Below are 563,659 nucleotides of genomic sequence, written 5' to 3'. Positions count from 1 at the left end.
TGCTTTGGTGTAAGTGTAGGACATGAGCTGTGGGTTCAGGCTCCTCGTCACCTGTATCTCTACACGGGAGAAGTGGCTCCCCAGCCAAGCTGCCCTCAGCCCCCTGAGGGGACACCGCAGCAGTGAATGGGTTACGTGTTGCCCGGCTGACACCTTAGCAGTCTCTGAATGAATTGCCCCCCTCCCAAATTTTGTGTGTGATTTTTCTGGTAAAAGATCCTTGGCCAACTTCAATCCTCAGAGGCGTTTGGCCTCTGTTTTCCAAAGGGACTAAGAACAAAAGAGTTTTAGGTGAAAAGGGGAGGAGCTTAGACTGTCCAAGTCTCTCACTTAGATGAAAAAGTGAGGTGCAGGGACTTCCCTGATGGTGCAGTGGTTAAGAATCCGCCTGCCAATGCAGGGAACTACGGGTTCGAGCCCTGGTCCAGGAAGATCCCACATGCCGCGGAGCAACTAAGCCCGTGCACCACAACTACTGAGCCTGTGCCCTAGAGCCCGTGAGCCACAACTACTGAGCCCATGTGCTGCAACTACTGAAGCCCATGCTCCTAGAGCCCATGCTCGGCAACAAGAGAAGCCACCGCAGTGAGAGAAGCCCGCGCACCGCAAGGAAGAGTAGCCCCAGCTCGCCGCAACTAGAGAGAGCCAGTGCGCAGCAATGAAGACCCAACGCAGCCAAAAATAAGTTAAAAGAAAAAAGAAAAAGTGAGGTGCAGAGACGGGGAGGGACTTGTTTCCACATATAGCTGATTAGCAGCGAAGCGAGAGTGTCTGCCCCTGCCATATGCTTTTTCTCTGACTAGCCAGATTGGCTTGGGGACCTGGGTGACCGAACTAAAACTCCAGCCCTCGTCCAGCTCTGGGCAGAAGCTGCTGACCTGACCCCAGAGCCTGCAGACCCTGCACAGGCCTCCCTTGGGAGCTCTTGACCTTGGTCCTGGGTTCCCACCTCCCTTGCTCAAAACAACAACCAGCAGCACAGCAGTGTCTTCTCAAATTACTTGTTAACTACAGAGAGAAAAAAAATTAGTAACTTACAGTGGAGAAGACACAGCTATACCACGTTGATCCACGTTAACATCAAGAGGAACAGAATGAATAGACATCACGTGCCTCCTGATACAATGTACTGAGGACACAACATCCTTTCTGTCATATCCCTGTCAAAAGAGCAGAGCTTGAATCCAATCATAACAAAACATCGGACAAACCCAAACTGAGCAACATTCTACAAAATAACTGCCCTGCACTCAATCATGAAAGATAACGACTAAGGAATTGTTCCAGATTAAAGGTGGCTGAAGAGGGACATAATAACTAAATGCAGTGTGTGACCTGGACTAGAAAAAAAATGTTTTGTTACCTAACACACATCTGAGGTAACCTTTTTGGAGAATTGGGTCACTAGGTTTTTAAGGCTGCCTCTCCACTACTGAGACCAGGGGGCCAACAGCAGTTCTTACTTTGTAATCATTTGATGCAACCAATAAAGAAGCCTTGAACATGAAAAAAAACCTTTTATTGACCATTGTATTGTGTTACGCTAAGACTGATGGCTGACTTCGAATCAGAAATGATGGAAGTCAGAAGACAGTGAAAAGACATATTTAAAGTCCTGGGGTGATAAAAAAAAAAAACCCAATGTAGAATTTTTTTTACCTAATGAAAATAACCTTTAAAATAAAGATGTTCTCAGATAAAAGCTTAGAGAATTTGTCACTATGAGACCTGCACAAAAGGAATCCTAAAGGAAAATCTTCAAGCAAAAGAAAATGATTCTAGATGGAAATATGGAAATGCATGAAGGAGGAGCACTAGAAAAGGTAAATATGTGCTTAAATATAAGCGAAAATTTAAATAATATATATTAATTTTAGTGAAATAAATTTAAAATTTAAAATAAATTTAAAATTTTTTTAATTTATAAATATTGTACAAAACAATAGAAATGTCTTTAAAATATATGTTGACTTAAAATGTCTTAAAAAGAAAAAACCACAAACGTTGGTAGGAGGCAAGTGAAGTTGAAGTGCTCTAAAGTTCTAGCCTTACTGGAGAAGTGATCAAAGTAATGTATTAGACTATTAAGTCAAATGCTTTGGTGGGGGGGTAAATTAGGAGTTTGGGGTTAAAATATACACACTATATAGAATAGATAACCAACAAGAACCTATTGTATAGCACAGGGGAGTATACTCAATATCTTGTAATAACCTATAATGGAAAAGAATCATATATATCATGGAAACCGAAATGCAGACTACAGTGAGATCAGCTGCACACACACCTGAATGGCTAAAATGAAAAGACAATGTTTCATTTTGGCAAAGATGTGAAACCACTGGAATCCTCATACATACGTATTTTATCTGTTTTTGTTCATATTCCAAAATCAGAAGGAAATATTTGAAACCATTAATAGTAGCAGAGTGTGGGTTTACGATTATGGGAGGTCTTTTAACTTTTAATATTTCTCCTGTTTAATTGTATTTTTCATGCTTTAATCAGACAAAAATGTTCAAGTTTCACATTTTGAGAAGAACAAGCCCCTTTCGCACCACACACGAACACCAAGGCCCAGAACCTAAGGACCTCTCACCTTCATCTCCCGGCCTTCCAGCCACGCTCACCCCTGATGCCGCGGGCTCAGAACCTCGGCAGTCCTCCCCACCCTCCTCTCCCTACCCCCTTCCGTCACCCCTCCAGGGCCCTCCGTCTTAGTCCTTGGCCTCTCTCTCCCTCACCCTCTCTCCCATCAGGGTCGGGGTCCGTCTTTGCTGAGGGCGGCTCAGTTTCCCCCGGTCTCCGTTCCCGAAGGAGAACGGGGAACAGACGCTGCCCCCTGCCCCTTCGCAGCCGGGCTCCACCAGCACGCAGCCTCTGTCTCTGGTCCTGCAGGTTCCTCTCCCACCCAGCCTCCCTCCGCCAAAGCCTGCGGAGCCCAGGTCTGCTTTGCCTGCCGCCTGGGTGGCGCCCAGCCTCCCGGCTGCTCCCGCTGACCCCTCTCTCCTGCTCCAGCCCATCCTCCACCAGACCTCCACAACGTTCGCCAGGCCCACCCACCCAGACCTGCAGTGGCTCCCGTGCCTGCTGACCGCCGCCCCCTCCCCGGGTCGGCTCGCCGACCTGCTAGCTGTGTGACTGTGGATAACCCCGTGTCACCTGTGCAGTGGGGGGTGTAGGACCTACATCACAGACTTGTTGGAAAGGGTAAAGGAGGGACCGTCTAGCGCGAGGTGGCTGTCTCATCAGTGCAGCCCACTCCTGCTATTTGTTAAGCTTCAGTGGACAGCACGGCAACAAGGTACCCCCTCTGCCCCCCCCAGAGTACTGCCTCTCTGTGCCTGGTGCTGTTCCTCCACCCTTCAACTGCCCTTCCAAGCCTCCCCCAGCCCGTCCGTCCAGGTCCAGCCCTAGGAACCTCTCCCCTGCCCCCTGCCCTCCCATCCCTCAGGCCTGTGTTCTTCATGAGGGGTGGCAGTGAGGGGCCCACAGGGTTCTGCACCAGGATTCTGCCCTCCAGCCCATGGCCTCTGATACCCTCCCCAACCTAGGAGGCCCCTTCTTTATGGGCTCCTAAACCAGGATTTGTCTGTTGCGCAACCCACCCACCCCCACCCCATTAAAAAGGAGAAAGAGGCTAAGGATCTGGGGGTGGGGGGCTGGGAAACAAGGACCTCGCCTGACGCAGAGAAGAGCAGCCAAAGCCCCAGGGTCCAGCCAAGCCGGGAGACTGTGGCTCCTCTCAGAAGCTTTCCTTGGGTTACCATCTCCATATCTGCCCCGGGACAGAAGGCGCAGCGCTTCTCGAACTGAACCCTCCTTGTCGGGGGCTCGGTATCTGCTTCCTCCCTAGGTATGGAGGGTGGGGGACAGACACAGGTGCCTCTCAGTTCAGCAGCCGCGCCCCAGCCTCTGCCCACAGAGCCTCCTCCTCACTGCCTCTCCATGTCGCTCTCTAAAGGGCGCCTCTGCTTCCTGATGGGTCCCAAGAAGTGGGCAACAGTCTCTCTTACAGCTCAGTGGTAAAAGCCCCAAGGTTCGGTCATCAGAGACCTGAGGCACCCTTCCTTCCCAGGGACCAAGACCTCATGGTTCTGTGATAACAATCAAGATCATCATCACCATCATCATCATCATCATCATAGAAGATAATTGGCCACCTCATCTCCGCCTTGGGTTGGGTTGTTGGGAGGACGCAAGGACACTGCCTTGCCTGTTGGAAATACTTGGAGAATGAGGTACGTTTGTGTTTTCCAAGATGGCCGCCACAGCCTATCACCTCCCACGTGCCCTTCTTTCTTTTCTTTTTAATTTTTATTGGAGTATACTTGATTTACAATGTTGTGTTAGTTTCAGTGTACAGAAAAGTGAATCAGTTATACATACCTCCACTCTTTTTTTAGATTCTTTTCCCATATAGGCCATTACAGAGTATTGAGTAGAGTTCCCTGTGCTATACAGTACAGTAGGTCCTTATTAGTTATCTATTTTATATATAGTAGTGTGTGTATGTCAATCCCAATCTCCCAATTTATCCCTCCCCCCTTAACCCCTGGTAGCCATAAGTTTGTTTTCTACATCTGTGACTCTATTTCTGTTTTGAAAATAAGTTCATTTGCACCCTTTTTTTTAGATTCCACACATAAGCAATATCATATGATATTTGTCTTTCTGTGTCTGACTTACTTCACTCAGTATGAAAATCTCTAGGTCTATCCATGTTGCAACAAATGGCATTATTTTGTTCTTTTTTGTGGCTGAGTAATATGCCATTGTATATATGTACCACATCTTCTTTATCCATTCCTCTGTCGTTGGACATTTAGGTTGTTTCCATGTCTTGGCTATTGTAAATAGTGCTGCAATGAACATTGAGGGCATTTATCTTTTCAAATTATAGTTTTCTCTGGGCATATGCCTAGGAGTGGGATTGCTGGGTCATATCGTAGCTCAATTTTTAGTTTTTTTAGGAACCTCCATACTGTTCTCCATAGTGACTGTACCAATTTACATTCCCACCAGAAGTATAGGAGGGTTCCCTTTTCTCCACACCCTCTCCAGTATTTATTGTTTGTAGATTTTTTGACGATGGCCATTCTGACCGGTGTGAGGTGATACCTCATTGTAGTTTTGATTTGCATTTCTCTAGTAATTAGTGATGCTGAGCATCTCTTCATGTGCTTTTCGGCCATCTGTATGTCTTCTTTGGAGAAATGTCTATTTAGATCTTCTGCCCATTTTTTGATTGGGTTGTTTGTTTTTTGATATTGAGCTGCATGAGCTGCACATGCCCTTCTTTCTTTTTCCAACCTAATATTTTTTATTTTTAAAATTGGCCCACGGTAAACTGCACATATCTAAAGTGTACAATTTGGTACAATTTAACATGTATACACCTGTGAAACCATCACCACTATCAAGGTACTGAGCATATCCATCAACCCTAAGTTTTCTCATGCCCCTTTGTCATCCCTCCCTCTACCCCACCCCTAGCATCTCCATGCAACCACTGCGTGCTTTCTTGTCTCTACAGGTTAATTGCATTTCTAGACTTTTATGTAAATTGAGTAATACTGTGCATACACTTTTTTTGTCTGCCTTCTTCCACTCAGCATAATAATTTTGAGAGCCATCCATGTTGTTGCATGGATCAACAGTGAATTCATTTTTTTTTAATTCAAAAAAATTTTTTTGGCTGCATTGGGTCTTTGTTGCTGCGCACGGTCTTTCTCTAGCTGCAGCGAGTGGGGGCTACTCTTCCTTGCGGTGCGCGGGCTTCTCATTGTGGTGGCTTCTCTTGTTGCGACTCTAGGCACACGGGCTTCAGTAGTGTGGCACATGGGCTCAGTAGTTGTGGCTTGCGGGCTCTAGAGCGCAGGCTCAGTAGTTGTGGCACACGGGCTTAGTTGCTCTGTGGCATGTGGGATCTTCCTGGACCAGGGATCGAACCCGTGTCCCCTGCACTGGCAGGTGGATTCTTAACCACCACGCCACCAGGGAAGTCCGATAGTGAATTCATTTTTATTGCTGAATTGTATTTCTCTGTATAGCTATACCATACTTTACTTATCCATTCGCCTATTGATGGACATTTGGGTTGTTTCTCATTTTTGTTTACTTCAAGTAAAGCTGGTATGAACATTCATGTGTAAATCTTTGTACGGACATCTGCTTTCATTGCTCTCAGGTAAATAGCTTGGAATTGCGTGGCTGGGTCATATGGGAAGTGTATGTTTAACTTCCAAAGAAACTGCCAAGGATTTTCCAAAGCGGTTGTATGAGAGCACCCTTGACAACCCTGGGTATGGCAGGTCATTTTTATTTTAGACATTCTACTAGGTGCGTAGTGGTATATCATTGTGGTTTTAATTTGCATTCCCCAATGACTAATGATGTTACCTGGGGTCACCAAGCTGGGAAGAAGCCGAGCATCGGCAGGGAGAAGCCCACATGTAGGTGTGCTGCTGAAGACCAGCCTCAGCTTGCAAGTCAGCAAACCCTCAGATGATCCCAGCTTCCAGCCTTCCAGCCACCCCTGCTGGTGCCGCATGGGGCAGAAACAAGCCGACCCCACCAAGCCCTGCCCCAGCTGCAGATTCGTGGGCAAAGTAGATGATGGGTGTCCTAAGCCTCTCTGTTTGGGGTGGCTTATGCAGCGGTGGCTAACTGAAACAGTGAGTCTGATAGCTGTGATGTGTTACTACTACTGACCTAGTTCTTTTCCTTCACATGTGGTTTATATTTGTCTTCTCAATAAACCCTCAGTTCCTAGAAGACAGACATCGTTTCTTTCATTTCTGGAATGCCAGCCCCAGAACCTTGCTCCTGACTGTCCTGCCACCTCCCCCTGGCGACTCCCTCCTCCAGTCCTACCACATTCTCTCGTCTGTTACATCAGCTCCCTCTGACCCTTTGCCTTCTCTTAGCCACCTCCCCAGGGGACAGAGTAGAGTGTTGAAGAGCTTAGGCTCCCCTGTTGGACTGCCTGGATTTGAATCCTGTCTCTGCTCCTTCTTTTCTAAGCTGTAAGAAATTGACCAAATTCTTTAACCTCTCTGAGCCTCAATTTTACCTTCTATAAAATGAAAACAGTAGCACCTACCGCAGAGGGTGGTGATGAGGCTTCAATGAGATGATGCATGTAAAGAACTTAGACTTGGCCTGGCGCCGCTACTGTTATTTTCACTATGGTGTTGTCTGATGCCTGTATGGATATAAAAACACCTTCTCTCATTCTCTCTCAGGGAGCTCGTCTGCCCAGCCCCTGATGGAAAGGTGTCAGGTGTCTGGGTGGGAAGAGCTAACATCCGTTGTCCTAGGAGATTTACAAACATGAAATCACTTGCGTTTTTTTTTTTTTCTTTTTTATAAATTTATTTATTTATTTATTTTTGTCTGTGTTGGGTCTTTGTTGCTGCGTGCAGGCTTTCTTTAGTTGCGGCGAGCGGGGGCTACTCTGTTGCAGTGTGCGGGCTTCAGTAGTTGTGGCACATGGGCTCAGTAGTTGTGGCTCACGGGCTCTAGAGCACAGGCTCAGTATTTGTGGTGCACGGGCTTAGTTGCTCCTCAGCATGTGGGATCTTCCTGGACCAGGGCTCGAACCCATGTCCCCTGCATTGGCAGGCGGATTCTTAACCACTGAACCACGAGGGAAGTCCCTCACTTGCGTTTTTAAATCCTGGCTTCTCTCCTTACAGGTCTTATATTTCCAGGCAAAATATTCCCTCCTTCTGATCCTACTTTCCTGCACCCAGAACAGGGGTAATGCCGTCTGCCAAACCGGGGTGAATGCAGTGACGTTACAATGCACTGTCCTGACACAAAGTGAGCCCCTGATAAATGGTAGCTTTTAACACTAATAACATTTACTCTGTGATGCAGCAGGTAATAGTTACTGAGGAAGGAGAACAAGGATGGGGGAAGATTTTTCAATGTATATTTTTTGGAGCTTTAAAATGTTTATATTATCTATGTTGTTATAAAATTAAATATAAATTTTAATAAATGAATAAAATTGATAAATTCAGATTATTAACAAATAAAATTTAAAATATACTATGTTCCAGATAACTATTTTTGCCCTATTTTATAGATGGAGAAACTGAGTCTCAGAGTGGAATAACTTGCCCAGGATCAAGCAGCCAGCCAGAGCCGGAGCCGGGATTAGAACCCAGGTCTGCCTGACTCCAGCGCCCGGGGCCTTTCCCTGCGCTTGCTCTCTGGTTTCTGGGTAAGCACCATAGGGTGGTCAGGCGGCCTAATGGATGGGAGTAGCTTCCTGAAATCAGCTTCCCAGTGAGAAGCTGGTCCATCCCCATGCCTCCTTAGACTCCTGAAGACGGGGTGTCTCCTCTGGAAATCTGGCTGGGTGTCGGGGCCTCCTGACCCTCCCACATTTGCTCCAGCGGGCAGGTCCCCACACCTCGGATGGCAGCTGTGTCTAGGACTGAGCAGCTTCCTTCAGAGGTGCAGACCCCTCACTCCCAGTTCCGCTAACTCATGGTCTCACGTGGGGAGCAGTCCCATTCCCACGGGGTGGGGGGCAGTTTGGGAGGGCTTTGGCACCTCCATAATTCCCATCAACTCCTTCTGCCAAAATAATGAAACAGTTTCGAGACAAGTCCTTAAATCCCCACTTCTCGATGCCCCTCATTAATTACTATGCAGACATTCCATATGTGACCAGTGGCTGCTGTCAGAGCTGTTTCCTGACTGTGGCTATGCCACAGTCTTCCTCCTTCTGGCCCAATAGAAATTCAGCCCAAATGTTACAGGGAGCAACGAAAGTCTAGAAAAGTACACAGCTGTGGGGCAGGGGAGGGCCGGTGTCACGGGGCCTGGCCCCATCATTTTGCACTTGAGGAACGTGGGTGGGGAGGGGGCACTGACACATGTCGAGTCAGCCGTGGCACGGGCTCTCCAGGCCTCCTGAGTGCCCACCGATGCCCTTCTCCCTAAAGAGCTTCCTGAGCACTGGCCCTTTGCAGGGAGTTAGAGGACAAACAACAAACAAAACAAAATCATTGCCTTTGAGCACTTATGAATGTCCCTGCTGGAGAGGAGAAGATAGATTGAGGGGCGGAGCACTGGATTCATGTCAGAAAAATCAGGGAACGAAAGGCCATCCGGTAACAAAGTCCTGCAGCTCTCACAGAGTCCCATGGTCGCAGGCTCTGCAGACGTATCCTGGGCACCTGCCCCGCAAAAGACCACACCTGATATCCACAGAACACAATTCACCGGCTCCCTTGGGGGCAGAGACTGGCATCCAATGTTCTTTTAAAACAGCTGTATTGAGATTTAACTCACATACCATTCCATTAAGCCATTTTAGGTGTAGAAGTCGATGGTATTTAGTACATTCACAGTGTTGTGTAACTATCGCCACAGTAAATTTTTTGCCTGTTCTGGCCACTGTCTATAAATGGAATCGTATAATACGTGGCCTTTATGTCTGGCTTCTGTCACTTAGCTTAATGTTTTCAAAGTTCATTCACGCTGCAGCTGTACCCACACTTCCTTCCTTTTTATTGTTGGATAATACTCCACTGTATGGATATACTCTATTTTATTTATCCACTCATCTGTTGATGGGCATCTAGGTTGTTTCCACTTTTTGGCTATTCTGAATAATGCTGCTGTGAACATTCATGTGCAAGTTTTTGGCACCGAATTTTCAAAACATATTTACAGCAGCTCAGTTATCTAATAGGAACCACTGCCTCCGTTGCTGTTCCTTTAAGGGAAAGTGGTAAATCCCATCTAGAAGCAGCCTGACATGAGGGGCCCCTCTAGGTGCTCCTCTAAGCAGTGAAGAGAGCGCTGGGAAGGGGACGACTGATGGCTAACAGTGGCGAATTTTCTATAGCTCTCACTCTGCCATGGAGAAAAAGGAAAACTGTAAAAATAGTTTGTAGGTGGATCCCAATGTTGGTTTGAACTTCAAAGAGCCTCCATCAATAACTGTCTCCTAGTTGCACAATCAAGGTGTCGAAATGGTTGGACCTCTCTTATTAGCTGCTTCCTAGAGAGTATTCAGCTATCCTTTTTTTTATTCAGTGTGTTTCACTCAACTCTAGTTGCAACTTGAGGAAAGAAAACACATGTCAAGTCTCCTAACAGAAGAACAAATCACTGAGCAGAAATCAGCCAGTGGGCAGATGTCCTGGGGTTCATAGGATGAAGAGCCAACTCGAGAATCTGCTGGGCATTGGTGAGCAGGTGGGGTGAGGGAAGGAGAGAGTTCTGGGTGTGTTTGATTCTTCCTCAAAAGGTAGGGTATAGTCATTCAGCCACTCCTGGTAAGAGACTCCGGAAACAGCTAAGGAAAGAATCCCCCTCTAATTCTGATGTAGGAGCTTCTCAGGGTGGGGCACCCAGTTATCTGGTGAAGGCAGGCGTCTTCAAAGTGGAGGCAAAACAGGTTTTGCTCAGTTAAACACCATTAACATAACTCTGCGAGTGTCCTTGCGGGTTCACAGGAGCAGCCGTGAAATGGTTCAATTACGCTTTTGAAGGGAAAAGAAGATTCTGAGAAGTGACCAACATGAGGTGTGAACAACGAGCACCATGCAGGCCTCCGAAAAAGCTGGAAAGCACAGAGGCCAAGTCAGCCAAGATCACCGGAGGCCGGGGTAGAGCTGCTCACAGGTCATCCACACACAGGCATCCCTGGGCCTGGAAACAGCTCACTCAGCTCAGACAAGCCCACTGGATTCCCAGGCTGCCTCCTGAGTGAGTGAGTCTCCACCAAGCCCAAGTAACTCGTAAACAAGTCATGATGAGCGCAAAGCATCAGCCCCAGGGGCACCTGAGGACTCCCGCCCAGCTCCCGCCACAAGCGTCAGGCTCACAGGCCTGGGCGCAGGTCTCTGCTCTTCAGCTGCGCGTCACCAGCCTCCGTGGTCATTCAGTTTGGCTCATCACCCCCACCTCCCACAGTCTGGAGCCTCAGGTGCCAGGCCGTGCAGCTCACTTTGCAAGAATAATAATAAAAGTAGCTGTTGTGCAAAAACTTTCACAAATTTTGGGCCAAGTATTTTATACGCATTATTTGAGTCTGCAAAAACAAAAACAAAAAGATATCATTGCCCGTTTTACAAGCAAGTAATCAGAGGCTGTGATGATTAATTTTATGTATCAACCTGCCTAGGACATGGAGACCAGATGTTTGGTCAAGCACCAGTCTAGATATTGTTGTAAAGGTATTTTCTGGATGTGAATAACAGTAAAATCAGAAGGCTTTCAGGAAAGCAGATTACCCTCCATAATGTGGGTGGGCCTCATCCGTTCAGTTGAAGGTCTTAAGAGAAAAGACAGAGATCCTGTGGAGGAAGAAGGAATTGGGCCTCCACACTGCCTACGAACTCGAGACCCCCAACATCAGCTGTTCCCTGGGTCTCCAGCCTGCCCGCCTGCCCTGTGCATTTCAGACGTGCCAGCCCCACAATCCCGTGGTGAGTCACTTCGACATAAGTCTCTCCCTCTCTCTATATATACATCCTATTGGTTCTTTCTCTTTATATATAGTCTCTATTGGTGATTACTACAGAGGCCCAGGAAAGGTAACCACCTCCCAGGGTCATACACTAAGGAAGAGGCAGTGCTGGCCAGCTCCAAAGTTGTGCTCTTAACCAACCACCACAACAACCCTTTCAGCTTTGACTCTGAGAGGCTCCAGTCAGATGATGCCCCAGATCCAAGTGTCTGAGGGTCCCTAACTCTACAGAGCATCTCATGGGAAGGACAGCCGAGGGATGGGCACACACCTCTCTTTGGGAGGCTGCACCAAAGGAGCTGCTCCTCAGTGGCTCCTGTGTCACAGGGACCACGCTGGGTTATCACCCCTCGGGGGAGATTTTATTAGTCTGACTTGGGTTTCTAACTAATCTCCACGTGGTGTCCTCCATATGAGGGGCTGTGTGAACCAAGGACACAGCATTTCATAGGCCGCAGCACCACCTACTGCTGGTTTATATGAACAAAGAGAGTGACTGAATCACGCTGATCTGAGGCCACTCCAGCATTAGCCCCATTTTACGGATTGGCAAACAGAGGTTCCTGATTAAGAACCAGCTCAAGTCCTGCCTCATCCACAAAGCTTTACACAACTACCACTTCTCCTCCCAGACTTTTCAAGAGTTGGCACCCAGGGGATTCCAGATACAAGAGGAGTTCCTGGAAAGCTCTTTAGAAGAATGGACATGTCTCTCAGCCTTGCTGATTCCAGTTCATATGGAGGATGTGGGTTTAGATTCCCCAAGTGATTCTAATGCACCAGCACTGTCTCTACCACATTTCTTAGCATTGACTTGAATAGTTCACTACTTCATAAAGACTTAGATGTGAGGCCTGGTTTTTATTATCTGCAACTTGAGAACGTGCTTCTCTAGGCCTCACTTTCCTCACAGGTCAAGCAGGGATACTCTGCTCTAATTCACACAGTTTTGGTGAAGTTTCAACAAGGTAAGGCAGTTAGGGCACAGGAGACACTTATAATATTACTCTGTCTTACAAGGACTCTGTGAAATAGCGCCCTGCACCCTGCACAGCACTGAGTCCATAGCAGTTGTTTTACTGCAAAACTGCACCGTGATTTGTGGGTGGAGGTTGGTGTGGTGAGTGCACTGGCTGCTTCTCTCAGACAGAGAGCTTTTTTCCCCACAGGTGTGAACAAGAATGGGCACAGCCCTGGTTTCCACACAGACATGGGCTCACAGGTACATGGGGGATACGCCCCGTGCCAGGTTCTTACCATGGAGTCAGTGTAAGGCTGGATGTCAAGTCCAGCGACAGCGATAGTAACTTCAGGGGGAGGAATGGGGTTTCTCCCCCAGCCATGCCCCTACTGCATGGAGAGTAACATTTGTAAATGTTTGTGTCTTCGTTATGTCAGTTCTCAAATTCTCTTTTACACTTCGGTAACAGGACAATGGTTTTATGTGCAATGTTTATCCCATCATCTAACACAATGCCCGGCCGCAAGAGGCCATCCATTAAACAAAACTGGCTTGTGTGGTGAGATGGGCTTGAATCCAAAGAATGGGAACTGGTGAGTGTGGCCCCAAATGGAGCATAACCTGTGCCCATTCGATTGTTATCCATTCAAAGACATATTTACTGGACAATGTGCCAAACACAGTTCCAAGTGCTGAGAACATAGTCGTGCATGAGATTTAGGTTCTGTTGTCAGAGGGCAAAGCTTGCAACTAGTGGGAAAGGCAGTCAACACTGATCTAATTTAGTGATAGGTTCTATAAAGGAAGGAAAACAGGGTGATGTGATAGTAAGCGGGGTGCTGGAGTGGATGGGGAGCTTCTGAGAGGACAGAGCGAATGATTCCTCTTCCTCTGGTTCAGACTAGCAGAGAAGGTGCAAAGAGTAAGATCCAGCCCAGAGCTCAGGTCTTCTTATCCTGCCTCCGAGGTTGGGCCAGGCTAGCAGACTGGATTTCAGATCTGCACTTTGGTAACAGGACAACCGTTTTATGTGCAATGTTTATCCTTAGAGATGGTAAATACATATGCCTGGTAGCTACAGATATAAAACATTTCTCAAGCAGACATGGCAAGAGTAGTGAAACGTCTGTTCATTCCTTTACAAACCTAGTGACATGAAAAGAAAATCTTCATTGAAATCCAGCTTGATAGAAACTGTGCACAATGTTAATACCACATTTGCGGAGGGCAGAAATGCTCGGTCACCCTGTGTGCCTGCCATCACCAGGGCTCGTGAGAAAGATCCCATTTACTAAAGTGCCTCAGGGAATTCCCTGGTGGTCCAGAGGTTAGGACTCCGGCTTCCACTGCTGAGGGCCTGGGTTCAATCCCTGGTGGGGAACTAAGATCCTGCAAAACTAGAGGCACAGCCAAAAAAAAAAAAAAAAAAAATTATAATAATAATAAAGTGCCTCAAACGCCCTCAGGACCATATGCTGATGCAACACAGGAACAGAAAAGGCTGAGCTGAGCTGGACATTTACAAATGCAAAGAATGAGTTGTAGCCTTTACAATAATTACAGTGGTGTTTATCATACATCCCAAGAGTTGACCAGAGAGTAGAGCGTTAGCTGTGCTGTTACAAAACCGTTCACTGAAACGAGCTGCACTTTTGACCCCACACCCTCTTGTTCTGGGAAAAGAGAAGCTGTGTAGAGTGAATGGTTACCTTCAGACAGAAATGAAGGTACTTTTTCTTCCTCCTTCACATCTCCACCCACCATGTGACACTGCAGTATGAGGCACTAGAATACAGCTTGGAAGAAAGAGGTCCCCCAAGCTTCAGTTCTTGGTGTGCAAAGCAAATCCTGGCGTTGATCTTTTGAAACAGGCGCTAAAAGTATCCTCCCCACCTCTTGTAATTCCTGTCCTTGAGAGAATGAAAAATGAGAAGGTAGAAGGTTTGCAAAGGATAAAATAGATGCACCTAAATATCAGGAGAGACATGGCCCATGAAGAAATGTGTACTTCTGCAAGGGCTGCATACACTCTTCTCAGAGGATTCAAGAATCACAGAAGAAATAACTCTGGTCTTTAATAGAAAAAGAGAAGTCAAGATCATAAAAACACTCAATCCTCTTGAAAAATAGTGCATCAGTTTTTATGAGAGCCTACAAAGCACAAGACAAAATTGACAATGAAAGGAGCCTTAGGACTTAGCATTTTAAAGTGGAGGCCAGAAATGGCAATGGGGGAGGGAAGCAGGGAGAAATCTAAACAGCTTGTTCAGTACTTACTGCTTGAAAACAATGTAATTAACAGGTTAAATATCACTATTCCGTCCACCATTTCCTACAGACAACTAGATTTCTCCCAAATTCACATGCCTGGGAGATGGCTCATCAAAAGTATTTGTGACGGGACTTCCCTGGTGGCACAGTGGTTAAGAACCTGCCTGCCAATACAGGGGACACGGGTTTGATCCCTGGTCTGGGAAGATCCCACATGCTGCGGAGCAACTAAGCCCATGTGCCACAACTACTGAGTCTGAGCTCTAGAGCCCGCGTGCCACAACTACTGAAACCCATGCACCTAGAGCCTGTGCTCCGCAACAAGAGAAGCCACCGCAATGAGAAGCCCGTGCACTGCAACGAAGAGTAGCCCCCACTCGTCGCAACTAGAGAAAAGCCCATGTGCAGCAACGAAGACCCAATGCAGCCTAAATAAATAAATTTTTAAAAATATTTTTAAAAAAATTTGTGACTATTTTCCCTCGAAATTGCCACATCCAGGTATCAGAAAGATTTCCCCAAGAATATACCTCAGATCTGTTAGTCTATTTCCTCTTCTTTTCTGGGGCAGCTGGTGACCCTAAGCTTTAAGCCCAGAGCTAAAATATTAACGTATGTAGCTAGCATGGAGGCCCAGAATGCCTTGAACTTTCATGTAACAGAGTAGCAAAAGGCAGTGTCTGTTCTCAAGAAACCAGACCTCATACGGGCTGTCTTGTGTGAGTTAACTGGCAAGTGAGAGCATGTAAGGCTGTGGGCTGGCATGGTGACACAGAGGTCCCTGGAACTTTACTGCCACTCCTTCATAGCAGAAGCCCTTTCTTTCTTGTGCACTGCTGAAACCCGTCACCCAGCAGGATGCCCGGCCACAAGAGGCCATCCATTAAACGAAATTGGTTTGTGTGGTGAGATGGGCTTGAATCCGAAGAATGGGAACCAGCGAGTTGGCCCAACACGCAGGGGAGGCTGTACCATTAGATCACTGTCCATTCAGAGAATATGTACTGGACTTTGTGCCAAGCACTATTCTAAGTACTGAGAACATAGCCCTGCACGAGATTTAGGTTCTGTCGTCAGAGGGCAGAGCTTGCAACTAGTGGGAAAGACAATCAACAAACACTGATCTACTTCAGGGACAAGTTCTATAAAGGAAAGAAAACAGGGCGATGTGATAGTAAGCAAGGTGATGGGGAGCTTCTCAGAGGATGTAGTGAATGATTCCTCTTTCTCTGGTCCAGACAAACAGAGAAGGCGCAAAGAGTAAGATCCGGCCCAGAGCTCAGGTCTTCTTATCCTGCCTCCGAGGTCTGGCGGGGCCAGCAGACCGGATTTCCGATCTGCTCTGCTAGCGATTCGCCCAAGAAGACCCGGGCGACTTCCAAAAAACAAAGCGGCTGTAAGTCCAAGAATCTTCTTTACGCCCTGACTAGAGTGTCTTTGGGCAGCGGACGACGTGGGACAAGACCTGGGGACTCGCATAGAAGGAAGAGAGAACCCCCGCCCTCTCCACACTGCAGCGGGGCTGCCGCCAACTCGGCCGGCAGGACTGCAACTGCAGAAAGAGCAGGGTCCGAAGGTAGAGTCCTAAAGCGGCCCTCAAACACCAGGACTGCAGCTCGCCGCCATCTTGGCGAAGGCGACCCCCCCCCTTTAGGGGCGGGGCCTCGTGAGACCCAAACAAGCCCCACGTGTCAGGGGCGGAGCCCTACCCACTAACGTCACGGTGCGCGTGCGCGAGTGAGGTCACGCGCCGGCGTACCCTTGCTAGGCACCGTAAAGTGCGGAAGGTCGCCGTATCAAGCTTCCCCGGAACTTTTTCCTCCCTCCTGTCCCGCCCCCTTCCCTATCCCTGTCCCACCTTCCGGCCCCCGGGACCCCCGGCAACGGTTGTGGCTGCTGACCCGCTTCAGCCGGAGTGTTGCTGAGCGCGGAGCCCGAGGGCGCCCGTGAGGTAAGGAGAAGCTGCGGGGCCGCTCTGGCGTCCCCGTCCGCGCGGACCGTGGCGGCCCGGGACCCCCAGCGCCCCCCCCTTTCCGCTGTGGTCTCGGTCAGGGGGCTTCCGGCGTCCCTCGTTTCCCGTCGGTTCTTCCTGGTCCTCGGAAGGCGCGTCCCGGCGCCGGGCCTCCGCCCGCCGGGGCCGACAGCGCGTCGCCCGGTCTCCCTCAGCCTCTCTGCGGCGGTGGCGTCTCGCGGACCCGTGCCCGGCTGCCCGGGGCCAGCGCACGGGCTCTGCCAGGCGCCCGCAGCCTAGCCCGGATGCCCAGGGCGGCCGGGGTAACCTCGCTCCTGATGCCCGCCTCGGGCAGGCAGCCCCCACCCCCACCCCGCAGCGTGGGTCGGGCTTGTCCAGCTGGGTCGTCTCTGCAGGTGGAATTGTTTTCCCGCGTGGCAACGTGCGGTCCGCTTGTGCTTAACTAACCAGTAAAAGTGCTGCAGAGTCAGCGGTGAGGTTAGGTGGAAACGTCCAGGCCGGGGCGGTGAGCTCTCTTCCCAGCGTTTGACCCTTTGGGCCTGATGTGTACGACACCGAGATTTGATTCAGGCATCTTCATGTCCGTTTCGCCCGTGCCTTGTAAGCATGTTGTCGGGGGCTGCGGGGCGGCGAGGTAGCCGGGCTGAAGGGGACACGTTCCTAGGGCTGGAGATTTGTATTAAGTTCTCAAACTTGGCTGATCACCTGGTGCACTTGTTGAAAAATACAGCACCCTGGACCGCAGGATCAGAATCTCCAGAGAGGGAGCCTGTGAGTGTGTGAGTGTGTCTGTGTGTGTGTGTGTGTGTGTGTTTTAAAACACGTGTCCCAGGTGGCTCTCGTTTGGAGGCAGGTGTGGGAAATGTTGTGTTAATCTGCCTCTTCTCACCCAGTCTCCCTCGTGACCAGCAGCCAGTTTGTACAAGGTGTTGTGACCATGCAGAGGAGCAGCTCAGGAGTTGGAGCTGTCCTCTTGCTCTTGTTGGCGTAAGCAGAGCTGAGCATAACCAGCGTCAGTATTGAGATTGTTTAGCAGAAACTCTTCTCCTTAGCAGAAATTAAACACATAATTTATTTTCAACCAGGTGTGTGTTTTACTTTGTTGTCTTTGACATCTTCCATTTCTTCTCTACTGGCTTTATCTCCTTTGCTCTCAAGCTTTATTTTGCTATAGCTGCCAAACCTACTGCAATAGACTGTGATGCCTTCTGTACCTTCATTGTTTGCATCCACTGTAAATCCTTCTTTTTTTGTCCTCACCACTTCACTGACTCTTGAAGGTCATGATGAGCACAAGGTCAAAAATCCTTTTCTTGGTTCTTATCATCCTGGCTTTTTAGTATTACTTCTTCCAACTTGAAACTCATCTGTTGTTATGTTTTTAATGCTACCTTTGCAATTCCTTTTTCTTTTTTTTTTTTTTTAAATATCCAGATGTGTGGTAACAAATACCAACATTTCAACTGCACATGCTATCTTCTTCCCTATATTTGACATTTTGTAGTTAGCTGGAGCAGTATAAGAAGCACTGGTGGGCATTAAGGAGGCTTGGTTTCTTTTTTTTTTTTTTTTTAATTTTATTTATGGCTGTGTTGGGTCTTCGTTTCTGTGCGAGGGCTTTCTCCAGTTGCGGCAAGTGGGGGCCACTCTTCATCGCGGTGCGCGGGCCTCTCACTATCGTGGCCTCTCTTGTTGCGGAGCACAGGCTCCAGATGCGCAGGCTCAGTAATTGTGGCTCACGGGCCCAGTTGCTCCGCGGCCTGTGGGATCCTCCCAGACCAGGGCTCGAACCCATGTCCCCTGCATTGGCAGGCAGACTCTCAACCACTGTGCCACCAGGGAAGCCCTGCAATTCCTTTTTTCTATTAGGGGAAGTGCCTTGTGGTTCTGGCCTCCCTCACAGCTACCCTTTTTTAATCATCTAATCCTAACTTACAGGTAGCATGAAGTAATGATTCAATGGCAGACTGTAGTGCTGAACTGTCAGGCTTTGAATTGAGGCTTTGCCACTCACCGGTATTGTAGGATCTTGGATCAGTCACTTCACGTCTCTGTGCTTCCTTTTCCTCAAGTGTAGAATAAAAATTGTAACATCTTCCTTCTAGATTTGTGAGGGTTAAATTAGTTGTATGCATAAAGCAGTACCTGGCACATCATAACTACCTATAAGAATATAACCTTTTTAAAAAAAATTATATCAGGTTATTTAGAGATCTCCTCACATCTGGGGGCCTAGCCTTGAGATCTGAGTCATCACTGAATTTTTTCCCCATCTCCTTTGTTCTCTGTTCTCATGTATTTGTCAGGTTGTATTTCCAAGGTGCCTACGGTGACTGCTGGGAAAACCCTGATCAAGTTATAAGTGGTCCCTGCTCTCAGAGAGCTCCATTATCCCAGGGGGCTAAAGGCTACCACTTTCCAAGTGCTTCTGAGGCGCCACTTGCCATGTTGTTCCTGTATTTCTGCTTTAGTCTTGCAGCAGCCACGTGAGGTAGGTATTCCTAGCCCATGTAACAGACGAGCAGCCCGAACCACAGAGATTGAACAACTTGCTCAAAGTCATACAGCTAATGAGTGGTGGGGGAGATTATCAGACCCAGATCTGTCTGCTTCTGAAGTCTGTTTCGTCCTCACGCGGCTTGCTGTTTTGCTTCCCTGATTGGCAGACAGACCGTTACAGAGCGTGGCTGGCTCTGAGCTGGGGCTTGTGCAGGGTGTTTGGGGGAATATAGAACAGTTACCTAACTGAGTGTTGGGGGGAGAGTGGGAACAAATAAGATGTCAAACAGGCTGAGAGCTGCGGGGACTATCTTTATTTGGGGGGAGGGGTGGCAGGAACTATGCCAGTGAGAAGGAACAGTCTGCACAAATCCCAGAGGTGGAAGAGAAACTTCATGCCTGACACGTGTGAGGAGTTAAAGTAGTTTAGGTTTGATTAGAGTGTGAGAGGAGAGAGAGAAATGAGATCAGAGATAAGAAGTGAGCAGGGTCTTGCACTTCGTATTAAGGAATTTGACTTTTTCTGAGGGCACCAGATAGTCATTGAAGGGTTTGAGCAGGCGCACGAAATAGGATCTTCATTTCAGAGATATGCTCAGGCCTCTGTGTGAAGGCTGTGGGGCGTGGGGAGAAGGGTGTGCAGATTAGAGGCGGGAAGCCCAGTTGGGAACCTTCTGCAGTAAACTGAGAGAGGATGGCGGGCTGTGCTCAGTTCAAGGCAGTGGAGGTGGAGAGTAGATCCATTGGAGGGAGATTTAGGATGTAGGGTTGTTGGTTAGGCCTTGATGATTGACTGGAGAGAGGAGATGAGAGAAAGGGAGGAATGTGGGAATACACCCAGGATTCTAGTATATGGTGTTCCTGGGGGACACAGGAAGTGGAGCAGAGTTGGAGATTGGGGAAGATGGCTTTACCTTTTGGATGTGCTCAGTTTGACCTGTGGGAGTCCAAGTGAAGGTGGCCCTTCTTCCACTAGACGTGCAGGTCTAAGGCTCAGGAGTGCTGTGGGTTAGGCCATCAGTCATGGCAGGAAAGGGAATCACCCTGAACAGTGGTGGATGGGGAAGAGAAGCTGGCCTCAGGGAGCCCTGGGGGACGTCAACACAGAGGGAAGGGCAGAGGAGAGAGGCCAGCAAGATGTGATCGGGGCAGAAGGCGTCACAGAAAACAAGGAAAGAGTGTGTGAATAGGAGGGAGTGAGATGGTGCCCAGAAAGTGCCCTTGGAAAGTAGTAACATTTGGGTTCCTGGTGAGAGGAGTGCAGTGGCCTGGTGGGGCAGGAGAGAGTAGGATGGGGGAAAAGTGAAAAACAAAATATAAACAATCTTTTCTGTACATTATTTATTGTGAAGTAGAAAAGACAGGTTGTGAAATACATGTTAAGAAATTTTTGCTTAAAAAGTCCACTGGCCGACTGTGCCATCACCAAGGTAATAAAAGAAGGACTTAAGACAAAGGTGGTGGCAAACAAGTGGACATCAGGGCAGCTCACTGCTGCAAAAGTAACATTCTGGGAAAATATAATTGACACTGGTATTGGTGACCTTTGAGTGGAGGGAAATCTTAACTTCCTCCTGTTTTTCTTTTTTTTTTTAATAAATTTTATTTATTTTTATTTTTGGCTACGTTGGGTCTTTGTTGCTGTGCGCGGGCTTTCTCTAGTTGCGGCGAGTGGGAGCTACTCTTTGTTGCAGTGCACGGACTTCTCATTGCAGCGGCTTCTCTTGTTGCGGAGCACGGGCTCTAGGTGCGCGGGCTTCGGTAGTTGTGGCACACAGCCTCAGTAGTTGTGGCACGCGGGCTCAGTAGCTGTGGCTCGTGGGCTCTAGAGCGCAGGCTCAGCAGTTGTGGCGCATGGGCTTAGTTGCTCCACAGCGTGTGGGATCTTCCCGGACCAGGGCTCGAACCCATGTCCCCTGCATTGGCAGGCGGATTCTTAACCACTGCACCACCAGGGAAGTCCTTTACTTCTGTTTTTGATTTTTTGCAGACCATCATTTTATAACTTAGAATTTTAAAAAGTAAAAATTGCTAATTGAAGAGTGTTTTGCTAATTGAAGAGCTTTGTTTTATTTCTTAAATCCCCTGGGCGGGGGGAGGGGGTACTTGAGCACATCTAAATGCCGAGGAGAAGGAGGTAAACGTGAAGGTATGTGAAAGAGCGAGGACAGTTGATGGAGCTCGGTTCAGGGAAAGGGGGCAGGAAGGGGGATCCAGGCCACTGTAAGGGATTAATTTCTGACCCTGTGAAGGAAGGCAGAGATGGTTTGCTGATGCAGGGAGGTTTACAGGTGGGGTTTTGGGGAATAAGATGAGACAGGTTATCTCCTTTGATGAAGGAAGAGAGGAAGTGGTGTTAAAGGTTGGGAGAAAAGCCATGTTATGGGTTCAGAACCCGGATGTAGAGAGAGCTGTGCCTGTGGCTTCATAGGAAGTAGCCCGGAGCTAGGCAGGGGTGCCTGCTAGCTTAAGGCACAAAGGAACAGGGTCTTTTCCAAGCGTGACTGAGTGGTAATGGTTCGGAAGCAAGGAGGATGCCGACCGTGCCTCTTGATGGTGAGGTCAGTGGAACAGGGCTGGCCGTGTGACAGTGACAGTTCCCTCAGGAGAGCTGCATTTCCATTAAGACAGAGGGTGGAGAGAACATTAGTGAAGGGGTGGGTGCGTCACTTTTGTAAGGGTGTTCTAGAGGACCCATAGAGAGGTTTTAGGGGAGGAAAACAGATGGTTTGGAACTGGGGAGAGAAATTGGTCATGTGGAGGTGAGCTTACAGCTAGACTAGCTGTGTGGAGAAGCTTCCATCTTGAGACAGAGTTTGACAGGGACATGAGGCGTGGTGGGGCCTAAAGTGGCCAGAAGAGTTAGTCCCTAGTTGGTTGGGATTTCTCTTGGGATGCAGTCTGTGCCTGCCCTCGTCACAGATCTGAGAGTCCTCTGACAGATGGGTGTTGATACGTGGCCTTAGGTGATTCAGGCTGATGGTGGAGCGTGCTGGGTCCTGAGGCTGCTGGTGGACATGTGTTGGTGACTTGCTAGCCACGTCCTACCCTCATGTCTGCTTGTCGCCCCCATTCTGGTCTTCAGGCCTCGTCTTCCTGTATGTCTGTGACCGCATAGTCTGCGAGCAGGTCTTTCTTCAGTTTCTTGAAACTTGAACAGTCCCCTGTTTTGCTGTTAGGTTAATTTTGTTAAAACCCTGCCTTTGTTATATTCAGCCTGTGGTACTGGACCAAGTATCAGAGCCTTCCATGGTCTGGCTTCACCGTACTTCAGTTTCTGCTATTACCCAGGGTTCATAGAAGCTGCGGCCTCTGGGCCAGGTCCTTCGCTGTCATCCACCAGTGGGTTCTTGGACTCTTAAGTCAGTAGAAATTGAGGCAAGGCTTTATCGGGACTCAAGGGAGCAAAAGCAAGCGGCGGGTTCCCTTGCTCACTCCCCCGGGGTGGGGGCAGATCGGTGGGTGGGGCCAGGGGGTGGCTCGGGTGGCCTGCCCACCCCCTTGGTGGTGCTGTGCGCGGGGATCATGCGCAGGACCCTGCTTTTGCTTCTGGCACCTCAGAAATGGCAGGTGGGTTTTGGCCTGTTTGTATCTTTGTTCTTTTTGCCCCCGCTGCCCTGCACGCAGTTAGTTTTAGTCCCTTATTGTTTCTCTGTGTTCGGTTGCTCCAGGAGGTGTTTGTCCTGGGGCAGGCACTGCAACAAAGGGTCCCAGGTCCCAGCCTGTCTCACAGGCAGTTAGGGTCAGACTTGTCCTGCAGCTTGATGGCGTGTGCTTCCTGTCTCTGTCCCGATTCTGCCCCTCCCAGGCTCAGCTTAGGTCTTACTCTGTACACGATCCTCGTCCCCGTGGACCTGGCCTCCACGCTTTTCCTTGTCTATCTTAGGATGTTTATTGTCTTGTAGAAGTGTGTCTTGGTTACAGCCTGTGACTGGTGTGTAAGTGATCAGCCTGACGGGACTCCTCATCCTCTGCTCTCAGGAGCGCACACCTGGTACCTTCAACTCCCCCCATCGCGTGGAAGCACGAGGCGAGCTGTCCTTCCCTGCAGCTTTGAACCCCGTCTCTCTCTCTCTCCTCCTGGGCCTCATCCTTTGTTCTTGCCTCTCCTTTCTCACCCGTCTCTTCCCTTTTTACTGGCTCATCCCCCCAGCAGTGAAACATGCTTAATAGCTCCGGGCCCTAAACGCAGACCACCTTGCTTGGCTCCGAGCTCCTCTGCTCCCCTCAGAGCACTGTGTAGCGGTTGCCTCACTCCCTCACCTCGCTTACTCTTTAGTTTGTTCTAGTCTCTGTTCTATCCCTGCCATTCCCCTGAGAATGTTCTTTTTGAGGACACCTGGGGCTCTGTGCTGTCACATCCGGTGGACACGTGGCCGTCTTGCTCCCCCCTCGGCACCCTCTGTAGTTACCGCTTCTTCACACATGTTCCTCTCTTGGCTTCTGTGCCCTCTGCCTGGTTTTCTTTCTACCTCACTGGCCACTCCTTCTCTATCTCTTTAGCCACTTTTCTTTCTCAGGACACTCTGTGCGTCCACAGCGTTCAGTCCTGTTTGTAGTCCTTTCCTTCTCTTCCTTGTGTGTAAATGCCGGGAGCCTTGGGGGTCTTGTTCCTCGAGATGCTAGGGCTTCAAATATTGTACATATGCTAATGACTCCCGGACCACAACCCCAGGTTTCAGGCTTGGGAACCCAGCTGCTGTGCCCTGTTTCCACGTGCTGCCTGCTGGGTCTCTGGCTGTTGACATCTAAGACTGGGGCCTTTCACTGTTCACACACATGCACCCCCTCACAGCCTCCCTCCCTGTGTCTGGTCCATCTCACATAATCCGTGGTCCCAGTTGCTTACCCCACAAACTTAGCCATCATCCTTATTTCTCCGTTTTTCCCGTTTTAACATCCAGTTTGTTGGCAAGTAAGTTCTGTCTTTTCTACTTCCCGAACAATCCAGTCATTTCTCTGACTCTGCTGCCACCATCCTTGTCTGAGCCACCATGGTGTCCCCCCTGGAGAATTGCCATCGCTTCCTGACTTAGCCCTGCTTTCCCTGTCCTTCTAGGAGCCAGCCTGATCTTGGAAAAACAGACCAGATTATGTCATTGCCCTGCTTTAGTATTTTCCTTTGCATGTAGAATAAATCCCACTCCTCGTGGTGGCATCCAAGAGCCGTGTACCATTGGTCTCTGCCACCTCCAGCTCGGTCTCAGGTCCCCTCCCCTCCCTCACGTGCTGTGGACACACTGGCCTCTTTTCTGTGCTTGGACTCCTCAAGCTCTGTCTCACTTCAGGGCCTTTGCACATGCTGGTTCTTCTGTCCGAACACTCACATAGCTGGTTCTTTTTCATCCATCAGGTCTTTTCAAATGTCACCTTCTTTGTGACCATGATATTTTGAGTGTGCCCCTAGTGACTCCGTCGTACTAGCTTTGTTACTTGTTTTATTTGTATATCGGCTGCTTGTCTCTCTCTGTCTCAAATGTAAGTTGTGTAAAGGCAGGGACCTCGTCATTGGTCTTCATTGCTGTATCTATACCTAGCAATGTGTCTGGAACTCAGTAAGTCCTCAGACATTTGCTGAATGTACAATTATTGTTCTGTGTTTCAACACTTTCTCGTTAATTTATGCTCTTGGTTTTCTCTGTCTAGTTTGAATTCTTGGGATCTGCTTCTTACCTGAGTGAGAGCACATCTCCCAGTTGCTGACAGACGTGATGTTTTACTGGTTGCTGTCGGTGATCCGAAGACCAAGAAGCAGCCGAGGATGGCAGAAGTGGTCCTCAGCCAGAAGCGGTGCGTCAGCTGCCAAAGCGCATTCTGTGGCCCTGCCTGCCCAGGCACAGGTGGTCATCTGTGGTGGTGGAATCATGGGCACATCTGTGGCCTATCACCTCTCCAAGATGGGGTGGAAGGATATCGTCCTTTTGGAGCAGGGCAGGTAGGGATCAGCGGGACATGGCTTGTGGCTGTGCTGCACTGATTATATGGGCTTCCCTCATCCCTCTCATTTCAGTAATACTGACCCAGCAATAGCTAATGTAAGTGTCACTAAGTAGCATAAGTAGAATAACAGAAAAGTGAGATCTTTGGTACTTTGTTTTGCGATGCCTAATACTCCTGTTTTCTGGTTTTCAGAGAGATGGCAGATTGGAACATAACAAGTAGCTAAAGGATGTGTTTATTTCCGGTTCAAAGCACATCTTATCATCTTGCTCTCTGTTGTAATAATACAGCAATAAATCCTGAGACTCAGGTGCTTCCTCTTTGAGCCAAAATGAAATTGGCTACATTCCTTCTTATTTCTGTTCCTTTTCAGTTGATTAACTTACTTTAGAACAGTTTAGATTTATAGAACAGTTGCAACAATAGTGCAGAGTTATCATATACCTTGCATCCAGGTTCACCTACTATTAACATCTTATATTAGGATTAATGTTTCAATTAATGATGCAATTGTGATACATTATTTTAAACTAACGTTGCTGCTTTATTCGAATTTATTCACTTTTCACCTACTGTCCTTTTTCTGTTCCATGCTCTTTATGTTCTGTTGCCTACCACAAATTGGACAACATTTAAAAAATTTAAAGTGTGGTTATTTCTGAACAGATGATACATTTACATAGTTCAAAATCGAAAATGTGTAAAAGAGTATACAGGGAAAAGTCTCCATCTGCTCCCTGACCTCTAGCTACAAGTTCCCCTCACTGGAAGCCAGTTAAGTTCCTTAGGTACCATTTCAGATACTCTTCTCCATGTATAATCAGATATGTATTGGTAGGTATGTATGTGGGTATATGCATATTCATTTATTTTTTTTCCCTTTTTCATACGAGAAGTAGCATACCTTAAACAGTGTTCCTCACCTGGCTTTTTTCATTAAGGTTGTTCCATTAGGATTGGTGCATAAAAGTGTTCATTTATTTTTTATGGCCGTAAAGTATTCTGTTGTGTAGGTGAACTCCAAAATTTTATATCATTCTCATGTTGATGGACGTTGCAGTTGTTTCCATCTTTGGATGTTACAACAGTGGTATAATGAGGAACCTTGAACTTCTTGTATTCACCGATATATGTGTCTACCTAATAGCATTTGCATCTATCCTGCAGGCTGGCTGCTGGCTCTACGAGGTTCTGTGCTGGCATCCTAAGCACCGCCAGGCACTTGACCGTTGAGCAAAAGATGGCAGACTATTCAAACAAACTCTACCATCAGTTAGAGCAAGAAACAGGGATCCATACAGGTAAGCAGGTAATCTAGACTCTTTTACTCAGTACTGTATTTGGTCCTGTACCAAGTCAGCTTGTGATTTGGTAATTCAGACTTGAGTTTTAATACAGGTTCTGCCACTTGTCAGGATATGACCTTGGGCAAGTCACTTAGCTTGTTGAGCTGTCTTCACTTTCCTTACCTGTAAATCGAGGGCCTTCAGTCAGTATCCTAGCTCCTTTTCAGATTCTATAATTCTTATAAAGTGAAAGTTTTCCTGGGCCATTTCCTATATATTTCACTCATTGAAGTATAGTAAGTGGCAACACTTGGCTCCTAAATGAAGAGGAGGAGAAACAACTCAACTTTAGGTGCTTGGTAGTTAAATCATAGTTTGACCCACTGCACTTCAAAAATTGATATTAAGGATATTTCTAACTAGAAAGCATAAACATGTATTTCTCCTTACCTGTGTGATTAAGAGGGTAAGGACACAGAATGGTAAGTTAAATAATACTGGAGTAAGTAGGAACTGTCCCAAGAAGAGGAAGACGAAGCCACGTTATGGTCCCATATGGTAACAAGGTAGAAAGAAAGTCCAGCACTTTGTTATAAGGTGATGGATTAGCTAGAAGCCCAGAGTCAAACCCAGTCTCGTGTCTGATGAAGCAGTTTGGTGACCACAGTATAATCATGAGAGGGTAGTGAGGCCCAGTGATGAAATTCAGAACAATGCCTGTATGAGGCAGACCTTGCATAATTCAGATCACAGATACTTCAAGATTAATACTGACAAAAATTGGTAGCTTTTCTTTTTGCCAACTGAAGTGTAACCTTATTTGTAAATTGTAACTTAAGACTGATTTTCTAATAACTTGGATATGATAGACATGGACCTAACTGTATTTCATTCCTTTTTGGTTGGATTTAATTTAATGACAACAAGGTAACTTGAATCAGATACTAACCAGTATTTGAGTCAGAAGAGGGTCCACATAATGAGCCCAGAAATGGAACTGCTGACTCCTGGTCCTTTGGTTCAGTTACTCGTGCTTTATTGAGCCTTGCATGGCTCAGCTGGTTAGATTCCAGAGGAATCAGGGCTGCAGGCTTCTTTTCTGTAAGGTAAGTTAGTCTAGCTTTTGTTCGAGGTCATTGGCTGGAATCCTTTATTGGGCCTGATCTCTCTTTGATGTCTGTGGGGCAGTGAGGAAGTCAGGCAACAGAGAGTAAGGGCATCCCCCTCAATCTGTCACCCCCATTGTGGTTCACCAGTGATGCAGTGAAAGATGATGTAGGGACTTCCCTGCTGGAGAATTCTGTTGTCCAGCAGAATGTACAGGTGTGCATTCCAATGACTGCTGTCATTCAGTGGACTGCTTTGAGATATTAAATAAGTGACATGTGTACAACATAGATTTGATGATAACATATAATAAACTAATCTGAAAATAGTTCATTCATGTGAGGTGTATGTTAACTGCTTTCTACTCTGAATTACTGGGTCATTCCAAGGGTCCTCATTATGCAGATCCTAGTTTCTGCAGTGCTTCTTTTGCACATGATGTAATTTTTGTCAAGTGATTGAACATGATAATCTAAAAGTTTTAATAATCTTTGAAAGTACTCCACATATTATTTGATCTTAAAATAAGGAAGGATCATTCTTTTTTTTTTAATTTGTTTATTTTACTTATTTATTTTTGGCTGCATTGGGTCTTCGTTGCTGCGTGCAGGCTTTCTCTAGTTGCAGCAAGCGGGGGCTACTCTTTGTCGTAGTGCGCGGGCTTCTCATTATGGTGGCTTCTCTTGTTGCAGAGCACGGGCTCTAGGTGCGCGGGCTTCAGTAGTTGTGGCATGGGGGCTCAGTAGTTGTGGCTCGCAGGCTCTAGAGCGCAGGCTCGGTAGTTGTGGCACATGGGCTTAGTTGCTCCGTGGCATGTGGGATCTTCCCGGACCAGGGCTTGAACGTATGTCCCCTGCATTGGCAGGCGGATTCTTAACCACTGCACCACCGGGGAAGCCCAGATCATTCTTTTACAGATGAAAAACCTAGATGCAGGTAGATTAAACCATTAATTTACCAAGTCGGTGACAAATCAATTTTTAAAAATTATTTAGTGGGTTAGAAGGAACTTTTAAAAAGGTTTAAACATATGCAATAAGTTATATACTCATTATAATAAATGTGAACAATACAGAAATCTAAAAATAAAAAGTGATCCTCCCCACTGAATACCCACCAGAAGGTTACTAGTCTGTGGTTAGTTTGTATGTATATACAGGTCTACTTTTTTTTTAACCCAAATGAGATTGTATTAAGCATATTATGTACTTTGTTTTTTCCACTTAAGAACATCTTGTACAAAAATATACGTGCATGAGATTGGTAAAATAAAATGGAACATCCCCACAAAGGATTATTAGGTAGATGTAAAAAGAAGGGGGAAGATGTCTGTGAACTGCTATGGAGTGATCCCTGTGATAATTGTTAAATGAGAAAAACAAGGTGTTAAGAAGTATATAAAATGTGCTACTTTTGTGTAAGAACTAAGAAAAAATAAGAAAATATGCAAATGTATACTTAATTTTGCAAAGAAAGAAACATAGGAAGGATAAACCGGAAAGTACTGAGGTTGGTTACCTCCCAGGGTAGGTGGGAAACAGGGTGCAGGGTGGGGGCCTGGGGGGTAGTGGTATTTCTGGCCTGACTTTGGGTAGTTTTGACTTTTAGAACAATGTAAACACTTTGCATATTCAAATATAGAATAAAACCATCAGGAAAAGGGGGGAACGTTCAGTGGAACACTATGGGAAATAATCTAGTTGTGTTTCGTATGAATGACAGCTTTACTGCAGGGGAAGAAGGAGGAACACACCCAGGGGCTTCTGATCTCAGTATGTAGACTCCACCTTCAGTCGAAGACACAAGGAAATGTGAACAAACATTGACCCCTAATTAGCAAGTTTGTTTTTCACAGTGGTATGGACAGTTGCTTTCTGTGTACCCCAGGATTGAGTAAAGGAGTAAATATATTGAGGATAAATTTGCCACTTATAAAACCAGGCTCTGAAATTTTAGTTTTCCGAACTTGGCAAACTTGTCATGTCAGCGAAGGGCATATTTATCTGATGATTTCAGAAGGAACAATAAAATATTTAAATTATCGTGACTGTATTTCTTTTTTAAGAAGACACTTGATTGATTCAAGTTTTTGTTCATAAGACCTAAGACTCATTGCACTCTAGGGGGGATTGTCATTGACTCAGGTGTAATAGTGGTCGTATCCAGTACATTGATTGCAAACAACAGGAATTGACCGTGGCTAACTTGGGCAAAAGGAGTTTGTTGGAAGGCCACTGGGGCCTGTAGAGTTGGCAGGAGGCTGCCAGCTGGAGGCAGGGTGGAGGCCAGGTTGTAGGGACTCAGCAGCAGCCAGTCCCTCCGCTGGGACAGGAATCATGTGGCCAGGACGCTGCTGCTCCTGAGATGAGGGACGTCCAGCCATTCCCCTCCTTGCTCAAGACTCAGTATTCCCGGAGGATCAGATTGGCTGAGCTTAGGTCACAGGCCTGCCGGCTGTACTGAGGCAGAAGATGTGCTGAGTGGCCTTCACCAAGGGTTACTCTCCCACCAACAATAGGAGGAGAAAGGGTCTAATTATAATTACATAAACGAGTGAAGAATTGATGGGTCACAGTTACTTCTCGCGCCCCCCCCCCCCAAAAAAAAACACAAAGGTTTGTTCAGCAATGGTGTCCTTCATTTCTAGTGTAAGAGTGATTTTATGTACATTAGACTCATTTGATCCTCACAAAACTGTGAGCTGAGAATGTTTGGGACGTGGCAGTCCAGGACTCATCACGGGTCTCCCACTTTACAGTCTAGTGGGCTTGCCACTCTGCTCCCCTGCATTTGGCCTGGTCTGTCTCAGTTTGGGCTGTTTTTTCTTCCAGGTTACATAAGGACAGGCTCAATCTTTCTGGCCCAAACTCAGGACCGGCTGATCTCCCTGAAGCGCATCAATTCAAGGCTGAAGTACGTATGAGGCTAGAAGCCTGTCCTGACTTTACTGTCAGCTGACCTCTGCCAGAGGGCAGTGAATGTCATTGTCCCCCTGTGTTCTGTGGCAGTGTTATAGGCATCCCCTCCGAGATCATCTCCCCCAAGAAAGTGGCCGAACTTCACCCTCTCCTCAATGTACACGACCTGGTGGGGGCCATGCATGTCCCCGAGGATGCAGTGGTGTCCTCCGCTGATGTGGCTCTTGCCCTGGCAAGTGCTGCCTCCCAAAATGGTAAGCAGGCTTTGGGGTTAGGAAGGAAGAGGTCGTCTAAGAAAGCATCTCTCAGTAGGCAGGAACACCAACCAACTTCCATATTGGGACACTGGTTCCTAGAATTTTTGTCTTAATATAGTATCTGTTAATAAATATTTTTCCTCAGGGCCACATTTTTCTTATTAAGTTCCAAGGAACTGCTTTTAGTCCTGTTTAAAGCACTTCAGATTTAAGGGCATTTTCTCCCCCACAGGACTTGAGAAGCTCTAAGGTTGAAACACACCTTGGGGATTTAATCCGCAGCTTGGATCATATCCTGATGTTGGAATGAATGGGGGGAAGACTAATCAGTGTCCATGGTGTTATATACTTTGGATGAACTGATTCATGATGTACGGAGATTAGGAATTAAGGATGCCCTATGGCACTTTTTCTCTCCTACCCCTTTTATGATCCCTGGAATTTTTTTTTTTTGGCCATGCTGCATGGCATGTGGGACCTTATGTCCCTGACCAGGGATCGAACCCGTGCCCCCTGCAGTGGAAGCGTGGAGCCCTGAACACTGGACCGCCAGGGAATTCCCATGATTCCTGGAATTTGATTACATACTAAAGTCAGTTTTTTCAGTTGGCCTGGTATTTTCAGTCTTGGGAAAGGTCCATTTACACAGTCTCAGGATGCGGTTCCAGGAGTTTTTTGGTTTTTAAAATTAAAGGCCATCATCAACCTGGCCTCTTCCGTGTTCATTGAGAGTCTGCTGCAGATGCCTAATTCTGAAACATCAGATGGTGATGCCCCAACTCTTTGTTTACCTTGGAACAGGTGTTCAGATCTATGACCGGACAAGTATTCTTCATGTTATGGTGAGGAAAGGTCAAGTCACTGGTGTGGAGACTGATAAAGGACAGATCCAGTGCCACTATTTTGTCAACTGTGCCGGTCAGGTAGGTTAGCGACAATACTGGGTCACTGCTTTTCTTATTTAACTTTTGTCTCCAGGACTTTTTTTGCGGGGTGGGGGTGGGGGGTGGTACAGACGTATAGTTAATATTGTGATGGACTAAGCAAATGTCAGGGACCACATTGTTTCTTGTTTGGACAGGAAAACTCAGAATTCTCTCACTCCAAATCGGAAGCCTGTTCTTATTCCTCAAATAGTAGCCTGGGTGACCTTTTCCTTCCTCCCCGCTGGCTAATTGGCACTGTCCTGGTCAGGAAGGCCAGGAGAGAGTTGGGCATTGACAGAAATCAGTCCTTGGCGTCAGGTCTGTCTGTGGTGTTTCCTTTCATCCTACCACCCAGCAGATGAGTATTAGGCTGTTTTATTGTGTCAGGAGCGTGGATTCAGTTTCCAGGACACTAAACTGCTGCTGCTTTGAAGGCAGGTTGGTCCCTTGCTTCCCACTCCACAGTCCTAAGGGGGCCTAGGAGTACTTGCTGCCATGTGGAGTTCTTTATGATTGGTATTTGGGGTTTGTGGTTGAGGCCAGGCGTTTTGTTAGAAGGGCCTCACTTGCCCCCCACGAGCTCCTTTCACGAGCTGGTAAGTCTGTCTTCTGCTGCTCGGAAAGCAGGCTTTGTGGTTTAAAGGCTGGAGTGTTGCTCCTCGTCCAATACCTGAACTAAAGCAGGCTGGAACTTGGCTTCCCACAGCTGACGTGGAGGCAAGAGCGCACAGAAGCCACTTGAAATTAAACTCTTTTCAAGAGGCTGCACTTGCTCATTTGTCTTTCTGTTCCTCTTCCACCCACAAATCAATCTGTCCGTTTGTAGTGGGCATACGAGCTGGGTCTGTCCAACGAGGAGCCGGTTAGTATCCCGTTACATGCCTGCGAACACTTCTACCTTCTGACTCGCCCCTGGGAGACCCCTCTGCAGAGCAACACACCAAGTGAGGACTTGCACTTTGTTTTTAATCTTGTTTCCTTGCCCCTGTTCTGTCCTCTGCAAAGGAAGACTTTCTGCTAAGGACAGACTGCGCTGGAAGAGTCTTTTCTTTTCGTTTCTTTTCTGAAGCATGGTACAGGGAGGTGGACCCCATTCTAACTTGACTTTAATAACTCTTTATGAAAGGATGGACAAAGTGGGCATTGCACTTAAGCAGTTTGGTTTGTTTGCAAGCTAACGGGTAGTCCCAAACAGAGGTCTAAACTGAGAGTGTTTGGAACGTAACCTAGAGTTCTTGACTTAATGCTACACGTTGTGGAGATGTCACAGGTGAGCTATAAACTCGGGCTGTTCAGAGACTCCCAGCGCTGTAGGGAGGGTTTGATACCACTTGGAGGCCTTCATCCCTGGAGTGGGCTCCGCAGTCCCTGCTTCTCTCTGGCTTTCACATGGCACAGTGGCAGTTAAGCAGTTTGATTCTGAGAACTAGTCAAAGCTTCTAGGTAAGTGATCTGGTTAGGGATAATCTGAGAAACAGTCTCCACTGTAAATCTGAAAGGGAGGATCCTCCCCCATGACCGGGAACAGTATTTTAAAGCTAATGAATGCCTGTGTTCACTGAATGCTGTTTGGTTAATAAGTGCAATTTTGGGTGTTTCTGTTTTGCTGCTTTTTCTGTCCATTTAGACAGCTGGCTTGCCTCTCAACCCTGTCTTCTCCTCTACCCCCCACCCCCTTGTCATTTCTCTTCCTCAGCTATTGTGGATGCCGATGGAAGAATTTATATTCGGAACTGGCAGGGTGGCATCCTGTCTGGGGGCTTTGAGAAGAACCCAAAACCAATTTTCACTGAGGGCAAGAACCAGCTGGAGATTCAGAATCTACAGGAAGACTGGGATCACTTTGGTGTGTGAACTAGATTCTAACAATATTGCCTTACATTTGTCTAAGATGTTACACTTTAAAGCCTTTTCAGGAACACAGGCATACCTCATTTTATTGTGCTTCACAGATACTGAGTTTTTTTTTTGGTTTGGTTTTTCAATTTTTTTTTTTTTTTGAAGTATAGTTGATTTAGTGTCATGCCAAACTCTGCTGTATGATACTGAGTTTTTTATAAATTGAAGTTTGTGTTGAACAAGTCTGTTGGTACTATTTTCCAACAGCATTTTCTCACTTTGTCTCTCTGGCACATTTTGGTAATTCTAACAATGTTTCAAGCTTTTTAATTGTTATGGTTGTTACGGGGATCTGTGATCAGTGCTTTTTGTTGTTACTGTTGCAAAAGATATGATTTGCTGAAGGCTCAGATGATGATTAGCATATTTTAGCAGTAAAGGTTTTTTTTGGTTTGTTTTTGTTTTTTACTTTTTTTAGAAGTTTTTAGTAATACACTGAAGTCTAAGTAGAAAATTTTTTTAAATGATCTTTTTTTTGAGGTATAATTGATGTACCATATACAAGTTTCATGCATACAAACAATATAGTGATTCACAATTTTTAAAAGTTACGTTCCACTAATAGTTATTATAAAATATTGACTACATTCTGTGTTGTACAATACATCCTTGTAGCTTATTTTTTTTATACATAGTAGTTTGTACTTCTTGATTCCCTACCCCTATCTTGTCCCTCCCCTTTTCCCTCTCCCCAACAATAACCACTAGTTTGTTCTCTGTATCTGTGAGTCTGTTTCTTTTTTGTTATATTCACTAGTTTTTCTTTTTTAGAGTCCACATATAAGTGATAACATACAGTGTTTGTCTTTCTCTGACTCATTTCACTAAGCATAATACCCTTCAAGTCCATCCATGTTATTGCAAATGGCAAAAGTTTTTTTTTTTAAGAGCTGAGTAGTATTCCATTGTGTGTGTGTGTGTATATATATATACACACACATCTTCTTTAGCCATCTGTTGATGAACACCTAGGTTGCTTGCACATCTAGCCAAGTAGTTTTTAATTTACATTGTTTTTGGTTATGTACATTGTTTTTTTAGACATAATGCTATTGTACATACAGTACACTATAGTATAGTGTGAACAAAATTTTTATATGTACTGAGAAACCAAAAAATTCACGTGACTCTATATTGCGATATTCACTTTATTGCGGTGGTCTAGAACTGAACCGAGGTATACCTGTAGTTCCTTATTTGATCTTTGTAACAGCCCCTTTTGGTGGTTACAGAGGGTAGTCTACAGAGTTTGTCTGATCTAAGGATACAGTTATTGGTGAGCAGATTCAGGGACCTAAAATTAAAATCTTGGTTTAAGGGACTTTTGGCTTATCACTTATTCGCCTAAAATCATTGCTGAAATTTTAGGCTGGGAGGAAACCTTCTTTTGATAGGACTTCATTTAAAATTGAAGAGAATTTTAAGAAGCAAAATAGTTTCATTAATATGTTCTTTTACTCAATTTTTAAATAATTTTAATTTAATTTATCGAATAGGTAATATAGTCACATGGTTTCAAATTCAAAAGATATGAAAGGGTCTATAGTGAAGAGTGTCCTTCCTTCCACTTGGACTTAAAATTTTTTGTCTTTAAATTTAGGAAATTTCAAACTTTTAAAAGTGAAGAGAATAATATAAAGAAATCCCATGTACCTACCAGCCAGCTTCAGTCTGCCTTCATCTTTACCACTGTCCCCCTGGATCATTCCCTGATGAGGGACTTACCTTAAAACAGGCTGAGGATCTGTCTTTTGCAGCTGTTCCAACTTAGGAAAACATTGCCTTTTATTGCACATCTCTTTGGGGGTCATTTAAGAGCTTTTCCGTGAGTCCTGATCCCTTTGAGATTCTATAGCCAGATGTAGTATTTACTCTTCCAGAGCTCCTTTCCCTTCTAAAGAGTATCTTTTTTCCTCCGTCTTTATGCCAAGAACTCTGTAGGAATGTCCCATACTTCCCCAAGGCTTCTGCTTCTGATAGATGGCCCAGTTGGCTCATCTTAGAAAACCTCCACAAAACATTTTCTGAAAGGAGAGGGGGAGTAGAAAAGTGTAAGGGGTAGGGAGTTTTGAATCCCCTAAAGCTGAGGACTGTGTTTGGGTCTGTTTTTGTTGCTCAGAGCCCCTGTTGAGTTCCCTGCTGCGTAGGATGCCAGAACTGGAGACTCTGGAGATCATGAAGTTGGTGAATTGCCCCGAGACCTTCACCCCGGACATGAGGTGCATCATGGGCGAGTCCCCTTCAGTGCGGGGCTACTTCGTCCTGGCGGGAATGAACTCTGCTGGCCTTTCGTTTGGTGGAGGAGCTGGAAGGTAAGTCTTTCCCACTCAGGTTCGGCTTGCAGGGCTTCTTCCTTTCTGGAATTACTTCTGGTTCATAGGGTTTGTGATATACCTAATCCAGTATGTTCATAATAAGAGGAAGACACATGTCATGAGAGAGTTGTCCCCTTGAAAGTATTTGCTATGGGAGGCTCTCCCCATGTTCCAGACATGTCATTGTACAGAATGTTTTCGGAACTCCTCTTTTTGAGTTAGCCTTGGAGCCAGTGGGATGTTCTTCTGTACTACTTCAGTCATAACAAATGTTGGTCCTTTGAATATGTATTTGAGTTTGGAAATAGCCAAGTGTGGTGAGTGAAGTAGAAGATCATGCTGATCACACAAGTTTTTATTTTCAAATTTGGTACTTAGAAAAATTAAGCAAGGGACTTCCTTGGTAACACAGTGGTTAAGGATCTGCCTGCCAATGCAGGGGACACGGGTTCGAGCCCTGGTCCGGGAAGATCCCACATGCCACGGAGCAACTAAGCCCGTGCACCACAACTACTGAGCCTGCACTCTAGAGCCCACGTGCCACAACTACTGAAGCCTGTGTGCCACAACTACTGAAGCCTGTGTGCCACAAATACTGAAGCCCGCGTGCCTACAGCCCATGCTCCGCAACAAGAGAAGCCACCGCAATGAGAAGCATGTGCACCACAACAAAGAGTAGCCCCCTCTCACTGCAACTAGAGAAAAGCCTGTGCGCAGCCACGAAGACCCAACGCAGCCAAAAATAAAAAATTAAAAAGAAAAATTAAGCCAGTGTTGAAAGGACAAATACTGTATAATTCCATCCATATGAATACTTACAGTAGTCTAATTCATAGAGCCAGACGAAGAATGGTGCTTGCCAGGGGCTAGGGTAAGGAGGGAGTAGGGAGGGGCTGCTTAGTGGATATAGATGTTTGTTTGATGAAAAGAATTCTGGAGGTGGATGGTGGTGAAAGTTACAGATAATGTGAAAGTGCTTAATACCCCTGAAGTATACACTTGTAAATGGTTAAGATGGTAAATTTTATGTTGTGTGTTTTTTACCACAATTTAAAAAAATTTTTTATTAATTGACCAGTGTTCTTGAGTGAATTGTAGAATGGCTCTGAAGACAGTTATGGAGTATAGAAGTTACCAAAAATGTTTGGAGCAAAGGCGATATGGCCAGATAACTGTATAACCTCCTGAGGTGACTTTTTACAGGAAAAAACAGAAAAACAAAAAAAACCCCACAAAAACAAACAAACAAAAAAACCCATTGGATGTATAGAGTACATTTGTATGTATATTTTAGTCTTATTTCTTCATAGTTGTGGCTTATCTCTATACTTTCTAGGGAATCTTATCATTAGAGCTCATATCCTCATAGTGGTCTTGTGGGAGCAGTAGATGGATATAATTTGTTTCTTCTAGAAGTTAAGGAAATTGCCCAGAATTGCTCAACCACTCTTGACAAGATAGTCTTGCGATTCTGTTGGAGCTAGATTCCCAGTACAGCGCTGAGAGTATCACGGTGCTGAGAGGCCCAGCAACTTCCCCCATCTACACAGGTACCTCGCTGAGTGGATGGTGCACGGCTATCCCTCAGAAAGTGTCTGGGAACTGGACCTGAAGCGTTTTGGAGCCCTCCAGAGCAGCCGGACCTTCCTGCGCCACCGTGTCATGGAAGTCATGCGTAAGTGAAGCTTTATCCCCGTTGCCCATCGTTGCAGGCATCTGACTGGTTCTGTCATCCAGAGGGGCAGATTCTTCCTTGGTTCTTTAGCAATTGCTTTGAGTTGGGCTTCTGAGTTTGGCTGTTTCAGGCCTGTGTTGGGGGCATTATGCCCACGTGACATTGATGGAACATTTTCTTTAGTGTGTTGTATCTTTCTTACCTCCGGGACCAGGAAAGTGGACTAGGACGTACAGGTGGTGATTCCTGTCAGACTCCTGGCAGCAGCTTCTTGAACATTCCCAGCATTGCCTCCTTTCCACTTTGCTGTGTCAGAATGAATGCTCTCACTCCCCACTTGGTCTTTGAGATCATGGTTTGCTTTCCAAGGCAGAGAATTTGCCAAGTTAGTCTCAAAGCTTCAGGCTCCTTTGAGTGACTCTCGTCATTAACCCATCCTATGCTAGCAAGTTAGGAAACCATTTCTCATGTAAATACCAAACATACATTCCTGCTCTTCCTCCTTGTTTTTGCTTCTCTCTGACTTTGAAGGATTGGACGCTTTTAACTTGTTACTACTTTGTCGTGGCTTTATTTTCCAGTGAGCCCTTTAGAGATAGCTTTTGAATCGGGAATTGAACCAAATCAGATTGTAATTTCATTTTTCTATACCGAGGAACTATTTCCAGACTTGCCAAAATATACCTATTTGGGGAATAGTTATCCTCAGGACTACGATTCTGCATTGGTTGTGACCAGCATTGTTGGTTAAGGATGGACTGCTGGTTTAGTAGCTGGAGGTTCCATTAGCAATGAGGCCTTTGGGTGACCTTTCACACCTGTGTGCTCACTTTTGGCTGTGGCAGAGAATTCACATCCATGGGAGTTAAAGGACCTGGAAGCTGTATGTGTAACTGCTAAGGTTGTTTAGTGAATGTTTTGGTTACAGTGTTGAACTGTTAAGAGTCTAGGTTTCTACATCCATCGTTACTTTGGAAGCTGTGCAAATCGTTAATGAGCTGGAGCTTCTTCTTGATGATACAGTACTTTTGGTGGCCTTCTCTGATTCTCATGAGATGGAAGTTGTAGGCATGGTAGAAAATGGGGAAAGGGAAAGTAGAACCTAAAGCCCAGAGGAGATTGTCACAGTATAAGGACGCCAGCTTGGTTTCCTTCTCTGTCATCTCCCAGTCTCCCCCCACGCTGATGTACCTCTTGTTTGGCCTGGTGTGAAGTCCGGTCTTCTCTCTGCAAGAGACTAGAGATCACACTCTTTCTGGATATTTTACTTATTACTGTTGCAGATTGGACATTAGGAGAAATGAATTCTGACCCTCCCTTTGTTATGTAAATAATGTCACTGGGACAATACTTTGCAACCTGTCAGATTTCAGAGCCACCAAATCAAGGTATGCTGTGTGCCCTTTTGCTTCAGAAATGGCTAAATATTAGGAAAAGTGTGTAACAGGTCTGAGAGTCCAACAACACAGTCACTGGAAAGAATCAGGTGCCATTTTTTCACACTTTGTAGCCACCTGTGTCCGTGTAGACGTAACCTTCATCTCTGCTGGGAGCTTAACAAGGTTTAGAACTCTGACCTTTCTCCCATTGTTTCTACCTACTAATTTGGAACAGTAATTATAAACAAAGATCTACAGTTGTTATGTGACTCACAGCTATATAAGTCTATGGAGGGGCGATACCAGCTCTTGCAATGTGATTCTTTCTTCTGGAACGTTCCTGTCACACTGGGTACTGTTTGGCAAATTAGGCTACAGCAGCCTGAAAGCATGCTTTTTTGAATAGGAGCAACTCCAGAGGCCCATGGATATTGGTGTTCAGCTCTGTGCCCTGGGCTTTCATAGACTGCTCTTCTCTCTCCTAGCTCTGCTGTACGATCTGAAGGTTCCCCGTTGGGACTTCCAGACAGGAAGGCAGTTACGCACATCTCCTCTGTATGACCGGCTGGATGCACAAGGAGCCAGGTGGATGGAGAAACATGGATTTGAGAGGCCAAAATACTTTGTGCCACCAGACAAGGGTAAGAAGGCACATTCTCATTTTTGTTTTTTGGGTTTTTTTAGTCTTAAGAATAATAAACCTTGTTTTTAAATGTGTATAGCTAGTTTGTCTTCTGAGGAGAATAAATAATAAAAACCTATTATACTCTACTAAGCTATCAAGGAGACTCACCAGTACAAGTCCTCTCCTTTTCTGTCTTCCTTTGGTTTTCTCTGTCCTGTAGACCTCTTGGCCTTGGAGCAGAGCAAGACTTTTTACAAGCCGGACTGGTTTGAGATTGTGGAGTCCGAAGTCAAGTGCTGTAAGGAGGCCGTGTGTGTCATTGACATGTCCTCTTTCACAAAGTTTGAAATAACAGTAAGTATTTGGGAACCAAAAGAACAGATTTGGAAACTTGCATATTTATTGAATGCCTCTTGTTTTTCATCTGTCACTTCAAAACAGACTAAGAACTCTGATATATTTTAGTGTTTCACCTGTATTATAACATTTTCTGGAATTTTTAGCTCTTTGTTTCTGGTTCTTTATCTGCTTGCCAGAGGCTCATTTGACACTAGAATCAATAGCTAGCTTTCTCTGGAGCTCATTGCAGTGGAGCAAATCTGCAAATACCGTTGCACGAGTACCGGCTAATTGAATTTTCTCCGCAAGTGACTTTGCTTGTCAAGCCGCACTACCGGCCAGAGGTTCTCACGTTTGTTCTCTCTGCTTCGTTCCCTAACCCTGCAGTCCACCGGGGATCAGGCGTTAGAAATTCTCCAATACCTCTTCTCCAATGACCTTGACGTGCCCGTGGGCCACATCGTGCATACCGGCATGCTCAACGAGGGTGGAGGGTACGAAAATGACTGCAGCATAGCACGGCTGAGCAAGCGCAGGTGAGCCGGCTGCCGCTCTGCTCCCTCCGCCTAATGGCTGTGGCGGAGCTGAGCCCTCAGCTCACCTCTCCAGGAAGCTGTAATAACACTGAGGACAAAAAACATTTCATTAAGTCAGGGCCAGTTCATTAGCAGCCCAGCACACACACACAAAAAATCACCAGGAGGAAAAAAAAAAAAACCCACCAGATTATGTAAAACTTGGTGTGGAAAAATTAGTGACTCTACTGAGGAAAAATGCCTTATCTTATGTTAGTAGGTCTGTATAATTTCTTGGCACTAGCAGAAAGCCAGAATCTTCTGTTTTGTCATTAGGTGGTATATCCTAGAAGTATGTGCTGTTGGCCTTCCCTAAAAGCTAAGAGATCATTCACCAGTATTCTGTTCGTTGCTTTGAAACTAGCTGAGAACTTACTGCTTCCTGATCATTTTCCTGCTGCCTGGTTTTGATTACTTTTGGGTCTCACTTTCAGTTTCTTCATGATTTCTCCAACCGACCAGCAGGTCCACTGTTGGGCCTGGCTTAAGAAATACATGCCAGAAGACAGCAACCTGATTCTGGAGGACGTCACCTGGAAATACACTGGTAAGGGGGCCCTCTGCAGTCAGCTGAGCGAGGAAAAGCCAGCTGATCGAAGTTGATCCAGATCTGTCTTCTCCATTTGCCTTCTCTGTATCTGATATTCAAAAATGAGCGTCAGAATTAGAATCTTGGAAGAGGCTCCTAGTCATAGAAAATTGATCTCTAATGCTTCCCCATGTTTTTATAAGTGAAGTGTGAATGAGTTAGTGCTTCAGTTTCTTTGTGTTTTGTTTACTGCTGTATCCCCTACAGCCAGCATAACAGAGTGCAAATATTTGTTGAATGAATGAGTGACTCATTATTAAAGTATTTTTATATTTATTACCTAAGTATTATTTTCTTCAAAATTTCCCCTTAGTTTCTTTTTCCTTTAATGAGTAAATACTTTTTAAGGATAGATAACTTAATTTCCGTATTCTCTCTTCCTCAACAGTCTTCTCAGGGAGCAACCCCTCCTCTTCTGCCACCCGATTCCAGCTTTAACCCCTCCCTACCCTCAATGGACCCCTGCCCCTCACCTCCACCAGGCCCTCATCCTCAGTTCATCGTGGTAGCAAATATGATTACCTTCTTGCTACCAGATTAGAAAACTATAGAAGCTTATTGAAGCAAGCCTATTTTCTAGTCCATTTAAGGGTATTTGATGTGTAATTAGCTTAGGTGCTGTCGTCAATGTGACAGAATCCAGGCTGGGTGGGCAGCTCTCCTCAGGGCTCTCCTGGTACTGATTTGGGTTTGGGGCTTTTTCCATCATGTAGCCACATTGGGAAGAGGAGGGGAATGGGAATTGTTTTTGTTTTGTCTTGTTTTTAAATATTAATTTATTTATTTGGATGTGCCAGGTCTTAGTTGAGGCATGCAGGATTTTCATTGCAGCACACGGGATCTTTAGTTGCGGCATGTGGACTTCTTGGTTGCGGCATATGGGATCTAGTTCTCTGACCAGGGATCGAACCCGGGCCCCCTGCATTGGGAGCATGGAGTCTTAAGCCACTGGACTATCAGGGAATTCCCGGGAACAGGAATTGTGCAGGGGGTTTTTGGCCAGCCCCGGGAGTGGGCTCCTATCCCCTGGCCTCATGATCCCAATCAAGTTGCAAAGGAGGCTGTGGAGTTTTGTCTTCCTTTGTACCCAGGAAGAGGCAACACACTAGCCAGGCTGTCAGATGCCAGGAGTCAGTAGCAGCATTTAGGAGCCCTGTCAGGAGAAGTGTATTTGCCAGAATCAAGGTCCACCCTAGGATTGCCTAAGCAAACGGACATTTTCATGGTCTTGCCACCCAGACCTGGCCATAGGTGAGCAAGTCCAGAACAGACCTTTCCCATTGGTTCAGCTGTTCACCTGGAGCGGCCAGACATCTCTTGTTCTTTTCCGTTTAGCCCTCAATCTGATTGGTCCTCGAGCTGTGGATGTGCTGTCTGAGTTGTCCTATGCTCCTATGACTCCAGACCATTTCCCAAGTCTGTTTTGCAAGGTGGGTACTAGTAAAGTTCTAGTTTTTAAATAAGCAGGGAATATTTCTTTTATAGAGATGGCAATTACATGTTTTCACTATGGTGTTAATACCCACAAAGCGTGTTCTGACTTTTATTAAGCAAACAGAATGAGTAAATCCATTTCTTTATTTTTCAATCTTCATGTTCTTCTTGTTTAATACACATTGATATCTTTGAAGACCTAATTTCTCTGAATATCAGTTCTATATATTTATTGATTTCTGTAGAGGTGGATTAAATTTTTAAGTTATAGTATTATGACGCGGATGCCAAAAAATGCCAGTCGAGGTCAGGTCCCTTCTCCCCATGCAGTGCTTCCTCTTTTCCATACACAAAGTAACTTCTGTGTATGTGGCACCTTCAGGTAAGAAATGGTTTAGGTGAATCCCTAAACAACTTACTTAATTTTCTTTCTTTCTTATAAATTTTCTTTCTTATACTTGGCAACTAGAGCTGAGTGAAACAAATTGTAACTGAATAAAAGGAATGATAACTGAGCACACTCTGTGGGAAGTGGCTGATTGGAGAGGTCCAGACAGACATGTTTTGGCAGCCTGTAACAGGCAGCTTCGGGACAGTGACTGACGGGATGCTCTTTGAAGTGCAAACCGAAGTGAGGATCCACCTCTTAAGTGATTTTACAGCTCTCCTTTTTCTCCATGGCACAGTTAAAGCAACAGGAAACTCTGTTAGCTGGCAGCAGACCCTGTCACAGTACATTCTTTGCTCCTTGAAGAAGTAACCCACATGCGTGCGCCTACGGTGTACTGCACTATGCCTGCTCCTCGTGGAAACAGTCTGCTTTAGGGCCGTCTGGGGCTTACCACTTCCCATTGCAGGAACGGTGATTGAGTTAGGGGCCCCTTTTGGGCAACTGAGCTGCTGGAAACATGTTTTGAACATGAGAAGCCCAGTCTCTTCCCCCAGGGTAGCAGGTGAACGGTGTTCTTTGGTCATTCGGCATCATCTTCTGTGGGGCAGGTACCCAGGACTTGTCTGCCAGGTCCGCCAGAGAACACATCTGCCTGGTCTTCATCGCTCCCGGCGTCTCTGACTAAAACAAATCTTTAGCACGACCTTGTAAAAAGAAGTATTTCATGCTTGTCAAAGACTTTGCCTCCACTTCCCTCCAGTAGCTTGGCTGGCACTCCTGAACTGGGGCTGTTCGTGAGAAGAGGCATTGGAAAGGCTGTGCTCTGTTCCTAATGACCCCAATGCCTGGAAACAGACCGTCCTGAGGAAGAAATTTTTATTCACATGTATCTCCATTAGGGTCCAACACAGGGTACAGAGCTAATGAGAGGGGTTGCCTCAGGCATTCATTCCTCTAACAAACATGGAGGGGCCCACTTCCCCTAACGAGTTTCCACGATGACCTTCTCCCTTTGTTTCCACAGGAGATGAGTGTGGGCTACGCAAATGGGATCCGGGTGATGAGCATGACTCACACAGGAGAGCCAGGATTCATGCTTTATATTCCTATAGAGGTGAGAACCACGAGAGGATGGGTGCTGGCAGGGTTAGAGCGCCATGTCCGACCGGGCCGTGGTCACTGAGGTAGGCTGCGTTAAAGAGATTTTAACGTTTTTAGCTAAGTTACGTACTTTTTTTGTGTAGGTAATATATTTACATGGTCTAAAAATAAAAACCTCTAAAAAGTATTCAGTGCCACCCGACTAGTTCCCACCAACCACCACCAGTGATATAATTGTTAGTTTATATCATGTCAGAGATTTTTGTGCATATGGAAGCAAGTTCAAAGATGTATTCATAACCCTCTTTTTTAGAAACACAAATGGAGGCTTACTGCTGTTCTTCATCTTGATTTTTTTTACTTAGCAATTTAGAGATTTTTCCCTGCCAGTACCTAAAGAGAAAGAGCTTCCTTTTTCTTTTTTTCTTTGTTTTTTAATGAAAATGATATAGTATGCCATTATATAGTTGAATCGTAATTTATTTAACCAGTCTGGTACTAATAGACATTTATAGGGTTTCTAGTCCTTTGCTGTTATAAAAAATTCTGCAGTGTACAAGAGTGTCTTTTTCTTTATTGCTTGTACCAGCACACAGAGTTGTCAGACTTCGGGCTGATGGGTGCAGTTTCATGCAGGAGATCAAGCTACTTTTCAAAACCCATCTCACTCTGAGTAAAAGCCCATCTGCAGGGCCCACACAGCTCTGCCGACCCTTCTCCACACTGCTGCTCCTGATCTCACCCTGTCTTCTTGCCTCTCACGCCTTGCTGGACATGCTTCTGCCTCAGGGCCTTTCCACTTGCCCTTCCCCTTTCCTTGGCGTATCCCTCCCCCCGTAGAGCCTCCCAAGCTCACAGCCACACCTGCTTCAGGTCTTATTCACACCTCACCTTTTTTTTTTTTTTATTTAAAAAAAAAATTTTTTTGGCCATGCCGCACGGCCTGTGGGATCCTAGTTCCCCAGCCAGGGATCGAACCCACGTCCCCTGCAGTGGAAGCACGGAGTCTTAACCACTGGACCACCAGGGAGGTCCCCACACCTCACCTTTTGTTTTTGTTTTTTTTAAAGTTTATTATTTTTGGCTGCGTTGGGTCTTCGTTGCTGCCTGCACGGGCTTTCTCTAGTTGTGGCAAGCGGGGGCTACTCTTCGTTGTGGTGTGCAGGCTTCTCATTGTGGTGGCTTCTCTTGTTGCAGAGCACGGGCTTTAGGCGTGCAGGCTTCAGTAGTTGTGGCACGGGGGCTCAGCAGTTGTGGCTCACAGGCTCTAGAGTGCAGGCTTAGTAGTTGTGGCACACGGGCTTAGTTGCTCCACGGCATGTGGGATTTCCTGGACCAGGGCTCAAACCCGTGTCCCCTGCATTGGCAGGTGGATTCTTAACCACTGCGCCACCAGGGAAGTCCCACCTCACCTTCTTGAAGAGACCTTATTTAAAGTTGCAGCCTCTGGCCCCCTCCTCCCTAGCCTCTTTCCCTGTTTTATTTTTCTCAAGAGTGCTTACCACTGTCTCATAGAATATATATTTTCTTTATCTTGTTCATCACATTACCCCTGTTTAAATGTAGGTTTGCTAAAGGCAGGGATATTTAACTTCTGTATCCCCAGCAGTTAGAGAAATACTTGGCACATAGTAAACGCTTAATAAATGTTGCATGAATGAATGTTCTGGCAGTATCTTTTGTCCATTTTTGTATTGAATTATTGGTCTTTTCCCCCAATTTCTAGGCATTCTCTGAATCAGCCAGCCAGTCCTTACTATTAAGTTGTAAATTTTTTTTCCAGTTTGTCATTTGTCTTGATTTGTTTTTTTTGCCACGTAGAAGGGTTTTTTTATACTTTTTTTTTTTTTTTTTTTTTGGCTGCATTGGGTCTTTGTTGCTGGGCGCAGGCTTTCTCTAGTTGTGGCAAGCGGGGGCTACTCTTCATTGCGGTGCGTGGGCTTCTCATTGTGGTGGCTTCTCTTGTTGCGGAGCACGGGCTCTAGGCGCGTAGGCTTCAGTAGTTGTGGCATGTGGGCTCACTAGTTGTGGCTCACGGGCTCTAGAGCATAGGCTCAGTAGTTGTGGCACACGGTCTTAGTTGCTCTGTGGCATGTGGGATCTTCCCAGACCAGGTATGGAACCCGTGTCCCCTGGCAGGTGAATTCTTAACCACTCTGCCACCAGGGAAGTCCCAGAAGGGTTTTCTAAATTTTACTTTTTATTATGGAAATGTTTCATATGTTGCAAAAAATTTTTTTTGTAGGTGAATTGATGAATCTTTTGTGGCTTCTAGAGCTTAATACATAGAAGGGGCTTCCCCACTCCAGAGTTAAAAAATTTTTCCACTTCTGGTGCTTTTATAGTTTGTGTTGTTGCTATTTATGGGTTTGTGTGGTTTGTTTTTTCATATTTAAATGCTCCAACCTTTTGCACTGTCTCTTGGTACACTTTATGAGCTATGGATCAAACTACTTTTTCTAACATGGATGACCAGTTGATGTGAGATTCTACCTTTATCACATACTAAGTTTCTATATATATATAGATTTATTTCTGGACTTTTCTATTTGTGTATCCAGTATCACATTGTTTTAATTACTGAGTCTTTATTGTATATTTTAATACTTGGTAATGCTTATCCTCCCTCATAGCTTGGAAAACTCTGGAAAAGAATAATTCCTGTTTCCTTATTTTTCCTTATAAACTTTTATAATCATCTAGTTAAAAACACCCTGAGTTTTTGGATTGTGTTATGTTTGTAAATTAGGAAGAATTGACATTCTTTTATATGTGTTGAATCTTACAATCAAAATATACCTTTCTTTAATGCGGGTTTTTATTTTTTTGGTGACCTTCAGAGGTATTTTGAAGTTTTCTTCATGTAGACGGTATACATTTCTTAAATTTATATGAATAATATTTTGGTGGTGTTGCTGTTGTGAATGGTATTCCGGTGTCTTCTGATTTATGAAAGCTTTTTTCCCTGTATATTAATGCTTTAACCTGTTTCCCTCCTAAACTATTTTACTGTTTATAGCTGTTTTTTAGTTGATTCTCTGGAATTTCCAGGGTTCAGTCTTACCATACACAAACAATAATAGTTCTTGTTTCTTAACAATTTTTATTCCTGCATTTTCCCTTGTCCAGTTGTGACAAGTAGCAGTGATCTTCAGCCTCGTCATGTTTTGACATTAGTCATACTACTCGTGGTGTTAGGTTTCCTTTTAATTATTAAATGAAGCACGGATTTACCAGCCCATGAAATTTTATCTGCTTTTCCACACTCAGAAGTATTATAATAATATCAAGGTGAAGGGATTATTCATGATTCGAGAAGAGTTGATATGCATGTAGCTGATATGTTTTGCCTGTACTGAAGTGCCATATGGTCATTCAGGTGTTACCACCTGCTCCTGGGTCATTAATCAGCCAAGCCCATCAGGAGGGAGAAGCCCTGTTTTCTACCCAATTTTCCTGGGCTGGTCCCATTTTTATGGTTTTCCGTGAGTCCAAGAGGTAATTTGTGCACTGCTTGGGTTCTTTTCAAGCTGGCTTTTGTCCTCAAGAAGCTTATACTTGTCTCTGAGGAGCTGCCTTCCAAAGCACGGTGGCAGATAGCTTGGTTTGTTCACACTCAATCCCTGGCATCTAGTGAGAAAATGAGTAAGTAGTGGGGATCCACTTTTCGCTTTGCTCTTCTCTAGCCCAAGACTACTCACCTGCTTTAAATCTTTCCTCCTTTGTCTTTTTAATTCAAGTACGGAGCATTCAGCTTGAGACACTGAACCTGCCCGAGATACAGCTTATTCTTACTCTCGTTTCCCAGCCAGTCTCCATTGGTCTCCTCCACCCACCTTTGCTATTTGCAGTGTTTCACTTACACACATACCACAGGCTGTGTTGTACCCAATAGCTCAGACTCCCTTTTCCACATCTAAAGTTGTCTTGATCACAGTGGTCTGTTTAGTCAATGCCTGTTCGGCTGCAGTAGTGCAGTTTATAGAGCAACATACATTGCCAGGATAAAGAATTGTGATACCAATGAAGCAGATTTTTGTTTTTGTCTTTTTCCCCCCCATTTTTTTTTTTTTTAATTTATTAAGCTTTGGCATTGGTTACTTTTATTTATTTATTTATTTATGGCTGTGTTGGGTCTTCGTTTCTGTGCGAGGGCTTTCTCTAGTTGCGGCAAGCGGGGGCCACTCTTCATCGCGGTGCGCGGGCCTCTCACTATTGCGGCCTCCCTTGTTGCGCAGCACAGGCTCCAGACGCGCAGGCTCAGTAATTGTGGCTCACGGGCCCAGTTGCGCTGCGGCATGTGGGATCTTCCCAGACCAGGGCTCAAACCCGTGTCCCCTGCATTGGCAGGCAGATTCTCAACCACTGCACCACTAGGGAAGCCCTCCCCCCCAGTTTTATTGAGATATTAATTTACATACATCATTGTATAAGATTAAGGTGGACAGGATAATGGATTGACTTACACAGACTGTGAAATGATCACAATAAGTTTAGTTACTAGCATCCATCATCTCATATAGACACAATAAAAAGAAAAAAAAATTTTTTTTTCCTTGTGATGAGAACTGTCAGGATTGACTCTTAATTTTCATACGTATCATACAGCAGTGTCACCTAGTCATCATGTTGTGCATTATATCCCCAGAACTTACCTTGTAACTGGAAGTTTGTACCTTTTGACCACCTTCCTCCAGTCCCCACCTGTAACCACAAATTGATCTCTTGGTCTGTGAGTTTAGTTGCTATATTGGTTTTATTGTTGTTTAGTTGTTGTTTTTTTAAGATCCCACATATAAGTGAGATTATACAGTATCTGTCTTCCTCACTCCTCTGTGTCTTGTTTTGTTTTACTTTTACAGTTTTTAAAGTAAACAGTGTAGTTTGTTGTTGGGCTTTAGACTTAACAGAGTATGTTTAGATTGAGTATTTGCTTTCAATTTGGAAAACTTTTGTTCATTTAAGTTATGTGATACTTAAACGTGTCTGGAACCAAGAACAAAACAACATGAGAGACGGGATATTGTGGGATACGGGTAGGAGAGCTCTGATTTTCAGGGTCCTCTGTGACTCACTCTAGGTCTCTTAAGATATGCCATAATCTGTGTGACAGATCAGAGCTGTGCATGCATGTCTAGAGTTATGTGTAACACCAGTTTCACAGCATAGGCCAGTGCATAAGGGAAGGACCAAGTTCAGGGAACTGGGGCAAGAGAACAAAGCCAGTGGAGGGTGCATGGCTCTTGGAGAGGCAGTTACGAGACTGGTTGTTTACTGAGAGCTTCTGTAAGTTATTATTTAATAAGTGCTATACACTGAGATCCTAGACATTTTAGAGAAGTAAAAAGATAAGGGTGCTGCTTTCGTGGAGCTTAAGCCTGGGCTGCAGCACTTTGGTTCCTGAGGATTGTAGACAACCTTCTCCCTTGTCCAGGTAACAGTGTCAGCCATCAGGCACTGCCAGACAGATTCCATGTTTTAATTGTGAAGGTCTGCTGGTTACTGACCTTTTGTCTCTCCCTCTAGTATGCCCTGCACGTATACAACGAAGTGATGAGTGTTGGACAGAAATATGGAATCCGGAATGCTGGGTATTATGCTCTTCGTAGTCTCCGAATTGAAAAGTTTTTTGCCTTCTGGGGTCAGGATTTAAACACCCTCACCACACCCCTGGAATGCGGACGAGAGTCTCGGGTGAAGTTAGACAAGGTACTGTACCTGTGCGCACTCCACTCTGCCCTCAGCTTCCTGAGCAGGGAGGCTGCATGAGAACAGGAAGAGCTGAGGTGGGAGGAAAAGTGTATAGGTGTTGAGACCTCAAAATGTATCTATGGGATAAAACGCTTAATATGGAAACATCATAAATAGACGACACTTGTTTGGGGCACTTTGCTCTCTTTTAGACTGAGTGCTTTCTGGGCAGTTTTTCTGAGTTGATTGTGGTAATTCATTAATATGCCATGAATATATATGTACAAATGAGTCACTTTACATTCAACTGCCTAATTTTTTCATCATCACCATTCAAGAGGATGAAAAGTCTCTTTCCCACCTCTGAGCCCACCCAATCCCACTGCCAGCTTGACCAGAAGCAGCAGTGTCCTGCCTCTCCTTGTAGAGAGCTTCGTGGAGTGCTAACAGACGAGTAGTTTCCCCTCACCACTTTCTTAACCTTGGTGGTTGGATACTATATACTTGGTATATCGCACCTTGCCCTTTTCACTTAAAATATCTTAGCAGTCATTCCCTATCAGTATAGTAGATCTCTGGTGTTCTTTTTGAGCAATTAGGTAACTAACTATTTTTCTCTGATATAAAAGTAAAGAATACTCGATTTGGAAAATAGGGAAAAAACATAAAGAATAAAAAATCGCTTTTTTTTCAGCGACACGCATTGTTAAGAGTTTATTTTATCCTGCTCTTTTTTGGACATATGCATATGTAAATATTTATGCATTGAATACAGATATATATGCATGGATTTCTGGTTGAGATTATATAAAAACATTGTTTTTCTAAAATAATTCTAGCAGGCATTTTCAAGTGTTGATATTTCTTCCTATTTTTGTTCTGTGTGGTCTTGTGATTGAAATGTGTTTATAAAATAGAAAAGAGAGCGATATGTACCTGTGTTGTTACAAGAATTCTCTGCAGGTGTCTTTCATACTGGGAATGCAGTTTTCCACATGGGGGAAGCACACTTTCTCCAGAGCTTGCAGGGGTGTGGTGGGGAGTGGGCGGCCCACTGCAGTGACACTGGGTCCCGAGTGGTGACGCTGTCTCTGTGCTGCCTCTTTCCTAGGGGATGGATTTCATTGGGCGAGATGCCCTGCTGCAGCAGAAGCAGAACGGGGTGTACAAACGCCTCACTATGTTCATCCTGGATGACCACGACACGGACCTGGACCTCTGGCCTTGGTGGGGGGAGCCCATTTACCGAAACGGGCAGTACGTAGGCAAGACCACCAGCAGCGCATATGGTTACACCCTGGAGCGCCACGTGTGCCTGGGCTTTGTGCACAATTTTTCCGAGGACACCGGAGAAGAGCAGGTGGTGACAGCAGATTTCATCAACCGGGGAGAATATGAGATTGACATCGCAGGACAGCGGTTCCAGGCCAAGGCCAAGCTCTACCCGGTCACCTCCCTCTTCACCCATAAGCGCCGAAAGGATGACGTGGAGCTAAGTGACTTGCACGGGAAGTAATGCCAGGCAGTCTCACCACCTTCCCACCTTCTAGTCATCTTAGGAGCTTTTCTCCTCCTCCTGATCCCATCCCTCTTCTTGATTTAACCTTCTTGATTTAACCTCTGCCTCCCACCTCTTATCTCCCTGATATAATTTTAAGCGTTTAAAACTTTTCTTTTGCACCCTCTCTTGTCCCTCCATCTTCTCCTCCCTCCTGCAGTTTCCCATCTCCTGATACTCACTCTGGGCTGGTCATCCCTCCACCCATCTCAGGTTCCTGTGGGGACAAGAAGGCAGGACAGAGGTAGACTCCACTTGTGGAAGTGGGTTACAGTGACAGCCTGACTTCAAATGCTGTGTCTTGAAGCAAGGGAGGCTTGTGGTGTGCAGGCCTCAGGGTAAGAGTCCATCTCCGTGGGGCTAAGTTTTCTCGGAGTAACCTGCAAATTCTGGCTAGCTGCTGTCTGTGTGATACAGCCGTGTGGAAGAGCTTACGCCTTTTAGCCAGGTAGGTCCTTCTCCCGTTCCTTTGTGCTGTGGGTCGGCACCCTGATACCTCTAGCAGGAGGATGACCATCTACCTCGCTGATGAGAGGCATCGTGTGGGCGCTGCCTGGGGTTTAGCACAGATAAGTAGTTAACCATCCTGGGCCTCGCTACTGACCCAGTTATCAGACTGTTGGGCTAGGGCCACCTGCCTATAATTTTCTTCATCTCTTGCTAATCTGTATAATGAGGGGGGGTTGTGGTTTATTTAGCCGACTAAACAAATAAGCCACAGTGTTCGAAAGGGAAAGACCATGTTGCCTTTAGTGTTGCTTTTCCTAGCTGAAAGGGTCTGACCTCAAACTAAGCTCCAGCGATGCTGAGTTTTCTATGAAACAGTGCTGCTTTTCTCTCAGCTATTCACAGTTCAGTCACCCCACCTTGATGTTCCTCTTCTCCGAGTGCATGTGACTTTCAGTTCAGCCGCATGTGTCCCTTCCACAGGAGGCCCACTGGCTCAGTGCACGCTCTCTCCCTTAGAAGAGGACGGGGGAGGCAGGACAAGCATCCTGGCTGAGTAACTAAACCTTGTGGCCACGCTGAGTTGAAGAGAGCTACGGGGACCCCAGGGTTGCTTCCCCCGCACAAAAGACACAGATCCACACAGAGATGACCACTTGGGTCCCTTGAGAGTTCCCAGTGTGGAGAGCGTATGTTACCTGAGTCCAAGGTCTGCTTTCCGTCTTCTCTTTCCAGACATCTCTCCACATCTTCTGGAACAGAAGGTGACTTGGGGTAAGAGCGCCCTGCACACTTTTAAGCAGTGTCTCTGTTTTCTAAGGGTGGAACTTGGATCGCACAGACTGTGGTATCCATCCCCACACTTAATTTCCCCTTGCAAACAAATGGCTGCTAGAGATTTTAACCATAGCCTTTGTTATCTTGGTATCTTGGATGCATTAGTTCTGATAGGTCTATAAGTATATTAGAGACAATCCTTTCATTTTATTAGAGCAGCTTACAATTCTCAGGTGTCTGCCTGCTCTGGCATTTCTCTGGGATTTCTGTTTACCCACTTGATCACTGACTTTAGTGTCCATCTTCTTACGAGGTCTTCATTGATTTAATGAGGGAGTATGTGATTAGAATTCTGTCGGGGGGCCTTGGTATTTTGGTGCAAATGTGAATTTAACTAGCTGAGAGATGCTGCTTCTAGGCAAAGAGGAGAGGTGCTGCCCAGCTGGAGAGCAGTGAACAGCAGCTGTGAAACTTGGGAGAGTAGGAAACTGGCACCGGACAATGCATGTGTTACCAGCAGGGAGCCGACTGACCCCAGAAGATGGAAACAGATGTAGAACTAAAGGTATCCCATGCTCACACCACTGCAAAGTCGTCTTCATAAATGGAAAGTTATTTGGGATTGAATCCAAAAGAAAATCTAGATTTACGCATAAATTACATCTTGTCCATAAGTAGGGGTCACACTTCTAAGACTCTAAGACTCTGACAAGATGTTAAGATTCTGGGGGGAATCACTTGTTTATTGAGTGCCCTGAAACTTACATATTTATCTTCCAGCACTTTACAATTCATCCTTCAAGTCTCCTTTGGTTCATTCAAATATAGGCAATATGAATGTGGTAGGTTTCTCTATTTGGTCCTAAACAGAAGGGGGTGACTCTTTCCTGCCTCAAGCATAGTTGATAATCAAAACATCTTCATTTCTGTGTTATCCCCAACTTGGGCACTGGGATCAAATGTGTTTGCTTTCTGTGACAACTCACCTCTCCCTGGAGATTGGAGGGATTGTTCAAGGAGTAGCTGGACTCTTGTTTTAGGTGGTTGGTACTTTTTTCTTCTCTCTGAAATGATCTGTTATCACCACTTCTGCTGTATTGGGAGAGGGGCTCCACAATCTTCTCAGCATATGCAATCGAAGAATCATTTTGAACCTAGAAACACAAAGTGTGTTGGCTTCAAACAGATGGAGAATCAAGGTTGCAAGTCTCCTGTGAGCCCTCTCCTCTCTTGAGATAAGCCCCTAGTTACTTGTGCCACATGTAAATCCCATGGTCATGAGACTGACATTGAAGATTTCTTGTCTGTGATAAAAGCTCTAATTCAGAAAGTTTTTAGAGCAAAAAGGGACGGACAAGACCTACCTGCTTGGATACCACAATTTGATGTCCTTTAGCTTGTGTTTTGGTCACATAGCACTGCATGGGCAGGACATGCTCCAGGAGAGAAAACTGAACAGTTCCCACTACATTCTAGTGCTTTTCTGAGGAGTCCCTGTACCCCCAAATGCAAGAGATGCCATTTAGCCCAGTGATTAACCCCAGTCTCACTTTGGCCCCAAAGTTCCCATTTCTGCAGGAGTAGCAACCAAGTCACTTGTTTGATTCTTATCAGGAGGTGTGCTGGCCCTGGATTCTACCTCCTTGTACAGACCGAGAGTTTTAGCCATATCTCTTCTTTCCTAGGCTGTTGTTTCCAAGAAAGTAACTCAACGTGAAAAATAGCTCTTCAGCTTTCTCCTTTCTCCTGCCTTTTGCATGCATTTGCGATGTTAACCCCTCCCCACTGCCACCATGTATGTGGCAGGAATGATTGATAGGAGCTTCCTAAAGTGATTTTGCTTCACTGGAGAGATGACCCCTCTGCCTTGATTTCTGCCTCTGTAAAACAACTGCACTGGCTGGCTTCCAGGCATTAACTACAAGTTCCTTTTTATATCTTTGTTGCCTCTTGGCCAGCGTAGGCAGCAAGGATCTAAGTATCTTTGGTATCTAAGATAGAGATTTGGTCAACAGTGCTCAATCCTGAAGTGTAAGTATAACCTACTGTGTTCATTTTCTTTCTGCACACCCCCCCGCCAATCCCTCACAAACTTTGATATAAGCAGCATTTTATCAACAGGAGGTAGGGAAAAGTTTCTCACGAGTAAGGAATTTTCATCTGGCACATGTCATGTGCAGGCACATGGACTCAGGAGCAGCACAGTTGAGTGAAAGAGATGGTAGATGAAATAATAGGCAGTAGCCGCGTCCTGCAGTGAGTCATGAGGGAGCTAGGGAGCCACGCGTCAGAGCCGCTCCCCACACCCACCGCCACCACCCTCCACTTTAAGGTGCTCCGTTAGTTGTAAGGCTCCTTCATTGTCATCACGCACAGGGCTGGCATCTGCAGTCCCTTAACCATGACAAATACACTATTTTTCAAGAGGACTGAGTATTTTTGTACGTCTTTGCCTTCTCTTTTATCCATTAAACACCAGAGTTGTTCCTTGTGTATGATTCGTGACTTCTCTGAGCAGAACCCTTGGGGAATTACACATTTCTTCATGGGCCATTTTTCTCATGATATTTAGATACACCTACTTTCATCCTTTGCAGACTTTCTGCCTTCTCATTTTTCTGTCTCTCAAGGACAGAAATTGTAAGAAGTGGAGAGGATAATTATAGCATCTGTTTCAATGGATCTATGCCAGGATTTCCTTTGCACACCAAGAACTGGAGCTTGGGGCACCTCTTTCCTCCAAGCCAGGTTCTAGTGCCTTACACTCCAGAGTGTCACATGGTGGGTGGAGACGAAAAAAAGTACCTTCAACAGATGGGTGTAGGGTCGAAAGCTTCTGCAGCTCGTTTCAGTGAAGGGTCTTCCAGCAGCACAGCTAACACTTTACTCTCTGGTCAACTCTTGGGATGTAAGAAAATGCCATTGTAATTACTGTAAAGGCTACAACTCGTTCTTTGCATTTGTAAACATGCAGTTCAACTCAGCCCTTTTCTATCCCATGTGTAGCATCAGCATGTGGTCCTGAAGACGTGCGAGGCACTTTACTAAATGGGATGTTTCTCACGAGCCCTGGTGATGACGGGCACACAGGGTGACAGAGCATTTCTGCCCTCTGCGAATGTGGTATTAATGGTGTGCACTGTATTTCTATCAAGTCAGATTTCAATTTTATTTTATGTTACTAAGTTTGTAAATGAATAAACGGACATTTTCACTACTCTAGCCGTGTCTGCCTGAGAAATGTCCTGCATCTGTGGTAACCAGATATATGTATTTGCCATCACTAAGAATAAACACTGTACATAAAACCATTTGTACCTGTTCCCATAGTGTACAAGAGAATCTGAGAACAGGTAAACAAGATACCTTCCCTCCTTGCGATGGGGGGCATGGCTGTGGGGGAAAAGCCCCATTCCTCCTCCTGCAGTCCCTATCACTGTCACTGGACTTGACATGCTGCCTTACACTTGACTTCGTAGTAAGAACCTGGCACTTTACTCATCACTCAAGTATTGGGTTGGCCAAAAAGTTCATTCGGGGCTTTCTGTAAGATGTTACGTAACATGAGCCCATGTCTGTGTGGAAAACGAGCTGTGTGTGTATTTTTGCTTATAGCAGTAGGAAGAGAAAAACATCATCAGAGAGAAGCAGCCAGTGGTCTTTTACTATACTTAGCTTCCATCCAGAAATTTAGTCACTGGACTTCTATCCTCTCTACCCAACTGTTCTGTGAGCCACCACATCTGGGAATCCATAGGTAGGCTAACATGTCTAACAAAAATTTCATCATCTTATCGTCCAAACCTGCTCTACTTCCAGTTTCATGAATGAGCAACATTTGTTATGACTGAAGTAGTTCCAAAAAAACATCCCACTGGCTCCAAGGCTAACTCCAAAAGAGGAGTTCCAAAAACATTCTGTACAATGACGTGTCTGGAACACGGGGAGAGCCTCCCATGGCAAGTACTTTCAAGGGGACAACTCTCTCATGACATGTGTCTTCCTCTTATTATGAACATACTGGATTAGGTATATCACAAACCCTATGAACCAGAAATAATTCCAGAAAGGAAGAAGCCCTGCAAGCCGAACCTGAGTGGGAAAGACTTACCTTCCAGCTCCTCCACCAAATGAAAGGCCAGCAGAGTTCATTCCCACCAGGACGAAGTAGCCCCGCACTGAAGGGGACTCGCCCATGATGCACCTCATGTCCGGGGTGAAGGTCTCGGGGCAATTCACCAACTTCATGATCTCCAGAGTCTCCAGTTCTGGCATCCTACACAGCAGGGAACTCAACAGGGGCTCTGAGCAACAAAAACAGACCCAAACACAGTCCTCAGCTTTAGGGGATTCAAAACTCCCTACCCCTTACACTTTTCTACTCCCCCTCTCCTTTCAGAAAATGTCTTGTGGAGGTTTTCTAAGATGAGCCAACTGGGCCATCTATCAGAAGCAGAAGCCTTGGGGAAGTATGGGACATTCCTACAGAGTTCTTGGCATAAAGACGGAGAAAAAAAGATACTCTTTAGAAAGGAAAGGCGCTCTGGAAAAGCAAATACTATATGTGGCCCCAAAATAAAATCTTAAAGGGATCAGTGGTAGTAAAAGAGCTCTTAAATGGCCCCCAAAGAGATTTGCAGCAATTCCAACTTAGGAAATCCTTGCCTTTCACTGCATAAGACAGATTCTCAGCTTGTTTTAAAATAAGGCCAACACCAGGGAATAATCCAGTGGAACAGTGGCAACAGATGAAGCCAGACTGAAGCTGGCTGGTGGGTACATGGGTTCTTTATACTATTCTCTCCACTTTTAAAAGTTCGAAATGTCCCTGAAATAAAGTCCAAGTGGAAAGAGGAAAACTCTTCGTTATAGACCCTTGCATATATTTTGAATTTGGAATGTGACTATCTTAACTATTCAATAAATAAAATTATGTTAAAATTGAATAAAAGACCGTATTAACACAATTCTGCCTTCTAAAAAATGTCTTCAGGACTTCCCTGGTGGCACAGTGATTAAGAATCCGCCTGCCAATGCAGGGGACACGGGCTCGAGCACTGGTCTGGGAAGATCCATATGCCGCAGAGCAACTAAGCCCGTGCGCCACAAATACTGAGCCCGCATGCCACAACTACTGAAGCCCGTGCGCCTAAGAGCCCGTGCTCCGCAACAAGAGAAGCCACCGCAATGAGAAGCATGCGCACCACAACAGAGTAGCTAGCCCCCGCTTGCCGCAACTTAGAGAAAGCCCGTGCGCAACAACGAAGACCCAACGCAGCCAAAAATAAATAAACAAAAAAAAAACTCCTTAAAAAATACACAAGTGAAAAAATAAAAGGACCTATGGGAGACCTTTTCTTACTACTGACATTCTACTAGATGAAGAAGTGAACCAGGCCCTGAGATATATTATTAATCTAGGACAAGTTCAGAAGACAATCCTGAACTATACCCACAAGGCACTGCCAGCTCCCACTAAAAATACAGAGGAAGGAGCAGTTCCTTCACAAATAAATCCCAGGCACCAAGTTCTTCTTAAAACCTGGAAAGGGGTCCCCCGAAGACCAACTATTGCCAAAATGGAAGGGCCCCTATAAAGTAATTTGAACCACTCCCACTGCTGTCAAAGTGCAAGGGATATCTAGTTGGGTACATTTGTCCAGACTAAAGCTTTTACCTCCAGAAACCCCGCAGGTTAACAACAGAAGAACAATACACCTGTAAGCCACTGGAAGATCTGAGATACCTATTCAAAAGACAGGCTCCTTCGACAGATAAGTAAAATGATGTAGTAGGTTGGACTCCTGTTTGCCATTCTTGCTACTGTACTCAGCGGATCATACATGAACATCTTGTTAAAAATGTTGTACAGCTTTATATGCTTAATCATCAACATAATAGTCTGCTGTCTCCTAATTGTTTAAGTACTAACAACAGTTATGTCCTTCAAGGGCTATCTGGTCTTAACAACTGTGAAACAGACATTCAGGTCTGCACCCCCTGAAGGGTTTGTTTTCCTCTGCGGACACCCAAACCATCATATGTTACGGAATTATCGACAGACCCTGTCCTTTTCCAACCAAGCTATAGCATATAAATGCACTGATAATGTTCACTTCATAGGAGAGTGTGCTGTAAGGACTACAGGGTTAAGAGGGATTTTCATCTGCAACAGAACCAGTCAGGCTCACCACCAAACCCAGAAAGCACTAGGAATGATCTTTTTTCTCTATATATGTTTGTTTATTTATTTGGCTACGCAGAGTCTTAGGTGCGGCACACAGGATCTTTAGTTGCGAAACGCAGGATCTTTTAGTTGTGGCATGTGGGATCTAGTTCCCTGACCAGGGATCGAACCCAGGCCCCCTGCACTGGGAGCACAGAGTCTTAGCCACTGGACCACCAGGGAAGTCCCCTGGGAATGATCTTAGCAAGGGCAGAGCTGGCCACAGGCCTGGCAGCTCCATGGGGAGGCTCTACCTATCATGAAGCAACACTGAGATCAGAGAGCTTGGTTATACGATGGAACAGACAAGCCTTAATGGGGCTTAAGACCTCTCATTTCTTTGGCTAATTTAGTTCTTGACAATCGTCTAGCTCTTGATAACCTTCTGGAAGAACAAGGCGGAGTCTGTGCGATAATACTTCCTGCTGCACCTGAATTAGTGTGATAGGACAGGTGGAAGTTAACATTAAGGAAATATACGCCCAGGCAGACTAGCTTCACAATTTTAGCAGTGGCGATATCGCCTCCCCTGCCTGGTCAACAGTTAAGGAAGCCCTCCCAAAGTTACCCTGGTTCCTTCCCTTTCTAGGCCCTTTAGTGGCTACTGGTGTTCTCCTTTTGGGCCCTTGTTTGTTTAGCCTTCTGGGCAAGTTTGTGTCTTCTAGGCTCTAACATTTCAAGTAAGACTCATGATGGCTCAAGGAATTCAACCCATTCCAGCAGAGGGTGGCCCAGGTCCCTACAGGTCCTTGGAACAGTCAGCGCGGGACTTCTACACCTCTAGGGTAGGCTAGGGTCTGTGGCCCCTGTCCAGCAGGAAGAAGTTCCAGAAGATGAGACCCTTGGCCCTTTACCCCTTAAGAATAAAAGGTGTAGAATCCCTCAGGGGATAATGAGACAGACTAGGACCTGGGACCCTTTGCTGCAGTGCTTACACCTGAACAAATGAAATACAAACAAAATACAAAGAAACTATAAGGGACTAAAAATAACTATATACATGCATGCACAGCTGGGGGAAATTATGGACAAGATACAAGAAGACCAAAAAAAAAGCCAACTGCCACTTCTGAAGAGCTGAGAGCAAAAGCAGGGTACTGGGCATGCCCCCTGCACTCACCACCACCAGAGGGGTGGGCAGACCACCCAAGCCACCCCTCCAGCCAACTCCTGGACCCGCCCCTGCCCTCACCTCATATAAGGAACCAGCTCACTGCCCGCCTCAGAGCGATCAAGGGAAACTGTTACTTGTTTTCACTCCCGCCTGCTGCAGCAGGAGCCCAATAAAGCCTTGCCTGAATTTTTTGTCTGGCCTCATCAATTTCTATTGATTAAGGAGGCCAAGAACCCTGGTTGGTAACACTTCACTAATGTTCTCTCCACCCTCTGTCTTAATGGAAATGCAGCTCTCCTGAGGGAACTGTCACTGTCACACGGCCAGCCCTGTTCCACTGACCTCACCATCAAGAGGCACCGTCGGCATCCTCCTTGCTTCCGAACCATTACCACTCAGTCACGCTTGGAAAAGACCCTGTTCCTTTGTGCCTTAAGCTAGCAGGCACCCCTGCCTAGCTCCGGGCTACTTCCTATGAAGCCACAGGCACAGCTCTCTCTACATCTGGGTTCTGAACCCATAACATGGCTTTTCTCCCAACCTTTAACACCACTTCCTCTCTTCCTTCATCAAAGGAGATAACCTGTCTCATCTTATTCCCCAAAACCCCACCTGTAAACCTCCCTGCATCAGCAAACCATCTCTGCCTTCCTTCACAGGGTCAGAAATTAATCCCTTACAGTGGCCTGGATCCCCCTTCCTGCCCCCTTTCCCTGAACCGAGCTCCATCAACTGTCCTCGCTCTTTCACATACCTTCACATTTACCTCCTTCTCCTCGGCATTTAGATGTGCTCAAGTACCCCCTCCCCCCGCCCAGGGGATTTAAGAAATAAAACAAAGCTCTTCAATTAGCAAAACACTCTTCAATTAGCAATTTTTACTTTTTAAAATTCTAAGTTATAAAATGATGGTCTGCAAAAAATCAAAAACAGAAGTAAAGGACTTCCCTGGTGGTGCAGTGGTTAAGAATCCGCCTGCCAATGCAGGGGACACGGGTTCGAGCCCTGGTCCGGGAAGATCCCACATGCCGTGGAGCAACTAAGCCCATGCGCCACAACTGCTGAGCCTGCGCTCTAGAGCCCACGAGCCACAGCTACTGAGCCCGCGTGCCACAACTACTGAGGCTACGTGCCACAACTACTGAAGCCTGCGCGCCTAGAGCCTGTGCTCCGCAACAAGAGAAGCCACTGCAATGAGAAGTCTGTGCACTGCAACAAAGAGTAGCTCCCACTCGCCGCAACTAGAGAAAGCCTGCGCACAGCAACAAAGACCCAACGTAGCCAAAAATAAAAATAAATAAATAAAATTTATTAAAAAAAAAAGAAAAACAGGAGGAAGTTAAGATTTCCCTCCACTCAAAGGTCACCAATACCAGTGTCAATTATATTTTCCCAGAATGTTACTTTTGCAGCAGTGAGCTGCCCTGATGTCCACTTGTTTGCCACCACCTTTGTCTTAAGTCCTTCTTTTATTACCTTGGTGATGGCACAGTCGGCCAGTGGACTTTTTAAGCAAAAATTTCTTAACATGTATTTCACAACCTGTCTTTTCTACTTCACAATAAATAATGTACAGAAAAGATTGTTTATATTTTGTTTTTCACTTTTCCCCCATCCTACTCTCTCCTGCCCCACCAGGCCACTGCACTCCTCTCACCAGGAACCCAAATGTTGCTACTTTCCAAGGGCACTTTCTGGGCACCATCTCACTCCCTCCTATTCACACACTCTTTCCTTGTTTTCTGTGATGCCTTCTGCCCCGATCACATCTTGCTGGCCTCTCTCCTCTGCCCTTCCCTCTGTGTTGATGTCCCCCAGGGCTCCCTGAGGCCAGCTTCTCTTCCCCATCCACCACTGTTCAGGGTGATTCCCTTTCCTGCCATGACTGATGGCCTAACCCACAGCACTCCTGAGCCTTAGACCTGCACGTCTAGTGGAAGAAGGGCCACCTCCACTTGGACTCCCACAGGTCAAACTGAGCACATCCAAAAGGTAAAGCCATCTTCCCCAATCTCCAACTCTGCTCCACTTCCTGTGTCCCCCAGGAACACCATATACTAGAATCCTGGGTGTATTCCCACATTCCTCCCTTTCTCTCATCTCCTCTCTCCAGTCAATCATCAAGGCCTAACCAACAACCCTACATCCTAAATCTCCCTCCAATGGATCTACTCTCCACCTCCACTGCCGTGAACTGAGCACAGCCCACCATCCTCTCTCAGTTTACTGCAGAAGGTTCCCAACTGGGCTTCCCGCCTCTAATCTGCACACTCTTCTCCCCACGCCCCACAGCCTTCACACAGAGGCCTGAGCATATCTCTGAAATGAAGATCCTATTTCGTGCGCCTGCTCAAACCCTTCAATGACTATCTGGTGCCCTCAGAAAAAGTCAAATTCCTTAATACGAAGTGCAAGACCCTGCTCACTTCTTATCTCTGATCTCATTTCTCTTCTCTCTCTCCTCTCACACTCTAATCAAACCTAAACTACTTTAACTCCTCACACGTGTCAGGCATGAACTTTCTCTTCCACCTCTGGGATTTGTGCAGACTGTTCCTTCTCACTGGCATAGTTCCTGCCACCCCTCCCCCCAAATAAAGATAATCCCCGCAGCTCTCAGCCTGTTTGACATCTTATTTGTTCCCACTCTCCCCCCAACACTCAGTTAGGTAACTGTTCTATATTCCCCCAAACACCCTGCACAAGCCCCAGCTCAGAGCCAGCCACGCTCTGTAACGGTCTGTCTGCCAATCAGGGAAGCAAAACAGCAAGCCGCGTGAGGACGAAACAGACTTCAGAAGCAGACAGATCTGGGTCTGATAATCTCCCCCACCACTCATTAGCTGTATGACTTTGAGCAAGTTGTTCAATCTCTGTGGTTCGGGCTGCTCGTCTGTTACATGGGCTAGGAATACCTACCTCACGTGGCTGCTGCAAGACTAAAGCAGAAATACAGGAACAACATGGCAAGTGGCGCCTCAGAAGCACTTGGAAACTGGTAGCCTTTAGCCCCCTGGGATAATGGAGCTCTCTGAGAGCAGGGACCACTTATAACTTGATCAGGGTTTTCCCAGCAGTCACCGTAGGCACCTTGGAAATACAACCTGACAAATACATGAGAACAGAGAACAAAGGAGATGGGGAAAAAATTCAGTGATGACTCAGATCTCAAGGCTAGGCCCCCAGATGTGAGGAGATCTCTAAATAACCTGATATAATTTTTTTTTAAAAAGGTTATATTCTTATAGGTAGTTATGATGTGCCAGGTACTGCTTTATGCATACAACTAATTTAACCCTCACAAATCTAGAAGGAAGATGTTACAATTTTTATTCTACACTTGAGGAAAAGGAGGCACAGAGACATGAAGTGACTGATCCAAGATCCTACAATACTGGTGAGTGGCAGAGCCTCAATTCAAAGCCTGCCAGTTCAGCACTACAGTCTGCCATTGAATCATTACTTCATGCTACCTGTAAGTTAGGATTAGATGATTAAAAAAGGGTAGCTGTGAGGGAGGCCAGAACCACAAGGCACTTCCCCTAATAGAAAAAAGGAATTGCAGGGCTTCCCTGGTGGCACAGTGGTTGAGAGTCTGCCTGCCAATGCAGGGGACATGGGTTCGAGCCCTGGTCTGGGAGGATCCCACATGCCGCGGAGCAACTGGGCCCATGAGCCACAACTACTGAGCCCGCGCGTCTGGAGCCTGTGCTCGGCAACAAGAGAGGCCGCGATAGTGAGAGGCCCGTGCACCGCGATGAAGAGTGGCCCCCACTTGCCGCAACTGGAGAAAGCCCTCGCACAGAAACGAAGACCCAACACAGCCATAAATTAATTAATTAATTAATTAATTAAAAAAAAAAAAGAAACCAAGCCTCCTTAATGCCCACCAGTGCTTCTTATACTGCTCCAGCTAACTACAAAATGTCAAATATAGGGAAGAAGATAGCATGTGCAGTTGAAATGTTGGTATTTGTTACCACACATCTGAATATTTAAAAAAAAAAAGGAATTGCAAAGGTAGCATTAAAAACATAACAACAGATGAGTTTCAAGATGGAAGAAATAATACTAAAAGGCCAGGATGATAAGAACCAAGAAAAGGATTTTTGTCCTTGTGCTCATCATGACCTTCAAGAGTCAGTGAAGTGGTGAGGACAAAAAAAGAAGGATTTACAGTGGATGCAAACAATGAAGGTACAGAAGGCATCACAGTCTATTGCAGTAGGTTTGGCAGCTATAGCAAAATAAAGCTTGAGAGCAAAGGAGATAAAGCCAGTAGAGAAGAAATGGAAGATGTCAAAGACAACAAAGTAAAACACACACCTGGTTGAAAATAAATTATGTGTTTAATTTCTGCTAAGGAGAAGAGTTTCTGCTAAACAATCTCAATACTGACGCTGGTTATGCTCAGCTCTGCTTACGCCAACAAGAGCAAGAGGACAGCTCCAACTCCTGAGCTGCTCCTCTGCATGGTCACAACACCTTGTACAAACTGGCTGCTGGTCACGAGGGAGACTGGGTGAGAAGAGGCAGATTAACACAACATTTCCCACACCTGCCTCCAAACGAGAGCCACCTGGGACACGTGTTTTAAAACACACACACACACACACACACACACACTCACTCACACTCACTCACACTCACTCACTCACACTCACAGGCCCCCTCTCTGGAGATTCTGATCCTGCGGTCCAGGGTGCTGTATTTTTCAACAAGTGCACCAGGTGATCAGCCAAGTTTGAGAACTTAATACAAATCTCCAGCCCTAGGAACGTGTCCCCTTCAGCCCGGCTACCTCGCCGCCCCGCAGCCCCCGACAACATGCTTACAAGGCACGGGCGAAACGGACGTGAAGATGCCTGAATCAAATCTCGGTGTCGTACACATCAGGCCCAAAGGGTCAAACGTTGGGAAGAGAGCTCACCGCCCCGGCCTGGACGTTTCCACCTAACCTCACCGCTGACTCTGCAGCACTTTTACTGGTTAGTTAAGCACAAGCGGACCGCACGTTGCCACGCGGGAAAACAATTCCACCTGCAGAGACGACCCAGCTGGACAAGCCCGACCCACGCTGCGGGGTGGGGGTGGGGGCTGCCTGCCCGAGGCGGGCATCAGGAGCGAGGTTACCCCGGCCGCCCTGGGCATCCGGGCTAGGCTGCGGGCGCCTGGCAGAGCCCGTGCGCTGGCCCCGGGCAGCCGGGCACGGGTCCGCGAGACGCCACCGCCGCAGAGAGGCTGAGGGAGACCGGGCGACGCGCTGTCGGCCCCGGCGGGCGGAGGCCCGGCGCCGGGACGCGCCTTCCGAGGACCAGGAAGAACCGACGGGAAACGAGGGACGCCGGAAGCCCCCTGACCGAGACCACAGCGGAAAGGGGGGGCGCTGGGGGTCCCGGGCCGCCACGGTCCGCGCGGACGGGGACGCCAGAGCGGCCCCGCAGCTTCTCCTTACCTCACGGGCGCCCTCGGGCTCCGCGCTCAGCAACACTCCGGCTGAAGCGGGTCAGCAGCCACAACCGTTGCCGGGGGTCCCGGGGGCCGGAAGGTGGGATAGGGACAGGGAAGGGGGCGGGACAGGAGGGAGGAAAAAGTTCCCGGGACGCGAGAATCCAGCTAGGGTTTGCCGGCGCTAGTCTCCCTTCCAGCCGCCGTGCGCCGTGACGTCAGGGTAGGGCTCCGCCCCTGACACGTGGGGCCTGTTTGGGTCTCGCGAGGCCCCGCCCCTGGGTGTGTGTGTGTGGGGAACCGCCTCTCCAAGATGGCGGCCAGCTGCAGCCCTGGTGTTTCAGGGCCGCTTTAGGACTCTAGGCTCGGGCCCTGTTAAATTGTCCAGGTGCAGCCGGGACCGCCAACATGGCGGCAGCCCCGCTGCAGTGTGGGGAGGGCGGGGGTTCTCTCTTACTTCTATGCGAGTCCCCAGGTCTTGTCCCACGTCGTCCGCTGCCCAAAGACACTCGAGTCAGGGCGTAAAGAAGATTCTTGGACTTACAGCCGCTTTGTTTTTTGGAAGTCGCCCGGGTCTTCTTGGGCGAATCGCTAGCAGAGCAGATCGGAAATCCGGTCTGCTGGCCCCGCCAGACCTCGGAGGCAGGATAAGAAGACCTGAGCTCTGGGCCGGATCTTCCTCTTTGCGCCTTCTCTGTTTGTCTGGACCAGAGAAAGAGGAATCATTCACTACATCCTCTGAGAAGCTCCCCATCACCTTGCTTACTATCACACCGCCCTGTTTTCTTTCCTTTATAGAACTTGTCCCTGAAGTAGATCAGTGTTTGTTGATTGCCTTTCCCACTAGTTGCAAGCTCTGCCCTCTGACGACAGAACCTAAATCTCGTGCAGGGCCATGTTCTCAACACTTAGAACAGCGCATGGCACAAAGTACATATTCTTTGAATGCATAGCAATCTAATGGTACAGTCTCCCCTGCGTGTTGGGCCAACTCGCTGGTTCCCATTCTTTGGATTCAAGCCCATCTCACCACACAAGCCGATTTCTTTTAATGGATGGCCTCTTGTGGCCGGGCATCCTGCTGGGTGATGGGATAAACATTGCACATAAAACTACTGTCCAGTTACCGAAGTGTAAAAGAGAATTTGAGAAGTGACATAATGAAGACACAAACGTTTACAAGTGTTACTCCCCATGCAGTGGGGGCATGGCTGGGGGAGAAACCCCATTCCTCCCCCTGAAGTTACTACTGCCGTCACTGGACTTGACATCCAGCCTTACACTGACTCCATGGTAAGAACCTGGCACGGGGCGTATCCCCCATGTACCTGTAAGCCCATGTCTGTGTGGAAACCAGGGCTGTGCCTACATTCTTGTTCACACCTGTGGGGAAAAAAGCTCTCTGTCTGAGAGAAGCAGCCAGTGCACTCACCACACCAACCTCCACCCACAAATCACGGTGCAGTTTTGCAGTAAAACAACTGCTATGGACTCAGTGCTGTGCAGGGTGCAGGGCGCTATTTCACAGAGTCCCTGTAAGACAGAGTGATATTATAAGTGTCTCCTGTGCCCTAAATGCCTTACCTTGTTGAAACTTCACCAGAACTGTGTGAATTAGAGCAGAGTATCCCTGCTTGACCTGTGAGGAAAGTGAGGCCTAGAGAAGCACGTTCTCAAGTTGCAGATAATAAAAACCAGGCCTCACATCTAAGTCTTTATGAAGTAGTGAACTATTCAAGTCAGTGCTAAGAAATGTGGTAGAGACAGTGCTGGTGCATTAGACTCACTTGGGGAATCTAAACCCATATCCTCCACATGGACTGGAATCAACAAGGCTGAGAGACACATCTGTTCTTCTAAAGAGCTTTCCAGGAACTCCCCTTGTTTCTGGAATCCACTGGGTGCCAACTCTTGAAGAGTCTGGGGAGAAATAGTAGTTGTGTAAAGCTTTGTGGATGAGGCAGGACTTGAGCTGGTTCTTAAAGAACCTCTGTTTGCCAATCTGTAAAGTGGGGCTAATGCTGGAGTGGTCTCAGATCAGCATGATTCAATCACTCTCTTTGTTCATATAAACCAGCAGTAGGTGGCGCTGTGGCCTATGAAATGGGGTTTCCTGGGTTCAAAAGCCCCTCATATGGAGGACACACTGTGGAGATTAGTTAGAAACCAAGTCAGACTAATAAAATCTCCCCCGAGAGATGATAACTGATAACCCAGCGTGGTCCCTGTGACACAGGAGCAAATGAGGCTCCTTTGGTGTAGCCTCCCAAAGAGGGGTGTGCCCATCCCTCCACTGTCTTTCCCATGAGAGGCTCTGTAGAGTTAGGGACCCTCAGCCACTTGGATATGGGGCATCATTTGACTGGAGCCTCTCAGAGTCCAAGCTGAAAGGGTTGTTGTGGTGGTTGGTTAAGAGCACAACTTTGGAGCTGGACAGCACTGCCTCTTCCTTAGTGTATGACCCAGGGAGGTGGTTACCTTTCCTGGATCTCTGTAGCAGTCACCAACAGAGACTATATCTAAAGAGAAAGAGCAATTTTTAAATTGATTTAAATCAATTTTCAAATTGATTATGATAGGGCTTCCCTGGTGGTGCAGTGGTTAGGAATCCACCTGCCAATGCAGGGGACACGGGTTCAAACCCTGGTCCAGGAAGATCCCACATGCTGCGAAGCAACTAAGCCTGTGCGCCACAACTACTGAGCCTGCGCTCTAGAGCCCGCGAGCCACAACTACTGAGCCTGTGTGCCACAACTACTGAGCCCGTGTGCCTAGGGCCCATGCTCCGCAACAAGAGAAGCCACCGCAATGAGAAGCCCGCGCACCGCAATGAAGAGTAGCCCCTGCTCGCCGCAACTAGAGAAAGCCCACGCGCAGCAGCGAAGACCTAATGCAGCCAAAAATAAATAAATAAAATTAATTAATTTTAAAAAATTGATTATGATAGCAACCAGTTAATACTTTCACTTGGGCAAAATGTCTCACAAGGATGGTTCAACATACACAAATCAATCAATGTGATATACCACATCAACAAAAGAAAGGACAAAAGCCACATGATCATCTCAATGGATGCAGAAAAAGTATTTGATAAAATTCAATATCCATTCATGATAAAAACTCTCATTACTTCTATTAAACATAGTATTGGAAGTCCTAGCCATAGCAATCAGACAAGTAAAAGAAATAAAAGGTATCCAAATTGGAAGAGAAGAGGTAAAACTCTCATGAAATGCAGATGACATGATGCTATACATAGAAAACCCTAAAGACTCCAAACAAAAACTACTAGAACTGATAAATGAGCTCAGCAAGGTAGAAGGATACAAGATTAAAATACAGAAACCTGTCGCATTTCTTTACATTAATAATGAAATATCAGAAAAGGAAAGTAAAAAAAGAAAATCCCTTTTAAAATTGCATCAAGGGAATTCCCTGGCAATCCAGTGGTTAGGACTCTGCGCTTTCACTGCTGAGGGCCCAGGTTCGATCCTTGGTAGGGGAACTAGGATCCCACAAGCCACGCAGCACAGCTAAAGATAAAATAAAATAAATTTAAAAATAAATAAAATTGCACCAGAACAATAGAAATAGTTAGGAATAAACCTGAACGAGGAAGTGAAAGACTTATGTGCTGAGAACTATAAAAATATTGATAGCTCATGCAGCTCAATAACAAAAAAACAAACAACCCAATCCAAAAATGGGCAGAAGACCTAAATAGACATTTCTCCAAAGAAGATATACAGATTGCCAACAAACACATGAAAGAATGCTCAACATCATTAATCATTAGAGAAATGCAAATCAAAACTACAATGAGATATCATCTCACACCGGTCAGAATGGCCATCATCAAAAAATCTAGAAACAATAAATGCTGGAGAGGGTGTGGAGAAAAGGGAACCCTCTTGCACTGTTGGTGGGAATGTAAATTGATACAGCCACTATGGAGAACAGTATGGAGGTTCCTTAAAAAACTAAAAATAGAACTACCAAAAGACCCAGCAATCCCACTACTGGGCATGTACCCTGAGAAAACCATAATTCAAAAAGAGTCATGTACCAAAATGTTCATTGCAGCTCTATTTACAATAGCCAGGACATGGAAGCAACCTAAGTGTCCATCATTGGATGAATGGATAAAGAAGATGTGGCACATATATACAATGAAATATTAATCAGTCATAAAAAGAAACGAAATGGAGTTATTTGTAGTGAGGTGGATGGAGTTAGAGTCTGTCATACAGAGTGAAGTAAGTCAGAAAGAGGAAAACAAATACAGTATGCTAACACATATACATGGAATCTAAGGAAAAAAAAAAAAAGTCATGAAGAACCTAGTGGTAAGACAGGAATAAAGACACAGACCTACTAGAGAATGGACTTGAGGATATGGGGAGGGGGAAGGGTAAGCTGGACAAAGTGAGAGAGTGGCATGGACATATATACACTACCAAACGTAAAATAGATAGCTAGTGGGAAGCAACCGCATAGCACAGGGAGATCAGCTCTGTGCTTTGTGACCACCTAGAGGGGTGGGATAGGGACGGTGGGAGGGAGGGAGATGCAAGAGGGAAGAGATATGGGAACATATGTATATGTATAACTGATTCACTTTGTTATAAAGCAGAAACTAACACACCATTGTAAAGCAATTATACTCCAATAAAGATGTTAAAAAAAATAAAAATTAAAAAAATTAAATTAAAAAAAAAATTGATAAGGGAAACTGAAGATGATTTAAAGAAATGGAAAGATAGCCCATGCTCTTGGATGGGAAGAATTAATATTATTAAAATGGCCATACTACCCAAAGCAATCTACAGATTTAATGCAATCCTTATTAAATTACCCATGACATTTTTCACAGAACTAGAACAAACAATCCTAAAATTTACATGGAAACATAAAAGACCCAGAATTGCCAAAGCAATTCTGAGGAAAAAGAACAAAGAAGGAGGCATAACCCTCCCAGACTTCAGACAATACTACAAAGCTATGGCAATTAAAACAGCATAGTATTGGCACAAAAACAGACATATGGATCAATGGAACAGAATAGAGAGCCCAGAAATAAATCCACACACCTACAGTCAATTAATCTTTGACAAAGGAGGCAAGAATATACAATGGAGAATAGACAGTCTCTTCAGCAAGTGGTGCTAGGAAAGCTGGACAGCCACATGTAAATCAATGAAGTTAGAACATTCCCTCACACTATACACAAAAATAAACTCAAAATGGCTTAAAGACTTAAACATAAGACATGACACTGTAAAGCTCCTAGAAGACCTCATAGGCAAGATATTCTCTGACATAATCGTAGCAATGTTTTTTTAGGTCAGTATCCCAAGGCAATAGAAATAAAAGCAAAACTAAACAAAGGGGACCTAATCAAACTTATAAACTTTTGCACAGCAAAGGAAACCATAAACAAAATGAAAAGACAACCTACAGACTGGGAGAAAACATTTGCAAACAATGCAACCCACAGAGCTTAATTTCCAAAATATACAAACAGCTCATACAACTCAATAACAAAAAAAAAAAACAAAAAATAAATGGGCAGAAGACCTAATAGACATTTCTTCAAAGAAGACATCCAGATGGCCAATAGGCACAAGAAAAGATGCTCAACATTGCTAATTATTAGAGAAATGCAAATCAAAACTACAGTGAGGTATCATCTCACACCAGTCAGAATGGCCATTATCAAAAAGTCTACAAATGATAAATGTTGAAAAGGGTGTGGAGAAAAGGGAACCTTCCTACACTGTTGGTGGAAATGTAAATTGGTGCAGCCACTATGGAAAACAGTATGGTGGTTCCTCAGCCGAAAAACAGAGTTGCCATATGATCCTACAATCCCATTCCTGGGCATATATCAAGACAAAACTCGAATTCTAAAAGATACATGCACCCCAACATTCATAGCAGCACTATTTACAATAGCCAAGACATGAAAGTAACCTAAATGTCTGTTGACAGATGAATGGATAAAGATGTGGTGTATGTATATACAATGGACTACTACTCAGCCATAAAAAAGAATGAAATAATGCCATTTGCAGCAACATGGATGGACCTAGAGATTATCATACTAAGTGAAGTAAGTCAAAAAGAGAAAGACAAATACCACAGGATATTACTTACATGTGGAATCTAAAATATGACACAAATGAACTTATTTATGAAACAGAAACAGACTCACAAACATAGAGAACAGACTTGTGTTGCCAAGGGGGAGGTGGGGTGGGGGAGGGAAGGATTGGGAGTTTGGTATTAGCAGATACAAACTATTATATGTAGAATGGATAAACAACAGGTCCTACTGTATAACATAGGGAACTATATTCAGTATCCTGTAATAAACCATAATGGAAAAGAAAAACAAAAAACTGGGACTTCCCTGGTGGCGCAGTGGTTAAGAATCCGCCTGACAATGCAGGGGACACGGGTTTGAGCCCTGGTCCGGGAAGATCCCACATGCCGCAGAGCAACTAAGCCCGTGCACCACAACTACTGAGCCTGAGCTCTAGAGCCTGTGAGCCACAACTACTGAGCCCGCGTGCCACAACTACTGAAGCCTGCGTGCCTAGAGCCCATGCTCTGTGACGAGAAGCCACTGCAATGAGAAGCCCATGCACCGCAACGAAGAGTAGCCCCCGCTCACCGAAACTAGAGAAAGCCTGCATGCAGCAACGAAGACCCAACGCAGCCAAAAATTAAAAAATAACATAAAATAAACTTATAAAAAAAAAAAAAGCTATGTATTCGAAAAAGTTTTACTGCCAAGGAATATCGCCTTGGACAAAAATTGGCAGTGACTGTTTGAGCTTTAAACCAACTTGGGCCCCCAGTCTTCTCTGGGATCAAAGCAGGATGAGAAAGCTGCTTAGCCCTCGCAGGTGTGGCCTATTCAGATGTGACCAAGGAGGAAAAGGAAGGGGGTATAATGAAGAGCCCAGAGGACAGAATAAGGAGCTACAGAAAACAACGTGCTAGGGGCCTGCTCCCCAAAGCCAGAATGAATATCTAATCATAGAATATTTTCCACCTGGAGAATAGAGGGCTCTTGTAACATTTGCATCCCAAGATTTCAGAATTACTCTGAAACAAAGAGTGCTGTGTGCGTCCCATCTTCTCCTTTTCCCAATGGGAATGTTGACTGTGGTGATCCTGTCCTGTTTGCTGGATGGCAGAGGAGGAAAGGCAGAATAGGGCAGAAGACATGTCTTGTTAATTAACAGGTCTTTCGCTTAAGTAGAATGGAGGCATAAGTTGTGGTATATTGGGCTTCCCTGGTGGCACAGTGGTTGAGAATCTGCCTGGCAATCCAGGGGACACGGGTTCGAGCCCTGGTCTGGGAAGATCCCACATGCCGTGGAGCAACTGGGCCCGTGAGCCACAGTAGCTGAGCCTGCGCATCTGGAGCCTGTGCTCCGCAACAAGAGAGGCCGCGACAGTGAGAGGCCCACGCACCGCGATGAAGAGTGGCCCCCGCTTGCCGCAACTGGAGAAAGCCCTCGCACAGAAACGAAGACCCAACACAGCCAAAAATAAATAAATAAATAAATAAATAAATAAATAAATAAATAATTTTAAAAAAAAAAGTTGTGGTGTATGCACAGCAATGGAAAAGAACTACTGCCAAACCTAACAACATGGGTAAGTCTCATGGACATAATATTGTTATGTCTAACAAAACCCCAAAGAACACATGCTAATATAAGTTTATTTACCTGAAATTTCAAAAATAGGCAAAAAGGGCTTCCCTGGTGGTGCAGTGGTTAAGAATCCGCCTACCAATGCAGGGTTCACGGGTTCGAGCCCTGGTCTGGGAAGATTCCACATGCCGTGGGGCAGCTAAGCCTGCGCGCCACAACTACTGAGCCTGCGCTCTAGAGCCCAGAAGCCACAACTACTGAGCCCACATGCCACAATTACTGAAGCCTGCGTGCCTAGAGCCCATGCTCCGCAACAAGAGAAGCCACCACAGTGAGAAGCCTGTGCACAGCAACGAAGACCAACACAGCCAAAAATAAAATAAATAAAGTAAATAATTTAAAAAAAAAAATTTTAATAGGCAAAAAGAGAGACAGAGAGAACCAGTAGGATGTGTATATATGTAGAGGGAGAGATTTATGTCGAAGTGACTCATGAGATTGTGGGGCTGGCACGTCTGAAATGCACAGGGCAGGCGGGCAGGCTGGAGACCCAGGGAACAGCTGATGTTGGGGGTCTTGAGTTCGTAGGCAGTGTGGAGGCCCAATTCCTTCTTCCTCCACAGGATCTCTGTCTTTTCTCTTAAGACCTTCAACTGAACGGATGAGGCCCACCCACATTATGGAGGGTAATCTGCTTTCCTGAAAGCCTTCTGATTTTACTGTTATTCACATCCAGAAAATACCTTTACAACAATATCTAGACTGGTGCTTGACCAAACATCTGGTCTCCATATCCTAGCCAGGTTGATACATAAAATTAATCATCACAGCCTCCGATTACTTGCTTGTAAAACGGGCAATGATATCTTTTTGTTTTTGCAGACTCAAATAATGTGTATACAATATTTGGCCCAAAATTTGTGAAAGTTTTTGCACAACAGCTACTTTTATTATTATTCTTGCAAAGTGAGCTGCACGGCCTGGCACCTGAGGCTCCAGACTGTGGGAGGTGGGGGTGATGAGCCAAACTGAATGACCACGGAGGCTGGTGACGCACAGCTGAAGAGCAGAGACCTGCGCCCAGGCCTGTGAGCCTGACGCTTGTGGCGGGAGCTGGGCGGGAGTCCTCAGGTGCCCCTGGGGCTGATGCTTTGCGCTCATCATGACTTGTTTACGAGTTACTTGGGCTTGGTGGAGACTCAATCACTCAGGAGGCAGCCTGGGAATCCAGTGGGCTTGTCTGAGCTGAGTGAGCTCTTTCCAGGCCCAGGGATGCATGTGTGTGGATGACCTGTGAGCAGTTTTACCCCGGCCTCCGGTGATCTTGGCTGACTTGGCCTCCATGCTTTCCAGCTTCTTCAGAGCCCTGAGTAGCGCTGGATGTTTGTGCTTCATTCCCACTCGGACCAGCTGGCCCCCCTCTGCTGGCTAGACCTCCTCCCCTGGGTGACCAGTTTGGACACCCAGCCTCTGTTCCTACAGGCTCTAGGTTGGAACATCACAGCAGCCTCCCAGGAAACTTGTGTCCTGTCTCTCAGCCCATTGTCACAAGCTCCTGCCAGCCTTGTTCCTTGAGGAGCAAAGGCAGCCAGGACCCTTGGCCACAGAGGAGAGTGTGGATTCAGGGGAGCCTGGCCAGAGTCTCACCCAAGCAGAGGGCCCCCACTTGTGACTCGTTCCCCTTATCCTGGCAGCTTTTTAAACCGAAGCTCAGCAGAATCACGGGAGAAAGACACACCAGTGGCAACAAGCACGGAGGACTTGGGCCTGAAAAAGCAGGATCCCACTCTCCTCTCCACTCGCGCTCAGTGCCAGAGCTCTGGGCCTACAACACGCTTGCTTGTTCTGGGCTCCACCTTTCCTCCTCCAAACGCTTTCTAAACATCTGGTCCACATACCCTTCTCATTAAAGGTTAGGCACAGACTCTCTCCATATGACCTGGTGACACACCCCATCCCACATGTAAAATTCTCTTTGCCTAGCCAGGCCATGCTTTCCTCCTCCAGGCAGCCCTCCAGGATCTCCACCTGCAGATGCCCAGCCAGTCAGGAGCTAAGAAGAACAGAGAACAAGAGAGGCAGATGGGGATGCCACCTCCAGGCTCCTGCAACCTCTAAGCCCCACTGCACCACCTGAGGTAGGGGCAGGTTCTGGAGACTCGAGAGGGCTCGGGGCCAGTCCACCACCCTCAGCAGCCAGGAACCCTCCACGGAGGAGCAGCCCTGACCTCAGGGAACCAGCCTTGGGTAACTTTGGTCTCCAGCTCAACCATGCAACCCAACCAGGCGAAGGTCTTGGGCTGCTGACTCACGTAGGACCTGCTTATTACTTTCCTTATGACTTAAGTATCAGCTTTTTATGACTGATTTTTAAGTTTAATTTTGACTTTCATCAAAGTAATACCAACACAAATTTCAAGTCAAGTAATACTACAAGTGATTCTCAATCCCCAGGGGTAATCGTCTGACTCTTACAGGTCTTTCTTCTGGTGATTAACTCTTTTTTTCTTAATTCATGCTTATCCTGCTATTTTATTGGTTTTCCAGTTTTCAGATATTCTCTGCTGACTTGGAAGATGATTTAGCTCCCACACTGTATACACACACTCGTTCCTTCCACTTGCCACCAATTTTGTAAGCTTTGTTTTTATTTTCCTTTTGGATTAAATCCATATTATTTACATTTTTTGTCTTTATAAAAATTATTCTCAGCTGAGCCATACAAATTCATTTCCTTTTTTGCATTTTATTTTTAAAGATTTCAAATGTACTGTCAAGTTAAAAGCATTTTACAATGAATATCAAAATACTTAAGGCTAGATTCTACCATTTTTCTAAACATCCTTTATCAGATCTTTATTCATCTATTCATCCCGATATCAATTCACTAATTTAACCTGGTTTTGGTACATTTCAAAGTAAATTGTGGACATTAGTCCACTTCACCCTACATACTTTTCTTGTAATATCTTTGTCTGGTTTTCATATCAGTGTAATGCTGGACTCATAAAATGATTTGGTAAGTGTTTCCTACTGTTTGTTTGCTTTTTAAACAGCTTTATTGGGATATAATTTATCTGCTGTGAAATTCACCCACTGTATATGTACATTTGAATGACTTTTTGTCAATTTATACATCTGTACAACCTTCACCACAATCCAGGTTTAGAAAATTTTTATCATCCCCAAAAGTTCTCTCATAAATATTTATAGTCAGTCTCTACTCCCATCTTCATCCCCAGACAACCACTGATCTTTCTCCTCTAGAGATGTCCCTTTCTAGAAATTTCCTATAAATGGACTCATACAATATATCATTTTTTTTTTTTAATTTTTATTTATTTATTTATTTATTTTTGGCTGTGTTGGGTCTTCGTTTCTGTGCGAGGGCTTTCTCTAGTTGCGGCAAGAGGGGGCCACTCTTCATCGCGGTGCACGGGCCTTTCACTGTCACGGCCTCTCTTGTTGCGGGGCACAGGCTCCAGACGTGCAGGCTCAGTAGTTGTGGCTCACAGGCCTAGTTGCTCCGCGGCATGTGGGATCTTCCCAGACCAGGGCTCGAACCCATGTCCCCTGCATTAGCAGGCAGATTCTCAACCACTGCGCCACCAGGGAAGCCCCAATATATCATCTTTTGTGTCTGACTTCATTCACTTAGCTAAAGGCATTTGAAGTTCCTCCATGTTGTGGCATGTGTCGAAATTTGTTCCTTTATATGATAATTATATCTCAATAAAGCTGGGGGGAAAGTTTGTTCCCTTTTATTGATGAATGATATTCTATTATATAGATATACCACAGTTTATCAGCTCACCTTTTTGATGGAAATCTGGGTTTTTCCAGCTTTGAGCTATTACGAATGATGCTATGATCATTTGTGTATAAGTCTTTGTGTGGACATGTGTGTCTATTTCTCTTGGGCAGATAACTAGAAGTGGAATTTCTGGGTTTTGTGATAAGTATATATTTAACTTTTTAAGAAACTGCCAAACTGTTTTCCAAAGTGGCTGTAAAATTTACACTGCTACTAGCATTATATGCAGGTTCCAATTTGACCACATGTCATTAAAACTTGGTATCATCAGTCTTTTGGACTATAGTCAATCTACTGGATATGTGGTGGTACCTCACTGTGGTTTTTTTAAAATTTTTTTTCCTTTAATTTTTATTTATTTATTTATTTATTTATTTATGGCTGTGTTGGGTCTTCATTTCTGTGCGAGGGCTTTCTCTAGTTGTGGCAAGTGGGGGCCACTCTTCATCGCGGTGTGCAAGCCTCTCATTATCGCGGCCTCTCTTGTTGTGGAGCACAGGCTCCAGACGTGCAGGTTCAGTAATTGTGGCTCACGGGCCTAGTTGCTCCACGGCATGTGGGATCTTCCCAGACCAGGGCTCGAACCCGTGTCCCCTGCATTGGCAGGCAGATTCTCAACCATTGCGCCACCAGGGAAGCCCCCTCACTGTGGTTTTAATTTTCCTTTCCTTAGTGACTAATGATGTTTAGCATCTTTTCATGTGCTTAGTCTCCATTCATATATCTTTTTTGTGAAATGTCTATTAAAATCTTTGCCCAATTTTTAATTGGTTGTTTGTCTTCTCACTGTTTAACTGTGAGAGTTCTTTGTGTACTGCATATAAATCCTTTATCAGACATATGATTTGTACATATTCTATGTGGCTTGTCTTTTCATTTTCATAATGGTGACTTATCAAAGCCAAAAGTTTTAAATTTTTATGAAATCCATTCCATCAATTTTTCATTTTATGAATTGTGCTTTGGGTATCATAACTAAGAATTCTTTGCCTAACCCAAAGTCACAAAGATTTTCTCCAATTTTTTCTCTAGATGTTTTATAGTTCTAGCTCTTACACTCAGGTCTATGATCCATTTGAAATTCATTTTGTGTATGATGTGAAGTAGCTGTGTAACCTCATGATTTAGCAAATCCAATTGTCCCAGCACCACTTGTTAAAAAGATCATCCTTTCCCCCACTGAACTGTCTTGGCATCTTTGTCAAAAATCAATTGACCATAGGAGAAAATATATATTTGTAAATGAAGCGACCAACAAGGAATTAATCTCCAAATATATACAAATGCATATATACAAAATATACAAACATGCAGCTCTATGTCAAAAAAACAAACAACCCAATCAAAAAATGGGCAGAAGATCTAAATAGACATTTCTCCAAAGAAGACATACAGATGGCCAAAAAGCACATGAAGAGATGCTCAGCATCGCTAATTATCAGAGAACTGCAAATCAAAACTACAATGAGGTATCACCTCACACCGGTCAGAACGGCCATCATCAAAAAAATCTACAAACAATAAATGCTGGAGAAGGTGTGGAGAAAAGGGAACCCTCCTACGCTGTTGGTGGGAATGTAAATTGATACAGCCACTATGGAGAACAGTGTGGAGGTTTCTTAAAAAACTAAAAATAGAACTACCATATGATCCAGCAATCCTACTCCTGGGCACATATCCAGAGAAAACCATAATTCAAAAAGAGTCATGTACCACAATGTTCACTGCAGCACTATTTACAGTAGCCAGGACATGGAAGCAACCTAAGTGTCCATTGACAGATGAATGGATAAAGAAGATGTATATATATTCCATTGGCATCCATTGGCATATATTTCATGGTATATATATTCCATTGTGTGTGTGTATATATATATATATATAAAAGAACAAAAGATAACAAAATAATGCCATTTGCAGCAACATGGATGGACCTAGAGATACCATACTAAGTGAAGTGATATCACTCATATTTGGGATCTAATTTTTAAAAAATGATACAAATGAACTTATTTACAAAACAGAAACAGACTTACAAATATCGAAACAAACTTATGGTTACCAAAGATGAAATGTTGGGGGGTGCATAAATCAGGAGCTTGTGGTTAACATACACACACTACTATATATAAGACAGATAACCAACAAGGACCTACGGTATAGCACAGGGAACTCTATTCAATATTCTGTGATAACCTATATGAGAAAAGAATATGAAAAAGAATGAATATATGTATATGTGTAACCAAATCACTTTGCTGTACACCTGAAACTAACACAACATTATAAATCAACTATACTCCAACAAAAATTTTAAAAAACCAATTAACCATAAATTTAACTATTTCTGGAGTGTCTATTCTCTTCCCTTGATCTATATATCTATCTTTTCTCCATGCCACATAGTTGTGTTTATTATAGTTTCATAGCAAGTTTTGAAATCAGGTAGTATAAGTCCTCCCATCTTTTCCTTTTTCAGATTTGTTTTGGTTATTCCAATTCCTTTGCCTTTCCAGATACATTTTAGGATCCAGTTCTCACTTTCTTTAAAAAAAAAAAAAAGGCGGGCTTCCCTGGTGGTGCAGTGGTTAAGAATACGCCTGCTAATGCAGGATGGGTTCGAGCCCTGGTCCGGGAAAATCCCACATGCCGCGGAGCAACTGAGCCGGCGAGCCACAACTACTGAAGCCCGCGCGCCTAGAGCCCGTGCTCCACAACAAGAGAAGCCACCGCAATGAGAAGGCCATGCACCGCAACAAAGAGTAGCCCCCGCTCACCGCAATTAGAGAAAGCCTGTGTGCAGGAACGAAGACCCAACGCAGCCAAAAATAAATAAATAAATATTAAAAAAAAAAAAAAGGTTGTGGGATTTTGATAGGAATTGCATTGAATCAGTAGATGAATCTGGGAATAACTGGCATCTTAACAATATTGAATCTTCTAATCCATAAATATGAAATGTCTCTCCATCTATTTAGATCTTTTTCCATTTCTCTCATCAATGTTTTATAGTGTTATGCATTTAGGTCTTGTGCTTTTTTATGCCATTGTGAAAGGAAATATTTCTCAGTTTCATTTTTGGATTGTTTATTGCTAGTTTATACAAATACATTTGATTTTTATATATTTATTTTGTATCCTGAGACCTTTGTTCTAGTAGGTTTATTTTTTTAAACATTGCTTAGGATTTTCTACATACAGGATCATATCATTTGGAAATAAAGACTGTTTTACTTCTTCCTTTCCAATCTAGATGACTTTAATTTGTTTTTCTTGCCTTATTGCACTAACTGCACATTCAGCATTACAGTGTTGAATGGAAGTGGTGAGAGTAGACATCCTTGCCTTGTTTCTGATCTTAGTGGGGAAAGCATTTAGTCTTTCACCACTAAGTACAATGTTAGCTGTAGGGTTTCCATAGGGGCTGTATGAGTTTGCTAGGTTGCCATAACAAGGTACCACAGACTGAGTGGCTTAAATGACAGAAATTTATTTACTCACATTCTGGAGGCTAGAAAGCCAAGATCAAGGTGTCAAGAGGGTTGGTTTATTTTGAGGGTCTCTCCTAGGCTTACAGATGGCCATCTTCTGTGTCTTTACATGGTCTTCCCTCTGTGTATCCTAACCTCCTCTTCTTATAAGAGCACGAGTCTATGTCCAGGACTTCCCTGCTGGAGCAGTGGTTAAGAATCTGCCTGCCAACGCAGGGGTCACGGGTTCAATCCTTGGTCCAGGAAGATCCCACATGCCGTGGAGCAACTAAGCCCGCATGTCACAACTACTGAAGCCCACGCACCTAGAGCCCATGCTCTGCAACAAGAGAAGCCCCAACTCGCCCCAACTAAAGAAAGCCCGTGCTCAGCAACGAAGACCCAACGCAGCCAAAAAAAAAAAAAAAAAAAAAGACTATGTCCAAATGTAGTTACATTCTGAGGTACTGGGATTAGTATTTCAATATACGAATTTGGGGGGATGCAGATTGTATCAGCCCATAACAGGGACCCTTTAACAGAATGAGGAATTTCCTTTCTATTCCTAGTTTGTTGAGCATCATCATATGGAATAGGTCTGGGATTTTATCAAATGCTCTTTCTGTGTCTTTGAGAGGATCATATGGGTTTTGTCCTTTGTTCTATTAATACAGTGCATTACATTGACTTTTACATGTTAAACCAACCTTCCATTCCCAGAATAAATCCTACCTGGTCATGGTGTTAATCATTTTTTATGGTGCTAGATTCGTTTTTATAATATCTCATTGAGGATTTTTTTAAATTTATTTTTTGCTTATTTGTTTAAATATTTATTTATTTTTGGCTGCATCGGGTCTTGGTTGCAGCACACTTGATCTTTTGTAGTGGCTCGCAGGCTTCTCTCTAGTTGTGGCATGCAGGCTCAGTAGTTGCAGCACGCAGGCTTAGTTGTCCTGAGGCACGTGGGATCTTAGTTCCCCGACCAGGGATCGAACCCGCGTCCCTTGCATTGGAAGGCGGATTCTTAACCACTGAACCACCAGGGAAGTCCCTCACTGAGGACTTTTGTGTCTGTATTCATGGGTGATACTGATCTATAGTTTTCTTTTCTTGAGATATATTTGTCTGGCTTTGGTAGCAGGATAAAACTGATCTTGTAAGATGAGTTGGAAAATCCTCCTCCTCTTCTGCTTTCTGAAAATGGTTATGTATGATTGGTATTACTTCTCCCTTAAATACTGACAGAATTCACCAGTGAAGCCATTTGCACTTAAGCTTTTCTTTGTGGGAAGACTTTTTCATTCAGTTTCTTTTGTTGTGATAGATCTACTTAGATTTTCTATTTCTTCTTCTTTTTTTTTTTAGATTTTCTATTTCTTCTTGAGTCACTTTTGGTAATTTGTCTTTCTAGGAATTTGTCCATTGTTCTTATGTTGTCTATTTTGTTGACATAAAGTTTGCTCTTAATATTTCCTTACAACCCTTCTGATTTCTGTAGGATCAGTTGTGATGATGTCCCCTCTTTCCTTCAGGATTTGGGTAATTTTGTCTTTTCTTTCTTTTTTACGTGTTTATTAAATGAAAATTTTAAATTGTACAATCATGTTTATAGCAACTTTATTCATAATAAACAAAAACAACCCAAATAACCATCTGTAGGAGAATGAAAATACAATGAAACACTACCATCAATTAGAGCAACAACAATGACAAAAGCAAAAACAACCTACTAATACTAAACAACAACATGGATGAATCTCACAGACGTTTCATGGAGCAAAGGAGACCAGGCCTCAGAGCTAGTATATTCTATGAGTCTGTTTATATGAAATTCAGAACAAATAAAATTAACCTATGATGATAGAAATCAGAATAGAAGTTGCTTATTGGGGAAATTTGTCTTGCAAGAAATTGGATGCCCATTCTCAAACCCTACTACAACCACTCAGCAGGTTCCTATAAAAAGTTTGGACCCAGGAGGAAATATTACATACACCAAAGTGCAATGCCCTAGTTAGGGAGTCCAGCGAGATTGTCACCCCTGCTTTACACCATTGGACACTGAGACCCAGGGTGGAAGTGACAATCCCAGGGTCACAGAGAGCACCTCAGATAGAAGCTAGGCCTTCAGATGTCTGGTCTGGCATTTTCTCTGCTCAGCTTCTCCTCTTCCGGCTCCTGAAAGCCGGGCTCGCCCTGGCCTCCTCTTACGGTGAGCCAGGGCCGCTCAAAAGTTGTTCCACCCCAGGCCCCAAAGTATATTTTCCTCCCACCTGTGTCACGTGCCCAGCATTGTACTACAGGAAAACTAGCCACATTTATCTTCAAAGCCCAGGAGCAGGAACTGGGTCTTTTGTTACCTGGTGCAGAGCAGGGCTGTGGGAATTGAATTCAAAAGGCCGTGATGTGAACTAAAGCAGATCTGCACCAGGGTCTGGGAATGAATGTGAAGACAGAGCCCCCGGATTAGCTGGGATGCACCATGTGCCCGCCGGGTGACCTGGGGCAAGTCCCTCAGGCACACTGAGCCCAGCTTCCGCATCTAAAAAATGGGCTCCTCATCTTCTATTGCCCCGGGTTGTTGCAACAATTAAGTGAATTCACATATTCGAAGCTGCTTTGTAAACGCTACAGAAAAATATCCCTGTTTTATTAAGCATTGCTGGGACCCAGACAGGGTGAATTTGAGGTTGTCTGGTCATCCGTTTGAGGGAGAAGAAACTCCTCAGGCCCTGGGTATTACAGGGGGATCCCCAACCCCAGACTGGCTTAGGGGTCCTTGTGCCTGGCCCTGTCTCCACTCCCCAACATCCACAAAGGTATCCACATTCCATCGGTGTTTCCCCCTCAAAAGCCAAGCCCACTTGCCTCTCAGCAGAGCTTCCAGGGAACTGACACCTGGTTCTGAGAGGGTGCTGGTCCAGGGGTCAGGGGTCACACAAACTCCAGAAGGAAGAAGTACCTGGCTTTCAGGGCTGTCCTTTGGGATGGCTGAAAAACCTCTGATCTGCCCTGAGAGGAATGTGGGCATTTGGCTGTGGCCTGTGGGACAAATTTTATTTTCTAAGAAATGTGGGCCATGGTGCAGATCTGCTTCAGCTTATTCCAGTGGGACTGTGCTGGCCGCAGCCAGGCCCCGGAGCATCATGGCAACTGGCTGCCCTCCTGCCTGTTTGTCTGGAGGCCGACTTGTTCCCAGCAGGACTTGAGTCAGCCAAGGGCATCACGTGCTCTCCTCCTGCTTTTGCCCTCTCCTGGCCTGCAGTCACGTGGGTGGGCCTGGGGGGGCACCAGGGCTGGGGCCCAGCCCCCCACACGACCCAGACAGACTGTCCTAAGGCACCCATTTCCTCCCCCCTGGGGCAGCCCCTGCCAACTCCCCTACAAACCCACCGCCCCAGTGCCCCCACCCACCGGCGGCACCTGACTGGTGTGCGGTTACCACCCGCCTATGTTTAATTCATGGCTGGGGGTTGGGAAGGGCTTCCCAAGAAAGGAAAGAACTCCCCTGGGGTCTTGCCCAGTTCTTGCCCGCCCACAGGGCACATGGCTGCAGACTCCCTGGGCCTGGGCCTGGGAGGAGAAGCTGCCCATGGGCCTGGAGGACACTGTTCCAGCATGGGCACAGCCATTATTCGTTAATCTGCAGCCCTGGAATGTCTGCGGGCCAATCAGCAGGGTCTCCGAGGGCTCCCCGAGGGCTCCGATAATCCTGCAATGATTAGCAGGGGCCACGGGGTCGCTGCGAACCACTCGGTAGGTTGGTCGGTTGGCTGTCGGCAGGCGGGCGGGCTGACCAGGTCAGCAGCCGGGGGAGGGAGGGAGGGAGCCCTGGGACTGGAGCTGTCTGTCTCCTTTCATGCCAGCGCCAAGGAAGGGAGGCTGTTTGGACTCACCGATTACTCACCAGCCTCCCCCTTTTGTCTGCCAGCCCAGCCTGACTCTTAGAGACTGTGAATAGCTCCATCCAGTCTGGGAAGCGGGCTGGACAGCTGAGCCAGGCAGAGCCCCGAGCACCCAGCAGGCCCATGTTGAGGCTGCAGCCCTCCCCGGGGCTGGGGGGCCACCGGCCTGGCCTCCTGCCCGTGCTCCTGGCTCTCCTTGGCATGACCTGGGCAGAGGTGCGCCCACTCCAGCTACAGGAGAAGCAGGTTCCAGTGCCTGGAGGTAAGGGGCCGCGGGGTGAGGAAAAAGTGGAGGAGCTATGAGCTCTGCAGAGGGTCCCAGGGGGCTTCTGGAAGCCAGTTCCCAGGCCTGAGCCCTGGGCAGGCTGGTGTGATTTACAGAGCCACCCTCGAACAGTCCAGGGGCCGGAGATGGATGGAGGAGGCTGGGACTGGGGCAGAAGGATGAAGGGAAGTGGGCCCAGGCTTGGGGGTGAAGGAAGAACACTGGGAGCCTGCAGCAGGGACCCCAGAAGAGACTCAGTGGCCGAGAGAAGCCCCAGCCAGAGGGGCCGCTGCGAGCCCAGGGCTGGACCCCTCTTCACACCTAGTCCCCAGGCCCCCATTCCCTTCTATCACCCCAGCCCCAGCTCTCAGCCTAAGGCTCCTTTACACCTACACCTGTCTCTCCGTCTCAGCCCCACTGCTCTCTCCACCTCTCCCCACCCCTCTGCTCCGGGTCCTCCCATACACACCCACCATCATCTCGTCCCATCTCAGGTCTTGTTCCATAAGTGCAGGGTTGCATTCTCATCTTGCCATGGTGACCCCCGCCCCATCACCCAGGGGCCGGGCCAGGTCCCACTGCTCAGGTGGCCTGACCTTGTCTCCCGCCCCAGCCCTGAGCGAGAAGGAGAGCTTCCTGCTCCTCTCCCTGCACAACCGCCTGCGCAGCCGGGTCCACCCCCCTGCAGCCAACATGCAGAGAATGGTGAGTACCCCCAACCCGGGCTGGCCAAGGGGGCGACTGGAGGGGCAACCCTGAAGAGGACTGAGGAGGCCATGCCAGTGCCAGGTGCCCTTTCACCTGGCAGAGTGGGACAGCGGCCAGTCAACTTGCCCACTCTGGGACCACGCCTGGTTGCTGGGGGGCGTGGAGGGGGGCCGTTGCTTCCTCCTCCCCCAGAAAGGCAGCCCTTCGGCTTTTCCTTGCAACCCTTCCCGTTGCCCCGGAGACCAGAAGACATGGAAAGAGCTGGGGTCCCCTCCTCCAAGAAAGAGGAGCATCACAAAAGAGTCCCAGCAGGATGGGAGGCTAGTCAGGGAGGGAGAAGCATCCTGCTGGGGGTGGGAGGGGTGAGGCTTGTGTGTGACCAGATCCACTGCTTCTTCAGCAGTTTGTCTAGGCGACTAGGAGGGGCCCCCTCCCAAATTCCCTGCTCATTCACTGGGGGCCGGGGAGCGGGGTATAGTGTTTCCCACCACTCCCTCGGGGCTTCAGGGTTGAAGGTGTCATCCTGGGGCCCAGAAACACTGCCCCATAGTATGGGACCCCAGCTGCCCCCTCCCATGGTAACAGTCGAGGGAGCGAGGGAGGGGCAGTGTGGGGTAGGCAGGGTTCCCCATGACTGCTTCCCATAAACTCCTCTGAGGCTGGCGCAGCGGTGGCGACCTTGAGAGCTCCAGGGTCAGGTTCCCAGGAGGTGGGGGTGGGGTGGGCAGGAGGGGGGTCGCCTCTCCCCCTTTCCCTGCTCGGCGGCGGCTCTGACTCTCCTCAGGCCCAGGTCCTGGCTCTCATGCCCACGCTCCCAGCCCTAGTGTCCGGTGTGAGGGTGTTCCAGTCAGTTTCTACACTTCCCATGGCCCTGCTGCCAAAGTCTTAGAAAACAGCATTTCATAAAAAATGCAAGTGGAGCCCCACCACTCAGCCTCTGTCACACCCACAGCTTTGGCCCTGGGCACCCCAGTGGAGGCTGAGGCTTGGGGGTGGTCCGGGCTGCTGAGGTGTCCCACGCAGTCCCCGCTGCTCCCAGCTCGTCCCCATCAGCAGTAAAATCACAACCACCATCTGCCCGGGCTGCTGCAGGTCAGGCCCTAAGTACAGCACTTTTCTCTCTGCATCCATTTAATCCTCACACAATCTTACCCTATGCGTACCTTATTATCTGGTTTTTTTGGTTTGTTTTTTTTTGTTTTTGTTTTTTGGGTTTTTTTGGCCGCACAGCACGGCTTGCAGGATCTCAGTTCCCCGGCCAGGGACTGAACCTGGGCCATGGCAATGAAAGCCCGGAATCCTAACCACTAGGTCACCAGGGAACTCCCACCTTATTTTTCATTTTACAGAAGAGTATGTTGAGTCTCATGGAGATTAGGAGACTGCTGGAGGTCACACAGCTGGAATGAGGGGGCTGGGCTGGACCAGGGCATGACGATTGGGTGACACATGTCATCCTGGTTGCTGAGCCCCCTGTTTCAGAGGATGAGGGGCTGTTGGATGGGGGTAGGGAAAAGGGCAGCTGGTACGTGGTGGGAAGAGCAGATTAGGCCCACTGCAGAGAACTCTGCTTGCTGAGACCAAAGCGCTGAGGCCCTGGAGACCTTTTACACCCTCTCTGGTCCTGACTCCCAGCTGGTGCCCCTATGAACTCCAAAACCAGATTTAGGGAATAAGACACAGCGGTATGGCTGCTGCAACTTTTTGCATCACAGAAGGGAAGCCAAGAGGGAGCCTTTCTGACAATGGCCAGGGTCAGTTTTACCTAACACGGAACCAGTTTGAAGGCTTGGGCACTGTCCAGGGCTCCCATTACTAGATGGGAAAAATTACGGCAGAGGCCCATCCTATCACGTGGGCTGGCACCTGCACCCGGGAACACCCATCCCCCTTAGTGGGCGGGGCCTGAGGGTACCCGCCACTGGAGTCAGAAGGATGGAAGCTCTCAGTCCCGGGTGGAGCCGGGCTCTGGGTGGGGGGTCCAGACAGAGCAGGTGCTCTTCCAACACCACCTTGGAGCACCCCTTGCAGGTCCTGTCTGACCTTCCCTGGCCCCAGTGAAGTCGGTGAAAGCAGCTCAGAGCACTCAAGCAGCCAAGCAGGACCCCTGTTTGGGCTGGGGTCTCTTCTCTGCAGGACCAGCAACTCTGGATATGCTTGGGGGGGGGGGCTGGATCACTAAGGCCTGGCCCAGGGGCCCCCTGCTGATGTTGCTGTTTGTGGTCCTTCTCCCCAGGACTGGAGCGAGAGCCTGGCCCAACAGGCCCAGACCCGGGCAGCCCTCTGTGGCGCCCCAGCCCCAAGGCCAGCCTCTGTGCCCCGGGCTACCCCGCAAGTGGGCTGGAATGTGCAGCTGCTGCCCGTGAGCTCGGTGTCCTTCACCCACGTGGTGGGCCTGTGGTTCTTGGAGGGGCAGCAGTACAGCCAGGCAGCGGCCGAGTGTGCCCCCAATGCCACCTGCGCCCACTACACTCAGGTGAGGCCCGGGTACCGGCTCTAAGGCCCCAGCCCTGCTGGGCTGGTTCGGAGGTCTGCAGTTTGGCCTAAAATTGGTGGTTGCTTTTCCTCCCATTTGTTTAGTTTTACTTTTTTCAGCTTTAAATATGAAATATTTCAAACCTAAATCAAATAACGGACTCCTTCTTATCCACTACCTAGCATTAGAAAATGTTAACTATATTTGTTTCTCACCTCTTAAAAAAAACAAAACTAAGCGTAAGCCCTCCTTCTGCCCTTTCCTCTGTCCCTCCCCAGAGGTAACCTTGCTGAAGTCCAGGTAAAACACCCCATGTTTCCTTTTTTTCCCCCTCAACAAAATTTGTTGAACATCTTCTCTATAACTGGCATCGTTTACGTACTATGATCCAGCGCTAGAAAACACAGGCAAAATCCCAAGCATGTTTTTCTCTTTCTTTTTTTTTTTTTTATGGTTACTTTTACGCATCAACTTGCAGGGTAGTGGGTTGGTTTTTTGGTTGCTTTTTTTTTTGCGTGACATTAACATTTTTTATATGAATTTATTTATTTATTTACTTTTGGCTGCGTTGGGTTCTCGTTGCTGCGTGCCGGCTTTCTCTAGCTGCGGCGAGCGGGGGCTGCTCTTCGTTGCGGTGCACGGGCTTCTCATTGCAGTGGCTTCTCTTGTTACGGAGCGCGGGCTCTAGGAGCGTGGGCTTCAGTAGTTGCCGTGCATGGGCTTATTTGCTCCGCGGCATGTGGGATCCTCCCGGACTAGGGATCAAACCCATGTCCCCTGCATTGGTAGGCGGATTCTTAACCACTGCACCACCAGGGAAGTCCCTGTTTGTTTTTTGTTTTGTTTTTTTGTTTTGGCCGAGGGTAGTTCCCCGACCACATATGGAACCAGGGCCCCAGCAGTGAAAGCACCAAGTCCTAACCACTGGTCCCTCAGGGAATTTCCCCAAGCATGTTTTAATACCTTTACTACACGTGGAAGGGTTTTGATACCTTTTCTACTTGTGCAAGTGGGTTGTGTGTTATTAAATCCTACCTAAGTGCTCTCTCTGTACATCTCCTTTTGCAATTTGTGTTCATCACTTCAGACCACATTTGTAAGATTTGTTTCCATTGATCCGAGCATGCATGTGTGATTCACTATGAATAAACTGCAATTTACAGGCATCTGGGTTACTTCCACTTTTTTTTACTATCCCAAGTCATACTGCAATGCATAAATCCTAGTTCCGGTCCTCTTGTACATATGTGTCCAGACTTTTTCTAGGACACACTTGGAAGGGGAACGGCTGGGTCAGAGGGAGAACGCACCTACAACCTTAGTAGCTATTGCCAAAGTGATGTCGCCAACTCTACTCCTGCCCACAAACCAGTTCTCACTCCCCATTCTTACTCTATTCATTAAGGAGTATTGTCAGCTCCTTAATTTTTGCCAACTCAAGGCTGTGAAATGCTACCTCATTCTGTTTTTAATTTGCATTTCCCTGATTACATGTGGGACTGAGCCTCTTTTCTGTTCTCTTCATTGCCTGTTAATTTCATCTTTCCCTTATTAATTTGTAAACATCTTTGCTATATTCTTTGTACTTTTTGTTGGTCATATTGGTTGCAGATACTTTTTTTCTGATACATGGCTTGTATTTTCTCTTTGTTTATGTTATCTTTTATAAGATAAATCTTTCAGAAGATTTTAATATTAATGTAATCAATTTTCTCTTGTTTTTCATTATAGTTCATCCATTTGTTGTATCATGTTTAAGAAATCCTTTTCAACTCTGACATCAGCAAGATAGTCTTCCTGTATTTTCTTCCAAAGTTTAAATGTTTTCCTTTTTTTCATATTGAAGTCATTAAGCCATCTAGTGATGTAGGATTTAATTTTATCTTTTTTTTTACTTCTTGTATTAAGTACTGAATCCCCCACAGACTCTAATGCCACTTCAGTCATATACCAAGCTCACATATCCACATGGGTCTGTTGCTGAGTTCTCTCTTCTATTTTGTTGCTTTTTTTGTTTACTCCTGCATATATGTGCTTTAATTATTATGGCTTTATAAAAAGTTTTGACAGGAAAATCCCCCATGTTATTATTATCATTCAAAAATTTCTTGGCTATTCTTGATTCTTTCTCCTGATTCTTTCATATGAATTTAATAAGTAGCCTTTATCAGGTTACAGACACTTCTTTCTAATCTAAGTTTGTTAAGGATTTTTAAAGTCATGAACAGGTTTTGTGTTTTATCAAATGCCTTTAGCGCAACTATTGAAATAATTACAAGGTTTTTCCTTAACTATCTACAGTGATGAAATACATGAATAATTTTTTTGTGTGTGTACAAAGCTGTTACATGACACTACATCTTCCTGGTCACATATTTTAAACATTTTATTATAGAAAATTTCAAATATATACAAAGCAATCAAAGTGATATAATGAACCCCCATCTACCTATCATCCAGCTTCAGCAATTATCAGCTCACAGTTTCATGATTCATATTTATTTAGTTATTTATTTATATTGAAGTACAGTTGTACAGTATTATATAAGCTACAGGTATACAATATAGTGATTCACAAATTTTAAAGGTTATACTCCATTTATAGTTATTATAAAATACTGGCCATATTCCCCATGTTGTACAATGTATCCTTGTAGTTTATTTTATACCTAATAGTTTGTAGCTGTTACTCCCCTACCCTTATACTGCCCTCCCCCCTTCCCTCTCCCCACTGGTAATCACTAGTTTGTTCTCTATATCTGTGAGCCTGCTTCTTTTTTTGTTATATTCACTGGTTTGTTGTATTTTTTAGATTTCACATATAAGTGAGATCATACAGTATTTGTCTTTCTCTGTCTGACTTATTTCACTTAGCATAATGCCCTCCAAGTCCATCCTTGTTGCTGTAAATGGCAAAATTTCATTCTCTTTTATGGCTGAGTAGTATTCCATTGTATATATGATGTGATGCGAAATAAACCGATGTAGGGTGTGTGTGTGTGTGTGTGTGTGTGTGTGTGTGTGTGTGTTATTGTTGTTTTTAATTAATTGCTATATTTGGTTTCCTAAATACTATTTGATAGTGAAATTGACCTCTGATTTTCTTTTCTCATACTGCCCTCACCTGGTTTATATTAACCTCATAAAATGAGTTGGAGGCTTTGCCTCATTTTCTGTTTCCTGGAATAGTTTCTATAACATTTGCTGTAACTGTCCTGTAAAACTATTCGGGCCTTGTCCTATTTTTTGATTGTTTTGTGTGTATGTGTATGTATCCATGGATTTTTAATTACTGATCCAACTTTTAGAAATGGTCGTAGATCATTTCAGATTTTCTATTTCTTCTTGAGACAGTTTTGCCAAGTTCTATTTTCTAGGAAACTATCCATTTTATATTTTCCAGTTTGTTGGTCCTAACTGTTAATTATTTAACAGAGATTTTAAACTAGAATTAAACAGATTTTTTAAATGTTTCCTGTGTCTGCAGCTATGTCCTTTTAAAATTCTCGATTGTATTTATTTGTGCCTTCTCTCTTTTGTTCTTTACCAGTCTTCCCAGAGGTTTGTCTATTCTAACGAATCAGCTTTTTGTTTGTTTTCCTTCTCTCTTTTTTCCAACCATCCACAACTTTATTCTTCTTTTTATTAATTTCTGCTCTTTTTTTTTATAAATTTATTTATTTTTTATTTATTTATTTTTGGCTGCGTTGGGTCCTCATTGCTGTGCACGGGCTTTCTCTAGTTGAGGAGAGTGGGGGCTACTCTTCATTGCAGTGTGCGGGCTTCTCATTGCGGTGGCTTCTCTTGTTGCAGAGCACAGGCTCTAGGCGCACGGGCTTCCGTAGTTGTGGCACGCGGGCTCAGTAGTTGTGGTTCGCAGGCTCTAGGGCACAGGCTCAGTAGTTGTGGCACATGGGCTTAGTTGCTCCGCAGCATGTGGGATCTTCCCGTAGCAGGGATTGAACCCGTGTCCCCTGCATTGGCAGGCGGATTTTTAACCGCTGTGCCATCAGGGAAGTCCTTCTGCCCTTGTTTTTATTATTTTCTTTCTTCTACTTTCTTAACTCATTAATTTTAACTCCCTTTTCTTTTCTGGTATATGCCTTTAAAGCTATCAATTTCCCTCTAAACTTTGTTAGCTACATCCCATAAGTTTTGGAATTTAGTGATTTCATTGTCACTTAGGTCTATGAGTTTCCTATTTTCCATTATGATGCTGTCTTTGATTTTGAAGTGTATATTTAAATTTCCAAACTATGTTTTCTCCTTTACTTACTTCTAAATTATTTCCTTAGGAATTCCCTGGTGGTCCAGTGGTTAGGACTTCACGCCTTCACTGCCGGGGCCTGGGTTCAGTCCCTGGTCAGGGAACTAAGATCCTGTAAGCCACGCAGCCAAAAAATTTTTTTTAAAAAATTAATTAATAATAATAGTAAATTATTTCCTTTACATTCTATTGCATTGAATTCATAGAATGTGTCCCGTAGGATGTTGGTTATTGAGTATTTATTGAATCTTGCTTTGTGGCTTAGTGAGGGGTCAGTGTCTGCAAAAGTTCCATGCACTCCTAGAAAGAATGCATATTCTCTAATTGTTGGGTACATAGGTATTGACTACATGTGCATTTCTCCCCGCCTCATGCTGGTCATTTTTAGTGGCTACCAGAGTTTGCTTGGCTATTCCTGTGTATTGACCATTTGTGCTATTTCCAAGTTGTCACTGATTCTAAAACTCTAAATCTAAGTTTTGAATACTATTAAAGACCTGTATCTGTTAGCTGTTGCTGCATGACGCACTACTCCCAAATATAGCATCTTACGATTCTGCAGTTTGGCAGTTTGGGTTGGGCTCAGTGGAAAGTTTCTTCTGGTCTTGGCTGGGCCCACTCCTGCAACTGCAGTCAGCTGCTGGGTTGGCTGGGAGCTGGCTGTCTAGAGTGGCCTCAACTGGCTCACCTCTGCCCTATAAGGTTCTTCAACCTCCAGCAGCCTTGTTCACGTGGAGGCTGAGCATGAGAGTTCTATGAGAATGAGTGGAAATTGTAGGGTCTCCTGAGGCCTAGGTTTAAAACGGTTCAATATCATTTCCCCTGCATTCTGTTGGCCAACAGAAGCCACAGGGCCAGCCAGATTCAAGGTGTGGGAAAGAGATTCCTCCTCTTGATGCAAAGAACTGCAAAGCCACATTTTATAAAGAGGGGGCTGTAGGGAGGAGTGAAGGGTTGTGGCCATTTTTCCAGTCATCACAAGGCCTTTGATGTCCAAGTCTTTCTTTTCCCACTCTCCTCCACTATCCACAATCTCCCTTCCCTTCAGGTATCTGCTGACCCTCACCTCCCGACCCAGAAGGCCTTTCTAGACTATTCCCACCCATCCTTATATCCCTGCCCAGCACAGCTACTGCTCCTGGGGTCCCCAGGGAGGTGACACAACTGTTTATCTGCTTGGTTTGGGGCAAGAGCTGTGTCCACCCTTCCCAGGGGGGCATCATCTAGGCTGCTGGTCCCCAGACTAGGAGTGGAGGTGGCCCATGAGAGGGTTTCTGAGCCACTGTGTCTCCTGCAGCTCGTGTGGGCCACCTCGAGCCAGCTGGGCTGTGGGCGGCATCCCTGCCCTGGGGCCCAGGGTGAGATGGAAGCCTTTGTCTGTGCCTACTCTCCCGGGTAAGCCTCCTCCACGGCAGCTGCCCTGCCGTCCCCTGCTGGGCTGCGGGGTAGGGGATGCTGTCACCCAGGGTGAGACACTCACCCACCCGCCCACAGGCCTTTACCCCTGGTGGGAGAGGGAAGGAGGAGGAAAGGGAGAGGGTGCAGAAGTGGGCAGCACCCAAGATTCTGGCCACGCAGAATGCGGCTTCTTCTCAGATGCCCCTTCCTGGAGGCACCACCCAGCGTTCAGGGCATCTGCCCAGTATTAGTTTGGAGGTCATCTTTTCTTTCCTAGGAAGTCTCCCTGTCTCACCCAGCTCCCAGCTTCCTGGCTGGGCCAGAAGGAGCTGAAGGGGCTGGTGGGGCAGGCAGCAAGGCCCAAGGCCAGGCCCTTCCAGCCTCTGCTGCTTGCTCTCACAGAGGCAACTGGGAGGTCAACGGGAAGACCATCGTCCCCTACAAGAAGGGCGCCTGGTGTTCGCTCTGCACAGCTAGCGTCTCGGGCTGCTTCAAAGCCTGGGACCACGCAGGGGGGCTGTGTGGTAAGTGCCCCACCCTGCCTGCCTCTGGCTGGGGCAGCTTGATCTGGTGATCCTGGAGGAGGCTGGCAGCATCCTGAGGGACTGTCCCAGAAGCCCTGGCCCTCAGCACTCAGGGAGGCACCTGCCTGGCCTGCCGGGGAGAGGCCCCCTCTCAGTGTTTCCTTCTTATCCGACCAGAGGTCCCCAGGAACCCATGTCGCATGAGCTGCCGGAACCACGGACATCTCAACCTCAGCACCTGCCACTGCCACTGTCCCCCGGGTTACACAGGCAGATACTGCCAAGGTGAGGGGCACCTGGAGTTCTGGATTGTGACCAGCCGGGGGACCCAGGGAGTGATCCTCGCACAGCATATCCTCATCCAATAAGCATTCACTGAGCACCGACGGTCTGCCAGACCCTGCGCTGCGCAGGGAATTCAAAGTGAAATCAGATCGGCCCCTCAGGCTCTGGGATGGTGGGAGGAGGACAGTATTAGGATCCAGAAGTGGATTCCTTTCCCACTGTCCCCCACCCCCCAGCTCTTTGACCATGAGCAGGTCCACTCCCAAACCCCGATTTGCTTCTCTCTACAAGATCAAACCAAAGATGCCAAATGTGGCAGCGGTTGGGAGCCCAGATGGGTTCCATCTCTGGGGGGGGTGGGGGGGTGTTCTTGCTGTGGTTGGCCATTCTGCGCACATCCGTGGCCTGTGAGGGGCAGCCTGGGGCCCAGTGGCTGCCAGCTGAGTGCCGTCCCCTCCCCTGCCCCATCCTGGCAGTGCGGTGCAGCGTGCAGTGCGTGCACGGCCGGTTCCGGGAAGAGGAGTGTTCCTGCGTCTGTGATGTTGGCTATGGGGGAGCCCAGTGTGCCAGTGAGTCCTGCTGCAAAGCCCCCCAACAAGACGAGCCCCTCCCAGGACCCCCTCAGCATGGTGCTGGGTCCGGCTCGGACCAGCTCACAGGAGCCCATCGTATGCACCTCTTCCCCATTCCCCGAACAGTGACGTCACAGTGGTAGCTTGAACTTGGCCATGGTGGGGGGTCTTTACACCACCACAGAAATAGCAATGCTAAAATCATAGACTTTTTTCTTTTTGAGAGAGAGAGCTGGTTGTTACACATTTACCAGCACACCACTGACCCCAACCCCCTCTCCTGCTTGGTGGCCAGAGGAAGGGGTACCTTGAGCTTAACATCCTGGCAGGACCGGAAGGGTAATGATTCTGAGGTGCCCACACACAAAATCAGGCTTCCCTCCCCCCAGCCAGGGTGCTCTTTCCCTTCCACACCTGTGACCTGAGGATCGATGGCGACTGTTTCATGGTGTCCTCAGAGGCAGACACCTATTATGGAGCCAAGATGAAATGCCAGGTAATGGTTGGCCCCTGCCTTCCCAGGGACCACCCCCCTGGGTTCTTAACAGAGGGACCCTGGGCTAAGAGATGAATTCCTTTGACTTCTCCTGACTCTCATCTTTAGTATAAAGCAGGGGTTACAACTCAGAGGCCCATGGAAGCCAGGAGGTCACTTAATGAGCTGAGGGACCCAGGGACAAGGCCCCACTCAACCCCCATCTAAGGGGCCATCCTGACTCAGCTCGAGCTGCTGGCTGCCAGGCAGGAATGCAAGTTCAGGGAGGCCAGGACCTGGAATTTTTCGAGAGAACCAGAAATTCAGATTTTCACTGAGCTCTCTCAATTTACTAATGTTGGCAACCAATTCAAATGTATTAAAGACACTGAGCAGGTGAAACAAAACCCTTCCAAGGGTGGGACCCTGCCAGAGGAGCTGTGGGCAGGGAAGAGAAGGCAGACTCTGCTCTAAGAGGCAGGAGGCTTTTGGGGGCTGAGGACAGCCCGGCCAGCACACAGATTTGACATCCATGGCCACGGTGGGTGGCAGGATGGAAAGGAAGGGCTGGCCTGAGCTCTGGGGCCAGCATGACCCGGAGCGGGGGTTACAGGGAAAGGGCGGGGTGCTAGCCCAGATTGAGAGCCAGAAAGTGCAGGACATCCTCGCCTTCTACCTGGGCCGCCTGGAGACCACCAACGAGGTGACCAACAATGACTTCGAGACCAGGAACTTCTGGATCGGTGAGTGCCTGGCTGATTGGGGGAGGGGGGAGGGATGCAATGAGTGTGGGGCTGGGATGCCTCACGCTGCTCCAGGAATCTGGGCCGTGGAAACCCAGAGCACCTACCAGTGGGCAGTAAGGGTGTCGTGAGGGCTTGGGGCCCAGAATGGGGCCAGTGGTCAGGCTGGTGACTCCTTTCCCTGTGGAGAGAGCCGAAGGGAGGGAGAGCCACCAGAGGGGCTGGAAGTGCTGGGAAGGGGGCTTAAGGGCTGGGGGTCGACAGGCATTGGGCAGCAGGCTCTGGGCTCAGGCCCTCATCGCAGGGAGCCCGGGCTGCCAGTGGGGCCCAGGGATCTCGGGTATGGGGCCAGCCTTGGCTGCTGTGGCTCAGGGCTCACCTACAAGACCGCTAAGGACTCCTTCCGCTGGACCACCGGGGAGCACCAGTCCTTCACCAGTTTCGCCTTTGGGCAGCCTGACAACCAGGGGTGAGTCTGGGGTGCCCTCCCTCCCCTGGGTCCACCTTCTCACCTGGGCCTGCTTGCTGAGCCTTCAGACACCGCTAAACAACCTCCACCCTGCCTGCTGCTTGGCTGAGCGCCCTGAGGGTCTGGGCCTTACCTGGTGCCCAGGTGCCAGGAAGTCTGGGCACAGCTGGCTATGGGCCCAGTGCTGAGATGAGGTACATCCCTGACCTCCAGGGGCTCACATAAAAGAGAGGGAACCCAAGAAGGCGTCATCCATCCACAGTCCCCATCATCCCCCCAGCTGTCTCTCCGTCTCTCTATTATCTATCCATCCCTCCCCCCCACCGTGCCCCCTCTGCCTGTATCAATGCACTGATTCTGCCCTCCTTAGCTGGCCACCCACCTGCGTCCACTTGTGCACACATCTGCCCACTGGCCCGCCTGCACTGAGGCCCAGCCCTGGTCTTCAAAGCCCAGGAATGCCCAGGGCAGGGGGGAGGTGGTCAGGCTGTGTGGCCACCAAGGCTCCAGATACCCCGCCCAGTTCTCCTTTGACCTCCTTGATGGCAGCCATGCCCAGACCCCTGGCCCATCCCTAGAGTAAGCCGGCTCGGTGGGCCCCCAGGCATACCTTCTCCTGCTGGGAGGAAAGATGTGGGCCTGTCTGTTCCAAGCCCCCTGCCCCCACCCGCAGTGGCCGGCATGGCTGAGGGCTGCAGCGGTGGGTGGCGCTGTCCCCACTGCACCCCGAGAAGAGAGGGCTGCAGCGCTCTGAGGAGCAGGCATGGAGCCAGGGGCTGGGGCTGGCTCCCAGAAGCCCCATACGTGGGACGGGGGCACCTAAGAGGCACCTCCCTAGACGCAGGTGGCCCACTATCGGGGAGGATTTAAGGATTCATAATTTCATTCCTCCACCCTGAGCACTCAACAATCTTGGCAGGTTTGGCAACTGTGTGGAACTGCAGGCATCGGCCGCCTTCAATTGGAACGACCAGCGCTGTAAAACCCGAAACCGTTACATCTGCCAGTTTGGTGAGGGCCTTCCCATGGCTCCCCTCCTCTGGCCCCTGGCCCCTGGGGATATCCAGATGAACAGTCTAGAGTGTCTGAGCACACAGGGCCACGAGGACATCCTGCTCAGGGCCTCGTTGGACCTGTAGGCCCCTGAAGCACAGAGAGGGAGATTGGCCTGGGCTCAGCCACGCAGGGGCAGGACCAGAACTACAGCCCGGCTGGGGATTTCGCCAAGGTCCCTTTCCTCCTGTCACTAAAGCTGCCACATGGGGACCCAGCGGGTTCTTCAGCGTTCCCTGATTCCCTAGAGCACAGTGAACTGTGGTGGGGACAGAGATGAGACCTAGCCCAGAATCAGCCCCCAGCAGCACCTGCTAGAAGGATCTGGAGCTGCAAGTGGGATCATGGTTACTTCTGGACCTAGTGCAGCAGGGTCCCCAACCCAGGACTGCCTGGGCTGTCACTGACCCTTGTTCTGTTCTCTTCCTTTCCAGCTCAGGAGCACATTTCCCGGTGGGACCCAGGGCCCTGAGGCTCACCCATGCCTCTCCCCTACCAGCACCTGGATGCACAGCCCTACTTGCCCTTCTGCCCACCTGTTTAGAACAAGGGCCGGGCTAGGACTGCAGGCCCAACAGCCAAAGAGGCCTCAGACCTTGCAGGAAGTGGGGCAGGGGGTACAAGTGAGGCCGATGGAGAGCCCGGTATAGGAGGAGGGGAGCCTGGGGTCCCCCAGCCTGCTTTTGAGTGGGAAGATGGATCTTAATTAGGCACTGAAACAGGAGTCTAGGGCAGCGGTCAGAAGAGACCACTCTCCTCCATCTGGGCTGGACCCTCTGGGGCAGACAGAGGTTCCTTGCTGCCCAGGATGCACCCCACAAAGGATTAAACTAAGTTATGGATCAGCTGGACTTGTGAATGCTCATTGTGAAGGGGAATTCAGACAACCCAGAATAATCCCAGGAAGACTGGTTTCCTCCCAGCCACCCTAGTCCCATCCCTGCTCACCCACATGACCCAGGCCACCCTCTGGAGGTTTTCAGACTCTTAGTCCTGAATAATGCACAGATTTAGAAGCCTTGTTTGTTTGCATCCCTAATTTCCAGCTCCTCTCACGACTGCCTCTGTCAGCTTTGTGTTTCTGTTCACACCTCCTCCTTTATTAATTATGCTTGCTTCTACATGTCTCTTCTTTCTTTGTGATAATCTGAACTGCGGTCTGTTATGGCCCCATCTCCTCCCTCTTCCTATAGTGGTGAGAGGGTGAGTCCAGGCAGGTGCAAGACTGGGAGGTGCTACCATTAGTGTCCAGAATGCACACTGTTATGTGCGAACATCGAGTTGCTTTGCTGGTTGGAAGTATCAGTACAAGTGTGGCCTGGGCCCATGGAACCGGGAGAAGCAGATCACTCACGGTTCTTGGTTGCAGCCAATAGAAACATAGAAACAGCTCTGGCTAGTCATGGCAGAAAAGGAATTTATCAAAAGGGCAATGACTTTTAAATGGGCAAAGACTTGAATAGACAGTTCTCCAAAGAAGATATACAAATGGCCAATAAGCACATGAAAAGATGTTCAACATCACTAGTCATTAGGAAATCCAAATAGAAACCACAGTGAGACACCACTTCACACCCATTAGGATGGCTGTTAGCAACGAAACAGACAATAACAAGTGTTGATGAGGGTGGGGACCCATTGGAACCCTCATACATTGCTGGGGAATGTAAAACGGTGCAGCCACGGTGGAAAATAGTTTGGCGATTGTTCAAAAAGTTAAACAGGACTTCCCTGGTGGCACAGTGGTTAAGAATCCACCTGCCAATGCAGGGGATGCGGGTTCGATCCCTTGTCCGGGAAGATCCCACATGCCGCGGAGCAACTAAGCCCATGCACCACAACTACTGAGCCTGCGCTCTAGAGCCCGCATGCCAGAACTACTGAAGCCCGCACACCTAGAGTCTGTGCTCCACAACAAGAGAAGCCACCGCAATGAGAAGCCCGTGCTCCGCAACAAAGAGTAGCCCCTGCTCACCACAACTAGAGAAAGCCTGCACGCAGCAACGAGGACCCAACACAGCCACAAATTAATTAATTAATTAAAAAAAAATTAAACACAACTACCATATGACCCAACAATTCCACTCCTAGGTATGTACCCAAGAGAAACGAAAACAAGTGCTCAAATCCTTAAAACACAAAGTTCATAGCAGCATTATTCACAATAGCCAATAGCCAAAATGTAGAAACAACCCAAATGTCCATCAATGGATGAGCAGCTAACAAATCGCGGTGTATACATGCAATGCAATATTATTCAACCATTAAAAGGAATGAAGTACTGATACATGCTACCAGGTGGACGAACCTTGAAAACATTTTAAGTGAAAGAAGCTAGTCACAAAAGGTCACATATTGCATGATTCCACTTATCCGAACTACTCAGAAAAGGTAAATCCATAGATGCAGAGACGGGTGGTTGCCAAGGGAAACAGGAAAATGAGGGTATGGGTTTTATTTTGAAATTATAAAAATGTTTTGGGATTTAGATAGAGGTGGTGGTTGTACAACACTGTAAATGTGTTAAATGCCACTGAATTGGTTAATATCATGTTATGTAAATTTCACTTTTTTTTTTTTTTGAAGTATAATGGTTGGTCACAGGATCCTAGGGAGAGTGAGAGAGACACGCTGGGGGCCTATGTAGCCAGGAATAGTGCTCCAAATTCTGCTGCAAAGCCCATCTGGGTAGACTCCCATGCCACTGCTGCCAGGCACAGGAAATGCAGAGCCTACTCTGACAGCAGAGACACAGGAGCCACCTTTATGGCAACTAAGGTTGGCAATCCAATGCCCTTCTGAGCCTCTAACACCCCAGACACCAGATTCCCATTCAGCTGCAGCCTCTCCCATCAGCATTCCTGGCGCTACAGCGCTTCCCTCAACAATGTATTTCTCAGTGCCTCGGCAAAGGACGCGCTTGGGGCCATCTCAGGGTTTCTAGGTTGGGGTGTCAGTGAGCAAGTCCTACCTGAAAAGTCCATTCCAACATTCTCATCTGCAGGCGAGGCAGCCGAACGCCACGGTCCTCCATGTTGGTCCACAGGCCAGCAGCATTGGCATCACCTGGGAACTTGTTAGACGAGCAGATTTTCAGCTGCCCCAAACCTAATCTGAGTTTTAACAAGATCTCCAGCCACTTCAGATGCAGGCTCAGGTGTGAGAACCACTGGCAGAGGCAGAGTTCGGGTCTAAAGTCAGGCTACCTGAATTGGAGGACAGGCTCTGCCACTTACTAACTGTGTGACTTTGGTCAAGTTATTAACACCTAGGTGGACCCACTGTCCCAGTTTGCCTGGAACTGTCCTGGTTTTAGCACGCAAAGTCCCACATGCAGGGAAACCTCTCCATCCTAGACAAACCAGGACAGCTGGTCACCCTAAAACACCTCTCTGCCTCATGATCCTCTTCTATAAAATGAAGGTAATAAAATGAGTTAATACATTAAAGTGTTTGAAACAAAGCCTGGGGAGAGTAAACACTGATGAATATCAGCTGGACTGAGCCACCGCCCTCATTTCTCAATTCCTCCATCAACATTAGGCTATCTAAACCTCATTTGTTAACTAAGTAAATTTGTTAAATAAATGAAGTGCTTAAAACTGTCCCTGGCAGAATAGTAAATGCTCAGTAAGTTTTAGCTATTCTTATTCTATTATTATCTATTAGCTTTTAGCTAATATTATTCTGCCACAATTGAGCCCAGGCTTTAAGCAACCATCAGAGCAAACAATTGGAACCATCCCAGCCACTCAAGGTACCTCCATAGAATCCTAAATATCGGTATGTTCAACCAGACTTCCCTGGTGGTCCAGTGGTTAAGACTCCACGCTCCCAGTGCAGGGGGCCTGGGTTCAATCCCTGGTCAGGGAACTAGAGCCCACATGCTGCAGCTAAAGATCCCACCTGCCACAACTAAGAACCGGCACAGCCAAATTAAAAAAAAAAAAATACATTCAACCCCATTTAACATTTTCTTCCTTCCCCACTCTCCACCCTCAGAATCCATTCCCAGATCATTTTGCAGGTTTTGTCAATATAAATTAGCAAAATCTCATGGTTCTTCTGGTGTTTCAATATCTTCCTCCCAGATTTGAAGTCATTGGCCCCCTGGGGCCTGCTGCGATATGACTTGTTATTTAAGTCTGGAGAAAATGAGGGGTGATGGGGTAGCACACACAAGGGGTCTCCTTCAGGGCAAGGTCATTACAGAGTGTATTTTTTAAGGAAATGATGCTGGCCTGGTTGCACATGTGCAATGGAGGGGGGAACCCAGGCTGAGCAAGGCCCTGCCACCAACAGCACATGGCTCCCAGCTCACCCAGGGCACTGGCATTCAGGTGGCCAACTTGGGAAGCAGGAGGGCTGATGGTCACTTGGACGATGCTATGGGTCAGGCATGAAAGTGGTGCACATCCCGCCCTCCCACTGCCACTGGCCACACCTCAGCCATGCAGCACACTAACTGCAAGGGAGGGTGGGCAACTCCACCTAGATGTGCGCCCAGGAGGAAAGGGATCTGGGTTTGGCAAAGAGCTAGTGAATTTCTGCTACCAGGACCTTCAGAATGACCAAGAAGAGTCCCTTTGGCAGGCAAGGGAACCTCTGTAGCAGTGGGGGTCCTGAGTCTTCCACACCTTCCCGCAAAGCCCTCCACTCTCTCTGCTCCCCACTCTCCACTCTTTCCCAATTAGAGACCCAGAGAGGGTGAGAAGCCACCTCATGGTGTCATTTTATAACCATTGATTAAGCCTTAAGTTTGGGTTGTAACTCTCTCAGCCTTGCAGCCACAAGATATAAAAATTCCCTGATTTTCTAACCATGTCTTGAGCCGCAAATTTGGACTTTGATCTTGTCTTTCCTTTACGCTGTTGGTGCTGTTAGCACACAGCCTGCCTAACAGCCCTTGACTTCAGGGTAATCTTTATATTCTTCTATGGCAAGAGCCACCAGGTCCCGAAAGCCTTGCCCTTGATGGGCGCTTTGTTCTGGGGACCACAGGATTAACTGTCTCGCCACGGCATGCCGTGGGCCGCTGGTGTCCTGTCCCTTAATACTAGCTGGATTTTCACTGTCCCCTGGCCGCTTGCCAGGCTTCCATCACCCCCATTTCCCACATGGCTTCTTGTTCCATCCACCTCTAGTCCTGTGTTTGTATCAATCAAGGTTCTTAACTGTAAGCAACAGAAACTGAGTCCGGTGACTCTAAGCAGAAAAGGAATTTGTCCAAGTTACTGGTTAGCTCCCAGGAGTTCTGGAAGGTCGGAGGATCAGATCTGGAAGAGACCCTACTGCCTCTGCTGGGCACAGATGCCACAACGGGCATCACCAACGAGGGATGGAGGTGCTATCACCTTTGAAAGCCGGATATAGCTGCTGGCACTGCCGCCATCAATTGCTGAGATGAGCTTCTCCCACCGGCAGCTTTACCTTGAAGTTGGGCACGTGGCTCTAATTGGAGGAGCCAAGTCATGTGCCCAGGACCTTGCTGCAAGGGAGGCTGGGAAAAGGAGGCAGAAAGGGGCATTTTCAGCTTCTTTCAGGGAGGCAGCCTGTGTCTTCAAGCTGGGGGATACCTCTAACACAGGAATGGGACTCCGATGTGGGACGGCCAAGAGAATGACTCAGGTCCACTGCAAGAAGCCACTTGGTACCCCTGGGCCCCTGGGCCCCTGGCCTGCAGCACTGGCCCTGTCATCCCACGCTCTAACCAGGGGCCTCGCCAGCCTTTGGAGTCTGTGCAGGGTAAGGTAGGTAATGGAGCATCCCCGTGCAAAGGCAGTGTGGCCTGGAGGTCCTGACAGAATCAGGCTATGCTTGTAGCCGAGCCTAAGAGTAAGTGTCTTTCAGTAAGTCCTCTAACTTCTTGGAACACGTAGTGATTGCCAGGCAGGCGACTGAGATCTCATTACTCCTCTCAAGTGGCTCTCCATTTGACCCTGGGCACATTCGGTAGCCTTTCTATAAGATGGGGAGCATCCACCCTGCAAGGCTGTTGTGAGGATTAAATGAGATGATGGATGTAAGTTTGTAGCACAATGCCTGGCAAATAGCTAGAATTCAATCACTGTTAGCTGCCGATTACAATTTTAATACTGGGGATGATACAATTACCCTTTTCTTTCTTTCTGGGAGCTCTTTGCAAAAAAGTGAACTATTTTGTATCCATCTCATGAATTCAGGGTGGATGTGTCTGGGAGTCAACTCAGGGAACTCTGGGGACCAGTTGTTCAGTGTGTCCACCCCCTTCTCCTCCTCTCCTTTTTCCTTATTCTTGTCCTTCCGTCAGCTTGGCCTCTCTGTTTCAGCCTTCTTGTCTTTCCCTTAGGAAATCTGTCTGGGAATCTTTGTGAGAGGTGAAGATGGAGCAAAGACCTCCACCCCATTTCCTGATTCTTGGTCCCTATGATGGTTAATTTTATGTGTCAACTTAATTGGGCCATGGGTTACCCAGACACTTGGCCAAATATTATACTGGGTGAGTCTGTGGGGGTGTTTTTGGATGAGATTAACATTTGAATCAGTGGACTGATAAGTTTCCTCCTTTTGTAATAGATTGGGTAATGCAGACAAGAGCATTTGGTCTTTCCAAGGAAAAGAGGGAGAGGATAAGGGAAGAAGTAAGAGCAGGAAAGAGTATACAGGCCTGTTCTGGTCATGTTGGGAAAGCTGTCTCCTTCAGCTGCTGTCTGCTTCAATTCCTGGTGAAATTTGATTCAGAGGTCTCCAGCGCTTGATTTTATCGGACTGGATGTCAGTTGGAGCCTTCTTTAATTGTGAGATGTATATCCAAGGCTTAAGTCTCAAGTTTGGCTGCCATCTGGGTAGTGAGGAGGACCTGGTATAGTCCCTTCCAAGGACATTTAAGGGCAGTCTTTGTTCTTACTGATTTCAAATCAGAAGGGTGGGAGAAAATTGGAAACAGTTTAGAGATTTATAGTCAGATATTTGAGGAAACTAGAAGAGTTTAGAATCCAGTTCAGCTTACAGCTGTATAAAAAAACCTTGAAGCTTTATCATTAACAGGACAAGAATCTAATATCTACAAGGACAAGAATCTAATATCTACAAAGTTGCAAACACAATTTCTCTCTCAATAATTATTCCCCTTATTATCAAAGATAATCATAGTAAAACTAATTTGTTTGTAGTAAATTTGGCTTGATTATTTACAAAAATACAGCAAGAATAGTGATTGACCATATAAGCCCTTTTTTTTTTTTTTTTTTTTTTTTCGGTCATGCAGCTTGAGGGATCTTAGTTCCCCAACCAGGGATTGAACCCGGGCCATTGGCAGTGAAAGCACAGAGTCCTAACCACTGGACCGCCAGGGAATTCCCTCATATAAGCCCTTTTTAAGATTACTTTGCTGGAACCTTGTAATCAAGGTACTAGGCTGATTTTTCCAAGCAGTTCCTTAAAATTGTCTGGTCATACCCGAATCTATGCATATCTCTCTTGAATTTGATAATCCAGTCAAAGCCTTGGTAATATAGCCAATATTTCCAATTGTTTTCTATTACAAGGAGAATAGATTCTTATTGAACTTATGCAAATATTGTCATGAAAAATAAGAATATTTAATAAGAGTTTCCAAATTCTGGAGGAATCAATTAGGGAGAAAAAGATAATGTTTCTTCTTTGTTTACAAAGGTGTATTTTACCAAATTGCTGTAAGTCATAGATGCTGAAGAGAAGTTTCCTTAAATCTGGAAAAGTAAAACATTGGAGAACCAGCATAAAAAGTCATAAAAGTTACAATCATCCTCATTAGTTAATTTAGTCTCCTGTAATTAATTCTTGTTGATCTTGATCTTGGGTTAGCAGCTTTATGAATCAATCAGTTTTTCATTAAAGTTTTAGAAGTTTTTACCAGTTCAGCGTTATGATCTTAAAGTTATTAGGACCTACATTTTAGGGACTTCCCTGGTGGTCCAGTGGTTAGGGCTCTGTGCGTTCACTGCCAAGGGCCCGCGTTCAATCGCTGGTTGGGGCACTAAGATCCTGCAAGCCGCGTGGCATAGGAAAAAGGGAAAAAAATTGTGAATCACTATATTGTACACCTGTAACTTATATAATATTGCACATCAACTATACTTCAATTTTTAAAAAAAATTTTAAATAAAAAATAAGAAGACAGCTTTTCTGAGTAATCAAAGATCTGATAAAGACAAAGCACAGAATCTTATTGTTCTTAGGCAGATTACATCAAAGGCAAAGAAACTTTGTTGTCTTTTTTTTTTTTTTTTTTTTTGGTTACCTTGGGTCTTCGTTGCTGAGCACGGGCTTTCTCTAGCTGCCGTGAGTGGGGGCTACTCTTCATTGCTGTAGGCAGGTTTCTCATTGCGGTGGCTTCTCTTGCTGCAGAGCACGGGCTCTAAGCTCACGGGCTCAGTAGTTGTGACTTGAAGGCTCAGTAGTTGCGGCACACGGGCTCAGTAGTTGTGGCACGTGGGTTCTAGAGCGCAGGCTCAGTAGTTGTGGCGCACGGGCTTAGCTGCTCCGCAGCATGAGGGATCTTCCTGGACCAGGGCTCGAACTTGTGTCCGCTGCATTGGCAGGTGGATTCTTAACCACTGCACCACCAGAGAAGCCCGAGAAACTTTGTCTTCTTAACGGAGAGAAAAACCAAATTCTAATTTTGCACCAGTGTACTTTTGATATTAAAATTCATTTTAATTAAATTTATTTTAATTTTAGCCAGCTTGACCATACATTAAAATTCCTTTTCAAAGATTCGTTTTCCATAAACTTTCTACAACTTGTTTCCATTCAGCTTTGTTCTATCTTTTTTGTTTTTTGCTGATAATTTCAACTTTATTAGTTCAGATGTTATTGTCTCAATTTCAAAAACTTACAAATCTTATCTAGAAAAGAAATGATAAAAGGCAGTTGTTACAGAACAATTACAGATTTACTTTTAGAGGCTCACATAATTACCTATGCATTACATTAAATTAATATAAACTCCTTCCACATAATATAGTTAAAATAAACCATACACTTCTTGAAAATTACAGTATAAGATTCACTTGTGTCAAATGTTCATCCTGACATTGCTCTGCTAGACTGGGAATAATAGAACAGGCAGGGGCAATAAGATCCCCACATTTCCAGAAGAAAGTTGCTCTAAGTTGAGTAGCAGAATAAAGATTTGAAAGATGGGACCCGCAACCTATAAATAACTGGGAAGCCACCACCAGAATTTCCAGCTTTGTAAGTAGTTATAAGAAATGGGGGATGTGGGAGTTCCCTGGTGGCCTAGTGGTTAGGATTCTGGGCTTTCACTGCCATGGCCCAGGTTCAATCTCTGGTCAGGGAAGATCCTGCAAGACATGTGGCAAAAAAAAAAGAAAAAAATATATATATGATGAAAAGACCCAGAATTGACAAAGAAATCCTGAGGGAAAAGAACAATGCTGGAGGTATAACCCTCCTAGACAGTACTACAAAGCTACAGTAATCAAAACAGCATGGTATTGGCATAAAAACAGACACATGGATCAATGGAACAGAATAGAGAGCCCAGAAATAAACCCACACACCTACAGTCAGTTAATCTTCAACAAAGGAGGCAAGAATATACAATGGAGAAAAGTCAGTCCCTTCAGCAAGTGGTGCTGGGAAAGTTGGACAGCTGTATGTAAATCAATGAAGTTAGAACACTCCCTCACACCATACACAAAAATAAACTCAAAATGGCTTAAAGAATTAAATATAAGACATGACGCCACAAAACTCCTAGAAGACAAAATAGGCAAAACATTCTCCAACATAAATCATATCATGTTTTCTTAGGTCAGTATCCCAAGGCAAAAGAAACAAAAGCAAAACTAAACAAATGGGACCTAATCAAACTTATAAGCAAAGGAAGCACAGCAAAGGAAACCATAAAAAAAACAAAAAAGATAACCTACAGACTGGGAGAAAATATTTGCATACAGTGTGACCAACAAGGGCTTAATTTCGAATATATACAAAAAGCTCATACAACTCAATATCAAAAAAAAAAAACACAACCCAATCAAAAAATGAGAGGAAGACCTAAATAGACATTTCTCCAATGAATTCATACAGGTGGCCAACAGTCACATGAAGAGATGCTCAACATTGCTAATTATTAGAGAAATGCAAATCAAAACTACAATGAGGTATTGTCTCACACCAGTCAGAATGGCCATCATCAAAAAGTCTACAAACAGGGCTTCCCTGGTGGCACAGTGGTTGAGAATCTGCCTGCCAATGCAGGGGACAGGGGTTCGAGCCCTGGTCTGGGAAGATCCCACATGCCATGGAGCAACTAGGCCCGTGAGCCACAACTACTGAGCCTGCGCATCTGGAGCTTGTGCTCTGCAACAAGAGAGGCAGCGACAGTGAGAGGCCCCTGCACTGCGATGAAGAGTGGCCCCCGCTCACCACAACTAGAGAAAGCCCTCGCACAGAAACGAAGACCCAACACAGCCAAAAATAATAAATAAATTAATTAATTAATTAAAAAAAAAAAGTCTACAAACAATAAATGCTGGAGAGGGTGTAGAGAAAAGGGAACCCTCCTACACTGTTAGTGGGGATGTAAATCAGTGCAGCTACTATGCAAAACAATATGGAGGTTCCTTAAAAACAATATGGAGTTCCTTAGCAACTTAAGTTGCTAAGACATGCAAGCAACCTAAGTGTCCATCAACAGAAGAATGGATACAGAAGATGTGGTGTATATATAGACAGAGGAATATTATTCAGCCATAAAAAAGAATGAAATAATGCCATTTGCAGCAACATGGATAGACCTAGAGATTATCATACTAAGTGAAGTCAGAAAGAGAAAGAAAAATACCATATGATATCACTTACACGTGGAATCTAAAATATGACACAAATGAACTTATTTACGAAAGAGAAACAGACTCACAGACATAGAAAACAAACTTACGTTTACCAAAGGGGAAGGGGGAAGGGATAAGTTAGGAGTATGGAATTAGCAGATACACACTACCATATATAAAATAAAGAAACAACAAGGATTTACTGTATAGCACAAGGAACTATATTTGATATCTTGTAATAACATATAATGGAAAAAAAACCAAAAAAGAATATGTATATATATATAAAAAGAATCACTTTGCTGTACACCTGAAACTAACACAATATTGTAAATCAACTATACTTGAAGTAAAAAAAAAAAGAAATGGGGGATGTGTATATCAACTATACTTCAATTAAAAATAGAATAAAAAAGATAAATGGGGTATGTTCTTTTAAATAAGGATTGCTACTTGGCTGTGAATTTGAAAAGACAAGGCAACAAAGTATGAGCCTATCAACAAGTGATTATAGCCTGGCCCTGAGAAGTTATCACTGACTGTGTCCAGGGCAGAAAGGGTGGTTGTTCTGTATTGGCCTTTTCAGCTGGCTGTAAGACCCTTTTGTTGCTCCATTTACTGTGGTATAAGAGCAGTTGTTTTCAAATGTGTTGGATCATTCCACAGTAAGAAATATTATGGTCCAACATATACTTACATATAAAAAAATATATAAGTAACTGAAATAAAAGTTAAATAAACTGTATTTCCTATTTGCAGTGTATGTCATGCATGCACTCTATTTTGCATTTTATGAAATTATTCTCTTCTATTTATATATAGATAATAAACAAATCTATAATAAACTTATCTATAAATTATAGATAAAATTGAAGATATATATTATTAATTTATCTATGTAGGTACAGACAATATGTATATGTTCTATTTAAATAAGCGTTAATCAAATTCACCAATGGTCTATGATCACAATTTGAAAAACAAGAAGTTACAATAAGTCCTGGGGCTTCCTTGGTGGCGCAGTGTTTAAGAATCCGCCTGCCAATGAAGGAGACACTGGTTCGAGCCCTGGTCCAGGAAGATCCCACATGCCGCGGAGCAACTAAGCCCATGAACCACAACTACTGAGCCCACATGTTGCAACTACTGAAGCCCACGCACCTAGAGCCCGTGCTCCGCAACAAGAGAAGCCATCGCAATGAGAAGCCCATGCACCACAATGAAGAGTAGCCCCCGCTTGCTGCAACTAGAGAAAGCCCACGTGCAGCAACGAAGACCCAACGCAGCCAATAAATAAATAAATAAATAAATAAATAAATAAAATAGATTTTTTAAAAAAGAATTATTTATTTATTTATTTATTTATTTTTGGCTGTGTTGGGTCTTCGTTTCTGTGCAAGGGCTTTCTCTAGTTGCGGTAAGCGGGGGCCACTCTTTATCGCGGTGTGTGGGCCTCTCACTATCATGGCCTCTCTTGTTGCGGAGCACAGGCTCCAGACGCACAGGCTCAGTAGTTGTGGCTCATGGGCCTAGTTGCTCCATGGCATGTGGGATCTTCCCAGATCAGGGCTCGAACCCGTGTCCCCTGCATTAGCAGGCAGATTCTCAACCACTGCACCACCAGGGAAGCCTCCTAAAATAGATATTTTAAAAAACAAACAAACAAACAAAAAATACTAGGAATCACATGTTTTCCCCGCTTTGAACAGGAAGGGTGACTTACCAGAAAGCTTCATGAAAACAGATTCCAATAAAGCTGGAGAGTTCAAAATGCAAAGAGAGCAGAGCTTGGATTCAGGAAAAAACTTACCTTCAAACTCCAGGGTTGACAAGAAAGCAGTGAGCTCAATGAACTCCATGGGTACGAACACCTGCTTGTTCACCAGCCTCCAAGTCATTAGAGGGCATCTCTGGATCCCACTTCTGACACCATGCAATGTCAACCTTTAAAATAAAACATCCAGTTATTTTACTGGCAAAATAGGTTTACTCAGAAATAACAGAGAATTGCAATTTGGGATAAGCATGTTATGATGTATCAAAGGCAAGCCTGCAGAACAAAGGAGAGGCGCTTGCTTTTATTAGGTTTTAGGGGGAAATTGGGGAGAGCTGTTTTGAACAAAACTTCATTGGAAAAGAACAAGTGTTCAAGGTTGTGGCAGTTTCTCATTGGCTGCAAGTGGTGGTAAGAGAGCTGTTGCTGGGGCAGGGAGGAAATTTTCTTTTTTTTTTTTTTTTTTGTAAAGCAGGAGAGGGAATTCACTGGCAGTCCAGTGGTTAGGACTCCGTGCTTTCACTGCTGAGGGCCTGGGTTTAATCCCTAAGATCCCACAAGCCAGACTTCCCTGGTGGTTAAGACTCCATGCTCCCAATGTAGGGGGCCAGGGTTCTATCCCTGGTCAGGGAACTAGATCCTGCATGCCACAACTAAAAGATCCTGTGTGCCGCAGCTAAAGATCCCGCATGCAGCAACAAAGATGCCACATGCGGCAATGAAGATCCTGTGTGCCACAACTAAGACTCGGTGCAGCCAAATAAATAAATAAATATATATATTTAAATTTATTTATTTTTTATTTTATTTTTGGCTGCTTTGGGTCTTTGTTGCTGCACACAGGCTTTCTCTAGTTGCGGTGAGCAGTGGCTATTCTTCGTTGGTGCGTGGGCTTCTCATCGCAGTGGCTTCTCTTGTTGCGGAGCACGGGTTCTAGGCACACGGGCTTCAGTAGTTGTGGCATGCAGGCTCAGTGGTTGTGGCTCATGGGCTCTAGAGCGCAGGCTCAGTAGTTGTGGTGCACGGGCTTAGTTGCTCTGTGGCATGTGGGATCTTCCTGGACCAGGGTTCAAGCCTGTGTACCCTGCATTGGCAGGCAGATTCTTTTTTTTTTTTTTTAATTTTTAACTCCACCACGCATCCAGTTACTTTTATTTATTTATTTATTTTTGGCTGTGTTGGGTCTTCGTTTCTGTGCGAGGGCTTTCTCTAGTTGCGGCAAGCGGGGGCCACTCTTCATTGTGGTGCGCGGGCCTCTCACTATCGTGGCCTCTCTTGTTGCGGAGCACGGGCTCCAGACGCGCAGGCTCAGTCGTTGTGGCTCATGGGCCTAGTTGCTCCACGGCATGTGGGATCTTCCCAGACCAGGGCTCGAACCTGTGTCCCCTGCATTAGCAGGCAGATTCTCAACCAGTGCGTCACCAGGGAAGCCCCAAGGCAGATTCTTTTTTTTTTTTTTAACATCTTTATTGGAGTATAATTGCTTTACAATGGTGTGTTAGTTTCTGCTTTATAACAAAGTGAATCAGTTATACATATACATACGTTCCCATATCTCTTCCCTCTTGCATCTCCCTCCGTCCCACCCTCCCTATCCCACCCCTCTAGGTGGTCACAAAGCACTGAGCTGATCTCCCTGTGCTATGCGGTTTCTTCCCACTAGCTATCTATTTTACGTTTGGTAGTGTATATATGTCCATGCCACTCTCTCACTTTGTCACAGCTTACCCTTCCCCCTCCCCATATCCTCAAGTCCATTCTCTAGTAGGTCTGTGTCTTTATTCCCGTCTTGCCACTAGGTTCTTCATGACTATTTTTTTTTCCCCTTAGATTCCATATATATGTGTTAGTACACTGTATTTGTTTTTCTCTTTCTGACTTACTTCACTCTGTATGACAGACTCTAACTCCATCCACCTCACTACAAATAACTCCATTTCGTTTCTTTTTATGGCTGAGTAATATTCCATTGTATATATGTGCCACATCTTCTTTATCCATTCATCCGATGATAGACATTTAGGTTGCTTCCATGTCCTGGCTATTGTAAATAGAGCTGCAATGAACATTTTGGTACACGACTCTTTTTGAATTATGGTTTTCTCAGGGTATATGCCCAGTAGTGGGATTGCTGGGTCTTTTGGTAGTTCTATTTTTAGTTTTTTAAGGAACCTCCATACAGTTCTCCATAGTGGCTGTATCAATTTACATTCCCACCAACAGTGCAGGAGGGTTCCCTTTTCTCCACACCCTCTCCAGCATTTATTGTTTCTAGATTTTTTGATGATGGCCATTCTGACCGGTGTGAGATGATATCTCATTGTAGTTTTGATTTGCATTTCTCTAATGATTAATGATGTTGAGCATTCTTTCATGTGTTTGTTGGCAATCTGTATATCTTCTTTGGAGAAATGTCTATTTAGGTCTTCTGCCCAAGGCAGATTCTTAACCACTGCATCACCAGGGAAGTCCTAAATAAATATTAAAAAAAAAAAAAAAGGCAGAAGATAAAATTCCCATGTGATTAATGTCCTCCTCTGTCAAAATAATTCTTATCTTCCCTCTTCCTGCTGGTTATACAGACTGCAATAAATGGTACATGTGTGCAAGTTCCCTCTTCAGAGCTTCCCAAGTCCGTTTTAAAATTTATTGATTTATTTCTATTTTTGGCTGCGTTGGGTCTTCGTTGCTGCATGTGGGCTTCTCTCTAGTTGTGGCGAGCGGGGGCCACTCTTCGTTGTGGTGCACGGGCCTCTCATCGCGGTGGCCTCTCATGTTGCAGAGCACGGGCTCCAGGCATGCAGGCCTCAGCAGTTGTGCCTCAATGGCTCTAGAGTGCAGGCTCAGTAGTTGTGGCTCATGGGCTCAGCCGCTCCGTGGCATGTGGGATCCTCCCGGACCAGGGCTCGAACCCGGTCCCCTGTATTGGCAGGTGGATTCTCAACTACTGCACCACCAGGGAAGCCCCCAAGTCCGTTTTAAATGAGATTTTCTTTATATATTTTCATAGTGCTCATGCACTGTTGCCCTACACAGTGGACATGGGTGTGTTTTTCTGTCCTCTCCGGACATTGCAAATACGAAAGTCAAAGAAACAGACATAGAAAGCCAGACAACATGGAAGTACAGCTGTTTTCTTGGTGCATGGATATCTGTTTAATGTGTTCCTGAGTGGATAATTGGATAAGGCAGGACCATGAATGGAAGAGAAGGGCTGAGGGTGCGGGTACAGAATTGCCAGCTTCCTCCCACATGAACACTCGATCTGGATTGTCAATGCCTCAGGGACATCGTTGCTGGTCTCCTTGTTCCTCACCATGAGCAAGCTGGTGCTGGATAACTGCTCTTGGTGATTGTGTTGCAGGAAGTCTTGTGAACAGGAAAAGGAGAAGGCTCGCATTTGTTGCTGTCTTGGCAGTTAAAAGTGGGCCATGGATGATGATCATAGATTCAGGAAGAAAGGGGGTGGGCTCAGGGAGGGGCCTCGAGGTCACAGGTGAAACTCTGGGGTCTGATCCAAACCCACAGGCAAAAGCTGGAATTTATTTAATGGAGTTCCATTCATTTATTCAGCAGAGAGCAACTGAGCACCTACTAAGTGGCCAGGCCCCAAGTGAGCTGCGAGAATACGGCAAGGAGCAGATTCCCCTCTGTCTCCCACGAGCATAGAGCTATGTGCTCAAGTGGTGAACACTGAAGGAGCCCAGAAAGGAGACAGTCTGCCCGTGACTGGTGCACAGACGGCTGCCTTGCCTAACTTCTCAGCCCTCCTCTAAATCGGGTTCAGCTGACTCTTGACTCCCCTGCCACCAAGAGAGAGGGCAGCGGGGTGTCCCCACCCCAGACCAGGCAGGCTGCTTGCTTTGTTTCTCAGAGCCACCCTGGCCGTTTCAGACGCAGCCAGCCCAGGAGCTTAGACCAGAGGCAGCTGTGGGGCGTGGGCCTGGCAGCAGGCAGGCCCGTGGGCGGGCAGACAGGCAGCAGGAGAACACTCGAGAATTAACCCAACCAGGGACCGGTGTCTCCTCAGAGGATCACGGACATCCCCTCTCCTGCCCTTTGACGGTACCACCCCCAACTTCCAAGGCCTGGGCGATGGGGTTGATTCCCGTGGTAATTTGGGGGAAACAGTAGAGCAGCCTCCTCATCCTCGGAGGTTTTTTGTTTTGAAGTTAGCCAAAGGGACTGTTTGTCTCAGAACCATGGTCCCCTGAGGATGGAGATGACCCCTCTGGAGCCGGAGCCCAGCTCTGAATAGGCGGGCCCAGGGTCTGGAAGCCAGGTCGGGCTGCCCACTGACTGGGGATGGGCGCTCCAATGCACTGCCTCTCAGGGGGCACTGCCCACCGCCTCAGAGCTGAGGAGCAGGGAAGGGCCAGCCAGGAGGCAAGCGGGGCCCGTGTGCACTTGGCCCCATTTTCCTGCATCCCTCCCTCTCTCTCTCCTGCTCTGTCCCACTCTTTGGCTCTCTCTTCAGATCGAGACATGGCTCGGGAGCCCAAGCCCGGCCCTGCCCGGCCAGGCCAGAAGAGGCCATGGGGCAGAGCCATCTCCTGGTGAGTCTGCCTGGGGCTGCCTACCGGGGAGGGAGTCTGATCACCAGCTTGTTTGGGGCTCTGGGCTCCCCTGGGACAGAATAAGAACCCCAGGAGGCTTGCTATGTGTGCTGCCCACCCAGCCGGCCAGGCTGCCCGTCCTACTCTCTGTGTTACCGGAGGAGGTCCGGTCTCCCTCGGCCACAGGTTTTGTCTGTAAACTGGGGGGAGGGGTCAACCCAGCTCATTCCAGTGCCCCTTCTAGCTGACAAAACCCAGCCACCCTCCTGCTGGTGGTGCCCTCTCCTCTCGCCTGGACCCCGGGGGGTGTGAGTCCTCCAAGGGGAGCCTCACCTGTGGGGTGCTCGGGGGCTTTTTCTGGGTATACATGTTTGGGAAGTAGACAATGGGAACCTTTCTGGATGAAATCTTCCCTCTAACTTGGGAAGCTTCAAGGAATTTTAAAGAAACCTTTAAACATGTTTAGAAAGGAGCTCACCAACCTCTGCCAGCCGACGTGCCATTTTCACAGGCATAACGAGGGTGTGTGTGAACCAGTGGCCCCTTAGTCCCCTCAGCTGGGAGCCTGTGATGTCTGCGATCAGCTCCTGGCCTGTCTGTGGGCATTTGAGTGGTTTCTGTCTTGCCAGTGGGGGAGGCAGGGAGGCAGTGGGGCAGGTGGTTGCTGTTAGGTACAGCACCATGTAAACAGCCTGCTGCCAAAGGTTCTGGTTTCTTTTGGGGTTTTGTTTGTTTGTTTGTTTGTGGGGTTTTTTAATAATTTTTTTTAATACTTAATTTACTTTTCTTATTTATTTTTTTATTTTTGGCTGTGTTGGGTCTTCGTTGCTGCACGTGGGCTTTCTCTAGTTGCAGCGAGCTGGGGCTGCTCTTCGTTGTGGTGCACAGGCTTCTCACTGCAGTGGCTTGTCTTGTTGCAGACCATGGGCTCTAGGTGAGCAGGCTTCAGTAGTTGTGGCACATGGGCTCAGTAGTTGTGGCGCACGGGCTTAGTTTCTTCCACGGCATGTGGGATCTTCCTGGACCAGGGCTCAAACCCGTGTCCCCTGCATTGGCAGGCGGATTCTTAACCACTGGACCACCAGGGAAGTCCGGTTCTGGTTTCTTTTGGGTCTCATCTCCTCAGAATTGCGATGGCTGGGCTGGGTAGGGGCTACTCTGAGAAGCCTCTGCACCTCCAGGTTGACCTCGAGAGACATTAGGCCAAATCTCTCTCTACCTGCGGCAGCCAGAAGGTCTACATCATCTTTGCCGGCATGGACTGCTTTTTCACTGTGTTGTTTTGGGCTGATGAGTAGATGTGTACTTGTAGTTTTTTAAGCTTGCGTTTCTTCAGTGATGTTGAACTGCATATGCGGTGTGTTGGTTTGCCTCTAGTCTCGTGCGTGAGACTCTCATCTGGGAGTTCATACGGTTTGGTAAATATCCATCTGATGGGAGGTAAGTGGTTTCTTCCCATAGTTCTCTGCTGTGTTTTTTCACACGGCTGCTTTGAGGCTGGGTTAACCCTTCCTCAGTTCTTCAGTTCCAGTTGCCTTCTCCAGATTTCATGTCCCCCCACCCCCTTGCCTAGCAGGTTCGGACCCAGTCCTGTAGGTGCAGGTGGGAGAACAGGGAAGCAATGGGGAGTGATGCCAGCTGTCCTGCAGGAGCTCAGATTCCATTCGGAGGGGTGCCTGGCATTCACGGCCTGGGGCAGGGGTGGCTTCCTTAAGACCCATGTGTCCCTAGGGGACTCCAGTGGGGAGAATGAAACCCTTCTCTGGGGACTAGGGCAGCATGTCTGGAGCAGCAGGCTGTTGCTGTGGCTCTGGCCCCTTTGGATAGTCACCCAAAGAGCGGTGGTTTGGGGATGGGGTTCTGGTGGCCCCTGAGTTGTTGGATGACTTCTCTATGAGAACTGGTCAAGTCCAGGTCTTGTGTCTTGGGTCTCAAAATGGCATTTGTCAACCTGGAGGGAAAGGTTTGTGGTGGAAGGATTGCCCCAGGTCCCTTCCCCTCACATCTCCCCCCGCTTGGCCCCTGAGGACACTGAGGGAGGTGGCTTGACCTCTGCCCACGGGGTCATACTGATGGTGCATTTTATTTCTCTTATTGTGGGAAGTCCCAGCTTGCACTGTAATCATTAGCCCAGACCAGGGGACAGATGTGACTGCAGACCCTGTGTGACCAGGCCAGGGACAGAGCAGGGATGACCCCAGACCGGGAGGGACCCTCTACCTACAGCAAACTGGAGCAGCGAATACCGCCTAACCTCTAACCTGCAAACTCATCCTGCCTCTGTCTCAACTCTGGTAGCTCCCAGGTCTGTGCTCAGCAGTCAGTGAATTACCATTCCTTTACCATTAATTTTTAGGTACTCTAAAAAGTCATTTTAGGAAAAAAAGTGAGGAAGAGGTGTTTAAAGAAAAGTGTGCTTCTTGCATTGGCTGGGAATTGAACCCTGGCCTCCCACGTGGCAGGCAAGAATTCTACCACTGAACCACCAATGCTGTTGTAGGACAGGGTTCATCGAGGTAGCTCAGGTGGTCGGCTACCGGTCCCTCCCCATCTCCCTCCCCTCCCCTCCAGCTGTCTGATCTCTGCTGAGGTTTCAACCCAGTCAGGGATAGCCAGCCCAAGGCGGCTATCGGTTTGGTAAATATACGGTTTGGTAAATATCAGTCTGATGGGAGGTAAGTGGTTTCTTACCCCATGGCCAGCCCAAGGCCAGCCCAAGGCGGGCCGGACAAGCGAGAATTTCCCCGGAGTGGTCATGCTCAGCTGAGACTCGTACTCAGCTGAGACTCGTAACCTTGAGCTCTGTCCTGGCCCCCAGCTGCCCCAGCTTGGTCGTTGCTGACCCTCAAGGGGCTGCCTGTTTCCTGCACCGTGCCCTGGACCCTGACCCCAACCCCAGAGCGCCGAAGGGATGGGTACCTGCCCTCCCGCGCTCCACTGGCTCGCTTTCCTTTTTCCAAGGATGGGCCTCCCACCGCCGGAATCAGCATCCCAGCGGCTCCTGGGCCGCCCACCAGACTTCCTGAGGCCAGAAAGCGGGGGCGGGGGTGGCCGGAACTCTCATCCACAGGCTTGGGGACCTCACGGCACGAAGGCGAAAGGGCCCCCTAATGTTCCTATTCCGCTCCAGTGGCTTCCATAGGCCTCGCCCCTCATCGGCTGGGCCTGAGCTGGTGGCGTGGGCGCACAGTCCCAGAAAGTTATTTCAGAAACTTTACTGCCCCCAGCTTGCAGCCCCTCTCCTCCCCCTCAACTCCTCACTTGCCTTAACCGAAGCCTCAGGCTGCACCCGAACTTCCTGCAGCTGTATCCCCACAGGATCTTCCTGCCCAAGCCGGACCCAGTTGTCCCTCTGCAGCCATCTCCCCTTCCCTCCTAGGCACCAGTTCCCTGGAGGTGCATGGTGCATGAGAGCAGGGGTGAGGCCAGGCAGTGACAGCCTGGGACCTTCCAGACTCAGCCTCTTTCCCAGGGCCTGGAGCGAAGGGAAGGTGGCCTGGCCACGGCCCTAACCCTGCCTGTCTGGCCCTGCCAGTGCTGAGCCCTGCATCCTGGCGAATCCCACGCAAGGATTAAAGGCTCTCTCCGTGGCTTTGAGCCCTGACTTAACTCTTCCCTTTCATCCTCTGCCAGACTAAGAACCAGAATAAGATCAGCAGTGCCTAGGTCAGGCAGAGCAGCCTTTGGACAGCCCAGACCTGGCTGGCCAGAAGCCTGTGGGCAATTGTCCCCTCCTGCCACCTGGAGGCACCCGGAACGTGCCCCTAACAGAGGCCAGCTATGGGGAAGCTGGTTTGCTGTGGTCTCCCAAAGTGACCTTGGTCAAGTCCCTAGGGGCTCTTCTGGTGAAGAATCCTGGGATTCTAAGGAAAAGCTGCATACATCAGTTTCTCTGAATTAAACTGGAGTCGAGGCAAGGATTCTGGCCCTGGACAATGACCCTTTCCTCATTTATCTCTATTTCAACAGCAACTATGACCTGGATTACAAGCTGTACAGGGAAGATTTCCCCTACAGGTAGGTGGGTCCTGCCCCCTGTCCTCTGGGCAAGCAGGTGGGGCTAGTCGGCCTGACTCCCTCTCCATCCTGTCCACAGGGTGTATGAATGCCAGAGGATCCCTCCACTAATCAACCGCGTGCCTATCAAGATCCGGAGGACCCATATGGGCATGGGGCTCAAGAGCAACTTCAGTCCCCACAAGGCTCCCAGGAACAGTCAGCTGACCCCCAAGATAAAGCGTGAGTGAGGGAGCACAGCCCTCACCTGCAGGGCTAGGGGAGAACTGGGAGGCCCTTAGCAGTGAGGGTGGGTTCAGGAGTCCTCGCAGCACTGCCCTCTGCCTCCTGAACCTGATGGATACCAACTCTGGCCCCTCTCCCAGCAGTCCAGACTGAGGAGCTGCACTCCATCAGGGGAGAGCTGAGCCAGATCAAAGCCCAGGTGGACCGCCTGTTGGACAGTGTGGAGCGCATGGACCAGCAGAGGGACCAGCTTTCAGGTCAGTTCCCCCCAAGTGTGGGCCCAGGCCACACTCCTAGCAGCCTCCAGGTTGTCCCACTCCTGAAGGTACCAGGGGGTCCTGCCTCCGGCTTTCCTTGGGTGCAGGGCTCCTCCTCGCCCTCCCTAGAGTTCACTTCCCCCCACTCCCTCTGGGTGCTTCTGTGGCTTGAGGACCCTTTTGGCTTCTGGATTGTTCTATGACCCTCACCCACTCAGCAGCTGTCTGGAGCCAGAGCAGTGTCCCAGCCCATCCCCATCCTGTCCTCTTGAGCCCTAGATACCCTAGATCAGTGCTGGGCATCAAGTGGCATCTTTGGGGTTAGCTGGGGCCTTCCAATCCAGCCACTGACCAGTGACTCTCCCTGTGCAGGGACAGAGGACGGTCAACAGAACAGGGGCTCTGGGGGTAAAGGTCCCTCATGCAGAACCACTGAACCCCAGCAGGAGCCCAGGGGCCAAAGGGCCCATCCAGTGGCGGACAGCTCCCAGAACACAGACCTGGAGGCGGCAGTGAGTGGCCTGGTGCCTCCCCCCATTCTCACCCTCCTTGTGTTTGGGTCCTTGTGGCCTCTCTGTGAGCAAGGGAGGGACTTGGGTTTGTGTGGGAGACCACAATGGTGGTTGCGGGGAGGCGTCTGACTTCCATCACAGGCAATGCCCAGGAGAAGATGGGGCCCTGCCCTGTTTTTTCTCCCCTCTTAATTCGGGCTTGGTCGGCTCAAACGGACCAGGGGCTACGGCTGGGCAGCTGAGCCAGTTCTGGGCTGAAATGCCATCTCCTCCTGGAAGGTGGGTGGGGAGGGGGCTTTGAGCATCGTACAGGGAGTATCACAGGTGTGCCCCATGGCCCCAGATCCCTTGCCCCAAAACCATCCGGTAAGCCTGCCCCTGCCCACCTGCTGCCCCAGGGTCTTTGGGCTGTCTTGCATTGTACCATACTCCCCAGGAAAGCTGGAGCACACTGACCTTCCTGGACTGAGAATACCCAACCCTGGATCTGATAACAGCCTTTTGTGCAGCTTCAAAGGGCCCAAATGTTCCCTGCCCTACCATTTCCTCCTCTCCTATTGGTGGTCCCTGAGATGGGCCAAGCCCCTACTGTTGCTAGAGCCATCTCAGCAAGGCTGGGGCTGCTGGGGGGTTAGCAGTGAGGAGCTTCCTTTCCTCCACTTGCCTAGCTCTGGCCTGTGGGCTCCAGGGGACACTTACTGCTGCCCAAGACTGAATCACATCTAGGAAAAGACTGGGGTAGGTGGAGAAAATGCCTTCTTCTGTTTGGTGGTCCTGGGTTCGCTCCCAAGTCTCAGGAAGAATCTACAGTAGCACTGAGATGTTAGAGCTGCCAAGAAAGGGAGGTGGGGGTGAGAGACTGGGAGTTGTTAGCAGATGGCCCTCCCTTTCCCAGCCATACCACACCTCTCAGCCCTCGGGGCTAGAGTCCTGCTTCTGCTTCTCCTACAGGTGAAGAATCATGCAGCAGACCAGGAAGACAGCCAGTTGTAACCCCTCCAGGCTCATCAGCTCCAGGCACCTTCCCGAGTGGTTCCTTTCCTTGCCTTGAGTGATTTTCCAAAGGCCTCTCAGTGGCACCCATGCAACCCATTCTGGAGCAAGGGCAATGGAAATGGAGGCACGGCTCAGCCAGACCAGCCAGGAAGCCTCCCCCCAGTGCTGGCTTTAGCTTTGGTCATGTTTCCAGATGACAGTCTGGGGACTGGCAGGGAAGGGAAGCGGCCTGCAACTGCCCAGCACCAGCTCACCATTCTCATAAAGCTGAGGCCCACTCGTGGAAGGGGCAGCTGGACAGGGCCCACCTGCAAGCACCATCAGCCCTCTCTGACTGCAGGTACTGTTCCAGCGGCTCTCCTCCCTCTCAAAGCCCCCAATCCTGTCTGGGTGTCAACAGGGGTATCCTTTTTGTGTCGTTTCTATCTTGTTTCTTGCTGATGTGATACCATGTATTTCAGATCTGCTTTGGAAATATGTATTATGTCACTGGGGGGAAATAAAATTTATATTTTTTTCCTCTTGATCAGGGGTTCTCGGTGTGGTCTCCAAGCCTTATTCTGGCCCTTCGGCTGTCCCAGGCCAGCCCTTCCTAGAGAAGCTGAGCAGGCCTGAGACACACAAGCTCAGAAGCTCACACCAAGCCAGGGCAGAAAGGGCACCAGGCTGCCCCGCTTTTCTCCAAACCAGACCTGAGCACAAACCTGCACGGCTCAGGAGCCACAAAGGGAAGATCCTACCTTGTGGTCAGACAGGCCAGCTCTGCCCTGTAAAATGGCCAGACTCCATCTCCAACATCCAGAAACTCTCACTCCTGGCAGTTCAAGTGCCCTCTCCCAGGAGCCAAGACGGGATGAGGGACACCAGGACACATATAAGATAATGCTGTCTCAAGCCCTTGATACCAGGAGTCCGAGAACACACTACCCAGCTCAGAAGAGCCTTGCTCTCTTAAATCCTGTACCAAGAACAACAGAATTTTTCAGATATAAAAGAGTTTATGTTTTAGCTCAGATATTAAGTGGGAAGGTACAGCCCCCTTGTCCATTCTCTCAAAAGCAGCCCAATAATATAGGAGGAGGGTCACTGGCCGGCCTGCATAGGGTCCATCCCTTACGAGACACTAGCTCCAGGTTCCATTTTCCAGGTAAGTCCAGCTGAAGTCCTTTCCAACTTGGGGGTCAGGCTGCATTCGCAGGTTTCTTCAACTGAGTCGTGGCTGGGAGCCAACTCAATTAGAAAAGTTCCTTTAACAAAACAGTTTGTAAAAAAATCATCCCAACACAGCTGTCCAGTGCATCAGTTCTGAGCACGCCTCCCCAGAGCCTCTCCCGTGGTCCGAGTTCTCAGCTTGGCGCACGCAGTCTGCAAGCCGACGGCGCGGGTCCTTTCGGGGACAGCGGCAGCTTGGTCCTCGGCGTCCGTCATTGCTCAGGGTTCTGGTTCAGGGCGGCGTGGCGGCGCCCCTCCGGCGGGCGGCCCGTACTAAGCACTGCTGCAAAACGGGGTAGAGGCGCTGGCAGCCCTCGAGACCCAGGCGCACGGCCTCCGCCCAGCTCTCGGTCGGGCCGCCCTCCCCGCTGCCCAGCAGCCCGGCCACCTGGTTGAGCACCGGCATAAGCGCCACGGTGAGGCCGGCGGCGGCGCGTTCCTCCTCTAGCAGCGTGGGATCCAGCAGCCAGGTGGGCTCGGGCCCCAGCGCGCGGCTTAAACCGCAGCCCACCACCAGGTCGTACATTTCGATGCCCGCGTCGGCCAGGGCGATCGCGGCAGCCGTGAGCGCGGCGGCCAGCGCCGAGCCGCCGTCCTCGAGCAGCAGCGCCGACACCTCGAGCTGCGCGCGCGGGTAGCGGCCCAGGCGCACGGCCGGCTCGAGCGCCTCCTGCAGCGCCAGCGCCAGCTCACGCTCCTCGCTGCCACCCGGGGGAGCGCGGCGCCGGCGGCCCGAGAAGGGCGCGCGGCGAAAGTCGCAGAGCAGGCGGCCCCGCAGCGCGGCCGGGGTCTCACCGCCCGCTCCGGCCGGGCCACCACCGCGCTCACCGCCCTCTACCTGGCGTGGGCCGGACACTGCGCACAGCACCTTGGTGCCTCCCGCCTCCAGGTAGGCCGAGCCCTTGGCCTGGCTCAACAGCCCGGCGCGCGCGTACACAGGCCGGAGCCGCGTCGGGTCGCGAGCGGCCGGCACCTCGTCCTCGTCGGTCGCGTACAACTGAGGCGGCTGCGACTCCTCGGGCCCGCGGATGCGGCGGTTGTCCCCGGGCATGGCGGCGCCTGACGTGCGAGCCGCCTTCACCCGTCGGCCCGGCCTCGCGCACCGGCTCTTCCGCCGGCTCAAAGCCGCGCGCTCGCGCGAGGACTGTCGGGATAGCGGCAGGCCGCCCCGCACCGCCCCCTGCCGGCCCGGAGGGAGAACGGCGAGCGCTGCAGAGGCCTGGGGCCGCCGCAAGGACGCCCGGAGCTCCGTGGATGGATGGACGGATGTACCGGGCAGGCCTGCAGAAGTGGGACCTAGGCCGGCTCGGCTGACCTCTAGCCTTTGTGCTCAGGGTGTAGGGCTTCTTCCTTTCACTTGTGAAGCTGTAATTATTTTAATTTTGCACTTATTTGTGTGACTATTTTATCCATGTTCCCCACTGCCTTGCCCAAGAGGGCAGTGACCTTGTCTTGGTCACTCCTGTACTGTCAGTGCCCTGGCTGGCATAAACGCTTGTCGAGTGAATGAACGCTCCTTACCTGGCATGCACATAGTGCAACCAAGGGCCTCAGCACCCTCCATCTGCTTTTCATACTTCTCACCCCCAGGCCTTGTGACTGCTGGCCTCTGCTTCTTCTCTCAGCATAGACCTGCTTTTCCTCCTGCCTCAAAGTCAGCAGGCCTGAGAATGACCCAGGGCCCCGGAGCCAGCCTGCTGTACTCAGGGGACATGAAATCAGCCAGAGCAGGCACAACCAAGTACTGTACACTACTGCTACCAAACCCAACTGTCTTCAGACTTGGGTGAATGGACACAGAACCGGGTCAGAGTCTCCACCCTTACCGTCTAAGTGAGGTCCTGGAACCAGGAATGATGTGGCAGTCAAAGGAGTGGGGGGAGGCAACTGATGTACCCTAAACACCTCCTATACCAAAGAATGCCTCTGACCTCACACCCAACCTGCACATCAAGTGAGGAAAAGGGACATGGGCCTAAAAAATGAACATAATCGCCTACAAGGGGCTCTATTCTGTGGACCACCTCCACAGATGTCTTGAGGAAAATCTAGCGGCCATTATTCCCGAACCTCAGGGGTCTGGGGCTGGACTCGTCAAGGACTGCGACCAGAAGCCAGTTGGAGCCACAGCATTTATTCTACAGACACCCAGGGAGCCACGGGCTGTCACACTGGGGGCACCCGTTGGGGGGGGGGGTTGGGGGAGAGAGGGGAGGAGGAGATAAGAAATCACATGGCATTATCGAGTATTGCACATGGTCCTTTTATTCTCTGCAGCAAAAACGATTCCTCCCTGCAGGCCCAGAGCCTTGGGTCTGCAGAGAACTCTACAGACACAATCCTGGGGTAGTGGTTCTAGACAGATGGCGCTGATGTGCTCGGGGCAGAAGCGTAACGTGGGAATTGAGTCACAGGCTGGCTCCCAGGTTAAGTTCCAGTTACTGCTGGGTTAGGAGGACAGATGGGGCTGTTTAAAGGTCCCAAGATTAGAATGCCCTTGTGGGGGATGGAGCGCTCCTGGCTGGACGGATCCATCTGGGTGCGGGGGAGATGCCTCCTCATGGAAGCCGCCCTTCCGCCTCAGTTCTTCACATCTCCCAGGTGGAGCTGGGCAAAGGAGGTGGCCAGCTGCAGCGCCTCCTGCAGGCAGCCCACGTTCTTGCCTGTGGCCTGAGCGGACACATCTTTGCCACCACCTTTGCCATCCATCAGACCTGACACCTGTTGCACCCACTCACTGGCTTTCAGGCCCCGGTTGGCTGCATTCTAGAAGACAGGAAGGAGAAGTGGGGGTCAGGACAGAGGACGGGATTGAGGGAGACAAGGAGAGGGGTGGGATGGAGAAAGGATGGGGGAGCCAGACACCCAATCCTGCCCTGGGTGATGCTGCCAGAGCTAAGAGAGATCCTACAGTGGGTACGACAGCCAGGGCGAGGCATACCGAGTAGCAAAGCCAGCACGGTTAAACATATCCTCCACCAGGGAGGGGAGAGCCTGAGGGGAAGGGGTGCTGGGGAGGTGACAAACAGGTGAGCAGGAAAACGGCCACTTCTAACAGGGGTTGCACAAACACACATGGGTCTTGGCAAACAGGTGTAAGAAGAACCGAGCTCCCTGAGAAAAGCTATGGCCACTGGCACGGAGCTGCTGTGAGCAAGACTGCAGGGCACTCTGACCTGGGGGACTTGACACAAGCATGTGATCTTGCCAGCCTCATTATCCACTGTGAAGAGCATGGCAGATGTCTCAGGGGAATGCGTCTTGAAGAGCTTCAAGGCTTCGTTCAGGGCCTGTGGGGAGAACCTGGCATCAGGCCATGGCCCTGGGGAAGGGGGCCACGCTCTCCACAAGTGCAGCGCGTCTGCAGAGCTCAGTTCTCAGAGTGCTCCCACCCCCTACCCCCTTCTAAGAGCAGGTGCTGGTCCCCGGAGCCTGGATGGAGGACTAAGCACAGGGCCTCGCCCACGCTCTGGCTCGGAGCTTCGCCTTCCACCTCGAGGAGCCACAGCTCCCCAGCCACCAGCTCTCTCCATGGCTCAGCCCAACCTCAGTCCCAGAGAATGGGCCGTCAGGCAACTACTCTGCTCAGAGCCACAAGGCTCCCACTTCAGCCACCGGAAGGCTGAGACCCCGAGAGGAGGAGACAAGCAGCAGACAGGCACAGGGCGGTGCCATGGAGCCCCAACCCCGGCTTGCCTTGGCCGAGGCGCCGCTCTCCATCTCCAGGATGACAAGGGGCTGGTTGGGGCTGCTGTCAATGAGCTGCTTTGTCTTCTCCAGCACCTGCAAGGAAGCAAGTCCAGAGGAGAGGCCTCAGGTCAAAGGCTCAGACTCCGACACCCAGAGAGCAGGCTGCACAGCCTTTGCTGGGTAAGTCCTCCCGGCTCCTGCACCGCCAGGACTCACCCGCTTCTGGACATCGGCTTTGTTAGCTCGGTCTAGGTCATCCATGATTTTCTTCAGGGATCTGAGATTCTCCCGGAATTCATCCTTCTGCCACTGAGGGATGACTGCGGTGGCCAGAGCCTGGAACCAGAACAGGAACACCACTGGGAGCTGGGCCACGAGGAGCTAGGATGTGAGCCCACCCCACCCTTCTGGCTTCTGACACCGAAGTCCCCCAACCAGTGTCCAGAAGGAGCGAGAACACAAGAACAAAAAGGAATCCACGGGCCTTGAGACCAGTCACTTAATGAGCAACTGCATCAGTTGTAAGGAGCAGGACTAGAGAGAAAGGGGCAGAATAAAGAGAGCTGGGATCCTCTGTTAGACCTGGTCCCCCCAAGGCAGTGAACACAGTCTGTGATGGGCTAATGGGAAGCCCCCGAATATTAACAAACACCAGGAGACCTGGAGACAGTGGGCTCCCACAGCACCTCTCCCAGCCCCCTCAACACCGGTGCCCACTAGTGCTCAGAAGGGGCTGCCCTGCCATCGGCAACGGGGGCAGCAGCTGGTTCCAGGGGGTCCGCAGGCCAGGATCCGGAGTGTCCCCTTTGCAAGGTTGCCGGACATCAGAAGTCAGTCCAAAGGCCCACTGCACCGAGAACCAGGACCCGAGGAGGGAGGCCGCCCCTACCTCACCGAGGTCCGCGATCTCCCTCTGCACGTCCTTATTTGGCGCAGTCTGGGCCTTCACTTTGGCCTCCGTGACAGAGAGAGATTTCTTCAAGCTCTCCGCTTTCCTGAGCGCCTGGGAGAAGGACAATCAGAGTTGTAAACTGTGGGTCAGGCAACTTCCAGCTTCACGACTCTGTCTGTAAACGGTGGCAGACACTGATGGCAGGCTATGGAACAACACCCCCCCAGAACACCAGAACTTTCTCTTCCTGCAGGAGCAAGTGTTTGCAGCCTCGTGCCCCAGAAAGGCACACCCTCCTCACACACCTGGCCAGCGGAACTCAGGTTCAGGGGCTGACGGAGAACTCATGAGCAGGAGCCCTTCCCACCTATGAGATCATCACTCCTCAAGCCTCGGCACACATCAGGCGTGAGCTGCAGTCCCCACCCCCAGGGCAACTGTCCCCGTACTCCATGTGTCTCAAACTGGGTACAAACCCCTAGGGAGGTGTGGCTAAGTGCTAGGGGCACAGAAGCCACAGCAAAACTATGGCCTACCCTCCTAGACACAGACATCTTATGGCAGAATTTACTTATATTTTAAAAGATTAAATGTAAGATAGCTAGAACGTTTCCTGCGGTGCTGGCTTTCTTCTGCCAGGTGGGGTAACGGGAGGACACTCTGGAGGGAGTGCTGTACCTCCGATTCTGACCGCAGCGGCCACGTGACCATCGACACTGTGGATCCACAGATTGGGCCCCTCTTGCCTTGTTCAAGTAAGCCACAAACCAGCCTGACCTGCTCACCTTCTGGGCTTCGGCACCTGTGACAGCAACAATCCTCCGGATGCCCTTGGCAATAGCTTCTTCACTCACAATCACAAAAGCTCCCGCGTGACTCGAATTCTGCAGATGCCTGAATGGCAGAAGGCAAAGTTCATGGTCCTCACAGCACCCAGGAGCCCTTGGCTGGCAGACAGGAGCCCTAAGTGGTAGTCACTCCCAGGGAAGCTCCCTCAAGGGGATGATGAGAAAAGGCCCTTCGTGTTTATTTCAGAACGCAGCTGTGGCCTGGAAGGGGCAGGCAGTCAGAGAAGGCCTGGCTGGGGCCGATATTGAGCAAGGCACCATGTTCCTGTGCCTCAGTTTTCTCATGCACGAAATGTGGATAGTTCTCCCTCACCGGACTGCTGCCTTCTGTCCCTGCTCAACAGCCTGAGAGTATCGGTGGATTCCCTTTCAAGTCTTACCACAGCACCTCAGACAACCCCAGGGGCTCAAAGAACCTCAAGTGCTCATTTACTCTCAGCCACTCTGCAAGGATGATGTAAAGTCTCCGAAAGCTGTTTCCAGTGCTCTAGAGAGTGTCATGTAGAGAGGTATTAAGGCAGATGTGGGACTCATTTGAAGGCCCAATTCTACTGGACAGAGGGAGGCCTGGAATGTGACCTCCCAGATCCCTACCCCATCCTCCACGCGCCCACCTGCTCTCTGCCTGCCTGAGGCTCACAGGAGGCCCTGGATGGGCTCTACCATGGCCTTAAGAATGTTTTTTTCCCCCTGATTTCTTTGCAAGCAGGAACTTCCCAGGCCACCAGACGGTCCCAGAAAGACCCCAAGGGCTATGGAGGACTCCAAGTTGGCAGAAACATGTGGCTGCCCACAGCCAAAGTGAGCCGGGTCTACCGTGGGGCCTGACTCAGGGGCTCTGAGACAATGAGGTTAATTCCACAGATGCTGCTCAAGCCTACAAAGGGAACTATGTGAGGCCCTGGGAATGGAAAGTGGCTAGGACCAGATCAGAAGCTCCAGGGCCCTGCTGAATCATGAATCCCCAGGCCTTCTGTCGTCATCCGTCCAGGGAACGAGAGCAAGCAGCTGTAAGTGTTAAGATGACATTTTTCACCTTCCCTCCTCGGAAGAACATTTCATCACACACCCAGTAAATGTCAACGTCAGACACTGTGGGGTCTGATGGGAGCACGCAGGTGCTGATTCCTGGGAACGCTGTTTGGCAACTGCATTTCTGAGGACTCTGTTTCAACCTCAGACAAACGAGAGCTGGTCTAGCCTATCACCCACATCCTCCGAGGGCGACGCAGATTAACAAAAGGCAGGCCCGCCCACTGCTCCCCCTGAAGTACTCACGTTCCCCCACAGAACTCAACAGAAGTGAGCGAGCCAGCAGGACCGGAGGGATCATCCAACAGCTCAGACACCGGGACCCCAATAGAGACGACTCGCACAGGGTCAGGATAGGTCTCATCAAACACAGCCCGCAGGCCCTGGATGGCTTTAGCTGCTGCCAGAGGACAATCCTGGGTGTAGACGGGCTGCCACGGAAAGAAGATAGGAAAAAAAGCTGGGAAAAGATCTTCTCTGGAGGTGCAGTAGGAAGCAGCAGGGAGAATGCAGTCTTGCAGGCAGGGCTCTGGGTTTCTGATCCCGGCTCTGCCCATCATGTGCCTTGAGCCTCCCAAAATAAAGCCCCATGTGTAAAGTCAAGGGGCTCAAAATAGGAATTTCCAACTGCTTTGTTAAACCGTGAACCAAATCTCAAATGGATGTGCTGTATGTAAAACAGATTTAACTAAAAGAGCTCTGGTTGTCCTAAGGAAGGGGCGGACCAAAGACCTCCCTGAGGCCCCCCACTGAACACCAGCACTGCCCCCTACCCAGCACAGTTAAGAATCACTGCTTTGAACACGTGTTCACAGGACAGGCTATGGCTCGACAGAGTGAGAGCATCTGGGCGGGGGCGGCTCCGTACATAGAAAGCGATGGTGCAGGAAGGAGTGAAGTTCATGACCCAAGAGCTCACATGTAACGCAACCTACCTTGGCAGCTTCAATCATCTCGTTTGCAATCTCCTCGGCCTTCTTGATCTGTTGGGTGGACATGGCTCCCTTGGCGGTGAAGTCAAACCGAAGGCGGTCAGGAGCAACCAGGGAGCCTCTCTGGTCAGCCTCCCCAAGCACGGAACGCAGGGCGAAGTTCAGGATGTGAGTGGCTGTGTGGTTGCTCATGACAGGCCTCCGTCGGGGCTATAAAGGGCAGAGCAGGCTGGTGGAGAGGTCCGCAGCGGACTGCTGGTCGGCCCCCAGTACCTGCTCTCCCCTTCCTCCCAAGTACTAGAGTTTTTAGTTGGACCCATGGCTGCCCAGAATAAAGCCTACAGCTTCCCTGGCCGCTAACTGTGGCCATGTAACTAAATTCTGGTCAGTGGGCTGTGAGCAGAAGTGACGTGTACCCTTAAAGGAACACACCCTCCCCTTCCTCTTTCCCACTGTCTAGAACAGGAGTTCGCAAGTTATGGCCTGTGGGCCGAACCCGTCCTGCAGTCCATTTTTATAACTAGGTTTATTGGAACATAGCCACACCCGTGTGTTTACGTATTGCCTACGGTGCTTTTGTGCCACAACGGCAGAGTCGAGTAGCTGTGACGGAGACAGTATGGTTCAGAAAACCAAAACTATTTACTATCTGGCACTTCACAGAAAAAGTGCCCCAACCCTGGCCTAGAAAATGGATCTGACAGCTACCTTCTTGGACCATGAAAGCAAAGGCAACGCCCCAGGAATGATGGTGGAACAAAAGCAAGGAAGAGCAAGGCCCTGTGACTTTGTGGGGAGGGCCTCTGCATCAGCTCAGACTTTCAGGTGAGAAACACATTTCCGTCTTGTTTTATGCTACTATTATTTTGGAGCTCTGGCACGTGCAGCAGAACCTATTTCTTCATACAGGATCCTTGGCTCCTGAAGAAGTATTTGAGGTTAAGCTGGAGAAAGGCAATCCGTGAAAATGAAGGTATAGGATCTCAACTGAAATCACTGTGGTCTAACTTGGGAACAGATTTAACTCTCATCGACATCCCTCAAAATTTACTTCTGCACCTTACACGCAATCATCTACTTATAATTTTACTTAGGAGGGACAGTAATGATGGACCAATTTAAAGCCAGAGGAGGAGATGAATTCCTTTCACAACCTGCATCAAATCACTATGACGTACACTTTAAAGAACTCTTGTAATTCTACATGCCAGGTATGCCTCAATAAAGCTGATATTTTTTTTAAAAGGGGAAGGAGAGATGATTACTAACCAGCCTAAAGCAACTCAAACTCACCTCATCAATAAACAGCCGGACCTGATCCCCCACTTTCAGGTTGCCATAGATTGTTCCTATGTGCAGGACATATCCTCCTCGGACCTGAGCGTTCTTCACCGTAAACTCAGTTTTCTAAGAGGAGTCAAGGAGGAGACCAATACATAAATAAATCCAAATACATATGTGTGTGTATATATGTATATATATAAATATATATAAATGGACATAAATATGAATTCTCCCTTTATGTACTATACACACATACCATTAATACCATTATATATACATACATACATATATATATCGACCACTATATAAATATTTATCATTACAAACACACTTTAAATATGTAATACATGTGTATATATACACAGACACAGACACACACACACTCTCCATTAAGGAGCATCTTAGAGAACTAAAGCCATTGTAAGGAAGCTCAAGCCCAAGAGACTAGGTAACTCATCCAAGACCGCAGAGACAGCAGTGGCTGAGCTACAGGCCACGTCTTCTACGAGGATGTCTGCCCTCCAGAGAACTATCTCTCCTTATTTACAAGGAAAGCCTGGAAGAACCAAGGATCAACCTAAGCAGCCTGGCTGCAAGGATCCTGCTACAAGGGGACCTAACGGCGATGAAAGCAACACAGTACAAGAAGCAGCTCCCTCGGCTTCAGAAACACTGACCACAGAACACGACCCAAAGGTCGGTGGTGTCTGCCCCTCAGGGCTGGGAGCACCGAGGAGACAGAGCAGCTGCCTGGGGCCCAGGCCCGGCCCTTTGCTGGGCCCCCGCCCCCCACTAATGAAGAAGAACTGCTGGCTTACGTCTTCGCTGCTGTCATCGACCTTCACCAGGTAGCCTTCGTCGTAGATCTGCCCTCCTTGCTCGGCATAGAAACAGGTCTTGTCCAGCACCACTCCACACTCCTGGCCCGTGGACACTTCCTCCACAAACATCTTGTCCCTGCGCAGAGCCATCACTGTAGCCACCGCACTCTCAAACACTGCATACAACGGGAAAACACGGTTGATGACTTCATTCACACATTCTTAGCTGGCTTTTATCGGATTCTATTTCTCAAACTCTCCTTAGGTCCTAATTGTCTAATTTCATGTTGGAAGAAGCCTATTAGACTCCACAAAAGGGCTTAACATGCTGGTTTTCTACTGGAGAATATAATACTCAGTAGGGGTGACCAACTGTCCTGGTTTGCTTGGGACCAAGGGATTTCCCCGGGTATGAGGAAACACTGGGACAATTTCAGCATCAACACTGGGACAATTCTGGGAAAATAGGACAGATGGTCACCCTAACTGTGAGCTACTGAACAGAAACCTGGTGAATTTGATTAGTAGGTATTTAAGAGTAGTAATAAATTCCCTACTCCAAGGTCAATTCATAAGGAATGTATTCCTTTTGTGGGCTTCCTTAGATAGATTTAGGTATCTCTGCTGGAGCAAAAAAAGCAAAAACATGTAGCGCCTGTATATTTCTTTTGAGTTGTCTTAACTTTAGAACGCTACTATCCCGATGCAAAATTCAACAGCCACTGTGAATTTTATCAATCAATGTCATTTTCCTTGTTTCCTGCAAGATGTTGCAATTAGGGAAGACTGGGTATAAGATACAAGGAATCTCCTGGTAAATTTCTTTTTCTACAACTTCCTGTGAATCTATCATTATTCCAAAATAAATAGAAAGTCAATCACCAAGGGTCTCTCTGAGTATAAAATTACACAGCATGACTACACAGCACTGCAGGCAAGGCTACCATGGATATCCTGGGTTCCTAGTCTTGAGACTCATTGCTTGAAAACCACCCCAGATGAGCACACTAACATACCGTAGCTCCCACTGGAGTCCGAATGGTAATTATACTTTGGGGAATCTTCTGTTGCCTCCAGACCCTTTTCCCGGAGCTCTTCAATAGCATAAATGTCCAGCATAATGAGATCTTCCCCACCAGCTCCCTTGCCCTGTGATTTCAGCTGCCAGTAAGAGAAATAAGCGTAAGTTACCTCAATGTCAAAGAAAAAGAACTCTGAAGGACTTGAAATTGCTAAACTATGCCCAATGTAAAGCTCTAAAACAGAGTTTTTTGATCTCAGCACTCCTGACATTTGGGGCCAGGTAACTCTTGTTCTGGGAGGCTGTCCACTGAAGGATGTTGAGCAGCATTCCTGGCCTATATCCACTACAGGCCAGTAGCATTCATCTCCAGTTGTGAAAACCAAAAAATGTCTTTATACGCTACTGCCAAATATCCCCTGGGGTAAGGGGGGCAAACTGCCCCCACTTGAGACTCACTGGTCTTGGAAAAAAACAGAATTTCAAAGACTTTAATGGAAGGAAACTCTTTCTTGCCTTGCAGCCAAGTGCTGCCTTGATTGGTGCGGAGTTTCTTGCTCATTCCCCAAATGCTTTACCTGAGCCAGCTTCCTCTCCTCTTCAAAGCCATCCATATCTACCACCAGGCCCTTCTCTTCAGCAATCAGTCCAGTAAGATCCACTGGAAACCCATAGGTGTCATAGAGGAGCCAAGCAGTGTCCCCTACACAGCACAGAGGAATCACGTAAGAATGACAGGGATGGCCCGCCTTCCTTTCCATCCCGACCCCTTCCCAGGAGGACACTGGCAGTGACAGGAGGGATTAAAGAGCCAGGCAAGTGAGTAATGGTTCTGTGTATCTGTCAGAAAATCCATCAAATCTTTTGCAGTCAAGCTGGGGGAAGCACAAGAGGTCCCTGGAAAAGTTCTGTTTCTTAATCTGAACACAAGCGTGTTCAGTTTGTGGAAATTCATCAGGCTTTCACCTTGAACATTACATTATACTTCCATAAAAAGTAAAAACTTTTGGATTTAATTTTCCTGTCTGGTAAAAAATTAAAGTTGTAAAACACTATATACTATTCGTTCCCATTTTTTGCTTGTGCACGTGCACACACCCCTATATACGTTTGTATGCAAATACAGAAAAGTCCTGAATAGTTATACAACAAACTCTAAAGACTTGTGACTTCTGAGAAATGAGTTTGGGAAAGGGGATTTTCACTTTTTACTTCTGTACTGTTTGAATACTTTGCCACAATAATATGTTACTTTTATTTTATTTATTTATTTTTGTCTGTGTTGGGTCTTCGTTTCTGTGCGAGGGCTTTCTCTAGTTGCGGCAAGCGGGGGCCACTCTTCATCGCGGTGCGCGGGCCTCTCACTATCGTGGCCTCTCTTGTTGTGGAGCACAGGCTCCAGACGCGCAGGCTCAGTAATTGTGGCTCACGGGCCCAGTTGCTCTGTGGCATGTGGGATCTTCCCAGACCAGGGCTCGAACCCGTGTCCCCTGCATTAGCAGGCAGATTCTCAACCACTGCGCCACCAGGGAAGCCCTAAAATGTTACTTTTATAATCTTACTATAAACCCCATTTTACCCCAAAAGCGGTCTAACCAAGCTATGCTCAGCCTTTGGAGACACAGGAGTCCACTGTCGGTTTGTGAGAAAGGGCTTGCCTCTTCCAGAAAGATGAACCAGCCTATTGAAGAAAGGAACAAACCGGTCCTTACCGGGAATGGTTTTGCCGTCTCCCAGGCTCTGAATTTTCCTGTCCAGGATGCGACGCCCTCTGCTGAGCGTCTTGAGAAATTGCACCTCTTCTTCATTTATGATGTCCTTCACCATATCTGGGTCCTTCTTTAGCTCAGGAAATGCATCTCCCTGGTAAATGGGAAACACAGATATGAGCCCAATGAAGGCAGGGACTATACTATGACTCCTCTAAAAATTCTCATTAACAGTGTGATATCTCCCACTCTACACCTTTTAAGGTATGTGCTTCAGTACAGAAGAGGTGAACAGGAAATACACCTACCAGGGACTGGACGACAACATCTGCTAATGTAGCAAAGAAACCCCTGCTGGCGTTGAGTTTCTCATGGGAGTATCGAACAGCCCGGCGGAGAATCCGTCTCAACACATACCTGTAAGAGGCAGAACCCAGTCTCCTGCTAGACAACATTCCCAGCCGAGCGTTTTGTAGTGGGTCCTTTGGAATTCTACCCAAGCAACATGACCAATTTTTGTCTTTCTCTTTCAGATTCTTTCTTTTATCCTAAGCCTGCCTTTTTTTTTTTTTTTTGCATTCCCCCAAGGTCATTACATTAATTCCAGCATAAAACTCAGTAATATAATCCACAAATATGCATCAAGGATAACCTGGGATAACCTTGGTTTATTTTCCAAGCTTGTTCTGTTGAACCAGAGATGGAGGCAAGAAATACAGACCAGACGGCCAACTTGATGCCCACAATCCAATCCCAGGTCCTGGCTGTCAGTAATGAAGTTGCCTGGGGTTCATCAGTATCTCCCCTGCCCCTGCCAGTATCTTATCAGACAACCTTAAATACAATCCTTATCATCTTGTACTTGGCAGCAGAAATTTAATATAGTGAACTCTTCAAAGTGAGCTGAAACTCCCTTTATCCCTAAAAAAAGTAAAAGGATCCCTCCAACTACCTAGAAGACAAACAATAACGAAGTATGGTGTTAAGTTCCACAGAGAGCCACAAAACTCAACAGCGTCAGTCCTAACCCTGCCCCACGTGTAACACGCTTACCCCCGCCCTGTGTTGTCAGGTCGGCCACCATCAGCCAGGGCCACGGTGATGGTCCGAGCGTGGTCGGCCAGCACCCGGTAGGCCATGTCGATCCCATCAGCATCATCAGCACCAACCTTCCCAGTGTATGGCCGAGCACCCGTGCCCTACAGATAAAAACCAGGAGGCAGCGCATCAGGAAGCAGCCCTCCTAGTGTTGCCTCACCCTAGGAGGTTCAGAGAGGGCTGACGGGGCATAAAGAGAAAGGATGACCCGCTTGCCAGATCCTATAACCCCAAGAAAGGTAACAGGAGCAAGAGTGAAGAGCCTCCAGCTAGGCCCCTGCACACAATAAAATACAGTGCCTTGTGCTTAGACCCCTGTGTTACTAACAATGAAGTTGGTAGATGGTCACAGGTACCCTCACCTGGCAAAGCATATGATTGTTTTATCTTTGACAGTACTAAGGGTCCAGCCTGAAACTTCCATAGAAGTCTGCAATAGGACCAGTACCTTCTGAATGGCTTCAAAGTAAGGGACAAAAAGGTCAGTGTCATAGTTGGACATTTTATTCTGCAGCACAGACACCAGTCGCTCCAGGCCCATCCCTGTGTCAATGCTTTTCTTGGGAAGAGGTTTCAGAATGCCATCGGTTTCCCTGCAAGATCCAGAGAAAGAGGAGGATGAAACATGGACTCAGGCTGCCACCTCTCCCTACTAGGTAGAACTCACTTTGCAGTTTGCAGGCTGTGACTATTTGCCATCTGCCTCTGCCTGTTTTGGTGGGAGGAGGGGAGTGAAGGGGGAAAGGGAAGAAATACTCTGAGGTTCATTAAAGAGTGAGGCAAGCTTCAAGGAAATGAGCTTTAAAACAGCAGTTCAAATTATAGCAAAAATGACATTATAGGAATAGCCCTTAAGCAGGTAGTATGTGGAATAAAACTAGTTTATAAAAGAATAGGCCCAGCCCTGTCCCAGAGATCAGAGGGAAAACCTGAGAAATAAAATTGAACAAATGTCCACAAGATCCCATGATGCCTTTAGCAGTGCCCCACTGTCCCCAAAGACGAGGATGGGAAGACAGCCGTGTGCTCTGAGTTCCTCTCGTTCTACGCAGCTTGAGGAAAGGTGCTGCTCTTAGCAGGAACAGATCAGGACCCCAAGGCCACCTGTTATACTGGATGAACACGAGGTTCCAGATCTCTAGCACATTGGGGTCATCCTGGTTGACGAGGTACGCCGCATCCCGACCACCAATCCGGTCATAGTGGATCTCACTGCAGGGACCACAAGGGCCTGTGTCACCCATCTCCCAGAAGTTATCCTTCATGTTGCCCGGGAGGATTTTGCTGTCATCCAGCCTGCAGAGAGCGGGAAGATAAGCCCAGTTATAGCTAGTAACAGGATTCTGCACAGACTTGCATCCACCAAAAAAGGAGATCCTTATGCATTTCTAGAAAGAAGGCTCACTCTTTGGCAATTACTAGTGCTGAGTCTGCATTCAAATCCTGATAAAGAAGCAGAACATGATTCTTTTCAAGAGTGACTACAACAGAATACAAAATGCACATATGCTGTGATCATAAATAAAAACATGTAAACATATAGATAAAGCCTAGAAAGGAACACATAAAAATGAAAACTTTCATGCTGAATATGACCAGAATTTACCTATCTGTCTATCTATCTATCTATCGGCCACCCGGCTTGTGGGATCTTAGTTCCCTGATCAGGGATGGAACCCATGTCCCCTGCAGTGGAATTGTGGAGTCCTAACCACTGGACCACCAGGGAATTCCTGACCAGAATTTAAACAAATTTCTTTGCACGTTTCTTTGCAAATGTTCCTTCATTTTTATAAATGAAAACAATTATATTATGACAGTATAAGTGTTGAAAAAAAGCAGCTGATCATTTAAAGTCACCTCTCTATGCCTCAATTTAGTCATCTTTTACCTTAAAATGACACCAAAAAGAATTTAATAAGGTTAAAACATTTCCAAAATATTGACTCTGCTGAGAATTGCTAAATAACAGAGCACTCAAAAAAGATTATGCTTGCTTGAAAACAAAGTACAGATATATACAAGCCAAGTAAAACAGGATTCAAAAAGTCAAGATTAGTATTTAAGTTTCACATGTGTTACTACTCAAAACATCCAAGTACATTTAGACTATAGAGTCTAACCAAAGAGGGATTTCAGACCAAGTACAAGGGGAAGCTGGATTGGAATAATATACCTGGAGTAAAAGTAATTTAAAAAAAAAAATTAAAAATAAAGGAGAAGTAGCAGTGCTTAAGTATATAAAAAGCTACGCACTAAAGGACAAGAGAGTGTAAGTAAAAAGAACAAGAAAATGAGACAAGGACATCATGGGCATTCTTGTTATCTACAGGGGAACATCATTCCACAATCAGATTCCTCTTGATACAGAGCTTCATAAATTCTATTATGTTCAAAGCCCAGTACACATATCACTCATCTATCATGTTACTTTTTATGCTATGTGATTTTTTTTTTTTAAATATATTTATTTATTTATTTATGGCTGCGTTGGGTCTTCGTTTCTGTGCGAGGGCTTTCTCTAGTTGCGGCGAGCGGGGGCCACTCTTCATCGTGGTGTGCGGGCCTCTCACTGTCGCGGCCTCTCTTGTTGCGGAGCACAGCCTCCAGATGCGCAGGCTCAGTAGTTGTGGCTCACGGGCCCAGTTGCTCCGTGGCATGTGGGTTCCTCCCAGACCAGGGCTCGAACCCGTGTCCCCTGCATTGGCAGGCAGACTCTCAACCACTGCGCCACCAGGGAAGCCCTATGCTATGTGATTTTATATTAGAATTATATTACGTTAAAAAAAAAAAACCCACAACTTCCTTTGTCCTAGACCTGTTTGACGCCATTACATTTCTATAAGAAATAAACTGTTTCATATCAATACACTCTGTTGAAAAAGACACACACATACACACAGGGCTACAGAAATATGAAAAAAGGCCTGAGAGACTCTATATGGGGTATCAAACTATTAACAAGGACTAATGTTAGGGATCTTCCATTTCCTATTTTTTACATTTCCATATAGTTTGAAATTTCACAACATATGCACTCTATGTACAATTTCTAAAAATATATAAAAAGCAAAAAAAAAATGAGACTCTTTATGTTGGCTTTCAACGACAGAATGATCAAGTAAACCTACTAAGAAGCAACAGATGCACCAAAGGATAATTACTCCCAGTCACCTCCACCTCCACATACACACCCCGAAACAGGAAATGGCGATGCACTCCAAGTCCTAAGACCCCACTCTGGCACTGAGTGTAGGAACCATTTTATTCCTCCATACTCATACTCTCCACATGCGAGCTACATTCTTACCCCAAGTTTTGCCAGATCTGTTTGCACTCCAGGTCTGGTTCTAAGCCGGCTGCTTCATCCCCCCCAAAGTAAGTAACGTAGAGTCTTTCAACTGGAATGCCAAACTCTTGGGTGAGAAGTTCTAGAGCCATCTTACATGCCAATTCCTACAAAAAGATCAAAAAGATGTGGAATATGACCAAACCAGAATCTATTTAATATGAGTAGGAGAGGTCCAATACAGTATCTTCACCATAAACAGTAAATTTACACAAGAAATCCACACGTAAACTGAAATCATAAAATTACAGGTACTGCTTCCAAGAAGTCTTAGAATTGATAAATGTCCTTCACTTCTGAATCTGCTAGATGATATTTTGTATCATGAAACAAGCAAAGTTAGAACCCATTTCCCTCCGCAGAAATGACTGTTTTGCTCAAAATCCCTTTGATCTTTGCTCAAGGATCTCCTCTTTGAACTTACCTTGAAGTAATCTCCAAAAGACCAGGAGCCCAACATCTCAAAGAAGGTGTGATGATAGACATCCTTGCCCACATCGTCCAGGTCATTGTGTTTGCCCCCAGCCCGGATGCATTTCTGGGTATTGGCAGCTCTGCTCAGCTTTGCCATAGGGTGAGATGGGTCAACAGTATTCAGAAAGATGGGTTTGAACTAAAAAAGAAAGGGAACATTTCAACTTTTAAAGAGCTGCTGTTATATCAGGTGGTTACATGCTGGCAGGAAGAGAACACACATAGCCCATTCCCTTCCGGATGTGATTAGCCTGCAATACAGAAATTTATCAGAGGCAGGTGGCCCTGTGGGCTGCAGCAGAGGCAGCCTGTCTTGGAGCAGCTCCTCCCTGGTCCTAGTTCTCCAACGGTCTCCACCACTGCCAGTAACACCAACTGCGCAAAGCAAAGCCCTGCCAGATCTGGGATAACAGTCAAGGTTGATGCAGTGAAACCTGTGCTTCCTCTCAAGTCTCTGCAGTCAGGGCTTATACCATCTTTCTGGAAGAACTTATTCTAAAACCAGTGTGCCGGCTTGGTAGTAAAGGTAATAAGGAAGAAAAAAATTTGAGACCTGTTAAGGGAGTAAAATGAGCACCACTTGGTCACACTAAGTCACACTAGCTCCATAATCACACATGGCTGGTGTGTGATTAGATATAGAGTTACCATTGTTGCAGAAAGTACATTGTACAGTCCTGCGCTAGACCGTAAACTCCTTAAAAGCAGAAACTATCTTACTTAGCTATTATCCAGCATCTAGAAAAGTACCTGAAAAGAATAGATGCTCAATAAATACTAATTCAAAATGTAAAAACAAACAAAGCAAAACAAAAAAAAACGCAAGGTATTTCTGATTAAGAGTCATAGAGCACATAAGCAAATGACTGTCTGGGTTCAAATCCACGCTCCAGCATTTACCAGCTTCGTGAGGTTGGGCAGTTTACTTGAGCCTTCAGTGCCTCAGTAGGATGGCACAGAGTGAGGATTAAATGAGTGAATATACATAAGACATAGAGCAATGCCTGGCGTATAGGAGGTGCTACACGCAGGCTACTAGTTACTGTTATTCAGAGAATGTTTATAAACCTTGGACTCCATGGTCCTTCTGCCAAGTACATTCAGTTCATGTGGGAGAAGACAAAGCCTAGGTATGCCTGAGTAGAATAAAACTGTTCCAGTGTTCCAGAAAACTCACCACCTTGGAAGAGTCCACCTAAAATTAGTGCCCTCAATTCCAGGTGTATGCATGGGACTCACACAACTGAAAACACTTTTATAACTTCATGGTTCATGTAATACAGGTGGAAAATGTTCCCAGCGCCTCTAGTTTTCCATGCTAGAGAAGAGACCTGAGTGAAGAGAAAATGTCAACTTATCCCACAGTGAGGGGCATCCTAAGGGCTGGTGGGTCCACCGGGCTAAGCAGTCACCCAGAGAACCTCCAAAGGAAAGTCCTGAGGGCCCCATCTAACCTGAATCCACTTCCAGCCAATTAAATAGTTTTCAATGTCACAGGTATATTGAAAAACTCCTTTTAAACACCTTTATAAACTTGTGATGCTCTCATTACTTCAAGAGAAAATGCTTGTCTCCAAAAATAAAACTTTTAAATATCTTTTATAGTTCAATTGCCCCAAACACAAATCCTACTAATAAAGTTTTGTCAGCAGTAGATCTGAATTGGCATTCGTGGCAGTAGCTTCAAGAAAGGAGTTTAAAAAAAAAAAAAAAATCAGTAAGCCTGTTCATGGGACTTCCCTGGTGGTGCAGTGGTTGAGAATCCTCCTGCCAATGCAGGGGACACAGGTTCGAGCCCTGGTGCGGGAAGATCCCACATGCCGCGGAGCAACTAAGCCCATGCGCCACAACTACTGAGCCTGTGCCCTAGAGCTCGTGAGCCACAACTATTGAAGCCCACGTGCCACAACTACTGCATCCCGCGCGCCTAGAGCCCGTGCTCCGCAACAAGAGAAGCCACCGCAATGAGAAGCCCGCGCACCGCAACGAAGAGTAGCCCCCGCTCGCCACAACTAGAGAAAGCCCGTACGCAGCAACGAAGACCCAACGCAGCCAAAAATAAATAAATACATACATTAATTAATTAATTAAAGAAAAAAATAAGACTGTGCATGGCCTAGAATGGGAATGAAAGCAAAGCCTTAAAAGAATCCTGAAGAACTGACATTTTATAAAGAAAAAAACAAGGACAATGAAAAGATGAAGAAGAACCACAACAGCTGAGTTAACAAGTCTCTTCAGGGCTCAGCAAGATTAACCCAGCCTCTGATTTTAATAAAGCACAGCTTTTTCCTTAGGAAAAAAAAAAAAGGCAAAACTTTACAGACTAGATGTAGGCTGTATTTTTCTTGAGAGGCATACAAGTTTAATCCATGAGTATCGAGGTCTCTCATCATAATTAAAAATAATGATAGTTAATATTCAAGTACCGGGGCTTCCCTAGTGGCGCAGTGGTTGAGAATCTGCCTGCCAATGCAGGGGACACAGGTTCGAGCCCTGGTCTGGGAAGATCCCACATGCCGCGGAGCAACTAGGCCCCTGAGCCACAACTACTGAGCCTGCGTGTCTGGAGCCTGTGCTCCGCAACAAGAAAGGCCGCGATAGTGAGAGGCCCACGCACCGTGATGAAGAGTGGCCCCCGCTTGCCGCAACTAGAGAAAAAGCCCTCGCACAGAAACAAAGACCCAACACAGCCAAAAATAAATAAATAAATAATTTAAAAAAAAAAAATTCAAGTACCTACTTCAAATACTGTGCTAAACATTTTAAATGCATTATTTTATTTACTCCTCACTGCAACCTAAAGGCAGGCACTATCATTATTCCTCATTTCACAGACAAAGAAACAGAGGTTCAACGACATAAAGTAGATTCTGCAAGATCACACAGGAAGGACAGAACTGGGATTCTGACTGACTCCAGGGCTGCTTTGCTGCCTCTGTGGACAAAAAAAGCCAAGGGGAAGGGAAAACACCCTTACCTGGTTCATGCCTGCGTTGGCAAAGAGCAAAGTGGGATCATCCAAAGGGATGGTGGCAGATGAGTGAACATAGGTGTGTTCATTTCTCTTGAAGAAATCTATAAAACGCTGCCGGATTTCACTTGCTGTTAGGGTTGAGTCCATCTCGAAAATAACCCTACGGAACTAACCAAAGGAAAAATGAAAGAAAATTAGGAGAATTGAAACTAAGAGATAAGTAAACATTACACAAGACTCCTAGCTTCTCAGGCCATGTCAAAGCAGGACACGGGTAAGCTGTTTGATCCTAAAACCTCTATGTTCTAATGTCCAAGGCTAAAATCATCATCGAAGCAAAACTTGCTGCAGTAGCAGACAGCAACCCCACATGCTCTTCCTTCCCCGGCCAACCTCAATCTGTTCAATACACCAACACATTAAGCGGAGGAGGTGGTTTCTTCATGCATTCATTCACTGCAAAAATGTATGGAGCGTCCGCTGTTCCAAGCCCTAGGTCAGGAATTAAGAAATGGGAATAAAACCTCACAGTTCAGTCTAGCAGAGGAGCCCCCTGGAGACGAGGGAGGCTCAGGAGACCCAGGTTCCAGTCCTAGCTCCAAGTCCTTAAGGGAATTACTTCACCAACAAAAGGGGGCCATAACAGATGAACTCTAAGGGCCCTTCCAGCTCTGTCTTAGTTACCACATGCCTAGAACTGTGCAAAGTTCCACTATTCCCAAAGCCAGGGCCTCTAGGTTTGGCCTGACCGTCTTGGGGAGGCAACAGTGGACCTGGGGATGGGTCCATCTGTACAAGGAACTGCCTTGCAAGTAGCAGGAACGTACCTGCCTCCACTTAGCTCCTCCAGAACCCAACTGCTAAACTGCTGCCTTCCCAGCTATTTGACTGCTAGGGAGTGAGGACGTTGTTGCCACACTGAGGAAGTAGAGCTCAAGAGCCAGTGAAAGAGAGAGGGAATCAGAAGAGAGGGAAATTAGGAATAAAACAGCTTTACAGTTTCAAAGCGCTTTCACATATATTACACGGCTTCTCTGACAGGCGGGTTAGAGAGAAGTGACAGGCCTTGGTAGAGGGTACCAATCACAGGCATGGAGTTGTAGTGCCATGTAGCACTGGGTGTCTAGAAAAATAGGAACCATGTCATTCACAACATTATCTAAAAGTCTCTAGAATTCTAGACCTAGCTCTAACCTTTAAAAAGTCACTTTGGGGGACTTCCCTGGTGGCGCAGTGGTTAAGAATCCGCTTGCCAATGCAGGAGACACGGGTTTGAGCCCTGGTCCGGGAAGATCCCACATGCCGCAGAGCAACTAAGCCTGTGTGCCAAACTACTGAGCCTGTGCTCTGGAGCCCGCGAGCCACAACTACTGAGCCTGTACACCACAACTACTGAAGCCCGCGTGCCTAGAGCCCGTGCTCTGCAACAAGAGAAGCCACCGCAATGAGAAGCCCGCGCACCACAACGAAGAGTCGCCCCCACTCACCGCAACTAGAGAAAGCCCCTGCACAGCAACAAAGACCCAACGCAGCCAAAAATAAATATAAAAAAAAAATAATAAATAAATTTAAAAAAAAAAGAAAAGTCACTTTGGGGACTTCCCTGGTGGTGCAGTGGTTAAGAATCCACCTGCCAATGCAGGGGACACGGGTTTGAGCCCTGGTCCGGGAGGATGCCACATGCTGCCAAGCAACTAAGCCCATGCACCACAACTGCTGAGCCCGCGAGCCACAACTACTGAAGCCTGTGCGCCTAGAGCCCGTGCTCCGCAGCGGGAGGGGCCACCGCGATGAGAGGTCCGCGCACCGCAACGGAGAGTAGCCCCCCCCCCCCCCCCCCCCCCCGCTCACTGCAACTAGAGAGAGCCGGCACGCAGCAATGAAGACCCAACACAGCCAAAAATAAAAACAAACAAACAAACAAATAAATAAATAAATTTATTTTAAAAAAACAGTCACTTTGGGACTTCCCTGGTGGTCCAGTGGTTAAGACTCCGCGCTTCCAATGCGGGGGTCGCGGGTTCGATCCCTGGTTGGGGAACTGAGATCCACATGCCTCACAGCATGGCCAAAAATTTTTTTAAACAATTAAATAAGTAAAAAGGCACTTGTCCTAAATTTGTTTCCTTTTTCGTAAAAAAGTAAGATCTACTCTGCCTACGCCACCTGGGGTTTGAGGCTCAAAAGCTATCCTGTATTTGGAAGCAACTTGTAACCTGGAACAAATTGGATACTATTACTTTACATCACTTAGCTCAAGGTTTTCTTCCTTCCTAGGAGGAAGATACAAAGAAAGATGTACACAGCGAACATGATGAGACTGACTCTTAGATTTATGTTTAATCACAATTTCAACTGATTTATTCACAACTCAATCAACTCATTACTCAAACAAAAAGCCCATTGGGCAAAAAGATGGTGAAACACGGGCAGACAGAGCCAAGGAGCTGACTAAAATCCCCACAGCTGAGGACTTTCTGTTCACGCTAAGGAGTCAAGGCTATGGTTTCTAGAAAGTTTGTCACACCACATTCTTCCTCGACCCTTCTCATCATGGCTCTCAATGAATATTAATCATGGTGGCAACAATGAACGTACGGTGCTAATTCTGACTGAGCAGCAACATCATAGCTGTTTCAGAATGTTCATTGCTCCTCCTCTAAATGTGTTACCTGAGGAAAATAAGCAGTTCCATTCCAAAAGACACATGAATTTTCCATCTTTGTTTATTCATTCAACATATTGAATACATACTGTATGCTGGGAACCAAGATGAAAGAGAGTTCATGCCCTTAATAGGGAGATAGTCACAGAAATAACTGCAGTATGATGTAAAAGGATCCAATATATTGCTGTTAGGCCCAATGGAGGCTGGGACTATTAAAGGCTGTGTCACCATCACCACTCATTCATTTATTCAATATAAATACACAGGAAGGCTATATTGGATACAGAAGTAGCACAAAGGAGGTCAGACTCCATTTTCCAGCAGGAACTGTAAAGGTCTTAAGTACCTTAAATCACACTGGCCTTTGGGTTTAAGGCTCCAGCCACTGGACCTTTCAACATGCTCTTCACTTGCCAGGTAAGCTGACTACCCTATTCTCCCTTTTTGCCTTTTCCTAGTTAATTTCTCATTGTTGGCATCTCAATTTCAAGGAGACTTATTTAAGGAAGTCTTCTCTTTCTTGATCAGATTCTCCCTATTTTATTCTCATAGCCCCAGGTGTCTCCCGTCATAATTTGCACATGCATTTGACAGCTGGAGGTCCATCTCCCCAACAGGCTGTAAGTTCCAGCCCAGTGGGAATCATGACTGGTGGTTTTTGCTCACCATTACGGGTATGGCCTCAGCATCCAGCACAGTGGTTGCTAAGTATTTCATGGTATAATTAATAACCCTTTAGTAGAGAACTGCGAATGAACTTAAAGCACACTGGAAACGCAGACCCTGAAAAAGTAATAGCTAAACGTGATGGAGCACGGAAAGTGCTTCTAGATGGGCCTGGACTAGTATCAGTTATTAGCTAATTTTAAGAATTTATGGAACGGCTCACAGCCTGATTCCACCCGTCTTGACCACTCTACCCGCCCGCAGCCCCGCCCGCCCCTAGGGGATTAAAACCAGGAGAGATAAAACCTCAGCTTTGGGCGGATGGTCAGCGACAACAGTGATCCTTCCAAGGTCTCGGTCCTCAGCAAGGCCACCCGAGGCCACTCCACCCCCAGCGCTCCAAGGGTCTGACAAAAGGCCACTCTCCAGCTGCCGTGTCGCCAAGCGGCTGCCTCAACCCCGGCTCCAGCCCATGCCCCCGTTCCAGAGGACTCACAGGGCCTGGCCTAGGGACCAAACGCCAAGCACAGCCGCTATCGCGGCGCCGTAGAACTCTCTCAGAGGTCAATCTGCTTCTCCCGAGGGTCGCAGTTCCTAACTCCTCCCTCAACACCCAGCGCCCGGAGCCACGGTTACCTGTTCCCGCAGACACGCAGATGTACCAGCGCCAAACCGCTGCCCTCGGCAGCACGCACCGCCCCGTCCAACCAGAGCGCGCGGATGGAAAGTGCCCCGCCGCGCCTTACCTTCCCGAGAAATTATTGGTCATCCGACATGCCAGTCAACTGGAGCACGAATCAGCGTATTAGTTGGTTTCTGGGAAGGCGGCTCTAAATCGGCTGATGCAATGGCAGGGAAAGAAGGGACTGGGGCACGTCACGTGACAAGTAAGGATGTGGACTTCTGGGGACCGACATTTTAGTATCCATACTCAAAATCCTAGTAGTTGACATGATTAATAAGGGGGAAATGGTGATGTGTGTTTGGTAGAGGTCACAGCTCTTAGTATCTAGTTATGTTCGTTTTAGTTGCAGAATGGTATGCAGACCTCAGATTCTGATCCGTTGTGCTCATGGATACACTTGTCCTTTAGACCTTCTTGGATTTGGTGTGGAAGAAATAACGTACTCTTTGAGAGACAATTAAATTGGCATTTGGTCCTCGATTTGCCTTTGAAAAGTAATAGTTAATGTTTATATGTGAGGCATTATTAAACATTTCCTACATTATTTTGTTTATTTTTTTAACCGTGTATGAGGCAGGCCAACTGGCATACCTTTTACAGATGAGGTAACTGCCTTGCCTAAGTACACACTGAAGAGTAAGTTAAAGGGCCAAGTTTCAAACCCGTTTCTGTTCAACTCCAAAGCCCATGACCTAAACCTCTCCACTATTAACCTACATCATCTTGTATATCTAAATGCAAGGGTATAAAATTGTGCTGCTGGTCATAACTGGGTTAAAGATATTGTTACGGAACACAAGTTCATATGCCCCATGCACAGGGAGGCCAAACAACCCAAAAAGTGGGAATTTGGAGCAGAGAAAGGTTTATTGCAGGGATAAGCAAGGAGAACGGGTGGCTGGTACTCAAAAACCCCAAACTCCCTGATGATTTGGGGGGGGGGGGGTTATGGTAAAATTTAGGGTGAGGGCTGCAGGGTGTGTGACGTTCTTCTGATTGGTTGGTGGTGAGGTAACAGGGTAGTGCTCCAGGAATCTTGTGCTCAGCCTGAAGTTACCATCCCCCACCTGAGTGGGGGGCCTTAGTTCCTGCAGAACTTAAACATATTATATGTATATTCCTTGAAGAGGAACCAGGACCCTACCCCAAGTCTGCACTATTGTTTCTTGACTGCTCTTCCCTTGTTTCTGCATTCCCTCCCTTCCCTGATTAGCAACTGTCTAAATCTGCCCTTTGGAACTCTGGGAAGGTCAAGGAGGCTGAATAAAACCTATTTCCTAAAAAGGCTTTTGTGCCCAGGATGGCCCCACAGGGTCCTGCTTGGTTTCAATACTTCAGAAAAATTTTACTCATTTTATGTAAAAGAGCATGCTACACAAATAGAAGGTCAAGCTCAAAAGCTAGCAAAAAGTCACTTAATTTCCCAGTTCACAGCAAAGCATTAATAATCATCATCACACCTAATGTTTGTTGAGCACTTAGTATGCAGCAGACACTGATCCTCACAACAACCTTATGAGTTACTTTTATTACCTGCTATTAACAGCTGAGGAAACTTAGGCACCCAGAGGTTAAGACAGCTAAGGTCAAAACCAAGAGAGATAACTGTTCTGATCCAAAATGGCCCAAAATAGGTCTTCCCTGGTGGCGCAGTGGTTAAGAATCCGCCTGCCAATGCAGGGGACATGGGTTCGAGTCCTGGTCTGGGAAGATCCCACATGCCGCGAAGCAACTAAGCCCGTGCGCCACAACTACTGAGCACAGACTACTGACCCAGCGTGCCACAACTACTGAAGCCCACGCGCCTAGAGCCCGTGCTCCGCAACAAGAGAAGCCACCGCAATGAGAAGCCTATGCACCGCAATGAAGAGTAGCCCTCGCTCTCTGCAACTAGAGAAAGCCGCTCAGCAATGAAGACCCAATGCAGCCAAAAGTAAATTAATTTAAAAAAAAAAGATATTTAACAAAATGGCACAAAATAGCATATTTAGTCACAACAACCTGAGAAATGGGTCAGACTTTTGTACCCGCACATTTAAAATGGAGAGCCAAAATTGTACAAACTGTACTTTCAAAATAAAGTAATATTGGTTGTAGCCTTAATAACTTAGCTATGTTGCCATAGTTGTTGCTGTTAATATAGCATTTTCACTAACAAAAGAATTGAAGATAGATTAAAAAATGTTTTTTATTCCCCAGTGATTGGTTCAGTACACATGAAGAGAAATTGTTGAAGCCCAAAAGTCACATTCTTCTAAAAATGAATTTTCTACATGAATTATTCAGATAATTACCCAGTTCTCTGTGATACTATTACCGAGTCCAAGCTCGCTCTGCTCGCCACACAACAGGCCAGTAAATCAGAGACGAGGTGTTGAGGCAAGGAATACAAGTTTATTCAGGAAGCCAGAAGACAGAGAAGATGGCAGACTAAAGTCTCAAAATAACCATCTTATTGGCGTGTGGATGCCAGTTTCTTTTATAGTACAGAGAGGGGGAGGAGATGAGGAAGTAAAGTAAAAAGACCGAAAATTTTGCAAATATCCCCTGTAATGGCCAGCCTCAGGGAGGGGATGTGTTAATTTCTTATTTCTTGCAGCCATCCACAGGTGGACAGGGTCCGGATATTTCCCTGAACAAAGGCACTTTAGTTTAACATTCAGGGGCAGGGTTCCCTGAGGCAGGCCACTATGTATAGACAGTATCCTTTTAGTGAACAAAGCAGCGGAAAGCAAAGGTTAAAGTAAAAGAAACAGATCCAACATGTAGTCAGATTTGGCTCTTCCCTATTACAATATTTTTCCCTGGCAGATAGTGTCAACTATATAATAGAAGGAAAACTATCTTAATGCAACATGCAAATTGTCTATTTGAGGAAACTACTAACTTATTCTGGGCTAATTGCTTAGGACTGTAGGTAAGACTGAGTGCTATACACATGGCTTGCTCTGCAGTAAAAGACTGGTTGAACCTTACCTGGGGGCATGAGGAAGATAGCAGGGGCTCAAGATAGTACAGCTAAAATACTTAGTTTTGGAAGGATGTAGTCTAACTCTTCCATGGCACCTAAGCTACTTCTATCATCTATAAAATGGACTTTGAATGTTCATTTATTTGCTATCAGGTCAAATGGGGGTGACTGAAGAGTTTTCAGACCATGAAGTACTATAGGAGTCACCTAGTGATTTCGGATGCATGCAGCAGTAAGCAGTAGCTTGCAGCAATTAACAGCGAGTGGTAGCTGGAAGCAAGATCTTAGTTCCCGGACAGGGAGTCCTAACCACTAGACCACAGGGGCCAGCGGCTAGGGCTTGGATCCCTAGTTCTTGCCTGCCTTGTCAAGAATGAATTCAGGCGAGGAGGCAGAAGGTAAAGAGAAAAGGAAAAAGTTTATTGGAAAAGCAAAGTACATGCAGAAAGACACATGGGCGAATTCAGAGAAAGAGTCGCGCCTTTGGGAAATTCTTAAATTATTTTTTTATTTTTTAATTTTTTTAAATTTTATGGCTGTGTTGGGTCTTCGTTTCTGTGCAAGGGCTTTCTCTAGTTGTGGCAAGCGGGGGCCACTCTTCATCGCGGTGCGCGGGCCTCTCACTATCGCGGCCTCTCTTGTTGCGGAGCACAGGCTCCAGACGCGCAGGCTCAGTAATTGTGGCTCACGGGCCTAGCTGCTCCGCGGTATGTGGGATCCTCCCGGACCAGGGCTCGAACCCGTGTCCTCTACACTGGCAGGCAGATTCTCAACCACTGCGCCACCAGGGAAGCCCACCACAGTCAATTTTAAAACATTTTCATCACCTCAGAAAGAAACCTGTACCCGTCAGCAGTCACTCCTATTTCTCCTCAACCTCCCAGCCTAGCCCCTTGTAACCACTAATCTATTTTCTGTCCCCTTAGATATGCCTATTCAGGACATTCCCTATAAATGGAATCATATAATATATGCTCTTTTGTGGCTGGCTTCTTTCACTTAGCATGTTTTCATTGTTCATCCATGTGGTGACACGTATCAGTACTTCATTCACTTTTTTTTTTTTTTTTTTTTTTGAAATTTTTTTTTTTAAGGCATTGTTTACTTTGTTTATTTATTTATTTTTGGCTGTGTTGGGTCTTCGTTTCTCTGCGAGGGCTTTCTCTAGTTGTGGCAAGCGGGGGCCACTCTTCATCGCGGTGCGCGGGCCTCTCACCATCGCGGCCCCTCCCGTTGCGGGGCACAGGCTCCAGACGCGCAGGCTCAGTAATTGTGGCTCACGGGCCCAGTTGCTCCGTGGCATGTGGGATCTTCCCAGACCAGGGCTCAAACCCGTGTCCCCTGCATTGGCAGGCAGATTCTCAACCACTGCGCCACCAGGGAAGCCCTTCATTCACTTTTATTGCCAAATGATATATCCATTGTATAGATACCACATTTTATTTATCTATTCATTGATGTCCATTGATGGGCATTTGAATTGTTTCTACTTTTTGACTATTATGAATAATGTTGCTGTGATTATTCATACGTACTTGATCATGTACAAGTTTTTTTTTTTTTTTAATTAATTAATTAATTTATTTTTGGCTGCGTTGGGTCTTCGTTGCTGCACGCGGGCTTCCTCTAGTTGTGGCCAGTGCTGGCTACTCTTCATTGCGGTGCGCAGGCTTCTCTTGTTGCGGAGCACGGACTCCAGGCATGTGGGCTTCAGTAGCTGTGGCGCATGGGCTCAGTAGTTGTGGCTCACAGGCTTTAGAGCGCAGGCTCAGTAGTTGTGGCGTGTGGGCTTAGTTGCTCCGCAGCATGTGGGATCTTCCCGGACCAGGGCTCGAACCCATATCCCCTGCATTGGCAGGTGGATTCTTTTTTTTTTTTTTTTTTAATTTTATTTATTTATATATGTTTTTATTTTTGGCTGCACTGGGTCTTCGTTGCTGCGTGCGGGCTTTCTCTAGTTGTGGCGAGCGGGGGCTACTCTTCGTTGGGGTGCGCGGGCTTCTCATTGCGGTGGCTTCTCTTGCTGCGGAGCACGGGCTCTAGGCGCGCGGGTTTCAGTAGTTGTGGCTCGCGGGCTCAGTAGTTGTGGCTCACGGGCTCTAGAGCGCAGGCTCAGTAGCTGAGGCGCACGGGCTTAGTTGCTCTGCGGCATGTGGGATCTTCCCAGACCAGGGCTCGAACCCGTGTCCCCTGCATTGGCAGGCAGATTCTCAACCACTGCACCACCAGGGAAGCCCCTTAAATTCTTTATAAAGGGGCAGTTTTCCGGGTCTTTGTCTTCCTTCTGGCCAGTCATCTTGTTTTGTTCTCCCCTGGCTAATTTGTCTCAGGACCCTCCCCTTAGGTGCGCATGCACCTCTCAGTCAAGATGGATCCCGACGTGGAGGTGTCTGGGAGAAGCAAGAGTCACCATGGCCTGGAGTTGTCCCCTGACTTTTGACCCCCAAGGAGGCTTTCTGCCCATGTGTAGTGTCTCCCTTGCCCCAAGGAGAGGGGAAGCGGAGATCCCTTGATCCTTTACTCAAACAAGGTTTTGCCCCTCTTTGTTCTTGCCATGACTGTTATCTTAAGGCATCCACAAGAGACAAAGCTTGGCTATCTCCCCTGTCCCTGTCATTGCTTCTATTTCAGAGCAAGCAGGAGACTGATTGTAAATGCCTAACCTGCAGCCCACCTATCTCCTGTCTCAGGAAATGCAAACAGGAGGCTAGTTTTAAGTATCCAGCCTGACCCACTTTTTTCTGTCTCATGAAATGTAAACGGGAGGCCAGTTGTAAATGTCTAACCTGGGGCCCATCTATCTCCTGCCTCACTAGGATCTTAAAATGCAGATCCCAATTTAGTAGGTCTGGAGTGAAGCCTGAGATTCTGAATTTCTAATAAGCTCCCATGTGTTATCTGTGCTATTACTGGGGGATCACACTTGGAGTAGCAGTGGCCTAAACTAGAGAATGAGCTTCTTCACCTATTTGTTCAGAGGCAAAGATTAAAAAGTTTGATCTACAGGGACTTCCTTGGCAGAACAGTGGTTAAGACTCTGCGCTTCCACTGCAGGGAGAACGGGTTCAGGGAACTAAGATCCCATATGCTGCAGAGCCTGGCCAAAGAAAAAAAACGATTAAAAATAAATTTAAAATAGGGACTTGCCTGGTGATCCAATGGTTAAGACTCCGCGCTTCCAATGCAGGGGGGCAGAGGTTCGATCCCTGGTCGAACTGGGATCCCACTTGCAGCGCAACGCAGCCAAAAAACAAAATAAAATAAATAAAATTAAATAAAATATTCATTAAAAAATAAATTAAAAATAAAAATGTTTGATCTGGGGGGCAGGGAGGGGGGATGTGCACTCCTTATCTATTTATTCACCAAGTGAGTGTCTCTTATACGCTAGACCCTAGAGATCAAGATTAAGGAGAACACTGCCCTGTCCTTATGGAGTTTCCAACCTAAGGCGGGAGCCTGACATTCAGCAAAAAACAACTCGGTTTAAAAAACTCAAGGCGGGGGGAGGGAGAAAAAAAAAAAGCTCAATACCCAAAGGCTACCCCTGTTGAAACATAGACCTAGCCTTTTGCACCTAGGTACTTTGGTGCGCATGCGCCAGGCTTGCCGTTCCCCTTCTCTGATTGGCTGGCGGGACTGGCTTCTAGGCCTCAGCCAATGAGGCTCGGGCTGTGAGCGGCCGTTGGCGGTGGTAACTGCAATGCTGAGGGGCGATGGCCTGGGCTGCTAGCCCGTTCCGAGGTCGCGCCGTAGGGCGCTTTCCGCTCGCCCAGCCTGTGGGCGACGTGAGTATCTGAGGGGAGAAACAAGACCTTTTTATCCACGTTTAGGCTTCTTCCCCGCCCCCACCCCGGGCTCGGACGGGAGAGGGGACAGGAATAATAATAATAGCGTATATTTAATCAAGCCTTCGCCAAGGGCCGGGCACTGGGCCGATGGCCCTTAATCTTGTGATTTCGTTGAATCCTCGAAGCGTGAGATGAGTGCTTACCAGGATTTCAGAGGAGACAGGGCTGCCTAAGGTCACGTGGGAGTAAATGCAGGCGACTGAATTCAAATCCAGGTGCTCTTATTCCCTTGATTTCTCTCTCCACGCCCCACTTTGGGAACCAGTTTCCTTCTTACCAGGAGTCTCACATTGTGCAGGTGTTGGGGGTGGACATAGAAAAGTCTAGAATCCTGGGGCTTATTTTTAAGTTTTTTTTTTCTTTCTTTCTAAATAGGAAAAGCTATACATACTAAAAGCATTTATGGGAAAGATAAGCACTAAAATTCAGGAGAGCTTCTGTCTCTTGGGATGGCATTGCAGGGGCTTCATTTGAATCTTAATTGTTTTATTTCTTAAGCCTTGAGGTGGGAATCTAGATGTCTGTTATAGTATTCCCTTTCCTGTTTGTCTGAAATACAATTTTAAAAGGAAAACACGCACGTGGAAAAATTTTCAAAGGATTAACTGTACACAATGAAAAAGAAGTCTCCTCCCACCCCAGACTTCTAGAGCCCCTCACTAGAAGCAGCCACTGATAGCAGTTTTGTGTGTATCTTATACATTTTCTGTAGTATGTACAAGCATATATGTGAGTTTGTTTTGTTTGCACAAGTGGATCCTATTGTATACAGTTCTGCACTTTGATGGCTTATTTTTAACCTCATTAAACTTAAAAGTTCCGTAACCTCTTTTAGCCCTGTGATCAGTATAATTTGGCAAGACATTCCCAGGGTTGCTTCTCACATGAGATGTAGGTCATGGCCTGCCATAATGCATATTTACCTTTTTCTTCTTGCACATCCTCACCTGTAGGGTCCAAAAAAATCTCCCCCAAATTAACCCTGTAAGGAGTGCGGGAGAAAAAGAATCATGGCAAGAAGAGGATTGCAGGAACTGCTTTACCCTTTCCCAAATATTTTTACTTATAGTCTACAAGTAAAATTCCCCATAGACCCCACTGTTACTTGAAATTAATTTGTTGTAGTGGATTACTGGCAAAGTGAAAGAAGTGGGGATTCATTTCTCACTCAGGTTGCAGGAAAGTGCCCAGCTTCTTTCTAGTGAAGTAACAAGGAGAGAGAAGCTTGTTTGATCCCAGTTAAGGGAAAGTGTCACACTTAAACCTTATTTTACCTCTTCTAAAAGCCACATACACACACACACACACACACACACACACACACACACACACACACACACACACACACACACACACATATATTTTTAATTCTCCCAGTCACAGAACCCTTACATGAGAGAGCTGGGATTCTAGCCAGGCAAGGCTAACTCTAAAAGTCACACCGGAGTGGGGCGATCCCTCGAGTGAACTCATTTGCTCATAAGCTGCTCTGCACGGCCCTTTTAATGGACCTCCTATCAACTTCATACCTGGTTCTTGTCATCATTCCAGAAACTGTGTTTGGTTCCACAAACCTGCTTGCTTTTTGTCTCTGATTTTCTACCTGGAACACATTTCCCTAGCACCCTCTCTGAGTATTTTTCAAGGTTAAATTCCTGTAAGTGGTGTTGCCACATAGTCTGTGGGACAAATTTTTAACCAAACGGTGTTTGAGAGGGCTGATTCCCAACACCCTAGCCAACACCTGGACATTTAAAATTACCAACCTGAAAAGCGAAGGAAAAAAATCTGTTTCAAATTCATCTTGCTCACTATCCGTAATGGTTTTGTGTATTGATATATTCAATCTATATGAGCATCTTCTATGCCACCGTGCTGGGAGAGAATGTGGCATCTCTCCCAGCACGGTGGCAATGGAGAGCAAAATGTGGTTTTGCCCTTTGGTTGGACAGCTGGTTGACAGGAGCTTAGGCACTTTAAGATACTACCTTAGTCTGCGGTTCTGGACGTTGGATAAAAAACCGAGAGCAATGAAGGAGTGGGGGCCTGAAGGCGACAAAAGCGCCACACCAAAGCAGGTGAGGGGCAGCCGGTCCGGCGGCAGACTCTGACGTCACTGCGGCGCGCCGCTTCCGGTCCCCAGCGCCTGAGCGAAAGAATTCCCCCCTCTTTGGGGCGGGAGTCTACCCTGATCGCTGATCGCGCCGCGCCAGCCGGCTAGTTTGCCGGCACCTGCGTCCCAGCCGTGCCCGCGACCATGGCCACCGACTCGTGGGCGCTGGCGGTGGACGAGCAGGAAGCGGCAGCCGAGTCGGTGAGTTGGCTTCAGCCGTAAAAGGGTCAGGGGGCCGTTTTGGCCGTGATCAGATACCTGGGAAAAGACACTCCCTAGGTTGGTCTGGGCCGGGATGGATGGAACCTGGACCCTGAGCTGGCTTTCTTTACCCACCCGCCAGCCCCCGACAGGTTACGTAAGCGCAGGTGCGCAGGTTACGTAAGCGCAGGCGCCCGCCTGTCTTCCTGGAGTCAGGACCTTGAATTGTAATAATCACCTATGTAGGTGTCATTTTCCACCTCCCGATTCTGAGCTGCCTGGGCTCAGGAACCATGGCTTATTCATTCATATTTCTGTGCTTCCTCAGCTTGCTCAGTGATGATGAATGATTGACTCTGTAGGCTTGGCAGTCAGTAAATCCTCTCCTGATCCGTTTAACTTTGTTCTGGGCCTGACACAAAGTAAGCAAGATATGGGTTAAACGTTACTATGTAGAATTCATTTTTCCCGCCTAAACACTCGAGTTCTGATAGTGCTTTGAACCCGCTTTGTTGGTACTTATTTCTGTTAATTTCTCGAGAACAAGGACTTAGTCTTATTTTTTATAACTGATAAAAATGTTTCATATGCACATAGATAGAGTCAAATGGTTTTAGAAAGTGGTTCCCGCCAGTTTCTTCCTCCCCAAAGAAAATTGTTATTTCTCTTGACATTGATTTACGATACTGACCTCCTTGTTCCCTGAATAACATGCTTGCTTTGCTACTTCTTGAATTTTCCGTTTTAGGTGTTTATTAATTTTGACACTTTCCTACATCCTCCTTTCCCCACCACAAAAGCACAGCTTCCCATTCCCCATCTTTCCATTATATTGTGATTTTAGTTAGATCAGTATTCTGTGCTTATATTATTAGTAACTCAGGAATACCTTTATTTCCTATACAACTTTTCCCTTGGAATTTTTAACTGCCTTTTTTTTTCTTTGTGTTTATCACCAATTCAACCCCAGGCTCTTTGCTAATTGTCTAAGTTTATCTCAGGATGTTCCCACACATCAGGTGTTCTGTCAATTCCATTTCTCCCAGGTCTTTTAGCCTGTTTCAAACTGTACTAGTTGCCCCAATTCATTTTGGGGGCTGGAGGGGAACAGGGCAAATTTCCCTTTGCCCTCATTCTGGGGACTTCCTCCTCTTCTCTTGTATTGGATCCCTTCCTTTCTGTATCCCCTCTCTTCATCTTTCTCGATTTGGTGGAGCCATTTATCAGCTTTCTGAAGGTGTACGGGAAGTAAAATTTTTAAGATACTGCCTTTCCGAAATTAGCTTATTTTGCCCTATCATTTGAACAATAGTATTGCTGGGTGTAGAATTGTTAGTTGGAAATTATTTTCCTGCCAAATTTTAAAGACATTGTTCTATTGCCTTCTAGATTTCTGTATTTGTTGTTGCGATGTCTGAGACCATTCTGATTCCCGATGTGACCTCTTTTTCCCTTTCTAAGCTTGAAGAATCTTCTATTTGTCTCCAGTATTCAGAAAATTCATGATGATGTGTCTTGATATGGGTCTATTTTCATTCATTTTACTAGGCACTGGGTGGAACTTCAATCTGGAAAACTCTTGTCCTTGTGTTATGGGAAATTTTTTTGAAAAATTTCATTGTTGATTTCTTCCCCTTGGTTTTTCTTCATTTCCTCTTTCCAGACTCTTATCAGTTGAATGTTGGATCTCTTGGACTGCCTTTTAATTTTTTTAAGTCAAGTTTATTGTGATATAGTTTATATAAAGTAAAATTCGCCCTTGTTAGTGCTACAGTTCTGTGAATTTTGACAGAGACGTACAGTTGTATAGCTACCATCACAATCAATATATAGAACGTTTCTACGACTCCAAAAAGTTCCCTCAAACTTTTTGCATTCACTTCCTTCTTTCCACCCATCTCTGGCAGCTGCTGATTTGTTTTGTGTCATTTTAGTTCCACCTTTTCCAAAATGTGGTATAAATGGAATTATATAATATGTAGCCTTTTGAAAAATCTGGCTTTCACTTAACATAATGCGTTTGGGATTCAACCATGTTGTTGCATGGATCAGTAGTTTGTTCTTTTTTATTGCTGGGTAGTATTCCATGCATGGGTGTACCACAGTTTGCTTAGTCTTCTGTTGATGAACATTTGTGTATTTTCTAGTTTTTGGCATTTATCAATAAAGCTATTATATACATTAGGATACAGATTTTTGTATGGACTTATGTTTGCGTTTTTCTTGGGTAAATACCTAATATGAGATTTGCTGGGTTATATGTTAAGTGTATGTTTAACTTTATAAGTTACAAACCAAACTGTTTTCCAAAGTGGCTGTACCATTTTGTAATACCACCAGCAATGTATAAGAGCTCTAGTTGCTCCACATCCTCACCAGCACAGCATGGCCAGTTTTTTCCCTCCATTCTAATAGGTGTATAGTGGTATGTCACTGAGGTTTTAATTTACATTTCCCTAATGCCTAATGATGTTGAGAGTCTTTTCATGTGCTTATTTGCCACCTGTATAACTTATTTGAAGTGGCTTTTCAAATCTTTTGCCCACTTAAAAAATTTGATTGTTTTCTTATTATTGAGTTGGGAGAATTCTTTATGTATTCTGGATACAAGTCCTTTATCAAATATGTCGTTTGCATAAATATTCTCCCTGACTGGAACTTGCCTTTTAATTTTCTTAACAGTACTTTTTTGAAGAGGAGACATTTTCAATTTTGGCTAATTCTAATTTGTCAATTTTTTCATGATTAGTTCTTTTTGTGTTCTAAGAAATATACCTTACCCAAGGCCTCAAAGCTTTTCACCTGTATTTTCATCTAGAAGATTTATGGCTTTAAATGTCACATTTATGTCTGTGATCCATTTTGAGTTAATTTTTTTATGTAATAGGAAGATTAGATCAACATCACCACAGTCAATTTTATTTATTTATTTATTTTTATTTATGGCTATGTTGGGTCTTTGTTTCTGTGCGAGGGCTTTCTCTAGTTGTGGCAAGCGGGGGCCACTCTTCATCGCGGTGCGCGGGCCTCTCACTATCGTGGCCTCTCTTGTTGCGGAGCACAGGCTCCAGACGCGCAGGCTCAGTAATTGTGGCTCACGGGCCTAGCTGCTCCGCGGTATGTGGGATCCTCCCGGACCAGGGCTCGAACCCGTGTCCTCTGCACTGGCAGGCAGATTCTCAACCACTGCGCCACCAGGGAAGCCCACCACGGTCAATTTTAAAACATTTTCATCACCTCAGAAAGAAACCTGTACCCGTCAGCAGTCACTCCTATTTCTCCTCAACCTCCCAGCCTAGCCCCTTGTAACCACTAATCTATTTTCTGTCCCCTTAGATATGCCTATTCGGGACATTCCCTATAAATGGAATCATATAACATATGCTCTTTTGTGGCTGGCTTCTTTCACTTAGCATGTTTTCATTGTTCATCCATGTGGTGACACGTATCAGTACTTCATTCACTTTTATTGCCAAATGATATATCCATTGTATAGATACCACATTTTATTTATCTATTCATTGATGTCCATTGATGGGCATTTGAATTGTTTCTACTTTTTGACTATTATGAATAATGTTGCTGTGATTATTCATACGTACTTGATCATGTACAAGTTTTTTTTTTTTTTAATTAATTAATTAATTAATTTTTGGCTGCGTTGGGTCTTCGTTGCTGCACGCGGGCTTCCTCTAGTTGTGGCCAGTGCTGGCTACTCTTCATTGCGGTGCGCAGGCTTCTCTTGTTGCGGAGCACGGACTCCAGGCATGTGGGCTTCAGTAGCTGTGGCGCATGGGCTCAGTAGTTGTGGCTCACGGGCTTTAGAGCGCAGGCTCAGTAGTTGTGGCGTGTGGGCTTAGTTGCTCCGCAGCATGTGGGATCTTCCCGGACCAGGGCTCGAACCCATGTCCCCTGCATTGGCAGGTGGATTCTTTTTTTTTTTTTTTTAATTTTATTTATTTATATATGTTTTTATTTTTGGCTGCACTGGGTCTTCGTTGCTGCGTGCGGGCTTTCTCTAGTTGTGGCGAGCAGGGGCTACTCTTCGTTGGGGTGCGCGGGCTTCTCATTGCGGTGGCTTCTCTTGCTGCAGAGCACGGGCTCTAGGCGCGCGGGTTTCAGTAGTTGTGGCTCGCGGGCTCAGTAGTTGTGGCTCACGGGCTCTAGAGCGCAGGCTCAGTAGCTGAGGCGCACGGGCTTAGTTGCTCTGCGGCATGTGGGATCTTCCCAGACCAGGGCTCGAACCCGTGTCCCCTGCATTGGCAGGCGGATTCGGCAGGTGGATTCTTAACCACTGTGCCACTAGGGATGTCGTACAAGTTTTTGTGTGGACATTTTCAGTTCTCTTGGGTATCTGTCTAAAAGTGGTATCGCTGGATTATATAGTAACTCTGTGTTTAACTTTTGAGGAACTGCCATACTCTTTTCCAAAGTGACTGCATCATTGTATCATCTTTAAGTTTATTATTATTTTTTTGAGATTAGTATCATCTATGAGAGGCACTATTGTGTAGAAGTTAAGACCTAAGACTTTGTAGCCAGACAGACTTGGATTTGTATTCTGGGCCCATCACTTATAACCTTGGGCAAATTGCTTAACTTCTCTGTTCCTCAATTTCCATATCTGATAAATGGGGATAATCATAGTACCTACCTCACTGATTTATGGACATGCCTGAAATAAGTGCTATATAAGTGATTGTTATTATTATAGTTATTGTTATCTATAATTCATTTTCTTTGCAGGAATCTTTTGAATTACTTATCCATATTGTACAGATTAGTTGAACCTGGATAAGTTTTGTGAATTTACTTAATCATGCACAGGTAAATTATAATAGATCCCAATATTCTAAAACTGAACAAATGAGTAAAGACAGCTCTTTCCTTCTGCCTTGTGGAACTCCCACTGAGGATCTCCACAGGAATTGTGTGATGTAGGTGACTCTGACATGTGCAGTGCAAGGTTACTGTGTTTTAAATATTCATCAAGCTCCATTTCTTATTCATTTTAGAAAAGAAAATATTAGATCCTATTTATGTTTATTTCCTCATTCCCCTGTGGTTCCTCTTTGTTCCCCTTGTTCCTTAGGAAATTTCAATTTAGAGAAGGGCAAAGGGAGTAGGAAACTCTGATGAGTAAGACTCTTAAGTCTCCTACTTCACCATTGTGCCTAAGGCATTCCTTATTCAGTATAACTGAATAACCATTAAATCTTCCTTCTTCTGTCTCAAGAATCCTTTCTCAAGTAGCTTTTGAATAAAATGCAGTGTGTAACTGTATAGATTCCAATTATTTTAACACATCTTAAAAGCTAAAGTATTAACTAAAGGCATTAAAAAAATGTAGATATTATAAGGTGGGTGTTTTGGCTTTTTTGCCTTTTGGTTAATTTTTGGATTGCAAAATAGTATTGAATGAAGTTGCAAGAGAAATTGGTTTCTCCTTTTTGGTCCAAGTAAGCGGAGCAAAGGAAGGAATCGGAACTAACTGGACTTTCAACGTAAGTTTCAGCGTTCAGTTCACTGACACTGCAGTAGGTGATGTGAACTTCACTGTCCTGGTGCTTTTGCTGTTTAGGCTTTGAGATCCTTACAGCCAAGTGAGGGCTGAGTAAGTTTTCAGAATCTTCTGGAACCTCTCCAGAATTCTGATACATTGTAATCAAAACAACATTTCTTGGTTTCATTTACATTGTTGCTATCAACTTTTTCTGTACATTGCATTTTATTTATTTTAACTGTTTATTTACTCTGTTAGCTTCATTTTTAACAATATACCAACAAAAGAATAGGTTGTCCTTTTATCACGGATTATTACAGTAAAGGATATTTCTAACTCACTTATACCTCAACGCTGTCATTTATTTTAGGTAGCAGTTATCACCCTAGGAGTGAGTACTATTAACCCTGCTCTTGTAAATATTGCCAGTAAGTCAGTCTGTCTGCCTCTGTTTTTAACAGCCTTGAATATTAGGCTTAAACCATGTTCATTGGTAGGTTGTGGAAGAGGAGTGCTTTAGTGAAGACTAGAATATATTGAACGCCTATTATATATCATACACGGTGCAGGTTGCCTCATTCATTATCTGTTAGTGTGCTCTCTGTCCTTCAGAATTAATGAAGGATTTTTACTGCTTCATAGTGATTTCCTTTTTTTTTTTTTTTCCAATTCCCTGTCTTGCCAATCTCTCCAGTGTGTTCCCCCGCCCCCCGCTTCCTCCTCCACCCACCCCAACAGCGAAGTAGACAGACACCAGAAACTCCCTTTTCAGTTTCCATCAATAGAAGTGAGGTTCCTCCATTCCCAGCTAACCACCCATTAAAACAGTTTTTTCATTCCTCCCTCCACTTTCCCCCTTCTTGGACTTAGAGGAAAAGCAGAAATGAACCTCAAGACATAGAAAACCTGTGCAAGTGGTGCTTTAAGCAATAGCCGTTTGATTGTGGCGATTTTCATTCTTTTTCCCTTCTCTACATGATGTCTTAAGCCCCACTTAATATTTTATGATTAGAGCACCTGCTTTGGCTAGATCCAAAGGTCAACTAAAAATAAAAATATCCCGTCTTTAAGTTCTGTTCTTTTCTTTCTTTTTTTTTCTTCTTTCTTTTTTTTTTTTTTTTTTGGCTTTATTGCGGTATAATTGACAGATTTTCATACTAATAGGGGAGATAAGTCCTTCCAGGATATCCCTAACTTACAGTGTTTGATCAAAGTCCTAATAAATCTTTCTTTGAAATGTCTTTCCTTTATCCCTTCCTTTCTATTCCCACTTCATCCCGCTGGGTATTTTGATTACATAGTGTGCCATGATGCTCTAGGCTGTTCCCAATTTAAGATACCAGACATCTAGCACAAGGCAACCCGAATGTGAGGATGCATACTGGCGTGCTGTGGCCCTGTCGCTCCAACATAGCCTGCAGCGTGACTGGTTCCCACCCACAGATGCTTTTCATTGCAGTCTTCCCGCCTCAGTGCTCTCTGAAGAATGACTGCATTCTCCAGTATCTCTCTAAATTTCCTCTTGTTTGAAAAATGAGAGTGGCAACTCAAATGGCATTCTGTTGAGAGATTGAGAGAATCTGTGTAATCCGGGCATTAAGCAAACTCACAAGTTATAATTCTTTCTAAGGATTGTAATTAGGAAGTGTGGATTTTGAGCTGTTGTGTAACCAATTTTTTTCAACTGGTTTTGTGGGATATTTTGTTTAGTCTCACTCTAACATTTAGTAAACAAAAGGAGCCCAGCAGAACAACCTAATGAACATGTCCTAACGAATAGGTCATGAGAGTGGTTCATTGCTTCCCAGCTTCACTGGGGGAGGCACTATTGATGCAAAATCTTGTGATTTTCCTGACACTTTCCCCGCCATGTTCTCCATTTAGTTGAGCAACTTGCATCTTAAGGAAGAGAAAATCAAACCAGATGCCAATGGTGAGTAACTAAATGCTAGTTTGAAAACAAAAATAATTTCCTTTAGTATTAATGTTTTAACATAACAACTGTCTGGAAAAAAAATTATATGTGTACCAGACAGGGGGCTGGCAGATATTGGCAGTCATTTGATTTGGGAATCAACAAACGGGATGATTTGGTATTCTGCTTCATATAAGCATGAGGATGCCTAATGGGCTTATAAATTATAAAGTGTATTACTAACCATGAAAATATACTGCCAATGATTATTTGTTTTTTAAAATATTCCTCAATTTGAGATGAGATAGACAACATATGAACAACCTGAGGGTTAACCTATTGTAATTATTCTGAAATCGTATCTACCAAAAACCTAATATGTCCATTGAATTTTTGTTGATGTATTTAATATTATAGGGGAGAAATTGTAACCCTTACCTCACTCTGAATTATTTTTCTGTATGTTTTTACAGAACTACAACATTGAATATATGTTTCTATTAATCAACAATTTATATACAAAGAGTCTTAATGGCACTATGGTGTTTGTATATTGACGAAATATGATTTGCATAGATATAGATATTCCTCTGTTGAGTATCAAGGTGGTTTTGGTCATTGCTGTAACCATCTTTCTGTAACATGAGAGAAATATTGATGCTGTGAGGGATTAATATTAGTTTTTGAGGTAAAGTGAAAGGACTTGGAAAGAACTGAAATATAAGCGACAGTTTTCATACCTGTGTTTATATAGGAACAATAAAATGTTTTTATCTGTGGCTTGGTTTCCTCATTTATTTTTTTGCTCCCCAGGCCTTTACATTTCTAGTGTCTCATAGAATTTGAATTGTCTCAGCTGTTGGGTATGGGATGTGATTTTGAATGACGGTCGCTTTGTGTCTGATAAAGGTGCTGTGGTCAAGACCAATGCTAATGCAGAGAAGGCAGATGAAGAAGAGAAAGGTAACCTAGCCTAGAGTTATGTATACATGAAGTTCTACAGTCTAAGAGAATGGAATGTTATGAGGTTTCATTTTTACACCCTACTTGGCTGGACTTTAATGGGAGTCACAGTGCTAATAAAAGTTCAACATAGTCATTGGTAAAGGGATTCTAATTCTTTACATTTTAGAGAAATTTTACTTTGAACAACTGATAAACTTCAGCAGCAGCAGGAAATATTCCCTGAATGATTATCTTGTATTGGTCTTTATAAAAGAAATTTTAACTTGCGTCACCATTTTCTAATAAAATTATATTTGTTGATATTTTGACACATTTAATGAACAGCTTATCCAACATTAAGATACAGACTTTGTTAATTTGTTTTTTTTCCATTGTTGTGATGTGGTTTTTAAGCTCATGATTTTATTATTTATTTTTGGCTGCATTGGGTCTTCGTTGCTGTGCGCAGGCTTTCTCTAGTTGCAGGAGTGGGGGCTACTCTTCATTGTGGTGCGCGGGCTTCTCATTGCGGTGGCTTCTCTTGTTGCGGAGCATGGGCTTTAGACACGCAAGCTTCAGTAGTTGTGGCACGTGGGCTCACTAGTTGTGGCGCACGGGCTTAGTTGCTCCGCGGCATGTGGGATCTTCCCTGACGAGGGATCAAACCTGTGTCCCCTGCATTGGCAGGCGGATTCTTAACCACTGTGCCACCAGGGAAGTCCCTTAAGCTCATGATTTTAAATTTATATTGAGTGTAAATTGGGGAGTAAATATTTGGGTTTGGATAGGAGGAATCAATAACCTCAAGAAAGGATAGTTGTTAGGAATAGAGTTCTGGAGAAGAATATGAGGCCCCCACAGATGATACGAGTTATCATAGTTTTTCACTTTAATAAAACTATTTTAATTGCATTTATAAATCAAAACTAAGCTATACCTTGAATCAGGAGTCCCAATACAAATGCATGTTATTGCTTAAAATACCAATGGCAGCTGAATTCAGATGAGATCACGCTGGATTTCATGGACTTTTTAAAAACTTCACGCTCTTTTTTTCCTGACAGAGGACAGAGCCGCCCAGTCCTTACTCAACAAGCTAATCAGAAGCAACCTTGTCGATAACACCAACCAAGTGGAAGTCCTGCAGCGGGATCCAAACTCCCCACTCTACTCAGTGAAGTCCTTCGAGGAGCTTCGGCTGTGAGTATTTACTTTCTGTCTCTCCCCTTTGTGTTTAGATAGAAATCCTAGGCCTGTTACAAGTATTTTTTCATCACTACAGAACATTTTTAGTTAACACAAGTTTAATAAAAGAATTTAGCTGCTTTGAGCTAGTAAGTAAAATTTCTAGGTAATTTGTAAAAGCTTTAGCTGCACTCATACATTGTGTCCAGTTCACAATTCTAGTACTGTTAGCTAGATATTTGGCTTCTTTCTTCAACCAAAGAGACTGTGACTTTCATCTTTAACTGTTTTTCTAGGAAACCACAGCTTCTCCAGGGAGTCTACGCCATGGGCTTCAACCGTCCATCGAAGATACAAGAGAACGCATTGCCTTTAATGCTTGCTGAGCCGTACGTGTCCTGATGCAACTCTATCCCATTTTTAACCTCCCATGTTTTTTTTTTAACTTTTATTATTTTAAAAAACTATACTAGTAATACATGCTCATTTTAGAAGAGTTATAAAACAGTGAAAAATAAGAAAAAAGAAATAATTTGTAATCTCCCTCTCCCCTACACTATTAATATTTGGAGTAGAGACTAATACATGTTTTTCTATGTAAACTTGCATATGTATACTTTTTTCTTAAAGGAACCATATAAAATGTTTAAATGTTTTTTTGATATGATAATTACATAATAATATTTCTATGTTGGTAAATACATTTATATCATTTATATACACCATGATTTCATTATATGGATAAGTAAAATATATGTCTCAAATGTAGAAGACAAAAACCAAACAGGGTTCTAGGAGACCAGAATAGTACAATTGCTAAGGTCATTTTCTGGTGCAGTGCTTCTTACTCTTTCGTAGGCGTTTGAATCTCATAGGAATTTATTAAAATGCAGATTCTGATTTCAGGAAGTCTGAGGTGGGGCCTGAGGTTCACCATTTCTAACAAGCTTCCCGGTGTTGCTGGTGCTGCTGGTGTCAGACCACATTTTGAGGAACAAGGTTCTAGAGCATGAGGAACTTTTTATAAAAACTGATCCCTACATCACATATGATTAAATTTGTACTGCATATAATCCTAAATCCCCCTTTCCCTATTTGTCTGAAAATAGATACTTTAGGTCTGTATTTTCTCAAAGTTTTTTTTTTTGTTCTGTGTCATAATAATGGTATTTTTCAAGATGGATAATGTCTTTTGAGCATACTTAAAAATGAATAAATTGAATGTTTATTAGATTGTTTCACATTTGCCACTTGTGTTTATGGATCTTGATGCTTTCATAGATGCTCAGTGTTAGATTGTCAATGTTAGAAGAGATCTGAGAGAATTTTCTAGTACTTTTTCTTCATTAACATATTTATTGAGGGCTTGGTTTGTAACAGATACTATTCTAGGCACTTGGATACATTAGTGAACAAAGCAGACCAAAATTCTTGCTCACAAGGAGCTTACATTCTAGTTTGGAGTATAGATGATATATTTTTATTAAATATAAATCAAATATATAGTCTGTTAAAAGGTGAAAGATTGTAAATATAATTAATGCCACTGAATTGTACACTTAAAAATGGCAAATTTTATGTTATCTATTTTACCACAATTTAAAAAAATCATTAATGTAATATACCAAAAAGCATTGACTTGTATACTTTAAATGGATGAATTGTATGGTATATGAATTATATCTCAATAAAGTTCTTTTTTAAAAAGTTGATAAGTGCTAAGGAGAAAAATAGAGCATGATAGGGGGGATTGGGAATACCAAGGACCTGACTGCAGTTTTACTCTCAACGTTTTATTATGGAAAAGTTGAAAGGATTTTATAGTGTACACCTATATACCCACCTCCTAGATTCTTTCACTGACATTTTACTGTGACTATTTACTATGCTCTATCGTGTATCCATCTATCAGTACATCTTGTTTTTTAAGGCACTTCAAAGTAGGTTGCAATTTTAAATCAAGTAGTTAGGGTAGAATCTCATTAAATAGGTGATATCTGAGCAAAGACTTGAAGGAGAGGAGAGAGTTGGCATGTTATCATCTGGGGACAGTGGTACCAGGCACTGTATAGCCGGTGCAGAAGCCCTCAGACAAGAGCATGGCTGGCATGTTTCCAGAGCAGCGCCGGGGCGTTGTGGTGGAGGGGAGTGAGGAAGGGGGAGGGCAGTGGTGAGGTGGTAGAACAGAGAGCTATTGGGGAGCCACATTAGGTGCGACCTTGTAGGGCATTAGAAGAACTTTAACTTTTGCTGTGAATGACATCAGGAGTGATTGGAAGGTTTTTGAGCAGAAAAGTGACATGAGCTGACTCGCATTTTAAAAGAATCACTCACTGCTATGTCAAGAATAGATAAAAGATAAGGAAGGAGTACTTCAAATCCCACCATAAAATCTTCTATTTGTGAAGCTATCATATGTAAGTTTATTACAGAATCCAAGGCCTCCTTCTGTAAATTAAGTTGGAATATTCATTCTTTAATTAAGCTTTATGCTTCATTTTTATTCACTGAAAGAATGCATGAGATTTAAACTCCTAAACAGTGTGTTTTCTTGTGCAGCCCACAGAACTTAATAGCCCAGTCTCAGTCTGGTACTGGTAAAACAGCTGCCTTTGTGTTGGCCATGCTCAGCCAAGTAGAACCTGCAAACAGATACCCCCAGGTAAGGGCTTGGTGAATTTGGGTTTTCTAACTCATAGCTGGAAGGGAAATGCCATTTGATGGATTAAAAGCCGAGCTATGTATTACTTTTCACATAAACTAGAACCCCTTAAGTTGAGCACAAACAACATGGTTGATCTTCCAGTAACAACAAAAATCCTGTTCCTCTTTCGATGATTTGCCAGTCCTGGGATACTGCTGATAGGCTTGGCTTCTTTAGTTGCAAGAAAAACCTCCTTAATCTACAACTGTCATCCATTAGGAACTTCTGAGAACCTTCTGAGTAAGAGAAAAGGAAGCTTATCTCCAATTGGAATTTCAGATCCCTGCTCACATGGGGCTTTTGGTACTCCAGTGGCCAACAGCTGTTCTCAAGTGTCTTTACCCAGCCAGAGTTCTGACCCCTGAGAATTACAGCTTATGACTCTGCAGCTTAGAGTCAAATGGTGTGCACTTTAATATATTCTTTGCTTCAGCCTCAGCTGGAGGAATCATTAAGTTCTAATGGCAATTCCCTGTTGCATAATAGTGAGTGTCTTGAATTCTCTCTCTGCATTCTTTCCCTACCAGTGTCTGTGCCTCTCCCCAACTTACGAGCTCGCTCTTCAAACGGGAAAAGTGATTGAGCAGATGGGCAAATTTTACCCTGAACTGAAGCTAGCTTATGCTGTTCGTGGCAATAAATGTGAGTATGCCTATGTGATCCTTGTTAATTAAGCTAATTACTTTTTATTTTGAAAAATTTCAAAACGTACGCAGTTGAAATAATACAATGAACACATGTTCCTTCCACCTAGATTCGAAAAGTTAACATTTTGCCATATTTGCTTTATCTGTATATGTGTGCATATTTTTTTTTTTTTGGTGAATCATTTGAAAGTAAATTGTAGACACTGTACTCTTTATTCCTAAGTACTTTAGTGTGCATTTCATAGTAAGAACATTCTGCAGCATATCCACAATACCCTTATCACAACCAAGAAAATTACACATTTTTAATAACTAACATCTAGTCCATTTCATTTCCCCCTAATTGTCCCAGAAGTGTTTCTTTATGTCTTTTTTGTTGAACCAAGACCGAGTCAGTGTATATGCATTGCATTTGGTTGTTATATCTCTTTCTTCCAGTCTAGAATAGTAGCCTCCCATCCCCTCCACTACGTTACATTTGACTTTTTGAGTAGACCAATTACTTATAAAATAGACTGATTTTTTTTTTTAATGTCATTAGAAGAGCAAAAGTGTTCTAGAATGTTCATGGCAATTAACCCTGGGAGATATTTTTATTATTCTTTTTTCTTTATCCATTCTTTCTACTTTTGCTTGTTTTACAACAAACTAACAATATTTAAGTAATTATAAATTCGTTGGAATCTTGGTTGAGTCCTGTGGATCTTTAACACAAACCTTTGACTTGATGACTGGCAGAATTCCACTCGGTGTATGTATCCTAATGGCAACTTAAGTCAGTTCTTTTTTTTTTTAAATTTGTTTGTTTATTTATTTATTTGTTTTTGGCTGTATTGGGTCTTCGTTGCTGCACACAGGCTTTCTCTAGTTGCGGTGAGCGGCGGCTACTCTTCGTTGCAGTGCGCGGGCTTCTCATTGCAGTGGCTTCTATTGTTGCGGAGCACAGGCTGTAGGCACAGGGGCTTCAGTAGTTGTGGCTCGTGGGCTCTAGAGTGCAGGCTCGGTAGTTGTGGCGCACGGGCTTAGTTGCTCCGTGGCATGTGGGATCTTCCCAGAGCAGGGATCAAACCCATGTCCCCTGCATCTGCAGGAGGACTCTTAACCACTGCGCCACCAGGCGAGTCCTCTTATGTCACTTCTGAAGAGAAAAGTAAATACGACAATAAAACTTAGTGGAAAATCTAAGTCTAGATTAGATGTCTTAAGACATCTAAAATATTGCAATTTGTATTTGAGTTAGAATGGCAGAGGATTCTGAGTGTTTGTGGAGGGCAGTAATTGGTTTGTTAACTGAAGTAAAAAGGAGCATTTGTTAGCTTTAAATGGACTCAACATTAATGTTAAGGCAAAATTGTCTCTGTGACTTTTTTTTTTTATTTATTTGGTTGCACTGGGTCTTAGTTACGGCTCACAGGCTCCTTAGTTGCGGCACATGGGCTCCTTAGTTGTGGCATGTGAACTCTTAGTTGCGGCATGCATGTGGGATATAGTTCCCCGACCAGGGATTGAACCTGGGTCCCCTGCATTGGGCGCGTGGAGTCTTAACCACTGCACCACCAGGGAAGTCCCTTGGCTGTGACTTCTATGGGAGCTTGTATGTATTTGGTTAAGGTTATACTGTAACTAAAGGACTAAAAATTGAATCAGTAAGTACCATCTAACCCAAAATGAGCCAAATTCTCAATTTCAGGCTGTACAGGGCCAAGAATGTGCCATGCTGTGCCAGGCCTAGTCTGGGGAAGCACTCTAAGAGAGGCAGTTTGTTTCTTGGAAAAGACAAAACCTTCCATAATGAATCTTATTTACTGACCTGGGAAAGGGACACCTAAAGGCAACTGACTTATTTGACATAGATGCTGGGAGAACTGAGAGGCAGAGTATACTGGAGTGAGAACTTTGAAAAAGTCTACTTGTGAGGAAATGCAAACCCAGGCAAGGGAGAATGATGTTGACAGAGAAGAAATAAAGATAAGAAATCCTTGAAAGAGGACTGATGATTATAGAGAATGTAAAAGAATACCATTTTCATCTCATTGTTTATACTCTTACCAAATCTTTTCAGCATTACTGTTTTTTGTGTGAATGTCTATTAAATACTGTAGTGCTATCCTAACCTTTCCTTAAAATATTAATGCAAACATCAAAACAATTGCTTTAAAATACATCATAGCTTTAGAATTGCTCAGAGAGTAGAGCTGGCTTTGCCATGGAAATACCCATGGAACACATCTTGTCTCCACAGTGGAAAGAGGTCAGAAGATCAGTGAGCACATTGTCATTGGCACCCCTGGGACCGTTCTGGACTGGTGCTCCAAGCTCAAGTTCATTGACCCCAAGAAGATCAAGGTGTTTGTTCTGGATGAGGCTGACGTGATGATAGCTACTCAGGGCCACCAAGATCAGAGCGTCCGCATCCAGAGGTAGGAACTCTTGAGCCAGGAGGAACTTCTTGGCCTCCTGATCTGCAGCATCATCTCCTTTTACTTCACCCTCTTCTTCTTGCCCCTGCCAGGTTCTTTATTCTGCAGCTTTCAAAGGCATTTGTTTGGTGGGCCATTTCCATGTCAGCACTGACCATACCCCCAGCCTGGGTTGAGGAAGGAGACTTAGGGACTCTACCGCCACCCGTCCCTGCCCCATGTCTGCTCCTCCCTCCTCGCTGCGGTGCTCCTCCCTGCTTTGCCACCTTCCTGGGGATGCAGGTCATCCAAGCCTGGGGAGGCTGTGCTTCTGTTCCTTCCAGAGAAACACTCGGTCGGGGTCATGTCGAACACCTGGGCCTTCCCTTGCAGGATGCTTCCCAGGAACTGCCAGATGCTGCTTTTCTCTGCCACCTTCGAAGACTCCGTCTGGAAATTTGCCCAGAAGGTGGTCCCAGACCCAAACATCATCAAACTGAAGCGCGAGGAGGAGACATTGGACACCATCAAGCAGTATTACGTCCTGTGCAGTAGCAGAGATGAGAAGTTCCAGGCCTTGTGTAATATCTACGGGGCCATCACCATTGCTCAAGCCATGATCTTCTGCCACGTGAGTAGCAGCAGCAGCAGGAGGAGGCGTGCAGGGGCGGAGCTCCACGGGAGGGTGTGGCCCTGCGCCCTCCCTCTCAGCCAGCTCCACCTGGTGCTGGGGGACCAGGTTCCCTCCCTGTGGCTGGAAAGGAAATGAATCACCTCCATCTGCCCCAGGACATATTCTTGCATGTTGTAATGAGTTGTAAGGGGAAGACTGAAGATCTAAACCTTCTTTGGTCCCACTTCTTAGAGATAACTTGGGAAAAAAAACTCCAAAAAATATCCAGGAAAATAATTTTAAAGTTTTAATAATATAGAGTATTTAGGAATGAAGACCTTTGGCTCAAACCAGTCTTTATAGATAAACACTAAGATCATTGATGGAATTTATCCAAAAAAATCACATGGCTAAAAAATATTCAGAAACTTTAAGCTTAACCTGCTGACTGAACTCAGTAGAGCCTTCATATATACTAATGGCAACAAGCCACTTTTCTGCAGGTGTCTTCTTTTTTTTTTTACAGGTATCTTCACTTAAAACAATTCTTTTCAATTCTCCAGACGCGCAAAACAGCTAGTTGGCTGGCAGCAGAGCTGTCGAAAGAAGGCCACCAGGTGGCTCTGCTGAGTGGTGAAATGGTGGTGGAGCAGAGGGCTGCAGTGATTGAGCGCTTCCGAGAGGGCAAAGAGAAGGTTCTGGTCACCACCAACGTGTGTGCCCGCGGTGAGCAGAGATTGTGTCCTGGTCTGCAGGCTCAGGGTAGCGAGAGAGACCCTCGTCTGCGGGACACTCCGGTGGTTTGCGGGAGATCCTCTTTTCTAGGAGAGCCTGTTTGGATTCCCTCGGCAGAGGAGAACTTTCACAGAAGCCAGGAGTCCTGACTTGGTGGCTCAGAACGGCGCCTGCTCTTCTTGGGGCCCCCAGTGAGGCTTTAGCTGCTTCTCCAGATACTGGTATCCAGCAGAGGCTCTCTGGAGCCTGATGGCTGATTTCATAATTTGGTCAGCACCTGCCACAGTTCTGTTTTCTCCCTCTGGGTTCTGCTACCTGCCCCTTTGTCTGAATCCCAGAGCTGGCCCATCCCAGACTGTTCCTTCCACCTGAGGTTGGTGTATGTAGGCCTGACTGTGGACGACAGGGATTTCTGTCTCCCATCCTTACTCCTGTCCAACTCTCCTTCATGCAGGTATCGATGTGGAACAGGTGTCTGTCGTCATCAACTTTGACCTTCCCGTGGACAAGGGTGGGAACCCGGACAACGAGACCTACCTGCACCGGATCGGGCGCACCGGCCGCTTTGGCAAGAGGGGCCTGGCCGTGAACATGGTGGACAGCAAGCACAGCATGAACATCCTGAACAGGATCCAGGAGCATTTCAGTGAGTCCCTGGGAGTGTCCCCTGCCGGGCCCTTACCTTACAGGGGCGAGGGGAGGGTGAAGGGTAGGTTTTCCTGTGGCCCTGAGAGAGGCCTGTGTCCCTGTCCCATTCCCCTCCTTCCCTACAATGTGGAAGTTCTCAAAGAGCACATCTGGAGAGGGCGGGGCTCAGGGACTTGAATGACAGTCCCCCCTGGCCAGGCTGAGGGGCCTGGGGCTCTGGCTGTTGCTGTCCGTGTCCCTTGCTCAGTCACTGGAAGCCTTTGGGGTTCAGTGAAGGATCTCTGTGGCCAGAGGCACAGCACGTTCCTAGGCGGCAGAGACCTGTGTTTCCTCCCTCCCTGCTGTGCTGTCCCTTCCCTGAGTGTGTGTCTCTGTAACCCCATGTTGGTCTCTCTTTGAATTCTCTTTTCTTTCCCCCAGATAAGAAAATAGAAAGACTGGACACAGATGACTTGGACGAGATTGAGAAAATAGCCAACTGAGAAGCTCCTGCAGTCACTGGTGCCGCCCTTGGTGCTCCCCCTGCACGGGACACTAGTGCTTTCACGGCACAGGCCTCAACAGTCAACACAAAGATGAAGGCACGAGGAGAGAGAAACTACCTACCTCATTTTAAATTACGTTTGGACTTGAACAAAATTGTACAAGTGATGGGGGAAGGTAGAAAAAAATTGTTTACACAACTTTTGAAGATTAGGCGTGAATACACAGAAATTTACCTTTTGGAAATTCCGTCTGTTTTTTGGCCAGCGCTTTCCCACATCATTACGCTAATCTATATGCTGTGGCTGATCACTTGCTCAGGAGCCTTTGTGGCAGCCCCTGAGGCAGCCTGTTCTCTGCTTAGAATTGTTCAGGCCAGCCTCCAGCCCTTGTGAAAGTGACAGAGTAGAGGTGAAGAGGGAACACAGAGAGAGAGAGACCAAGTAGGTTAGGTGTGTAAGCCAGTCATCATGTTCGGAGTGTGGCATGAAGCAGCAGAGGAGACCTGCGAGCTGCTGCTCTGGATTTGGGTTGGGACAGCTCATCTGAGTGTTGTCAGTCTCCGCTGTCCTGATGGCCAGAGCAGGAAGATTTGCTAAGCATGGACCAAAATGCCAACCTGGGATCTTTGGTGTATACAAGTCTGTGTTGCAGACCATGACTTGTTCTTCTCAGCGGGTGCAATCTGTGTAGAATGCACATCTGGTAACTGTGCTTGTGCTTGAGCAAGTCCTGTGGAGAAGTCATCGTGGAGAATTAGTGGTGGTCCTGGCTTGCCACAAAACCTGATCTTGTGGGCACTTGCAGCATCTTTTTTACATCCCTAACATCACCTTGACCGTTTAGTAGCCCTAAGCAAATAAAAGGTGCTCTGAGGTTTGGATCCTCAGTGAAAATTGTGGTTTCAAGTTGCTAATGGCCAGTCTCAGGGCTCCAGAAGCGATCAGCAGTAGTCAGATCACAGAAGGCAAGTTTTTTATCAGTGCTGGGGAATGATTTCAGAATTTAGGCATCTTGATTATAAAAGGATTCTGAATATCTGCGTTCACAGTGCTTGGAATACAAACAGGTGCAACTAAGGGACAAGGTGGACTACAGCCATTCATCTGTCCAAGGCAAGAGTCACTGCCAAGGCCTTTGCTCCATCCTTACTTGGCATCTTTGTGCAGAGCAGTCAGAGCAAATAATAGTAATGGACACTTCCTCATACCTGGCCAAAGCTGTTGGTACCCACAGAGTGACAGAGCAAAGATGAGATGAAGCTGAGTTACAAGCGCATATGAAACCCCAGCTGAGAGTCCTCTTCAGCTCTTTGACTTCGATACGGAAGGGCCACTTTATCTAGGACCAGGCCTGAAAGAGGGATTTTCTGTGATGAGAACTATTCCAATCCCAGACCTTCCTTGTAGGCATTTCTGTGTTTTAGGGCCAGATTTGTCTCCTGGGAAGGGAAGGGGCCAATGTCAGCCTCCCAGGTGGTTTCCTTAATCTGACGTTACAGATGCTACAGAGAGAACCGCAGACTGTCAGTCCTGCCACATTCCCCTGTGGGCACTTGACTGTGTTGAGTCTTGTTTGTACTTCTGGCCAACTCTGACCCACCTTGGGAGTCTTGTAAAAAGGGAAGAAATTTTATGCCCCCCCCAACCCCCGCAAAGTCCTGTGGACCAACCCTGAAATAACTTAAAACAAAGGCAATAATTAAAGGAGTGTGGACTCCTGAGGCTGCAGGCTGAGCACATCCCACCTTCTCACAACATGTGTAACCTACCTACTGAGTAGCCCTAAATCTGAGCAGGAAAATGGGAAGCGATGTGCTTCAGACTCTTCAATAGTAGGAATAAATGGGTATCTGGTAGAAATCCAGATTAACAGTTCCTTATCTGGGGCTAGACCCCTAAGAACTCACTGGATGGGTTTTATGGAGTTTATGAAGTTTATGCAGTGTTTTGAGTTTAAATGTATTTTCCTGGGGAGAAACTCCCAAAGGAGTACGTGTCTTTTTAAAAGGTAAGAAAGACTCACTGTATGGATGGCTCCGGAAAGGCCCCCAGTGTCACTGCAGTCCATGTTCATTTCTGCCAGAGCTTAGCCTCTAGGGCGTAATGGTCCATAGCTGCTTCTGTGACCTTGTGCCATTTTGAGACATCAGTGATGTAAAAATGTGTGGAGCCCTTGAGCTTCAGTCCCCAGAGTTTATTCTGCTGATTTTAGTAAGTTCCTATGTATGGAATGATAAACTGTGCCCTACAACAGAGAAACTCGCTTGAGAAAAGGAGATTTGGGCCCAGTGGAAAATTCTGGATATGTTCATTATCCATAAACAATGGATTTTATTGGTTTTTTGGAGTGTTCATTGGTTGTATGCATAAGAACTAATCAGTCGTTAATGTATTCTTTTTTTTTTTTAATTTAACGGTTTATTATGATTTATAAGTCTCATTTTAAAAACATCAGTCCATCAAACCATGTAGAAGTAAGTATGCAAAAAGTCTGCAAAACAAAAACATACTTTAAACATGTTTAAGTAGAGAGGTTATCTGAAATTCCAGATTTTCAGTCACTTCATTGTTATGCAGTGGCAGCCAAGTAATCCTTAACTTCAGTTGGAGTCAGCCTCCTAAATCCGGCTTCATTGCAGATTCCAACTTCTATGTTATCTTGTCATCTGCCCTTCAAAGCTTTCCTAAAGGAAAGGTTAATATGGCTGCATGAATGGCATCTTCAAGTTCCAGATCTTTATTATATCTTTTCTCAAGGAAAGTTTTCCCATTCACATAGTTCTTTCCCATTGCTGTGGCTTTCCAGGCAAAGTAAGCTCCAGATGGATGTGACTGAAATAAATATGGTTGTCCCTCATTCCAGCCACAAATAAGTAAAGAAACTCCAAATGGACGAACACCACCTGACTGGGTGTATTCTTGCATCACGGAAGCTACTCTCTGTACCAGCTGAGCTGTGGGAATGGGTTCTTGGTAAACGAGATAGTATTGTTGAGCTAGTTTTCGAGCTCTGTGCACAAGCACTCTGAAATCTGGGCCTATGCTGCTATACACCAAACCTATATGCTTGGTGATTGGCTCCACTTTGTGGACACTTCACTCTTCATACAAAATGGATTTCTGTTTCTTCTCAGTTGCCAAGACCACACCATTTGCAGCTTTTATTTCCACTGAAGGGGCTCCTCCAGCTACAGCAGCCAAAGCATATTCAATCTGGACAAGCTTACCAGATGGGCTGAATGTAGTCAGCGAAAAGCTGTAACCACGCTCCGCCATCTTTACCCAAAGACCCCGTTAATGTATTCTTTATTGATGTTTAACTGAATTATGACATGTTCTTGTTACTAAGACATCATTTCTGAGTATAAGAAGAAAACAGCACGTTTTGGTTGCTGGTATCGGTGAAGATTTATGTATTATTCCATAGACTAGTCATCACCTGATACTACTATTCCATTTCAGAGTTGACATTGCTCCAACATAAGCAGTTGGGATGTCACCATAGGCCAAGGGCCCTAATCAGTTGCCAGAGGACTCCTTACATTCCTGTTTTTCCTGCTGGCAAACCAGAGTATGCTGGCTAACTAATCAGAAAGAAGGTAGATACCTGCATTACAAAGGCCTTATATTCGATTTTCTAGTCCTAGGAAAGGAATACAAACAGGGCTTGGAAACAGGTCTTCTCCCTTTTTTGTTCCCATCTTGTTTATTATTTAACGTGAAGGCTGTTTCATTCACAGTATCTGATATTCAGAAGGTAAGGATTTCTGAGGTTAGAGAAGATTTCATGAAGGGGCTGAGTTTGCTTATGAGAGAGTGGGAGTGGGATTCCAAGTGACAAGAAGAGTGGCCTAGGCAGATGAGGCCCTATTACGACCAAAGCGACTTCACTAGGGTACATGCAGTACATTGGAGGGCAGTGAAGGGGGCAGCCTTGCCACATGGGCAGAGAAAAGTCTTGTGAAGTAGAAAATGAGATTTGATTATTTGAACAGTATTTGGATTTAGTAGTGAATTGTCATAGATTCTTAGATCACAGGAAGTGATGAAATGGGGTTTTGGGAAAAATGGTCTAGCAGAGACATACAGGATATATTGGAGCTGGAAAAGGCTGGCATCTGAGAAACCAGTTAGAAGATTATTACATCAGTCCCATCACACAGTAAGTGCCAGGATGTCACTGGTTGTACTGAGAACACAAAAGAAGAAATGGGGAATTCCCTGGCAGTCCAGTGGTTAAGACTTGACGCTCCCACTGCAGCGGGCGTGGGTTCAATCCCTGGTCAGGGAACTAAGGTCCCACATGCCAGGCGGCATGGCCAAAAAAAGAAAAAAATAAAAAGAAGAAGAAATGGACTGGAGGGGTGCTGCAGAGGAGGAATGGTAGACTTTTATACCTGCTTACTGTTGTTATTCCGAAAAGAATCTGTGGCTCTTAAAATTTAGACACACTATACACAAATAATTCTGGGGAGAGATCCAAAGGGAAGGTTTGGAAAGAACAAATGACATCAGGGTTGAGTCATGAATGAATGACTCATGAATGATGTCAGGCCTGTCACCTTTGCAAGAAGGGACTGGCCCTTCTTCTTCACCAACACCCCTAAGCTATTGTAAATTTCAGAGGCCCTCTTCAGGTTTCTCTTGATCCTGAACGTAGAAAACAGGTTCTTAGGAACCCCCTGCAGTTTTATCTGACGTTGCTTTTCTGCTTGAGAATAAATGTTCTTTATTCTGTTGTCTGACTCAGGTTGCAGCATCTTCCAAAAATGACACAGTGGAGGTGAGGGAACCTGAAGGGCTGATGCTAGGAGGCTCCAGTACCCTGCTTTCCTGCTTTCCTAATCCTGAGTCTGGAACAGGGCTTTCCCGGAAGAGCTTCAAACACCTAGTGGGAAGTTAGAGGGCAGGTGGGGATCTGCTTGGAGGATATTTGTCACACTCCTACATTCTGTCCTCTCTTTCTCCAGCCCCTGTTGTTGGATGCTCCTGCTTTGGCTTAGAAACTGTTCTGGCATTAGTATTCAGCAGAGCAAGGGGCTTCTCCTTAGTAGTCCTAATTGTAAAGTGGGGAATAGGAGTAGGTGGAGAAAAAACATTAGATGAAGCCTGAGAATGGTCGCTGTCCGGGATGTCAGCTGCTCAGATGAGACACTTATAGTCTCTGCTTTATCCATATCTCATAGGCAGAGGTGCTTGGGTGGCAGATCTTTCTTTTATGCAGGACTACAGCTAGCTACTCCCAGAGGAAGCGGGGTAGGGGAGGGGGGCTGTTTAAATGGAACTCTCCTGGAAGTACTAGTACACATTTTGTGAGTCTTTACAACTGTTATATTCTCATCCATAGGCTTCCACCATCCTTGGAATTCTGCAATTGGAGAAATGCCAAATAGTCTTAAGTTAGCTTAGACCCTGGTCTAGATCACCACTGTCATCTGTTCTACACTGGCTTCCTAACAGGTGCTCCTGCCTCTAATTGAGTTTTCCTCTAGTTCATCTGTCACACAGCAGCCAGTGTGATCTCTGTAACATTTGAGTCTGATTTTCCCACTCTCCTGCTTAAGCCCCCCATTACTTTCCATTTTCCTTAAGTGCAAACCATATAACATGTGTATACACACCTGACACATGTATGTAGTAGGCATTCCAGATCAGGCACCTCAAGTCTCTAGCCTCACTTGCTTTACTTCCCCCTTGTACTCTGCTCCAATTCCACCCTCACCAAAATTTGCTTTTGTGCTAGGCCACGCCGCGGAGAGGTTGGTGATCCTGTGCATTTCCCTCTCCAGTTTCTCATTTTGAGACCGTTATTTCCTCCCCCAGCCAGCCCACTTTGAAGCAGGAACAAAAATTCAAAGAAACTGCCAGGACTTATGGATGAGGTTAAGAATGTTTCACCTCCAGGATTCTAGCTAAGATGGGCAGGAGGAAAGAGAGAAGGTAACTCAAAACGGGAGTCCTCAGAGGCTGCAGGTGGTCAGGGAGCAGAGCAGGAGTTCAGAGGATACTTTCTTCACGCCACCCCAGGGCATCACCTGTGGCCAACCTCCTGTTCAACAGTCCTTGTCTCTTAAAGTCCCCCCTCTCAGCAGAGCACCAGAGATTTCAGTACTCCGTGTGGGGAGAGGAGCCTGGAGGGGGACCCTCTCCCCTCTGCCAAGTGGGCCCCAAACAACCAGTGACCAGGTGCATCAACTGCCGTGGTTACACCTCTACTTGGAACTCTTCTCCCAGTTCTTCCCTTCCTTCTGTCTCACTCCTCCTAGTCCTTCCTCTTTCAATGGTAAAAACCACTTCTTCAGGAAGGTGTGCCTCAGTCCCCTGTCATAATCTCCAGGGTGCCCTGTACAGGTGCCTGTACTTCCCTTATTATTTTTTTAAATTTATTTTTTTGGCCACACTGCACAGCACGTGGGATCTTAGTTCCCCGACCAGGGATCAAACCCGCGCCCCCTGCAGTGGAAGCACGGGAGTCTTAACCACTGGACCACAAGGGGAGTCCCCATTTCCCTTATTGACATTACTGTGTCAGGTGACCTTCAAAAGGTCTACATAGATAGCTTATTTACTCCTGACAACAAATGTGTTATGATTCCTATTCTACAGATGAGGACACAGGCACAGAGAGGTTAAGTCATGTGTCCTACTACATACAGGTCAGAAGTAGCAAGGCAGGCTACACGCCTGGGCAGTCTGGCTCCAGGACCCACCTTCTTAACCGCTAGGCTGTATTTGCCTCTTATACAAACATGTATATGTTTGGGACTGCTGGTTTAGCGTCCGTCTTCCCTTGAGGTGAAGTCCAGTAAGGGTAGGAGGTGTGTAATCAGTCATCACTGAATTCCTAGCTGTCAGCAGGCGTGTTGCTGCTTTGTTAATGTGTGTTAACAGTGGAGTATGTTTTACAAATTTTCTGTAAAAATTATACCCAATCACTTTTTCATACAATTTTTACAAATTGATCTTTATAAATTAGTCATTAGAATTTTGCGGGCCAAATACAAACTTGGTCTGGCTCCTGCCACTATTGCTAACTTATTTTCTGAATCTTACGGCATTCCTCTTCCCCTTCCCGTCACTTCCGGTACACAGAGGCATCACGAGGGAGAAGGAGCAGTCACTCCGAGAGCAGAGCCGCCATCCTACCGTGCCCACCCCCACCGCACACGTAAGCAATGCGAGTGCCCGCACGCCTCGGCTCAGAACACATGATGGCGCCACAGAATCAGGCACGATCGTGAGATGTTCTTTGCCGACCCTTAATTGACTTACTGATACGTTCACTCCCTAATTCAACAGTTGTTTATTGTGTCTCTGCTATGGGCGAAATGCTCGGGATCAAAAGAGGTAAGGTCCCTGCCAACGGGACATACAGTTCACTGAAGACGAAATCATCATGTGATCCGGCAGTTCTAAACTAGGCGCAGTGCAAGCTCACCCAGTCAGCATCTAAGCCGGGATTTGGGCCCAAAGGGCCAGTTAGAAAGTGCCCGGGGCAGGGCTATTGCCCACCTGTGATTGGCTGGAGCGCCCGGCCTCGGCCAATCGGATACCGGCACGGCTCGAAACTTGAAAGTAAAGGGGTCCCAGGAAAGCCGGCCCCTCACTCCGCTCTTGGTTTTGGGTTTTGTCACCCAGAGTTTTCTGGAATTCGGTTGCCCAGATTTGCCACTTATTAAGCCATATGGTCTTGGGAAGTCAACTTCTCTGAACGTCAATTTCCTTACTTGTAAAATGGAGAAAACAGGATTGTTGTGAGAATTCAAGTAAATCATGTAGGATGCATTTTTAAAATGTGAGCTCTTGTTGTCATCTGCCCAGTTTAATTGAATCCGACTCAGGGCAGGCTGTCTAGTTCACAGCTTCATGAGAACGTGCCCTTCTTGTTGGTCTCGGATCTGAAGAGGAATGGGATTCTCAGTGGCTACCAGCAGGATGCTGTCCTTTAGGGATATAAACCTCAGCTGACCAGGGTATTGGCAGCCTTGGCAGAGGGTTCCCTGTTGCCCAGAGCTGCTCCAAACAGGCTGGCTGGTTTCACTGTCCCAGTTGGAGCCTCAGCCTGCACCTCCCTGAGAACACTCACCTGGATTAAACAAATGCCAATCACCCTTCCAGTAGGTGCAGACAGTGAAATAAATTTAAAAATTTTTTAGTAAGCACCCTAAAATCAAATGCAAGGAAAAATCCTATCAATTCCCCCAGAGACCACGTTTATCTCTAGGAATTGTGTTTCAGTGGAAGCAACGTAGGAATCACCCTCTCAGTGCTAGGGCAGCTGCACTTCTAAATGAAACAGCAGTGGAAAGAGGGTAGTAGGCACCCAGACTTCAATTTTTGCTCTAAGCAAGATCCTCTGCCTCCAAAATAACTTTAAATTGAGTTTTGATATTGCTGCTTTTGACTGTCATGAAAAGCTTTGCTGTGTTTGAGATAAAAAAAGAGGGATAGTTGCCTCAAGATCTAGATTTTTTTTTAAAGCGATTGTTACAATAGTAAGACAGAAGGAGCATTTTTCCCTTAGATAACCAACTAGCAGTCTCCCTCAGTGTTGCTGCCTTACGTGGAGTTAGACCATGGCGCTGCCTCCTAATAAACAATGTAGTCTCTAAGCAGTAACTCCATTGGTGGTGCGCTGGGAATTAGACTAGTCACTTGGGACGACAATATGGCGTCTGGCATTCTTACTTCTGTAAGCATAATGTGTGCATGCCCTCTGTTTTGATCAGTGGTTAAGAACTGACAAAACATTCTTACCCTCCCCCCACTTTTTTAAAGTAAAAATAAATTTATTACTACCTCTATTTTTTACACTTTGATTTTCTCATTACATTACTTTGTTGTATTTTTAATTGACATATACATAGACTTGCAATGCACAAATATTAGGTGTATAATTCTAAGTTTTGACAATTGTATACACATGTGTAACCACCACTCCAATTAAGATACAGAACATTATAAAAAAAAAAACAGAACATTTTCATTGTTATCAAATGGGGGTCCCGCTTCTTGCTGCTTACAAAATCAATACTCACAAATGGTAAAAAGGAAAAGGGCCTTTAATCAGAATGCCAGCAATCTGGGGAGATGGTGGACTCAACATACCCCAAAATCCACCTCCGAAGATTCTGCTCGTGAAACTTTTAAAGGGAAGGAGAGAAGTAATCTCAGTTAATCACTGAGATGGGGGTCTGAGTCATCGCCATCCCCCACTGTGTGCGGGCTCCTCAACTTCTTGTGATCTTCCTCTAGATGTGATCATGTTCACACAGTTTGATCACAGAGTCTGTTTGGGAGATTACTGAAGGGGAAGCTAGGGAAGAGATCTAGTCATCTGTTAATCACTTATTCTTCTCTTCTACTTCTTTGATCTGTGGAAAGGACCAACAAGTTAGGCAAGGTTTTGTGTGACTAAAAGATTTGAAAGGTGTGCTTGGGCCATTGATGAGTAGAGCATGGGGGTGCTGGGCTTAAAAGTTAGTTACTATACAGCTTTACTAAAGTGACAAGAAAAGGGGCTTCCTGCTGAGGGTGGCCTCCTGCAAAGAGCTGCTTACACTGAATCTCATACAAATGGATTAAACAGTATGCATCTCTCGTGTCTGGCATCTTTCCTTCAACATAATGTCTGTAAGATTCATCTATTTCATCATGTGTATCAGTAGTTTATTCCTTTTTATTGCTGAGAAGTATTCCATTTAATAAATATACCAAAATTTATTTATCCATTCTCCTGTTATTTATTTATTTATTTTTGGCTGTGTTGGGTCTTCGTTGCTGTGCACAGGCTTTCTCTAGCTGCGGCAAGCGGGGGCTACTCTTCGTTGCGGTGCACGGGCTTCTCATTGCAGTGGCTTCTCTTGTTGTGGAGCATGGGCTCTAGGCGCACGGGCTTCAATAGTTGTGGCTCGTGGGCTCTAGAGCGCAGGCTCGGTAGTTGTGGTGCACGGGCTTAGTTGCTCCACGGCATATGGGATCTTCCCGGACCAGGGCTCGAACCCGCGTCCCCTGCGTTGGCAGGCGGATTCTTAACCACTGTGCCACCAGGGAAGCCCCTATCCATTCTCCTGTTGATGAACATTTGGGTTGTTTCCAGTTTGGGACTATTATGAGTAAATCTGCTGTGAACATTTGTGTACAAGTCTTTATGTTTCATTTCTCTTGGAAAGTAACTAGGAGTAGAACTGCTGGATCACAGAGTAAGTATAGGTTTAACTTCTTGAGAAACTGCAGAACAGTTATACAAAACCATTGTACCATTTTACCTTCTCTCCAGAGGCTTAAGAGAGTTCCAGTTGCTCCTGACAGTTTCCTTGCTTGACCAACATTTAGTCAGGCTCCTGAACCTTCTCCTAGGACCATCTGTGCACTTGTAAAATCTAGTTTTAACAAGAACCGCCCACCCTTGATATCTGATCGCCCTCAATATCTGGTCAGGTTCTTCATCCTCCACCATCTCCCAGGTGTTGTCTGATCATCCTGGCCTGTCTTCAGCAAGAATACTGTTACATCGGTTTAACAAAAACTCTCCTTACCCCTGATGTTTCCTCTTAGTAATTTTCCATCCACTCCCCTGCTCCTTGGCTATAAATTCCCACTTGCCCATGCTGTATTTGGAATTGAGCCCAATTTTTCTCCTCTGGTGCAAAATCCCATTGCAGTCATCCCTACACTTATGGCAATGGTCCTAAGTAGAGTTTCCGTTTTAGCAAGTTTCTTTAGCAAGTGTCTTTGATTTTTTTTTTTCTTTAACATTCCACAACCTTATCAACACATGGTGGGTCAATCTTTAATTTTAGCCATTCTAACCAGTGTGCAGTGGTATCTCATTGTGACTTTGATTTGCATTTCCTTAATAACTAATAATTTTTAATGAGCTCTTTTTCTTGTGCTTACTGACCATTTATCCTTTTTTTTTTTTTAATATTTACTTATTTATTTTAGCTGCGCCATGTTTTAGTTGTGGCACGTGGGATCTTTATTGCAGCATGTGGGATCTTTTTTTTTTTTTAGTTGCGGCATGCGTGTGGGATCTAGTGCCCCGACCACCCAACCATGGATCAAACCCTGGCCCCCTGCATTGGGAGCTCGGAGTCTTAGCCACTGGACCAGCAGGGAAGTCATATATTCATACATTTTGACATAAATGTTGCAATGATTAGAAATGTGTCCTAGAGTAACATATTTTGAACTAAAATCTTCATTAGTCTATTCAGCCATACATTAAAAAATATTTATTGGGTGTCTACCATGTGCCATGCACTTTTCTAGGTTCTTTAATCAACTGTGATTAAGACAGATAAGATCTTTGCTCTTGTCTGAAGAGTTAATATTTTAGTGGGGAGAGACAAAATGTAAACTGGAAGCAAACAAGTAAGATGATTTTTGATAGTGTGGAAATGCTCACTGAAGTGTTATCAATTAATAATAAAACATGGAAACAACCTATATCCCTAAGGGGGGGAGAAAGGGGACTTAGGTAATTTACATGATATGAGACTGACGGACTATAATGACATTAAACCGATAATTGATTTTAAAAAATACTTAGCCGTATAAAAAAGCAAATTTAAAATTGTATGTGTACTTTGTTTAAGACTATGTAAAACACCTGTGCTACGATGCATATGTACAGAAATTAGAAGGACCCAGAAGGTAAAGAAAACGCTGGGGTTTTTTTGTTTTTGTTTTTGTTTTTTGTGGTGGAATTATGGGGGTTTAAGGCGTTTGGTTTCGCTTTCTTTTTTGCTGTCTTACACGTTATCTCGTTCGCTAACAGTAGAAACTGTCATCATAGAGTTTTCTCCTAGGACTTTCCTTTGCGCAAGGCTTTACAGCTCAGAGACTTACACATTTATTATGAGACGTGGCAGACCTAAAAATAAAATTTAGGTTACTTCAGAGTGACGTAAGGCAAAGAAGTGAGGTCTACGAGTTTCACCCCATAGAACTTACGCATTTCCAGGCACGATGAGGTTGCTCCCGGGAAAGTCCGCGGAAAAAGCAGGTTTGCGCACGAGGAGGGGAATCGAAGCCCGATGTTAGGCCCTGCGTGGCGCCGCGCGGATGGTGACGTCTCGCGCCGGGCGGGAACTGACGTCATCTTCGCGCATCGCCGCTTCCGGTCCGCGTGAGTGTGGTTCTTGCGCCGGCAGAGAGCTCAGGGCTGGTGTTGCCGTGCGTGCGGTTGTGTTCTTCGCCAGTCGGCCTTTTTCCTCCGGGACCATGGCCACCGATTCGTGGGCCCTGGCAGTGGACGAGCAGGAAGCGGCTGTCAAGTCGGTCAGTGGCTTCAGCTCCAGGCGGGGCGAGCGTAGTAGGAGGGCCCAAGCCGACCCTGCTTGGAGTCCAGGGCGCTCTCTGGGTTGGGCAGGCCCGTGGCCCACACACCCCTAAAGGTTTGCTGGGAGGAATCTCTTAGCTTTGTTTTGCGGCTAAGGCAGAAGAGACCAGTATGGAGCCTTTTCCTTTGATCTGGGCCAGTTAAAGACTTTTATCCTGTGGCAAATCTGGCCCTGCTATGTATGCTGTCTTTTCTGCACTGCACCTCCTTCTCAGTGGGGATTGTAAGAAAAGGCGCAATGCTGATTCTCTTTTTTCATCTGGTTTCTGAGTGATTCTCTGCTACTCTTATTTTACCATTTTTTAGATGCGTGCTTAACATGGTTGGCAGTTTGTAGCACTTTGCAGAATAACAGATTCAGGTTTATATTTAGTGTTTCAGTCTACTGCAAACGGGGGGAGGCACTACAAATTGTTTCATCTGTGTTTAAAGAGACATTTAATTTCATATACTGGTTCTTTGATTAATGAAGATCCATTCAGTGGGAAGTTAAGTATAGTGTAAACTGACTCTCCGTTCTTATCTCTAAGTTACCTTTGTTTGGTGGTAATAGACCATTGATTTTAAGAATATAGGGGTTTTTTGTTTTTGTTTTTTTTTTAATTTTTTTTTTTTTACTTTGGGTTTATTTATTTATTTATTTTTATGGCTGTGTTGGGTCTTTGTTTCTGTGTGAGGGCTTTCTCTAGTTGTGGCAAAGTGGGGGCCATTCTTCATCGCGGTGCGCGGGCCTCTCACTATCGCGGCCTCTCTTGTTGCGGAGCACAGGCTCCAGACGCGCAGGCTCAGTAATTGTGGCTCACGGGCCCAGTTGCTCCGCGGCATGTGGGATCTTCCCAGACCAGGGCTCGAACCCGTATTCTCTGCATTGGCAGGCAGATTCTCAACCACTGCGCCACCAGGGAAGCCCTATAGGGGTTTTTTGTAGTCAGAAGTCTTTCCCCCCACCCCCACCTCGGTGCGGCATGAGGGATCTTAGTTCCCAGGGATCGAACCTGCGCCCTCTACAGTGGAAGCGTGGAGTCTTAACCACTGGACCTCTAGGGAAGTCCCATGTAGTCTGAAGTCTTATGTAACCTTTTAATGCCTAAATTACATTTCTTTTCCAGTCACCCTTTATTGCTTTGGGAGGATTGTCAGTTTCTCAGCAGATAGTTGAAATGGGCTAAATCCAGGAAAGTTTAGGAAGAAGCTTTACAAACTAGTTAGGAAGCCTAGAATGTGGGAGGTGCTGTGAAAAGGGTAAGAATAATGTGAGAAATGAACTTTGAATAGGGAGAGGATGTTTATGAGTAGGAAAGTCAGGGAAATTCCTCATGAAGAAGTTTATATTTGTGCTGGATATTAGAAAATAATCATTTAAGATAGAGATGAAGGTGAACGGCATTTTAGAATAGAATGCACAGAAGTGCTGGACTTGCCTAGAGAACAGGAATCAGAACTCATTTTTGCTGCAGCTTAAGCTTATCGGGTTGTAGTAGGAGCAGTACTGAAAATATCGTAGGAGTGTACTTTGGACCTTAACAAAGAACTTAAAAATGAAAGGCTTTATTTGGCTGGTTTGGGGGTTTTTAAGAAGGATATTGACAAGATTAGATCTGAGAGCTAGCAAGATTTATTGGACTGCAGAGAACAGTATATATTAGGAGTGATGTCTAAAGGAAAGGAGATCAATGTGGAAGTTACTCTTATAGCCCAGAGGTAGAGGGCCTATGTTGAATGATGAAAGTGAAGATGAGGGGATGGATTCAAGAGATAATTGTGGAGGTATGAAGATTTAAAAAAAAGAAGAGAAGGGAGATAAAGGCAAAGATTACTGTTTTCAACCTGGATCCCACAAGGTGGTATTAATATAGTGCTAATAACAGGATTAGGGGAGTGGGAGGAACAGCAGATTTGATATGTAGGATGATGAGTTCATGTTTGGCTGTTCTGAATTTGAGGTAAGGAGGACAACTTGGTAAGTACCTGTGTTGGGAATCACCAAGAGGTGTACAGGTTCAATGATTTCCCGGGAGAACTCATAGGACTCAGCATATGATTGTACTCACAGCTGTGATTTATTACAATGAAAAGCAAAATTAGCAAAAGGAAAAGGCCCGTGTTGCAAAGTCCAGAGGAAACCAGGCACAAGCTTCCAAGAATCTTCTCCCAGAGGAGTCACAAGCTCCACTTAATTCCTGCTTAATTCCTCTAGCCACAGATTGTAATAACACATATGAAGTGTTGTCAGAGAAGCTCATTGGAGACTCAGTGCTCAGTGTTTTTATTAGGGGTCTATCACATCGTCATTCTTTGCCTAGCAGTACCAAAATTCCAGACCCCTAGAAGGAAACCAGGTGTTATCATAACCACATGTTTTTAGAAAGATAGTTAGTGAACCCCTCAGCGGTTCTGGGAATGGTGGAACCCTCTCCAAATCCAAGTTTCCAGATGCCAGCCAGGGCCACTTTGCAAGCTGGCTTTCCTAGGATAGCAGTCAGTCCTGCTGTGTTAACTCTTTTCTATACAGTGCCCATCAAGCATTTGGAAATGTGGCACTGGAGTTCAGGAGGAATCAGGTCCGAAGTATAAAACTGACAGCCACAAATAAATCAAAAAGTATTATAAAGGATATGATTCTGTACTCTAGAATTTAAATCTAGTATTTAGCATCAGATATTCCCTAAGAGACAGTTACTGAGAATTGGTTTCAAATCTTTTTTAACCTACAACCTTAATCTAGCTGTATTATTATGAATAACACAAATATAGACCTAAACATACTTGGTATCTGGTTTCAACCACTCTGCTTATTGGGTGGCTGGTATAAGTAAATGTTTTAAAATGTTGCTTCCTGGGAATTCCCTGGCGGTCCAGTGGTTGGGACTCCGCACTTCAACTGCAGGGGGCACAGGTTTCATCTCTGGTCGGGGAACTAAGATCCCACATGCCATGCGGCGCAGCCAAAAAATAAAATAAAAATTAAAAATAAGTAAATAAACATAGCTTCCTAACAGTTGGGTAAGACCCTCCCCCCTTTTTTGTTTTACCATTTAGACTTGTGTACATTAGCTTAATAAATGTAGTTAACCATTGAACAACTTGGGGGTTATGAGCCCCCAACCCTCCCTGCAGTTGAAAATCGCCAAATAACTAACATTGTCCTTCCGTATATGTGGTTCCACATCTTTGGATTCAACCAACCATGGGTTGAGTAATACTGTAGCATTTATCCTTGAATAAGTGAACCCTTGAAGTTCAAACCTTGTGTTTAACGGTCAATTGTGTAATTCATGGTATTTGGTTATCAGGTGTCTCTACTCTTGTTTCCTTTTATTCCCATTCAGATGAGTAATTTGCAGATCAAGGAAGAGAAAGTCAAACCAGATACCAATGGTGAGTCACTAGTAACTAGAAGCTACATGTGCACTTCTGCTTTGCACTCATAGCTGCAATGTGGAAAGGAGCTTTCATTTAGCATGTTTGGCAAATGTCAGCACTGGATTTGAGAACCAGTAAATTCAGTTTCATTAATGATGGAGATAGATTAGTTTTCCAGATTTTATCTAGCTTCTGACTCCTTAAAATCAAGAATCACTACTGGATTGTACAGTCACTGTTCACTTGATAATGTTTCCGTAAGTTTTTTTTAATTTAATTTTTTAAAAGGTTAATCTGGGTTCAAAATTCAGAAAGTGTAAGTAAGTGCAAGGCCTCCTTCCCATCCTGAACCACCATTTACCCGGATCCCACGCCCCACCTATATTACTTTGCTAGGGCTCCCACAACAAAGTATTACAAACTAGGTGGTTTAACAACAGAAATTTATTGTCTCAGATCTGGAGGCCAGAAGTGTGAGATCAAGGTGTCATCTGGTTTAGTTCCTCCTAAAGGCTGTGAGGAAGAATCTATTCCATGTCTCTTCCTAGCTTCTGATGGTTTGGTGGCTATCTTTGGCATTCCTTGGCTTATAGGCATTTCTGCCATCATCACCCCAGTCTCTGCCTTCATGGTGTTGTGCATGTCTACATCCAGAATTTCCCTTTTTAATAAGAACATTGGTCATACTGGATTAGGGCCCATCCTAACAACCTCATCTTAACTAATTACATCTGCAGTGAACCTATCTCAAAAGGAGATCACATTCTGAGATACTGAGGGGTTAGGACTTGATCATATGAATTTTGGGGGGGACACAGTTCAACCCATATACCACCCTATGCCATAAGTAACCACTGTTATTGGATTTTTAATATTCTTCCAAAGTTTCTTTTTTTTTTAATTGAAGTATAGTTGATTTACAATGTTGTGTTCATTTCTGCTGTACAGCAAAGTGATTCAGTTATACATACATACACATTCTTTTTTCATATATTCTTTTCCATTGTGGTTTATCATAGGATATTGAATATAGTTCTCTGTGCTATACAGTAGGACCTTGTTGTTTATCCATTCTATGTATAATAGCTTACATCTGCTAACCTCAACCTCCCACTCCATCCTTCCCCCAACCCCCTCCCCATCCTTCCCCCAACCCCCTCCCCCTTGGCAACCACCAGTCTGTTCTCTATGTCTGTGACTGTTTCTGTTTCATAGATAGGTTCATTTGTGTCATATTTTAGATTCCACATATAAGTGATCTCATATGGTATTTGTCTTTCTCTTTCTGACTTACTTCACTTAGTATGATAATCTCAGTTGCACTTCCAATGTTTCTTTATGCAAATCAAATACAGATTTTTCTCCCTCTCTCCCTCTCTCTCACCAAAAGATGGCAGAGTATACACAGTGCACTTACTTTTTTTCATTCAACAACATACCTTGGCAAGCTTTCCTTACCAGTAAATGGAGTTTCCTCACTCAGTTTTGTAACTGCATAGTATTACATTGTGTTGATAGACCATAATTTATTTAACCAGTCATCTTTTGATAGATACTTGGGTTGGTCACATTCTTTCACTGTTATAAAGTGTTTCATGTAATAACCATGAACTTAATTCTTTTTACATGTATGCAAATACATTTGTAGGATAAATTCCCCCAAAATGGATATCCATGGTCAAAGGCATATGCACTTGCACTTTTTATCAGTATTTTTCAAGGTACCCTCCATAAATATTATACCAATTTATGTTTCTATCAGTAAAGCATGAAAGTGTTTTCCTATAGCCCCACCACAGAATTTTTAGTCAAAAACTTGAAATTTTGCTAATCTGACAGGTAAAACATGGTGGATCAGTGTAATACATTTTGTATTTCATTAATAAGGTTGAATATTTTCATAAGTATAAAGGAATTTGTGTTTCCTTTTCTACTGAGCTTTTTGTCTTTTTTCTAAATATGAACTTCATATTTTAAGATTGTGATAGAAGTTGCTAATTCTTCAGTCAGTTTTGTCTTTTGACTTTTTTCTTGTGTATTTTTGCTCTGCAAACTTTTTTTTTTTTTATTATTTATTTATTTATTTGGCTGCACCGGGTCTTAGTTTCGGCATGCAGGATCTTCGTTGCAGCATGTGGGATCTTTAGTTGCTGCATTCAGGATCTAGTTTTCTGACCAGGGATGGAACCTGGGCCCCCTGCATTGGGAGCATGGAGTCTTAACCGCTGGACCACCAGGGAAGTCCCTCTGCAAACATTTTTATATAGTCAAACGTATCAGTCTTTTACATGATTATTTCTGGAATTTGAGTCAGTTTTCATACTTCAGTCTTTGATCCTTTTGGAATTTTTCCTGGTGTGAATTGTGAGGTATGGATCCAAAGTGTTTTCTCTAGTGTGTTTCACCTTTTTAATTTCAAGATGGCTACAGATTTGTTTCAGTGCCACTTTTGTAATAGTCCATTCTTCCTCTCTAGTTTGAGATCCACCTGTATTATATACCAAATTCTGCATTTTCTCATCTATCCTATCAAGTTTATTTTGCATATTCATGTACCAGGTTCATATTCCTGATTGCTGGAGCATTATGACATGCTTTAATATCTGTGAGTGCTGGTCCCCATTCATTGATCTTTTTTTTTTTTTGGCTGCGCTGCACAGCATGCGGGATCTTAGGTCCCCGACCAGGGATCAAACCCACACCCCCTGCAGTGGAAGCACAGAGTCTTAACCACTGGACCGCCAGGGAAGTCCCCATTGATCTTTTTTTAGAGTGTTCCTGGCTATCCTTATTTTCCATATGTATTCTGTTACAGTCAACTTGACTAGTTCTAAGAAGACAAAGAATCTTTTAGTATTTCTCCTAGGACCATGTTACATTTATAACTTAACATCTATATGCTATTGAGTCTTTTTATAAAACCTATGATTAAGTCTTTCCTTTTTTTTCAAATCCCTTTTTGTGTCCTTTAGGAATGTTTTAATGACTGTAGCATATGTGATGTCCCCTCTTTCATTTCTATTACTGGCGGTATGTGTTTGTTCTTTTTTGATGAGTCTACCTAGAGACTTATCAGTTTTTTTTATCTTTTCAAAGAGCTAGGCTTCGGCAATGTTAATTTTCTTGAATATTTGTCTTTTATTTCATCGATTTCTACTCTGTATTTTTTTCCTTCTACTTACTTGGGGTTTACTTTCCTCTTCTTTTTTATCATATACTTAAAATAGTTTCAGTTTCCCTTTTGATGTCTTCATTGGCCCATGGATACTTTAGAACTGTGTTGTTTGATTTCCAGATATTTGGGGGGTTTCTAGATATCTTATTAATTTCTAATTTAACTCCATTTTGATCAGAAGCCATTAAATATGATTCTGCAGTTATTGGGTATAGTGTCCTCTAAATGTCAATTAGGCCACTGTTGTTGATAGTGTTACTCAGATCTTCTATGTCTTGACTGTTTTTTGTTTGTTTGCTTTTTGGTCTAGTTCTTCCAGTTGTTGAAAGAGAAGTGTTAAAATTTCCAACGACAATTGTGGAATAGTCTTATTTCTCCCTTTAATTTTGTCAGTTTTGGCCTCCTGTGTTTTGTAGATCTGTTGCCAGGTACATTCACATTTATGTCTTCCTGATGAATGGACCTCTTATTAGAAATATCCTCCTTTATCTCTGGTGGTGATTTTGGTCTTAAAATCTGCATTACCTGAGCCACTCCAGCCTTCATATGCTTACTGGTTGCGCGATGTATCTCTTTCCATCCACTGACTTTCAACTTGTTTGTGTCTTTGTATTTAAAGTGTGTCTCTTGTAGGAGTATAATCTATAAAAATTTTGAATCACTATGTTGGACACCTGAAACTAATACAATATTGTAAATTAACTATACCTCAATTTAAAAAAATTAAAAAATAAAGTGTGCCTCTTGTAGACAGCTGACAGTTGGATCTTGCTTTTTTATCCATTCTACTAATCTCTGTCTTTTAATTGGAGTATTTTATCTGTTTGCATTTAATGTAATTATTGATGTGGTTGGGTTTAGGTTAGCAATTTTACTGTTTGTTTGTCCCCTTATATTTTGTTTCTCTGCCTCTTTTCCTGCTTTCTTTTGGGTTAATTGAATATCTTAGAGTTCCATTTTAATTTATTTATGAGCTTTTTAGCTTTATCTCTTTGCGTTAGTTTATGAGTGTTTTAAAGTTTTCTTCATATAAGTTTCACATATTTTTTGTTAATTTTATTTCTAGGTGCAATATTTTATCTTTTTAGTTGCTATTATAAAGAGGATCTTTTCAATAATATCTCTATTTATAAAAGCTACTGATTTCTATTTATTTATTTTGTACCTAGCTCTTTTATCTTTTCCTGAGATATCTTATTTTGTAGTCATTTTTAAGTTGATACTCTTAGTCCTGCAAGTTTACAATCATGTAATCTAAAAAAGTGATCATTGGGCTTCCCTGGTGGTGCAGTGGTTGAGAATCTGCTTGCCAATGCAGGGGACACGGGTTCGAGCCCTGGTCTGGGAAGATCCCACATGCTGCAGAAGCAACTGGGCCCGTGAGCCACAACTACTAAGCCTGCGCTCCGCAACAAGAGAGGCCGCAATAGTGAGAGGCCCGCGCACCGCGATGAAGAGTGGCCCCCGCTTGCCGCAACTAGAGAAAGCCCTTGCACAGAAACGAAGACCCAACACAGCCAAAAATAAATTAATTAATTAATTTTAAAAAAAGTGATCATTTTACCTCTTCCTTTTAATTTTGAATACATTTATTTTCTTTCTCATGTCTCATTGTGTCTGCTAACATAATGCTATATTTTAAATATAGTTATAATAATGCTATATTTTATTTTATTTTTTTTAATTTTATTTATTTATTTATTTGTTTTTGGCTGCATTTGGGTCTTCATTGTTGCGCACGGGCTTTCTCTACTTGCCGCGAGCGGGGGCTATTCTTCGTTGCAGCACGCAGGCTTCTCATTGTGGTGGCTTCTCTTGTTGCGGAGCACAGGCTCTAGGTGCGCGGGCTTCAGTAGTTGTGGCACGTGGGCTCAGTAGTTGCGGCTCGCAGGCCCTAGAGCGCAGGCTCAGTAGTTGTGGCGCACAGGCTTAGTCGCTCCACGGCATGTGGGATCTTCCCGGACCAGGGCTCGAACCTGTGTCCTCTGCACTGGCAGGCGGATTCGTAACCACTGTGCCACCAGGGAAGCCCTAATGCTATATTTTAAATAAGTAAGTCAGAGGTGACATATCTGATCACTCTGAAGTCAGCCAGCATTTCTAGAAATTTGAAATTTTCTTATGCACTAAACTTCATAGGAATAAAAATCCATTAAATGTATAGAAACGCCAACTATTTAAATTTTGATCACTTAAATAAGGTTTGATATTTATATTGTCCCACCTTTTGAGTGGATTTTATTTTAAAATAAATGTATTTATTTATATTTATTTTTGGCTGTGTTGGGTCTTCGTTGCTGTGCACGGCCTTTCTTTAGTTGCGGCGAGCGGGGGCTACTCTTTGTTGCATTGTGCGTGCTTCTCATTGTGGTGGCTTCTCTTGTTGTGCAGCACAGGCTCTAGGCGCGTGGGCTTCAATAGTTGTGGCTCGCAGGCTCTAGAGCATAGGCTCAGTAGTTGTGGCGCACCGCTTTAATTGCTTCGCCACATGTGGGATCTTCCTGGACCAGGGCTTGAACCCGTGTCCCCTGCATTGGCAGGCAGATTCTTAACCACTGCACCACCAGGGAGGTCCCCTTTTGAGTGGATTTGATACTTGCCTTTCTGATTATGATAACTGTTTTCTTGTGCAGGTGTTATCAAAACCGATGCCACTCCAGAGAAAACAGAAGAAGAAGAGAAAGGTAACTAATCTTTGAAACCCTGTAGCAAGAGACATAGTATCACCTAGGACGTGCCTCTCTGGAGCCAGAGGCATTCTGAGTTATAAGATCAAGGAGATGAGGGGAATCAGCCAAGGAAATTGAAAACAGTGAGATAGAAGGAGAACCAAAAGAGAGTGGTATCCCAGAAACCAAAAGAAGGAAGTGTTTCAAAAGTAGGGAGTCATATATAGGTAATAAGTTGGTTAAGAGAACTAAAAATTGTTCAGTTGATTTAGAGTGTAGAGTCATTGGTGAGCTTGACAAGGGCTGTTGAGGTCAGGTGGGGAGGTTAAATTAAAAAAACCTCTTCAGTGTACATTCTGCAGAGAAGGGGAGAAGAGAAAGTGAAGACATGAGTACAGACAGCCCTGTCAGGGAATGTCCCGTGAAGGGGAGCAGAGAACTGGGACAGTAACTGGATGGGGATGTGGGATAAAGGCGGAAGCACATTTATGATGAGACGTGTTACAACGTGTATACGTGTTACGACGTGTATACGTGTTACATGTATACGTGTTACAACGTGTATACGTGTTACAACGTGTATACATGTTACAACGTGTATATGTGTTACAACGTGTGTACGTGCTGGGGGGAATGATCCATTAGAGGGAGAAACTGATCATGCAAGAGAGAAGGTCACTGCTGGGAGAAATATCCTTGTCTGCAAGACGGAATGGGACCCATTGTATGAGTAGAGGAGCTAGCCTCAGGAGCACGGCGGTCCATCCATAGTCACAGCAGGGAAGGTGAAAGGACGCACACAAACGCAAGTGGGTGTGTGGGTTGTCACGGCAGCGCGTGGGGGTGCTTCTGATTACGTTCACTTCTCAGGGAAGTGAGTAGCAGGGTCATTAGATGAGTGAGAATGTGGAGAGGTTAGAAGTTGAAGAGAGAAGAAATAAGTGGCGTATAGAAACATAAAGTCTTGCTGGGCAGCTCAGCCCACTTGAGTCTAGCAGTCAGGAGTTTAAAGTTAGACCTTTTGGTGTGATTATGTTTTTCTCCCACCTTGCTGGGCCATTCAGGTGTGGGTGCAGACATGGGGAGAGAGGTTTCACAAGGGTGGGGTTTGCCCAGTGAGTATGAGGAAGATCTACTGGTTTTTTCCTACAGAGGACAGAGCTGCCCAGTCCTTACTCAACAAGCTGATCAGAAGCAACCTTGTTGATAACACCAACCAAGTGGAAGTCCTGCAGCGGGATCCAAACTCCCCACTCTACTCGGTGAAGTCCTTCGAGGAGCTTCGGCTGTGAGTATCTGTTCCTTTGAACAACTGTTCCTTGCTAGTCCCTCCTTTATAAGACTTAGCATATCAGAGATCTTGTGGGAATTTTACTTTCTCCTTTTATTTTTAAAAAATCTTAGTATATTTACTTTCTTTGACTAGTTAATAATTCACATGTTTCAAAAGTTTAAAAGTGTGAAAAAGTGATGGTCTCCTTCCACCCTTGTCTCTTGGCTACCCAGTTCTTCTCCTTAGGGATTTTTTAATGCCACAAATTTATTCATCATAGCTGAAAGTCTTTTTTCTTTTATGCTCTTAGAACTTTCAATAAAATATTGGCTGACAGGTGATTTCTGGATGTCAGGAACATTTCTTATTAGGTAAGCCCTTTTGTTAGACTATAGGGTTTACAGTGTTAAGAACAGTTTATCTGCTTTTATAAAATCTGTCCAAGAAGCCTGTGCAGGATTCCCAGTAACTGCAGTGGAAATCAGCCTTCAGTGTTCCAGAATTTTTTGAAAAATCCAGAACCCAGAATTAAGCCCTAAGTGTGCACATTTATGCACCGTGGTGAGAATGACTTCTAACATGTCCTTGTTTTAAAGGCAGAGAATTATGTAATGTTATGCCAAGTTTTTTGTTTCCTTCAGTAAGTTAATAAAGAGGTATTTAGGGTTGTTGGTTTATGTACATGACACTGTGCTGGGTGTTATGAGTAACACAAGACATAGCTACCATTCTTGCTGCCTGCCAGGACTCAAATCATAGAAAATAGCTAGTGAATAAGAAAGTGGTGGAATGAATGGATTCTTTGCCTTTGTTCAGCAAAATCTATCATATGCCCCCTGTAGGCAAATAGGGGCCACGTTTCTGCCAACTATTGCCACCACTTTAGAGTAAGAGACACTTAAAATAAGAGAGCTAACTAGAACCAAATCAAGTTGTTAATGCAGCAATAGCTAAGAGCAAGGTTTTTAAAGTGAGGCCTCTTTTTTTGAATATTTTCAGGACATTATACTTTTCTATGTGTATTTTCTTTGTCAAAGGCTTTTTTCAGCAAACCTGTCATCTCTGCTTCCATTCATAAATTCTGTCCGAGCAGCTAGATGTGCTCTGACAGCTTGCTTTTCCAAGTATCAGTGGTCTTTTTAAGTTCCTTTCATTTAAAGGACTGGAGTTCTCAGGTCAACCAGTGATGAACTGTCCTCTTTGAAAAGGCAAGTTCTTTCTGATTTAATTGTTAGTAGCCAAAGGAAACAAAGAATAAAACCTAGGTTACCGAATATACTTTGTCTATTTTTTACTGAAAAGATCTGCAAAATAAAAGAAAAATAATGAGCCACTGAAGGTTCTTGGATCACTTGAGTCCTCTTTCAGTAGTGACTTTGTTTCCTTGGCAACCAAATGAGAATCTGCTAAGCTTCACAACCTTTTCTTCCAAATGGATGTTACTTTTCAAAGTTCTTTGTATCTGAGAACCACCATATGCCAGAAGAACTGCCTTTTAGAGAGCCTGTTAAACTTTAAGGAAGGCTTAGAGAACACTCCTGACTTGGTTTGACTTTTCTTTAAAAACAGTGTGGTGGGATTTTTGTTAAACACCCTGTCAATTTAGAGGTAGCAGAGAGCTTATTATAAATGTACTACAAAAGCAGCTTTATTTGATATTTGTTGTGTGGCTACTTATGGAAGAAGTTGGTGCTTTTCTAGTTTTGATTTTGCCTAGACATAATAAGTAAATCTCATCACTCGTAAAGTTCAGTATGATAACTGAACTCCCTTTACCTATTTACTAGAAACTGGCTGAATCAATTTTCTTACCTCTCAATTGTCCCGAGTTCTTGCACAGCTGGCTTTGGAAGGCCCATGGAACACAAAATGACTGTGGTTCAGTGGAACATCTGCACTAAGAAATGAAAACTGAAATCTCATTCCCTAAAGGGACTTCTGTATCTTAGTGGCATAGTAAGCAGTGTTTATTTTTAGATATGTCTTTTATAATTTATTTTATACTATGAATTAATAAGTACCATTCTTCCAGTATCCTGGGAATGTTTGTCATCCAAGGCCAACCAAATCTGTGGGTCTCCTGAAAGATGAATTTCTCCAAGAAAGGAAACTAGCCCGGATTGTATAAATTGCATAATAGTTTCAGACTAAGATTTAGTAGGGAAAGATTTTGGTTTTGTTTTGTTTTAGTTAGTATTTTTTAAGGCACAGGAAAATATGTCTGACAGGAAGTATCATTCTTTGCTAGATATAGGGAAAAATAAAATTCTAGGCCTTTAAAACAATTTCAACAACTAGGAATCCATCTTTCTCTCCCTGGCCTCCTAGGAAACCACAGCTTCTGCAGGGAGTCTATGCCATGGGGTTCAATCGACCATCCAAGATACAAGAGAATGCATTACCCATGATGCTTGCTGAGCCGTAAGTATATGGACCCTGGCACACCTCTTCAGAACTGGGTTCAACATCTTCCACCAAGAGCTGTAGTGTTCCTGAGCACAAGATGGGCCGTTGGGAGCAACGTGCTTCTTCAGGGGAACAGCTTAGACAGGTGCAGAGAGAGTCTGATGCAATTCAATACAGTTTCTGCCTTTTCCACTTAATAAAAACTGATAGAAAAAGTTAGTGCTGTTATTCTATGCAGCTTTAAAAACTGTTTTTTTGTTGTTGTTGTTGCTATTGTTTTTTAATAATTTTGAAAATTTTGGGACCTGCAAAAAATATCAGGAGCAATACCAGGAACATCTCCGTAACCCCATCCTGCCAAGAAATAAAGCTGCCATTAATCTAGTTGGCAGTTGTAGCCCCCATGTAACTCCCTCCATTCACAGCCCCCTCCCCCTCCCCCTCCCCCTCCCAAGTGAGCATCACTGATGTGGGTCATTATTCTCTCATGTTTCTTTATCCTTTTACTACGTAGTTTGCTTTCATTGTTTGTTTTTTTTTTGGCCACGCTGTGTGGCTTGTGGCATCTTAGTTCCCTGACCAGGGATTGAACCCAGGCCCTGGCCCTCGGCAGTGAAAGCGCTGAGTCCTAACCACTGGACTGCCAGGGAATTCCAAGTTTGCATATTTTTAAACCTTACATAAATGGTATCATACTTAGGTAGCAAGTTTTTTCATTCAACTATATTATTTATTTGTTTGTTTGTTTATATTTTGGCTGCACCACACAGCATGTGGGATTTTAGTTCCCCGACCAGGGATCGAACCTGTGCCCCTTGCAGTGGAAGCTTGGAGTCTTAACTACTGGACCACCAGAGAAGTCCCTCTTTTTTAATGATAAAAATGCCACCTAGGACTTCCCTGGTGGCTTAGTGGTTAAGAATCCGCCTGCCAATGCAGGGGACATGGGTTCGAGCCCTGGTCTGGGAAGATCCCACATGCCGTGGAGCAACTAAGTCCGTGCGCCACAACTACTGAGCCTGCGCTCTAGAGCCTGTGAGCCACAACTGCTGAGTCCGCGTGCCACAACTACTGAAGCCCACACGCCTAGAGCCCATGCTCTGCAACAAGAGAAGCCACCGCAATGAGAAGCCCGCGCACCACAACAAAGAGTAGCCCCTGCTCACCGCAACTAGAGAAAGCCCACAGGCAGCAACAAAGACCCAACACAACCAAAAATTAAAAAAAAAAAAAAAAAAAAAAAAAAGCCACCTATTCCCATGACATTGGGTTACCTGAAGTGAAATGTGAAAGTTCCCTCTAAAGCATGTGACTTGCTCTCTTAAATTTTCCATAAAGATGAGAAAAGGGAGCACATAGTAGGAGCCGAGTCCTGAAGACACATTATGGCTCAGGGATTTGTCTGGGCACAGATGTTTCTCTGCAGTCTTAATTTCCATAGGCCCCTTGGGGTATAAAACTAGGGCACTCTAGCTGTGCTAGAGTCTAGAATGAGGATTTCTTAGTGTGAGCCCATCTAAAATAATCATCATTTCACTTAATATTTAAGCAGTTTTTTTTAACAACATATAAAATTTTATCGTTGTACTCAGTGCAGAAAACCTGGATAATAGAAGCATAAAGGGGGAAAATCCCTATTCCTACCACCCAGAAAGAACGTTTGGACACTTGATTGTTTTTTGTTTTGTTTTTAATAAATTTGTTTATTTATTTTTGGCTGTATCGGGTCTTCGTTGCTGTGTACAGGCTTTCTCTAGTTGTGGCGAGTGGGGGCTACTCTTTATTGTGGTGCACAGGCTTCTCATTGCCGTGGCTTCTCTTGTTGCGGAGCACGGGCTCTAGAACGCAGGCTTCAGTAGTTGTGGCTCGCGGGCTCTAGAGCGCAGGCTCAGTAGTTGTGGCACACTGGCTTAGTTGCTCCACAGCACGTGGGATCTTCCCAGACCAGGGCTCGAACCTGTGTCCCCTGCATTGGCAGGCGGATTCTTAACTACTAGGCTACCAGGGAAGTCCCGACACTTGATTGTTATTAACCAATATTATTTTCATCTCTGTTCTTCCTTCATCCAGCCCACAGAACCTGATTGCCCAGTCTCAGTCTGGTACTGGTAAAACAGCTGCCTTCGTCCTGGCCATGCTCAGCCGAGTGGAACCAGCAGAGAGATACCCGCAGGTGAGGGGGTGGAATCCTGGGGGCCCTGGCTTGCTCATCCTGGGAATGGCTGTGCCATCTGGGGGGGTTGTCTAACGAGGGTGCCCCTGGTACAGTCTGAATGTATCTGATGCCTCAGACTGTTGCTCAGGCAAAGCCCAATGGTGCACCAGGCCCTTACCTGGGTAGAATTGATTCGGAAGCAGCAGCCTTAAACAGTGGCTTCTGAAGGCATCTGCCAAGCCAGGGCTCCCTATTGAAGGCTTCTGTCTACAGCTGAAATGTGGGCCTGGTTGACGAGGATGTGGTTTCCTACACTGTTCAAGTGGTAATGACATCAGTGTACTGGTTGCTTTAGAGCCTGTTGTCTGTTACTACAAGGCTCTCCTAAACTCATCTTCTATGATCTGCCTGTTAGTGTCTGTGCCTCTCCCCAACATATGAGCTGGCGCTTCAGACAGGAAAAGTGATTGAGCAGATGGGCAGATTTCATCCAGAACTAAAGCTTGCTTATGCTGTTCGAGGCAATAAATGTGAGTATAAAGGGGCAAGACCTAGGCCGTGAGTTGGGACGGGTGGTTGGGTATTTGAATTTTGAAGATGAGGTGATGATATTCAACTTTCTAGTTCAGTCTGACCTTGGAGCCCAGTGTTGCCTTTAGCAAATCTATTTAACTACTTGCTGATTTGTTAATAATTCTCTCCACTCCTAAAATAAGATTTTAAGTTGTTAAAAAAAAAAATCCCTGCATGAGTCATGGGGTTCTTAAAGTGTGGAGTATTTCACTGAGGAGCCAGGGTTTGAATTCAGCATCCAGAGTTCTGGAAGCTGCTTAAGAGGGAGGGATGAGCACTGAAGATGGTAGGTTGGGTCAGTTCCCTTTCTTTAAAAGTAAAGGGGCTTCCCTGGTGGCGCAGTGGTTGAGAATCTGCCTGCCAATGCAGGGGACACGGGTTCGAGCCCTGGTCTGGGAAGATCCCACATGCCGCAGAGCAACTGGGCCCACAACTACTGAGCCTGCGCGTCTGGAGCCTGTGCTCCGCAACAAGAGAGGCCGCGATACTGAGGGGCCTGCGCACCGCAATGAAGAGTGACCCCCGCTTGCCACAACTAGAGAAAGCCCTCGCACAGAAACGAAGACCCAACACAGACAAAAATAAATAAATAAATTAATTAGTTTAATAAATAAATAAATTAATTAAAAAAAAAAAAAAAAAGTAAAGCACAGGGCTTCCCTGGTGGCGCAGTGGTTGAGAATCTGCCTGCCAATGCAGGGGACACGGGTTCGAGCCCTGGTCTGGGAAGATCCCACATGCCGCGGAGCAACTGGGCCCGTGTGCCACAATTACTGAGCCTGCGCATCTGGAGCCTGTGCTCCGCAACAAGAGAGGCCGCGATAGTGAGAGGCCCGCGCACCGCGATGAAGAGTGGCCCCCGCTTGCCACAACTAGAGAAAGCCCTCGCACAGAAACGAAGACCCAACACAGCCATAAATAAACAAAAATAAATAAAATTAAAAAAAAAAAAAAAAAAAAGTAAAGCACAGCTTTAGTAAGAGTAATCTAAGAGCATGTACAGTTCACTTGCTCTTACCAAATCAGAAATCCTTCCACCAATTCCTTTTTCATGTGTTCTGCAGAATGTAGAAAATATGGGTTAAAATGGGAGGAGGGGCAGGTAGAAAATGGGTAATGGAGAAGTTATCAGAATATATGAAACTACAAATCAATTAGAAAAAAGTAAGCATTCCAACAGGAAAATGGACGAGAGAGGCCCAGTTGAACAGACGCTTCACAAAAGAAGGAATTCAGATGGCCAGTAAACATGAAAAGATGATGAGCTTCATTAGTCATCAGGGAAACGTCAGGTGAAACCACTGTATGCCTCTCAGATGGCAGAAATGAGGAAGTCTGACAAACCAAGTGTTGACCAAGATGTAGAAGAACTGGAAGCCTCAGGTGCTCCAGTGGGGAGTAAACATCGGCACACTGACTTCCAGAAGCAGTTGGCATTACCTAGAAAAATGGAAGAGAGACATCCCTTCAACCCAGCAGTTTATAATCGCCTAGAGCAAGCGGTTCTTAAACTTTTTGCTCTCTTACACTCTTAAACATTATTGAGGACCCCAAGTACTTACTTGGGAAGAATATGAAGAAAATCTAGACTTTCTTATAATTTTAGATATTGTTTTTTTGGATGCCATACCAAAACTTAACAAATGGTAATTACTTAAAAGTTAGTTGCCATGTGATATCTGAAATCATATTAATGAACTCTTCGTACTGTCACATTAAAATTCCTTGGTCTCCCTTGCACTTTGAATGCATCTTTTGCCCATCTGTGATTTTCTAACATCATACCTTGGTCATTTGGAAAATACTGTCTTACTGAGTTATGCTGATCTTCCAAATGTTGACATATTTCATAATACAAAATTTTAAATAGCATTTAAAATGCATTAGTATCACCACCAACCAACTCAGAGGAGTTTATACACGGAGAAACTCTCAAACCTACAGCAGCACATAGAAGTGTTCCAAAATTCTAATTTTCCCTTAAGCTGAAACGTTATCATGACAACAAGTAACAGTCAGTTGTTTTCATTTAAGAGATAGGCTCTCTTTGTTCATTTTCAAGAAAGTGTATATCAAATTCCCTACTTGATTTTCTTTCTTCTTCTTTTTTTTTTTTGGCCTCACTGTGCGGCTTGTGGGACTTTAGTTCCCCGACCAGGGGTCGAATTTGGGCCCTCGGCAGTGAGAGCGTGGAGTCCTAACCGCTGGACCACCAGGGAATTCCCCATTTGATTTTCTGAGGTTGTCAGTCAACAAACAAAAACGGCTAGTACAGTTACCACACAAATAATCACACAAGGGCTTTTCCTGGAGGAAACCATCATGTTTCAGCATGCAGAAAAAGTACTTTAACCAGAAATTATTAGTATTTTTGTGTGTGTTTGATGTCTTACACTGATAGGTGCAGCTAAGTGTAGTGTACCAGAATCTTGTGACAACATGGATCTTCTCTAGATTGTTTTATAACAACAGGGGACTTCACTGTGTCTGAAGGATTAGTATATTAACTATTTAAGGTATCATTTTTTTAAAAGTTCAGTTTAGACTGATGGGCAGTGGACAGTGAGAACCACAATGTATTGAAGAGTTCATTTAAAACTTTTCCAGTGGAGTTAATGAATTCCTGACCAAAGTCCCTTTCTCCTCGAACTTTAAATTTTGTTTTGAAAATAATTGACATTCACATGTTTCAAAATTGAAAAGGATATATGGTAGAAACTTTTCTTTTCCCATACCCTTCAACCACCTGGTTCTGCCTGCCTAAAGGTACCCAGTACTAACCTGTTCCTCACATGTCCTACCAGAGATAGTCTGTGTGGCTACAGGCAAGTGATAATGTGATAACATGTAGGGACTTCCCTGACAGTCCAGTGGTTAAGACTCTGTGCTTCCATTGCAGGGGGCACGGGTTTGATCCCTGGTCGGAGAACTAAGATCCTGCATCCCTCATGGCACGGCAATAGAGATAGATGTGATAGATAGATAGAACACTCACACACGCATGTACATATATTACATGTATTCTTTTTTGCCCCTATTGGTATACAAATTGCTCTGCAACCTCTTTTTCACATTTAATAATGTATTTTGGAGATTGTTCCACATCAGTTCCTAAACAGTTCTATACTTTGATTGGTGTCATCCATTTGGTGTGTCATATTTTGCTTAGTTATGTTTTAATGCATGCATATCCTTGCATATATGTTATTTCACACATATTCATGTGCATACAGGATTGATTCGTAATAGTGGAAGCACTGGTCAAAGGCTACATGCATTAGTAATTTTGATAGATGGTTATATCAGTTTCAACTCCCACCAGCTATAGTTTGAGAGTAATGTGTTTTTTTCAATCAAAGAGAATTTGTACTTAGGAAAACTGTCTACACAATTAGAATGTCTAACAACGCAAAAAATCATTGGGCCAGGATCCTAGGACTCAAAACTACCAATTTATAAGGAAATCAATGAACCATGAGTGAAGGGATGGTATAAAAAGAATAAGTGTTATGCTAAAGAAAAAGAGTTGGGTGATGGGGAATTACAGGAGAAAGTAGGAAAAGGGAAACTAACACTCATGGAGGGTTGACTGTAGGATTTAATCCTGACCACAGTGCAGTGAGATAGGTGTCATTATGCCCATTTCATAGTAGAAGAACACAAAACTTTTGGGTAACACCCTGTGTTTTGAAATCTGGAATTAACTTGTTCTAGCTCTGGAAGGATGGGCAAGGCTTTCATTTTGAAAGCGGGTTTAGCCATGGAAATACCCACAGAACACATCTTGTCTCCACAGTGGAAAGAGGTCAGAAGATCAGTGAGCACATTGTCATTGGCACCCCTGGGACCGTTCTGGACTGGTGCTCCAAGCTCAAGTTCATTGACCCCAAGAAGATCAAGGTGTTTGTTCTGGATGAGGCTGACGTGATGATAGCTACTCAGGGCCACCAAGATCAGAGCGTCCGCATCCAGAGGTAGGAACTCTTGAGCCAGGAGGAACTTCTTGGCCTCCTGATCTGCAGCATCATGTCCTTTTACTTCACCCTCCTCTTCTTGCCCCTGCCAGGTTCTTTACTCTGCAGCTTTCAGAGGCATTTGTTTCATGGGCCATTTCCATGTCAGCACTGACCATACCCCCAGCCTGGGTTGAGGAAGGAGACTTAGGGACTCTACCGCCACCTGTCCCTGCCCCACGTCTGCTCCTCCCTCCTCGCTGCGGTGCTCCTCCCTGCTTTGCCACCTTCCTGGGGACGCAGGTCATCCAAGCCTGGGGAGGCTGTGCTTCTGTTCCTTCCAGAGAAACACTCGGTCGGGGTCATGTCGAACACCTGGGCCTTCCCTTGCAGGATGCTTCCCAGGAACTGCCAGATGCTGCTTTTCTCTGCCACCTTCGAAGACTCCGTCTGGAAATTTGCCCAGAAGGTGGTCCCAGACCCAAACATCATCAAACTGAAGCGCGAGGAGGAGACACTGGACACCATCAAGCAGTATTATGTCCTGTGCAGTAGCAGAGATGAGAAGTTCCAGGCCTTGTGTAATATCTACGGGGCCATCACCATTGCTCAAGCCATGATCTTCTGCCACGTGAGTAGCAGCAGCAGCAGGAGGAGGCGTGTGGGGGCGGAGCTCCATGGGAGGGTGTGGCCCTGCGCCCTCCCTCTCAGCCAGCTCCACCTGGTGCTGGGGGACCAGGTTCCCTCCCTGTGGCTGGAAAGGAAGTGGTTTGTGAAGATGTAAGAAACAATTTCTTCTTAGTATCCTGAGGCATATACATATTCTAAGCATAGAGTCTCCTGAACTTTATATCATTTGTAGGTGATACATTAGAAAACCCAAGTAAATCAACTGATATTTGTAGGAAAAATAAGAAACTAAACAGGACGGTTGGTTAGAAAGTTACTAGAAAATAAGTAGTTTTCCAGTGTCAAACACAAACACTTAGAAAATGGAAGGACAGACCCCATTTATAATAGCCAAAATAATTTTTCAGGAATAGTTAAGATCGCTGAAGAAAACATCAAAATTCTGTTAAGCGATGTAAGAATAAGAGAGCTCTTACTCTATTATTGGAATACTTGTAGATTAAAAAAAAATTTTTTTTAGAGTGGCATTGTTTTCCCAAACTCAAATTGAAACTTTCAAACCTACAGAAAAGATGAAAAAAATACAAAATGAGCACTTTTATGCCCTTCACCTATTGTCAACATTTGCTTTTATCCATAAGTTTTTGTGTGGGGGATATCTGTACTTTTTCCTGAATCTTTTTTTTTTTTTTTTTTGGCTGCGTTGGGTCTTCGTTGCTATGCACAGGCTTTCTCTAGTTGTGGCGAGCAGGGGCTACTCTTCGTTGCAGTGCGCGGGCTTCTCATTGCAGTGGCTTCTCTTGTTGCGGAGCACAGGCTCTTGGTGCTTGGGCTCAGTAGTTGCGGCACGTGGCCTCAGTAGTTGTGGCACGTAGGCTCTAGAGTGCAGGCTCAGTAGTTGTGGCACACGGGCTTAGTTGCTCTGCAGCATGTGGGATCTTCCCGGACCAGGGCTCGAACCCATGTCCCCTGCGTTGGCAGGCGGATTCTTTTTTTTTATTTAATAAAATACTTTCAGTTATTTTGCTTTGGGATATATATCTAATGCCATGTATGGTAGAAAACTGCAGTATAGATCCTTTTGATTCACTGTTTTATTCCAGACATAATGTAACTCAGTATATTTAGAAAGTATGTGTGTATATAAATACTTATTATAAAAAAAACCTTTTGTAAGCATGTTATTCCTCTACTGAAATGTAACTTGATAGGAGCCATGCCTTACATTATTAAATTATCAGGTGATTTGCACCATATAGCACTAATGATTTTCCATCAAAGAAATTACTCATTTCTCATTTTGTGAAAGTATCAATTAATAAAGCACCTGACAGTTTTAAACAGTAAGAATTAGAAATTCAATATAAACAAATCGTGCCTAATGTAATTATTTTAAATTTGTTGTGTCCCTTTCTAGAGTAAGGGTTTTATGCACATTTTATTATTATTATTTTTTTAACATCTTTATTGGAGTATAATTGCTTTACAATGGTGTGTTCGTTTCTGGCAGGTGGATTCTTAACCACTGAGCCACCAGGGAAGTCCCTTGCTGAATCATTTTAAAGTCAGTTGTAGACATCAGGACACTTCCCACCTAAATGCTTCCTAAGAATGAGACGTGCTCCTGCATGAGCACAGTACCATTGCCACACCTTTCACAATGATGCAGCGATAGTGTCCTCTCTGTCGTCCATCATATGCCACTTTCCCCATGTGTACCAAAATGGCCTTTATTGCTTTTGGCTGCTGCTGTTAAACCTAAGAGCCAATCAGAGATTGTCTGTTGCATTTAGTCTCTCTTGAGACTCCCTTAATCTATAACAGTTTCTCCACTTTTCATGACATGGACATCTTGAAGAGTCCAGGCTAGGGACTTCCCTGGCAGTCCAGTGGTTGAGACTTTGCCTTCCAGTGTAGGGGGTGCTGGTTCGATTCCTGGTAAGGGAGCTGGGATCCGACATGCCTCGGGGCCAAGGGGCCAGGGCATGGAACAGAAGCAATGTTGTAACGGGTTCAATAGAGACTTTGGAAATGGTCCACATCAAAAAAACCTTAAAAAAAAAAAAAAAAGAGTTCAGACTAGTAAGTAGTCTTTAGAATGTCCCTGATTTTCCCCCCCTTGTGATTATATTAAGGTTAAATATTTTTCTAAGATTAGCACCCAAGTGACACGGTTACTTCTTTATACCACATCATGTTAACAATTTTAAGACATTTAATGCTTAACTGCTAAGTTTTAGTAGTCTTCCAGATCAAAAATATTCTCTTAAGGTACTTTCATTTCTGAAATGTTTTCTTCCTTCCAGACCCGCAAAACAGCTAGTTGGCTGGCAGCAGAGCTCTCAAAAGAAGGCCACCAGGTGGCTCTGCTGAGTGGTGAAATGGTGGTGGAGCAGAGGGCTGCAGTGATTGAGCGCTTCCGAGAGGGCAAAGAGAAGGTTCTGGTCACCACCAACGTGTGTGCCCGCGGTGAGCAGAGATTGTGTCCTGGTCTGCAGGCTCAGGGTAGCGAGAGAGACCCTCATCTGCGGGACACTCCGGTGGTTTGCGGGAGATCCTCTTTTCTAGGAGAGCCTGTTTGGATTCCCTCGGCAGAGGAGAACTTTCACAGAAGCCAGGAGTCCTGACTCGGTGGCTCAGAACGGCGCCTGCTCTTCTTGGGGCCCCCAGGGAGGCTTTAGCTGCTTCTCCAGATACTGGTATCCAGCAGAGGCTCTCTGGAGCCTGATGGCTGATTTCATAATTTGGTCAGCACCTGCCACAGTTCTGTTTTCTCCCTCTGGGTTCTGCTACCTGCCCCTTTGTCTGAATCCCAGAGCTGGCCCATCCCAGACTGTTCCTTCCACCTGAGGTTGGTGTGTGTAGGCCTGACTGTGGATGACAGGGATTTCTGTCTCCCATCCTTACTCCTGTCCAACTCTCCTTCATGCAGGTATCGATGTGGAACAGGTGTCTGTCGTCATCAACTTTGACCTTCCCGTGGACAAGGACGGGAACCCGGACAACGAGACCTACCTGCACCGGATCGGGCGCACCGGCCGCTTTGGCAAGAGGGGCCTGGCCGTGAACATGGTGGACAGCAAGCACAGCATGAACATCCTGAACAGGATCCAGGAGCATTTCAGTGAGTCCCTGGGAGTGTCCCCTGCCGGGCCCTTACCTTACAGGGGCGAGTCCGGGGGCGAGGGGAGGGTGAAGGGTAGGTTTTCCTGTGGCCCCGAGAGAGGCCTGTGTCCCTGTCCCATTCCCCTCCTTCCCTACAACGTGGAAGTTCTCAAAGAGCACACCTGGAGAGGGCGGGGCTCAGGGACTTGAATGACAGTCCCCCCTGGCCAGGCTGAGGGGCCTGGGGCTCTGGCTGTTGCTGTCCGTGTCCCTTGCTCAGTCGCTGGAAGCCTTTGGGGTTCAGTGAAGGATCTCTGTGGCCAGAGGCACAGCACGTTCCTAGGCGGCAGAGACCTGTGTTTCCTCCCTCCCTGCTGTGCTGTCCCTTCCCTGAGTGTGTGTCTCTGTAACGCCATGTTGGTCTCTCTTTGAATTCTCTTTTCTTTCCCCCAGATAAGAAAATAGAAAGACTGGACACAGATGACTTGGACGAGATTGAGAAAATAGCCAACTGAGAAGCTCCTGCAGTCACTGGTGCCGCCCTTGGTGCTCCCCCTGCACGGGACACTAGTGCTTTCACGGCACAGGCCTCAACAGTCAACACAAAGATGAAGGCACGAGTAGAGAGAAACTACCTACCTCATTTTAAATTACATTTGGACTTGACAAAAATTGCGCAAATGATGGGGGAAGGTAGAAGAAAAAATTTGCGTTTTGGAAAATTTAGTCCTTTTCCTCCCATCCCTTTTCAAAGCCACGGTTTCCTCCGTCTTTATAATAACGTGCTCACTATTGGTAATCGCTGGCCCCAGGATCCCCTGCTTGTTTTCTGGCTGGGGTATTGAGACCAGCCTCTAGCCCCTGAAGAAACGATAGAGGTGTAGGCAGAGGGCAGGAAAGGCCCGGGCCACTCAGCCGTGTGAGCTCCTGTGCGTGGTGGAGCATGGGGGCGGCGGCAGAGAGGCCTGTGAGCAGCAGCCCCCATCCCTGGCTGAGACTTGTCACGAACGTCTCTTGCCCTTGGCCGCCTTCCTTCTCCTCAAATCCAGAGGTGTTCCAGCTGGTCCCTTTTACCTCTGTTCTCTGTGCACAGTATATCCTTCTCTCTCCCTGTGTGAGCATCTTGGCTACTTTGTAAACCTCAGATTTGGGGAGAACCACAGAAGTCAGTGAATCTTCAGAGGGACTGCTCTGGCAAGAGTGGATGATCTAGGGCTGCCTTCTCCTCCCGCAGTTGTTCTGTCTGCTCAGGTACCTGGTGTCACAGCAGCCAGGGGACACCTGGTGGTTTTCTGACACACGCCTGGCCGAGTGAGTTGATTCTCACCCATGGATGTCACACTGTGCCTGGAGTCGAGCAGCAGAGTTTGGAAAGGAAGTTATGACCAAGTGAAAACTCTGATTATGCTGTTCATCCGTAACAGTAGATGAACTTTAATTCATACATTGTCTGTATGAATAAGGATGGATAAATTAGAGCTATACCCATCATTCATTATGTTAAGAAATTTAAAAATAATTATGAAATGCTTTACTAATCATTTGTTTTTACTTGTATTTTTCTGCTTATTAGACTAATATATGCTCATTAAAAAATGTGTGTGTGTCTATATATATGAAGTGTAAGTGCTCATCCCCACCTCTTGGGGATCACCATTGCTAGCAGCTTGGTGAACATGCAGTATACTGCCATCTGTTTGCACATATCAACCCACTTTTCTTTTACAAAAATGTGAACATTCTACTCACGCTCTTGCGCGACCTGCCTTTTCACTTACCCGTGTGTCTTGGACATGTGACATGGATGTGCCTCACTCTCAACAAGCATCATTCCAGCGTGTAGCCGCCCCAGCATTACATCATGGCTCCTAGCGATAGGCACATGGGGGCTTCCACTGTGTTGTTGCCCACGGTGAAAATACCAGTCCCGCTCCTCTCTGAGCCCAGCTGAGACTCACTCAGGATGTATACCTGGAAGTAGAGTTGTTGGGTCAGAGTGGGGACCCTTAACATTTGAACACATTGTTAATATAGCCTGCCGAAAAGTTTTTACCAATTTATGTTACTGCAGTGATAACAAAGATACTTATTACGTGCTTACCAACCCCCTCTGTTATCAATTTTTAAAACTGCCAGTCTGGGTAGCAAAAATAGATTATATAACTGTCTTTTTTTGTTTTTTTTTTAATTTAGTAATGTTTGGCAAATTTTCAGTTTATTGGTATTTGTATTTTCTGTTTTGGTGTGCTGCCCATTCGTATCTCACCATTTTGCTACTGGCTTGTTAGTCCTCATTGAATTTTAGCCACCTTTCTATTTTAGGGAAATTAGACTGTCTTGAGTGGTGGACGTTTTCCTAGTTTGTCTTTACAAAATCATTTTTTCTTAATACTGCACAAAAGTTTAATATTGGTCAGAATGGCCATCATTAAAAAGTCTACAAACAATAAATGCTCGAGAGGGTGTGGAGAAAAGGGAACCCTCTTGCACTGTTGGTGGTAATGTAAACTGATACAGCCACTATGGAGAACAGTATGGAGGTTCCTTAAAAAAACTAAAAAAAAGAACTACCATAAGACCCAGCAATCGCATTACTGGGCATATGCCCGGAGAAAACCATAATTCAAAGAGTCATGTACCACAATGTTCACTGCAGCACTATTTACAATAGGCAGGACACGGAAGCAACCTAAGTGTCCATCGACAGATGAATGAATAAAGAAGATGTGGCACATATATACAATGGAATATTACTCAGCCATAAAAAGAAACAAAATTGAGTTATTTGTAGTGAGGTGGATGAACCTAGAGTCTGTCATACTGAGTGAAGTAAGTCAGAAAGAGAAAAATACTGTATGCTAACATATATATGGAATCTAAACAAAAAAAAATTGATTCTGAAGAACCTAGGGGCAGGACAGGAATAAAGACACAGACGTAGAGAATGGACTTGAGGACACGGGGAGGGAGAAGGGTAAGCTGGGATGAAATGAGAGCGTGGCATGGACATATGTACACTACCAAATGTAAAACAGCTAGTGGGAAGCAGCAGCATAGCACAGGGAGATCAGCTTGGTGCTGTGTGACCACCTAGAGGAGTGGGATAGGGAGGGTGGGAGGGAGGCAAGAGGGAGGAGATATGGGGATATATGCGTACGTATAGCTGATTCACTTTGTTATACAGAAGAAACTAGCACACCATTGTAAAGCAATTATACTCCAATAAAGATGTTAAACAAAAAAAAAAAGAAAAAGTTTAATATTGCTCAGACTTCATTATTAAGAAATCTGGATTTCATGTCATGGCTAGAAAACCTTTCCTCATCTCAGTATTATAAATTATTTACTCATGTTTTTGTATGTTTTGAAGTGTCGTTTTGCCCGCCTGATTTGCTGTGAGCAATTACGGTTACCTCCGGGTGAGTGGGTGTGTGGGCTGGAGCCGAGACTGAGCGACAGGGTCCAGCTGGGATCGGATGTGAGAGAAAGTGAGACTGAGTGTCCTGGGGGTGCAGCAGGTACGGTGACTGCAGGTGTGTCAGGGGCGCATGCAAGCCACTGGTGCGGGAAGGGGTTCTGAGAAGAAAAGTGGGAGCGAGAAGTGGAGCAAGTTTCCAGAAAGGCCGGGGACAAGGCGAGGGCAGGTAGAGAGGAAGCAGTGCGAGGGGTGCTCAGAAGGGAGACAGGCAAAGAGGGAGAGGAGGTCGTGTGCAGTGCCAGCATTCCAGATAAGTGACACCCACTTTGACCCCAAAACACAACAGTGATATAGAAAACGTAAAACTAGAAAACAAAACATACCGCCCAACCTGAAAAATGAGATGAATACTTCTGTGGACCAGTAACGGGGAAAAATGCAAAGCTGTGAGCAGGGCTGAAGCCAAAGCTTGCTGGACTCCCGTCCGGGGACTGAGCAGCTGCAGGTTGTTAGGTCCCGCTCAGCAGAGGGGCCGGGAAGCGAAGCGCTGCACACAAGACCAGAACTCCAGGCAGCCTCGCCGCTTGGAGGGCACTGGATTGGCGCTTCGCCTGCACGCCAGCTGGACAGAGACTTTCATCAAGATGCAGGCCCAGAAAGGAGACAGGAGGATGCGGATCCCCACTGCAACCGGTAACCCACACCATCTCTGCCTGCCTGGTCTGATATCCTCTGATCTCACTAAATCAGCACACCTGGCTCTAGAATAAGGGCGAGAGGGGCGGGGAGCTGGATGGAGCCAATTCCTAAATCCACTGGTGGGGTTTCCCTGGTGGCGCAGTGGTTAAGAATCCGCCTGCCAATGCAGGGTACATGGGTTCAAGCCCTGGTCCGGGAAGATCCCACATACCGCGGAGCAGCTAAGCCCCTGAGCCACAACTACCGAGCCTGTGGTCTAGAGCCCGCGAGCTACAACTACTGAGCCTGCGCGCCTAGAGCCCATGCTCTGCAACAAGAGAAGCCACCGCAATGAGAAGCCTGCGCACCGCAACGAAGAGTAGCCTCCGCTCACTGCAACTAGAGAAAGCCCGCACGCAGCAATGAAGACCCAATGCAGCCAAAAATAAATAAATAAATAAATTTTAAAAAGCAAACCCATCTGTGGATTGTGGGGAGAGAAGAAACTGAATGCAAAGCAAGACGCAAACAATAGAAGGAAGGCGGGGAGGGGCAAGATAGGGGTATGGGATTAAGAGATACAAACTACTAGGTATAACATAAATAAGCAGCCAGGATATACTGTACAGCACAGGGAAATACAGCCCTTATTTTTTAATAACTTTAAATGGAGTACGATTTATAAAAACATTGAATCACTGTGTTGTACACCTGAAACTAATATTGTAAATCAACTATACTTCAAAAAAAAAAGGTATCAAATTCACCCCAAATAAAATTTATTTTATGGAATGGCCTCATAAAACGCTTAAAGTATGTTTGGATGCTCAAAGAGAAAGCGCAATGATTACATTTCACTGAAAAGAGCAAGAAACTATGAAGTAAATTTGGACAAGAGCAGTGGTGTGCTGAAACTCACACAAGCTGGCTGGTAAATCACTGGCAGATTGAAACTGGCTGTGCTGGGAATATTTATACCACAGAAATCAGCAACACTATAAATCAGGGGTTTTAGTTTGTTTTCAGAGACAGTTTACCAGCATACCACTGGGCAGAAATAAAACAAGATTAGAAATTTTAGAAATGAGAAAGTTAGTCATTGAAATAAACTCAATAAATGGGAATCTCAGATTTTAAATCCTAATTATACTCTCATTTTAAGGACAAGAATAAGAGCACAACCAAATTTCAGCAGATTCACACAATAAAACTATTTCTTGCTCCCATAAACTCTAAACTGGATGTTCCTGATTGGTTGGCTCTTCTGGACACTTTCCCCTCTTTCCATTGAAAAGAGTGGGTTTTTTTTTTAATAGAATTGATTTTTTTAGAACAGTTTTAAGTTTATAGAAAGAAAAGCCAAAGTTACCTCATAGCAAAAGAAGGATTGAACTCAGATCCTTCTGAATGCAGACACCATATGTTCTTTCTACTTCACCAAGCCTTCTCCCTGCAGAGAAGCCATGTTGCCAGAAAGAGCCTGTATTATTCTCAGGAGCAGAAACAGTTGTTAGATGAAAGGTGTTGTTTCTATATTCTCGGGGAGCAGGCTGGTCGTGATACCCACAGTTCAGCGAGTATAAGGGGAGGGACCATCTTGCATTTTTGTGCATTAGTTGTCACACAGACAAACTTACCGCAGAAGCTGTGATTTTTCTGGAAGGGTAGTGAGAAGGAGCTTTGGTTCCTAATTCACTCAGAAAGAAATAATTTGATTTTTTGAAGTGTTTTAGGATTTCACCCTTCCCCTCACCAAGCCAGGAATGATGTTTTCCTACTTTGCCAAATATGTCCTTGCCTGCTGAATGGCAGCCCTCAGCCGTTCATTCCTCTGATGGGTAAAATATTTAATTGCTTCCTGCCCTTCCTCTAGCATCCAGCCAGAGTGCCAGCCAAGTGTGTATCCACCACCCCTGGTCAGGCCATAAATCTAAGTGTTTCTCTCCAAAGAGCCCTCTGTGTTCAGACTGTATTACTGCTCACTCAAACATGGTGCCTCTCCCAGAGGAACACACATCCCTGCTAGACTGAGGCATGGACAGGGGACTTCTCTGACATCAAGGAAATGTGAACTTCTTGACAGAAGCATTCAGAGCCAGCCTGTGGCTCACCAGATACTCTTTTCCTGGCCCTGAAACAACAGATCCACCACAGACGGCACTCCTTTCTGTCTGGGTCCCTGAGTGACCATGAAGAACACAGCCCATGATGGGAAAGTGGCTTGAGTGAGAAACAAACTTTGTTGTTTTAAGCCACTGCGAGTTTGAAGGGTGTTTGTTACTGTAGCACAACCTAGCTTATCCTGACCACCCTCCCTGCCTTGGAACAGCTGGTTCCCTGTCCAGTCACCCTAAGGTCAACCCATATCATAGATATGCTCCATCTCGGTACACAAAATTCCCAAGCAGCTTCTGGATCCACTACTTCAGAGAACAGAACAATTTCCAATTCCCAATTATTTTAAAAGCCTCCATCATGACAGAGAGGGGTTAAATAAACAACCACAAAAAATCAGCTCTGTAGAGACAGAGGAAAACAGAGGAAGAAAAAGGTGTCTGCTAGTATGCGATTAAACACCACACTTACCTAACTTTCCTTTCCAAGAGCTCACTGAATTTATAGGGAAGGAAGGAAAAAGGTATAAACTCACATGGACAAATAAAATGGAAGCAGTTACATTGGAAGAGGGAATTTAACAAAATGTTTGGAATACACAGAAAAATGAATGAAAAAGCTCCAATTTTTAGTAATACAGGGAACTATATAGAGCATGAAAAAAATTCCAATCCAAAAACCAGCTACAAAGCTGATAATATTCTGTTTGAATATATCAAAGAACTACTACTTTTAGGGTTTTATTTTTAACATTTAGCTCTGACTCACTTGGCATTTTGGTGAATGGTTTAGGCTATGGATCTAATTTTATCTTTTTCCAGATGGTTATCTAGTTATCCCAATAAAATTTATTTAAATATCCATCTTTTCCTAAGTGATTTGAGAGGCCATCTCTATTATAAACCAAATTTCCATGCGGACTTGGGTCTAGGTAATCAGACTAATGAAAGAGAATTGAGTATCCAGAAATATTCAAGTGAATATGGAATGTCAGGGCGGTGGTCACCTTCAGGGGAAGGAAGGGGGCTGTGCTTGGCAAGGAAGATGGAATAGGGAGGCCTCTGGGGTGCTTGCACAACCTGAGTGGTGGCTACATGAGTGTTCATATTAAAATAATTCATTAAGGAACCGCCATAGTGTTTTTCATAGTGGCTGCATCAATTTCAGATTCCCCCAACAAGGCACAAGGGTTCTCTTTGTTCCACATCCTCACCAGCGCTTGTTATCTCTTGTCTTTCTGATAACAGCTGTTCTAACAGAAGTGTGGTGATATCTCATTATGGCTTTGATTTGCATTTCCCTGATGATTAAAGATGTTGCATATCTTTTCATGTACCTGGTAACCATCTGTATGTCTTCACTGGAGAAATGTCTATTCATATCTGCCCATTTTTTAATCAGATTGGTTTTTTTTGCTATTGAGTTATATGAGTTCTTTATATATTTTGGTTTCAGGTTTTACATTTAAGTCTAATCCATTTGCAGTTAATTTTTTTGAGTGGTGTGAGATAGGGGTCCAGTTTCATTCTTTTGCATGTGCATATAGAACTACCATATGATCCAACAATTCCACTTCTGGGTACACATCCAAAAGAATAAAATCACTGTCTTGAAGAGACATCTGCACCCCCATGTTCACTGCAGCATTATTTACAATAGCCAAGACGTGGAAATAACCTAAATGTCCATCAACAGATGAATGAATAAAGAAAATGTCGTGCATATATACACAATGGAATATTATTCAGCCATAAAAAAGGAAATCCTGCCTTTTGCAACAACATGGATGGACATTGAGGGCATTATGCTAACTGAAATAAGTCAGATGGAGAAAGACAAATACTGTATGATCTCACTTTTATATGGAACCTAAAAAAACTAAATTCACAGAAACAGAGAGCAGATTGGTGCTTGCCAGGGTGGGGGAATGGGTGAAGGTGGTCAAAAGGTATAAACTTCTAGTTACAAGATAAATAAGCTCTGGGGATGTAATGTACAGCGTGGTGATTATAGTTAACAATATTGTACTGTATGTTTGAAAGTTGCTAAGAGAGTAGATTTTGAAAGTTCTCATCACACACACAAATATTTTAACTATATGATGTGATGTGTTAACTAATCTTATTGTGGTAATCATTTTGCAATATACACACACATAAAATCACTATGTGTATACCTTACATACATATATAACTTTCTATGTCAATTGTATCTCAATAAAGCTGGAAAAATAAACTTCTAGCTTTTCCAATTCTTCCATATAACATGTTCAATCACCTCTTTTTTCTTCAGTCCATTTTGATATCCAAATGGCAGTGGAAATTGCTTTTCCTTTATCACAGGAATTATATAATTCTATCTATTTATAATCTATAATCTATATGTATTATATAATATGCCATCTTTGCTTTACGAAATAAATGTCCATTATGGAGCTTTTAAAAAATAATAATTCATGAAGCTATATATTTTTGTACATTTATTCTTATGCTCTTTTCTGTTTATGCATTATATCCCACAACAAAAATAGTTTTAAAAAATTAATTTAAAAATGTATTAGTCGGGGGGCTTCCCTGGTGGCGCAGTGGTTGAGAATCCACCTGCCAATGCAGGGGACACGGGTTCGATACCTGGTCCGGGAAGATCACACATGCCGCTGAGCAACTAAGCCCATGTGCCACAACTACTGAGCCTGTGCTCTAGAGCCCGTGAGCCACAACTACTGAGCCCGCATGCCGCAACTACTGAAGCCCGCATGCCTAGAGCCCATGCTCCGCAATGAGAAGCCACCACAACGAGAAGCCCACGCACTGCAACGAAGAGTTGCCCCGCTCGCAGCAACTAGAGAAAGCCCGCGCGCAGCAGTGAAGACCCAACACAGCCAAAAATAAATAAATAAAATAAATAAATTTATATTAAAAAAAATGTATTAGTCGGGACTTCCCTGGTGGCTCAGTGGTTAAGAATCCAACTGCCAATGCAGGGTACACGGGTTCGATCCCTGGTCCAGGAAGATCCCACATGCGGTGGAGCAACTAAGCCCGTGCACCACAACTACTAAGCCTGTGCTCTAGAGCCCGTGAGCCACAACTACTGAGCCTGCGCTCTAGAGCCCGCATGCTGCAACTACTGAGCCCACATGCCGCATCTACTGAAGCCCATGCGCTCTAGAGCCCATGCTCTGCAACAAGAGAAGCCACTGTAATGAGAAGGCTGTGCATTGCAACGAAGAGTAGTGCCCACTTGCTGCAACTAGAGAAAGCGTGCACGCAGCAACGAAGACCCAACGCAGCCAAAAAACAAAAATTTAAAAAAACCCATCATTTCAAAACAATGTCTTTAAAAAAAAAATGTATTAGTCATGCACCCCTATGCTTCAGAGCAGCACTATTTACAATAGCCAAGACCTGGAAACAACCTAAATGTCCATCGACAGATGAATGGATAAAGAAAATGTGGTACATATATACAGTGGAATATTACTCAGCCACGAAAAAGAATGAAATAATGTCATTTGCAGCAACATGGATGCAACCAGAGATTATCATACTAAGTAAATCAGAAAGAGCAAGACAAATACCGTATGATATCACTTATATGTGGAATCTACAATGCGACACAAATGAACATATCTACGAAACAGAAACAGACTCACAGACGTAGAGAACAGACTTGTGGTTGCCAAGGGGGAGGTGGGGTGGGAAGAAGGAAGGATTGGGAGTTTGGGATTAGCAGATACAAACTATTATATATATAGAATGGATAAACAGCAAGGTCCTACTGTATAGTACAGGGAACTATATTCAATATCCTGTGATAAATCATAATGGAAAAGAATATGAACAGGAATATATATGTAGGGCTTCCCTGGTGGTGCAGTGGTTGAGAATCCGCCTGCCAATGCAGGGGACACAGGTTCGAGCCCTGGTCTGGGAAGATCCCGCATGCTGCGGAGCAACTAAGCCCGTGTGCCACAACTACTGAGCCCACGTGCCTAGAGCCCGTGCTCCGCAACGAGAAGCCCGCGCACTGCAATGAAGAGTAGCCCCCGCTCACTGCAACTAGAGAAAGCCCACGCACAGCAACAAAGACCCAAAAGCAGCCAAAAAAAATAAATAAATAAAAATAAAAAGAATATATATGTACAACTGAATCACTTTGCTGTATAGCAGAAATTAACACAATATTGTAAATCAACTATACTTCAATAAAATTTTTTTAAAATGTAGTAGCGATTGAGGCACCATCTTTAAAGAATTCTGGTGGCTGTTATGTGAGGGTCAGAAAAGAATGGATCTCAGCCTGACAAAGACGAGAAAGCCATGCCTCCCTACCTGACCCAGGGAGGCACATTTACCACAACAATCCAGTTTGGCAATTAGAGTTCTGACCTATAAGCATTTGGGGCAAGTTAATCGACCATTAAGGTCCCCAGAAGTAAAACAGATGCTGGGCAGCCTACTAAGGTACTGCTTGATGTGTATGGGAGGGAACATTCTAGGAGTGCCGAGAAGAAACCTGAGTCACAGGGATGGGAATTTTTGGCTTCTTACCCAGTTCCCAGACCTAATCAGGTCACACACCTGGAGCCTTTTTCAAGGCAATCTCAGGGTCCTTTGAGGAACTATTCTCTGATGTAGCAGGTATGTAGTGTGGCTCTTCCCCTAAGCTTTTCCAGAGGAACCTATTTCCTGGAGTGACAGGGCACTGGGGAAAGGGAAATACCCAGACCATCAGGAGTTATCAGACACTGGCTCTGAGACCCAAATGCCAATGCAGTCCACCTTATTATGAGAGTTGGAGCTTACTATGGCTAATGATAGATGGAGCTCTGGTCCAAGTCCATTTAATGGTGGGTCCAATGAGACCACAGACCTATTTTAAGGTAATTTCCTTAGTTCCAAAAGGAAAGAGAGATATTTACTACCTGGCAAAATCACCATATTGGCAACCAGACCTGTGCAGGGAAGGTGATTATGATGGGATGGGCCTAATAGAAGTCCCTGGAACTATCTCCAACATGGTAAGTAAAACTCAATACCACATTCCAGCAGGATTTGCAGAGATTGGTGCTGCCATCCAAATTGAGTTATGGAAGGGTGGGTGACTTCTTCCTCGTTTCATTCACTCACCATCTGAATCATGGAGAATGACAGTAGTTTACTGCAAAGGTAAACAAGTGGCAATGTTAACGTAACCTGTGGTTCCAGATGTGATATCTTTGCTGCATCAAAGCAACACAGTCCTTGGCCAACATTAAAAAAAAAAGACACATGATTTGGCGAGACTCTTGATTCTGGAGGTAACAGGTACAACATCTGGAGTGCTGCTCCCACAAAGCGTGGTGACCCACAACCCATAAGACTGGGGCCCAGATAAGAAACAGTTCTCGGAAGCCCAGGCTATGTGCACGTCATCCGGACGCTGGACCTTATCACTCAGCCAACCAAATGCTATTGGAGAGTGTCTGTGGCAAAGAGAGATGTCATATGGAGCCTATGTCAACTCCAAATAAGAGAATTACAGCCCAGAGTCCTAGGGTTTTAGAAAAAGACCTATACCCTCCTCCACCAAAAAGTATTCTCCATTTGAAAAGCAACTCTGGCTCGCTCTTGAGCACTGACAGAAACTGGATTGCAGGACACCATGTGACTACACACTCTAAGAGAGATCCATCGTGAGGCCCACATTATCTAATCCACCAGACTATAAAACTGTACATTCAGTGCCATTCTGTTGCATGATGGAAGTAGGCTCGAGTGGGTCCAGACAGCCCAGTTAACAGCACAGGCAGTTACCGCAGACCACTGTGGCACCAGCTCCTACCATTCTGCCAAATCCCTGCCAACCCACACCTATGGCATCATGGGAAGTTCCACAGAACCTGGAAAAGGAAGGGGGAAAAGCCCCATCCTGGTGCCTGCTGGATCTGCATGCTGTGCTGGCGCCTTGCAGTGGACAGTGTCCGCCCTGCTGATCGACTCCGGGGCCCTGAAGGACAGTGGTGAAGGCCACCCTCCCAGAAGGCATAGCTGGCAGTTGGGGGTTGGGAAGCCTCACGTATAAGGAAAGGGTGGGAGTCGTGCCCTCCCCTCTTCACATCCACCCACAACAGTCTTAGTCATCACGTGGTCACAACTTCCCACTGACAGATACACCTTCTTTTCACCAGCAAACACATTTCAGAACAAACAAACAACTATATAGTTTCTTTGCTCTTTTTAATTCAGAAAGAGAAAGGGAAGAAAATAAAACAACATTTGTTTAAATAACTGTTGTAGAAAAGAAGATCTGGGCCAGATGCTGGGACCTACCTCTTCCAGAATGGGGATTTATTAATATTTTAAACAAAACAAAATCCAAACAAAAGGAGAAAAAGGAACAGAAAAGAAATAAATTATTCTGCTCAATACTGTTTGGCATATTGCATTGTTTTGTCATCTTTTAAACACTCAAAAGAGCCTCTTCAGGAAGCACTGAGATGAGACTGGCAAGAATAACTGGTACCTCGACTCTCTAAAATGACAGTGGGAGGTGGTGAGAGAGGCATTCCACTAAAGGCCCCCCTAACCCACCCACATTCTTTACTCCTACTTCTGGAATTGGGAAGGGACAGACTCAAGCTAAGTTCTCAATATATTAACTTTTAGGGGTGCCCACTGCCCTGCCCTAACCCTCTAATACACTCCCCTGCTGGCTACTGTTCCCCCAGCCAGCTGCAGGAACTACACCAATGGCCAGGAGGCTGCCGGGTGGTATCAACTCACCAAGAAAAAAGGGTGGTTTTTGTGTCCGTCACTGTTGGGAAGGGGGATCCTTTTAGTGATTTGGAAGCTTCACAGAAGCGCTTTCACCCCTCCTACACTTCCCCAACCTTGAAAGGTGAGAACACCTTCAGCAGCTTCCTCTAGGGACTTAAGCTGGATTCAGTCATGCAAGTAGCTTCCAGCTGTAACCTCTGGCTGTTAGCTTCGCAGCCCTTCTAGAGCTGGAAATGGAAAGTGGGTTAGAGGGAAAAGGCAGGAGGTGAGCAAGGGGGAAGGGATGTGTGGGCAGGGGAGGAGGCATGCAGGGGGCAAGTCTACTCCTCCCCAGCTATTTGCATGGCCAGCTTACTATTTGCAAAGAATCTGTTGGTCAGCCACCCCTAGTAACTTCAGGTTAGCTAAATCATGAGCCCAAAGCATCTCCAGCCTTCTTTCCTACGTGTTGCTCCCTCTCCCTAGAGCCAGACAAAGGGGGAAGGGCGGGGAGCAGCAGTGCCCCAATCAGGGCAAGTTTTGATTTTTTTTTTTTTTTCCCAGAGCAACAAGTAGGCTGGTGAGGAGGCCCAGGGCCTAGGGAGAGACACTTAAAAAAGGTTGTGGGCGAACAGGGGCCGAGGGTACACGTGGGTGTACCTTACATTTGATGTGACGGGGCTTCCTTGTCTCCTGCCCTATTCTTACACCTGTGTTCCAGAGTTAAGCCCTAGGCGAATCCCGCCCCCAGCAAGACGTGAAAACAATTCTAGTTTTCTGGTGAGACACTAAATGCCATGGTCAGAAAGGCCATTCCATAGGGTGGCCAAAGGCGGGAGGGGAGGAGGCAGGAGGAGGGGACCCACGTGCCCTCTGGATTCTCACTGCATTTCTTTGGTGGGTTTGCACTCACCCATCTGCGCCTGACCGATAAAGGAAATGTGGGGTCTAGTTCTCTCGGAGGTCCAGAGCGGTTTGGGAGGGCTCTAACTTTTCCCCTGGGGAAAAACGGGCTCCTTGGAAACCACCTGACCACCCGTCGACCACCCGCAAGCCTCCGCGAACGCCCCTCCGCCCGCCCCGAGGCCATGAGGGACCCCCGGGAAGGGGAGACCGGGCCGCTACTGTCCCGCACCTTCCCCACCGTTTCCTCCTCCGCGCCCCCTGCGGGGGTCAGGCCGGCCGGCGACTGAGACACCTCCTGCCGAGCCTGAAGAAAGTACTTCTCGAGGCCGGAACTTCTGCTCCTTTGAAAGCGTGAAATCTCGATAATTCCTACCCAAAAGCATACGGGAGTGGGGATTGATCGGCCGCCGGCCCGCCTCCGAAGGCCATTGATTGGAGGAGACGGGCCCCAGCGCCGGAAGTTCTCCTTGAGTCGCATGATTGGCTGGGAGAAACAGAGGCTCCGGCCGGCGGCAGCGCTGATTAATGCCAGGCCCAGCCAGCGCCCAGAGTCTCGTGATTGGCGGAGGATAGCCGGCGCTCGCTAGACTGCAGCATGATTGGTCCAGACTGCGGCGGCGTCGCTCCCGATTGCCTGCTGACGCCCAATAGGGCGCCGCGCCCGCGCTTAGGCCACCACCCCCGGGCTGACCCTGAGTCCCGGCTGGAGCGCTTGCCGGCGCCTCGCGGTAGGGCCGGAAGAGTCACGGCTGGGTCGGGCTCAGTTCCCTCGGTAGACCTCGATCTTGCTGGCTTTGGCCAGCATGTCGATGATGTGGGCCTCGAAGTCGGCGTCATGCACGCCCGTCTTCCGGAACTCGCCCGCGTACCGGTTATTCTCCCAGTAGTGGTGCCAGTTGCCCCGGCTGTCGGCCCCGAACCCGTACACGTTCACCTGCGGGGGAGGGCGGCGCGGGTCACCCCAAGTCGGGGACCAGGGAGCAGAGGGCGCGGGAGAGCCTCGGGTCGTGGTGCGGTGCGGGAGGAGAGGGGAGCCGCGACGAGCCGACCACAGCCAGAGGCCGGCAGCTCATCAATTTACAGCGCGCGGTTAGACCGGGGACACCCAGCCCTGACGCTAAGGACACTGTCCCAGAGGGAGACTGCTGCTCCCTTCCGGTTCTCCTTCCAACCACCCTCTGATTACATCAAGAACACCTCAGTTTGGGGCTAGTCTGTGACAGCTCTCCAACCCTTGCTAACTTTTTTTTTTTTTTTTTAATGGGGTACTTTTATTGCAAGCTGGTCAAGTACCCAGTACCATACACTGAAGAGTTTACTGGCAAAAGTGGGTGTGCTGGGCATGAACACTACCGTGTATGGCACAGTAGCTCCCCCTGCTAGAGAGATGGGCTCCTTGAATGACTAACCTCCATTTTTAACACAGAGTAGGCCTGGGGCCCACAGCTGTGGGAGACACCATCCCGCTGAAACTTAACTACGTCGTTTCCATTCCATTTACGATTATGCTTATTGTTTATGGCAAGTAGTATCAATTACAGTAGTATTCAATTTCCTTTTTAAATAAATTTAGCGTTTCAATGAAGTGATTTCAGATTTGGTAAAATCATGAAAGTAGTTAAGTTTGGGAAATGCAGATCTATACCTTACAACCTAGAAATTGGGGGAATGAAAGCCACTTTGTTTCTTCCTGCAAAATCACATTCCTCTTGAAGCACTGCTAAGCCCCGACAAGGGCTGACTCCCTCTTGTCTATGGGTCCCGCTATTTTATCAACTACCCACCTCATCACACACATGCAGAGCAAAGAAGAGTACCAGCATCCCAGTGGAAGGGTACCGCCCATGATGCTCTGTCCACCTGTCGTGGATGTACTTGAAGAAGGCTGGGTTGTAGATCTGGACCTGGGAGGAGAAGATGTAATGAGCACATGAAGGCTTCTGGGGCCTGGAGGCTCAGGCCAGGCTCTGAACAGCTTCTGCCAGTTCCTCCATGCTTGCCAGTGGACCTGTTCATCAGGGTTCTCTGGTTCCTGCAGCCTCTGTGTGGGGTCAGGCATACCAGCAGATGGGGACTCTGAAGGTTCTAGAAGGGTTTTGGGGGGGTATCTGAACCACAAGACCAGGCACAGCACAAGTCAGGTCTGCACTGTTTCCTCTGGGGTGGGGATGAAGAAGGGGGAGGAGGAAACTTACCTTTTCTTTGTCCACTCGAAGGAAGGACTTCACTGGGGCATAGGTGCTGAAAGCAGAAAGAAAAAAAACACTGAGATGGCTCTGTGGACCCAGGGATGCCTTTTCTCCCACTGAGGCCCGAGTGATGACAGCCTCACGACAGGCTCCCCTGCTTCCAGACTGCTGTCCCATAGCACATCACTGCAGTTCCTTGCTCAGAAACCTTCAGTGGCTCTCTATGTCCTTCAAGATGAAATAAGGATGTTTTAGACAAGCACTGGGGCCTTCCATAACCCAGCCCCAACTTTTCTTCCCACAACACTCTGCTGTGATCATCTCACACCCACCATGTTTGTGCTCTTACCTCTGTCCACAATAGCCCTCTTGCTACTCTCCTCCCATTTGGCACAAATCCCTCCTTCCCTATTAGTCAGCCATGGTGCCTGTAACCTACACTCCCATTTCTGAGTATCCATGGGACTTAAACTCTACAGCACTTATTTTAGCCCTTATGACTCCCAAACATAAGATAAAGTCAGAAAACTGTAACTTATACTTCCGTGTTTAAAAAATACGTGGTGGGGCTTCCCTGGTGGCACAGTGGTTGAGAATCTGCCTGCCAATGCAGGGGACACGGGTTCGAGCCCTGGTCTGGGAAGATCCCACGTGCCGCGGAGCAACTAGGTCCGTGAGCCACAACTACTGAGCCTGCGCGTCTGGAGCCTGTGCTCCGCAGCAAGAGAGGCCACGATAGTGAGAGGCCCGCGCACCGCGATGAAGAGTGGCCCCCGCTTGCCACAACTAGAGAAAGCCCTCGCACAGAAACGAAGACCCAACACAGCCAAAAATAAATTAATAAAAAAAAAAATATGTGGTGACAACAGGCAAAAGGTGGCAACAATCCAATTGTCCAATGAATGGATAAACAAATCTGGTATATCCATACACTAGAATACTATGCAGCCTTTAAAAGGGATGAAATCCTGACACAGGCTATAACATGCATGAACCCTGAAAACATTATGCTACTGAAATAAGCCAGACTCAAAAGGACAAACACTATATGATTCCACTTGTATGAAGTACCTAGAATAGTCAAATCATAGAAACAGAAAGAATAGTGGTTATCAGGGGCTGGAGGGAGGGGGGGAATGGGGAGTTACTGTTTAGTGGGTACAGAGTTTTCATTTGAGATGATGAAAAAGTTCTGGAGATGGGCTGTGGTGAGGTTTGCACAGCCATGTGAATGTACTTAATGCTAATGAACTGTGTGGTTAAAATGGTATATTTTGTTACACGCATACATTTTTACACACACACACACACACACACACACAAACCATGGTGAGACAGAGAGTAGATTAGTGGTTGCCTAGGGCTGGGGGGGAGGAGAGGGTGGAGGGAGTGGGGGAGATGGCTGAGGGGTACAGGAGTATCTTTAGATTATCTTCATCTTTAGAACATGCATGTATTCTAAAATTAATTGTGGTGATGGTTACACAACTCTGTAGACATACTAAAAGTCCCTGAACTGTACATTTTCAATGTGTGAATTGTATGGTATGTGCATTATATCTCAATAAAGCTGTTAAAAAAAAACTACTTGGTGAATTGAATTTCCTGACGTTCCCAGCTGTGACTGGGCAACTGCCTCCAAAGAAAGTTCTCAGAAGGCAGAGCTCCCACAGTAGGAGCTACCTCCTAGAAAGGAGACCTGGAAAAGTGTCCTTCTCCACCTTTCTACCGCCGGTATGCTGGCTGCCACCATGCAGGGAGTGACCCAAAACAAGCTGTGGCCTCAGCTAACCACCGTTTTGGGCCCTCCCTACCACTGCTTCTCTCCTCACCTGCCCCTCTTGGCCAAAATATTCAATTAAAGGAATTCTAAGATCCATTGCCTGGACAACTCCTCCCAAGGTGGGCCTGTCACCCATATCCCACTTCCAGCCAGCAGAGGAACTCACAATCGGATCTGCCCCGTGGACAGGGCGCTGGCGATCCACAGTAGGTCCAGGGCTTTGAAGGGCACCAGCACGAAGCTGACATTGGCGGGCAGGTTCTTGGCACTCTCGGGGTACATGAAATGGTGGGTGGTTCGGCTGCCGACATCCTGCTCAAAGCCCACGGTTGGCGCCTGATTCATCCTGCAGGGACAAGAGGGTGGCTTGAGAAGACACCACCGTGGAAACTGGTACAAGAGTTTTAGAGGACAGTTTGTTGCTGGCCATCAAACACGTAAATAGGTGTGCACTTACCCAGCAATTCCATTCTTAAAATTTATCCTATAAAAATGGTTGCATAAGTGTGCAAAGGATATTCACTGCAGTATTATTTACAATAGTGAAAAGGAAAACCAATCAAACAATAGAGAACTGGTTAATACATTTTGGTACATTCATGTAACAGAATAGCATGTAGTCATCAGAATGAACAAAGTAGATTTACATGTGCTGGTAAGAAATACGTCCAAGAGCTACTGAGTGAAAAAAACCAAGTGGCGTGAGGAATCTCACTTCTTCCCTTTTAACACATATCTTTTGAATACCTGTGCAGTCAGAGGAAATTATAACACAGAAAAGGAAAACTGAAAATTAGATAGTGTGATTCCATTTTTTGTGAAAGAAAACAAAAAAAAGAAAGGATAGAAGGAGAGGGAGAGGGAGAGAGAGAGAGAGAGAAAGGAAGGAAGAAAGGAAGGAATGAAGGAAGGAGGGAAGGGAGGAAGAATAAAAACTAACTTTTGTATATGAATAGAAAAAAAATCTGGAAGAGTATTAAAATTTTAACAATGGTTACTCTTAGGGAATGGGATAATTCACTTTTTAAAAAAATATATGTTTTAGGGCTTCCTTGGTGGCACAGTGGTTGAGAATCTGCCTGTCAATGCAGGGGACACGGGTTCGGGCCCTGGTCTGGGAAGATCCCACATGCCGTGGAGCAACTAGGCCCGTGAGCCACAACTACTGAGCCTGCATGTCTGGAGCCTGTGCTCTGCGCCCTGCAACAAGAGGGGCCGCGATAGTGAGAGGCCCGCGCACCGTGATGAAGAGTGGCTCCCGCTTGCCGCAGCTAGAGGAAGCCCTCGCACAGAAACGAAGACCCAACACAGCCAAAAATAAATAAATAATTAATTAAAAACTTTAAATATATATATATATATATATATGTTTTATTTTTAGCTGCGTTGGGTCTTTGTTGGTGCGTGCAGGCTTTCTCTAGTTGCGGTGAGCGGGGGCTACTCTTTGCTGCAGTGCGCTGGCTTCTCACTGCGGTGGCTTCTCGTTTTGGAGCACGGGCTCTAGGTGCGTGGGCTTCAGTAGTTGTGGCATGTGGGCTCAGTAGTTGTGGCTCGTGGGCTCTAGAGCACAGGCTCAGCAGTTGTGGCGCATGGGCTTAGTTGCTCCGTGGCATGAGGGATCTTCCCGGACCAGGGCTCAAACCCATGTCCCCTGCATGGGCAGGCAGATTCTTAACCACTGTGCCACCAGGGAAGTCCTGGATAATTCACTTTTTAGTGCCTACATTTCTGGGGTTTTTTTCCCCCAAAACAAGCACATATTACTTTTATAATTTTTTTTTTTTTTTTAAAAGACAAGACAGCCTTTCACAGCTTACAGCTCACCTGGCTGTTCTGTCCTCTTTCATAGAAGACATGGAAGCAAGACAAGAAGCTGAAGCACCCCCTCGGCCCCTAGGCGGATGGCTCAATTCTGCCCGTCCCAGCCGCCCTGTCCCTGCACTTTAAGTTCTTGTCTCCCTTTTCTACTCCAAGGCCAAGAGGGATGCCCGCGTTCTGACAGAGCCCACCCTCAGCTGTCCCGGGCAGATGTGCAGTGTGGGGCTGTCTCTCCTCTGCTGTCTTAGAAGAACCTGGAACCCCAGAGCAATCTCCCCCCTGCCCATCCCCCAGGCTGTGACACACCAAGAAGGCTTCTAACTCAAGTGGTGCAAAACACAGGATCAAAACTCCCTTTTTTTGGTGAGCATCTTAAAAACAAGTGATCCAGCTTTAAACACAAACCTGTTCGCCTTTTCTGTTGTGACGTATTATGAGAACATTCCTATCTTGTGTGGATCACAATTCAGAATCATACACCTAAGAGGGTGACTGTAACCTGGGCCTCCACTGGGGACACAGGGATCTGGGAGAGAGGGAGCAAAGTCTCCTCCACATGCTCTCCCAGCTTTTTACGCCCGTTCGAACGTTCCCTGTCCATAAAGGGGCCAGCACCCCCTAGCTGGGCCCTGCGTCACAGGGGTTCCCCTACTGCCTCCCTCCTGCCCGTCTCCCATTGATGGCATGATGTGGTGACACTGTGTCCAGGATGCCTGCCCCTGCCCCGTCCCCCACCACTGGTCGCTGTGCTGTACCTCATGCCTCTCTGGTTCCCTTCCCTTGAGGGACTGGAGGGTACTTTGGGCTGGGAAACCAGGAGTGGCCTGATTTGGAACTAGAGAGTGAGTCCTTGTTCTTAGCCACTTCAGTTCCAGTCTGCTTCAAGCAGAAGCCTAGAATCTTTCCTGCAGCTCCAACTGTGCTCTGGCCCCCGAACAGGGATTAAGATCCTGCCTCTCTTCTCCCAAATCCATTTCTTTAGAACTGCCAGTCTGCGTCCCGTCTGGGTACCCCTCTGATGTCTTGGTATTTAGGGTTCAGAGATACTGTCTCCTAGAGGGGATGAGAAGTATTTTTCCCATTCATTAATAACAGTTTGCTGGGACTGCTACAGCTCCACACACAGCATTGGTCCTATTGTCACCAAAGCCACAGTCTGGATCTGCCTCTGCCATGACAGCCCTGGGGTCTGTGAGGAACAGAGCAGGAACAGAGCAGTTGGAGAGGAAGCCTTACTGGGGATGGTGTTTCTCAGCTGGTGGCTGTGGATGCCTGGATTTGGCCTAGCATCCCCCTCCCGCCCCCCCCCCCCCCCCCCCGCCAACCATTCTCAACATGAGAAAGGTTCTGCAAGGAATGTTGAAAGCCTCAGAGACATAGTGCTGCCTTGGTGTTGCTATGGAGACAGCAACAGTTTCTAAGACAAAGCCCTTCATTCTGCCTCCTGGGAAACCTGGTCTTTCTGCAGTGCTCATCCTAAGAGATGCTTAGTGAAAACTGGGCATTTTCAGTATCTTTACTCTTAGGGCTCTTCCTCCACCAAGGAGTGGGATGGAAGGATCCCCACTGTGGCATTTCCTGCCCCAAGTCTAGGGAGATAAGTCAGAAAACACGGCAGTTCAGGAGCAGAATGAGCAGCCCATGTCCGGGTCACAAATCCACCTCTAGTCCCTGCTCACACTCGGGTTCCCTGCTCCTGTCTTCGTCTGGAATGAGTGCCCCCCCAGCCCTTCTCTTTTCCTCGAGTCTGGGCACAGATGTCTGTAGAATGAATGAGCCCCTGCACAATCGAAATGCTATGAGGTAAAGGTAAGGGATGGGAGCCCAAAGCAGGCACCGACAGCTCCTTTTTCTGCCCAGGACGCCACTCCTCTGCGAGTCTGCCAGAGGCATCATCTGTGGCTATTAAGCAAGACACTAGTTTGGGGCCCACACTCCTGGCCCAACTGCTAAAGGGGACCAGGCAGGTGAAAGGGCCTCTGGGGGTAGTTTTCACATGACATCAGCCAGGAGTCTAGTTTCAGCTCTTTGCAGAGGCATTCAGAGTTGGAAGCTGAGCGCGGGCCTCAATCAAAGTTCAGAATGACAGTTCTGCCTCCTCATCCACCCCGACAAACACAAGCGAGAGACTTGAGCCTCTGTCACAGCACCCCCGGCAGCTGGCCGCTCCTACGCGGCCAGACAAGGCCAAGGAGGCCAGGGCCCCCTCCTGGAGGCCGGTCCTGGGTCCAGCCTTGAGCTCCCTGGGACTAACCTCATGATGAAGTTGTGCCCGTCCACATCCGGCCCGTAGCCAGAGCCCCGCAGGTTGCCCGAGTTCCCCACCACAGCGCAGCGCCGGCACCGGCGAGGGTCCCGGAAACGGTAGGGGTTCTCGCCTGGTACTATCTGGAACAGCTTCTCCAGCACCTCGTTGGTGTTGTGTGACTTGAACTGGGGCTGCAACATCTGGGGGGGGGGGAGGGGAGAAGAAAGAAGGAGGGGGTGTGATCGGGAGGGGACTCCCGCCTGCTCCCCCTCCCTGCCCTCACCCTCCAGTGTCCAAGCGGCGCAGGCCTCCTACCCAGGCTGTCAGGGGGCGGAAATCCTCCCTGAGCAGTAAGGACCCTCCCCTTGTTCAACAACAGCGCAGTCTCCCTACCGAGACCAGACCAGGGAGGGCCCTGCTTTCGGGAGTAGCCCTGCGGTACTGGTTGGGCTTGGGGGTCAAGGCGCTATTCAACACCTTCTCCAGGGGTCTGCAGGCCTGTGCCGCGAAGCACAGAGGTCCCTGCTCTGCTGTCCTCTCGGGGCAGCTCTGAGTCTCATGGTCATTTTGAGGTGCAGTTAATGTGGAAAGCCCCGGGGAGCTTCAGGGGCTTATTCCCAAGTAGCCTGCAGGGGGCGCCCCTGGGACTCGGCCTGAAACTCCAGGCAAGATCCACAGGATATCCAGAGCCCTGAGCCCTGGGGAAAAGGCAAAGAGGCACAGATATTCTTTCAAAGTCAGAACAGCTGGAATGAAACCGGTCCCCTGCACCTCCCACCACCAGTGATGCAAGAGACCATGAAATGAGGCCAGGGCAGCACTTAAACGCCTATAATGCCAGGCAGGTAACATGCAGGAGTGAAGAGGCAGGTGGGGCCTACAGCCAACAGGAGCTCCCATCAAAAAGAGGTGACTGGGGCTTCCCTGGTGGCGCGGTGGTTGGGAGTCCGCCTGCCAGGGCAGGGGTCGCAGGTTTGAGCCCTGGTCTGGGAGGATCCCACATGCTGCGGAGCGGCTGGGCCCGTGCGACAGAATTCCTGAGCCCATGTACCACAACTACTGAAGCCCACGCACCACAAAGAAGAGTGGCCCCCGCTCACACAACTAGGGAAAGGCCTGCGCACAGCAATGAAGACCCAAGGCAGCCCAAAATAAATAAATAAATTTTAAAAAAAAAAGGGGTGACTTCAACCAATTGTTGCCTTGTGGGATTGTCAGCCCAGAAGGACCAGATTTTCTGGTTTTTCAAGAGAAGCTGAAAAAACAGATGTCATGTGAAATATCCTGATTCCTAAATGATGGTAACTCATGCAAATAGTTTTAAAACATTGAGTGAGCTGGATTCAGCCCCTGGGCCACCATCTGTAAGGGCTTTAAAATGCTCTGTGGTCCGAGCGGTAACGCTGCGGGTTTGCGGCTAAGCAGGAGCTGCTCAGGGGACAGAATGCACGGAGGGGATGGGTGGGCCTGCTTCTCTGCCTCTTTTCTGAGCACAGGAAGGGCCCCTGAGCACAAGAACATGAACTCAGTGTGGAGAAGCAACTTAGCCCTGAGACAAGAATTTCTAAGTTCATAGCAAAAGAGGGTGACTGGGGGGAGCAGCAGAGAGGTGGCTTCTGGGGCTTCAACAGCCCTGAGCTCCACCCGTGAGCAGGGGGCCTGGCCTGCCTCTCGGTCCATCCCTGCCCAGAGGCCTGTGCTGGCCCTTCGTGGCCACCACTGAGACCTATGACCAGGGCAAGCCTAGGGCACTCTCTGAACCTTGATCTTCCCCGTAAAATGAAGGGTATGACTATGAGCAACAGGCAGGACCCTGCAAGGGCTCCAGGCTGTCATGGGAAGGACGTGTGTGGCTCCTGGTGACTCCTGCTCTGTAGACGCCCCATCCTTAGGGACTCTGACAGTCCGGGCTGGGAAGCAGGATCTCTGAGATGCTCTGATAAGCCTGACTGCAAGAGCGCATCCTCACAGTTGTCCTAACTGTGAGAAAAAGGGAGAGTCATCACCCTCCCCATTTGCCAGCTGGGGAAGCCAGGGACCACGAGCTGCCTCCCAAGTCCCCCAGCAGGAAATGCCTGCAGCCTGCAGGCCCCCCTGGGTCAAGTACTGACACTGCTCCACCTCTGACATGTGTGGCAACCAGATGGCCCTGGCAAAGCCTAGGGAGTGACGCTCCAGAGATGACAGGGACAAGGTGAAGGGAGCTAAAGCAGCAGCAAGGTGACAGGATCTGGAAGAGCGGGGAGGCTTGGGCACACCTGTCCCCCCATCCCCTCCCCTTCACCTCCCTTAGCCCCCAGAGGAGTTGCTGATGCTTTCCTATCCCAACCCAGAAGAAAGGCTTTTCCAGCAATTGGAAGGAACCAAGTGAGTGGCATGGTGTTTCAAATTATTTTGAGCAAACATTTACAAATTAGGATACTGCCTGCATAGCAACAATCACTGGAGCTGAGCCGCTGCCTCCTTTATAATGGGCAGGCCTTCTTCCTGTTGCCATGCTCACTTCTCACCATCATCTCCCTGGGGAACCTGTTTCTCCTGTCTATTTCACCTCCCTGGCCCAGCAAGGCATTTCTGGTCTCTGTTTGGCCTCTACAGGCACTAGAAAATATTAGTTCTCTTTCCTTCCAGGCCAAAGCTCGCTCTCCCCTTCACAATCTGTGATCCTAGTAGCTGGCTCTGGTCCAGTGAACCTCACACTTTGTCAAGGCTCTGGGGGCCAGAAGACAGACAGCCCCAATCCAAGAGGGGGCTCTAAGGGTGACTCCCAAACGGGGGGACAGACACCCGGAGAGGAGGCAGGAAAGGCCACGGCTTTCTCACCATCCACCACCTCTGGACCTCTGGGGGCAGGTCCATGTTCTCTCGGGTCCAGACCGGGGAAATGTTGCTGTTGAAGTGGCTATCAAACCACTCAGAGGCGCCAGCGTCGCCCATGCAGCGGCGACAGGCACAGCTCTTGCCGGCGGGCCCCTCCTTGCTGAGGCGCTGAAGGCCAGTGTAGCCGGGCACCAGCTTCACCCGGTGGGTCCCGTCCAGGGCGCCCGAGTCCAGGTAGGGCAGGGTGGCCATGCTGTGGTGGGAGTAGGTGAACAGCAGTGACATGATGAACACCAGCAGGAAGGCCACGGAGAGGAACCACACCCGCAGGGAGCACTTCATGGTTCGGCGCCCCGGGGATCCGGGGCCTCAGCCCAGCAGTCAGGCGGGTGTCACCGTGGCCACTCCTTTCCCAGCCCGCTGATGGGCCAGCCACAGTGTAGCCTGCTTGTTCTGGCACCACGCGCAAAGGGCATATGGGCACGTGCCAAGGAGGGGACAGGGGCAGGAGTCCCACACCACGCCCTCCCTCAGCGTCAGGAGAAAGCACGTCGGCAGCAGTGGCTCCCCTGTCCCTGAGCCGCCTGGCCCTGCTTATGGCCTCATTGGGTCTCTCCGTCACTAGCTGGGCCACAGAGGCTCTGCTTCTCCCAGAGCCCTGGCAAGGGGGAGGTCAGTCCATCCCAGCCCTCTAGTCCCTTGGGGTTGCTGGCTGCCAGCTCTGGGGGTCCCCCTCTTTGGCGGCTTGAAACGATCCAGTCTGGAGCATTCGGGGTCCTTGTGGCTCATGAGCAGATGCCGAGGCGGCCCCTCGTCCCCTGCAGCAGGGAAGCCCTTGAACCCCAATCACAGCAGAGAGCACGTGGGCTTCAAGCAGCCTGAATCTCATGTAAGAGTCTTCCCTCTCTCAGTTGGCCCTCAGGGCCCAACCCCTTTGCCAGGGGAGGAAAGGGAACCAAGCCCCAATCTAGAGAGAAGAAACCCAGGAAGCTCTGTGGGTTCCAGAAAACTCTTCAGAGACCAAGATCCTCCTGGCGTTAGGTTCTGCCCTTCTACTTCCCATCCGAGGCGCCAGCCCCTTCCCCCGACGGTCGCAGCCCCAGCTGCAGTTGTGTAGGGGTGGTCAAACTCCGGCCGCTGCTCTGAGGTCCTCTGGGGCCTGGGAACAGCCGCTTCTCAGCAGGGTGTTGCTTCGAATGCCATCAGGGTCGGCCGAGCGAGTGTGTGCCAAGCTCCAGGCCAGGGCCCAGGCCTCCGTCTTGGTGCTGCTGGCCCAGGCTCGGAGGCTGCTCTGCCCATCGCCGCTCCCCTGAGGCCTCTGTCCTGCCTTGAGCTAGCAGTAATCCCCTGGCAGGTTCCCCTCACTCGTCAGGCGCCAGGCTGCCGCAGCAGGACTCTGAAATCGCAGAAAGGAAGAATAACGTGCAGACAGATCGCACACGCACACGTGCTCTCCCCCAGCCCTGCCCCCAAGTCCCAGAGGGGACAGAGCTGGCAGTAGGGGAGATGCCCACTTAACTGAAGGGTGGACAAGAGGAAGGGCTCTTCCCTCTAACTGCAGATAGCATCACTCTGCTCTCCTTAACTCGGGCCTCTAAAGACCAGATTAGCCCGCCACCCTCACTCATTAGCCAGAAGGTAAACAAGGACGGAAAGTGACTTCCCTAGAGCCACAGGGCAAGTCACTGGAAAAGCCAGGTTTAGGAAGTTCCTATTCCAGCTATATGACGTTAATTTCAGGAAACTTAAGAGAAAATGGCCCAGAGAAAAGATTGTAGGGGACTGCAGATATGACCCCCTGCCCGGGCCTTCTCTACCCCTGAGAAGAGGTAGAGAAGCCCCCACAAAGTGAGTGGGGGCGGTTGACCTGAGCCCTGGGATTTGCCCTCTCCCCTCTGCAGTGTGGGCTACAGATGAGGCATTCCTGGGTTAGCTGGGTGATTCATTAACAATCCTTCCAGCTCTGGTGTCAGGGAGAGAACCTGACCGTGTCAGGACGCTGAGCACCACCACCACTCAGCCCTCTGGACAGTTGCCTTCCTCTGCAGGTTACCAAATAAATGCCAGGGGCTACTGACAGCCTGAGGCCCTGTGCTGCCCTGGGCAAGAGCAGGGAGAAGAGGCAGCAGGGTGCTTTGGGGATCCACCCTAAGGAAAGGAGCCTGAATCCATGCCACGTGCTAGGGAGCCAGCGTAAGAGTCAGGGACAAGGCTGAGAGTGGAGCCTCCGGGCCCTGGCTCCATGCCATGGGGAGCACTTAATCCTAGAGGCCTGCCTGTCCCCACCAGCTCCTCTCCAAGTCCAGCCAGCCCTGGTTCTGACCCGGCCCCTGGGCCTCACAGCTGCTCTCGGAAAGCTCCAGCTCCAGCCAGCTCCTCCAGGTCCTCTGGCTGTGCCACCAGCTGCACAGAAGGCACCTCAGGCTCTATGTTCAAGAACCTCTGCCGCCCCCTCCATTCATGGCAGCTCAAATTTCTGGGGCCAAGCCAAACCACAAAGTCATCAGGGAACAGAACTAACACGTTCCAATAAGGAAACATTATTCTGGGTGGAGAAACAATGCTCACAGACGTGAAGGAACTTGCCTAGTCACAACCTCCTGAGTGTAGCTGAGATTTGAGTCCAGGTCTATCCAGTTCCAAAGCCTGCAACTGGCCAGGGCGTAGAAAGAAGCCCATGGGTTCCTTCAACTACCCAGAGGCTCCAGGGTAAGAGACAAAGAGACACAGAAGCCGGCTTCCCAGGGTCAAGAGTGAAGCTTCGCCCACAGGCCTCACCGGGGCTCCCAGCTCTAACCCACAGACCCAGTGGCACTGGTCCAGTGTGCTCCTTCCAAATGTTCTACTGCACCCTTTGGCATGCCGGACTCCATGCACAGCCTTTGGAGGCACTGTCTGTAAATAGAAGCCAGGTCACTGTCTCTTCTAGGCCTCCCTTTGCTCATATCCATGCCCAACATCTAAGGAAAAGAACTCCGTTTTGCAGGGTCTTGCTCCCAGCATCTTGTGACCTGAGGAGAGCCAGCCATGAGGCATGCAGCCCAGGAGGTGGTGACTTTCCAGGCTGAGCAAGGGATGGAGGGAGGGGCCTGGCTGGGGAGACCTGGTTTCTGGTGCGTGGCCCACTGTGGCCCCCGAAGGCGGACTTGGGCAGAAGTTTCCTTCAGGAAACATCTCTCACGTTGGGGAAGACTGTAACTCCTTGTAGTCTTAACTCAACAAAGGGGGCATCTGACGTAACCGGCTGCCTGGTCAGGGGGAGGAAAAGCCCCAGTTTCGTCACTGTGTTTGGGAAGAGCAGAGAGGGTCTTCCCAAACAAGGGTCACCGGCAAAAGCCCTTGCTCTGGGAATCCCAAGGCTGGGCTGTTTCTGGGAACGTGTGCTGAGGGCAACTGAGGGCACAGGGCAGAACGGAGCAAGAACGGTCAGAGGTCCCAGACATGCACCCCGAATCCCAGAAGTCACCTGGTTAAGAGCTTTTATGCATGTCATTTGCTCTGGGGTACTCCCCGTGCCCTCCAGTTGCCAATGCCTAATTCTCATTTCTCCCTTTCACAGCTGCTCTGATCTTTCACTTTAAGCCCATGCAAACCCCAATGTAAAAAAGTCGGGGGAAGGGCACACACTTGGGCATCAGCTCCCACCTCTGATGCCCACAGAGGGAAGCAGGCCAGTCTTCCAGGGCCACCTGGCTGGTGCTGGCTTATTTATTCATTCGACAGATACTTAATGGGCCGGCGCAGGGCTTGGGGGGCTAGTGTGGGACAGTACACATGCATCCTGTCCTAATGGAGCTTCTGGTCTAGCGGCAAATACAAAGGCAAGGCACAGGGGATTACAAAGTGCTATGACAGGGAAGTTACAGGGTGCTGTGAGAGGGAACAGAGTACACAAGGAGGAAACAGCCTGACCTGTGAAAAACATGGCAAGAGGGGCTTCCCTGGTAGCGCAGTGGTTAAGAATCTGCCTGCCAATGCAGGGGACACGGGTTCGAGCCCTGGTCCGGGAAGATCCCACATGCCACGGAGCAACTAAGTCCGTGCGCCACAACTACTGAGCCTGTGCTCTAGAGCCCGCGAGCCACAACTACTGAAGCCTGCGCACTTAGAGCCCGTGCTCCGCAACAAGAGAAGCCACTGCAGTGAGAAGCCCGCGTACCGCAACGAAGAGTAGCTCCCGCTCGCTGCAACTAGAGAAAGCCCGCATGCAGCAACGAAGACCCAACACAGCCAAAAAATAAATTAATTAAAAAAAAAAAAAAAACAAAGCATGGCAAGAAGGCCAGCAAAACTGGGGAGGGTGTCGAAGAGGTTGGCACGAGGGGCCCGGCCACAGAGGCCTTTGAAGGGATTAGGATTTATTATTAATCTGATGGGGGGGTTTTGGGGAGGGATGTGTCATGACCTGATTTATATTTTAAAATGGACCCTTGGAGCAAATTTTTTAAAACTAACAGTACTAAGAGTTTAGAGAGGATGCAGAGTATCAAGCACACTCACTCACCATTGGTGGGAAAATAAATTGGTACAATGCTTGGGAGGCTAATTTGGCATTACTTAAAAAACACGGACATAAGTATATCCCAGTAGTATTTCTTTTTAAAGAAAAATTAAAAAACATCTTTCTCACAGAAAAAGATGGAACACTGGGGACACAATGAGAGATTAGAAAGTTCCCCCATTTGTCCTGAGCTAATCTATTTTGTGATGCCCCATGTGAGAAGACATCCTCAGAAAACGTAGTCCTCCTCCAGTTTGGGTGGGAATGAATGGTTTCTCACCCAAAGGTTGAATATTTAGAATCAATGAATTATAAAGCTGGTGAGCTCAGCCTGCTTGTCCTATTAAGCAGATTTAAAGCTTAAGTTGAACCCTGACAACTAGTTGAATAGACAGTTTCATTTTCCCCCAAAATCGTGCCCCTACTTGGGACAATCTATTTTTCTCATTGAGGTTTAATTCACATATAATAGGATGCAGACGTCTTTCAATGTAGAGCTTGATGCATGTTTATCCATGTGTGCATGTGTGTAAGCACCCAGTATAAAATACAGAGCATTTCCACCACCACCCCCCAACCCCGGAAGTTCCCTTGTGCTCCTTCCTGGTCATTGTTCACTGTTACACTATTTTGCTGAGTCTGGTCACCATAGATTAGGTTTACTTGTTCTTGAACTTCATATAAACACTCCTGCCTGGCTGGCTTCTTTTGCTCAGCACAATGTTTTGGAGATTCGTCCATGTTGTGTGTATCAGTAGTTTATTCTTTTCCATGTTTGGACAGTTGAGTTGTTTTCAGTTTTTGGTCGTTATGAGTAACACTGCCCTGACCTTTCTGTACAAGTCATCTTGTGGACACATACTCTCATTTCTCTGGGGTAAATACCTGGGAGTGGAATTACAGGGTCATGGGGTACATACACCAGTATGTTTAACGTTACCAGAAATTATGAAATAGTTGTCCAAAGTGGCTGTAGCATTTTATGTTTCCACCAGTAACACAGGAGAGTGCCATTTGTTCCATGTCCTGGATATCTGCTATCTTTTTAATTTTAGGCATCCTGGTGGGTATGTAGTAAACTCTAGTATTTCTACAACCAGATACACGTGAACACATGTACCAAGAGACATACGAGAATGCTCAAGGCAGCACTGGGTAATAGCTGAAAACTGCAAACAACTCAAATGTCCATCAGAATAGGATGGATAAATTGTGGTCCATTCATGTAATACAGTAAAAATGAATGAACTCCAGTTTCAGACATAAACAGGAATGAATATGACCAAAAAACTATTATGTTGAGCAAAAAGAATAAGTCAGGGATGAATACTTACAGTATGAGTTCATGAAAAGTTCAGAAGTATGCAAAGCTAACAAGCAAGAAATTGTTTTAAGGCCTCTATACACATAGACAATAAAACAACAGATAAAATCAGGGAAACACTGTAAAATCCAGGAAATTCCCCTGGACGGGAAGAAGGTAGGTGAGACAAGAAGAAGGGTCTATAGGGGCTTCAGAAGTACTGGGGAATGTATTACTCCTTAATCCAGACAGTAGAAACAGACTATTTAAAATTTTTAATCTTTAAGGAATTTATATGATATATACTATTCTGAATGTGTGATGCATTTCATTATAAAATCTAATTTTTTTTTTCTTAGGTTAAAACATTTTTTGCTAAGGGACTACTTTGGCTGCTGTGTAACACTAGCAGGGGACCAGAGAGAAGCTACTTCAATATCCCAGGCAGTGGAGGTGGTGAGAAGCAGCTGCATGCATTCTGAAGGGTTTAACTGATGGGTGAGATGGAGGGTGGTGGGTGGGAGAGGAAGACTGAACCAGGGGCACAGGACCTTGTGGCCCAAGCAACCTGGTGGGGGAGGGGGGCGTGCCATTCTTTCATACAGAAAAGTTAGGAAAGAAATGGGTTTGGGTAAGAAAAAAAAAAAAAAGAGTTCTGTTTACAACAGGTTAAATTTGAGATGCCCTTTAAATGTCCAGGTGGAAATGGCAATAGGCAGCAGGACACAGATGTCTGAAGCTCATGGATGAGGTCACAGCTGGAGGGATACATCTGAGAGTCATGAGAGCACAGTTCATTTTTAAAACTACAGGACCAGAAGAAATTATTGACAGAAGGCCTGGCATAGATAAGAGAAGGCTGTCAGCAGTAACCTTCACAATGGCTGATCCAGAGGTTTGGAGGGGGTGAACACCTGACTGGATGAGAAGTGGCCAACAGGCAGGTGAAAAGGTGCTCAGCATCATTAGTCATCAGGGAAATACATATCAAAACCACAATCAGACACCACATCCCACTCACTAGGACGGCTATAATCAAAAAGACAGATAATAACAAGTATTAGTGAAGATATGGAAAAATTGTAACTCTCATACATTGCTGGTGAGAATGTGAAATGGTGCAGCTACTTTGGAAAACAGTCTGGCAGTTAAAAGGTTAAACAAAGAATTACCGTATGACTCAGCAAATCTAATCCTGGGTCTATACCCAAGAGAAATGAAAATATATATCCACACAAAAAGACATACACAAATGATTATAGGAGCATTATTCATATCAGCTCCAAAGTGGAAAGAACTCAAAGTTCCATCAACTGATGAATAAACAAAATGTCAAATATCCATACAATGGAATCTTACTCAGCCATAAAAAGGAAGCACTGGTACATGCCTCATGGATGAACCTTGAAAACATGGTGCTAAGTGAAAGAAGCCTGACACAAAAGACTACATATGATGTGATTCCATTTATATGAAATATCCAGAATAGGCAAATCCATAGAGTAGATTAGTGACTGCCTAGGGCTGGGGGTTGGAGGAGATGGGGAGCGACTGAGAATGGGTATGGCGTTTCCTTCTGGGATGATGAAATGTTCTAAAATTGTTTGTGGTCTAATTGCATAACCATGTGACTAGACTAAAACCAACTCACTTGTACATTGAAATGGCTGAACTGTATGGTATGTGAGTTATATCTCAATAAAAGTGTTACTAAATAAAGGGAATGAGATAAAACAGAATGGGAGATATTACAGAATGTTTGTAAACTGGTGGGGATGGTTCAGTAGAGGGAGAAGTTAAAGCTGCAGGAAAAAGAGGATAATTAAGAAGCAGAGTCCTTGGGACTTCCCTGGTGGCGCAGTGGTTAAGAATCCGCCTGCCAATGCAGGAGACACGGGTTTGAGCCATGGTCCAGGAGGATCCCACATACTGTGGAGCAGCTAAGCCCGTGTGCCACAACTGCTGAGCCTGAGCTCTAGAGCCCACAAGCCACAACTACTGAGCCCGTGTGCCACAACTACCGAAGCCCACGAGCCTAGGGCCCGTGCTCTGCAACAAGAGAAGCCACCGCAACGAGAAGCCTGCGCATCGCAAGGAAGAGTAGCCCCCGCTCGCCGCAACTAGAGAAAGCCCGTGCACAGCAACAAAGACCCAATGCAGCCAAAATAAATAAATAGATAAATAAAAAAGAAGCAGCAGCAGAGTTCTTGAGCAGCAAGAACGGGGCAGAGGGTGGTGGGAGCCAGTGCCCGCATGGAGAGGGTTGACCTGCCTAGCAGGAGGTGAAGCAGAGCATGGGCACGGGCACAGGCACAGGGAGGGATGCATCTTTATTGCTGGGGTTGGAGATTTACAGAGATCAGATGTGAAACAGTCCTCTAAAAGAGAAGGAGAGTAACGAGGGAAATTTAGTGGGAGGCAAGGCAATACTAGGGTCTTCTGAGAGGTTTGTGGTCACAAATTCAGCAAATTTGGTGAGACCACTTAACGATAAATACCCCCTGAATGGCTGGCTGAGCTCAAAATGCTGAGGCTGAACAGTGGAACTGGAGACCAGAATCCAGAAGGTCAGGGGCAGCCTTGAAGAACGGATGGTCTTCCCTAGAGCCTTCTACCAATCAGGGGATGCATGCTTGAACAACTACGCTAATACAAGGAAACAAGGGAAACCAAAGGAGGCCCTGGCCAGCTTGCAGGTGGAAGAAAGGAAAAGCAGGCATATGGGATTGAGCAGCAAAGCTTGCCCCAAAGGAGAACGGATGGAACTGGGTTTTGGAGGCTAGTGTGTTTTTAGAACCAGTCTCTGGTCAGTTCCCAGGAGACAACCCATCAAATTAACCTAATGAAGCACAGGATATAGCACAGCCTCAGACCAGCGCAGCTGAACACAATCTTCTTGGCAGGCAGAGAAAAGAAATGTCAAAATAAGGAGCAGAGGATGGGGGGAGGGAGACTGCTTGAATCTGGAGGGGGTGGAGAGAAAGAAAAAAATCCCAGCCCAAGACGCTGATAAAGCACCCTCTTTCCACCCACTGACACACAGCCTAAGGATGTGTCCCAGAGCCTCAATGTAAAGGCATCAAACCACAGATTAGTACTCACATTGCATGGTGTTTTATGAGTTTCTGAGCATGTGCAGGCATAGCCTCTCATTCGGTATTCACAAAAGTCCCAAGACAGCTGAACCAGGTCAGCCAGGCGATAAGTGACAGAGCTTTAATATCATTCCAGGTCTGATGGCTCCAAGGCCAGTGCTCCTTCCAAAAGCTCCTATTGCCTTGCAGAGAGGCTTTTCCCACTAACTGGGGTACAACCATCAAAGGGTTCCCTGTGTCCCAGAACCTTGCCAACCTAGCAACCCAGCAAACTCCCTGCTTGCTGGGTGTGGCAACAGCCGACCCCAGCAGAAGATGCCCTGGGGTGTCAGTCATTATCTGGAAGAAGAGACCTGACAGCCCCTCCCTCACACTCAACTGAAGCCCAGAGGCACATCCTTGATGTGTCTGAGAACTGGTTGCTTCACCTCTGCATGCTTGGCTGACTGAAGTCATCACATTGCAACATGCTGGCACCACCCTCTGGCACACACCCCTCAGTTATCCTAGTGACTCAGGCCTCCTCGCTCCCCAGTTACAACCCCTCTGGCAGTGTCTGCCTCAGGAGCCCCTGTCTTCCGGCAGGACACCTCACTTTGTCTTGATGTCGAGTCTGAGATCTCAGCTCCAGTACTTCTGATGCTGTCCTGAGTTGGCAGCCAGGAAACCAGAAAGCAAGAGCTAACATTTCTTCCGGCCTATGATCATCACTCTGGCTAACTTTCAAATAAGTCCCAGCGAAATAAACCATCAGTCTTCATCGCAAGCAGATCGATGTTGCACCCTAAGAAACAGGCTCTAAGGGGAGGAATGCTGGGCTCTAAGGCACGGGGAGAGGGTGGGGCAGGGGGACAGCTGGGATGTGGGGTCCCGGCTCTGCACCACACCTGCCCCTTAAAGGAGTCCCAGTGTGATTTGTTGGTGTTGGGCGTGGGGTAGGAGTCCAGGAATTTGTTATACATATCTACAGTAGGCAGGGAGAGATCTAGAAAAACAATACCATCTCAGTAGCAAGGCAAAGCCAGACAGAAACTGTTGAGGAGAGGCAGGAAGATGGGGTGAGGAATAAATAGAAAGTTATTTAAAGAACAGAACCACCTGTATGATGAAGGCCAGGGCGGTTCCTGTTAAGCCCCTGTGTCCACTGACCAGTCTCTCCAGGATCCAGACCACTTCTTATTTGCATTTTATCCAGTCTGATAGCTTTTTTCTTTTTAACACATGAGTATAACCCTTTACGCTTATGTATTTGGACTCATGTTACTATCTTTGTTTTCTCTTCACTAGTTTTCCTTTAGTTCTTTTTTCTTTTCCTGACTTGTTGGACTGACACACTATCCCTACTCCCACCACTTTTTTTCCTCCTGGCTTGGAAATTATATTCCTCTTCTTTTAGTGGTTATCTTAAATTGTTAGCATATATACATTGTCCTAATGAGGTCTACAGTTTTCAGCAGTACTATTCTGTTTAACTAGGCAGAAACTTGATGTGATTTAACAAGGAAATTCCCTTCCTTACTTTACCTTATTCTTCCTTGATAATGTGGTCAACAATTTTAGTTTTCCTTTTGTAAAATTAAAAAACAAACTAGACACTGGATTTCTGTTTGTGTGTTTTGCTATCTGTGGCAGACACTGTTGGTTGCCTACCAGCAGCCACTCCCCCTTCTTTCCTGCCAACAGAATCCTGATTTTGCTCAGGCAGCAAAGAACCCAGTCCCAGGAGATGAGGCAAGCCTGGTCAAAGCCAACCACAGTAAGCCTGCTCCCTTTTACCAGGAATTGGTGTAAGAATGAACCAGCTCGGGCCAATGACACATAAGGAGATGTCTGCTGGGGCCTTCTTGGACAGATTCTCCTTCCCAAAAAAGGGGCACATTAGAAAGCTTCCTTTCGGGGCTTCCCTGGTGGCACAGTGGTTGAGAATCTGCCTGCCAATGCAGGGGACATGGGTTCGAGCCCTGGTCTGGGAAGATCCCACATGCCGCGGAGCAACTGGGCTCGTGAGCCACGATTACTGAGCCTGCGCGTCTGGAGCCTGTGCTCCGCAACAAGAGAGGCCACGATAGTGAGAGGCCCGTGCACCGCGATGAAGAGTGGCCCCCGCTTGCCGCAACTAGAGAAAGCCCTCGCACAGAAACGAAGACCCAACACAGCCATAAATAAATAAATAAATAATATTAATTAATATTAATAAATAAATAAATTAATTAATTAAAAAATTAAAAACAAAAAACAAAAATAAATAAATTAATTAATTAAAAAAAAAAAAGATCATGGTCCTTAAAATGATGTATTTTAAAAAAAAAGAAAGAAAGCTTCCTTTCTCTTAGCATCTCCCTGCCTTCCTGCTTGGGAAGCTATAGGGTGATGATATGTCACCTAGAGCAGCACCCGCCATGTCACAACCATGAGAAGAAAGATCTCACACCCTTAAGATGGCACAGCAGAACGATGGAATGATCCAGGGTTCTTCATGTCAATATTAGACCACTGCCCCAACCCTGGAACTCCCTACCTCCACACTTCTCATTATAAGCTAATTAAATATTTTCTAGAGTTTAAGTCACTGTGAGTGACTTAAGCATCCAGATATACTGTCTATAGTTAAATGTACCAACGTACTATTTCAGTTTCTGCGCTCAATGCTGGTGCTAGCAACACCCTCCTTCCCCCGAGTTTTCTTCTTACTGAAGTATACCTTTAGTAGTTCTTTTAGCCAGGATCTATAGATAAAACTGTCTTAGCATGTCCAAAAATATCTTTATTTCACCTCATTCTTGAATGATAACTGGATATAGAATTCTAGTTTCCCTAAGATAGTCCTCTATCATCTCTGGCATCTAATGTTGATGAAATGTTGTCTGTCGGTCTCATTGCTGTTTCTTTGAATTCTTTTATTTCTCTGGTAGTTTTAAATATTTTCCCTCTAATTATTTTATTTTATTTTATTTTGGCTGTGCCACGCGGCTTGTGGGATCTTAGTTCCCTGACCAGGGATCAAACCCGTGCCCCCTGCAGTGGAAGCACGGAGTCCTAACCACTGGACCGCCAGGGAATTCCCATATTTTCCCTTTATTCTTATCTGCAGTTTCACTATATCTAGGTATTTATTTTGTTTGGTATTCGTGCTGTTTCTTCAATTCTGGAATTCTCAGCCATTATCACTTCAAATATTTTTTTGCCATTTCCTTGACTCATATCTGGAATTCCTACTAGACTTGTGCTAAAGCCTGTAACATGTCCTCCATGTCTGTGCTGCATTCTAGATTAATTCCTCAGCATTAGCTTCCAATTCTTGAGTTCTATGTGTCCAGGCTACAGCTATCCATTGTTTCAAATTCTAATTACACTATTTTTCGCTGCTAGAATTTTTAATTTAAAATTTTCATAATCACATATTCTCGTTTCTTTTACAACTTCCCTTTCTTTTCTTTAATGAATATGCTGTTTCCCTAATCTCTTTGAGGATCCTTAACCTATTTCTATTAAAGACATTTTCTGATTACTCTGTTATTTTCATTTCTTCTGGGGTAACTTTTTCTTTTTTCATATTAGTTTTCCTCACATGTTTCTGAATATATAAGCTCATCCCTCCCCAATCTGGGGGTTTTCACCTTTGCCTCCCCAGGTCCTTTGGGTCTCCTGGTCTAGAATCATATCTTATAGTACCAGCTCAGCTTAGGTCCAGGCTCTGATGGTCTGTCCCCCTGGGTAAGCATCTTCATGGTAAGCCATAGCCCCAGGGAATGGGTGACAGCAACTGTTTTCCCAGCCCCTGGGTTCCAGCGGTGTACCAGCTCTAACTCCATGCTTTGTGCTGAGCACTTCATAGCTCTGTTACCCCAGATTTCTAGCCACTTCTGCCTGCATCCAGTCTCAGAGACCAGCAGGCCTGCAGCTTCTGCCCTGCTCTCCCGTGTGCATTCTTGCTCCATTTCTCATCACAGGGATGTTTATCATTTTGTGTGGGGAGGGAGGGGGAGTACATGACTATGTTTTCAGCATTTTTTCTCTTTATGTATTACTGCTATGTGTTTAGAGTATAAATTTACAGTGCCATCTTCACTGGATGAGTTGGATTAAACTATTTATACCAAGGAACTGGGAATCCCTGCCAATACCAGTCTCCTGAGAAGGTATATCAAACCAGCTCTAACGAGATTCACAGAACTCCAGCCAGTACACTGAGGGAAGCCGACTGAGACAGCCTGGGGTAAGCTGATCAAAAGTTCCAATTAAAACTGCTCTCCCATCCCCACCCCATCTTCATTCCAGTCCACCATGGGATGGGGACAGGGGCGGGCAGACATGCAAACAGCATCTTTCAGATGTGGTCTGACCAGGTCTTCACTGAGGAAGGCCAGCCCTGCCTTCAGCCCCTCTTCCACACCACTTGAGCATTTCCCAGTGTTTCACCTGGCTGGGGAAACATGCATACTGGCTACATGGACACTCTTGATGAAAGGTCCATCTGACTCTCTTCAAGTCCCCAGCCCAGCTGCAGCAGGCCCAGCCTTTAGTTTCAATTACATCAGAACAGCAGTGAACTCAGGAGCCATATTCGAGTCCAGGCTATCACCAGGCAGCTAGCCACTTTTTCTTTCCAGGCCAAGGTTCTTGAACCATCAGAGGAAGGCTATCCCACCTCCAGCCTCTTCCTCTCTGATTATCTCCTGCTTGTTCCTGCTGACCACCACTTTGACTTCCAAGCCATCACAATCAGCTTTCTTGACTCAGACCCCTCCTTGCTTGTTTCTTTCAGCTGCTAATGGATTCTGAAGGTTCAGCCCCCAGCCCTTTTTCTCCTTTGCCTCTCTACGGTGCCCCATCCCCCTCCAAATCAAGAGCCTGCCCTTCTACCCTAGATTCTAGATTGTATTCTCAACTGCCTCTTTAGCCATGTGGCATTTCAGACTTAACAAACTCATCACCTTCCTGCGTTCAAAAGCACATAAGATGGAGATGCAGCTCTCTCAATCATGGGGCCAAGGTCAGGCTCTTTCACATAGCATCCAGAGATCCCGAAACCAGGCCACCCTCCTAAGCCTCATCTCTCACCGTGTCCTACCCTCCAGGGGTTATGAGTTAATTTGGACCACAGGCCAAATCTGGCCCATATTTATTAAGATCATACACGAAACCTAAAAAGACACAGACATGTTTATCTCCTTCACTTAAGCTCTAAGTGTACAGACACCATGTTATTTAATTCACTATCTAGCATTGGCCTTCATATAGTAGGCATCAAAAAATATTTGTCCATGGGGGGGAGGGATAATTTAGGAGGTTGGGATTAACATATACACACTACTATATATAAAATAGATAATCGGGGCTTCCCTGGTGGTGCAGTGGTTGGGAGTCCGCCTGCCAACACAGGGGACGCGTGTTCGAGCCCTGGTCCAGGAAGATCCCACATGCCGCGGAGCAACTAAGCCCGTGCGCCACAACCGCTGAGCCTGTGCTCTAGAGCCCGTGAGCCACAGCAGCTGAGCCCGTGTGTCGCAAGAAGAGAAGCCACCGCAATGAGGAGCCCATGCACCACAACAAAGGGTAGCCCCCGCTCGCTGCAACTAGAGAAAGCCCTCGTGCAACAACGAAAACCCAACACAGCCAAAAATAAAAATAAATAAATTTATTAAAAAAAAAAAAGATAATCAACAAGGACCTACTCAATACTAAATACTATGTAATAATATGGGAAAAGAATCTGAAAAAGAATAGATACATGTATATGTATAACTGAATCACTTTGCTCTATACCTGAAACTAACACAGCACTGTAAATCAACTACACTCCAATATAAAATAAAAATTTAAAAAAATTTTGTCCAACTGAATATCACCTCTCTACATAACCCCAGGGTTATAAGAAGCAGAAGAGGGGGGTTCCCTGGTAGTCCACTGGTTAGGATTCGGAGCTCTCACTGCCATGGCCCGGGCTCAATCCCTTGTTGGGGAACTGAGATCCCTCAAGCCGCACGGCATGGCCAAAATAAAAAATACATATGAATTTTAAAAAGTAAAAAATAATAAAAAATAAGAAGTAGAAGAAATAAATGGTAATGAAAAAATGTTTTGAAGCCACTTCTATAAATCACTGTATAAATATGCAGATGGAAGTGATCATTATAATCAGCCCCCACTCTTCCAGCTTTGACATTCTAGAAGTGAAAGCTTTCTCTAACTTCTCATGGACCACCAAGAAACACGAGGCCTCAGGTACAAACCAGATTTCACAAATCGGAGGCAATGAGAAGGGTGAGTGTGTAAAAGCTAGAGAAGCTGCCGGGACGGTGGGAACAGTTGAAGTGGACTGCTCTTGAGCTTCTGTCAGCAGAGACACACCAGGGCTGCTAGGGACAGTACTCTCTCTGGTGGCTCCCCTAAGCACCGCAGGCTGCTGGCTAAGTCCTCCCTAGCTAGGACTCATCAGATCTCACAACCATCCACCGCAGCTCAAAGTCCCTTTCCAGTCAAGCCTCCCAAAATGAAGAAGGCACCTAGAAAAACCTGGCTTCACTTTCTGGTTTTGCCGCTTGTCAGCTATTAACCGTTTAGCCCCTCGGATCCATGCCCTGATCTGTAAAATGGGAGTACCATCTATTTTGGAGGGTTTCTGGAAGGGCAAGAGCCAGAAAGCTCCCAGCCTCAGTGCCTGTGCTCCTGGGGTGGGCGGGTGGAGGGCCACGGTTTGGTTAGTCCCAGACCCAGCCCGGCCAGCTCTCTGGGCTGCAGGCCCGTGACCCTGGATAGGCACCACAGGTTCCTCAGCACCCTCAGCCCCACTCCAGCCCCGGCTTCCCCAGGCCAGCACCGCCAGGGTCTCCAGAGATTCCTTCCCTGCCTAACCACAGGTACTGCCCGCCCACCCCATCGACCCCCCACAGTGGCAGCTTCCAGGGAGGTGGAGTGGGCAGCGTAGACCTGAGGTCTCCGAGCCAGCTCTGCCCCAATGACCCCCACCCCCAGGCTGCACAGCGAACAATGCTGTGTCCATCCTGTGGCAGAGCTTGTGGGTCACGGAGCCTGTCACCTGTTCCCTGGCTTCATCACACTACACAGAACAGAGGCCTGCCCTGAGCTGCTTCTAAACAGCTCACTGAGGTCCATCCCATACTTGGCCACCTCTGTGGCTCTCTAGACACAAGCTGGCAGCAAGATTCTAGAAGAGACACACAGCACCTCACACGCGTTTCATTCTACAGACGACGCACCCGGGAGAACTTTTCAACCGAGATTTTTAAAAGCCTTAGTCTTTGGTGTCTTTTTTTTAAGTTTTCAAACTGTAAGTATTGGGCTTTGTATTTTGATGAAAACTCAGAATAGTGGCATTTGGGGCTGTGACTAGTAATCAGACCAAACTTGTAACCGACCATGGATCTGAATAAACCTATTCTTGGTCCTGAAAAAAAAAAAAGATTCTAAAAGAGACAAAGTTTATAAGGGGGTTCCTCTACAGGGCTGAAAGCCTCTGACATTAAGAGAAGCAGGAGATGGACCTCCCTGGCAGTCCAGGGCTTAAGATTCCACGCTCGCCCCCCAAAAAAAAAAAAGAAAAAAAGAAAGAGAGAGAGGCAGGAGAGAGGCGGAAGACCCTGAAGGTAGGAGATTGGGAAAGTAATCTAAGTTTCTTTGAGGACTTTTGGAGGAAGCAGGGAGCAGGATGAATTAAATGGTGGCCTAGGGCAAGTCAGAGAGGAGTCTGGAGAAGCTGAGGTCTAGACCTTATTGCCCAACTCTCCCTTCCAAGGGCAGTTAAACTTGACTACCCCACCCACACCCAGGGTCAGGGGACCATGGTGCTTACAGTCTGCTCTGATTTCCTCTAAAGATAAGGTTCAAAGCGTGGGAGGCTTGGCTATTCTTCACTGTTTAAGATTCAGATCTCAGTCACACCAGAGATGTAATGAAGAGCCACAGAAAAGCTGCCCGGCCCTCCTTTTCCTTCTGCACCTTGTCAGGATGCCTAGGGGATGTTCTGAATCTCAAGAGAAAAGCAAATATTTTTATTCAGCAAATATTATCACAGTGGGGAGTGGCAGACAGCATGGGAAGAGCCCCAGGCCTCTCCCTCCTTGTACAGCCGCATCACTGACCCCTTAGCAAAGCTCTTCTCTCTCCAGCCTCGCAGCTCCTGCTCTGTCGAGGAGCAGAGCAATGGGACTCCTCTGTTTTGAGGACGCCCCACCAGCCCCTCTAGTCTGCCCGCCACCCAGGGCTCCTTGGTTTTGCCAGCCAGGCTCCCCCTAGGAGAGCTGCCCTTCCAAGGGTATGCCAAGGGCAGCTGACCCCAGAGACCAGCAACCCAGGTCCCAGCTGTCAGCCTCTCTCTCTAAAGAGGAGGGAGCTGGTAACAGCATATCCCAGAGGCCTTCAGAGGGGCATAACCAGAGCAATACCCACCAGCTAGAACATGGGTGGAGGGCAGAGCCGAGGGCTTCAAGAAGGAAGAGGTGAGTCAATCCTCAACTTACAGACCCCTTGGGGAGAAGGATCATGCTTCCCGTCCAACTCACGCTTATCAATGGGAGTCCTCCTTGCTCAGAAACATGGGTTACTCCAATCCTCCTCAACGCTGGCTCCCCCAAACGCACACACCCTCTACCCTGGGATGGGAGGACTAGTGTAAGTTTGATAGATAGAAGGTTTAAAAGAGAGTCTCATTGCATTCCATTGCTCCCGCCAGAACTGGGTGAAAAGAAAGGAGTAAATGGTTTCTCCAGGTAACCTTCAACCCCCTTCTCCCCAACCCATACACCCACGTGGCAGGGGACGAGCCTGTGAAAACCTGGTCCATACACCCAGACAGCTTCCTGGAATGCTCCCAGGCAAGGGCATGCAGACTGAGAAGGAAGCTCCAGGGGCTGGGGGCAAAGGGCGAATGTTCTCCTGAAACAGCAGATTCATACACATGGCAGAGAGAGGCAGGGCGTTGCCTTTCTAACTCCCAACCAGCCCCCTCAAGAAATCCTGCATCTGATCACTCTCGCCCTCACCACTGGGGAAGGGACAGGACTGGTGCTTCTGTGTGCCACCACTGCCCTGGCTCGCCCCCTCCCCAGCCTGCACTGTGGCACGGGGCTCTGGACAGGGTCCTCCTCCCTGTACTGTAAGCACCGGAAGGTTGGCCACCTGAAGAAAGCTGATGGGGAAGGGCTGAGCTAGGGTCTGTACAAGTCCTGCCAGTACACACCTAGGGAAGGGAGAAGCTGTGCTTCTAGAATCTTCCAGGCCACAGTCTCTGTGGATCACAACTCCAGCCAGGCCTTGACCCAGGCCCAGAGTTGAAGGATTCAACTTAAACCTCCAGCATCTATCCCCACATCCTCTGTGGGATGGGGGGATGGGGGAGAGAATGCCGGGGAAGAGGTCTTAACCTAACTGGCCAGCACTGTGGCCCTGCGGGAGAGGGGCCCGGGAAGCAGGGTGACTGATGCTTCGCTGGAAAGGAGGGCTGCAGGACCGCTGTCTGTGTAGTCATTGTACGCGCACGACCCAGCAGGACTCCAGGCCCTCAGCAACCAGGGGGCAGACACCAGCCCTTCCTGGGGGGCATACTGGGATGGACCTGGCCCAAAGCTCTGATACACAGGGCAAGCTCCGGCCCCTGACAAGGCTGGCAGAGCTCCTGGGATGCAAAGGTCCAGAAACAGTGCTTCTGGGAGCATAGCAGCAGCCCCTGTTCTGGGGGTCTTCCGTCCCCCAACCCGGGGCGGAAGTCAGGGGCACACACTCACTCCACTAGGGCCAGCGTCACACTTGAAGGTGCAAGTGAGAAGAGGGCTCTGTGTCCTCAGTGCCAGGACTGTGCAAACCTCTTCCCCTGGGCTGGTATAACCTATGGCTGGAACTCTTCAATCCGCATGGCCCAGCCAAGCCACCCAGGTGGGAAGTCTGCCAGAGCCTCTGGGACCAGGCAATATCATGAAGGTGACAGTCCAGGCTGCAGGCACGGAGGCCTACTTTGTCTGGGGCGAGTTTCTCTAAAGGGCTCCAAGCTCAGCAGGGCAGCAACAGTGGGCTGTAACTGTCGGCAGACAACCTCCCTTACTCTATCCGCCCTGCCCCCACATTTCCTTATCAGGAGGCGGTTCTTTTGATTTTTTTTGCGGCTTCATCTGAACACTGGTTATGAAATGGGAGCACCTTGCGTGCTGGCAGGCAGCCGTTTGGGGCGTGGACACCGTCTGGCTCCTGGGCACCACCTACATGCCAGGCAGGATGCAGAAGTGGGGCTGCAGGCTGGAAACTCCGCTTTGTGGTCAGGCGCTTATCTCCTTCCTTCATCAAGACTAGATGACTTCAAAGTGTTCTTTTTGCTTTTTTTTTTTTAAACCAGAACACTCTTTCCCCCCAACCCCACCCGAAAACTTCCATCAACCAGGCCAACTTATCAGTTTCTATTCTTGTGGCCCAGTGGGAAGAGGGAGGCTGGTGGTGAGACTTGTATAATTCCTGCCAAGATCAGATGCTGGAGAACCACCAACCCTTTACAGCAGCTTGTGGGCTAAGCTGGGGCCTGAGTGCTGTGTCAAGAGATGGGGCCCTGTTACAAGGCTTACTTAGAATAAATAAGGTGACACTGTTATAGGTACAGTCATGTAGGTGCCAATTCCCTGGGGGACCTCGGGAAGGAGCTATATTCCCTCACAGCCAATCAGCCCTGAGTAGAGAGGAGGTGGCCCACCTGCCCTGAAGAGGACTCATGGCAGGATGGGTCCCAGGGGTCCTTAGACAGGGAGACAGGTCAGCGCTAGGAGACCAGAGACTGGCAGAAAGGCGTACAGAGGTGCGCTGGTCCTAGGGGTGGGTATCTCCAGTGGGGAGAGTACCCTGAAAACCCTGGAAACAAACCAGTAACCTGTCCTTTGTGAGCCAGACTGTTTTTACTCTTCATATACCCTATCTTTAGCTTTCCTTTGTTCTCCTTTTATACTTAGTAACGTCTTTCGGAAAGGTCAGCCTGTGGCAGCTATGCTAATGAAAACCCAAAGGAGGTGTTTGCATCCATGCCTGGACCAGGAGATTAAAGGGAGCAATGTCCCCTCTCTCCCTCGGGAGTGGAGGTGCAGAGAAGCCCAGAGGTGGGCCCTTTGCTCAGCCTGTGTCCTCTGGAGTCATCTTTCCCACAGAAACCTTGGGAATTGCAGTTAGAGGCCCTGAGCTAGTGCCCAGCCTGGCGCCACAGGGCAACTGCCAGCACCAATCCCGCAGGAAGCACCCCTGCCCTGCGCCCCCGCTAATCCCTGTGTCACTAATATTCAGCTCCAGGAGGCAGAGAGCAGGTGGCTGGGAAACTGTAGAGGCCAGTGCACACCTGCTTTCATTCCCCCCTTGCTCTGGCTAAGCCATCTTCCTCGTCACTGAGGAGCTGATAATATGCTGTAACTGACTCAGGCAGGACCCCTGGGAGGAAAGAACATCCCCAAGGTTGCTAGGCAGGTAATCCGCTTTCCCTTCAGGGAAGTGGCAATATCAGCTGCTATGAGTAGAGCAAAGGCAGCCTTCCCCTTGCCCGGCCTCTGCCCCTCGCCCCTGGGTGATGGGAGCCAGGGTGGGGGAGCAAGGAGCCCTCCCCAGTCCCATCCTCAAAGAGCGATTCATCCTCCTGGACCTGGCCTACATTATATGTTCCCTGCTAAGATAGTATCTGTCATCACATCTATTACTGTTGTCAACCTCGGGGGAACATGGAGGGGAGGAATACACCGACTGGGGTCCATCACGATGGTCCCCAGGGAGCGGTATCTTTTGGCTAACTTTATTATGTATCCTGGGGTTACAAGGGGATGGCCAATATGATGGTGCTTATTTGGGGCTTGGGCTGTACAGGGTGACCTGGGGGCCACCAAGAGGTGGGGCCCAGGGCCTCCTTTCAAGCCCCTTGGGTGGTGAGACTTGGGCAGCCCCACCTCAACATGTGTCTATGAGTTAACATTTTACAGTGAACTCTGGACTAAACCCAGATGACCTCAATTCCAGGACTGGCTTTGCTATTCGACAGTTGCATGTCTGGGCAAATCTTACCTCTCTGGGCCTCAGGTCCTCCATCTGTAAAATGGGCATCATGATGCCTGCTGCCCTGCTTACCTCACAGTCCCCGTCAAGATGAAATAAGCGATGACTATAAGCTGCAAGGCACTATGTACCCGAGGTACCAGCGAATTTCAGCCTCACCGAGAGAGGGAGTCAGGGACAAGAGTAGGCACTGTGGCTAAGCCTGAGGGAACAGGAGGCCGGACCCAGGCTGGCCAATCTCTGAGAACATGAACCCAGACAGAAACAGGTGGACCAGGGAGCCTGCGGGAGCCAAGCATGCAGGGCAGACACAGCGCTCTGGTCAGTCTGGGTTGGCAGACAGTTCAGGAGAGAAGACGGCTGTCAGCAAGTATATGAAGGCAGAGGAGGAAAGATGCATGAGGAGATGGTCAGAATGAAAAAGGAATTCAGTCCCAAACTCAGAAGAGCCCCGCCTTGCTCACTGAGCACCCTGGAGCGGGGGAGAAGCACCCCCAAGCTCCCAGGACCTCCAGCATCTTATTAACATACATGTCACACTCAGGGGACAGCCTTCCCTTTCTGACCAGGGGCCCCAGGGGAGTGACCCACTCTGGGCAAGACACCTGTGTCAGACTGAACTTGAGGTCTCCTCCTGCTAAGGTGAGGCTCGAAGCCCCAAGCACTTTTTTTTTTTTTTTTTTTGCTTGCACCGCCCAGCTTGCAGGATCTTAGTTCCCCAGCCAGGGACTGAACCCAGGCCCTCGGCAGTGAAAGCGCAGAGTCCTAACCACTGGACCGCCAGGAAATTCCCTCAGAGCTCTTTCTACAACACCCCATTCTTGGCTCTGCCAAGCTGGGTCAACATCTGTAACCTTTACAAATTGGGGGGGGTGACGGGCGAACTGAGGCCAAAATTGTGCTATTCATCTCTCTGTACCTGAAACTGGCACCACCATCCTGGGCATTCTCTTCCAAGGGAGAAGACACAGGGGCACAACCCTCCCCAGCAGGAAATACAACATAATCCAGAAAGCACAGCAGCCCTAGAGCTACATCCTTATCTAGGCCCCAGCAGGAAACAGCACAGAGGAGGGTGAGCATCTAGGAAGCTGAGGTGACAGGGGAGACGGGGAGGGGATGGAGGCAGCACCAGGGCAGAAGCGGGCAGACTTGGGCCAAGGCCTCCTCTGTTCACTGGGACCTGGTTGAACGCACACTGACTGAACGTCTCCCTCATCTCAGAACAGATGGCCCCGGGCCACCACGAGGAAGGGACCATTTGCCATAACCTGCCTGTGTCTACTCTTTGTCTTGCAGCCCAGGGGATGAATGACTTTGTGGATGGGCAACCGGGGCACGGGGGCTCCTCCCTAAAAGACACCACTTACTACTGGAGAGAGCCTCAGCCTGCAAGTCAGATGACCTGGGTTCTGGACTCAGTTCTTCTACCTACTGGTTTGAGGAGATCCGGCATATTTCTCAACCTCCACTTCCTGATCTGTAAATGGAATGACTCAATGATTCTAAGTCCCGTTCTACATGCTAGCATTCAGTTTTTAACAAGGTGAATGAATACATGGCAATAAATCCTTATAAGTTTGTCTACAGTGGTGATTCTGACATGCACACCTAGCTCTGCCTATTGTCTCAATACACGAAGCCTTTAGAATGGACGACAACCCCATTTTCCTTTGGGGAGTCATCTCTCCCCAGATTTCCATCCCTGTGCCTGGCCAATCAGAGCACCAAACGCAGCCAGCCACAGTACTTGATCCAAGGTTGGGCAAGGACCCTGATTCCAAGTGAACCCAGGACTCCTGTGGCCGTCCTGGGATGGGATGCTGAAAACGGAGGCCTGCACTGCTGACAGCACCTTCCACCACGTGGGAACTGAGAATGGTGTCACCATGGAGAAGGGCGGGGTGAGATGGCGTTGTTTGAGTCCCTCATCTTCCCTGTACGTGGCCAGCCATTCTCTCAGGTATGAGTCAACGGATTCCCTTTTATCAAAGCATTTTGAGGTTGGATTCTTGGCTGTTGTAATTGAAGAAGTCCAACTAATACAATCTTGCACACATGTACGACCATTTGCATTCATTTAAAGGAATTTTAAAAAGCCACTACAGTATCGCTTGCCATCTGGTGCAGAAGGGTTGCCCTGAACCTGGCCCTAAAACCCTGTCCTTGATAGGTCAACCCAGCTCAGAGGCCCATGGGCCCACAGGAACAGAAGTGATTCTGGGATTCCATCAGTGACTCATTTCCTGGCCAGGACCCACACCCTTCTCCAGCCGGGGACACTGCCCAGATGTACAGATGGTGAGAGAGCCACTGACGTGCATGGACTTTCTGGGTGGCCTGGGGTCAGGACTGCCCACAGCCAGAGTCCCCCCATCACAAGCAAGACTCTGGAGGGGAGGGTGCTGCCCGGCTGGGCCCTGAACTGGCTGAAGTGGTCAGGGAAAGAAAAGGTGACCCTGGACATAGAACGCAACAGGAAGTCATGACCCTAGGTTCCATTCCTTGTCTGGCAATGGATTTTGGGAGGAATCCTTTCCAAACCTGTTTCTCAACCTGTTAAGAGTCATGTCTGGCTTTTCAAATGATGCCAGACACTCCCCTGAACTCCAGGACACATCTATCCCACTCATTTCTGGAAGCCGCCCCTTTGATGACATATCTTAGAGGCACCCAAAGTACCTCAACTCACCCTGCTCCAAATCAACTCACGCATGCTCTAAGCCCCTCAAACTGGACTCCCTTCTGTATTCCCAGTGTCTGGAAAGGGACATCATCCCAGCCAACCCTGAAACCTGGGAGTCATCTATGTCCCTTCCTTCCTTCAACCTCCTGAGCCAACCTCTTATAAAGTCCACCTGTTTACCACCCAAATCTCTCAGCTTTCTACCTTCCTCCACGTCTGCCACCATCACTCTATCCAAGGAACTGTCACCCTCCACCAATAGTAGCCCCTTAACTGCTAAAGTCCCAGATCTACTCAAGGACACCCCCTCCAATTCATTCTCCAGAGAAAGGCCAAAGTTATCTTTCCAAATGCAAGTTCCATCAGATCCCCATTTCCACTCCTCCCAGCAAAACACCCAGCCCTCCCAAAGCTCTGGGCAAAGGTGGGACTCCCTTAAGACCCCATGGTCCCACGTCTGGCTGGCTGAGTGGCAGGTTAACCCTGAGACCAAAATGCACCAGGCAGGTCTGGGAGTCCACTGCTCAGCCCAGAGCCCTGGCTGCACCCTGGAGTACGTCCCACTCCAGGTCAGGCTCAGAACAGCTCAGTCTTGCCAGGACTGACCCTCCCCCAGTACAGACTTCATCTAACCACCAGATGGGAACGGGAGCTGGAGGCCAGGCAGGGAAGCCCAGCTGGGCTGAAGCCAGGGGCTGTGTATATCAGAAAGGAGAGAAGATAGAGCAGGGCCACAATAGCCTGTCAGTATCTGTGGCGCAGGCTGAGAGAAGGCAGCTGTCAGGAGGATAAAACTCAAGAAGCCTATCTCTTCCCTCTTATCAGACTGACCCTTGGCAGCCTCACAGCCTGTGGAGAACAAACAGTCATATAACAACCCTTCCCATACTTCCAGCACAATCGTGTGCAAACCAGCCCAGCCCTGGGAAAGCCCAGGCCTTCCCCCCTGCCAGGGTGGTTCTTGGGGCCCATCTCTTGGCCAGACCTCTCCATCCTGCTTCTCCTTCTTGAGCAATGAAATGTTATGCTCTGCTCAAACTGGTCTCCTCGGGGCCAGTGGTCCCTGCCCATTCAGTTCAGGCCTTTGCATCATGTTATGTGTGGCCTTTGCCTCACCATCTTCCTTCTCTCCTCTACTAAGAAACTCTACCCAGCCCCCTTCCAGGCGTGTTCTCAACTCCTTGCAGACCCGCCAGGAGTCTGTGCTGCCGATCTGGCGTCTCCCATGATCAGCCTGTCATCCAACCTCCCATGCTGGCTTTGGGGAAAAAATCTTGCTAGAGCAGAGTGAGGGCAATAAGGAGGTGAGGGGACTGGGAGCAGAAAGAAAACAGGAAGCCTATAAACAGTCACCCCAAGGCCTAATCAGTTTGGGCCAGTATAGGAAGGGAAGAATGCAATGAGAGACCAGTTGGGTTTTTCTGCCTGAACCCAGGACAGAGGCAGAGCGGAGGTTGGAGGTGGGGATGAGGACAACGGGAGGCACGGGGACAGCTCCCCTGGCTGCAGGAGCCAAGTTCTCCAGAGAGATGCCGGAGCAGGCTGGCTGCTGTTCAGTACATCCAAGCGGGTTAGCAGAAAGGTCAAACCGATCCCATGGACGTCTGGACTGCATGGTGGCATCCTGGGCCCCAGCACTACCTCCTCACTCAGGATACGGCCTTCCTCTGTCAGGTCTACCAGACGATATTTTGAGAGCAAAATTCCTGAACAGGTCTTTAAATTCCTTTATTTACAGATGAGGACTCTGGGGCCCAGAGAGGGCAGCGACTTGCCCTGGGTCACACAGCACCAAACCCCCTGCGGGTAAGTAAGACAGTGAGAATCCTGTATACACCCAGCCAGACTGGGCCCTGGACTATGAAAATCATCGGGCCCCCTGACCAAACAAACTGCTTTCTCTTTGGAAGAGCCAAATAGCCCTGCCCTGAGGCTCTCATTCAGGCCAGGCCCCCACCCTGGCCACAGTGGCAGACAACAGAGGGTCTGCTGGCTCCTCTTCCTGTTTTGCACAGGATGAATGGCAGGGTAGGCCCACAGATCCAGGATGGGCAGGAATTGCTGGGATGGCGGGTGGGCAGCATGAGTGGAAGAAGACACCTTGTGAAATATCTCAACCAGGCGTAAAGAGGGGTGAGGTATCTTCTGTGTTAATCACAGGAAATGCCACTTGAGAGATCTGAACTCACATTTATCCACTGCTGCTTTAGGGTCAAGCGTGAATTGCTTTTCAGGCACTGAGGAAACCCCTTCATCCATCAGCTGCCACTGTGGCCTTGGGCTGGACCTCCCTGACATAAACTGCTTGCCCTGCTCCCATTTCACAGCATCTTCCTCTCTAAGGAAGTGCCAACGTTGGCTCCCCGATACTGGAAGAGCCTGAACAGGGTTCCCATGCCTCTCCAAACCCCCTTCGGGCTTTCCCATCTCCCTCTACCTGTGGTACCTGGGGTTTCCTCCTGAGCTATGCTGGAAACCCCAGGAATCAGCCAGAAGCTACACAGGTGTGGGTTCAGGGAAATACAAAGCCCTCTGGGACAGGACGGAACCGAGAGAAAGGCCAACCCCCTGGAACTCCCTTGTGGCCGCCTCGGACTCAGATGGTTCCCTAGGAAAACCCAAGAGACAGGAACTGGGAGCTCAGGGGCTCTCGCCCCTCCCCTGCCTTCCCGCACAGCCTCAGTCCTCCGGCTGCTGTCTGTTCCACTTGCTCGGCCAGAGGACTCAGCGCCGGGGCCACAGAGACTTTTGTTTCCTCCTGACTCTGGTTCCAGTTTACCATCAGTATCAAAAGAGGTATTTTGTTTTCAACTGAACTTGGGTGAGAATGAGGGCTGGAGGGAAGAACTCCACTGACAGGTCAGGGGAGAGTCCCTTGCAAACCCAAAGGGACCCTCACCACCAGGAAGGGAAGGAGGGTGGTAACTATGCATGGTGACAGATGTTAACTCATTTGTAGACATTTCACAGTGTATACAAATATGGAATCATTATGTGTACACGGAAACTGACCTAGGTATATGTAAATTACATGTCAATAAAAAAAAAAAGGAAGGAAGGAGTGGGAGTGAAGGAGCAGGGTGGAGCTGTGGACGGTGACATGAGTGGGAGGGGAATCCCCACTCCGCCCTCAGTTCCCTCACTTGTGCCTCCTCCTACAATCCACCTCAACTTCCCCTCTCACTACCCACTCCAGCCTCTCTGAATTCCCTTCAGCCACACTAACAACTTGTTGATTCTCCTCACCAGAACGGTTCCCTCTAGACCAATTAGCTGTTCGCATTTGTTGCTGATTTTCTTCCTCAGAAGGCTGCAGACCTGCTCAAGCTGGGAGAGACTGTTGCCTGCCTGCTGTGCTAGGACTTTACAGCAGAAGGATTCAGAGAGAAAGGGTGAGGGCTGCCCTCTGGGGTCCCCTGGGTCATGCCCCAACACCTCAGGGTCTCCTGCCCTCCCTCAAGCCCCCTTTCAGGAGCAGGACGGGCCTCATGCCTCAACTGCCACAGAAGCAGGGCTGCTTTCTGTGTCCCTCTGGTATGTTCCCTCCCTGATCCTAGAGAGGAAGAGAAGGAGAAAAAAGGAAAAAGGATGCTAATGGGCAAAGGTGATAAACTAGCAAGAGATGAGAACAGAGGACTGCAGGACAGAGAACGACGCCCCTCCAGGCAGGAGATGCGTGTGCTGCCGGCTCCCCTCCACGTCAGCAGCCAGTGGGGTGATGTCAGTCAACCTCTTTCCCTCTCCGGAACTTCCTCATTTGCAGAGTCACATCCCTGAAGGAAGAAGCCATTTGAGGATTGTTTTTCAACAACTGAGAGCAGAACTGTTTGTTTTGTTTTAATGCTATTATTTCACAAATACAATTTAGCACTGACATCAAAATAAAGAAAAGTTACATTTTTCTCTAGATTTCTCTTGTCCCTGGTTCACCTTACTGTACATGGTGGAATGCACTGCATTCATAGGTGACGAAATATCACTTATATTTGAATGCTAACAGCTCTAACTGAGGGGAACAGTCCTCTTCACCCAGGAAGATGACCTTCTCTCTGAGAATCTGTGGAGATAAGTACTCTCAGCACTGCCCTCCTGCCCCACCCCAGGGAGGACCCTGTCCCCTCCCTCCCGTTCCTGTAGGAGGAACTTCCCCAGTTCTCAGCTAGAAAGTTGGGGGTGCCCAAAGCCCAGCCTACGCCCTGGGGCCTTAGGAGAGATCCGCAATGGCAACATGAAAGCGTGATTGACAACATGCTTGTATAATGATTTATGAATAAGCACCAAGAAGCGCTCTAGAATGGCTGCTTAGGGAAACACACAGGCGTCCCTGGTGAGCCCCACCTAACTGGAGGAAAAGCCTGCTGTCCCCAGATAGCAGGCAAAGTTCAGACCCTCTCCTTGCAAAATGTCCATTTGGAGATGTTTTGCCCTAATAGTTGAGGACCTTATTAACAACCATTCTGAGCAGAAAGGGAGGAAATCTAAAACCTAAGTCCCCAGAGAGCTGGGCCAGGTCCTTTAGTTGGTAAGGGCTCAGGTATTGGGAACACGTGGTGGGGGAATTTGGGGCATGGGAACTGAGTGGGGAAGGGGAAGGAGGAGGAAGAAGGCCACCCAGGTGGAAGTGTGGAGACAGAAGAGATGTAGCATGTTGAGCGTGGACAAGAAAGCCCCAGCTGCTTTCAGGATGTTACTGGGCCCTGAAGCTTTGGGGCCCCACCTCCTCAGGGCTGAGGCCCCAAACCTCAGGCAGCACGGAGTCAGGAGTAACGAGCTCACCAGGGTTCCGTGTGTGCTGTGAGCACCCTGCATGCCAGCCCTCCAAAGCAAAGACACGTCATCTCCTGCAAACTCTTTCTCCTCCTGACTGCCCCATTTCAGCTAAAGGAACCAACCTCATCAACCCAAGCAATGAAGTGTCAAACCCTAGCCAATCAAGTGTCTGTTCCAGAAAATATCTACTTTTCACAAATTCTCTAGAATCAGTCCTTTCTTTTCCATTTCTACTGCAAGTTCCAGCCTTCATTACGTCTCACCTGGACCCTACCTAGTTTTCCGTTTCCTCCCTCCCTTCTTTTCTTGTCCCCTTATGACCCAGCCATACCTTGCTGCCAGCCTGCCCTCTGCCTGCTCCAGAACCTTTCAGAACCAAGCCCTCCCTTGTTGTCTGCCGATTCGAGTCCTCGTTGAGCACCTTGCTGGACGGATCTCTTGCAGTGCCCACTGCCACTTCTTCTGGGGACTTCAGCTTTTGATACAGTCTGGGGGACTGCCCTACCATGCCACCAGCCCTTCCCTGGCCAGGGAAGGAGCATGGCCAGCCTGGGCCAAAGAGACATATCCTCCCTGGGATATGACTCCCAAGCTGTGGTGACAAAATTACAGAGCACAGTTGGAAACAGATTTATCCTGGCGACAGAAGTACCCTGAAGAGGCTGGCCTTTGGCTCCTGCCTTACCCACTCCAAGACCCTGGAGGGGACTTGGGTCCTGAGTCATCCCTCAGATTCTAGGAGTTCCCATAGCCCTCCAATGAAGGCCTTTCCTGCCAAAATCAGCCAAGCTGTTGCTTGTAACCAAACAGGATCTTCTCACTGCTTTTTGAAATACCTCTCTATGCTCCAACAAAAGGAAAACTCCCTAAAAAGTGCCATGATGGCCTCTCTCTGCACCTGTTGGCCTGCACCACTCTCCCAGCCTGTAGGCACTGCGGAACTCTACCTGCCCCTTCAGGGCCCAACCCAAAGGCCTCTTCTGAACCCTCTCCGCGGATGACTTCCGCCTCCTTTTAAAACCCCAAGGCGCTGGCTGCCCCTTCTGCCTTCCACTGTGGAACTAGTGTACCTGTCTTATCCCCCTCCCAGCGGACAGTGACTTGGTCATTCTCTCCTCCACAAACACCCGGCATAGTTCCAGGCTCAGTAAAAATTCACCAGGCTCTGGGGGCAGACAACCCAGAGGACAATTACAGGTTTTCTGGGCAAGACAGACAGTGAGTGACACAGAGCACAGGGTGTCTGTGGGTAAGGCCTGAGTCTGACTTCCGTATCCTCCACTTACCAGCTGTCTGAGCTTGGGCAAGTCTCATAAGTTCTGTAAGGCTCAGTGCTTCTTCTATGAAAGAGTGACAACAATGCCGACTCCACAACACTGCTGTGAGGATCTGACGAGCTGACGTGTGAAAGCATCTAGCCCGGCGACTGGTGAGGAATACGCGCTCAGGGAACAGCAGCCGTTATTGGCAGCTGTTCATAGCGACTGGTTAGTAGATGCTCCATCAGAGGGCTGGAATCAGGAGCCCTGGGCCTGCTGTGTGACCCACAGTGCATCTCTCTGTTTCTCAGTAACCCCGCCTATGTCTACATCTGCCTTATCAACCTCCCTAAAGAACAATAGGTGGAAAATGCTTGGCAACGTAAAAGCACAATGTAAGGGGTTCCTCCTGTTTTTCTAAATTTCAGAGGTTCCCAGGCATCCGGTCCGTGTGCAGCATGGCCAGCACCCAGCCTGCTCGTTCGGAGGGGACAGGGCAGATGAGTGCCCAGTTTGGCGTCTGCTTCTCCATGGCCACGCAGCCACCTCTTTTCCAAAGCCCTGGGGCCTAAATGTCCTGCTTTTGTGGGGCCTTCTTTCAAATAGCCATAGGGCAGTGTCTGCTACGTGGTTACAGGGGGACTGGGAGCTCAGGCCACCACAAGTCACCCCTACCATCAACCTAGCCAACACTGGGCCAGCATGAGAATGGAAGGAAAAGGCTAATCCAGGGCAGCTGCCAGAACAAGCCTGGGTGGGGAAGCACGGTAGGAGGAAATCTCTCTTAAGACTTTTACATCTGGGGACTTCCCTGGTTGCGCAGTGGTTAAGAACCCGCCTGTCAGTGCAGGGGACACGGGTGCGAGCCCTGGTCTGGGAAGATCCCACATGCCGCGGAGCAAAAAATCCCGTGCGCCACAACTACTGAGCCTGCTCTCTAGAGCCTGCGAGCCTCAACTACTGAAGCCCACGCGCCAGAGCCCGAGCTCTGCAACGGGAAGCCACCACAATGAGAAGCCCGCGCACCGCATGAAGAGTTGCCCCGCTCGCCGCAACTAGAGAAAGCCCACGGTGCAGCAAACGAAGACCCCCACGCCAGCCAAATAAATAATAAATAAATTATTAAAAAACAAAAAGACTTTACAATCTGCCTGGATTTAATCACCCAAGCAACTGTCATGGCCCCAAACCAGTGGTTCTCAAGTGTTATGGCCAAGAAACTGGGCAGAAAGAATCAAATCAAATCCTAGGCCCCACCCAGACTGCCTGAACCAGAAAACTCTGGGAGTGGGACCCAGCCAGCTGTGCTTTAAACAGCTTCCAGGGGGATTCTGATGTCTGATCAAGTATGAGAAATCCTGCCCTTTAACTGCAAGACTCTCCACTTTAACTCAAATTACTGAACACCTACTATGCGCCAAGGACCAAGCCGGGTGGTGATATTTCATAAATGAGGACACGTCTGAAGAACTTCCATAGTTTAATGGTGGTCAAAATCAAGTACACAAATACACAAGGCAGGATGGGTATAGAACAAAGCAACGGAATCAGCTTCCCCATCCCTCTCACCAGACTCCACCCCTCAGATCTTTCTCTTGCCATGACCGCGGAAAAAGAGAACTCCAGTTCTGGGAACCGGTCCCCCCATGCTTCTATTCTGGACTCCTCATAATTGCAAGTAGTTTTTTGGAGAAGAGTGAGCCTCACCCTGAGGCATGTTTCAGGTCCAGAGATTTGGTTCATGGGGAAATAGCCCATGAGGCCATACCTAGTGGTTCTTAGCAACTTGGAAATTGGCACTATCTAGGGTTTGGGCTCAGAAAGTTCTAGAGAGCTGTGAGCATGCCACAGCACATCACAACACCGCATTCCCGTGCAGGGTCACTCCCTCAGGTCCCTGGCAAGCTCACACGTGAGTTGCAGATGCAGACATAAACAACGCACACAGACAGTTGGCCCCCCTGGCCTCCCTTCCTCCATTCTCAAGTTACAAGGTTAAAAGGCGTCCTATTCACAGCCAAGGGGGAGGGATGAGAGAGGGGTACTGAAGCAGAGAACCATCTGGTTCAGATCAAGATTGCTCATTCAGGACCCCAGTGGAACTCCAGAGCCTGCCTCCTGATGGCTCATAGATTTCCCTCCCTCCCCCAACTTCCCACTGGGAAACTGAAGACTGGGCTAAGAAGGGGTGACCCATAGGCAATCTACCGGAGGAAGACAAAAAACTGAAAACAAAAAACTGAATTATACACGCAAGTCTGTGCCACCTCTCTGAGCCCCTGGCTCTCTCTTCTTCAAATCCTGAACACCACACACTAAACTTGAGATCACCACCTACAGTCACTGCATCTTCCTCCACAAGAGCTCAGGGCACCTAGCAGGCATCCTTCCCTGAACCGGCAAAGCCCCTCCCAAAGTAGCAGCAGAAGCAAGATGAGGCTTAGGGGTGTGGTCTCCCAGACTCCTCTTACACCGCCATCTCCACCAATGTAGGAGGTTCCCCTCCATCTCAGGGGGACGCTGGAGTCCATCAGGCATAATAAGAGGAAGGGATGACCAAACCAGCTTCCAGACAACTGTCCCAAAGACAAGATGGAGAGTGTGCGTTACTGGCTAGGATTGACTCACCCAGGGACCCCAGAGTGCCCGATCCCCCCTCAGCAGCTTTTGGTGAAAGAGGCTGCCACTCCCTTTCCACCACCAGCCCCTCTCTCTCCCCTTTCCCCCCAACACCACCTTAGACTCTGTTCTACAGTGCTTTATAAAGCACTGTAGAGTAAGATGCGGGATGGGAGATGGATGCAGTTGGCAAGAAATAAAATCAAAGGCTAACTTGACTAAACGAGCAATAGGTGGGTGACCCTACAGGCAGAGTAGGCCAGAAGTGAAATACAGGAAGGAGGAGGGGGAAAAAAAGTGGGAGAAAGCAAAGGGGAGACTAAAGTGAGCTCAGCCCAGAGCTGCAGCAGGGAGCTGGAAAGTTTGGTCCCTTCACCTAGGAATGACTGGAGGAAAGTAATGACTCTTCCATGCCAAGACATGGGCTCAGACCAGCCCCCAGGACTGGGGCATGGACTTGGCCAAGTTCCTGGTTTGTGCCAAGCCTCAGTTTCTCCAAAGTGGGAAGGAGGTCAAGCTGTTAGGTCTCATCAGAGAGAACTGGGCCATTGTGGGTGGCTAGGGGGCAGTGCCAGGTAGGGGAAAGAGGAGAGAGGTGCTGATGGTGCAGAGACATCCTTCGGCCAAAGGAGCGGGGGCAGGGGTCTCTCAGTAGTGCACAGGCCAGGAGCGCGCGCGGGGGTTGGCGGCGCGAACTAGGCAGTGGACTGAGTCGGGACTGGGGCACGGAGCGCTTCCCAGGGCTGGGGCTGGCGCTGCGGGCTGCCGCAAGGAGAGGAACAGCCACGCGTGGGAGCGGCGGGAGGTGCAGAAGCAGAAGGCGGGGGAAGAAGGGGATTGAGGCCAATGTAAGCGGACCCCCGCCCCCACGGGGGAGCCCAGCGCCCCGACCCAGGGGAAGTTGCCGGGGTGGACCGGCGGGTGTGGGCCGCTGGGCCGAGCCAGCTGCCCGCGCAGAGGGGTTCGGGGCAGAGAGGGGCCCGGGGCGCCCCACATCCCGCCCGCCCTCATCCCGCCCGCCCTCATCCCGCCCGCGCACCTCAGTCAGCGCCGAGCGCCGCGCGGGCCATACTCGCCGCTCCTGCCGCCGCCTCCGCCCGTGCAGAGGAAAGCCGCCGCCGCCGCCAGCGTCTGGACCCGTTATCTCCGCGGCTCCCCAGTCCGCCCGCAGCGGGCCAGTCCCGCCCTTGCTGGCCGTGCCCTCCCCAAGCGAGCAGCAGAGCCGCCGCCGCCGCCCTCAACCCGGGCCCCTCCCCCCACCCCAGCCCGGCTGGAAGGGAAGGGTGGGGGGCAGGGGGGCAACTGCCCCCTCCCCATTCACATCCTCCTGGTCTGTCCCCTCCAACCTCCTCCTTCACACCCCTGGGCATGCTGGGATATGGAGTCCAGCCTGCGCCGGCCGCTAGGAGTGTCCAGCATCCCGAACTACTACTTCCAGAAGATAGCGCGTGAGCCTTAGGGCTTGTGGGCTTTGTAGTTTCGCCAAGGCTCAGGGATTCTACCGCGCAAGAGAGGAGAGGGGGATGGGAGATCTCGATTCCCAGAAGGCCGGGCTCGCGATGGTGGAAATAGGATTTGGGGTCTGCGATGCCCCGGACCCGGGTTGAATACCTGGATCTCAAGGGAGGATGCAAAGTAGCCGAGGATGCCTCTCAGACACGGCTGTGGTCAGCTGCAGCCGAGCGGGACTAGAGGGAAGCCTGCGGCCCGAGACCGCGCCCCGGATACCATTCCCATTTGCGCTTGCAAAGAGCCTTGACCTGAGGCTAGCTTGGCTTCGTGCCCGGGCTCCGCAAGCTGGAGCTGCGGGTGGGGCCGCTGCGCACAGGCGGGAGAAGAGAGAACACCAGGAGCCACGTGGGCGTGTGGTTTCCCGACTTGGGAAAAAGGGGCCGAGTGTCTGGGTTTCCTGGAGCGCTCACCCCCTGGGGCACCTTCTCATTCCAGTCTCCCTCTCTGGTTGGTGCCCTTATCTCCCAACTGTTTAGGGCAAGTGCACACATTTTAAATATTTTTCCATGTCTTCTCTTAGCACATGCTTCCCCCAATTTCCAAACCTACCTCAATCTTAATGAAGCTCCAGGTTGCCCTCCAAGTTTCATCCCCTCTGGCAGAGGGGAGGCCTGTAAGCCAGTGGTTCTCTAACTGGCGTCTATCAGATTCTCCTGGAGAGTTTGTTCAAACACAGCTGACCCATACCCCCAGTTGCTGTTTCTTTAACTCCAGGGTGGACCTGAGAGTTTGCGTTTCTAACAAGTTCCCAGGTGATGCTGGTTTGGGGACTCACTTTGAGAAGTGCTGCTATTGGCGTTTGTTGGCTAGAGTTCTGGCATTGTCCTTCAAGGATGGGCCGGCTGTGGAATAATATTAGCCTCTGAAGAACCAGGCTATAGAAAGCGGGGTCTCAGGCTAGTTTACCACAGAAATGCTCTTTTTAATTTAAATAAATAAATCAGTTCATGCAGTAAAAGGAAAATACTACATGGGCCTGAAAGGTGTTCCAGACCTTAGCCCTTAGCATTCTCTCCAAAGCTGGGAAAGTTTTCTGTTTCAAAGAGGGGCAGGTGGGGTTATACCTGTGCTACTCCCCAAGCTCTGGGTGCAAGCCAGGGGTTGAAATCTCAAATCTATAGGATAGGGTCAGCTCAGTGGTATCCTCTGCTTCTGGGTGTATGATGACCTATAACAGGCCGGAGGATTGAGAGGTGGGGAGGTGGATTCCTGACTTGTCTGTTAGCAGAGAGTGACTCTCACACCTACCCAGGTAGACCCTACTTACCACATGATGTTCTGGGAGCTACAACCTCAGAAGGGGAAACTTGGTGACCTTCACCCTCAGGCACAATCTCAGACTCTTTCAGCTGTGAGATGACCAAATGTTCTCTGCTCCACCCAAACTCTAGCCAGGCTCCCCTGGGCCCTCTTCTCCAACAGGCCTCAACCTTGGCCTACTAAAACTACACTCTTGGGACTTCCCTGGTGGTCCAGTGGTTAAGACTCCGAGCTTCTACTGCAGGGGGCATGGGTTAAATCCCTGTCGGGGAATTAAGATCCTGCATGCCGCGAGGGGGGGCAAAAAAAAAAACCCACAAACAAACAAAACCTACACTCTCAACACAAATAATTTTTTTTTTTTTTTTTTAAAGAAATTCACGTTCTTTTATTTATTTATTTATTTATTTATGACTGCGTTGAGTCTTCGTTTCTGTGCGAGGGCTTTCTCTAGTTGCGGCAAGTGGGGACCGCTCTTCATCGCGGTGCGCGGGCCCCTCACCATCACGGCCTCTCTTGTTGCGGAGCACAGGCTCCAGACGCGCAGGCTCAGTAATTGTGGCTCACGGGCCCAGTTGCTCCGTGGCATGTGGGATCTTCCCAGACCAGGGCTCGAACCCGTGTCCCCCGCATTGGCAGGCAGATTCCCAACCACTGCGCCACCAGGGAAGCCCCTCAACACAATAATTTTATCCACCCTCCTCCGCCCACATTAAAAGACTTTAAACCGAAAAATCACATAGTTTCTAACACCTCAAGGCCACATCCCTAGGATGACCCTAACCCCCTTTAAACTGCCTGCCGAGAAAGCTCCAGAATTTACTGTTTGTGTTGGTCTAGACAACACCTGTAATAAGCTCTCACCACCACCCCTTTCTCAGAAGCATATACTAAAAAGGGCTTACAACTGTGACTTCTTCCTGCCCCTTTGAGGTGTATATCAGATGTATATGTATTATGTGTCTTTCTCAAGGACCTGAAAGCCATTCCCTTGAAATGTAATCATTGGAATGGATAGGGCCTCTGTCTCCCAGTCTCTGTGGGTGGTTGGAGTCCTAACTTCAATAATTGCCAGCTCACAATACAGCTGGCCTAATCAGCATTTACACTGACCAACCCTTTGTAATTTTTCACTTGACTCTACGGAGCCCCTGCTCACCTCCCTCCATACTCCCTCATTCTCCCTTAAAAAGGCCCCAGTCACCTCTGTGCAAATTGAAGTTGCCAATTATACTATTGCGATAGTATATTGGTTAAAATCTGTCCTTACTACTTTAACTAGTGCCCGGCTTTGTTTATATTTGCTATGAGTTCTCGGGCCCCAGGCTCTAGCCTTCCTCCCATCCACCAAGGGCCAAAGGGAAAGTTATTGCTAGGTCCTTGGGCAAGTAGCCAAGAGGCCACCAGAGGCACTGGGTCCTAACTAATGTTGACCCTTGAATGCTTTTGTTTTTTTTTTTTTGGTGTGTGTGTGTGTGTGTGTGTATCCCCGTCACAGACCATAGAGGGGCTAAGTAATCCACATGCAACCCCATGCTCTGCCCCTAAAACCAGCTGCCAGGCCCTTCCTGTAAGGGCTTTGCCTCTGTACCCGAGTCACATGCAATGGCAACATTCCCTCACAGGCAGAAGGTAATTAGCCTTTTGAATGTACCATCCATTCCCAAAGCTCTGTTAGCAGATTATCCAGGCAGAATTAAGATGTCCTTCATGGGCAAGACAGAAAGACCCTCTCTATCCCTCAACTCCAACAGGAAGCCCCATCATCACCCTGACTACCTCCCAATTAGATGTCAAATCGGTTTTTACCCATTTCCCCTTGCCGGTTGTGTTTTCCTATCCTCTCACCCATCAAATTCTGCCTGACTCTCCAAAGTCTACCTTGAGTTTTCCTTATTCCACAAGGTTCTCCCCAACTGCCTCAGCCGCACAGCCATTGGTGAACATCACCCCTCGGGGAGCACTTGAATTGCCTCATTCTCTTAAAAGCCTACCTTGTTGGTGAGCATCCAGAGCAAGGAAAGCAGTGGAACAGGAAGTGAACATGGTGGATGTGAGCAGGGGCTTTGGAGGCAGACAGCTACTAAGTAGCAAGGTTGCAAAAGTGGAGCTGGCTCCCTCCCTCCCTGGCTTTCTGTTTGACCCATTTGGCAGCTCCCACCCTAATGGCTTGTGTGACCCAGAGCAAGGTACACAGTTCTGTGTTGTGTTAGTTTCAAGTGTACAGCAAAGTGATTCCGTTATGGATATATATGTATTCTTTTTCAGATTCTTTTCCATTATAGGTTATTACAAGATATTGAGTATAGTTCCCTGTGTTACATAGTAGGTCCTTGTTGTTTACCTATTTTATATACAGTAGTGTGTATATGTTAATCCCAAACTCCTAATTTATAATTTATAAAACGGTTTTTAAAAGTTCAGTCAGATCTCTACCTCATACCTAGCTAAAAACCAAAACCACAACAAGGGCTTCCCTGGTGGTGCAGTGGTTAAGAATCTGCTTGCCAATTCAGGGGACATGGGTTCGAGCCCTTGTCCAGGAAGATCCCACATGCCGCAGAGCAACTAAGCCATGCGCCACAACTACAGCCCGTGAGCCACAGCTACTGAGGCCCGTGTGCCTAGAGCCCATGCTCCGCAACAAGAGAAGCCTCGCAATGAGAAGCCCACACACGGCAACGAAGAGTAGCCCCTGCTCACCACAACTAGAGGAAGCCTGCGTGCAGCAACGAAGACCCAACACAGCCAAAAATAAATAAATAAATAAGTTTATTAAAAAAAAAAAAAAACACAACAAAAACCAAGTCAATAGGAAAATGGAAGAAAATTTTGCAATTTATATCAGGGTAAAAGGCTAGTACAAAGTGCTCTGTAAATCAGTAAGAAGATGACCAAGGAACAACAGGAAATGTGAAAAGAATATAAACGGACAGGTCACAGAGAAGCAAACACAAATGGCTGTGACATGAAAAGATGCAAAGCTTCACTCTTTATGTTTTGTTGTTGTTGTTGTTGTTGCTTTTGGCCACACCTCGTGGCATGCGAGACCTTAGTTCCCTGGTACCTGTGCCCCCTACAGTGGAAGTGCATAGTCTTGACCACTGGACCACCAGGGAAGTCTGCTTCACTCTTTTTTAAAAAATTGTGCTAAAATACACATAAAACTTACCATCTTAACCATTTTTAAGTGTACAGTTCCGTGACATTAAGTACATTCACATTGTTGTACAACAAACACTACCATTTATCTTCAGAACTTTTTGGTTTTCCCAAACTGAAACTATGTACCCATTAAAGGATAACTAACCACATTTTCCTCTCCTCCCAGCCTCTGACAACCAGCAGTCTAGTTTCTGTCTCTACGAATTTGACTATCAAGGCATGTAAGTATGAAGACAATATTTGTCCTTTTGTATCTGGCTTATTTCACTTAGCATAATGTTCTCAGTGTTCATCCATGTTGTGGCATGCGTCAGGATTTCCTTCTTTTTTTTAGGCTGAATAATATTCTATTGTATGTATATACCACATTTTATCCATTCGTCCATTGACGGACACTTGGGTTGCTTCCATCTTTCGGCTATTGTGAACAATGATGCTATGAACATGGGTTTACAAATATCTCTTTGAGTTCCTGTTTTCAATTCTTTTGGATATATTCCAAAAGTGAAATTCCTGGATCATATGATAATTCGGTCTTTAATTTTTTGAGGAACCACCATAATGTTTTCCACAGCGGCTGTACCATTTTACATTCCCACCAACAGTACACAAGTGTTCCAATTTCTCCACATTCTAACCAACATTTATTTTCTCAGAGCTTCACTCTTAATAAAAGAAATGCAAATTAAAACCACACTGAGATATCATTTTTCACCTATCAGATTGGCAAAGATCAAAAAGCTTGATAGCTATCTTGGCAAGAGTGTGGAGAACAAGGATTCTCCAGCCACTGCCAACGGGGCTGGAAATCCATACAACCTCTATGAGAAGAGACTTGGTAACATCTTCAAATTGCACATGTACACACAATTTGACCTAGTAAGTTCTAGGAAGATATCCTATCTGCACATGTTCTTAGTTACATATAGAGATGGATATCTGTCATAGCATTGTAAGAGCAAAGATTTAAAATGATCTAAATGTTGATGATCCAGATTAAAGATTAAATGAATGCAACTGAGGAAGCTTCAACTGACGGTGTCTTTTGTTATCATTACTTCACTAGATAACAGACTATTGGAGAGCAGAAGACCAGAAGACCGGCTTTTGTAGGTCCACACAGACCTTCCAGAAATGTTGATTAAATTAATTATTTCTTAGCCTCTGGCAGAACTAAATTGGCAGATAGCTCAGGGAGGTAAAGTGGTTGGTCCAAGGTCTTCCATAGAATGTGTACTATCTATTCCTTATGTGGAAAGCACACCGGCCGGCACTGTGAAAATGACTGATAAGGAAGACTTAGACCCTATCTTCTTGGAGCTTGAAACCTAGTAAAGCACTCTGACAGACATTAAAAGTGTTAAACTTTTTTTACTGTCCTTTCAATTATATCAATGGAGACCATTGGTCTGGTGTATAAAGTAAGTCCCAGCTCAGAGAAACAGTTTCTCAAAAGTTATACAAAAAGGCAGAAGAAGAGTGCTGATTAAAACGGGAGTCATAGGACTTCCCTGGTGGTCCAGTGGTTAAGATTCCGCGCTTCCACTGCAGGGGGCTCGGGTTCGTTCCCTGGTTGGGGAGCTAAGATCCCGCATGCCCCGCGTGGCCAAAACCAAAAGTCATCCCCCCAAAACAAACAAAAACCCCAAACAAACAAAAACAGGAGTTTGTCCTTCCATTTGTGCCCCATCCTTAGTGTCCCCAGGGACTCATTTTAAGGGACCCACTTTCCACCAATGTTCCATGCGCTGGGTCAGCCTTCTACATTATAGGTCCTGTGAGATGCTCTCAAAAAAGGATTCCCTGGGGCTTCCCTGGTGGCGCAGTGGTTGAGAGTCTGCCTGCCAATGCAGGGGACACGGGTTCGAGCCCTGGTCTGGGAAGATCCCACATGCCGCGGAGCAACAGGGCCCGTGAGCCACAACTACTGAGCCTGCGCGTCTGGAGCCTGTGCTCCGCAACAAGAGAGGCTGCGATAGTGAGAGGCCCGCGCACCGCGATGAAGAGTGGCTCCCGCTCGCCGCAACTAGAGAAAGCCCTCGCACAGAAACGAAGACCCAACACAGCCATAAATAAATAAATTAAAAAGAAAGAAAGAAAAAAAAGGATTCCCTAACCTGTTTGTGAAATGCTTTATAGGTTAGCCTAGAGGTTCCCCATACATATAGGTATTTTTTTCCTTAGCTCTGTCCACTGAGAAGGCCTGGGAACAGTGACACCCCATTAGCAACAAGCACACTGAGCTTGTCGTGGTTGTTTTTTTAAATTGAGGTGAAATTCACATAACATAAAATTAACCATTTTAAAGCATACAAATCAGTGTATTTAGTACATTCACAATGTTTTGTAACCAGTACCTCTATCTAGTTCCAAAACATTTTCATCATCCCAAGAGAAAACTCTGTACCCATTAAGCAATCACCCCCCATTCTTCCCACCAGTCCCTGGCAACCATTAATCTGTTTTCTGTCTCTATGGATTTAACTATTCCAGACATTTCATATAAATGGAATCATACAGTATGTAGTTATTTGTGTTTGAGTTCTTTCATTTTGCATAGTGTTTTCAAAACTCATCCATGTTGCAGTATGTATTAGTATTTCATTCTTTTTATGGATGAATAATATTCCATTGTCTTTGTTTATCCAGTATATTGGTTTAAAAGTTGTGGGAAGAAAATAAACCTGTCTACCTTTGTTTAATGGATCTGTACCTCCTCTGCAGCAACACTTGTTAACATCCTATAGCAGCACTTTTTGAAAAATACTGCATAAGATATTTGGCAAAGGCAAATCAGGCATTGGGGAAGATGGGCCACTTAATGATAAAGTACACTTATTAGCTCTCCAGAAAGGGTTAACTATTTGGTTATCCTATCAGGTCTGGGTTTTGATTATTTAAAACCATACCAGGGACTTCCCTGGTGGTCCAGTTGTTAGGACTCTGCACTTCCACTGCAGGGGGCACGGGTTAGATCCCTGGTTGGGGAACTAAGATCCTGCAAGCTGTGTGGTACAGCAAAAAATAAAAGCAAACAAACAAAAACATATCAGCTGCTTCAATTTCTCCTTGGAAGACCCAGTAGGAAAAATTAATATCCTCTCCCCATTTTCTTCATCCAGTTCCCATCTCTTTGCCAGTCCCCTGGCAGTAAATACTCTTGGTTATATACCTTTACAGGGATGGTGCACCCATTCCCCTGCTGTTGTGAGTGCTGGCTGCTAATGTCTCATAGATTCACCCTTCTCTGAAGAATTGGTATCAGTCCCTGTGAGCTGCTTTGCCTGGAGATGCCCTCCTTTCCCTACCTCCCCTTGGCCCGCCCACAGCCCATGAATGACTGATGTGGGGTAAAAAGTCCAGCTCCCTTGCTTCTAAGAGGGGTAAACCTGTGATGTATTTTATGCTCCAGAGCTCCCCAGAGGATCAGACTGAGGCTAGACTTAGCTGAACTGACATCTTTGCTTGGCTTCTTCCCCTGCCCTATCCTGCCTCCCTCACTGCCCTAAGAGATCATTTGCACAAGAATCCCTTTCTCAGGCTCTGAGAACTCAACCTAAGGCATCTAGGGAACTCAACCTAAGATATCCCTGTGGGTAGTCCTGGCTCCCAGAGGGATTTCCTGCTACCAGCAGCCTCATATCTCATGCAGGGTCCTGCAGATTGTACCTCCTCCAAGAAGCCTTCCAGACTTGCACCCTTACATTTTGGCAGAATGAGCACCCTTACATTTTGGCAGAATGATTGTTTAATAAGGAAGTTGGATGCCTACTCTGTGCCAGACCCTTTATATGCATTGGCTCATTGAATCCTCCCAACCTGGTTAGGCAAATACTATTGTATTCTTACTGAGGAAGAAAGCTGAGCTCAAAGAATTTGAGTGGCTTGCTCACATTGTCTGAAAGTGATGACAACTGGGGAGGATTTGTCTGATTCCAAACCCTGTATTTAACCACTAGAATCTACCCTACGTTATAGCATCAGAATGTTTTTTCATGGCTCTGTCTACCCCAGACCGTGGGGTGGAGAGCTACATGTTTTTGTGTCTGCTGCTGAGGGCTTTATCTTATTAAAAAGCCTTCTGTGAGTATCTTTGCTAGTGGCCTTGGAGCCACTCCCTACCGGGCCAGCATGCCCGCCCTAGGAGGTGGGGTGAAGCCCTTGGCCTCTGAGCTCCTCGGAGCTGTTTTCCTTGAACCTCCGCCACGCTGCAGCTGCAGGCATCCCTGCCTTCCACTCCACTGCAGAGCTGGGATCTGCGTTGCTGAGAACAGCAGCAGTGGGAGGCAGCTCATCTCTTCCCTGGAGGCCTGCTGGGTTCACAGTAGAAGAGAGCAGGTGCTGAAGTGGGGGAAGGAGGATGAGACCTGGGCCAAGTGAAGAGGGGGGATGACTCTAGTGGGAGAAGACTGAGAGAAGGAGAGAGATTTGGGGGAGGAGGCAGGGTAGCAGGAGCTGAGCAGGGGACTGCTCTTTATTCATTCCTTCATTCAACAAATTGTTGGGAATTCCCTGGCGGGCGAGTGGTTAGGACTCCATGCTTTCACTGCCGAGGACCCGAGGACCGGGGTTGATCCCTGTCTGGGGAACTAAGATCCGGCAAGCCATGTGGTGCGGCCAAAAAAACCCAAAAAACAAAAAAAACAAACAATACAAACCCAAATTGCTTTAACCACCTACAATGTCCTAGGCACGTTCTAGTGACTGAGGATACAATAGTGAACAAACCATTGATCCAGCTTTAAGGAGTCCGCATGGGAATAACAACAATCAGCATAATAATGGTTAATATTTTTGAAGCATTTACTATGGAGTCAAGAATTTATTTATCTCATCCTCATAAGAATCTTAGGCATTTGACACTATTATTACCCCATTTTACAGATAAAGACAAAGAGGCAGAATAGCCAAGTGACTGGTCAAGGTTACACAGAGTTAGAGCAGAATCCCTCATCTTCTCTGAGACTGACCACTTGGGCCTCGCAGGCTCCCTATTAAGGACACTAGATTTGGAAAGTATATTCTCATAAGAAAAATTCAAACAATACAAATAAAGCTCACGTTCTCCCTGTCTATCCCCATCCCTGGCAGTCTCCACCTCAGAGTGTGCTCCCTCCGGTCCGGTTCCTATCCACATGTACTATATGTCCGCATACATTATTTTTGACACGAGTAGATTCCCATACATAATGTTCTTTAACAAAGTGTCTTGAACACTTTTCCCTATTGTACATGTAGATCTAGCTCATTATTTCTAACTGCTGCAGAGTATTCCATTGCATGGATGTGCCTAGTTTATTTTCCCAGTACCCTGGAGAGAGAGAGAGAGTGTTTCCAGTTTTCCGCTATTACGAACAAGGCAGCCATTCATCACTTTTCCAAAAAAGCCACAGATCTTTTTCCCACTACAGAGTTGAAAAGTTTCTACCGGAAGGACCCACGTAATGAACCCGCGAAAGCATGGCCAATTGCCAATCCAACGGTAGTCGCTTACGCTCGAACGACACCTGTGGGGTTTTTCCTCCCGGTTTGATTTCTGTCTCTTCGGGGAAACGCGGCGGCACCACGCCCCCGGCCAGGGGGTTAAACAAATGAACAAAACACAAACCTGGAACCACGAGTCTCAGAAAACGAGATTTGTCTTTACAACCCACTGGTTCCTCTGGGAGTTGTAGTTTTGCTGCCCAGCGGAGCCGCCTTCTCCCCTCGCCTCCCTTCTCGAGGGGAAGAATCACTGCCCTTTAGGAAAGCGCTGCCCTGACCATCTCCGCTGGCCCAGGCGATAGCTCCGAGCTGGGCTTTTGAGGAGGACAAGCCAGGGCGGGCGGAGGGCTGAAACTACATTTCCCAGGGCGCGCCGCGAAGGCACGCACAGCCCCGCGTTAAAGATCCCGCTGTGCCGAGAACCGGCGGAGGCACGTATGTCAGACCGCGCGGATACCGGCACCGCACACCCAGTGTCCCGCGCCGTTTTTCCGCCTCCCGCCCACACTCTTGGACCCGCAAGACTGAGCCGGGCCACTGGCTGTCTGGTTCCTGATAGGGAAGAGCGTCGGGGAACTCTGCAGCCGCCCCCGGGCGCCCACTTGCTCCAAGGGGCGTTTGCGGGTCCTTCTACCCGTTGGTCTGGGTCTTTCTACAGGAGCTCCGGGACCTGGGGACGCCCGGGACAGGGACCACAGGCAGGTGGGCCTCTGGATGCTGGCGCTGGTGATTTTTCCTTTGAGGTCGCTTTTCCTGCCTCCGTTTACCCCATCGGGGCTCGTCATTATCCACAAATCTCAATTATATGACGTTTGTGTAATTTGCAATGTAATTTTACTCCCAATCACCTTCCTTCTGCCTTTTTTCGCTTCCCAGAAGACAAATCACATTCCTCCGTGGGGCTGCTTTTTCCCTTTAAAATGCAAAATCCCTGCCCCACTTCTCTTCAAAAAGCAAATATGAAGAGGCCTTACTATTTTATTCTGTCCCTGGCTCCCCTTCCCTATCCTAATTTTAGGCAGCGTGTGGCTGAGGACATTAAGAACTATTTCAACTTGGCCTCAGTAGATAAATTTCTGTTGGAAGTGTGCAGAATATTGGATAGAGGCCTGTATTATCTAAGATTTCTGTACAAATGTCAGGTATGACAGAGGGCAAAGACTCCAGGAGAGATGTCTTGTTTCTACAGGGTGGGTAAGAACAGGAATCTTGGAGTTGGATACACCTGACCTGCCTGTAAAAGCTGTATATGTCCTTGGGCAGGCTATTTCATCTCTTTACACTACAATTTCCTTACAAATTACGTGGGTGTGGTAAAATTCAATTCATAGGGCTGTTGAGTGGGTCACATGAGCTGATACTTCAACGTGTCTTTGGCGTGGTGCCTGAAAAAGACTCTCCCTATGCTACCAGTACTGTTCCACCTTTTCTGTTCTCATAATACCCTTTAGTCTGATCGGGCAAGGCATGCCACTTAGCCTTGGTTGATTTTCCCAGGCCTTCCCTGATTTTTTTCTTCTACAGGAGCATCTTTGACCCAGAGAATATATCAGAGCCTTCACTTCAACTTGCTTCAGGGTCAAGTCGAATTCTTCTGTTGCTTTTCCTCACTGGAGAGAACTACCATTCATTGAGCTCCTGCTGTGTGCCACATATTTTTATGTTTTATTTAATGCAACCATCCTAGGAGGTTGGTATCTTTGGCCCCAGTTTTCAATTGGGGAACTGAGGCTCAGAGAGGTTAAGTAACCTGCTCAAGATCACACAGGAAGAGGGAGAGATGGGGACAGCCTCTGGGGGGTTGATTCCCAGCCCAGGACTATTCCTCTGCTCCAGTTTCTAGTAGAGTACAGTCCAGATTATGCCGTCCTCCCTCCTCTGCCTGTGACCTGTCATCTGCTCATGACTCTCAGTCACTATGCCAAGACCAAGACTGGCCTCAGACCTTTGGACTCTCCTTGGGGCATTTCTTCCTTGCTCTCTTTTAACACCTTTGCTTGGGATCAAACATCATTGTTACCATCACCTGAGAGACCCAGGTCCCAGTCATGGATGCAGCATCAACTAGCATTTGTAAAGTGGACAGAATACTTACCTGGCAGTGGTGTTGTGAAGATGAAAAATCATAGTGTCTTAACTATGGGTCTTAACTTCTAGTGGCTGTTATCATTAATGCCATCCCCATTTCATCGTCACCTTGTATTGGGCACTTCACATATATTTAGTACGTTGGTTCTTTTTTCCATCCTACAAAGTAGGTTCAGTGTAGGGGTTAAGAGAATGGACTCTGGAAAAAAGGTGTCTGGGTTCAAATTTGGCTCTACCACTTGCTAGCTGTGTGACCTTGGTCAAGTCACTTAATCTCTCTGTGCCTCAGTTTCTTCATCTTTAAGTATAAAGAAAGTACTTCCCAGACATTAATTTAGAGGTTCTTACAGTAATCTTTCCTTTGGCAGTCCCAAGAGGAAGATGATATACTCCCATGTTGGTTTAGGTCCTCAAGAGAAGTAGAGAACAAGATGGGATTAGACTTGCAAGAGATTTATTGGGGGAGGGAAGAAGGGGAGGGAGCTGGAGGAAGCAGGGAGAGCTGTCAGTTTTCAGTTCTGCTTCCTGTAACAGCACCGGAAGGAAGAAGGGAGGTATGGGTAGAAGGCTCTCAGACTGCAGTGCAGTTCTAAGACAGTTTCTGTTGGGTTGATGGGGAGTTCTGGAGCCAAGGGTGCCTGTCAGAGGATCCCCATCTTGTAGGAGTGGGTCTGTCTTCATGTCATTGGTTGGTGGGAAGCATGGCCTCCGTGTGAACAAGATGGGGGCATCTATCCGTTACACTCCCTACCACAGGAGGCCAGAGAGGGTTAGGGGTGCCGAAGATCACACAGGGAGTTGGTGGCCCATCTGGAATCCCCAGCCACCCCCTTTACTGGGAAGGCCAGATGGGTAACCTGGGGAATGCCTTTGACCTCAGATGCCTGGCCAAGATCTCTGGCTCAGGTTTCCCCTCTGGATTTCCCTCCTGAGCTGAACAGGGAACAGAGCAATTTTTGTTAGTGGTGGAAGCTTTCCCTGAAAGCTCGTGGGAGTGTGGGTGTTGCTAAGTGGCAGTGTCTGTCAGCCTTAACCATAGGCTTGGTGGCAGCAGAGTCTGGCATAAGAAGAAACCATTACTGAGGTTCAGGTTTCCTGTTGGCTCCGGCTGGGGTGAGGGTTGACTGCAGATGGACGTGTGGTCAGCGCACCTCTGGGGTGGCATGCAGCTCACTCCACCGGCCCTCCCCACACTGAGCTTTGGGGGCTGGAGGGGAGAGGTGGGGGTGGGCTGCTGTGTGGGACAGCAGCTGGGACCCTGCCAGAGGTAGACGCCAGCGCACGCCGAGGGACTCGTCCACAGAGGTCCTGGGGAGGCCAGGGCCTCTGCAGTCAGACTGGCTTCTTATCTGGTAGGAAAGGAGTGTTGGGGGGATTGGAGTGGGTGAAGCCACAGCTTTGGCTTCACCTTCCCCTCACTTGCTCAGAGTGCCCTGGAGGAAGATGGCTGACAGGTGGGGTTGCAGCCCCCTTCTGGCTTGGAGCCTCTGGGAGGGGAGTTCCCCTCTGAGGGCCCTGTAGTGGGTGCTGTTGGCATGCTGCTCTTGAACAAACTGGTGCCCCTCTCCCAGAGCTTCCCTCTTTTCCGGGGAATTGCCCTCAGCCTCAGGAGCCTAGAAGTTAGAGCCTCCCTCCCTGCAGCTCAGTGCCAATGATTGGATGATGAGGGGCCTGCGGTACCGAAAGGGCAGCCCCTTGTTTTAAGGTGGGACCCCCTGTCAACCCCACCCCACTCCCCTTACTTCCTCTCCTGAGGAAATGTCATGCACCCAGATTGATGAAGTCAAAGATAGACTCATCACATGACCCAGCAATCCCACACCTAGGTGTCCGCCTGGAGAGACGAAGTCTTATGTTCACGCTAAATCTGCATGAATGTTTATAGCAGCTCTATTCATGATTACCAAAACCTGGAAGCCGCCCAGATGTCCTTTAGTGGGTGGGTGGAGAAACAGACTGTGCGATGTCTATGCGACGGAATACTGCTTGGCAAAAAAAGAGAAAGAACTATGGATATGCATAGCCAACTTGGATGAATCTCAGAGGCATTATGTTGAGTGAAAGAAGCCAATCTCAAAAGATTACATTCCAACTATAGCTTTGGAGAACAGATGGCTGGTTGTCAGGGGTGAGGGATGGAGGAGGGTGTGACTGTAAAGGGTTAGCATGTGGGAGCTTTTTTAGATGCAGATGGTGGTAGTAACCACAAGAATCTATACATGTATTAAAATTCATAAATCTACTTACAACCAAAAAAATCAATTTTAGGGTATGATAATTTTAAAAAATTCACATATACCCGTATCTCTGCCCTGGAAGCCCCTCAACTTTGGCCAGAATGGAGCAGCCGAAGGGGGTTGATTGGACGGTCATCATCCTGACATGCCAGTACAAGGACAGCGTCGAGGTCTTCCAGAGAGGTAGTTGACCCTCTCCACTCTGCCCCTAATGTGGAACCCTCTCCCCTTTCTTTGCCACATACGCCTACAGCCCCAGGAGCCGGGCAGACCCGGGTTCAAACCCAGATTCTGCTTCTTCCTAGCCACGTGACCTCAGACATAGGTCACTTCACTGAGGCTCGGTTTTCTCATCTGTGCAATGGGAGTAATTGTACTTACCTCACTGAGTTGGGAAAAGATCTAATGAGCTACTAGATGAAAAGCTGCTAAGTCAAAGAAGGTTAAATAATGGCTGTCAGGAGGTTTGCTTGAGGTGCTTGGGACCAGGGTGGAGAGGCTGGGGCGCAGGTCCCAGTCATGTTCTGACCACAGAGCTGGAGATACGGCAGAAGCGAGAGCAGATCCCCACCAGCACGATGCTATTGGCCGTGGAAGACCCTGAGGTTCATGTGGGCAGCGGAGGAGCCACCCTCAACGCCCTGCTGGTGGCTGCTGAGCACCTGAGTGCCCGTGCAGGCTTCACCGTGAGTGCTCCTCAAGCGCCCCCTGGGCACAGCAGGGACGGGGGCTTCAAACAGAGCCTTTCCGAGGTCCCCAGCTCTTCGGGCTCCATTCTCCTGCCCAGTTCAGGTTTGGCATCAGTTTTTGCATCTGTAGATTGAGCAGACTCATCCAGCTGAGGGCAGAAGGCAGGGGCAGCCTTTGTAGTGGTTTTAGAAAGTCAGAGCCAGTATGTCGGAGTTAGGCTTTCTGGCTTCCCTTGAGAAATCTCATCTTGCTACCCTGGACTCTCCTTCCCACATAGCAATGGTTTGCTGGAACTGAGGTGCAGTGGCCCCCAGTGCGTAGAGCGTGGGCCCACGTCCCACACACACCCAGCCACTTCACAAGGTCACCTTGCCTGCATGGCACCCTGGCACAGGCAGTGAGGGTGGTCACAGGCATGGACACGCTCTGGCAGTGGGGGTGGCACCCGCAAGGGAGGGGACCACTGTGTGGTTGCCATGAAGCTGACTTACTGTGAGTCACCCGCCAGCCAGCCCCACGTTCTTGCCTGCAGCCTTCCCTAAAAACAGGGGACAGGGGAGTGGCCCAACTGGAAGGCTGCTGTGCTTCCTTATCCAGGAGTGGCCAGGGCTGCCTTGTGCCTGCCTGTGGCCATTGGTCTTGACCTTGCTGGTTGTTCCTTTGGTTCCTTTTTTTTTTTTTTTTTAATTTATTTTATTTATTTATTTTTGGCTGCGTTGGGTCTTCGTAGCTGCGCGCGGCCTTTCTCTAGTTGCAGCAGGCGGGGGCTACTCTTCGTTGGGCTGCGCGTGCTTCTCATTGCGGTGGCTTCTCTTGTTGCAGAGCACGGGCTCTAGGTGCATGGGCTTGTTGTGACGCACGGGCTCAGTAGTTGTGGCTCGCGGGCTCTAGAGCGCGGGCCCAGTAGTTGTGGCGCACGGGCTTAGTTGCTCTGCGGCATGTGGGATCTTCCCAGACCAGGGATCGAACCCGTGTCCCCCTTCATTGGCAGGCAGATTCTTTTTTTTTTTTTTTTTTTTTAATTTATTTATTTATTTTATTTATGGCTGTGCTGGGTCTTCGTTTCTGTGCGAGGGCTTTCTCCAGTTGCGGCAAGCGGGGGCCACTCTTCATCGCGGTGCGCGGGCCTCTCACTGTCGCGGCCTCTCTCGCTGCGGAGCACAGGCTCCAGACGCGCAGGCTCAGTAATTGTGGCTCACGGGCCCAGTTGCTCCGCGGCATGTGGGATCTTCCCAGACCAGGGCTCGAACCCGTGTCCCCTGCATTAGCAGGCAGATTCTCAACCACTGCGCCACCAGGGAAGCCCGGCAGGCAGATTCTTAACCACTGTGCCACCAGGGAAGTCCCTCCTTTGGTTCTTGTGTGGACTTGTGCTGGGGGTCTCTCCCTGCACAAGAGGGTGCCATCCTCGGGTGCCATCTGCCCAGACCTCTGTGAACAGTGCTCTTCCACTTTTGATAGGTGGTCACATCGGATGTTCTGCACTCGGCCTGGATCCTCATCCTGCACATGGTCAGTAGAATGCTGGGCAGAGGCCCTGCAGAAGGATGGTCAATCCTCGGGGTTGGATGGGACTTTAGGGGTCTTCTACCTTTGTGTGCAGGTGTGCATTGTGCAAATCCTGAAGAATCAGAAACAGAATTAATCCAGGTGTCCAAAATAGGGAACCGGTTAAGTATAAACAGCATATCCTCCTGGTGGAATATTAGACAATGATTAAAAGGTCCATTTAACTCTCTGCACTGACCTGTGCATTGACCAGCTCTGTGACCTGGGGCAAGTCACTTGACTGTTTCGAGGCCTCAGTTTCCTCATCAGTAACATGAGGATGGCAGCAGTTCCTACTTCATGTGGATGTGCTGAGATGACCCATCAAATGCTTAAATTGGGGCCTGGCCTGGCTCACTGTGAGCATCGGTGAATATATTTTCATTGTTCAGTGAAAAAGGCCAGCTGCACAAGTTTGTACAGAATGATCTCAGCCTTTTTAATTGGAAGTTTGATTGAGATCATTGTAGATCCACATTTAAGAAATATTCCAGAGGGAAGCCTCTGTAAACTTTGCCCAGATCTCGCCAATGGTCATATTTTCCAAAACTATAGTATAATTACAGCCAGGATATTGACATTGATATGGTTCCCAGTCTTTCTCCAGTTTGACTTGTACTCTTGTGTGTGTGTGAAGTTCTGTTGTCTCCGTCTTTTTCATTTTTGTAAAAAAAAAAAAAAAAAAAAAAGTCTGCATGTGAGGTATACAAAAGGGCGTAACCTCAAAATGAGGGCAATGGTTATTATCCCTGAGGGGTTGTTTTTCTTTCTGTGTATCTGCATTTGCTCATTTTTTACCATAATCATGTAATTTAAAAAATCACATGAGAACACACTTTGTAAAAGTCCTCTGGCTTGATGGCTTTCTGCCCAGGCTCTCTGCCTCAAGCTCTTCTGCCTGTCCCTGCTCCCGCCCCAGGGCCGAGACTTCCCCTTCGATGACTGTGGCCGGGCCTTCACCTGCCTCCCTGTGGAGAACCCCCAGGCCCCTGTGGAGGCCGTGGTCTGCAACTTGGACTGCTTGCTGGACATCATGAGCCATCGGGTGAGACAGGCAGCTGCCATGGGGCCTTGTCCTGCCGCTCTCCTGCTGAGCCACCAGCCATAGTCTGTGCTGGCTCAGACGGGGGATGCCAGGAACAATGGCTTTGGGTGCCTGGAGTTAGTTAGAGCTTCAGGATGTTAGTGTTGGCCACACTGGGGGGAGGTGCGGCCTCAGGAAGCAGGCGGGAGGGCTGGCATCGGCACCATGGATATAGGGAGGCCCCTGTTACCTCAGCAGCCCGAGTCCCCCTGGAACAGGCTGAGGCTGTGCTGGGTGGGAGCAGAGGAAGGGCTGGGCCCGGCCATCAGCTTCGTCCTCTCTCCCCACAGCTGGGCCCAGGCTCCCCGCCAGGCGTGTGGGTTTGCAGCACCGACATGCTGCTGTCTGTTCCTCCAAACCCAGGTGAGCCTGAGAAGGCTTGGGACTGCCCTCCCTAGCCACAGCCAGCGTGGCTCTGCCTCTCCTCACCCACCCCGTCTCTGGGCCTGGCCGGCTGCCCTGTTCACGAGGGAAGCTCTAAGGTTTGAAGGATGGAGCTTAGACCAGGAGGCAGGGCTTCCCCTGCTGGGCCTGTCTGCCTGTCCGTAGAGTGGAGATACCCAGCCCTGCCCGCTTTGTCCCAAAGGGCTCTGTGGCCACACTTTGGGGGTGAGGTGTTGTCATTCTCCCAGGGGAATGTCCGTTTGGCTTTGGAAACCGTATTTTCTTTAGAGGCGCCTGGAAGCCCCTGCCCTCTTCCTGGAAGGGACACCCCCATTCCTTGGGCCGGGGTCCCTGGAGAGCCTCCTGACTCCCCCACCTGCAGGGATCAGCTGGGACGGCTTCCGGGGAGCCAGAGCGATCGCCCTTCCGGGGAGCACGGCCTATGCCCGGAACCATGGTGTTTACCTCACTGACTCCCAGGTAGTGCCCCTGGGGCAGCAGCGTGGGCAGCTGAGCCATCCTGGGATGGCCTCCTGGTCCTGTGCTCTGGGCAGCCTCGTCCTGGACTTTCTGGCATGGTCTGGATCTGGAGGAGTTTCCCCCCATGGCAGCAGCTCTTGTGCTTAGTCTTTTGCCAAACATGAATTGCCCCTGATCCTGTGCCAGGCTCTGTGCCCAGGCTTGGGGCTGTGGAGAGATTTGAAGCCTGCCCTCTGCTGTCAGGGTGGGGGAGGTCTCAGGCACTTGTATCCCCAGGAGTATGCTGGGGCCTGTCAGACTTGCGTCCTAGGTTTACATCTGGAGAACACCCTTGCGTGCCCTCTTTTGTAATCCTCTCTTGCTCCCTTCCCTAACTCTGTTTTCTGCTCCCATGTAGGGCTTCGTTTTGGACATTTATTACCAAGGCACCGAGGCAGAGATACAACGATGTGCCAGGCCTGACGGGCGGGTGCCACTGGTATGGCTGCCAGGGCAGAGCCCCACTCCTTCTGGGGAAGGCTAGAACCAGAATCTGAGGAAGATCTGGAACTGGTATTCAGGGGAGCGGGTGAAGCCAAAATCTGAGGAGGGGGTAGCCTTGGAATTCAGGGTCTTGTCCCAAATGAGAAAGGCTGGAACCAGACTCAGGGGATCCTTCTAGAATGAAGGACAAAGGTACGAGTGGTGGATAAGAGCCTGGGACTAGACTATAGGGAAGGTGGAGAACTGGGATTGGGAGGAGACCTGAAAATTGAGGGGGTCCTAGAAGTTGCCTGCTGAGGGGCCCTTGGTGGAGCTGCCTCCATTAAGCCTGGCGTCTGGGTGCTGGAGTGGCCCAGAAGATGAATGATCCTGTCCGGTGTGGCAGTCAGCCTTGCTTGGCCCATCTGCACATGCCCTCCCCAGCTCAGGCACAAGGCTGGCCCCAGGGTCTCCCACCTGACCCTTGTGGGGGCCCCTCCAGGTTTCTGGGCTTGTCTTCTTCTCTGTGGAAACTGCTGAGCACCTCCTGGCCACCCATGTGAGCCAGCCTCTGGACGCCTGCACCTACATGGGCTTGGACTCCGGAGCCCGGCCTGTCCAGGTGACTGGGAGTGGGGACTGGCAGGTCCTGGCCTGGGCAAGAGGCACTGACACTGGCACCTGGCTGTGTGACCTCAGGCCAGTCCTTTCCCCTCTCTATGTCAGCGTCTCGTGAGATGGAACCGCCCCAGCTCAGCCTAGGTACCCACTAATAGCAGTGCTTCCCACCCTTGTCCCAGCTGTCTCTATTTTTTGACATCCTGCTCTGCATGGCCCGGAACGTGAGAAGGGAGGACTTCCTGGTGGGGCGGCCCCCAGAGATGGGGCAAGGTGATGTGGACATCGCGGGTTATCTGCATGGAGCCCGGGCTGAGCTGTGGAGGGAGCTTCGCGATCAGCCCCTCACAGTGGGTGGGTACTGCCTCTTGGCTCTCCGGGGTAGGGAGGCCATGGGAGTGAAGGCCCCCAGAATGGGGCTCCCACCCCACCTGCCTGGCCCCCAGGCTCCTGGACCAGGCAGGCCTAGTGAGTGCATGGACTGGACGATTACCCTCTCCCAGTTCAAAGCCCCCTGCTGAGGTAACTCTCCTCTTCTTCCTTTGTCTCTTTCCTGGGCTCCAGTCCTGGTCTTTCTACTTTCTAGCTGTGTGACTTTGGGCAGGTTGCTGAGCCTCTCTGGATCTCAGCTTCCCCATTGGCACAGCAGGCTCATTTCCATGCTTGCCCTCCCAGGCCCTGATGAAGATGTGTCTTCTGGTGGGAGGCCCAGCCTGGTGTCAGAGCTGCAACATGCAGGGTGTTGGGGTCAGTACTTGTATCTTTACAGCATATGTCCCTGACGGCAGCTACAACTACATGACCAACTCAGCCAGTGAGTTCCTGCACAGTCTCACATTCCCGGGGGCTCCTGGGGCCCAGGTCGTGCACTCCCAGGTGGAGGTAAGACCTGCCTGGAGGTAAGGCCAGCAGAGGGGCCTACGGGGTACCTGGAGACAGGTGGGAATGGGGGCTGCAGGGAGGGGAGCGAATAGCTCATGCTTGGGACAGATTATCTACGCGTGTAGGTGTTATTATCCCCATTTTGCACGTGAGTCACTGGAGGCTCAGAGAGGTTAAGTTACTTGCTTAAGACCACAGAGCCAGTAAGTGGCCAAGTCAGGATTCTACATCCAAGTCTGAGCGAGCAGCTAGAGAAGATTCCCCCCCCACCCTTTCTGAAGGGTCTGCTTGGGGATTCAGGCAAATTCATGGTGATGGGGCAGGTAGAGTTCAGAGGTGGCCCTCAGGGTGGCAGGGGTAGGGATAGCTGGACAGGTGGGAGAGGTTTTCTGGGGGAGCTGTCATCTGGTGGGACTTCCACTACTGGGTGCAGATTTGCTTTGGAGGAGAAGGCAGGGAGAGCGTGCCCCTGGGGGAGCAGCAGAAATCAAGATGGGATGGGAGTCAGCCTGAGGCTGGGGCCAGGGAGGTATCGAGAGGGATCTGGCTGGCCGACAGGCGCGGGGAGCAGCAGGAATTCTGGCCCTGGCTGTGGAGGAGAATTGGGGCAGCACCCGCCCTGGGCCCTCACAGCTTTCTCCCTGGCTTCACAGGAGCGGCAACTTCTGGGGGCCGGGAGCTCTGTGGTCAGCTGCCTGCTGGAGGGCCCCGTCCAGCTGGGTCCTGGGAGTGTCCTGCAGCACTGCCACCTGCGGGTGAGGCCTGAGAGGGCAGGCAGAGGGAGGGCAAGGGTACGGGAGCCAGGGTCCTGTGTGTTTTGTGGGCGTGCTTGGGGTTCCCCTGCCCACGCAGGACGCCTGCCCGCTCCCCTGCCAGGGCCCCATTCACATCGGCACCGGCTGCTTCGTGAGTGGCCTGGACGTGGCCCAGTCCGAGGCACTGCACGGCTTGGAGCTGCACGACCTCGTCCTGCAGGGACACCATGTGCAGCTGCACGGCGCCCGCAGCCGGGCCTTCACCCTCGTTGGCCGTCTGGACAGCTGGGAAGTAGGTGCTCACCTACCTCCCCTCGCCCCCATTCTTTAGGCTTTGGGGAGCACCAGGGGTCCTAGCCCAGCTTCATTGCAGGGCTCTCTGAGCGCTCACCTGAGAGATAGGCAGTGAGGAGAGTGTAGCCAGTAGAGTCTCAACAGGCCTTTACCTCCCTCCTCAGCTGCTCTGACGCAGGCTGGGTGGGGATTCTTATCCCCATTTTTCAGGCCGGAGACTGAGGTTCAGAGAGGGAGGTGACCCGCCTTGGGCTGCAGAGCCAGTTATGGAGGGTCAGGCCTACAGACAGGATTCTGCTCCAGGTTCCAGGCACCCGGGCTGGAATGTGGAAGCTCCAGGACTTGACGCTGTTTCAGAACTTGCTTGCCTAAGTGCCCCTGTCTCTTTTCCTGTCCCCTCTTGAGCAGATCCTGGCCTTATTGCCCTTAACCCCTTCCTGTGGCCCCTGCAGCCCTGACTGCTTCCTTCTCTTCCCCCAGAGACAGGGGACAGGAACGTATCTCAACATGTCTTGGAGTCAGTTCTTCCAGAAGACAGGCATTCGGTAGGGTTGGTGGCCCCACGGGCCTCTGTGGGCCTCGGCAGCCAGGGTGGTAGCTGCTTGGAGGCTCATCCTGCTCCTGCCCCACCCCCACCATCCCTGCGGTCTGGGGTATTTTTTTTTTTTAATTTATTTCATTTATATTTGGCTGCGTTGGGTCTTCATTGCTGCGGGCGGGCTTTCTCTAGTTGCGGCAAGCAGGTGCTACTCTCCGTTGCGTTGCATGGGCTTCTCATTGCAGTGGCTTCTCTTGTTGCAGAGCACGGGCTCTAGGTGTGCGGGCTTCAGTAGTTGCAGCACGCAGGCTCAGTAGTTGTGGCTCGCGGGCTTAGTTGCTCCACGGCATGTGGGATCTTCCTGGACCAGGGCTCAAACCTGTGTGCCCTGTACTGGCAGGCGGATTCCTAACCACTGCGCCACCAGGGAAGTCCCCTGGGGTAGTTTTGAGCAGCCTGATTTGCCCTAGCATCTTCTCCCTGGGCAACTCCAAATTCCTGGCCGTGCTCAGGCTTTGGGATTTTGTTCAATGGCCTGGGAAAGGAGGCAGGGCAGCTGGGCCTCCCTCCCTGAATTGCCTGCTTGTGCTGCCTCTGGAGTTCGTCCTGTCCTCATGAATGAGCCAACCCCCAGCTGACAGGTGGTCAGGGCTTGGTGACCAGGCAGGAGCACTTGCTTCCCTCCTGCTCATGTGTCTTCTCCCCACATCAGGGACTGGGACCTGTGGGACCCAGACATGCCCCCCGTTGAGCGCTGCCTTCTCAGTGCCCGTCTCTTTCCCGTGCTCCACCCCTCGAGGGCCCTGGGGCCCCAGGACATGCTGTGGATGCTGGACCCCCAGGAGGATGGGGGCAAGGCCCTGCGGGCTTGGCGAGCCTCCTGGCGTCTGTCCTGGGAGCAGCTGCAGCCGCGCCTGGACCGGGCTGCCACACTGGCCTCCCGCCGGCACCTGTTCTTCCGCCAGGCCCTGCATAAGGCGCGGCACGTGCTGGAGGCCCGGCAGGACCTCAGCCTGCGCCCGCTGATCCGGGCTGCTGTGCACGAGGGCTGTCCTGGGCCCCTGATGGCCACCCTGGACCAGGGTGAGTGTGCTGGGCACCTATGCTGGGAAGCCAGACCCAGCATCACCTGCCCTGTCTGCCCTCTAGGTCGTCAACCTGAGGGTACTAGGGAGTCTTGAGACTTTAAAGCAGGGGAAAGATGCAAATGGACTTAACTTTTAGGTTTCTGGGAAGTCCATCCCTGTTAGTGGGGAGTTTGGTGAGCGGCGGAGGCCTGGGGGTGAGGCTCTGGGTCCTGTGAGCATCGGCAAAGCCTGCACGTTCTGTGCGGGGGGCTGGATGTGGGTGAAGAGCTCCAGCACAGCCCCAGGGGGATGTGGCCCGCCCTGCGTGGGACCCAGGCATTCTGGCTGGGGACTCAGCCTTAGCCTCACAGGGACTGCCTCATTCTCCATTTCAGTTATTCACTCATGGCCACACAGCTGGTTGGTGGTGGGCTGAGACTGAACCCAGGTGGTTTGCCCCCCAAGCCTGAGCTCTTACTCATTAAGGGCATCCTGGGTGGGGGCTGCAGAGGCATATCTGGGCTGGGGCTGGTGGGATGAGAACTTTGCCAGGCAGAAGAGGGGAGCATTCCCAGGCAAGGATACATCTTGGGCAAAAGTGAAGAGGTGTGAGGAGTCTGGGGTGCCTGAGGGCAGGGGGCATTGAGGGCGGGCCTCCTCCCCAGCTGCCCCTGACTCCTGGTCCCTCAGTGGCAGCTGGTGGGGGAGACCCTGGCGTGGCAGCCCGGGCACTGGCCTGTGTGGCGGATGTCCTGGGTTGCATGGCAGAGGGCCAAGGAGGCTTACGGAGTGGGCCAGCTGCCAACCCTGAGTGGGTGCGGCCCTTCTCGTACCTGGAGTGTGGAGACCTGGCGCGGGGCGTGGAGGCGCTCGCCGAGGAGCGGGACAAGTGGCTGAGCAGGTGGGTGCTAATGATGTCAAAACCCTTGGAGAAGCCTCCTGCCGTCCTTGGAGGTGGAAACCCAGAGAGAGGCGGAGTGTCCTCAGGTCACCTAGGGCAGTCGGTCCCCAAACCCAAGCAGCCCGCCCCCAGCTTGGGGCTCCATGCCACCATCTCTCCCTTCCCTCCTGGCAGACCAGCCTTACTAGTACGAGCTGCCCGCCACTACGAGGGGGCTGGGCAGATCCTGATCCGCCAGGCTGTGATGTCAGCCCAGCACTTTGTCTCCTCGGTGCCGGTAGAGCTGCCAGCACCCGGGCAGTGGGTGGTGGCTGAGTGCCCGGCTCGAGTGGACTTCTCTGGTGAGCCCCTGGGGGGGGGGGGTAGGGGTGAGGGGAGCCACCCCGGAACTGAGCTGGCAGCCCCTGTGACCAGCTTGGTCTCGTTCAATTGCCACAGGGGGCTGGAGTGACACGCCACCCCTTGCCTATGAGCTTGGTGGGGCAGTGCTGGGCCTGGCTGTGCGATTGAATGGCCGCCGGCCCATTGGGGCCAGGGCTCGCCGCATCCCAGAGCCCGAGCTGTGGCTGGCGGTGGGACCTCGGCAGGACAAGATGGCCACGAAGATAGTATGCGGGAGCCTGGATGACCTGCAGGATTACTGCCAGCCCCATGCCCCAGGTCAGGGCACCTGTGATTTGTGCAGGTGGGGATGGCACAGCTAGCCAGCTGGGGGATGGGGGCAGAACCCGAGAGACCCTGCAGGCCATGGGTGCCTGGCCTGAGGGTGAGCCAGTCTGGTGGAGGAGCCTTCATGTTACCCTGCCCAGGCACAGGAGGTAGAGCTGGCACATTTGCTGGTGTTATGGAGCCCAGAGGAACTTTTGTGGCTTGGGGATGGGGTCTGCGCCGAGCCCCAGGCCAGGCTGAGATGGGTGGGGTTTCTGTTTCCACCCCTGAAGACCAAACTCCTTGCCGGATGCTGCTCACTCCACAGGGGCGCTGTTGAAGGCGGCCTTCATCTGTGCGGGGATCGTGAGCGTCCACTCCAAGCTCTCGCTGAGTGAGCAGCTGCTGTGTGCCTTTGGGGGCGGCTTTGAGCTGCATACCTGGTCTGAGCTGCCCCATGGCTCTGGCCTTGGTGAGCAGGCCCTGTCTCCCTGCTGCTCACCAACTCCATTCCCCCTTTCAGCTTTGCCTCCAATCCTCTCCCCAGCCTCTGCCCAGTGGAGAGGGAGGGGGCGGGGCAGGATTGGGCTGGGCAGAGCCGTGTCATGGCTGGTGCTCTCCTCCGTGCCCTGCAGGCGCCAGCAGCATCCTGGCGGGGGCTGCCCTGGCCGCCCTGCAGCGGGCCGCAGGCCGGGCAGTGGGCACGGAGGCCCTGATCCACGCGGTGCTGCATCTGGAGCAGCTGCTTACCACAGGTACGGACTGCCCCAGGGCAGAAGGGAGGTCCTGGGAACTTTTTCAGGGCCCCCAGGGGCTTCCCTGGACATGCAGACAGCCACGGAACTGTGCTGCTCCTTACAAGGGTTAGAGCTTCCCTCTCACCACTCTGACACTCTCTCTCTGGTGCTTTTCAAAATGAAATATTTCTACCTCAAAGGGCTTGATGTAGGAGCACCTACTAAGCGTTAGAGTCTGTGCTGCACCTTTCATGTGTGTTAGGTATTCCTCATGTCTCTGTTCCTACCCAGGGCTGTCCCTCAGGGCAGGGCTGGGTTTGGATTAGGGGACAGGACCTTCAGCCTGTTCTTCAGCACCGTGCCTCTCCCTTGGGCGAGGGCCACTTGTGCCTCGCTTCCCCCACCGCATGATGGGGTACCCAGTGCCTGGCTGTGATCATACGGAATGTCACTAGCACCACGCTTCTCCTACTCATCACTGTGGCCCCTTAGCATCCATGCACAATGGAGAGCAGCCAGAGGTTTGTCTGGCTCTAGGGTGCTCTGGTCACCTCAGGATGCCAGGCCTCATCTTCAGCATGACTGTGGGAGGGAAACTGCCACAAAGATGTATAGATGCCTGATTATGGTATCTTCTCTGGCCACTTTGTAGCCTAGCTCCCTCCTTTCATTGTAATGACTCACATCCCATAATAGGTAGTCATTAGCAAAAGGGGCAGATGGGGAAGCTTTTTTAGTTTTCTTTTGAGGTACACTGTTCATCTCTCTCATTTGGTCGAATGACAACTATTTATCGAACACCCGCTCTGTATTGGGCCCTGGGGATAAAATGAGCAAAAACAGCATCCCTGCCATCAGAAGTCTTACGGTCTATTGGAGACAAACGTGGATCAATAACCACTCCAGTAAATGTATAATTACAAGCTACGCTACGTGCTCTGAAGGAGAGGGGTGCAATTAAGGAGTTCTTGACATTCCAGGCCTGACACTAACCACATTTTGGCTGTAAAGTTCCAGATGCCTCCTGCCATTTGCATTTTATACTCGAAATCCTTGCAGGCCCTTCTCCAAATATCAAAGGCCTATCCCAGAATCATCTCAAGTTTTGACATTTTTATATAGCTGCAAGAAGAAAAGAGATCCATACCTTTCATTAGTAAAGCAAAATGTGAACAAGCTATTTTATGTTTGATAAGAGATGCTGAGGAGCTTATTTCCACCATCAACACCCTTTATCAGGCAAGCCAGGGTGCAGGGACTGTTAGGCTGTAGGGAAAGTCCTATGTCATCCCTCCTCAGGGGGAAAGGTTAGCGTAAGGTCTTAATCCTTTGATGTGGTTTACCCCAATTCCAAGTACACATTAGGTCTGCAACAAAACTCAGGCCTTGTGCATTCTAAGCTTGGCTCCAGAATGAAGCCCCTTCCATTGCTGGGCTCAACTTGCTCCCAGGGCGGGGACAGAAGCTGCACAGCTCACCTGGCCCAGCTGAAATTGCGGGGGGAAGCTGTCTTCCCACGCTGGTCCCTGCCAGGGATGCAAGGCCAGGAGCCTGTACTGGGAGAGGGAAGCTGGGCCAGATAGGCTCCAACAGTGACGGGGCCCGGGCTCTCGCAGGAGGTGGCTGGCAGGACCAAGTGGGTGGCCTAATGCCTGGCATCAAGGTGGGGCGCTCCCGGGCTCAGCTGCCACTGAAGGTGGAAGTGGAAGAGATCACTGTGCCTGTGGGCTTTGTCCAGAAGCTCAATGACCACCTGCTCCTGGTGTACACTGGCAAGACCCGCCTGGCCCGGAACCTGCTGCAGGTGAGCCCTGGCCCCAGAAGAAGGGAGGGACGCGGGACGGCTCAGCTAGGCTGAGCCTCACCGCACCCCTCCTGCGCCATCTGTAGGACGTGCTGAGGAGCTGGTATGCCCGGCTGCCTGCCGTTGTGCAGAATGCCCACAACCTGGTGCGGCACACCGAGGAGTGCGCTGACGCCCTCCGCCGAGGTGAGGCGCTTCTTCCCCGCAGCTCAGGCACCAGCAGTGAGTGCCGGTTGCCTGTGGGTCTGAGGCCGGGGGCCTTTGCAGACTTGGCACCGTCCCTAGGTACGAAGCCTCTGTCCTCTGCAGGGTCCCACACTTAGGTGGCAGTCACATCTCAGGACAACACCTGCATCCTGGGGAAGGCCTCCAGCCCCCCCTACCAGGAAGCGGATGGGGGAAGAGGCTTGGCTCCATAGCCGAGTTCCGGGGAGTCAGAGCTGATTAGGGCTACACAGTTCAGTGAACACCGTGCCGGGTACCACGCCAACTGCTCTGTGCTCGTTAGTCCTCAGACAACCCCGTGAGGTGGGCTTTGTCACTCCTGTTTCCAGCCAGTACCGAACCCAGGTTCTTAACTATGACACTGGTTAAGCAGTGCCTCTTGGCACCCCATCCAGTCTACAGATGGGCACTGAGTGAATATCCTGGCTCAGGCACACAACTCCCCTCTCTGCCCCCACCCCAGGGAGCCTGCCTCTGCTGGGCCAGTGCCTGACATCATACTGGGAGCAGAAGAAGCTCATGGCCCCAGGCTGTGAGCCCTTGGCTGTGCGGCGTATGATGGCTGTCCTGGCCCCCCACGTGCATGGCCAGAGCCTGGCAGGGGCAGGTGGCGGGGGCTTTCTCTATCTATTGACCAAGGAGCCACGGCAAAAGGAAGCTCTGGAGGCTGTGCTGGCCAAGACTGAGGTATGGTGTGGTCGGGGTATGGTATCTGGCGTGGGACAGGAGCCCTCCCTGTGGCCCCCCAGCTAACCAGCGGCTACAGCTGTAAGCCCCCTTGGCCCTGCAGCCACAGTCCAGCCTCCCAAAAGCCTAAAACCCACCCAGAACCCTCTAAGCACCTCTGTCCTTTGCTCCTAGGGCCTCGGTAACTACAGCATCCACCTGGTAGAAGTGGACACTCAGGGCCTGAGCCTGCAGCTGCTGGGGACTGAGACCTCAGCCTGAGGCCCCTTCTCATGAGGCTTGTCCCTCTGCAAGAGGAGAAAGCCTGGAGCTATAGCAGGCCCTCCCTTCCTTCCCCCTTGGGAGTACTCAGTCTTCTACTCTCCACCCACTTCGTGAATCTGCTTCCAAAGGAAGCCAACCTGAGCTCAGGCCCAGCCCTTTCTAAAAGTTGGTGAAGCACAGACGGTGCTTGGGAACAGGACTGTGACCTCCTGGTTGACAGTGGCCTAGGCTTGGTGTCTGGACATAGGAAGGTCCTAAGTTCAGTGTCCCCTGTGACCTTTACAAATCTGATGGCCCAGCTTGGGCCTTGGCCTTCTCACTCTCCATGAGGGCCTGGAAGAAGGGGATGACAACTAGACTTGGCAGATGGCTGGGGTCCCTTGGTAAGGCCGACCCTGAAGAGGCCCTTTGAGGCATTTCCTGTGGCCTTCCTTAGAGGTCAGGCTTTTGCCTGAGTAGAGACTTGCTGTTCCACACTCACTCCCAAGCTGACTTAATGGGGGAGTGGGAACAGGGATGAGGGTCCACACTCGTGTCTGTGGCGGAGAGCCAGTGCAGTCCTGCAGCAAGTCACTGCTGATCGTGGCCTTAACCAGCAACTCTGCCATGTGCCTGTGGGCCGTGAGTTCTCAGGACTGCAGTCTTCTTGGAATAAACTCACTCTGCTCTTCAAGGTTGTCCTCATAAAGATCTTTTTTGTTCCTGCTGGGGGAATTTCCACTTCCCCCGGCACTGTGGGAAACTACCCCTGGGATGATCCAACGTCTGGTGCTGAGGGCCCAAGAGATGGGATGAGGGTCTGGGATTGGATGAGGCACCTGTTATCATGTGGGTCCTGGTGGTGGCCATGTGCCTCTCTGGGTGTGGGAGGAGGCTGAGGATTTAGGCTTTTGCCTTCACATTTCAGTGCAACTGATGGACCTGTCGCTCTGTAGCATCCAGCCCTTCCTGGAAACAGCCACTGGCATCTCTTCAAGGAGTATCTTTATTTAGGGTGATCATAAACATCATAGCCTCTCCTCGGAATAAACCTAATTCCTTAGGTCCCTAGATAAACCCAAGTCCTTTAAGACTGGCAGGGAGGCAGCCCATTTGCTGCAGTGTCCAAGGACGAGAGAATGACTACCCATGCAGGAGACTGGCCTGCCCTGGCTTCCCCACCTAATTAGGAGCCAAGGGGGACCCACCTCACTTGGTGGGGAGAGACTGTCCCCCAAAGCACCCTGACAGGTCTGAGAACGGACAGTGGACTGCGTCAGGGCCTTGTTTCCCTGCTGCCAGCAGTGGAACAGTCTGGGCTGTGGCCACTTAAGGAATGGGCCCCAAAGCGTGATGGGCCAGGTGGGGTCACCCTGGCAGCTACAGGCGCAGCCTCTTGATGTCCTCGCTGCGGAAGTCTATGCGCAGAGCCAGCACCTGGCGTACTTCAGCAGGAGTGAGGCGCCACGTCAATGGGCCAGAGTTGGCGCCCCAGTAATCTAGGATCTCGGTCACCTACGGGGAAGAACAGAGACGAGTCAGCAAGGAGGGGCTATCTTGAGAGAAGGCCTTGGGATCCACCAGAGGCAGAGCAGGGGTGCCCAGGAAGACGGTGGCCTGCAGGGCTGGGTTGCTGGTGGAGACTTGGTTTTGAGGGAGTGGCAGGGATTCAAATTTTGTCTCTGCCTCTCTTCCCAGTCACCTTTACCTGGCTAGGCCAAGGGAGCCCTACATACCCGCTCCAGATTGAGGATTGTGGCCATCTGGGAGAGCCGGGCAAACTTGTCTCGGATGGTCCAGGTGGTCACTGTGGTGAGGTACGCAATGAGTGACCTCAGTTCCTTGTCAAACTGCAGACCGCCCAGCTGCAAGGGAACATGAGCCCAGTCACTGTTTAAGGCCTGGCCCTCTGGCCAAGCAGAACTGGCCCCCAATTTCGCTCAGTGCTGGGCTGCAAGGCCAGCTGGGCCTCAGATGGTGCCTCAGCTGGCCCCACTGCCTCAGGGCAGGACTGAGCCTAGATATGCAGGGCCTGGGGGTAGCAGAGAGAGGGGACGGACTTGTCTTCCTTAGAGGGAAAGCAACAGAGCGGGAGGCCTGTGCTCCCTTGACATTACCCGGTTGAAGGTGGACTTCAGCACCACTTTCTCCAACTCGACTGCAACAAGGCTGGTCATGAGGCTGGTCAGGCTGTCGTAGATGACTGGAGACAGGCTGGCCTGCAAACAGGTTAGGCATCAGCGGGAGTCCCATCTCACCCCTCTGCCTCCCAGGAGTCTTTCTCCTGTGGGAGTATCTCTATGGCCTGGGGCTCGGAAGAGCTTCTTGGGTTCCCAGCAGGAGTGTGATGAGAAGCCTCAGGCTGCCGACTGGGGCAGAGGTGGGTAATTCTATAGGCTGGTCCCGAGAGCCCCTGCTCACCTTGAACTCTGCCATTTGCTGCTCCAGATTAAGGATGAACTGTTGTACCCAAGGGTCGTTGGCCTCATAGTCATTGAATTCTTCCTATTATCAGGAAGCAAGGTGGGTCACCAGGGGCGTCTCCAAGAAGGACCATTCACCCCCACCCTTGTAGCTTATGACTCATCCAGCCTAAAATCAGCTTAAAATCAGGCTGGCAGAAACTGCTGCTGTTTCTGCATCACACTTCTGACCAGCAAACGGCCCTGGGCTGCAGCAGTGGCCCACGCAATATGGTAAAGCTCCTGGCAGTTTATTCCCTCTTGTATCTCATGTTATACAGGACTGAAAAGATTAGGCTAGAGGGGCTTTCCTGGTGGTGCTGTGGTTAAGAATCCACCTGCCAATGCAGGAGACACGGGTTGGAGCCCTGGTCTGGGAAGATCCCACATGCTGCAGAGCAACTAAGCCCGTGCGCCACAACTGCTGAGCCTGCGCTCTAGAGCCCGCGAGCCACAACTACTGAGCCCGTGTGCCACAGCTACTGAAGCCTGTGCGCCTAGAGCCCATGCACCGCAACGAAGAGTAGCCCCTGCTCACTGCAACTAGAGAAAGCGTGCGCGCAGCAATGAAGACCCAACGCAGAGAGGGAGAGAGGGAGAGAGGGAGAGAGGGAGGGAGGGAGGGAGGGAGGAAGGTCCCAAGTCTATAAGATGCGGGGCAAAAAGAGCCTCAATAAATGAGAACGCGTCAGGTCAAGGCAAACTCCCTTTAGATGTCTTTCGGAGCCCTCTGACTGCAGGAACCTGTTTCTGGGAGGAACCACCTGTTTCTGGGAGGAACCTAGCCTTTGAGCATGAGGGAAGTGGGCCTGAGAAATACGTAAGGTCTAGTCTGTTCAGACAGCTCCACTGCGCTCCAGCTGTGGGCTGGGGAATGAGGGGTAATCCTGGGCTTGGTGGCCGTCCGTGGTCAGGCTGACCTCCTCGATGTTGTGGGAAACAGAGAGAAAGGTGTTGATCCAAGGCTGCACCTGTGGCTTGATGGCTGTGCTGTTTAGCTCCATCAGCCCTTCCTGTAGGACAAGGCAGAGACGCATCAGACACAGAAGGCACGTGCCTCCATCCCTTCCCTTTCTCCTGCTCCACCCATCCTTTGACTATCAGGGCATCCTTCCAGCCATGAGGCTTTTCTGCAGGCCCTGTCTGAAGTCTCACATAAATAATGCTAATCAAAGACGCCAGGAACAACCTGTTCCTTTCCAGATATATTCTGATTCAGGTCCAGGCCAGAGATGAGACCATGGGGTTGGTCTGTTAAACTCTAGAAAGAAGAGATTTCTGAGTGCCTGGTACTAAGCAGCACCTTCGGCTAAGGCCAAGCAGATCTCAGTACCCACATGGTTCAATTTCCTCTGAGGACCCTTCTGAGGGCTCCTGGCACTGTGGAGATTCTAGAGGACCAGAATGCCAGCTTGTCAACGTGACAGCTGCACTGCTGAAAAACCTTTCGTCTTCAAGGGACTCGCACAAGTTCAGTGGCTTGCACTCTGCCCCCTCATGCCTCCTCTTCCCCCCTCCCGTTTCCTTATATGCACGAAGCCCATGATAAGCCAGTGACAATATTCTCAGAGCGAGACACAGGCCCAGGATTCAGGCAGCGGTTGAACCTGGGGCTTACCTGCAAGAGGTCTCGGAATTTGTTGGACACGGCAACCAAGTCAGAAAGGCAGCTGTCAAACTTGGCCTGGGCCTGCTCCCCTCCAATGCCTTGGTTGAACAGCTTGGTGCAGTCACTCTAGGGGAGAACACCCAGCCATCAGGCTTCTGAGCATGCCTGGGCCATGGGCGTGTGAGGAGGGCGAAGAGGCCAACATGAAACCAGCCATTTCTCCTATTCCAGCCTTCTCTGGGAGCAGCTCTGGTCAATCCGAGGCAAGAACCCTGGCTGGGTCTCAGGAAAGCTGGATTTGATCCTGTGGCTAGTCATTTGGCTCCCACTTCCCTCTTTGTAATATGAGGGTATTGGGGTCAGGGGGTGTGAGTAAGAAACACAAATATCAGAAGTTTTTCACACCTTTAGAGTCAGGCATTCCTGGCTTCAAATCCTGGCTCAGCCATGTATTAGTTGAGCGACCTTGGTCAAGTGATTTAAAGCTTCTGAGCTTTAATTTCCTTGGCCATAAAGTGGGAACACATTCCTGCTCCCATGGTGGTTGTGAGAGTTGGATGAGATGATGCACAAAGTGCTTAGCCCAGTGCTTGGAATGTAGTAGGCACTAAGGAGACACTAGCTACTGTAATAGGATCTGCTTTGTAAATAATTTGGTCTGGCTGCCCAGGGGATATTGTTATGACCATAGGTAAGATTTAAGTGCCTACTGTGTGCCAGGCCCAGTTTTAAGCATTTTACTTTTATTAATTAAAGTACCTTTCTTAAGGAGTAGGCACTATTATTATCCCTACTGTATAGATGAGGAAACTAAGGCACAGAGAAATTAATAACTTGCCTAAAGCCACAGAGCAGTAAGTCGTAAAGCTGGGATTCAAGCTGGGAATTATGGCTCCAGAGCACCTGTTCCTAATCCCACACTAAGGTCTAGCTGTAGAGAATGCCACAGGGGGAGCTGCTTTGGATTGGCAGGAGCTGCCTGCATTTCCTATATCCTCCTAACAGTTGGTGCCATTTTGGCTACAGTAGGAGCAGCTGTGAGGAAGAGCTGCAAAGGGACTGATCCAGCAGGGAGAGGTCCTTGGTCCCCGTGGCAGCTCCAATACTTACTATCTTTAACTAGCCTTTTAACCTCATCTGTTAAATGGACGTCACACCACCTGACCTGCCTATCTCAAAGGACTGCTGACGGGGTTGAGAAAGAATTCATGTGAAATGCAAATCTAAGGGGGGGGGGGGCGCGATTTATGGGAATTGTTTTTTCAGCTCTTCGTTATCCTTCTTTTCATTCACTTGGCTAATTCTGCTGGCTCAGTTCTGAATTCCTAAGATTTCCCAAAAATTTACTTCAAAATCCAACAGACTAATTAACGTTAAGGAAAAAGTCTGGAATACAATCTAACGTGCCATGACTTAAAAACAATGACGACAACGACCTTGTTGAACACTTGTAACGTGACAGACACTACGCTGCTGGTAGTCTGTGAATATTGCTCTTATTTTATTCCATTTTAAGGCCTTTTTGGGGGTGAATTCCTAATGTGGTCCAGTTTACACTGTAAACTCCCACCTGACTGCTCTCTCCGGGCCTCCTTCAGGAACCCCGTCAGCAATTAGGCCCTCTTCTCATGTGCTGGCTCCCGGCCTCCTCAGTCTGCCCAACCCTAAAGCCAACACTCAGCACCAGCCTCGGCACTGAGCCCCACGCTTCTGTAGCCAAGCTCTAGGGGAGCTGTTATGAGTGCCCTGGTATGAGTGCCCGCTGGGGAGGCAGGACTCTGGCTTCCCTCTTCTCCCAGAGGCAGAGTTGGGGAGTGGTGGAGAGCTGGGCTCTTCGTTTTCTAATACTTAACAAAGTGATTGCTCCATGATGTTATGTATAACTACTAATACAATCATTAACTACCACTGCATGCTGCTCATGTACCAGGTGCTTTATATCCTCGTTCAGTTCTCACAACAAACCTGTGGGGCAGAGAGCATTACCCCTGTATACAAAAGAGGAAACTGAGGCTCAGGGAGGTTAGAGAACTTGCTTCAGGCCACACAACTGGTCAGTGGTCAAGTGGGGACTTGAACTCAGGGGTATGTGACTTCCAAGCCCAAGCAACTTCCACTGTTATATGGCCTTCCTTTAAAAAATGACAACAGCAACTGGCTCTGTACAGGGTTAAGTGAACCCTGTATCATCATTTTTTTTTGTTTTTGGTCACGCCACGCAGCTCGCGGGATCTTAGTTCCTCGACCAGGGATTGAACCTGTGCCCTCAGCAGTGACAGCATGGAGCCCTAACCACTGGACCGCCAGGGAATTCCCCTCATATCATCTTAATCTCAAAATTTATAGAGAGCTTTATCACTTTTATAAAGTGCTTTCAATCCTGTTTTTTTATCGGGCCACCCAACAAACCCAAAGCAGGGCACCATGGAGATCTGTATCTTGTTTCATAGATGAGAGAACTGAAGCTCAGGGAGTTAAGGGGTTTGTCCAAGGTCACATGCCAAGTATGTGCTGGAAGAGCTAATTTGAATTCTGATCTCCTAACTCATGGGTCAGAGCTCTTCCCATAGTTCAGAGATGTCCTGCTACCACGTCATTCACTAATGAATCCCCTCAAATGCTCTGAAGAAGAGCTGGCTCAATGCCAGGGAATGCCATAGCCCCCACTAGGAGGAGTGCACAGGGCTCACTCTCAAAAGGAGGCCTGGGGAGGCTACAGCCACTGAAAGCTGATAGGCAATTTCCCCTGTACCTCCAGTGTCTTCTTCAAAGTGGATATGTTTTCACTGCAGACTTCCACGTTGTTCAGGGTCACCTGGGAGACAAGGACAGAAGAATGTAACTTCCTGCTCACTATTATTTGTACCCACTCCAAGGCCAGACTGGCTGACAGCTGCACTCCTGAGCCTCGCGGGGGGGCGCTAAGGACCACCCACACCAGTGTCATCAGGCAGGGGGCTCAGGTCTCAGTGGGCAGAATGGTGAACCAGGCTCGCCCTTTCTCCTGGGCTTGACACAAAGGCAGCAAAGACATCTGACCTCAGAGGTAGTGACCCAAGGTTTCAAGTCTTTTTGTTCCATGTTTAGGCATGCAAGTCTCGGAGAAGTCCTTGGGCTCCAAACCTCCAAGCCCACGTCAGTGATGCAACGGCTGACATTGATTAAAGAAATGCTTCCTGAGAGCCTGCCACCTATGAGGCATTTTCTCATCATTAGTTCTTTGGCTCTGTTGAATACCTTCTGCAAAACAAGTATAGTTGACCCTTGAACAACGCAGGAGTTAGGAATGCAGTCGAAAATCAGCATATAACTTAGAGTTGGCCCTCCGTATCTGCATCTGTAGATTCAACCAACTGTGAATTGTGTAGTACTGTAGTATTTACCATTGAAAAAAATCCACGTGTAAGTGGACCTGTGCAGTTCAAACCTGTGTTGTTCAAGAGTCAACTGTATTATCAAGCCAGCTCACAGGTGGAAACATGACTCCTAAGAAGGTGAAATAATTCACCAAGGTCAGTCAACTTTTGATTCAGCAAATATTTAAGGTGCCCACTATGTGCCAGGCACTGTTCTAGGTACTGGGAAGAAAGCAGTTAACAGACAACATCCATCCCCTCGCAGAGTTTACATTCCAGAAGGGAAGTCAATAAATAAGTGTCAGGTAGTGATAAATGCCATGAGGAAAAATAAAGCAGGGTAGGAGGACAGCAATTCAAAGAGTGACAGGATTAGAGCCAGGATTAGAATTTAGGTCTCCCCACTCTAGGCCAAGGGCTCCTTCCTTCATAACTCAACAGCCTTATGAGCTTGGTGCAGAAACACCAATCATAAAAAGCATGTGACAAAAGTGACAATTAAGGTAAAAACTGCTATGGTCATTTAGAGGAAAGACACAATGTTTTGGTCTGAAGCATTCTAGGAAACTCCATGGTAGAGTAGGTAACTGAGTGGAACTTAAAAGGCTGGAACATAATTCTGAGAGGAGAGGAGGGTGAGTACATTTCTCCACCCCCATCGGCCTCCTCTAGTCCAGTGTCCTGTTTGATATTACCTTAATGGTACTTAGGATTATCTGATATTGTCTTGTTTGTTTCTTGTTTCCCTTTCCCACTAGAATGAGAGCTCCAGGAGGCAGGGATCTAGTCTGTCTTCTCTACAGCTGTATCTCTAGCATAGCACCGTCCAAGAGAACTTTCTTGATGATGGCAGTATTCTAAATCTGAACTGTCCAGTACGGTAGCAATAGCCATGTGTTGCTACCGAGCACTTGAAATGTGGCTGGTGCAACTCAGGAGCTGGATTTTTAGTTTAAAGTTAAATTTAAATAGCCACACCATACTGGGCAGTGCAGCTCAAAAACCTAGAACAGTGCCTGATATATAGAAGTTTCTCAATAAATATTTGTTGAATGAATGAATGAGTGAATGACTGTCTTCTGGAGAAAGGATAACATAAGCAAATGCAGAGTGGCATAAAATCCAAAAAGGTATTTGGGGACCAGGAGAGTCAGTGCACAGACATGTGCAGGGAAATGGCAAGAGGTGGAGCTGCAGAGATGGGTGAAGTCCGACTGGGAATTGGGTGCTATGGTGTCCTGTGGACAATGGAGTGGCACTGACGATTATTTAAAGCGGGTGAATGCCACACGAGCACAGCTCTGGTTTGGGAATACTAATTTAGAGGCCTTGTGTGGGAGAAATTAGAGTTTGAGAAGATCACATTGCCTTTGAACTGGTATGCTGGTGCCATGACCAGGAAGGCCGAGGTGAGGTAGAGAGGGGCTAGTATTTCAAGAGATGAGTCAGAAACTTCAGGATTTCAGGGTGAAAGAAGAATCCCAGAAGCCCAGGGATTGAGATTAGGATGTCCCTCCTGTCTTCCACAAAAATACTGCCCTTGTCAGTGTCCTGCAGCTAATACTGCAAGATTACGCTGCTGACAATGGTGCTAAGACCACTTGCACGGTGGATGGATGAGACTTGAGGTCTTTCATTAGCATGCCACAGCACAAGGCTGCTAACATCACAAGCTTCCAGAGAAATAACTGCACTGTCATGACAGCTCAAGGATGAAGGCCACAACATAAATGTTTCCAAGGCATTTGAGGGCATAAGTAAAATCTGTCATGAGGGAAAAATGGATTTGAGTTCAAATGGTATTGATTTCAAACACCAAAAACTTTGATGTCAAAGTTTCCTTGTACTGACAGTCCTTGTAAGCATGGATTCACTGGGCTTATCCCTAGCTCATGGTGAATGACACATCAGCACTGTTGGGGAATTCATCTTGACAGCCAAATGAATCAAGGTGACATAAGAAATAGGTCCTCCAGTGGGAGTGATGACATTTTAAGTACTTGGTATCAGGAAAACCAGAAAACTGTCACCAAGCATTTAGCATCACCTTTTCTTGTTGGCCTTATTTTCTGGGCCCTCAAACAATGAAGCTGTCTGAACGGGAGCAGCGAATGTGTGAACACACAGCAGCGAGCCTACTGGGGACTCGTGGAGCCAAGGGATGGAAAATAGGACTAGAGTGACAGGATGGATCAGATTCTGGAGGCCTTCAGCAAACTGTCAGGCAAAGATGTCTAGTTTTGATGTGGTAGGTAGCAAGGAGTCATTTCTGAGCAGAGAAATCAAAGAATGAAAATAAGTTCTATAAAAAATGAAACACAATGCAAACAAAACGAAAAATTTAAGTCAGTTCATGATCATATGAAGCTGGTTGCCAGAAATTTTGGCAAAGTTTTCCAAAGGTACCATATTTCAGAGACAATAGTTTCTTGGAGTTCACCCTCTTTTTTGGCAACAACTATGACACCCTAAAAAGACAGAACCCATGCTCAGGGAAGATGTTTTCAATGAGAAGGAGAAAGTAAGGTTTCCTAAATAGACTTCATTGGATCTGTCTGAGGACTAGTTACTGTGGGCTCCCCTGCATAGGGGCAAGGTAGATATTAGCATGTTTAGGCTTCTGTCTCTGAAAGCAACATCTTAACTCTTTTGGTGTTATAGGCCCCTTTAAGAATGATAAAAGCTGGGCTTCCTTGGTGGAGCAGTGGTTGAGAGTCTGCCTGCTAATGCAGGGGACACGGGTTCGCGCCCTGGCCTGGGAAGATCCCACATGCCGCGGAGCAACTAGGCCCGTGAGCCACAACTACTGAGCCTGCGTGTCTGGAGCCTGTGCTCCGCAACAAGAGAGGCCACAACAGTGAGAGGCCCGCGCACCGCGATGAAGAGTAGCCCCCGCTTGCCACAACTACAGGAAGCCCTAGCACAGAAACGAAGACCCAACATAGTAATCAATCAGTAAATAAATCTTTAAAAAAAAAAAAAAAAAAAAAGAATGATAAAAGCTAAGGACCTTGCTTCCAGAAAAAAAACGTGTATACATTTTTGCATCCTACCCCCAGGTGTTCAGAGACCCCATCTGTGGACTGTTGAATGAGAGCTCTGCTATTGGATGCTTCCGTCAGGTCTCTGAACCCCAGGAGCCAAGCAGACTCAGAGCCTGGCCAGTGTGGGGGTGGAGCAGAATGACCTCTGACGGCGCTGTACCCACATGTGAAAAGACACCATGTGCCAGAAACGCCTGATCACAGGCCCAGGGCTCATCTGCATTCTTTCTGGCTCATCACAAATTGGTTGTTACCCTGTATAAATCCCTTCATCCTTCCACGCTTCTCCTTCCCCAGCTGTCACACAATGGTAAGACTGCCGTTCTGTGTAGCAGGACTTTAAGAAGGTCACCTTTCTGAGGAAGCTGAGAGCCTGAGAAGTGCGCTAGAAAGCAGTTTGGTAGGCCTAAGGGGTCAGCCCCAACCCATGTTGTGGGATGTCCTCAGGGAAGTAGTCTGGGGGCCTGGCACAGATGTAATCCAAGCTTGAAACTCAGTGGAGCCCCTCAACAGCTGGGTAGTGCTCTTGGGAATAAGCGCTGGGGAGAGCTGAGGCGCCTAGCCTTCCAGGCAGGGAACAGTGCATGTCCTGGTTCGGGCTGCTCTGAAATAGGTCCCTGGGTAAGAAATGGTTTCACAACCTTCTAGGACGAGCTTTCCTTAAAGGAGGAGTTTTCCTTGTATATAGACACTGGAGGAAAAGCCTCCAGTTGAAGGCTTGTTATACTGTGGCTTAGAGGTCACAGTTCAACCCCTTGAGATAAATTGAGCAGCTCCCAACCTGTGGGGCTACCTACCAGGAAGGACAGCTTGGCCTCGTCAGTGCTCTCGATGCCTTTAGTGTCAAATTTGCCCTGCTGGAGGCTGCTGTGCATGATGTTCACGGCACTTGTCACCCCACGCTGGATGTCCTGAAAGGTGGTGGCTGGGAAGCCCATCCGCAGCTTGTTACACAGAACGTCCCTGGGGGGCAGATTGGCATATGAGGATTGACAGCACTCAACCTGGCCTCCAGTTCAGCAGCACCAAAGGGCTCACTATCCTGACCCGGAAGCATAAGTTGCTCTTTCCAGGGAATAACCAATCCTGAGATCACCATAGGAGACGCTGAGCAGCCAGGGTATGAGAGGCCAACACCCTCTCAAAGGCACTGATATGAAAGAATACAGAGGAGACTGGCCAACTCTTTACTCCCTATGAGGCTTTCACTTAACACCACTGAGCTCCAGAAAACTCAAGAGAAGGCAGTACAGCTTAGTGAAAGGCAGTACCGTGTCAGAGTTGAGAGAATAGGTTTTGAATGTCACACTCTACTCCATATTCTACCATTTATGAGATGTGTGATCTCCTTGAGCCTTTTCCTCATTTACAAAAGACAGCTAGTGGTTCCTACCTCATAGGGTCGCTATTAGGACCGAACAGGAGCAGGAAGTTAGCACAGTGCCTGGTCTGTAGCAGTGGTAACTATCATTGTTAATATTACAACTACTGCCCTCATCTGAGCTGCCTGGTCTCTTTCCTAGGTCTGAGGGCCAATAACTCCTCCAATCCAGTCCAGGGAACACAGATTTGGCCTATAACATATCTGGTTGCTGTACAACTGCCTGGAGTCAAGGATGTTGTGCTACGGATGGGAGCTTATATCCTGTATAGAACTGAACTACAATCATAAGGAAAAAAAGGAAGAAACAAAATGGGCCTCAGGAAGCAACCACGACTAGGACCTTTTTGCCTCCTAGAAAGCAGAAAGAGTGTTAACTGTACCTGAAGTCAGACTCCAGCTCTGTGGTGGCGAGGTTGATCATGGCACAGAGACAGTCGATGCTGGAGCTAGACAGAGCCCGCCCAATGCACTTCTTAACAATGTAGAAGACATCATCCACCATGCTGGATGTCAGCTGGCCCTTCTCAAAGGTGTCCAGAGCCACAGCCTACACAAAAGGCAAAGCACCCAATGAGGGCCCCAGTTCTGTATGTCACGGTTCTAGATGCTTCTGGAACAGGCCCTGGCTCTGCTCCCTTTTCTGTACCTTGTCCATGTTTTTCCCAACATAGCTTATTATGGTCACAGCTTGGTGTGGTTCTTCCTTGCCAAAATAGCTCACTTCCCTACTGATCACCACGTTAGGAAATTAAGTATTTCGGGCGTTTGCCTTGGGAACATCTGTTACGTAGGTTGTAAGACACCAGGCAAGGCCCTTCTTTCCCAAGGCTCCTCACCCACATACCTCCAGGGAGGCAGGGAACAGGTAGGTTCCCTGAGGAGCTGAGGTGTTCTTTTGTGATCCTTGGGAAAGAAGTCCCAGTTGGGTCCACAAAGAGCCTGATCACTCCAAAGATGCCCTCTAACTATTCAAAGCAGTACACTCAGTCTGCATGCAAGGGTATTCTCAAAGCAGGACCAAGAACTATGACATGCCTCGGCCATTCCCTTCAGCCTGGCTTCTTGGACAGGAAGCCCCAATTCCCAGGGATGTGTCCTCTCTCCTACCTTGTTGACAGTCTCCCTCATGAAGTATTCCTCCATGGTAATATATAGACCAATTAGCTCCTGCATGGTGCAGCTCAGCAGGCAGTTATTGAGGAGTTTGTCCAGGGACTTCTGGTGCTCTAGGAGACAGCCAAGAAAGGAATACTCACTCTTCTTCCCCAAGGGAAATAGATCATTTTTTTCAGGTTCCTTTCTAGTCTCTGTTCCAAATCTGTACATGATTTACATGGTTATAATCACAGTACCAATAAAATTTTGTATTCTGCTTAAAAATTATATCACAAATATTTCAATGTTTCTACATAGCTTAGTTTTTCTTCTTTTTAGCTTATTTTTTAATGGCTGTGTGATATCTTATCATGTAGATGGTCTGTTTTTAGACACCTGGGTTATTTCCAAACATTTTGCCATTATTAGAGATAACTGGAAATCATAGTAATTGGAGATTTTAGTTAATGTTATTGTACAAAGAAGTTTTTACTTCTTTTCCATTATTTCCTTAGAATTAACTGGTAAGACTCAAAAGATGTAAGCTTCCAAAGCCAAAGACCAAAATATATTGGGTACAGACCATTTCATTCTCTAACCAGTGCTATCCAACAGAATTTTCTGTGATGATGGAAATGTTCTGTATCTGTTGTCTAATATAGTACCACTATTAAGTACTTGAAATGTGCTTAATATGATCGAGGAACTGAATTTTTAATTTTATTTAATTTTAATTAAATGGCTTGTGGCTTCTGTAATAAACAGTGCAACTCTGAACACACATGGTTATTATTATAACAGCAATAAGCACCAAACTTTATCTAAATGAGCATGTATCCTCCTTTAAACACCAATTCAGGGAATTCCCTGGTGATCCAGTGGTTAGGACTCCGTGCCTCCACTTCAGGGGGCATGGGTTCGATCCCTGGTCGAGGAACTAAGATCCCTCAAGCCACGCAGCGTGGCAAAAAAAAAAAAGAAAAAACCACCTGGGTCATATAAATAATTCCCTTGCCGTGTATTATTGATACAAGCCATGCAGAATGCCACAGTTGTTGGGTCAGTTTCAGGTCTCCAGTTCAGGGAATCCTGCCTATACTCAACCAGCAGGAATTAAATGGTCTTCTTCAAAACGTGGAGAGTCAATTTGTCCATGAAATAGGACTATGACACACCTTTTTATTCAACATATTTATCCCTTCAAAAATTGCGACTGGAGGAACTGGGAGACTGAGGGAGGGAGTGAAAGGCTTTCTTTATACCATGTACTCTTTTTGTATACTCTTTATACTACATATTCTTTTCTCAATATTATACCTCAATACTACATTGAGGTATAATTTATATACCATAAAATTCACCCACTGTACATGTACAATTCAATGATTTTTTTTTAGTAATTCTATAGAGTTTTGTAACAATAGCCACAATCCAGTTTTAGAATATTTCTATCACTCCTTTAAATTCCCTCATGAAATTATGTATATTTTTTTGTTCCATCTATCTACCTATCTATCTTGTGCACATATCACCTACTTAAACACCAGTCCCTAAATCTGAGCTGTTGAGGAAGCATAGTGTGGGGAAAAGAGCAGAGGAAAATCATTGAACCACTCTTGCCTTTAGCTTTCCTCATCTGTAAAATGATTAGATGGCCTCAAAGAGCCAGTCCAATTCTAAAATCTGGTAAGTCTAGATTTCCTCCTGGGAGTCAATTTGTCCACAGACCTCCCACAGACTAATAAGCCCCAATTATTTCCTTATTAAAAGATCTGTGACTTAAGTATTACAAAACAGAGCCAACTATACCCCAACCCATCCCAGAGAACATGGGAAATGCCTTTACCTTGTTTTACTTCTTCTGAGGCCATGGAGTCCCCCACCTCAAAATCTGAGCTGATTCTTTTCCTGAGGAAGCGTAAGTACAGCTCACTGCGGGCATTCATCAGGGTGACCTCAGTCAGGATAGGATCCAGTTCCCTGAGACACATGGAGCAGAAAAAATAAGCAGGACAGTGGATTCCTTCAGATATAAGAGCTACAGGGCAAACATAGTCCCAAACTCCCCTTCCCCCTGGGCCCAGAAGGGTCAGCTCTGCCCGATGGACCTCCTGGCTCTGCTGGTCCAATTATAGTCAGAGACAGCTGTCAACCACATATCCCATTTACATGTTTCACCTGAACTCTTCACCCACTAAAATCCTGCCAGGGCTAAATAAGAGATTGGGAGATGTATTTTTGTTAGTGGTTTAAAATTATCTATTAGTAAAAATTATCTATGGTTCATGTGAAAGAAATCACACCTCCCTAAGCCCTCATGTAGCTGTGCTGGGATTTTTTAGGGTACACCCTTAAACTGTGTCTCACACCCATTCATCTATCCAGATGAATAGCCAAAACAATCTTGGAAAAGTAAGGACTTGGAGGACTCACACTTTCCAATTTTAAAACTTACTACAAAGCTACAGCAAACAAGACAGTGTGGTTTTACTGGCATAAGAACAGACATACAGATTAACTAACAGTCCAGAAATCTTGACGTTTTTGGTCAACAGATTTCCTACCAGAATGCTAAGACAATTCAATGAAGAAAGAGTAGTCTTTTCAACAATTGTGCTGGGATAACAAATATCCACATTACCAAGAATGAAGTTGATCCCCTACCTCACATTATAGAAAAAATTTACTCATTTTCCACACTGAAGTCCAAGAGATCTTTTCAAAACATAAATCTGGTCATACCGTAATCACATGATTTCCATAGCTCTTAGGATACAAGACACTGAATGGCCTGACTCTAACAACCTCACCAGGTTCATCTCATAGCAGGCTCTTGCCAACTCTCTGCACTTCAGCTATACTGGCCTTCTTTGGGTTTTTCAAATACACAGGGTCTCTGCACATGCTTTCCCTGCTCTACGTGTTACACATTTCACCTCTTATTTCTATTTACTCTTTCCATGCCGCGCGGCATGTGTTACACATTTCACCTCTTATTCCTATTTACTCTTTCCGTGCCGCGCGGCATGGGGGATCTTAGTTCCCCAACCACGGATGGAACCCCTGCCCTCTGCATTGGGAGCACGGAGTCTTAACCACTGCGCCACCAGGGGGTCCCCCTATTTACTCTTAAAGTCTCAGATCTAAGGTCATTTCCTCAGGATTTTTTTTCTTGAACTTCATCAGCTTAGGTTACATCCCTTTATTACATGCTTCCCTGTACTCTATGCTCAGTATGTTGTAATGGTTAACAGCACCAACTCTAGACTCAGACTGCTTGGATTCTATTCCTGGCTCTGCCACTTTCTAGTTGAACGACCTTGGGCAAGTCACTTAACCTCTCCAGGCTTCAGTTTCCTCATCTGTAAAAAGTGTTTATGGATTAAATCAGTGATCTTAACTGGGGGTGACTTTACCTCCCGGGGTACATTCGGCACTGTCTGGTGATATCACGCTACCAGCGTCTAGTGGGTTGAGGCCAGGGATGCTGCTAAACATTTTATAATGCACAGCTAGTTCTCCACAACAAAGAAATTACCCAGCCAAAATGCCAATAGTATGGAAGCTGAGAAACCCTAGATTAAATGATTTAATATTGGTTAAGTGTTTAGAACAATGTCTGGCAGATAGTGCACACTATATACATGTTAGCTATTATTGTCTACTTTATAGACCATAAATGCCACAAAGAAAGAATTATGTCTGTTTTGCTCACTTTGCTTTCTGACATATCCCCAGTACCAAGGACCAGTGCCTGGCACGCAATATGTATAGAGTAAAAATTTACTGATTGAATGAATACACTTTTATGTTTAGCATTTCTTTTAATAAGCATATGTCACTTTTATTAGAAAAAAGTAAAAGTTAAAAAAATTTTAGGATAGTAGTTACCTTTGGGGGAGGAGAGTCACTTTGGGGAGTTCAAAAGTATTGGTAATGATCTAGTATTCTTTACAAAACACAAATATGTTATACATATGCTTTTGTTTGTATGCTATATTCCATTTAAAAAAAGAGTCATAGATAAAGTATTTTTAAAACATAAACCACATTGTAAGAGAGCAGTCTCTGAACGATACTTGATTACCAATTCAAACTCCTATGGGCTGAAGAAAAGAGCATTATTACCTTGGTTCTATTTTTTCTGATGTAGAGTTTCTCATCAAGTTGTTCTGGACATGCCGGAACTGCAATATACCACAGAAATGAGAATGCTCTTCCCCTCCCTCCTTCTATCTGCCCCTCGCTGGTCACTCCTAATTTCTGGCATAAGTATGTTTAGGTTTAGTTTGTTTAACAGACAAGCCAAAAGTAGGCTCTCAGGATGAGGAGCCAAAGATTTACTTTTGATTTATAATGCTAACATTCACCTCTGTTATCGCACTTAAAAGTGATGCTAGTGGTGTTCCAATGGACTAGTGTCTAGAGTCTCCCAGAGTTCTAGAAATAAAATTGTATGGGGCTACTCCTATTTCTAAGTCCTACTCTTACTTTATCTGCTCAAAGGAATGGAGAAACAAAGTTCTAAAAAAGCAAATGCTACCTTTAGCACTTAAGGAATGAAGGAGAAATTTGAGACAAATTACTTAACACTGAATAGGACCTTAAGAAGTAAAATTCCATTAAATCACTAGAAGGCACTGTTGTACATTCTGTGATAGAGAAGTGGTCTAACGTTTCTGTTGTGTTCCTTTTAGGAAGCCCTTTCTATTTCCTTCTTAGTCGTGTACTGAGGCCATCATTAACTTGACAACACCTCAAGTCCAAAGTAAGCTGGTGAGGGGCACGATGCAGGCCAGTCTGCATTTGCCATTTTTCTCCTAGCTGCACCTTTTTTCACTCCCCTCCCTAATTGACTCTATTCAGTGTTGCATGCTAATGCTGCTACTAAACCACCTATAAGCCTCCCCTGCTCACCTGCTGGTGGTAGTCCCTCTGCTTGATGAACTTGTCTACCACCTTCTCCACCTGTCCGTCACATTCCACCTGCAGGTATTTTATCAGGGTATAAAGTCTCCCTGGGCCATAATAGGTTTCCACTATTGGTTGATGGGTCTCTACAATTCGGGCAATCCCTAGAAGGGAAAAAGTGAGAGAGTTGTATTCCAAATATTCTTCCCACAAGATAAACTCCTTTCTTCCATCCAGGACTGACCTGGGGTCTAACTCAACCCTTTCTGGCTGTTTAACTTCCCGAAATGAACACAAATTGTACTCGTCAGTGCCAGGAGTTGCTAAGCAAATCTGTCTGTTAAATATGCACAGTGCTTAGTAAACCAGCAGGCATTTGATAAATTATACTAATAGTTTCTACAGGAGCATCTTTGGAAATAAGCATCACTCTTCCCAGTCATTTATTTTGGGGTTAAATTCACTCTTAGAGTTTGGGTCTCGAGGACTAGGGAGAATCAAAACATCTGAGAGACGCTAACTAATCTTTGCTAATCAGGTACTGAATTGGGAAGTTAATTCTCCAATAAGTCAACACATAGCAAACCATAGGATTAAATTAAAGGCATCAGGCTAGCAAGAAGAAAAGCTAGTGATGCAGGTGTTGTAAGTGTCTCCAGTCTCCCGAGAGTGGAAAAAGGGGCTTGCCTTCAAACAGAAGAGTGAGTGTATCTGCAAAGATGACAGCAGCTCTTCGATCACTCATGTCTGTCCCTAGAACCAACAGTAGATTCTCCTCAGCTTTACTGGCCACCTGAAAAAGTAGAAAATCCACACATTTCTTTTTTTTTAAAAGGTTAACTGCTCATATTTCTGTTTTGAACATATATACGTACATATACGCACAAGAAGAGAATGTTAAAGTTATTTTTTCAACTTTTTTTTTTTAAATTTTATCTTTGGCTGCGTTGGGTCTTTGCTGCTATGTGCAGGCTTTTTCTAGTTGCGGCGAGTGGGGGCTACTCTTTGTTGCGTTGTGCGGGCTTCTCATTGCGGTGGCTTCTCTTGTGGAGCATGGGCTCTAGGTGCATGGGCTTCAGTAGTTGCAGCACGCAGGCTCAGTAGTTGTGGCGCACAGGTTTTAGAGCACGTGGGCTTCAGTAGTCGTGGCTCGTGGGCTCTATAGCGCAGGCTCAGTAGTTGTGGCACACGGGCTTAGTTGCTCCGCGGCATGTGGGATCTTCCCAGACCAGGGATGGAACCCGTGTTCCCTGCATTGGCAGGCGGATACTTAACCACTGCGCCACCCGGGGAAGTCCCCACATATATGTCTTAGACCAAAGGCTAGTTTCAGTTTTCCAAAAAGACCTCCCATTGGCTTTCTTTTTCCCTTGATGCTTGAAAGCCTAGACAGCACACAGGAACATCCCTTGGGGGTTGTCCAGGCCTCAGGGAAGACAAAGAACTTAACACAGTTGTTAACTCTTCTTCCATTCAGAGGTATAAATAAAGCTTTCCTTTTCTTTGATAACATCTACAGTTATTAAACTGGGGAGAGAGTCCCAAGTTTCAATAATTGTTTCAAAGTATAACTCAAAGTTATCATTATTATTAACGGTGCTTCGTTGAGCAGGGGAAGGAATCTGGGTACTTGGAAGGGATTTTTAAGGGATTAACAGTAGAAACCATTTCCAGGTTTCAGATGGCAAAGTACTGATTTAAAAAAAAAAAAAAACTGATAAAAGAGTACCATAGGGACTTCCCTGGTGGTGCAGTGGTTAAGAATCCGCCTGCCAGTGCAGGGGACACAGGTTCGATCCCTGGTCCGGGAAGATCCCACATGCCGCTGAGCAACTAGGCCCTTGCGCCACAACTACTGAGCCTGCGCTCTAGAGCCCATGAGCCACAACTACTGAGCCCATGTGTCACAACTACTGAAGCCTGCGCGCCTAGAGCCCATGCTCTGCAGCAAAAGAAGCCACCACAATGAGAAGCCCGCGCAGCGCAATGAAGAGTAGCTCCCACTCGCCACAACTAGATAAAGCCCGTGTGCAGCAATGAAGACCCAATGTAGCCAAAAATAAATAAATTTAAAAAGAAAAAGTCCCATAAAGCAGTTATATTTTATTTTTAGTTAATTAATTTTTAGAATGGGTAAAACATACTTAAACATTCAAAAGAAACAAAGGAGTGTCTGGTGAAAAGTAGTTCTTCATCTTACCTATGTCTCTTGGTCTCCTAAGTCTCCTCTTGAGAGGCGACCACTGTTAACCATTCCAAAAATATCCTATGTTTATATAAGCATACATTTTTACTGCCACTCCCTTCATTTTAAACATGAATGATAGCATACTGTTATTTAACTTAACCAACCACATGTTAGAGAGTAAAATGTGTCAGCACATATGGAACTGTCTCATTTTTCTTAATGGCAAAATAATGTTCCATTATACAGAATTGAGGGGGTGGGGACAGGATGCACTGTGACATATAGTTAAAAAATAACAACAACCCTGTGCACATATGCCTACTGATGTTTGCTTCTCTCCATCTAAGGTTGGGCTGGGCGGAGGCGAGCTGAGACTAACTGAAGCCTGTTTCTTTTTCAGTTTTAATCTTAAGTGACCTCACCTGCTTCATCTCAATTTTTGAGACGTAAGCCTGGGTTCCCCCCTCACCACCAAGTCTTATTTTGAGACTCAAGCCTGGTTATGAAGTCTTAAAACCACTAACCAACTTCTCTGAATGCTCTTAAAAGAAGCCAGTCCCTGGTTGACAGCTTGGAAAGGGTGATTCAACTTGTCAGAGAATCTGCATTTTAATTTTCCTATACTTTCACTTGGTCTGTTGGAAAATGTACAGCAGCAGATGTCCAGGCCATGCCTGGTACACAGTAGACTGGTAATAGGTAAGTGTTGAATGAATGTATGCATCCAGTCCTGCCAGGATACAGCAGAAAAGGGGAGTCAAATCCAGAGGTAAAAAAGTATCCACAGAAAATGTATCCATCCAGTGCCCCAATCTGCAGGTGGAGAACTGTACATTATCCTGCCAAGCAATCAGGAGCCATACCTGCTTGCAAAGGTATTCTGAGAACTTGCTTAGTCCCTCCTCATGCAAACCCAGCAGTGGGAAGATCTTGAAGAAGCGCTCCACCTGGGGCAGATCCCCTTCCTTAGTGGCAATGGCAAACTTCTCTGTGACAATGGCTTTGAGACGCTGCTCAGCTTCCTGCAGCAATTTCAGGTTGGCATCAATCATGCTGCCTGCACAATGGGGAGAAAATGAGAATTAAGGTAAAGAATGGTACTATGTCAGGTATACGCCACCTGGTCTGCACATTCCAAAAATGTGTATTGAGCACTTAGTGTAAGATGCTGTACTAACAATATGGATGATTAAGAGATGAATCAGCCATGATCCTATCGTCAGAGAAGTTACAATCAACTGAAAGAAATAAGATTTGTGTGCAAATAACTGTAATAAAATTCAGTGTATGATAAGTGTCATAAGAAAGGTGCCCAGTCACATTTCTGGTTGAAGTAATCAGAAAAGGCTTCCTAGAGATGATATTCCATCTCTCAAAGACGGGCAGGATTTTGATACCTGAGCAGGGGAACATACATTCCAGGCAAGGGGAATGAAATGAGCAAAGGATTAGAAACAGAAAGATGCAGAGTATTTGCTGAGTATTGTAGATAGTACATATCCTGGTATACAGAGGAGCTCAATAAGTGTGTGCACAATGGATGGATGCATGAGTGAATGGCATGAAATAAGGCTAGAAAGACAGAGTGGGTTGAGATCATGGAAGGCCCAGAATACCAAGCTAAAAATTTAATTTTAAATTAAAAAAAAAATATATTTATTTATTTGGCTGCACTGGGTCTTAGTTGCGGCATGTGGGATCTTTGTTGTGGCACGCAGGATCTTTTAGTTGTGGCATGTGGGATCTAGTTCCCTGACCAGGGATCAACCCCGGGCCCCCTGTATTGGGAGCATGCAGTCTTATCCACTGGACCACCAGGGAAGTCCCTAATTTTAATTTTATAAGCAGGCAACATGGTCAAGTGTAAAGAACCCACGGGTCAGAGGAACAGTATATCTGGATTCAGTTTTCTTTTCCGTAAAGTAGGAATAACAGCCTCTGCCTCGTGATGGTCTAGAACCTACATAGGGTCTAGTACCAGACAAGGAAATTTCCTAACAGATGTCCTTTTGCTGGTTGAGACTGCCTAGTTCAGATTACAGATGCTTGTACCTAAACTAGAAATTACAGATGTTTAAACTAGATTACAGATGCTTGTAACTAAACTACAAATCAACAGTTTGGGATGCCAACCTTCTTTGCCCTGTCGGCTGAGCTCGATGACTGACTTGTCCAAGCACAAGTAGCGATGAATGTGGGCTGCAGCCTGCTCATAATCTTCATTTCTCAAAGCAGTCTGAACTCCATCCATGCAGAACTTCAGGTCCAAGATGTCATCAGCTCTCTGAATGGCCTGATAGAGGCGATTCTGCAAAAAGACCTGGTGGTTAGAAACAATGTCCTATTCTTTCAAAAATCTCTCTCCAGAAGGTAGAGTTTCAGGAGCTGAATGTGATTAACCAGAGGTCCTTTTCAGTTTTCACTGGTAAACTAAAAAGCACCACCACTACCACTCACAAAACTTGTTGACGATGGTCAATACTACTGATGGGTATCACACAATTTTATTTATTTGATTGACCAGATCATTTATTTTAATGGAAGCAGGAACGGGGATAATCCATATTTATATTTGGCTTATACTGTTAAATTTATAACATAATCAAAATGTATTTGACATTTTGGGGACATGATATTGTAAACCAAGTAGTAAAATATGCAAAATACATGGAAAGTATTTTTGCTTTATTTATTTACTTTTTATATATTGTCTTTATCAGTATCTCATTCTTTTTTAAAAATTTTTATTGGAGTATAGTTGATTTACAATGTTGTTACAGTGTTTCTTTTTTTTTTTTTTTGGCTGCGTTGGGTCTTTGTTGCTGCATGCAGGCTTTCTCTAGTTGCACCGAGCGGGGGGTGGGGGGTGGCTCTAGGGCTCACAGGGTCTAGAGCGTGGGCTCAGTAGTTGTGGCACATGGGCTCAGTAGCTGTGGCTCACGGGCTCTAGAGCGTAGGCTCAGTAGTTGTGGCACAAGGGCTTAGTTGCTCTGCGGCATGTAGGATCTTCCCAGACCAGTGGTTGAACCCGTGTCCCCTGCATTGGCAGGTGGATTCCTTTTTTTTTAAATTTAATTTAATTTAATTTTATTTATTTTTGGCTTCGTTGGGTCTTTGTTGCTGTGTGTGGGCTTTCTCTGGTTGCGGCGAGCAGGGGCTACTCTTCGTTGCGGTGCGCAGGCTTCTCATTGTGGTGGCTTCTCTTGTTGCAGAGCACGGGCTCTAGGCGCGCAGGCTTCAGTTGTTGTGGCTCGCGGGCTCTAGAGCACAGGTTCAGTAGTTGTGGTGCACAGGCTTAAGTTGCTCTGCGACATGTGGGATCTTCCCGGACCAGGGCTCGAACCCGTGTCCCCTGCATTGCCAGGCGGATTCTTAACCACTGCACCACAAGGGAAGTCCAGTATTTTTGTTTTAAAGAAGAACATTTAAGAAAACTTTAATATGTGAGTTGGTAGCTGTGTGGCTATAATGTTTCATGGTAAATTATTTTGGCAGAATCTGAACAAATAGATAGGGAAGAGTTATGCTATTTCACAGGGGCAACCTGAGGCTGGGACTGACTTGTTCAAGAACCCAGATCCTGTGCTTGTGTTCAATACAGCAGCTACGAACCACCGGCGGCTAATGAGTGCTTGAAATGTGACTAGTCCATGGGGAATTTCCTGGTGGTCTAGTGGTTAGGATTTGGCGCTTTCACTGCCGTGGCCCAGGTTTAGTTCCTGGTTGGGAACTAAGATCCCACAAGCCGTGCGGCACGGCCAAAAAAAATAAAATAAAAATAAAAACTTAAAAAAAAAAGAGGTATAAACGTGGCAATAAACTGTATCTTAAAAAAAAAAAAAAGACAAGAAATGTGACCAGTCCAAATGAAGATGTATATGAGTAAAATACACATTGGATTTCAAAGACTTAGCACAAAATAAGGTAAACTATCTCACTGATACCTTTTCATAGTAATTTCCGATATAATGGGTTAAACAAATGTTATTTTTAAATTGTTAAAATTATATTCACCCATTTCTGCTTTGCTTTTTAAAAACGGTCACTGGGAAATTTTAAATCACATGTGGGGTTCATATTAGATTTCTTTTCCAATCTGAATGACTTTTATTTCATTTTCTTACCTAACTGCCCTGGCTAGAACCTCCAGTACAATATTGAAGAGAAGCAGCAAGAGCTAACATCCTTGCTTTGTTCCTGAACTTGGGGGAAAGCACCTAGTCTTTCACCAGTAGGTATATTAGCTGTGGGATTTTCATAGATGCCCTTTATCAGGTTGAGGAAGTCTCTTCTATTCCAAGTCTGTTGAGTATTTTTATCAAAAGGGGTGCTGGATTTTGTCAAATACTTTTTTTGAGTCTATGAGATGATCATGTGGTTTTTTTTTTTTAATTTTACCTATTTTTATTTTTGGCTGCACTGGGTGTTTGTTGCTGCGCACGGGCTTTTCTCTTCTTGAGGTGAGCAGGGGTTACTCTTCCTTGTGGTGCACGGGTTTCTTATTGCAGTGGCTTCTCTTGTTACGGGGCATGGGCTCTAGGCACGCAGGCTCAGTAGTTGTGGCGCGTGGGCTTAGTTGCTCCGCGGCATGTGGGATCTTCCTGGACTAGGGCTCGAACCTGTGTCCCCTGCATTGGCAGGCGGATTCTTAACCTCTGTGCCACCAGGGAAGCCCGACCATATGGTTTTTGTCCTTTATTCTATTGATATGGTATGTTACATTCATTCATTTTCAGAGGCTAAACCAACCTTGCACGCCTGTGATAAATCCCACTTGGTCACAGTATAGTCTTTTTTTTATATACGTTGCTGGATTTGATTTGTTAGTGTTTTTGAGAATTTGTATGCCTATATTCATAACAGCTATTGGTCTGGAGTTTTTTTGTGAGACCTTTGTCTGGTTTTGGTATCTTGCGTTAGGTTTCTATTGGATGGTGCTACTCTAATTTCTAACGTGGTAGCTTCTCTACTGCCCTCTACTAACTCAAATATCAAAAGCTCAACAGGATTACCTTGGCCAGGTCAAGCTGACGGACTTTGCTGGACACATTCTCAGCTAGGTTGCAGGTAAAGGTGATCATTCCAGCTAGCTGTTTTGCATCTCCTTCAATCAACTGCAGGTTGGGACTGAAGACACACATTGTCAGCACACATATCCATAGGGGTAGACAGTAGAAGAGATGGAAAAATTTTTTTGCAGATGGAGACTACATCTTCTACCTCTTTTGTACCTCCCTACAACTATTAGCTCTGTTCATTCTATTCACAGCTTTTTCTCAAGAGTGTTTTAGCGAAAACTCAGACCTATACTTAATAATAAATTAATTTCAGTAACTACTAAAGACACCCCTAAATAGGTACTGCCAAAGAACCTATTTAGAGTCTCCCAATTGTTAAGTGAGCATAAAATGCACTAACCAACAATCTAAGAGGATGATGAAATCAAAAAGCAATTTTTATGACTAGAAAATATACAAAATCTGTAAAAACAGGGGTTCTCAAACTTGAGCCGTATGTCAGAACCACTTGGTATGCACATTAAGCTAGAGATTCTAGGGCCCCACCCCCAGAGTTTCTGGTATAATAGGTTCGGGATGAGGTCCCAAAATTTGCATTTCTAACAAGTTTCCAAATGTTGATACTTGCTGGTCCAAGGACACTTTGAGAACAGCTTAACTATACCCTTAGGTAAACACTTTACCTGGAGGTAATGCTCCTTTTCAATTCAAACTCAACTTGCATTGTATAACAGAAAGTTAGGAAAAATAATAACTTATCCAGTGGACCCTAATGGAATTAATAATAGGTCTTGCTGAGATGAAGACTCACCCCATCCGGTGGAGAGTGACCATTTTACTTTCAATGGTGTTTTGCTGCTCTAAAAGAGCATCCAGCTCTCTCTCCACCACTTTCTGAAACACAGAGAAACAACCTGTCATTAGGATGATCAGAAGGAACCTTAAGAGTTATCTAATCCAACCACTTAGCTGAAGGGTAAATCCCATTTCAAACGTCTTCTTTCCTCTCACTAAGCTCCCCTAGGACTTTAACAAACAATACTTCATTTTTGCACTTACCATATTACATAATAATTGTTACCTTATGTGTATCTTATTCCATCTAGGAGATGAACACAACGAAGGGAGAACATAAACTTTTATTCAATTTCATTAGCATAGTGCCTAACACAGGAAGGCATTTAAAATATAAAGGCTCAAATAAACAAATGAAACTTCTAAAGTGGCAGTTATAAAAAGTCTCTTCTAGTGTATAGTCAGTAGCCAGAAGCGATAAATATAATTCTCTCTCAACCAAGTCATTTACTGCACTACCTTAACTAATGTAACCTTATGCTTGAGTTTCTTCATCTGTAAAATAGGGACAGTAATATATACCCCATACGACTGTTGTGTGAGCCAAACAAGATAACACATATAAAGTGCTTAACATAGCATGTTGCGTAGGGCTCAACAAAAGCCATTAGTATCAGCTATATGTTTCTATTAAAATAGTCCAGTAGGATCCAGAGGAAAACATGCCCTTGACAGTCATCAAATACAAATACAAAACTAATATTGTTTGTTCTGTTTGTAAGACTGACTTAATTTTTCCCCCCATTCATTGAATGCAAGCTTAGTACTGAACTTTATAAAGCACATCTTGCTGAAAAACGTATTAGAAACTGCTAGAGTTGGTATAAGTTAATATTATATTTGAAAATTCTCAAGATATCAATGACCACCTCTGCTCCAGTCTGAAATTGCTTTTTGTACTCAACCTTAATAAAAGTTTGGTTTAGGGAACAGCTACTAAACTTTTAGATTAGAGTTTAGATCTTTCTTCTGACTGGCAAGGAACCCAACTGGCATTCAAAATTGTATTGACATCATCAAGTCGCACGGAAAAGTGAAGCAGGCTGCAAGGAATGAATCTTAGACAGAATATAGCCCACACCCCTCATCTGACACCATGCAGGGGTACAAGAGATTAAGTGACTTGTCCAAGATTAGACAGTTGTGCCTGAGTCTTAAAATCTCAAGCTTCTATAAAGCCCTGTATTTAACTGAAGCACTAAAATTACACCCCCAAATTCATTCCCCACAGGAGGAAATTTTAAAACGCTTCAAGGTTATTTGCAATGATTTCTCGCTTAAATGAGATAATGGGGTAAAAGCATTTCATAATTTTTAAAATTGCTAAGCCGTTGCAAGAGAGCCTTTCCTCTTATTTTGAAAAGCAAGCGAGCCGCCGTATACCCTCAAGCCTAACTTGACTGGCGGAAAAACCTAGAGATTAAGGGCCAGGGAAATCAACGGGGGAGTGGGGGCAGGTCGCCTAGATGACAGGAAAACATGCTTGGGGGCATCAGACCGAGTAAACAGAGAAGTCAGGTCGCCCCAACTACACTCAACTACACGCTTGCTTCTCGAGTAGGTGCTTTTTTGTTTCCTTGGCAAGAAGAGACCTTCCCACAGCCTGAATTTCCCAAGACTGACGGCTCCTAAGGCCACTGCCCCTGCATCCTCCTGGAAAAAGAAGCGCAGCCCCCAACCTCCTCGCCGCAGAGCCGTTGATACACAGCTTCCAGCTCCTGCAGCTCGGTCAGGGAGCGAATGAGCTCAGTGGAGATACCCGAACAGCTGCCTCCTCCCACGCCGTCAGGCGGCGGAGGCACCCCTAACAGCTTCTGACCGGAATCGAGGTCTGCCATCTTAGTCCCCATTCCTCGCTTCCGGCCCCGCGAGGCCCCCCCTCGTTGGCGCGCCACGTCTTTGGGGCTGCCCACGGTAGTGCCCAATGAATTTGTAGTTTTTTGGTTTTTTTTAAAAGTCTACTTTAAAAGGTCAATTCATTTCCTATTCTCCTGGAAAAAGTGACGGTCATAAAGTATATTTAAATAATTTTCAATGCTGTGTGGAAGCAAGACAGAAGCAGTAAAAAAAAAAATTATATATACATTCTTCAGGCGCCGGTTGGGGACCTTTTTCCGTCGCGCGCCAACCGGAAGGTCCCTGGCTTAGGAGCTAATGGAGGACGCCGGCGGCTTGGCGTTGGCGGTTGTTTAGGGCTTGAAGGAAACTGAGGATCTGTCGGATATCTACGCCATCCTCCTGGCTGCAGGGTAAAGAGACAGCTCCCCGACCTCCCCGAGACCGGGGAGGCGGATAGCGGCCATGTAGGAGGGTGGGCCGAGCCTGTGGCAGGGGTTTCTGAGGCATCTTAGGCCCGAGAGGTACGGGAAAGGGAATGCTTGGGGCGGCTTTAGGGAATCGTCTCCCGTTTCCGTTCACAGTGTGGGAACCAGGCCTGGCTCAAAATAAGCTTTCTAGAAACTGCCTACCTTTTAGGCGCTGGGGGAGGTGTGAGAAGGAGCAGGAGGGACGTCTTCTTCTGGAGAAAGTAAACGACACACGGGAGGGTGGGAAGATCGAGGGTGTTAAAAGTGTAAATAATGGAAACAGCCTTTGAAATCAAGACTTTTGTATTTGTATTTTGGCATTTGGGCGATTTGTTTCCTTCTCTGATCCTCATGCGGTGATGTTCTTTTGGCACATGGAGAGGGGTGGAGGGGGCAATCACAGGCTCATTTCCTAGTATTCACAGGCAGGAGATAGAAGTGGGGGAAATCAAAATTTACCAAGTTTGGGCCGTTACTGGTTCCTGGTATATTGTTCTTGGCTGGTCTGCTTCCAGATTGCAACTTCCTCCATTTCCCAAGATAACAATATTTGGGGAACCTGGATCCAACTATGTTTGGGGAAAATGAATTCCAAAGATAGTAATGGATAGCATAGGCTGTAAAGCTTTTCCAGGTTTCAGAAGTGGCCTGTGGTTTCCTCTGTTGCTTTCTAAAAAATTCTTTATTTTTAACGTAATCAGTCCTGCAACACGGATCACATTAACAACATGGTAGGGCTTTCATTGTAAATTGTGTTGTTGATAACTGGAGATTTGAAATTATGTTTGCAATTTTATAGTAAGAGCAAGATGCAACAATAAATTATGTCTGAGAATCACATTCACTACTTTTCAATTAAGAGCAACTGCAACACATTCTCTGCCTATTTTTTACCCAGACTTTAAGCTGGGCACAACTTTCCCCTGGAAATTTCCCAATGTCTAAGCCCTACTGGGTGTGTGTGTATCTGTGTTTCTGTGTCTGTATGTTTTTTCTATTTTTCTTCTTGTAGGTCATTTCTCACTCCCTTCTTGTTCCATCTCAAGGCTTTTTCCTTCTTTCCCTGTGATCCTAGAAGAACATTCCTTGGTTTCCTTGCTGTTCCTTGGTTTCAAGTAGGAGAATGTATATCTCTCAGGACCTGTTTCCAGACTGAAGGATCTTTTCCTCTCTTAGGCACCCTGCTCTTGCCCAGCCCCAAAATGATTATTATTTTTTTTTTATGACTTTTTTTTTTTTTTTTTTTTTTTTTTTTATTTTTGGCTGTGTTGGGTCTTCGTTTCTGTGCGAGGGCTTTCTCTCGTTGCGGCAAGCGGGGGCCACTCTTCATCGCGGTGCGCGGGCCTCTCACTATCGCGGCCTCTCGTTGCGGAGAACAGGCTCCAGACGCGCAGGCTCAGTAATTGTGGCTCACGGGCCCAGTTGCTCCGCGGCATGTGGGATCTTCCCAGACCAGGGCTCGAACCCGTGTCCCCTGCATTAGCAGGCAGATTCTCAACCACTGCGCCACCAGGGAAGCCCTGATTATTATTTATAAGGACATTTGCTCATAATTTTCTTTTCTCATTTAACAAAACCAAACTCATACATTAATTACACAGTGATCACTTTGAATTTCTCAAGATCCCTTCCTTTTGGAATTGAGGAAAAATAGCTCAGTTTATTTTCCAGCAGTAACTGTGTATAGGTGTAGTTTTGGTAATTCTTTTATGGTAGAAGTGCATCAGTTTGCAGTCTTCAGTTCTGTCTGATGAGAAGAATCCTTTTCTGTGACCGTATACTCCTTTGGGGAGGCTTGCTCCTGAAGTGACAGTTCAGTTTAGAGATACAGTCATGCACATATGAATGGCCTATATATGAAAGATTTTCTTTGCAGCAGTGTTCATAATAGCAAGAGATTGGGAAGAAACTGAATGTTCATCAATAGGGTGTTGGCTAAATGAATTGTGATATACCCGTTCAATGGAATATTATGTAGTTGTAAAATAAAAATGAGAAAGCCTTTTGTTTGTTGCTATCTCAAAAGATAGGTAAAGTGATAAAAAATCAGTTGCACTATGATGTGAGTGTATGATATACAGTACCCAGCTTTTAGTTAAAAAGAGATAATAGACAGTATTAATATATAGTTTTCTTTGTACATACAGAAAATATCTGGAAGGACACAATATAACTTGGTGAAATTGATTCCTCCAGGGAGGAAAAGTGGGTGGCTAGGGAATGGATGGAGTCAGCTTTTTGCTGTGCTTCTGAATTCTGAACCATGTGAAAGTAGAGCCTATTCAAATACAAGTAAATGTAGACCTACTTAGTTTCTATCACAATGGAGTCAAATAGACAGTGTTGGTTTAATGGTACAGATCCCAGCTCCCAGCGATTTTACTACTTGTTATGTGACCTCAGGCAGACAATTTAATTTCTTAGCTCAATTTTCTTATCTGTAAAATTAGTGTAATATTGAGTACTTCATAGGATTCTTGTGAGATTGAAACAGGGTGTATAGTAGCATAGTGCCTGGTATGTAGAAGGCACTCTTAATTATAAGTATGTTGTTCCTCAATAGACCTTACTTTCCTGGTTCTGCTGTCTTCAGCCAGAAGTTCCCATACAGAAATGTCTGTTAAAATAACAGTTGCACAGCTGATATTCTTCTGCTTTTATGTGCCCTTAGCTTGCTTTGACTTGGTATAACCAAGGCCTGGATTGTGGAGTTCTGGGTGGCTCAGTGTTACTGCTACCATGTTCCTGTACAACTTGACCTTGCAGCGAGCCACTGGCATCAGCTTTGCCATTCATGGCAACTTCTCTGGTAAGTTTTTCTATTATTACCTTTCTGAGCTTAACATTTAAAAAAAATTTTTTTTGCCCGCATGACGCGGCTTGTGGGATCTTAGTTCCCTGACCAGGGATTGAACCTGTGCCACCAGTAGTGGAAGTGCGGAGTCCTAACCAATGGACTGCCAGGGAATTCCTAACATTTTTAATATTACTAGTTTTATGCTTCAAATTGCTTTTTCAATATCAAACCTTTTTTCTAAAACAAATTATGAAAAAAATCTTTTAATCATTAGAGAATATTGTAATTTATGTGATGCTTTACAGTTTCTAAAGCACTTTGGAGTACTTGATCTTCCAAAGGACCTTTGGAAAATAAGGTGGCCTGATAAATGATGGCATTGAGCAAATGAGAATGGATTGAGGTGGGTAGGAGTGGCATATCAGATAGGATAGGAAGCCATTTAGGCATTAGATAGTGAGGATCTGTATTAGGGCAGTGAGGATAGAAAGAAAGAGAAAATATGAGTTTGCAACCTGGGTGGCAGAGAAAATGACAGTAACATTGATAGCAGGTTACTTGAGACCAGAGAGTGTGTTTGGGGAAGGAGGAACTTGGATATTTTAAACATTTAGTTTAAAGGTGATGACAACTCATCTGGGTGGAATTACATAGCAGGGAGAGATGGGGACAAGTTGACTGTTACGTATTTGGAGGTGTTGATTGCAGTTATGAAAGCAAGTGAGCTTTTTAGGAGTCAGTTTAGAAATAAACAGCATATATTAGATGGTAGCTTTGAAAGGTCTTTGAGATATAGCTAACAGCCCCAAAAGTTAATATGATTTCTTAGAACAATAGACTTAAAGATGGGCTAGAAAGAGCCTTTGGTAATTTTTAATTTTACGAAGCAAAACATTATATTTTTTTTTGTTTTGTTTTTAAATTATTTATATTTGGCTGCGTTGGGTCTTCATTGCTGCGCGTGGGCTTTCTCTAGTTGTGGCGAGCGGGGGCTACTTTTCGTTGAGGTGCGCGGGCTTCTCATTGCGGTGGCTTCTCTTATTGTGGAGCACGGGCTCTAGGTGTGCGGGCTTCAGTAGTTGTGGCACGCAGGCAACTAATTGCTCCGCGGCATGTGGGATCTTCTGGGACCAGGGCTTGAACCTGTGTCCCCTGCATTGGCAGGCAGATGCTTGACCACTGCGCCACCAGGGAAGTCCCCAAAACATTATATGTTAATGTCGTTTGTAGACGACTCCGAATTACGCAGATTGATGGCAAATCTCAGAAAAATAAAAAGGAAGTTTAAAAATAACTTGTGTGACCATTTTTGAAAAGTTCTTCTTTGATACTACTTTTGTTAGATGCTTTAAATTCTGGGAAAAGTACCTTTTTTTTTTTGCCTTTAAATTTATTTAATTTATTTATTTTTGGCTGCATTGGGTCTTTGTTGCTGCGTGCGGGCTTTCTCTAGTTGCGGTGAGCGGGGGCTACTCTTAGTTGTGGTGCGTGGGCTTCTCATTGTGGTGGCTTTTCTTGTTGCGAAGCATGGGCTCTAGGCGTGTAGGCTTCAGTAGTTGTGGCTCACGGGCTCAGTACTTGTGGCTTGTGGTCTCTAGAGTGCAGGGTCAGTAGTTGTGGCGCACGGGCTTAGTTGCTCTGCGGCCTGTGGGATCTTCCCAGACAAGGGCTCGAACTTGTGTCCCCTGCACTGCATTGGCGGGCGGATTCTTAACCACTGTGTTACCAGGGAGGCCCAGGAAAAGTACCTTTTAAAGTAGAATAAATTAACTTAAAATACTAAGCCCCCCCCCAAAAAAAATACTAAGCCCCCAGCTCAGTTATATTTATCTTTTGTGGCTTTTTTTCTTTTTTTAAATTAATTTATTTTTTTGGCTGTGGCAGGTCTTAGTTGCGGCAGGCGGGATCTTTCGTTGCGGCCCGTGGGCTTCTCTCTGGTTGTGGTGTGTGGGCTTCAGAGCGCGTAGGCTCTGTAGTTGTGGCGTGTGGGCTCTGTAGCTTGTGGCACACAGGCTCTCTAGTTGAGGCACGCAAGCCCACTAGTTGTGGCGTGCGGGCTTAGTTGCCCCACAGCATGTGGGATCTTAGTTCCCTGACCGGGGATTGAACTCGTGTCCCCTGCATTGTAAGGGGGATTGTAAAGATTCTTTACCACTGGACCACCAGGGAAGTCCCTTTAGTGGAATTTTGATCCATTCAGGTTACTAGTTCTGATTGTTCATGATCTTTATTTTTCGTGTTTTTCAGGAACCAAACAACAGGAAATTGTTGTTTCCCGGGGAAAGATCTTGGAGCTGCTTCGCCCTGACCCCAACACCGGCAAAGTACACACTCTACTAACTGTGGAAGTATTTGGTGTCATCCGGTCACTCATGGCCTTTAGGTTGACAGGTGGCACAAAAGACTACATTGTGGTTGGCAGTGACTCAGGTCGGATTGTTATCCTGGAATACCAGCCATCTAAGAATATGTTTGAGAAAATTCACCAAGAAACCTTTGGCAAGAGTGGATGCCGCCGCATTGTTCCTGGCCAGTTCTTAGCTGTGGATCCCAAAGGGCGAGCTGTTATGATTAGTGAGTGACTTACTCTGTTGACTTTTTGACTCTTAAAGAAGCTCAGTTCAGGATAACAATGCTGTGATCTTGGTAGTGTGCCAGGAAATCACTCAGCTGGGTAAAGTTTGGATCATTTTGGATGTTTAAAGTTTAAAGTTGCTTTTCCTTTTAAAACAATGGGAGAAGTTTTAACACACCTTTTCTACTTCTTATCTAGTTGGAAATGGGTGTTTTTCCATTTCTTTAAGTGCAGCAAAAAGGCTGCACTGTAAGATTTTACATTATTAGACAATGAATATGGTTGCTTTCATCAGCCTGAAGTGATGATTCACATTCATGTCTCTTCTCTGATAAATATCTTGAAGAAAATTCTGTGTATCTGATCAGGCTTCCAGAGGGCAACCTTCTTTGACCAGTCACAAAATCATTAGATCTAATTCAGAGAATAAAGCTGGCAATTCTATGAATTATTGTTTAGTTTGTCATAAAAATTTTTGAAGAGTTAGTGGGATATTAAGATCCCTATTAGGAAGGAGGGGGTAAAATTATGCTCTTGTCTATTTTAATGATAGAGAGCAAAATCCTAAAGCATGCATACACTTGTAGAGTTAGTGCTGGCTATTAACGATCTTTCAGAAAATAATTGTGATGTGAATCTAGCTGTTCTGTAGCCTCTCGTTTCATTATCTGGAGTTTTCTATGTTTTGTCTCCTTCAACAGGTGCCATTGAGAAACAGAAATTGGTGTATATCTTGAACAGAGATGCTGCAGCCCGGCTTACCATTTCATCTCCACTGGAGGCCCACAAAGCGAACACTTTAGTATATCATGTGGTCGGAGTAGATGTGGGATTTGAAAATCCAATGTTTGCTTGTCTGGAAATGGATTATGAGGTAATGGCGGGGGGGTCTCAATCTCTCTACCCATCTTTTCCTTCCCCTCCCTTCTCCCCCTCTCCCTCCTTTGGGTTTCTTCCACTCACCTTGGTGCTTTCCTGAGATTGTTTTCTTCATTGTGCATTTCTTATATCTTACTTGCTCACAATTTTTTTTTTCTATTCCAAATACCTTTCTGAAATACTTTGGAGTGTTTCAGAATTTACCTGATTTGAATAGTCTCCCTGTGGAAACAGGGTATTTATTGGGAAAAGCTCCCTGAAAAAGGAGGTGAAAGTGTATTTGGGATATTTTTTCACTGGGAGATAGTGACAGATGGGGCATACCATTCTTTTGCTTGAGAGGAAGGCAGTATTTTCTAGTAGAGCTAACCCTGGTCTCAGAAATAGAAAACCTGGGTTCTTGCTTCCACTCTGCCATTACTTAGTGTGAACTTTGGCAAACCATTTGGCGTCTGTGGACCTTTGCTTCCTTGTTTGTGAAATGGAGGAATCCTGATGCCCTTTTCAGCTATGTTTGTTTGTTTGTTTAAATAATTTTTATTGGAGTATAGTTGATTTACAATGTTGTGTTAGTTTCAGGTGTACAGCAAAGTGAGTCAGTTATACATATACATATATCCACTCTTTTTTTTTTTTAATTAATTAATTAATTAATTTATTTTTGGCTGTGTTGGGTCTTCGTTTCTGTGCGAGGGCTTTCTCCAGTTGCGGCGAGCGGGGGCCACTCTTCATCACGGTGCGCGGGCCTCTCACTGCTGCGGCCTCTCCCGTTGCGGAGCACAGGCTCCAGACGCGCAGGCTCAGTAGTTGTGGCTCACGGGCCCAGTTGCTCCGCGGCATGTGGGATCCCCCCAGACCAGGGCCCGAACCCGCGTCCCCTGCATTGGCAGGCAGACTCCCAACCACTGCGCCACCAGGGAAGCCCTATCCACTCTTTTTTACTTTCCAGTTTTAAAAGTTTGATTTTATGGTACTGATTAGTCTCTGTGCCACTGTTATTCTATAGGAAGCAGACAATGATCCAACTGGGGAAGCAGCGGCTAATACCCAGCAGACACTTACTTTCTATGAGTTAGACCTTGGTTTAAATCATGTGGTCCGAAAATACAGTGAACCTTTGGAGGAACATGGAAACTTCCTTATTACAGGTACTTTTCTCTTAGAGCTGCTCTGTACCATTTTGCTTGGTCCATTTTATGTTCAAACTTAGCAGTGTTTGCTTAATATGATTTGGAAACTATAATCCATTTGTAGTAAACCTGAGTGCCTTGTCTATGTTTTGGCAAGGTTAGAAATTCATGTGGTGGTTAACTCTTATTCTCTAATGGGGGCAGGGAAGAAAAGAGAGCAGTCAGCTTGGAATATTGATTACTATTGGTTGCTCTGGTGTCTTGACTGTAGTCAATCTTTCACTCATTACAAAAATCAAAACATGGCTCTGTGAAAAGACAAATTTAACTGTTACCAAAATTGATCCAGGAAGAAATTAAGAACCTCAATAGACCAGCATTTGTTAAAGAAATTGGAGCAATAATCCAAAGTTTCTTTCTCTCAGAAGATTTAAGGTCGAGAATTTTCAGGGACCTTAAATTTCTCCAGAGATTAGAAAAAAGAATAAAAACTGTTGTACCACTTTATGAGCCTAATATAACATCAGTACCAAAACTAGAGAAGGATAGTAATAAGAAAAATTTGCAGGCTGGTTATACTTGTGACTATAGGTGCAAAAATCTTAAATTTTAGCAAATCAGATCAACAGTATTTTAGATGCACCAGAGCAAAGTATGATTTTTGTAGGAGCTCAGAGATGTTCACCATGAAGAATCAGTATTAGTTTAATTCATATTAAAAGACTAAAGGAGGGCAACTGTATTTGTGGTAATCTAAATTTCATCAGGCTTGAGTAAGACAATGATCCAGTCCTTTCTGTTTCAAGTCATTTGCACTTGAATTGATGTCTAAAGTGAAATATGTCAGTTGTTGGGGGAGGATTTTAGAGAAGAAAAGTACAAAACAGCACTTGTCTTTGAGCATTAAATCTTAGGAAGAGACTTCTTATATATTAAGCAGAAGAATTTTAGAAAATAGATTGTATTTAATTACTTGCTGTAATGTATTATTGTACTTCTCATTTATGAGGGTTTCATTCATTAAAACAAATTTTTACTGAGCCTCTACAATCAATATGTGCAAAATCAGTCTACTGGGCCCTGGGACTGCAGTGATGAAAAATTAGATGTGGTGTTTCCTTTTATGCAAGATTGAGCGTAGTGGTGAATATGTGATAGTAACAAAAAAATTGCCAGTGTGCCAGATGGTATGACAGCATGGAGGAAGGGTCCCTAACCTAGGGAAGGAAGGCAATGTGTCAGAGAAAGGTTTCAGAAGTGCTCTCAGCTGAGAACTGAGGACTAGTTAGGAGTTAGCTAAGTGTAACGGGGGTGGAGGAGGAGTTTCTGTTATGGCCAAATGGAACAGAATGCACAAAAGCCCAAATGCAGGAAAAAACATGGTTCATTGAAAGAACTGAAAGCTCATTGTGATTGGATCATTGGCGGTAAAGGGATGGGGTAGAGGTGGGAGGTAGCTACTGAGGGATTTTTAAGCAGGAAAATAATGACATGTTAAAGGTGAACGTTTTTAAAAGATCACATGCTTACATTTTGGTAATGGAATGGAAGGTAATAAACCAGGAGATTGGTCAGGAAGCTGTTTCACTAAACCAAGAGAGATTCGCAGCATGAGGACTGCTAAGGAGGTAGAATCAATAGGGCTGTGGGAGAGGGGAGAATTGAAGGATGACATCCTTGTTTCTGGTTTGGTCTGTTGGTCGATGGCAGTGTTCTCTAAGGTGGAGAACCCAGGAGGTGGTTTGGGAAGGAACTCTGCACTTGTTTATGAATACGTTCATTTTTAAGCTGCTATGGAATATCCATGTGAGAGTGTCCAGTAGGCAGTTGGATTATAGGTCTGAACCTAAGAACTGAGTTCTGGTCTTGGAGCTAAACATTTAGATGCATTATCAGAGATCTGGAGATTCCCCAAATGGTGCCCTATCCTTGTCTAGCATAACTATCAGGGAAAAGAAACATTGAATGTTTATCACCTTTAGGCACACTGTACCTTCAAGTTGTGCTGAAGGAGGGAAGGAATTGAAGGCTAAATTGTAATTCATGGTTATGTCAAATCATTGCTGAGTTTCATTTTCTCTTGACAGTTCCAGGGGGGTCAGATGGTCCAAGTGGAGTGCTGATTTGCTCTGAAAACTACATCACCTATAAGAACTTTGGTGACCAACCAGATATCCGCTGTCCAATTCCCAGGAGACGGGTAAGGTCTTTGTTTTCCATAAGAGAAAATATGTTTGTGTTTGTGAAATGAACTTAATTTTTGTAATTACAGTGTGGTCTCTTAATTTATATGTTAATCAAGTTTTAGTTTCTTTGTAAATGTTGTTTTTAATAAAGCCAGTAAAATACCTTAGCAAAAGCAAAACAAAATCTTTGAGAAAGGGAGTTAAAAGTCAACACAATTCTATGTTGTACACCTGAAACTAGCGTAATACTGTAAGTCAATTGTACTTCAATTAAAAAAAAAAAACCAACACAGTTTTCATTCTCGAAGAACCTATGGAGATTATCAATTTGAAATTTCTGAAAGTTTCTAGTTTGAAGAATCCAGGTGTATTCATTGGAGATAAATTGTGTTTCATTCTCTCCCACCCCACCCCATTCCAACATACAGAAAAATCTAAAAGGAGAGAATGGTGAATTCCTGTATACCTTTCACTTAGATTCAACAATTAATACTGCTTTGCTACATTTGCCTTTTCTTTCTTATGTATCTACAAATTTTTTTAGGCAAAACCATTTGAAGATAGCTTGTATGACACTGCAAGAATTTCCTAAGATGTAGCTCCTAAGAAGGAGGAAATTTTCCTACACTATCAATATTGTGCCCAAGAAATTTACCGTTTTGAGTAATACAGTTATCTTATGTACAGTTCTCTCATTGTCTCCCGAAGTTCACTTATATCTACCTTTAGTCTCCTTTAATTTACAATATTTCCTCTCACCTTTGCTTTTGTTTTTTTATGATACTGACATTTTTTTTTAAGAGTCTGGGTTAATTTTCTTGTAGTTTGTCCCATAATCTTTTTCCTCATGATAGCATCCATGTTATATTTTTGATAGAATTATTACTTAGGTGCTGATATATATTTCTCATTACATTACATTAGGGGCACATGATGCTGATTTGGTTCATTATTGGTAATGCTAAATTGATCACCTACTACTTCTCTTTGTTGTAAAGGTACCTTTTCCTTTTTGTAATTGGTGTGGAAACTAGTGAACTCTGAGACTGTGTAAATACTCTCTTCCCCCAAATCTTTTCACACAGTGGTTTTCCTCTCAGTCAGTTACTACACTGGTGGTTGAAAATGTTGCTTTATTGCTTTTAATTTTAAGTTTACTGTGGAAATCATTAAGCATACAATTGGGCCTCCATATCTGCAGGGTTCTCATGCATGGATATGGAGGGCTGACTATTCCTTGTACTACCCCATTTTATATAAGGGATTTGAGCATCTGTGGATTTTGGTATCTGTGGCGGCTCCTTGAACCAATCCCCTGCAGATATCAAGGGATGATTGTGTATATAATGAACTTCTGTGTACCCAGCTTCAGCAGTTATCAATAGCACATGGGTAATCTTATTTGATCTCTGCTTCCTCAATCTCTCCTCTCACCGCCTATTGTTTATCTTTTTAATATTAATTTATAGGTGCTGAGGTTAAATCTTTTAAGACTTAGTTTATCTAGTACATGGTATCTGAGTAAGATTCCATCAATTTTAGAATATCTGGTAAGATTAGCAAGTTAAATTCTTGGTAAGGAGTGATAAGTGATTCAGTTTAGTTGATCAGAAATTTATTAAGCACCTGACTGCCAGGTGCTGTACTTGGCTTTGGGGCTGCAAAGAAGTATAAAACATGTTTTGCCCTTGAACTTACTCTGAGAGAAATACAAAATGTTGGAAACATTAAAAAGAAAACCAAAGTCCAGCCAAGGGGGAATGCCCTTTGGAAATCAGGGCTGATGATGATGCTTTGGATGGTATTGTCGTGAACATGTAACAGTCTTTTATTCACAGCCTGAAATGATGATTCTTTAAATTTCATGTCTCTTCTCTGACATTTTTCTCTGGAGGTAGTTCTTGCCTTATTGATCTGATTAGGCTGTAGAGTGGAATTGTGGCTTTTTTTTTTTTTTTTTAAACGTAAGCTTTATTATGTATTTATAGTAGACTAGAATTTTTGGTTATTGCGTTTTAGTCTTGTGACTGGCAGGCTGCTCTGAGTCAGAGCTTGCATGGAGAGGCTCCAGATGCCTCTAGGCCTTGGATGGCCTGTATGATCCTTGTCGGTAAAGTGTTGAATTCCAGAAAAGGAGTACTCATTTCCAAGATGTTGGTTGTGTATTTGACTTTGCTAGAATGACCTGGATGACCCTGAAAGAGGAATGATTTTTGTCTGCTCTGCCACCCATAAGACCAAGTCAATGTTCTTCTTTTTGGCCCAAACTGAGCAGGGAGATATCTTTAAGATCACTTTGGAGACAGATGAAGATATGGTAAGTAGACCATGGAGGGAGGGAAAAAAATGAAAAAACCTATTTGTTGTGGTTAGTCTAGTTAATGAAACTTTCTACAGTTTCATCCTAATTTTAATATAATTAAGTAACCTTATTTTAAAAACTGATATGTGTGTGCATTTAAGGTTTACAGAGTGGTTTTATAAACCATTTGTTCATTACAACTACTCTCTGAGATAGAAAGGATAATTTACAAGTTAAAAAAATGGAAACAGAATGCCTTAAAAAGTGGTTGCCTAAGGTGTTAAAGCTTTTAAAGTTGGAACTGGTACATGAATGTAGGTTTTCTCCCTCTGGTTAACAGATTTTTGGTCTGATCCCATATAATGTGAGAATGGGTAATGCGTTTCTAGTGAATAACAAGAGAAAGCTCTCCATGTCTCCTGAAACTGGTAATATACATGATCTGTTACTTTTTCATCCCATGGAAGAAGTGATGAACACTGGGTGATTTCTTAGATACCTGTTTAGCTCAGGAGGTGGCAAGTTTTTTTTTTGTAAAGGCCAGGTAGTGAACATTTTCGGCTTTTGTGGGCCATGTGGTCCCTGTCTCAACTACTTAGCTCTGCCATTGTGGCACAAAAGCAGCCGTAAGCACCGTGTAAACTGCGTGGCTAGCCTGAGGGTTGTAGTTTGCTGACCGCTGGTTTGGATATGAAGGACAGTATTTTATTTGCTACTTTGTTTACTACACTATCTTATAATACTGGGCTATTTTCCATGGCGTGGCTTCACTTGCCTATACACTAGAATCTTTTTCTCTTTCCACTCCAGGTTACCGAGATCCGGCTCAAGTATTTTGATACTGTGCCTGTTGCTGCTGCCATGTGTGTGCTTAAAACAGGCTTCCTTTTTGTAGCATCAGAATTTGGAAACCAGTGAGTAATCCTTTTATTACCCCATTTCACCCTGGTTACTATAAAAGTTGGCAGGAGGGAGATGTAGTTTCAAGGCTGTGGAGCTTTTCCCAAGAATGTTTTAGTTTCTTCAGAACAAGTTTTGCTCTCTTTCCCCTTTTATATCTTTCTCTTGGTGACTTCCTCTACTTTAGTGGCTTCAATCAATACCTGTGGGTAGCTGCAAAAAAACAGTTTTAAAAGTGATCTCTCCTAAGCTTTTTGCTGGACATTTCATTGAATAAATATCTATTGAACTACTTAGTATTAAGTATATGTTCCACAGACACTTCACTTGTATAAATCTGAAGTTGAACCTCATCAGAACCCATAGCTTCCCAGCCATATCACCAACCCTTCCAACCTCACTTTTTTTTTACATTCTTTTTTTTAATATTCTTTTCCATTATGGTTTATCATAGGCTGTTGAATATAGTTCTGTGTGCTATGCAGTAAGACCTTGTTTATCCATTCTATATATAAAAGCCTACATCTGCTAAGCCCAACCTCCTAATCCATCCCTCCCCCAACCCCTCCCCCTTGGCAACCACCAGTCTGTTCTCTATGTCTGTGATTCTGCTTCTGTTTCATAGATAGGTCCATTTGTGTAATATTTTAGCTTCCACATATAAGTGATGTCGTATGGTATTTGTCTTTCTCCTTCTCACTGACTTCACTTAGTATGATAATCTCTAGTTGCATCCATGTTGCTGCAAATGGCATTATTTTGTTCTTTTTTTTTTTTAAGTTTTATTTGGAGTATAGTTGCTTACAATGTTGTGTTAGTTTCTGCTATACAGCAAACTGAATTAGCTATACATATACATATATCCCCTCTTTTTTGGATTTCCTTCCCATTTAGGTCACCACAGAGCACTGAGTAGAGTTCCCTGTGCTCTACAGGTTCTCATTAATTATCTATTTTATACATAGTAGTGTATATATGTCAATCCCAATCTCCCAGTTCATCCTACCTCCCTTCCCCCCCAGTATCCATATGTCCGTTCTCTACATTTGTGTCTGTTTCTGCTGTACAAATAAGTTCATCTGTTTCATTTTTCTAGATTCCACATGTAGTGATATTATGCGATATTTTTCTCTTTCTGACTTCACTCTGTATGACAGTTTCTAGGTCTATCCACATCTCTGCAAATTGCACAGTTTCGTTCCTTTTAATGGCTGAGTAATATTCCATTGTATATATGTACTGTATCTTCTTTAACCATTTTTCTGTCAATGGACATTTAGTTGGTTTCCATGTCTTGGCTATTGCCATTCTCAGTATTTCTGTTAATGTCTGATGGGGCAGTTCCAGCATCTTGAGTGTAAAGTCTCGATTTTGCTGTCCTCTACAACTTTCAGTTGAATGCCAAGTTGTTTTTACTTCTGTATCCCTTTTTTTTGGTGTTAGTCTGAACTAGTTCCCTAGTTTGCTTATTGCAGTTCATTGTCTTTCCTGTAAAACTTGGCCTTTATAGAGTCATCTCATTAAGCAGACAAGACACAACCCTGATGAAATCATTTCCCCATCCCGTGTTATAGTCTCTGATGGCTTTTCATTGACAAATGGCTTAAGTCTGAACTCTAGCCTTGAATTTAAGACCAGTATTGAAGACTCCAAATTGCCTATGAGATAAGCCGCCATGGTCTTGCTTTCTAGTTCAAGTTTTGCCAGTATCTGCTAAAGTGTGTGCAGATCACTTACCTAATGCTATTTCTTCGTAATGAAAATGAAGGTGTTGTCTAGAATTCTGCAATTCTATTCCAATTTTGCCTTGTCTCCAGTTGTTCTCCCTTTCTTTAACATGCCTTTTACTCTTCCTCATTGACTATTCCAACGTCATTACTCCTTTTCCCAGTTTATATACCTCTTTTGATGCATTTTTCACATTTAGCCTGTTATTATGACTGTTTTCATCCATTTCTAATTTTTTAGTTTTTTAACAGGAATTTTCATTGTAGAAAAGTTAGGAAAGTTCATGTAAGCAAGTATGTCTCCTGTAATCCTTCCACCCAAAGATAACATTTTTTTTTGTGTAGCCTTCCTGTGTGTGTATATATTTAAATGTTTCTACGGAATTGCAACTATGCACTATATATTGTTTTGTAACCTGCTTTTTTTATACAGTAGTAAATAATAAATATTTTTCTTTACCAATATGTACAGATCTTTAACATTCGTTTTTTGTTAGCACCTTTTCTCTCCCCCACTTTTTTGTGGTAAAATACATATAACAAAATTTCCCATTTTAACCATTTTTAAATGTTCAATTTGGTGGCATTAATTACATTTACAGTGTTGTATAACCATTACTGCCATTTTTCCAAACTTTTTTATCACTCCAGACAGAAACTCTGTACCCATTACGGAATAACTCCCCATTCCCCTTTCCTCCAGCGTCTGGTAACCTAAGTGGAATCATATAACATTTGTGCTTTTCTGTCTGGCTCATTTTACTTAGCATAATATTTTCAGAGTTCATATGTAGTAGCATGTATCAGCACTTTATTCTTTTTATCTCTGAATAATAATGCATTGTATGTATGTATGTACCACATTTTGTTTATTTACCTGTTAATGGACACTTGGGTTCTTTCCACCTTTTTGGTATTGTGAATAATGCAGCATTGGACATTGATGTGCAAATACCTGTTTTAGTCTTTGTTTTAAATTATTTCGGGTATGTACCCAAGAGTGGAATTTCTGGGTCATACCGTAATTCTCTTTAACTTCTTGTGGAACTGCTAAACTTTTTTATAGCTGCTGCACCATTTTCCATTTCTAATGTATGAGGGTTTTTGTGGGTGTTTCATACAAATGCCAAACACTAATAAGTACTTTTTGTTGTAAGCATTTAGTAAATGTTGACTACTCCCATTCTTGTTATTTTACAATGATAATGTAGAAAGTTTTGGAAAATGAATAAAAGAGCAAATAAATAATGAAAATCACCCATAATCCTAGTATTCCAGAATAGTTACTTTTTAACATTGTATCTGCTTACAGTGTTTTTACTTTCTTGTATTTATATGTAGTTTTATTTTAGAGAACTGCATCAGTCTATAAAAAACTATTAGTCTACTATTTCAAATACGCAGTATATCCTAAAAATCTTTCCATGTCAATAAGTCTGTATTTTTCACTTAAAATTATTTTGTTTTTTTATTATGGAAATTTTCTATCGGGCACGTAACAAGAGAGAATAGTATAATTAATGAACTTACATGTGCCCATCACTCAGCTTCAACAAAGGCCAACCCATGGCCAGTCTTGTTTTATTTATACCTCCCCCAAATAATAATAATTTCTTTTTTTAAAATTAATTAATTAATTAATTTTTGGCTGCATTGGGTCTTCGTTGCTGCGCACGGGCTTTCTCTAGTTGCGGCTAGCGGGGGCTACTCTTCATTGTGGTGCACAGGCTTCTCATCGCAGTGGCTTCTCTTGTTGCGGAGCACAGGCTCTAGGTGTGCAGGCTTCAGTGGTCGTGGCACGCTGTCTCAGTAGTTGTGGCTCACGGGCTCCAGAGTGCAGGCTCAGTAGTTGTGGCACACGGGCTTAGTTGGTCCGCAGCATGTGGGATCTTCCTGGACCAGGTCTCGAACCCGTGTCCCCTGCATTGGCAGGCAGATTCTTAACCACTGCGCCACCAGGGAAGCTCAGTAATTTCTTAATATAATAAAATAACCAGTCAGTATTCAAATGTCGATATTGTCTCAATATTTCATAAGTTGATTTGTTTGCATCAGGATCCCAGTAAGACTCATACATTGCATTTGGTGTAGAGAAGACATTTTTAATGGCTACATAATATTTTATGGCTCTACCCCCTCTTGATGGATATTTAGGTTATTTGTACTTCTGCTATTATAACAGTGCTATAGGTTCTCTCGCCTTCTGAGATGGCCCACACTCTGTCTGTGGAGTGCGTTTCTGTCTAAATAAATCCACTTCTTACCTATCAAAAAAAAAAAAAACCAACAGTGTTATAGTGAACGTTGTAGGTGTATCTTTGCGTGTTAGCTGAATAAAGCCATAGTTTAAATTTCTATATGCGGGATGAAATTTTGATAGGGAATGCCAAATTGTACTTCAAAAGATGACATCAGTTTACATTCCCACCAATGGTGTGTGAAATCTTTTTTCTTTTCACTACATGAAAAAGGGAGAGTTAATAAGCTCTTAAAGATCATTGAGTAAAATGGGCAGTTCAGTCATAGAAAAATGGGTGCAGGATTTGAGCATGCCTTCATAGTAAAGAAATACTAGTGGTTTTAGAAGTGTAATATGTAAAAAGATTTTCAAGCTAATTCATAATTGAAAGAATGCCAATCAAAACGAGGTGTTGGGCTTCCCTGCTGGTCCACTGGTTAAGACTCTGTCTTCCACTGCAGGGGGCTCGGGTTTGATCCCTGGTCCGGTAAGTTCCGCGTGCCTCAAGGTGTGGCCAAAAAAAAAGAAAAAAAAACCCACGAGGTGTTGTTTTTTCACCTAGCCGATTGGCAGACATTAAAACTTAGATAATAACCTGTCTTGATAAGGCTGTGGGTGGAATCAGTAGCTGCAGACATATAAGGTATTCTGTTCTTGCTTACCTTGTGCAGATAGTGTATTTGCCTGGGATTTACACATTCTAATTGTCTGTTAAGTCTTCTAAAAGTCTTTTTAGAAATAATACAGACAATGATTCCTTTTGTTCTAAAGAATCATAGTGTACATTTGTTGAGCACTTGTCTGTATGTAACAGGCACTGTTCTAAACGTTTTTCTTATATTGTTTTAGTTTGGGCTCCCCTGTAAGCAGAGCCCGAGACAAGGCTAGATTATTGGGAGGTAATTGCAGGAAGCAAGAGTGAGGGATCAGTGGGGAGAGATAGGGAAAAGAGGAAAAGCCAATATTAAGGGCACGTTACTGAGGTTCCTGCTGTGGACATTGGAAACCGGCTTCTGTCAAGACCTGCTGAGAAGCATGCAGAATGCCTCTGAAAATTGCCCACCTGAGGGTTAACAACACCAGTTCCTCTCCCTCTTGGGTTGAAGGTTACCCCTGGGGGCATGAAGTCCCCTGTACATCCTGTTGCTCAGGCAGCCCCCAACGGGATAGATGTTCTGAGGGCAGAGAATAGAAAGACTGCAGTGCACAGGTGGGATGCTTGTTAGAGTGAGACGGGTTTGAACTTGTGAGAAATTATCCATTACTGTTGCACCTGAAATCTGGAAGATTTAAGAGTGGAGATTTGGGGCATCAGAAACATGTGCTATGGGTGTTAACTCATAAAGCAAACTTATTTATCAATCAGATACTTAATATAGCATTTACTGCGTTCTAAGTACTTTACAAATATTGATGCATAACATTCCCTGTAAGACAGTGCTGTTAACCCATTTATAGTAAGGGCCCTGGGGTCACAGAGAATTTAAGAAATTGGATCACACAACTGAATTTAACTCAAAGCCAGACCACCTGGTTCCAAAGTTCCTGCTCTGAAGCACATTATAATCACAGAAACTGTTTTATCGAGATTCAGCCGTAGCAACCTTTCCTGTGATGGAGATAGTGAACCCAGCATCCTCTTGGTTATCTGTGAAAGTGTCTTTGACGGGTGATCTTTTTCATCTGTATATGGACATCTTGCCTGAATAAGAAGTTTGTATTATTTAACTTTTTATTTTCTTTCTTTTGAATGTGTTTGTAAATCATTCAAGGATAATAACCCTATTTACTTTTTCGTAATTTAGCATAGAATCTGATGAGTTTACCAGAAGGGTTATATGCTGGGGTTTATTTGGCTAACATTTATTGAGTGTCTTATGTATTTCAGACCCCGATTTAATCATTTTATCTTGCTCCTAAAAAGCTACACTGGATTGTTCAAAGTGCTTTGTATTGAAGGTTTGGTATATGACTTAAAGAATAAATATGACCAGCAGTGTGATATTATTTTAATTGAGCTGCTTCCCAAAAGTGTGCTCATTGCACACTCAGTTTATGATGGTATATTGTTACAGATTATCTACTCCCAAATTGCTTTCCCTTTTTTATTTTTTTTTGTGGTTTGCCTTTGAATCAGTTTACAGACCCCCAGAGGACAGACAGGAGAAGGGCAAGATGATTTTGTTGCTTATTATCTCTGGAAATGTTTATGTTTTGTTTCAGGAATAATACTACAGTATCTGCATACTTTTGTGAAATCACCAATTCTTGTTTTTTGTTAGATTTGGCCTGGTGACTGGTTAAAATAAGAAGTGGTTATAGATTTTCTTTGGGTTTCATTTATCCATATTTCATTTTATTTGACAAAAACTATGCTTACTAGGTGCGATGCAATGTTCTAAGTACTCAATGAATTCTTGAGGAAGGTACTATTCAATTTTATAAATGAGGCAACTGAGGCAAAGAGAGATTAAGTAATAATATGCAGCTAGTTAAGCGGCAGAGCTAGGATTCAGACCCAGGCACTCTAGTGGAAGTCCAGTACTCTTAACCACTGTGATGCTAAGGTCCTGCCACTGTACCAGTTTGAATTCAGTAGTCTTAATTTCTTTATCCCTCTTCTTAAAGAAATAGAAAACCCCAGTCAGATAAGCAGAGATCTCAAACTATAGATGCTGACTCAATATTAAAGTGATTTATGAGCATTATGTTGATGGCAAACATCTTCAGACAAAATATTTTTTAAATGCTATTTGCTTTTTTCCTTCCAGTTTTATTGAGATATAATTGACACATAGCACTGTATAAGTTTAAGGTGTTGCAGCATAATGATTTGGCTTACATACATTATGAAATGATTATCACAGTTCATCTCATTTGGTACAACATTAAAGAAATAGGAAAAAAATTTTTTCCCTTGTGTTGAGTACTCTTAGGATTTACTCTTGACAACTTTTCATGTATAACATATAGCATGTTAATTATATTTATCATGTTGTACATCAGACAAAAAATATTTTAACTAAAGTCTTTGCTTCTCCCTAGTTACCTATATCAAATTGCACATCTTGGAGATGATGATGAAGAACCTGAGTTTTCATCTGCCATGCCTCTGGAAGAAGGAGATACATTCTTTTTTCAGCCAAGACCACTCAAAAACCTTGTGCTGGTTGATGAGTTGGACAGCCTCTCTCCCATTTTGTTTTGCCAGGTGAGGGTCTTTCCAGTCACTCCATAATGAACGGTGCTAGCCAACTGTTTCTGAATCTGAATGAGTTTAAAGTTTTAACTCCAGTTAAATTAAGGTCTAGTTTAAGAGGTTCATCAGCGTATCTGTGGTATTGCCAGAGTATAAGGGTGAAGCAACTAAAGGTAGTTGGGTAATTAAAAACCATTACATAAATCCTTGGGCTTAAAAAAATTTTTTTTTAATGATAAAAATCATGTTTTATAAAAATTCAGACTGTACAAAAGATAAAAAGTAAAAGTCCAACCCCCAATCTTTTCAACCCGCTATTCCACCGAGGCTGTGCCATTAATACCTTCCTGTGATTGCTTCCAGGCATTTTCTCTGCATCTATAAGCATTTGGTGTGTTACACTTTCTTTTAATGTAAATATGCTCATATCCTTTACAGTATTCTGAAGTAGATCTTTTATCACTTAACAGTCTGTGAATATCTATATCTCATTTTAACACTCATTTCCTCCATAAAGTACTCCACAGACACTGGGATCAGTCAGTAACAGAACCTTTTTGGGAACCCAGGGTGGCCCAAGATGGGAATTGTGTCACTAACTACTGGCACTCAAGTGTAGCAGAAATTTTACCATGCTGTTGCATCCTGGATTCCTGGGGTTCCAGTGATCATTAGGCACCACCCTACCCTGTCTAGATGATTACACTTTTAGTGCAAGAGTTTTGCTCACTGTGTGCCAAGGACACACAGTCAGTATTCAGGCACTCTTCCTGGTAAAATTAGCAGTTCTGAAGTTACCTGCTTTTGTTCTTTTTGAGAAAGGGTTAGTCCTGAGGGCAATAGAAAATAAGTATGAATAATTCCTAATTGGATTTTTACTGATTTTTTTTTTTTCTGCTTTCATTGGAATTTGAGGAGATAATTGTGTAAATAGTTTGTAGGTCAAGAATAACAGGAAGTTCAGGTATCTGTAGCAGGGCTATAAGCATTTTTTGCCATGTATCTCTTTACTAGCCTAGTGAGGCTTCTGGATCCCCTCTGTGAATAATATTTTTAAACGCATATAGTAATAAACATGATAGCCAAGAGAGCAAATTATTTTTTAAATTGTGAAAAATTAGTATATGTGCTTCTGTAATGGGCTTAAAATAACAAGATAGTGCATTTAAAATAGGTGAGTTAATTTTTTAAAGAACTCAGTGTGAAGGTTGTATATGCTCACAACCCACATGCTTATCCATGTTACAGTAAGCTGCACTGCCTTACAGTCAAGAATTTTCATTTGAATTGTACAGTTTGACAAAACTACAATACAAAGAACTTGTTTCCACATGTTGATCAACAAATATTTGTACTGGAAAGCAGCTAGATGTCTGGGGTGACTAGTACAAGAACACATGGCTTCCCCATTTGGTGGCAAACAGCCAAGTGCAGAGTTACCCTGTAATTGGTCAGATACATCATAGGAACATCTGTAGTAGATAGGGCAGCTGTGATCATGTGCGTTCTAACAGCAGATCTAGTAAATGTAATTTTGAAATCGTGATGAGGGAAATGATATTTGGAGGTATCTATAAACTTTAATATTGGCGACAAAGTCACGGATAACGATAATATAATTTATTGTCTATATTTTTAGTTGGAAGGAAATGCTGAGATTTCAGTTTGAGGTTATATAACAATTTCACTAATTGTAAGAAATACTTTGTTAACTCAAGAACTGATACAGGTGGGACTTCCCTGGTGGTCCAGTGGTTAAGACTCCGTGCTTCCACTACAAGGGGCACAGGTTGGATCCCTGGTTAAGGAACTAAGATCCCACATGCCACGCAGCATGGCCAAAAAAAAAAAAAAAAGAACAAGCTTTTTTTGTTGGTAAAACTTGCTGCTTCAAACTGTTTGTTTGCTTTTTGGAACATTGGGTCTATCCACTCCATGCCCCCAGGGCCAGTAGCAATATTTAAGCCTAATAAACTAAAAAGTGGTTTGTCGCCCTGAGAACAATCAGGGTTGGGTATGGAAAAGTAGCAGAAGTAGACATTTTTTCCCCTTTCTCTGTGCAGATAGCTGACCTGGCCAATGAAGACACTCCACAGCTATATGTGGCCTGTGGTAGGGGACCGAGGTCATCTCTGAGAGTCTTAAGGCATGGACTTGAGGTAAGATTGGAATTTCTAGATCATATGCAGGGTTTGGAGGAAAGCATTGACAAAGCAGCCTAAGGCTTTATTCTGATGAGATCAAAGATGTATTTAATGTTTCTGTGAAAGAAAAATGTTTTCTGCCTCCCCATTTCCATAAAGTTTAGAGTTTAAATTTCCTATCCTTTAACATGTTAGCACAGTAGGCACATTTTAAAAATCTGGCAAATAGGGATCAAAGGGGAGAAACATGTCTGTTAGTTCCAGGTTCAGTTGCCATTACGTGGAGGTTAGGAAATCTGCATGACACATTTTACTCAGTTTCCTTTTAGTGTTGGTCTTTTTTCGTAGCTTTTAGATACTTATATTTTTAACTATGTTAATATTGTGTATATATTTTTGTATCTTATTACGTTCCTGATTACTGTGCGCTCTTATGTCATGTCTTTTTTAATGTTTTTGCAATATATCTCCACAGTGGGTGGATTAGAATTTATTTAATGAATCCTTTATTTTTTTAAATTTAATTTTTTTTTTATATGGCAGGTTCTTATTATGTATCTGTTTTATACATATTAGTGTATATAGGTCAATCCCAATCTCCCAATTCATCCCTTCACCCTCCCACCCCCCGCAATGAATCCTTTATTGTTGGACTTTTTAGGTGATATGGATACTCAAAATTACCTTCTCAAATCCCACACCCTCTTCTCATCATGGTTCTAGTGTTGATGGCTTTTAGCAAGTGCCCTGGACTTGATTTTGTTAGGAGTAAAATAAAGCTTTCTCTGACAGTTTGCTCTTAGAGGTTGGGGTTGAGCAGACTCCAGGCTCTTAGAGGCCCACTGCCTGTTTTTGGAAATTTTTATTGGAACACAGGGAAGACGACCTTGGTTTTGAATTCTGACTCTACTACTTAATAGCTATTACTAAGCTTTATAGGACCTGCCTTAAAGGATTGTTGTGTGAATTAAATGAGAATGCGTATGAAGCACTTAGCTCAAGTTCTGGCATATAGTAACTGTTCAATAAATGTTAGCTATTAATAGTATAGTTTCAGAGAATTCAAAAAATTTTGACTGCCAAAATATTCATCAGGTCACCAAATTTTCGATGACTTGAACCCAATTTAGACCAGTAGTTCTTGATTAGTTACTTACTGCTAATTGGATCCTGTCGAGCATCTGATTAAAGCAAGCACTCAACACAAAAAATACATATATGCATTAACAGAAAATTTTGTATACCGTGTAAGAGATAAAGGACCCAATTAAGAATCATTGTTTGTGAGTCCTTTGCTCCCTCCTAATTTTTTCCAATTCTATTAAAAAAAATCTGTGTTATATAAAACTATTTTAAAATTGTTGGACGTTGTTGTCTAGCTAGATTATGGTCTCAGTTGAACAAGGTCACTGTCAGATATTACATTTGGTGTATAGAGTGTGGTATACCTGACATTTACGTTTTATTGATGAAGTTTTCGAAGATTCTCCTGTACCACGATCAGGTATTCCTGCTGTTATTACGTCAGTAAACCAACAAAAGAGTAATGTCTTTCATGTATATACTTGCGTTCTTCCTATAAGATGTAGTTCCACTGTACAGTATAATAGGCTGCCTAATTTTTTATTTCTAGGTCATTTAAAAAATACTTAGGGCTTCCCTGGTGGCGCAGTGGTTGAGAATCTGCCTGCCAATGCAGGGGACACGGGTTCGAGCCCTGGTCTGGGAAGATCGCACGTGCTGCGGAGCAACTGGGCCCGTGAGCCACAGCTACTGAGCCTGCGTGTCTGGAGCTTGTGCTCCACAACAAGAGAGGCTGCGACAGTGAGAGGCCCACGCACCGCGATGAAGAGTGGCCCCCGCTCGCCGCAACTAGAGAAAGCCCTTGCACAGAAACGAAGACCCAACACAGCCAAAAATAAAATATATTAAAAAAAAAAAATTCTTAATAAAATTTTTATTTTAGAATGGTTTTAGATTTACAGAAAAATTGCAAGGATATTACAGTTAATGTATAACCCACACCTAGTTTTCTCCTCTAGGTCATTTTGAGTTCATCTTACATATTGCATTTACTCTCATTTGAGAGCCTATAGGACATTCAGAGGATTCTTGACTCTGACCTTAAGGAGCATAAAAATCTAGTAGGAAGAACAAAACAATTCCTCAGATCACTTTTTAGGTAAGTGTCCTAAGAGGTGATGATTGTGATTCCTGTGAGAACTTACAAGGAAGAGATGACTGCCAGCCAAGAGAATAAGGGAAGATTTTTCCTAAAGAATGTGGCATTTGAATTGTTCTGTGAAGGGAGATGGAATTTGGCCTTGAGGGAACAAAGAACAGAAATGAGAGGCTTCCCTGGTGGTGCAGTGGTTAAAAATCCACCTGCCAATGCAGGGGACACGGGTTCGAGCCCTGGTCCAGGAAGATCCCACATGCCGCAGAACAACTAAGCCTGTGCTCCACAACTACTGAAGCCCAGGCGCCTAGAGCCCGTGCTCCGCAACAAGAGAAACCATCGCAATGAGAAGACCAAGCATGCAATGAAGAGTAGCCCCCGCTCGCCACGACTAGAAAAAGCCCGCGCGCAGCAATGAAGACCCAACGCAGCCAAAAATAAAACGAATACAATAAAATAAATAAATAAATTGTTTAAAAAAGAAAGAAATGGGATGCTAACTTAGATGGACTGTTTCATTCCCACGTGCTCACTTTGAGGAGGATGCAGGCATGTTATACCCAAAGGAAGCGTTTGGCCTTGGCTGCAACAACTGTCCTAGATGTTCCATCACTTCTTGCTGAAGTCTGTTATGGGAATTGCCAATACCTCTAGCGTTTTGGTTCTTATGTTCTTTTTGACTAGATGGTTCCAATGTTTTAATCAAGTACACAGTGTGAGCCCTGCTATGTTGGGACTGTATTATCTAGTGTAGTTGTAAGTAAGGATCTGAGTTTCATGCTGACTGGATCTGTGGTTTGTCTCCTCTCCCTGTCAGGTATCAGAAATGGCTGTCTCAGAGCTACCCGGTAACCCCAATGCTGTCTGGACAGTGCGTCGGCACATTGAAGGTAAGCAGCCCTTTCCCAACAGTCAAAATGAGGGTCTGGGTGCCATTGACAATAGAAGGCTTAAGAAACTGCATTCATAATGCTTCTATATCACATCATCTAGCACCATATACTAGAAACTTCTTCTGACTCAACACCATGTTTTTGAGGCTGTCCCAGTCAGGGTGCCTTCACTTACTACTTTTTGTACACATGGGTAAGGGGAGCATAGGGTGGCTGTTCAGCACATATACACTTGAGTATCATAGATAGAGCTGTCGTATGTTGTGTTCTTTGACTGTATTCATCTTTAAGATACTCTTTCCATTTGTGTGAGGAATATGGTGTAAGGGAAAGTTTTTGCTGCTTTTTTCTTCAACGATGTTTTCTCTCATTGTGCTCAAATCACAGTGAAATTAAAGGTATTATTCTGGGTATTAAGAGATTGGTAAAGCTTGTTAATGTCCTGCTCAATAGGTATAGTAGTTGTGTTTAAGGAAAGCGGAGGTTGATTGAATGGAATCAGAATTTTAGAGTGAGTGGAAAAGAGAGGATGGAGGAAAGAGGAAGTCTGAGCTCCTGAATAAAAATGGTCACCTCATCCTAAAAAATTGAAAGTTATGCGAAAATTCTTTTTAGTGCAATAGCAGGAAAGTCTTGTGACAACTGAATTTCAGTCCCTTAGAGATGAAACTCAATTCTCATTTTCCCTTTGATTCTTTGGGATCGTAGGTCATTTCTATTCCTAGACCTCATTTTCCTCTTGTTCCCTCAGGAATGTGGGACTGGCCAATATACAAAGCTTTTTCAAGAAAACAGCTGGAAATCTTCCTGCTATTTAGATGTTTTGGTTGTATGGAACAAATTTAAGGGAGCTGGGAAATGTGGAGGAGGGAAATCTCATTTCTATTAATAGAGTACACATTTTAGTGGATTTTGTCTTCGTGTAAGCATTGGAATCCAATCTGAGTTGAGTAGAAAGAAAAAGTGAATAGGAAATTAGTAGGTTCATTTTAGCTGAGAAGGTAATTATTGGATGATTGGTTTTGAAAGATTTCCCCATTTTGTGTAATGTCTTCATAAAGAAGCTGGTCACTGTTGACGTTCACCTTTAGCTTGGTGGCAGATTGGCTGGTTGATATTTAGGCTCTTAAAAACATTTCCCAGACTGTTTGAATTAGAAAGAGCCTTTGAGATAAAACCTAGTTTGCTCCTCTTTTTTTGTTTTTGTTTTCACTTATTAAACTTTACTGTAAAATCAATTTAGATTTGCAGGAAAGTTAACCCCTCATTTTTATGAAGAAGACCGAAAATCACAGGCGTTGACTGTCCCAAGATAGGGCACCTAGGTAATAGAGACTGAAAGCGGTGTCTCCCGAATCTCAATCCAGTGTTCATTTGACTAACCCTATAGTGAGTCTGGGTCATGCTGGTTTTCTAGGATAAGTTCAGTATTCTCATTCTGCTACCTTGTAATTAAGATAAGACTCTACTCTCAGGGCATGTGCCATCTAAAAAAGAAGATAAGGGCTTCCCTGGTGGCGCAGTGGTTGAGAATCCGCCTGCCAATGCAGGGGACACGGGTTCGAGCCCTGGTCTGGGAAGATCCCACATGCTGCGGAGCAACTAGGCCCGTGAGCCACAATTACTGAGCCTGCGCGTCTGGAGCCTGTGCTCCGCAACAAGAGAGGCCGCGATAGTGAGAGGCCCGCGCACCGCAATGAAGAGTGGCCCCCGCTCGCCGCAACTAGAGAAAGCCCTCGCACAGAAACGAAGACCCAACACATCCATAAATAAATAAATAAATAAATAAATAAATAAATAAATAAATTTTAAAAAAAGAAGAAGATAAGTATAAAAAACTGTTGTGTGTTCAGATGTGATGAAAGGCACAAGCAAGCATGTTGCCAGGAGGGGTTAGAGGAGAGGGAACAGGCATGTGTTTGAGAATCAGGAAAGGCTTTGGGGGTAAGTTAGATAAGTTCGTGATAAGTGGTATGTTGCATGATGGAACTTGTAGCTGAAAAGTTTTGTCCTCTAGATACCAAAATCTAGGAAATGAATACATCTTGATAAATTTTACTCTTTAGAAACTATAATTTGGGTGATCACACCCACAAAACAGGTCAAGTTCTCTCTGTTCATTCTCTTTCCAGATACCCTAAGTTACTATTCCACATGTCCACACATGCTGCAGTCTTCCAGGCAACTACTAACCTTGGCTGGTACTTGGTGATGCACACTACCAATACCAAGCCTTTTTTTCTCTTCCACAGGTGGCTGGTGAAGGTGCTGATCACCACAGGTGTGTACCTTGTACCTATTGCTAGGGTCTACTATGGGGTCTTAGAGATTACCCAGGGAGAGGGACCTGCACAAAATATTGAGGCTGCCCTGGTAGCATCTTTCAGAGGGTAACTTTGCAGTTGGCTCTCCATGTGCAGTGTTAGTGGTGCACACCCATCTGCCTGTATGTTAAATAGTCTGAGGCAGGAATCACTTTCTCCCACAGAATATGGAACATGTGGTTAATTTGCCTCTCATTAAGCTGAAAGAGGCTGTAGCTAGAAAATCTTAACTTCATACTCTCCCTTGATGTTTTGGTATGTTCCACGTGTACTGACTGAAAGATTAGGTCCTGGAGAAAGCCCCCCTTTTTTCTCTTTCTTTTGAGTATAATCAAGACTGTGCTGAGGCAAGACAAGCACTGAGTAGTCTGAGTATAGAGTGAGAATGAGACATTGGAGGCCTAAATCATCTGGATGGTCACTCACTTTTCCCTTTGGAGTAGTGAGCTGTTTTTTGAGCCTGAGATACTAAGGCGGGGGAAAGAAGAAAGCATTCCCTCTTCTGTGGGCTGCTTCCCTATTGCTCAGACAGATAGAAGTCCTGTTTAACTGAGACAAAGATGCGTCCTCATATCCTAATAGATTCTTCACTGAGGTATGAACTAATGGTCTTTCATATGAAATTTGAAACCTCTGGAAGAAGGCAACATAGATTTCATAGTTCATAGTCATTTATCTTGACTGAAGCTTGATTTTGTTCTAAAGTCCACCATTTAACCTATAACCTGCCTAGGACACAAGAGCAGCTTATCTGTTTCTGGTCCTCCTGGCCGTAGAATGGAAAGGGTAGAAGTTACAGTGTGCTTAGTATTTACAGGGTAGTGGATATTTTGAGGAAATCCGTGATGTAAAGCAGCTTTCAGACATCAGTCATTGCTTTACTCCTTGTTGAACTGCCCAGCAAACGTAAGACCCTATTTAAGTCCACCGAGCATCTCTTTATGTTTATACCTGAGCAGTCTGGGGCCTTGGGTCAGAGGAAGGATAAGGGCCCAGGCAGCCCTTTTTCCTCACTCCCCTCATTCTCTGCATGTAAGTTATAAATGTGTGGTTTCTTTTCTGGAAGCCCACCTTTTCCCTTGACTGAAGGAAGAGGCCGAAATCCTGACCAGTTTGAGCCCATTTTTGTTTGGCTTTAATTTGCTCTGGCACAGCATTTAAGATACAAGGTTTCAGTGTTGAGAACATGGGAAAGGACACAATATTTATGTAATGTTAAAATTAAGCAATTCCTATTACTTTTACACACCAGAGATTTCCAGTTCAAAAACTGAGAGCTGGAGCAAAGCTTCCAAGCTTGGTGTTGTGTGGAGAGCGATGATGGTTTTGTTGTGCGCTATTAAGGCGTCCATTTCAGAGACAGCCACATCCGCACTCCATGTTTTATGATGTGAACAGTGCGGTCTTACAAAGCCATTTTATAAGGTGTCCCCAGGCATGCGATACATGTTGACAGTTATAATAAAGTAATCTAAAACCAATTATCTGCTTGTTCAGTGTTATTCCTTATGATGGAACCCTTACTCTGGATTCCTGGTGTAGCCATTAGATTATACCCATTGGGAAAGATCTTTGATCCTTGCCTTTCAGCCACTCATTCAGTGCACACGTATTGTTAACTGAAGCAACAGTTTTGCAGAATAGTACTTACCCTTACTATGAGGCATCCTCATAAATTATATTTATTTCTATATATTTGTATTTTAAAATGCTGATAGCAATCCACCAAATTGATTTTATATCCTGCTAATAGGTCAGAACGCTACTATAGGTTATGCCAATAATACATTTTCATCTGGCCCCTTTTTCTGTAAAGAGCACTGATTCTGCTGAACTCATTGAGTAATCTTAGTTCAGCTGAATGACCCTTGGAGCAATCAAAATCCAGACTGTGTCCTTGATGTGAGTGGGGTGGATCAGGCCTATGGTGTTGAGCTCTGACAAGGACTCAGGCAAGCAGGATCCTTCAGCTGCTTCTGCTAAGAGTGAGGTAGCCACTCCAATTTAGTACCTTGTCTACTTGTCATTCCATCCCTTGTTTGCCTGATTTCTGTGTGAAGGGGACAGGAAGAGGGGAATTGATATAGAAAATTCAAATGTAAAGTAGGAAAATCTCAATTCATCTCAAAAAAATGAACATACATTTATTCAGCATTTATCAAGCTTTATGCCAAACATTGTGCTGGATGTGGGAGATACATACAGAAGTTGTCTTATGTTGTAGGGTGGAATGTGTAGGAAGTAGACAGCTTTTAACTATGGGATCTGTGTGAGAAACTTTTGGGGTTGCCTGTATACCTCTGACCTCCTTGAAAAACTTGTTGGTGTTTGTTTATCCAAGTACATTTTATTAAATGAAAAGCAAGTTCTAATAGGATTGCTCATGACCATCGAATGGTTATATTTTTAAATGTGAAAAACTAGAGAGTTCAAGGGCTGACAATATAAACTACCACCCCACCACCACCACCCGCCCCGTCCCTGGTTATCCAGTGTTCTTACATCATTCCTTTTGGGACATCCTAGGATTCTCAGTTTCCAACCCTAGAATGACTTAGTCTCATGGAGGCTTAAGTAATCACTATTTTATTCATTAGGTCTTGTGTTCCCGCATAAGATACTTTTGGAAGAAGATGGGGACCTTTCTTGGTTATAGCGAGTATCTCTTAAGAATGGATTGTGATTGGCATCTGAAACTCTAGCTTCAGTACATATAAATATTGTATACAAAATTTCCTCTTGCTTTGTTCTCTTGCATTTTTCTAGCAAATGTCTCAAGAAAATATTAATTTTCAAAGGTATTAGATGTGGGCTTGTCTACTTTACGTGCTGTTTAGCCATTTAAGGAAGCAAAGTATATGTGTAGGCTGTTATGACCTTCAATTATCTTTTGGATCATCCTGTGCTGTTTGCCACGTCACACTGTGTGTGATGACTACACATAGGAGAAGTGCCTTGGAAGGTTTCTGAAGAGAATGCTTAGTGTGTCTCATTTGGCTTTGTAACTAATGAGTTCTTAGCTAACCCACTTCTTTCTTCTCTTTCCTTTTCAGATGAGTTTGATGCTTACATCATTGTGTCTTTCGTGAATGCCACACTTGTGTTGTCCATTGGAGAGACTGTAGAAGAAGTGACTGACTCTGGGTTTCTGGGCACTACCCCAACCTTGTCCTGCTCCTTGTTAGGAGATGATGCCTTAGTGCAGGTGAGGATTCTCAGAGAGCTACTTAACCTGCTCACCTTACTTTGTCCTTTCTTTGGCCTCATTATGGTGTAGGTTGCTGGGTTCACATTTAAGGAGCTTTGAACTTCTTTGAAATGGATGCTGCAAAACATGAACTTTTTTGAAGTTAACCTTGCCTGGGACCTCTTAACTCTTTTTTGTCATTGACCCAACTGGTGCCTCAAATACAGTGCCTCTAGATCTGACAGATCTGATAGGTGTGAGGGTCATGCTTGAGTGATGAGTCAAATTGCTAAAGTTGGGTTTCTTTCTGTTACTGCTTCTAGGTGTATCCTGATGGCATTCGGCATATACGAGCAGACAAGAGAGTCAATGAGTGGAAGACTCCTGGAAAGAAAACAATTGTGAAGTGTGCAGTGAACCAACGACAAGTGGTGATCGCCCTGACAGGAGGAGAACTGGTCTATTTTGAAATGGATCCCGTATGTTATTTTACCATTCACTGTGGGACTTAATGTAGGGTTCAGAGGTGAAGATGGGAGTTGCAGTCCAGGTATCTAGATTATATATTCATAAGAAAAGGAAATGAACACTACCAAACGTAAAACAGTTGGCTGGTGGGAAGCAGCAGCATAGCACAGGGAGATCGGCTTGGTGCTTTGCGATGACCTAGGGGGTGGGAAAAGGAGGGTGGGAGGGAGGGGATATGGGGACATGTGTATGCATATGGCTAATTCGATTTGTTGTGCACACAAAAAACTAACACAGTATTGTGAAGCAGTTATACTCCAATAAAGACCTATTAAAAACATAAAAAATAAAATAAAATTTTAAAAATGAAAGGGAAATGAGAAGGGAAAGTGTCCAAAAGCCCTTTACAAGGGGGTTGGAGGTGGATATGTTTTCATGTCTTTAATTCTAATTGGAGTTATGAAATGCCATCTTAGCAATGAAACACTTTTTCTGCCCTTCACACTCTAGTTTTGCACCAGATACCTGCCATATGTTTAGTTTCTGCAATCTGAATCAATTTCAGAAATTTTATTTTACTCTTATATATGGAAGGATGTTAGGTGTGTTTAATTATGTTCTTAAGAAGTCTCTGGATGTGGCCAACTTGTATAGTCCAACTGTACCTATGATTGAGGGTTTTTGTCTTTAACTGCCATATTTGAATTCTCTTTCACCCAGAGTATTTTCATGAACAAATAAACAGTTTTATGTATTTTCATTTCCTGAGAGCTAGGTTGGCTTAGAAAATTTGTGGTGCATTATACTGGTCAAGGGTCTCTTGATTCTCTTGTCAGTAATTTTGCTTTCCATTAGCCTGTAGAGTTTAGTCTTGGAACCTCAGGTAGAGATATTCTTGGTCATTGATTTTAGTAAGAAGAGTGCGAGGAAGCAAAAAGGAACTTAACAAGCCCGCTTTGTTCTCCAGGCCCAGGGTTTGGGGGCAAGTTGGAGTGGTTTGTGACCTCTCTCTGTCTTCATTCCTGTAGTCAGGACAGCTGAATGAATACACAGAGCGGAAGGAGATGTCAGCAGATGTGGTGTGCATGAGTCTGGCCAATGTGCCCCCTGGAGAGCAGCGGTCTCGCTTCCTGGCTGTGGGGCTGGTGGACAATACTGTCAGAATCATCTCCCTGGATCCCTCAGTGAGTGTCACTCTCAACTTTAAGGATCTTCCACTTGGAACCTGAGCACCTGACCCATTTTTGATGTCCCTCTCTGAGATCAGCTGGGCTGGACCCTGAAATCTCCACCTGCTGCTTCTCCTGATTATTGTAGCAGCACACCTCAGGAGTCTTCTGCAGTGCTTGCTTCTTTGGCTTATGTCTTGATTCCCTTTTTTAGTTTAAACAGAAACAAAAAAAAAATCCAAGATTGTGTTTGCAGAAAAGGGCCTTGGATGACTTTAAAGAGGCGCCCTTTGCATATTTACTTTTACTGTTACCCACTTTTGCAAAAAAAAAGGAAAGCACAATCCTCTCCAGAGATTGTTCTAAGGTTCAGTCTAAATAGAACTTCTTCAGGTTTTCCCTGTCCATGAGAAAGAGTTGTTCTTCACTTCTAGAATTAGATTTCTCTGGGTAAGTTTTTTCCAAAATTGGTCACTTCCCATGTTTTATTCTTTTCTCTTTCCCCCTTAGGACTGTTTGCAACCTCTGAGCATGCAGGCTCTCCCAGCCCAGCCTGAGTCCTTGTGTATTGTGGAAATGGGTGGGACTGAGAAGCAGGATGAGCTGGGTGAGAGGGGCTCTATTGGCTTCTTATACCTGAATATTGGGCTACAGGTAAGAGATCTAGAAGCTCACATTGTTGGTGTCAGGGCTTCTTTTACTTTCATGACTCCTTTGTTCAATACTGTGCCTGTGGTTTCAGTTACCCACCTTATGAGAAGTGAGCAATGCTGCTCTGTGTTCCACTTATTTCAGCTCTAATTAGAACACATCAGGCCTAGAAAAAAGTATTTTTATGAAGAGTTTTTGATAAAAATGCTTAGCAATCACTGTTCTGTGGCAGAACTAGATGGGGTCCTTAAGAGTTGCCTATAGTTCTCACAGTATGCAGCTTTTGAAACTAATACGGTTGTCCTTTGGTATCGTTGGGAGATTGGTTCCAGGATCTCCCTTGGATACCAAAGTCTGAGGATACTCAAGTCTCTTATATAAAATGGCATAGTAATTGCATATTCTCATATACTTTAAATCATCTCTAGATTACTTAATTACCTAATACAAGGTGAATGCTATATAAATAGTTGCTGCAAATTCAAGTTTCGGTTTTTGGAATTTTCTGGAATTTTTTTTTTCCCTCACATATTTTTGATCTATGGTTGGTTGAATCCGTGGGTTCAGAACCCCTGGATACGGAGGGTCTCACAGTTCATAATGGGCTCCATTAGCAATAAAGGGCCCCTAGATGTTCCCTGTTGTCAAAGCACCTGAGCTCTTCATGGCCCGAAAGGCAGGAACCTAAGGATCAGAGATTGTCAGGGGTTTTGACCATGTATTGATACTTTTCGTTTTCATCTAGGCCAGGTACTTTTTGCTTTTTAATTTTACTTCCTAATTTAGAAATTCTCAAACATGCCCAGGAGTTAGACTAATGTAATGCACCTCCATGTACCTGTTACCAGTTATCAGCACTTTGTCTTTTCCCCTTCTTTTCTTTTTCCTGGAGTATTTTAATGCAGATCCAATATGGTATATAGTTTCATCTTTAAGTACTTGAGAATGTAGCTGTACTTGAGGGGGGGCGGTGAGTGTGTGTGTGTGTGTGTGTGTGTGTGTGTGTGTGTGTGTTGAGGCCTTAATATGATCATGCTCAACAAAATTTAACAATTCCTTTGTTTGTTTGTTTATGGCTGGCTGCGTTGGGTCTTTGTTGCTGCGCGCGGGCTTTTTCTCTAGTTGTGGCGAGCAGGGGCTACTCTTCGTTGCAGTGTGCGGGCTTCTCATTGCAGTGGCTTCTCTTATTGTGGAGCACGGCCTCTAGGCGCATGGGCTTCCGTAGTTGTGGCTCGAGGGCTCTAGAGTGCAGGCTCAGTAGTTGTGGTGCATGGGCTTAGTTGCTCCGCGGCATGTGGGATCTTCCCGGACCCGGGCTCAAACCCGTGTCCCCTGCATTGGCAGGCGGATTCTCAAACCACTGCACCACCAGGGAAGCCCTAACAATTCCTTAATATCATCTGATACCCCCATATTCTAGTTTTCTCCTTTTTTTTTCTTTTCCCAAAAATGTTTTTACATTTGGTTCTACTCAGGATCTACATAAAGCTGTCCACAGTTTTCATCTGCTTGATTTATCTTTTTATGTTTCTTTTAATAACTGTCCCAACCTGTTAAAAAATTTTTTTTTAAAGAAACCAGATCATTTTTCTTGTGGAATTTCCCACCTTCTGGATTTGACAGAGTCATTCCTTGTGTGTTTGTTGTTCCTTTATCCTTTGTATTTCCTGCAAACTGGTGGGTAGATTAGACCATGCTATCCATTAAAAATATAATGCAAGCCACAGGTGTAACTTAAGTTTTTCAGTAGCCACAAAAAAGGAACAGATGGAGTTAAATTTTAATGTTTTATTTAACCTAGTATATCCAAAATATTTCAATTTGTAGTCAGTAGAAAATTAAGATATCTTACGTTTTCTCCCTTTTATTTTTTTGGGCATGGGGAGAACTAGGTCTCTGAAATCTGCTATTTGGTACTTTGCACGTAACAGCACTTTTTTTAAAAAATTTATTTTTGGCTGCATTGGGCCTTCGTTGCTGCGTGCAGGCTTTCTCTAGTTTCTCTACTCTTAATTGCGGTGCGCAGGCTTCTCATTGCAGTGGCTTCTCTTGTTGCGGAGCATGGCCTCTAGGCGCGCAGGCTTCAGTAGTTTTGGCTCGAGGGCTCTAGAGTGCAGGCTCAGTAGTTGTGGCGCATGGACTTAGTTGCTCCGCGGCATGTGGGATCCTGGACCAGGGCTCGAACCCGTGTCCCCTGCATTGGCAGGCGGATTCTTAACCACTGCGCCACCAGGGAAGTCCTAACAGCACACTTCTAATTCTGACTAACCACATGTGGCTTGATTGATGGCTATAGTATTAGATAGCACAGACCAAGAGGTTGATCAGATTCAGGGTTTTTTTTGTTTTTTTTGTTTTTGGTGAGGGACAAGAATATTTTTATAGGTGCCATTTGTTTTCCTATTACATCAGGTGGCATATGAAGTCTGGTTGTCCCACTTTAATTTAGTGATGTTAGAATGTTAGTATCTATTTTAAATGACCTGTTTTAAAGCTCTCTGTCCATCTTTTACTTAATAACAGCCAGTGATACACATTGCCTAGATTCATTAGGGGTTGGGAAGTGATGGTTTTCTATTTCATTCTTTAATTAGCTGGAACTTTTCTCTAGAGACAAAATTTGCTTTATATCTTTGCTTACCCTGAAGTACATTTCATATAGGGAAAGGATAAATGTTTCATTTTTTCCCCTTTGTTCACTTATTTTCAGAGTAAGGAGTTGGTGCTGTAGCATACTCCAATGAAGACTGATGAAGTGTTTGTTTCTGTTTTTTTTTTAAATAACGTGATGCACTTGCAGATTTTATAATATTTGTGCATCAAACTGTTGTAGTCTTTGTTTTGGATGCTAAATTGCCACATTTTAGATGAGTGGGAGTTCCCCTTTCAAGTTGGCTCCTTTGTCCTTTTAACATGACCCCACTATATTTGGGGGCTTCCTTCTGGCACAACGAAGTGCCCCACACACATTTGGAATATTCTTGCTTCAGACCTGAAGAAGCCATTTCTCTTAGGATTCTTATTCTTTTTAAGGGAAATGGTATTTATAGACCACAGTAGGCGTGGATATTAAACTGTGCATATATCTTAAAACTTAAAATTATGAAGAAGAGTTTAACATACTTGGTAAAAATATTTTTAAGGATATACAGTGAAAAGTAACTGTGCTTTTCACTTAGTAAATACTCAATAGCTATCTGAGTGAGTGAGTGATTTAGGAGAGAGTGAATGAATGGCTGGCTGATTACTATATATTTAAACCACCTAGTCATTTCCTTCCATCTGCTCTGAAATTAAATAAAGTAGCTAAAGAAGCTTCCATTATGTATAGGCTTTAACCACTCCTCTCCTTTTTATTAGAATGGTGTGTTGCTGAGAACTGTCCTGGACCCTGTCACTGGGGATCTGTCTGACACCCGCACTAGGTACCTGGGGTCCCGTCCTGTGAAACTCTTTCGTGTCCGGATGCAAGGCCAGGAGGCAGTAAGTAATGAAAGGGGGCAGATAGTGTTTTTGGATGTTAGTGACATCAGCTGAGAAAAATCCCCTTGGTATAAATTTTGCTGTCATTAATTCACCAGTGTTGTAGTTAGTTGACATTAGCTTTATCTTGATTAGTTTCCTTCATGTGGGAAGTCTTGGGTCTCTTAATCTAGAGCTTCGTAACTGGATTTGCATGGCACTGTGCCATGATTTGGTTATAGGTGAGTTAGAGTATTGATCCCTTCAGTCCTGAGGCTGAGCAAATGGAGTACACTGACAGCTGGAAACCTCCCATGTAGGATACCAGTACCCAGGAGCAACCTGGTATCAGTGTCATGGCTTACTGTGTAATGTGAAAGAGGCTGGTAAACATTGTGTCCTTTGTAGCTAAGAATATCAGTGTTGCTGGGTGCTCTGCTAGTTCTTTACTTGTTACTGCATTTAATACTTGCAACTATCCAGCCTTGTGATAGTATTCCCATTTTACACATGTGGAAACTGGGGCTCAGAGATTGATTAGTAGGTCATCTGGCTAATAGCCAATGCTTTTAGCAAATAGTAAGCCATACTGCCTCTTCTCTAGGCCTGTTTTTCTTAAGGTAGCCCTATAGGTTTCTAAAATTCCTTGGGATATTCTGCACACTGAAATTTGGGGATAGGATAATTTGGTTAGCATACCATGTTTGGGCTTTTCCCGAGCTTATTGGAGATGTTTTTCTTTCCGCAGGTGTTGGCCATGTCAAGCCGCTCATGGTTGAGCTATTCTTACCAATCTCGTTTTCATCTCACCCCCCTGTCTTACGAGACCCTGGAATTTGCATCTGGCTTCGCCTCTGAACAGTGCCCTGAGGGCATTGTGGCCATCTCCACCAATACCCTGAGGTGAGAGAGTCCCACAGTTGAAGCCCCGCAAGAGGCTGCAGAGAGCTGACTCTGCCATGGCACTAGTGTGTTGTAGTTGAAACCTTCATTTGGCTCAGGATTTAAGTACCTGGTAGCCAAGTCTTGGTGTTTGGGAGTTTTAGCTTCTGTTTAGACCTTCAGGGCCAAGTTTTTATACTCAGCAGTGTAGTTCAGTCTCTGAGATTTAAGATTCTTGTTTTCAAGGGCCATGCCATTGGATTGGTTTTAGAGCAGGCGTTGTTGGCTCACTGATGATCTTTTCTCACTCTGTCTTGCATTTGCAGTGTTATATCTTAAATATTAACCAATATAAATTATTTAGGCCTTTTGCAGGTTGACAGATTATTTACACTGATTACATTGGAGTGAACACTGTCTGTATTGCAAGATGGAAAATAACCTATTCAGTTTGACTGTCTCAAGTTTTGGCGGTTGGTTGTGTTTGTTTTCTTTTTTAACCCTTTAATGCCACCAGTGTCATACATGTCCTGGTTATAACTGTTGGCTGTTTACAATGGAACTCTGACTTCTTGATATATGAATCACTTTCTGCTTAATCAAGTGAACTGCCAGATTTGTTTGCAAAAACTTTTGAAAGTTTTCAGTCATTGTCGCTCTCTTTCTAAGCGTCAGCACCTTTGTATACCTTATGCTCCAGCAGAATTACTCTCCCTGCATACCTCCATATATTCCTTCCTGGTTTTTTATCTCTGCACCTGTCCTTGGAATGCTTCCCACACACATCTCTGCCTTTCAAGGCCTAGCCTCATCCATGTATCCTCTAATTGTTTTATCGACGTGTGCTCTCTATCTCCTTGATTCCTTATTAATTTTGACAATTCCACAGGTTTTCAAACTTTTTTTTTAGCAGCAGAACATTTTTCCCCCAGAACAATATCAGGGAAGGCTGCTGTGTGAAACTTATAAGAAGAATTCTTGGGAACATAGTTTAAACACCACCGTCCATAGTACTTACTGTCAGAACCATTCACTTTTACTTTTGGTTATTATGAATAACGCTGCTGTGAACACTCATGTACAAGTTTTTATGTGGGTGTATATTTTCATTTTTCTTGGGTATGTACCTGTAAGAGTGGAATTGCTGGTAACTGTTTAACTTTTTGAGGAGCTGCCAGGCTGCTTTCCAAAGTGGCTAGACCATTTTACATTTTCACCAATGGGGTTTGAGGATTCCAATTTCTGCACATCTTTACCAACACTTGTTATTATCTGACTTCTTGATTCTAGCCATCCTAGAGAGTGTGAAGTGATGTCTCATTGTGGTTTAGATGTGCATTTCTTTGATGGTTAATGATGTTAAGCATCTTTTCATGTGCTTATTGGCTCTTTGTTCTTCTTTGGAGTAATGTCTATTCAGATCCTTTGCCCATTTTTTAATTGGGTTATTGTCTTTTTATCATTGAATTGTAAGAGTTCTTTTTATGTTTTAGATACAACTGCCTTATCAGATAATATGATTTGCAGATATTTTCTCCTGTGGATTGTCTTTTCACTTTCTTTTTTTCTTTTTTCGGTATTTATTTATTTATTTATGGCTGCATTGGGTCTTCGTTACTGCTCATGGGCTTTCCCTAGTTGTGGCGAGTGGGGGCTACTCTTAGTTGTGGTGCGCAGGCTTCTCATTGCGGTGGCTTCTCTTTGTTGCGGAACACAGACTCTAGGCGTGTGTGCTTCAGTAGTTGGGGCTCGCGGGTTCTTGAGCGCAGGCTTAGTAGTTGTGGCGCACGGGCTTAGTTGCTCCACGGCATGTGGGATCTTCCTGGACCAGGGCTTGAACCCGTGTCCCCTGCATTGGTAGGCGGACTCTTAACCACTGTGCCACCAGGGAAGTCTTCTCTTTTCACTTTCTTGGTGGTATCCTTTGGCACACAAAAGGTTAATTATTTTTTAAAGAATTATATTTTAAAAACTCCATCTGAGAACTGCCTGCAGTCACCTTGGGTATCAGCAGTGGTATATGCCCCACTTTGACAAACGCTGGCTAGCCTCATGTTTTTCAAGGAAGAATACAACATGGGAGCATCTGTGTCCCTTCCCATGTTATGTTTCTCCCTTAGGACAGGTGCTCCCTCTGTCTGGAGTCTGCCTTTTGGCATGGTAGAGTGCCTTTATGAAAGCAGGCCAGTGTGTGGGTTGGACTAGAAGAGTCAAAACTCAGGGGTTGTGGTTTTTGTTTATGCCGTACTTTTTTTTTTCCTTGCAGAATGACAGTTTTTGATGTTTAGCAGTTGATTTTTTTTTTCACTCACATGTTGGTAAAGTATTTGATTTAATGTCTGCAAGTAAAGGGACCTTGCTAATTATCCCCTCAGAATATTTGGATATTTATGGGAGTGGAATGTTGTTAATCATAGTCTATTAGAAGATGTTCTGGTTTTTATATTGTACTCTTTTTTAATGATTCTTAATTAGCTGTTTTTTCTTTCAGCACTTTGAAATGGTTTTTCCTATCTTCCATTTTTTTTTAGGTCTGCTGTCAGATTGTATATGATCTGTAGAGAATATTTAAATTAAAAATAAAACTCCATTGTTAGAGACCAAGTGTCTATATTTTTAAGAGCATCTGGGTTCTGCTCATTTTGCTCATAATTTGACTTAATGCACATCTCTGTCCCTTTTGACAAAGGTTGTAGAACTCATACTTGCCATCTCTTTGTGCATCGTTGTGGATTTCCTAAAGCTTAGGTGATTTTCGTTCAGGATGGCATCCACTTTATTTTATGAAACACTATCACACAAGTACCACATATGTTCAGATAATTGCAGTGCTTCTCAACAAATTTGGAATTGGTACTCTTTTTTCTTTTTTAAAAAAATTAATTAATTAATTATTTTGGCTGTATTGGGTCTTCGTTGCTGTGTGCGGGCTTTCTCTAGTTGCTGTGAGCGGGGGCTTCTCTTCGTTGCGGTGCGCAGGCTTCTCATCGCGGTGGCTTCTCTTGTTGCGGAGCACAGGCTCTAGGTGCACGGGCTTCAGTAGTTGTGGCACGTGGGCTCAGTAGTTGTGGCTTGCAGGCTCTAGAGCGCAGGCTCAGTAGTTGTGGCGCACGGGCTTAGTTGCTCCGCGGCATGTGGGATCTTCCTGTACCAGGGCTCGAACCAGTGTCCCCTGCATTGGCAGGCGGATTCTTAACCACTGCGCCACCAGGGAAGCCCTGGAATTCATACTCCTTATATCAGGGTTTGTCAGTAATAATCAAGAGGAAATTTTAACTTGTCACTATCACGTTATCATTGGAGGGATAAAAAATCCTCTGAGGGTTCTAATGTAGGTTTCACTGGTGGAAACTGGAATCACCATGAACAGTGCTGGGCTGTTGCTAAAGTAAAGGCCCTGCCCTGATCTCCTTGTCTCTTGTGTGTAATCTTCTAGATAAGAAGACTATTGTTTCTTGTTGTCTAATGCCAACATTAGAGCTTTAGGGATTGATGTGTTTGCTGTGACTGCTTATTGACCATTTCAACACCAGTTTCTTGGTCCTGAGTGGGTGACCTGTTAACTCCTTGCCTTTTGCCATAGGATTTTGGCATTGGAGAAGCTGGGTGCTGTCTTCAATCAAGTAGCCTTTCCACTGCAGTACACACCCAGGAAATTTGTCATCCACCCTGAAAGTAACAACCTTATCATCATTGAGACTGACCACAATGCCTACACTGAGGCTACAAAAGCTCAGCGGAAGCAGCAGATGGCAGAGGTAATGCATTTAACCTTCAGGGTTCAATAAAAAGGCATTCCTGTGAAATTGTGTTGAAAAGTTTAAACCTCGGTGTAATTGATGGCTGTAGTCTTTGTTATATTTGAAGATCCAGGCTCTTTTCAGGTCTTTCAAGCAGAGCCCTTTGCCACAGTCCTTGGTTTTAGAGGCTTTCTTGTGACTTAGGACTAAAATGCTGAGCTGGGTTTATTCAGTATTCAGCTACTTCTCTGGAACGGCTCTTCAGTCCTGGAACTTCCAAAACAGTCTGTTTCCTGAATTTGGGCCCAGAGGAGACTGCTTTTGTATTCCCCACAACACCAGCTCCTTCCAGAAATCATTTCCCAGCAAAAAACAAATGGTCCCAACTATGTAAAACTGTATCTGGCCTAGAAAAGAGGAAACAAGTAGTCTTAGCAAGAGAAATCAGATGGGTTAGATAGAAAAAAGGTGTTTTCATCTCATGTTTCTCAGACCACCAGGCAAGTGTTCGCCACAGCTGATGTTAGTTCTTTAGTTTCCCCTTAATGATCTTTCCTCTTCCCCTTGTCTGTGTACCTCTCCCTTTGATCCTGATTTTGGTGGACAGACTTGGCTACTTTGTGTACTATGAACACTCCCTGGAGGTGTTCTTGCTACTTGTCCACTTCTCACCGAGCACTCACCTCTGAACACACCAACTCTCCCTTGGTTCTTTGGATTTAGGAAATGGTAGAAGCAGCAGGGGAGGATGAGCGAGAGCTGGCTGCGGAGATGGCAGCAGCATTCCTCAATGAAAACCTCCCTGAGTCCATTTTTGGAGCTCCTAAGGCTGGCAATGGACAGTGGGCCTCTGTGATCCGAGTGATGAATCCTATTCAGGGGAACACACTGGACCTTGTCCAGCTGGAACAGAATGAAGCTGCTTTCAGGTAAGGAGCCCAGTACATACAGAGCTTTGAAGACTGGAATGGGAATTCTCTGGGCTGTGACTAATACCTGACTCCTGATTCTTTCTCTGTAAATGCAGTGTGGCTGTGTGCAGGTTCTCCAACACTGGCGATGATTGGTATGTGCTGGTGGGCGTGGCCAAAGACCTGATACTGAACCCCCGATCTGTAGCAGGGGGCTTTGTCTATACCTACAAGCTCGTGAACAATGGGGAAAAACTGGAGTTTTTGCACAAGGTAGGAACCAGCTAGTGGTTTTCCTGGTTCTTAGGTCCTACTAAACTTTCCTACTTTTGTGTAAGTTGTGGATCAGGTCTTTCTGATCCATCTCTTGGTGGCACATGGAAAATGCTCCAGTGAAGCTCCGCTGCTTGTTGGTCCCACATCTATTTCTATGGGGAATAGATCCATACTGAAGTAGCCCCTTGTTTTCTAGTCTTACTAAGTAGGTAGCAGTTTGTGACCAAAATTCAGTAGTTCTAACGAATTAACATTCTCGGGGCAGGGGTGACGGTGTGGATTTCTGTTTAATGGTTACATAGTTTCCCTTTGGAAAGATAATAAAGTTCTGGGGATGGATAGTGGTGATGGTTGTACAACACTGTGAATATGCTTAATGTTACTGAACTATATACTTGAAAATGGTTTAAATATTAAGTCGTGTATTTTACCATAATTTTTACTTTTTTTTTTTCTTTTTTAATTTATTTATTTATGGTTGTGTTCGGTCTTCGTTTCTGTGCGAGGGCTCTCTCTAGTTGCGGCAAGCGGGGGCCACTCTTCATCGCAGTGCACGGGCCTCTCACTATCGCGGCCTTTCTTGCTGCGGAGCACAGGCTCCAGACGCGCAGGCTCAGTAATTGTGGCTCACGGGCCCAGTTGCTCCGCGGTATGTGGGATCTTCCCAGACCAGGGCTCGAACCCGTGTCCCCTGCATTGGCAGGCAGACTCTCAACCACTGCGCCACCAGGGAAGCCCTACCATAATTTTTAAAATAGAAGAAATTCCTGTTCTCTTTTCCACACTGACAGCACATGAATGTGATTTCTCCAGGCGTCCCACAAGGGGAGTGTTCTCTAGGAAATAGTTACTTCACAGAGGCTTCTTTGTGCTAAACTCATTGTGTCTCCCTTACAACTAAGATGTCCCTTAAACTAGCACTTCTTTCCCCTCCCTCCATGTCCCACAGTCACTTTTCTGATATTGAGGCTTCACTTTTAGTTAATGGTGCCAGTTGAATTCACATGGGTTCTGAAGTGTTCATCAGGCACCAGGACTTCTTTTCACTTGTGGCATTGATCCACTTGCGGAAGTGGAGTGTTTACCCAAACACCCTGTTTATATTATAGAGACTGTTGTATGTATGGTTTATTTTCTCTGAGCAAAAGGTGATCACTTGCTGTCTGTCTTCCTGACAGATGCCTGTAGAAGGCATTTTGGGTTGAGGGGGTGTGGCTGTATGTTTTAATAGCTGCATAACCTGTTTTTCCTCTCACAGACTCCAGTGGAAGAGGTCCCTGCTGCCATTGCCCCATTCCAGGGGAGGGTGTTGATTGGTGTGGGGAAGCTTCTGCGAGTCTATGACCTGGGAAAGAAGAAGTTACTCCGAAAGTGTGAGAACAAGGTAAACACGTTGGTAGAGGGCCCAGATGTAGCTAGTGAGGAAGGAGGAGACCCTGGTGGGGTGGTGGACAGCAACTGTTAGAGTCATCTGTCTTTATCAGGACCTTCTCTGTCTTCCAGTGCCAGGTGAAGAACTAGGCCCTTGAGACTTGAGAAGGGGAGGAGTAGGTGGGTTTCTTGACTTCTTTACATTGAGAGCCAGATTTCTCTCCTTGCTTCTGCAAGGAATTTAACTGTGACAGGCATATATTTCCACTGTATTAAAACCAGTTAGCTCTTTTTCCCACCTTCTAGGAATTTATTGCTGACTCCTCTTCTTTGGTGTGTGCCATTCTTCAGACCATATATATGCTGCAGTCATGGTAACCTGGACTTTCTGTTGATTCTGCACCCCAAGGTTACACCCATTGCTGTCCTTGTTTTTCCCAGCATATCGCCAATTACATCTCTGGGATCCAGACAATTGGACATAGGGTAATTGTATCTGATGTCCAGGAAAGTTTCATCTGGGTCCGCTACAAGCGTAACGAGAACCAGCTTATCATCTTTGCTGATGATACCTACCCCCGATGGGTCACAACAGCTAGCCTCCTGGACTACGATACTGTGGCTGGGGCAGACAAGTTTGGCAACATTTGTGTCGTAAGTTGATGTTTACTTGGGTTACAGTGATGTATAGGAAAGCTGACCCAGTTTGTTTGTGGTAAAGCCAAGGACCCAAGACTGATCTCCGACATGGAAAGTAAAAATGGGTATAAAATTCTTTAAGATTCCCCTACCCACACCCCATTCACCTCCCTCCTCCCCATGCAACATGATTTAATAATGATAGATTTAGTTTGAGCTAAGGACTAATATTTATTTTTACTTTTTGCCAAAATTTTGGCTTATCTTTTAAAGCCCAGTCTGGCTTTTCTTGTTCATGTTCTGTGGTCTCCGTTTTTGCTCTTTAGTTTTTGGTTTTTTGGGTTTTTTTGCTTTTGAGTTTGTCACTCCTCGGACATCAGAACAGGTGCAGGAGACTTGGGCTCAGGCCTCTGCCAAATTCGGGGCCCCAAGGTCTGCGTGCAAGGACCTGGGGCAAACGTTGCTTGGTGACTGAGGTAAGTAGGTTCAGGACCCAGCCCTGTGATTTGTGTCACTTCATTGTAGGTGAGGCTCCCACCTAACACCAATGATGAAGTGGATGAGGATCCCACTGGAAACAAAGCCCTGTGGGACCGGGGTTTGCTCAACGGGGCCTCTCAGAAGGTAAGATTGCAGAAGGGACCGCAAAGGAGGGGCACAAGCCTGTGTAGTACATTCTTTATGACCCTCACCGAGGAAACATTTCTTTAGTGAATTATCCACAGTGCATGTGACTATGTTGAGTGTTCTCCCATGCATGGTGGGTTTGACACAAGGTGACCAAGTTACTATCCCATTTTTATGACAATAGAATAGAAATTTTTCTGAAACATTTTAGCAGTGTAAATCTCTGCATAGTGGGTTCCTCAGAAAGGATGGTTGCACAGGTTCATTCCAGATACTAACCAGCTCTTCTCTGAAGTATGCCCTGGGCTTTACTGTTCTCCTATAGACATATACTTCTGTATCTCTGGACTTTTAAAAATAGATCCATTTTAGAGGGCAAGCCTAGAGATTGCTGTTTTTTATACTTTTCTGTGGTTACCTTCTTTTTGCAAACTTGATAATTTAACAAAAAGGTTTTTTAGTTATAAATCAAAAATTATCTAACTTCAGCATGTTTGTGAGGGCATTAAGCTCTAAGTAAATGCTAAGGACATTTCAAAGTATTTTTAAATTTTAGTAATTTTTGAATTTCCAGAGGTGGTGAAATCTGGCCTTTGGAGGCACTGTTTGCTCTTGGGAATCTAGAACAGGCTCCTGAGGGCACATATAGTCACTATTCTGGTTTCAACTTGCAGGCAGAAGTGATCATGAACTATCACGTGGGCGAGACAGTACTTTCGTTACAGAAGACCACGCTGATCCCTGGAGGCTCAGAATCGCTTGTCTATACCACCTTGTCAGGAGGAATTGGCATCCTTGTCCCGTTCACATCCCATGAGGTGACATCTTCCACACTGGTCTGGCTTTTGCCTTCCCAAGGTTGTTTCTTGGTGCTAAATCTGCCTAAGAGGGCAATCCATTTTGTCTCCATCTGCAACTAGGAGTGTTGTGCAGTTTTTATAAGGTGACAGGAGTGCCTGGGGAGATAGGAATCTTGATTTTTTTTTTTCCCCCTGTGGAAAGCCATCTGGTTTTATACTGTACCAGGGTTTGGTTAGTCAGAGGCTGAAGCCCCAGAACCAAACCCCACAGACCAGGAATGATGGGATGGTGTGGACTGGGCATGTAATGCCTCCTAGAGTCAGCTCTTGGATTGACGAGATTTGGTTTATGTAATTGCAACCAAGGAAGCTGTGGTTAGGAATCTGACTTTACAAACCATTCTTTGCATATGGTGTTTTCTCTCATGTTTTGCAAATACAAAGGGGTTTTCCTTCAGGTTTTAGCTACCTTGTAGCAGGAGAACCTGTGGTCATGAGGAACAATTAGATACTTAACATCTCCTTGCGTGGTAAAAATCAATAGCTTCTCTGTTCATTGTGCTTTGGAAACTGTAGACTAGTAGTTGAAATCACTTTTTTCTTTTAGTGACAGATGCTTTGTTTCTTTGCCAGGACCATGACTTCTTCCAGCATGTGGAAATGCACCTCCGGTCCGAGCATCCCCCTCTCTGTGGGCGAGACCACCTCAGTTTTCGTTCCTATTACTTCCCTGTTAAGGTAGGTCTTTCTTGGAAACTCGAGTTGAAAAGGGGGATCCTCAGCACATTTAACCAGTCTTTTTCTCTGGGCCTCCCTCCTTAAAAATCGGAACAGTCTTGAATGAAGGAGCATTGAGGATGTGGATTGATGGAGGCAGTAATGTGGGAGAGGAGTAGTTAGTGATATTCAGAGACCTCTTCCCTCAGGGCAGACCATAGCCAGAGGAAAGTTTTCACCCAGTTTTGCTAATCTGAACTCTGGCTACTAAGGGTCAACTTAGAGTAGTATTCCTGGCTCTGTAAATGTAGTTCAGGTATCTGAGGGAGAATAAAATGCTTTCCTTGCAGTTGCTGCTTTAGCATGTGTCATTTTCTTTGGGCATCTAACCTTTTTCTTCCTCTCATTTTTCCATGCCTTAGAATGTGATTGATGGAGATCTCTGTGAGCAGTTCAACTCCATGGAGCCCAACAAACAAAAGAATGTCTCTGAAGAACTGGACCGAACCCCACCTGAGGTGTCCAAGAAGCTTGAGGACATCCGGACTCGCTATGCCTTCTGATCCCTTCCTTTTCCTGTGGGGCTTGTCAGAGACTTTATTTCCCTCACCACCTGGCTCTGAATCCATGTGACAGAAGAAGGGTGGCTGTATAATTAAGACTTTGTAATATTAAAGCTAGTAGCTCTTCCCCTGGAGTGACTGGTTTCCCCTAAAATTGGCACTGAGACTTGCTACACTTCTCCTTGCCTGGTACATAATACATTGCCCCCAGGTTCCGGTGTGGAATACAGTGTCCCTTTTCCCAAAGCTTTCTTGCATTGATATTTTTGGCTATCCTCTCTACTTTTGTACACACCCTTAATTTTTAACTGGTTTATCTGTAAATATAGTTTTGTATGATGTTATCTTTGTGGGAGGCGGGAGACAAGCTGAGGTGGAGACTAGGTTGGATATAGTACAACTCCGGAGTTCTGCCACCCTGGAACCTAACCAGAAATACAAACCTAGCTTTTAAGGTGGCTGGTGTCCATGTGTCTTTTCTGAGAATCTGAGGTGGGAGATGGGAGCCCAAGTTGGAGCAGGAAGAACTGAGTATCCTTCTTCCAGTTACCAACCTGGACTTCTGGCACCCTGTGGCCTCATGCTCCCAGCTCTGTGATGGTTTTTGGCTTTCTCTAGTCTTTTCTACTATGCAGATGAAACTTGGGCTCGATGATAATTATATAGTCATCCATACCTCTTCCCATTGGATAGTGAGGAAGGGTGGCTGGTTTCTTCTTCCCTGTTTTAGCTCCCTTCTACTTCGAAGCCTTAGAGTGAAGGATTTGTCATGAATTCCAGCTGCCTAGTCTCTTAATAGATGCTCCTTTTACTTCCACAGCTCCTGAAATGATCATTTGCCATCTGTCTACTAGGAAGGATCAGTAAGTACAGAAGAACCTGCCCTTGGGAATAAAGTCAGTACATGTTGTCCCTTTTTAAAGGCACATGGGTAATGGGGTCGGGGGTGGGGGGCCTGTCTTCAACAGACATCTTAGGCGGGCTCTGGAGGGCCTTTGGAGTATGTGGAGGCAGCAGCTGGAAGTGACCCAGTCTCAAATGTTCCAATTCACACTTGAGAATTCAGCCTTCCCCTGTCAAACTGTGTGGGAAGCCTTAATGTTCCAGGCAATCCGTCAGCTTCATTGAACATGGAGAGGCCTGAGTCATTTCTTTTCTGAGTACTTCACAGAGTAAAACGCTTTTTTGTTTGTGTGCTCAGCACTTCCATTGAACAGATTCTCTGGCAGGCACTGGGTTAGAGTCAGGAATGGAGGTGGTTAGATACAATCTTTGACCTCTAACAGCCCACATTCCAAGTGCAGAGAGGGTTCCTGATGCTATCCCTGGAACTGTGTATCTCTTTAATCACAGCTTGGTTTTGGATCAGTCAGTAGAGACCTAAGTTTTGCCAGGAATTGAATCCCTAAATTACACTTCATTTTCTCAGTTCATGGGTATACATAGTAGACAGTACTTTTGAATTACATTTGCATAGTCTAATTCCAGGGCTCATTTTTGCTGTGGCCCACCCCCACCTTAACTTGTTCCATTTAGCCTGTCAGATTGTATGATGTTGATGTGCGGTGGTATGAGAAACTCAGCATAGATATTTGAGCAGTGGCTCCTTGTTCCTAGCCTCTCCCCTGAAATACTTCTTCCTACAGTAGTAGGGGGGTTATGTAAGAACGGAAAACTTGATCTCTGTATAGAATCAGGAGTTGCCACCCTTTTTTTGTTTTTAATTATGTAGACAGCAGTTTATTGTCCAACCCAGGGGAGGAAGACACCACATGTCACTCAGGGATACTGCATGCCATCCATGCTAGACAACATGGGGGTTGCATTCAGAAACCCAGTAAACAACTAGGGGCTTTGGGAGGCAGGCTTTGTAATATCAAGAGGGTGGAACTCCTCCTGTTCTTGTGGGAAGTTGTGATTGGCTTGTTTGAATAAACCCACAGACTGGCAAGGAGCTGAAACCTCCGCAGAGGTGGGCAGGAACTGTGCCTGGTCCTTTGATACAGAGGATTGTTTAGCTAGGGAACCTCATTCATGAGAACAGAGTGGGGAGGGAAGCTTGGCGATTAGGCCACTTGAAGCCCTTCTGATTTTATAGCATGAGATACTGGACCTTAATTTTAGATCTTATACCGTAACTGGGAATGTGTGGTCATCCGATTATTGCTCCACTGGAGAGCTACCAGTAGGCCAGGCAAGGGTGAATTTCACATTGGATCATCTTCTTGTGCTTCCAGTGTATTACAAGATTCTCTTCCATTCCCGGGGAAAATGATACAAACTCAGTGGAATTGTCAGAGAAATATGGGTGTGTATTGGAAAATGTTATCTGATAGATGACAGCAAATCATGAGCTAATATTGTGAGCATCGTGCTAAGCACAGTGAGAAATTCTCAAGGCTCGCTCAGCTGAACTTGACATTCTAGTAGGGGAGAGGAGGCTTATACGTGTGAAATAATCAGCCGAATGTGTTTATAGTAGAAAGAGAATTAGAATCAGGCAACACGTCTGATCTGGTTGGGCCAAATAACAGCTGAGTGAATTTGGGCAAGCCATTAAAACTTCTGAGCCTTGGCTCCCACAGCTGTAGAAAGTGAAAGGAGAGATGTAATATATGCTGCACAGAAGTCTCTAAGTATGTATCCCAGCCTGACTTAAAACAACATCTTAGTTCCTCAGAATCCCAGCATTCATCAACAAGTCAGTGACCCTGTATCTCTTGGGAGTACAAACTGCATTTGTATGTTTGTTTTATTTTTTTCCCCAAATTTTCCTAATCATGAAAATCATCCCTTAGGCCACTCAATAAAAAATCTAGATTCCTAGGAGTCTCCCCCTTAAGTCTGGAATGGAATTTGTAAATAAGTCTAGACATGAACTCACAGGCCTGAGTTCAGTCAAGTCTCTGCCTCTGATTAGATCCACGATTTTGGTCAGGCCAGTTGGCTTCTCGTGCATAATATGGAGATAAACAGGGTTGATGTCACAATAAAATGAGAGCATATACCTAAAACACCCAGCAGTCAGCCCAGCATGTTGTAGGTTCTTATTGATCCAAACCCCAGCCCTTAATACGTGGGGCTTGGATCAGCACAGTGAAGTCTTCCATTTTCCTTTAGGAGTCACCATGGATGCGGATCTCCTTCCCTTCCCACCCCTCACACATCACAGTGATGTTCTCTTTTCCCCTTACATTGCTTTACTTTTGATGTATCTGTTGACTTTGTCATGTTCTCCGTTGTGGCCAAATGGGTGCTGGATGAGATACGAGTTTTGAAGGATATACAGACAGCATTTCAGCTCCATTACTGAGGGGCCTTCTCTGGACTTGATTTCTCTGAATTCTCACAGCTGGAAAGGTTTTCTTTTCTCCAGTTTTATTGAGATATAATTGACATACATCATTGTATCTATTTAAGGTATACGTCATAATGGTTTGACATATATAGTTTAATTAAATCCATCATCTCTTAAATACAATAAAAAGAAAAAGCAAAAAAAGAAAGAAAAACTTTTCTTGTGAAGAGAACTCTTAGGATATACTCTTACCAACTTTCATATGTATCATGCAGCAGTGTTAACTCTAGTCATCACGTACATTACATTCCTAGTACTTATTTATCTTACGACTAGTTTATATCTTGACCACTGCTCTGATGTCCTGTCCTCCCATTCTGCCCCCCACCCCTTCCCTCACAAATCTGATCTCTTTTTCTGTGGGTTTCGTTTTTTGGTTTTGTTTTTTTAGATTCTGTATATAAGTGACGTTATACAATAATTTGTCTTCTTCTGTCTGGCTTATTTCATTTAGCATAATGCTCTCAAGATTTATCCAGTCCTGCAAATGGCAGGATTTCCTTCTTTATGGGTGAATAATATTACACACACACACACACCACATTTTCTTTATCCATTCATCTGTCGATGAACACTTAGGTTGTTTCCATAACTTACCTATTGTAAATAAGGCTGCTATGAACATGGGGGTACAGACGTTTCTTTGAGTTAGTGTTTTCGTTTCCTTTGGCTACATTCTCAGAAGTGGAATTGCTCTGTCATAAGGTAGTTCTGTTTTTAAGTTTTTGAGGGTTGTCCGTATTCTTTTCTGTAGTGGCTGTACCAGTTTACAATCCCACCAACACTGCACAAGGGTTCCCTTTTCCCCACATCCTCACCAGCATTTATCTCTCGTTTTCTTGATGATGCCCATTCTAACAGCGGTGAGGTGATTTAGCTCACTGTGGTTTGATTTGCATTTCCCTAATGACTAGTTTTGTTGAGCATCTTTTCGTGTACCTGTTGGCCATTTGTATATCTTCTTTGGAAAAGTGCCTGTTCAGGTCCTTTGCCCCATTTTTTAATTGGGTGTTTTGCTGTTGAGTTGTCTGAGTTCTTTATATTTTTGGATATTAACCCTTTATCAGATATATGGTTTGCAAATAACTTTTTCCATTCCATAGGTTGTCTTTTTTACTTTGTTTCTTTTGCTGTGTGACTTTAGTCTAATGTAGTCCCACTTGTTTATTTTTTATTTTATTGCTTGTGTTTTAGGTGTATCCAGGAATTGTCACCATTGAGCTTTCTCTGCATATCAGTGGGTTTGCTTGTTCTCTGCAAAACAGGGCTCTGACAAGTGGAATTTTAGGAGCACAGGCACAAGGAATTAGGCTTGAATATGTTGGGACCAGTTTTGTCTAGTTCGTAGTTGTTGCTGTAGGACCTACAGAAAGTGTTTAGTAAAATTTAGTGATTGGATACGCTAAATTACAAATCCCATCTGTGTAAGTGTTAAGGGGACCACGTCAACTCCTTTGGTTTAGTTGTGCAACCAGGTAAATGGAGAACTCTGTCCTGTTTTGCAAAACACATTAGAGGATGCCATAGAACTGAGAAGGAAGGCCACCCCACCAAGGCATTTGCTCTTGGTTATTAGGATTGCTCCCGTTCTGCTGCTGTTAAATCTCTGCAATTTGGGTCTAAAAAAGGACTGAAAAGTTTTTAGCTGCCTCAACTTTTCCCTGACCTCAGGAGTGGAGGTTCCACAGATGTTGTTTCATTTGGAAGATCTTTTGCTATGAATAGCATTCCTTTGGGGGAGGGGGGTTCAAGTTGGACTGTGGATGGAATGTTGGCTTTTGTTTTTTTTAATGCTAGCAAGACAGCTGCTGGGGCTGGGAAAGACTCTTGGGGTTCACTTACCTCATGGGGAGAGCTCTGGTCTCCAGAATCCGTGCTGCTCCCATGACTGCAGCCTCTCTTGAGGTTATTAGTGGGAAGCCAGAAATGTTGGGAGAATTCTTCAAATGAATCAATGTGGCTTTCAGTTGTTTTTTTTTTTTAATTCCTAAATTCTGTTTCTATTCAAAATAGAAATGACATGTGTTTGTGTGAATCATCCACTTGCTCATTTGCATATGGAATATTGTATGTGAATATTTTTAAGTTTATTGCACCCTTAAAATATATTCAAGGGCTGTATCCAGAGCTCTGGTGCTGAAGTCAAACCTTGTCCAAAAAAATAACAATGTAGGGATACAGATGACTGGGGTACATGGGTGACGCTGTCTGGGGTATATGGGTAGGGAAGAAACACCTCTGTGGTCAGTGGCTGATTTATATTTGGGGATCTGATAACCCACTATGTGGGCCTTGTATGAAGTTTGAGTGAACTGAAATCAGTAGATACGGACTACACGGCACTCAAGAGAATCCCCTTCACCACTCTGCATTAGCGTCACCAAGAGCTTTTCTGTAGAAGCTTTGAAAGTCAACATCAAGAGATACGCCTAATACACTAGAAGATGGTGCTACATTCATTTATTCCACCAATATTTACTGAGCACCTACTGTGTGTTACCTCCTTGAATATCTGCTCTACACCCAGGAGTTTTTATAACTTAGCATGCTGTTTCTGTCCCTCTGAGTCTGGTGGTGAGGTTGAGTCTGCCAGAGAGCCTGGTGACAAATTTCACAGGAGCCTAAGGCCGATGTCTCTAGTTTTCTCAGATAAAACAGGCACAGCCTTGGGATTTCTGGGGAAAATCAGAAGGTCCCAAGTATGAAAAATGAGGAGGTGGAGAGTAGACAGCCAAAGATTTTAGGTCAGGAAGCTAGGAAATCTGTTGCAGTGGCTTTTCTGTTCTGCCCCAGATTACTCTGCTGGGGGTGTCTGGGCATCTGTATATTTCACAATCTGGTAATAATAATCAGACCTGGAAATCACTAGGTGGTTTCCATGAGAATGAGGGAACATTGCTTCTTGTTTAAAATGAAGCAAAAGGAAAACACCAAGTTTGGAGGGGACACAAGGATGGGAGACTGAACTGGACGTAGCTAAAGGCCCCTGTCAGCACCAGCTCACCCTCTAAATCCAGCAGCTCTGTCAGCACCCAGTCAGGCTTGGCTGTAATCCCAGAGGCAAACCCACCCCAGTTCCCCACCTCTGTCTTTTAGAGTCTGGTCCTCAGATTTTTATCCCACAGGCCCACCCAGCAGAATTTACCCTTTTCTAACTGCAAGCAAAATCTCAGGGAATGAGAGTTGCTTTTGATTAGGCCATTTCTGGAGAGTTTTTACAAGTTAATAATTTGGGGTCATGAGTAAATGTGTATAAGCTAGTGTGACATGTGATGGTGAAAAGTATTAGCATTTACTGTGAGTCATTAGGGGGTCTACTGCTGTTAACAAGGCACACTGAGGAATCTCTTGCCTTTAAGGAGCTGATGCTGCAACTGGAGAAAGGTGACTTAACATAAAGCAATCAGAAACAAGATCCCATCTGCCAAATGCCAAGTAGGAGTGAAGTCCATAGAAAGAACACTGGATATGAAGTCACATGACCTGTGTTCACCAGTCTCTAAGCTTGGTCTCAGCTTCCTTTCTGTAAAATGGGAGAATAAGACCAACCTCTTGTTACTAGGGGTCATAGTAACAGCAAAGTGCTTTCCACTGAGCTTCCAGGGTGTCTGAGGAGGTATGGCCACAGAACTTGGATCCAAAAGCGCTGGGAGAACTGCAGCCACTTCCATCTTGAATTGCAGCCCTATATGCGATGCTTTGAAAGAAAGGGGCATCATTCTAAGCCAAGAGGTCCTGGAGAGGGCACAGTGGAGTTTGTTCAGACTTCTGTGAGACCCCAGTGATATGCTGTGGCTGTACCCCCATCACCTCCACCCCACTTGCCCTCCCATGGGCTGCTTGACTACTATGAATCAGCTTGGTAGAAATACAGCAAGGCCTTGCTGACGGTGTGGCCAGTGTAGTCACAGCCTTGGGCACAGGGGTGGGAAATTAGCCATAGCACATTCCAGTGTGGGCGTTATTGTCCTGCTGGAAGTTCCAGTGTGGGCATTATTGTCCTGCTGGCCAAACCAGGAATCTGGTTTTGTCAGTCCAACTGAGAAACCATTTCTTGGGAAACTTTTCTTGAACAACTACTTTTGCCAGGCATTGACATTCAGAATAATATATGCTAACATCTTCTAGGCCAGCATTTCCCAAACCAGGTGCTGTGGAATCCTAGATGTTCATAAGAGACTCCTTAGTAAAGGATTCTGTGCTTGCTTTCAGGGAAACATGCAAACTATCTTGGGTAGTTTGATGCCTTGAGCATAGCCCTTCCCCTGTCCCTTGCTCTCTACTTGTCCGCTGGTGGGGGAACTAAAGGATTCCTTGAGGGAATTGCCCGGCTGTCCAGTGGTTAGGACTCGGCGCTTTCACTGTCGTGACCCGGGTTCAATCCCTGGTCAGGGAACTAAGATCCTGCAAGCCGCACAGTGCGGCTGAAAAAAAAAAAAAGGATCCCTTGGGGAATTGGCCCACCCCTAAATATTCCAAATATAGTCTAAGTACATTAGGGAGCTTGTTAGAGATGGAGCTCCCCGTTAAGTTCCCACAGAACTGTGCTAGCAGAACCATTCTCAGCTCTCTGACGCAGGCAAAGTGAGAGTGACCCTTGTCCTTGGAGATCGGGTTGAGCAAAGGACCTCTCTTTCATGTCATCAGGAACTCCCACAAGTGCTGTGCCAGATCGCGTATTACACCAGGACAGGCCAAGTCACGTAAGGAAGGAAGCCCTCTGGCTGTGTGATCTTGGGTTAGATACTTCATCTCTCTGGGCTTATGTCTCCATCTGTAGACTGGGTAATTGACTGGTCCTCGACACTGATGATATTTATCAAAGGCCTTTTCTCCATCTAATGTTTGTCCCCCTATGTACACATGCACTCCAGTCACTACCACATCACCCAGTTTTAGTAAGTTTTGTAGAAGGGTTTTTGTCAGAATAAACGTGTTCTGGAGAGGCACTGGGGTAGCCCCTTAAAATGACCTAGCCTGCCTGGGAGCCAAGACTTGGTTCTGCAGACTCCCACCATTAACTTGCCACCGTTAACTTGCCAGGCGCACTTGGTCAGAAGAGTTCCGGTCTGATCGTCTGGGTTTGTGGCCCCCTCCTACTCCACTCTCCAAGGCTGGCTGGGGCCACGTGGCCCTGCCCCGCCCTTGCTGGCTCCAGTTTCTGAGTCAGTTGCAGTGGCCTGCTTTCCCCGCCCTTCCCATCAGTCGGGAAGCCTGGATTGTGGGCTGGGGGAAGCCACAGCTTTTCCCACCTGGCACCCACTGCCCCCAGCTCCTAGGTACCTGTTCCAAGCCCTAGAAAACTTCATCCTGGTATGTGAACAGGTAAGAAAGCGGTCGATTTTCTCTCACATGGTTTTCTTTGCCTGACTTGACCACCCCAACTTAGCTGCTTCCTTCCTTCACAGATCACAGCAAGAGGGATTTGAGCTAGACTTGAAAAACACAGTCCCAGAAAGAAGCTCTGAATTATGTCTCAGAAAAAGGGTGTGAATTCTCTGCTCTGGGTTTCTTTTTTAAACCTTTGCTTTCATCAGCCTTGTAGGAAAAAAAACATTCAAATAACCATAAAGCAAGTTGCTTCTCTCTGCGTTCCCTTCTGAGTTTTGTAAATCAACAAACCCACATTCTTAAATGGTTGTCATGGGTTACTGGGGGCTGTTCCACTGGGTATTGCTTTAGTTCTTTAGACCTTAATGTACTATGTGCATGAATTATGTACATGAATTACCTATCAAAAATTTATTTAAAATTCTTTAATGGAAAGGAAAAAAATAAAATGGCATATGTGAGCCTTCCTCATTCAGTTGGTATTCTGAAATTAAAATGAAGTGTTCTGCTTTTACACTTTGCATTTATTCTAATAAATGCACATAAACCAACTAACTGTGATTTTTAAAGTCCATGTGGTATCTGCCACGTTAACAAGCCCATTCCAGGATATGCAGCCTTTGTCCCTCAATTGTGAAATTAGATTGCTTCCAGGTGTTTTGCAATTAATAATTTGATTTTTATGGACAACTCTGGAAATAACTTTCTTTGTCTTTTAGATTTTTTTTTTTAATCTCTCCTTGGATTTTATTCTCCATCCAGAATAAATACTTGAGGTAAACCCAAGAACATTTTTGTAGCTCAGCTCGTGTTACACATGGGGTCAGCTCACTCATAATACTTTTCAGGACCATGATGGCATGAGGGAGTGGGTGGGTAACTTGTTTTCTCTGGATTTTTCAGGAAGTGGGATGGAGGCAGTCTAGAGCAGTGGTTAAGACTTGGCCTTTGAAGGCAGGCTAGCCTGGGTTTGTATGCGTAGCTGCCTGACCTTGAACTCTCACCTAATGACTTAAATTAGTTCACATGTAAAATACAGATTATAAAACTCCTTAGGGGTGTAGGAAAGGCAGAGATAGTATTTGTAAAGCAACATTGGTGCTTAAAAAGCACCCCTGGAAGGCTCTTTCAAACCTGGGGCTTTCTCTGGGCCATTTTGGAAGCTGGGTAGAGTTGAGAGTCATCTCAAGTGCATCTTTTTGACCCCTTCCTCTCTTCTAATTCAGCCACCTGTTAGAGGCTACTTGTTTGTTCTTTTTTTTTTTTTTTTTTTTTTTTAACTTGGGCCCCTGTCTGTGCTAAGGCTGGAGAACTGGGCATCAGGGAACTTGCGGTTCAGATCAGCCTCTTTCCAAAGGTCCCCCAGACTCGGCCACCTGCCATCAGATCTGGATGCCACCAGTCCCATCTCTTAGCCACCTTCCTCAAAGGGCAGGTTTAAGGGATCACTGGACAGTGGAGAATTCCTTGGAAGTCTGTGGACACACCTTTTGTTCCCCACTCTGGTAGTTTGCTGGGAGGCCACATGGAGGCACAATGGAATACTCATAGGCTGGCTTCTAACCTGGCTGCACAAATTCCCAGCAGTAAAATGGGAATGTTAATACCTGTGCCATAGAATTACATGAGATAGTATAGGTAAATCAGCTGGCACTTAGGGGCCCATTACTGTGGAAGGTCAAGGCCATGTTCCAGAGCCTTTGAGAAAGTACTAGAATTAGCCATAAAAGACAGGCAGAAAACTCATGTTCATTGCCTCAGTCAATAAACATTTATCGGGCTGGCTGGTCATGGTGCTGGAAACTAGGGAGAGATATTGGGTTGGCCAAAAAGTTTGTTCGGGTTTTTCCATAAGAACTTTTTAGCCAACCCGATATATAACACAGGCTCCCTGCTCTTGGTACAGGTGTACAGCCCATCCCAAGGGACAGAGGAGACTGACTGCAGCTGCCTGGGCACTTCAGGACAGCCCCCTGCTTAAGAAGGAAGCACAATCTGTTAGGCAGAGATGGGGAGGAAGCAAGAGTAGCAAGTGCTAAAGCCCAATGGCGTTTGGGAAAGGGTGGGAAGTTCAGGAGGGCTGCAAAAGGGAGCTGAGAGGAAGTGGTGGGGACCAAATTCTGAAGAACCCTGAAAGTCAGGTGAGAATTTGGACTTCCTCTCAAGTATATGGGGATTTAAGTGGCTTTGGGGATGCCTGTTCTGGCAGCTTTGGGGGTAGAGGATGATGTTGGAGGCCTGGAATACCCCCAGCCTTCCACCCCATTTCAGGGGCTTCGATGGTACCCAAGATAAATCATTGCAGAGAGTGGGATTCTCAAGACAGACTTGGCCTGGGGCAGCCTGGCCTGCAAGTTGGGGCCCAGGGTTCTGGGGTTCTGGTCCCAGATTTTCTATGACCAGACCCAGGGTCTCCTCTCCTGCCTCAGCTGAGAGTTCAGGGCAGTCAGGTTTCTTACAGCTCTTGCCATTTGGAGGGCTGCAAAATGTCTCTGGAGACTGCATTCACCCTATCCCCCCACCCCTGCAACACTGTCCATGGTGGCTGTCCATGACCCAGCCTTGGCCTTGGGAGGAAGAGGCATCTTGTCTGAAGTGGACAGTCTGACCCCTTGACCCTGAGAGGCTCCATGGAAGTCTGAGAACTGTGGCCTCTAGCCCTGTGACAATCCCAGGGGGCTTCTGGGTTCTGACTCTCCTGCACGCTTGCCTGAGGGCACTGTTCCACAACTGGGGGATGGTGTGCCCTGGAACAGGGCTGTGGACATCCTGGGAACGTACCTCCCAAGCTTCCCAGGGGCTGCTGGGAGAGTTCTGTCTGTGCATCTCAGCCAGGAAGGGCTCAATAGCCAACGCCTGGAGAACCAGCCAGAACTTCCCCCTTGGGTCGATCTCAGGTGATGAAGAGGTGGATGAGTGGGGATGTGGCTACAGTTAGCAACGTTGAGGTCAAGGTGAAGAATTTGAAAGGCCAAAGAGATGTGGACTTGCCATTGTGGACAGCTATTCAGAAAGGTCAGGCCCTGCTCTTCAAGCTTTCTGGGTGCCTGTTATCTGTCGTAGCCTGAGAATGTCCACATTCTGGCCCAGGACTCTTAACCACATCCAAGCCCCCATTTCTGACTTTATCTAGCACCCACAGGTCTCCTCAATCTTCCCTTGCCTACTGCCACATCTGCCTTTCCCTCTTTCCCAAGAGCTAGAACTTCCCTGCTTCTTTGTCTTCCTACTTTCTCAAATCATTAACATCTCTTCATAAGCACTTTTTAACCATCTTAATCATTTTTTAGTGTATAGTTCAAAGGTATTAAAGTACATTTACATGGTTACAAAACAGATCTCTACGACTTTTTCATATTGTAAAACTGAAACTGTACCCATTAAACAATAACTCCCCCTTTCTCCCTCCAGACAGTCCCTGGCAACCACCGTTCTACTTTGTTTCTACGAATTTGACTACTCTTAGGTACCTCACATAAATGGAATCATACAGTATTTGTCTTTCTGTATCTGGCTTATTTCACTTAGCATAATGTCCTCAAGGCTTATCTGTGTTGTAGCATGCATCAGAATTCCCTTTTTAAGGCTGAATAATATTCCCTTGTATATATACCACATTTTGTTTATCCATTTATCTGCCAATGTTCATGTTTTAGCTGTTGTGACTAGTGCTGCTATGAACATGGGTATACAAATATCTCTTTAAGACCCTGCTTTCAATTCTTTGAGGTATATACCTGGAAATGGAATTGCTGTATCGTATGGTAATTCTGTTTTTAACTTTTAGGAACCTCCATACTATTTTTCATGGCAGTTGCAGCATTTTACAATCCTACCACAAGTGCACAAGTGTTCCAGTGTCTCCATATCATCGCCAACACTTGTTATTATCTGGGTTTTTGGTAGTGGTCATCTTAATGGGTGTGAGGTGATATCTCACTGTGGTTTTGATTTGTGTTTTTCTGGAGATTAGTGATGGTGAGCATCTTTTCATTTAGCTGTTGACCATTTGTATGTCTTCTTTGAAAAAATATCTACTCAAGTCTTTTGCCATTTTTTAATCAGCTTATTTGATTTTTTTGTTGTTGAGTTGTAGGAGTTCTTTATATATTCTGGATATTAACTCCATATCATATTTGCAAACACTTTCTTCCATTCCCTAGGTTGCCTTTTCACTGTGTTGCTGTGTCCTTTGATGCACAAAAGTTTTCAGTTTTGATGTAGTTCCATTTGTCTATTTATGCTTTTGTTGCCTGTGCTTTTGATATCATATCTATGCAGTCATTGCAAATACAATGTCATGAAGCTTTTTACCTTTGTTTTCTTCTAGGAGTTTTATAGTTTTGGATCTTAAGCCTGTGTAAGCATTTAATAGCTTTATTGCTTTTATGATATGTGCTTATTATAAAAAATACCAACAATTCAGAAAAGCACAAGAAGAAGAGAAAATCTCAATCCCACTCCCCAAAGGTAACCACCCCCAATAATATTTTACTGGGCAACTCTTCAGACAGTGCCTTACTTCATCACTCCTCAAACTGTAACCTGCACATGAATCACCTGGGGATTTTGTTAAATTCTCATTACAAAGGCCTGGGGTGGGCCCAAGACTCCACAAGCTCTTAAGTGATTCTACTGCTATTGATCAGGAAACCATACTTGGAGGAGCAAAGGTCTGTAAGTATGCACGCACACAGCTCTATGTCCTATGGGATCATCTATACTTGACTTTCTTTTTTTTTTTTTTTTTACTATTTTTTAATTTATTTTATTTTTTTGGCTGTGTTGGGTCTTCGTTGCTGCACGTGGGCTTTCTCTAGTTGTGGTGAGCAGGGGCTACTCTTCACTGCGGTGTGTGGGCTTCTCATTGCGGTGGCTTCTCTTTGTTGTGGAGCATGGGCTCTAGGCGCATGGGCTTCAGTAGTTGTGGCACGTGAGCTCAGTAGTTGTGGCTTGCAGGCTCTAGAGTGCAGGCTCAGTAGTTGTGGTGCACGGGCTTAGTTGCTCCGCGGCATGTGGGATCTTCCCAGACCAGGGCTTGAACCCGTGTCCCCTGCATTGGCAGGCGGATTCTTAACCATTGCGCCACCAGGGAAGCCCTCCATCATTCTTTAGAGTGGCCACGTACTATCCCATTGCGTGGTCGGATGGTATTCAGCTAGTTCCTATGGAAGAAGTTCAGGTGCTACGAAGTTATCACTGTTATAAATAATGCATTCGCAAACATCGTTGTCACCATGTCTTTGTTTACCTGAAGGAATTACTGTTATGGTGTTTATTTGTCTTTCTAGGAATCAGACCAGAACTAACACATTCAAATGTATTAGTCCTCAGAGTCACCTGGGGGACTGGACACTTAATCTCAAGTCTCTGCCAGCCCACCAATGGTGAGGGGCGGAGCAGTGTGGGATAGAGGTGGGACAAGTGTGGGGTAAGTGGAAGATCACATGGGCCTGGGAGGAGGCAGGGGTGGCCAGCACTGTCGGTGCCCACTCTTCAGCCAGGCAGTGTGTGTCTGGTGCTCATTTAATGTCCACAGCTCCCTGCTAGGTTTGACTTAGTCTCCCCCGTTTTACAGATGAAGAAACTGAGGTGCAGGGAGGACTCCTAGCTTCCCACGGTCACTCAGGCGTGATGAGGCAGTGCAGAGGACACACCCGACCCTGCATAGGTTGCTGTCACCTCGTGTGCCCCGACTTGTCTCCCGAGAGGCCCTACCCTGCGCTCCAGCCTCTGCCGAGCCCCGGTCCCACCGGATTCAAGAGTCTGCGGGCTGCCCTGCGCTGCCAGGGCTGTCCCTGCTCTCGTGCAAGATAATCCAAGCAGCCACCAGCCCATCAGGCAGCTGTGGAGCGAGCCCCCGGCCCCTTCCCCGCTCCTGCCCTGAGAGCAGGGACCAACTAGAGGACACCTCCAGGCTGTCATCTCTGTGGGCCATGCAGGGTAAGGCCTTTGCTGAAACGATCCAGGGGCTGGGGTTAGTTTAGCACTCTGGGGCAGGGTGGGGGTATGTCCAAGGTCACCACCTCCTCCCTGGCCAGGGCTCCCTGGATGGAGCTCAGAGGATGTTGGAGGCTCCAGGGTGGTCACTGATCAGTTGGACTGCAGGGATTTGCCGGGATGGGAGCTGTTGAGAGCACTGGACAGGCTTAGACAGCCTGAGCTTGAATCCAAGCTCTGCCACATGCTGCCTGTGAGACCTTGGGCAAGTCAGGGCACCTCTCCAGTCTCACTTTCCTCAGCTGTAAAATAGGAGTAAGCATAGGCTCTCCCTGTACCCTCTCACACCTATTAGGATGGCTACTACGTAGAAACAAAACAAAATAACAAGCATTGGCTGGGATATTGAGAAATTGGAACTCTTGTGCACTGTTGGTGGGATTGTAAAATGGTACAATCCATTTCCATGATACTGTGGAAAACAGTTTGGCAATTCCTAAAATAATTAAAACTAGAACTACCATATGACCCAGCGGTCCCACTTCTGGGTGTACACCCAAAAGAATTAAAAGTGGGGTCTCAAAGAGATATTAGTACACCCATGTTTGTAGCAGCATTATTTGCAATAGACAGAAGGGTAGAAGCAACTAAAGTGTCCAGTGACAGATGAATGGATAAACAATATGTATATGTGTATGTATACACACACACACACACTCTGGAATATTATCCAGACTTAAACAGGAAGGAAATTTGATGCATGCTACGACATGGATGAATCTTGAGGACTTTATGCTAGGCGAAATAAGCCAGACACAGAAAGACAAATTCTGTATGATCCCACTTATGTACGGTACCTAAGAGTAGTCAGATTGTAGAAATGGAAAGTAGAATGGTGGTTGCCAGGAGCCGGGGGGAGGAGGGAATGGGGGAGTTATTGTTCAATGGATTTAGAGTTTCAATTTCACAAGATGAAAATATTTCTGGAGATAGATGGTGGTGATGGTTGCACAACAATGTAAATGTACTTAATACCACTGACATGTACACTTAGAAATGGTTAAGATTTTACGTTATATGTATATCACTACAATTTTAAAACTTGGAGGAAAAAGTAGTATATGCCTCACAGGGGTTTTGTAAGAGTTGAGTGAGGCAAGTGAATGTGAACTATTATTAATGTCAGATCTGGGAACATCCAAGACTTTTTTTGCCTCATGGACCCAGGCATTGGAGGAGATTTGTGTATTCCTGTGGGGAACAGTTGCGCCATTCTGCATGATATGCTCAGGATGGGGTTCAGGGGAGACTTCTGGAGGAATGACAGGCCCTGCTCAGAGGGTTCCTAGCATTTGTGGGATGGGTAGATTCCAGACATTGGAAAGTCCCTGGCAAAAAATCACTTCCACTAAGGAGCAGTTTGCAGGGAGGAGATTTTAGCTCCGCCTAGAGGACTTGTGACCAGAGCTGTCCGAATGTGGAACAGGCTGCCTCATGGAGTGGTGAGCTCCCCGTTAGAGGAGGCATGTGAGGAGAGGCTGGGCAAGCTGTAGAGGAGACTCCTGCATGGAGTAGGGGGGGAGTCAGAGGGTTTCCTAGGCTCTGCGCCTCTCTAATGTGATCCAGTCCAGGCAAAGTTATATGTAACAGGCCTGTGTAAAGGTGGGACCCAAGTAAGAGGGAGGGGGCAGGCAGGTGAGAAGGCTTGCTGCCAGCCTTCCCCTAAACAACAGTAATAATAGTTGCTGCCATTTATTCTGGGTACACACTGTTAAATGCTAAACCGGCTTGATCTCAGATCCTCACCACAACCCTGTATGGTGGTTGCTACAGTCATCCCCATTTTACTCCTGGGAACTGAGGCCCAGGGGTTAAATCTCCTGCCCAAGGTCAGCCAGTAGGCAGTGAGCTGGAATTTGAAACCAGGAGGTCTGGTGCTAGCCCTCGCTGTTGTGTGGAAGTCTCCAAATCTGCCTCCGCAAGCTGACTACTCCCTGCCACCCTGCCCCTGGCCGATAGTTCCTGCCTGGGTCCTGACACTCTCACAGGTAGGGATTTAGCAGCTGCCACCTCCCCCTGTGAGTCCTTGCTGCCCCCCTCACTCTGGCTGGTTCCTCTGCGGAGCCAGACCCCACCTGCTTGGGTCTCCAGGGTTCAAGGATAACACTGTGCAGACAACACTGGCCTTATTGGGAGCCAGGCTCCTTGTCACTCAATGTCCCCCTTCTCCTCCTGTTAAACAGGACGCTCCTTGACAACTCTCTTCAGGGCTCCAAGTCTTTCCCATAGCTGTTGAGTTCATTCTGCCTTTTTTGCAACTGTGTTTTTTCCAGCCCAGCTCTCTGGGTGCCAAGACCTTGTCCACAGGATTCAATTTGTCCAAGTTCCCAGGCTAGCACCCGCAAGTCAATAAATGCTATCCCTAATGGTGGCAATACGGTGGCCTCCTCTGTCTTTGGAATTACAGAGGAAGCCCTGGCAGGGACGGCGATTGAGCCAGAATGACCCAGTTAGTGGGGATGCCATTCACACCTTATGAAGATGCAGGGAGCTACCGTTTAAAGACATCTCCATGCCAGGTAGGGTGCTAAGCTCTGTGCGGGCACTATCTCACCAAATTCACACAGAGCCCAGGAGGTGAAGAACTGCAATTTTCCCATATTACAGATGAGGCAACTGAGGCTTGGAGAGGTTAAGTCACGTGTTCAGAAGCTCGGATCTTTCTCTCTCCCCATTGCTGCCTTGGAGGCTTTGCATTGGTAGCTGATCCGATAGCAGTAATATTAGTGCCACTTGCTGCTTGGTGGAGAAGTCATACATTTAAGATTGCTCTCCTCCTCCCTCCTGGTACCCTCACTGCCACCCTGGGAGTGGGCCTGGGTAGTGGTATTTTGTCGATGAAGAAGGTGATTAGGGGCTTCCCACGGTCCCATAGTGGAAGGGGTACACCGGAGCAGGGTGGTGATCCTTCTGGCCCCCCTTGCTCTGCAGGCCCCTTCCCACCTCCACTGCACTGGGTCTCAGGCTATGTAGCCCTCCTGCTTGTCTCTTTGGAGGGTCTGTCCCAGGCCCCAGTGAAGCGGTTCTGCATAGAGCCGGCAGACCAGCTGGCCCAGCAGAGGCTGGGCTGGGGCCAGGTGCTTTCCAGCATCTTCCTGCAGCTGGGAAACCTTTCTTGGATGACATCTCTGCAGAGGGTGCCTCCTGGTCCTACTTGCCCTGATTCCCTTCCCAGTCAAGAGAAGACCACTCTTCTCCCTGTCCATGGAAATCACATAGGCAACATAATTTTTGACTGTCAGGCTGCAGCAACGGAGTTCTGGAACCTGTAAGCCTATAAGGCGTGACTGTTAACCCCAGAGGAGGAAGCTGAGGCTGGTTCAGAATCTGGGACTTAAACCCTGGGCTGTCTGCTGGCAAAGCCCATAACATTGACTGAATAATTTTTATTTTATAATTTTTAAGCTTTTAAAAAGTAATTAGTGGGGTTTTTTTTAGGACAGTTTATCAATAGATTTATAGAAAGATTGAGGAGAAAGTATAAAGAGCTCCATATGGCCACCCTACCCCAGTCACACAGTGCCCCTTGTTATTAACATGTGTTATTAGTGTGGTAAGTTTGTCACAATTGATGAATCAATATTAATACATTATTATTAGTATATTAAAACATTATTAAAGTTCATAGTCTACATTGGGGTTCACTCTTGGTGTTGTACATTTATGGATTTTGACAAATGTATAATGAAATTGTGACAATGTCAGAATAGTTTCACTGCCCTACAAATCCTCTGTGCTACACCTGTTCATCCCTCTCTCCCTGCATCCTCTGACAACCACCAATCTTTCTGCCATCTCTGTAGTTTAGCCTTTTCCAAAATGTCATACAGTTGGAATCACACAGTATGTAGCCTTTCCAGATTGGTTTCTTATACTTAGAAATATGCATTTCCAGTTCCTTCATATCTTTTTGTGGCTCGATAGCTCATTTCTTTTCAGTGCCTAATAATGTCCCATTGTATGGATGTACTATAGTTTATTCACTTATTAAGGGATATTTTGGTTGCTTCCAGCTTTTGGTGCTTATTAGTAAAGCTGCTATAAACATATGTGTGCAGGTTTTTATGTGGACATAACTCTTCAACTCAGTTGGGTAAAAAGAGCATTACCACTGGATCATATGGTAAGGCTATGTTTAACTTGTAAGAAACCACCAAACTGTCTTCCAAAGTGGCTGTACCATTTTGCATTTCCACCAACAATCAATGAGTGTTCCTGTTGCTCTACTTCTTGTCAGCATTTAGTAGTGTAAGTTTCTTGGATTTTAGCCACAAAGTAATAGGTGTATAGTGCTATCTCATTGTTGTTTTAAATGTAATTCCCTAGTGACATATGTTGTTGAGCATCTTTTCATATGCTTATTTGCCATCCATATATCTTTTTGGTGAGGTGTCTGTTCAGATTTGTTGTCCACTTTTTAATTGGGTTCTTTTATTTTTTCTTGTTGAGTTTGAAGAGTTTTTTTGTATATTTTGGATACAAGTCCTTTATCAGGTCTTTCGTAAATATTTTCTCTTCATTTTCTTAGCTGTGTCTTTTGCAGAGCAGAAGTTTTAAATTTTAATAAAGTCTAACTTATTAATGTTTCCTTTTATGGATCGTGCTTTTAATGTACATAATAACTCATTACCAAACCCAAGGTCACCTGGATTTTCTCCTATGTTATATTCTAGAAGTTTTATTCTTTTGCATTTTACATTTAGGTCTAATATCCATTTTGAATTAATTTTTGTAAAAGGTATAAGGTCTGTGCCTAGGTTCTCTTTTTTTTTTTGGTAGGTGGATGTCCACTCGTTCCAGTACCATTTGTTGAAAGGACTATCCTTTCTCCATTGAATTGTCTTTGCTCCTTTGTCAAAGATTAGTTACTTATATTTATGTGGGTCTACTTCTGGGCTCTCTATTCTGTTCCATGGATCTATTTGTCTATTCTTTTGCCAGTACCACACTGTCTTGTTTACTGTAGCTTTATATAAGTCTTGAAGTCAGGTCGTGTGTGTCCTCCAAATTTGTTCTTCAATATTGTGTTGGCCATTCTGGGTCTTTTACCTCTCCATATAAACTTTAGAATCAGTTTGTAGATATCCACAAAATAACTCGCTGGGATTTTGATTGAGATGACATTGAATCTATAGCTCAAGTTGGGGAGGACAAACATCTTAACAATATTGAGTCTTCTTATCCATGAACATGGACTATCTCTTGATTTATTTAGGTCTTCCTTGATTTCTTTCATCACAGCTTTATAGTTTTGATCATGTAGATCTTCAGCATATTTTGTTAGGTTTATATCAAAGTATTTCATTTTGGGGGTGCTAATGTAAACGGTGTTGTGTTTTTATTTATTTATTTTATTTAATTTTTTGGCTGTGTTGGGTCTTCATTGCTGCACGCGGGCTTTCTCTAGTTGTGGCAAGCGGGGGCTACTCTTCGTTGCGGTGCATGGGATTCTCATTGCGGCAGCTTCTATTGTTGTGGAGCATGGGCTCTAGGCACGTGGACTTCAGTAGTTGCAGCACGTGGGCTCAGTAGTTGTGGCTTGCGGGCTCTAGAGCGCAGGCTCAGTAGTTGTGGCGCACGGGCTTAGTTGCTCTGCGGCATGTGGGATCCTCCCTGACCAGGGCACGAACCCGTGTCCTCTGCATTGGCAGGCAGATTCCCAACCACTGTGCCACCGGGGAAGCCCGGTGGTGTGTTTTTAATTTCAAGTAGATAATGTATGTGCACAGTAAAAAAAAAAAAAAAATCAGGGACTTCTCTGGAGGTCCAGTGGTTAAGATTCCATGCTTCCACTGCAGGGGGCATGGATTTGATCCCTGGTCAGGGAACTAAGATCCCACGTGACGCACGATGCAGCTGGAAAAAAAAGAAAAAATCAAAAGATACGATTGATTTACAGTGAAAAGTAGCTTCCTCTCCATATCCCATTCCTTAGGACTCTGTTTTCATCTGTCCAAATACAATCACTGATACTAGGTTCTGTGGGTCCTTCTAGAGATTGACATACATACTCAAGCTCGTATTTATATTTATTATTCATTTGACAAACATCCATGAGCATTTACGATGGGCCAGGCACAGGAGATGGGGCAGAGAACAAAAGGAAGTCCTGCTCTCATGGAGCTTACATTTGTTGCAGTTGGCATCACCAACTAGATCTCCAGTCCTCACAAGAACTCTGCCCGGCAGGTATTATCCCTGTGGGAAGGGCTCAGGATTGAAGGAGGACTCTCTGGGGCCAACCAAATTCTCCAAGAGCTCAAGCAGAGAGGCTGGTCCTGCCAAGAGCTAGGGGCAAGGCTGCTCAAGGCCAGAAGAAGCAGGTTCTTGAAGGGAGGGCTTCTTGCTAAGGCAAATGGGTGGAGATGAGGAAGAGGTGAGGAGGCAGCTAAAGGAGGCTGCCAGCCCGGTCTGGAGCCAGATTCATATCAGAGTAATGACTTGGAAGCCCTCCTATTCCCAGATGGCTGCATTTTAATTCCTTAGTTTTGTTTCCTCTCGGTTTCTTCTTAGACACATTCTTCTGGGGTCGAGTCTAACCTTGTCTGGCTGACCTCAGGAGGAAAGGGATTTATCTATACTGTGAGTAACCCTGCCAGGGGAGTGATCAGGGTGTCCCCAGAGGTGTAGAGGGAACTGTGGTCATGAGAGGTTATGATTAAGAGCCGGGGAGAGGCAGTCAGCTGCTGGGATCAAGATGTCTGAGTGGCAGATGTGGGCCCAAGTTGGCTTTCCCGCCTGGGTCTCACTCCCAGGCTGGAGGTGACACTCTTAGACGTGGCACTGGGCTCTCTGGCATCCCATTTCCCACGTCTGCCTCAGACACTGGAGCCAAGCCCTGCAGCCACATATATGGCACCCTCTACCCATCCCCCAGCCCAGCTAAAATTATTTGTGTCCATTTGCAATGAGGGTGGAGCTGTTCTTATCTGTATGTGTCATACATGTAGTAATAATAGTTCACCACTGACCAGGCTGAGGGCCAGTAACTGCAAATTTCATTCGCATTTTATAGATGAGGAAGCCGGAGCTCTGAAGCCAAATAACACTGCATTGCCTCCAGAGGGTCCCAGCACCCAGGGCGGCAGCACACACAGTTGGGGTACTTCTCCCCAGCTTGACACGTTTGTAAGTGCCTCACTCAGGCAGCTCAGGTGGTGCCTGATGTTGACCCTCCTGGCTGAGCTGAGCCTTTTTCTCTCTCTTAGATTCTTGGCTGGTTCTCTGGCTCCCACCTTCCCAAGTGGCACTGCTTTGGGCCATTTCTGATTATTTCCTAGGCGTCTACCTCTTAAAGTGGAGTTACCCCCTCACAGGGTTTAACTAGTTTTATGGTTCTTGTTACAAATCGCCGGGTAGGACCAATCCAGAAAGACTGGAGTATTTTATCAATGAGCATGTCTCAGACATATGTGTCTCTTACCAAATACATCTCTTTAATTCCTAGAGGCAGAATGGATTTACTTATATGGTGATTTACACTCTGTACAAATGTAAGCAATGTGCTCTTGAGCCCCTGCATCTGTTAGGTGTTACCAATTTTACTGAGGAGAGAATGATTCTTCATATAGCTGTACCTCCTGGGAATATACCAGGCAAATGCCTGGGTGGCTCCGGCCCTGAAGGGACAATTCTGTAAAGGGTCTAGGACTCCTTTCCATCTAGGCATGGCTCAAACCGCCTGGAAGGACTGTCCCCCAGGCCCTGCCAGGCACATGAACATCCAGTAGAGACTCTTTAGAGGTCACCTTCCTTCACTGCAGGGCTTGGAGGAATGGTTGTTGTCCTGGCCTCCAGCTCCGGCCTCCAGCTCATCTTGCCCATCACTGTTCCCTGAGTGAGTGTGTTCACCAGGTCATTCCCCTGCTCACAACCTGTACTGGCTCCCTGCTGCCTGACACTCAAGAGCTGCTTGGCTTTCAAGGCCTTCTGTAGTCCTGTGTTGGCCTGCCTGACCAAAGTAGACTCCCATGACACCCTGATGCTGCTTCTCGGCTCCAAGACAAAGGACCTTCTCTGCTGTCCCGAGCATTTGCCATGTGGGCCTCATCTCCACGCTTTGTTCACTTTCTCCCCACTTCTCCCTCCTCAGTGTCTTCTCTTGTCCCCATTTTCCATCCTTCATCCTCTAGTTTAAGTCTCCTTCTCCTTGCCATGAAGCCTACTTTGATCACTTTGGCCAACTTTGATCCATCCCTGCTTCAAACACTTATTAAATTTATCGTCCATAAAGACTAGCCTTGAACCATTCTGTATATGTTCTCTCAGCCTGCCTCCAAGACCGCCAACTAGCCTGTGATTTCCATAAGGGCAGAAAACTGAATGCCTGAGAGTCTAAGATGGTTCTGGGCATACTGCCTGCTTACTAGCCATTAATAGCGAGACACTGTATATGGAAACATTCTGTAACTCTCAGACAAGGCACCAAGTGCACAATAGGGCTCTTAGTGTTACCATATTCCACTGATTCACACCTTTCCCCCACTCCCCACATTTTAACATCTCTGAAATCAGGATCAATGGCAAATCACAATTTAACTGATAGGTTTTTCCTCCTCTTTCTCAGTGTCATGTAAAATATTGGTGCATTTTACAATCCATTGTGCATTAGACTTGATGAAATAAGGCGTTACTGGTTGATGAGAGAATCTGCTGATAGCTGTTTCTGGATTGGACCTGGGAAAAAGCATTTGGGAGAAATGAGGGAATTCTGGGAAAGATGAAGGGACACAGGGTGAGGAGAGGATGCTGGGAAAAGTGGAGGATGCTGGGGGAGATGAGGGATGCTGGGAGAAGTGGGGAATGCTAGAAAAGGACGGGAGGGTACCCTATTGGGCCCAGAAGCTTCCTGAATCATTCTGAATTGATTCAGCTATTCCTTCCATATTCCTGTCCTCTGTGCATATGCTACTTCAGAGGCTGATTCACAGAGGCAACCTCTGGGTCCTGTCTCTGAAGTTGCAGGGTGCTCAGGTTACCCCTCCAGCTCCATATTCTTTTGGGCTTCATCCCATATGCTGGGCCTTCCTGGGCCTCACAGTCAGGCTCTTCCAGCTGCATAAAGCTGCTGGGTGGGGGAATGTGGTCTCCTTTTGCCTTCAGACTGCCCTCTAATGTAGAGCTATCAGCAAGGGCTTTGGGGTCAGACATATTTAGATTTAATGCTTGCTGTCCCATTTGCTAGCTGTGTGATTTTTGGCAACTTGTAGACCTTTCTGAGCTTTGCTTTCCTCATCTTTAAAATGAGGGTGAGGGAATTCCCTGGTGGTCCAGTGGTTAGGACTCTGTGCTTTCACTGCCGAGGGGGCAGGTCAGGGAACTAAGATCCTGCAAGCCACGTGGCACGGCCAAAAAAAATAAAAATAAAAATTAAAAATGAATAAATAAAATGAGGGCTAGAATTTCTAATTCTGGTACTGATGTGTGTGTTGTGGGGGGGGATTAAATGACGTAAAGTGATTAACATTAGCAATTATTATGATGATGATGACGATCGTCATTGTTCCTTTAGTCCTTTTATTCAAGCTTAGGTAGCCCCAGCTTCTCATGGACACTGCCTACATTGTCAACCCAGATTTTATGGGCCCCAAACATCCCTGAAGCAGAGGCAGCACCACCTCCGTGGCCATCCCCAGCCGTGACTGGGAGCTCTGGCTCTTTTTCCGTCACTCTACTAGTTTTCACTGAGCACCTCCTGTGTGTCCACTGGGGGCTGTGCCGGCTGAACACCAGAGCTCTAGTTTCATTGGAAAAATAAGGCAAAATTCCGGTTATGGCTAAAAACCAGTACAAAGAAAAAGAAATGTAAGTGAGGTTCCTTTTCAACAGAATGGAAGGTTTGATAGTTTTTCGGGGAAACTCTACAAAAACATCCAGAAACTTAGGATATAAAACAATCAGCATTTTTTTAAGCATAGCTGAGCTGCATGGGAATAAGGATAGCCCTGGGCAAGACAGTAAAGGAAGTTGGGAGGGAGTGAGGCTGCTTTGCCTTCCCTGAGGGCCCTTCACTGGTCTGGATATCCAGGGAAGTAGATTTGAATAGCCATAGGGACTAGAGCCAAAGTTTTGAGCCCACATGAAGCAGGGAGGTAGAAATGAGACCCCCACATACAGCTGAGACCCTTAAGGGTTTAAGCTTCTTTTAAGTGAAGTTAGGCCAGAAAAAATTCAACCTCTGGAAGAGGCAGAGAAGGAAGATTTTCTAACCTGGCCTGGGTCTGGTTTGAGAAGGGGAAGACCTCCTCTGAGAAATGTATAATCACACATCTGCCCTCTTTTGGATTTGGGATCAAATTTACACTGCTCATGTGATCCTAGAGTCTCCAGGCCAGGAAGTGATCATAAAAGCTACTCCTGGCTGGAAAATTCATAGAGAAAGAAAGTAGAATGGTTGCCAGGACCTGAGGGGAGGGGGATATAGGGAGTTGTTTAATGAATATAGAGTTTCCATTTTGCAACATGAAGAGTCCTGGAGACTGACTGTACAACAACATGAAAATATTTAGCACTCCTGAACTGTATACTTAAAAATGGCTGAGACAGTAAATTTTATGTTATGTATATTTTACCACAATTTAAAAAACACACACACAAAAAACAAAAACAAAAAAACCCAAAAAACTACTCCTACCTGGTACTCCTTGGAACACCTGGAAGAAGCAAAAGCAAAACCTTCAACCCAGCCTGGTCAGGCTGCCCACAGGATGCCTGTCAAACTTGAACAAACGGTCCAAATTAGAAATGCACGAGGAAGCCAGCCACCATGAGGGAGTCAGCAGCAAGATCAGGAAAGAAAGCAAGAGAATCAAACTTATGGTTACCCAAGGGGAAATGTGGGGGGAAGTGATAAATTAGGAGATTGGGATTAACATATACACACTACTATATATAAAATAGATAACTAATAAGAACCTACTGCATAGCACAGGGAACTCTACTCAATATTCTGTAATAGCCTATATGGGAAAAGAATCTGAAAAAGAATGGATATATATATGTATAACTGATTCACTTTTCTGTACATCTGAAACTAACACAACACTGTAAGTCAACTACACTCCAATAAAAATTAAAAAACAGCAAAAACAAACAAAATCAAGGTGTTGGCAGGGTTGGCATCTTCTAAGGGCTGGGTCTGTTCCAGGCCTCTCTCATTGGCTTGTAGTTGTTCTTCTTTTTCCCATTTCTCTTCATAAAGTCTTTCCTCTGCATCTGCCTCTGTGTCCAATTTCTCCTTTTCAGAAAGATATTAGTCATACTGGGTTAGGGCTCACCCTTACCACCTCATTTTAACTTACCTCTGTAAAGACCCTGAAACCATGGTTAAATCCACTTCACCTGCCTTCACTAATCAAGGTTATTTTAAGATTTGCAGGTCCTCCAAGAGGCATGTAGCCTAAACAATAAGATGTTTGCCCGAGTTGTTTTCTAGGAACTTGGAGTCAGCTGCGTCTAGATCAAGCTGAGTTGGTTAAGGACTGGCTAGGACCACCCACCCTCCAGCTGGGCATGTGCAGTGTCCCCTCAGTGACCTCTTGAACATGCAGAGCTTAGGCCTGCGCAGAACCATGCACCTTTCTCCAATCACCTTTCCCCACGCTCTCCTGTGCCTCAAACTGTCCTGCTTTGTTATTTGTTATCCCATCAATACCCCAAGCCCCTTGCCTTCGTGGACTTGAGGTTTGTTCTCCTGATTCCTCGCTGGGCTGCCTTGCAAATAAACCCTCTCTTTGCTGCAAAGAAAAATAAATAAATAAATAAATGTCCCTGGATGTTTACTGTCAAACAAACAAACACCACACCACCACCACCACCAGAACTGGAAACAAAGTAGAAGTCCCTCAGTCAGGGAATATTATGCAGCCATTAAAAGGTTTGGATCCTAAGATCCTGAAAGAGACACGTGGCACAGCCAAAAAAACAAAAAAAGCAAAAAAAAAAGATTTGGAGGGATTTTCCTGAAGAATTTTACTATTGAGTGAGAAAAGTAAGAAATAGAGACAGGTACTATTATGATCCCCTTTTTGCAAAGAAACTCCAAATAAAGCCAAACTTGACCCCAAACCCCACGCTTGTATTCGGTGTATTTCTGTATAGATACATGAGCATGAAGAAGGTGGTGAAGGCTTCCCATCAGGGCTGCAGGTGAAGGAAGAGAAGAAGGAAAAAAAGAGAGATTTTGGTGCAACTGAAAATATCTACAATACTCAACCTTCAGCCTCTCTGCTCTGATCCTGTTTATGGAGTAGGATAACTGATTGTGTGTTTGTATCCGCAGGATAAAAAAATTAGAATACTGACTTGCAGATATGCCCACTGTGAAGTGGGGGAGAAAACAAGTTATATGGATCTGGCGATTCCATTTTATTCATACAAACAAGCATACCTCTTCCCTATGTATATATGTGCTCATGTGTTGGTGTGAGCAAGGAGAAAGGTGTGGAAGGACAGGTGTTGGCAACTGATGTAAAGCCGGACACGTGAGGTAAAGTTGGGGCATGTTACGTGCACCTGACATTTTATCTCCTACAGTTTTGGACGCTAGCAGTCTGAAATCAAGGGCCATGCTCGCTCTGAAGGCTGGATTCCTCCTTGTCTCTTCCTAGGTTCACTCCTGTGTTTGGGTTTGAGGCCCACTGTGGGAAAGGTGGGGGGAGGGTAGGAGGAGAATGGAGGGCTGCTGGTAGAACCTGAGGCTGCCCACCGCGTGCTCCCTGTTGAGGAGAGATGGACCCGACTCCCAGTCTATGGGCCACCGACTCTGGTAACAGACATTTCCAGAAGTTCTTGAGGAACCCTCCTTACTCAGGCTGGGTCCCCTTGTGAGGGACCTTGAGTGGCTTCTCATCATGTGTTAGAAAGGTTTTGAAGGCCCGCCCCTTCCCAGCCTCCCGTCCTCTCTGTGCCTCCCTCTCTCTCACCCACCTGCTCTGTGACCAGGCCTCCCCATCAGTGTCAGCTGCTCCAGGCTAGGCTTGTAGCTTTTTGTCTTTGTGTGCCAACCCCTGGCACACGGGAGAGGCTCAGGTCACAAGCGCATGTAGAACAGACTTTAACTCTGACTCATTTAACAAGTTTCACGTTCTCATACAGGTGGCATGGGCAAGAGTAGGGGTCGTGGTGGAACCAGGGAGGGTCCTGGGTCAGACTGGTGTGTGTGATGAGAGGGGAGGCTGGCGACTCTACCCTGGCCCCAGACCTCCCCGTTCCAAGTGGCTTGGGGACAGGGGGCTGCGTCTGATTCCCCTTTAGCTGCAATATATGCATGTTAGAAAAGACAGACCAGGCCCCCACTGCGGGCCTCCCTGCATTAATTAGTTAACACGGTGATTGAATTCGCCTCATGATAGGCACTAAGCTAGGGATTCAGTGGGGCTTATGTTCTGGTGGGGATGGGGGGGGGGATGGATGCGAAACTACTAATGCATGTTTAATTACAATTGCAGTAGCTGTTATAAAACACAGGCCCCATTGCTCTTGGAAGGTGTAACAGAGCAAGTTTGATGATGAGCCAGAACAGAGCCCGTGTGCCAGGGCCTGTGTCCCTGCCAGCAGCCTTGTTAGAGCAGGGCTTGAACCCAACCTCAACAAGTGTGAGGCCAAACATTTGCGGGAAGTTGGGCCTTGTGTGACCAAGACGCTCCCCACAGTGGGGACCTCTGCAAACATCCCCATTTCCCCTCCACCACTCCTCCCTCTCAACTCAGCTCGAAAAGGAGTTTCTCAAGCTCCATTTTTCAGGTGGGTAAAGTGAGGCCTAGAGAAACGAGCCGATTTGCTCTACTAGGTCCCAAATCAGTAAGGAGAAGCCAAAGCCAGGCTTCTCGGCACCGTGCTGAGCCTGCCCAAGTCCCCACAGTCCATCCTCTGTGAGCCAAAAAATGAGAAACAAAGCTGCTCTGTTCACCGAGATTTCTATCTTCTCCATTGTTCTCCACTAGGGACATTCCTGAATTGGTAAAGAAGGGACTGGCGCAGCCCGAGTCCTGGCAGTTGATCGGCTATGCTGTCCCTAAACCAGAATTGAAAAGTCAGGAGACAGAATTAGGAGAAGTCCGAGACTCTGAGGACCTCCCAGCCAGAGCTGAGACAGTGAATAGATGCTCAGGACACTGTGATCAGGTCAAAGGAAGAGGGTGGGGAGGGGGCATGGGGGGAAGAGGGACAGTCCCCTTGGAGAGGGGGCAGCTGGAGCAATCAGGGGACTGGCCACCTTATGTGGGTCAGGGGCAGCATGTGAGAGAGTCTGGGAGGGTATGGGTGTGGGGGAGGGTAAGTGGGGAGGAGGGAGAATTAGGCTGGCAGGGGAAGGGGGGGAGGGCATTCTGCTCAGGGAACAGCAGGAGCAAAGGGATTGAGGCCGGTCAGTCATCGGGTGGCGGAAGGGGTGGGCTGCAGGGGTGAGAGCCTGACCCCCTGGTGATCCTGGCTCCATGGAGCAAAGGATCATGAGAGTCTTGTCCTGTGAGAGGGGAAGGCTGTCGGTCCTATGGGAGGAGGGCTGTTCCAGACACCCCTTAGGCTGAGAAAAGCAGAGAACCCTCCTCTTTTTTTTTTACTGTGGTAAAATATACATAACACCATTTTAAACATTTTTAAGTGTACAATTCAGTGACGTTAGGCACATTTACAATGTTGTGTAACCATTATCCCTATTTCCAGAACTTTTTTTTCTTAAAGAACATTTATTTATTTATTTATTTATGGCTACGGTGGGTCTTCGTTGCTGCACGTGGGCTTTCTCTAGTTGCGGGGAGCCGGGGCACTGATCCTTGCAGTGCGCCGGCTTCCATTGCAGTGGCTTCTCCTGTTGCGGAGCATGGGCTCCAGGTGCGCGGGCTTCCGGGCTTCCGTAGCTGTGGCTCGTGGGCTCTAGAGCGCAGACTCAGTAGTTGTGACGTGCGGGCTCTAGAGCGCAGACTTAGTCGTTGTGGCGCGCCGGGTTATTTGCTCCGCGGCATGTGGGATCTTCCCGGACCAGGCCTCGAACCCGCGTCCCCTGCATTGGTAGGCGGATTCTTAACCACGGTGCCACCAGGGAAGCCCGAGAAATTTAGTAGATTTTTGTCTGTTGATCTTGTGTCCTGAAACCTTGCTGAGCTCGTTTATTAGCTCATCTTGTTCCTAATTTTAGGGGGAGAACATTCAGTCGTTCACCATGTAAGTTTCTCATAGATGCCCTTTTTCAGGTTGAGGAAATTCCCTTCTATTCATAATTTGCTGAGAGTTTCCTTGACAGTGGATGTTGGATTTTGTCAAAGGGACACAATCTACTACATCTGCTGAGGTGATCATAGGTTTTTCTTTTTTAGTTTGCTAACATGGGGAATTCACAATGCTCGACTTTCAAATGTGAAACTAACCCTTCATTCTTGGTACTGCATGTGAAATTAGAATAGGACGTGGGCATCCAGGTCCCTCCAGAGCATCCCGGGCACTGTCCTCTGAGGAAACTGGGTTTGTTGCCTAGTCATCCAGGAAGAAGGAGGGAGGGGACAGAGGGCAAGGGCGGGGACAGCACGTACCGCCAGACACAGCTGCCTGCGTCTGCCGCCTCAGGTGAGCCGCTCCAGCTGAGCCAGGGGCCAACCTGGGACCCAGCGGCAGCTCGCCACAGCCTGTGTGCTTGCGGGGTGAGGCGGTCCCTGCTCTCAGGCTCTCTTGCAGGGTCTCAACGCTCAGCCCTTGCATCTCCTGGAGGCTCGTTCTCTGCATCTGCGAAACGGAGCTGGTGGTGGCTGGGCAGCCAGAGCACACGCACTGACCCAGGAGGCCGCAAGGTGCGGCCAGTCTGCGCGCCCCACGAAGGGTTCCTGAGTGCAGCGGAGACTGCCCACCAGGCCACACGCGCGCCGGCAGTTCCCTTCTCTGTGCAATGAAGGTAATGATCCTTCCTTCCAGGACTGCTCTCTTCAGTGAACCCATGGTGCCAAACCACTTAAATAAACCAGATAAAAGTGGCCGATGGACTATGTTCGAAGCCGATGCCCCCCACTTGCTAGCCGTGTCTTTCCACCAGTGACTGAATCTCTCAGCCTTAGTCTCCTTACTTGTAAAATGGAGATAATGGTACCGAGAGGTGTGGGTGCCGATGATAATTCGGTGTCACCGGACAGATGAGCGAGCGCCTGGCACAGTGCCTGGCATGTGGGAGATGCTGGGTAACATGTGGGGCATCTCAGGTGCCCAGAGCCGGTGCGGCTGCGGTGGAGACTCTTCTGGAGCTGGAGGAGCCACAGAAGCAGCCAGGGGCAGGAATGCACCCTGCCCTGGTTTAAGTGTGCAGTGATGTGCGTTTGCGGCGCCGCTGTGCCACGGGCCGGTGCTCTCAGCAACCCTGCCAGGCTGGCATGATCCTTGCGCCCCACCCAGGTACCAGCGGGGAAGGGGAGGCTCAGAGCTAGAGCTAGAACTGGAATCCAGATGCCCTTGGTCGTTTTGAGGGGTTTGTGCCTTTCTAAAAGGTGAAGGATCTCCCCAGGGTTGATGCTAACTCTGATCCTACGTTGAAGGGTAGTTGAGAGAGGGAGCTGAGAGAGGAGAAGGGAATCAAGTAGCCAAGGAAGCTCTTGGTGTATTCTGTCCTTCCCCATCCTGGCCTTGGGCGGGGTTTTTCCTCCAGCTTCTTGGGCTGAGTGTTTAGCTGACCTAGTTCTCCTTCTCTATTGGCATTTCAGCATCCGGCCCAAATGTCCTACTCATTCACTCAGATATTGTTCATCAGATGTTATTGTCTTCTGTGTGCATAGGCTCTGGGGACACAGTGATGAGGTCAGAACAAGGCTCTGGAGGCCATTCTTACAAGATAACATACAAGTGAACACAGCCAAGATAAATGCAGAAGTGCCCCAGGGAGTGTGACAGGGAATGACCTGGGCAGGTCAGAGAAGCCGCTCTATGCAGGTGATGTTTGAGTTGACAAGGAAGCAGCTGGGCAGAAATCTGGGGTGGGACGTTCTGGGCAGAGAGAACAGACATAGTCCTTAAGGAGGAGTCGGTTTGATATGTAGCTGGAGGTCAGTGTCTGCTTGGACAGTGGGTGGAGTTGGGGGAGGGGTCACCTTGCAGTGTGTGGGGAAGTCAGGGGGAACAGTGAGGACTTATTCTAAGTGCAGATTCCAGGATGCTTCTGAAAATGAAAAATATGCTTGTATTCTTTTCTCACCTTCTGTCTTTTGTGATTTGGGGGGCCTCTTGTTTGGAAACATATTTGAGGGACTCTCAGAACTGGAAGGAAGTATTGGTGCCCACCAGATCCCCTTTAGCCACTGTTGTACCTATTTCCAGGCTGTCACGAACAGCAGACCCCATGTCATTCTCTAAGCCACCTTGCCAGAGTTACTTGGTGGGGTCACACCCCCTGGGGCAGGGGAGGCCACTGACTAGTCAGGGGTATGAAAACCCAGCCGCCTTGCCCTAGGGTGGGAGGACTCTGGTGTAATTTATTTAGTTATTTATTTTTAATAAATTTATTTATTTATTTTTGGTTGCGTTGGGTCTTCGTTGCTGTGTGCGGGCCTTCTCTAGCTGCGGTGAGCGGGGGCTACTCTTCGTTGTGGTGCACAGGCTTCTCATTGTGGTGGCTTCTCTTGTTGCGGAACATGGGCTCTAGGCATGCGGGCTTCAGTAGTTGTGGCGCGTGGGCTTTCAGTAGTTGTGGCTTGTGGGCTCTAGAGCACAGGCTCACTAGTTGTGGCACACAGGCTTAGTTGTTCCGCGGCATGTGAGATCTTCCACGACCAGGGCTCGAACCTGTGTCCCCTGCATTGGCAGGCGGATTCTTAACCACTGCGCCACCAGGGAAGTCCTCTGGTGTTATTTAAAAATGCTTTAGCACCCCCAAGACCTGCCCTTCCCTATCCTTTCCCCTCACTCCTTCACCTGAAAGTTTTCTCCGGCGAGCTCTCCCTCAATAACTCATATAAAAGCGAACCCCGTCTCAGGCTCTGCTTGTGGGGAAACCAAGCTTAGACAGGCCATTAGAGACCATGTGTTTTTTGGATTAGAAACTGAGGTTCTAGGTTTAGAAACTTCCAGCTCTGAAAGTCCCTAAAACTGTGTGATTTACTCAATCATGCAACAGGTTAGTGGCAGGGCCAGGCCCAGGAACTACTCAACAGCCAGAAGGCATCAGGGGTATGGGGTGAGGCCTGCTGGTGAATGTGGTGCAGAGCCAATGTCGCAGCTGTGGTTTACCAGCAGCTGTGCTCCCAGATGAAGCTTCATCTCAGGTAAGACCCCCTCTGCATGAATTGCTCCAGAGACTTTATGTTCAGAATTCCACCCCCTTCCTCCTGTATTAGAGTAGTTCACACTAAAGTGTGAAAGATTGGCAGCTCAGAGACAATGCATCCTGAAAAGAAGATGCTTGTTAACCCCAATAAATCTGTAATTCGATGGACTTTTTGTCAGGGTGGTAAAGTGAGTTGGAAGAATGCATACAGTGCAATTCTGTAGGGTTTTGAGGGCGTGAGGGAGCCATATATCAGGAAATTCCTCAGCTTTCCCAAGGATCAGCTTCCCCACTCCCATTTCTGCTTCTCCTCACCCTCTTCTCCCCACAATCAGATACGTTGAGAAGTGCCGGTGTCTTCCTCACGTTTTAACAGCTGTGCCTGTCAAAGGTGCGAGTCACTGGAGGGGAAAGTGACTCAGCTAAAGAAATAATTTGGCCAAAAGTGCATTTTTGTAAAGAACAGACTGGTGATTTGAGCTAAGCTCCCCGGTAAGTGACTGATCTCTCAGAAGCACAGAGGACTGTGTATGATTTAGTAAATTTCCACACCATTTTCTAAAGGGCTGGCATCACTTGCTGGCTCAGGCAGGTTTGTGATATAGGTCTGGGCACGGCAGGGAAGGCACTCCTGAGGAGTGGCCGCCTCCCTGGATGGGGTTTCACCTGGACAGTGTTTCACCTTACTGTCCAAGTGGCCTTGGGCAAGTCATTTACTTTTTCCCTGGCACAGCTTCCTCATCTAAACAAATGGAGCTGGATATTCCAGAACCTTGGTCCTCAAAGTGTAGTCTGCAGACCAGGAGCATCTACAACACCTGGGAGCTTGTTAGAAATTCAGAGACCTGTGTCCCACCCCAGACCTTATGAACCTGTATTTTAACAAGATTCCCAAGCCATTTGTATACATATCACAGTTTGAGGAGCCCTGCTCTGGACAAGACCACTCAAATGTAGTCCTTAAACCAGCTGCATCAGTATCACCCAAGCTTGTTAGAAATGTAAGTTCCTGAGCTCCAGACCTACTGAATCACATCTCTGAGGGTCGGCCCTAAAAGCCTGTGTTTTAACAGCCTCTCCAGGTGATTCTTAAGCACGCTGACCTTTGAGAAGCACCCTCAGTCAAGTAACATTTATTCTAGCAGAGGGTTGGCTGTAGAGCAGCTGTTGTATACAGAACTTGTTCAGTGCTGCTTTGCGGTTCTGGAAACGCTCACATTGCACTCCACAGCAATTCTGGGATGTTCTTTTGTCTTTATCTTGCTTTGCCAAAGAGAAAACTGAAGTTTAAGGGAGGTTAAGTGAGTTGCCCAAGATCTTTCTATCTCACAATGTCTTGTATAGCATTATTGACATAAGATGTTTCTGGCAAAGTCAGCTGTTACAGGGTAATAAAACTCCTCGTAAATATTTAAGATTACCTGTTGATAAATGACAGAGGCTCTTGGAACATGAGCTGGGATAGATTTTGTGGGTCTTGATCAAGGCTTAGGAGCTCATGAACTGCAGCTCTTCTTTTACAGTCTCTTGTTGTGATTAGATAATATGTTCACATGGTTTAAACATCATATAATAAAGGACTATAGTCAAAGTTTTTCTTTCACTCTTGTTCCATAACCACCCCGTACCTTCCTCCCTCAGGTAACTGTTTTTGTTTTTTTAAATTAATTAATTTTATTTATTTATTTTGGCTGTGCTGGGTCTTAGTTGCGGCACACAGGATCTTCATCGCGCCACATGGGGTCTTCATTGCACCACGAGGGATCTTTTGTTGTAGCATGCAGCCTTCTTAGTTGCGGCACACATACAGGATCTAGGTCCCCGACCAGGGATCGAACCCAGGCCCCCTGCATAGGGAGCGCAGAGTCTTACCCACTGGACCACCAGGGAAGTCCCCCCCAGGTAACTGTTTTTAGTTTATTGGATTTAACCTAATTAAAGCTGATCCTTGGCAAAGCTGTGGAATCTCCTGATATATGGCTACCCTCATGACCCCCAAAATCTCTGAACTTGCAGTATATGCATTTTTCCAATTCACTTTATCATCCTGACAAAAAGTCCATCAAATTACACATTTATTTTGGTTAACAAGCATCTTCTTTTACGGATGCACCATCTCTAAGAGGTTCTGAGCTGCCACTCTCTCACACTTTAGTGTGAATTATTCTAATACAGCATCTCTTTATACAAATACAAGCATATACAAATATGTATATATATATGTGTTCTATATAACATATATTAACTATATATAATAGCATATATCACATATATTTAATGCTTTGTCACCTCTGCCGACACAAGTTACAAACTAGAATACACGGTGCTGTTCTGTGCCTTGCTTGTTTCACTGAATATATTACGCAGTTCTATTGTGTGATAGCAGTTGTTTCCATTCTGTTATCACAGACATTGCTTGTATAGGTGGCATTTTGCCAGTGCTTATTATATGTGCAGGATAAATTCCCAGAAATGAGATTGCTAGGTATCTGCATTTGTAATTTCAAGAGATATTGCCAACTTGCCCTCCTTAAGTTAGTACCAATTTGCACCTCCACCAGCTTTGGTTGAGAAGTTACTGTTTTCTCACCTCTTTGTCAGCTCGTTAAATTGTCACATCATTGGATTTTTACCAATCTGATAGGTGAAAAACAGTGACTCAATTGAGTCTTTTTTTTTTTTTTTAATATTTATCTATTTATTTTATTTTTGGCTGTGTTGGGTCTTCGTTGCTGCACGCAGGCTTTCTCTTGTTGTGAAGAGCGGGGGCTACTCTTTGTTGCGGTGCGCGGGCTTCTCATTGCGGTGGCTTCTCTCGTTGTGGAGCACGGGCTCTAGGCGCGTGGGCTTCAGTAGTTGTGGCGCATGAGCTTAGTTGCTCCGCGGCATGTGGGATCTTCCCGGACCAGGGATTGAACCCGTGTCCCCTGCATTGGCAGGCGGATTCTTAACCACTGCGCCACAAGGGAAGTCCTCCTCAATTGAGTCTTCATTTAAATTTGTAATGAAAGTTTTAAACTTAGAATATGTGTTTACGGGCCATTTCTATCTCTTTTTCTATGACTCTCTTACTATTAGTATTCTGCTTATTTTAAAAATTGGATTGTAGGGACTTCCCTGGCAGTCCAGTGGTTAAGACTTCGCCTTCCAATGCAGGGGGTGCGGGTTCTATCCCTGGTCCGGGAGCTAAGATCCCACATGCCTGGAGGCCAAAGAACCAAAACATAAAACAGAGGCAATATTGTAACAAATTCAATAAAGACTTTGGAAATGGTCCACATCAAAAAAAAATCTTAAAAAAAAATGGTATGGTTGCCTTTTTCTTTATTTCTAGGAACTGATTATCTACTAGGGAAGGTTGGCATTTTGCCTTTGATAAAAGTCATGTCTAACTTAGTTGTTTCTCTTTTATTTTGTTGATGGTTGGTTGGTTTTGTTTGCATGTGTTTTTATTTTTTGCTGTCAAATTTATCAGTCATTTCTTTTATGGCTTCTGAATGTTGAATCATAGGTACAAAGGTCTGCCCCACTTCAAGATAACATGTTATTTATTTTCTTCTGTTATTTTACATCCAAATTTTGATCCTTATCGTAAGCTGTTTGTCATAAGCTTTTTTTCTCATACATATGTGGGTCTGTTTCAGAACTTGCTACTCTTTTCCATTGGTTTCTCTGTCTATTCATGTTCATTCATGTTCACGGTTTTGCTTGCTACGGTTTACAATATTTAAAAATATCTTTTGGTGTATTGAAGGGCTGCCCCTTATTTTTAGATCTCTTTCAGGCTACTCTTGCTTATTTGTTTTTCTATTTGAACTTTGAAATCTGGTATATAATTACACACACACGTGTTGGTGTTTTTACTGGAATTGCTTTAATAAAAACTGAAGTGTAACACACATACAGGAAAGGGAACAAATTGTAAGTATACGGCTTGATGAATCATCATACAGTAAAGTGAACTATTACCCAGATCTGGAACTGGAGCAGTACCAGCATGGAGAAGCCCCTCTCCGGTCCCCAAGCAGTTATTACTACATCGCCCTCTTCCAAAAGGTAATTATCATCCTCATTTCTTATGTCATAGATTAGTTTTGATTTTTTAAAAAAACTTTATATAAATGGATTCTTTTGTATTTGGCTTCTTTTGCTCAACATTATATTTGTGAGGTTTTTTAAGTCTGTCCTCCTGCTGATGGACAATTAAGTTGTTCCCAGTTTTTGGCTATCATGAAAAATGCTGCCAAGAACATTGTAACACATGGCTTTTGGTGCCCCTATATATACATTTCTGTTGGATATTTACTTACGAGAGAACTTATACATGGGATATGCATATGTTCAACTTCAGAAAATACTGCCAAACTGTGTTCCAAATAGATATGTAACCATTTACCCTCCTTCCAGTGGTATCTGAGAATTCCAGTTATTCCTAGTTCCTGCAACAATTGGTTTTGTTGGTCATTTGGATTTTACTTACTCTGGTGTGTGTGTAGTGGTAATTAATTGTGGTTTTAATTTTCACTTCTGTAATGACTAATGAGGTTAAGCACTTTAAAATATGTATTTGTTGGCTATTTAAATATTCTTTCATGAAATGTATTGGGATTGCTTCAAATTTATACATTAACTTCAGAGAATGGACATATTGATGCTGTTGGATGTTCCTATCCAGGAACATGGTATGTCTTTCCATTTGTTTAAATCTTCTGTGTCCTTTAGTATTGTTTACAGTGTTTTGGTATGGATCTTGCACATTTTTTGATAGGTTTATTCCTAGATATTTTATGTTTTTTATGGAGTCTTTTCTAACTGGCTATTGTTTGTAGTAGTTTCTTTTATTTTTTTTTAATTTTTAATTTTTATTTTTGGCTGTGTTGGGTCTTCGTTTCTGTGCGAGGGCTTTCTCCAGTTGTGGCAAGCGGGGGCCACTCTTCATCACGGTGCACGGGCCTCTCACTGTCGCGGCCTCTCTTGTTGCGGAGCACAGGCTCCAGACGCGCAGGCTCAGTAGTTGTGGCTCATGGGCCCAGTTGCTCCGCGGCATGTGGGATCCTCCCAGACCAGGGTTCGAACCCACGTCTCCCGCACCGGCAGGCAGACTCTCAACCACTGCGCCACCAGGGAAGCCCCTGTAGTAGTTTCTTAATTGATTCTTTTAGCTGTTCTAAGCTTATAATCATTTCATCTATAAATAGAAATATGTTTCCAATTCCTCCTATGCAATTCTTTACTTTTTGTTTTTTTAATTGAGATATAATTGACATATAACATTCTATTAGTTTTGGGTGTACAAAATAATGATTCCATGTATGTATATGTGTGAAATGATTACCACAATAAGTTTGGTTAACATTCGTCACCACAAGTAGTTATAATTTTTTTCTTATAATGAGAACTTTTAAGATTTGCTCCTTTAGTAACTTTCAAATATACAATGCAGTATTGTTAACTATAGTCACCGTGCTGTACATTATATTCCTTCATCCAATTATTTTATCTCTCATTTCTTTAACTTATCTAATTGCACTGGCTAGTACCTCCTGTACAGTGATAGTGTGCACATGTGTGTTATATCTGACTTTAGTGGGAATGCGTCTGGTGTTTGGTGTTTTCTAGTTAAGCAAAATGCTGGCTTTTGACTGAGATTTATATATTTTATCTTATTAAGGAATTATCCATTGATTCCTACTTTGGGATTTTTTATCAGGAAAGTGTGTTTTTTGTCAAATTTTGTCAAATGCTTATTCAACATTTATGGATTTCCTGGGATCTATCATTATGTTATACTATATTAAGAAGTTTCTGCGAGTTCCCTGGTGGACTAGTGGTTAAGATTCTGGGCTTTCATGGCCGTGGCCTGGGTTCAGTCCCTGGTCAGGGAACTAAGATCCTGTGAGCCGTGCAGTACAGCTAAATAAAAAAAAAAGAAGTTTCTTAATATTGAACCATCCCTGTACTCCTGGAGTAAATTCCCCTTGGTCTTTTCTTTCTTTTTTGGCCACGCCACGTGGCTTGCAGGTTATTGCTTCCCTGACTAGGGATTGAACTCGGGCCACCGAAGTGAAAGTACCAAGTCCTAACCACTGGACCGCCAGGGAATTCCCTCCCTTTGGTTTTTTAATGTGCTGTGCCACCCTACTGGAGACGGTTCTTTGACTGAGCCAACAGCTACTGTGGACTCCTCTGGAGAGGGTCTAGGGACATGTACAGAGTCAGTACATATGGACTGAAGTGTCTTTTCCTAAAGTAAGGAACCATTGGTTTGATTCTTTTTTAGCAAACCCAGCTCCAAACTCCTTCCTGGTGTAATGGACAACAGAAACTGGGGTTTTGGGAATCCCCTGGTGGTCCAGTGGTTAGGACTCTGTGCTTTCACTGCCGTGGGTCCGGGTTCAATCCCTGGCCAGGAAACTAGGATCCCACAAGCCATGTGATGCAGCAAAAACAACAACAAAAAAACCCCGACAACTGGGGTTTTCCATCCAGTTGGGAAAAAATGCATGTTTCTGATCGTAGCCTTTTTTTCAGTTTAGCTCTGTTGTCGTTTGGTTAACTTTCATCTCAAAACAAAACAAAACATTCCAAAACCCAAAAAACAAAATTAAACAACCTTAATCCTGTTACACTCAGTTTTTGTTTATATAATGCTTTGGAGGATGTCCCAGTAGACTTTGGGACTCACTGCTCTATTGTTTCTCAAGAAGGGAAAAAAGTTGAAGGAGTCTGGATATTTAACAAACCTTCGGGTTCTCAGTCACTGGGGAATCCAGTGCCCAATCCAAAGAAGAGGCATCCACTTGGCAGTGCAGCCAGTGGTTAAGACTTCCAGGCCAATTTGTCTGGGCTCAAATCCCTCCTCTGTGTACTGCTGTGTGACCTCAGACAAGTTATATCACCTCTCTGGTCCTCAGTGCCCTCATCGAAAATTAAAGATAATAATGGTCCTACCTCTAGCCTTGTTGTGAGGATTCGGTGAGTTCATGCCTGGCAAGTTCCTTGGCCATAAATGTGGGGGATCCGGAATGGGGATCAGAGCATCCAGTGCGGATTGGGCCAGGTGGTCTTTGCATTCAGTGACCTTCCTGACCTTTGCTGATGCCAGTCCTCATGCAGATATCTGCCGGTGTGCTTAGACAAGTGACTGGCAAGTTCTCAGGGTCATGGGCTTCTAAGATGAAGCAAAATAATGAAATAAAAATTCCCCTTTTGTAAGTGTCTGGGCTGCAGAAAGCAAAGGAATGGAAGATTCCTTAAGGTTGATATTTCAGATAATAAATTTGTGAGTTACTGAAGAGCTGGGTTAAGGCTCTTGGCCCCTAATCAGGCTTTTCTGCAGCCTTTAATTCTAAGGCTTGGACCTCCCTCGGAAGTGGGTTGGCTCATTTTTGAATGGGGCATCTGCAGGGTGGCTTTCTTGGGTAGTGCTGCCTGTAGTCCCCATAGTATTTGTGTCTGAGAGGGTAAAAGAGGCATTTTGCTGTGGGCAGAGGGAACAGATGCGGAGGGTGGTTGAGTGTGAAGGGAGAGCCATTGGGAGGGAGGGGCTCCCTGGGCAGTGCCCCGGTTCTCCCGCTAAATGTGGATTCTGAACAGCATTGCCTGGCTCTCCTTCAGGTGTTCTGTCTAATTTGGTGAAGCAGAAGCCAAAGGAAGCCTCATCACCAGCTTGCTGTTTCCAATGAGCTATTTGCAACTTAAAAAATTGTAGTATAATTACTTAAAATAAAAGGCACAGACCTTAAACATTCTGTTTGATGGTTTGTTAGTTTCCTAGGGCTACCGTAACAAAGTACCACAAATCTGGTGGCTTAAAAGAACAGAAGTGTGTTCTCTCACAGGCCTGGAGGCTAGAAATCCAAAATAAAGGTGTCAACAGGGCCATGATTTCTTTGACCTTTCATTGCCTCTTCCTGGCTTCTGGTGGTTGCTCACAATTCCTTGGCTTGTGGACATGTCATTCTATCTCTGTCTTGATCGTCACGTTGTATCCTCCCTGTGTGTCTCTATTTTCTCTTCTTATAAGGACGCCAATCATTGGATTAGGGCCTTCTGTCATCTGGTATGACCTCACTCTAATTTAACGAATTAAATCTGCAAAGCCCCTATTTCCAAATAAGGTCACATTCTAAGATTCCAGTGGACATGAATTTGGGGGGGACACTATTCATCCCAGTACAGATGGCTTTTGACAATTGTGTATACCCAGGTGACCGCCACCCCAGTCAAGAACCAGGATATTTCCATCACTATGGATTTGCTCATGCCCCTTTCTAGTCAGTTCCTACCACTACCACCCACCCTAGACAATCACTGTTTGATTTCTGTTACTGTAGATTAGTTTTTTGCCTGTCCTTGCATTCGAGTAAATGGAATGATGTAGCATGTGCTCTTTCATGTCTGGCCTCTTTTGCTCAAAATGTTTTTGAGATTCATCCATGTTGTTGCATGGATCACCAGTTTGTTCCTTTTTCTTGCTGAGTAGTCTTCCGCTGTGTGATTATACCACAGTTTGTATATCCATTCTTCTATTGATGAACATTTGGATTGTTTTCAGCTTTTGGAACTGCATATTATTCATAGCATGAATATAGTAGCAATGCACATTCTTGTTTGTTCTTTTTGTGGACATAGATCTTGAGTTTTCTAGGTTAATACTAGGAGTAGGATTGCTGCTTCATAGGGCAGGTGTATATTTCACTTTATTAGAATTGCCAAACAGTCTTCCAAAATGATTGTATGCTCCCAAGGGCGATGTGTAAGAGTTCCAGTTGCTTCGTATCCTCATGAACTCGGTTACTTTCTTGGTGTTAGTTATTTTCTTTGATGCATAGAGAGGGTAACTCTCTGCAGAGGTTTCCATCCACAGAGCTGTCGAGCTAAAGGCCCTCCAGCTACTGACTTCTGCTTCTCTCCTTTTTGTTTTGTTTTGTTTTCTTTTTTATCGTGTTGCTCCAAGGAAGCTTTCAGGCAAAAAGGTCTGCTGGAGTCCCTTTGTCCACTGTCCCTTTTTTCTGAGACGAGCAGAAGTATGGACTCTCCACACTCTGTTCTTCTACTCTTGAGTCTCCTTGCTTGTTGGAGGTCAGAAGTTGAAGGTCAGAGGTTGGAGATCAGAGGTTGGAGTCCTTCAGAAGGACATCAGCAACTTTCTTGAAGCAGGAGCTGTTCAGAGTGTTCAGGGGTCCCACGTGACTAGTTCCACACTGTGTTTGTTTCTTTCTTTCACAGTCAAGTATTTTGTTCACAGATCTCTATTGATGGTACAAAAGCAACAGCAATAAAGGAAATCATTCAAAAATAAAAGAGAGAAGTTCACTGGTCTTGGAATATATTTGGGGAGTGGGGGTGGATAAGTTGCCTTTAAAGTTAAAACTGTAAAATTACCACATAATAAAAGCCTGTGCTTTGAAAAAATAAAAAAGAGAAAGCTTAAGTTTTCCAAAACCCGTCTTTACTGCTATTTATAATAGTGAATAATAATAATAGTAAATACTGAGCTACCGCATACCATCCCATGTTCTAAGTTTTCCATATATAGAAACTCGGTAAATACTCCCATAACGCTTTGAGGTCAGAATTTTGTATCAAGGCCATTTTACAGATGAGGAACCTGAGGCGAGAAGAGAATGCTGACCTCTCCCAAGGCAAGGTGGAGCCAGAATTTGCACTCAAGGGTTCTAGCTTCAGAGTCTGTACATATCTTACCTGCACATTTTTTCCTTAGGGTCATTCACGTTTTGGAAACCTAGTCACATTTATTTAAAAAGGGAACATTATATCACTACCATAAATGGGAGATCCATATCACTTGCCAAAGATAGATGATAACTATAAAAACAAATACTCTGATAACAACATTATTCTCACTTATTCCTATTGTTTCTCCCCCCAACACCATTTTTTTTTTTATGGTTTGTGCTTTTGGTGTCAAATATAAGAAAATTTTGCCCAACTCAAAGCCACAAATATTTTCTCCTAGAATTTTTATAGTTTTAGGTTTTGCAATTATGTCTATGATCCATTTCAAGTTATTTTTATGCATGGTGTGAGGTAAGGGTTATGCTTAATTTTTTTTTTAAGTAAGGATTTCCAGTAGTTTCTGCAGCATTGGTTGAAAAGACTCCCTTTCCATTTCTTCTCTGAGTCTGACTTTTCCCCGGGAATGGGAGGATTAATTCTCGCAGTCGCTACAAGGAGAAAAAGGTATAATCATTGTGCTACACTGGATATATACCCATTGGCACACGGTCAGGACTCAATAAACAGCAATTAGTTCTCAGATTATGGTAACTGCTTTCCTGTGGTTTGGCATTTAAGTTGTTTCCAGTTTTCTTTCTTCAAGTGTAAACAGCAATGCAATGGATATTCCAAGCGTACTGCTTTTTTTTTCTTTAAAATTATTTTAGAGTATATTTACACATCTTAATCCATACTACAATTAGTGTTAGAAGTGTTTGGATTCATGCACTCTGCCAGAAGCCAGAAGCCATGCATTGCTTTTGAATTAGCTCTGCTTCTAACTAGAGGGAGCTCCTTGGGAGTGCTAAGAACTGGAATCATCACCTTCCCTGGCAACCCCCTGCCACCATCCCCAGTGGGTATTTTCTCATCTTCCCTTTAGCTGCACACACTTTCCCATGATACTGTTTTCTACTCATTTATTTACCTCCTTGCCTCCCCCACTGGCCTGTATACCTCTTACTGGAATCACACCTTACCAGTTCCCAGCACAGTGGCTGCACATAGTAGGTGCTTAATAAATGTTGACTGTAAGAACAGCATGCAGCACAGCATGAACTAGTACTGCCGCTGGGTCTGTGGACTTCTCTGAGATGAGCTTTCTGATAACATTGTTCTTTTAGCACTGGTGCTTTCGTTCCAAGACATCTCATCATTTAAACAGCGTTTTCTAAGTGTGGATTATGTGCCATTAGTTAATGTTGGATGGTGTAACATGGTACTTGGATCCTGCATTAAATAACATTGAATCCCAGAGTGAGGACATTTCTTTTCAGTTCTTTTTCAATCCTTCTTACTTCTCTAGGACAGGGTTTCTCAGCCTCAGCTGAGAAACAAACAATTCTTTGCTGTGGGGCGGCTGCCCTGTGCAGGGTAGAATGTTTACAGCATCCTGACCTCCACCCACTAGATGCCAGTAGCGCCGCCACCCCCAGTTCTGACAACCAAAGATATTTCTAGGCATTGCCAAATGTCACCTGGGGGACAAAATCCACCTCCCAGCTGAGAATGACTGCTCTAGGAGAAAGACTCAGTTTGGTGCTAATATATTTCAAACACCTCTCTAACCCTTGCTAGTCTTCCTTTTCCAAAAAGAGAGAACAGATCCCTAGTTCAGCAGGCAATGCTTTCTCACTCGAATTTACATTATTTTGCTCTCCTTGATGTTACCTTCTCATTTTGGCAAGTTAGAATTGTTTTCCTCTCAAAGTAAGTGTTACGAAGTTTTCTTTACAAATAAATTTCAGTAAAAAGGTGAGTGACTATAGAGAAATATACCTCAAACATGTAGATATGGCCCAAATAGCTCTGTGTTAGACACCTGGTTCTAAGGAAACGTTGAGTAATGCATCTTCCTGTTTCAGTGCTTCTGTCGTCTGCAGCACTGGGCAGGCTTTTATGTTTTCTTTTTTAAAATTAATTAATTAATTAATTTTTTGGCTGTGTTGGGTCTTCATTGCTGTGTGCGGGCTTTCTCTAGTTGCGGTAAACGGGGGCTACTCTTCGTTTTGGTGTGCGAGCTTCTCATTGCGGTGGTTCCTCTTGTTGTGAAGCATGGGTTCTAGGCACACGGGCTCTAGTTGTGGCTCGTAGGCTTTAGAGCACAGGCTCAATAGTTGCGGTGCACGGGCTTAGTTGCTCCATGTGGGATCTTCCCCGACCAAGGATCGAACCCGTGTCTCCTGCATTGGCAGGAGGATTCTTTTTTTTTTAAACATCTTTATTGGAGTATAATTGCTTTACAATGGTGTGGCAGGTGGATTCTTAACCACTGCGCCACCAGGGAAGTCCAGGTTTTTATGTTTTGCTTCATCTAAGTCAATACTCCAGCTTGGTAGATGCCCTAGGGATCTGGTGTAGGTGCCAAGCCTCCCAGACGTGCTAACACTGATCACATACATGCAGCACCTGTCAGACGTGTACTGCCTGCTACAGGCATTTGGCCTGTGGACCCAGGAGTGAGTCTTAGTTGATAAAATCATTCAGGTAGCTTTGGATTACAAGGGTAAAGGCAGTGCATGTCTGGATGCCAGCCAATCTTCTTCTGAGAAGCAGGCATTTGAAAACAAATCACACAGGCCTGGAGACTTTCTGATTTCATAGAGAGGTCAGACGTGGGAGGAAAGTACACTATGTCATTCATATCAGATATCTTGGCAAAGCTGCTGACCTGCTACTGACTCTGCTTGCCTCATGGGAAAAGGCTTGATCGGATAGGCATGTGAGTGAGACTATCACACTTGGCACCCTTGATGAATTAATGGGTCTAGGCATTAAGCATTGGTAGCTATCAACATCAGAAAAGAGTGAAAACCAGACATTACCTCCTGTTGGGAGAACCCAGCACCACGTGTAGTCGTGACAAAGGATTTAAGCTTGAGTCTGATCCAACCCCCAATGTGTAAAAGCAGAGAACAGAGGAACGTGTTGAATTGCACAACACGTTGTGCAGATGAGTGTGCAGACTGGGAGCACTCTCTGGTACGCATATCCTGGGTTCTTTAACAGATGAATTGTAAAAGAATGGGATGGAGGAGAAATCCTGTAGATTGTAGATTAAAAGAGGCTTAAAAGATATGAAATTTTAAAAATGGGCAAGGCTGAAAACTAAACTATACTGTCTAGGGAGGCACACTTGGTTGATAAAACCAGAAAGAAAGCCAGCAAGGTGATTGCTGTAATAATTAGGATGCTGGTTACTTTTTTGGCGAGCTGTAGTTGAGATGGGGCTCATGGAGGACCTTTTAGGGTGGCTGACTGGGTTCCATTCCTTGATTTCACGGTAGATATAAAGTTTGTTTATCTTATAATAATTCATTAAACTATACATTTGTTTTCTGTTACCTCTATGTTTTATTTTAAAATAGCTTTTAAAAAGCAAGGTGCAAAAGAATATGTGTAAAATGCCACCTTTTGTAGGTAAAAAGAGGAAATATGAAATATATGCTTGTATTTTAAAATGTAAACAATGTAAGAATAAACCAAAAACTAGTAAAAATATTTATCAGGGAGGGGGAAATAAGGGGGGGAGAAAGACCTTTCTGAACATGGCTTTTATAGTTTTTACTTTGGAATGTTGTGTTTTATATAATTAAAACACAGAATTTAAAACAAATCTCTAAAAATAAGAAACAAATGGAAATACATGATCTTTTGGGTTTTTTTTAATATTTATTTTATTTATTTGGCTTTGTGGGATCTTCATTGCGGCATGCAGGCTCTTTAGTTGCAGCATGCAGGAGCTTTAGTTGTGGCATGTGGGCTCTTTAGTTGCGGCACGTGGGATCTAGTTCCCTGACGAGGGATAGAACCTGGGTCCCCTGCATTGGGAGCGCAGAGTTTTAACCACTGGGCCACTAGGGAAGTCCCGGAAATACATGCTCTTTTGACTATACATTCCCATTGGGAATATGACCTAAGATGAAAGAACCACAAAGAAATCTTAAACTGCACAGACTTGTTTTATTGTTATCAGTGTTACTATTGAAATATTTTGAAACTTCTATATATATGAAAGGATAAAGAAAATAATTATCTTAAGTGTCATTAAGAAACAAGATTTTCAGCACAAAAGAGATGCAAATAACAATCTAAAGAAGTTTAAAAACCTTATAATTCTGGGACTTCCCTGGTGGTGAGGTGGTTAAGAATCCACCTGCCGATGCAGGGGACACGGGTTCGAGCCCTGGTCTGGGAAGATTCCACATGCTGTGGAGCAACTAAGCCCGTGTGCCACAACTACTGAGCCTGCGTTCTAGAGCCCATGCACCACAACTACTGAGCCCGCGTGCCACAACTACGGAAGCCCGTGCGCCTAGGGCCCATGCTCCGCAACAAGAGAAGCCACCGCAATGAGAAGACCCCGCACCACACCGAAGAGTAGTTCCTGCTCACCGCGAGTACAGAAAGCCCGCGCACAGCCACAAAGACCCAATGCAGCTGAAAATTAATTAATTAATTAATTAATTTTAAAAACCCCGAATTTCCTAGGTCTATTCACATAAACACTGAAAACCCAGTAGTAATGAGCGCCTGTAGTATTCAGGCTGTGGTTTCTAAGTACCAGTTCCCACTAAAAGAATTCCTTGGAAAAGTAGCTGATTTCTACCTAGTCTGAGGCAGAAAATGTACAAGATGAGCCTGGAACCCCCAGTCATGGCTGAAATCAAGGAAGCTATTGAAGACTACTGGAGTCTGTCAATAGGACAGGAACCCACTGGCAGGAGCTCCCACTAGCCAAATGATGAAATAATTCAAATGTTAAAAAGAATAACAAACAACCACTTTGGAAAATAGGCTGGCAATTTCTTACTGTTTAAATCTCCAACTGTCACCCAGCCACTCACTCTTAGGTATTTACCTAAGAAAAATAACATATGTCCACAGAAAGACCTGTACGCAAATGTATGTGACAGCTTTATTCATATTTGCAAAAACCTGGTACAATGGAAAACTACTCAGTAATAAAAGGAAGAGCAGACTTCCCTGGTGGTCCAGCGGTTAAGACTCCCTGCTCCCAATGCAGGGAGCCCAGGTTCGATCCCTGGTCAGGAAACTAGATAGATCCCACATGCCACAACTAAAGATCCCACACGCTGCAACTAAGACCCGGTGCAGCCAAATAAATAAATAAATATTTTTTAAAAAGTAAAAGGAAGAGACCACTGACAGACTTTAGCAACATGGAAGGATCCCCAACACATTTGCTAAGTGAAAGAAGACAGGACAGAAATAGCAACATATTATATGATACCATTTATATAATATTCTGGAAAAAATAAAACTCCAGGAACAGAAATGAAGTGATTGCCAGAGGTGTGGGGTGGGGAAGAGGATTGACCGCTAAAGGATACAGGGGACCTTTCTGGGGTGATAGTAATGTTCTACATCTTGAATAATGTGTTGGTGTATATAGTTGTGGAAACTCATCAAAGAGGCTGAACTTTAGTGTACATCGATTATACCTCAGTGAACCTGACTTTAAAGTAACTTCAATGGATTGAAATCTAAAAATTAAAAATTAATGAATTCAAAGTGATACTGAAAAATCATCATTAATTACCTTTGGAAGATGTTAGGGAACAACTCATTCTGAAAGCTGGTAAATAAGGGGAAAGAATCAAGCTTTTATCCTGCTTTTTCTACCCAGACCAAATTTTAAGATAAGAAAATAGATGAGGAAGGAAAGTTCTACTTCATAAAAGAATCACAGTAATAAATATAGAAGAGAAGATAGAATAAGAAAGTCACCACCTAAGGAAATTACTGGATCAAGGCTATAATCATGAATACCTGATGAAAGGTAAAATGTTGATGGAGAACTTTATAGTGGATGGATCATGGAACAAGAACATGACATTAGCTCATTAAAGTGGGACAAACAGAACTTCTGTGCCTCCTGATGTAATGCAGCACCTCCTATGGAAATTATACCTGAGCCCAATGAAGCTTCCTGATCTAAATATTATAAATACAGAGATAAATATGTTAAATGACATTCCAGGGGTACAATTATCCAAATCCAGAATGTGGGACGTCTACAGGACAAGTGACCCAGTTTCTTCAACAAAAACAAAAAGGGAAAAATAAATTATTATAGATTAAAATGTCTTAAGAGTTCAAAACTTACAGAAAGCTACAGAAGTCAAGACAGTGTGGTATTGGCATAAAGATATACATATAGGGACTTCCCTGGTGGTCCAGTGGTTAGGACTTAGCGCTTTCACTGCCAGGGCCCAGGTTCAATCCCTGGTTGGGGAACTAAGATCTGGCAAGCTGTGTGGCGAGGCCAAAATAAATAAATAAATAAATAAATAAAATAAATAAATATATACATATAGATCAATGGAATAGAATTGAGAGTCCAGAAATAAATCCATATCTATTTATGCATTTGTGGTCAACTGATTTTCAGTAGAGATGCTAAGGCCATTCATTGGGGGAAAGAATAATCTTTTTAAAAACTAGTGCTGAGGACTTCCCTGGTGGCTCAGTGGTTAAGAATCTGCCTGCCAACGCAGGGGACACGGGTTCGAGCCCTGGTCCGGGAAGATTCCCACATGCCACAGAGCAACTAAGCCCATGTGCCACAACCGCTGAGCCTGCACTCTAGAGCCCTCGAGCCACAACTGCTGAAGCCTGCACGCCTAGAGCCTGTGCTCCGCAACAAGAGAAGCCACCACAATGAGAAGCCTGTGCACCGCAACAAAGAGTAGCCCCTGCTCGCCACAACTAGAGAAAGCCTGCGTGCAGCAACGAAGACCCAATGCAGCCAAAAATAAATAAGTAAATTTATTTTAAAAAAACCAAAAAAACAAAACTAGTGCTGGGACAACTGGATAGCCACATGCAAAAGAATGAAGTTGGGCTCTTGCCTCACACCATATACAAAAATTAACTCCAAATGGATCAAAGACCTACATACAAGAGCTAAAACTATAAAATTCTTAGAATAAAACACATGTATATCTTTGTGCCCTTGGATTAGACACTAGTTTCTTAGATATGACACCAAAAAGCATAAGTAACCAAAAAATAGGAAAATAAATAAAAAATAAATTGGACTTCATCGAACTTAAAAAGTTTTGTGCATCGGGAACACTATCAGGAAAGTGAAAAGACAACTCACAGACCAGGAGAAAATATTTACAAATCATACATCTGATAAGAGTCTAGTACCCAGAATACATAAAGAACTCTTGTAACTCAAAAATAAAAAGATAAACCAGTTTAAAAAAATAGGCAAAGGATTTGAATAAACATTTCTCCAAAGAAGATATACAAATGGCCTATAAGCAGGTGAAAAGATGCTCAACATCATTAGTCATCAGGAAAATGCAAATCAATACCACAATGAGATACCACTTCATACCCACTAGGATGGTTGTAATGAAAAAGATAGATAATAACAAGTGTTGGTGAGTATGTAGAGAAATCAAAACCCTCGTACATTGCTGATGGGAATATAAAACGGTGTAGCTGCCTTGGAAAGCAGACTGGCAGTTCCTCAAAAAGTTAAACGTAGAGTAGCCATATGACCCAGCAACCACATTCCTAGGAATATACCCAAAGAGAACTGAAAACATACACCAACACAGAAACTTGTATACGAATCTTCATAGCAATATAACTCATAATAGCCAAAAAATGAAAACAACCCAAATGTCCATCAATTGATGAATGGATAAAGAAAATGGGGTATATCCATACATTAGAATATTATATTACAATAAAAGGAATGAAGTACTGGTCCCGGTGGTAAGATGGTGGCCGCTGCAGAGTGTGCTGTGGTAATGGCAGCAACGGAGCCAGAGCTGCTCAACCACAAAGAAATAAAGAAGGAAACAGTCTTTCAAGGAGCAAGAAGGTGCATACTATGTCAAGAAAGAGTACAATGACGCTTATTATATATAGATATCTATATACAGCTATTATATGTAGATATACTCTTTCTATATATATATATACAGTAGCCATGTGACGTGTGTGTGTGTGTGTGTGTGTGTAATGGAATACTACTCAGCCATAAAAAAGAATGAAATAATGCCATTTGCAGCATCATGGAAGGACCTAGAGATTATCATACTAAGTGAAGTAAGTCAGGAAGAGAAAGACAAATACCATATATCACTTATATGTGGAATCTAAAATATGATACAAATGAACTTATTTACAAAACAGAAACAGACAGACCTAGGAAACAAACTTACGGTTACCAAAGGGGAAAGGGGGTGGGGGAGGGATAAATTAGGAGTTTGAGAGCTCAAGGCATTCTTTGGCAGTCCTGGGAGTTTTGAAGCATCTGGTCCAGGGATTTTTTTTTTTTTTTTCAATTTGACAAATGAAAGGAAACTATTTAGAACCCAGAAAATGCAGACTTGTGCAGTTTAACCTGGAATGTGGACGCAGGTCACCTCCTCCCTTCATCATGTCTCCATGTACTTAGAGCGGTTTTGTTTTCTTAGTTGGATACCCTGTGCCAGTGTGAGTGGGGTGAAGGAAAGGGAGCCAGACTAAAGACTACAGTTAGGGGAGGGAGGCAGAGAGTGAACAGGGAGACAGCTTGTGAATTTTTGTTTTACTGTTTAAATTTATTAAAAAAAGAAAGAAAATTGAGAATAAAATGTTTCACCCTTATTTTTAAAAAAAAGGAATGAAGTGCTGATAGATGCTATGTCTTAGCCTGCTCAGGTTGCCATAATAATATACCATAGATTTCCGGGCGGCGGGGACGGAGGTGGGCCTGGCGGGTCCGCGCGGCCTCCGGGCTGGAGCCCGGGTCCCCGCCCACCCCAGCGCCCGCCACCGGCCGAGCCCCGCGCCGCCGTCCTGGGTCCCGGTGGCCGGAGGTGCGCTTGGGTCCGTGGGACAGGCGGGCGCAGAGGTCGCCTGTGTTGGGGGGTGGGGTGCGGCGAGGTTCTGGCGCATCCATGGGGCCCGGTCCAGGGCTGGGGCGCCGCGGCTTGCTGTGCTCTCCGCACTCTCCCGGCTCTGAAGCCTCGAGAACACGGCTAGGCAGCAATAGTTTAATGGGGCGTTTGCTTGCTGGGAACTAGGGGCCTGCGGGGGTCTCAGTTCTTGGCTGGCCCTGGCACACGAGGTTGCCAGGCGTGTGATGGCAGCAGGTAGGAGTGAGCTGCTGGTGCAGTGATAAGCAGGAAAGGAAGGACAGCGGCTGTTGGCCTGTGAACCTAGGCAAGAATGACCACCCAACACAATCCAGACCAAGGTCCGTGGGCCCAGCTCAGTCCTGTGCGGCTAGTCAGTGGAATAGACCTGCAGGTGTGGCTCTTGTCACTCTAGGACTGGATTCAGGACAGATCCTGCTGATGAGCCCAGGGCACCGTCCTCAGTGCTCCAGGAGAGTGTGCAGTAGTGGAGCAAGGATGGTGTGCCCGACTCAGCACTGCGGCCACGCATGTCCAGTCTGCTGGCAAGGGCAGTGGGCAGCCGGAGGAAGTCATGGCCTTGGGAATGTCCTCTGATGAAAAAGAACCTGCAGGCTTATGAAGTAACTTTTGTGTGGAACGTTGGTGTGCTGAAAAGCAGTTCTGTGTGCTATTCCCCCTTGGTGTGGATCAGTAGTGCTGAGGCAGCAGGCGTGATGCAGAAGTGTGAGCAGAGACCGTCTGGAGTCCCCAACCTCCAGGGAAACTAGAGGTGACAGCCAGCCTAGTGAAGAGGACAGGAGTTGGGGGCGGTGGTGGCAGAAAGGCGCCCGAAGGCAGCGTGTCCCATCTGCGGTGGCGGTAACCCACCAGGCGCCCCTCGTCTCAGGGCCCTAATCCTGGCTCCAGCCGGGTGATCAGGGGAGCTATGAGCTCTTCTGGGCGAGCAGAGCCCACAGTCCTGAGCTGTTCTTTGCTGTGTTTGGGTCGTCTCCCCCCATCCAAGGGGAGAAATCTAGATGAGATTTAAGAATTAGTGCTTTAAGAATGTGGATCTCATAGTTGAAACCTTGGAACATGTGTTTTCAGCCCAAGGTGTTAAAGTGAATGGAAGGATTCAATGCCTTTTCAAGGAGGGTGTCTCCATGTGGGCAGAACTAGAGAATAAATGGGTCTTGAATATATACCATAGACTGGGTGGCTTAAACAACAGAAATTTATTTTCTCACAGTTCTGGGGGCTGAAGTCCAAGATGAGGGTACCAGCATGGTTGGTTTCTGGTGAGTGCTCTCCCCTTGGGTTGCAGACAGCCACCTTCTGGATGTATGCTCACGTGACCTCCTTTTTGTGGGATCATGGAGAGAGAGAGAGAGAGAGAAAAGAAGCTCTCTGGTGTCTCTTCTTATAAGGGCACTAATCCTGTCATGAGGGCCCCACCTTCAGGACCTCATCCAGCCCTAATTACCTCACAAAGACCCCATTTCCAAATACCATCATATTGGGGGTTAGAGCTTCAACACAGGAATTTGGCAGAGGCACAAACATTCAGTTTACATGATGAATGAACCCTGAAAATATTATGCCAAGTGACAGAAGCTGGTCACAAAGGATCACATATTAAAGATTCTATTTACATGAAAGTCCAGAATATGCAAATCCATAGAGATAGAAAGCAGATTAGTGGTTGCCAGGGGCTAGGGGGAAGAGGAAATAAACAGTGATTGCTGATGACTACAGTTTATTTTTAGGTTGGTGAGAATGTTCTGGAATTAGATTATGGTAATTGTTGCACAACTTTGTGAATATACTAAAAATCTCCACTGAATTGTGCCCTTCAGAATGGCAAACTTTATGACATGTGAGTTATATCTTAATTAATTAATTAATTAGTTGATTTTTTTAGGTTTTTTTTTTTTTGATGTGGACCATTTTTAAAGTCTTTATTGAATTTATTACAATATTGCTTCTGTTTTACACTTTGGTTCTTTGGCCACAAGGCATGTGGGTTCTTAGCTCCCCGACCAAGGATCGAACCCCCATCCCCTGCGTTGGAAGGCGAAGTCTTAACCACTGGACCGCCAGGGAAGTCCCTTAAAATTTTTTTTAAAAAGAGAGGAAAAAAGGCATAGAGACCCATCAATCAGTGGACCAACTTACTGGGCTCTTAATTCAAACAAAACTTAAAAAAAGACATTTTTTAAACAACCAGGGAAAATTGAACGTGGATTCTTTTTTTTTTTTAAAGATTGATTGATTGATTGATTGATTGATTGATTGCTATGTTGGGTCTTCGTTTCTGTGCTAGGGCTTTCTCCAGCTGCGGCAAGCGGGGGCCACTCTTCATCGCGGTGCGCGGGCCTCTCACCATCGCGGCCTCTCCGTTGCGGAGCACAGGCTCCAGACGCGCAGGCTCAGCAGTTGTGGTTCACGGGCCCAGTTGCTCCGTGGCATGTGGGATCCTCCCAGACCAGGGCTCGAACCCGTGTCCCCTGCATTAGCAGGCAGACTCTCAACCACTGCGCCACCAGGGAAGCCCCCAGGATTCTTTTTTTTAATTTATTTTTTATTGATGTAACATTGGTGTATAATATTACGTTTCATGTATGCAGCATTATATTTCTACTTCTGTATACACTACAGCCTGCTGACCACCAAAAATTTAGTTTCCATCCATCACCATACAGTTGCCAACCATATAGTTACAACATATGTTACCCATTTTGCCCTTCTCACCCTTCCGCTCTGGTAGCCACTACTCTGTTCTCTGTATCTACATGTTTGTTTTTGTTTGGTTTGGTTTGTTCGTTTGTTTTTTATATTCCACGTGAGCAAAATCATATGGTATTGTATTTCTCTGACTTATTTCACTTAGCATGATACCCTCAAGGTGCATCAGTGTTGTCACAGATGGCAAGATTTCGTCTTTTTAATGGCTGAGTAGTATTCCATTGTATATATAATATATGCCACATCTTCTTTATTTATTCATCCATTTATTGGCACTTAGGTTGTTTCCATATCTTGGCTATTTAAAATAATGCTATGATGAGCATAGGGGTGCATATTTCTTTTCAAATTAGTATTTTCATATTCTTTGGATAAATACCTAGAAATGTAGGGGGGAGTTCCCTGGTGGCACAGGGGTTAAGAATCTGCCTGCCAATGCAGGGGACACAGGTTCAAGCCCTGGTCCGGGAAGATCCCACATGCCATGGAGCAACTAAGACCGTGCACCACAACTACTGAGCCTGTGCTGTAGAGACCACGGGCCACAACTACTGAGCCTGCGTGCCACAGCTACTGAAGCCCGCACGCCTAGAGCCCGTGCTCTGCAACAAGAGAAGCCACTGCAATGAGAAGCTCGTGCACCGCAACGAAGAGTAGCCCCTGCTCGCTGCAACTAGAGAAAGCCCGCAAGCCAGCAATTAAGACCCAACGCAGCCAAAAAAGAAACAAAGGAAGGAAGGAAGAAAGAAAAAAAAAAGTTATATTAAAAAAAGAACACCCAGAAGTGTTGGGAATTCCCCGGCGGTCCAGTGGTTAGGACTCTGTGCTTTCACTGCTGTGGGCCCAGGTTCAATCCCTGGTCGGGGAACTAAGATCCCACAGCCACATGGCGTGGTCAAAACAAACAAACAAACAAACAAAAAACCCCAGAAGTGAAATACTTAGGTCATATGGTAGTCCTATTCTTAATATTTTGAGAAAACTCTGTACTGGTAAAACTCTGGCTTTACCAGTTTATAGTTCCACTAACATTGAATGAGGGTTCCCTTTTCTCCACATACTCACCAACACTTGTTATTTCTTGCCTATTTGATGATAGCAGTTCTAACAGATGTGAGGTAGGATCTTACTGTGGTTTTGATTTGTATTTCCCTAATTATTAGTGATGTTGAACATCTTTCCATGTGCCTGTTGGCTATCCGTATGTCTTCTTTGGAAAAATGTCTATTCAGCCCCTCTGCCCATTTTTTAGTCAGGTTGTTTGTTTTTTGCTGTTGTTGAATTGTATGAGTTCTTTATCTGTTATGAATATTAACCCCTTATTGGACATATGATTTACAAATATCTTTTCCCATTTGGTAGGTTGTCTTTGTTTTGTTGGTGGTTTCCCTTGCTGTGCAGAAGCTTTTTAGTTTGATACAGTCCCATTTGTTTATTTTTGCTTTTGTTTCCCTTGCCTGAGGAGACATATCTAGAAAGATATTGTTAATACTGACGCCCAAGAGTATACTGCCTATGTTTTCTTCTAGGAGTTTTATGGTTTCAGGTTTTACATTAAAGTCTCTGATCCATTTTGAGTTGATTTTTGTGTATGGTGTGGGGTAGTGGTGTAGTTTAATTTTTTTGCATGTGGATGTCCAGTTTTCCCAACTCTATTTATTGAAGAGACTATCCTTTCGCCATTGTATGTTCTTTGTACCTTTGTAGTGAATTAGTTGTGTGGGTTTATATGTGTGGGTTTATTTGAACATAGATTCTGTATTAGATGATATAAGGGATTATTGATTTGGAAATGTGCAATAGTAGTAATGCGATTATATTTTTTAAAGAATCCTTACATACTGGTAAAATGGCCTGTCTGGGATTTGCTTTAAAATACTCTAGGGAAAAAAAAAACGGAGGATGGGTGAAACAGGAGTGACAGAATATTGATAATTTTTGAAGCTGAATAATGGCTATATGAGGATCCATTTTACTATTCTACCTTATTTGGGTTTGTTTAACAATGCTATAATAAAGTTTCAAAACATAAATCAAATGTGGCAGAGGGGAAAAAAAGTCTTGATTAGTATTGAATTCCAGAAAGTTCATCTTCCAATAGAAGATGCTGAGCTGGGCCCTAGGGCAATGAAAGCACACCTTTGCCCCCAAGTCTTCCTGAGCTTCATTCAGAGGAGAGAAGCCACCGGAACCACTCCCAGAAGATGCTTTGGGTTAGAACTGACCTGGCTTTTTACAGAGCATTTGCAGAGATGATGCACTTTCGGGCTATATCAATTAGTTTTTGTTGTGTAACAAACTACCCCCAAAGCTTAGTGGTTTAAAATAAACAAACACTGATTATTTCTCATGATTCTGTGGGGTGGCTGGGATTCTGGGCTGACTTGACAGAGGCCAGATGGACTAGTTTAGGATGTTCTCACTGAAATGCCTGAGGCCTCCTATAGGAAGCTAGCCTGGAATTGTGTACATGACATGAAGCCCTCCCAGCAGCAAGAGAGGACAAGCCAAAGGCATAGGCACATCCCACTGGTCAGAGCAAGTCACAGGGCCAAGCCCAGATTAAAGGGAGGTAGAAATAGAGCCTCCTTTGCAGATTGGACTTGCACTGAATGGGATATGGGAGCCGAGGGAGCCAGTCAGAGTCTGACTCAGCCCACCTCTCTGAATGAGACTTACTACTCAGATGTGGCCAAGAGTGGGTCCTGTGTTATTCATGTGCCCCAGGTCTAGAATCCTCTTTCCACTGAGCAGAGGTGGTGGATGAAATGTTATTCAGAAATATAGATCCTGGGCTAATGGAATTAACCAGAAAAAAATCATTCCTATTTATGCTTTTGTTTATCTTCTTTTTTCTGTGGCCTCAACTCAGCCCTATTTTTCATCCACCTCCTCCTTAAATTGAGCGTCTGTGACTCACTCTACAGGGCTGCTAGTTGCTAGAATGTCCCTCCCCACATTCTCAAAGGGCAGAGGGGCTTGATTCACAGGAGGACGATGGGGTTGGGCATGAGGCCTTGGGACAGCTCCCTCCCCCCAGGCCTGTTTCCTCATCTCTGGATGTGGAGGTGGCATGGAATGTCTCTGAGACCCTCGTGGCCCTGCCCTGCTTACAGGGAAGCTGTCAAGCTGGAGCAGGTGGTCCAGTGCTCTGTCCCCTGGGCCTCAGGTCAGGCCTGGCCACTTTGGGGAGAAGAATGCTCTGTGTAGGTGTAATAGATTGGTTGCAAAAGTGGCCCTAATTCTTCACACGCACCCACTTCCATAACTTTTTTTAAATTTTTTTAATTGAAGTATAGTTGATTTACAATGTTGTGTTACTTTCAGGTGTACAGCAAATTGATTCAGTTATATATACGCTCATGTTGCTCATTCATTTGAGGCACTATCTGTTGACTTCCCACCAAGGAACGTGTAGCTCCTCGTCACCCGCTTCCCTCACCACTCATGTGCACCCTCCCCAGGCCCTTGTCCTTCCAGGATCCTTAAGTCATGCTTCTGTTAAATTAACTTTCACTTTTTACTTGCTACTGTGACTTTGAAAATGCTATTTGCAATTGAATTATGTAGAATAATATTCCAACTTTTACTTGTCTAACTTTTCTCTGCATGAGCTTCCAAAGGGCTGTTCCAAACCCCTGGGTAAAGTGGGGGTGGGGTGGGAGAAGCAATTCTCAAACTCCTCCCCCTCCCTCTTCCCCACCAGAGAGAGACAGACAGACAGACATCCCCATTCTTTTAGGTGATTTCCTCTGTGCCCCTCCCCCTGAGAGAAGGCTCTGGCTTCTGTGCCATTAGGTAGCTCCCACTTTGTGCCTTCCTGGCTTCCGCACATCTCCCCCATTTCAGTGGATGGGTGGGACCACAGATGGCACCCAGGATTAGGGCTCTGTGGTGTGGCATGAAGGTGACCATGACCCCAGTTCTTACTTTCTCAGCTTCTCCGTACCGGTCTGGTGGTCTAGGGTGCATGGTGGGAGCCTTTCTGGGAGATTTCTGAGTGAGGAGGTGGCTAGGAGAGTGTTCTCTGGGGCATGGAGGGGTGCAGAGCCCGATTCTGGGCTTTTTTTAACCTCCCCACAGTCTAAGCCGTTCATGTACTTTACCTGTGATCTGCCGCCTTCAGGAAGCTCCCTCGATTTAACCCACACAGCTCATTCATTCCGTGGTCCTGCTTTTGTTTTGGCCCCAGGCTGTCAGCTGGTGTCATTTGAACTTACTCCTGGGCTGGGGCTGCCCTTCGGCGGTTCTGTCGTTTCTGTGTCCCCGAGGAGCCAGCAGCCAGGGCAGGGCTGTGCGCCTCTGGCCTCCCCTGGTGGTCCCGGCCAGCGGAGGGTGCAGCCTGCACAGTAGGCTCTGCGCGCCTGTGGCTGATGGCTGAGTGGCAGCACCACTCTTACATAATCAGTTTCTCTCCTCCTTTCTCTTTCCAGAGCCAGATTTCACACTGAGCAGCTGCAGACAGAGAAATCAGAGAAAGCACAACCCAGCCTCAGATTCCGAGGGGCCTGCTGGGGACTCTCTCCTCCTGCTTGGAAGGAAGACCCCGAGGCAGCCGTTTCAGGCCAGGTCTTGGCTGCCATGGGACTCACAGCCACCGCCCCCCGGCTGCCCTCTGCACTGCCAGGCAGATAAGGGTGAGCCCTGCCCAGGAGCACCTGCCGCCTCCTGCTGGGCCACTCCTCCGTGGCCAGTCCTTCCTCGACTTTGGGCCACCTTTGCTGACCCGAGGCCATGTAGGCCCCACTCAGGCCTCTGTGGATAGACACATTGCTGGGGACACCACCTCTGCTCTCTGGGAGACCCAGCGCACCACCATGCCCCGGGGATTCGCCTGGCTGCGCTGTGAGTACTGGGGGGGTTCTGTGGGGACTGCCCAGGGAGAGCTTGGCCCAGAGCCAGGCTTCGTAACCATGGCAACCAGGGCATTCTTCCTGGTGAGAAGTTGAGATGCTTCCCAGCTTAATGGCAGGCACCCTTGGGGACTCCCACGCCGTCTGCCCTGTCTCCAGCTGACTGCAGCTCAGACGGGCATGGTGGGTATGAGCCTTAGGCTGGGTGGGCACAGTCAGTGGGTCACAGGGACAGGACAGGCACTGGGGGTAGGAGGCAGCGTCTCACCTGCTCAGACTCATTGGTGCTGGGGAGTACGGTGGGGATGGAGGTGGCAGAGAGATGATTTCTGGCCTCCCTGGGCGTTACCAGCCAGGGGTGGGGGCTTGTGAAATTGCCTGGGCCCCGAGACACATGGGAGTAGTGCAGCCTGTTCCCTCTGCCTTTCCCTCCATAAAGAGCTAAATCAAAAGGCAGAAAGAGAACAGTGTCGTTGGGGAAAAGAAAAATAGTTGAAATGGGGACAGAAAAGAAAAAGAATTGACAAGTCTCTCAGGCCTGCCTGCTGGTGGGAGGCCAGACCAAGCTCCCTTCAGACTCCAAGATTCAGTTTAATTGACTTAAATTCAACATATTTTTTTCTGGTGCCCCCCACATGCCCACTGGAGAGACACTGCCATGGTGACAAGGACCTGGGCTGTCTCGTGCGTCTCTCTCTAACACCTGGCATGGAGTTAGGTGCTAGGAACTGTGTGCCACTTGCATGAGGTCCGGGGTCTGATCCTGTGAGGGATTCACAGAGGAGATGGGTCCACCCTTGCCCTTGTGGAGGGTACTGCAAAGGGTCCGGATGTTCAGAACAGGTGGAAGGACCCAGACCCAGTGTTCTGGAATCTTCCAAGTCATGAGGAGCAGGGGGAGCAGGAGAAACAGCACGGCGAGGTGCTGCTTGAAATGGTCTCAGAGGTGGGTGGGGTTCACACACGTAGACGTGGGGAGGTGAGGACGGTGTTCCTTCCAGGGAGAGGGGGCAGCGTGAGCAAAGGCTCAGCAGTGAGAGCGTGAGAGGCCAGGCTGGAAAGCTGGTTTGGGCTCAGGTGGCTGAGGCCTTGAAAGCCAGAGTGAAGAGTGGCTAATTCATGAGATAACAGGGAGCCCTGGAAGGTCCGTGACCTGGGCGTGGGAGCTGAGATTGAGAGGTACTCTGCTTTCGGGAGATCAATTTGGCCGTGCTTTTGGGAGTTGCTGTCACAGCCTCCTGGGCAGGATGTGATAGGTGATGAGGGTTCCTTCTGGAGATGGAAGTGAGAATGAAGAGGCCTGGCAGAGGGGACAGAGCTCATGAAGGCAGAGCGCAGGATTGGCAAGGACTGGCTATGGGGTGAGGGGGAGGGAGGGATGAGGATCAGGGGCTCAGAGAGGGGCTGGGGTGCTGGAAAAGGAGTGGCTGCCGTAACAAATTGCCACAGTCTTGGCTTAAAACAGCAGAACTGTATTCTGTCACAGCTTTGGAGGTCAGAAGTCTGAAATCAAGTTGTCAAGGTTATGCTCCCTCTGAAGGCTCTCGGGGAGGATCCTTCTTGCCTCTTCCAGCTTCTGGTGGCTTCTGGCATTCCTTGGCTTGTGGCTGCATCACTCCAGTCTGCCTTCATCTGTGAAGCCCATGTGAATGGTCTTTCCTTACATGTGTCTCTGTGTCCTTTCCTCTTCGTATAAGGGCACCAGTCATTGAATTTAGGGCCCACCCTAAACTCAAGAGGATTTCATCTGGAGATTCTTAATAACATTTGCAAAGACCCTATTTCCAAATAAGGTTGCATCTGAGGTTCTTGGTGAATGTACATTTGGGGGTATCTACACACACAGGCACAGATGTGGGGGTGGTGGACAAGCCCCATTTGTCACTGCGCACAGGACATTACTCTTTCTTCAGTCTCCTCTTCTGTCTTGCAGGCCTCTTAACTGTGGAGATAGGGGGGCACGGCGGGCCTCCCGACCAGGGTTGCACTAGCTGTGGGGCTTTCAGAATGCAGAGGGTACGTGAGGCTACAGCTGTGCTGGCCCTGCCTAGTTACCTGTTTGCTGGCCTGTTTTTCAGAGTGGAGGCAACAGGAAGGGAGCTTAAAATTGGGAATGGTAGTTGGGCTGCAGACTTGGAGGAGGTCTAAGTTTGGGAGAAGGCAGATCATCTGTGGACAGAGTTTCTGGGGCAACCCATGTGTGCCAGGCTGGGAAGCACGGAGGCTCTGTGAGTCTCTGCTACGAGGCTAGTGGCCAGGCCCCCGAAGGCTCCAGACTGGGACTCAGATGAGGGCAGGTGGGGTAGGACTTGAGGGTGGAGTGGGCAGCCACAGGGTGACTGCCACACTGGAAAGAAGGCTCAGTGTGGACAGGGACACTGATTTTTAAAGAAAAGATGGAAATTTGGATTTTTATGTGAAATCTCTGCGAACCAGAATGTGGCCCTAAGGACACCAATTTGTAAACTGTCACTTTCTGTCAAGTGCGGTCCCCAGACCAGCAGCATCAGTTTTACTTCAGGACTTGTTAGAAATGCAGATTCTCTGCCCCCCCGCTCCACTACCTCATACCTGCTCAATCAGATACCCTGGGTGGGCCTTTACCAGCTTCTACAGGAGACCCAGATGCCTGCTCCCGGTTCCCTGCTCGACGTGAACCCCAAAGTGCTGAGTAACACGTCCTCGCTGTGGTTCACAGCGCTGTGCATTCACACACTGGGAGCTGCGTTGTCTGGTCAAGACAGTGAGTGAGGGGCTTCCCTGGTGGCACAGTGGTTAAGAATCCGCCTGCCAATTCAGGGGACACAGGTTCGAGCCCTGGTCCCGGAAGATCCCACATGCCGCGGAGCAACTAAGCCCGTGCGCCACAACTGCTGAGCCTGCGCTCTAGAGTCCGCGAGCCACAACTACTGAGCCCACGTGCCACAACTACTGAAACCTGCACGCTCTAGGGCCTGCGTGCCGCAACTACTGAGCCTGTGTGCTGCAGCTACTGAAGCCCACGCGCCTAGAGCCCATGCTCCGCAACAAGAGAAGCCACTGCAACGAGAAGTCCGCGCACCACAATGAAGAGTAGCCCCCACTTGCGGCAACTAGAGAAAGCCCGCACACAGCAATGAAGACCCAAAGCAGCCAAAAAAAAAAAAAGACAATGAGTGAATTGGACAGATGGTGCTAGAGACAGGGGTTGGTGCTAGAGATAGGGGTTGGTGCTAGAGACGGGTTGTTGGCTGGCGTAGGCAGGGGAGCCTCTGGGGAGGGAAGGAGTCTTGGTGAGACCTTGGAAGGGGTCTGCCATGTGAGAGGATACCCAGGGCAGGGGCAATGTGTGAGCCTAAACCCTGAGGCAGGAATGATCCTGACCAGCAGGGGTGCCAAGCTGAGAGTGTTAATGACGTAGAGACAAGGGAGAAAGCAAGCAGAAACACTGGTTTATCTGTTCCCTTGTCCAAATATTGGGTTGAGAACATGGGAAGAGAGAGACAGAGGAAGTGCAAAATGGATTGCAAATTTGCAAGTTTGCAAAAAATGTGGTATCAGACTTCTATGAGGGGAAGGGCTGGTGGGCTGCAGGCCATAAGGGGCATAGGCTTGAGTAAGCCTGAGCTTCTGGCCCAGCAGGGGCACAGGCATGGCAGCAGCACTGAGAAGGGGGTGGGAAAGTGAGTGTCAGCAGGCCCAGGCCGGTGAGGGTTTAAGAACAAGAGTCTCCCTAAGTGCCAGGGAAGTGAGTGCAGAAAGTCCGGTCAGTAATTGCTGCTCACAACCAGGGGTGAATCAAAGAGGTGACTCAGCCTGCCTGGCTATTTTGGGGGAAAAAAGGAAGAAAGAGAGAAAGAGAGAGAAGGAGGACGGAAGGGAGGAAGGAAGGAAGAGGGAGAAAAGGAAAAAAAAATTACTGCTTTTGACTATTAACAATAATACATACTAATTATAGAATGTAAAATATATCCTAAAAAATATAAAGAAGAACATAAAAAAAAATCTCCCATAGAGATTTGGTGCATTTCTTTCCATTGCATTTTCTATACACACACATTTACATAATTAACAAAATTCAAGTCATGCTTTATACCCAGATACGGTGTGTTGAATCATGCTTTTTAAAACTTTGCTAAGCATATCAAAAGTATTTTTCTTATCATATAAGCATATCATAAGTATTCTTTGGCAATGTGATTTTTATTGGCTACATTCGTTATTATTGAACATCTAGGCCACTTACAGATGTTCACTATTACAAAATAATACTGCAAAGGAAAGTCTTTGTCACAAATCTTTCGGTTATGTCTCTCTTTTGTTTTCCTTCACGTTTATTCCTAGAAATGAGTTTAATGGGTCAAAGGGTGTGGACAATTTTAAAGCTTAGTGGGTTGAAGTGTGTGGGCATTATTAAGTCCACTAATAACAAAAATTGCCAAATTGCTTTCCAGGATGAGAGCATCTGCCTCACTATTTTGCCAGCAGCAAGTGTCATTAAAATAAAATAAAACAACAGTAACAACAACAAAAAAGTCTTTCCATTTGGTAGGTGAAACATGTATCGATTGTTTTGATGTGAATTTATTAGCGAGGTTGAGTTTCAGATACGTCTCTTGCCCATCTATATTTTGTTCTTTCTGCTCCCATCAACTTAACCCTTGTTCATGTTTGTTGCAAATTCTCTCAGATAATTTTTGTAAGTCTGTTCAGTTACACAGCAATCACACTGTTTTTAAAGTCACAGTGACCTGCGGTGGTGAAGGCTGGTAATGTTTGGATCGTTTGTTAGCGGGGAAGAGAAACAGCCTGAGTGAGGTTCACTCAGCATCCCGGAAAGACCAAACTGGAAGGGCCGCTACAAACCTGCTGGTACCTCTAATTAAGAGGCATGTCAAGGTCAGATAGAGCAGGGAGGACAATGGAGTGGGTCACCCAAGAGTCATTTGTAGAGCTGGACCTAGAATCCACAGCTCCAGAGTCTCTGGATGGAAAATGCAGCGAAAGGCTTTGAAAACTCAGAGGCTCTAGATAGGGGCAGGGGTTACCATGGAAAGGAGGCTGTGCCTGCCCCCTGGGGCAGGAGTGGGAAGGAGACTGGAGACCAATCCCAGGACGTGGCTCCTGGGGGGCTTTGCCAGCCTTGGGTGGGAGGTGGCTGGGCTGGACGGTTCATGCTTGTCTGCATTGCTGTCCTGGAGCCCGGACCGCAGGGAGAGTATTCCTGGCGCTGGGAAGGCCTCCTTGGGACGCTGCACCCCCCAACCCCGGCCCTTCCGAGAGGACTTGTGACTGGGAAAAGGGAGGTCGTGAGCACAGCTCTGCATACCTGGGCGGTGTGGGAGCCACGCAGGTGGCTCACATGTTCTTGTTGTGTGCGGTCCACAGATCTCGGGATCCTCCTGGGCATGGCCTTGGGGAACGAGGGTTTGGAGGTGTGGCCCTTAACCCGGAGCGAGGAGTGTGCCATCACTGGCTTTCTGCGGGACAAGCTGCAGTACCGGAACCGCCTTCAGTACATGGTAACCACGTCGGCACTCGTTGTGTCCCTCTTCCAAAGCCCTGTGGCTCATGCGACGTAAGGACCTGGAAATTCAGTCCCTCTCCTTGGACTTGTGTCAGGCCTGTGCCTGCCATGGCTCCCTTCTCCCTCACACACACCCATGTGCCTGGTCTGCACGTCCTGTCCCCGCTCCTGCCATCCTTCCCCGGGGCCTCCAACCCTCCTATCTGATCTGACCTTTGATCCCACCTCCACGTGGCACTCACCCAGTGACTCAGGAATGGATTCCAGGAAACCATGGGGGAACCCCAGACACTATTTAGCAGGGGAGATAAGGACCTAGAAATTAGAATGTTTGATTCTTTTTATAGGGTGGACCACGTGGCATGTGGCTCTGTAGGTCTTTTTTTTTTTTTAACAGCTTTTTTGAAATATAATTCACATACCACACACCTCACTTGTTCAAGTGTACATTTCTGTGGCTTTTAGTGTATTCGCAAAGTCATGAAACCATCACCATGATAAGTTTTAGAGCAATTTTTTAAAGTCATTTTCCTCACCTCTCCTAAAGGATATGATTCTCTAGGAGTAGTAAGCCTCTCATCCTACATTTTGGCTCGAGACTTATGCCTTAACACGTTTTGTTTTGTTTCACCTTCCCTGTGTCCCAGAGGAAAGAGCTGTCTTTATCCCAACTGGGAGCCAAGCACATGTTTTCTGTAGAGGACCACTGCTGCCATCAAGGGCCGGTCCTGGGTCCTCTTCTCCTGCATCAATTTCTTCTCGGAGGTTGGGGGAGTCTGAGCCATTTCTGACTCTGATCTCATCCTTTGTTCTTGTATCTCCCCAGAAACACTACTTCCCCATCAACTACAGGGTCAGTGTGCCTTATGAGGGGGTACTCCGAATGGCCAACGTCACCAGGCTGGTGAGAATCCCCCCTCTGGAATGGGGAGGCCCCTGCCTCCTGGGACATCCTGTGGACCCTGCCTGGAGGCACATTGGTCTGGGCAGATCCTGTTGCCAGGGGTCTTTCCTGGCCCCTCAAGCAAGCCTGCCCTTGGCTCAGGCCCCAGGTGCCCCTCCCACCCCATCCACAGTGGATGCCCTTGGTCTGCCCCCTGTGCAGGGCAAATCTGGGGGGCGGTCAGAGCTGTGGGGGCAGGCCCAGAGGCTCCTGTCTGGGGTTTCAATAATTTCTCCTGTCCCTGCAGCAGAGGGCCCGGGTGAGCCAACAGGAGCTGCGGTATCTGTGGGTCTTGGTGAGTCTCAGTGCTACTGAGTGGGTGCAGGAGGTGCTGCTCGAGGGCCATCCATCCTGGAAGTACCTGGAGGAGGTACATACGCTGCTGCTGGATGTCAAACAAGGCCTCCCGGTGAGCTGTGCGGAGGTGCAGGTGGCCAGGGCGGGTGCGTGTGTGTGTGTGTGTGTGTGTGTGTGTGTGTGTGGCCAAAAACTATCAAGGGAGAAGATAAAGGCATGGAAAGTTCTGGCATGTCCTGGAGAGTGTGGGAGAAATGGGGGGGGCAGGGTGGTGGCCTGGGCTTGGGGGGCAAGAGATGCACCTGAGACCCTGTTCTTATGCTCTGCAACCCTGGGCGAGTCATTGATCCCTCTCACTTTATTTCCACATCTAAGAAAAGAGGGAAAGGGGGAGGGATAAATGGGTGGAGCACAGGAGGGTTGAGGGCAATGAAACTCTTCTGTATGATGCTGTAACGGTGGGTATAATTGCATTTGTCAAAGCCCATTGAAAGTACAACAGAAAGAGTGAACCCTAACATAAACGTACCTTAATTAATAATAATAATAGAGGTTCCCGATCGCTGCCTGTTGAGTAGTGTTGATCGGGGGCCTGGGGGATACGTCTTCCAAAAAGCCTAGAGAGTAAGGTGACAGGGTCCATGTGTGTCCTTGCAGGCCATGTGCCATGGGACCCCTCCCCACACCCCCGCCTTGCCCTACTGCCCCCCCCCCCCCACCAGCCCTCCTTAGGACCCTGGTACACAACTGCCCCGGGGCCCCACCTGCTGCCCAGCAAGAACAGCCAACAGGAAGCCAACTGTGAGCTTCTGCTGACACCAGGGCTCGGGGCCAGCACCTGCTTTTGCAGCTGCCGAGAACTTTGTGGAGGCTCTCCATTCTGGCGGGGACCGGGAGACCCAGCCATTTCCTTGGTGGCTTTCTTGTGCCTGTGGGCAGGGGGGGTTGGAGCTGACCTGGGGAACGGACTGTGTTCCATCCTCAATTTTCCTTGGGAGTATGTCTGGCTCTGTGAGCTCTGGGGAGCTGGTTTGGGGGCTGGGAAGGAGATTGTGGGTAGGCTGAGGCCCTGCCCACCTGGGCTCTTCAGATTGAACCAGCTTTTTTTTTAAAGATTTTTTTTTTTTGACGTGGACCATTTTCAAAGTCTTTATTGAATTTGTTACAATATTGCTTCTATTTTATGTTTTTGTTTTTGACCATGAGGCATGTGGGATCTTAGCTCCCCAACCAGGGATCGAACCTGCACCCACTGCATTGGAAGGCGAAGTCTTAACCACTGGACCACCAGGGAAGTCCCTGAACCAACTTTTAACCTCTTCTTTCTCACAGTGTTAATGGTTGATGGCCCTTTCCATATGTGCCCATCATCTATGGGGCAGTGGGTCCTCCCTCTAGGGAGAGGGCCATGGGCATGGGCCCCTTTGCCCTCCTGCCACCCTCACTTCTCTCTCTAAGCCTTTGTCTATTAGTTTTTTTGGGGACTGCCGTCACAAATTACTACCAACTGGTGGCTTAAAACAACAGAAATTATTCTATCGCAGTTCTGGAGACCAGAAGTCTGAAATCAAGGTGTCAGCAGGGCCATGCTCCCTCCAAAGGCTCCAGAGGAGGATCTTTCCCACCTCTTCCAGCTTCTGGTGGCTGATGGTGTTCTTGGCTTGTGCAGCGTCACTCCACCTTCCGCCTCTGTCTTCACATGGCCTTTCCCTCTGTGTCCCAGAGAAGGACCTGTGTCCTTTCTCTTACAAGGGCAACAGTCATTGGATTTAGGGCCCACCATAAATCCAGACTGAACTCATCTGGAGATCCCTGACTTAATTACATCTGCATAGACCCCATTTCCAAACAGGTCACGTTTGCAGGTAGTAGGGATTAGGCCTTGGACAGAGCTTTTTTAGGGGGTTGTGGGGCAGGGGGACACACAGTTCAACCTAGAACACTTTACTTTTAGGAAGGTCCTTCCCCAGCTCAGGTCCCATGTTTCCTCCTGCTCCATGTCTTTTTTTTTTTTAAGTATTATTATTTGTTTATTTATACATACATTTATTTATTTATTTATTTATTTATTTTTATGTTTGGCTGCGTTGGGTCTTCGTTGCTGCGCGTGGGCTTTCTCTAGTTGCGGCGAGCAGGGGCCACTCTTCGTTGCGGTGTGCGGGCTTCTCAGCGGTGGCTTCTCTTTGTTGCGGAGCACGGGCTCTAGGCGCGTAGGCTTCAGTAGTTGTGGCTCGTGGGCTCTAGAGCGCAGGCTCAGTACTTGTGGCGCACCGGCTTAGTTGCTCCGCGGCATGTGGGATCTTCCCGGACCAGGGCTTGAACCTGCATCCCCTGCACTAGCAGGCGGATTCTTAACCACTGCGCCACCAGGGAAGTCCCGTGCTCCGTGTCTTCTATGACGGTTCTGGCCCCTGCTCTGTTCCTCCCATGGTGCCTGGTGCTCCCCACACCAGGTTCCTTTTGTTAAGTGTTGTGGAGAGGAGCCCCCGAGCTTGGAGCTGGAGACCCAGCCCTGTCAGTGCGCCTCACGATATGACTGACCCTCCTGAGGGTCCTGTCTCTTCTTCACTGGAGTCGGTGTGGGTCTTTGCATCCTGAAGGACAGTGTCCCTGGGATAGGGACTCCTCATGTGGTGGTGGCCGGGCCTGGGCTAGAACAGCAGGGATGCCCCCAGCTCCTCCCTGTCTGGCCTGCCCCTAGGAGAGGAAAAGAGAAGCTTCTGTGTGTTGTGCTTGAGTGAGGGACATGGAGGGAGCCCCTCCCAGGAAAAATGGCACCTGCAGGAAGGAGAGAAATTGCTCTCAGGCGTCCTGGTCACAGGGATCTCTTGTCCTCCTTCCAGGCAGGACAGCCACCACCACCCCCCGCCCCCCAGAGCTCTCCTGGGATCTCTTCACAGGCTGGGGGTGGCACCTGTGGTCCTAAAGGTTTCCTCCCTTCCAGGGTGTGGAGGTCAGCCCCCAGGTGGAAGCAGTGTTGTCCCTCCTGAGTGCCCCAGGAAGCCTGAAGCCGGTGCGGCCCAAAGCTCTGCTGGACAACTGCTTGCGGGTCATGGAGCTGTTGTACTGCTCTTGCTGTAAGGAGCTCTGAGGGGCTGGGGGCGGGACACTGGGTATCTGAGCCCAGGTCACTGAGCAGAGCTGGGACCCTCCTCGGCATGCCCTCTGCTTCCCAGGGCTACAGGCCATTTCTGGAAGCTGAGACGGGCCCTGGGTACAGGGAGGACAATGTGGCTTGGTCTGGGGATGAGGCGGGTGTTGACCACTCCTGCAATCTTATTTGTGTCTGCGTGTGGTGTGTCGCCTGCAGGTAAACAAAGCTCTGTCCTGAACTGGCAGGACTGTGAGGTGCCAAGGCCTCAGCCTCACAGCCTGGAGCCCTCGTCACAGTGTGTGGCCGCCCAGCTGTACCCCCTGCGCCAGCAGCCCCCCGCCTCCCTGCCCCACTCCCCGGCATCCACGGCTGGAGCCCCGGCTCAGTGAAGCTGCTGAGGGCACAGGGCGAAGGCCTCCTGCCCTGAGTGGCCTGCATGGTAACTGGGTGGGGCAGCTGGAGGAGCTCCTGCAGGAGATGGACTGGGCCTGAGGCTTCTCTGGGTGGTGGTGGGGAGCTCCTCTTGAGAGAGGAGACCCTAGAGGGGTATTTCTCCTTTGAGGGGGACTCAGTGCCTGAGAAGGGTTCAGCTTCCCGCCTTCCATACCTCCCGTGGTCTCACCTGGCGCGGTAGGCGCTGGGGGGCACCTGAAGGTCAATGAAGACAGAGCCTACGGCCCCTCCTGGCACTGCCCGGGCTGCCCCCTTCCCTGAGGGCAGGGCTGACCGTCTCCTAAGCCCAAAGAGGTGAGAGCTGTACCAGGTGGGCATGGTGGGGGGGGACACGACTCAGCAAGGCCAGGGAGAGGACAGCAAAGCTGGGGAGAGGGCGTAGCCAAATGCCACATCTTGCCACAGTTCCCTTTATTTTTTCTATTAAACACCTGCTTTGTTTTGGTTTGTTTTGGTTTGCTTTGCATCTGCAAGGGTGAACCTGGAGAAGGCCCACCTGGAGAAGGCCGCTTTCCCCTCCTGCCAGGTGCAGGAGGCAGGAGGAGGGGGTGGGCTGGTCTGGCCCTGGGGCCTCGGTCTGAGGATTCAGATTTGGAATGGTCAGGGCCTTAGCCAGGGCCCTGGAATGGTAGATATTTGCGGGACGGAGTTCCTTCCAGCCCTGCCCCAGCCCCTGAAGCCTTAGCCAGCCTGACTGCGGGTGGCGGGGGGGAGCGGGGGGGGGCTTATGTCACAGAGTGCGTCCTGGCCACTGCCCTCTCCCCCTCCATCTGGCAGCCCCAAGACTGCCCCCAGCAGGGACAGAGCTGAGGCATTCAAAGGCACGGGTTCTGGCATGAGACCTGGTGACTCCTGCACGCCCCCCACCCCCCCATCACGGAGCCCTGCCCCCAGCGGGGATCTGGGATGGGCAAGGGCTGGGGTGCTGCCCGGTGAGCAGCGGTGGAGGAAGCCAGGCGGAGGCAGGGGTGTTAATTACAGTACAACTTTATTAATACTGGAATCTTCACAGTGCATTTGTTACTTGTAGCAGTGACTATTTAAATCAAGGAGAGGGTGGGTTGCAGGGGGGTGGGGGGGGGGAAGGAGAGGATCATTTATCCAAAAACGGACAGAAAGAAAAGAAACAAAATGGTTCAGATGGGATGGGGGCGGTGAGGGGGTGGTGGAGGGAAGAAAAAGTGAGTAGGAACCAGGAGGGGGGGGCCTGGGGTGGGGAAATAAATTAAAAAAAGGAACAAGTTAACAACAGCACCAGAAAAGTTACTTCAGTCAAAAGACACTTTTTGAAAAGAATATTTCTCTGTACAAAAAGAAAAATGAAACAAACATAAAGAAGTCCCCCAAACCAAAGTTTGTGATGCGGGATGGCTGGCTCGGATCCCAAAGGGATGGGCCTACAAGATGGTCACTAAATGGACGAGAGGCGATCAAGGGGATGGAGGAGTTATGTACAGCCCTGGGGGTGGCTTGGAGGGGAAGGGCGCCACTGGAGTATGGGTTGGGGTGGGGGGTGGGGCAGCTGTGCCACACCCACCCCCTCCCTGGGTCTCCGAAGCCATCCCCCTCCCCAGGGGCAAGCTCTTCCTCATGGGGACTCAGCTACCCCGCACCCCACTGCCCCTTACCCTGCTCACATCACATAACCTGCATCTTAAATCAGCCCACCTGGGCAAACCCTGTGGTGAGGGGCAGTGTAAGCCCCGCCCCAAGCCTTCAAATACAGGCCACCTGCTCTGCCGGCTCCTTCCTCACCCGGCCCTCCTCCAGGTGTGGTGCGCTCAGCAAGTCTCCTTTCTCCGACCTAGCGACTTACAGGTACCGTTCTCCACCCGCTTTCGGGGACCCCGCGTGGCTCCATCCACTCAGGGGCATCCTTGGTTCCCCACACCCGCCTGGCTGCTGTGCCTAGACCCCCCGTTTCCGGCACAAGAACTACCAGGAGCCCGGGCTCCATCCAGACCAGGAAAAGCCAGCTCTCCTGACCCCGGGAGGGGCCCCTGCCCCGTGACCGTGACCCTGCCGCCCTGGCCGCGCTCAGCTGCCTTGCGGGGCTGCAGGAAGTCCTCCGCTCGCCCTTGGCACACGTGCTTTTACCTGCTTGGAGCTGGCACGCAACATGGTGCGGGGACACTCGCCACCTCGCTCCCCGCTGCCTGGACCATCCTGGGAGGGCGTCTCCTCTGACAACAGAGTCAAAGCTAATCTCCCCCGACTGCCCCCCCCCCCCACCCCCACCCCCACCCCCACCCCTTGGTCCGCAGCAGACCGGCAGGAGGCCCAGCCCCCAGCCCTTTCCAACCTCACTGCGACTTTGCTCTCTGGCCTCTGGAGCCCTTAGGCCCTCCTCCTGCCACAGGCCCAACGGCCAGTGTGGGCACCCCTGTCCCTCAGGCACTCTTGGACACACCCTGTACTGTCTACCCTGTCCCCACAAGCAGTCCTTGTCCGGTCAGCTCATTTTATTATGTGTTCATAAAAGAACCCCCTCCCGTCCCCCCTGCCCCCGCCCCCAGCTCCAGCCCCCATCCCCAGAGGTGGCTGAAACCGTCACCAGGGTCCACAGGGTCGGTCGCCATGTGCCCGGATGGCGACGGCATCTGAAAGCAGCTCCTGGGGGACTGGCCAGGTGACCCCTAGCCTCTGGACTTCTTCCCCACTGCCCAGCCCCGCCCTGCCTCCAACCCCAGCCGCCCCTGGGAGGAGGGGATGCTGCTTCAGGGTCCCCAGCCTCCTCCAAGCAGGTCCCCTGCATGTCTTCCCCAAGAGGCTTGACTTGGGCCCGGACCCCCTTCCCCGACGACGACGACGGCAGCGGCAGCGACGGCGGCTGGGCTCCCAGCTGCAACCTCCCCACCAACCCCCCAACAGCCAGCCATCCCGTAGAGCTTTCTCAGCAAACCAGATACCTTAGCCGGTTGGGCCCCTGGCCCTTGCACAGCTGCTCTCTGTCGGCCCTGCTCCCCTACGGAGAGGAGCCTGGAGAGGCAGAGAGATGAGACGACGGAGGAGGGAGGCGGAGGGAGCTCAGTCAGGGCGGGATGGGCTAGCATTCCGGAAGAGCCCAAGGCCACCGTCCCTGGGGAGATGGCGAGAAGCCGGGCTAGGCTAGCTAAGCAGTGGCACTGCGGGCCCAGCCAGGCTGGTGGGACGGGGAGAGGCTGGCCCGGCCCCGCTGCTGTGGGCGGGGAGCGTGGCTCTGGGGCTCACCCACACCAGGAAAAGGCAGGGCCCGAAAGGAGGAAGAGGAGGGACAGAGTTTGCAAGCAAAGGTTGAAACAGGCTCCAAATCCAAGTTCCAGGCCCGCAGGCTCCATCCTGGTGAGGTTTGTTAAGTCATTTCCTGTTTAAACCTTGAAATCCAAGATGGGTGTCTCTTTCCAATAAAGTGGCTTTGCCTCGTATGACTTTAAAAAAAAAAAAAAAAAAAAAAAAAAGCTTGCCTGGCTCCGCTCGCTCCTGACTGTGCCTTTGCTCTGAGTGGCCGCTGCCCACCGACCAGGCCACCTGCCTCGCCCGGGCCAGAGGCTGGGATCACAAGATGCGGGGCGCCGACCTGTCATTGGTGACGGTCCTGCGGAGCCGCACCCCGCGCCGGATGGCCACCAGCATGTCTTCAGCCGGGGGGTCGCTGGTGGCAGCGGGGGGCGGGGTGGGAGTCTCCTCCACGGGGGTGGCCGACAGGGCAGTGGGGAAGGGGAACTGGCCCTCACCCAGGGCATGGGCGCCGGCCACCAGCTCCCCGAGCTTCTCCACCAGGCTGTGCCGGTTGGCGGCCAGCTGCTGCTGCTGCGCCTCGTCGTCCTCGGCCGCCAGCCCGGCCCCCGGCCCCGGGTAGCTGGCGGCCTCGGGGGACGGGCTGCCCCAGGCTGTGTTGGGCAGGCTGAGCCTCTTCGGGGAGGCCCTGGCCAGGTCCGGGGCCAGGGGCGAGGCGGCCTCGTCGGTGTAGAAGACGCACTCCTCGCTGCCTGCCCGCGTGGGCCCCACGTAGCCGGGGGAGTCGGGCACCGTGGGCGTCTTCACGGGGACGATGGGCGGCCGGATGGGGATGGGGCCGGCGCTGGAGAGGGTGCGGCGCACGGCGGGTTTGGTGGAGGGCGTGCGGCGGATGGTGGCCACGCCAGGGGGTGCGCCCGAGGTGGTGGGCAGCCCGGCGGTGGGCAGCCCCGCAGTGGAGGCCGGGCGCTTGGTCTGGATCAGGCGGCGGTAGTTCTGGGCGATGTTGCTGTTGCGAGGGATGGTGGACGACTTGTCGAACTCGGGTGGGCCCTCCCCGTCTGCGTCCCCGTTCACTGAGTAGCAGTCGTAGTCGGAGCCTGGGGGGCACGGGATGCGGTGGGCCTGGGGCCCTGGGGGCCTGGGAAGGCCCAGCCGCCCGCCCCCGGCCCCTGGGGCCTACCTTGGGAGGGGATGGTGTCCTCGGAGCAGGAGGGCGTGGTGGTCTGCGTGCTGTAGCCGCTCGAGTACTGCAGGGAGTCCCGGCTGCTCTTCTGGTGCTCCAGGCTCAGGCCGCGGGTCAGCACCATGGCCAGGTCACTGGCCGCGGGCGACACCTCCTCACCGTGCTGGGGGTGGTAAGACTGCAGGCTGAAGCCTTGCTCCCCGCTTCCCCCATCAGCCCGGACCTCAGGCAGCCCCCAACAGGCTGAGCGGTCTCAGCTGGCCCTGCGACCACTTGCCTGGCCTCCTGGAGCTGACCTAGGAGTGAAGGTGGGGCCCTGGTTGGGCTGCCCAGGGAGTTGCCGCTTACCTTGGCTGCGATGGTGGCAGGGGACATGCGGGGTCGCGGGGCCTCCTCTCCACTGGGGCCCAGGGTGCCCCCGCTAGCCGGGCCTGGCTCTGTGTCTCGGAGGAGCTCCACTCGGTCCTTCCTCCGCTGCAGGGTGGTGCCTGAGGGCTGCTCGTGGGGGCCGGCCTTGGCCCAGTCCTGCAGGGCATGGCAGGCAGGTCAGGAGGACCCTTGGTCCTGCTGCTCATGGCCAAGGGGGCCCTCACTGTTGTTGAGGTTCAGGGTTTCCAGACCCACATGGGGCCTCAGGCTCACAACCATGGCCAAGGACAGAGTACGGAGGGTGCTGTGACACCCCAGTCCTGCCAGGCCCAGGGGCAGGGCCCAGAAGGGAAAGATGTGAGCGTGTGGGGAGTGGCTGCAGGTGGTGCCCAGGAGGCCTGTCTCGCGGGGAGCAAGTGCTTCGTGCATGCCCCCTTGGTTGAACCTGGGCCCTCCCCGTGTCCCGCTGCGGGTGGGAAGCACTGACCGTGGTAGGGGAGCTGCACTCGCTGACGGACTGGCAGGTTTCCGAGGCCTCGGAGGACGCTGAGCTGGAGGACTTCTGCCACGCAGAGGCGAGCAGGCAGGCGGATGGGCGGGGAGGCAGGACGAGAGGAGAGAACAGATCTGGTCACAGCGCTGGCATGCAGCGGGGCCTGCTGACTCAGCAATCCCCACCCCACGCCCTCCAGGGCCATGGCCACGGCCGTGAGCGTATGCAGTGGAAGCCAGCACCCAGAGTGCACGCCATGGGCAATGACCTGCCCCCCAGCCCAGCCCGATAACCACACACTTTGAGGATTAACAAGAGGACTGGCTGCTGATGGCCTGGATGTGGTGGGCAGGGAAAGAGCGATACTAAGGATGGCAGCGGGGTGCTGGCTTGAACTGCCGGGTTGATGTGCCACTGTTTTCTCAGAGGGGCAAGCCTGGGGGAGGAATGGAGTCCAGAGTTCCATCCTATACGTGTTAAGCTGAGCTGCCTGTTAGGTATCTCTGCCCAGATGCAATGCAGGCAATTGTATTTACAGTCTGGAGTTCAGGGAGAAGTCAGGTTTGGAACCACAAATCCAGCAGCCGTCGGACAGAATAAGGTCACCAGGCAGTCAGGATGAGGGTGGTTAGAGAAAAGGTTCAAGGATGTCAGGCCGACATTCAGTGCTTCGGAAGAAGAGGATGGCCCAGCGAAGAAGAGTGACAGGAGCTGCTGGTGGTGTGGAGGAAGACCACGAACAGGTGATGTCACAGAATCAGGGGAAGAACCTGACGTGCAAAGGAGGGAGGGTCAGTTGTGCTCGGCTGCTGGGGGTCCGTGCAGATGAGGCGGAGGGGTGTCTGTGCAGACCTCCAGAACTGTTTCACAGAATGGTGGGGCAGAAGCCCACTGAGGACAGGACCGAGGGTGCCCAGGAGGCTCCTGCTGTGGACAGTGGCAGGAACTAGGTGCCCCGGGAGGCCCCCTAACTCAAAACAACAAAGAGGGACTTCCCCGGTGATCCAGTGGTTAAGTCTCCGTGCTCCCAATGCAGGGGGCCTGGGTTCAATCCCTGGTCAGGGAACTAGATCCCACATGCATGCCGCAACTAAGACCCGGCGCAGCCAAATAAATAAATACATAAATAACAAAAGAACAACAACAACAAGGAATGAAGAAAAAAGAAGCAAGGGCAGAAACAGGACCATGAGGGTCCCCAGGGCAGAGGCTGGCTTCAGCACTGTCGTTGAGAGACTGGGCAAGTGGCAAGGTGGAGAGCTCACCCTGTTGATGACCCAAATTAAACCTCGAAGGGAACTAATCAGTAGCACCTCTCCAGATCCTGTACCAGCCAAGTAAGATTCTCTAAATCATCCTGGTTTAGACTCCCAGATCTTTTTAATAGTTTATGATGAGCCAAGATGACTAAAATAAAAGGAACTAAACTCTACAGGTAAGGATTCGGAGGAAATAATAAACACATTTAGAATTTTACCAATATAATTGTTAAGACAAAAATAAAAAATAAAAGGAAAAACGTATTTGGAAAACTCAACAGAAAAATTCAACACCCATTCATGGAAAACAAAACACTTAGACTAGCAATAGAAAGGAACTTCCTTAATCTGATAAAGAGTCATCTACAAAAATATCAATACTTTTCTTTCTGAGGTTGGAAAAAGATAAGGATGCCCACTATTACCATTTCTATTTAGCACTGGAAGTTCTAGCAGTGCAATAAAGCATGAAAAAGAAGTAAAAAGCAAAAGGATTGGAAAAGAAGAAAATGGTTGTTTGTAAAAGACATGACTGTGTATGTATTACAGAATATTCAAAAGAACTAATATGGGTTTTTAGCGAGGTTACTGGATACAAGATCAACATAGAAAAAAAATCAAATTTCTAAATATCAGCAGCTAAAAAACAAGTAAAAGACTCTGAAAAAGCCAAAATAATTTAAAATAGCATCAATAAACATCAAATACCCAGGGCAAAAAATCCAGTAGATGTGCAAGATCCTCACATGAAAACTGCAAAATATTATTGAGAGAAGGTAAAGCCATAATAAATGGAGAGACATATGTAATCCCAGTCAGAATCCCAGGGGTGGTTTTTGGGGTTTTTTTTGGAGTTTTTTAGTGGAAACTGACAAGCTGATATTAAAATTTATAAGGAAATGCAAAGGGCCAAAAATAGACAAGGTAATATTGAAGAATATCAAAGCTGGAGGACTTTTATTACCAGATATCAAGATTTTTTATAAAGCTATTAATAATTAAGATGGTGTGGTACTGGTGCAAGAACAGACAAATCAACCAGTGGAATAGAATACAAACTCCAGAAACAGCTATGCGTTCACAGACACCCGTTTTATGACAAAGGTAACACACTACAGTGCAGTGGAGGAAAAGATGGTATTTTCAAAAAATTGTCAATTAGATATTCATATGGAAAAAATGACCTCTACCTCACCACACACACACACACACACACACACACACACACAATCAATTCCAGGTGAGCTGCAGACCTAAATGAAGAAAAGGTAAAACAAAAAGGCTTTTTTTGGAGGAAAACATCTTTGTGACCTTGGAGTACACAAAAATACCTCAAACAGGACAGAAAAAGCAATAACAATTGAAAAAAAATGGATAAATTGGACACAGATTAAAATTAAGAACTTTAGGTCATTAAAAGACCCCATTAAGGGAGTAAAACAGCAACCCACAGAATCAGAGAAGATTATCAGATGAAAAGACTTGTATCCACAATATATAAGAAGTTCTACAAATCAACAAGAAAAAGACAGACAACCTAGGAGAGAAAAACAAGCAAAAGATCTGAATAGGTCCTTCACAAAAAGAGGATATCCAAATGGCCTTTAAAAGTTTGAAAAGGTGTTCAACCTCATTAGTCATCAGGGAAATACAAATTAAAAACACACGGCACTATGATATAACACCTATCAGAATGGCTCAAATGAAAAGGATACCAAGGTCTGGTGAGGAGGTGGAATGGCAGTAAACCACTGCTGTGCTCTTCCTGCCCATTTAATTACAGGAAGACATCAGAGACACTCAAGATGAGGGATATTCTACAAAATACATGACCAGTATTCAAAAGTCATTTAAGAGGGACTGAGGAGCCATTATAGACTGGAGAAGCCTGAAGAGACACAATAATAAAATGCAAGGTAGGGTCCTGTGTTGGATCCTGGACTCCTGGACCAGGAAAAGGACGTTAGTGAGAAAGCTGGCAAAATGTGAAAAGAGTCTGTTGACTATTTAACAGTATTGTGCCTGTGTTAATTTCCTGGTTTTGAAAATTGTTTGGTAGTTACATGAGATGTTAACATCCGGGGAGACTGTGGGGACGGTGGGTGGGAACTCTGCACTCTTTTTACAGATTTTCTACAAGGCTAAAATTATTTCAAAATTAAAAAAAACCAAACCCTTAATGGATTAAGTTAAATAGCTATAAAATAGAGAAAAAGTACATTGGAAGATGGACCTGAAGAAATTATCCAGAGAAACAAAGAGATGGGAAATATGAGAATGAAGAAACACACAAATGAAAGTAAGAATAAAGAGATAATGGTTGACAGGCTTCCCTGGTGGCGCCGTAGTTAAGAACCTGCCTGCCAATGCAGGGGACATGGGTTTGAGCCCTGGTCCAGGAAGATCCCACATGCCGCGGAGCAACTAAGCCTGTGTGCCAGAACTGCTGAGCCTATGCTCTAGAGCCCGCAAGCCACAACTACAGAAGCCTGCACGTCTAGAGCCCGTGCTCTGCCACAAGAGAAGCCATTGCAATGAGAAGCCCACACACCACAATGAAGAGTAGCCCCCACTCGCTTCAACTAGAGAAAGCCCGCACGCAGCAACAAAGACCCAACTCAGACAAAAATAAATTTATAAAAAAAAAAAGAGATAATGGTTGAAAATTCCTAGAGCAAATGAAAAACATGAATACAGAGATAGATAGATAGAGAAACACAAACACACCAAGTGAGGTTAAACAAAAACAAATCCACAATTAGATACATTGTAGAAAAACTAAAGTGGCCAGAGAGAGAAGTCAGATCATTCACAAAGGCACAACAGTGACTGACAGCAGACATTACAACCAGCCACAGAAGCCAGAACACGGGGAATATATCTTCAAAATGTGGAAACAGAGTAACTGTCACCCCAGAATTGCATCCCTGGCAAAACTAACTTTCAAGAAAGAGGAAAAATATAAAGCATGTTTACAGATAAACAAAAACAGAGTTTACTACTACAGACACATTCTAAAAGAACTTCTAAAGGACGTATTTTACTTCAGAAAGAAGGAAAGTGACCTTAGAAGGAAGATGGGATACAAGGAAAAAATGAACAAAAAAAGTGTAAACACATACGGGTAAATCTAAACAGATACTGTATGTATAAAATAATGATAAAATTAAGAAAAATGTCAATCATGGGGACGATTAAAGAGATATATATAGCTTATAAGGGGAGGGAGTGGGTGACTGAAGTTAAAATATACGTTAAGGTCCTTGAATTATTCAGGAGGTGGGGCTGTGACTTTGCTACGGATGCATGGTAAAATTTCAAGGTAACCTGTAAAAGAAATGAAATAAGAAGTATAACTTAAAATCCAGTAGAAGGAAAATAATGGGGAAAGGAAAAAACAAAAAGCAAGAGAAGAGACAAAAGCAGCACAGAAAAAGCAGAATGAATAGAAAGAAAAAAGTAAGACAGAAGTCTAAATATGCCAGTAATCATAATAAATATGAATGGACTAAAAATGTCAATTAAGAGATTGTCAGATTGGATAAGAAAAGAAAATCTAGGCATATGCTGTTTATAAGAGACTCATCTAAAACATAAGGACATAGTGAGCTTAAAAGCTAAGAGACAGAAAATGATACCATAAATATTGAGCAAAATAAAGCTGAAGGAGCTGTAGTTAATATCAAAACAGACTTTAAGCTAGAAAACATGTAAGTAACAGAAGATCAACTACATCATGTTAGGAGATTCAATTCACTAAGAAGAGTTAACATTTTAAAGTTGTATGCACCTAATAGTCTCAAAATATATAAAGCAAACGGATAGAACTATATGGGAGAAATGAACAATTCCAGCTTTTCAATTACTGATAGGTAAAGCAGACAGGAGTGAATGGGGAATGAGGTAGGAGTGGTCAGTGTGGACAAGTCTTTTGAGAAGTTTTGCTGTGAAGGAGAGACTAGGTGGCTGGAGGAGAACATGGAGGAAGGGAGAGCTTTTAAGATGGATGATACTAGAGCGTGTGTTTGTGTACTGACAGAAATGAGCCAGCAGAGGAGGGGAGACTGGCAATGCAGTGGGGACATCCTTGGGCAAGAGAGCAGGAAAAGAGACAATGCTGAGCTCAAACGGAGGCACTCGCCATGATGGGGAAGGACAGCACCCTGGGCATGTGGCCTGACCTCCCTCTGTCTTCTGCTGTAGTTCCTCTGTTTCCATCTCACTGAGGCTGCAGGATCTGAGCCTACATCTGAAGAGACTCTTGGGCCAGTCTCTGTGTTCAGAATGAGCTGGCCAAAGTGTGGAGAAGGGGGAGGATGTCTGCAGATCCTGGGGCTCCTGGGGGTGCCTGCTAGGGCCAGCCACTCCATCACAGCCAGGCTATGCAGGGGGAGGGTCACAAGGCGCCAGAGCTGGTAAGCTGTTCCAAGAACTTCCAACTCTCCTTAGCCTTGAGGCAGTGAGTTCAGGTTGGTCCTCAATGTGGTGGCCCTGGGGACCTCCAGGGCTAGTCTCAACAGCTACAGGTGGCCCCTGACGTGGATAGCCTGAGGCTGGCATGAGGCCACTGCACCCCACCCCGGGTGGTTTGGCAGATGCCCCCTCACCTGGCTGGTGATGTCTGAAGGCATGGGCGAGGGGGGCTTGGAGTAGGTGGCATCCTGGGAGATGAAGCCAGAGTCGTGGGAGGAGACGCTGGAGAGGCGGGCGCTGGTGGTGGCTGGCTGTGCCAGGCTGCGGTAGCGACAGGTGGAACCGGGTGAGTATGTTTGGGCACCCCCAGGCCACGGGGCTCCGCCACCCTTGGCACTGCTACTGCTGCTGGGGGCGCTGGGGGAGTGAAGGGGGTCGCACAGCAGCCAGACAGGGAGACACAGGGGTGTGTGTGGAAGGGCGACAGACGAGGGCGGGGGAGAGAGGTGAGGGGCAAAGGAAGGAAAAGACAATGTCAGACTACAAGGTCCTGAGACCAAAGTGCCACAGAGGAGCTGGGTTCCAGGACTGTGGGACAGGGTGGGGCCTGGGCAGGGGACCACACTGAAGAGCTGGCCCAGCGCCTGCCCCGGAGCACCCCAGTGCTACCTCCTACTCTGCCAGCAAGAACAGTAGACCTTAGGTTAAAACAAGGAGGAAATGGAGTCACCCAGCATCAAAGAGTTTCCCAGTTAGGCTACAACCAGACATAAGTCTGATCATGACTGTCTTCTCAAAGCCTGATATTTGCCATCAAATCCTAATTGAACGTCTAGCGCGTGGTGACGGTCTGTGTGGGTCTTGGACTCACCATTGCCCTCATCCTTTCCACCCACTGAAGGGTGTCCAGCCCTCTGTAGTTCATATCCTCTATGCAACCATTTCATCCCTGGGCAACGTTCCTGGCAATGAAGGTTGCCTTCCTCCTGAGCATGACCGGGAAGGTCCCCAGCCTCCACCCTTGGTCATGGGTGTCCCCTGCAATCAACCCTCCCCTCCTGTGCCAGTCACCCACCCGGGGTCTGAAGAGCTGCCAGTTGACGTGGACCCTCCTCTCCCTGCAGGAGCAGCTGACTGCTGTGCCTGGCTTACCGCCCATGCCCCGGATGCCCAGCCAAGGTGGATCTGGGGAAAGGGTGCCTGGCACAGAGGGGTCTCCCCGCCAGTAACTCGCGCTATGCTCACTGCCCTCCCGCCGAGGAGCCTTGAATCTTAAATAGCTCTCCAAATCCCACCCAGGAAGTGCTCCTGATCCTGAGCCTGAGCGGTGATCGAGCAAGACCTTTGTCCTCTCCCTGGCTCTGCAAGACCTCGGGGCCCAGCTTAGGCTGAGGTTCGGGCCTGTGGCAGCTGCCCAGGCACCAGCTCTCAGGAACCAGCCAGGCTGCAGTGTCCATAAGGTAATAAGCCTGTAGCCGCAGCACATGTTCCCCAAAGCCTCCACAGCCCTCCCCATCTTAGATTCTTACTATTGCCCCAGCACTGTGTTGAGCCTGGCAGAGTCTAGTGGTTAAATGCCGGGATTCTGTACCTCAGCTTCCCCTTCTGTGAGATGGAGACAACACCATACCTGATACGGTGGCGTTAGGATTCAATGAAGAAAATGCATAAAGCATTTAGCACGGCACCTGGTGCATTACTTATTGCTCCGTAAACGAAGCTACTGCCCTTCCGCCCGCCCCCAACACACGCCTGCACTAGCGGCAGTCTTGCGACGAGAGTAGAGTTTCCCCTATGCTTGCAGATTCCTTGACGACCTAGGAGTTGTGTGAATTCTGGGGCCCTGAAGCTGTTATTGATGCAGTTTTGGTGGGACCTTCCCGATTCCTTGCTGCAGTACCCCTGCCCCTCCCTGCACCCCGCTTCAGCTCCCCACTGACCTGCACATACTGGACTTCCGGGAGCTGGAGCTGCTGGGCGATGAGGGTGGGGTCTGGTAGGACCAGCTGTAGTCTGAGCCCTTCAAGTCTTTGATCACCTGGATGGGGACATGGATGGGGTCACTGGAAGCAGCCCTGCCCTGCAGAAAGCCTCATCATTTTCCTGGGCCTCCCTTCCAAGGGCTAGTAGGGCCAGAGGCCCCCTGCTGTCTTCCCAGTTGAGAACCGGGCCCCAAAGGCGATCCCTGGGAGTCTGAAGCCCCCTGCCCCCCAGCCTTTTCCTAACACAAGCTCCTCACTCAGGGGCAGGAAGCAGGGCCGCCAGAGGGCTGCGGGGGATGCCTGGGGAGATTCTGCCCGCTCTGCTTCTCAGGGAAGCTGCGCAGGCCAGGACATGGGAGAACCTGGTGCTCCTGAGGACTCACTGTCGCTGGCAGAGGAGCCAGGCCAGAGTGACCATGAAGGGCCCCACGGGGTTCAAATCCTGGCTCTGCTCTCTGCTCTGCTCTCGGGCAAGTTCCTGGGTCTCTCCTGGGTTTCTCCTGTGAAATGCAGCCAATCATTCCTATTTTAAAGGGCCACTGGGGTGAATGAATGAGGTGACCCATGGGAAGTGCTCCGCGTGGGCTGGGCACACAGTAAGCGCCTAGTGAGAGCAACGCCACGGCGCTGTCAGGTAGGGCTGACCCTAGTGCAATGGGAGCACGGTGGTGAGGTGAAGTGCGCAGGGCGGCACGTGGGGGCAGGAGCGTCTGGGTCTAGGGGAGCTGACGCGTCTGGGTGTGGATGGCAGGTGGGCATCATCAGGTCTTGCTTGCTCAGGGGGATCCTGCGGATCTGGGACTTCCACCCGTCTGCTCTCGATGTAAGGCCCCCATTGGGTCCTGGGCACACCACCCCTCACCTGGGCAGATGCTCCTAGATCCCCACAGAAGGTGGTCCTCTGTGTCCAGCTGCTTCCCCCAAATGCTGTCCCCTTTTCTCCTCTATCGTCCCCAACCAAGGGCAAGCCCTCCCCTCCCCTGTCCTGTCCCCAGGGCTGGCCGCACCTGCTCGCTGGCGGGGGGCAGCTTGTGTGGCTCCGCGGTCAGCACCACCAGGTCATCAATGATGCCCTGCAGGTGGGTGATCTCTCCCAGCATGGTCAGCTCGCCGTTCTGATGGAGCAGTGAGTCAGCCTCTCGGCCCCGCCCCTGCCCACGCACCCTGGAGGAGCAGGCCACACCGGGTCTCCCCTCCCTCACCCCTTCCCACCAACCAACGCTGCTCGGGCTGACGGAGGCTCCCAAATCATGGTTCTTGGGAACCCCTCAACCAGCCCAATGGTGGAGACACTCAGAACGCCTCTCTGTGCCCGAGGAACCCACCACCACAGGCTGCAGGAAGGTGATGAAGGTGCAGAAGCGGCCACGCTCCTCAATCAGGGCCCGGCGCACCGCCTGCTTCTCCGTCTCCTCCAGCAGCAGGTACATGTCGTTCACGTCCTGCAGGGCACTGTCCAGCTGGGGCTGCAGGTCTCCTTTCCCTGGAGGGGTTGGGAGGAGAGGCCACGCTGGGGATGCCGGCCCGGCCCACTGCATCCACAGCTCAGACCCCGTGATGGTGTCCCTGGCCGTGGGGCTGGGCACTGCCGTGGGGGCCAGGGGACTGGATAGGGCAGTCGGGACGCTGGGGCTTGTGGAAGGGCTGGTCCCCAGAGCAGACAGAGAGGACAGACAAACAAACACACAGGAAAGACGCCAAAGCTGCGAAGCCACCCAGGTCCTGGGGTGAGCAGAGCCCTGGGCAGCCGCAGTGCCGCCCTTGGAGCAGCTGTGCTCAGGAGAGCTCAGTGGCAACCTCCACAAGAGATGAGACTTCCACTCCCCAGGATACCCTCACTGCCCGTGGGATGGTGGCCCCTCACGTCCCAGGGCACAGGGACAGGGAGGAGGAAGGGAAGTAGGACCAAGTAGAGCATGGGGGCGCAGCTGTAGGCCAGGCCATGAGGGGGTGTAGGGGCCAAGAGGGCTAGGGGCTGGGCCCAGGGGACAGGGAACGGGGTGCCTCCGTGTGGGTCCCCACTCAGCTCAGGGAATGATGCACAAGGACACCAACAGCGACACCAAGAAGCGGCGAGAGAGACAGGGAGAGGCGAGAAGATGATGTAAAGGAGACAGCGAGACAGGAAGTGGGGAGGCAAGAGGTAAGGACTCTGGGAGGGCCTGGCGGGGGCGGGGCAGCCAGGGCCTGTGTCCCCACCCTGCCCGGTCCAACCCCTCTTGGCCTGGCAGACTGACCCAGCAGTGGCCCCGGACTCATCCCTGGCCAGGGGCCCCAGGGGCCCCAAGGGGACTGTGCCCCAGGCCCCTCCCTCGCTGGACCGACCGCCTTCCTCGCTCTTCCTTGGCCTGGAGAGGCTCCTTCCAATGGCCCTGAGCTGGGGGAGACAGACAAATGCGACAAGGACGACAAGGACGGGAGGAGCAGCTGGAGAAATGGACATCTGACTTACCAAGTAGCTCTACAGGAAGGATTGGGACGAGGAGAGGAGAGGAGAGACAGAGAAAGAAAGAATGTGTGAAAGACAGCCGGATGGACAGAGCCACTCCTGGGGCTGGGGGGGTGGGGTTTGGGGGTGCCTGGGCCTGTTGGGCCTCCTGCTGCCTCCCTAGGAGGGGAGGTCCTGGGTCGGGTCTGGGGTGCAAGGTGCTCCCTCTGCCCCACCCAACAGGTTGGAGGGTCCTGTGTGTGGGATAGGGCCCCTCAGGCCAGGATGATGCCCTGGGGTGCCCCACAGGGCAGCAGGGGATACAGAGCGGGGCCCCCTGGGGCTGTGCCTCTGTGGGCCAGCTCTGGGCTCTACCTTTGCGTGCTTTCTTCTGCAGCTTCAGTGTGTCTGAAGATTTCTTCTTGATCTCATGCCTGGCTCGTTTGTACTCTGTGCAAGGGATGAGAAAGGAGCCCTGTGACGCGGGTTTCCGCCCAGTGGGGGGCGGGAAGCACGGCCCAGCCCCAGACCCACCTTTTGCGTGGTCCTTGTCCAGCTGGTTGGCCGACTTCTTCCAGTCCTCGATGCGCTCCTGCAGTGGGTTGATGAGGCTCTCCAGGAGCGCACTGTGGGCGGGGGCAAGAGGGTCAGGGCCACCATGGAGGTCTCCCCGTGACACTCCCCGTGACACCCCCCGCTCCCCGACCGCAGCGCCCACTCACTTGGTGAACTGCCGCAGCTTGGTCTCGATGCTGCGGTGGCGCATGCACATGCGCGTGAGCGCCGAGCCGATATCCCGCGTGGCCCCTGGCAAGGCAAGCGCGCAGCGTGTGAACGGGCCCGCCGGGGCTTCTGCAGTCCCGGCCTCGGGCCACGAGGGGGCGCACCGGCCCGCGAAGGCCGAGCCGGCACCCCGCGCCCCGCACCCCAGCTTTCCGCAATCCTGCCGGCCCCAGCAGGCGACTTGATCTCTTTTCAGTATTTACCAAGACCGTCCTCCGTACGGGACCAAGGTCCTGCCCATCCTGGCTATGCCAGCCTCCTGCAGCTGCGGCTGCTCTGCTGGTCGGGCCAGGAGCTGCCCTTCACCCCAGCTAGGAGAGGCTGGCACCAAAGACCATCCAAAGATCCAACCAAAATCCCCTCCTGCCCTACCGGGAACCCCCTCCAGGTGTGCCCAGATGCAGGTGTGAGAGTGCCAGCACGCGCCCACTGCCTTGGTTCTCACCACCCGAAGGAGCAGGGGACCCAGGTCCCTGCTAATCGGACCAGAATGCAGAGGAGATGCCAAGGCCAACAGGGAATGTTCACCTGCCCTCTGTGCTCTCAGAAGAGCAGAAGGGGGTGGAAAAGAAGAAGCCACAGTCAAACTCACCATAGGGAAGCATGAACAACTGTGGCTGAGGGGTCAAACCAGCCACCCAGAAGCGAGAAGGGAACCCCCCTTTGTAACATCCTGTCATCTTTCGCCCACTCCTGCTTGCATGCCTCTAATGACGAGAGGCTCACTCTCTCCACAAAAAGCCCATTCCACTACGGAGCAGAACTCAAGGTCCCGACTCTGGGCCTGGTGTCCCCTTCCCGGTTCATATTCCACTCAGCCCTTCCAGCTTCCAAGCCCAACCTGGGGCATCCCCAACCTCCAGCCATGCCCCCTCCCTACCTCGGGTGTTGGTGGCCATGTCAGCCACTTTCTGGAAGGCATCCAGGAAGGCCACAGCAGCCAGCACAGTGGTCCTGGGGAGATGGACAGCGGGGTGGTCTGTGGGTGAGGTGTCTTTTCTACCCATTCCCTCCCCAGCTGGGGCACCCTCAGCAGCCTCACCTCAGCTGGGAATGCAGCTTTGTGGCCTTGGAGTTGAAGTCCTCCCAGATGGGGTAGGAGCTCTGCAGAGGAGATGGGAGGGGAAGGGAGACTCCATGAGGACTGCAGGGCTCTACCTGGGCTGGGCTCCCCACATGCCTGGGTCCAGACTCTGGGCAGTTTCTGAGACAGCAGCCCTGCCCCTGCGGAGAGGAAGGCTCTTGGGCTCTCTAGGGGGACAGGCGACCAAGGACAGAGACCTGGGGCATGAAGAAGGCCTGGCCCTGGGAACACGCACCTTTGCCCATTCCTCCCTTCCTGACAGTCAGGAACTCTGGCCCATTGTCTGCAATGGTGGCCCACATCCTCAACGGAGATGGAACAGTGAATGGCAGGTCCTGTCTCCTCGGGGATGGGAGGGGCCTGGCAGGGGATCTGGGCTGAGCCACATGAGGGGCACTATGTTCCCCGGACACAGCCCAGGATGGTCCACATGGCATGGGGGCAGAGGCACAGTGCACAGGGCTCAAGGCATGCCAGGTCTAAACTGGGGCCTCTGGGGCCCCCACCCTGTGCCCTGGAAGCAACTGCCAGCCCGGCCATCCATCCATCCCGGGCCAGCAGAAGTGGCTCCCAGGCCCGGGGAGGCTATGGCTGCTTCAGAGCCTGGCCAGCCTGCCTGGGACAGTCAGGCCCCAGGCTGAATGGGGCCTTGTGCGGCCAACAGAGCCACCTTTCTCCACCCCCGGCTCCCCTCCCCTCCTGGGGACACAGTGTGGCCTTTATCCCAGCCTGGCCCAAAGTTCTGAGTTGGGAGGGGGTTTCCCAGTAGGGAAGCCAGGCTCTTGGTGATCAAGTTGTCCAGGGAGATCAAGGGGTTTTTCTGGCTAATGGGCCCTCTCATGGCTGTTGGGTCCTGGCCCAATGGCCCTGTGGAAGACTTGATCCTTGAAGGGGAGCCTCAGGCCGGCAAAGCCCCTAGCCCCAAAGTGCTGCCGACCTTCCCTTCCATGTGGGATAGGACGCTGGGAGCTGGGGCTTTTCCAGTGGAAAGGGGGAAGGCAGAGACCCCAGTCCCCAGGGCCTCAGAGGGAGGCTTTGCCGGGCTGGAACCCCAGGGACAGGGCCAGCCTGCAGGGGTGGGGAGGACAGGGAAGCTTCTGGGAGCCTCAGAAACTCCCTCCCCTCCCAGCCCAGCCCAACCAGTGGCCAGGGAAAGCAAATATTTGAGAAGTTCACACAGGCTGGAGCGGGAAGGGGGAGGCTGTCCGTGGGCTGTCTCCGTGCGGCACGGCTCAGGGTAAAGGAGCCCGGGAGGCCGCCCCTGACAGTCCTGAGGGCCTGGCGCCCTCCCTCACCTCAACACCCTCAGCCCCAAGCCTTGCCAAGACCTCTAGGGAGGAGGGATGATGCTGTGGGGTCCAGGGGTCCAGAGGCACCGTCCTGGCCCCCAGAAAACCTAAGCACCCCCAGCAGCCTCTGGGAAGTCTCAGAGGGCAGCAGGCTGGGAGAAGCTGGGAAGACACAGGTCCCTACCCCATTAAAGTCCCTGGCTGGGGCCCACCCCGACGCTTCTGCCCAGCCAGAATTGCTCCATCCCAGACCCTCACAGCCTTGGCTTTCCCGGTGGAGAGGGGACAGGATGGGGCATGGGGGAGGCCAGGCCCTGTCCCTCCTCAGCAGATGGACAGGAGCACCTGGGTCTCTAAGGACCTGAGACTCCACCCCCCACTGGTAACTCATGAGGACCCCAGAGGTGAGGTTGAGGGGCCGAAGCAGCCAGGGCCCCAGGGGTGTCCTCGGTCTTCACCTGGACCTGTGCCCTCACATAGGCCGCACCCTGGCTGTCAGGTTCTAGGACTCTGGGTTGTTACCACTAGTGACAGGGACTGCTACTGTTGATCAAGAGCGTGCGGTGGGCCAGGCACTGTGTGATCCCATGGAATCCTTACAATGACCCTGTGAAATGAATACTGTTGTCACCCCCATTCTACAGATGAGGAAACTGAGGCTCAGAGAGATTAACCGGCCCTCCCAAGGCCATCGAGTGCCAGGGTCAGGATCTGATCCCTTGTCTGACTGGTCACTACACGTCAGGGATTCCCCCCCCCCCACTTCCGGGATGCGGGGAGATGAATATCTGGGCATCAAGGGTAGGTAGGGGGCAGGATCTACATGGATGGGAGAGACGCCCAGCTCTGCCCCCAGAGCAGTGGGCTGCTCTGGAGGGGAGAGGTTACATGCTCACTAGAGGTGCTCAAGTGGATGGGATGAGGCTGATATGGAGGCTGCTGGGCCCCAGGTCCCTGGCCTCCGGACACTGTCTCTGACCGGGCCCTGGGCTGTGCAGGGGAGAGACTCAGGCTGCAATCCCAGAGAGGGGGCTTTCTGGGTGGCCTTGGGCCAGGGTGTCCTCTCTGAGCCTGTCTGCTCACCTGTAAGGTCAGGATGGGAAGTGCACCGATGTCAGCAGGTCAGTATGGAGACTGCATGGAAAGCACTAGCACAGTGCCCGGCACACAGTAAATGCTAGGTTAATGCTGGCAGACAGAGCAGACACTTGACCCCTGCTTCTCTGCCAGGAGCCTCTCCCACCTGGCCAGGGCCTATGTGTCCAGGTGACACTCCCCACTCTCGAGGGCAGGCAGAGATTATGACCCTGTTTTCTGGATGGGCCAGTGCTGCTGAAGGTGAGGCCTGGGGCTGAGGCAGAGCCCTGGGTGCCACACCCAGTCCTGTCATCTTGGGCAAGTCCCTGCCCTTCTCTGGGATTCGATGGGCATCTGAGCTAAATGAGGCACAGCAGGCAGGGAAAGCTCCCGAGGGCCCCCTCCCGATCCCTGAGCTACTGTCCTCCTCCAGGCCCCCCAGGCTCCAGGTGTAGGTCCTCCTCCCCCTACTCTGCCTCTCCCACGCCAGGGTCTGGGCCTCCAGGAGGGCCAGGGTGTGCTGTTGTGGGTCCTGCGGCCGTGCGGTGGCCGTGCTTGCCCTGTGTAGAGGGGCCTCACAGGTAGGCTCAGTCTCCTCAACCTGGCCACGTTCCTTTACGGAAACCCTGCTGCTTCTGTGGCTCAGGCCACCGAAGGAAACAGCCAGAAGCTGTCCCTCAAATCCAGATGATCGACCTCCAGGTGGCCCGGTCCCCTGCTCTGTCCCTGGCCCAAACACATGCATGTGTCGTAGGTATATCGGGACTTGGCATCACCGCAGGTGAAACCTCTCCCAGTTTGCTTCCACATGTCAGAAAATCCTGCCTCAATCGCTTGTTACAATCTAGGCCCATTTCTTTCTATCTCATCCCAAAGTTCCTTGCAAATTGCCTGGAGAGGGAGGGAGACAGTCCTGCCCCTCTGCTCTGTGCAAAAGCTGCTGCTCTCTGCAGTGTTTGTGGAGAGGATGCCAGAAGGAGGGTGTGCGAAGGTCCCCCCCTCTGCCAGCCCTGGGAATGGTTGGGGGAGGGTTGTCTGGGCTGCTTGGTCCCAGGAAGGAAACCCAGTGCCAGGGCTGTGATGTCCACAGGGCAGGAGGGGCTGCTGAGGGCAGAGAGAGGCCAGGACTTTTGGGGGCCGGTAGAAGAAGCTCGGAGTGGGGTTGCAGGGGACGGAGCTCTCAGGGGCGCACCCTATACGGGGGCAGGGAGTGGCACCTATGCATGCTGCTAACCCTGTAGTTCCCAGTGAGGGTGGCTTCAGTTCTCTTGGGGGTGGGGGTGGGGGCGCAGAGATCTGGCAGCTGCCCCTGGGGCTGTTCCCCTGGCAGCACCGGGAGCCCCCCGAAGGGCCTGCCCTGTGGTGTGCACTGTGGTGTGTCCTCCCGGGGCCTGCGACGTCACGGTAGGATTCTATGTTGTGTACTTGGGAGTGTGAGATAGGTTGTGAGGGCGGGGGTCTGACGAGTTCCCAGGTCTCTCCCCCGCTCTTCCCCTGCCCACAGGCCTGCCCCAGAGGAGAAGGGTAGAAACGCTGCTTCCTGGCCCCTGTCCTGTCATCGGAGCTGCCCTTCCTCTCTGCCTAGTCAGCCTGGGCCGGCCCTGCCAAACCCTAGCCTCTTTGGGGGAGAGGATCCCCCTCACTCCCTAGACCACCAGTGAGGGGTGAGGTCAGGGAGTGTCCAGCAGTCTCCTTAATGACCTTGAGCCATTCCCAGGCCTCAGTTTCCCCACCTGGTGAGCCAGCAGTGGGCCAGGAATTGGTGGCCCGCTGCAGCCTGACCTTGGGCAATCATGGGGAGGGGGTTGGAGCTGACAGCCTGGAGCAAGAGTAGCCCTTCCCTGGGGTTGCTCCATCAACCCAACCTTCTCCCTCCTCCTCCCAAGGTGGGAGGAGCCTTGGGATGCAGGAACGCTCATCGTGGAGACCTTGGAGTCCTGGAGCTTGTTTTGAGGGACCCGGGCAGCGGGTGCGGAGGCCGAGGCCGGCAGGGAAGGAGTTAACGGTTCCCTGCTTTATTATTTTTCCCTGCTTTGGCGGTGACAGCATTGTCTGGGCTCCCGGGCCGTCGTGGGCGGGGGAGTGGGGGGGATGGTGGTGGTAGGGGGCGGAGGCCGGAGAGACCCCGGGCCCGTTAAAGGGCCGTGGAGTCGCTCCCGGAGCCAAACCCCATTCATGGTTTGGGGGTCTGGGGCGCGGGGAGCCCGCGTGTGCGCAGGCTCGGGTCGGCTCCCCAAGGGGGCGCTGCGACCCGGGCGACCCGGGGCTTGGACCCCGGGCACCGCACGGACACCCCGACACACGAGCACCCACACCCCCCAAGACGGGCACCCAGAGACACGGGCGCACGGCAGTCGCAGGCCAGACGCGCTCAGACAAGGACAAACAGACACGGCGGCGCACGGACACAGCGGGGCACGGCTGCCCGTCGCCACGCGTCCCCAGAGGGGGCACGCACCCGCACAAGAACCCGCGCGCCCGCAGGGCGGCCAGCCCCGCCGCGCCCCGTTACCTTCATGTCGTTGACGATGGCCTGGAAGAGCCCTCCCAGGGCGCCGCACTCCTTCTCCGCCGTCTCCATGCTCGGGCCGGGCGGCAGCGGCGGCGGCGGGGCGCAGGCTGGGCGCGGGGACCCGGGCCGCGGCGGCTTTCGCTCCGAGGCCGGCTTGGGCCTGCAGCCTCCGGGCTGCACTCAGCGGCCGGCCGCGCCGCGCTCGGGGATCGCGGGCCGCCGCGGGGCGGCGCGGGCCATGTCGCGGCGGGGCTGGCGGGCGGCGCTGGGGGCGCGGCGCGGGCAGTTGGCGGCGCAGCCTCGGCGCGGGGACTGGAGCGGCGTCCGTAATCCGAGCCGCCGAGGCTTGGACGTCACGTGGACGCGCGGGGGGAGGGCCGCGGGGAGGGGCAGGGCCGTGGCGGGAGGGGTCTGTGGGAAAGACCGGGCGAGCTCCGGCCCATTCACCAGGAATGGAGCCCGGGCTTTGAAATCCGAGCCCCGGCGCGGCCAAACTGGTCGGGCTAGAGGGCCCGGCAGGCGCAGGCGCCACCGCGGTTCGGGGGCGGTGCTGGGGCGGGGCTGCCCGACTTGCCCGGGGGAGTGGGACCAGTGGTTGGGTGCCCGCTCCGGGAAGGTGCCCAACACCACCACCACCCTCCAGCCTTTGGTCTCTGGCGCGCGCGCGCGCGCGCGTGTGTGTGTGTCGGGGGTGGGTGTTCCCGCGCTTTAAGAAGAGGGGGGCAGGCTGGGGTCCTCGGGACGCATCCCGTGGGATGGATACACCACACTCAGCAGGGGCGCACGGTGCCCTGGAGGCCGCCCGCCTTGGAACGTTTTATCCCAGGCACAAAAGGGTTTGGACCCTCCTCCAGAAGTTCTCTGGCTCCTTTTCCAAGCAGTGCCAGTGCTGATGCCACCTGCATGGGGTGCCCCAGACCGGGCCTTTGGGGGTGGTGGTGTACTGGTCCTCAAGCAACCTCTTTCCTCAGGTTGGGGCCGTGTGGGACCAGCAGAACAGAGGTGGGCCACTGTCCCCAGTCGCTGATGCCAGGGTACCCATGTATGAGGGTGCATGTGTGTGTACGTTGGCCATGGTGAGTTCAGTCTGTCAGACTGTTCTGGAGACTCCAGGCAGGGAAACCCACCCTCCCGGCCCTATGCTGGGGCTCTGGGGAAAAGCCCACGCAAGATCCTTCTCTTCTATTCCAGGGACCCACAAGAGCCACTTGGGAGATCATTAGGCCAATCCGAGGCTTCCCAAAGCCTGGGGTCAGGTGGACTCTGGCTTATAGGTTTGGTGAGCTAAGGCTCATTTAGCCAAATCAAGGGGTGGGGATGTGGGAAGCCCACCCCTTGCCCCGCCCAACTCCCTGCGCTGGTCTGGGCCTTCCCCTCCATCCCCAGTGACCTGGAATGTTCTGCAGTGTGCCCCTTCATTCAGAAACTCCTGAGGCTCACTCAGTTCATCTGTCTAGTGGGGACATGTCCCATGCCCCCTGGGCGGGTGTTGTCAGGATGGAAAAGTCAGATTAGGTGCCTGAGAAGGCAGGGTTCGGGGGCCAGGCCAGTGCTTGGCGCTCTCCAGGAAGAAGGGGCTGGTTCTACAGAGGTGAGGGCTGGGCCCAAGGCCCACACCCCAGTCAGGTGAGCGTGCAGAGAGCGGCCAGCCTCTCCTGGCAGAGCCAGCACTCCTGGGACCACCATGAGAACAAATTTCTAGGACAGGCAGCAAGGTCCTGGGGCAACTGCAGCACCAGGCGGGGGCAGGCATCAGTGGGAAGGAGCAGGCCAGGCACGGGTTGCGTTTCTTTATTGGGGCAGAGGGTGCACCATTCATATGGACCTCTGTGCTGGTCCCTGTGTGCACAGATGTGTATACACATATGTACACACACATCCGCACGAGGCCAGAGCTCTGGTGCGCTGGGGAGGTCAAGCTCTTTTACAAGAGGGCATTAGAAAGAACCCGATTCCAGAAAATGGGGGCGTCTGAGGCTGCGGCCTCACCCTGGCGGGAAGCCAGCTCCGTCTGAATGCCAGAGTGCAGCTGACCATGCTGGAGGGCCTGTGAGAGGAGCTTGGGTGGACAGAGCTTCCAGCCCCCAACCCTGCCCTGCGCTGGTGGCCAGGCCCAGCCCTGCCCCTGAGGCAGGTCCTCGGGTCTGTGGGGAGGGGGCCTGAAGACCCCAAGTGCTCCATGGGACCACTGCTTGGGCCCTTCTCCAGGCCAGGCCTATCAGAGGACAACCCTCCGGTCCAGGTGATCCCCACGCCCACTCCGCTGGTGCCTCACTTCCAGGTGCTTCTTCTGGACCCTTTCAAAGTGCTGCAGCAGCTCGGCGTAGTCGATGCTCGGGGAGTCTGCTTTCTGTGACTTGGGGGCTGCCTTCAGACCGTCTCTGGGGAAAGGGAGCAGAAGGGCTCAGCGTCAGTGTCTCAGCACATGATGGGGCTGCTGGAGCGGGTAAGCATCAGCCACAGGAGGGCAGTGGGGTTGGGGCAGGGCCACAGGCTGGGGGAGCTCGACCTCGGGGAGTCTGTCCACCTCAGGCCCAACAACCCCTCCCCAGCAGTGAGCCCCAAGGAGCAGGGAGCCCTGTGAGCATCCCCTCCCCCACAGGTGGTGGGACCAGTCAACACTGCTGCTTGGTAGGGCCTTCAGCCTGTGGGCTGGCAACGGTGCCCAGAGCAGGCATCACACCGGGAAGCGTTTCCTGTTTATGAGTGGCTCCCTTCGGGGTGGAAGCCAGGGCTAGGAGCCAGCCAGGAAGCCAGCTGGGGCCTGGAACAGGGTCCAGGGAGAAGGGGGAGGAGGCAGCCTGGCCCTTTCTTTGGGGAAGGGCTAGGGCCGGGGACCACAGGGAGGGGGGCTGAAGTCTACTGGCCCTCAACTTGGCAGGACATCTGTTTTTGAGTGTTGGGGCCCAGAGGCCTGCAGTCACTCTCTGTCCCTGGGGAAGGAGAGCTGGTCTCACCACTGGGCAGCTGATGCCTCCGGGAACTCCGCTTGCTAGCACTCTCCCCAGGTGCTCTGTACCGCCTCACGGCTTGTGCACTGCACAACTGCCACGGGCCTGATGCTCTCTATAGTTGGGCAATGCATTAGCCCTGCTGTCCCCTTCGAGCCCAGTGTTTAGCTTGCCCCGGGGGACTAGATCCACTTGGGCCCCTGTCCCATTCCTAATCATCACCCCAGCAGAGAGTCCCAAGAAAAGACTCTGCTTCTCCCTCATTCTGGCCTCACTGGAAGCCCATCTCTGTTGGCTGGGAAGGATCTGCTTCCAGGTCCTGAGGCCTGGTGGCCCTGGTAAGGGATCTCATGAAGGCTGTGGGCTGATCAGCTAAGCAGAGAATCCTTGGGCCCTTTGAGTTCATGAAAAGACCCCAATATGGCGGGAGAGGTCCAGGCAGCAGCTGAGCACAGGAGCTCGACAGACCTGGACCCAACTGTAACACGACCACCCCCTAGCCACTTGACCTTGGGCAGGTAACTCAGTATCCTCCTCTGTAAGGGGGCGCTGCCACAGGAACCACCCCATGGGGTGGGTGAGGATTCCTCCATACTTGACATGAAGAACTTGGCCTGATGCCCAGCCCCAGCCTAGGTACCCAATGGGTGCCCACTGTGGCTACAACTCTGTCCCTTTGAGGTAAGGCCAGCCGGGGCCCAGCAGCTCATTCCATTTGGGTGAATCACAACGGTGCTGTGACCATCCCACCAATGGTCAGAGCCTGAAAGCCATCTCTGACAAGCCACCAGGCCCAGGGGCATTGGGAACTCTTCCCATGGTTGGGATGCCATCTGGAGCCTGGAAGTGGGCCCCTGTACCCCTACTCAGCCTGTTCCCTTCCTGTTAAAGACACACCACCTGACAACACCTTGGATTGTGGCCGTGGCTGCTTCTTTCTTGGGCCTCAGGCCCTGCCTCCGGAGCTGGGACTCAGGCAAATTCAACAAAGATCAAAACGAGCTGGGTGGGGCTTGCTCTAGGGGCCCAGACTGCGGGCAGCATTCTGGGCTCTGGCTGCTGCTTTCAACTCCCCTGGGAATGGGGAAGAGACATCCCTGTCCTAGTAATCTGTGGCCCGGGCGCTACTGCCCCAAGAGAGCAACTCCTGCTCCTGAGGATGCTGAGGGACACCCTGGAACTTGGAGCCCTAACTCCAGGGGGTGGCCAGACGCTACCCCAGCCCATGCAGGCCAGAACAGGGGAGAGATGTGCAGGCCACAGATGATCCTGAAGCGTGCCGTCTGAGGCTGGGCACCCACGGATCTGCATGCTCCTCTCCGCAACACTCTTTGCGTTAGATCCAGAGGAGGGAATCTGAGATTAGGGGTTGCCAGGGAGATGCCAGCAACGGATGGCAAATCCAGGGTGATGTGCACAGATGTGGCCAGGTGAGGGTAGGGGTGGGGAGGAGTGGGCCGCACCTTGCTCTCTGGGCCCTCACGGAGGCAAGAAGTCCTTCCCCCCCATGACTCAGCGTCCCTTTGGGCAGACCCTTCCTGGCCTGAAGTCTTGGTAGCAGGGAGGGGTATGTCCATGGGTACGGGGACTCCGCTGAGCATTGAGGCTGGGCCTCTCCCTGCTAGTCACAGTGGGCACGGCCGCTGCTCAGGCCTTCACGTTCTCTGTATGTTTACAGCAACCCTCAGGCAGTGAGTGGCGAGGGGACACCCCAGCCAGCAGCACAGAGCTGGGGTACCCAAAGCCAGCCCTCTCTCCTGCCACCGCACCCACGCACCTGTCACCAGCTTCTCCTTCAGAGGCTCCCTCTTGCCTCACTGAGGAGACGGTCCCTGGGGAGTGGCCCAGAAGCCCGAGCGGAGGGCCAGGGTTCCCTAGCCCTGCCGGCACCCTGAGTGCACACAAGGGGGGGCGGGAATGGGCAAGGAGCAGAGACTCCCCCAGCTGTTCCCGGCACAGGGGCCTGTCGGGCAACCTGACGCTGTCTTCCAGCTGCCCGCCTCTCCCGGGGCTGAGACTGTCCTCAGCCCCCTCTCCAGGGCGGGAGCTGTCCCTCTGTGCCCAACCCTGCAACCTGACCCTGCCCCCAGCTGTTCCTGAGGCCCCTTCCTTGCCCAAGGCTCCGCTGCCTTTTTCTATGACAGCTCTTCCTAGGTCCTTGCAAAGAAAGGCTGGGAACCCAAAGCCTTGAAGACTGAGTGGAACCGCAAGGATCCATTCAGTCCAAATGCTCACTTACTGATGAAGAAACCAAGGGCCCAGAGAGGGCATGGGGCTTGCCTGAGGTCACAGAGCAAATCCGCAGCAGAGCTCGGACCACATCCTAGTCCAGGCCTGCGAACCATCCGCTGACCCAGAGGCCTCAGCCCTGTGGCTCAAGACTTCCTGAGCCTGACCATGGGAGGTCTGGGGGAAAGCCTCATCCTCCCCAGCTTTCCTCTGCGGACTCGCTCTACTCCGGCTTAGGGAGCGCAGGGAGGAGTCCGACCGCTCTGAGCCTGCCTTCCTTTTCCACAGGACGTTCCTACATGAGGAGGCGTAGCAGGCAGAGCTCTGAGAAGGGACGGGCCCTCAGCAGCACAGGGGCCGTGGCCTGGCCCAGAGGTCACAGGGAAGCAGCCGTTCCTGCCTCCTTCTCACTTTCAGCTGTACCTTCCCGCCTAAGTGGCTGCCAGGGCGACCCTAACACCCGTTGGGCACTGGAAAGAAAGGCCAGCAGAGGCCAAGCCAGCAAAGCAAGGTGTGGCGTCAGGGCCCTTCCGACTCCCAGGAGAGAGAGGTGCTCCGGCCAAGGGAATAAAATGCACACCTGACTCTGCAGCTGCTCCCGCTCCCCTGGGACACTCAGTGCGCTGAATGCCTTCCCCTGAGGATTAGCCGGTGGCACCACGAACGGCTGGGACAGGGACTAGCCCTCCACCCCTGAGCGCTGCTGTCTGGGGAAAGGGGCAGGGTGGGCAGGAGCTGTGCCTTGGCCTGGGGGCCACACCTGCTGGGGGCTCCCAGCCCCTCCAGCGGCCTGAGGCCGACAACCCATTAGGGGCCCCACGCCCAGCCCCTGGAGAGACCAGGTCAGGTGGGAGGGGTGGTGGTGGCCTAGACCCTGGGGGACGGAGGGCACAGGGGCTCGGGTCAGGGGCCCAGAGTGCCGGGCAGGCCCATCTCAAGGCTGCCTGCATCCATCGCAAAGGCAAAGGCCCGAGACCTTTGGCGGGGGGCGAGGCGCCAGGCCTGCTGAGGGGGGTCTAACAGCTTGGGAGGGAATTCTAGACACACAGGGCATCTGATGCAAGCTGGGTGCGCTCCATTCAGCGTAAATCTTCTCAGTGGCTCTGCTTGTTTCCATGGCGACCCGACAAGTGAAATTTTCCATCTCTGATGCCAAATGCCTGTGGATGAGGCAAAGCCTCCAAGGGTTACCAAATATAGACATGACCCAACAGGCTCTGGGGACTGGGCCAGCAGTGGGTTCAGGGTGGGAGCCTGGATGCCCTCGAGGGGCTGCAGCCCTCCTCCCCAGAGGCTGCCGTGCTGGGCCTCTCCACGGTAGAGCGCCTGGGACCCGTGCTTCCCGCGGACAGGTCGCAAGCGGGGTAGCCACGGGCACACCCTTGCCTCCCACTCCACTCAGGAGGAGATTGGGAGGGTCCTAGCAGTGCCAGGGTCACTCAGTGGCCAAGGGTTGAGCCTCTGCTACAGATGGGAAGGGAGGGCTTTCTGAGGCCCGGGAGGGACCCTATGTAGCTCTCTTGCCCATGTACCACCTGGGACGCAGTGTCTGAGCTGGGGCACGAATTCCTCCCCTCTGGACTTTCTCTCCAGGGGCCTCTGTTTGGGTCACGCCAGCACGCTCTCGGGTTTTTTGATTTAACTCCACCCTGACTGCTGGGAGAAGGTATTCCGACTACCTACCACCTCATAAACGCTCCTAGAATCTCCCAGCCCGGTGCTCTGATATGGAAACCCAAGGGCAAGTGGCTGCGGGGCGGACAGTGTCCGCAGTGACAGGAGGTGTGATGCCGAGCTAAGGGAGGGCCCTGGTAGCCCCTTTAAAACTCCAAGCTCGCCAGGCCCTGCCAGCCCAGCCGGCCCTGGCCCTGCTCGCTGGCAGAGCCCCGCCCCCACGAGCTGGGCACTTACCCTGTCTGCAGCAGCTCGGGGTTGGGCACGCACTGGAGCCGGTGGGAGAGCAGCTGGAAGGCGCTGCTCTGGGGCAGCAGCATGAGCAGGCCGTACAGGGCCTTGATCAGGTACGGGTTGTTCTTCACATCCAGCAGCTGCAGGCGCAGATCTGCGGGAGGGCAGAGGGCAGGGGTCGGGCACTGCTCTGGGTGGCACCTCAGCCTGGCCAGGAAAGGGCCAGCCTGGTGGCCAGGGCTCCTCCCAGCCAGACATGCCTGCCTCTCCTCCTGCAGCGTCTTAGCCGTCCCCACGATCCCATTGTTCTTTCTTCTGACCTGCCCGCCTGCCTTCCGTCTGATCTTCCCAACAGTCACCTCAGCCTGGCGACCCCCAGCCTGCTGCCAGGCCCGGTCCCCTCCCCCAACACTCACTGCCTCCCTGGCGATGAGGGGGCTTGGGGCCTGTAGCGTAACAGATTCCCCGGTCTGCTCTGCACGTGCCAGCACGAGAGAGCTATAAATAGGGTGAGCTGGAGAGAAAGACTGGATTAGGGCAGCTTTAAGGGAGGGCAGGATGGAAAAACGCTTCGGTGTGTGACTAAACACACATCAAGCCCATGAGTGTCTGGTGGATGCTTTTGGAAATCCATCTCAGCTACCAGCCCTGCCTCCACCCGACCAGACGGCGGGGAGACGCGCCCGGGTCTTGCCCAGCATCCGTCCCAGATAAACAGGCCCACGTGGCTCTCCTCCGAGCCCTTCCAGGCGCGTCACTCGTTTCTACCTTCTCTGAGGCCCAGTCTCAGGCATCCTTGGTGGAGGACAAACCACAAACTTCTGGAGAGACCATGTCACCCCAGCAGCTGTACGGGGGCCTTGGGGCCAGGGTGAGCCAGGAAGCAGGGGCCTCTCACAGCAGCCCCTCCCCTCGCCCCAGGTGGCAGTCGTGCCCAGGCCCAGCGACTCCAGAAGAGGCGGGGACCTATTTTGAATCTAGTCCTGGGCCCTGGGTAAGCTGGGCTATGGGGCCAAGCCAGCTACCAGGGGGGTCTAGGGTTGGAATGGGTGCTGGGCAGGACCAGGGGACGTCTGCTGTGGTCACCCCACCAAAGCCCTGGGCCTGGAGAGAAGGTGTTCGTGGCTTCTCTAGGGTCAGGTGGACCTGCCCCCAGGTGAGCGTATGCCAGGCTGCCCTGGGAGGCCTTTGGGGAAGTGAAATGTCAGGCCAGGGGGCCATTTGGGACAGGCTTCGATGCACTGCCCTGGGAACAGGGTCTCCCTCCTGCTCTTGGGTCCCCCGGGCATCTGTTACTGTGATGGCTGGCTGTTTGGAGAAGCTGTCTTCTGTTTGGATGGGAGGGGGCCCCTCGGCCCCTGGGTTTGCCTTTGGGCTCCAGGGTGAAGGCCGATGGGCTCGGCCTGGGCAGATCGGGGCACCACCACAGCAGGAGGCCTGGGTGACCAGCCCGGCAGGAGGGTGGCCACCGGCAGGGCTGCCTCCCGGCTTCGCTACCACGCCGTAAGCACACGAGCGTCATTCAGAGACTTGCCTGCTTTGGGGAGCGGGCACTGTATGTGTTGAGGCGCCAGGAGCTGCACTCGCCCCAGCCAGCTGCCACTTTGCACATTCAGCCCGGGTGTTACAATCAGGCAGCTCCTGCCCATCAGCTCCCAGCAAACGCCAGCTCTGCTTTGCAGAGGGACGAGGGGGTGGCTCCTGGGCACAAGGGAGCAACCTGCGGGTGGGCCCAGGGTGCCCCCAGCTTCCAAGAGCCACGGCAGAGGGCAGCGTGCTCGGAGGGGTGGCTGGGGACAGCCCTGGGACGGCTGCTCCACCTGCCCCCCCGGCGGCACTGCTCCAGGTCTCCCCGGCAGAGGTGACACTATTCTTCAGGTGGGTTCTGCCATCAGCGCTGGCCTGGGTCGAGCCCCGCCTTAAGGCACACGGGCAGGACCCATGCTCTGATGCCACGTGTCCCAGCCCTGTGTACCTCCTCAGCCCTGTCATCCCCATCCTTATGTTCTTGACATTCTAGAAGCATCCCTGGGGTGACTGTTCTCGCTCCCTCCCCAGTGGCAGCCAAGAGCTGCTCTCTGAGCTTGGCTCCCTCCCACCTCCCTCCAGGCCTCGGAGGCCAGAGGCAGGGCGCTCACATGTGAAGATGGGGCACTCGATCAGCTGCACCAGCTTGTCTACCTCCGTGAGGAAATCCACAGTGACCTCCAGGTCCCCGCTGGGTGGGTGGTCAAGGGAAGTGGGACCACTGGCCAGGGCAGCCTGCCTCTCTGGGGGCGGAGGCAGAGGGGGAGCTGGGCCCTAGGGGCTCGACCCAGCGGCAAGAGCACACCTCCCACTGGGCCCTGGCTTCCAGGCACAGAGCGTGTTTCCACCTGAGCAGGATCAGGACACAAAGGACAGCAGCCTATTGTCCCTCTGCCTTTCTGTCCCTCTAAATGAAGAGCGGCACAGCTGTCCCCCTGCGCGGGCACTCCGGCTCTGCTCCGGCAGCTCTCTCCTATGTGCCCTCCAGGCCCTGAAAGGCTCTCACCGCCCTGCAGCCTATGGGGGAGGGCTGGGCAGGAAAGGCCCCTGTTCCTGCCTGAGTGGATGCCTGTCAGCAGGGCCAAGGTCAGGGCTGCTGTGAGCCTGGGGCCTGCAGTCCTCGGGTCACACCGGTGGCTGAGAGGAGCAAATCGTAGTTTGAAGGCGAGCGGGCACCCTGAGGGAGCCAGGCGAGGCCACAGCTGACCCTCAGTGGAGGCACCTCAGGGCCCCTCTTTCCTTACCCCCCAACTCCTGGCCCATCAGGGAAGGAGACCAATTTTGCATCCTAAATGTCTGTCCAATCCGGGTCACACGCCAGGCATTCACAGAGGAAGCTGGCTTGCTTCACGGTGTTTCAAACAAAAGCCGACCATGGATGCCCTTCTCGGAGGCAGGCCCTGAGGGGCGCTCCCTCTCCCTGAGGCCTCCCCTCCAGCCTGCTTCTCCCTGTCGGGTCCTCTGCCGGGCCCTGGCTCTGTGGCCCCCAAAGGTCCTGAGCTCCTCACCTACCGGCCTGCTGCAGCCCGGCAGCCCCCCTGCTCCCGGGCCTTCTCTCCCCACCCTGCCCCAGCACCGGGCGGAGGGCACCCTGCCTCTTTCTCGGGGCACCCTTACCTAGGTAAGCCCCCGTCCCTGATCCCCAGCTCACAAAGCTTCTCCAGGGCCAGCTCCCCTCTACGAGGCCCTAGATGACCCTGTTTCCTCAAATCCACCCCCTCACGGTGCCCTCACGGGTCCTGACGTCCCAAGGGCCAGAGGCGGAGCGCAGGGTCAGGGCAGAAGGATGGCAGTCGGGCCACCACGTGGGCGGGAAGGGAGCACCCGGCCCCCTCCTGTCCCTCAGAGGCTGGGCCGGGAGAACAGCGAGCGAAGGATACAACTTCTGGATGAGGTCGTAGGCGTGCCGGTAGTTCTGGGTGAGGAAGCAGAGGGACACCGTGGTGACTGGGCTGTGGCACCAGGAGCGGTATAGGCAGCAGAACAGGTTCTGGCTCTCCTGAGGGGGGAGAGGCGTGAGCAGTTAATCGAGCCCCCGCTCCTTCCCCACGGGTCCGCGGCCCAGACTCAGGGCCCCGCTCGCTCGGAGTGCCAGGGAGCCAGCTCAGCACCCGGGCCGTGTTTGGCAGCCCAGCTGGGAACGAGCTGTCACAAAGGAAACGCTCAGACCCTGTCATTACTCTCCGTCCCACAGAGCCACGTGGTGATGGCTGTGAGGGCCTGCTCGGGAGTGAGCCTGTCCTTTGTGCTGGTGTTTCTGCCCTCGGCAAACAACAGTAATCGTCCTCTCCACAGCCCTGTGGTCCCGGAGCCTGTGGGGCTGGCAGGGGGTGTGACCGGAGGGGGGCGGGGAGGAAGCTTCCTCAGGGCCCAGGCTCTCCCCGGCAGTGCCCTCCTGCCGTCCTCAAATGCCATCTCTTCCCTCCTCTGCAGCCCACCTTGCACTCGGGAACCAGCCCAGGAGCTGAGCCCACACTCGAGAGCCCCTGCCCTGAGGAACATTCTTTAGGCCTCTGCGAATGTCTGGAAGGAACCACAGGAAGAAGGCAGGGGTGTGGCCTGGGTCATTCCCAGTGGCTCGGCCCCAGATGCCCTCAGGCGCAGGCTTGGATGTCTTGGAGACTCCCTGAGAGAGGGCCGAGGCAGGGTCTGAGCTGGGAAGGTGGTGACCACAGCCCAGATGAAACGCCTGGAGCTGCCAGCATGTCTGGGATGGCGGCTACCCCCGGGGGCCCCCTCCTTTGGGCCGAGCAAGGCTTTTGACCCGTGTCCCCCAGAGCAGTTCGGTAGAATGGTGAGCGCCTCCCTGCTCTCTCTGACTAGCCCTGGTGGGTCCTCACCGCAAGCCTGGGCCAGGCAGCACTGTGACACACCCTGGCTTACACAGGGCATCCTGTAAGTCAGATGTGTCCCTCTGTGGGAGAGAGGGGTCCTGGCCAAGCAGGAGGGTGAGGAGAGCAACGACCCCGGATCCCCAGCGGGGTTGCAATCCAGAGGCCTGACCCTGACTGGGTGACACGGCCCGGCAGGTCTGACCCTGCCGGGTCCTGCGAGGCGGGCTCGGAACCCAACCTACTCTGTGTGCGAGGAGACAGTGCTGGTGGGGGGCGGCGTGTCAGGGAGGGCACGTGGACCTGGAGCAGGGTCTGGAGTCTTCTGTGGGCAGAGACCTCCAGAGCGGGTAGCTCCAAGGAAACCCGCTGTGACTCCCTCCCATGGCTGGCACTTACACGCAGCCAACCCAGGGGGACCCCTATTTGACAGCGGACCAGGGAGACCCCAGGTCACATTCTCGTCTCCTCCCCGCCAGCCTCCGGGTAACGAGGGCTGGGCTGGCATGGCCGCGCCCGTGGGCACATAGATGACACCAGGCTGGAGCCCGTGGGCGAGGAGTACCGGGGTCTTCAGGTCCTTGAGCTGGTTTCGCAGCTGGAAGAGCTCAGTGGAGGTAAGCAGGATGGTGTTGAGGGTGTGGACCATGGTCGAGGCGAACTTGAGGTCCTCCTCCCGGAGCAGGATGTCCGCCATCGAGTGGAAGATGTTCTCCGCGTTCAGCAGGAGGCAGAGCTGCCTGGAAAACGGGCCGAGTGGAGGCTCTGGAGACCTCTGGGCCTCAGCCTCGGAGCCCTCTCCTTGGTCTTGCTCAGCAGCTCCTGAGGAAACCTGCTCTTTCCTGGGCCTGGTGCGGGACCCTGGCTCTGGGGCCTGCGGGGGGCCAAGGGGGTTGCTCACAGCGGACCTGGCTCCACGCCTCCCGGCAACTCCAGAGCCCCACGGGCTCCATCTATCCCCCCACCCACCCCAGGCCAGGAAGTGGAATCCCGAGAGAAGCAGCGGGGCCTCTGGCTACCAGGGTGGCCCCAGGAGCCCTGAGGTACCTTTCTGATCTCCCACATAGCATAGCGACGCCTCCCCATGTGCCAAGGCGCTCTGTGTCCCTTCCTGGCTTTACTTTTCTGGCTAGAGATTATCTTTACGTGACAAATACGCATTCTGGTCATCCGTGGATGGTGTCCCCCCACCCTCCCCCGTGAGAGCCCCTGGGTCAGGAGCTTGTTTGGGCTGTTCACGGTGCCACCCACGCCTGGAGTGGTGCCTGCACGTAGCAGGGGCTCGGTAGGTGCTCGTGGGATGAACAAACCCTAAGGCAACCCTGAGTTTTACCTTCGCTGTTCCGATAATGAAACTCTGGTGGGGAGGCCAAGTGACTCGGCCAAGGTCACGGGATTACTTAGGGCCACTTCTTCCCACTATCTCTCCTCTAGTAAGAGTCTTGTGGGGGATAAGGCGCGGGCTTTGTGAAAAGGAGTCTCCATTTTATAAAAGGGAAAACAGGGAACCCAGAGAATGGAGGAGGAAAGCAGTTTTCCCAGGGTCCCTGGGCCAAGGTGACGTCCACAGTGACAGGCAGGTATCAAGGACAAGGCTCAGGGAAGCCTGTTGACCTCCCTAGTTTGCCGCTTGCCCACAGAGGCCTGGCCTTGAGGGGATGAGCAGGCCTTCCTGCTGGGAGTTTAAGGATCCCAAGGCTCCTGAAACTAAGAAGAGCAAACCAAGGAGCTGGCAAGTGGCTGGTAAGGAGGGTGGGGTGTGGCCCCCGCGCCCTGCCTGTTGGGCGCCGGTGTCAGCATGGCACCCCTTCCCCATCTCCTGGTCTCTGCTCCAGGGAAGCATCCACAGACCAGGCCTCAGGCTTGTGGGGACAATGGGTCTGAGGCCTCAAGGTCTCAGGTGCTGGACAAAATGAGCCCCATTTGGAGCCAACGAGCCTGAAATATGTCCACCCCAGGTCACCGAACTCACACTAAACTCGGCGTTATCAGGGTCTGGCTTCCTGTTTCCTTCCAAACGCCAGCCACGCCTTGGGGCCAGACTGGAGAAGATTCTTTCCCACACCCGGCTCCAAAAAATCCCAGAGCATTTGGTAACAGAGAGGCCAAACCACGAGGCGCAAGCAGCAGGCAGGCCATCTCCAGCCTAGGCCCAGCTGGAACCGGCAGGCTTGGGCAAGAAACCACCAGAGAAATGGAAACAAAGCTGTTGGGGGGATGGGGCCGGCGGGTGGCGTGGGGAAAGCCGTGCCATCGTTGTGGGAGGGTAGGGGGAGCCCCCCTGCTCACCTGGTGTGGGTGGAGGAGGGGCCCGGGCCCTGGAGCCTGGTGCCCCTGACCAGCTGTGTCACCCAGTGTGTCTGTGTGACAATTTCTCCACCTCCGAATTGGGGGTGACATCTACCTGCAGCATGGGGGCTACTCAGAGGGCAGTCATCAAGACTAGTGGCAACTCGCGTGGGTGCATAGTATGTGGCAAATGGGACCCCTGGTTGGGTACCTCGTTGGCACCACGGGTGGGGGATGAGGGCCAGCTCCCAGGAGGACGCCTGGCCCTTCAGCAGAGCCTAGGCAGCACTTCCTGTCCCCTCGTGGTCCTCCCACCCCGAGACGACCCCATCTCCAGGGCTGTGGGATAGAAATGTTTCAGGAGGGCGGGCCGGGGAGGAAGGGGAGCATTCCGACAAATGGTCACAAATGCCCGTCGCCTGCAGCTGCTGCCGTCTCCATGACAGGGGCCAACAGCTGAGGCTGCTGCCAGGCAGCGCTCTCCAGGGACCACAGGCCTGATGGGACCCGCAGCAGCTGAAGGGCGGGGTGGTGCTCTCACGTGAGGATGGCTGAGGAGGGTGCGGAGGGACAGGCAAGGGGGTGGCGACAAGCGGAGGCGGGCGCCAAGGCCACCTGCTGTCCCTAAGAACCCGGAAACACTGGGGAGCCACAGAAGGTCAGGGATGGCAGAGTATTCCGGAAATACTCTTGCCACCACGGCGCTCTCCTCCTCTGCTCTCTCCCTGGTCTGCACCTCTTGGCGGTCATGTCTGGTCCCATGGAAATCTTCAAAGCCATCTCTAGATCAGCGGCTCCCACATGTGCCTCTTGAGCCCCCACTGAGCTCCGGATGGACACCGCCTGCCTGGTGGACGCCCTGCTTGGCTGCCCAACAGGCATTTCAGACTCGGCGGGGCCAAAGCACATCTCTTGGTTTCCCCCTAGACTCTGGTCGCCCAGCCTTCAGGGGGGCATCGGCGCCCCGCGGCCTCAGGAAGTGGCATCACTGCCCACCCAGCTGCTCCAGCCCAAAACCAAGGAGTCCTCCTTGATCCTCTGGGCCCCTCTGTCCAGTGTACCAGCAAGCCCAGGGGCTCTGCCTTCAGGGCACACCTGGCTCCTGGCCCGTCTCAGCTGCCCTGCCCTGGGCCAAGGGTCAGCCCTCTCTTGCCTGGTCAATTCCAAGCCAGCTTCTAATTGGTCTCCCTGTGTCTTCTCTCACCCCACCATTCACCCTCCATGCACCAACTGGGGCGCTTCTTAAAAAGTCCTAATCAGGGCTTCCCTGGTGGCGCAGTGGTTGAGAATCTGCCTGCCAATGCAGGGGACACGGGTTCGAGCCCTGGTCTGGGAAGATCCCACATGCCGCGGAGCAGCTGGGCCCGTGAGCCACAATTACTGAGCCTGCGCGTCTGGAGCCTGTGCTCTGCAACAAGAGAGGCCGCGATAGTGAGAGGCCCCCGCACCGCGATAGTGAGAGGCCCGCACACCGCGATGAAGAGTGGCCCCCGCTTGCCACAACTAGAGAAAGCCCTCGCACAGAAACGAAGACCCAACACAGCCATAAATAAATAAATAAACAAATACTTAAAAAAAAAAAAAAAAAAGTCCTCATCAGAGCATGGGCCTCCTCAGCGGCTTCCTGCTGGATCTAAATAAACCCAGCTCCTGACCACGGCCTCCAGGCCCCACACTTTCTGGTCGGCTCCTCACCAACCTCAGCTCTTATGAGTCCTCCTTTACCCACGATGTGCAGGCCTCTCCTGAGTTTCTTCTGTTCCTGACCTCTGCCCTGGCCTGGGCAGTTCTTGCCAGGGACCAGAGCACATCTGGCTCCCTCCAGCCAGGGAGATCTCAGCTCCAACCCCAGCCTCAGGGGAAGCCTCTGTCCCATGCACACCCCTCTGCCACCAGCCCTTTCTAAGGGAAGTCCTGTTTCTTTCCAAGCGTTTCTCATCACCTGAGTCATCTGGTTGATGGACTCGTTTACTGGGTCCCCTGCTGTCTCTCCCACCACAACATGAGCTGCAAAGGGCAGGGCCTTGCCTGTGACCCTCAGGTCCCTCATACCAAGAATCACTTTTGCACATTACCGCATGGAGGAGCTGCGCTGATCTCCACCCAAGGTTTCATGAACAGACCCGGAGACGTTCCTCTGCCCCATTCCAGCACATCCCTTAGCTGCTCCTGGGCGTGCCCCGGCACGCTGTGCCAGCCTGGTCTGCAGAGAGCAGCTGCCCTGACGGTACATTTTCAGCCTATCACCCAGGGCCTGGCTGCCCGGTCCAGGGAGACCTCAGGAGACGCCCAAGCCGCCAGGACAGCCTGAAGGGTCAGCCGCAGCACATCACACCAAGGGGTCTCCCCCTGAGCACCGCTGATTAAACCACCACGGGAGGGGAGGGAAAAGGAGGGGAGGGATGGGGAGGAGCCGGGAAGAGGGACCATGGAGGAGCGGCAGCGGGGGCACACGTGGCATCTAACCTTCATGCCCTGCCCGCTGTGCTCTGGATGTTCGCAGCTACACCTGCTTCAGGGGGGTTGTCTCTCCCGCCCCAGGGGGCCGCTGGACAGAGCCTGGAGGGCTGTGGCAGCGGCTCACAGGGCTCCATTGAAGGGGGCTCCAGCCCTGCAGACCAGCGGGGCAGGAAGTGGGGGGGAGTGGCGGTGGGGGTCACCTGTCACCTCACCTGGCCTTTGCTGTCTCATCCCAAGGTCACTGTAGTCTGGAGAAAAGGAAGACGCCTCCAGACTGCCGGGTCATGAAGCTTCCAGGAGGCAGGAATAATAAAGTGTTAGCTCCCGGGGAGCCCCGAGCACACGCCGGGCACCATGCAGAGGGTGTTACATGAGTCCGCTTGGGGCAGTTCAGGGGAGATGGAAAGGACAGTGGCTCACGTCTGCACGTGCTCACCGGGCTCAGGGCACCGTCTGGGCCTTTTAGGGGAAGGCGAGTCTGGGTCGGTGGGCTGGGCTGTACCTTGCGAGCTCTGGACACCTGAGGAGGATTCTTCCTCCTGCATCAGGAAGGTAGGGGAGGAAGGAAAGGGGCCCACTTTTCACTCAGCCCTGAGTCTGTGGCACGACCCACACAGGCGGCCTCAGTCTCCCTGCGCCCGGCCCCAGGCTCCTCCCGCGGCATCCTGAGTCCTCACACGAGCCTGCACCCCCAGGCAGAGGGGCCCAGTCACACAGCTGCCCAGGGGACGAGGAAGGGTGGATCCAGACCCAGAAGCCAAGTTCCTTTCCCCACTTTGCCTCCTAGGTGCCTGTCGTGAGCGGGCACGGGGGCTGTCCCCGCCCGGGGGCGCCTGGCAGATGGCTGCCTCGCAGGGCTGCTGCGTCATCACTTCTCTGTTGAGCCCCCGCCCGGCTTGAGCTGCCTGCTGGGCTCTCAAGCAGAGCATCAATAATGGAACACAGCTTGCAAGCATTAAACATTTGCCCATATTTTTTAATACCCATATTAAAGTGCTATTCATCATGAGACAATGGCTTGGAAAATACTTGGGGACAAGGCAGAGGTGGGGTGGGAGCGAACTTGGATGGGGTCTGGGGGGGCACAACCTGGAGGCCCACCTTAGGGCCGGGGTCCACATGCGTGGGCCCCAAGGTGGCCCGTGGTGTGTGGCCGTGAGGCCCCGCGGATGGGGCTCTGCCTCCCTCTCCTCCAGCCGCCCGCTGCTGCCTGGACAGCTGTTCCCGTGCTCTGGGTCTGGGTTCATGCTGGGGAGGGAACAGCTCTCTTTGGTCCCTCTGTCACATACCAGGAGCTTTCAGAGGAGCAATCTGCCTTCGGTCAGCTCTGAAGCCCCCGGGACGCAAGAGAGGGACCGCCGCTTTCTCTAATGCACAGAGAGGCCTTCTTTGGGGCGGCCTCAAAAGGCCAAGACACTTGCTGGGGCCGAGGAAGGCACTCTGGGGCAGTGCCTGCCTGGAAGTGGCCACATCACACTTGCTGGGCTGGTGTGAGCTTCATGTCACTGTCCCTTCAACCACAAACACTGGCCAAGCATCCACCAGACTCTGTCCCTGAAAGGCCACTGGCCTCGGTGGTGGCCATGGTGGGAGGTGCTCTCCTGTCCCCAGCCTGGTACCCACCCACGGCCAGTGCTTCAGATGACATGTGGGCCAGAGCGGGTGGGAGGAAGACATCAGCTGCCTTGCAGGAGGCTTGGAGAGGGCCGGTCGTGCCCCGAGGCCATGTGGCCCAGGCTGGGCGGGAGGAGGCTGCCTCACGGGGAAGGCACGGGCAGAGGCCAGCCCCACCGGGCCACCAGGGAGCCTGGTGCTGTCCTCTGCTCTGTCCTGGCGTGGGAAAGGGGCCACACGCCGCTTCTTTTCTAGGGACCTGGACCAGGTTGGGCAGGGTCAAGTCTCAGTGTGGAAACCAAGAGCTGCCCAGTGGCTCTGAGCCCTGCCCTCCCCCTGCCTGGGCTGCGTGCACGGCAGGTGAGAAAAGGTGCATGCCACACTTCAGGCGCCTCTCGTCTAGGCATCCTGGACAGCAGGGCCGGATCATTTCCCCAGAGGCCCCACCTTCTCCCTCTAGCCTGAGTCTCCTTCCTTGGTCTCCATCCCCAGCCGCGCGTGTCCTGAACAGGCCAACACTGTGCATGGAGGGCCAGGCCCTCACTTCCTCTCTCCTTTGGCCGCTAGCTGGTGTCCACGTCCCCTCAGTGGTCCAAGGCCAATGGGACACGGGCTTTCCTGGGAGACACCTGGAGCCTCACAGCCATAACTCTGAAGTGCAGCCTAATGTCAAGTACAGAGAACACAGGGGCCCAGAGCCATTCCCACCGGAAAGGGCCCTCCCTGCCTCGTCCCTGCCCAACAGCTGGGATCCTTTAGAAATTTAAAGAGAGAGCAGCTTTCACGTCCTATAACATGAGAATAGGGGAGGAGGGAGTGGCCTCCCCTCCGAAGTTCAGAAAGCTCCGGAGTTTCACTGTATCCTCCCCCCACAGCTCCCTTGCTTCTCTTCCTTTCCAGCTCTCTGCTTCCCAAGTATGAAAATTGTAAATCTGTTTTATTTATTTCAATCAGTCCTCGGCAGTGTGCCCCTCAGGGCAGAGGCAGCCATGGTAACCCTGCTAACTCATGCCTAAAAAATTCATCGTGTTTAATGCAGTCGATGTGTCTGATACACTTATAAGTGTTTTTTTTTTGGCGGGGGGTGGTGGGGTGGGAGGAGGGGGCATGAGGACTTGTTTTTCTGGGTCTTGCTGGGAACTGGTGCAAAGGGGATGGAGGGAGGGCCGCAGCATGATGGGGAAGAGGCAGAAGAGAAAGCAAAGGGTCTTCTGTCCACTTGGCTCTCCGTCTGGTTGTTCAAGAGCGGCACGGCCACACTCTGGGGGGCCACAGACACCTGAGCTGGGCTCCTCCGGAGACCTTCAGGGGAGGCCTCCTTTGGGCAGGAGCGGCCTGGAAAACCAAATGGTCTCGTGGAGGCAGCTGGGGCCTTAGACCCCCCGTGCAAGACAGCCCCTCTCTCCAGGCTTGGGGTTTGCTCTAGGGACCAAGGCTTCCTCCACTGCCCAGGGTGGTCTGGTGGCCCTTCCTGCCCGCTCCCCAGGACAGGAGCCAGCTTCTGCGCATGCCCGGCTGACCCACTGGGCCTCATTTCCCATGTGTTCTTAGCAACCTGGTCAAGCCTGGCCTCACTGTGCACTCACAGGTGCCTCTCCGGCCCCCTCCGGGCCTGTCCCACATGGAGCTTGCCCCAAGCATGGCTGGAGGCAGGTCAGATGGCAGGGGTGGGACCCCCTGCTGGAGGCTCCGGGAAGACCCCTGGGGGTCATCTCTCCAGGCCTCCGAGCCTCAAACCCTGGGTAGCGAAGCCCATGGCTTCAGAGCATTTCATCTCTCGAGCCCTCAGGGCAAATGAAAACAAAGGGGTGGGCCACCAAAGGAAATCCTGTTGTCTCCATGACATCAACTCCAACAAGCCCTTGAGAGAGGCTGGTCTCTTGCCTCTCCCGTCACAGGGATTCCCTTCAAGCTGAATCACCATTTCCTCAGCCTTGGCCCACATAACTGACATCTGTGAGCGTTTTCTCCGTATTAGGCACGTCCCGTACCTTAAATCCCTTTGACACGGGACAGGCGTCATTTTAGCCGTCCTCTTTTCCAGAGGATGAGAGCAAAGTCCAGAGCCTTGCCAAGGTCCGCATCTGGTCCGCCCACCTGGGCACCCGAGCTCTTAGCTGCTGCCTCGCCATACACCCAGCTCGCGGGATCCAGGGCCCAGCTTGCACAGGGGTTTGGAAGTGCTTTTTCTGGAAGACGGATGGTTTTTTGGGGAGGAGGAGGGCACCTTGGCTACAGATATCACTAGGCCTTCTGATGGACCAGAGCCCAAGTTTTCTCCAGGACCTTCCTGTGGCTCTGGGGCAGTTTATCTGCAATCCAGCTCCTTCTACCCCACCCTCACCCTGGGGCTATCTCTGGGGGTGGAAGGCACTGACCACACTTGGCCACACCTGGTCGGGACAGTGATGGGCTGCTCTGCTGCGGTGGTGGCCTGTCTCCAAGGGGTGAGACAGGAGGCACAGCCTGGGAGCCTGCGGGGAGCGAGGCACCCACGGGGATGACTCCATCAGCCGGTTCCCAGGCCTGCTGCTGCCTGAGCTCCAGGGCGAGGCGGGGGTTTTAGTACAGTGACTCCCGGCGCTCTGAATCCAGGCTGAGACGGCCAGGGAAAGAGCATCCTGAGCCCTGCATGCCTGGGAGTGCCCTGGGTTGACCGTTAGAGAACCGGATGGAACTTTTCTCCCCTTTGAAGTCTTCTGAGCTCCTGGCCTTCCAGGAGGGATTTCCTCCCCAGGACACACTCAGCCTCCCACTGAGGTGGCCTGGCCTGGGAAGAGGCTTCGAGCTGCCTCAATGCCAATGCACAGCCAGCCTGGTAAACTGTTTCCTGGCCCCAGACCTGCCTGCCACCTACGCCGCTGCCAGCTTCCAGCCAGGCGCACAGAGGCCCTCAGAGATCAAGCGCTCGTGGGACAGAGGAAGAAACTGAAGCCAAGGGCTGGTCCAAGCCACACAGCCGGGGCCGTGGTGGAGTCAAGTCCCTGACCCAGAGTTCAAGTTTCATACTGCCAGACAGTCCCACATGATATGTCACCTGCAGAAGGACAGACCTCTCCTCCCGGGTCAGCCCCCCTTTCCCCTTGAGGGCTCCAACTCCCTGTGACGAATGCCCAGGGCACAGACACCTCTTCGCCCCATGACATGTGACCTTAATCAGGGTCCCTTGAGGTAGAGGGTCTGTCTTGGGACAGGTAAGGGAAAGGCACCCCTGAATCTCTGCCATTTCCCCCTTCAAACTAAGAGGGTGACCTTCTGAGAAATGAGGCAGGCAAGTAACAGAAGTGCCAGGAGCCTGGGGAGCCCGGCTGGGGCTGCCCCATCATCCCTGGGAAGGGCTCTGGGGATTGCCCCAACAGTCTTCCTGTTACCAAGCTGCTTTGTTCACGTTTTCCTTTACGTCATCCCATTATTCCCAAACTAGTCCTTCGTTCCAGGCCAAGGGATCACTCCCTGCTGCTGCTTATACGACCACAAACGCTTACAGACGGTGAGCACTTCCTCCCTTCCACCTTAGTCAGCGTGGAGCCCAGACGCCGAGGCCTGAGCTCCCATAACTCTGCCCCTCTACCCTTAAAGCCAGGCACGCGACTTGGGCCCAGCAGCCCAGGGGTCACGTGGTCACTGCACCAAAGCCAGAATGTCCCCCTCCTCAAATTCTTCACCCAAATGGGCTGTCCTCGTGGTGTGGGTCCTGCCGGGTGATCACAGAGATCTACTTCTATCTCACATTCCTGTGGTGACTCCGCCAAGGGATTTACTGTGCCTTGAAGAGTTCCCACTAGGGGCTGCCATTTTGCTCTGGTGGCCGTCTCAGTGCCCATCTCTTGCTCCACCAGTGTACCTGCCCACCCAGAAGGTCTCACAGTGACCCTCCAGAACCAGGAGAGCCCTCCACGCCAGAAAGAGCCCCTTACTGAGAGACCCCTGAACCTGGCTTACACTGGAGTTACCCGAAGACCGTTTGGGATACTCCAGGAAGTGGGCGATTTGTATTCCTAACAGGCTTCACAGTCAGGACCGAGAACCACTGTCCCCAAACTGCCACTGCTGCAAGCCCGGCGATGCCACTCTCCGTGTGGAAATGGGGAGGCTTCACCAGCAGCCGCAAAGGGCTGCAGAGGCTGGGCTCTGCCTCGGAGCTCTGGTGAAGGGCCCGTTGCTTTCCTTCTCCCAACCACACCCTCACCTCCCCAGAGCCAGGGTCCTGGTTTTCCCTGCATTTCTGCCTCGTCTCCACCTTAGGGTCCTAAGCCCTCTGTGCACAGGCCTGACTTGCGCTGTTCAAAGGGTAGAACAGATGAATTCTCCGGCCAGACTTCTGCCTGCCCAGGACTGCACGGCCATCTCCTCGGGCGGCGTCTCCTCTCCCAGCCTCAGAGGCCCTGGGGGAGGAAGCTCAGCTCTAGCCCCCTCTGGCATGTGCCTCTCCCGTCTTCCTGGCTACATTTGGCTTCCACAGGAGATAACAGTCTCCAATTAAGGAGCTAGACTGATTAGTGCCTTTCTGGCCTTCACATCTTCAGTCTGGGAGTTTTATGGAATTTTATGAACTGAGATTGTTTTCTGTAGCTCTTTACAAGTGCCCACTTAAAGGGCACTGAGATAAACGTCAGAAAACAGAACGGCAAGTGAAACACTAATACCTACTGCTGGTAACAAAGAGCAAATATCACAGCAGCCTCACTGCTGAGTCTCTTGGACAATGTGAAGAGATCAGAGTGAAAGGGCTGGGAGGACGGAAGGGTCAACAGCAGAAAGGATGGACAAAGAGAGCGTGGAGGGGACTCCTTTAGTTCTTCGTGGCCAAATGGAAGGGGGGTTTCTCTTATTGGTACCCTCCTCCATCCTGTCAGGAGGCTGAAAAAACTCCTTTTGTGATCAGTCATTTTCAGGGAAATTTAAGATGCATGAAATAGGCTTTTCATCCGAACGCCCCTTTCCAGCCCAGGAAATCTTTATCGGATTAAACGCACGAGAATGAAAAAGGGCTCCAGACGTGACAGTGTCCTGCAGGTGCCTGAGGAATCCCAGGTCTTGGTCACAGAAGAGGCCGCCCTCTGACCCCCAGCAGAGCTGTGCCAGGCAAGGGGCCTGCTGGGGACACACCAGCACCCCATCACCACGCCACTCACTGCCCGTCGAGCAGAGTCTGGATACTGCACACAGAAAACGGGCGATGGAGCTTATCGCTGATGTGGAGGCCTCGGTAAGGGAGAGTGACCCTGAGCCGGTCTGCTTTGGCCTAGAGATTAGAGGGGGCAGTGTCCCAGTGAGCTTGGGATCCTGACGGAGATTCGCTTGCCGAATGACGGGTGACGTGTGAGTGAGTGAAAACAGAGCAAGCTGCAGAACAATTCTGAGTCTGGAATCCTCTGCCGGAAAACCTCAACCTTAACCACAACCAAACAGAATTATACATCTATAAATGCAAAGACAAGGTTTGGAAGGAGATACATGAAACTGAAAGTAGAGGCTACGTCTTGGGGAGGAAGGGGTGGGGAGGGTCTTCTACATTTTGCAGCACATTCTTCTGCATTATTTCAATTTTTATATTACATGGATTAAAATTTCTTTTTAAATAATACAGAAATCATTTAGAAACCTACACATCTGGGGATCATCTTGGACTCCCTCATGGAGATCTCAGAGACGGAGCAGGGGAGATCTGACAATGGAAACAAGCATCTTACAAATGAGAGGATCAACAGCCGGGAAATGATATTTTTAGCTACGGTGGCTCTTTGCTTCAAAGGCGTAGGTTTCATCTAAAACCAGGCAAACCTCCTACAAAGTCTGCCTGTTTGCAAGGAGTGATTAGCATAATACTCCTTTTTGGGAGAAAAGGCCTGGCTCCACTCTGAGACAGGAGTGCCTACTACAGGGGAGGCTTCTCCTGAAATAGAATCCCGGCAGAACAGCGAAGTCTCGTCAATGGAGGTGAAGCCCCTATCTTCCATCAGAGCCAGAAGGCCGCCTCGCACAGAGGGCCTGGGGATGACGCGTGCGATGCAGCCAGGCAGGGTGAGATCTGAGAGATCACAGCTTCGCACGGGGAGGCCTCCCTTCTGGGCTGCTACTTAAATCGCTTTTGTCTCATGCAACCACCTTCTTCCGCTTTTAAGTACAGAGGGTCTGGGGGCTGCCTTTAGAGATGCCCTTTCTGAGGGGAAGGTCAGAGCCAAGTCAAGGCTGAGGAACAGGGACGAACTGGGCAGACGGCAGGCGGGCACCATCGCTGCAGGACTCAGATGATGACATCTCAGGGAGGTGGCCGCCTCTGAGGCTGCTCGTGGCCCTCGAGAGGCGGCTCAGCTGGGGGTGAGCCAGCGCTGCGGCTCCGTGCCACCCTCCGCCCTCCCCAGCCCCGCGGGCGCTCACGCCTGTCCAGGTCTATCCGCCTCTCCTCTCCCAGCCCAGGCCCCCCACTCTCCGCTGCCATTATGCTTGGCCTGTGGGCACATCTCTGATGGCTGTCTTTTCTCTCCTAGAAAACCCCTAGCTGGCTCGGGAAGACTAAACATGTAAAGGGACGTTTGAACTTTTTTCCAAACACCACAAAAATGAAACGAAAGCTGTGACCTTCCAAGAGCTGTAATTACAGATACTCATCTCGGGAGCTGAGCTGGGGACAGATATCACCGGGCAGCTGCTGCTCCATCACACCGGGCCCAGCACCCCATCCTGAGGGGAGTGTGACCTTGGGCTGTGCGGTGGGGCTGGGGGCAGAAAGTGGCGGTGCTGGTGCTATTTCAGGCCTCACTGGCAGGAGTGGGGCACAGGAACGGGAGGGGTGCAGAAAGGGAGGCGCAGTCCCTTCTCCACGGCCCCCTCCCCGTGGGGTCTCCACAGCAGTAAGATCACAGGTCTTCCTGCGGAGGGTCAGGGGACTGGGAAATACTCACAGACGGGGTGCACAGCTGAAGATCTGAGAAACCAATTACCACGCTACTGGGGGTGCCGGGAGAAGCAGAGGGAATTGGACTGGGGCGGCTGCTCAGGCTTCAAGGGCAGGAAGGAAGTGAGGTAACTCCAGGAACCTGCCAACTGTTAGGGCCAGGGGCTACCGGCAGAGGTGGGCAGGGGTCCCGTTCCGGAGAGGGCTCAAAGGAGGCAGGCTTCGTCTGTCAGGAAGTGGACCAGCTCACGTGGGAGGAAAGAAAAAGCTGACTGCTCTCTGGGAACAGCTGAGGCCAGTTGGCTGAATTCACAGGCACCTGGAATTAACTGGCTGAAGAGCCAAACGTGTCAGGGCAGGGATGTCTGGAGCCTCCAGAAGGTTTTAAACTTAGTCCAGATTATCTGCTCACACTGTGGGTCCCAGCACCACTGAACCTTCTAAAATGATGTAGCAGCCAGAGCCCTTGTCAGGCAAGCTTCCTGAGCCTCTCCTTAACCAGCCTTTGTTGTTTGAGGAGGCTAATGGCACAGCTGTAGACAGCGAGCAAGTGTCCCCGCCACCATGAGCCCTGGGCCCCACTTCCTTGCCATTCGCTGGAGCTCAGGGCATGGGGCTCTGGGACCAGCTGCCTCAGGTGTGGCCTCATGAGGCCCTGCAGTCCCCCTGGCTCAGTGCCATCCCAAGGACTCCAGGGTGGCCACGTGTCGGGGTGCCTCTCAGGACTTGTGCACGCCCACAGCAGGTGGAGGGAGTTTTCTGAACCTGCCCAGGCCCTTCAGTGGCTCGCTGGGAATACCTCAGGGCTGCTTGGGCCTGGTCCCAGCCACACTCCCAGCTCCCTGGGGTTGCCCGGGCCCTGGCACCTGGGCTTCTGAGCAGACTCTTCCTACATCAGAAGCACCTTCTCCTCCCACCCTCACCCCCAGCACTTCCTTATCTTTCATGGCTCAGGTAGACAGCATCTCTTTCCAGAAGCTTCCCCAGACCCCTCCATCAGGGCTACACTCCCCAACCCCATGTGCTCCCACAGAGCATCATCGCTACTCGAGTTTGTGACCATCCCTGGGAGGGCAGGGGTGCGCTCTGCCCGCTGCGGTGGCCCAGCGGGCGGGCACTGGGACAGGTCTGCTCAACGACAAACAGCATTCCCTGGCCCTCCAAGGCCGGCAGGGCAGCAGCCCCTTCCCAGGGGAGGGCGGAGCTGGGGATTTTTATCCATCCTCACGGGGGAGGGGCCGAGCGCTTGCTACCGGCAGTTCCAATTCAGAGGCGAGGACTCTTGCCTGGCCTGACAGCTGTGGCCTAATTTCCAGGGCTATACCCAGGCTCCTTAATTTTACCCACTTGGTATTTTTCATTCCTGAAGCACAGGGGATGGAGAGGGATTGGGGATGGGGGAGGTGTGGACAAACGGGAGGGATGAGTGCCGTGGGGCTGGAGGAGTCAGGCATCCCAGGAGGGGCTGTGCAGAGAGGGAAAGGGATGCGGGTGAGGACGGCCAAACTGATTCTTTTTTTTTTTTTTTTAAAAGGAAAAAAAACCAACCACCTAACTTCCAAATCCTACCCCCACGCCCCGATTTTCCTCAGTAAGCATTTTCAACAAGGTCACAAATGCACTGGCTCTATAGATTTTTGGCTCCAAACCACAGCTCAGGCAGCCTTTAACGGCCAATTCTTGGCGTAGCTTCAGCTGAGCCTGAGGAGAGGGAAAACTAGGGCACCTTTATGCTCTGAGAAAACATCGGATCCAGGTCACAGCTTCTTGGTTCTGCTGAAGCTACGGGCACCCCCCGGCCCACAGGCCCGAACTTGAGGACACCCCCGTCCCTGCAGTTCCTCCAGAGCAGGAATCACAACACTGGGGCACACATTTCTTAGTCACTCGTCGTCTGTCTGCCTATGCCACCAGACTGCCACCTCGGTGAAGGCAGGAACCGGCTCTCGGTTCTGTGTGCGCCCAGGGCTGGCGTGGGGCCTGGCACACTGCGGGCGCTCCAGGAACAGCCACGGAATGAACCAGGGGGAGTGAACCTTTGACCCCTGTCCCCCGTCTGGGTTAGCCTGAGCTCTTCCCTGCCCCCCCCCCCAGTGCTCCTGCTACACCTGAGTGTCCCGCCTGTGGACTGTGGTGGCTGGTCCCCGCGTCAGCCTAGCCCAGGCGGGGCACGGGGCAGCGCGAGGTAAATATTTACCGGGGAAAATCAGAGCCTCGGTTCCCTCCTGTGTGAAAGACCTCAGCTGACCCTTAAGGTCCCTTCTGGCCACTCTGAACTGAGCCTAAACTCCAGACCGAGACTCTCCTGGTCTCTCTTCGATCATGGCCTGGGGCCACCATTCTGGGAGCACATGCGTGGGGAGACGGCACGAGTGGCTGTGCTGGGAGGGGCTGGGTCTGAGTCTAACCCCCAGCTCCACACACAATGACACAGCAGACAACTTCTAGTCTCTGGCAAGGTGCGGTGTTGCAAAAGGAAGGAAGCCCTAGAGGAGGGATGAGCTGGAGGCCTAATTCCTCAGAGGCTGCCCTGCTCCCCACCTGCCTGTGCGGTGGTCTCTGGGAAGGTCACTGGGGCGCACACACAGCTCCACCCTCCCCCTGCCCCGCTTCCTGGAGAATCTGGCTGCTGGGAGAGTGGAGAGGGAGTGTCTCTCCTTCCACTGCCGCCGTGGTGGGCCCTCAGTGGGGCCTGCTTCGCACCCCCTTTCGGGCAGCACTGAACCTGACCACAGGGTGGGTGCTGGTTGTGTCTGCCTCCCCGGTGTCCACAGCCTGGGATTCTGGTTTCAGACCCAGTTTCCCACGAACCACGGCTGCTCCTCCTGCGCGGGAGGGTGGGCACACAATCCCGTCCTGAACAATCAGGGCACAGGGACGGGTCCAGTGAGACTCAAGCCCAGCCCCGCGGCTGAAGGCTGGCTGCTGAGGGAGAGGAGTGAGCTGAGAGCTGGGGGTGGCTGTCCTGTCACGGGACAGACGGCCTGCTGGGCACGGGGCTGACAGAGGAGGGAGAAGAGCCTGCTGTGGAGGCGAGCAGGTGAGACGGAGGCCTGAGGACACCAGGAGGGTGCTAGCTGCGGACGTGCCAATCCTGGTCCCTGACTACACAGCACCTTCATTTTTTTCAACATAAGCGTGAGAATTGGTTTTCTGTCACATGCGCTCAAGAGTCCTGACTGGGCAGCTCTGAACAGGGTGGGGTCTTGGCGGGGGGGGGGTGGGGGGCGAAGGGCAGAGGAAGGGGGACGCCTGGGGGCAAGTCTTAGTTTGCTCAATGGCTTTCTCTCTTACTCTTCCCTAGAAAACAAGAGAAAGTGACAGTCAACCCCAGAGCATCTGCTTTCCAGGAGCTGAGGCTGAGGGAGCGGCAAGGGCCTGGGAAGGGGGTGAACGGGGGCCAGGCCAGCTCCAGGACCGCCAACCCACCCGCCCGCGGGCTTCCTGACTCTGACACGCACAGAGAGAGGGTGGATGCTTCTCTTCACAATGACTGTCACAGTCGCTACCGGGACACCTCCTGCACAGCTACCAGGTGCAAGACACTCTTCTGAGTACTTTTGTGTAACATCGTTTAACCTCCCGAGGATCAGCAGATCACGATGGTGACCGTCCCCATTTTTCATACGAGAAAACTGTGCTCAGGAAAGCTGCCACGTGGGAGCCCCTTTCCTCTGAAGAGCTGCTGCTCCCCACTCCACTTGGGGTTCTGTCAGGGCTGCTGCTTGCAGCGCCCTGCCACCACCTCCCCTACCACAGGGGACACATGACCCCATGGGAACCAGCCAGAGCTCCCCCGGAGCACAAACAGCAGGGGCATGATGGCCACGTGATGTGGTGACCTCGTCTCCGCCCCCGGAAGAGACCAAAGCAGTGAGGCTGACCTCAAACAGAGGCCAAGAAGACAGGCGGCACCACAGGAAGATGCTGGGTTCCTGGGCCTCGCAGCCCTCCGCCTTGGTCTGGCTACACAGGCCAGTCAAGCCCCCTTGCTCGTACTGGTGCCTTTGACCTGGGTTCCCACCTCCTGCTGACCACCATAGTTAGATAAGCGGTTCCCAACTCCAGGCTGCAGACCTCCACTGGCCTGGCTGCACCAGAAGCCCCTGGGATTTAGCTGGGTGGGGGGATGGAGAGGGAGTGGGAATCTTTGCGTAAGCAGGCTGGGCTAGGTGGTCTCCAAGACCCCGTCCAGAGTGAAGATATAATACCTTTTTAGGTGGATTGTACTCAGTGTCCAGCTCACTGGGAGTGCTTACCAGAAACAGGCAGCTTTATGGTTAGTTTCATGAGCTCCTAATCCCCTGAAAAAGCAGCACAAACCATGAAAATTGCTGAGAAGAAAAACTGGTCACCTGGACTACATTAAAAATAAAGAACTTCTGTTCAACAAGAGACACTTTTAAAAGGGTGATAAGGCATGCCACGGAGTAGGAGGAGATAATTATAGTACACACATTGGAGAAAGACTTGCATCCAGAATATGTAAAGAACTTCCACAAATCAATAAGAAAGGCACCAAAAACCCAATGGGGAAATGACTGGAACAGGCTCATTGCAAAAGGCAAAAAGTGATGAGAAGTTCTTTACCTTTGCTAGTCTTCAGGGAAATGCAAATGAAAACTACAGGTGATACCACCACACACCTACAGGAAAGGCTAAAACCAAAGACCGATGATATCAAGTGTTGGTGAGGATGTGAGCAACGGGAACTCTCACACCGTGGATGAGAGTGGAAATTGGTGCAGCTCAGACAATATCGATCAAAGCTAAACACATGTATGGTCCCTGATCCAGCAATCCCTAGGTATTATCTGAGAGAAACGTACACGTATATTCACCAGGAGACATGTGAAGGGATGCTCATGGCAGCACTATTCACAATAGTGCCAAACTGAAAATAACCCAAATGCCCATCACTAGCAGAATGTGTAAATGAGCCACGGCATCTTCACACAGTGGGGGACTTGACAGAAACGTGAACTACTGCTACATGGGACACAGGTGAACCTCACAAACACGAGGTGGGTCAAAAGAAAGTTTACAGTTTGTAAAAGAGCACAAACTACGTGATTCCATTTATATAAAGTTCAAAAAACCAGGTTAACAAAAAAAAAAACCCCAAAACCCAAAACCCAAAACCAAAACAAAAAACCAGGTAAACGATTGTACAGCGTTAGAATTCAGGCCAGTGGCTACTTTGGGGAGGAGGGTAGGGGTGGTAACTGGGAGGAGACATGAAAGGGACCTTTGGGTGCTGGAAATGCTCTACTTCTTGATCTGAGTGCTCGTTACATGGATGTAGACAATTAGCGAAAGCTAACCGAACTGTAGTACACTTACGATTTGTGTACTTTTATATAGTATGTTGTTAATACACAATTTAGATTCAAAAAAGGCGTTGTGGAAATTGGGGCATGGAGGGAGGAAAGGCTGCCATGGTGGCCTGATCAGGAGAAGGAAAAGATGGATCTGGGGCACTGAAGCAAAAAGTGTTAAGCTTACGTGGTTAAGAAAGAGAGAGGGTTTTGCCAAAGAGATGGTAAAACGGCGCAGAAAACAAGTCAGAACTTCTGGGGACACAGGAGGCCACGAGTTTACTGATGACAAGGCTGAGGGTGAAGTGGAGACACGAGCGCCATTATTAGGCTAAAGCAGCAGCTCTCTGGGGGAGCAAAACAAGGAGGCTCAGATGGCCCCATGTTCGGGAAACTGGTCACGTGTGAGAGCTGGCACTGCGGCGCGTGACCGTGACCGCAGCCCGGGCAGGGGGTGCGGCCGGTGGAAACGGAGAAAGAGATGCAAAACTTCACGCTTAGGAAAGCGGCTTCTGAAAGGGAAGAGGGAGAGGCAAGGCTCGAAACAGACAGCACGGGATGCTCGACAGAGGACTAGAAAAAAATGAGAGATGACTCAGGATTGTACTTGAAATCCATCTCAGCTCAGCTTCAGAGACAGAGAGAGGCCAATGTGGGTGATGTGAGCAACTGTGATAAACCAGAAGGAAAAACAAATGATCTGGGTGTGGGGGGGAGACTTGTCCTCTTGAGCAAGAGTCAAAACAGAGATTTAGACCAAGAAAGTCACTGTCCTAGTGCCAGGCAGTTCCAATGAGATTATGTAATCTAAATATAGACCAGAAATGGGACAGGATAATGGCCGGGCAGGAGTCTGGAGGGCCCGGGGCCTAGAAGGAAGACAGGGAAGGATCCGCAGACTTACTCGGTGTCTCACTTCTGAGAGGTGACAGGCAGCAGGATGAGAGCCCTGGGAGAGGACGACGAGGAGGAGGGCACATCAGGACGGGTCTTGGTGGGGATTTTCTGTGGGTCAGTGACTCTGGGCAAAAGGGAGGCGCCACGAGAGAACATAGCTTCTTTCCAATGAGGCTGAGGAAAAGCAAGTCCAGACTGGAAACTGGGCAGTTTTCCCAAATGGCCTCCAGCACCCAGTCTGGAAGACAACCAAGAACCTCAGCTCTGGGATCTCTAGATGGTACACAGCACCCCCATGGAGATGTCCTAAGACATGGGGTGAGGGAGCTGGGGACAAATGTTCTGGTGCTACAGAGACACAAAGATTTTAGGATGACAGCAACAGACGCAAAGCCCATGCTCTCCTGGGAGCTGAGGCTGCATACTTGTAAAGAGAGTTCCATTATCCACTTTAGATCCCAAGGGCCTCTTCCGTGGGCCCTCACAGCCCGGGTTACAAAGCACCCTTTCCCATGGACTGTACGCTACTTCACGTGGGCTTGTGCTCACCGTCTGAGGCTGAATTCAGCGCCAAGGTCCCCCCAGGCCAGGGCCACTGCAAGGTGTCACCATCACACGCGCTCAGAGACGGGAACTCTCCTTCCATGTGGAAGGGGCAGCTGGTCTGACGGCCTTTCACAAACCGCATGTGATGGAAACCTTTCTGTGTTATTTTTCTGACGATGGGGGTGGCGGGGGGAAGTGGGTGCGCGTGTGCCTGTGATCTTTGTGGCCACCTGCTAAAAGAATACCCTTGTGGGGAGAGAGGGGGGAGGACCACACAGGGGCCTCCCAGGGCACCCACGGTGAAAAGGTTGGGTTAAAAGGATGAAGTAGCAAAAAAAAAAAAAAAAAAAAAGAAAAAGGATGAAGTAAAGAGCTTCCTGAGAACCACGTTCTACGACCGACAAACAGGACACATTTCTGTAACTGCTGTTCCAGGAGTTTAAAAGCACTTTTAAGCTAAGGACGCCCACTTATCTTTCCTGGCTCGGATGCAGCCCAACTCCAAGGAGGCAGGAGGATGGAAGTGACCTCTAGGGGCCAATTCCAAACCTGACGATATTTTAAGTTGCTACATTATGATACCCAGCAGCTACTTGCTAATTAACCCAGCTGTCTGACTTACCAAGGTCAAAGCTTTGCTAGTTTCCTGGCATCCTTAGGTAAAGTATAAACAGGTCCAGAGACAACTGCAGATTCCAAAACCTCTAGAGCTTCAGAAAGAAATTCACTGTCAAGCTCTCAGCCCCTGGCAACAGGGCCGGGGAGCTGAGGCTTCTCGGGTGTATAGACTACAAAGAAAGTGCTTTTAACTGGAGGCTGGAAAGGGCCCCGCAGGTGCCACCACCCATGTGAGGAGTCTTTGGAGGCCTTTTAAGGCCTCCCATGCAGCAGGTGCGGGATGGCTCCCGAGTCCTCCCCCCACCACAGCTGCTCCTGGACGTGGGGGCAAACGGCTGGCTCTGTGGGTCACCTGGCCTCCCCGTGCCCAGCTGGCCCGTGACCCCTAACCTCCCACAAGCCCTGCTCGACGCGAGTGGATCCCTGGCCTCCTTCCAGCCCCTGCTTCCATCAGCAGCCCCTCCGCCCACAGGGGATCTGGGAGGACCCTGGAAACGTGGGGCCACTTCCCTCTAAAGCTCCCCAGACTTCCAGAGCACGCTGCACGGGGGTCCCTCTGGCCAGCACTTCCTCTCCTCCCACCTCCCGCCTGGCTGCACCTAGTTAATCCCAGCCTGGCCTAGCAAGGCTTATCGCACGTGGCTCCCATATTCCAGAAGAAAATACCTCAGTTCTTGCAGGGAGCGTCAGTGTGTATGACAGTAGGCTCTACAGGGACAGCAGGGGGACTGCCTGCAGGAGAGAGAGCAAAGCCACTGGCTGCCCCCAGCCCTCCCTGCCACCCCTGGGTCACAGATGGTTCTATGAGGTGCTGGGATGCTGGCACTTTGCCATGCATTAGGGAACAATGGACATGGGCCGGGCTGGGCTCTCTGGGCGGCCTGCACTTTGCACCTCCCAGGGACATCTCTTCACGTTTGAGGGCAGGGCTTTCTTGCAGGCAATCTTCTCTGGCATGTCAGATCGGGCTGCCCTGCCATTCACAGGTACTCAGCATTGTCCCAATTCGGAGATCAGAGCCAAGAGCTGGTTGTGCAAAGCAGCTTCTGCCACTCACTCCCTTTGCTGTCCTGCATCTCAACAAAAGCACCTTGGCCCCTGGAGAAGAATGACCGGGGAAGGCTCCAGAAGATTCACACAAGGAACTGGGCAGACTGACTTAAAGCTGACAGGAAGAGAAGCTTCTTCTGAGAGGGAAGTAAGAAATTACTCGAAGCAACCCTCCAGCCCTGTTCAATGTTCTGTCTCCTTCCCCTCAGCTGGGGACCCCAATCAACACGGCTACAACTGATGAAAGACCCAAATCCGCCTGCATTCTGGGGAGGGGGATCAGGGCCTGCTTCCACAGACAGACTTAGGTTGGTGCGTGTCTGTCACAGCAATTTGTTTTTATTCTGAGCAAATGAACGCAATCCATTAAAGGGGCGAGAGGAAGACAGCCGAGCGGGGCCTCTCAGCAGCTCTCTCCGCAGGCTGGGGGCCAGAAGCGAAGCTGCTTTTCTAAAATGCCATTTGAACAGGGATCTGGGTCTTGCCACTTTACTCGATTCATCTTTCATTAGCACCAGCACAATGGGCTTTTGGGGACCCAACCGATGCCCCCTGGCATGCAAGGTGGCACGCAGAAAGAGACAGGGGAAAGGGGGTGCCCCCGACGCAGATGAACTCCAGAGGCCGGGTGGATACAGAGACCGAGGGGGGCGGAGCTGGGGTCGGCAAGGATCTGTGGCGTTCGCTGCCCTAGCCACAGGGGCTGTTTGACCCCCCGCCAAGGAACAGACAAGAACAGCAAAGTGGAATTTCCCAATTAGGGCATGAAAGAGAGCTTCTTCTCTTGAGCCACCGTGCCCCACTCCCGCCCTGCAATTAAAAACAAGTCCAGGGGCTTCCTAGCCCCACCACCCACCTTAGCGGCCAATCAATTCCTCACTCGCCCGCCCCCAACACAGGGCTCTCACACAAAGCCGGGGCACTGGGGGAGGGGAGGGCAGGCTTAGCAGGGGTGCATATTAGGGACTCTGGGCCTTGGCTGAACTGGAGAGGCTGCCAGGCCTGTCTGTGTCAGAGGCAAGAGGAGGACCGGAAGGAACCAGAAACCTTATCGCGGGGCTCTCTGGGTCGGGGTCTCGTGGAAGAAGCCTCGTGACGGCTCCCCCGTCTCTCACTTGGACCCCCACCTGCACCTCATCTTGGGGGCTTCCTTTCTCCGGGGAGGGTGCTCGGCCACCATGGACGGGGCTGGATGGGGATGGAGCCCTCGAGTTCACAGCACAGTCACTCGTTGAAAAGAAAGCATTCTCTGGCAAGTCCTCTTTGCAAGGCAGCAGGGAGGAAGGGGAGGGGGAAAGGCACAGCTGATTAAGCCGAAGGACGGCTGGTCAGAGGGCCGCACTGGCTGGCAGCGTGAGCGTCCTCAGCCTCGCTGCCTTCCCAGCACAGAAGCAGGCCTTGTAAAGATCACAGCTGTTGGATTACGCTGGAGTTCATATCACAGTCTATCAAAGAGGCTGCATTTTCTCCCTCCTCTCCTTTTCTACTGAGTATAGTGGAACGGTTCGTGGGAAAACAAGCTCTGTGCTTGTTCTGTCTGCACTGGCGGTGGGGGGGGGGGCGGGGGGAGAGGCCAGAGGAGGGAAATGTACACGAACACCCACTTGGGGCCGAGTTGTTTTAGCGGTGCCAGGGCCAGGCCGCTGGTGGGCGCCCTGGGTGTCAGCGCAGCAGGCCTGGCGCTCAGGGGCCAGCTCTCGGCACAGAAGGTTCAATTCTTTCACCCTCTCCCGGCTCTGGTTTCCCCTCCCCACAGACCACTGTGGGAGGCCGAGGCCGCATCATGAGGCAGAACAGCAAGCTCCCCTGGACCAAGCCGTGCGGAGCACTGTAACACGCAGGGTCTTATGTAACCCTCTCCGCAAAACGACAGGGCAGGCACAATTATCTTCGTCTTACAGTCAAAGCAAAACGGGCTTGGAAACAGGTCACAGAGTTAAAAACTAGAGGAACTGGGATTCGAACCCAAGGCTGTTTGACTCGAGAAGCTCCCCTTTTAATCCAGCTCCTGAGTGCCTGTGGCATCTGCCGACTCCTGTGGAGCCTTGGGGAGGGGGCGTGGGTGTGGGCAGGGCTGGGGTGGCATCTGCCCGTGTCCCCCTCTTCCCTCCCTCAGTCCCTGCAGCCGGGAGAAGGGCCTGGGCCCGGAGTGGGTCACAGCAAGTCTGGCTTGGTTTTGGAGTCACTGGCTTCCCCAAACTCAACATGCCTCTGAACTGTTACACCCACCAGAGAGTGAGGCCACATGGACACAGAGAGGATGTCCAACCCACGCAGGGGCCTGGCTGGAGTTGGGGGCCCTACTCCCACGCCCCACGGAGGTGCAGCCTGGGAAAGCCGAGTTGGGGGAAACACCCCGGGGCCTGAGGAGAGTCATGCATCTTCCTCAAGGCCAAGACCCCCCACCAGACGTTTGTCCTCAAGAACTCTGGATGCCTTTGTCCTTCTATAGACAGTAGCCGTTCCTGGACCCTGAGCTAAACACACTACTACAGAAACAATGGCTCTTCATTTGTTTGCCAGAAGAATCTCTTTCCTTTCTCTGCTCAATCTTGGGGGTTAAGAGGAGCAACTTATAGCTGGCTTAACACCAGAAGAAGGGGGTTAAGAATCATTTACTGTGTTTTTTTTCTCTTTTTAAAATTTTTTTGGCTGCGCCGCACGGCATGTGGGAGCTTAGTTCCCCGACCAGGGATTAAACCCATGACCCCTGCAGTGGAAGCATGGAGTCTTAACCACTGGACCGCCAGGGAAGTCCCTGCTTCTCGCTCTCTTTTTTTTTTTTTTTTTTAAGTTTTTCATTTACTGTGTTTCTTATCAGGCCTGTGGCTTCTTCTCAGCCTGCATGTATCACTATTATGCTCCTCTTTAAAGCCACCAGCAGAAAATAAGGAAATGAAACGAAAGGCAGGTGGGCAGGCTGACACTCCGAGGGCTGGGCCCCCAGTGAACCTCTGCTGAAGGGCCTCAGCCCGTCTGGCCACGGGAAGGAGGAAGGCACACGTCTTCAAGGCCTCCTCCACATCGGATGCTGGGCTGTGCTCACCCTGAGAACCCAGACTGGGTGGCGTGGCACGCTGGCTTAGCAGGTAGCCGCCCCACAGAGCTGGTGTGGCCCAGAGGAAGCTGTAGCTCGAAATGACAGGGGCTGGTGCTGCTTCAGGGGGAACGGCAGGCTGGACTAATGAAGCGAAGGACTAGGAGGGACAACAAATGTGAGGGGCCCAGTCACAGGTTCCTTCTGTCCAGCCCACTGGGTTCTTTGCCCAGGGCTAGGAGACCTCTGCGGCCCGTGCGGGGTGGGAGTGAGGCGTGCCCTGGAGGCCAGGCGCCATGCCCACTGAGGCCCCAGTGTGGTGCACGGGGAGTGTGAGCCCTGGAACAGAGAGCGACTGCCATGCTGGATACTGAGCCCCAGAAGGACGAGCAGGGAGGACCCTCTGAGGAGCTGGGAGCCAGGCGGTCCTGGTCTGCAGGCTGCGCAGGGCTCCTCAAGGCACCTGGCTCGGCACGCTCTCACAGAAGGGACAGAGGGGCAGCTGCAAAATTAGCAGAGTGCAGCGGTCTGCAGCCCAGCTCCAACCGAGCCAGGCAGGCACGCGGCTTCCTCTCATTTCCCTCCTGCAACATGAGGATTCTCATCAGCCTAGGATGCCTGGGAGACACTGCAAAGCAAGCGAAGCCTCACTGTCCTAGAGGCTGTGAATGGGAACGTGGCAGCAGCTCACGGAGCCTCGGCCCTAGCGGGCGGAGGGAGCGCCCACGCACACGCTCACACACACCCATGCGCACGCACGCTGCCCGCACTTCTGCCCGGTGCCATCTGGGGATAGTGCCGACTCCCCGAGCGCCCTCTCCCCAGGCCCCTGACAGGGCACGTGAGGCTGACAGAGGATAGAAAAACCCATTACAGCCCAGTTCTCCAGAGAGGAAACTAGCTACAAATTCCTTTTTCAAAGGCCTTTCTCTCCACTGGTTTCCTAAAAGTCTTCCAGGCAAGGAGGGCTCATCAAAAGAGCTGACACCTCTACAATTTGGAAAGCCGCACGAAGCTAACCGTCACTCGTGTGGGAAGAGTCCGTCATTTTCCTGGTAGGGGGTCTCTTCAATCCCCAACCGTCCAACTTGATGTGAAAAAAAAAAACCATGGAAACCTTCCTCTTTTGGCAAGTGACGATAAGAATCCATTTCTGTCGCTCTGTAACCGTGGCTGTCACCCGGGATGATTCTGCCCCCCCCAGGGGACCTTTGGCATTGTCTGGAGACGTTTTTTGATTGTCCCAGTTGGGTGGGTGACGGTGCTACTGGCATCCAGCGGGTCGAGGCTGGAGACGCGGCTCCACACCCTACAGCGCGCAGGACAGCCGCTGCCACAAAGAATTGTCCGGCCCCAGATGCCAACGGTGCCGCCGCTGAGAAACCCTGCCCTGTGAGAGCTCAGGAAAGCAGAGGGTGGTGACACCACCCCACCACCACCGGGACGCCTTTGGGGGGTCTAGACCATCGGAAGCCCCTTCCTCCCGATGGGCAGGGACTCGTGGTCCTGCTGTTTGTCCTTCTGGCCAGGCAGGGCTGTCCCCTCCTGAGACTCTACCCTTCGGGCTGTTCCCCAGGGTGGCCTCAATGCCACCCTCTGCCTGGAGCTGGGGCCCCGTGGCTCCTCCACCCGCCGCCAGCGCCACACAGGCAAGCCCTGGGCCTGCTCCGCCCATTTCCTTGTCTCCCACGCCTTCAGCTCACCCCGTGCTCAGCAGGCTCCCCCACGCCCTCCAGCCGGCCCTCTTCCGGCCTCCTCTCCCCTCGCTGCCTCCTGACATCCCCCTCTTTCCTCTGCTTCCTTCTACCTCTTGGGCCCCTCTCCTCAGCCTCCTCTCCCAGCTTCTCCAGACCCAACCATTGCACACTGGAACTCTGAAGGGCCCGGCTCCGGGCGGCCTTCCTTCGCTCTGACCACTGACCATTCTTAGTCCCTAGGAGTGAAATCCACAAGGTAGAATTATCTAGAATGGAACCCCGCACAGTGTTCAGTAAATATCTGTTGAATGAATGGATAAGAGAGTGAATGAATGAATGACTGCCATCAACCTCCAGATTTGTATCGTGGGCCTAGATCCCTCCTTTGAGAGGCAGACATAGCAATGTCTTCAATGTCTTTCCTTTGACGTTCCCAAAGCTATTTAAAACCCTTCCCTCCCTGCTCCTCTTCCGGGGCTCCCACCTCAGGGACAGCTACCACTATCTACCCTGCTGCTCACACCACAGTCCTGGCCGTCCCCCCCAACTCCCTCTCTCCTCCCTCCCTCCCTCATGCAATTCATCACCAATCAACATACTTCTTACTGATTCTTGCATCGCACTGCACTGCTTCTTCCCATCCCCCTACCAAGCTGCCACCTTGGACAACAGCCTCCCACCTGGTCTCCCACACATCCACCCATTCTCTCCCAGCAGCACAGTAATCTGTAAAAACAGCAAACTGGGGCTTCCCTGGTGGCGGAGTGGTTGAGAATCCGCCTGCCAATGCAGGGTACACAGGTTCAAGCCCTGGTCCAGGAAGATCCCACATGCCGCGGAGCAACTAAGCCCGTGCACCACAACTACTGAGGCTGCACTCTATAGAGCCTGCGAGCCACAACTACTGAAGCCCACGCGCCTAGAGCCCGTGCTCTGCAGCAAGAGAAGCCACTGCAATGAGAAGCCCACGCGCCGCAACGAAGACCCAACGCAGCCAAAAATAGAAATTAATAAATAAATAATTTATATATAATTAAAAAAAAGCAGCAATCTGGTCACACCATCCCCCTGCTCAAGCCCATTCAGCGGCTTCCCGCTGACCTCTGGGTAAGGGCCCCAGTCCTTAGTCCAGCTCACACGGCTGAGCCCCTCCCCCCTCGCCTTCTGGTTTACAGCAAAATGAACTCTCCAACCTCCTTCCTGCCTTGAAGCCTCTGTGCAGGGTGGACCCTCCGCCTGGAATTCTCCTTCAACTCCCTGACCCCCAGATGGCCCTGATCAGGAGCCCCCCAACTCCTGGGACATTAGTCTAGTCTGCTCCCTGAGCACCCTGGATGGCTTTACTAACCTCCGTCGCCCCAGAGGTTCTGATTTCACTGGTCAGGGTGGAGCCCAGCCATCACCTTCTTCTTCAAGCCTCCTTGGTGACCTAACATGCAGTCAGGGCCAAGAACCACTGCTGTAGAGTATCTAGGGTCACTCAGACTATTCTGGGAAACTCCTCTGCCTGGCTTTGTGGGGAGCCTGAAGAAATCTGTGCCCCCTTTAGATTTCTGTTGGCCTGAAGGTCACTCTCCTGGTGACCCTGCTCCTTGGAGCCAAGCAAGAGGCAAAGGGCCAGACCTGGCCATACTGCTGGTGGTGACAGTTCTGGAGACCTCCAGGGACTGGGGCTGGTGCCCTGGGACTGTCCGGGGCTGGGCTCACACAGCACAAGAACCTGGCTCCGCCAGAGCCACTGCTGCCACCAGCTGTGGCCAAACGGTGTGTTGACAGCTGGGCACCCAGCACAGCCAGGTTCATGCTCTGTCTGGCTCACCTCCTTTTCTCCCTGAAGATTCCCACAAGAGTGGTCAATGACAGGATATTTAGCCTCAAGGAAAGCTGTCTCAACAAGTGAAAGACGATTTCATTTGTTCGAAAAATGGTGACATCGACCTAACCCATGTCAGTAGCACCAGCAACCTGGTGTGAAGGGGGAACCTTCTTTGTTTCTTTTAAGAGCTCAAAGGTCAGGGAAAGGAGGAGAGAGGAGTGGAAGAGAAAATGGTTGCCTTGACCCCTTGCATGGTATGAGAATGAAAAGCCGAGGCTGTGGGAGCACAGAAGGTACGCGGAGGCTAACCTGATGATGAAGCCGCCTCTGACCTCCAGAAGCTTCCGTTCACTGCTGAACCTCTTGAGAAGGTTGATCATGAACTTGTAAAAGTAGGAGTTCATGGTCGGAGTCGAAGGAGAACACTCCAAGCCTTTGGTACCTATAGAGAAAGGGACAGAGCCGGGATTTATTCTACGTGTCCACAGAATATAAACAATTATCAACGCCAAAACGGTGGGGGAAGAGTCTCTGTGTAACAGGATGAGGGAACACCTTCAATCAAGGGCCACGTTGGCAGCAAAAAAGCCAGGACCAAACAAGTGTGCACAAGCTGATACAACTCTGCTTACTGCAAAAAGCACCCACTTCCCTGTCCACCCCTCCAGCTGACCCCCCATCACTTAGTGAACACCTCCTACGTGTGAGACCGGCTGCTAGGTGCCAGAAATTTTTGGAAAAAAAAATTTTTTTTTACTCATTATCCTAATAAATAAAATACAGTTGGGCTTTGTTTGACTGGTTAAGAGCAAATGGCAAGTCAAAGAGAAGAAAGAGAGAAGGCAGACACACAACCTCAATGGTCCATGAAGCCGATAGATCCTGCAAGGCAGAAGCCATACTCCCTTCCCGCCGCTGCTTAAGAATAAGTCAGTTATGCACACAGCCACCAGGGTGAAGACAGCACACACCGACAAAATGTGACCAAGCGTTTCCATCTGCACCCAATGTTTTGAAATCAGAGATTTTTCCTCATCTTCAGGCAAAGACGCTCTTTTAGAGTAGTACTTTGAAGACCCTGAGCTGGCTTTACAACCAGAAGCGCACTCGAGATCTCCCTCTTATGTGTACCAGCTGAAAATACACTGAAAGCCAGATACAGCCCTCACCCCACTGTCCCTGCAACCCCGTCCCAGCCCCAGCCCTGCACATGGTCCCCTCTGTAAGGCCTCCGGCGCGGAGGGGACGAGGGCGGGGCTGACACAGTGCCTGGGTGATCCCAATGTAGTGTGTTCATACACCCCTTGGGATCTCCCCCCGTCCTTCCTTTCTGACACATGATGACCTCAACAGCACTGCTGGAAAGAGGTGTCAGTGATGTTAGGACTCCTCATTCCATCTGCCTGAGGCATTAACAGGACATCTGATTTAAAAAAAAAAATAGCCGTTTAACTTAGATATAATTCATATACCATAAAGTTCACCCTTTTAAAGCGTACGATTTAGTGAAACAGGCAGCGTGGGGGGGGGGTCTCTGGGAATCAAGCTTGGCTGTGCAAGGAGTATCAGCTCCCAGAAGCATCAGCCTAAAGCACAAAACAGGAACGTGTGGAACCGTCGTCCAGAGCACTACAAGTGAGCCTTACAGAGGAGCCCCTACAGGCTGACTTCATCAGATGCCAGGAAGCAGCAGTAAAACCTTCTCCCAGGAGTTCTGTCGTTTTGCTGAACTCAGTCTTCCTTATGTCCTCGCGTGGTCCTTACGGGGAAGAGTGGTTGGGAACTGGAAAAGGTGTTTCCTGTTTTGTTTTTCCTGGCTGTGAATTACTCTATGAGGATTCCTTACCAGGAACCACACCTTCAAAATACTGTCCTCTCTCCTGAGCCTCTTCTACAGCTCCTGTGAACCGTGCACGGGGTGAGAAGCCAGTTCAAGGACAGGCCTCGTTGAATTTCTTGTTGTTTGCAGTGTGTTGTTCTGGGTCCCTGTCCAGAAGAGCCTGGCCCAGGCAGTCCTGAGTGACTCTGGAATGGCAAACAGTCTCTGCTCCCTGCCCAGAGGGGCTGTTTGCAGAATCGAGTGTCACATTCTCACAGATCGAGTTACCTCAGGCCCAGCGGGGGCTGATCTCCAAAGAGGTGGCCGCAGATACAGCTGCTGAGGCAGTCTGGCTGCCTCTCAGCCCCTTGTCCCCATCCCCACACTTGAGGACGTGTATTCTGCCCCCACGGTGGCCTGGCTGGAGGGCAGAGGCTCCCCCCGCGCCCCCCAGTGGAGCTGTGTGTGGACTGGAGCCCAGCTCCCTGCGGCCTTCTCTTGGGTGCTCGTTCATGATGACTCCTTAGGTCCCTGTCCCCTTCTAGTTTCTGTATGTACACCTCTGTCCCACCCCATTTCCAGGATTAGATTCCAAAGGACAAAGGGACCAAAACGGGGACCGACCATAAAGAAATCCTCCCCACCTGGGGCCACAAGTCTCCAGTCTCCAGGGACTGGGTGTCTTGGGCAGGCACTGGGGAGGGGTGCTGGGTGGTTCTGTCCCTACAGGGGCAGTGGGAAGCATCAAACATGGTGTTTTAGAGCTTGGCTTGGGAGTCCATCAGACCTGGGTTCAGATCAGATCTCCTCTCAACCGCTTACTAGCTGTGCAACTCCAGAATTGCAAGTCTCTTACCCTCTCTAAGCCTCAGTTTTCTCATCTGTAAAGTGGGGGCAATAAGAGCCCTCATTAAACGAGACAAACATGTAACGTACCTGGCCTGGGGCTTCCTACATAGTCTGATCTCGATAAACTGGGGCTGCTATCCCTGGCAAACGTGCCATAACACAGAGCACTGCATGAGGCAAATGGTTCCCGTTCTCCGAGTCTCGGACTGGACGGCTGAGGGCTGGGGATAGTCTGGAATGTCAGATCTGGGACGAGCTCACAGTCCTCTGCTGGGGGGCAGGGAGGCTGTGAGGAGAGGGGATCGCCTGGGACCCCTCCCCCACCCCCCACATTCAGGGAGGGAGATCTGGCCACCCCTCAGCTGACAGACCCGCAGAAGAGAAGGCCTGGGGCTGCTCTGCACATGTCGCCGCTCTCCTTAGCCACAGCCCCCTTTGGGCCCCACAATCGACTCTCCACGTCCAGGCCCGCATGGCGGCCTCTGGAGCTGAGGCCCTTAGGAGGTAGGAGGGGGCAGAGCCACATCTGGGAGAAGCCATGTCGAGTGCCTCCCATTCTCACAGTGCGATGGTTACTGAGAAAGCTTCCGCTGCTCGGTTTAAGGACTGCGAAGAGCAGGAGGCCGGGTGCAACCGAAGTGGGCGCCGGGCGCCTTCCTGAGGCTGAGACTAGGAGGATGGGGGCTTCGGGGGAGCTGCCCGAGGCCGGGGGCCCTTCAGGCTCCCGCCCGCCAGAACGGGCTCTGGTCAGGGCCACTGCCCTTGAGAGAAGCTTCTGCAGGAGAGGGCGGGGAGCCTTGGGAAGCTCGCGGGGGTAGGGCAACACTGGCCAGGTGGGCTGGGCAAGGAGGGGGCGCATCTCAGTGCTCACCACGGACAGGGTGAGGGCCTATTCGGTCCCTCCCCGCCTCAGTTTCCCACTGGCCCCACCAGCCACTTTTCTGACTCACCAGCCCTTCTGGCCCAGCTGGCTTGAGGTAGAACCTGTGAGATGTTTCCAGGCAAGGCTGCAGGCACGGGAGGAGGAGGTGGGGTGGAGAGAGAACAAACCCGCTCCAGGAGTGTTACTACAGGGAGTGATGGGCCTCTCCCAACTGAACTAATCTCTGCCCAGCCGCAGTCTGCTCCTCCCCGTGGGGAGCTCACAGCGCCTCCACCGGCCGCCTCTGCCTCTCGCCCGTCTGCGTGCTTGACAAGCTCGGCTGGGAATCGGCCTCCTTTCTCAGCAGCCGATAAAAGCCTACTCAGCTCAGCTCCCCCTCGGGTGGGGCCCGGGGCTGGATGCTGCCGGCACATTAGGACAGGGCAGAGCCGGATAGGGGCCCGACACCCGGAGTCAGGGCCCGCCCTCCAACGTGGGGATCTGCTGGGATGACAGGGCTGGCAGGCTTTGACCCAGGAGACACTGCTGATAGCACGGTCTTCCAGGCCCGCCGCGCACGGTCGGGGAGGTGTTCTGGCCGGGGGCCCAGGAGGTGCGGAAGTGAGGAGAGGGCTGGGAGCAACCTGGACACGGGTCTCAGGAGGGAGGCGCCCTTTGAGGGGCCGAGAAGAGCGGGATTTCCATTCCCTACTCCTGCCGAGGACCAGTCCAGTGCCGCCTGCCTGGCATTCCTGGTTTAGAGGCGTGGGCTCTGGCAGGACGTCCACATGACCACCGGCTGGCCGAGGGGCCAACAGATACTGCTGGGAGCACCCCGTATACAAGACCAGGCCGGGGGGTGGGCGGCCAGGGAGCCAGCCCTGCAGATGCTACTAAGTGAAACCTGATGTGGCGACATGAGAATCTGCAGAACGTCTTACAAACAGCCTTCCCTGGGATGTTTTGGATTGAGCTTTGCGGCTATGACGTGAAGGAGCCTCACATGTCAGGATAAAAATAGCTCTGGCCTCAATACACAACGCGAGTTACAGTTCAACAAAACCAGATGCGAAAACATCAGGCGCCCAGCCCGGGCCCAGCAGGGTCCCCGCTCCGCTCCCAGCCCTCCCAGCTACCTCCCCTGAGGGTTGGGGCCGTGTGCCTGGCCAGCCCCTCCAGTGGGCATCTGGATCCGCTGCCCTGAGAGGAGGGGGGAGGGCCGGGGACCCAGCTCAGATGCAGGTCCTGTGGCCGACTGGCAGGGCACTCCTGAGGATGTGACACCTTCTCTGGGCCGGTTCCTATCTGTGGACCTCGCGGGGATGAGGAGCGCGACGCCGTGCCTGGCACAGGAAGTGCTGAGGAGTGGGCTGCGTGACTGGGAGGCTGGTGTGGACCCGAGGGGGACGAGCAGGGAAGGGAGAGCCTACACACAGGGCAGAGGGGCCGGGAGACAGGGAGGCCTCGGCCACTCGTGAAGCAGGGTCTCAGGGGGTGTGGAGTCCCCCGAGTCAGAGGGCCCAAACCCTATGGCTGTGTGGACAAAAGGGTGGTTAAGATGCTGCAGCAACGGCACCCTCGGGACCCAATCCAAAAGGCAGAAACTTTCTTTTCTGCGGAAAAGCCAGGGAGTCCTCTGCCCCGGGCAGTCACCCAAATCCAGGAGGCTTTCCAGTTGCCTGGTTCGGAGCAAGAGATAAGCTAATGGGCCAGGGCAGGGCCTGGGAGGACCTTCCAGCTGACCGTGGCGGTGGAGAGGGGCCGCGCTGCTCCTGCTGGGAGAGCAGGGGCTGGGGCCAAGGGGGCGCTGGAGAGACCAGGAAGGGCCCTGGGTTGGAGGGGGCCAGGTTCTCCATCTGGGGACAAGTGAAGGCCTGGGCAGATGTGCTAGGGGAGCCTCAGACCCGACAATGGGGACTAGGTGATTGGTCCTGGTACCCGCTCCTTCTGTCAATTTAAGAAACTCTGAAAGAGGGGTGCTGACCCTTACTGGGCACCTGACGCTGGGGGGTCAGAGGTGAGTACAGCAGGCCCCTGCGGTATGAGCTGGTGCTTCTCAAACTGAGGCGCACACAAGTCACCCAGCAATCCTGATAAAATGCGATTCTGACTCCGGGGTGGGCCTCAGTGTCTGCATTTCTGATGAGCTCTAGGCGATGCTGAGGCTGCCATAACCTGCACTTTCAGGGGTCTAAGAGGTCACGGCCAGGAGGGAAACAGATGCGAACCCCACAGTGTGACTGGTGGAAGGAACAAAGTGGTAGAGAGGAGTCTGGCCTGGGATAGCCTGGAAAGCTGCATGGAAGAGAAGCCATCTGAGCTGGCCTGGAGCACGTGTAAGCTCTTGTAACATAGAAGGATGGGAGCAAAGGCAGCACTTTACACATACAGGGCATTTATCTTACCCCCTTCCATGCAAGCGCTCACAGAGCCCCCCAGGGGCCCATCACCCGATTTACAGAGGAGGGAGAGGTGGCACCGAGGCAGGACACTTGCCCAAGGTCACAAGACAGGCAGGGCAGAGCTGGGTTGTGAACCTAGATCTTTTCGACCCCAGCACCTGTGTGCTTTTACGCTGCCCGAAAAGGGTGTGTGGGAAGAAGGGCGTTTAAAGCTCAGAGGGCAGCTGGCACGGCTTTCTGGGGGCTGGGAAATGGTCTGGTGTGGCCGGAGGAAGTAGAGGGCAGGCCAGGGGGGAGGCAGCAGAAGGGCAGGAAATGAGCTGCTGAGGTGGCTTAAGGCTGGAATGGGGTCCCTGAAGTCACTGTGAAGAGGAGGGATACCCCCCCAAAAAACTGCCAGGCTGAGGCCACAGCCCAGCACGCAGAGGAGGAAGCTGGACCACCACTGCTGGACAGGGTGGGGTTCACGTGTGCTGCCGTCTTCTGAGTGTGAAGGTGAAGAGAGCAGGCTCTCAGGCCAGGCTCCTGGGCCGGCACCACCGCTGCCATGATCCCCCAGCCCAGGTGGGAATGACAGCAGTGCTCTCCTCAGAGATGGCATAAGGGTCAAGGGCTGATCCACGGGGAGGGTTCAGTGAGCTGACGTGAGAAGTGCTTAGAACTGTGCCCAGTCCTAAACAAGAGCTCAGCATATTACAGTCACCGCTATTACTGGCGAAACTACCAGGGATGGCTTCCTGGGTTTCTTCTAGAATTTATTTCTGCACTTGGTCACACCAGGCCGGGCTATAAGCAACGAAACTGAATCAGAACGTTCATTTTTGCCCATGTGTTTAGAGCTTGGGACCAGAGAGCCCTGCAGGGCACACTGACACGAGCTGCTTTATCCCAAGAATGGGCCCTGTGGCCGGAAGGGAAGGTCAGGAAGACTGGGTTTTGGGGGCAAACATCAGTCCCGGGGTGACCTTTGGTCCCAGATCGCCACACTGCTGCGGTGCGGGGCCCAGGGGCCTCCCTCTTGTGCAGCAGGATGTCCAGGCCCGTCTCCAATGACGGACTCATCCCAGAGCCCTCCTGCTCCTGCTGGGCCTCCCCACTGCAGGCCTGCTCCAGGGGGCTCACCATCCCCTCTCCCCAGAGCCTGGCAGGGCCCCAGCCATGTGGAGCCAGACAGAGAAGGCACAAAAGTTGCCAAGTCACAGGGGACCCAACCGGTCGTTTTCGTGTCGTTTCACCAAAACACAAGTTAGGGAGACAGGGAGCCCTCCACAGGCTTCCCTCGGGGCCGCCCACCCAGCCAGCTCCCCTCCTGACTGCCCCAGAGGTGGCCCTCTCCCCAGCCCCGGGGCTCTGCCAAGGTCAGGAGTGAAGGGGGGCAGGCCGGGGTGGTGGGGGTGGGGAGGGAGACCACCGCCTCTGCCCCTGCCGCTCTGTGCTGGAGCCAGAGATGTTCATGCTAGGCCAGGCGAGAGCAAAATCCCCTGTGGACAACTCTGCCTGTGGCCCTGGGGACCACCGCTGTGGCGCTTTTAGGCCAGCACAGCAACTATCCAGGCGTGTGATGGGCTGGCTTCCCCACCGCTCCTGCTGTGTACAATCTGCACCATCCGAGTTTACAGACCTGACAGGACGGCAGGTCCACTTAGCTCCCTACAAACACCACTGGTTTCGTCTTTGCTAGGCTCCCCACCTCCCTGGCTTTCCAAAGTGCCTTTACAGGGACGGGGAGGGTGGGGTGGTGGTAAGGTGGCAAACGACCTTAAAGGGACACAGCTCTGCACTCTGCAAGTTCTCAGAGCTGCGCCCTGGAGAGCAGAGGAAGGCAGTGTCCAAACAGGAAGAGGGGCTGGCCTCGCAGCCTCTGTGCACAGCCAGACGGAAACAGACAGAACGACCCCCTCGCACGCCCGCGAAGCGATGGGAGAAAAGAGCAGCCGGGAGGAATGAGTGCACTTCCTGCGCGCTTTCTGACTCACACAGCCACCCCTACCATCCTAACAGATCTGGGGCCTTTAGGGCCTGGCGTGTGCCCTCCCCACGGTGGCTGAGGCGGGAGAGGGGACAGGGTACAGCTCTGGCTTCCCGTGCTCTTCTATTACCGCCTTGAGCTTGACCTTTTAAAACCATGGACCCGTCTGACAGATCTGGGGTCAGCTGTGGACAGCACGCACGTGTGGTTCCCACACTCCCTGCAGGGCACACATGGGTCTCGGGCTAAGAGCTCGGGGCCCATGGCGCTGTGTATCCTTGAAGTAGGGAAGCATTACCAAGGAAGTGCTTCAGGCACTTGGCGCTGTGTATCCTTGAAGGAGGGAAGCATTACCAAGGAAGTGCTTCAGGCACTTCCTTGGTGCTCTTTCCAGGATGGAATTTCTTCCCATCTGGCATACTCGGCTGTTTTGTTTTCTATGAATTCGGGGTGAGGCCCTGGCTGATGTGAGCCGGTCTGACAGCCTTGTGAGCTGGTCTGACAGCCTTGTGAGCTGGGGCAAGTCTTCGCCACCTCGGGCTCCCTAGCGGCCCACCTGTCTTGACAGGGCCAGGAGCTGGGGTTCAACCTCTTAGCCCTCCAAGTCCCTTTCAGCCCCTGCTCCCAAGCAGCGGAGGGCTTGCTGCCGGAACTCCCTGGACCAGGCCCTCTCCAACACAGACCTGGCCCATCCCTCCACTAGCCAGTAAGCGGTTCACAGCCATCGGCTTCTCTGTGCCGGGGAGGAAAAGAGAAGATACCTTACAGATGGAGGGACAGATCACAGACAGTCCCGGGAGAACAAGGTGTCCCCTGCCCGAGGCTATGCTGCCTCAGCTTCTCCCCGAGGATGAGTGACAACTGCTTCCCGGGCAGGGAGATCTGGGGGCCTGGCCGCACCGGCGGGAACCCCTCCCTCAGCTGCTGCTCTTCCCCCTCATCAAGGCTCCCACCCCTGCGGCGAGGCTTGGCCTCACACTCAACCTCTGGCACTCCTGCCGCCCATCCAGAGACTTCAGGCTGACGCCCAAGTGCTGACTTGGGGACACAGGATGGAGAATGGACTCCTGAGCTGTGGGACAAAGGGTAGGGATCTCCTCCCGAGGGGTCTCCTGGTCAGGACGTGGGAGCCTCCCAGCCATGGCCTCTGACTGCCCAGAGGAAACGGCTCACAGGCAGGGAAACCACCGTGTCCTGTGAAACGAGAGAAGGAAGCTGGGCTGCCGCTAGAGCCCCTTACTCCTTCCTTGCTTTGGTCAGAAACAGCTGGAAACTTGGGACCAGCTGCAGGCCCAAGAGTGTGCACAATGGCGGTAGCCTGAAGCCTGGGGTCCTATGTGACACCCCACTGCAGGGGCTTGAATTCAAGTGTCATCAGGCAGATGTCTTCAATGCATGGGCGTTCTGTGATTGAATGGCAGCCCTGAGGTCACCTCCAATTCCAACAAGCAGGTGTCCTCAGGGCCGAGTACTGGGACGCCTTCTGGGACCAGCGTGGTGGGGCTGCAGGAGGGAAGCTGCCACTGAAAGGCCCCAGATCTATTTGACTCTTGGCTTCTGCATCAAAGGAGGTCTAGGACCTTGTATCTAGATGTCAAGAGCTGCTCAGGGGACAAAGAGACACCCCAGGCAAATGCCCAAGATTCGCTGGGTACTTTCCTTCCAAGTCGCATCCCTGGGCATTTTCCAGGATCGTGTCACTGGAGGGAAGAGGCGTCTGCCTGGGAGGGAGGACCTGGGAGTCACACAAGCGCAGGGAGAAGAGCCACCCGCTGTCTGGAAGGACCCTGAGGGGTGAGCACCAGGAGCGCCACGGCCACCTTCACGTTGAAGGACTGCCCGGAAACATCCTGTCTGAATTATCTGCTCTCCGGCCTGGGCTGCCTGCCATGTTATTTTTAGCTTCTCGACGAGGAAGGAAACGGCTGCCTAGTCTTCCACCTGTGAGACCCAAGACTCCGAAGCACCTTGATTCCTGACTGGGAGACGCCACCACAGGGAAAGAGACAGTCAGCTGACCCGGATGGTTTTATGTTTAGCCAACGGCTCAAAAGCCCGAAACTTGCAGGGAGATGAGGAAAAAGGGCTGTGAAGGTCTCTTACAGGGGTGGAGGGCTGCTGTAGTGTGAGGCAGGAGGGTGCGGAAAGAGGGACAGCCCAAAGGCCAGCCGGTCCAGGACAAGACTGAGCACTGCCATTCCCAGGGTCCCCGAGGCTGCAACCCTCCGGGGAGGACTCACCAGGAGTCTTCAGTAGGCCAGCTCTGCCAGGGGTGGGCACCTGGAGCTCTGAATGGCTGACCCGGAGGTCAGGGCCATCGAGGGGGCCTGGGTCATCCATCTGGCCTGCGGGGGAGGAAGCAATTTCTGCCAATACCTCCAGATCCTTCAGAATAACCTGGGGGAGAAAAGCAGAGGATGAGGGACAAGGACCTCCGTGCTGAGCTGTGGTTGGAGATGGAGAGCTGCCTCCAGGGGGTGGGGAGGGGTCTGCAGAAGGCGACGGGCTGGTGAGAGCTGCCAAGACTGTGGCTCTAACAGTACTAAGAGGGTTCTGCAAAGGACATGGGCCGATGAGAGCACAGACAGGCAGTGGGCGGGGGCAAGTGCAGGAAGGAAGCCGGAGTCAAGGCCCGGGAGTCAGCTCTCCCATGACCACTCCTCTCTGGTCCCCAGGGTGCAGTCTGCGCGGTGTGTGCCCCAGGGCTCCGGGGCTGGCCAGGCCTCGATGTCGACCTGTGCAAGGGTCCAACAGTGCCCTCCAGGCCACACTCCTGGGGGTGCTGGCCACGGCCCAGCCCACCACCAGGCCACAGGGCAGATCCTTCTGCAGAGGTGACCCCAGGCCACCCGCCACATTTGGGGTGTAATTCTGGTCTCCAGGACGGAGCAGTTTCCAACTTCTAGACACAAGGTTCAGTTCTCGGCTGCCTCTGCAACATTCATACAAAGATGTGAGAGGCCCCCAGGGGAGACCCCACGATCTAAAAAGCCCTTGTACCTTTAGAGGCTGTCTCCCCTTGCACAGCACCCATCTCCTCCTGCTCCTCCCCTGGCATCAACGGCAAGCAGGGTGGTGCCTCACCAGGGTGGGGGTAGGGCACCCTGTTTGTGTGTGCGTGTGTGTGTGTGTGTGTGTGTGTGTGCAGCTCGGTAACTCACCTGTCCCAGCTCCTCCAGCAGAGCCCTTGCCACACTGCAGGTAGGGCTGCCCACCCTTTTCTGCTCCCCCCTCATCTCTGTGCTCTGAAGAGGGACTGTGCCTGTCCTAGCACAGGTGTACCCGCAAGACTATCTCTAGCACCCAGTAGATGCCCAACAGGCACCATCCAATAGATGGATGACTGTGCCTGAGCCCAGGCCAAGAACCTACCACGGCAACCAAGGGCTTCAGTCCTGAACCAGTGGAAGTGACGCAGAGCGCTGGCGGATGGGGCCCCGGTGGGTGGGCTGTGTGTGGCTTGACAGGCCAGCCATGGACGTGGTGACTATAGTCAAAATAAGGCTACTCCCGGGCTGTTTGTTAGATGATAAAAATGTTCTGGAGTTAGACAGTGGTGATGGTTGCAGAACCTTGTATATATACCAAAACCCACTGAATTATATATTTTATTTATTTTTGGCTGTGTTGTGTCTTTGTTGCTGCACCTGGGCTTTCTCTAGCTGTGGTGAGCGGGGGATACTCTTCGTTGCAGCACACAGGCTTCTCATCATGTGGCTTCTCTTGCTGCAGAGCACGGGCTCTAGGCACGCAGACTTCAGTAGCTGTGGCATGTGGGCTCAGTAGTTGTGGCTCGCAGGCTCTAGAGCGCAGGCTTAGTAGTTGTGGCGCACGGGCTTAGTTGCTCCACGGCATGTGGGATTTCCTGGACCAGGGCTCGAACCCGTGTCCCCTGCATTGGCAGGCAGATTCTTAACCGCTGCGCCACCAGGGAAGCCTGAATTGTATATTTTAAATGGGCAAATTTTATCTAAAAAATAAAAGCTAATGCTACTATCCTCTCTCCATAGCTTGAAGGCGATTCTTGTCTCAATGCGAGTAACATGCCAGTGCCTCTTCCTACCCTGCCCCACTTGTCACTTCTCCTCCCGGTGTCCTCTCTGTCAGCTCTGGCCCATCCATCTCTCCCAGCAGCACGGTGTGGTTGGCACGCAGTCTCCCCGAGAACCTGTTGCTTTGCTTCCTACCCTGCCGCACCCCGGCCCCATCCACGTTGGACATGGAACTCATGCACACAAACGCCACCTCCCATCTGTCCAACCTCGTCCTTTCCTTTGTCTCTCCGCTGACTCTCAGCATTGCCTGAGCCCTGCGCTGTGCTGGGTGCTGGGGCTGCAGATGAGTCAGACCTGCCCTTGCCACGGCCTGGCGGGCAGACCCACACTCGCCTGCCCTTCCGTGCATCGGTGTACGTGATTTCAGAACATTCTGACTGTTCGGCCTGCAGGGAATGGATCCGTGCTGGCTGAAAGTCGTGTCTGCTAAGAACCCAGACAGACGGCAGGAGCAAGGGTGGCCCCTATGCCCAGGCCAAGAGCCCTGGGCCTGGGGGGGTCTAGGCCTGGAAGCAGAGAGGCCCAGGCCTCTGCTTCATCAAGGGAGGCCCCCAGAAGGCTGCCTACTGCAGCAATGGCAGAAAGAAGACACAGAGGGAGGAGGTGGATGGGGGAACAGGCAGCAAAGCAGCAATGGTGCAGCGCCGCACCATGGAGTAGCCCCTCCATCTGGCACATCCATCCAGGGAACAGCGAGCCAACTGTGCCTCAAACAGCTAAACAGAGTTATGGGTTCCTAGTGTTTTACCCAAGGGGGCTGATGACATGTTCACACAAAAACTCCCACAGGAAAGCTCACGGCATCACTGCTCATCATAGCTAGAAAGTGGAGACAGCCCTAAGATTCTGACACCAATTCTGATGTATGTCATTATCCCACACCACCAGGCAATTTTCCGACACCAGCTGGGTATCCCACAATGCAACCCGATTCTGCCACTGTCTAATCTGGAGACAGCGTCAGATCCCACAGGTTGGGGGCTGAGTCCTACAAGACTGCCCCCCAGATGGCTCTCTTCAGATGTCAATCCTAAGTCCAGGCTGTCTGTCACCAGACTGCCCGGCTATGGATCAAAGGTTCCCAGAACCCCCTCCTTGGGTTTAATTTGTTAGAGCAGCTCACGGGACTCAGAAAACATTTTTCTCATTAGGCCAGTGGTTTATTATAAAATGATACAACTCAGGAACAGCCAGATGGAAGAGATGCACAGGGCAAGGTATGGGGAAAGGGGCACAGAGCTTCCATGCCCTCTCCAGGGGCGACACTCTCCCTGAATATCCAACCTGGAGGCTCTCCAAACCCCATCCTTGTGGGTTTTTATGGGGTCTTCATTACATAGGCACGACTGATTAAATCGTTGGCATTTGGTGATTGATTCAATCTCAGCCCCTTTCCTCTTCCTGGAGGTGGATGATGAAAGACATCTTTACTGCTCTCATCAGTTAGGAAATTACAACAGTTTTAGAACCTCTGTGCCAGAAACGAGGAAGACCAAATATATATTTCTTACTATATATATATATATATATATATACAATACCACAAACGCAAACGTACATCAACTGATAAATGGATAAAACAGAATGTGGCATATCCACGCCATGGACTACTACTTGGCAATGAAAAGGAACAAAGTTCTGATACCTTCTACAACAAGAATGAACCTTGAAAACACGTGCTAAGAGAAAGAAGCCAGTTGCAAGAGGTCACATATAATACATTTATATGAAACATTCGGAAGAGACAAATCTGTAGAGACAGAAAGTAGGCTGTGGTTGCCAGGGGCCGGGGGAGTGACTGCTAAGGGGCACAGGGGTTTCTTTCTGGGGTGTAGTATACTTTAAAAGGATGAGATTTATGGTATGTGAATTTCATCTTAAAAAAAAAAAAGAAGTCAGGGCTTCCCTGGTGGCGCAGTGGTTGAGAATCTGCCTGCCAATGCAGGGAACACGGGTTCGAGCCCTGGTCTGGGAAGATCCCACATGCCGCGGAGCAACTGGGCCTGTGAGCCACAACTACTGAGCCTGCGCGTCTGGAGCCTGTGCTCCGCCACAAGAGAGGCCGTGATAGTGAGAGGCCCGCGCACCACGATGAAGAGTGGCCCCCGCTTGCCACAACTAGAGAAAGCCCTCGCACAGAAACGAAGACCCAACACAACCATAAATAAATAAATAAAATTAAAAAAAAAAAAAAAAAGAAGTCAAAGCCCCAAACCAGCAGCCTAATTCCCAACCCAGGGGCACTGGTAGAGCAGTCCGCTCTTGCTCTGCCCACAGCTCGGGGTGGCGGGGCCTCACTGACTCCCCGTGATCTCACACTTGGCTCAGACTCACAGGGGAGCCGAGGGAGCTGGGGGGCAACCTGTGTTTCTTTACATCTCGTGGCATCTGCCAGCCCCACTGCACCCCTCGTGCCGACCGTACCTCTGAACCACAGGCTACTCCTCTCAGGTCTGGCTGCACAGGTGGGCAGCAAATCCTGGTGGTCGAATGCTGTCAGTGAGAAAAACTGCAAGGCAGCTGGGGCCAGGCCAGCGCTCGGCCAGATGTTGACCCCCATGAGGGCTGCAACGCCCCACACCAGGTCCAGCAGGTACTTATTTCCCTAACAGAAAAGATGCTTGGGAAGAACCATCCTGCCTGAGAGGCCTGGCCCGTGAGATGTCCCCACCCTGTGAGTGGCCCCAAGGCTGGGCTGTAAGAGGCAGCTGTCCTCGCTCCCAACTGGAGGTAATGCCCTCACTTGTCTTCAGTCTCACATACAGGCAGCCGCTCAGGGCACCAGGGGGTCCACTTCAAAGCCAGCTCTAGTCCACAAACCGGAGACCGATAAGCTACACAGGGCTTTGTGGTCACAATCCTGACTTCCAATCTTGACCCTGCTCTTCAGCCGCCTGACCCTGGACCAGTGAACTTCACCAGTGGACCAGTGAACAACCCTTCCCCCCCCCCCCCGGCATCTACTGCTTGGGCCTGTGCTGGTTGGAGGAGATGCGAGGCTGCAAGGCTGAACTGGGCCCTGCCTCGGACGAGAGTGACCTTGGGGGAGACGGGCGGTCCTGACGCACTGATAAGGCATCGCCTGTGCAACGGGAGCCAGCAGCTCGGCCTGAGGGGGGCTGGGAGGCTTCAGAAGTACCTGGGTCCCAGTTTGCCTGGGAACCAGGGGTTAGAGGAAGGCACGCAAAGCATTCTCTTAACTAGCAGAAGCCTTTCATGGACACAGGGCCAGACCCCGTGGCACATTCCAGGAAACTAAGCTTCGGCCCAGCTCCGGAGTGGGGTGTGGGGCTGGTGCAGAGATCAGGCGGAAGCCACAGGCAGGAGCAGGTCGTCAAGAGCTAGGACCCAGGCAAAGAGGTAGGTCTGAACTTGGTTTTGCAGGTGATGTGGGGGGCTCAGTTTCCTCATATGTGCCCATGGGGACTCGCCCTTGCAAGTTTGTTGTGAAGATTACAGGAGATACTTCACGTACTACTTCTGTGCTGAGGTTTTTGGTACCACAGCTGAGCTTGGTCAGTAGCCCTGGATCAGGGACTGGGCAGGAACGGCGGCGCACACATCGAGGCCTTCAGATTTCATCTCTGCACCGAAGAGAATCTGCATCGCCCATCTCTGTACACCTCCTCCTGCCCCACTGGAGAGCACAGCCAGCAAAGCTGCATACTTCGCATTTTGAATTCTCTTATTTTAGAAAGTTTGACACCAAATGGCAAATGAATGCAAATTACACTTCAATTGCACAATTAAAGCTGGAAATGTCGTCTACAGGTTCCTTCGGTAATCCCGGCCACTCCTCAAGATCTGTCTCTGGTCCCCGGGGGGCTAGAGCCAACAGACATCCCCACTGTCTGCTGTACACACACATACACACACACACGCGCACACAACGTCCTTCCTGTCCCGTACAGTGGGAGCCCCTTTAAGCGGGAGTCAGAGAACACAGCATCATCTCCTTCAGCCTCCAGAGCAAGGGGCTTGAAAGGGGCTACCAAAATGGAGGGCAAGGAGTGGCTTGAAGAGCAGAGTGGGGAGTTGGTGGGGAGCCACTCCTGGTTCCGAGGCCCATCAAGTCCAGCCACTGGCTCTGCCCCAGCCGACCAGCAAAACCTCTCAGTCCAGGTGCTGGACTTGAGGCTACGGAACCACAACCCTGACGCAGGCCTAGGCCGGGCCTCTGCGTCTGCCTGGGGAGTGAGGAGAGGCTCCAGGGGGCAACGCCAACAGGGGGCCTGGGACAGGGCGACAGAGACCGCAGAGGAGCCACCCTCCAGCTGCACCTGGCTTTGCGTCTCTGTGCCAGCCAGGGTGTTAGCGCTCTACTCCCCTGGAGACCTCGCAGCCCTTGGCTTGAGGGCAGGAAGCTCGGGGAGAAGGACACGGCGATCTCAGCAGCCTCGATCACGCTCACGGCCTGGACAAAAGGCCGAGAGCTATAAACGCACTGCTCGGCCTCTAGAAACGCAGAGCCAGTGCCCCTTCCAGAGAGCGGGCCGGCTGGGCCCATGCCTGCGCTGGCCTGTGGTCCTGGCTCTGAGGACGGGAAAGGCTCAGAGAAGCAGGAGGAAGCCACAGCAATTCGTATGCACTACACAGCTTTTCGCAGAATGAATATAAAACACTTGTGCTTTCTTTTTGTGTGAGAGAAAGAAGGGGGGAAAGAGAGGGAGGGAAAAAGGTTACAAGAAAGCAATATTCTGCAGGAGCAGGAGTGCCTGCCGTTACCATGGCAACGGGCTGGGGGGGGTGGGGAAGGCACATCAGCTGGTCCCTGGTCCCCGAGTGAGCTGGCCCTCGATGAAGTGAAAGGGTCGGTGGCAACTGGGTAAGGAAAACATTTGACAAAGCAACTCTGAGGGGAAGGCGGCAGAGGTGAGGGGGAAGGGGTGTCACACCCTCCATGGCTTGGGGAGCAAAGTAAGGAAGCCACGGGACTCCTGAGAAAGGCCTTCCTTCTAGGAGGTGACCTGACAGCAGCAAAGGGCACATTTCAGTGTGGGAGGGGAGTCATCGTCTGGATGGGCCACGGCAGGCTGTCACCCCCTGCATTCCAGTAGGCCAAGGACAGTCTCCCGGACGGTGACTGTTCCCTCCTTTCCTTTTTGGTCCCTCCAGGCGCTCTCTGTCCCAACACCCTGTCCACAGACCAGCCCTGGAAAACCCCTCGGGGCGGAAGGCTCCCTTCTCTCTCCCCGAGGAGCTCCGGCTGCTCCTTCGCCACCTTGGGAATAGCTGGAGACCCAGAGCTTTGCAAGGTCAAGGCTTTCCCTAGGCTTGCAGGCCCGTCCTCTCCTCCTACCAAGACTCCCGAACATGAAGTCCCAGATGAAGCACTCAGCAGATATTGAATAAATTCTTGCTGACCTGCAGTGCCAGGCAGGAAATGGAAGATGGATGCTTCTGGATAGCTTCTGCCAAGGGGATGGCTGGAAAAGCCTCCCATTTCTCTACCCACTTATCTCTAAGAAGCTTTGTCAAAAGTTTGGCTAGGCCACTGGTCGGCTGATTAGACCCCAGATGTCAACTGGCTCCGCCTTCCAGTCCCACGAGGAGGGAAGGAAATCCACAGGGTGGGCCCTCTCCAGTCCCGGCCAGGAGGAGGCCGCAAGAGTAGTTTCCAAGTGATGCACCTGGGCTGGCGGGAGAGGGGAATTCAGGCTGAAGGTCCTGGAGGCTGAGATCTGCGGGCCACAGCCATCTGATGCCTCTGTCCAGAGCAGTGGGGCCGCAGGGCCATGCCTGAGAGCGGGATCAGGTCAGGCCACTCCTTATTCTTGGGAAGTGGAGCTAAGAGTTAATGAAGAGGCACCGAGGCCAGGCATCCACAGGAAGCCTTGGGGCCCTCTGCTTCCTTCCACACAGAAGCCTGTCCCCTTCCTTCACAAGGGGTACAGCCCAGCAGGCCAAGGCCTCTTGAGTTCCTGACACCTATAGGATGGCTCCTGCGGCTGGTGGAATCAGCCGGAGAACTGACTCTAGGAACGCAGGCTGCCGTCCCCAGGAAGGGTCCCCTGGGGGAGCTGAGGGAGGGTCAAAGGATCTCCACAGGCCCCGCAGCAGTCAAACTATGGAGCTCTAGGTGACGGCACCTGGCACTAGCCAGCGTTGGGGCTGGAAGCCCCTGCCCTGGACACAGAGCAAACCTAGGCTGGAGAAATCAGCGACCAGGCTCCAGCCTGGCCCAGCCCAACCCAGCCCAGGAGGGAGCGGTTTTCCCAGAAAAGCTTTCCTCTGCAGCGGGGTCACAGCAGGCCATGCCCAGCGCTCTTGGGAGGCGGGTCCCGCAGCCTTGCAGCCCTGCCTTCTGCAGCAAGCAAGGAAAGCACTGCCAAAAAGAACACTTAGATTTGGGGGTGGGGGAGAAGGACTGCTTAGGCTTAGACCTATTTTCCCACTGAGAAAACTACGCAGATTAAAACCCTGTATGCCTTAGTAAAGCAAAAACAACTTAAAAAAAAAAAAAAAGGATTATATCCTGGTTTGTTGCCTGACTTTGAAGCATGGCCTTAGGAATCAGGATTGCTTTCTTTTCCTTCTTTCTTTTCTTCTGCTCTTAGTGAAGTCTGAAATGTGCCATACATGCCAAAGGCCAGCACCTACTGCTTATGAAGTTCCACAGTGACAGCACAGCGTGGGTTCTGGCAGCCTAAAGCCTTCCAGCTTCCATCCGTCTGAGGGGAGAGGAGGGAAAGGCCAGCCTGGGGTGAGATAACTTGGAGACCGGTCCCCCCCCACAACCCCTTCTCTCCCACTCCCAGGGCTTCCTGCTGAAGCCAGCCATCGCTCACTTGCATCCCAGAGGCCCTGACCAGTAGGTGCGCCTCCAGGAGGTAAATTCTCCCCGTGAGCCAGGCAGGGAACAGGCAAGGGGCCGGCCACGCTGCGGGCAGCTCGGGAGCAGTGCGCACACTGTTACAGCTCAGTTACCAGGCGATGAGCCGAGGGCCGCTGTCTCCGGGGCACCAGTCCATGGCAACCAGGAGAGCAGCGTGGGGCTCCCCGGTCTCCTGCCCACTGCCAGGTCTCCACTTAATCTCAGCGTGCTTGCAGGCCACTCAGCTCTGGTCCGAGGAGGCAGAACCAGGCCCCAGCAAGGGAGGGAGGGGGGTGGGGCAGGCCGCAGTGGGGTCAGCTCACCGCCTGCCCCACCTCCTGTCTCTTCACTTGCTCATGAAACGTGTCTGGGCGCCTCCTATGTGCCGGACACAGCCTCTGTCCTCATAGAGTGTGACAAGGGCTGTGAGAGGGTCTGAGGGCACAGGGTGCTATAATGACACAGACGGGGACCCGGCCGGCCTTGATGAGCAGGAGGAGTGGGCGGCGTACGTGACAAATAAGGCTTCGTGGATTCACGGAGCATCAGGCCGAGATCCTGACCTAGTTACTTCACTTCCCTGAGTCCGTTTCCACGTTAGTAAAGTGGGGACACAGCAGAACGCACCCTCGAGGGGCTGCTGTGGAGATGGACTAAGACCACGCCTGTTGGGTGATGCCCAGCACAGGTCTGGCGTGGAGTGAGCGTTAGGTACACTTCCTGTCCTCAGCATCTCTAGCAACCAGAACTCCCCGCCCCATCCGTGGGCCTTGCACACTGCCAACAGGAAGATGTCAGGGAAATTTAGTTGATTCAGCTTTGGCCATCTCTGGAGGAGAAAAAATCGACACACATCTTGGGAGAAATTTTGACTTCTGAAGATGCCACAAGTGGGGTGGGGGTCGGGTAAAAACAGGGCCCCTGGCCTGGCCACCACCTCAAGGGCTATGGAGAGAGGGCATCAGGGCTGAGAGCTAGGGGCCTGGCCCCTAGCCTCCCAACAGGATCTTAGGCTGATCTGTTCTCAACCAGAGACAAGCATCAAAATCGTTGCGGGTTGTGGAGAATACCAGCGCCCAGGCCACGAGGCTGCACCTCAGAGAACAATTCAGGCGGTCTGGGCTGAGGCCCAAACAGCCGGATTTTAAACAGCTCCAGAGAGGGGTCCCTCGTGGTTCAGTGGGTAAGACTCTGTGCTCCCAATTGAGGGGGCCTGGGTTCGATCCCTGGTCGTGGAACTAGATCCCACACGCACGCTGCAACTAAGAAGCCCGTGTGCCACAACTAAAGGTCCTGCGTGCTGCAACGAAGATCCCTCATGCTGAAACTAAGACACGGTGCAGCCAAAACAAACAAACAACCTATTAAAAAAAAAAAGCTCCAGAGGATTCTGACAGTGGCCCTGGTGTGCGTGGCTCCCTGTGGGACTTCTGTTGGGTTGTTGGACTTCGGCCTTTCTAGGTGAGGTGACTGATCACTTCCTGAGTTCAAGGAGAGGTGGGCTGGGGCAGGGGGTCTGCTCATCCCTGGAGGCCAGTCGGCCTGTAGCTTGGCTCTCTGGGAGCCCGCAGCTCTGCCCAGGGTAAGACGGTTCGCAACCAGCTCCCCTTTGTGGACTCCCTCCTGTGCCGCCCAGCCCTGCTTCGGGAAAGCAAACCTCCCCTTCATCCGCCCTTCTCGGTCCACCCTCGCCTTCACCGGGAGCCCCCTGCCCAACCCAGGTGCTCCAGTTACGGTGCAGCTCTGGCTCCTCACTTGCCCACCAGTGGAGGGAATCCAGACAGAGATAAAGACTGAAAGCCCTCCCGGCACACAAACCTGCCTTCCTAGAGCAGGTGATGGCGGCCGATGGCGGGTACTGTGGGTCCCCCCTTACCTGAGGGAGGCTGACGTGGGGCAGTGAAAGCACACGGCGCAGAGGTATGGAAAGATGAGAGCAGCAGGCCTCCCCACAGGCTGTTCTGGGGCTGAGACCACGCGCCCCTCTCCCCTCCCCCCTCCACGGCAATCGTCTGCCGTCAAGGGCTCACCGCAGAAGACCTCCCAGGACCTCTAGCGCTGACGGCCGGTGCCTCTGCTGGGCCGTGGGGGCCTGGGGCCACCTGTCCCTGTGGCCTGTGACTAGAGGCCTGTGTCTCTGCCTTGCTGGTCACAGCTTTTCTCCCTGCTCTTTACTTCCCCTCCTCTCATTTTCTCTCCAAAGCCCCCAACGGAAGCCGCGGGGTCAGCCCCAGGGAGAGCTGAGTGGACCAGCCCCCGGAAGGCTGCAGCAGGGGAGGGTCCACACCTTCCTTGTTCCGGCTGTCTGTGCTGTGGCCCAGCTCATCTCTCCATGTGAGGTGGGCTCTCGGCGAGAGGAACCAAGTTCTTGGCCCCTGACATCTCACCCCTCGGTTCTCCGGGCTGGCATCTGACCTGATCGTGTGATCTGACTATAAAGAAATCTTCGGAACTGAAGCGGGGGGCGGGTGGTGGAGGGGTTGTTTTTGTTTGTTTTGGAGAGTGGATGGAATGAAAATTGGAGTGAAATAAAAACTGAGGCAAGGAGATGAGAAGGAAAAACAAGCCCCATTCTTACGGAAGACTGTCCACTTTTGAGCAGGCCGCATTAGTATTCCAGGCAGTGGAGTCAGGACCACACAAAGTCAGAGCTGGAAGGGACTAGCACGATCCAGTCCGACCGCATTTTAGGGAGGGAAACGGAGGTGAGGAGATGCCATGGACTTGCCCGGTCCCACGGGGAGAGGGGGCAGCGTGGAGCCGAGGCCTGTCCTCCTGTCTTCACCCGGGCTGCTTCCACACCGCCCCTCAGCCATCCCCGCCACTGGCCCATTCCTTCTGGATGGGGCCCTGGGTGGGTGGGTGAGCAGCCCCGGGGCAGCCCGATGGGGCAGGTCAAAGTCAAGTGCATCCAGACTGAAGAATAAAGCACACCCTATCTCAGCGGCACTCCCACTGTGCAGCGAGGTCAGACCTCCTGTGGGGTTTTAGATGTTCTGGAATCAGACAGAGCTGACTTCCAAGTCTGGCTCCTGGCACTGTGACCTTGGGCAAGTTATCCTCCTCACGCCTGAATTTCCTCTTATGTCAAACTGGGGATAATGAAAACCACTCCAAGATCACCAGGCAGATTCCTTAAGACAACAGATGCAATGCACTCTGACCAGCGCAACTACCCTATAAACTGGTTTCTGCCTCTCCTTCTCCCAGACACGTGGCATCCGGCACACAGCAACCACCATGGTTTCCAAAGGATGCCAGTGCTGGGGGCGTTAGACAGGCCATCACTGGCTCTCTAAGCTGCTGTCAATTACAGGGGCCTCTAAAGTGGCAGCCCTCATTTCTGGGGCAGACACTGAGGGATGGCCAATTTCCAACAGAAGGTCCTCCTTCTCAAGGGCAGGCGAGCACAGCCCGTTATGCTGGAACGTGAGTCAGAAGAGGAACCCATGGGGACTGGCGCCTCCCCACCACCCTCAGGGCACAGCTCTTGGGTTTGGGGCCTCTCCCAACGCGGAAGGCTCTGTTGCCACCAACTAAATCCCTTTACAGCAGAGAGATGAATCCCTGGGCCCAACTGGCCGACCCGCCAGACCATAGTGACAAGGGCTCCTGGGGAGAGGAAAAGTTGAGGGAGTGCTTCCGTGGACTGGGTGGGATGCGGGATGGAGAGGGAAAGGGACATGATGGGACAGCAGGGCTGCTGCTCCCCGAGGCAGAAGAAGCCAAAGGCAGCCTCGCCCCAAGTCTGCGCCGGGGCACTGGGCTCAGGCCGCCAGTCAGGAGCAGCACCGCCCACAGTCACCGCACAGCCCCGGAGCCGCTCTGCTCATCCCTGATACCGGCCTCGGCCCATTTCTCTTTGGGGCGACTCAGCGTAGCCCCGCAGAGCTCTCTCTTTTGAGAGATTTGAGAACCTCTCCCGCTCCATTTCTCCTGGGATCTGGACCATGAAAACAAATGAAATCCTCTCCCCGTCCCCCAAAGACCACCACCCTCAAATATAGTCGTGTCTGTTCCCTGGTAACGCCCCTGCTGGTGAGGGTCCGAGCGCCCCGACACAGAGTGGGTTGATGGGCCGAGTCTCGCACCAGAGAGAAGAGCTGACGGCCCCCCTTCCCTCAGGACTCAGCAGAGGGCGGGGCAGCTCTTGCGCTCCCGCCCACAGGTCTGGACACTTCTGAGATGCACCATGGGGTAGAGGACAGGGAAGGCGCTGGGCTACTCTGGACTGGGGTACATCGCTGCTCCCATGGGGGACTTTAACTACCTTTGTCAGATGCCCCCAGATCACTTCTTAGACCCGTCTAGCTATCCCCCCACTATTCCCGCCTCCTAGTCATGGCTGTATGTCCCACTGGGTGCGACAGCCAGACCACACTCTCCATGCAGTTGATGGATTCCGGAGTTAGAAACTCTACCACTGCCGTGAGTAATGCCCTCACTAACCTACCTTCCAAATTTTCTAGAATTTGAACACATAAGCCATAAACTCCCATCCACAATTTCTCTTCATAGTTACTTTGCAACTAGGGGAGGGGAAAGAGGGGGGACTTCTCCTGGACTGAGAATGTCTGCTCTAAGGTGTTAAGGACACCCCAGCTCCGAGATGTTGAGAAGCCTCTGGGAGGCTGCCTCTGGTGGCCCCAGCAGGTGTGCCCCTCTGGATCTCAATGGAATCAGCAAGAAGCTGTGGCAGTGAGAGGCCCCAGTGCAGGTCCTCTGCTGCTGATGCCATTTCTCCTCCTTTCCTTGGACCCGGGGCAGCCAGCTGGGAGCCCCTCTACCGGCGACACTGCAACACAGCCCACTGATGATGGGCTCCCCACTCTGGGCAGTGCTATCTCAGGGGTGCTGGGGGGCTGATAGAGGGGGAGAAAGCACAGGATGGGGTACCGGTCCTGCTGCCCACTGTCTTCCTCTTGGTTTTTCTGTGACCTGGAAATGGACGATGAACCCCCAACCACCTACTCTGGCCATCTGCAAAGGGCCTGTGTGGTTCTAGAGACAGGCAGGGAAACAGGACAGAGACCTGCTTCCATTCTGGCTTTTGCTGCTGAAACTGAGGCAGGAAGGACATGGGGCAAACATGGAGCCCATCTTCCTGATTTCAGTGCGTGTCTCTGCCATTTTCACAGAAATTATAACCAGCGTCGGAGCTAACGTTTACCACGTGTTTACATGTGCTGCGTCCTGTGCTGAGCATTTGACATTCTCGATCTCATTTAATCCTCACAACAACCTGGGTGGGTGGTTCCACCATTACTTTCGGTTTTCAGATAAGAAAAGCGGGCTCAGAGAGGCTATGTAATTTGCTCAAGGGCAACCAACTTTTTTTTTTTTTTTGGCCCCGCCATGCAGCATGGGGGATCTTAGTTCCTGACTAGGGATAGAACCCGTGCCCCCTACGGTGGAAGCGCGGAGTCCTAACCACTGGACTGCCAGCGAATCCCCCAACCAACTATTAAGTGGCAGAGCCAGGACCAGACTCCTGGACAGCCTGGCCACCGGGCTGCACTGTCACTCGGGAAAAAAAATATTACCGGAAAGGAATGCCCCTCAAAGTCACAACAAAATTTTAAATACTCAGAGTAAACTTCATAATGAATAAGACCTACAAAAAGGACCTCGAAGCTTTACAAGATGACCCAAATGGGGACAGGCCCTGCTCCTGGGCAGAAGAGTTCAACAGAGCGAAATGCCAATTTCCCCCTAAAGAACGTGGGGTGATGCCCAGGTTGTTAGGAAGGGCCAGGATCAGATCAGGAGCTTTGCTCTGCCCCTTTAAACAGTGGTCTACGAGGCGTGTGCAGACAGCACTGGCCCTTTGCGCAGGTTGGGGCAGTTAGGCTCTTGCCCGTGGTCCATGGTGAGGAGGGGTTAGAGCTCCTGAGATTCAAGCTCAGGTCTGGTGGCTGGCTGTCTGGGACGCTACGTTCCCTTGGAGGGGCACCAGACATCCTTCCAGGTCTCTTCTGATACTGAGACTTCTTATTTTTAATTCTACATATTTCTTTCTTTAAAATAGATTTTATTTTTTTGAGAAGTTTTAGGTTCACAGCAGTATGGAGCAGAAGGTACAGAGATTTCCCACGTACCTCCTGCCCCTGCACGCGCACAGCACCCCCCCTTATCAGTCTTCCTCACCACGGCACAGCATCTGTTACACTCGATGAACCTATGCTGACACATGGTTATCCCCTGAAGTCCATAGCTGACATGAGGGTCCACTCATGGGGTTGTACATTCTGTGGGTTTGGACACATGTATAGTGACACGTACCCACCATTACCCCCTGAGGATTTTTTTTTTTTTTTTTGGGCTGTGCCGCATGGCATCTTAGTTCCCTGACCAGGGATCGAACCCACAGCCCCTGCAGTGGAAGAGAGGAGTCTTAGCCACTGGACTGCCAGGGAAGTCCTCCCCCCACCCGCTGAGGATTTTAAATTCCGGTTAGGAGGCAGTTGTGCTTGAGAGTAAGATGAGGATGAGGAATCACGGAGCCACCCCCTCCCCCCACCCCCCTGCAACTGAGCCAGCCGCACCATCAGGAACATGGAGAAGACCTGTCCTCTGCGGGCTCACGGGCAGAGCCCGCCCCGGCAGCTGCAGGCTCGGGAGGCAGCCGACAACTGGCATCTTCCGGGCAGGGGAAGAAGCAGCCCCGCCTCCCACCAGGGTCCAGCAGGAAGCTCTGTGCACGTGCCACGCATTCTGCACTGTTGAATCGGGGTTGCATTTTCGCTTAAAAACAAGTCATTGGATCTCCAGCTAATGGGAGGATTTCTACTCTAGTGCCAAGAATATTAATTTGACACCTGCAAATTCTTTCTGACAAAAGGGATTTTCAGATAAAGTCTGCAAGAAGCAGGCGGTACTGAGGAAACAGCCGCTTATCCTGAATAAGGAAAAGCAGAGACAACCTGAGGATGCCAGACGGGTGTGGACTACCAAGCTGTCACTGGAGCGGGGGGAAGGGGAGGCGGACAGAGAAACAATGGTACACAAGACACCCCAGTGAGGCCACGTGCCAAGGGGACTGTGGAACATGGTGGTGGGGGGCAGAGCTAGGTCTCTGAGGCTCTGCCCCTCCCTGTGCCCAGCTCTTGCATCATTAACACCTGGGTACACTCTGTCCCCCAGGGGCCAGTGGCTCTCACCAAGGGTGATGGGCACATGGGTGTATCACAATCATCCTGGGAGAGAAAAACACTTGCAACATACATGATAAATGGAATGTCCCCAATATAAAAAGAGCTACTGTAGATCAATAAGAAAAGTGGACAAAGGGTCAGGGGGTTGAGGGAGAACTTTTTCAGAATTCACACACCCCTCTCCACACCAGACTGAGAGAACTCTTCTCAAGAACTTGTGGAACAAGAGAAAAAGGCATATGGGGATGACGATACGACTAAACATGAGCTGGGGTTCTGATGTGGGCGGTCAGGGCCACAGGTGGTGAAACACAGGCATGGTGGTTAAGCGACTAAGAGGATGGGGTTTGGAGTCAAACAGATCCGGTTCTGAGTTTGGCTCCACCACTCCATGGCTGTGTGCAGCTTAACCTCACCTCCCTCGGCCGTGTTTTCTGAACTGCAAAATGGAAATGATAACAGTATTTCCCCCACAGAACTGTTGAACTTTCTCTAGATACAACACCTAAGGGGTCTTAGCACAGTTCCTGGCACTGTAACGACCTCACACAAGTCAGCTGTTACAAATGGGCTAACCTGTGCCTTGAGGCCCCAGGCTGGATGTACGGCCCTGCGCAGGGTGGGCCACAGTTAAATTCCATTGGCGAGGGGCCTCTGTGAAGCCCTCCCTAGGAAGGGGCCTCTCCCCACCAATCTGACTGTGGTCCAACTTGACTGGATGGCCTTTCAGGGTCTTGCACCCCAGGGAGCTCCAATCTGAGATCAGGGCTGTGCCTGATCCCAGGAAATACTGGGAAATTCTCACAGACAGCACTTCCTAGATACCCTGGAAAGGAAGCTCACTCCAGGAGAAGAGGGACTTTGTCTTGTTCATGGCTGTATTTCCACTGCCAAGTACACTGTACCCTCTCAAGGTCACCAGATTCGGCAGGGGCCATTTGGGACGTGATTCTGGTGAAGAACCAGGATGCAGCAAAATCACAACTCGCCACTGATACTGAGGTCCCTAAATCCCTCCCCTGGAGAGACGGGAAAGCAGGGACGTTCACGGCTGTTCCAGGAGCACCCTCTCGCCTCACCCCCCTCCGGTCACTGTCCCCAGGAGCAGCTGCAATCCTCTCCCCACCGCAGGCCCACAAGACGGGCCCCAAAGCCCCACAACATCTGGCACTTCAGCAAATCGAGCTCCCACAGCCGCAACCTGAACAGAGCCATTTCATGGATTGCGTCTCCTCTGGCTCCCTTCAAATGCACACGCACGCAAAGACCAATCGCGAGCAAAGAAGGCTGGATGGGCTTAAACAACTCCATTTAAAGGACTGAAAACTCAGCTGCTTCCACTGCAGTCCTCGAGAAGGAACCAATCAGCAAAGCTATTCTCTCCCTTTTTGTATTGAAATGAGGGCCGTGACTGTGCAGTGAGTCAGTCCTAACTCAGGCAGAACTGGGCCATGTCCACCTGGGCCTCGCACTGCCGCGGTGGTGGGGGAAAGAGAGGGGGTTGGCGTGTGTGTGCACACGCGGGTGTGTGGTGGACAGGCAGGAGGGGACACGGGCAGACTCCCAGACCACCCGCTTTGGGTTTTCTGGAAGTGCAGAGACCCTGAGAGGACCCAGAGGTGGACACCTGCCTGTCTGCATCTCTCTTCAGCTCAGGTTCAGGGGAGCAAAGTCAGGCTGCAGGACAGCTGCCCTGGGCTCCACACAAGCCTGGTACCAGCCCGGGAAAGACCGAGGTGCCTCCTGCCACGGGAAGTCATGAGCCACGTCCCTCTCCCTCTTTCTCCCACCGCTCCAGCCCGTCTGCTCTTCGTTCCCGCTGGGCAGCTGGGAGGTCTGCAGGTGCGCGCGAGCCTGCTGCCTCACGGAGCCCACAGCTGCCCGGAGCCCCGAGGAGGGAAGAAGAGGGGAGGAGAGGGGCGGGTCAAGGTGCGGGCCGCCAGCGGCCAACACACAGCCTGGAGCCGGTACTGGCGGAGGGAAGGGATGCTACCCCGGCAAATGGCAACACCCAACGACAAATCCTGCCCCTTGGCTGGGAAGCAGGGGAGTCCTGGTGAGGAAGTCCACGGAACAGAACGCTGCCGGGAATGGCGTGGGGAGAGGCGTGCGGCTGGAGAGGCCCTCCCCCACATGGCAGGATGCAGGGTCCTGCTCCCCCTGCCCCACTCTGAGGCCCCCCCATTTGGGGTTACTCCTGCTGCCTGGGACGGGGCCAGCCTCTCCCTTTAACTTTTGGTGACCCCAACAAACGCAAAGCTTCAGGGTCCGATTTCAACCTAGAGGTCAAAATGGAGTCCAGCTGAAATGAATCACAACTGACGCTCCCTCAGTGCTTAGCGGGTGCCCAGCACAGCACACAGCATTTTTCGTGGGTCATTTCGTTCTCACAACCCCGTGTGCTGTCACTACCCACCGGACAGAGAAGGAAACTGAGGTGCGGAGCCGGGCAGTGACTTGCCCAAGTTTGGGCAGCCAGGCGGGCTGGACCTTGCCCTTGGGCTCCCCATCACCACTCTCCACGGCCTTCCAGGGACAAGGAGCTCCCCGCCGGACTGGTTTCCTCGCCAATGCCCTGACCCAGCGCGCTCTTCAGAAGGACCCACAAAGAAAGAGTCCTTATTCCCAAAGCTGAGGGCAGTAAACAGCTTTTCCCTTAATGGATGCACCTCACCAGGTAGGAGGAATAGGGTGATTTTAGGGGTGTTGATTTACGAGAACAACAACAACAAAATGAGCACCCCTCAGCTACACAATCCCATCAAAAGGAGAGGCTGGCAGCCAGGGCACAGAGGAAGGGGCACTGGTGACCTACCTCGTCGGATTCATCTGATAGCGTCTGGAGTAGGATAGGGAAGAGGCTGTCTGTGTGCCGGAACATCTGGAGAGCAGAGAAGCAGGGACCCACGTGAGCGCCCCCACTGCAGGGACCACCTCCCACACCCCCCTCAAGACACCGAGGGCTCCTCAGGCATCTGCCACTTCTCTCCTGGTCAGGGTTTCTCCAGAACTGCAACGACCAAAATCCTACCAAGCACGGGCAGGCCCTCAAAAACCACCCAGAGGCAGCCCCCTGGCTTGGAGGGCTGAGGGGCCCGGCGGCTCACCTTCCGGGGGGTCTTGATGTAGAGGTGGTAGAGCCACTTGAGGACAGCGATCCTGGTCATCATCCCGATGGCCATGTCGCTGAGGTGGCAGTTCAGCACCTGCACAATCCCGTCGAGGTGGAGGGTGACCGGGGCCCTCTCAGTGCTGTGGGTGAGACCAGGAAGGAGCCCGGTTGAAGCCCATCAGGCCCCTTCCCCTAGAGCTGCGGCCGCACCCTGGCCCCGCACACTGAGGAACGCACGCTCAGCCCGCTGTCCCGGGACAGTGGCAGACGGCACACACCGCGCAAAGCGCGCAGAGGGCTTCTCTCCCTCCGCTCCCCTCCTCCCTCTCCAAGGTGGGAGCTCCGACAACCACGTCTGGGGAGGAAAGCCATTCTGCTGGGCAGCCACCCGCTTCCGCTTCCCCTTGTCCTCTTTCCAGCGCTAGCAGGCTTGTACCGGAGAAAACCTCTCTGATGTCAACCAGCTCTGCCCTAGCAGACCTCATGGTTGAAAGGCTGTTCAGCGCCCTCAGGGCATTACGTCCAGACCCTCTGTGGATAAAACAAAACCACCACGTCCAGAGAGTCCAGGGGATGGCCCCGGTAACACCCCTTAAATCCAACAGGTCCTTCACCAGGCACACAAAGAACACTTCTCCCGTGAGGACAGGGATCGTGGCTCTTCACCTCGTCACACTCCAGGGCACTCAGCACCACGTTTGGCCTGGTTGAGAGGCCTTGAGAGTTGCCTGTGAAGCTGTAACATTCTTGTTTGAGTCGGGGAAGAGGTGACACAGCCTCAGCCTACAGAATGGAGCTTGTTCAGAATGCCTTTGCTCCAGTGGGGCACAGGCTCCCCGCTTCCCTGGCCCAAAGCCTTGCTGGTCTCCAGGCAGAGAAAAGTCCTGCCAAGCAGCCCCGGGAAGGTTGGGTGCTGCTGGGACACTGACACTTAGCCCTCTACCCAAAGCACGGTGTCCAGGCATTGGCCAGGGTTGTCAGGGATGGGGACGGCAAGGACAGAGGGCCTTAGGATGTCAGTGAGGGGCTCCTTTCCCCTCCGATGCGGGACCCTATCGCTCGCCTGTACAAAACGGCCTTTCCCTTTCGTGGTATTTCCAGGCTGCTCAATTATTCATTTGCATCAGGAACTCGATGCCTATGCTTTCCCAATTCGCCTGCAGACTTCCTGAAGCTCATTTGAAGTGAAGTCCTAAAGGGCATGATCTCAGCTCTGTTAAGTGCTATACGGAACTGCTGTTTAATATAGTTTGATGATTCCCCATGGTGCTCGTTTCGGGGGTGCAAGTGGGCACTTTTATCCTCTGGTGGTTAGAGGCGCTGGGCGTGTGAGTGACACGGCCCAGCAGACCTGAGCCTCTGGGTGGGGCTGCCACTGAGATTTCCCCAAGAGCCATATGTCTGAAAGTTCTGGGGTCTTCTGAGGATATTCAAGCATCTGGGTTCTTTGGTAGCCTAAGACAGATGGGGAAACTCCCTCACAGACAGACAAGTCCAGGGTGGCAAATGCAGCCTCCTGGACGATCTCTTAATCTCTCTCACACTCACGGTCCAACAGAAACATAATGCGAGTCACATATAGAATTTTATGTTTTTTGGTTTTATATTAAAAAGTAGAAAGAAAACAGGTGAAATTAATTTTAATGATATATTGTAATTAACCCAATATACCCCAAATGTCACTTCAACACAGAATCAATATAAATATCAATATATAGATTAGTAATAAAGCACATTATATTCTTTTTATGTCCGGAGTCTTTTAAACCCAGCATGTCTTTCACGCCTTCAGCACCCTCAGCTCAGACGGACCACGGCGCACACGCTGGGCAGCACGTGTGACAGGCTCTGCAGTGGCAGGCTGGCAGGCCATCCCAGGGCTTCCCAAGCATTTTCTTTTCTTCCCTGACAATTTCCTAGACACTCCTCTCCCTCCTCCGATGGCCAGGATTTACTGTCTAATCTCCAAGTTCCTCTTTTCCCCATTGCACTGGCCTCCTACTGGGCTCCTTCTGGGGTGCTCTGTAAGCTCCTCTCCTTGGGTGGGCAGGAACCCATGGCTGGAGACACTTCAGAGGCCTACCTGCAGCCCAAGGCCTTAACAAAGCGAGCTCGGAAAGCAGTGGGGAATGAACGGAAGCCCCTTCCCTGCCTGCTCTTTCCTGACCCCGTGAACCCAAGGTCTGCAGTGAGTCCCTTTCCACAGCAGGAGTTGCCACGTGGGGCCCAGGGTGCCATGAGTGCCCCATGTCTGGCAGGTCGCTGCCACATTCTTAGCTGAAACAGCCCTCAGGAGGGAGGCCTGGGGGGCTCAGGGCTGCACTGATCTAGCACAGCTGTGTCCTGCTGGTGGGGAGGAAGGCAGTGCCAAACCCAGCTCCCCCATCCACCCTGCAGTTCAGGCCCAGTGGGGTGTATGAACCTTGCTGGGGTAGGGGAGACATGATGACACACGGCTCTGATAACAGTGATGACGGCGATGGTGCTCAAAACGATGATAACTCATGTTCTGGATAAATACTCTGTGCCAGGCATCGTGCTGAGCTCTGTACCTGCACAGCCGCATTTACTTCCCTCAAGGGCCCTATGCCAGCAGCGATGTTGTTCCCATTCTGGAGACGAGGGAATCAGAGCACAGAGACATTAAGCAACCTCTCCACGTTACACAGCTGGGGAGCGGCGGAGCTGGCAATCTGAACGCGAGCATCCGAGCCCAGAGTGGCCTCCCCCACCACATGGCACTGGCTCCTAAGGGGCCGCACTCTAGAGAGTCCACGGCAACATCATTTCCGCGCGAGAGAGGACACTGGGGAAGCCTGGTGCTGATCCTTGTTGTGGGGGGCGCTCCAAATCCAAGTGGCCCAAATAGGATCCCAAGATGCCAAGGCTAGACAGTCGCTCGGCCAGCCAGGCTCCTTAACTCACAGTGGTCCCGAGATGCTCCTGGCCAGCTAAGCATCTCTACTGAGGGCAGAAATCGATGCCCGTTATGGCATCTCCCTCAGGTGGCACTGTGTTGGGGCCAAATAACAAAGGAAGGATTTCATGGAGCTGGTGTGTAAACTGGCAGCACTCTGTGTGCTAACAGTCTCCGTCTTTCCCCATAGCAGCCCTCCCCAGACACGGGTACCTTTGGACTGATGGTGTGAGGCAGGGGTCAGCTTCAAACAACCAAGAACTTCATGGCTGAAAAAGGCCCCGTGGTTCACATAAACCATGCACAGATGCACAGATGATCAAAGTCCTTTGATGCACAGATGAGACAGTATGGGACCTGTCCGAGGCCATGAGGCATGGAGAACTCACTCCCTCAGCTGGAGATGCTCTCCCTGGTCCCACTTCCCTTGGCTGGCTGGAGGTGAAGGCCATGGGAAGCAGGCATAGCCCAGGGCACCAGGGAAAGGGAGGATAGATGATCCTGCCCGCCTATGAGGGGGCAGCTCTCAGCTGCTACGCCAGGTGGGTCGGCTGCTGTGTGCTGGGCTCCGCACGTGCTCTGTGGGAAGCCGGGACTCTGGAACCCGGGCCCCTCCTAGAGCAGGCACGCCGCACCCTGTGCTCAGCTCCTGCGCTGCTGGGCTGCAGCCGGAGGTGCGTTCCCTCTGCCCTGGCTTACCTTACCCAGAAAGAACAGAACGGAGCTCACTCACAGTTTAAAACACATTTCTGCACCAGTTCCAAAAACTCTAGACTAGTCACTCTTGAGGGCTTTTGAGTTATTTCAAGGTGTCTCCAAAACTCCATTTTCACGGAGCGCTTTCTCATAAAGCATCTCATAATGAAGGTCTTACAAGTATATGTACTATGACTTCTAAATGAATGGCGCTACTGTGGCTATTAAAATATCGATTTATTGAATACGGCTTCTGATACTTCTAATACCTCGTGATAAAATCCAGCGCTTCTCTCTGGGAAGCAGCACTTTATTTCTGTAATGTCTAACCTTTGATGGCACTCATGTGTTACAGCTCTAATCAAATTAGAACAAAGGTAAATCTAAAAGGGAACTGTTGCTGAATTCAAAGTTGTTTTTTTATAAAAGATCTTTACTAATTCTTTCAATCAGCAGGTGCTGTAAGTCGGGAAGCACTGATTTCTAGATCTTTCTGCTTGCCTTATGCAGCCAGCTATACCAGAAGACCTGTACTAAATGTCCCCGATGACATTGGTCCTCAGTGAGGCCCAGGACTTCAGAGTAGAAGCTTGTGCCCATGGCAACGCCTGTCTGGGGCTCCTGTATCAGGTCACAGGCCAACATGCAAAGCTCCTGCAACTCTCCAACTGTGACTAATGAAGCTCAAATGCGTGGGCCTGGGGGTCAGACAGACCTACTAGCCTGAATTCCAAGCTGGTCCTAGTTAGCTGAGTAACTTTGGGCAGGAAGTTAACCTCTCTGGGCCTGTATCCTCACTTGTAAAATGGGAATAATGACAAGGTTCTTGTAATAATAATTGTAGCTGAAGTGTGTCAAGTGCCTTCTGTGGGCTAGGCACCATTCTGTGCTCTTCACATGCTTTAACTCATTTAAGCTCCACACCACTATGGGGTGAGTAGATCATCACACCCAGTTTACAGATGAGGAAACGGAGGCAGGGAGAGGTTACGCTGCTTGCCCAGGGCCCCACCGCCAGGCATGGTGAAGTCAGGATGTGCGCTCAGGCAGTGGGATTCCACAGCTCAGAGGATTCACGGTGATGAAGAACGTGCCTGGTGCACATAGCAGCATTAGACAGGGAGAGAGGGAGAGAAGGAAGGGGAGGGACAGAGAGAAAGAGGTGTATACTATTCTTCCTTAACCCTTCCCTCAGCTGCAAGCACACTGCCTCCATCCCTCTTCCCCTGCCTTCCCAGGGAGTCCGGTTTCCAGCTCCGTGTGCATTTCTCATGCTCCTGGAGGGTGGAGGAACCCAGCCTCCGGTACCTGGAGCCCTTCCTCACTACAATGACCTCGTAGCCCCTGCTCATTCAGATGGCTCTCCCCTGTGGCTACTGTTCACCCGGGGCCGCGTGGGGCTTTCCCAGCATCTTGGGACAGAGGGGACATGAGGAGGGAGAAGAGGCTTATGCTCTTGGGTTGGCAGTTACTCTCCTTGTGTTTAGGTCCAAGTGAGGATTTAAAGATTAAAAAAAAAAGTCTGGGGTGCAAGGATTGGCTTCGAGGAGATCCCTGAACCCCTGAAAGTGTATTCAGAGTTTTGTGCATAAGGGAGAGGGCCCAGAGCTTTCATCAGATTGAGTGTCACCTCGCTGACAGTGTTCTGCCAGGGGGGGATGCTTCTCTGCCATGGGAGGGGACCCCAGTTGGGCCGCTGCCCTAGGCTGGCCTGAACTTAGTAAAAGTGGCACCCGTGGGCAGTGCCCTGGGCGAGCGGTGCATCTGGAAAACCACAGGGTGGGTTATGTTTCTCGGTGTCCCTGGAAGATGCCATCTTGCCCAAGCTCAGTCCCCCTCTGGCAGCACCAACTGGCGGAAGTACGCACCCCACCCTCCTGTCCTCAGCTGCCGTCTCCAGTGGGTGGGGGGCCGGGCTCAGGTTCCACGACTCTGAAGGCCGCCCTCCTCTCTGGCATAGCTAGTGACTCAGATCGGCAGCTGCCGCGAGGAAACCTCCGTTTGAGGGAAACAAAGCACTAGATAATTTGTTCTCGTTTGGTTTTTTAATTTCAAAGATAGGACTGGTGTTTGCTGCTGAATGACGGGTATAAATCAAGGCACTGGTTCCAGCCAGGTGGTTCCCGGCTGCAGCACAGGAACCAAGGCCTCCTTTAGGCAAACGGACCACCGCCTCCCAAGGGAGGCAGCAGAGTCGTGCCCGCCTCCACAGGGTGGTCAGTTATGTCTGGTCTCTGCTCCTCCTGGACCTCCCCAACCCCCAGGGAGCATGGTCATCCCCTCCCTGTGGCCTAGGTTAGTGACAAGTCTGCAACAGGCCCTTCTGTTGCCAGTTTTGGCCCCCTCCCTCACCGATCCTCCCCGGCGCTGCCAGAGGGGCTTCTAAACCACAGGTCTGCCCCACTCACTCCCAGGACCTTCAGAACTAAATCGATTCCTCTACAGAACAGGCCAGTCCCCCTGCATCTCCATCCAGACCTCTCCCCCGAGTTCTGGAATCCAATATCCAAACCTGTTTCCTTAACCGCTCCTGGGGGACGATGAAAGTAGCGAGGAAAATAGTACTTGGACTAAAACTAAGGCCAGCAAGTGAAGAAAAACAACAAAATCTGTATTCGTTTTAAATTTGTACCAAGGCTTCTTATTGAATACTAGAAAAACAACAGAAGTGTCTTATACCTTTGCTCAGAGACACCTTGAACCCAGCTCTCGATGGGCCCGCTCACACACCCGTTCCTCCTTCCGCCCCAGCTTGGGAAATGATACCAGGATGCCCTGATCTGGCTCAAGCCCCAAATCTAGAAGTTCTTCTTTCCCTCATTTTCCTCCTCTCACGCCATCCCATCCCTCGGCAAATCCTGTCAATTCTACCTTCAAAACAGATCTCAAATCTGTCAACTTCCTCCATATTCTGCCGCCTCTTCAGTCGGAGCCTCTGTCCCGTCTGACTGGGATGTGGCGGTGGCCCCCTGACCGGTCTGCACCCACCCGAGTCCCTCCTAAATCCATTCTCCACACAACAGCCCCGACCTCCTGTCCCTCCTCAGCCCTAAGTGGAGGTAACGCTACTACTGACCCCACGGGATTTAAACATCAGCAAAACCTAATGACGCAACACAAAGCGTTGGGCACAGCCGGGCCCCGGAAGGCCTCCCCGAGCGTTTGTGGCTGTCAGCCAGTGTTCCAGCGAGCCTCAGCGGGGGCGCCAGCGCTTGCCCCCAACACCGTGTGAGCCCCCAGCAAAACCATCACTACCCTTTCCAGGAACTTCCTGCTTACTTCTCTGCCTCCCCACTGGAGAACCTCAAGATCAGGGACCACATTCAGGGGCTGTATCTTTATCTTGGAACCTGCAGGGCTGAACACAGGCTCTGGATGTGTGTGATGACTAGCTAAAAACCAATAAATGAACAGTGTTTATTGGCTTGCTTGAACAATGTGGGAGAGGTCTTAGGAATAGTCCACATTTATAATCAGTATTCACTTTGAAAACACCCACAAGGTCCTCAGAGATAATAAAAAAATGATATAAAAGGAGAAAAGATCCTAAGGGTCTGAGAAGAGAGTCTCTTGGGGTTGAGTGTATATTTTCTCTTCATGAGTGACCCGTCGCCCCCAGGGTCCACATTCAATGTTGAATTCAGAGGGAAGAAACCCCTTATAGGAGAACCTCCATCTATTCCAGCCCCACAGCCAATTCTGCCCAAGGAAAAAGTGACATGGGGCAAGTCCAGGGGATGCAGACAGGGACAGAATGGTGATAATTCCCTCCCAGGGGAATGTCATCATCCTGCAGAGTATGGCGGGGGCTGGCAAGGAAGAGGATTACGTCGCTGCACCATTACAGCCTGCACTGCCCCCATGTGGAAGGCTGCACCATTACAGCTGACCTGGGAGTCTGGGAAAGGACAGCTCCTGCATCCCAGCCTATGTACCCTCCCTGCCTGTGCTCTGGACTCTCCTTGAACGCCATTCCCCTGGTCAGTCTCATCAGCCTCGTGTTATCCTGGACAAGCAAAAGGGGCTGGGCAAAGGCATCTGCAAGTGTTTCCTTGCAGTCATCATGCATTAGCTACGCTCTAACAACTTGTATTTACTCACCTCAAACAGCTTCTAATCCCTCCCAAGAGGCCATGTGTCCATCAGAATCGGGTTGGGTGGGCTTTCTTAGTATCCTTCAGACTCCCTCATCAGGCACTTTCTGTGTCCCACAAGTAGCGGCCCCAAGCAAAGTTTGCCTCAGGGCTTTGCTGCAGTCTCCTGCACCCAGGGAAGATTGAGGCTGCTCACTTTCCACAAACAGCTCTGGCCAGAACAAACCACTTACCCGGCTGGAGTGAAGACACCGATGCCGCTACTGAAGGTGGAGTCACAAGAACCATCGGGCCCTCCTGGGGAAAGAAAGAGGAACAAGGCATCATGATAAAGGCTGTTGGAGTCTTCAGAATGAACAAGACCCCTGTCACAAGGACCCACAGACCCTCTAGTCCCCGACACCTTGATTCTGGCTCTTGGAAAGGGATGTAACTCTGGAGCCCTGAAGACCCAATGCCTACTCATTCCCCAAAGCTTTTGGACAGTACCCATGCTTGTAGGTTTTTAGGCACAGTGATCTCACAAGGAGGGGGTCTCCAGGGCTGAACCTATCTGGGAAATCTCAGAAGGCATTGCTGGTTCAAGGGCCATGGATGTTAAAAGTGACTTCTGGAACACTCAACATCATAAGCCATCAGGGAAATGTAAATCAAAAGCCCAATGAGATACCATTTCACACCCACCAGGTGGCTAAAATAAAAAAGACAGATATTAGTAGCAAGTGACAGTGAGGATGTGGAGAAGCTGGAACCCTTATACATTGCTGGTGGGAATGTGAAATGGTGCAGCTGCTTTGGAAAAACAGTCCAGCAGCTCCTCAAAAGGCTCCAGACAGTTAGTTACCATATGACCCAGCCAGTTCACTCCTAGAGAAATGAAAACTTACGTCCACATCAAAGACTTGTACACCATGTTCATAGCAGCACTATTCACAACAGCCATAAAGTGGAAACAATCCAAATGTCTATCAAATGATGAATGGATAAACAAAATGTGCCGGAGCCATACAATGGGCTATTATTTGGCAATAAAAAGGAAGTACTGATCATGCTACATGGATGAACCTTGAAAACATTATGCTAGATGAAAGAAAGCAGTCACAAAGGATCACATATTTTGATCCCATTTATATGAAATGTCTAGAATAGGCAGATCTATATAGACAGAAAGTAGATTAGAGGTTGCTGAGGACTAGAGGAGACAAGGGTGTGATGGCCATTTTCTTAAATTAAAAAAAAAAAAAAACCCTTTAAGATAATTTTAGATTTACAGAAAAGTTGCAAAAATAGTACAGAATTCTCGATATTCTTCACCTAGCTGCTCCTAATATTAGTATTATACACACCCATAGCTCAATGATCAAACCAGGAAAGTGGCACTGATACAGTATTACTAACTAAACTACAGACCTAATCCAATTTCACCGCTCATGTCCTTTGTTCCAGGATCGAATCCGGAACCCCGCATTGCATTTAGTTCTCCTGTCTCCTTGGTCCCCTCCAATCTGTGACAGTTCCTCAGTCTTTTCATGTCTTTCATGAACATGCTTTTGAAACCCTTGGTCAGTTACTCTGTAGAACACCTCTCCATTTGGGCCTGTCTCATGTTTTCTCATGACTAGGCTAAGGCTATGCATTTTTGGAAAAATACTTCTGAAGTGATGTGCCTTCTCAGTACATCAAATCAGGGGTACATGATGTCTATCTTTCTCTTTACTGGTGATGTTAACCTTATCACCCAATTTATGGTAGTGCCTACCAGGTTTCTCCCCTGTAAAGTTACTATTTTTCTTTTTGTAATGAATAAATATCTTGGGGAAGATACTTAAGACTAGACAAATATCCAGTTTTTTCCCCTCAAACATTCCCCCTCTGTTTTTATCATCCATCAGTGGGTGTTGCCTACAATTAGTACTATGGAGTTTGACTAATGGTGATTTTCTATATTCCTCTTTCCTTCTACATTTATTAACTGGAATTCTTCTATATAGAAGAGCTGTCCCTTCTCCGTCATTTACCTATCTATTCATCCATCCATCCATTCATTCATTTATAACATCATTGACCCATACATATTTATTTTATTCTGTGGGTTACACATTAAAACTATCATTATTTATATTGTTTTTCAAATGGTACCAGCCCTGGCCTCTTAAAAGTTTTAAATTATACAAGTAACACATAGTCTTATGTTAAAAATTCCAAACACAACAAAGCAAGGCCCCCTTCTCTCTCATTTATTTATTTATTTATTTATTTATTTGGCTGCGTTGGGTCTTTGTTGCTGCAAGCGGGCTTTTTCTAGTTGTGGCGAGCGGGGGCTACTCTTCGTTGCGGTGCGTGGGCTTCTCATTGCAGTGGCTTTTCTTGTTGCAGAGCACAGGCTCGAGGCGTGCGGGCTTCAGTAGTTGTGGCACGTGGGCTCAGTAGTTGTGGCTCACAGGCCCTAGAGCACAGGCTCAGTAGTTGTGGTGCACGGGCTTAGTTGCTCCGTGGCATGTGGGATCTTCCCGGACGAGGGCTCGAACCCGTGTCCCCTGCATTGGCAGGCGGATTCTTAACCACTGTGCCACCAGGGAAGTCCCCGCCTTCTCTCCTTAACCTTCAATCTTACTTTATGGGCAGGTAACTCACTAATTTACTGGTTAGGCAAGGGTCCCTCTCGTCTTTTCCCAGTCTTACTTTTTGTTTTGTAAACATAAATTGGATCAGAGTATATCTTCTGCAACTTGTTTTTTTCACTTCCTACTGTGTCCTCAAGCTGCGCAACTCCAGTTGCAGACAATGGATGTCCGAAGTCCCCCCGTAAAGGGGGCCTTGAGTTCCATGCTGAACAGAAAAGCTCCGAGCTGCCGCCTGTCCCCTCTGGTCCCAGAGGCCCTCTGCGGGACAGGGCACAGCTCAGAGGGGGCAGGAGGAGCTGTGGGCGCCAGCTGGGCCTGCTGAGCCGCCCGCCGTCGACCTGAACAGGCCTGGGGAAAGGTGAGGAGGATACGCGGGGTAGCCTGGGCAGGCCAGCTGGGAGCAGCAACTGGGGCTCCCTGCCGCTAGTGGCCCCCCTCTCTCTTGCCTTTTGGAAACACACGCATTTATAGATGAAATGATAGGATGTCAGAAACCGGCTTCAAATTAACTTCGATTGTTTCCTAATTTTCAGTCTTAGATATCACCCTTGCGTCCTTCTGCATGGGTGTGGGCACTTCTCCAGGATCCATTAGAGGGGGCTGCTGAGGTGGAGGGTCAGACACCTGCTGCTTTAATAGCTGTCGCCAAGCTGCCCTTTAGGAATGTTCTCCTGAGCAGTCATCCCCCCAACCCACCCAAAGCCTCACACTGGGATATTAGTAATCTTTAAAGTGTTTGCCAAGTTGATGAGTAAAAATGAGACACTGTTTTACTCTGCAATTCTGGGATACCCAGGCAAGCTGAGCATCTTTGGTTGCCCTTTTGTATCAATTCCCAGACTCAGGAGCCCCTGGGCCTGGGTCTGAGCCTGACTTTCGTACTCATTCACTGTGTGACCTTTGGCAGGTCACTTGCCTTTGCCCCCATTTCCTCACCTGTATAATGTGCTAACGCCACTGCCTGCACCAGAGGCTTATTATGACAGTAAAGTAACATTTGTTAAGATGAAAAACCTGACCCACATTTATATTTATTTCCTAAGGATAAATTCTTAAATGTTATGATACACACTGCCAAAGGTATCTACCAGACAACGTATTTAATGTATTTAATGTATTTACTCTCCACCTTCTTCCAGTAGGAATGTCTGTTTTTTCCAAAATCTCTCCAGGGAATGTGTATTTCTCTTATAACCACAGTAAAAAATGAGGGTGGGGTTAGGGGAGAGTGGAAGCGAAGGAGAAAGAAAAGATCCAGTTCAAATAACCTCCACGAAGCCCGGCCCGGTGCCCCCAGTCCTCTGTGACCACGTCCGCTGTCACACGATCACTCATCTGAGGATCTGTCCCTGAACTCCTTGCAGGCAGGTCCTGGGTCTGATTCACTTGCATCTGCAGTGTCCAAAGAGGGTGCAGATACACACAGTCCCATCAAAGCTTTGCAAGTGGGTGGATTCCATTTCATGCTCACCCACGGAGGTCACCGGTCTTCCACTGGAAACCGTATTTATAGATCTGTTCCTCACTCACCACATGAACTTCCATCCCTGACCCTCTCTGATCCCTCATTTAGGACCCATCAGGGGCCCATTACCACCTGGGCAAAGCTGATGATAAAAGACAAATGAGCAAAAGCCCTGCCCCTGACAACCTTGCTAAGTAGTGGGTCTCATTATAAACAGACATTAAAACAACTTGACACTAAAGCACCTGTTATTGGGAGTGTGTGGCCTATGCCGTGTGCTAAGAGCTTTACATGCAAAAATCTCCGAAACTCACAACCACACATAGGTTCAGTGTTTTCATTGTTGCCCTATTCAATGAATAAGGAATCTGAGGCATAGAAAGGCCAAGTGGCTTGTCCAAGGGCAACAGATATGAAGTCAGCAGGGCCAGGATGCACAGGCAGGCAGTTCTGACTGTGGACTCCAGTTTGTGACACCTGAGACAATCAGGTAACGTCATGGAGGGGAACTGGGAGGGTGCATCAAGCGCCTAGGAACTCAGAATCGGAGGAAGGACACTGCACTGTGGACCCCCCAAGTGGCAGGGCAAAGGGGGAGCCAGAGTAAGTAGAGGGGGCTGGGAGCAGTGTGACACGAACAGGGCCTGCCCTGCCTGAAGCCTCGTGGTGAGGGGAGAGGGAGAAGCACGTGCATGCACAAGCGTGTGTGTGCGTGTGCTCGCATGCAGAGGGCCTGGCTGACGGGCCTCACTGTGGGGCTGGCCCGGAGGTGTGCAGTGGAGAACGCGGTGTGCTGTGGGACACACAACGCAGGCTGAGTCGGGGACAGGGGCACTAGAGGAGGGAAACCAGACAGGAGGTTCCTGCCTTTGCCAGGCTGGAAGAGTGGAGCAGAGTCAGAGTGAGAGTAAGCAGGAGGGCTGGATGAACCCGTGGACTGAGTAACTAAATCCTGACTCTCCTGGATTGCTGGTACCTTCGTAAAGTGGTGGTTAGTTACAAGCTGAGTGCGTCTGGAGTGGATGTGGAGCCCCAGAATTAGCTGCGGCCATCTCTGGGAACTACTATAAAGTGAGCTCTGCATCTGCTGAAGTGCTGTTTATGAGGCAGTAAAATCTGAAAGCAAGCTGCCTGAATGTATCCTCATTTAGGATAAGATTCTCCTGAGCCAGGAGCTGTTTTTAGGAATGCTTAGGAAAACTGTCTAAAAGGTTAAATGAGCTGCATTGGCCGGGAATCGAACCCGGGCCTCCCGCGTGGCAGGCGAGAATTCTACCACTGAACCACCAATGCTCCAGCTGAATGCCGCTCTGCCCGCAGCTGTTTTGCTGCTCTGGCTCACAGTGGCACTGGCACGGCTGTAACCTGACACCTCAGATGGTCCAGCATGGAATGCTGCTCCATTCTGCCGGCCAAATCCATGGGAGGAGGCCCATGGGGCACACATGCCTGACATTCTGCTCCGATGAAAGGCAACAGGGGAAAAGGCTTGAGAAATTCTTTTGGCTTCTGGGGGGCAGGTTCCAGGCCTCAGTCTGTTAGCCTTAAAGATCGGAGTAGTTTCTGCATCAGTTTACTCTTTGGCTGACTCTGGAAAGGAGAACATCACTCCAGAGCCGATTGGTGACCTCTCAGTGACGACAGAGGTCCAAGAGATTAGAAAAGTCTAGACTTCTAGAAAACATTTAGAGAGTCAAACTCCAGGCTCCAATCGGCATAAAAGTGGTTTTCTTCATGTTAAGGATAAACAAGACATCAACGTTAAAGGAGTTTGAAGGAGAGCAGAATTCCCAAGGACCAAATAAACCACAGCTGGAGCTTCCTTAACCCTCCCACCCTAAGAATGACTGGCACAGGAAAGGCAGCCAGCTTCCGAGTCACTGGATGTCTACCGCCAAGACTCAAGTGAACCGTGCAGACTATACTCCTGCCATGCTCCAAACCTTTCTACATCGACTACAGCTGAACCCAGAAAAAGAGTAAAGAAAGCATTAATGCTCTTTGAGGCAGAAAGGGTTAAGAGCTGTGGGTTCTGGAGGCAGACTGCCAGGGTTCAAAGCTGCCAGACGGCCAGATGCTGGTGGTGGCACTTATCTTCCCTGCGCCCATCTGCAGAATGAAGATAACAGCAGTTCCCACCTCACTGGGCTGTTATTAGAATTAGGAGTTAAGATATGGAAAGCAGCCCTGGCTGGTTGAGTGAGGCCCCAGGTCAGGTTCTACAACCTCTGGGTCCCCGTGGCCCTCCCTGGGAGGTGAGGGGCAGGAGGCAGAGACCACTTACCACTGGCTGTTCCCTCCTGCTTTGCCAAGGAGTCATCAGGGTTGGGCTCTGCCTGCTTCTGAACCGCTGGCTTGGGCTCGTCGGGCTCGTCGTCCTCGGGGGTGACCAGCTTCATCAGGCTCTGGTTGCACACGTTGGCCACCTCCTTGATGCCTGAGTCCACTGATGTAAGGAGCAGCCCAATCCAGGCTATGTTAGTGGGCAGCCAGCCAGGCTGAACTGAGTCCCTGTCCTCCCTGCCACGCTGGGGTCCCCGCAAGATGCTCCTGTGTCTCCTCACAGGGGCCCTTCCTGGTGGACCTCTCATCAACAGGATTTCTTCCACCCAACGTGGGGCAGTGTGAGCTCAGAGACTTGGCGCCTTGGGACCTGGGAGAGCCTCTCCAGATCTGTAAGTAACCAGGTGAGGTTTGGGGATGGCGGCCTTAGCGCCATGTCCCTGGTGCTGCCCTGGTTCTCCCTGTCCATGTTCAGCTCCACCTCTTGCTGCTTCGATGCCTGGGGAAATGTGGAGGTATGATGGATCCTAAGGGAGCCCCCATCCCCCACTCCAGGGTCCTGCAACTTTATGGCCCCCTTTGGGGCTGCTCTTGTTTCCTCTCTCCAGAGTGAAGGATACTCTTCTTGCGGTCATCATAGGCCAGGCAGGGCAAGACAGCGGTCAGGATCCCAGAAGAGTAGGGCAGCATCACCCGGCCGGCCAGCTGGATGAACTCCCGCATCCAGCACATGGCTGTCAGCTGGATCAGGTCGTCTGGAAGGGGAATGGGCGGGTTCCAGGGGGTCAGCATGAGCAGCCAGAGTGCTCCTCCCACCGACCATGCCCACAGATGGGACTGGAGAACTGGAGGGCACCTGAGGGCTGGCACAGCTTCTAGCCTCACCAATACTCTCGCCCTTGCTTTTTCCTTCCAAAGGAACATACAGGTACCAGGGTGACACAGAATTACAATCCTGCGGCAGATTGTAAGAGTAGCCACAATTCTCTATCCCTCCTGTGTCCACTCCCCCGTAATGGGGCTCTGCGGCTTCTCTCATCAAGAGCTGGAGTTTACTTCCCCCCTCCTGGTATCTGGGCTGGCCCTGCTATTTTGTCCAAGAGAAGGTGGTAGAAATGATGGTGTGCCTGGTTCAAGCCTAGGCCTTAGAGGCCTTGCTCACGTCTATCATGTCTCTCGGAATCCACTGATGCCACATGAATGCACCTGGGCTAGCCCACTGGATGATGAGACACCTGGAACGACTGTTCCTGTTGCCACAGGTGACAGCTGGCAACAGCCAGACATGAGTGACACCACTGACCATGAGTGACACCTCAGCCGACCCTCCAGTTGACTGTAGGCACATGACTGAGCCCAGCCGAGCCTGGCCTAAGGGAGCAGGGCCACCCAGCTGACCCGAAGACTCAGGACAATAGCAAGGGACTGCTATGTGAAGTAACTGCATTTTGTGGTGGTTTGATACTCAGTAGAAGCAAAGAGATACACGACCCCAATCTCCAAGCATTTCAATTCACAGTGCTAATGCCAAGCCTGCCAGCAAGAAGGCCTCCAGATCTGATTCCCCTCTAGGGCCAGACCAAGTGAAAGGGCCTCCATGTTGACAGAATCAGAATCTCTCCCACAAGGACCCACCGCTCCAGGACCCACCGTCACACTGGTTCACACTCCCATGAGGACTCTCTCTGAGATGGGGAGACAGAAAGGTGCTTCTGAGGAGGTGGTGGTGGCCTTGGGGACTTTACACACTCACCCGTGGTCTGGCAGTGGATCACCAGGATGTTGGCCATCTCAGCAAACTTAACACTGGAGGGGTTCTTTTTAATTTCCTTCAAGAATTCTCCAAGGACCACCTCACACCTACCAATGAGCAAAGGAGAAAGGAAATAGCTCATGCAGCCAGAGCCAGAGGAGCCGCCACCAGTGCCATTTCTGTTGTGCTCTGTGGGATACGCTTGTCAGATGGACATTTTTCAGAGGCTGGGGGTGGATGATCTCCTAGCTCCTCAAAGCAGGAAGCACACGAGCCAGGAAGAGGACGGTGAATTTCGTGTTCTCCTGCCGCCGCCTGTCGGTTGGGTGTGGGGTATGCGTTCGCGCCGAGGGGCCCCTGCAGCCGCCTGCCCCTCCCCTCCTCCACTCACATTTTCCGAATCTCTTTGCCGTTGTCGCCCAGGATCTGGAAGAGTCCATCCAGGATCTCCGGCAAATAATCCAGCAGGTTAATGTCTGGCACGGACTCCAGAACCAGGATCTGCCCCAGGGGAGGAAACCATCAGGGAAAGTCACCAGCCAGAGAACCTGCATCTCCTCGCCCATCCTCCGGACTGGCCAGTGAGAAGGGGTCCTGCTGAGGCATCTTTTCACAGCACTGCGGGTGTCCCATGGGGGAGGGGGTGCTAGTAGCTGTTGTTTCTGTTCAATGGGCAGGGGACGGCAATTTAACCCCAAGGCAGTTCAGATGCCTGGGGGCGGGGCAGGGGGTGCGGGAGGAAACCCATGGGAAAGGTGGGCAAGGCTAGAAGAGGTGTGACAGCTGGAGGAGCACAGCTGGCTTCAAAGGTAAATCTGGGTGTTTCCAGAGACAAGGAAGGAACCACATCCTCTTCAGAGGCAAACGGGATGGGCTTTGGGAGCAGAGCTGAATAAATGTGTTTTCCGATTATCTGGTGTCATTGGCTCCTAGAGGGATAACAATCAGGCATCCCCGCAGCCACAGGAAGTGCCCAGGTGAGCCAGAGAGCAGACCTCACTCAACTAGAGGCTCGTTACGGCTGGAGAAGGAGTGTCGCGGGGCCGGACCTTACCCAGGAGATGATGAACTGCCGGGCATACTGGTTGTTGGAATAAATCCTCTCCCGCAACAAGGGGATGAAGCCCACCAGGTCGAACTTGTTGCTCTCCGTCACGATGTCCTGTGGGTCAAAGGCATGAGAGCTGCCTGCTGGGGGCGGGGCTGCCTGACCTGGCTAAATCCCTGGCCCGGGCTGGCTCCAGGGGTCAGGCGGACATAGAGGAAGATGACGGAGCCCGAGTCAGGCAGGAGAGGCCCCCGGAGCACCCTTCCTCACACAGGCCGAAGGACCAGCAAAAAGGATGCACTGGAAGCAGGAATCAAGGTCGAGAGAACTAATCAAAAGGCAAAACCCTGCATCTCTGTGGTCCGGATCGAATGCCCTGGTGAGCTGAGCATAAGCTGCCCCTGTCACTCGGGGCAGGGTGGGGCCAGCATGAGGGGACATTGGGGTGACAGAATGGTTCTGTATTTTGATCCTGCTATTGACATAACTCTATACTCTCATCAAAGAGCTGTATACTATTCCATTAACTGTATGTAAATGAAAAAAAATTTTTTTTAATTACAAAGAGCATCCCAATGATAGAATTTATAAGCTGTACAGACAGATGGAAGAAACAGATGCTAAAAATAAGAGTGGGGACCAAGTACAAGTACCTTTAAGAGGCGGTCTAGGAGCTCAGAGCCGCTCTTCACATTGGGGTCTGGGTCAGCAGCCAACTATGAGAGCAGAGGTGGAGAGAGGGTCACTGTCAATATATAAGACAAGGAATCCACTGAAGTCCCACATCAAAGGCCTTGGGACAGCCTGAACATCGCATGGGCACCTCTTTCAGTGCACAGATGGAAGACAGGCAGGGGAGGCAAGGGGGTAAAGCGGAACTTGGCAATGCCGCCGAGATGTGGCAGACCCCCGTTCTGCTCAGGGACCGCCGGGACCTGCTGCCACCAGTCAGGTGGTTGCTTCCCGTTGGCCTTCCTCAGGGGTTTCCAATCTTACAATGCTGGGTCCTCTCTCCACTCCTGGAGGAGGGGACGGATCAGCTGTGAGGCTGATCCTCTAGAAACGACTTCAGGGAGGAGAACTCCATGACGATGAGAGAGGTGCTGATGAGCTATCAGGGAACCCAAAGCCTTTCTAAGCAGAGCTTTTTCTAGAGCTTATGGGCTATGCTCTCCTTGCAGGGGAAATACAGTCTGTACTATGGAATCACCACCTTCACCTTCTATAAGGGAGGTCAGTGCTCTCAAATGACTGTTTTTTTCCCCTCCAATTTGTGGTGGACTGATGCTTTTGTAAAATGCACTAAAAATAAATTAATAGAGGTGTGGGGGAAAAACAAACATAAATATTTACAAGCCCATCTAAAAAATATATCATTAGATTGAACAGACAACAAGCACCCCTGGTAGCATGTGCTTATCTGCTCCCCTTGCATCTGGGAAAAGGGAGGCCAGCACTCAAGGTCCCGAAAGGTCAAGTCAGGTGTGTCGGGCGAGCTCAGCCCAGTCGAGTGAGGAGCGGTCACCTTGCTCAGCCCGTCAAAGAGCACGTTGAAGTGGGGCAGCACAGCGCCTCGGGCCACCTTGACGATGTTGTAGAGGGCCTCACACGCGTAGTAGCGCAGTCTGCTGTCAGCGTCATTGAAGCACGTCAGCACCGGCTCGATCAACTCCTTCAGGTAGAGCCCCGAGTCCTGCGATGGGGCAGGAGCAGAGGCAGCTCAGAATGGGTCAGACCTCGGGGACCCAGCCCTCGGCTCCCTTGGAGACGCTCAGGCCCTCGAGTGAGGGCTGGGCTAAAAGACCCTTTGCAAGTCAGCCTCCTGGGATAGGGGCCACGCTCAGGACCCAGGGTGCAAGGCCGCAGAGCCAGCCTTGAGGTCTGAGATGTGGAGAGAATGGCAATAAAGAAATCACAAGTCTGCAACACCCTGCTGGGGCTCGGGGGTCAGGGTCGAGGCCCTGGCTGGTGTGTACGTCCCTCCAGGAGAAGGGCTCACCTTGCCCAGCGCGATGGAGCAGGCGGCCAGGCCGATGAGGCCCCCTTTCCGGCTGTGCGGGTGCTGGGACAGGGCAAACTCCTGAGACAGCGTCTGGATCACATGCTTGATCTGCACGGTGTTGTTCTGGGCCACGAACTCCCGGACCAGCCTGGAGAGGGAGCAGAGCGGGGCTGTGGGACCAGCGGGATCAGGCGGCTCCTGCGGCTGCCAGCCTGGGGCCCGGGGCTGGGGCGAGGGAGGGAGATGACCGGTTTAGGAAGAGGAACTGGGAGTCAGGCATCTCGGGGCAGGGCTTTCCCAGTTCTGCTGCTGACTGGGAGGCGTTGGCTGGGTCACGGTCCTTTCCCTTTTCTGGGTCTCCGTTTCCCTTTGCCTACCACGGAATGAAGAACGGTGAGCAATCTCACTTCTGGGAATCTGAGAGAATGCACATGAACGCTGTGCTGGGGCCCCAAAACTGCAATGATACACCGTCTTCATTCAACACTTGCTCAGCTCTCCATTCATGCACCCAAGCAGTTCTCTGTGTCTGTGTCATCATTTCCAGGGACGGTGCTGAACCGGGCCCAGGTCCAACAGGCACGAGCCACACACAAACAAGCACACGTAGCAACACGGCACAAGCAACACCACAGAAACAAGAATGCCATGGGGATGGGAATTCCCTGGTGGTTCAGTGGTTAGGACAACGCGTTTTCACTGCCGAGGGCGCGGGTTCCATCCCTGGTTGGGGAACTTAGATCCTGCAAGCTGTGTGGCGTGGCCAGAGGCAAAAAAAAAAAAGAATGCCACGGGAAGTGTCCCTGGGCTGACGGGGAGGTGCCTTCTGAGTCAGATCTTAGTACCATTAACAGGCATTTTCCAGGTAGAGAAAGGAAGGCAGGGAACCTCAGGCACAGGGAAGAGCCTGGCTAAAGGCGGGGGCCCCGAAAAGACACGGTGTATTTAGGGAAGGGTGAGGAGTCCGGTGTGTGGAAGGGGTGGCTGGGGACAGTTAAAGGAAAAGAGGAGCCGGTGAAAGGTTTCCAGCAATGGGGTGACATATTTATGTCTATGTTTTGACCAGAGAGGCTGCCCTGGGTGGGGGTGGGCTGGTTTGACAGAAGGAGACTGAAATATCTCCAAGGGAGAACACCGCAGCTACCAGGGTCAGGAAGGGGGGCCTGAAATATGGCTGAGGCAGTGGGAAGCAGCAGGGAGAGGGGAGAGGGCAGGAAGGGTAGAGACGCCGGCAAGGTGCCCACCTGGGGGGTGATGCTAGCAGGGAGAGGGGGTCTGAGGGAGGCAGCGCCTGTGGTCACCCTGGGGGCATGCTCCCAAGGCAGGCCCCGCCCGACTGGAGGAGAGCAGAGGGAGGCCCAGCTCCGTCAGGCACCAGGGTCTCCTTTCAGAGCCCAGTGGACGTGAAGACACTCTGCCCTTCGGAGGCTCACAGCGTCTCTGCGGTGAGAAGCCTCATGTGGGCAAATGGTGGCATGAGCGGCCCAGATAACCACTGGGGAGCTGCGGCCTGGGGGTCAGGGACATCTTCCCAGGAGTGGGAACTGAGCTGGACCTCGGAGGAGGCAGGGACCCTGAGAGAAGGAAACAGGTGTTCCGGGCAGGAGGAAATGTGTAAGCAAAGGCAAGGAGAGAAAAATAGCCAAATTTGCCTGGGGTCCAGAGAACAGCAGGAAATCAACTGGGATGAGCTGGCCTGGCAGCTCAGATTCAGGAGAAGGGATCTCACATCATGGGTAACAGGGAAGATGTTTGCGGGTTTTGAAGAGATGGTGAAAGGGTGTTTTAAGAAGCCATGAGATGGATGGGAACGGGGAGACTGTCCCATCATCAAGTGAGAGGGACTAGGACCAGTGTAGCAGCTGAAGGTGTGACGAGGGAGGCCTAGAGGTCAAAGACTTTTCAAAGTAGCTGCCTGGACTCACTGCCTAATTGCTCTGTGCCCATCACAGCAGGTACACTGCTCACCTATGGCATAAATGGGGGTCTCAAGCTGGCTCAAAGAATTTTAAGGACAGTCAAGTCCAAAAGGTATTAATTAGTTTGTGTGGTTCCAGCTCGGTGTCAGGAACCTGCTAGTAATTAGCGTTGTTTAAATAAATGTGCTGTCCTGTGAGGCTGTGACCACTCCTGCAAAAAGGCTGTTCAATGGGGACTACAGGGCTTGATAAAGATTCAATCCCGCAAGTAGTAGGGGGCATCTATCCTGTGCCTGGGACTGTGGCCACAGGTGAATCAAACAGGCCTGGCTCCTGAGCTGGCGGATGTGGGAGCAGAGACAGGGATTCCAGGAAGGGGCTGCGCAGATGGCCTGTGAGGGGCCTCTGGCTTTGATCTTTATAGGATGTGATTCCACCAAGCCCACCCCAGGGGGCTTGAGGGCTGTGGATGAACCAAGGGCCTCGGGAGGAAGCCAGTTCCATAGGTGCCCCCTCCCTAAGCAGTGTAACGAGGCGCAGCAAGGACGGCTCTACATAAACCCGCTGTATTCTCAAACAGGACAGACCAGCCAGATGAGGCCCAGTGGTGTGTCAGAGCTCTCTGACTATTATGACAGACACAGCCTCTTCAGAAAAGCCCTGCAGGTGCACCAGAGAACAGCTAGAGCATTGGTGGTTCAGTGGTAGAATTCTCGCCTGCCACGCGGGAGGCCCGGGTTCGATTCCCGGCCAATGCAGTGCTGCTTTTTGGCCTCTTCCTGGCAGGCTCCCCCAGAGATCCTGCCGCAGGACCCAGCTCCTCAGCCACGCCCGGCCTGCAGCAGCCAAGGGGGCTGCGAATCTCTGAGCACACTTCCCTGCTTCGTGAGCATGACCAGCAGCTGGGTGCTCCACAGAGGCACCACTGGCTGTGGGGCCCTTCACCCCGCAAGGGGACTCCTGCTGCACCCCCTCAGCCTTGGCCAGTCTCCAGCAGGAAGCTGTGCTGAAGCCTGTGAGCTGTAAAACAGCTCAACACACCACGTGAACGCGGGATGGGAGGACCCACACTTCAGAGAGGAGGAAGTCCCCCGAGTCTCAGTGGGCTTTTTGCTACTGAGAAGGAACGACTTGAGCTCTACTTTCTGTCCTGACGTCTGAAGGCAAATCAACTTCACACACACACACACACACACACACAACCTCCTGCCTTCTCTCCTGCTCTGGAGCCTAAGCTTCTGCCCTTGCAGCTATGCTGATGTGGCCTTCTATTCTGTGAATCAGCGTACAGACAAGGGGACGGGGGACTGGGGTTAAAGGGGGGTGCTCACACAGCTGCTCACAGCTGGAGCACTGGTGGTTCAGTGGTAGAATTCTCGCCTGCCACGCGGGAGGCCCGGGTTCGATTCCCGGCCAATGCAGCAGCAGCAGCAAACTTTTTTTTTTAATCATCCTAAGAGACTGGGTTTGACATTTCACACTGCCCACAGCATTGGGGATACAGTCTGAAAAACCTAGAATGGCTTTTTTCTAGCTTGAGTTTTCCACGCCTGTTTCCTAAATTCCACAGAGATCTAGATCTTGTGTCCCCTTGTTCTTGCGGAGTCCAGGACGTGGGGATCACCGAAGCCGCTGCAAGCAGCTGTGCCTCCCCTCCTGCCCAGACAGGCTGCCCGGGGACTCTGACCGCGCTGCCTCTGGGGAAGCCAGGCCGTGTGTGTTTCTGCTCCGTCCGTGTTAGAGCAGCCCTGAGAGTGGGAGTAACGACATTCATGAGGCTCCAGCAGGGCAGCAAAGGAGACCCAGCCCTGCCAGCAGCACAGCCCAGCCTCAACCACCTCCTCGCCTGTCTCCTTGTTTTAGGTCACAAACGGTCCCTGAGCCACCGGAAAGGGCCCTCCTCCCCACTTGAGAGACGGCAAAGGGGACACATTCCCTGCCCCTGAGGGGCTCTCTGCCAGAATCCCGTGGAGGGGAAACAAGAGAGGCCTCAAGGACTTTCGTGCAAAACAGAAAAAAACTCTGGTGAGGACAGTGCAAGGTGAGGAGGGGGCAGGTGAGAAAGAGCCCAACCGGCAGCTTTGGTGGGGAGGGAGTTGGGTGTGGCTTCATGAGGGTCAGCTTTTGAAAGGGGCTCTGAAGGATCAGTTGGTGTTCATTCAGGGTGAGGAGGCCCAGACAGAGGGAACAGCATGAACAAAGGCTCAGAGGAAGGAGAGAGGCACTTGGTTTGGCAGCACAAAGGACACAGGTGGAGGAGACGTGGGTGACAGGGCCAGAGAGGCTGCGCCCACTCACGTGCTTGGCAAAGGAAGTGGCCTTTGCTTCTGGTGGCCGTGAGCAGCCACGGAAGGTACGAGTGATCTGCAGCGGTGGGTGGTAGGGATTTGAACAGCGTTTAGGGAACTCTGAAGACTGCAAAGGCTGACAGAGACCAAATGGTGGGAGAGCATGAGGAATGAGGCACTAAGGTCGGGTGACAGCGGGCAAGTGTAACAGGGTCTCCTGAAGGGGGAGGAGATGGGCAAGGGGAATAACTGTGTTCAGCACCCCCCGACATTCCCGTTCGCTCTACACCAGCTGCAAGGCCCCCCAACCCCGAATCTTACCAGGACGCAACTCAGGGCACCCCAGGCCACTACAATACAATGGCCCATTCAGTTCCCGAGGGCCTGGAACCCCAAGTCTCTATCTGCACTTGGAGGAAGAATATTATCAGTGTCCAGGAGAGCGAGACAATGACAAACAGTGGTTCCCTGTGGAGGGGAAACCCTGAGAACATGTTCTCACCAAAACCATCCGTTCTTAGAGCACTGGGCCTGGCCCTGTGGGTCACCCCTGGGGCCACAGCAGGAAGACCTGTCCCACGAACCAAGCCCACGCTCTCTGCCTGACAGTCAGGGTGATCAAGGCAGGGCCGGCTGACCTCTCCAGTCTCACTGCTCAGCCGCCCAGCACAACCTTCCTCTCCAGTAAGGGCTTCTTACTGGGCCCTGCTATGCTACTCCTTGGACACCTCCTGTCCATTCCACTCTGTGGGGAAGCTCCCGCTCCCTTCCACATCCTAGCCAGCCTTCAAAGTCCAGTTCAAATCCAACCCCCTGCTTTTCCTGGCCATCCCAGGAAGAACCACTCCTCCTCTGGACGCTGAAGGACTCGGCGACCCCGCAGTCTGTGCCAGCACTGCACCATCGAATGCCACGGGTTCTTTCTCACGTGTTTCACGTTTCTAGCTCCACAGCTCCTTGCCAGCGTCCCTGAGGACAGACTGGTGCCATGATCCTCTGCCTCTTGAGCGCCAGCCCTCTCCCTGCATCTAGAGCTCCCCACACAGTAAGTGAGGAATCAGTAAGCATCTGCCCAGGGACCCATCTGTGCAGGTGGGCGGGCCCGCAGGGCAAGCTGTAGGGAAACACAGGCAAAGCCCCACGCTGCCGTACTGGTGACAAGGGGTGGCCTGCTCATCTACACCTAACCTGTTGGGTAAATCAGAACTGTACTGGGACGGGCCTAACCCCTAGTTTACAATCCAAGTTAGGAGGAACAAAGCACACCATCACCAGGATCTCAAAACGCACACTGAGAAGGACCAGGTCCCCAGGGCCGTGGCTGCGGACAGATGCCGATGCCAGGATGTGACTTGACATGCGTTTGCCTCGGGGTGAACCAACCCCTTGGGGGTGCCCCAAATAGCCCCCGTCAGCAGGACCTGGTCTCTCCACAGGGCACAGGCAGAGAGAAAAAGCAACTACAAAGGGAAGCAGAGGAAGTGAAGTTTGAAATCCGGGCGCCCCCAGTTCCAGGCTAGTGTCTCTTCAAAAGAACACCCCGTTTCCTCTTTCATCTCCACATTTTGAGCCACAGCTGGGGGATCTCAACTAGTTCTGAAGTTAATATTTGGCCCACAAACTTATGATCACAAATACCAGTGACCTTTGCTGACATTAGGGTCACATGCATCGCTGTTCTATGTCCCAGAGAAGAGATCTCTGCTTCGTTCCTCTAAGAACTCTGGCTGACGAAGTATCCTCTAGAGATTGCTCAGAGCCTCCATTCTCAACTAGTCAGAGGTGTCGCAGGGTGGCAGGAACACCCATTCCCAAGGAGGCACAATGCCCAGTGCTGGCCAACTCCAAGCTCTCGACACTGCTCTCAGCTTCACAAAGTGCCACACTCACTACCTTGTCCCTGATTGAGAAGAAGCCACAGACAGGCCAGGATGTGTCTTTCACCCAAGGAGAACCTGGGACCTCGTCTCAGCAACCAAACCACAGCCCCGCACTGGGCCCCTCGGCCTCTGTAACGCAGCTTGGGGACCACCACAGGCTGCACGAGGACTGGGGAGCTGACCACTTGCCAAGAACACACTCTAAGTATTCCAGGGGTTGGTTATTCCTCACAGCAACCTCCTTCTGTAGTTATTATCATCTCACCATTTAGATTTGAAACAGAGCCTCAGGGAAACCAAGTCCCTTTCTTGAGGTCACAGAGGATCTGAACCTTGGCACCTACAAAGCCCAGGCCCCCTCAACTGTACACCAGTTCCTCCCGCCCATCTTCTTAAAGCACGTCAGCTGCAAAGTGCACACACCCAATTACAGAGGGTACTTCCCTCGTGCAGAACTCAGGCCCCAACTGAAGTGCAGCTTTCTCCATGCATTTTCCCCACTGTCTAGTGTTAGACATCTCTGAAGCATTCCTCCGCCACACACGGGTGTACAGATGAGGTACATACTTGAGATGTTGAAATGAAGGTCTAGGGCTGGTTTTCTACCATTAAGGCAGGAAAGAAGTAACCACTTGCTGAGCACTTACTACATGCTAGGTAATGTGGTGGATGCTTTACACACGTTCTCTCATTTAAACCTTAAAATAAGCCACGGAGCTAGGTACTATAATACCCATTTTACAGATGGGGGGAACTGAGGCTCAGAGATGTTACGAAACATATAAGGTCACACAACTTATGGATGGTAGGTGCAGAAATCAAACCCAGATTTTTCTGACACCAGGTCTGAAATCTAACATGTTACATTACCCCCTCTTCAAACATCAAAGCTCCCACCTGTTGGATGCCTACTGGGTGCCAGGCACTTTACATGCATTATTTCATTTAGCCCTATCTCATTTCATTTGTTGATGTCCAAATGGCCCGGCCAGGAGGTGGCAGAGGTTTCAGCCATTGCACGCACATTCCTATGTCTTCAGAGGAGACAGTCTTTGCTGTGGCTTTGTACTATTTTTAGAGAATTAAAAAAAATAATGCACATAATGTGTTTTGCACTGCATATGCTCATGTAACAGTATTAGTGCAAAATCAGAATCAAACTGTGATGTTATACACACCAAACAAGATCATACTCATTCATTAACTGCTGACTGAGAACCTGCTTTGCTCCTTGCTCCAAGAAGGACAGAAAGATAATCCAGAGTTGTGTTTATTCCTGTGCTGTAAAAATTTCAGCCTGGACTTCGGGCTGCCATTTTTTTCCTGACAAGTCCAATGAACCATCCCAGTTCTCTATGTAACACGCTGTAATCAGGCAACATATTCAGGCAGCGATTTCCCAAAGAGAATCTGGCAGGTAAACGTCTCCTCCATCTGCTTTGCTGAGCATTTAAGTAACCTGGTTTCCACTTGCTCACTACTCTCCAATAACTGAACAGGAAAAGCGGAACATCTGCCTCTGAGGAAAGGCCCAAGAGCTTCTGAAAAGGCCCAAGAGTTAGTTAAGTAGCAAAATATACTGAGCATCCACTGCGTATAATCAGTGGAAAAACTGTAAAGGAGACAGCAAGAGGCATGTTTGGATCTCAGGTGACAATAGACCACTGAATAAGTGCTTCCCTCACACTGTAACACAACCTACAGGCACTCTTATTTTTTAAAATTGAGATATTATTCACATGCCATAAATTCACTCTTTAAACATGTACAATTAATTCAGTGAATTTTAGTATATTCACAAAGCTGTGCAAGTGTCACCACAATCAATTTTACACTTTTTTTAGTCATCCCCAGAAGAAAACCTGTACTCATTAGTAGTCACTCCCCATTTCCCCCAAGCCCCCTCCCCCAAGCCCTAGGCAACCACTGATCTACACTGTCTCTGTGGATTTGCCTATGAATCCACACAAATGAAATGATACAATACCTGGCCTTTTGTGACTGGCTTCTTTCACTTAGCATAATGTTTTCTATGTGCAATTTTTTTCTGAAGATGAGTTAACTGAGGCACACAGACGTTAAACCCAAGGTCACAAACTCAAATGCTTACAGGAGCCAAGAAGGAGACACAAGTGAGAAGGCCAAGGGAGTTAAGACAGGCTGTAGTGAACTTGCCAACACAGGAAGCAAACTGGGGAGCCCATGTCCTGGCTGGGGGAAGAGCGTGGGCCCCTGGGTCCCCTACTGCTACATGGGAATGTGGGCCGCACAGAGCCACATCTTCCCATTCTTTAATAGAAGCCAGAAACCTGAACTTCACTGTGAAATTTCTTGATTTAAAATACCCTGCAATCCAGGCCAAACCAAACAGGTCTGCCGGCAGGACACGGCCCCTGGCTGCCAGTCTGTGACCCCTGGATGAAGCAATCTGCTGGGTGGAATTCTGACCCACACTCCAAAATCTGCCTGCAGTCACTTGGTAATAAAAGTGTCTCCCTAAAGAGGTGGCAGGCTCCAAAGAGCTAGGTCAAACTCATAAGTTCAACCCTGATCTGATCACAGAGCCCCAGGGATCCCTGCTCCCCATGCCACCCTCCCCACCCTGCCTTCCCCAGCAGGCAGGGACTCATCCCTCAGGAGCTCTGATCCTGGAGCCCCTCCTTCGGCTTCGGTGTTCTCAGGGCGCAGCGCCTGGGCACCTCCATTTGCTGGCTTTGGGAACTCAAAGTTCAGGAACACCAGAGACTTGCCAGTGAGCCCATCCCTGGTCACCACGAAGGGCATCATCTCTCCCAGCCGGCAGTGAGGGCCCCGGCACCGCAGTGAGGGAGCACCCACCGCACTTATCAGAGTGCCTGCTGGCGTCTCTCCCCCACGCTAGACTCTCCCGGAGAGCAGGGCCTGGGGTGTCACCAACCCCGTCCTCGGGACTCATCAGGGACTATAACCCCTGACACCCAGGCCCGCAAAGCCCGCCACAGCCATTCTAGAATCTTAGCCTCGGGGCCTTATCCCTGAGAAGCTGTGCGGGCGTGCTGGAGCCAGGCTGTGGGGTGAAGGCTCTCCAGGACTGTGCACAGCAGGCTCACACAGTCAGCCGTCAGATCCTGGTCACCTAACACAGCCCGGTCTTGACAGTCTAGAGTCTGGGGTCCTTCAGTCGAGCCAAGCATCCGCCTCTGCGTCTTTAGTGTCTGAGAGGCCTGTCATCAAGATAAAACACCCTCTTCTTATTAGGAATTTTAATCCCTCACTCCAGCACCCCATGCAGTACTGGTTCTGCCACCCGAGCAGATAGATGGGTTCCAGAAAACAGAAAGTGGCAGTTAAAACTACCATGGGGGTGTTCAAGTATGACATTTTATTAAGTATATGTCTCCCTTTTGGAAGGGAAAACCATTCATTGTAATGGGGAAGCCTTTTGAGACAGATGAACCTGGGTTTTCAATCCAGGTTCTAGCTGTGAAACCTTGGGATGATTACTTACCCTCAAGGAGCCTCTGTTTCCTCATCTGTGAAATGGGGTAACACTACCTAGCTCATAGGGCAGCTGCGCAAAATAATGAGATGAGGGATGTACAAGGGCCAAATCCTCCTCCCCCCAAATAAGGCAGACAGCGTTTTACACGTGATCACTTTTTAAAATGATCAACGTTATGGACTGAATTGTGTCCCCCCCCCCCCCGCCCCTGGTTCATACGACCCTAGTGGGAGTATTTGGAGATAGAGCCTATAAGGGAAGTAATTAAGGTTAAATGAGGTCATAAAGGTGTGGCCCTGATCCAATAGGATCAGTGTCTTTATAAACAGAGACACTACGAAGCTCCCAGGTGAAGCACAAATAAGTCCCTCTGTCCCTGAGCAAGTTGTGAAACACATACTCTGAGGAAGGACAAACAGGACACTGGTCGGGGAACTAAGATCCTGCAAGCCACAAGGTGCAGCCAAAAAAAAAAAAAAAAGAAAGTGGTGCTTGATGAGAGAAGCAGCTAGGTGGTTCTGGACATACTGGATGTCAGAGCTGAATGGGAGGGTCCTTTTTAGTAAAATCCAAACCCTTTAGCTGAGGAGGAAACTAAAACCCAAAGCAGTTAAGGCAGTGTTTCTCAACCGGGGTGACTGTCTGTTCCCTAAGGGACATTAGGCAGTGTCTGGAGACATTTTTGGTTGTACAAGTGACAGAAAGCTACTGGTGTCTAGTGGGTAAAGATCAGGGATGCTGCTAAAAACCCTATAATGCACAGGACAGTCCACCACAACCAAGAATTATCTGTCCAAAAATATCAGTAGTGCTGAGGTTAAGAAACCCTGAGTTAAGGAATTTGCTGGAGGTCAAAGAATGAGTGTCACACAACAGACTAGAGCTGTACAAAGCGTTCTGCAGTGATGGAAATGTTCTAAAATCTGCACTGTCCATTATGGCAGCTGACAGCCACATGTGGCTGTTGAACATGTCAGATATGGGCAGTGTGACTGAGGAACTGGATAAAATTTTTATTTTATCTTTAATAATTTAAACGTAAATAGCCACCCATGGCCAGTGGCTACCCTATTAGACAGGGCAAAACTACAATCTATATTTCCTGACGCCCAGACTGGCATTCTTTCACAGCCTGCCTCTTTCTATTCTTTTGAAATTACCCACCCACCAGACTTTATCACAACGATTTGACTGGAAAAAAAAATACAAATGTAAAATAACAGCAGAAAAACCTTAATGTTTGCAGTTAAACACCTTGTTTTGTAATTAAAAAAAAAAAAAAAAGCAAAATGTCAGATCATGGTTACAAATACAGTGGTACCCCGTTATCCAGTTTCAGTTACCAATGGTCAACAGCAGGTCAGAAAATATTCAATGGAAAATTCCAGAAATAAACAATTTCTAAGTTTTAAACTGTATGCAGTTCAGAGTGGTGAGATGAAATCCTGTGCTATCCCACCAGGACATTAGTCATCCCTTCCTCCAGCATATCTATGCTGTATATGATACCCACACACTTAGTAGCTTCTGGGTTATCAGATCGGCTGTCGGTATCGCAGTGCTTATGTTCAAATAGCCCTTATTTTACTTAATAATGGCCCTAAAGTGCAATGCTGGTGATGCCGGTCATTAGGATATTCTCTTACTGTGCTTAAACTTTACCATACAAACGTATGTATGGGAAAAAACATAGTATATATAGAGCTTCGTATCATCCAAGGTTTCAGGCATCCACTGCGTGTCTGGGGACATATCCCCCACAGATAAGAGGGTACTACTGTACGTGTAATAAGACTGCAAAAACAAGAACAAATAATTCCTTCTTTCACTTGCAGAGAAGCGTGATATGACAGAGATAAACAGCCCTCTGAGCCTTGAGGTTTTGGCTGATTTCTCCACTTGGTCAACTTACTGTCCCTTTCACTTCTCAGAAGCTGGGTAGGAAATGAGGCAGGTCAACATCGTTAGCAAATTCTCATGCTTCCCACCTCCCTCCCATCAGAGGTCACTCTCTGATTTGCTCGTTTGCATGGAGACCACACTGAGGACGGACCATGTGCCAGGCACCATGTGCCAGGCACTGTGCAAAGCACCACGCATACATTTCGTCCCTTCGTTCTCACGGCAGCCCCTTTGGGGTACCAGGAGGTTAAATAATTTGGCCCATGTCACACAGTCAGAAGCAAAGCTGGGACTGCCAATCTCCTGCTCTTAAGCACGGCCCTAAGGGCCTGAAACCTGGAGTAGCAACACTGGCTGCAAAGGCGTGAGGAGCTGCCCGGAGGAGCGGGACCCCTGCAGAGCCAGGACTGAGTCCCGGCTCCGCTCTCCACGACCATCCCGGGTGCCCGCGGCTCTTACTTCTCGATCTCTAGTGCTGCCACCTTCCGCTTTTCGTAGAGCTTGTCATTGAGGGCGCGCACGATGTTGGGCGTGAGCGGCGCGAAATCCTTCTCGGGGTTCATGGTGGCAGCTCGGGGCGATCCTCGGAGCCCCGCGACTCCTCAGCCCGCGGCAGCCCGGGCCGCGCCGGGGCTAGGGGAGTCTGCGGCTCCGCGCTGCCTCCGGCGCCGGCTCATGGACCACGCCGCCCCGGGCCGCCTGTCTCGCTCCGCCGCCGCGCGCCGCCTCGGAACCCGGGCCTGGACCCAGTCTCCGTACACCTGCCCCTGGCCGCCAAACAGCTCACGAGACCCGCTCCCGGGCAGCACCTGCCGGGATCAAGGGGCAGCGGCCATGTTACTCAGATCAGGTGACTCTGCACCGACTTCCGCCTTCCGCCGCTAGAACCCGCCCCTCTCCAGCCACGCCCCCGCACGCATCCGCAGGTGGATTAGCCACGCCCCCACAAGGCTCCACCTTCTCCCATCACACTCCTGCTTGTAGACCCCCACGGTATGGGTTTGGTTTGAGGCCTGCTTAGTAGGCTTGAATACCATGCACTCCACTGCCTGCACGTGGTAGGCTTGGAACATGGTGGGCTTCTGTACACGTTCCTGAGAACGAAGGGGCTCTTGGAGCCTGACTCGGTTAGCATAATTTATTCTATATCTACTGAATCCACTGCTTAGTCACCAGCCAGTTTCTCATATGCCAATGATTCCCAAATTAGAGTAACACCATCTTGATTTTTGCCATATCCTAGCCACCTGTACTATTATTTAAAAAATATTTTCTCTAATCAACGAACTTAAAAAAATTTAAAATTCCTACTTTAGCCTTGCTTATGCCCTATAATCATGGGTTTGAATAGTGATATATATATATTTCTAAAACACATAAATAAATTGCAATTAAAAACAGAATAATCTGTCTATTGTGACCCCAAAAGTGGGTTCACCTCTTGGTGGGTATTGAGCCAAAAGTCACAACCAAGCCGAAGTTAGGGAGAAGGAAGCATTTATTATTTCTTGCAACAAGTAAGTAGAACACCAGTGATCTCTGCCAAAGCAGTGTCTCCCCCAACAGCAAATTTGGGGAAGTTTTAAGCTAAAGGTACATGGGTATTCATGAAGGGGCTTGAGCAGTGGAGAATTCAGCATAGAATTCGGGCCACAGTCGACAGAGTCCAAGCTTTAGTTGATTGAAGTCACGAGGGTCAACGTCATCATTCCATCCTCCTCCTAGGTGGGGACCTTAGTTCTTGCAGTACTCAAAAACCGTATCAGATTGTTATGTACATCCCTTGAGGAGGAACTAGGACTCTGTTTTATAGTTGAACTGTTTTTCTTGACTGCTTTTCCTTTGTTCTTGCATTCCCTTACTTCCCTTAATATCAATGATTACTGAGACCTGTTCCAGGGCAGGCATTGTGGCCAGATTTAGGTCACAAAACAGCTTAGGCCGCTTCTATTATGTCAAGAAAGCCTTGCCTGTTACTCTTTCTTCAGGGACCCCCTACTCTACCTGCTTATACTACCACCTAAAATCTCAGGTACCAACAGTGGTTGTCACCCCACCATTTGGGACTCAGGATGTGTTATCATGCTCTGATAGCTTGGAGGGCTGGGTTACAGACAGCAGAAGCCCCAAATGTGTTGCTTGCAGGTCTCCAGATGGATCCACTAGAAAGCAGCCCCTCCAAGTGCTTTGAAGTGTCACACTAAATCCTGGAACAGAAATTGAAGCTACGTGATAAAAATTTTAAAAGCACTTTATTGATTCAGTGTGGCTAAAGATACAGTAACAGGGAGATGCATCAGAGTTCCTTATCATAAGCTTCCGCATTGGACAGGGACTTAGGACAAGGCTATATCACAGTGGAACCCAATGAGGATTCATATTGTTAAAAAACAAAATTCAGCTGAGTAAATTTGAGGATCTAATTGGCTTTATTCAACAATTTATGACTCTGGCAGCATCCCATCTAGCAGACAGGAGCTTCAAAGAGCTTCAAAGACTTTTATAGGCAGAAAGGGGAGGGGGCTGGGAAGGAACTAGATAGGTTCAGGTATGTCACCATCCTTGGGAGAAGGGGGTTGTTTATCATGCAGATTACCTCACCAGAGCTGATCAGGTAATTCCAGATTAATTAGTTAAAAGTCACATTCCTGGGAGAAGCTGAAACTACAATTAGGTTAGCTATGAAGTCTTGATTTGCTGACGTGGGTTTAGCACAAGTGACTCAGTTTGGGCTTGTTGT

The 563,659-nt window shown here is 48.5% G+C and overlaps 13 protein-coding genes, 6 non-coding genes and 1 pseudogene across 53 annotated transcripts; 11 read left to right on the top strand and 9 right to left on the bottom strand.

The window, feature by feature from the left end:
• Window positions 1-15,871: 15,871 nt before the first annotated feature.
• Window positions 15,872-55,651, top strand: PDPR (pyruvate dehydrogenase phosphatase regulatory subunit). Of its 6 annotated transcripts, XM_036832716.1 has the most exons (19): window positions 16,326-16,683; window positions 19,011-19,195; window positions 24,850-25,138; window positions 26,311-26,444; window positions 30,368-30,449; window positions 30,545-30,708; window positions 31,513-31,634; window positions 32,464-32,581; window positions 33,334-33,483; window positions 35,656-35,848; window positions 37,402-37,526; window positions 39,391-39,546; window positions 39,751-39,884; window positions 40,257-40,405; window positions 40,879-40,991; window positions 42,369-42,463; window positions 43,883-43,972; window positions 49,486-49,668; window positions 50,762-55,651. In XM_036832716.1, exons 3-19 carry the CDS (start codon window positions 24,915-24,917, stop codon window positions 51,164-51,166), a joined length of 2,637 nt encoding a protein of 878 aa, XP_036688611.1. In that variant the 5' UTR covers window positions 16,326-16,683; window positions 19,011-19,195; window positions 24,850-24,914; the 3' UTR covers window positions 51,167-55,651. The 6 variants fall into 6 exon arrangements, with proteins under 6 accessions (XP_036688612.1, XP_036688611.1, XP_036688615.1 ...); XM_036832717.1 differs by lacking the exons at window positions 16,326-16,683; window positions 19,011-19,195 and adding an exon at window positions 15,872-16,308; XM_036832720.1 differs by lacking the exon at window positions 19,011-19,195 and having other exon boundaries at window positions 24,850-24,993.
• A 28,070-nt stretch (window positions 55,652-83,721) lies between these two features.
• Window positions 83,722-98,164, top strand: LOC118885928 (C-type lectin domain family 18 member A-like). 3 transcript variants are annotated; one of them, XM_036835118.1, is made up of 13 exons: window positions 83,722-83,933; window positions 84,109-84,344; window positions 84,961-85,052; window positions 87,292-87,531; window positions 93,096-93,193; window positions 93,599-93,720; window positions 93,898-94,005; window positions 94,482-94,574; window positions 94,967-95,073; window positions 95,666-95,795; window positions 96,087-96,264; window positions 97,184-97,275; window positions 97,752-98,164. In XM_036835118.1, exons 2-13 carry the CDS (start codon window positions 84,206-84,208, stop codon window positions 97,787-97,789), a joined length of 1,437 nt encoding a protein of 478 aa, XP_036691013.1. In that variant the 5' UTR covers window positions 83,722-83,933; window positions 84,109-84,205; the 3' UTR covers window positions 97,790-98,164. The 3 variants fall into 3 exon arrangements, with proteins under 3 accessions (XP_036691013.1, XP_036691014.1, XP_036691012.1); XM_036835119.1 differs by having other exon boundaries at window positions 83,921-84,344; window positions 96,168-96,264; XM_036835117.1 differs by lacking the exon at window positions 83,722-83,933 and having other exon boundaries at window positions 84,014-84,344.
• Window positions 98,165-116,891: 18,727 nt separating this feature from the next.
• On the bottom strand, window positions 116,892-116,962 carry TRNAG-GCC. The gene has a single exon. It is a non-coding gene; the product is annotated as a tRNA-Gly (tRNA).
• A 4,493-nt stretch (window positions 116,963-121,455) lies between these two features.
• On the bottom strand, window positions 121,456-122,807 carry EXOSC6 (exosome component 6). The gene has a single exon (XM_036832563.1). It carries the CDS (start codon window positions 122,738-122,740, stop codon window positions 121,922-121,924), a length of 819 nt encoding a protein of 272 aa, XP_036688458.1. The 5' UTR covers window positions 122,741-122,807; the 3' UTR covers window positions 121,456-121,921.
• Window positions 122,808-123,923: 1,116 nt separating this feature from the next.
• AARS1 (alanyl-tRNA synthetase 1) lies at window positions 123,924-145,878 on the bottom strand. Of its 3 annotated transcripts, none has more exons than XM_036832561.1 (21): window positions 145,787-145,878; window positions 141,820-141,984; window positions 138,790-138,978; window positions 138,327-138,472; window positions 136,121-136,312; window positions 135,465-135,609; window positions 134,972-135,117; window positions 134,227-134,335; window positions 133,922-134,072; window positions 132,788-132,912; window positions 132,205-132,349; window positions 131,186-131,364; window positions 130,377-130,490; window positions 129,087-129,293; window positions 128,398-128,582; window positions 127,057-127,165; window positions 126,269-126,382; window positions 125,596-125,715; window positions 125,386-125,472; window positions 124,866-124,979; window positions 123,924-124,455 (listed from the first exon to the last, which is right to left on the bottom strand). In XM_036832561.1, exons 2-21 carry the CDS (start codon window positions 141,961-141,963, stop codon window positions 124,270-124,272), a joined length of 2,907 nt encoding a protein of 968 aa, XP_036688456.1. In that variant the 5' UTR covers window positions 141,964-141,984; window positions 145,787-145,878; the 3' UTR covers window positions 123,924-124,269. The 3 variants fall into 3 exon arrangements, with proteins under 3 accessions (XP_036688456.1, XP_036688455.1, XP_036688457.1); XM_036832560.1 differs by having other exon boundaries at window positions 145,457-145,804; XM_036832562.1 differs by lacking the exon at window positions 145,787-145,878 and adding an exon at window positions 145,647-145,775.
• A 6,607-nt stretch (window positions 145,879-152,485) lies between these two features.
• LOC118884728 (ATP-dependent RNA helicase DDX19B) lies at window positions 152,486-172,994 on the top strand. 2 transcript variants are annotated; one of them, XM_036832557.1, is made up of 12 exons: window positions 152,486-152,594; window positions 162,359-162,407; window positions 163,299-163,352; window positions 164,399-164,534; window positions 164,816-164,908; window positions 167,079-167,181; window positions 167,751-167,865; window positions 170,113-170,290; window positions 170,663-170,900; window positions 171,446-171,608; window positions 172,072-172,263; window positions 172,686-172,994. In XM_036832557.1, exons 1-12 carry the CDS (start codon window positions 152,523-152,525, stop codon window positions 172,745-172,747), a joined length of 1,455 nt encoding a protein of 484 aa, XP_036688452.1. In that variant the 5' UTR covers window positions 152,486-152,522; the 3' UTR covers window positions 172,748-172,994. The 2 variants fall into 2 exon arrangements, with proteins under 2 accessions (XP_036688452.1, XP_036688453.1); XM_036832558.1 differs by lacking the exon at window positions 152,486-152,594 and adding an exon at window positions 154,778-154,971.
• A 2,194-nt stretch (window positions 172,995-175,188) lies between these two features.
• LOC118884730 lies at window positions 175,189-176,041 on the bottom strand (annotated as a pseudogene).
• An 8,830-nt stretch (window positions 176,042-184,871) lies between these two features.
• On the top strand, window positions 184,872-209,109 carry LOC118884727 (ATP-dependent RNA helicase DDX19A). Its single transcript, XM_036832555.1, has 12 exons — window positions 184,872-185,035; window positions 188,426-188,474; window positions 194,268-194,318; window positions 195,456-195,591; window positions 197,905-197,997; window positions 200,053-200,155; window positions 200,553-200,667; window positions 204,507-204,684; window positions 205,057-205,294; window positions 207,600-207,762; window positions 208,226-208,417; window positions 208,852-209,109. Exons 1-12 carry the CDS (start codon window positions 184,979-184,981, stop codon window positions 208,911-208,913), a joined length of 1,437 nt encoding a protein of 478 aa, XP_036688450.1. The 5' UTR covers window positions 184,872-184,978; the 3' UTR covers window positions 208,914-209,109.
• ST3GAL2 (ST3 beta-galactoside alpha-2,3-sialyltransferase 2) lies at window positions 201,728-266,610 on the bottom strand. Of its 9 annotated transcripts, none has more exons than XR_005017365.1 (11): window positions 266,410-266,610; window positions 233,117-234,509; window positions 230,300-230,493; window positions 226,394-226,573; window positions 224,451-224,496; window positions 224,040-224,159; window positions 222,485-223,189; window positions 219,651-219,772; window positions 213,864-213,944; window positions 210,177-210,369; window positions 201,728-202,150 (listed from the first exon to the last, which is right to left on the bottom strand). XR_005017365.1 is itself a non-coding variant. In XM_036832559.1 (7 exons), the coding sequence occupies exons 2-7, from the start codon at window positions 233,453-233,455 to the stop codon at window positions 223,016-223,018; spliced, it is 1,053 nt and encodes a 350-aa protein (XP_036688454.1). In that variant the 5' UTR covers window positions 233,456-234,509; window positions 266,410-266,610; the 3' UTR covers window positions 220,814-223,015. The 9 variants fall into 9 exon arrangements, 1 of the variants encoding a protein (XP_036688454.1); XR_005017363.1 differs by lacking the exon at window positions 201,728-202,150 and adding an exon at window positions 206,290-207,344; XR_005017362.1 differs by lacking the exon at window positions 201,728-202,150 and having other exon boundaries at window positions 209,243-210,369.
• A 10,603-nt stretch (window positions 266,611-277,213) lies between these two features.
• FCSK (fucose kinase) lies at window positions 277,214-295,857 on the top strand. Of its 4 annotated transcripts, none has more exons than XM_036833854.1 (25): window positions 277,214-277,493; window positions 278,316-278,481; window positions 281,199-281,299; window positions 281,651-281,802; window positions 283,268-283,318; window positions 284,274-284,399; window positions 284,729-284,801; window positions 285,205-285,302; window positions 285,700-285,780; window positions 286,267-286,386; window positions 286,565-286,736; window positions 287,152-287,264; window positions 287,918-288,019; window positions 288,141-288,311; window positions 288,794-288,858; window positions 289,564-289,934; window positions 290,609-290,819; window positions 290,994-291,160; window positions 291,258-291,479; window positions 291,796-291,861; window positions 292,103-292,222; window positions 293,821-294,008; window positions 294,095-294,194; window positions 294,697-294,920; window positions 295,095-295,857. In XM_036833854.1, exons 3-25 carry the CDS (start codon window positions 281,218-281,220, stop codon window positions 295,179-295,181), a joined length of 3,162 nt encoding a protein of 1,053 aa, XP_036689749.1. In that variant the 5' UTR covers window positions 277,214-277,493; window positions 278,316-278,481; window positions 281,199-281,217; the 3' UTR covers window positions 295,182-295,857. The 4 variants fall into 4 exon arrangements, with proteins under 4 accessions (XP_036689749.1, XP_036689747.1, XP_036689750.1 ...); XM_036833852.1 differs by having other exon boundaries at window positions 291,796-291,939; XM_036833855.1 differs by lacking the exon at window positions 288,794-288,858 and having other exon boundaries at window positions 289,817-289,934; window positions 291,796-291,939.
• Window positions 295,858-296,152: 295 nt separating this feature from the next.
• Window positions 296,153-322,942, bottom strand: COG4 (component of oligomeric golgi complex 4). 2 transcript variants are annotated; one of them, XM_036833857.1, is made up of 19 exons: window positions 322,765-322,942; window positions 321,042-321,124; window positions 320,225-320,339; window positions 317,346-317,520; window positions 316,076-316,269; window positions 313,712-313,817; window positions 313,031-313,188; window positions 312,242-312,300; window positions 309,960-310,093; window positions 308,126-308,244; window positions 307,399-307,565; window positions 306,432-306,597; window positions 301,987-302,049; window positions 299,244-299,360; window positions 298,546-298,638; window positions 297,585-297,668; window positions 297,281-297,382; window positions 296,900-297,028; window positions 296,153-296,678 (listed from the first exon to the last, which is right to left on the bottom strand). In XM_036833857.1, exons 1-19 carry the CDS (start codon window positions 322,933-322,935, stop codon window positions 296,544-296,546), a joined length of 2,370 nt encoding a protein of 789 aa, XP_036689752.1. In that variant the 5' UTR covers window positions 322,936-322,942; the 3' UTR covers window positions 296,153-296,543. The 2 variants fall into 2 exon arrangements, with proteins under 2 accessions (XP_036689752.1, XP_036689753.1); XM_036833858.1 differs by lacking the exons at window positions 298,546-298,638; window positions 299,244-299,360.
• A 264-nt stretch (window positions 322,943-323,206) lies between these two features.
• SF3B3 (splicing factor 3b subunit 3) lies at window positions 323,207-370,786 on the top strand. 2 transcript variants are annotated; one of them, XM_036832453.1, is made up of 26 exons: window positions 323,207-323,334; window positions 326,063-326,200; window positions 328,436-328,762; window positions 329,465-329,637; window positions 330,649-330,790; window positions 332,860-332,972; window positions 335,138-335,275; window positions 336,071-336,174; window positions 343,172-343,337; window positions 345,389-345,484; window positions 348,466-348,538; window positions 353,919-354,070; window positions 354,376-354,531; window positions 355,549-355,704; window positions 356,200-356,343; window positions 359,701-359,823; window positions 360,551-360,705; window positions 364,268-364,442; window positions 365,148-365,353; window positions 365,452-365,608; window positions 366,870-366,995; window positions 367,424-367,636; window positions 368,147-368,245; window positions 368,923-369,066; window positions 369,682-369,786; window positions 370,188-370,786. In XM_036832453.1, the coding sequence occupies exons 2-26, from the start codon at window positions 326,131-326,133 to the stop codon at window positions 370,326-370,328; spliced, it is 3,654 nt and encodes a 1,217-aa protein (XP_036688348.1). In that variant the 5' UTR covers window positions 323,207-323,334; window positions 326,063-326,130; the 3' UTR covers window positions 370,329-370,786. The 2 variants fall into 2 exon arrangements, with proteins under 2 accessions (XP_036688348.1, XP_036688349.1); XM_036832454.1 differs by having other exon boundaries at window positions 323,225-323,445.
• On the top strand, window positions 329,056-329,135 carry LOC118885974. Its single transcript, XR_005017607.1, has one exon. It is a non-coding gene; the product is annotated as a small nucleolar RNA SNORD111 (small nucleolar RNA).
• LOC118885973 lies at window positions 334,794-334,884 on the top strand. The gene has a single exon (XR_005017606.1). It is a non-coding gene; the product is annotated as a small nucleolar RNA SNORD111 (small nucleolar RNA).
• Window positions 370,787-374,875: 4,089 nt separating the features above from the next.
• IL34 (interleukin 34) lies at window positions 374,876-440,201 on the top strand. Of its 5 annotated transcripts, XM_036832456.1 has the most exons (9): window positions 396,952-397,504; window positions 398,961-399,141; window positions 400,209-400,900; window positions 429,042-429,453; window positions 434,829-434,962; window positions 435,794-435,871; window positions 436,158-436,319; window positions 439,152-439,284; window positions 439,518-440,201. In XM_036832456.1, the coding sequence occupies exons 4-9, from the start codon at window positions 429,426-429,428 to the stop codon at window positions 439,688-439,690; spliced, it is 708 nt and encodes a 235-aa protein (XP_036688351.1). In that variant the 5' UTR covers window positions 396,952-397,504; window positions 398,961-399,141; window positions 400,209-400,900; window positions 429,042-429,425; the 3' UTR covers window positions 439,691-440,201. The 5 variants fall into 5 exon arrangements, with proteins under 5 accessions (XP_036688353.1, XP_036688350.1, XP_036688354.1 ...); XM_036832458.1 differs by lacking the exons at window positions 396,952-397,504; window positions 398,961-399,141; window positions 400,209-400,900 and adding an exon at window positions 374,876-378,999; XM_036832455.1 differs by lacking the exons at window positions 396,952-397,504; window positions 398,961-399,141; window positions 400,209-400,900 and adding an exon at window positions 374,876-379,011.
• A 322-nt stretch (window positions 440,202-440,523) lies between these two features.
• Window positions 440,524-462,007, bottom strand: MTSS2 (MTSS I-BAR domain containing 2). 4 transcript variants are annotated; one of them, XM_036834439.1, is made up of 15 exons: window positions 461,846-462,006; window positions 456,926-456,987; window positions 456,764-456,837; window positions 455,823-455,907; window positions 455,635-455,726; window positions 455,476-455,550; window positions 455,125-455,133; window positions 453,998-454,155; window positions 453,680-453,787; window positions 452,631-452,728; window positions 450,885-451,107; window positions 445,013-445,087; window positions 444,505-444,681; window positions 444,154-444,319; window positions 440,524-444,070 (listed from the first exon to the last, which is right to left on the bottom strand). In XM_036834439.1, exons 1-15 carry the CDS (start codon window positions 461,912-461,914, stop codon window positions 443,289-443,291), a joined length of 2,253 nt encoding a protein of 750 aa, XP_036690334.1. In that variant the 5' UTR covers window positions 461,915-462,006; the 3' UTR covers window positions 440,524-443,288. The 4 variants fall into 4 exon arrangements, with proteins under 4 accessions (XP_036690334.1, XP_036690336.1, XP_036690335.1 ...); XM_036834441.1 differs by having other exon boundaries at window positions 450,885-451,011; XM_036834440.1 differs by lacking the exon at window positions 455,125-455,133 and having other exon boundaries at window positions 461,846-462,007.
• Window positions 462,008-463,620: 1,613 nt separating this feature from the next.
• Window positions 463,621-561,764, bottom strand: VAC14 (VAC14 component of PIKFYVE complex). Of its 5 annotated transcripts, none has more exons than XM_036834328.1 (19): window positions 561,379-561,764; window positions 549,447-549,597; window positions 548,973-549,140; window positions 548,101-548,163; window positions 547,454-547,561; window positions 546,791-546,900; window positions 546,400-546,506; window positions 545,267-545,401; window positions 544,648-544,800; window positions 538,508-538,571; window positions 530,563-530,707; window positions 530,271-530,336; window positions 511,673-511,829; window positions 501,841-501,973; window positions 473,857-474,031; window positions 472,341-472,375; window positions 471,072-471,151; window positions 468,937-469,087; window positions 463,621-464,226 (listed from the first exon to the last, which is right to left on the bottom strand). In XM_036834328.1, exons 1-19 carry the CDS (start codon window positions 561,480-561,482, stop codon window positions 464,064-464,066), a joined length of 2,268 nt encoding a protein of 755 aa, XP_036690223.1. In that variant the 5' UTR covers window positions 561,483-561,764; the 3' UTR covers window positions 463,621-464,063. The 5 variants fall into 5 exon arrangements, with proteins under 5 accessions (XP_036690223.1, XP_036690222.1, XP_036690224.1 ...); XM_036834327.1 differs by having other exon boundaries at window positions 472,341-472,459; window positions 561,379-561,758; XM_036834329.1 differs by lacking the exon at window positions 471,072-471,151 and having other exon boundaries at window positions 472,296-472,459.
• Window positions 543,586-543,656, bottom strand: TRNAG-GCC. Its single transcript has one exon. It is a non-coding gene; the product is annotated as a tRNA-Gly (tRNA).
• Window positions 552,056-552,126, top strand: TRNAG-GCC. The gene has a single exon. It is a non-coding gene; the product is annotated as a tRNA-Gly (tRNA).
• On the top strand, window positions 552,719-552,789 carry TRNAG-GCC. Its single transcript has one exon. It is a non-coding gene; the product is annotated as a tRNA-Gly (tRNA).
• Window positions 561,765-563,659: the final 1,895 nt, after the last annotated feature.

The sequence above is a fragment of the Balaenoptera musculus genome, chromosome 19 (assembly GCF_009873245.2).
Source record: "Balaenoptera musculus isolate JJ_BM4_2016_0621 chromosome 19, mBalMus1.pri.v3, whole genome shotgun sequence".
In the NCBI taxonomy this organism is placed as follows: domain Eukaryota; kingdom Metazoa; phylum Chordata; class Mammalia; order Artiodactyla; family Balaenopteridae; genus Balaenoptera; species Balaenoptera musculus.
Note: the sequence above shows the minus strand (reverse complement) of the source record. Positions and strands in the feature narration are given on the sequence as shown.

Bases quoted from the DNA above. Each gene is read 5' to 3' on its own strand.
- PDPR (XM_036832717.1), top strand. From the start codon at position 24,915: ATGTTTTACTGGTTGCTGTCGGTGATCCGAAGACCAAGAAGCAGCCGA. The intron at 30,450-30,544 runs GTACGTATGAGG...GTTCTGTGGCAG, and splicing joins CGCATCAATTCAAGGCTGAA to TGTTATAGGCATCCCCTCCG. The intron at 49,669-50,761 runs GTACTGTACCTG...CCTCTTTCCTAG, and splicing joins CTCGGGTGAAGTTAGACAAG to GGGATGGATTTCATTGGGCG.
- LOC118885928 (XM_036835118.1), top strand. From the start codon at position 84,206: ATGTTGAGGCTGCAGCCCTCCCCGGGGCTGGGGGGCCACCGGCCTGGC. The intron at 87,532-93,095 runs GTGAGGCCCGGG...TGTCTCCTGCAG, and splicing joins CCTGCGCCCACTACACTCAG to CTCGTGTGGGCCACCTCGAG. The intron at 95,074-95,665 runs GTAATGGTTGGC...CGGGGGTTACAG, and splicing joins GAGCCAAGATGAAATGCCAG to GGAAAGGGCGGGGTGCTAGC.
- EXOSC6 (XM_036832563.1), bottom strand. From the start codon at position 122,740: ATGCCCGGGGACAACCGCCGCATCCGCGGGCCCGAGGAGTCGCAGCCG.
- AARS1 (XM_036832561.1), bottom strand. From the start codon at position 141,963: ATGGACTCAACCCTAACAGCAAGTGAAATCCGGCAGCGTTTTATAGAT. The intron at 134,073-134,226 runs GTAGGTGTATTT...CCCATTTACCAG, and splicing joins ATGTTGTCGTCCAGTCCCTG to GGAGATGCATTTCCTGAGCT. The intron at 125,716-126,268 runs GTAGGGGCGGCC...TTCTGGTTCCAG, and splicing joins AGATCGCGGACCTCGGTGAG to GCTCTGGCCACCGCAGTCAT.
- LOC118884728 (XM_036832557.1), top strand. From the start codon at position 152,523: ATGGCCTGGGCTGCTAGCCCGTTCCGAGGTCGCGCCGTAGGGCGCTTT. The intron at 170,291-170,662 runs GTAGGAACTCTT...CTTCCCTTGCAG, and splicing joins CAGAGCGTCCGCATCCAGAG to GATGCTTCCCAGGAACTGCC. The intron at 170,901-171,445 runs GTGAGTAGCAGC...TCAATTCTCCAG, and splicing joins AAGCCATGATCTTCTGCCAC to ACGCGCAAAACAGCTAGTTG.
- LOC118884727 (XM_036832555.1), top strand. From the start codon at position 184,979: ATGGCCACCGATTCGTGGGCCCTGGCAGTGGACGAGCAGGAAGCGGCT. The intron at 194,319-195,455 runs GTAACTAATCTT...TTTTTCCTACAG, and splicing joins AACAGAAGAAGAAGAGAAAG to AGGACAGAGCTGCCCAGTCC. The intron at 208,418-208,851 runs GTGAGTCCCTGG...TCTTTCCCCCAG, and splicing joins CAGGATCCAGGAGCATTTCA to ATAAGAAAATAGAAAGACTG.
- ST3GAL2 (XM_036832559.1), bottom strand. From the start codon at position 233,455: ATGAAGTGCTCCCTGCGGGTGTGGTTCCTCTCCGTGGCCTTCCTGCTG. The intron at 230,494-233,116 runs GTGAGAAAGCCG...CCCCCCCCCCAG, and splicing joins AGGTCCAGAGGTGGTGGATG to ATGTTGCAGCCCCAGTTCAA. The intron at 226,574-230,299 runs GTTAGTCCCAGG...TTGTCCCTGCAG, and splicing joins GGGCACAACTTCATCATGAG to GATGAATCAGGCGCCAACCG.
- FCSK (XM_036833852.1), top strand. From the start codon at position 281,218: ATGGAGCAGCCGAAGGGGGTTGATTGGACGGTCATCATCCTGACATGC. The intron at 285,303-285,699 runs GTAGTGCCCCTG...GCTCCCATGTAG, and splicing joins TTTACCTCACTGACTCCCAG to GGCTTCGTTTTGGACATTTA. The intron at 289,935-290,608 runs GTGAGTGTGCTG...CTGGTCCCTCAG, and splicing joins GATGGCCACCCTGGACCAGG to TGGCAGCTGGTGGGGGAGAC.
- COG4 (XM_036833857.1), bottom strand. From the start codon at position 322,935: ATGGGGACTAAGATGGCAGACCTCGATTCCGGTCAGAAGCTGTTAGGG. The intron at 316,270-317,345 runs GTTGGCATCCCA...CCCATTGTGCAG, and splicing joins CAGCCGACAGGGCAAAGAAG to GCAGCATGATTGATGCCAAC. The intron at 313,189-313,711 runs GCAAGCCCCTTT...TTTCCCTTCTAG, and splicing joins ACTCACTCTTCTGTTTGAAG to GGATTGCCCGAATTGTAGAG.
- SF3B3 (XM_036832453.1), top strand. From the start codon at position 326,131: ATGTTCCTGTACAACTTGACCTTGCAGCGAGCCACTGGCATCAGCTTT. The intron at 348,539-353,918 runs GTAAGCAGCCCT...TTTCCTTTTCAG, and splicing joins AGTGCGTCGGCACATTGAAG to ATGAGTTTGATGCTTACATC. The intron at 354,071-354,375 runs GTGAGGATTCTC...TACTGCTTCTAG, and splicing joins GAGATGATGCCTTAGTGCAG to GTGTATCCTGATGGCATTCG.
- IL34 (XM_036832458.1), top strand. From the start codon at position 429,426: ATGCCCCGGGGATTCGCCTGGCTGCGCT. The intron at 429,454-434,828 runs GTGAGTACTGGG...TGCGGTCCACAG, and splicing joins GGGATTCGCCTGGCTGCGCT to ATCTCGGGATCCTCCTGGGC. The intron at 436,320-439,151 runs GTGAGCTGTGCG...CCTCCCTTCCAG, and splicing joins ATGTCAAACAAGGCCTCCCG to GGTGTGGAGGTCAGCCCCCA.
- MTSS2 (XM_036834439.1), bottom strand. From the start codon at position 461,914: ATGGAGACGGCGGAGAAGGAGTGCGGCGCCCTGGGAGGGCTCTTCCAG. The intron at 455,727-455,822 runs GTGAGTGGGCGC...CCCCGCCCACAG, and splicing joins AAGCTGCGGCAGTTCACCAA to TGCGCTCCTGGAGAGCCTCA. The intron at 451,108-452,630 runs GTCAGTGGGGAG...TCACTCCCCCAG, and splicing joins CGGAAGTCCAGTATGTGCAG to CGCCCCCAGCAGCAGTAGCA.
- VAC14 (XM_036834327.1), bottom strand. From the start codon at position 561,482: ATGAACCCCGAGAAGGATTTCGCGCCGCTCACGCCCAACATCGTGCGC. The intron at 546,901-547,453 runs GTAAGGTCCGGC...CCCCTGGGGCAG, and splicing joins GGCAGTTCATCATCTCCTGG to ATCCTGGTTCTGGAGTCCGT. The intron at 472,460-473,856 runs GTACTCCTCGCC...CTCCCCCCTCAG, and splicing joins TCAAGGACCTGAAGACCCCG to GAGAGCCAGAACCTGTTCTG.